Genomic DNA, 416,997 nt, shown 5'->3' on the forward strand with positions numbered 1-416,997 from the left:
ATGGTGTATGGAGGCATTGTCCATAATCACAACTGAATGGGGATTTACCCAATTGAATGGATTTAGAATTGGAAGAACACAATCTCTCAAAAACTGCTCAAACCTTCCACCATCCACAGTCCCTTCAAAGAAGCATACATCATGTATTCCATCAAGGGATAGTACAGGAATTGCTGAGTAGCGTGTTCCACGTGCTAGCAGCCTATGGTCTCTGGGCGTCATACCTCTTATACTGTATGCCCATTTTCGCACACAATTTCTTCTATCACACCCTGTCTCATCTAGCCATATGAGCATTCTTGGATCATAGGTTGTAACTTCAGCCATAAACTTAGCACGTAATTCATCATTACGCCGTATATGAATGTGTTGAATAACTTGCCGTGTACAGTTCATGAACTTCAGTGTTCGACAGATGGTTGCAACACTTACAGTAACGCCAAACATTGTAACAAGTTTTGCTTGAATTTCATGTAAGTATATGCCAGTGTTCTCCAAAATGATTCGTAGAAGTACAAGCTGTTCAAAATCTCCGAGTAGTTTCTGAGGACCATGTGTTGAAACTCTTGGCGCTACATCACCAGTTTGCTCAAAAGCATTAATATATCTATAGACAGTGCTCTCAGAAAGGCTGACTTGGTGTGATATGTCTTTACAATTCAAGTGATGAGCAAGATAGAGCCAAATTACTGTCCAGTCTGTAGCTTGTGTTGTTCAGATATCTTGGCTAGTGAGAGTGACGTTTCCTCGTGACGTTTCCTCGGGAGCATGGAAACAGCTCTTTGTAACACTGTAGCTGTTGACGAAGCACACTAGTGGTAAGTTATAGTTATAGACTAATCACAAGGTTTGTATGGAATATACAGTGCATGATGCCCGAGGTTTGAATGCACTGTATATTCATACAAACCGTGTGATTGGTCAATAACTGTTTTCTTGCATGTTGCTATTGACAGCAATTTATTATTACATGTAGCTATTAGCCATACAAAGAGCAAGTAGAGTAGAGAAGTAGTTCTACTAGACTAGGTGTAGGCTACTCAATGGACCTTAAACTTAATATTGCCCCTGAAGGGTGGTTCTCTGATGAAGAGGGTCCTTTGACAGGTCCTTTGACAAAGAAACAAAAACTTCAACTTGAATCTCAATTTAAAACTGCCACTGAAGAAGACCTAGACAGCTACACAGAACAACAAGCACCAAAAAACACAAATTACTCTACTACTTGGGCTGTTCGCAACTTTTTAGACTGGATAAAGCAGCGGAATTTGCGTTTTCCAACTGTTCCAGTACCCAGTACCTGAAGCGCTCCTAACATCTGGCACTGCCGAACAATTGGACCGTTGGTTGTCTTTTTATGTACTGGAAACCCGAAATAACAAAGGGGAAAACCTTATCCTCCAAAAACCCTTTACCAGCTACTTACTGTGTGGGCTGCTTCGAATAAAAAACAGTCTGAACTCCATGTTCAAAAATATGTGTGCTGAAGCTGGTGTATCAGGGCACAAAACAAATCACAGCTTGCGTGCGACTGGTGCATCAGAGCTTTTTGAAGCTGGAGTTCCTGAAAAGATCATCAAAGAGAGGACGGGACACAGGTCACTGGAAGCTCTGTGTTTATACGAAAGAACCACAAGAGATCAACACCAAGCTGTTTCAGTCATTTTTGTCATCGTCACAAAAGACATCATTCAAGGATGCCCTCATCTCAATCACAGTGGATGAAATCTCTTCCCAAAATGTGCACTGACAGCAAGGAGCAAGCAGCAAGCAGCTCTGAAGCAATCCCGAACAATGTGTTTCAAAACTGCAATGTGAATTATGTACAACCTTCTATACAACCACCACAAACAGTAGCTGTTAATGCAGAGCTAGACTCTCTGCTTGATTTCGTTGCTGAAGACGTGCTTCCATTAATTTATGGTATGCACATACTGCTTATTATTTCATGCTGCTTATTATTTAAGTCATGCTTAATCATTTTCTTTGTTTATTTTCCTTATCACACAATCATGTTAAATATGTATTTAAACATCCATTGTACATCTGTATTAACATTTTCCCTAACCACAGGGATCTGCCCAATCATTCCTATGTACAGCAGATTGCAGTTAACTTGCCTGCAGACTTTGGCAGCCGGTTGTATAAACAATAGTAAATCTGTAGTAAACATACATTCCAACAATACCACTGAGAGGAATTATTGCCTCTTTTAGAAGCCGCGGCTAATATATACTGGTTCAAATTTCTCAGTATATAGTCCATGCAGCAGTGCAGTGCAGTAGCAGTACAAGTACAGTACAATACTAAGGATGTCTTGTGAACCTGGAAGAACAAAAGCAAAAGCTTACCACTCAGACCTCAGATGGCGAATGGTGTATCAAAGAAAGGTACTTGACATCTCAACAAAGAAAATCAGTGAAAACCTTTGTGTTGATCCTTCGACTGTGCAAAGGATTGTAAATCTATTTGATACCAGTGGCTCAGTCGAGAAGAAAATTCATATATCGAACGCTGTAAGAAAAATAAGCAGAGCAGACCAGCTTCACATCCTTGAGCTTGTTATAGAGAAACCTAGCATATACCTCCATGAGCTAAAACTTGAACTGCAAGCAAGAGGTACGCATGTTGATGAGTCAACTATATGCAGGTTTCTGTACCAATCTCGCTTTAGCAGGAAAAAGATGAGGATGATTGCCATTCAACAGAGCGAAGAATTAAGATCCCGATATGTAGCTGAGGTTTCATTGTATGATCCTGATATGCTAGTGTTCTTGGATGAAACTGGGAGTGACAGGAATACCGCCATGAGAAAATTTGGCTACAGTCTTAGAGGTCTTCGCTGTTGCTGTACCAAACTATTAGCAAGAGGGAAAAGGGTTTCTGCTATTGCTGCACTTTCATCTGTTGGAATCTTAGATGTGCAGTTTCTCAAGGGTAGTGTTAATGGAGAGATCTATGCCGACTTTATTGAATTGTCTGTTTTGCCTCATTTGCTACCCTTTGATGGTGTGAACCCAAACAGCATTGTAGTGATGGATAATGCTTCCATACATTATAATGAAAGAGTCAGGCGTCTGATATCAAGCGTTGGAGCATTACTTGTGTTCCTTCCGCCATACTCTCCAGATCTCAATCCCATTGAGGAGTCATTTTCAGCAGTGAAATCATTTCTTAGAGCGAATGAAGAACTAGCCTCTTCTTCCAAGGACATAGAGGACATACTTCTTAGAGGATTTGCTAGCATAACCTCAGAAGACTGCTATGGCTGGTACTCTCATTCAGGTTATTACAATTAACAAGTCAATCAGATATTAAACAATGTCACATTATTATTATTATAATGTCATACATGTCTTTATTGTGTTCCATAATTAATATTTCCTTACTTAAGTTCACGTAATGTTGTTAAGATAGTATATTTTTCAGCTTGAAACTCATCAATACTTAGAACATTTTCATCTCGAAGGTTCTGAATCTCCTTGAGTTGTTTGAGGTACTGGGACCGTAGCTGTACTTTTTTACCAGGTGACATCCCAAGTGTACTACATGATGCAGCAGCAGTAACACTGGGGTTTACGTCAGGAGATGATGGCCTTAAAGCTTTCACGATAGCAACAGCAGCATTAGCCAGAGTATCAACTACATCATGTTTGCCTTTACGAGAAACTTTCCCTCTAATCATAGGGATATTTGGAGGAGTATCTTTGTCTTTCCATTGATGATTTTTAATCATTCTCGCCCAGATTCTGTAGTCACCATAGTCATATTTGTCTCCATGAATATTTTGTAATTCATGAACGTGTTCTTGAAGCTCTGCTTCTTCTCCAGAAGCACTGCTAGCAGCACGTTTAGGCACACTCTCCGTTTCAGCATCGTCTTGTTTTCGCTTACGACCAAAAGTTGATGTAACCTGCACTTGTCCATCACACCACAGCAAGATCTCTTTGTCACCAGCATTTGTGTACATGGCTTTTAAATCTTCTTCCGATAAAATCCAGCTCTTTACTTGAGGACGTCCATGGAAGTACCCAACATTAAACTCATCTATTGCAGATGCAGGAGGGACATACTTACTGAGAGTACTGATAAGCTTTTGTTTCAGTTCAAGTATCGACAAAAACTTGTTAGAGATACCATGCCAATCAACTACAATCGAGTCCTTCTTTAACTTTTGGTTAATAATTCGAACACGGTACTTCAAGTCGTCCTACAAAATACAATAAAGAGAAAATTACATGCCATGCATGCAGGTTGCAACATACTTTTCTTTTTAAAGCACACCAGTAATTAATACCTGTCTAGGCTGATGACTGGTCACAGGTAGCTGTTCTGGAGACCACTGATACTCCGGCCAAACAGATACTCCGGCCAAACATTACCATATGAGTAGGCATACTGTCCCATGGGGTGTTGTGGGTCCATTTTTGTGTCCTTGTTAAAATTAAAAACTTTAGCTAGTTGAACTTTCACCTTTGATCAGGTGAGGCTATTTATTAGCCGCGGCGTCTAAACGAGGCAGTTTACATAACCGTCTGCCAAAGTCTACAGGCAAGTTAACTGCAATCTGCTGTAATAGCAGGTGAAAAACATCCATTGTACATCTGTATTAACATTTTCCCTAACCACAGGGATCTGTATATGATTCCCAATCATTCCTACGTAATAGCAGGTTCTGTATCACAGTTATAAACCATTGTATACCTTAGCAACCAAATAGCAACGGGCAAGAAGAGTCATTTAAATGCACATACATGTACATAATACAGTGTTAATGTCAGTAGCCCACGTCAGAATAATGTACATGTACATACACACATAACATACACATAATTACATGTATTGCTATGTTTAACGGGTACCTCCTCTCAGTTGATTTGCATGAGGATGAGGGACAATATTGTTCAGAAGCTCGGTATGGCAGGGTCTAGCCCAACATCTGTTATGAGGTCGTACGTTATGAGGTCGTACGTAAAACATTTATCGATGAGGACTTTGCATTCGTTGTGGCAGTCTTGTTGGAGAAGAACATCAAGGCTCGACGCATAGTTGTCTACTGCTTAAGTACACTCTGCTGGCTACTACCCTCCAGGAGCTGAACAGATCAGTGATAACAGAATGTTCGGGATGTTTCACTCCTGTACTGACGAACACAACAAAGCCTGATCTCAAGAGTATCTTGAGAACACGAAGTGTAGGAGATTCGTGCTGCTGAAGTATTTTGATCCAGCTGTTTGTTGCCTGGAACATAGAGTCTTGTGACAAGACTGTCGATCCGTTGCTAAGTGAAAATGATGGATGAAAATGATGGGGGTAAGTGATGTACAGGGTATTACCTCCAGCTTGTTCCAGCTTGTATATCATCAAGTCTCATCAAGTCGCACTATACACGTCTGCATCTGAATCAAAAATATCTGAGGCCATCAAGTCCGTACGTGGCACCATACACGTCCTCATCCTCGGTGTCTGAGTCAATTCTCATAGCGGTTTCGCTCCTTGTGTACTCCCTATTGATCCATGTGCTAATTGTGCTAATTGATGCAGGGGTCTGGGGAGAATTTGGGGAACATTCTGTGAGACCGGTTCACAATTCTGAAGCACGTCCTTCTCATCTGGAGATTCGATGAAGAGACGATACGGACCGTGCTGCCAGCACGCTGGCAGAGTTGGCACCCATGTTCGAGACGATGTTCTTGTAAAGCTGCTCATTGTGGAGATCACATGGGATGTTCCGTCCTAGGCCGCCATGAGTGTTGGTCAGCTGATGAGAGCCTAAGTGCCTCTAGTTCTTCGGAGCTTCTTCGGAGCATTAAAATCTTCCACAGCCTAATAACACGCCCTTCTTTCCAACACGCCCTTCTTTCCTTCTTTCCAGGCATCCACAAACAGCAGTACTAAGGAGGCGAAATGACATAGCACTCGAGCATATTTATTTCCACTGTCTATCACAGGGATCACTGTGAACTCTGTCTGGGCCACACTACTCAGCTACCTTTTTGTCCTTGATCTCATCATCGGGTCCTATGGTGTATGTTAATGTAAGTATTATTTTATCGGTATGCTGTGTAAGCAATAATTATGTTACCTTCAATGTCAAATCCTGCTGTCGACTTTGAGGAAGGCAGCTTGACATGTGTGCATGTCATTCTTCGGTTTCTTCGCCTTGGAGTGAGTAAAAATACTGTCCTTGGCTGTCCTTGTGCAGAGATGAGCAGAGATGAGCTACATGTAAAAAGGTAACATATATAATACTTCATGTACACTCAGATATATTAAGGACTGGGACCTTCAATTATTGCTGAATCAGCTAAAATGCAGCCACGCCCACGATTTTTAATATGTTTTGTGTGTAAAAATTCTGGATAGCTACTTGTCTTTTTTAGTTCTAAAAACGGTGTTCTAAACCTTCCTTTTAGCTCTTAATTCTTAGTGTAGTTAAAGGCTTATGCCCAGCTGGGAGGGAGCATCGTGTTCTATTTAGAGTAAGTTATTAGCCTGTAAAAGTATAAATGTCACTTATTGTCAGCTGTAAGACTAAGTTTTGTGCAAAATCTCACCTTTGGTGGCTCCCTCCCAGCAGATATGGCCTTTGAACTACCTACTACACTAAGAATTAAGAGCTAAAAGGAAGGACCGTTTTTAGAACTAAAAAAGACTAGAGCACTCCCTCGGCTGGTGACATGATTATAAAGAAACCAGAAGAGTGGTGCATGTAGTGATGTATGACTGAGCTGAGCTGTCTAGCACAGCAACTCAGGAGCTAAACCAGACTGGAGACATGCTGAAACATTGAGAACAGAGTTTTAGTGGTACATGAGTCTAGGATCACAGCAAAGAAGCCTAGAGTCCTAGAGTCTCAGAGAAGTATGACTCTTGGGATCCCAGAGTCAGCTAAAGAGCAACAAACAAGTCACAATTCTAGCTTTCTGCCTCGAATAAAGGCCGCGTGTATAGTGTTAGCTAGCTAGCGCAAGTTCTACACAGAAAATGCACAGAGTGAGTACATGTACACAAAAGATGCACGCACATAGGGAGTACACATAGGGAGTACTGTGATAGACTGATAGGCTAGACTAGCAACAGCCTATATTTTAAGTGTCTATCGGTTGAGAACTCTCATGATCATTTTAATAAAATCAATAAATTGAGAGAACTGACAAAAAAACACATGTGACTCAGACTTATCTGAGATCCACAGTCTAAAAATAGAGTCTATAAATATAGATATGTACATTCCATTATATCTGTACATTCCATTACATCTGTACATACTTAAAATCAGATTTTTTTCTCATTAGTCCATCACATTCCTCCACCGTTCTCCAGCGTCAAATAGGGTTTGGCGCACGAGACAGTGCATCTGCATTACTGTTGTCGACTCCCTTTCGATGCACTACTTCAAATCTGTAGGGCTGTAGAGACAAGCTCCATCGTGTGAGTCTTGAGTTCTTATCTTTCAGCTGATTCAACCACATGAGAGCGCGATGATCGGTTTGTATTGTAAATGGTCGGCCAAGTAAGTACACTTGGAATGCGGCTACTCCTGCTTTAATTGCCAGGCATTCTTTTTCGATCACTGAGTACCGTTCTTCACGAGGTAAGAGTTTCTTGCTATAGTATGCCACTGGGCGATCCATTCCAGTTCCATCTAGCTGGCTGAGTACTGCGCCAATTCCCCTGTCCGAAGCATCTGTTTGCAAAATAAACTGTTGAGTAAAATCTGGGCTTGCAAGGATCGGTGAGGTTGACAACAGAGTCTTTAGCTTTTGGAAAGCTTGCTCACAAGTGTCAGTCCAGATAACGTCGCTGGGTGCAGCCTTCCTTGTCAAATCGGTCAAAGGTGAGGCTATATCGGCATACTGAGGGATAAAACGCCTGTAGTAACCCGATAGTCCCAGAAAGGTTCGGACCTGCTTCTTAGTAACTGGTACTGGGAATTCTCGTACTGCTTGTACTTTTGTTGAGCCTGGCTGGACCACTCCACCACCTACTATATGTCCGAGGTACGTACAGTACTTTGCTCCAAACTGTGACTTCTTTGCTTTGACTGTTAATCCTGCTTTCCTGAGTCGTTGGAGAGTAGTTCGAACGTGTTCCAGGTGCTTCTCCCACGTTTCGCTGAATATTATCACATCATCAAGATAAGTTGCTGTGAAATCACTGAGACCAGCTATCACACGATCCATCAATCTTTGGAAAGTCGCTGGGGCACCTTGTAGTCCAAATGGCATCACCTTGAATTGAAACAAACCAAACGGTGTGACAAAAGCCGTTTTGGGTCGATCTTCAACAGCGACAGGTACTTGCCAGTAACCTTTAGTGAGGTCCAGAGTTGAGATATAGTGTGACCGTCCAAGTCCGTCAATTAGATCATCTATCCTGGGCATGGGATAGGCATCGGCTTGTGATTGACAATTGAGTTTCCGATAGTCCACACAAATTCTTAGCGATTTGTCTTTTTTGGTCACCAACACAATTGGGGAACCATAAGCACTTGAGGATGGTTCTATGATACCTTGCTCGAGCATCTCGCCAATTTCTTCTCTGACTGCATCTCTGTGAGCATGTGGTATCCTGTAAGGTGGTAAACGAATGGGGCGAGCATCTCCAGTGATTATTCTGTGTTCCGTTAACGAAGTGCGTCCTGGTTGGTTTTTGAATACATCTTGGTATTTGTCCAGTAGACTCTGCAATTGGGCTCTCTGAGGGGTGTCAACCCGCTTGTCAATCGGTATTTGGGTACTGTTATCGTCTGTCCACGTAGGTATATCTTCATCCACATAATCAGCTTCAATTTCTTCTGCTATATAGCCAGTATTGGTGGGTACATACCACTGTTTCAACATGTTAACGTGAAATATTCTTCTTTTTTTCCGTCGATCGTACATGTGGATCAGGTAGTCCACCTTGCCAATTGGTTTGACCACTTCATACGGTCCTTGCCATTGGGCGAGCAACTTGTTGCTAGATGTTGGCAATAGTACTAATACTTGATCCCCTTGGTGGAATTCTCTTTGTCGGGAATTTTGGTCATACCACGTCTTTTGAATCTGTTTTGCTATATCCAGATTCACTTTTACCACTTGTGTCGCTCGTTCGAGTCGATCTCGCATCTTCATGATGTAGGAGATTATGCTCACACTATCGCATTTGTCAGTCTGCCAAGCTTCTCGGACGATATCGAGTGGTCCGCGAACACTTCGGCCATACAGTAGCTCGAATGGAGAAAAGCCTGTGGACGATTGTGGTACTTCACGATATGCAAATAGTAAATATGGGATTACTTTGTCCCAGTCTTTTCCTTCATCCTTTGTTGCCTTTCTGAGCATTCTTTTCAAAGTTTGATTAAATCTTTCTACTAGGCCATCAGTTTGGGGATGGTATGGTGTGGTACGAATGGGGTGTACATGGAGCATCCGATAAATCTCCGTTAGAAGTGTTGAAGTAAAATTACTTCCTTGGTCAGTCAGTATTTCCTCTGGTATTCCAACTCGTGAGAACAGTGTCATCAGCTGTTCGGCTATGTGTGGGGCATCGATGCTTTTGAGTGGTATAGCCTCAGGGTATCGGGTCGCGTAATCACATATAACCAGAATATAGCGTTTGCCCGAATTGCTTCTTGGGAGTGGACCAACAATGTCCATCGCTATTCTCTTGAAGGGCTCCTGAATAGTTGGGAGTGGGATGAGCGGTGCTCGTTTGGTTCTGCTTTGTGTAGATTTTTGGCATGTGAGACATCCTTTGCAGTACTTGGCTACATCTTGATATAAGGTAGGCCAGTAAAATCGTTGCAGAATTCTCCTTGCAGTCTTCTCTTTGCCCATGTGGCCTGCTAAAGGTACGCTGTGGGCCAATTTCAGTACTTCTTCTCGGCAATGCCTTGGGAGTACCAGTTGCTCCACTTCCACTCCGTCCGCCCCTTGTTTGGGGGGTATCCACCTGCGATAGAGTAGGCCATCATTTTGATAGAACCCTACCCCTGCTGTTGATGGGCTGCCTTCAGCTGCCTCGACACACTGTTTTAAGGTATCATCCTTTTGCTGCAATTCTTTGAATTTAGAAAGTGAAATGTCCAATGGGTGCAATTCCGACTGCATATTTTTGCATTTTTCGAAATGTTTTGCTCGCTGTTGGCGTTTCTCCTTTCTTGTGAGCGTCTCTCTGTTTCGACTTGGGATAAACAGTTCATCCTCCAAATCTTGAAAGGGCACGTCACTTAAGTTCTCGTTGTCAATAATTTCCAAGTTTTGTACTTCTGACTCACTCTCGCTGTCTACAGTTTCCTTGACTGGCAATTGCATCTCAACTCCAAGTGTTTTTGAATGGGCGCCCGACTCTTTTTCTTTTTGGGCAGTCATTTCCTCTTCTTCTCGCTGCTTTATGGCACTTGCTCTCGTCACCACGGCCAATGCCTGCTGAGGCACCACTTTCTTCGTGGTTGGATCACCTCTAAGTATCGCCGTGAGTTCGGGTACATCTGTGCCCAGGAGTACGGGCATAGGGAGTGTATCCGAGATGGCTGCTTCCACATGAATTAGGTATCCCTCCACCTCCAAATCGACTTCTGCTAGGGGGTACAGTACTGTATCTCCGTGTGCACAACGAATTGCAACTACTTCTCCGTGTAGTAGCTTATGCTGAGGAACTAGGTCCTTTCGAATGAGAGTTCTTGAGCATCCTGTGTCTAATAGGATATTATCCACTTTCTTTCCTTCAACTGAGCCAGTTTTTACGACACTAGGTTTGGCTTGGACTTCTGTTTTCTTTGTATTCGATTGTCCTTGGTAATCTATTCGCCTCTCTGTACAGAACAGTGCTCCTGCTCGCTCGGGACAGTTCGAGGAGTAGTGGCCTTTCTTGTGGCAATTAAAACATTCTATGTCTTTGAGGTCTTTGAGGTCTTTCTTGACTCCACTGTTTTGGGGTTTCCAGTCGGGTTTCCCCGGTGTTTTGTTTCTACAGTCTTTCGACAGATGTCCTTGCTTCCCACATGTATGGCAAAATTTTAGACCAGCTTGTGGTCCCATTCGTCTTCCGAGTGATGGTTTCCTCGCTTGCCAATAGTCGTCAGCAAGTTTTGCTGCTTCAGCGCTCGTGCCGGGTTGTCTTTCTTTGACAAAAATCCGTACCTCCAACGGTAACATATCGATCACTTGTTCCATTACAATTAAATCTCGAACTTCGTCTACGGTTTTACATTCCTGCAGCCATTTGCTCGCCAGGTCATTGAGTCGAGTAGCCAGTTCTCGACTGCTCTCGCCCGTTTTTCGTGTTGCGGTTCGGAATCGATGTCGATAACTTTCTTTCGTGATATCGTATCGTATCAAAATCGTTTTTTTCACTGTTTCGTAGTCGATTGCTTCGTCTGTAGGCATTGCAGCATAGGCTTTCTGCGCCTGTCCAGTCAGGTGCGGTGCTAGCTTGTACACCCATCGGTCAGCTGGAATTTCATATGAGGTCATCATCCTTTCAAAAGTTGTAAGGTATGCCTCTATATCGTCGGTTTCTGCTAGCTTGGTCAGCTTTACATCTCTATCTTTCTCTGCCCGCCGTTCTGCAGATTCTCCTTGTTTGTGTATTCCTGTGAGCAGTCCTTGAAACAGTTCCATCTGTCTTTGACTCTCAATTTCTCGCCGTTCGTCTTCGTACAGCCTTCGTTCTTTATCACGGATTTGTTCCTCGGCACGCTGCCTTCTCTCCTCCGCAACTTCTTCATCGTGCCTTCTGCGGTCTTCCATCAACAATTGTAGCATCTCTGCCATTGGGTCTGGCCTTTCGGTATGATCATCTCCTGATGTCATATCTTCTAGTTTATTTGCTTGCTTGTAAATCTTTCCAGATCTCAAGGTGCTTGCTGTCCACCGGCTTTGTTCAGTCATATAGTCTCGATCTCGTAGTTTCACTGGAGCTTCTTGCTTCCAAAACCGCTGCCACCAAATGTGATAGACTGATAGGCTAGACTAGCAACAGCCTATATTTTAAGTGTCTATCGGTTGAGAACTCTCATGATCATTTTAATAAAATCAATAAATTGAGAGAACTGACAAAAAAACACATGTGACTCAGACTTATCTGAGATCCACAGTCTAAAAATAGAGTCTATAAATATAGATATGTACATTCCATTATATCTGTACATTCCATTACATCTGTACATACTTAAAATCAGATTTTTTTCTCATTAGTCCATCACAAGTACACAAAAGATGCATATATAGGGAGCTGTTTCACAAAGGCCTGGGGAGTTGCCAGTTGTGTTGCAGCACAATTACAGTGATGATTGAATGCCTTCAAATTATGTTTCAAAAAGATTTAGCAGGCTGCTGGACTTCTAGGCCCCAACTCGTAACTCAGTTGCTTGAGAAAACGTAGATTCTCTTGATGTCTCTGAGCTATCCAGCAACGCTCGAATGAGCAGGCTAGTATAGGACAATATTAAAAGAAACCAAAGACCTTACCTCAAACTGTCCAGTCTCGTCCGTTAGTATAGCAGCACTGTTGGGATATTAGACATTCTAAATACGTGTAGATCTATACATATTAAATTTCTCGTATTAAACAGGTTATAGTGTCATTGTCATTGTCGACGTAGTGTCATTGTCGACGAGCTGATAATGGCAGCACCAAGTTCTCTAGCTCACACTCTCACTTGATCCACCATATTAATGATGAAACTAGAGTCTACCTACCGGTAGATCTTGCCAAACATGATTAAGAGCCAAACATGATTAAGACTTGATAGCATAGCCATAGGGCCCACACAAAAATATCTGACCTTAACAAGCTTGACAAAGCTTTATACCTCTTCCCTTGTTGTTCAGTCTTCAGAATAAGCTTCAGAGAAGAGAGAAGCTTCAGCTATGAGCCATTCCAATCGATTCCAATAATGATAAAACGGGAACTAGTACACGATAGTACACGAATATAAATGTCAAGAAGTGAACGAGAATATCCATTCGTCAGAATCTGACGAACGACTGACGCATGCGCAGACAACTAGTACCAGGCCTAGTTGTTTGCCTAACCGTTATAAAAGCGAAAACTCGGCCTGGGATCGAGGCATATCTGGAGTGCATGAATACACTCCTGTTAGTATATTATGGTGGGCTTTTAATTACTTTAACCGCCCCGCAATAGTGACTTTTTTTGCGAAATTCTAATTCTGCGATACTTACGAATCCCTGTATACAGGAAGAGCTGTAGAATCACGTGAAATTTCCAAGCCACGTTGCTATGTTAAAATTTCATTAGCATCTTACCGCACGAAGCTATGGCTAGGTTGTGCCGATGTGCTTGAACAGCTTGAGGACAGCAATGGCGATGTCTCCTCTAGTGATGACAGTGCCTATGAAGGAGAGGGTATGAAGGAGAGGGGATAGTAGGATACCTTCCAAGGCTACCAGCTTTATGCCAGACGCTGATGAACTGTCTGGGACTGAGGACATGCATGACATGGACCTAGACTATGGACCAGGACGGTGAAAGACCAGGAGAGGGCTCACTGTGTGACTCTGGCAAGTAGTATAGTATAGCTAGAATATCAGTAGTGGTATAGTATAGCTAAAATAGAATTAGCAGTAATGAACAGTCTTTATGTGAGCTTGTAAATTTCATAGATATTGATCTATATAGTAATACATGTACGTATTGTACTTCAAATTGATATATCTTAGCATTCATACGATGTGAAAATCAAGCGCCTTTATACCATATGATAGGCTGATCCATAAAAAAAAATTTTGGATTTTATCTCACCGCTGGCTGAGCATTTATAATGATAAAAACGGGTGAGCGTAATAACCGTGGTTGTTATGGCAACACATGTTGCGTTGCACTTCCTCTTCCTTGTTGTATGGGCATTCTATTGGTATATGGTTGCTAGGCATTTTATTGCCCGATAGAGAAATTACAGACATTTCACTTCACCGTCAATTAAGAATCCAATTAAGAATCCGACAGTTAAAGGGTTAACATTCATCTCAACATTCACAGCAGTAATATCACCAAGGTACATGTATATACAACATTAATTTTAATTATTGTACAAAACATGCATGATAAGCAGAAATAATGCACATGTGTAGGTAACTACATTATATCCTTCTGCCAAAGAGACAGGAAACAATGCTGACCAACGGACAAAGCGTTCACAAACGTTTCAAGATTTATTTGGAACACTCTCAGGTTTGTAATATTTAATTAAGTGGAAATGGAAAGGGTTGTGCAGGGGGGGGGGGGGGGGTCTGTAGCTACATTATATAAACCTAAATGTTTCATTTTGCTGGAGAGGAGGCTACAATTCAAGAGAGGCCACTGTTCAAGAGCGGCATTTATTAGCTCCAGATAATTTTGCATAAACTTGAACTCTGCCATGAGAAAGTCTTTGTGAAGCACTAACAAGCTGCTACTTGTAGCTACGTACATGTAGCTAGCTGTGCTAGTAATAATTTTTTTGGCTGCCATGTGCAGAAATGCTAGAGTCAAAGAGAGCGGCTACTAAATGTTTCATTTTGCTAGCAAGGGAGGCTACTATTTGAGTGCGGCCTTTATACAAGAGCGGTCGAGCATATACGGTAATTATAAGAGTGAAATTTGCAAGTACTTATGTGTGTACAGACTATGATGTCGACCCCAAGATATTCGAAGGGTATGGCCAATTCCTATTCAAAAGAACAGGAAAAAAATTTATTTCTGCCATGTTCACCAAATGGAAGTGCAGGGAGAAACGAAGGGAGAAACGAATATAATATCTACAATCGTTTAGCTGTGGTTGAGATGGGGGTTGGTGGGGTGGTTGAGAGGGGGGTGGTGGTGGGTCTAGGCCTGAGTCACTCGTATCATCTAAATAATAAGAACAGTGTTCATAATAGAACAGTGTTCATAATACTTCTATGATTGTAGCAATTATGTATTACCATATTCGTCGTTGTCCGACTCAAGGTCTGAAAATTCATAGTCACTACCTTCCTGCATAGGTTCTTCTGGGTCCTCCTCATCATCGGACAAGATATCTCCAAGTACCTCCTCCACAGTGAAGTGGTCATTCTTCAAGTTTTAGATAGTTAGAATTAATTTATATGTATTTTATTTTATTATGTGGTAGTATTGTATTTAATAATATCTGTCAGTATTCAAACCGTTTTTGTGCAAAATTTTTACCCATGCAATGCTTAGTCTACAGCTTAGTCTACAGTTACGTTAGCTAGCACTCGGCCGTTTGCAGTGCTCTAGGAAGCAGTAGGTCCTCCTCCTTTCGAGATCTTGCAAAAAGAAGACGTTCAACTGCAGCTGCCGCAAAAATGCGTCTATGGCGTCATAGCGACGGTTAAGCAAGGAGAAAAAAACTGGAGCATATGCAAAAACACAAAGCACCTGAGAAAGTGTGTACTTTGCTACAAACCTGTACTTTGCTACAAACCCTAGCACGTTTGTTGTACTTGGGAGAAAGTGAAAGAACCAACAAAGAAATTTTGAGGCTTTACAATACTACGTGGCTGCATTTCGAACTATATCACCAGAAGGAAGCTCTATGGTATATATCTACATGCCTTGACTGTACACATGCACCAGCTCAATTTCAGCTTAAAATCATGCAACACGAAACATGAAGAAAGGCTGTTTGGACAGGCCAAGGATATTGTCGAATAGAAAACATTGTCCCTAACATTTTATTGTTTTATTGAGGCTACAAGCTAAACAAAAGAGGAAAGACATGTACACATCCCTTCACACAGCGTAAAGTAAAATTTCGAAGGAGGCTAAAGGGATTAGACAACTAATTTTCAAAAATACATCCATAAAACATGATTTTATCAAGTCAAGAATAAGCAGTTGAAAGATGATAAGAACACATGTTCCACTTCCACTTCCAACTCCACACTACAATGAGGAAGGATCATTTACTGGCCTAAGGGACTATCAAAATACAAGAACAGAAGAGACAGAGGCCGAGACTGAATCAGCCGATACATGCGACGAAGAAAGCCCACTAATGATTACTCCAAGAATTGAAGAAGACTTGGAAACTGAACCACAAACTTCACAAAGTACACTCAATTTGAAGCTAGCGAAAGCTGTTGACAAGGTGTTGACGAACAAGGTTCTCATAAAAAGGCTAGACATACTGCCACCACAGACATGCAACATTACCGAACAGTAATTTGTAGTGTAGCTTGAAGACTGCAAGCAACAGCTACAAAGCGAAATCAAGCGAAATCAAGAAATTTGAACAGGACTACTATATGAAACACAGCTGTTTACCACCGTGTACTGAGCAAGAATATGTACTGAGCAAGAATATTTGGAGTTACAGAAGAAGAACTACATCCATAAACTACTACGCAGCCCGTTCGAACGATTTAGACAGCTCTAAAACAAGCATGCGCATTTTATACCAGGGTGTGGGGATACATGCACGTGGTTTTTTTTAACACAAGCAAACAAAAAACACATAATGGCTACTTATACAGAACAAGCAAGACTCAAGGTACCACAGAAGACATTACATAAATAAGATGTAGATCTACATCTATTCAGCTTCAGGTACGGTACAGCCAGCATCCTCTAGTGCACTTTCTGGAGGAGTTCCAGAAGTTGCTTGCGCTGTTCCCCGACGTCACTCTTGACGAAATTGATTCGGCGCCATCTGAAGGTAACACTGGAAAGTAAATATTAGAATGATGATTTCAAATACAATTAAATTACCATCAGTGTCAGGCGGGTGTAATACATCCAGTGGTGAAGCTGCTCCCCCTCCAGCGAAGAGGCCAAAGAGAGGTAATTCTAGAGGAATTAATTTCAATAATTATCACGTGATATGGATGACAATCACTTATCTTTTGCACAGGTGTTTCTTGAGTTCGAGTAAGGACGGTTTATGGCGTGTAATTTGAGTCAGTATTGTGCCGGTAATAATTATTGCCGCGGCCAAAAATTTTTACCCGGACATTTGCCGCGGCAATATTTTTACCGGGACAATTGCCGCGGCAAAACTGTTTGGCTCGGTAAATACCGGGACGATTGCCCCGGCAAAAAGCAAAATTTTGTGGATGGGTAAATACCGCTCCAAAAACCGCTCCAAAAAGTTTACTGAGCCATTTACCGGACCGTTTATAAAAAATATTTACCAGGCCAAATCTAATCATCACGTGATGTGCACCTGATCTGCCTCGTGTTGCGTACAAACTAGACTAGCCATAAAGAAGCTTAACTTAGCTTGGCCATGGACGACTCAGACGACGATTTCTTGCCCAGCAGGACATCTACAGCAAGAAGACTCCCTCGGTAAAAATATTATTATATAGTCAAGGAGGAAGCGCTAGTTTATACATATTAAATTGCTCCCTGACCCTATCAACAGATTTACTGAAACCAGAAGACCTACCGGTAGTAGATCTACTGCTGATAGGCTAAGTTAAGTACGGTGCTTGGCCAGGCACGGCAGTATATTCGTCAGAGCAATACTGGAGAAGCCAGTTTTGCTGATGAACTAGGCTCTCGTTTTTCCTTCTTTGGACGGAACAGGAAAAAAACCAAAATCAAAATGTGGAAGGTTGTGCCTGTTTGCCTTCGAGACCCTCGTGACAGTACTGTCCCTAAGAGAGGAAGTCTAGGACAATTGTGCCGAATGGGACTCGGCAGCAAATGGTTCACTGCTGAAGACCGGCTAGAAATTCCCGACTATCTCTCTGCTGAAGAGTTGCATTTCCTGATTGTTTGTCTCAAACCTTACGAGTTTTGTAAAGCAGCTGGCCCCGGTAACAGTGTCAGTGTCATTTTCACCCTTAAAATCAGTGATGAGAGGAAGAAGCCTAGACGTGGGAAGACCTTTCATCCTTTTTTCAGTGTCAATCAGTTAAGGGAACAGGTGGGACGAAAGGGCAAAGTTTATATAAGGCTTTGGAGTTGATACCACCACTACTTCCCTCTCTGACTGAAATTGAGGCAAGTTGCTTGTTTACTCCACAGTATGAAGTGCATTATCCATAATTATATAATTATATAGGCTTACACTCAAAAGCTTGAGGTTGCATGCCCTCAATGTGAAGAAATGTTACCCATATCTGAAGTACCTGGTCATGTGTACACGTGTGCTGTCGAGGGGGTCAGCGGTAATGAGGTCGGAGTGAGGTCTATTGCTAGTACTTCCTCCCATGACAGTGGTAATGACGTCAATTTTTTTAGTTTGTGTGACTTTGCTTTTTGTTAAGTCATTCAAATGACATGAATGGCCGCTACTTTAAAATTCATTTTTATTTTAGGAAGTGGTGAAATCTCAAGTGTGCCACAGGACCCAAGGCTAGGTAGACACCCCGAGTCTCCTACTGGTCAACTTGAAACTGATGACCAGATCACACTGCCTTCTGATGCTGATGACCAGATCCCACTGCCTTCTGCTGCAACTGATATTGATGACTAGATCCCACTGCCTTCTGATGCAACTGATGCTGATGACCAGGGGGGGATCTGGGCTCAATGCCCCCATCACTCTTAAGTGACTCAACTCTGGGCTCTCTACGCGAACCCATTGAAGTGGTGTGTGCAAGTATTAACATTTGATTTATTGCCCTCTTCCTCCCCCCTCTTCCTTGTACTTTTAGACTCGTGCCATTATGCATCAACAAGATGAAGAGTATGCCGATAGCCTTCGGAGAGATCAAGAAAGGGTGTGTGTGTGTGTGTGTGTGTGTGACCTTTGCATGTGTGTGACCTTTGCATTAACTTGCACTGCAGGAAAGGATACGTGTAGAGAATAACGAGGAAGAAGCTAGAAAGTTACGAATAGAGGAGGTAAGTATAACACATTATATAACATTACTATAACAATTTTAATTACAGTGGTACAAACGTATCCGGGATGACATGAAAGGGTCAGTGACTCCCGAACCTGCTGAAGGACTTGACGGTGTGGTCCACATTCGGGTCAGACTCCCCAATGGACAGCGTGTTTCAAGAAGATTCAACGGCTCTGATGATGTGAAGTTAGTTTAAGTTATAAATTAGTGGTTATTGGGTTGAAGGTTCTTTTCTTAGGAGCTCACTGCTTTTGTTGGATCACAGGAGTGCATCAACCCGAGACATTTTCGTCTGCTTGTCAGTGACGTACCCCATTGGCGGGTTTTGTGTGATGAGGGGTCACTCAGAGCAGCTGGAATCCAAGCATTCACACTTGTAACTGCTGAGAACACTACTGTAAGTGCAAGTTGGGCGAGTATGTGGGACTGTGCTCTAAAAAAATTATAGCCTCTGTTGAGTAATGATTTTGTATGTATTTTGTCCACATTGAGCCTACGTAACTTTGTTTTGTTGTCCACATGTAGTTTGAGAGGGAATCGAGTGTTCCAAGAGAATCGAGTGTTCCGAGAGAATCGAGTGTTCTGGGTAGCCCAATCTACAACGACCATAGTATGATGCAGGATGACTTTTCCCCTGACCTCTCCAATTTTATGGACCTAACTGAGACTGATGACAATGAAGACAAAGGGTCATCTGTTCTGTAAGTAGTAATAAATAATTATGTTATTGGGTGATTTAACTTGTATAATTGTTCAGATCTGGAATTAATTTGTAGTACAAAGTTACATGTACATGCATGCATGCAGTTGTTAGGGCGTGCAAGTGTTAGCATGTATGCACCTTTTATTGCACAGAAGCCTGAAGGAGCTTCAACTATTGCGGTCTTCACTGAGACGAGGATTAACATTGAATGGCGTGCACCAAGTCGAGGTTGGTCGTCTGTCTGTTTTTGAGGATTTACTGAAAGTGTATCATAACAACCCGAACATTGTTCAGAAAGAAGTGCGTGTTCGCTTTCGAGGGTCACCAGGTATTGATGGAGGGGGGTTATCAAGAGAATTGTTCTCTGCATTTTGGCAAAGTGCTCAAGAAAGAGTATTTTAAGGAAATCTTGAGAAAATTCCTATCATCACTCCTGAAACGACTGACACGACTGACGTATTTCTTCCAATGGGAGCTATTCTGTCTCATGGGTATGTCCTAACTGGGTATTTCCCTTTGTACCTTGCAAATACCCTGATTGCTGAAGTGTTATGTGAACACAATGGCCTCTTTCACGACTTGCTCTATGAATCTTTTCTTGGGTACATCGATGCCACAGAATCGGAAGCTGTGAGAAAGTACTTGGCAACGTCCCAGGATAATGCCTATCTACTTAAGGAGGTGATTATTCCTATGCTTTCTCAGTTTAACTGCTGCACCAATCCCAGTCCATCCAACTGCAAGCAAGTTATCATCAACACTGCTCATTGTGCTTTACTGTGTCTGCCCTTTTTTGCGATATCTGAAATGAAGCGGGGTATGTTGCTATCTTTCCCCCAGCTCTGGGGAAAGTGTGATGCTTCAGTTGTCACAGACTTCTGCAATGACCTATTGCCTACCACCCAGAAGGTTTGGGCTATGCTGTGTGAGCCGGAATTTAAATGCCCTAGTGAGGCTCGAGTTTTTGACTTCTTCCGGCGTTTTGTGTTTTCCCTAAATCCCGAATGCCTGGCAAAATTGTTGAGGTTCATAACTGGAAGCCCTCAGTGTAGTGAGCAATATATTGAGGTTAACTTTTGTTTTGCTGAGACTCAATTTTCAAGACGTCCAACAACCTCCACGTGTGGAATGGTAATCCACCTCCCCTACAACTACAACTCGTATGCAGCTTTTTCGCAAGAGTTCAAGAACATTCTCGATAACTCTGACGCTTGGTTTTTTGAATGGTTTTTTGATGGATTGTAGATTGCAGTTATGTATCGACTTGAGTATCGCTGATATTGTTGAATTGCATTTAATCGGAACTTTGTTTTCTTCTGTTCAACTCACGTTTGCAGCCTTTTCAGGTTTGCAGCCTTTTCAGGAGCAGTTATGTGGACACCCAATTTCCAACAATTAGATATATATATTATCACAATTTATTTGTGTGTATATAATCAACTATGTAACCTGTTATGGGACACTAATTCCCAATTATTATGTAACAATTATATTTCAATTGATTTTTGTGTTTAAATAAAAATGTTGAAGGCTCAATATATAGAATATAAATTAACACGATAACTACCTTACCAGATGAGTATAAGATATTAATTATTTATCAATAATTGTGTCATTATGCAAAGACATTATACAGACACAGACAAAGACAAAAGACATTATTCACATCACATGCAATGATTCAAGGTTGTTATTAGTTCACTGGATTGTAGTCACTGCGTGTAGTGTGCTAGAACTATACGAAGGGCTTCAGCATACAGATCCACCCCTTGCACATCGCTCACTTGTAGTGGGTTTATTGCCTGTGTTAATATTGTTTCAATGTCATTCTCAGACACGTCAGACGTGTCTGACTTGTCACTATCGTCCTCAGACTCGTTGTCTGCCTCGTCACTATCGTCCTCAGACTGAGAGTTCGTTCCATCTCTGTCTTGATAGTGGAAAACTTCATCCACGGCTCTAGCAAGGATCTGTTCACCAGTTGTCCAGAGTTGTAGGGGAGAGGAGTGCTGAGCTGAGCTCAACCCGTGAGAATTCCATGCATTTCGGAATGCCTCTAGAGACCTTCGAATTCTGGGTACAAAGATAAAGTGAAGTGCTAAAATATGCAACTCATTGTCTGGGTCAAGAACACCCCTGTCTTCAAGCACATAGAACAGATCATAGAATACACGAAGGCTGTTCTCAAACACATCCCTCCATAGCCTTTCTATTCGTTGGTTTCTAGTGGATCGCCCAGTAATATGACTACCACGGCCAACTCCTCGGAAACAAAGCATGATTTGAGCTACGTCAATGTTTTCACCACCACAATCTGAACGAACTCTGGAGGGGCACCCATATGTACTTGCAGCTTTAGTAAACTGTTGCAGGACAGTTGTCGCTCGATTGTTATTGGAGCACTGTGTTATTGGAGCACTGCAAATACGTTACAAGTCTACTAAATCCATCTATGCCATCGTGGATTACTAACTTCCACCTAATGAGTGACACACCTAATGAGTGACATATTACCATCAATGCATCAATGTGCCACAAGGCAAGGCATTGGGGTGTGGGGCATAATACACACGTCTGTGAATACAACGGTGTCTACTCCACCTTACTGCAATTCCAGCGGGGTCAACTCGTTCGAGAGAAGCCCTAACACGGGTTTGTGTAAGCCTATATCCTTCGGCCAACAGGTAGGCTTCAACCATTCTAAAACCAGCATGTGGGTGCCTCTGTACAATATTTCTCACCAAATCATCAACTTGTGAATCGGACAGTGAAGAGTACAACGTTTGAACACACAATCCTTCGGCTCTCATTCTTCGTCTGATCGTTGATTCAGATACACCCAGTAGTTGGCTTATCTGTCTGACTGGGAATTGAAGCATTAAAAGAAATTTCACCTGCTCCAATGGTAGACAGTAACTCGGTTGTCCTCTGGAACGTGAGGAGGATTATGGTAATAAAAGAACACAGTATAGTTATACCCATTTCTGTACTTCTTAGAAATAAAGCCCCCTGAACATTTCACCCATAATAAATTCATTCTACACTATTTCAAAGTACGGTAGATTGTTTTGTTTTGTGGGGTGGGTTCGGTTCGGTTCGTATGGGACTTTCCGCCAGTTCAATAGCTGGCCACAGGGCCTAGGGGCTCCTTTTTAATTAATTAAGGGTGCAAAGCTAGTAAGACCTCACCAGTATACTCTCGAGGAGGAAGATTTATTCCAGGGAAGCCAGTAGCAGCTGTAGGATAATTCTCTAAACATTCACAGATGTCTCCAATGCAAACACTTAATTCGTATAAACTGCTATTGCGTGTTTGTCGAAATAATCTTAACACCTGACTTCTTCCCGCTTGCAAATGTTCAATGCAGCGTCGTAAGTGTGTCACAGACATGCTGTTATCTTCAATACGATGTTCTATTTCAGATATGATGTCTGACACTCTTGCTAAAGGTGAATCCATGATCTCTATGTATAGGACTTTCTGCCAGTTCTATAGCTTTGCTCTGGCCAATTTTATGGACTTGTGACAGTCAAGTGATTTTCAAGCTCTGGTAAATATTTTTGCCGCGGCAAACGGCTCGGTATATGTTTTTGCCGCGGCAAATGGCTCAGTAAACTTTTTACCCATCCACAAAATTTTGCTTTTTGCCGGGGCAATCGTCCCGGTATTTACCGAGCCAAACAGTTTTGCCGCGGCAATTGTCCCGGTAAAAATATTGCCGCGGCAAATGTCCCGGTAAAAATGTTTTGCTGCGGCAATATTACCGGCACAATACTGACTCAAATTACACGCCATAACGGTTGGGGTGAAGCCGGTCCTTCGAGGCCTAAGAAAGGTGAATGTCACTAACCTGTACATATAAATAAAATGAGTGGTACTTTCCTTAGGTCCCAGAGGGTATGATCACGATGATCCTCCAGTCTTGAATGGAGAGGGTCCCTGCCCGTACTGCCACCTGTCACCGTGTGTCAGAGCTAGACCACCCAGCTGGCTGATTGGAAGCGCTGCACCTAATTTGGGGAACATGGTGAAGCGCTTCAAACTATACAGAAAGTATTGGACGCTGCTCGGTCTGTTGGGGGTATGGAATCACCCTCTATATATGGCATATAAAGTGACCAAAACCAGTGCACATGACAAGAGGGATGTGATGCCTGATGCCTGACTGTGTATTGAGAGTAAGTTATAAATGATGCCCACTTTACAGTGCAAGTACTATCAATTGCTATATACCGTTTCCAGGAGGTGCGTGAGCGATTTCCGAATCAAGATGGAGTTCCATACACAGACTTCCAGTCTTCTACTTCCTTTATTGTTTAATTATGTAAAATGCAATTATAAAATGCTGATTGGCTAGTCAAAATTTGCAAGGATACGTACTTACTTTATGTCTTCATAAAGACCTTCGTCAAGTACATGTACACCATCGCTTACTAGGTCCTCGTTTTCATCTACTGGCTCATCTGATTGCTCAGGTTGCATGTCCTCTACAAACTCACTGCACATATATACATGTAGCAAAATTAAATTATATGTAAAATAAATTGTAGATTGCACATAAAATATATTATACGCAGTACCTGAGGTCAACTTTTCTCTGCTGCTCGCCATATTTCTCTGGCAAAGTTGAACGATTTTTCCACCAGCACTCTTACGGGAGTCCTACAATCCGGTCTTCTCATGCCCTGAACCAGTCGTTCACTTGTACACTCTCTACGTACATTCTCGTTCTGAAGTAAACAAATGAATGAATGTACAGTCACACATACATTATTAGCCAGCATAACGTACCCAGTCCATAATAGCAAGGTTCATTCTCATGTGGCTTCCACGAAGTGTACACGTTTTGAGATGTATCCACCCAGAATGTGTCTCGACACAACATCATAGAAGTTTATATAATAATTAGAAAAAAACCTCACTCGACAATGATTCGGCATTCTTGTAAATAAGGGTGTCTTTTAGTGCTGACGTGAATGACTCGATTGCAAGAGGATCCTCTAGTTTTATCTTCGTGGGCTTGTACCCTGGACGCTTACAGGGTGACGCTTCGTTACAATCTGAGTGCTCGACACGATTATAATACGGACAACTTGTTATCATACACACTCACCTGATAATGCTCCAAATAATGCTCCAACTTGTCCAACAATACAGAAATGAGCCTCTAGCTTTGCCCTATCTATCCTAGCTACAAAAGCCTGCTTTGCATCTTCAGTATCGAAATTCAGCTCCATTTGGTACCGAAAACCATGCCTAGCACGCTTCTTGGGTAGAGAACGAGAGTTGTCACATCTTTCAGCCATTTTTTTTTGCTCTTTTTTGGAACAAAGTATCTCGTGAGCCAAGGTGCTACATGCAGGCTATAAGGGGCGTATCAAAGTAAAACCATGTGTGCATGAAGCGAGCAGTGAAGCAGAGAGTTTACCGCACGCGGCCATATTTAATCATTTCCGCCTCGAGTGCCCAGGGCACGCCCCTTTTATAGTCAGCATGCTCGTTTAACACAGGTCTAGTTAATTGTACAGCAGTGAAAGTATGTCATTATTTAGAACCTTTTAATATTCGAGCTAGAAGATCATCCTTGTAGTTCAAAGATCCCACAGCAGACAAAGACAAAGACAGACAAAGAAGACAAAGAACATGTGGGGGGGGGAGGCAAATCAGTAATGTTATGAATATCATGTGTCACAGGCTGGCCCATACAAAAATTTACAATTGCCAGGGGGGGGGAATTGTAGCGAGCGCCCCCCCCCCTCTATGAAGCCCTGAGTGAGCAACAAATAATAAACACACCTGGTCCAGCTTCATCTTCTTTACAAGTATTTCTAGTGAAACAATGTGTAGATGGGTATTTTTGAAGCACACTTTGCCCGGTAGCCTTCAAAGCGCATACACCACTAACGGACCATGCCTAATAAAGTACACATGTACATATATGAACACTTGCAAATTATTTCTGGATAATGGATCATGGATAATAGTTTACACGAAGAGTAGAGTGCTTTGAACTCCACATGATGCCAAGCAATAGTCAACTATCGTCAGCAAACGCAAAAAGTTTTCCCAGAATAAAAGTTTTCCCAGAATATATCCCCTATTATGAGAGGAAGCAGTCTGGCAAAGCTGTATGTGTGAAATAAGGTGGGGCTAAATAAGGTGGGCTAAATAAGGTGGGGCTAGCAATCAAAGTCTATATTTTTGTTCTCTCCAGCTTTATTTTACTATGCCCTGGGAAACATTATTTTCACCAAAGTATCGGTCAACTGAGAATTGTATCCATCTGCTAGCTGTCGTCAAATCTTCAGTACTATCTTACATGTATGTTGTCAGGATGGAGTGCTACTATACTCAGGAGCTGTTGAAGGGTTTCCAAAAGTTCGCACCTTTTTAGCGACGAGTCCAGGGGATCGTGGCAACTTCTCCTCAAGGCGAGTTTCAAGAGTTCTGATGAACTCATCTAATTCTGCAAAAATACAATTACTTATTGTGTGCTTCTTTGACCAACTCGTCCAGGAGAACTTAAGGGCAACTAGTTACATGTATACACATGCACACATGCACACACACACACACACACACACACTCAGGCTTGTGCTTGTGCTACCATTCGGGTTGTCTTCTTCATAATAATTATACTAGGCTCAAAAACTTCCAGTATTTGTCCATCTCAATAGCTGTTACCACATTGCTTCGTCTCTGAAACTTCTGCACAAGAGGCAATAATAATGCAACATTCATTAAAATTACCGCCGTGAAAGGTACTTTCTTTTCTTGGCCTGTTGTTCTGTAGCATTTTCTTTACCAGCTTGATGCTCCAGAAAGAAACGCCTACTATTCTCGTAGCATCGTCTAACTGCAACTGTAGTAGGAAAGAAATCACGCGAACTACTATAACCAGTGACCGCCTAAGTGCCTTTAGATATAATTATTGTTAGTCAAGTTGACAACAGATACCAAGTACACTCACGTTTCACTTCCTTTTCACAGCACTCAGGTTGTTGGAGAATTTCTTTTGTAATATTGGCTTGCACACTCTTGTTTTCAGGAGACAAAAACCTTAAATCAATATGAAATACTTAATGTACGTACATGTGTGAACATACATACACTTACATCTGTTCTGAGTCCTGTTCTGAGTCAAACATTTTGTCTGCGCTAGCATGAAGTGCAGATACCTTAGCCTAAAATAAGTTTTATTTTAAATGATCAGTGGACCAAAGTGGCCAACTTGAATTTAGCACTGTGACCACAGAACCTGGTGCATATGAAACTAGCTTTTGGCTTTTAGCTCAGCTTTCAGTTATCAGCTTTTGGCTTACCAGCTATCAGATCAGATCATCAGTAGTGGACCAAAGTTAAATTGAGCACTGTGCAGAACCTGGTGCATATGAAACTAGCTTTTGGCTTTTAGCTCAGCTTTCAGTTATCAGCTTTTGGCTTACCAGCTATCAGATCAGATCGTCAGCAGTGGACCAAAGTTAAATTAAGCACTGTGCATGTGACCATAGAACCTGGTGCATATGAAACTAGCTTTTAGAGTCGAGTCTGCATAATGATATGAAATTGGCTATCAGCTTTTAGCTATGAAGATTCTCTTGGTTTTTTTAGCAACGATCATAGTCGATGACGATCATAGTCGATCATTTCCCACTTTTGCACAAGATATCGAGATGCATGATCCTTACCTATCACTGAGACAACTGAAATATAATTATGGTCTGACAAAAATTTAATAGTTAATTGCTCAACCATGGTGAACTGGGAGGGGAGTAATGATGATGAAGGAACCCAACCATAAAAGCATGATTAATATGAAAGTTTAAGCGTGATTTAATATGAAAGTTCAACTGTTTGTTTGGTTGACCACCTTAATTAAGGTTGTTCCTGAATTTGCTCTACCACACTGCACGTTCCAGACTCGATCGATGCTCGGCAGTGGGGACAGGAGGAGCCCAAATTAAGCCACCTATCACCGCAGGCCGTGCATACGACAGCATGGTGTCACCATCCACGGAGTGTTTGCGAGAGATTTGCAAACGATGCAGGATAGGGAATTTTTGAACTCTTCAAGTGACCTGTCAACGTGCCTGTCAACGTGCCGCTTTTCTTCATGCCGCTTTTCTTCATTGAGCACTAGATTCTTCTTGAGTTGGTCAACACTTTCAATTTGGCTGAGAAATATCCTCTGCCTTCAGTGTATAGAGCTCAAAAGACATCGACATCTTCACCACAGATTAATAATTATTTTATTCCTAGCACTCATGCATACGTGGCCAATATGGCCACTATTGACTGGGCATGCGTAATAGGCCATAAATAGGCCATAAACCATCACTAGGTGGGCGTGGCCCGTCTCCTGGCCACGCCCATCTATTCCACGTGGTTCACAATATCTATGTCTAGCTAGCTATGTAGAATCAGAGAAATTAAAAGCTTGCTTTTTAGTGGAAAAAACTATCGTGACATCTCTACAGAATTAAAAATGTTATATCCTAATATGAAACGAGGCCTATCGGAATGCAGTGTCAGACGCTATGTGACTAAGCACAATTTGAGGCATGTGTGTGAGACAGACAGAAAAGACAGAAAAGAAACATTGAGATGATGTGTGTTCTAGCGTGTGTTCTAGCCTATAACCCACCTATAACCCAACCTCCCTACAATCCTGAATATTAATTTGTACCATAATTGATGTAATTACCCAAAAAAAAAATTAATTCCACTTCCAAGGGGGTGCATCTTTTAGAGTAAAAAAATTGCATTGAGCCCAGCTGGCGCCTAAATTATGGTGGTGCTTATGTAGCTCAGTTTCACCATGCTTTTTGTTTGGTTTAGGTATCCTTGCAACAGGTACAGGCAGGTACAGCTTTAATTTCTAAATAAGGAAGTTAGTTTGTCTGCATACCTATCATGCAATGTGATGCCCCACTACCCCCACACCCGGGTTCGAGCTAACATGGGGGATTTGTATAATTATAGTCAAATCCCCTATGTTAGCCCGAACCCTCCAGGGGGGTGTGGGGCATCTACCGGTGGGGCATCACAATGAGATTCACACAGTTGTCTGATACATAGCTATACAGTCAATGAATGCTGTTCACGAGTCATATCTTCAACGTGCAGGGTTTTTAGGTATCCTTGCAACATGCAGGAACAGCTCCAAATAAGGAAGTTAGTTTGTCTGCATAATACACAGGTCTATCAATGTGAATCTCATCATGGTGATCAGCTGTAGCAGACGAGGATAAACCCTGCATGCCCTGTCACAATTATATTTCGTGGAATGGCCTCTAAAATACACCATGTTCCTGGGATGACTGATTACATGGGAAGCCAGGCCTTTAATCTTTGCACGTTATCTTTGCACGTTATCTGAACAATTTTTTGTTGATTTCGTTTTCGTGTTTCGCGCTATGCTTTACACTATACTTTCAGCTTGAATATATAGGCATTTTTGTTGCATGTCACTGGAAAGTTGGTGGTAAAGGTGGTAAAGGTGGGTAAAGGTCAGTGTATACTTCCGCCACTCAAAATCCCGACATTTGGAATCAATAATCCTAAATCCTAAATCCTAAAGAAGGGAGACCAGTCTAGTGTCGCCTAAATCCTAGTGTTGCAAGCGCGTCCTAGATGCACAATAGTGATCCAATGTGCGCATGCGCATCAGTTATACCTCGTGGCCTGATGTTGACAAAGTAGATATGCGCATGCGCATCAGTCACCTCGTGGCCGTTGACAAGTCAAGCTCTCTGTGTGCCTCTCTCAGTGCCTCTCTCAGTTCTATTGAACGTTCGAACCTCTCCCTCTCTCAGCAATATTGAATCTCAGCAATATTGAACCTCTCTCAGCCCACTCGTACTCTAGGCAGCATGGTACTGAGGTATTCACCGCTTTGAGGTCCAGGCATCTCTCTCGCGTGATAATTACATGGACCTGCCATGTATAAATTCTTGTACGTTTGGGCTTGTCCAGAGTACGACTCTGGATGCGTAGATTAGTACTTTCTCATCACCCCCCTCGTGACTTTTAGTCTTCCCCCCGCCTTCCCCCCATAGGAGGTTGGTCTACGTTGGAGGATCATATGGCAAAGTGAGGCTCTTCTTTATAAAGAATCAGTGATAGCTCATAATCTCAACATTGATGTGTCAACTGTTTGGAGAGTGATGCATTTTGGAGAGTGATGCATATCTTTAGAACTACTGGAGATGTTGCCAAAAAAGGATACCCAGTTCAGAGAGCATTTCGGGTAATCACAGAACCAGTGCAGCTCTTCATCATCCATCTCATACTCCAAAGGCCGGGGATGTTCCTCCGAGAAATCACAAGTGAAGTAAAGTCAACACTTGGGCTAGATGTGAGTGAAAGCGCTGTGTGTAAGATGCTGAAAAAAAGCGGATTTACAAGGCAGAAGCTGGTTACATTTGCCTTACAGAGAGACGATTTACTCCGAAATGAATTTGTAACTGATGTTTCTTTGTATGAAAAGAATTCTCTTGTGTTTATTGACGAAACAGGCACCCGACGCAAGGGATTCTATACGCACGTATGGCTACAGCTTGAGACAAACCATTGAAAGCCCAGAAATTGTTTGTGAGAGGAGAACATATTTCTGCCATTGCGGCGATGTCGATTAATGGAATTATAGGATTGAAAATTGTACAAGGTGGTGTAAATGGTGATCATTTCTATGATTTTGTGTGCACTTCCCTTTTTCCTCATCTTTTGCCATTCAACGGTACTAACGAAAATAGTATTGTCATCATGGATAACTGTTCCATCCACCATGTGCCTGAAGTTGAGCAAGTTATCAGTGATGCTGGATCGGTCAGTCATTACCTGCCTCCGTACTCACCGGATTTTAATCCCATAGAACTAGCTTTTTCGAAAGTCAAGTATATGATGAGATCATTGGAAACAGAAATGCAAGCAATCGATGATATTGAAACTATTGTATTATATGCATTTTCAACAATAACAGTAGCAGATTGTCAAGCCTGGATTTCAAGTATAGGAATATACTAGAATACAAACACTAATTATTATGTACAAATAACAAAACGGCATAAATAACATAATTATACAACATACTAAGTTGCAAGTATTGCAAGTACATTATATTCATGTCACTGAACAGTCATCATACAACTGTTTGAGAGTGCTTAGCTGTCCAAAGGATTTTCCACGTATTTCAGAGGCTTTACCAGGGGAAATTCCCAATTGTGATAAATCGTTTGAACGTCTGGTAGGTGTACATGAATCTAAAATAGTCTGTTGAATAGTAGCTGATTGGGTGACTGGAGAAACACAATTTATTGCCTTAACAACGGCTGCCGCAGTGCTCGCAATAGTATCTGACATTGTCAAGTCATCCTTTCTTTGTTTCCTTTTTGGAGTAATACCAGTAATCATAGGGACTTGTGGAGGTGTATCTTTACTTGAATGGATCCCTGTTGTAATCATACGAGCCCACAGACGGTACTGCACTTCGCTTAAATTTAATTTTTCTTTATTCAGTTCCTTCAATTCTTTTGTTAACTCTTCTACCTCAAGCTCCTTTTCCTTTCTTCTTGACAAACACCCTTCTCCAGCCTTTCGCCGCTTAGGATTTGGAGTTTCACTATCAGTAACATTTCGGCCATCACACCATCACACCACAACATAATTTCTTGATTTCTTGAGTGATAGACTTGCTATACATCGAAGCTAAATCGAAGCTAAATCTTCTTCTGTGTAAATTCAATATTTAGCAGATGGGCGGCCAGCAAAGTAACCCATTGAAAATGATGTTGTTGCTGGTACTTGACTCTTGAATTCTTCCATTAACCTGACCTTCATATCTGTCATAGATGAGAAATGGCTATGAAAAGTCCTCATGTCTCTAACAACCATGTCTGTTTTTTTTGCCGGGTTGATGATCTTTACTCGGTACAAAATTTGAGATTGTGTTAGTGGTAGTGGTGTCGGAGCAGGAGTAGGAGTCGTGTCAGAAGTTGTATTTCCCTATGAAAACATTTACACGTAAACAATTATTATCAGCAGTTAGCGCACTTATAGTTTAGATCTAGCTCCACAAAATAATGTATTGTCACCAATTATGTTTCTATTAAGTGAGCACTATAGATATAGATCTTCCTACATGACAATCTAATTGTGCACACTTACTGTTTGCATACATCCACTCGTACTCATAAACCTACTCATAAACCCTGGTGGCAGAACAGTGACTGTTACTCTTCTGCTTGGAGCTGGTTGCCTAGCTGTTGCCTCACGATCACTTGCACTGTAAGCCATTGTACATTGTAAACGTACACATGTGTTAGATCTGTGCGCGTGCGCAGTGACGTTTTTGGACTTTCACCAAAATGATTGCAAGATCTTGGAAAATACAATACATCATTTTCACTACATCATCTACGCTGAATGAATGTTAGCGAAACAGACAATGTAGGCATCTTCCAATCCATCACACCTATTGCTCTGGTGTTAGTTCACGAATTCCATTAGTTCACGAATTCCATATACCACGAACCTCTGATAGCATTGTGTCGATCAGAACCAGGTACATGTTGGGTAAAAAATTTTCACTCTCACATAATTTAATAAACATAATTATATAACATAATTATATATTGTGCTCTTTGTACATCAGATCTGCTATACACACTTGCATCCTCTGTCGACAGTTCTTTATTGCACGGCAAATTGTGGGACAACTAATCATGTACCTCACGTAGATACAATACCTCACCTAGATACAAACCTGGTTGAATGTTGGAAGCGGTCCATGTGTTCAGTAGCCACTTGCTCTAAACAGTAAACTAACATATAAGTGCCTAGGTATAGACTTGTTTTGCAGAAAGTACAACCAGTCCATCTAAGATTCACTGAGTAAGTCTTGGGCCTAGTTAGAAATGCAAGCATGCGCAGTATCAACATTAGTTTGGTATAACGCGCATGCAAGCAACTGCATTGCTCAGTCAAAAAACAGTGTGACAATCAAGGAAATAACAAAATGTGGTCTGTTGACAGACCATAGATACTGTAGGAAAGGGATTGGAAACGGAATCACGTGGGCTTATCAAGTGTGTGTAATAAACGCAAAGGCCAGCGGCAGTCCAGGCTTCGATTAACGCAGCTACAAGCACTAAATTACGCGCGTTCAGAGATACCAAAGACAATTCTTGGACAAAGGTAACACTTTCAATAGCATTATTCAATAGCACTAAGACCAGTAGCAGTATTTATTAGAGCCTCTCTTACCATGTAGGTGCTAATTATTAATTGGGGCCTGGATTTCCAGGCCTATATTAGTGAAATTAGCGGCATATTCAACTGGGAATGACTTTCTGTACCTATATCTTCGTTGTTATACAAGCAATATTTACCATTTTGACTTTGTTGAATAGAGAATTAGGTGAGGAATGGAATGGTGTTGATTGATACTGCTAAGTACTAAGGAAAGTTCACAACATGTAATAAAATTGTGATAAAATGGCAAATTTACCGGAATTTATGTTCACTTTTCCGCCTCTCTTTGGCTTATAATTTGTCTTGGGTATTTCTAAATGCTTTTATATTGTAGTGAGTACTGTATATTGTGGAATGGGCACCCTTATTTGACTAAACAAAGCTTTATTTTGGCAGTAGCTGTGATGTTTAGTATACATGTATATTTACAAATTGACGTACGTACATGTATAATTATACTGGTCATACGTTATTATGTTACTACCGTCTTGTTTACTTACCCATGGGTGATATATACTATAGGGTTGGAGAATGAATACCTGGACGACTGGGATACTGGGAAAAATCTTAAGATGCTGTAGTGATGCCACAAGGACTGAATTATATACAGTTACATGATGCAGTTACATGATGCTGGCACTGCAAAATATCTTGAATCCTTCGTCTTCACAAACAGAGGCTTAGTGGCTTCTCTCGATCTCAGTAGAGTGTTTCTCTGTATTAATTAAAAGGGACAATATTAAATTGGACAAGCAAGCTATACAATTTGTACAAATGTAGACTGGTATTTTGGACTTATACCTTCAATGCTCATCACTGCTCTTTGCTCTTTAGCTCTAGCTCTTCTCAAGTCTCATATGCTGTCTGTCTGCTCTGTAATCTGTGCTGCCATCCCATATATCCCAAGGTGATGTGAAGAACTATTATTAGCTTCCGGTGCAGTGAATTGAATTAACATTAACTTCCTGCGCAGCCTGGACTGGCCGACGATTGCGATCGGTTTCCAATCCCTCTTTCTACACTATCTATGGACAGACACACAACATTAGATTGCCAAGTATGGTCAAACATGACAACCTCACTTAAAATATACATTTTAAAAAGAAAAAAGAAATGTACTGACCTCAGGTATGTGTACATACATGACCACACTAGATAATGACCACAAACATTAATTATACGTGGGCACTCTGCACGTGGCCTGTGGCCGAAATCCACACCACCGTTATCAGCCCATCAGATGCCTCTGAATCGTAGTTTCTGGTGGAAAAGTTTAGTATGTTTGAGAGCTTTTTCAGAACTTAGAAACCAGGTCGTCAAGGAAAGCAACGCTGATGTTGAATGCATGTACGAAGCTTACAAAGACCAAGAGGAACGGTGTTTTGGGGACGAAAACATTGAGCCTTCCTGTTCATCTACTGACAAAGATGAACAAAAAATATCACGAGATGAAGTTGACGAAATCCGAAATCTTTATGGAACAGAAATGATGAAAAGTATACAGCTCGCAAACATGTTACAGGTGGGTACATAACGCTATAACGGTGTAGCAGAGGGACTCGCACACCAGCTGACCATCCACCTTCTTCACAACTTAATGAAATTAAATAAAGCTACATGATACAACAACAACAATAAGGCTTTGTGTACATAGGTACATGACAACATTTGGATGCTGGTTGTCAATGATGATGGTTCTCTGTCACTCTGTAAAAAAAAAAACACACGCCATGTGGAGTAACCACTGTCATCCTTGGTCGAAACACCAAAATAAAATTGAACGTAGACAGTGTAAAACACTCAGGGGGATACAATTACGTCATACCGTTGCATCATCATCTAAATCGATGTAGTCTCCAATCATTTGTAGTCTCCAATCATTTCTAGAATATCACGTTTCTAGAATATTTCTGAGAAATTCTTGTTTCAAAAACTGTATGTGCGGTTCTCGTGCTGACAGTCACACTTATTATTTCAGCGATTTTCTACTACACTCTGGCAATCGTTAAACATGATACATAATTATTGCGACTGTTGTCAAGTCTATTATCGATGTATGGATAACATTTTTGAGGTATGTTAGGGTTTCCACAAAATGGTGTTTTGAGTAAGCAGTAAGCAACTAAAATAAAATAGGTAGCCAACCTTTTCTCTGCTTGCCAACAGGAGCTACTATGCGCTTGCAGTCAATTAACCTAGACCAATGAAATCAAAGTGCAAAAGGTAAAGAAATTTTGAGCTGCAATTGTACAGTGCAAGGTAAGTAGTTTAGAGCAGAATTAAACTTAATTGTACTCAGTTGGCTAAGCCTAGTATACTCTTTCACAAAGTATACTCTTTAAAGTTAAAGCAGCAGTGACTTTTTTTCCCTCACTACAATTTTATGAAGCACATTATTTATAATGCATATATTTATAATGATAAAAAGATAATTAAAAGGGATACCGTCACTTGTAACCACCGGCTAATGCATTAGATCTATCTACTATTTTCATTCTTTAAAATTACGAAGGAGTCTGTATTAACATCACTGTTTACTGGTTAACTTCTTGGGTGAGCTGCAACTACAAAAGTATGTCCAACAGCCCTCTAACCATTCAAGGTAACGTTGTTGTGGGTGTCAACTTCCGAATGACTATATATCGTGACTTATATATGTGACTTGCAGGCTCACTTCCAACCTATGGTGAAATGGACCAGACGCCCAACATCTTCTCTGTGTAGAATTATCAAAGCGCCATCCAAATCAAAGCGCCATCCAAGCGCCATCCAAGCGCCATCCAAGTTCCTCATTTAATGATTATTTATCTCGTATTGTAGCACCTACGAGACCTTCAGTGAAAGGGCTGCCCAAGTTAACTGGATCCCCTCTACGTCTGGATCCCCTCTACGTTAAGAACGTAGGTGAGTATGGGAGCCACGCATCAGAAAAGCTAATGCATCAGAAATAAAGGTATATAATTATAGAAGTCTAGAAGTCTTCGCATGCTTGTACCTATACCTGATGTACTTCGTTATAATAATATTACTATACAATAATTATGATGCGCAATGATGCGCATGCGTACAGAAACTGAGCCCAGGGACTCACTGAAGAACAGTTGATTTCGTCTATGAGTGAAATAAGAGCTGGTAATTTGGCTTCTTGGAATTTAAATGGTATTCCTACATCGCTACAACTACAAAAACAACAATCGGTAAACCTATTGATTCTAACCGAAAGGGAAGAGGCGGCAGACCTGACAATCGATTTGTCGAGACAATTGGTTCTGCTCTTCGTAAGATATGATGGTATACGATACCCAACCTATTAGAAGTATGATGACAAAGTGTTATGAAGAGTTGGACACATTGAATACAGAATTTACAGAATTAGTACGATAGGCCAATTAAAGAGTGCCAAAAGTGCATTGCGAGATATTACTAAGGTAGGGTTGGTAGGGTTCATGATTTTTAAAAAGAAAATTGTTATTTATTCTGTTTTATATTAAAACGGGGAAGGGTCCTGTCCTTCACTTCACCATATATTTTGGAACATTCGAAATGTCCAACTAGACCAATAATAGCTTTGCATCATGTCATGATGTAGATTACTTATAAGAAGTGCACCAGTGCACCATAACACCAAACTGATACTGTTCAACCACCTGTGAAAAGGTTAAGGTTAATGGTCTTGGTTACTTGCTGAATCCTCAATTGCGGTAATTTTCGGGGGACAAAATATTCTATTCGTGGTTCAGCAATATTGAATTTCGTGGATAATATTTTCGTGGTTTGGAGCTAGTACTGCAGGCTTCATTCGTGGGTAAAATACCAAATAATTATTACCTCCAACCACGAAAACCACAAATATTTTGCCCCACGAAAAATACGGTATATGATCCATAAAGTTTGATCCATAAAGTTTTTTATTTATGAATACAGTGCAACAACCAAAGAGAGTAGATTTTTTTTTATATTATTTTTTTCACATTTTGTGGCATATCTTCTGAAGTAAAAGTGATATGATCTATTTGAGTGCAGGTACTGAAAGTTCAATTATTGGCGCTTCCATTGGACCATCACCTGTTACATCGTATGACATCATCACTATGAAATGGCTGTCTGAAGATGTGTACCTCCGAATTTGTTGTGCATGTACCCGAGTATAATTTTTATTGCTCATCTTTTGAGCTTCAACAGAAGTCTGTAAGTTCTAACACCATTCTGACACCAACAACTATGCAGAAAAAAATTTTGCGGTTTATTTGTGCTATATTTAGGAGATTAACTGTCTCCACTTCTCGGCTGTCTCTGCCCTCCACCTATGTAAAAAGATAAGTTAATACAATTGTTATATGCCTTTTTATTGTCAGCATGCTCGTTACTGACATGGCACTACCACCCAAAAAGATAAGTAACAATAACTTGGACTGCTGTTTCAAGTAATAACAATTATTGTATCCCTTAGCATTACCTCTTTTTGGTCTCTTTTTGGCCTCTTCGCTGGAGGGAGAGCCTCACTGTCTGGTTCCATGCACACATTCGACAAACCTGATGGTACAGTGTAGTAGGTTTTTTGAGTGTTCATTAATTCACACAAATTCTTTTCAGACTCACCTTCGTCAACTTCATCAAATGGTTTGGTCTCAAATGGTTTGGTCTCGATGCTGTCTATTGTCTCTGTCTATTGTCTCTGGTTACTGCTCTGGTTACTGCTCTGGTTGCTACCACCAGGAATGTATTCCCCTCCCATGTGTGTATTGCGCATGCTATTTAGGTTGTTTAACCATGTGTTTGAGTGGCTTCTGAGAAGAAAGAGCTCGTTACTAAGGCTTGAATGAAATTTTCGGGGTCAAAGGTTGCGTCCTGGGCAGCTCTTTTTATACTCAAAACTCGCTCCGTAATTAAAGCCAACATGCTCGTTTAACCCTTTAACCCACGATCGTGGCCCGCAATACTGACTTTTTTGCGAAATTCTAATTCTGCGATACTTAGGAAGTAGCTCGAACTACGCACATCCCTGTATAGAGGAAGAGCTGTAGAATCACGTGCAATTTAGTCTAGAAATTTCCAAGCCACGTTGCTATGTTAAAATTTCATTAGCATCTTACCGCACGAAGTTTATAGCCAGGTTGTTTACTTGTGCCGATGTGCTTGAACAGCTTGAGGACAGCAATGGCGATGTCTCCTCTGGTGATGACAGTGCCGAGAGGATACCTCCCAAAGGCTATCAGCTTTATGACTGAGGACATGCAGACTAGCGCTACGGTGAAAGACCAGGAGAGGGCTCACTGTGTGACTCTGGCATGTAGTATAGTATAGCTAGAATATCAGTAGTGTAAGTATAATATAACTAAAATAGAATTAGCAGTAATGAACGGTCTTTATGTGAGCTTGTAAATTTCATAGATTGTTCACCGATATAGTAATACATGTACGTATTGTACTTCAAATTGATATATCTTAGCACTGTTACATTCATGTTTTGGATTTTATCTCACCAAATGATAACCGTGGTTGTTATGGCAACACATGTTGCACCATTAGATACCACTCTCACTCGAGTGTGTCGTGTGCAATGCTGTCAGGTGTACGAGGAAACTCAGTGTGTAATGTATGCCGAAACTGTTCCATCACGAGCTCAGTGCGACATTATTGTACCTGTGGAACTTAGTTTCAGAATTTTACCAGGTATATGGTTCATGATTGTCATCTTTACATCTTTACATTGCGTTTCCTCGTATTCCATCCCCTATAGACACTGATTACATTTTTATGCGTTATGTTTCATAAAGATCTACGGATACATAATTATATCCAAGGTGAACTTACAGACGGATGGAAAAGAGACGGATGGAAAAGAGTAATGGTAAGCCCAGGCAGCAGGTACCAAATCGACCCTACACAACGAGCTTACTCGAAGCCGTAAAAATTAATGTAGTATTAATAGGACGAACAATACTAAATTCTGCTCCGATAGTCAGACAATTAGGGCAGAGTATTTTGAGCGCATTTATAATTATGAGGTTTACAACCTTCATATGTATCTCCATATGTAAATCCTAGATGGCATAATTTCATCTTCACTGTCTGTACTGAGCTCTAGATCAGTTTGTGCTCTAGATCAGTTTGTGCTTTATATAGGTTGTTATCAACATAGGTTGTTATCAACTAGTTGGCTTCAATTGTAATAGGCTAACTTTATAAGATGACATACCAGCTGCCTACCTTGTCTTAGAATTGTCTTAGAAGCACTGTAGTGTGAACATCTATAACATCAGTGTTTGAAAAGTGTCATTTAATCTAAACTTTGGCTTTTAGAGATCTACTAGCATCTTATGAAAAACATCAACTGTTGTGGTGTATGCCCTTCCACTGCATCGGTTTGAAGTGCTGTTTTTTTGTTTGAGAGATCAATAAATTTTCAGCCTTTTGAAATCTTTTATTGATGCAAATTCTTTAAACATGGAACATCTGATATGTTGGGCTTTGTGAGCCGTCAGTCTGATATGTTGGGCTTTGTGGGCAGCTGTTCGTCAGTCTGATATGTTGGGCCGTCAGTCTAATATGTTTGGTTTTACATGTGGGCACTTGCCCCTCTGTATGATATGTTGGGCTTTGTGCCGTCAGTACAGTGTGTGACAAGGCTTCATAGTTAATTATGCATGCTACATGTCTCATCACTTCAGATTCTCTTTTAGACCACACAATGGGACGAAAATCAAAAGTAACCAAGATTCAAGTCGAGTTTAGTTGGCTCTGTTGCACCTGAATCACATTTTGATTCACCTGGATGCTCAGTCACTGGGATTTAGTTCACCTGGGTCATCAGTCACGTCTTTGGGAACATTTGGCTCACCTCCAGACTCAGTTGCGTGTTCGGACACATAGGTTGGTATGGATACAACAGCTTATCAATACGATTGCGATGTGATAGATGACTTCACTCTTGTGAACGGGAAATGATACACTACTTAAATATGATACACTACTTAAAATGGTAAACTTTCCTCAAAAGTCCGTGTTTATCATACCGAATGTGAATCCCTACGAGATCAAAGTGCATAAAATAAAGAAGGAATAGAGACTCAAATAACTCAATTAGAAACTTTTATAAGAACATGTTATTTATGGCACCTCACACACCTCACACGGAGCAAAAATTTGTATCCTAAAAAGTTCTTGGCAAGTTCCTTGGTTTTGTGATTACCAACAACCAAAGAGAGTAGATTTTTTTTTTTGGTACACATTTTTTACATTTTGTAAAGTGATATGATCTATTTGAGTGCAGGTACTGCCACCACCTGTTACATCATCAGTATAAAATGGCTGTCTGAAGATGTGTACTTCCGAAAATATGTTAGGAATAGAAGTACCTTATTTGTGATCTGAAAATTGTTGTGCATGTACCTGACACCTGAGCTCATCTTTTGAGCTTCAACGGAAGTCTGGGCTACTAGTAAGTTCTGAGAAATACTTGTTTTTTGGTGGCAAATATGTTAGGAATACAACTTTCGATTTTATATTAGTTAAGGTTTAAGGTCTGATTTTTGAGCAGCATGTACTACAATAGTGTACTTTTCATCTGTACTAACTTACAGGAGTTAGGCTAGGACAGGAGTTAGGCTAGGCTAGCCTCTTCTTTGCTAGAGCAGCCCATCTTCTACAGTGCTTTTTATGACTTTTGGGGTGATTTGGCTACGTTTAAGTTTGGCTACGTTTAAGCTCAATTACCACGCCCCTGGACATCACATGACCTTTGGATGTACCTTTGGATGTAGCAAATAACAACAAGATGATTAATGAATATCATTGCATACGTCAGCAAAAGTAGCAAAACGGAGCAAAATCACCATTTTTGACCTCCTGTAAGTTAGACATCAGATTTTAACTAGCATAAAATCGAAAGTAAGTTGTATTCCTAATAACATATTTGCCACCAAAAAACAACGGACGGAGAAAACCCGTGTGAACACTGTCACTTGTCACCCTGCGTCGTAGCTACACCACCTAGCTGGTTGAGAGTAGCGGGAACTTGTGCAAGCGATTCAAGAAGTTTTGGACACTTTTGAGCGTCTTAGGAGCGTCTTAGGAGCGTCTTAGGAGTGTGGAAACACCCTTTATACATACTGCACAGGACAGGACAGAGGACAGGACAGAGGACAGGACAGAAGGGATGTAATGCCCACTTGTGTGCTAAGGGTAAGTTTCAAGTATTTTTGTACTTACATTGCAAATACAATCCATTTTGTTTCTCCAGGAGGTGCGTGGGCGGTTTCCGAACCCACCAGGAGTTCCGTACACAGACTATAAATCGTCTTCTTCATTTATTGTCCATGCAAAAAAACAATTTTTGTTTTTGTTGTTGCTAAAAGTGCTCGCAAAGCTTAACGTTTTTTTAAACCTGGACACTTGCAAAATGAGCTTTCCTCACAGTCGTCGTGCTTGTTCTGTGAACACAATTTTTAATGGTAGCACCGCAAGTGGTTGATGCCTCGACAAAGCTATAGACAACATGAAGGTAGATGTAGGCTCATCTGATAATGTTTGCTGATATTCAAAATGCTTTTCCGTAGCTTTTCTGCTGACTGAGCACAGTTCTTCATACAGTAGTACAAGTGGACTTTTGTACCTTTACCTGGTGGGAATTATGTTTATGTGGCTCAGCCATACGTTTGTCAGATAATCCTTGAGTCTTCTTGGTCCCAACTGCTAGTTTAGTCATCTTCTTGGCAACATTCTTGGTGCCTGTAAATACACTAACTCGATAATACAGAATGTACATTGCTATCACTTACCGTGCCAGGTGTCGTATGAATTCAAAAGGTTCAGCTCATCAGTGACGTATTTCTTCACTACAGGTTGATTGTCATGAGCTACTTCAACAATGTTGAGACCTACGATAAAAAACATGAAAGGCATGAGATACCATACCTTTTTCCAGAACTTGAGGAAGAACTATTTTGGTACACGCAACTTCTCGAGTCTGTGCACAAATATGTTCTTTTCTTGACACAGTCGAGCATCCAACAATTCTTTTCGTGCTAACAAGAATTAGATTGTAACATTATGTACTTACACAATTACCGACATACCTTCCTGACAGACAAGGAACGGTGGTATTATACGCGTTGGCTGTAGAGTCGTGGCGAGCATCTGTTATTACCCACTGTTGATAAAGTCCGCTTGTTTCAAATACGATAAAAGACTCAAAAAATATTTACCTCGCCATTGGTAGAGTAATTAGGTGTTGCTTTCACTGCCTTCAGCACACGCGTCCACAGTGTCCAAGTCCACAGTGTCTAAGTACCCTCCTTTGTTATACACTGTAACCATACATTATTATTATTATGCCATTAGAGAACCATGCACCGGCATTGCTACTGAAGTGGATGTACTGACTTGGTAGAACTCCAGCACACGTGAAAGCATGAACGATCCTGGACCAAAAAGTCAAGCAAATAAAAATAATGACAAACTCACTTCTGGTTGACAATGTATCGTCCACCTAGTGTTCGTGAGCTAGCCCACCACTGACGCCTTCCGCAATTGTCACATTGAAATTCAATGCGGAGGACGTGCCCCTTCTACAAAAAAATGTTTACAGACACTCGTATAAATTAGGCGCTACCTGAAGAGAGTATGACTGGCACTGACATGGTTGGGATAGACTAGCACACAGACGGGAAAATGTTGTTTGCTCACAAATGAAGAAAACTGGTCGTCACTGGCGTTGGCATTGCCAGTGATACAATTATTACTAACTTCTTCGTCATATAAAAATTAATATCAGAAATGACAAACCTGAATTCTCCAACATGGGCACGACATAAGATCGATTAGAGCCAGGGCAAACTCTGTCAGTTGTAACTATACCTTCAGCTGCCAGTTCCTCCATATTGTCCAACAATCTAGAGAGAAGCTCTCTGTTGTCCAAGGGCAATGAGCCTCTGGCAGCAAGAACACGCTTAGCGCTGTCCATTTTGTCCCCGAACGTCTTCTTGGCCTCCTCCGTCTCGAACTTCAGCTCCAGTTGGTACCTAAAACCGTGCCTAGCACGTTTGTTTGGAAGAACATGAAATGAACTTTCAGCCATTTTTTTTGTTCTGGTTTGAACGAACTACCTCGTGCGAGAGCTCACGCTATACTCAGGAAGAAGGCGTATCAAAAAGAAGAGAAAGAATGTGCATTATACTGTCAAGGGCGTCTTTTTGCAAGACTTAAACAAATTCATCTTTTGCCATTTTTTCATTTCCCGTTGCATCCGGTCAGAGCTGTCCTGGGCACTTTTATAGTCAGCATGCTCGTTTAAGGGTAACTTTAGTAGGGACACTTTCTCATTTTGAGCACAACAACACTCACAAACACTAAACACAAACACTTAACTAAAACTAACGCAACACAATGGCAGCACATATATATGGGGCGCCGTTTGTCTCAAAACTCCTAGGAAATATGACCAGTGTAAAATTTTGAGGTTATATATATACTGACAGTCTACATATATAAATAGGTGGTGAAGTATATATACTGACAGTGTACATTTATAAGTAGGGGTGTAGTATATATAGAGATAGGCATTATATATACTGACCATCTACATTTATAAATACAGAGAGGCATTATATATACTGACGGTGTACACTTAATACTGAGAATCAACATTTTAAATAGAGTGGTGTTATATATACCGATCAACTACATTTATATAAGTGTGCCACGCTTATAAACAGAGAGGTGACATATATATACCGACCTACTACATTTATGTAAGTGTGCCACGCTTATAAACAGAGAAAACAGAGAGGTGACATAATTATATATACCGACGGACTACATTTATATAAGTGTGCCACGCTTATAAACAGAGAGGTGACATATATATACCGACGGACTACATTTATATAAGTTTACCACACTTATAAACAGTGAGGTAACATATATATACCGACCTACTACATTTATATAAGTGTGCCACGCTTATAAACAGAGAGGTGACATATATATACCGACCTAATATACCGACCTACTACATTTATATAAGTGTGCCACGCTTATAAACAGAGAGGTGACATATATATACCGACGGACTACATTTATATAAGTGTGCCACGCTTATACAGAGAGGTGACATATATATACCGACGGACTACATTTATATAAGTTTACCACACTTATAAACAGTGAGGTAACATATATATACCGACCTACTACATTTATATAAGTGTGCCACGCTTATAAACAGAGAGGTGACACATATTATATAACCGACGAACTACATTTATATAAGTGTACCACACTTATAAATAGAGAGGTGACATATATATACCGACGGACTACATTTATATAAGTTTACCACGCTTATAAACAGTGAGGTAACATATATATATATACCGACCTACTACATTTATATAAGTGTGCCACGCTTATAAACAGTGAGGTGACATATATATACCGACGGACTACATTTATATAAGTTTACCACGCTTATAAACAGTGAGGTAACATATATATACCGACCTACTACATTTATATAAGTGTGCCACGCTTATAAACAGTGAGGTGACATAATTATATATACCGACGGACTACATTTATATAAGTGTGCCACACTTATAAATAGAGAGGTGACATATATACACTGACCTACTACATTTATAAGTGTACCGGGCCACGCCGCTTATAACTCTGACAGAGAGGGATCATTACCCATTCTATAAGTATAACATCACGTGATTGTAGGCGTGCCATGTGCATAGTGAGAGATAGTGAGAGCCATATAGCCACTTGAAAAGAGACTTAGTTAGGTGAATCAGGTGAATCAGATGGCCAACATATCTGTGAATGTTGGCACACTCTCCACTGCATTAGCTGCTGCACTACAGCAAGCTGTTGGTACCAATCAGCAGAGTGTAACACCTCGACCTCAGGCTCAAGCACAAGTACAGAGTCAGCCAGGACCCAGCCTGAGCAATATTCAGGGACCAAGTACAAGTGCAAGTACAAGTGGAAGTGTAGGGTGAGTGTGAGTGTGAGTGGCAGTGTAGCTAAGGTGGCACGTGCATGGGTAAGAAAATTAGTTTTAGTCTTGGGGGTTTGGCCTAAATGTACCACCCAGAAACCTATTATAGTATGTGATCTATTATAGTATGTGATGTAATTACACTATGAATAATGACATAACGACCTCATTAATTGAACAAAACCCTCTGCATTGTATATTTAATACAAACCTAGTATGCATAATAATGCCTGTGGTTTTTTCATTAACAGAGGGAGGCCTAAAGTATTGATTGACTTGGAAGAAGTTAAAACTTTACGGAGATTCAATTTTTCCTGGACTAAGATAGCCGAGATACTGGGTATATCAAGAGAGCAACCTTGTATAGACGCTTAACAGAAGCTGGGGTACCTACTGATGACAAATGTATGATTTCCGATAGTGATTTGGACAATTTGATCCGAATGATGGAGAGGTATTAATTCAAGGGCATCTAACAAGTAAAGACATAAAGGTAACTCGTGAAAGATTAAGACGTTCAATTCATCGTGTGACCATGAGAATACTGTGTCTCGCCAATCAAGTGTCGTAAAACGTCGAATTTATTCTGTTCCCTATCCAAATACCATTTGGCATTTGGCATATCGATGGTAATCATAAATTAATTAAATGGCGTTTTGTTGTTCACGCTGGAGTGGACGGCTTTTCACGGTTAATTGCTTATGTTAAATGCTCAACTAACAATCAAGCTGCTACTGCATGTGCATCTTTTAATGAAGGAGTCGCAGCTTTTGGTGTACCGGAAAAGGTGCGGACCGATCACGGAGGTGAAAACATAAAACATTGACATTTGGCTATATATGATCCTGTGTCATGGAAACGATACTTCGTGTGTAATAACTGGTAGTTCTGTTCATAATGAGCGAGTTGAAAGGTTGTGGAGGGATGTTCATCGTTGTGTTTTGAGTATGTTTGGTGACTTGTTTTGTTGCTTAGAACAGGAAGCATTGCTCAACCCCTTGAATAAAGTGGATCTGTTCTGTTTACACTTCATCTTTTTACCACGCATTAATCGTAATTTACTTGAGTCAGAAACTTTCAACTGAAGGAAACCGATCACCTTATCAAAGAAGGGTTGCTGCACAAATCTGATGAGAGAAGTGTGGCACACGCGGCATTGGATGCTACGTCGTACCTAACTTCACTGGTGGATAACCACGTTAATATACCTTCTGATGTGTTCACACCATGCGAAGCACTCATGCATAGTCTGTCATCAATTGATGTACTTGAAGAAAACCCTGACAATGGCAAACAGTTGTATACAAGTGCTATTCAGTTAATTGGTAGCCAGCCACCTACTTGTAGGTTGTGATGACTGTGGAACTTAATTATTATGTTTAATTAATGATAATAATAGAATTGCATGAAGTTAACGAAACGATTGTAACAATACATTCAATTCTGAACTGTCCAAATCAGCATGAATAATTCTCAAGTTCTAAATCCGCATGAATAATTCAAAAGTCATTAAGTTCTAAACCTGTCCAAATCCGCATGATCCTAGAATACACAGGTCCATCATTTGTTGGAAATTGTCAGTTGACATTTTAGAACATGATTGTGGGAACGTTAAGGTCAAAGAACAGGTGGAAACTGTAGGCAGCTGGTCAGCATCAGTAAAAGAAATTGACAGGGGATTCTCAAACCCAACTGCTGGTAAACACGTCGATCCAGTCATAAATCTTAGCACGTCTTGAAGTGTGATATTTAATAGTTTGTAACACTTACCAGGTAAATCAATGATGTAATCTGACCAATGGAGAATGACAGCTTCTTCAAAAGTGCGCTTATTAGATCCATGATCGGAGTAATCAATTATTACTTCATCCAGAAAGAAATGTGTAGCAGAAAGAAATGTGTAGTGATCTTCAGTGAGGACGACGGCACCAACAAGGAATGCACCTCGTTTGGATACATGCATATGGGGAGCTCCATCTGCAACGTTTCTCTAATACCTTTTCGTAGCTGTTGTAGCTCAGCGTGAATTGCAAAGAAGGCGTAGTGCAGCCATATGTAGTGCAGCCATATGCATTTAATTATTTCCTCTTTACAGGTGATATCAACAGAAGATACCAATTTCGAATAGCCACACTCAAAAATGAACTCGAAATGTTCTGATTGAAGCATTTCTTGTAACTCTTCATCTTCAGTGGTGTCACATTTCTGCAGCTGAAAAAATTATACAGTTACACTCACATATTTGGCGCTTCTGACATAGTTCAGGAGTTCAGGAGTGGGTGTGGCCTAATATTTGTTTGGACCAACCTTTCGTGCCATTTTTAATGCTAAGTTCCCTACACTCCTAATAATGTAAGTAATCACTAATGACCCTTTCAATGAAGCTGTTGTACAATACTCAATACTCTATTTTGGAGTGCAAATACAACTTTGGAAGTTTGCTAAATTGCACTACACATTATAATTAGAGAGCGCATTAATTAGAGTCAGCCTTTAAATATATCACTTACTCTTTTCAAATGTTCACGAATCTCGTAATCAGGGATATCCTCTAACAAGGTGTGCTGATAACTTTATCAAACACAATGAAATCTGCTGCTGCTTGAGAAAAGCACAAAGGTGGCTGACCACCTTGGACAATGCTTGTAGATATCATTTTCCCAATGATATAGAAGTGATTGTCGGCAACACCCTGAATACTATGGATTGGAAGATACTATGGATTGGAAGAACATTTTCAGGTGATCCACAAAATGGTGATCCACAAAATAATCCAGATTTAGCAAATGTGTCTCTCATTAGGATGGAAAAAAACTCCCTGCGTGGTCCCCCGTCATCCACAGCTCCCTCTCCAATGAGTGTCACCTTCAACATTTTAGAGACATTAAAAGAAGGCTGAGAAAAGGCTTTGAAGGCATCAGAATAGAGTAATTTTCGTCGTATGTACACAGATTGCGTATCTTCCTCATCTTTAGCTTGGATGACCTTTCGCTGGTGCTGTATCATTGCATGTTTGGCAACCACCATGTCTGGTGCTCTCTTCATCCTATGGACCAACTGATAAACCACTGAGAATCACCCCATATAAACCTTACTTGTTAATGGCCCGAGAATCCATTGAAATGGGAACAACAGGAAGATCATCTAATTCAGAGTCATCACTTTCCATGTTTGGTAATTCATCAGTGGTGAGGTCAATAACGTCAACATAATTCCTAATTGCAAAAATTATTTTATTGACAAAATAATTATACACATATAACTTACTGGTAACTACTTTCAGCAGAACTCAAAGATGTACTAACGGCAGGAGATTCGTTTTCAACTTTCTTTGAGGAAGCTTTCTTCGAGGAAGCTTTCTTTGAGAAAACTTTTTCAGCTTCATCTGAAGATATTTCTGCATCTGAATGATCCTCATCCTCATGATCACTCTGTGTGAAATGGTAACACGTTATAAAAATGTAATGACATGCTGTTGAAATGTTTACGCTAGACTTTGATTAGCACTCAGTAACATGTAGCTCACCTCAAATGGTGTAAACAACTCAGTCTGTGCCATTATATATATGTTTCCTTTGGTTCCACCGATCTTCACTACCTGCTGCACTGTCCATTCAAACGATGCCGACAAGGATGGGATGGTTAGCGAGCGACTTCCACAACCTGTTGACTGTAAGTAAATGTAAGGAAAGTCACGTTGATCCTTCATCGGCTGCTGAAACAACAGAGCGAATTTCGTCCTCGACTTCTTGCATGCTCATAATTATTTGAGTTGAGCCGTACCTTTCCAATCAACCCATTCTTCCCTAAGCTGTTCACGATATTTTCCCCTTGGGTAGGCGATATGCATATCTGCTGATTTCACTTTAGGGAGGCAAACGATGTCTCTGTCCCATGTTTGCAACGTTTTTTTGCGCTTTCTCGGGAGGGTAGAGTTACCCTTTCTTCTCTTCAGAAATGAAGGCAACACTGACCAAGGCATGTCTAAACAAACAAAAAACAGTACTGTTTTTGACTCTTCCGAATTCCATAGCTAGCTCCCACCTACATATTAAACTAACTGCCACTCACCCTACACTTGCAACTTGCACTTATTGCTCAGGCTGGGTCCTGGCTGACTCTGTACTTGTGCTTGAGCCTGAGGTCGAGGTGTTACACTTTGCTGATTGGTACCAACAGCTTGCTGTAGTGCAGCAGCTAATGCAGTGGAGAGTGTGCCAACATTCACAGATATGTTGGCCATCTGATTCACCTAACTAAGTCTCTTTTCAAGTGGCTATATGGCTCTCACTATATATGCACATGGCACGCCTACAATCACGTGATGTTATACTTATAGAATGGGTAATGAATAGAATGGGTAATGATCCCTCTCTGTCAGAGTTATAAGCGGCGTGGCCCGGTACACTTATAAATGTAGTAGGTCAGTGTATATATGTCACCTCTCTATTTATAAGTGTGGCACACTTATATAAATGTAGTCCGTCGGTATATATATGTCACCTCTCTGTTTATAAGCGTGGCACACTTATATAAATGTAGTAGGTCGGTATATATATGTCACCTCTCTGTTTATAAGCGTGGCACACTTATATAAATGTAGTTGATCGGTATATATAACACCACTCTATTTAAAATGTTGATTCTCAGTATTATATTTGATGCTCTATTTATAAGTGTACACCGTCAGTATATATAATGCCTCTCTGTATTTATAAATGTAGATGGTCAGTATATATAATGCCTATCTCTATATATACTACACCCCTACTTATAAATGTACACTGTCAGTATATATACTTCACCACCTATTTATATATGTAGACTGTCAGTATATATATAACCTCAATTACACTGGTCATATTTCCTAGGAGTTTTGAGACAAACGGCGCCCCATACATATATAGGGTCAGGGTTTCTAATTGTTAGACACTTTGTCTTGAATCCTTTTCTTTGTTTTTTCGATGGGGTGATCCAGGAGAAACTGTTCGCACAGACCTGGCGTCGTGTTGGAACGTATGCCTTCACTGAAGTAGCGGAAGTGCTCAGGGGTGGCTATGACAAACCTCAGCCTCCACAAGTTGGAGTGTTGATTCACATGCACCCTATGGAATCGAACGTAATTGACGCTATTTGAGACAAACCTGAACCGTTCGCCAACTCATGTTGTCGTTGATCGTTGACAACCTGTCCCACACCTCCATCTTGACACCTTCTAGGTGACACACCTTTAGAGTACCTATAATATCCTATAATATCCTCCCTAACCTCGTGATACAACTTCTCGTAGTCCGCCATTACAGGGGAAATAGGTCCCTTTCCCTTTTCACCATGACTTTGTCCTTTCTAGTTCTTCCGTGTCCCCCTTCAGGTCCCTCTCGGATTGTCCCGTCTCTCGGATTGTCCCGTGAAGTCCCAAATGTCCCCGGCCACCGCGACTTTAGTCCCAGGACCTCCAAAATTCCCGGGAAATTTCCAGCCCCCAGGGTTAGGGTAGTAAGACATATTGTCAATGGCGAGAGATGGTTCCAGATTCCCCGGTTTTGCCACGCAGCGTTACTTGTGTTGTTGTGTGCTAAAGATACTTACTGTCACATTCTAGCGGACAGACCAATGAACCTGTTTACTATACAGGTTCCTTTGATCACTAATCAAAGGAAGAACCATTGATGAGATGACTAAATCGAGGGTTGGTGTCAGGGTTAGGTAAAGATCAATCATAATTAACAAGCAAAACATCAAAACAACATGATAAATCACACATAAATCATAAAGTGAACACAACATGAAACCTAAGTCACATAATTATAACATCATCAGTTAAATAGAAAATCATCATAATTGGATATCAGTTAAACAGTTCCATTGGCGATCTTATTGGTAGTATTTGCACAGGTTTTTGACCTTATCACGTATTTGTTGGGCACTTCTGTTCACTTCAGGGTTGTCTGTGATAAATGTGTTAGCCTGATCCATTTTAATACATTTCCCCTTCTGATTCTGAATTGAATTGTGACCGCAAAGTATTTCTCTACGGCTCTTGTTTCGGTTTTAATAAACGGGACCCGTTTCTGTAGCTTGGGCTCCTCCGTCGGCTTTTGCTTGGACCTGCACTTGCAGCAGCGGAGGTGTTGATAAGATCATAAGCCGTGTGGCCGTGTGGATGGTTCTGTTGTAGTGTGTTTCCTTCGTAGCTAAACTGTGAGACATCCACAAGTCTCCTCTTCTCTGTGTCAAGGTCTTTCGTGACGTGACGTGACGTGTGTTGCCACCAGTTTTGTGGATGCCAAAAACTCAAACTGGAACCTCTCCTCTACTCTGTCGGCCAAGTGGTCAAGTTCTTTGCCGCCATATTTAATGAAGAACCTTTGTGTTGGCGGCACGGCACGTTCAGGTAATCTGTCATGTTGCTCATCATTTGTGGGGTCAGGATGAGGTTGGCCGAGCCCTGCGCCCCGGTTTTGTGGTGTTTCACCCTCACCACCCAAGTGGATTCTCCCTCGACGGCCGCTTGAAACGCCCATCCCCTCTTTTGCTTCGAAGTTCTTGCACGAGGGTATCTTCACTAGCCCACCCAGAATAAGAAGTTGAGCATGCCCAGTAGCTGAATGCCACATGTTCACTATTAATTTTAGTGAGTTTTAGGTAGTAGCTAGTAAGACTATACTCCTTGCTGGACCAAGATCAGACATTATAACTTTCTCTGTATGGATCTGTTTGCCGATGGTCCTATATGCTGAGAAAGGAAAACACAAGTCCAAGAAAGTTATCACACAGGCTAATTTTGCAGGTTACCTTGCCTTGGTTTTCTGAAACAAAGCACCTGATAGCTGCTCTGTAGGAGTATGACCTACCATCCTTTGAGAAGTTTCTGCTACATCTAACATCATGCTACATCTAACATCAACGAATAGAATCAGAGTCCTGTTCATTCTCTTGTTATGCTTTAATCATACTCATGCATGCATTAGTATAACATTGTTGTTGTTTTCATACTATGTATTAAAATGAAATACAATAAACTTAATAATGAATTAATTGGCGAAGTGTAAACCTCGATTTGAGGCCGCGGGTGGGCGTATATTAAACGCCCAGTCCGTATTTTCGCGAGGGTACGGTATAACTGCCCCCGGACGCTGGCATGAGCTGGTCAGAGAAGACCCTCTTGACGGGCAGTACTCACTTGGGTGTTAAAAAAGTCCCACACAGCAACACAGCATCATTTGCGTGAGTAATGATTGGTAGGTTGTCTTTCCTTAAGATTGATGTCCAGTTTCGAAGAACTTCAGATGTTCGTTCGGCCTCCCTGAATTGCTTGGACTCGACCTCGATCAGACATATGTAGTCGAGCTTCTGTATGATTCCCGAAGCCTTTATGTCTCGACATAGGACGTTCCCAGTCAATGGGGAGTCCTTCCTTCTTGCCAGAATGCAGGTACTTGCTGGCATCTCGTGCCGTCTGAGCCTTGTTTCTCCCGTCAACGGTTTGTAACCATTGCTGGAATTGTAATTGTACAAGGGTAGGTTCTTTGTTGACGTCGTATTTAGGTAGCTGTGTAGTTTTGCAAAATCAATGGTCAATGTCTTTGTTACCACAAAATTAACGGTACCTGTCGGATTGATATCCTTGTCTGGCTCTGGCTAGTCCGTTCCTTGCTCCATCGACGACTGTCCCGGCTCCTTTACTTGGTTAGGGACATACAACAGGGCATTTGATCGTGCTGCCCGGTTAGGGTGCATGACTTTGATGTGTTGGGATATCTTGTGGCTTTGACAAGCTACCAGGCAACGGGCACCACTTCTTGACGTTGTCGTCTTCACAGGAGGTCTCTTGATCCTGCCTCCTCTCTTAGTATAATGCAATGATAGTGGCAACTAACTTGTTCCTCATCCTCCACAGAAGTTGAGAGTGAGGGGGTCGAGAGTGAGGGTTCTTCTTGGGCCTCCTCCTTTGTTTCTTCGTCGGATATGTGGATTACATGTACATGTATTTATGTGTTAATTATTGTACATTTATGATTGTATGCTATCTTTATAACACATAAATTCACATACATATTCCAACTCATCCGACATCGGTTAGATTTTAGTAACCCTAGGGTTTATGGCACTTTTTTGGTTCAGGGTGGCACGTTAGTTCTAAAAGACCATGGCCCTAGTGAAGGCCAGGGTTAGGGTCTATATGGAACCCTACGTTGTTTGCATTTGGTCCCTTGTTTCTAGATGCTTTAGTTTAGATTTTAGTAACCCTAGGCACTTTTTTGGTTCAGCTAGTTCAAAAGAGAACTAGTTCATAGAGAGACTGAATCGTTTTCCTTGCTAGTGCAGCAACTGGATGTTATAGGTGAACGAACCAGAGGATGGATTAAGTCAAAGTGGCGAGGTACACACACACTTATATATACGTCATACTTATACATCATCGATACTTGTACATAGGTGAACCAACCAGAGGATGGATCTCCACCATTAAACCCACTCACTCAAAGTGGCGAGGTACACACACACATATGCATGATATATAGCTTGTACATTATAGGCAGAGGATGGACACCTACCATCAAGCCCACACCCTCAAAGTAGCTCAAAGTGGCGAGGTACACACTCCCTCAAAGTGGTGTACACACACACACACTTATGATAACTTGTACCGTACTTAACCGTCGAACCGCCCATATGTTTTGAGAGCGGCTAAACAAGGGGTGGGCAGATATTGGCTACTGAACCGTGCAAGCGCCCACCAAACTCAATTAACACCTTGTCAGTAAATCAACAACACATTACATTACAGATAACAGGATACATGCATTAATAGGATACATGCATGCAAGATAAAAAAGCCATGATAAGAATAACATAATAATTTGTGAGCTCAGTCCTCCACATCTTGATCTTCAGAGTCTCATCAGAGAAGGGATCCCCCATGCTGTCTACATCCGAGTCTGAAGGGTCCTGGTTTTCTTGGTCTTCCTCATCCTCGTGGATATCATCTGAAGCTTTATCATCCTCTGTTCCATCCAGAGCATTAGCCAATCCACAAACTAAAAAAGAATGCACTGTGATCGCTTGTTCAATGGATGCCCAGGCCCAGTCGATGACATCTTGTCTGGTGGGTTGCTTGAGATTCCCAGCTTTATCCACTCCTCCCATTCTTGCCTCAAAAGAATACACTGTGATCACTTGTTCAATGGATGCCCAGGCCCAGTCGATGACATCTTGTCTGGTGGGTTGCTTGAGATTCCCAGCTACTCCCATTCTTGCCTCATGTAGGTTTTGAAGGGTTTGTTGATACATTTGTCCATGGGCTGGATGATCGATGTACAGCCTCCAGGAATGACGATGACATTAGAGTTATAATTATCTCCTCTTAGCAATCTCAATGCTCTTGTAGCTGTCCACAACCACACATTGCAACCAGTGGTGATACTCCGCTCGTGTCATCCAGCCATTTGCTGTGGCCCTCATGCAGTGGCCCTCACCTGCATGATAATAAAATGAAATAATGAAATGCACCGTAAATGTTTAAAGCAGGTATAGTAACTCGGAATTGCATTGTAACTATACAAGCTATGCAAGAACATTATAATGCAGTTACAACTGTGAACCCTTTCTTCTCTGCACGGGTAGTTTTGATTCGAATAGTCCTTCCTCCAAGTAGAGACTGTTCCCGGGCATATCAAAGCGGCACATGGTTTGGTTCATGTTGTATATGTGTGATGGCTCAATCGAGTGCGTAGCGAGATAATATCCTTTCGAACTTGTAGAATCTGATCAGCATAGTCAGCTGGTACTTTCTGGGACACATTGGTGCCACGTCTGTAGCCAACGTTGTACCTTCCTTTCCATCGATGGAGCCAGCCTGATGTACACTTAAATCCTTGTAGTCTCAAACCCCCGGCAATTTCAGAGCTTATATTCGAAACAGCAAGTCCATTGCTCCTGTGTTCCTCCAGAAATTCAAACACCTTTTCATCGAGCTCTTTGGACAACGGGCATCTCCCACCTCCTAGTCGTCGTTTCTTTGCCAATGTTCCATGATTGTGTTGCTTTAGGTAGTGATCCCATTCACGGATTCGTTTACGATCAATACCAAACTCCCGTGATGCTAGTGAGATGTCATGGTCATGAGTTCGAAGCCAGTCCACCACAAACTCCACAGTATAGCCCTTTTGGCGATTGAGAGATTTGTTTGAAGCTGCCATGATAGATGCTAGATGCTAGTTGTAGATACACTTACATAGGACGATTTGATTTTATAGCAGGCACTACCCTACTGCATTGGAAACAGTAGGATCATTCACAGTTCAGCTCACACCAACCAGCATTGGAAACAGTAGGATCAATCACAGTTCAGCTCACACACCAACCAACAAACTGCAGACAGCTTCGCCATAGATACTAGATTATATCATAATGATTGTATCCAAGATCACAATACCTTCTTTCTTATTTGAACATGGCAAGGTCATTCAGTGGTCATCATGTCTTTAAGGCACCGGCGAACTGTTGACAGTACAAGCTGAACCTAGCAATGCCTCTGACAATTTTGCTGTTGCAGTCTACAAAGGAGGAACGGTCATGTTCCAAGAAAGATTTCTCATGCTACTTTTTACGAAAAGGGTTACAGATAAAAGAAGACACTCTGCCTGGTGTTCAGAGGGAAACAGTGTCATCTTGAACGCTTGATGTCAGTTCTAACAAACTTGTACAACTCTAGCTAAAGTCATTGTTTTCTGAGCTAGCACTACTCTATCTATACTCTATCTATAGCTAGCTAGCTATAAGCTATCTCAAATTAAATCATGCATCCTGTTGACCTTTATCTAATTATAAGCTTACGCATGCGCAATAGTGAGCTGCAATAGTGGGCGCTTCTACGATTGCAAATAGGACTTTCAGGCAAAAGTAGGGGGTGGGCGGTTATTTGATATGGGCGGTTCGATATGGGCGGTTCGACGGTTAAGTACGGTACATATACAGATGAGCGATACACTACCTCAAAGTGGCGAGGTACACACATACGAATACATAATATTTATACCGGCACACTCCCTCAAAGTGACAAGATACAGTACTTATACACACATAGGGTTACACTCCTTCCGGAGGCATACTCTTTGTAGACGACGTTTACTCTAAGTGTATGTATGTGTATGTATGTGTATGTATGTACATTTGACAGGTGGACCTAACTAAGAGTTCTGGCGAGGAGGATCGACCTTTCCACAGACACTACTTCAACTACTCACTGTGAGTCATTTGTGCATGTGAGCGTTTGTGCATGTGCATGTTTTAAATTGACCTTTGACATCACAGACTGCTGCCTCACTCATGCCTAGACTGAGACCTACCTTTGACGTCACAGACTGCTGCCTCACTCTTGCCTGAAGAGACCTCAGACGACTCAGAGACTGAGACCCATGAAGTTAGTCGCTTGTGCATGTTTTAAATTCACATTTGACCTTTGAACTCACAAACTGAGACTACCTCTCAACACTCAGACCTCAGTTCGATGTACTCACAGGCAGACCTTAGTGGTTCTGATGAGCCTGGGACCCGTGACGTCTGTAGTCGTTTGTTGAGGAAGTCCAGGAAGGGCGATACACGAGGTGGTGCCACATCCCTACCCAACACCCGAAACTGTCGGCGGCTCAGAGGAAGGCGGCCTACCAGAATGCAGTGAGGTATGTAAAACCCTTACTCAATGCACTCAAGGTATCAGGGCCGATCTTCAAGGGAGAGGTAGAGGAAAGGGAGAGGTAGAGGAGGAAGAAGAGGAGAAGCCTCCATCACCAGTAATCTTTCCCATGGGAAGGACTACTCAGCCGTATCGGAACAGCCAACGAACGACTGGCTTCAGACACCGGACGGCAGATCGAAATCGAAAACTAAGTGACTGATACCAGCAAGTTTCTGCATTTCGATAAGCCGAAGGGGTCACCCATTGAATGGGAGGAAACTCCGAGCCCAGTGCGGCTTCTGGTATAATGGACTACCTGGAGGACGCACTCAAGTTTTACAGAATAGAACTTGTGCAAGCAGAAACATCGGAGAACTGGAGATGTGTCTTGAGGAAGGACAAGATGCAGGTCTACCTCAGGATTTGGGGTTCTTATAGTACTTCTTGTCCGCGCAAAGCGCAGGCAAGAAGTTCACTCGAAGTTCACTCAGCGCGCAGCGCTGAAATTTTTGACCACACCCCTTTTAAAGTTATAAGAGAGATAGTCCAGTGGAAAGACTTGGCTATAGACTTGTAGAACTTGACCATCAATAGGGTTAACGATTATAGCAATTATACATGTAAGTATGCAGTGTCATTCAATATTGCAGTGTCATGCACTCTCTGCGTAGTTAAGGCCCAGGTCAAGGCCCAGGTCTGGCTGTAAATACCAAAATTTAACACTATGTTCATACTGCTGTATTATTTGCAATATACAATGTATGCTGCATCAAAATCAAAATGATCCAACTACTAGCGTAACATACACATGTACATTTACACAAAATCTAAAAGAATAATTTTCTTCTACTGTACTTAAACGAGTATAAAAGGAATTTCAAAATTGTGCCGCAAGACTTGCATACACAGCTAGACTGGAAAACTCGACGTTAAATTCATGCCCGTCAACTTCGGGTGCAGCATGACGACTCACATTAATTGTGCTGCCTTGTTTAGGTATGCAACAGCTTTTTATGGATGATAAACAGCGGAAAACAAGTAATTGTGAATGCTAGCGGGAAAAGATTTAGTGTGGCTGACTTCCATCATACCCATTGCTCTGTGACATACCAAACTCCTTTGAGGAATCTTTCTACAGAGGCCAAGTTTTTGTCAGTATCAAAGATGCTCTATCTCGAGCAGTAGAATAACGTGTTAAAATTTCTGAAGCTATGTTTGTGCCGATGTACAGCGATGGCGATGTCTCCTCTGGTAACTATGAAGGAGGGTAAGAATGCACCCATTGTGCTCATTTGTGAGTGTACCATCAACCCCACTCCTATCACCACCACTCCTATCACCACAAGTCAGCTCCTCTCGTCTCTCTAATCCTGGTCCCATTACAAAAAAGCAGTAAAAATACGCAAACAATCAGACTCACAAGCAGCGGCTATCGAACAACATGAAGAGAGCAATGAAGTTGGCTCGCCACCCTACCCATTGATGAACATGGTGGAGATGCCCATTATGGCTGGCGACTTTCAAATCTACCATCACACTGCATCTGTGGTCACCACCAATTCACAGTTCAATCCGCCACAACGAACTGAGGGACATTACAGCGGGTTTCCTCACTGAGGTTTGCCACAACGATGGAACTGAACCACCACTCCAACCTCTCTCAGGAGAACAACTCAGACTTAGAACAGCCCGCAAACAGAGCGTGCCTAGATATTGCAGCAGATAATTTCTGGGGAAGAGGGGTGTTTCGCCAGAGTCATCGACATACCGTCAATGCTACCAGAAGAACGGAACGAACTAGAGAAGAAAAGAGCATACGATGAAGGCGCTTCTCAACATCAGGAGGAATGGTCTACAAAAGAATAGCCTCAATGACAGCACAGAAACAAAACAAAACAAGACATACAGTAAGATAATCCATTGGATCAGACTCTACTACGCTCAGGTGCAAGATCAAGCATTCACCATTCGAAAACATCTCTCAATAACAATTATAAGTTTGCAAAAAAAAACAACTTGTACTCACACCAGTACTCACACCATCTATCAGGCATGGGGGACTCCTTCCTGAATCAGGTAATAACATGTAGTATTATATCAAATAAAAGTCACGTTCTAAATTATTAATTTTTACGCAGAGAATCATCTGATTTACCAAGTCAAATTTACTTAATCATGCATTTGGCAGTTGTCTGAGCACGTACAGCAGCGGGTTGACCTCATGACCTCACAACAGGTAAAACTAATAATGTGTTAATTACTAGATGTATATACCGTAGAGCTAAACATTTCTACGGCCCAAAAATTCGAATAAATGAGTAAACGCAGAAATATTATCCTTCTTTTTACAGTGGGCCGCAAACATTTCTAGCTATATACAGTACATTACTTAATTACAGCTGGACACAACACCTATTGTCCAACACGCGTCAACTCCGGTACGAGTGTTTGTATACACAATGCATTTTTAACTAGGAAACACCACAAAAAAAAAAAAAAATAGAAACAAGAATCAGCTCAAAGAGACCTCAGGAAAAGCCACTCCCACGGCCGTTTCCTTTGCCTGAAAATTTTCAGGTAACCATCATGGAAAGCATCAAAAAGGGCGTATTGATTGGAAGATTGTTTTTCAGCATAAATCCCGGCCACTGTCTGACGAATATCAGGAGGTTGCACTCCAAGCAGTGAAAAAATGGCCATTTCTGGGAAGACACGTGCCACTAAAATATCCCAATCATACTATTATAATCACACTCATTGGTTATGGACACTCATTGGTTATACATAGCAACAGTAACACAAAATATTCATTTCGTTGTACATGTATATAGGCATATTTTCTGAGACGGCCTTATAGGAAAAACGAGAGCAGGAGTAGGGACAAAAATCGTTTTCCCTAGTGCTCCTTCAATGACACCACTCCTCTCAGAGGATAGGCCTGCTTTCAAACGGCACATAAAGCGACTAAAACTCGAGTGCAACAAAAGACATCAGGAGGTGATTGCAATTTATATTGTCACGATTACTATTAATTATCTGACCAGATCACAAAAAGTCTCATGTTAACCGATTATACGCCGCAGACGCATAAATGCGTCATGTCGCTATGATGCCATAGACGCATTTCTGCGGCAGCTGCAGTTGAACGTCTTCTTTTTGCAAGATCTCGAAAGGAGGAGGACCTACTGCTTGCTAGAGCACTGCAAACGGCCGAGCGCTAGCTAAGGTAACTGTAGACTAAGCATTGCATGGGGGTAACACATAAAAATTTTGCACAAAAACGGTTTGAATACTGACAGATATTATTAAATACAATATTAAATACAATACTACCACATAATAAAATAAAATACATGTAAATTAATTCTAACTATCTAAAACTTGAAGAATGACCAAGAGACAGCACTTCACTGTGGAGGAGGTACTTGGCGATATATTGTCCGATGATGAGGAGGACCCAGAAGAACCTATGCAGGAAGGTAGTGACTATGAATTTTCAGACCTTGAGTCGGACAACGACGAATATGGTAAATACATAATTGCTACAAACATAGAAGTATTATGAACACTGTTCTCTTATTATTTAGATGATACGAGTGACTCAGGCCTAGACCCACCACCCCAACCCCCCTCTCAACCACCCCACCAACCCCCCTCTCAACCACCACACCAACCCCCCTCTCAACCACCACCCCAACCCCCCTCTCAACCACCACATCAACCCCCCTCTCAACCACCCCATCAACCCCCCTCTCAACCACACCAGCCACCGCCACCACTCCCTCCAGGTAAAATAACATCAGAAGAGGCTCATAATAAATTATTATTTTTACAGGTGCAAATATTACCCAATGGTCTGAGAACCTGACGACTGTCACAGTAAACGACTTTACATCCCTGACCGGTCCCACTGTAGAGATCTCTGATTGCCCGCTACACATTTTTCACCTCTTCGTCAACGAAGAACTACAGGAGAAAATAGTGGCTGGGAGCAATAGATACGCCAGGGAGGTTATGGGATGACAAGTACGATAAATGGAAGAAGATTGACACTGAAGAATTGGAAGCGTATTGGGGTTTTTGTATTCTTATGGGGATTGTCCACTTACCATCTCTGGACGACTATTGGAGTAGAGACCCTCTTACACACTACGCCCCCATCACGACAAGGATTCCTCGGTGGCGCTTCAGGGAAATCTCTCGGTACCTGCACTTTGTCAACAACCAACATCTTGCTCCGAGAGGAAGTCCCACGTTTGATCGGCTGGGTAAGGTCCGCCCTGTGATTGATCATTTCAGCTTGCAATTCTCAGCCTTGTATAATCCATCCAAGAATCTTGCTGTGGATGAAGCAATATCCACAGCAATGATCAAATTTCAGGGTCGGTCCGCTCTCAAGCAGTATATGCCTATGAAGCCGATCAAGCGTGGGATCAAAGTGTGGGTACTGGGAGATAGTACCAATGGGTACTTCAGTCGTTTCGATGTGTATACGGGGAAGCAGGAAATACGTCATGTCGGCCTCGGGGAACACGTGGTGAAGAAATTGACAAGCGAGTTGAAGAGGAAGAACCACCACGTCTACTTTGACAACTTCTTCACCAACGTCAAACTGCTCGAGGATTTGTTGGAGGACGGAATCTATGGTTGTGGGACTGCTCGCAGAGACAGGAAAGGTTTTCCTCCTGCATTGAAGAAAGCTGCCCTAAAAAATTCCCTAAAACAGAGGTACAAAATAATTACACACACTCACCCACGCAACACTCATACACACACACACCCACGCAACACTCAGACACACACTCACACCCTCATACACACACCCACACACACGCAACACTCATACACACACACACACCCATGCAACATGCACTCTCACACAACCACTAATAATGCTACGTTACCTTTACACAGAGGTACCAGTAAGACAGTCCAGAAGGGCCCCGTGACAGCAACCGCCTGGAAGGATAACAGGATCGTGAACGTCCTCTCCACGACAACACAGCCCACAGCTATAGGTTCCGTTCTCCGGCGACAAAAGGATGGAGTCAGAATTAATGTGCCATGCCCAGAGGCCATTATGTCGTACAACCAGCACATGGGTGGAGTTGACAGGGGTGACCAGCTCAGGGGCTACTACAGCTGCTAATAAAGGCTAAATAACGCTTCTCAGCACTACAAACTCTACAGCTACGTCCTATATACTTACTACAATGAGTATTAGACTGTATAAAGCTTCTAGCGAATCTAAAGAGCCATGTAACAAAGCAGTATTATACGCAACTACTACTTACCGCTTGACAGAAGCAGATCACAGCCAATCCTTCGAGATAGTAAGCGATTTAGGCATCATCTTGTAGATCTTTGACTAGTATATCTTTCTAGCCTAACTTGTACTTCAAAAGTCGAAGCGCTTTCGAGTTACGCACTGTTTTCTACGGACTAATAAATTTTGTGCATTTTTTGAAAATTAATATGGCTGTGGGGGTGTCCCCGCAACGTTACGTCATGGCGTATAATCGGTTAAAGACATTCGGCTTTCGCCGAACTGACATAATTATTGGAGCCCCTATACCGGTCCACCACTGGCAGAGCCAACTGAGGTACATGTACTATTTCAGCAAAATAACTACATACATGTATAATTATATTAGTTGGTCAGGGAATTTAGCCGCATCCAGGGAAAAGAAATCACCATCAGGGCATGGGAGGTATTGTGCCCCAAAGTGATACGCTTAGCCGCTAACGAGAATGTACGGCAATTCAAGATGCTCTAGCAAAGTTGACGTGCACCATTGAGTGTACAATGCACTGGGAAAATTATTCGCTATTATAGGAAATTATAGGAAATGTACTGTATAGCTAGACGAAATACCTTTGTATAACTGTACGTTTGTATAACTGTACGTATTGCTTTACTGCTGCATGCACGCAGCACATTACATCGTATACAGCCGAGTCTCATTGCCTACTACACTCATTGCCTCTACTACATGCTAACTGACACCAGATTCAAGGCAGAGAATTATTCTGACTGACCTTACAATACAATAATTATGCCTTCACTCCCCTGTAAAATACATGTAATACATGTACGCCGCATTAAGATATACCGTATACTAGCAACAATAAAATCCACACAGACGCAATAGTTAGATCGCAAAGGGTCACATTTTCTGCTGATTTGGCTCGGTTTTTACCAGCAAAATATTCGCTAACGGAGGATGACTCAACAGAGCGGAGTGAATTAACCGCCCAGCCTCTTCTGTGGGTAAATGGGCATTCCTCAAGTGACGAAATTCCTCAAGTGACGAAGCTCTTTGTCGAGAGGTGGCTACATTTCCACCGAAGATGGCACCTCTTGTGCTCCTGAGTACATTTTATGTATTTAATCTGGCTGTGTCAACTTCTATACGGTATTCTTTCTAGGTGGAATCTAGGTGGAATCCAAGAGAACAAAACTGAACAGGCTTTGTGCTGAGTAGCTAGCTACCATGTGCCTTTAACTCTGACCTTTAAACTATCCTTTAAACTCCTTTAAACTATCTTTAAACTATAACTTTTAAAGTAGACTATCTTCTCCTAATAATTAGAATTATCATCTGGATGCAGTGTACCAGTCTGTGTTTGTTGTTAGTGTATTATTCCTATTGCCTGTTGTTGGCCCATTGTTCTGATTTGAAAAGTGTCTAATTTTATGTGCATGCATGCGTCAGAAGTTGAGAACTCACCACCAACAAGTTCACTACCAATTGTTGGTGAAAACTAAATTCCATATTTTGGTGAGATATGGGACTGAGATATGGGACTGAGATATGGGACAACATCTCACCACCATTTTTTGGTGAAGCTCACCAGAGTTTTTTTAACAGTGTACATGCAACTTCTCGAGTCTGTGCACAATGATGTTCGGTTTTCTGGACACATTAATTTGAACAATTCTTTTCGTACTATTGTGGGTTAAGTGTTACAACGAGAGACATACATACCTTTATCGTGGCGAGCATCTGTTATTACCCACTGTTATTACCCACTGTTGATAAAGTAGATAAAGTACACTTGTTTGACTCAAAAAATATTTACCTCGACATTGGTTGATTAATTAGGTGTTGCTGCTTTCACTGCGTGGATGCCTTGGCAGTACCCTCCTTTGTTATATACTGTAACCATACACAAACCTGAAGAAATGTACCATGCACCGACTTTTCCTAAGCCGGCATTGCTACTGAAGTGGATGTAGAACTCCAGCATAAATGAATAACTGGTTGTCACTGGCGTTGGTCCTGAACGATACATACAATTATTTTATTACAAACTTCTGAATTCTTCTCACTTCTGAATTCTTCTCCAACATGGGCACGACAGTTGTAACTATAACTATACCCATATTGTTGGACAATCTCCGTTGTCCAAGGGCAATGAGCCCCTATCGTCTTCTTGGCCCCTCCTCCGTGTCGAACATCCGAACATCAGCTGCCTAAAACTGTGCCTAGCACCATTTTTTTTGTTTTTTGTTCTGGTTTGAACAAACTACCTCGTGCGACAAACTACAAACTACCTATACTCAGGAAGCTACCTATACTCAGGAAGAAGGCGTATCAAAAGAAGTGTATCAAAAGAAGTGTAAATCATCTTTTGTCATTTACACCTGATGAGTGTTTAAGAATTACAAATTATAAATTATAATGTCAACCTCGGTTGACGGAAATCAAGACTGTCACTACAACACGGCGATATGATATGGCTTGGACGGATGACGGCGACGTCATAAAAACAAAACCACAAATTTTAATGTTGCTATTATTTTCTGTTATTTTTTCTAATGTTGCTTGTTGACCGCATCACTCGCTACTGCTGCACGCTGCGCTCTAGACATTCTTAGAAAACTAACCGCAGCTGCATAGCGACTAGTAATTAATTTGTTATTGTGGAATTCCCTTCCCCGGAAAATTAATTAACTGTTTAAAGAATCCTAGGCAGCTAAAACTTTGCAGGCAGCGGTTTATTGCTCAATTTAAGTGCAAGCAGCTAGAACTGATTGGTAACAAGCGAGAGAATTTAACATCCCGAATCTGAAAGCGAAAGCTTATTTAAGGAAAAGAAAAACTGTATCATTCATCATTCATCAATATCAATATTGTGAAGCGAAGATGTTTATGATGGTATAACTTTGCACTTGAGTAATAATTATACATGTCTTCCGAACGTGAACGTAATCCGGGAGGGTAATAATGAGAGGGGCAGTGTTTTCCGACTGCCAACTTTACCGGACTTCACTGCAGAGCAGTGGAAAAACTGGTTTCTCTGTTTGCGCTAAAAGATACCCTACCACGACGACGCAATGTTGGCAAATGTTGGCAAAATGAGATCAAAGAAAAAACCCCACGGAGAAAAAAATTATACAGATAATTATTCTAACGAACTGCACCAGCAATGAGTTGTTTTTTTCTATGACACTTCTACTATTACAAACATTTTTGGGACAGTTATCACCTACTCAGGTGCATTAAGGCACGTCCAGAATCAAGCAACGTCACACGTCACATACGTTGAAAAGTGTGCGATATTAAACATATTAAACATATTAATTTGACAGACATTTTGTTTTCTCTTTAGTTAGATCCTATCCTTTCATAGGTAATCATCATGGTCTATACAACAACAAGCTAATATTTGTGACAGGGCCAATGAAAACGGACCTTAACGCGGCAATAATTAAATTAAGCTATAGGCCAATTTAGTAGAAATGAAAAACATGGGCAAAAATTTTTTTTTTCACAGGTGCTAACTTCAACCCTTCCTCTACCTACCTGTAAAAATTTGGGTCTCTACGAAGCTTTAAACAGGTCAAGCGCGGACGTTGAAGAAACTCACCAAACGTTCATTTTTTACAATGAAATTTACTGTCTACGTGAGGGGAAATTTCCTGGGAATTTCCCTATTATTGTTTATTATTTTTAACAAATAAAAGATGACAACTTGTAAGGACTATTTCATCAGCCCAGTACTTACAATCATCAAGAGGAGCCAGGTATATTATAGCTCCACTTCTTATCAAACATAATTTAGCAACAGAAATAGATTAGAAAGAGCAGCTATCTAGCTAGCTAGCTTGGCGTAGATCCACTCTTGTTTCTTTAGATGTACGTATCCCGTGCCACTTGTCCTCATAAACACTCCATAACAACCTACAGATAAGTAGTAAGTTAAGATAGACACAATATCAATGTCACTTACATTCTAGCCAATAGACTAGCGTTTCTCAGGCCTCCGACACTTACCACCACCTGGGGGAACCATCAATATAAATGTTATACGACAATTCCACGCAGTTTCCTGGGCCCTCCATGATGTGATCACCCATCCCATCAGGCCTGTTACTACTAAGCACAATGGCAGTGATACCAGTACTAAATTAAAGGAGGAAAGCTTCTTATAAGGCTACTAATAAGTTGGATCAAGCCTTAGATCGATACGGACGAATACTAAGTGAAAGACTACCTATAATAGATTACTTAGGCTTCCTTTAAGCTGTATGAAGGACAGAGACACTTTCTGTAGGCTCCATACAAGTGAGGGATCTTTTATAAGACTGATACATTACACAGATAATAAGTACAAGCTTATAACAAGACATGAGAGCTTACCATTTGAGCGACGGGAGTCTTTGTCTCTTTATTTCTTCGAAGATCCTTCCTAGGTGCCAAGCAATCCAGCTACATAACTATACTAGCTAGCTAGAGAGTCCTAAGCAGAGTATCCACGAGCCCACAGAAACTGAGTATACACGCCAGCCAAAGATGACCACACAGCCAAAGATGACCACAATGCACTCAAGACCAAGAGACTACACATTCAAGCCCACACCATATAAATTCAAGCACCAACACAGCTGTTTTAGGTCAGCTGTTTTAGGTCAGAAAAATATATCTAAAATACAACATTCCAATTGTGTGATTTACTTCCGGTTTGTATAGAATAAAAACTGGGATTTGTAATATATTTTTAGTTGCAAGAGAAGTTTACAAAAAGAATGTCTACTCCTGGCTCAGTTCCCGTTGCAAATGAATTCATACACTCGCTTGGATCAAACAATATTGTGAGTGAACCTAGGTGGTTTATGATATTGAAATGCCTCAATGATAGTGCACATGCAAGTATCCGGCTTGTAAACGTAATGGCATACGATGGATCCACTTTGCAACTTGGTGGTAGTGACCAGGAATTGAATCCCATTTTACTGTCTGTTGTTGCTTCAACAAACATTGTGTCATACTCGAGATACGCTAGCAACTGTGGCATTTGTTTTGAACTCTTGTTTCACACAATTAGAGAAGATACAAACAATCCCTTTGACTTTTCGTACTTTATGAGCAAGATTGCCGATTGGAAAAGAATACAAGAGTTCAAATCAGATGCTCAAAGCCACAGTCACACGTTAACAATTTCAATTCAAGAGACTGAACTGTTGTCAGACATTTTAATATTAGCAAAAAGTTTTGAAGTAGCAGACATGTTGAAATTTGTGTCCATACATAGAATAGCACCACTTTAATGTTTTTTGTTGTTTACAGGTTACGAAGAACATATTTGTTGATGGAAAGTACGTCCCAACAGATTTGATTGGGTTGTTTGAATTCATGTGTACAAACTCTGAACTGCTGTCAACCTCTGACATATGCTACATACTGCACGCTAACCAGAAAGTGCTCAAAGAATTCAAATTGAGGCAGGTCAATGGGCTCTGGTCTTGTTGCCAGCAACCCACTTGCAGGTTTTCAGAGGTGTGGAACAGGCTGAACAGCTCCTCTGGCAAGTCGATTACAGATGTTAAGTTCAGTGCAAACTGCAGGCCTTTCAATGCTGTGAAGTCCAGCATGGCATGGGACACTGTGAGTGCAAAAAATGTCAAAAAAAACATTGTTCAAGTGCATTCCTACATGCCTGTGCTGGTCTCTAGAATGGCCATTACCCCCAAGTGCGATTGCCCCAACCCAACACTTGACTGTGCCGACTGCACAACTGTCTACACGAATGGGGACAGTTTGAAAAGGTTCATGAGAACTAGGCAGGCCTGCATTGAGCACATACAGTCGCAATCCGAGCTCACAACAGAGGACTTCCTGGTCCTGTCGTCATATTGCATGGTACCCTCCTCTGGCAAAGTGCAACCTCAGCAATTTCGAGAACAAATCTCCCAGGAGACATATGTTTACAACCACGTGTTCAACGAGAACTTTACTGGGGTTATAAACAACCTCATGCTTTGTTATTTTGGGTTTTACAAAGGCTTTGACATTGCACCAAGCGAGATGCTCAAGAAAATACTGTTCTACTGCATGAGGTGCCAATACATCAGGTCTAACAAGTTCAAGACCAGGCAGCACTTGGTGGCAAAAGACACCACCACTGTTGACACCATGCTTAGCAACCTATTCATACTCAACAGCAAGTCCTCAATTTTGAGGGAGGAGGGAGAAGGTCAGACAGCAGTACATGCACTACACTGTGAACTCTGATGAGTACACCTACGAAGTTGCAGAGATACTGAGTGACGCATTCAGGTCCACCAACAGCAGGCTCTCAGACAATGTCTACTTCTGCAGCATCTTCCACAAATTCAAAAAATGCACCGACCAAACATACAGACACATTCTACTGAATTGTGCCCCCTCCAGAGACAAACTGAAACACAACAGGTGCATAACATACATGGAGCTATCAGAGGATGGAAGAGAGGAGACACTATACACCGCAACTCCAGAGCTGTTCAAGTACAGAAATGCTTCAACTGCAATGAGTTATTACCTGAAGCTTGCTGACTTTTTCAAGTTAACTACGAGGCTTAAGAGGAAGATGGGTGTGTCCTTTGGAAAGAAGGACAAAAACAAAGTCTATGTGGAGCCAACCTTTGACAACCTCACAGAAGCTGAGCTGTTTTGGCTGAGGCAACCTCACTCTGTCAAGAGTTGTGACAATCTAAGAACACTAAAAGACACACATGCAGTGACAATCTTCCCAGCAGATCTAGTTGAGAGCAGTGAGCCCATGGAGCAGGATGATGAAGAGGACCAAGACCTGCTTGCTAAAATTTTGAGTGGGCTCTCTGAACTCGAGCAGATGCAGGTTGCAACCGCACCAGCCCCTCCCCCTGAAATATTTGAAGTCCAACAGCTGACCAGCAGTGACATAACTCAGAAATATGACACAATTAGACAATCTGTAATTAAAGCACTTCAAATGAGACAATAATAATATATTTTTTTTTGTATATGGTTCTGTGTTCAAATAATTATCCTTGCACTGATGGCTACACTAGATCAACTTAAGTTGTATGTGCAGAGGAGCAGGGCCACCATCAACAGAGCTTTGAACAGACTGAGGAACAGTGGTCAATTGCCACAGGTGTTTAGTGGCAGAGGAAGATCTGCTAGGGGAAGAGTACCTAGTCCAGCATCCACAGTGCCAGAAAAAATAACTGTTTTGAATGCACTGGACACCATCCTCTCCAATAGAAGAACAAGCCAAAAAACTAAAATAGAGAGACTCAGAGCATACATCCTCAGAGTCAATCAGAGGTGTACCGATGTGGGTGTGCTTGAACTAGTAGCAAATGTGAGTGAACAAATTCACGAGCCAACAGTGGTGGTGTCTTTTGCCACCAAGTGCTGCCTAGCCTTCATCTAACTAACTTGTCTTCTCCAGAACATCTTTTACTAAGCTTTATGAGTATACGGAAGTGCCCGGAAGCCAATAATTGACTTCTCTGCCAATCAAGGAACATGGCTTCTGTCTCCACAAGGGTGCCTTTGTTGATGCCATGGCCCTACGCTACGGCTGGACACCCATCAAGACCCCCACACACTGTGCCTGTGGCGCTGCGTTTGTTGTGGATCATATACTTTCTTGCCCACGCGGTGGGTTTCCTTCCCTGCGTCACAATGAAATAAGAGATTTAACAGCGAGACTCTTAACTGAAGTATGCAATGATGTGCAAATTGAACCAGAGCTTCAGGAGATCACCACAGAGACCATGTCCGGGAGAAGCGCAAATACCACCATAGGTGCTAGGCTTGATGTTGCTGCCAGTGGTCTCTGGGGAGGCAGACGCGAGAGAACCCTGATGGACGTCAGAGTCTTCAACCCTTTTGCTCCCTCAAATCGCAACACAACCCTAGACCAATGCTTCAGGAAGCACGAGAGGGAAAAGATCCGTGCATACGGACAAAGGGTGAGAGAAGTGGAGCATGCTACTTTCGTCCCCATTGTGATGTCTGCGACTGGCGGCCTTTCAAAACAAGCTACAAACTTCTACAAACGACTGGCCTCCCTGCTAGCAGAGAAATGGGACCAACCCTACAGCACCACCCTGCACAAAACCTTGCGATTGACCTTCCCAAACCATTGGGCACTAAGCTTACTGTTCAAGAATTGAAGGTCATCTCAGCAATAATTATACTGCCCTATCTATATTAACAATTGCAAGTGCTGCCCATGTCAATTTGTGACCGTAAGTACATGTGCATCTTTTCAGAATAAAGATGATGCTGTACCTGATAATGCTGTGCCTGATGATGCTGTGCCTGATGATGCTGTGCCTGATGATATGTCCGAAGATGCTACGTCTGATAGTGACACAGGTATTACTATACACTTTGATATTAAACGCTGAATATGTACGCAAAATCTATAGGTAACGAACGTACTGCAGAGTCCAAGCTCTGAATTTGATAAGATGAAGCAACGAAATATTCTCGGGGTGAGGTAAATATTTGTGGAGGCTATTTGTGGAGGCTATTGGTGTTGTTTGCATAGGGCAATGTCTCTTGTGATGACGCAGGTCCTATTCTGCTGAAGCACGGAAAAGAATAACGGGGATGCACATCACGATCAGACAAAAAGAAGATCAAGAGTACTGATGATGGTATAGATTCACTCAAAACAATCCAGAAGTTGTAAGTTAATCACTTCACTTCACTTTACTCCAACTGTACCATGTTTAGGTAACTCTTTAATTATTGGCATCTAAAGGAAGGAAAGATGAAGAGAATCAAACAAAATCCAAAATCCAAGGTGCTTTGGCCTTGCCTTCCACAAATTTTATATCAGTGTCTTTAATAAGTATAATAAGTGTCACACCTGTTTTTTATCCGTACTGGTTCAGCACATATCGTCGAAACAAAAGTGGATCGGTGCTTATTGATTAATATTATAGCAGTTGTGCATGTGATCAACTGTATACGTAGTTAGTTTTATACGTAGTTAGTGTGCTCATAATTCAAGTATAGTACATAAATTGCATAGTAGTTAGATGGCTACATATATTCATACATAATTATGTAGAGCTCGAAATATTGGACGTATGAGTCGTCGTCAGATGATCCATTCCAATTACACCTTCTACGTGCACACTTGGAGAGAAAGCACACTTGGAGAGAAAGGAAAAAAAAGGATAATTATAAGTAATATAACACATAATTAATAATTATAGTGACGTACATGTGTTATTATAATAGCATATCATTTTAAGTAAGTTTCATTTCATGGATAGGTTAATTTAATTTAAGCATATCATATTAAGTTTCATAGTTTAAGTTTCATTTCATGGATTTAGATTTTTACTCACTGTGTATGAAATGTTCATGGATATTTCACAATCTCAATCTTTGAAATTCTAAACTTTGAAATTCTAAATTTAATGCCATGAAAATCCCCAATGATGCCATAGTTCATTGGTGCTTGATTTTCCATCTGCTTTTCATGGGTGTAAAATTTCAGCTGGTCTATCGGGCTGTGAAATGCACATGATTTGGATATTTCACATTTCATGGTATGTACTATCTTGAAATTCTTAATTTTAATACGGTGTTATTTGATTTGCCCATTAAAAGGCAATTAAGTCATCCTAGGTTAAGTCTAAGTCACATAGTATAGTATGTACTTCCCATGTGATCTATCAACTAAGTGTCATTTGGCCTGTAATATAGTAGTGTATGTAATATAGTAGTGTATCATAATTATAGTAATGTTATCATTGTTTCTGGTAATGGTAAACATATCAAGCAGATAGGCGATGCTCTTTACCCAATATCCCGTACAATGCTAAATTGAATAGCCACTTCACTTCATAGATCAGCAAATGACTTCCTTTATAGGTGGAGGAGTTTGTTGGTAACATCACTATAGTCAGCATGGCTACTGATAAATTTCAACGCTGTGTTGGAGCTATGCGCACATGCCAGCACTGAGCTCGTGGTATTTTTAATATTTTGCTTCGAGGTACGGTTCGATCAGAGAAAAGCTACAAGATCTTCGTAGTAGGGAGTGAGAATATCGACCTTGTAGAGTGAGTGTAGAGTGAGAGTGAGTGTAGAGTGAGAGGACAGTGACTGGGATCATAGCTGGGTAGGTCAAGCTAAAAAGAAAGAGCCTGAGAAAGGGGTGGACCATCTTCCTGGACCTGGTAAGTGAGTAGCGGTTTGTTTAGTCTAGTACAGTGGACAACATGAGCCTCTTGTAAACCTGTGTGTAGGTGTAGATGTAGGTGAAGAAAATATTTCCCGGGAAAAGGGTGTCTGCCGATAGAAACTCACAGACAAGTTTCTGCAGATCCTTGTCACCATGAGAACATTGAACAGTCATTATCATGTGTTCAGTCACTTTGTAATCATACAATATTGTTTGTGTACATAATTGTGAATTTTTGTTAACAATTGTTATTTGTGGGGTGGTGGTTGGTTGCTAGCTAGGCAACAATGATGATTCCATGATTCCATGGATGCAACAGGTCCGGTTCTACCTGTGGAACTTTGTTACAAGTGTTTTCAATATACGGTTCATGAGTTATAAATTTTTAAACAAAATATGCAAATATTTACTAGATAATCAAAGCAGGATCGGCGCCCTTTTCCCGGGAAATTCACCTAATTACAAGTTCAATGGTGGCTCATGATGTTGTACTAACTAGCCTAACTAGCCTAAATACAGTTAGACCAGATCCAAGAAGTTTATCCATGCTTCTTATCTAGCTATGATCTTGTTGTCTCACACTCAACAAGGCCATAGCATCGATATTCTCACTGTCTAGCTGCTCACTGAGGCTGTACTACGAAGATGTTGAAACATTATCAAAGCTCGAGGCAGCATATTATGTAAAAGAGCAGCTCAATGTGCATGTGCTGTGCATGTGCTGGTAGACACAAGAAACTACTATACAAACTTTGGAGAATAGGAATAACTGGTCCTCTTTGGTTCTGGTTTAAGACTTCACTATGTCTCGCTACGTAATGTCAACTCCTCTATGTTACCGGTGATATCAGGTGTGCCACAGGGCAGCATTTTAGATTTTAGGTCCCCTTCTATTCCTCATCTATGTAAATGATCTGCCTGATAAAATCCAGCATGTGAGATGCTTTATGTTTGCCGATGACACCAAACTGCTAAAAGGTATCAGCAAAGAAGAGGATGAGCTTTTACTACAAAGAGATCTGAATGCCGTGGACACATGGTGTGAAAAATGGAAAATAAGTCTAAATGTAGATAAGTGCAAGACTATGAGAATGTGCAAGACTATGAGAATGTCCCTCAGCAACAAATCTCAAGATACCCACGAATACACCATCAATTCTAATGACCTTGGAATTCTAGTTCACCAAAATCTTACTTGGAGGCAGCAACACAGTCTAGTCTGCAAAAAATCATACATCTCTCTCTACCTAATCAAGAGGACGATCCCAGCAAACTCTTCAACTAATCTACTGGTAAGAAGTAACCTATCATACTTCTCTCAGTTATGGAGGCCAATGTATATCAAAGACATACAAAGTATAGAACGTGTACAAAAAAGAGCTACGAAATACATTCTGAACGACTTTACCTCATGTTACAAATCAAGACTATTGAAACTAAAATTGTTACCACTAATGCATTGGCTAGAATTGCAGGACATTATGTATCTTGTAAAATGTCTGAAATCGCCCCAAAATACCATTGCTCAACTAGTATCTTTCATATCAAGTAAAACAAGAGCAGGTCAGACTGGAAGGAACCAACTATACAAGACATTTCGGAACTCACTCCCGGCTGATATATTGGACTTTTTAGCATCTGTCTACAGTATAAAACAAAAAGTACGGCAATATTTAATATCTAATTTTGAAAGAAATTTTGAACAATCGGATGTGTGCTCGTTCCACCTGATATGCCCATGCCAGAACTGCCACACAATTTAATGATATTTTGTTTTGTTTGTTTTGTTTTTTTCTTGTTTTGTTTCGTTCCAGCTGCCCCTGAAAAGGGGTAAAGGGGTAAGTCTGTCAGCATTAGGATGTATGCCTGCTAGACCATGCCTGCTAGACCTTACTACCTTACTCTATTTTCTGTAATGTCATATGCTGTAAAGCTCTCATAATAATAATAATAATGCACATAGCAGCGTGCACAGCGAATTTTTGAAAATTACCACTGACAGGGTTAAACATCCATCTATGGACTATGAGCTCTCCACACACAAACATTTCTACCTAAATGCAGATCCCTCACATTTGTGTTCTGTTCTATTTATTAAATGAAGATGTTGGTGATCACTTGTCCAATCCCAATTCTAGTAAGAGAGGCTGCTCCCTCACCATATAACACAGCAGCTGCCATTTGACATTAAGTATTAAGTATGGAGATGAAGCCTTTCACCAAACAAGACTTCATCTCTAGTGACACCCGTCAAATGTAAATGTTATGCCTCTGGCCAAGGTCACAGACCACAATGTTTCACAGACCACAATGTTAAGAAAAACTTGTGCCAGCTATAAATACAATCATCTACTTTGGTAACTGTTTTGTACCCAACATAATTATATGGACATACCTGAGACCTATATAAGAGATTCCTTCCTAAGTGTTCTAACCAGCATTGAGCTTCACTCTGGGAGTAGTGAGTAGTGGAGAGTAGTGAGTAGTGGATCAGCAGCACTGAAAAAGATGAAAGTTAAAGTAAAAGCAGACACGAGATTGGAGTTATGTCCTCAAAGAGTGAGAAAGGTGAAAGGTGGAACACGCTAAGAGACTGACGGACAGTTGCCCACGAAGCCCAACATATCTGACTGACGGACAGCTGCCCACAAGGCCCAACATATCAGACTGATGGACAGCTGCCCACAAAAAGACTGACGGACAAGTGCCTAACCCACAAAGCCCAACATATCAGACTGATGGACAGGTGCCCACAAAGCCCCACAAAGCCCAACATATCATACTGACGGACAGCTGCCCAACATATCAGACTGACGGCCGCCCACAGTACAGAGAGTCTAAGTATACAAGAAGTTAAGTATACAAGAAGTTACAATGGTTTTTGCAGCATAGATTTCAGTCTCTTGCAAGTGCAACAGAGTTGGTTAGGGCAGTGCAGAGAAGGTAGGTACGTCGCGTGTGTACTGCTGCATAGATTTCATACATTTATCTCACAAGGTTCACGTGGTCAGTTCAATACTACCGCCCACGATTCCATATATTATCTTTAACGTAGTCTTGGCTACCAACCACACATTGGAGATCTATGTAAACGTGATCATTGATCGCATCATAGATTGTGATTGATGTATGACCTTGATGTATGACCTTGAAACAAGCAAATCATACAAAATGAAAATAATGATCATTAGATGGCAAACTTCAGAGTTACAAACTTTATTAAATTATTATATTAAATCTGCTAGGTACTGATGATATTGAGTGGGGGTGTAAACATTGCCGTGAATGAATGGACATGTAACATTCTTCTGGGCAGATGGGTCACTAGAAGTTGCTATCATCCATGCAGTGTCAGTGACAACACAATTAAGACTGAACAACCTTCCAATTGCATTTAACATTATGTTTTGATAAACATTGTTGGTTTATGTTGGTTTATACGCTACACATCATCAATATCAAATGCGACAACTTGTCCACTTGTCATCTGGTAATCTACCCTTTTCTCACTCGCTTTTTACGAACTGGGTTTGCGGTGTTCCCGAAATGTACGGGCTTCAGTATTTTGACGGGGAGCGGTTTCTAAAAGATAAGTACAACTTAGCCTTAATGGTTAGGATTTTTTTCAGCCGTACAACTATTCTGTTGGAGCCATCTATTGTGTGATTATGAATCAGTCCGCTACAAGCAAGAAAATGTTATCCTGTCATGCATGAACCAGCTAAACATATCAATACCTACTTACAACCCTTTATTAACACTTTGGGATGGTGTCAAAGTGTCAAATTCAAGCATAAAGTCCGTTGTGCTCTTTTGTGTGTAGCATGTGATATGCCGGGTGGGAGAAAAAAGTGTGGTTTTTTGGCACATTCAGCTATTCTTGGATGTTCCAAATGCTTCAAGAACTTTCCAGGACTTGTTGGAGAGAATTGGACAAAAAGGACTATGCAGGACTATAGACAAAGTTCTATTAAAATGCAAGACAAAATCAGAGCTGAGTAAACAAGAGTCTGGGCATCGTTTGCGTACGTACGTATGTCTGTGTATGTGTGTGGTATGTGTGCGTGTGTCTAACCATGTACTTGACAGAGACAGAGACGACTCCATGTGTGCGTGTGTCTAACTATGTATTCTATTCTTGACTACTCCAAAGGGACCAGTGGCAGTGCATAGTGTGACAGTAAAGTATTCATGGACATACAGCAGTAGCCACAGACATCATTGTAAAGCTTAGTAAAAGATGTTCTAGAGAAGACAAGTTAGTTAGATGAAGGCTAGGCGTTCTAGGACTCTCTAGCTAGCTCTGTAGGAAGGATCTTCGAAGAAATAACTCCCGTCGCTCGAATGGTAAGCTCTCATGTCTTATTATAAGCTTGTACTTCCTCACTTGTATGGAGCCTACAGAAAGTGCTTAAAGGAAGCCTAAGTGATGTATTATAGGTAGTCTTTCACTTAGTATTCGTCGTACTGGTATCACTGCCATTGTGCTTAGTAGTAACAGGCCTGATGGGATGGGTGATCACATCATGGAGGGCCCACAGGAAACTGCGTGGAATTGTCGTATAACATTTATATTGATGGGTGGTGGTAAGTGTCGGAGGCCTGAGAAACGCTAGTCTATTGGCTAGAATGTAAGTGACATTGATCTATCTTATCTGTAGGTTGTTATGGAGAGGACAAGTGGCACGGGATACGACGCCAAGCTAGATTTCTAATCTATTTCTGTTGCTAAATATTATGTGGATGACTTGTACAAGTTGTCATCTTTTATTTGTTAACAATAATAGGGAAATTCCCCTACTAAATAATTTTTATTGGCCTATAGCTTAATTTAATTATTGCCGCGTTAACCCTTTCCCGGCTTTAATTTCCCGGCTCAAAATACAGAATAAATACATATTAATTTTTTCTTTAAAAATACATATCTCATGAAAATCACTTGCAACTATTTCCTACAGGTAGCCCAGATCCTGGGGGTACCATGACATCATCATCGTTACCTAGCAACTGACCACCCCCACTAATTAAAGATTTTTTTATACATTTCACAATTATGAATATAACTAAAACACTAAGTAAGTGTTCTCACGGTGACATGGTTCAATCAGGATCAGGTCGTATCGGCAGACGCTCTTTTCCTGGGAAATGTTTTCTTCACCTACACACAGGTTTACAAGTTCAATGGTGGCCCACTTGTGTACTAACTAGACTAACTAGACTAAGCATACCATACTGAAGCTATCCAGACTACATATGATACTCCATAGTAGGTCCAGGACTTTGGTTCATGCTCAGGAGCTTCTTCCTCCGGCTCTTCAGGCTCTAGTTTCCTCTCTTGGTATGATCCCAGTCACTGTCCTCTTACTATCGTTATTCTCACTGTCTAGCTTCCCTAGAACCTCGCTGAGGTTGTACTACGAAGCAAACGGTCACTTTTCTTTCGACAGTACTGCACGAAGCGTACCTCGAGGCAAGATACCACGTGAAAGAGCAGCATGTGCTGGTACCTACAGCGTGCGCATAGCTCCAACACAGCACTACCGCTGCCGTCATATGACGGCTAAAGCCGGGAAAGGGTTAAGGTCCGTTTTCATTGGCACTGGCACTGTCACATATGAATGTAACAGAGGTGAAGGTGAAGGTGTAAAGGTGAAGGTGTAATGCAGTAAAAACAGTTAAGAACAAGTGTTGCAAGCGTGCTCTTGCTAATGCCTCTCGTCATGTTTGTGCTTTTGCTCAAAAGTATTAGAGTGTTATAGAAGAATTTGCAATGTGATTGTTTCACAAGAAAGAGGTTGCTAAGATAATTATATCAATTTGAAGTACAATACGTACATGTATTACTATAATATGTATTACTATATCGGTGAACAATTTACAAGCTCACATAAAGACTGTTCATTACTGCTAATTACTGCTAATTCTATTTTAGCTATACTATACTTACACTACTGCCAGAGTCACACAGTGAGCCCTCTCCTGGTCTTTCACCGTCCTGGTCCATAGCGCTAGCGTCTAGGTCCAAGTCATGCATGTCTTCAGCGTCTGGCATAAAGCTGGTAGCCTTTGGGAGGTATCCTACTATCCCCTTCATAGGCACCTCTCCTACATTGCCATTGCTGTCCTCAAGCTGTTCAAGCACAAGTAAACAATCTAGCCATAGCTATAAACTTCGTGCGGTAAGATGCAGCAACGTGGCTTGGAAAATTCTAGACTAAATTGCACGTGATTCTACAGCTCTTCGTCTATACAGGGATGTGCGTAGTTCGAGCTACTTCCTAAGTATCGCAGAGTTAGAATTTCGCAAAAATTTCGCAAAAAAGTCACTTATTGCGGGCCACGATCGTGGCCCGTGACGGTTCTATAAGCAACTCAGGGACTGGGACCAACAATTAATCTGCCAAGTAATAAATATGCATAGATACCATTACCACTACGAAATTATAGGGTACAGCTACCCATTACCGCAACGCTCCTTGGAGGGTGAGCCGGACCATGACTGAAGGCCGTTAATATGGTTATAATATGGTTAGAAAGCCCCTCTAATTAATTAGAGATGAAGCATTTCTAATAATTATGTTGCTCCCCTAATTATGTTGCTCCCCTAATTAAGTACTTGGGGGTTAAAGAGGTGGCCTAGCCAACAGTCATAGCCCATCGGACGAATGTCCTACCCCCAAGGCGTAGAGGTAAGTATAGCAAAGCATATCATAATGGACACAAATTAACTACGTTTAGACACCGCCGCTAGAAGTTGTGAGGGAATGCGAACGTAAGTGAGATATGCAGAGCTCCTCGACGCCGTTCAGTGAAGCTGCTGCACCAACAATTCTAAAACTGTGGCCTGCGCCCCGTGATGGAAGAGCCTGAGGTGAATTTGCATTTTGTGAGATCTTGGTAATGGTACTACGGCTGCCGCTGCAAAGACAATCGGTAGGAGTTCTTTGGCCGTGATCCCTAATGTATTGTGGACCATTTATAATGGAACCAGCGATCAAGGCGCCGCAGACAGAGGCATCGGAAGTGAGGATGATCTCGGGGTGGTGGCTGCGCTGCGCAGCCCGTTCCAATCACCTATGAATTGTTTCCACCAGAGGATATCGGATCTTGCTTCGGTGTTTAGCCGGCCTTCTCTGGGGGCGGTTGTGAGAGGAGGCAGCGTAATGACGATACTAGCGTCATGGACATGAGATTAGTGACGTTGCTGGAGGAGAGATGTGTCTAGCTCAATACCTAGGAAAGTGAGGCAGGGCCCTCGAGTTTTTGCAGGGCCAAAGAAGGTAATTTCAAGGGCAGCTGGATGGCATTTGTGGCTGTGGGGTTTCCCTGTGGTGATAAAGTTGTCTAGGAAGTGATCTAGACCCTCTTTCTAGAGCAATCTATTGGAGGCCGTCGGCTATAGCGTTAAATAGGGGCAGGCAAGGTTGTATCGATGTAGAGCTGGTTGTCCTACATCATCCCTAGCAGATGGCGGTCATCAGGGTCAATCGGAGCATTTCTGAAAGTGTTTTCTTTTTCTATGTCTATCTTAGCTAACAGTGTATCATTCGTGGGATGATGTAGTCTACTTTTGTGTAGGTAGAGATACCGTCGTTTAACTGAGTTTACGCATTACTCTACTAAGCTACAAGCTCCACATCTTTGCAAGGCTTATCTCGAAGGTCGACAGAAGCCATACCTAGTCCGATCACCATAGGTTAGCAATCAAAAATTTGCTTAAAATTTCGTGTGAACATATACATTATAATAAACTAATTGTATGGCAACCTAGAAACAGATATGTTTTTGTGGAGGGACCTATCTTCAAACTTTGACGTAATTGGTTTTTTGCTGCGTATGGTTTTAGTTCGTTCATTGTGATTGTGCTTCTTGTTTTATGACAAACGACTTTTCCATATCTTTCTTCCGGAGGTTTACCATTAATTTTATCAAAGAGCATTGCGTACACACTTGATGGTTTCTTGGTGAAACACCGATGTGTTTAGCTGTGCTATAAATCGAAGTAGGGCTGAAGATCCTATGTTGGTGTATAGGTTAATGTACTGTGCAATGTACTGTGCTTACATAATTTTTTTATGCAAATTTTAATAGCATGCATGTAGCCCTACTCTATACACCTATACACGTAAAGCATTTGACCCTGACTTTCGAGAAGGGCTTTTGTAATGATTGTCTGAGGAACGGGTGTAGTTGAACAATCGGAACCCCTCTGTCTGAAGGAGGTATGTAACACTCCATTTCTTTTATCTTTTCATTATATACATAGATAATTGACGAAAGAAATCTGTTCTACAATCTCCGATTCGGTAGACTGTTTTTGCTTTAATTCTTTGGCTATGCAATTGGCTTAGGAGGGGTTCCAAAGTGTTTGACTGTGGTACAACTGTAGACTGAGCAGACTCGTGGTTCCCTATTTCCTCTAGAAGAACTGAATGCTGACTTCGATACACAATACTTGCAATGTCATGGAATAATGCAAATTGTGTGTCAGAGGAAACAATGGCAGTAACAAGACCATGCCATGCACTAAAAGTTGAATTTGAAAATTCAAGTATGCATCTTTGCCTCTACACTTGATATCGATCACACAGGCCTGACTAAATACTTGTTTTCTCTCTAGTTGTGGTAGCTACTTCTTCTGTTATTTTTCTTACCAATGCTAGATTATTTTCTTGTACTAGTAGCAAGCTTTACTAGTAGCAAGCTTTTTGCTATCACAGTTGCTTTGCTATGTTTCTTTGCTTTTCTTTTTTTACTTTGCTTAGGCATTTTGTGCAAGAGCTTGCCACCTGGACTTGCACAATGCAATGCATGTAATTAACCACAGTAATTAACCACAGTAGGATGTGGCGTTTTACACATGTAGTGTGACGTGGTATGACACATAACAACACGTTTGTATGGGTGCTTACTCCTATTCATGTACTCCTGATATTATACATTACACATAATAAATTATTTCTCTACAGGCTCTTGTGTAATTCAGTTACCGTCCTGAGTTACCGTCCATGCCCAGCGTTACTGTGTGCCCATAATTGGATTAGCAGAAGGAATTATGAGGAAATTTCTTTGAAAAATGCGACCGAGGGTATAACAATAATTTCTGAAAGTGAAATTGATATTTTAGGTAACCGAGTGTACTCATACCTCCTTTATTCATGTGGCTCCTACCAATGTGGCTCTTGAACCACCTGTGAAACGAAGAAAATTAAGAGAACTGACGATACGCACACAGATCTATACACACACTTACTTACTACACACACTTACTTACGTACGTACACACACACACAATTCACTTGTACAATACCAGTCCGTGCTTGCAGTATGTACGTATTGACACTCAGTTGCTAGCTAAGCTATATATATTCAGATTCTATAATATGTGATAGTACTTAGGAAAAGGGCCCTTAACGCGGGGATGATCAAAATCGAGTTTGTAGTATGATCTTATAGTATGATCTTATAAAGAATTTCAACAGCTACAGCTACACACTGATACAGTGGATTTCAGTTGCGTTCGAATTTGCGTTGAAGTAAGACTTCCGTGTTGCGCTTACAAGAGGAAAACCGTGGGAAATTCAAATGTAATACTACAGATCAAAATGTCAGCTGAACCGGGAAGAAAGAAAGCCAGCCATGGCATAGATCTACGCTGGAGAGTAGTCTATCAAAGAATTGGTATGAATCTTACCTATGACAAGATAGCTACTAACTTAAATATTGCAGCAAGCACAGCATACAGTATATTTACGAGGTTTCAGCAAACAGGAAAAGTAGACCCTGTACTGAGCGAACAAAGGAGAGAGCTGAGAAAGCTAAGTGTACATGAAGAAATATATACAGTTGGGATGGTGCTCGAGGATCCATCCATGTATCTCTCTGAGGTGTGCCACGAATTGGAGGAAGCAATGGGGGTTGTGGTGACTCCCCCAACTATTTGTCGGCTACTTAGAAGATATGGGATCACTCGAAAGAAGATTCAACAAGTAGCTCTCCAAAGGTGCTATACACTCCGTGGAGCATTTATGGCTCAGTGTTTACTATTTAATCCAGACCAGTTTGTATTTATTGATGAAACGGGTTCAGATGCCAGAGATCATATCAGAAAGTATGGATATGCAATAAGAGGATTGGCACCACAGAATAAACGCCTGTTGAGTCGTGGGCAAAGAGTTAATGCTATTGCTGGCATGAGCACTGATGGTGTAGTAGCTGTTGAAGTTACTAAGTCTAATGTTGATGCGGAAGTGTTCTTTGACTATGCAAGACGATCTCTCATACCTCTCATACCGAACATGCTACCATTCAACGGATCTAATCCTTGTTCAATTGTTATAATGGACAATTTGTCTGTGCACCACACTCAAGATATCACAGATCTATTCAGACAAATGGGCATACTTTTACTATTTCTTCCACCGTATAGTCCTGATCTCAATCCGGCAGAAGAAATGTTTAGTTTTGTAAAAAACTACTTAAGGAAACACGATAACCTACTGCAAATTGTCACCAACCCAACTGATATAATACACTCAGCTTTTGATAGTATCACCAGTGAACATTGTACTGCTTGGGTTCGACACAGCGGTTACTCAAAATAATTTGTGCATTCCATTCATATAATATAGTTACACATTGTCATTCATACACAATACTTGATTTGAAGGCAAGAAATTTCCTGATTCTTTGATTCTCGAATTTAGCAATGTTACAAACAGCCAATAGTTGGATTTAATTTCCTCCATGATTGCCTTTTGCATTTCATCATACTGCAATTGAGAAATGGCACCTTTCTCAAGCAGTGAGTGCCATTTAACTAACTGCTCAATGCACTGACTCCGGAGGCCAACCCTTTTACTGGGAGAAGTAATAATTGATGGTGAAGACTTAGAGGCAGCTTGAGGTGAAGGTGGAGAATTCTCGCGTCCTTCACTAGCAGTCTGCAATTTTCGTTTCTTTGTTCCTCGGAAGTATGGTAAATCTGGAGGATCATCGTGTGAATCATGTTTTCCCACATGAATCAAATGTGCCCAAGCATTACACTTTTCTACTGAATATTGGTTGCCATGCTTATCTTGAAGTTTTTTCACGATGCACTCAACTTCGTTAATTTTCGAAGCAATCGCTTCCTTCTTAGATTTGGAACTTGTCTCTGCTTTTTTCGATTTACTGCATGTAGTGATCTCAGTGATCTCAGATCCTTCAGGGTTCTCAGAAAAGCACCAGAGCAGAATCTCAGTCTTTCTCTTGTAAATGTCATACATAGTATCTACATCTTCATCTGTATACAGCCACCTCTGCTTCCCCTTTAATCCATGCCCTGGCTCAATGTAGCCGATATTTTGTCCAAACACTTTTGCAACTGTTCTGTTAGTTCATCAAATGAGGAGAAACGATCATAAGTACTAGTACTAAGCTTTCTGACAGTGTATTCGGTATTCGGACTTGCGTACTGGGTTCACCCAGTACCTTTACCGAATATACGTAGTGTTTAGAAGATAATTTTGAAGGGGAAACCCTAACCCGTGCTGTTTCACACTGTGTACACAAAGGGTATTACATGGAAACATGTTAGCCAATTTTATTTACTTACTTCTACTTCGATGCAGCTTCCAGAAGCAGCGCTAACTGTAGCTTTGGGTGCTGAAACTTCCACTCTACTTTGGCCTTGCCAACAACGACCCATAGAGATAGACCCAGGGCTAGGCCCAGGGTATGGTAAGTGGGACTGGTAGTCACAACTCTCCATGTAATCAGGCCAGCCAGAGTCCCTGTTAATGTTGTTTAATACTGTCAGACACTTACTGTGAATAATCTGAGAAGGCTCTGAAATTTTCACGTGGAAGCTCACGTGACAATATAATAATTTCCCGCGTTTTTCCTATCTTATAGCGCAACACGGAAGTCCGTATCAACGCAACATTCGAACGCAACTGAAATTTTTTTTTTTTTTTTTTTTTTCAGGGTTAATGTAATGAAAAAACTAAAGTCATGTAAAAGTTAAAACCATGTATTTATTCATTGAAGTTTAGTTCCGAGTTGGCCAGGTCCGCTGAGGGGTGATTCTGGGACCTGGCTGGCTGTCCACGACTGGAGCGGGATCCTCTGATGCACTGAATGGCAGAGCGTAGGAGAGAGAATGTAATTCTGCTCCTTAGCCAGGACAGTGTTCTACTGTAGCTTTCATTAGATTTGATTGCCAAGTTTGAGGCAAGCCTTTTGTAGAACACAGTGGCCTGGTTGGCCATACCACCTGTGGCTGACATCACCAAAGGAGTGAATGAGGCGTGTTCGATATCTCTGACGCGTTGTTCGTATTGTCTTTTCTTTTCAAGTTCATCCTTCCTGTAGCAGTTGGTGTGTTGGTTTGATTTTGCATGGGGATTAAACACTCGTACATCTAGATATGTACGTTCAAAGCGCCCACCCCAGAAGCCATTACACGCAATGTCTAATCTGGCACCGTCTTGGACATTTGCTGACAGCCCGATTAGTTCTTCACCACTTACAGGTTGTAGTTCAGGCTCTACACAGACGTCACTGCAAATTTCAGTGAGTAGGTTGGCCGTTAAATCCCTTATTTCATTGTGCCTGGTGATGGTGAAACCGCCCTTAGGGCATGACAGAGCGTGATCGACTGAGAATTGTTGAACGCAACTGAAATCCACTGTATGCAGATCGTTCGCGTAGCGTCAAATTTTCCTCGAGGTATAAACATTTTTAGTTAGATTTTTAGTTAGATGGTTAGATGGCTTCAAAGAAATGCATTTCGAAAAATTGACGTTTAAAGTTCAATGAAATATTGGAATGTTTCCGCAACGTTTCCGCATACCTCCGTATACTTGCCTAGCCTCGTGCGGTGACATAACCATTAACCATCTTGCAAGAGATATTAATTTTTTCTAAGTAAAGAACCCAAGAGTAAACTTAGTTGGGACAGGACAATCTACATAGCTGGAAGATGGCAACAACCGTTCAGAGAGGCAGTGAGGCTGTGAGGCTATGAGGTAAGTCTAAAACTAAAAATTTTTACCTGCCGTTTCATAGTTAAAAAGTTATTCTGATACAGTAACACTGAAGTAGATTACACAGCCTCCCATCTGTAAGAATAGCTAGTGTTTTGGGGACAGGGCGTTTATAATCTTGGTTAAAAAGATGAGGTTGTAGAACAGTCTGTGTCCTGTATACAAGTATAAGTATAAATAATAATAATGCTGTAGAAGTAAACAGTGCTCAGTGTTGGCGTCTCTAAAATGTTCAAGTCGACATTTGTGTTGGACAGGTCCTAGTGTTGTGGCCAGGCTCTTTGCATGACCCACACACTCGTTTTCTTTTAGGAGCTGGAGATGAGGAGACTGATGGTGGTGAGAGTGGTACTAGGGTTACTGCTCGACTGGTTGGCTTGGGGACCATAGGGAGAGGACAGGTAAGGTCTTTGGCAGCATCAGGGCAAAACTGCAAGTAGATAATTATGAATAAACTGGAATAGGTTGTAATAGTTGGGCTGCCAGTATTGACATAGCAGTATTAGTTAACGTGTTTTTCACCTCGCGTATCTTGTCGTGCAGATACCACTGTCTCTGTGCCGATAGCCCATCTGGCTCAATAATTTCAGGAAACTCTCCAGGATCAAACCCTTCCTTCAATAGGGAGTGCTCCACCTCTGTTGCCTCGTCTGCCCTCTGCTTCATGAACACTACCCCGGGTTGTGAGCTGTGTACTCTGAAGTGGTGGCCCTTCTTGATCCCGATCAGTTTCCTGAAGTGAGGAACCAAGAAGCCAATCCAGTCGTAGGTTGGTACAATGGTCCCCCCATCCTGATCTGCTACCAGCTGGGCTGTGTTGCATCTGGAACCATGTAAGTTTGTGTTAATTATGTAGTCAAATGTATGTACACTTTCAGAACTGCTAAAACACTTCTGTTTGGACATGACTTCTGTTTGGACATGTACCTGCCAGACTTGTTGACAACATCTACGATGTCTTGGAGACAGCCAATGTCAGTCCTCCTATATAGCCTCTTAAAAAAAGTCCGAAACTCCAGTCAGGAGCGAACTTTGTGTGTCCGACCACTAAAAAGCTGAGTGTTATCTGTGTGTGTCTGCCAGTCATCACTCTCCAAAGAAGGTACGATAGAACATAGTTGTTTTTGTTCTTTCCGACACAGTTGTCAGCATGGAGGTACACTGTCTTCTCACCTACAATAATGCATGTTTGCGTGTGCATAATAATTAATTTTGCGTATTAAAGACTAATTCAAACAGTGTTGCCCTTTTTAATGCACATTGAATTTTATGCAATTAGGTCTATCTCAGTCAATTCTACAATAAATACTATGAGTGAACGTCTTATAAGCAATACGTACCTAGACCATGGTGTTCAAAGTAGTAGTAGTGGAGTAGACTTATCACCGTGTTTGCCCCCTTCCCACAATCTCCAGACTCGTCAATTAAGAAAAACACCTGGCGTGGAAACGCCTCGTTCTGGAGACCAAAAAGGGCACACTTCCTTGGGGTCAGGAAAAACACTGGACCAGGTTGGAGAGGGTTAGACGGGTAGTGGACCTGTGGACAAAACAAAAATAAGAAGGTTTGCATTTTCTATTTTCTCTTGTACTGTTTTTTTAAGTACTGTGTGTGTGTGTGTGTGTGTGTGTGTGAGGAATAGGCACTGGCTTGAGCATAATGTACTAACTCCGTTTAAGCTGTGTGTGTGCGAGGGTAATTTTGTTTTGTTGTGTACGTGTGTAAGCTCACACGTGGTGGTACTGTGTGTGTGTGTGTGAGGAATAGGTGTGTGAGGAATAGGCACTGGCTTGAGCATAGTATGAGCATAATGTACTAACCCCGTTTAAGCTGTGTGTGTGTGTGTGCGAGGGTAATTTTGTTTTGTTGTGTACGTGTGTAAGCTCACACGTGGTGGTACTGTGTGTGTGTGTGTGAGGAATAGGCACTGGCTTGAGCATAATGTACTAACCCCGTTTAAGCTGTGCGTGTGCGAGGGTAATTTTGTTTTGTTGTGTTACGTGTGTAAGCTCACACGTGGTGGTACTGTGTGTGTGTGTGTGTGTGTGTGTTTGTGTGTGAGGAATAGGCACTGGCTTGAGCATAATGTACTAACCCCGTTTAAGCTGTTTAAGCTGTGTGTGTGCGAGGGTAATTTTGTTTTGTTGTGTACGTGTGTAAGCTCACACGTGGTGGTACTGTGTGTGTGTGTGTGTAATTATTATTGATAGAGGAATTCAATTGCACTACAGTACCTGCTGTGCAAAATCAAATGAGTAGTGTGCCTCAATATCCACAGAGTTAGGAGGAACACAGCAGTTCAGTGGAGGAGCAGTAAGAATACCGTCAACTGAGTAATGCTTCTTCACAGACTCCTTACATTGTTGAAGCTGCTTGGTGTAGAGTGACCTCTCCAGAGTAACTACATGCAAGTGATCCAGGTACTCCTGCATAACAATAATTATTATTGTATTATGTTGTATGTACTGTTGTTAGTATGGTCAAAAATGTATTGTATAAACTTATACACGCACCTGTAGTGCTGACGACTTCTCTATGTCACTGTTTGTGGCTCTCTTGATTCCAGCGCTGTGTTGCTGGCACGTCCAGCACAGGTCGGACATGGGTTTCATCACCACAACTGCAGGAAGGAGAGTCTGCCAGTACCTGCAGAATGTTGTGTATGCTGACACCCTTCCTCCTGTTGCCATACTCTGGTACTGTTTCCAAATGCCTCGCTTCGACAAGCTTGATGGTAGCAGCTTGATGTCAGTGCCGCTGTATCCCGGAACGCGTCCTGGCAGAAGGAGACCGTGCATCTCGGTGTAATTGGTGAGAAATGTCTGTGGTATTATTAGTGTCATCCTATGCTTTTTTGCGGTGTTCAACAATTGTACTTAAGTTACTAATTGTTATACCTACCACAATTTCCTTAATGTCCTCGTGGGATAGGGTATTCTTTGGTAGGCGGTGTTTGTTACCATGTACCCTAGGAACAAGCCCATTTGTCTTTAGGGACTTGACCAGGTTCTTCATCCTCTTTTCACCTTAAAAGTATAAACAATTATAATTTTTATGTATTGATGTTATTATTTCTTACCAACTGTGTGCAGGAAACGGAACATTGAAGAACATATTGGCCACCCTATTGGCCACCCTTGATGAGCATACGCAATGTGACCTCGTATCCTTGGTGTGTCTAGGTGTTTGTGAAGTCTGCCCACCAAGCCGCCAATCACACTCATGCTTGCACTGAGTTTGCCAAGAATGACCAAGTCCAATTCCGCCCTTGTCATCTCGCTGCAGTCACTCCTAAATTCAAGGACGTCGTTGGGAGAGAAGCGCTCAGAGCAAACAATACTGTTGTGTCCCGAACACCCACAACCCCCGTCTAAAAACGTTTGTATTCTGTCGTGCTCTGTCTGGTCGAGAATACCCATGTCACACCCTGTTGTGTTCGTTGGATTCTGTGGTGGCAATCGTGCAAGAGCGTGGGCAATCTGTTGCCCTGCAGGTGGAGCCTCTCCATCGCTGTCCTCTGGGTCGCTCGGTTCATCATTCTGGCTTGTTAAAGATTCAAGCTCATCATCTGCAATAAATAAATAGTTCTGTCTCTATGTTTATTGTCAATGCTAATGTTTATTGTCAATGCTAATGTTTATTGTCAATGCTAATGTCTATTATTGTTTACTAGTATCTATTGTTTACTATGAATAATTATGGAACTTACACTCAGTGAAGTTCTCTCTATCGAAGTCTTCATCATCCAGGCCGTCATAATCGTTGAGGAAGTAATCTTCCAGTACTTCCTCGTAGGCTTGGTTATCTTCTTCGCAGAAGAGGTGGCTTAAATCATTCAGAGCCTTTGCAGCCTGGTTTGCTGTGGCCATTCTGAACTGTAACTAGCCAGAAACTAGAGCGCAGCTGCAGCATCTTCAAAAAATACATTTTAGCAAGCGAGGGGAATCCCCGTAATTTCCTTAAACTAGTAGGAAATCTCTGTGGATCCCGCTCCAGTCGTGGACAGCCAGCCAGGTCCCAGAATCACCCCTCAGCGGACCTGGCCAATTCGAAACTAAACTTCAATGAATAAATACATGGTTTTAACTTTTACATGACTTTAGTTTTTTCAATAAAAAAAAAAAAAAAAAAAAAAAAAAAAGGAAATCTCTGTATGGCTTTGGCCATGTTCTTCCTGTGAAAGGCGTCGCCTAAATAAATTGTTGTATAATAAAAGTGAGCAAAATGTAGCTTGAACAGCTGGGTAGTGATCCTGCAGGATCACTAAAGTAGAAAGCTAGAAAGCTGTATATAACCAGGAACAAAGCTGAGACTCCAGGCTGTGATCCTAATCCACAGTGCAAATGTCTCCAGTGTGGTTTAGTTTCCAGTGTGGTTTAGTTTTATTGCTCCTGAGTTTTTGTGCAAGTCATGATAACATATACTGTAATTACAGCGCGCATAAATAATGGTGATTCAACAGAGAACAGATAGAACACAGTAAGACTTTCTGTACTATCTATGGTTTCACTGCACGTTGAGACTTATGAACAACGACTGTAGCTATGGGAAGTCAAATGCAAGATGATTGTCTAAGCGCCAGAAAAAAATAATTCCAACAGCTTTTTTAGGACCTAAAAAATTATGCTGATGCTGATGTGGCGCTTAAATTATGGTGGCGCTATAATTACTCTTCTGGTTTTTCTGGTTTCTAGTTGTTTTGCGGGTCACATACATATCTCCTGTAGAGTGCTCTCTTTTTCTTCACTGGGGTTCTTCTTGCATTAGAATGGTACCTAAAACCTAAAGGTCATGTAAATTCTTGAATTCTTGCTCACAGAAAAATATTAGCACCTATAAAGAGCACCTATAAACTCCCACTTTTTACCAGATCAACTTTTGCATGAGGTCTCTCATAGAATCAACTTTTCAAATGAAGAAGCATGTATTCGATCCATTTAACCGCCGCAGACACATAATTGCGTCATGTCGCTATGACGCCATAGACGCATTTTTGTGGCAGCTGCAGTTGAACGGGACCTAGCATTCACTAAACAGACTCAACAAGACAGAACATTTTCTTTGAATCTTCTCGGCTGTCTGTATTACTGTATGGTTGACAGCATGGCACAGTCGCTCTATGTTGTCAGCCTGTGGAGAGCAAAGTCTTTAATTCTGTAATAGATTTCCAACGAATGTTCCACCATAATACAAAAATTGTCGAGAGCTGCATCGAGGGACTGAATGTCCTAAATCATTGGTGTGATTACACCTATGCCATACCAGTTTGTTTGCATGGGTCATCCTCCTCTTCCTCTTCACCCTCCTCACACTCACACTCACCTAGCACAATCATTGAGCTGATTAACTTCCCTACAAAATAAGTATTAGTTAATGTACAGTGTTAGTTAATGTACAGTGTAGAGGGCTCCCGACTACGAGAGGTGCATGTGGTTTACTGTCATAAACCCTGAGGCACTGTGCATTAACTCCCATCTGATTGGCTGACTGGTTGCTATGCATCAAGCTGCATGCATAGCAACACTATTCAAACAAGAAGACAACTAGGAAAAGATAGCTCGTTCACACCAGGGCTGCTGTCCACACTCAAATCCTTGTGCAGCCTAGACAGAATATGAGCAGCCAGCCCCTCCCTCAAAGCGTACGGTACAGAGCCACTCCCCCTCTATGTTCAATTAGTCAGCCCCTCCCTCCACTTACTGCGCAGCAACCAGCCAGAAGAAACAACACAGCTAGGTGTCTAGACCAGCTCTCTTCAGCTATGCCAGGCTAGTAGGCAAGCAAAGGTAAGCATAAATAGCCACTCCTATATTATTGCTAAACTGGCTTCTTTTTATTTAAATACAGAAGCAGGCCTAGTGCAGTGCGTGCAGTACTACTCAGCCTGAGCTCTCCCAGAGTGTCTCTAAAGCAGCTCCTTCTGCAAGCACACAGCAGAATTTTTGATGAACTAGTCCACCCTCTGTCTCTATGTTTTCATTTATGACATTTTGTTTCTCATGCAAGAAACACCATTAGCTTGAGGTGCCAATTTATGAGCCCTTGTAGCCCTGAGGTGCCAATTTATGACAGTTAAACCCCACTAGACTACATGGCAAAAGTGTAGTAGGTGGGAAATATTGTAATTTAATCTCTCTACCTCATCGTCCTGGCTCTGGCAAAATCGAGTACATAGCTATCCTGTTCTCCTCTAACTTCCATGTCCAGCTGGTGGCACTCATCTTCGAGAAAAGGCGGTAGAAAATCCCTAAGGGGCAAACCTGCATTGCCAATTATGGAATAAGGTGGGTGGGTGTAAACAGGTGCTGAGGTTCCCTAACATAGTGTTTGGCATGAGCAAGTTTCGCTGCGGTGGTCCGGTGCATGCTATCTGTTCTTCTTGGCTTCTTGTTTGAACATTGGCAGGTGGATCATGCAGCATACCATCACACACAATGTCGACCTATTTGATGATAATACATTGCTATAAAATTATGTTTACCTGAAGCACCTGATAACCGAAATGCGGCACTCATAGTCCCCACTAAAAGAACACCCTGCATCTTTCCCCTGTACTTAATATTGACTATTACCATGTCTTGTTGTGAAGACTGTCCACCTCATCTTCGTACTTCAATCTTGAGGTTCGTCAAACACACAGAAGGCACAAGTGTTGACTGGGGAATTGGAAAGACATTTTAAAGCTCCCTCCTCCCGTATCTTTCCCCCTTCATGCCAGGTCAGTCGGTGCACTCCAGTGTAAGTGCATTCAGTGTAAGTGCATTAATACACAGTTGTTTGTGTGCATGTTAATGTTATCATCGTCTTGAAGTCAACTGTGTGCCTGGCATCCTTGAGTGAAGGGAACAAGCTGACTCTTGACCCCTGACCCCTGCTAGAACACCAGCTTCAGCCCTCTCGGAAGCAATCTTCACCAACATGCTAAGATGGAATTTTTTGGTTAAAAAAGTAAAGTCATCCTGGTCATCCTGGATTTATTTACCTGTTCATTGGTATATTGAGGACCAATTGAATCCCCAGGCTTTCCTGAAAACGCCGCTGCTGTAAGTGAATATATACCTACTACATAGATGCCGACACAAGGATTCGATTCGATACAAACACAACTTCAGTATTATATACATGTGCTGGTGGCTCATGACAATGCATAAAACCATATTACGTCCATATTGTTACTATAGAATAATTGGCACAGGGAATCGTATCTATAGACTACTCGTTTATATTCACTGTTACTCACTGTTACACAATCACTTTCCACTTTCATTTCATTCGATAAAATAAAACACATCATGCACTGCTCGCACATACGTAAGTATACCTCTTTTACAGATGACATATTTACTGTGCGAGTGTTTCCACACAAAAATCTGATCTCTGCAAAAGTGTTTTGAGTGATTGATACAAAAGAAAGGGGATTGGAAACGACCGCCCACGCCCTGTGTAAAAGGACTGACATCCGGTGAAGCACTCCTCGTTATGATTCGCACTCGCGATTCTTTTTGTTTTGACCGTGCTCTGGTTGTATTTCAACTGTTTCTAGCTCTCCTATCCACTAGCGATCACTCAGGGGCTGGGAGGTACTCAAGAAAAGTAAGCTTATACTTTACTCTGTTTCCAATTTTTGTTGAGTTTAGCTCTATGTCAAGTTTTCTCCGTCCCTCCTGTGAAGTCAAAACAGCAAAGGACATTGCTTGACTTGGTTATTATGTATCTAAGTGCTATATAGGATGGTTTCATGCTATAGATGAGCTGTACTGTTCATAAACGTTTGCAGTATAGTCCTTCAAACTGCTTTAGTATACTTTTAGACACACCACAGGCCTGTCCCTCCCACGACTTCATAGTAAGGGCTATTCCTTCTTGTATAGCAGGCTTAGTGGACTTTTTAGAGCTAAATCCTCTTTACTTTTCAACATTAAAAATGATCAATTAGAGGAGTCAAGACAGGTGCTGACTATATAGTTTTAGCCACGCCCTATAACGCGGAATGCTTCACGCAAAAATACGCAAACAATTTCGTTTCCAATCCCCTTCCTTTTGTATCCCTCCCTGATTGCGCATACAAAGCAACTAAAATAAAGCAGGTTCTTGCACAATAGCAACCGTAAACCCACTCTAAAGAAAGCACAGTTCAAAGTTGAATTTCAAAACTTGTGTTGTAGAGCAGATAAAGTGATTTTGTGCTGGAATTCTACACTTCAAGGTAAGTAGTTTAGAGCAGTCAAATTGCACTTGGTTGTCAAAGCTACAACCAGAAATTGAAAATGTCGAAGTTCCTCACTGTATTTTTATGAAGTAGGTTGGTGCATGTATCTATGATAATAATTAAAAGGAGAATCGTCCCATGTAACCACCAAACTGCATCCGATGTATTTTTAGTTTCACCTATTTTCATTATTAATACTAGATTCTACTCTGTAACAAAGTAACAAACATTACGAAATGTCAGTATGTATTATACACAGGCTGTTGAAGTCAATGTCTGACGATTTAATAATTAGTTTCTCACTGCAGTGGCCTTGTATGATCTGCAACAACAGATTACAAATTTAGTGGACCTTGTTCAAAAACTAAGAACAGAATTTAGTGAGCCACAAGTCGATGTTAATGATAGTTAATGGACATTTTAAAGGACATGGCAGGACTTGAATATAACCCGAGGCGCCGTGGGTGGCCACGGGTATAGTAGTCTGTTGGTCTGTTTGTTTGTTTGTCACAGGTATATCTACTCACCTGGGTACCACAGCGCTGCGTTTACAGCATGTATAGCCAGATTTTGATGTTAAAGCTTCTTTGTCGAGCAAAAGCTAAGAAGCAGTTACACGTAACGTAGTTGCAGCTGAAGTGATCCGTACCAGGAACAATTGATAGTAGAAAGCTAAAATTGTGACTGGTTCTCTGGATCCTATACTCTGAGTCCACAGTACATGTCTCATGTGACATGTACCACTCAATGTTTCAGCATGCCTCCAGTCTGGTTTAGTTTTATTGCTCTTGAGTTGCTGTGCTAGTCATACCATACATGCTACATGCACTGCTCTTCTGGTTCATGTCACCAGCCGAGGGTTTGCACTTTAGTGCTCTAGTTTACATAGATTTCAATAATAGTATGTTTAGTCTGCGTCCTGGTCTCCACTAAAAAAGTCAATCGTTAAGTCAAAATAGCACACTTCCTGTTCTCCATCACAGTATGTTTCTTCATCGTCTCTGTTTGATTCTTTTTCCAACAGGGCGAACTCTGAATCAACACAATTTAATCTCGTGTAATATCACTTACGATTGTATATGGGCACGCTCTGACCCAGGACTGTACCAGGACTGTACCTGAGTCTTTAAAATATCCATCTTCAAGGTCCTCTTTCTTGCGGCACTGACATTTGTCTTGTCAATTCATTGCCGGGAAGCTGTCTTATTCAACTTGCACAAGGTTTGAGCGTGACATTTGATGAAGGTTGGTGGTCATTGAGAGACTTACAAATATCATTGCTAAGGCATAACACATCCTTGTCTGGATTCCAATAATTTCCACCAGGAAGCTGCATAAGAGTTCTCCTTCATTATTTTACCTTCTCCCTTGACAAGTTTAAGTAGCACTGTGACTTGTGTAACTTCGAAAAGTTTAGACGTAAGTTTAGTTTGCTATTCTTTTCTCTGAGGAGAACTCTGAGGAGAACACATGATAATCAGGTTTGAATACAACGTCAGGATCCACTGTAATTTCTGAGTTGCAAATAGTGTTGGTTCCACTTGGACAGCATGAACAAATCACCATAAATATGATAGTACTCAATGGGATCTTGCAATTTAACAAATACATCTTGTTCCAATTTGTTGCCAGAATCTTTGATAGGACTTCCAACTTGTCTATGGAGCCGTATCTTTGAGATAAAAAATTTTAATTTAAGGAAATCCCACACAATACTCTAACGTTCCAAACGTTCCAAATAATTTGCAAAACTCGTGCACTAAAAGTATCGACTCTATGATATCGTCTTTCACATGATAAACCGCGGATGACGCATATTTGCGTAATTACGGAATAGACCCTTTAGCCGCGGATGACGCATATTTGCATCAACCGCACATTACTCTACTCTTATTTAATTTGTGGTAAGCTACAACCTTCCTGAGCTCCACATCTTTGCAAGGCTTCTCTCGAAGGTCAACAGAAGCCATACCGAGTCCGATCCATACCGAGTCCGATCAAAAATTTGCTTGTTTATATAAATTCAATATCAATCTCAAAAGTGAACATACTATGGTACAACAATAACAAAGAGGCCTCTGTACACAGGGGATGAGGTATCCTGGGTATCTTGGATAGCAGTGACAGTGAGACCCATAGATGGTCCATGGCAGATAGCAGTAACATTCAGCCACATAACAGCCACATAATTATAATTGAATTGCTATGACAGCACACTAAAAGTTGGGCACTAACTCAAACCTAAAGAAGTATACTGAGAAGAGCCATACACAAAGTACAGTACATCTCATACAAAAAATTATGAATCATGCAACCTTAGACATGATTATGTACAGGCTCCCACAAGCAAACTTACATGCAATGGCACTCATAGGCACAAGCAATTGTGATCCTACAACAAACTGGGAGTTCATAAAAAGATTAAACTTTGGGCACAGAATTACAATGCATATCACAGGTATCACAGGCAAACACAAGCCAACTAATCACACAAGCCAACTAGCCAACTAATGACAAATTCCAACTAATGACAAATTGTGACCTAATCCTAGCTGGGGAGCATAACACAACCAACAAGCCTATTATGTTTGGAAGAAAATGTCCTTACACAAGTAAACAGTACACTCATAAACCCAACAAGCCTTTTCTTTCCCCTGAACAATCGTACATGTACACAGTGAGCCTAATGAGTAGTGAGCCTAATTGAGAAGTGAGCCTAATTGAATTGTAACCTTGGAAGCAAGCTTTTGGCACCACTGATAATGATAATGTAAATTGTTAGCACGTATAAAGTATCATGCCACAGGCACACACAGGGGGCACACACACACACACACACACACACACACACACAGATACACGCGCGTGTGCACGTGTAGCCATTGTGCACGTGTAGCCATACACACACGTACACCCACGCGGGCACACATACAGACACTCGCGTGGGAACACATATACAGCCACAGACACACACACACACACAAACACCACTCAGTGGCCTGCCTATGGACTCCCACCATCTCAACCAATCTGTTGGCCCAAACTTTCCGGTGTCCAGCATTCTTCACAGCTGATAACTGATAACAGAATACATTGTGGATGAGACCAACAGATAGCTAAGCAAATCAATGATAACCCCTTTATATTGCAACACTGCTGAGCGTACGTATTTTAAACTCGGGCTTCAACACACTGCTGGAGCAAGTATACTTTACAAGCTACGTAGGTAAGCGTATAGTATTATCAGCTAGCTAATAATCATACGCACACAAAGCTTACCTCTAAAGTAATCTCTCGCTCTGTCCTTGGCTGGTTGACTCTTCGACTGTTCAGATAGAACTACAAGGTAGCTTGAAGAGAACTGTTACGGGGTGCTTTGCCACAATAAATTTAATATCAAACACTGTACACTACACTCTAAAAACAGGCTCTAAACTAACTCAGCTTCTACACAAGTATACTTTACACACTCATAAGCTATCTAGGCAAGTGCATAAGCATATTAAATCAGCTCAGAGACTTATGAAGGCTTATACTAGCTACATAATGCTTGCTTGCTATATACGCACACAAAGCTTACCTCTGAAGTGCTCTGGCCCTTGGCTGGTTGACTGTTTCGTTGGAAACCAGGAGATCCTGACACAGTAAGTACTGTAGATAAGAAGTTGAATAAAGAAAACAGTCACTGTTTCCAAGTTATCTGTTTCCAAGTTATGCATCTTTCTTTGCTAAAGGCGAATGCTGAAAAAGAGAAAATAATAAACGTTGTAGACTACACTCTAAAAACAGGCTCTAAACTAACTAAGCTACTCTTCCAGTATATTTCACACACTCAGAGGCTATCTAGGTAGGTGGACAAGCATATTAAATCAGCTCAAAGGCTCTGAACTAGGAAAATGCTGATCGCTATACACACACACAGAGCTTACTTGTGAAATGATCCTTCGCTGGGGCCTTGGCTGGTATACTCTTCCGTTCGAAACTTAGAGATCCTGGCAGAGTAACTATTCTAGACTAATTTGCAACTGCTGCTACAGGCTACGCATCTTTCTTTGCTAGGGGCTAAGTAATTTAGATTTTGGTTCCACCGCGGGCGGTGGGCGGTATTACGTATGAAATCATAACCGCAGCTATTTGGTTAAGAAAGCCTTTCTCAGGTTGATTCCTAAATGCATAGAGCAAAATGTTGCTGGTCCAAATGTTTTCTCATCACATGCTCCTCAATAAGTTGTCGCTTTTGAGTAGACTAGAGTCCAGTTTATAATGTCTTAGCTTCTCTAACTCTCTAGAAATGTCATCAACGGCACTAAAAGCAGATCCATATTATTTGCTACTACTCCACCTAGTTTCTACTCCACCTAGTTTTTTCTGGTTTTTTGTCGTACCATCGGCTTAGAATTAGTTGAGTCTCCCAAAATCTCTGTTACCTTGTGGACATCACAAATTCCTCTTTTCTTATATGAGAATCTTCAGATGGATGAAAACACTTCAAAACATGTTGAATGATTTCAGTTATTTTGGAAAGCGGTACCTGCTCTGCCAATAATTCATAATATTCCTAATCTCAGGTGAGTATTTTTGATCATTCCTCAACCTGAAGATCTTCTTCCAACGAATGTTGCTTACTATTATTATGATTTTTTTTACTATATGATTTTTGATTTAGTAGTAATATAGTAATATCTAGTAATATCTCGCAATGCAGCAATGATTGGCCTCTTAACGTTACTTTTTAATTCTGTAAATTCTGTAAATTCTGTATTCAATGTTCATAACACTTTGTCATCTTCGAAGACATACTTCTAATTGGGTATCGTATACCATCATACCAGCGAAGAGCAGGTCTACCATCATATCTTGGTCTGCCGCCTCTTCCCTTTAGGTTAGAATGCCTTTAGGTTAGAATGTAGCCGTAACCGTAACATTGTTCTGCGATGTAGTGTTCTATAAAAACCAATTGTAGCTCTCATAGACGAAGTTCTTCAGTGACAATCAGATATGTATCATCAGTTTCTGTACGCATGCGCATCATAATAGTAATAATTATTATAACTGTCGGGTATAGGTACAAGCATGCTGCATGCATAATATTATAGTGATAGACTTCTATAATTATATACCTTTAGCGTTAGCTTTTCTGATGCGTGGCTCCCATACTGGTAATAGTTAACTTGGGCAGCCCTTTCACTGAAGGTGCTACAAAACGAGATAAATAATCAAACAGACATGCCTAACAGACGCGAGACTAAACGTGACGTCACAGCTTATTTTACATTGAAAACATAGTAAAACTGCGTGCCTGTTGCCTGTTACCTGTTATCTATTTAGAGGAGGTCAAACCTGTACAAGACAAAAGTTAGGTCCTGAAGTTTTGTAGTGCCATGCTAGGGTTCCCACTTCAAAATACCGATTTTCAGGAGATGGTTCTTCTAGCATAGTTACCTACCTGTAGTTACCTACCTGATCTCTAGCTGAAATTTGTTCGCACTTTTTTGTAATTCAATTCAGTTAATTAGACAAAAGATCAACCAGTGATTAAATTGTGCCAGTGATTAATCTAAGCTGACTGGTATGTTTTCTCACTGGTTAATGTATATTTAGCAACTAGGTGTCGCTTCACCGCAAGTAGTGCTCAAATTTGCATCCAAGGTTTTTCCTCACAGCATTTTTAGGCTTAGGGGGATATGATCAATTGCCAGAATTATTTTGAGTGGATCCTAGCACATTGTTTGTTTCATCTGGCTGGCTCAGCTGGCTTGTTCAAATGTTCTTTATAAAGTGCACCATTTTTGATTTGGTGTAGACAACATACATAAGTATGTAGACAACATAAGTATTGCAGTGTATTGCAGTGTACGTGTTGTGTTGTACGTGTTGTGTTGTTCGTTGTTCGTAGTGTTGTTCGTAGTGCCATCTGTATTCAATTGATATCCTGATGTGCACTCACTCAGAACTGTAGCTTTGTGTGCGTTACTAATTGTTACCAGCTCACATTTACGCATATTATAGTCAGCACATACAGTCAGCACATGACCGTTTAGGAAGCTGCAATCCGTCAACATCAATGGCAGGAAAAAAACATCTTATCACAGTCTTAATTATATCAGCTATCTTCACTGAGGGAAAACAATTACCTTCTGGTGAATATTGGAACCCCGAACCAGCAGCGAACCAGCAGCAAGCAATGATTGCGACTAACCTAACTCAAGTCGCAAGGTCAAACCTTGTTCAGGTGAAGAAAAACTCAGGTGAAGAAAAACTAACACCTTGCAGTGGCTTCCAGAGTGCAGTGGCTTCCAGAGAAACAGCAAAGTAAATTGCTGGATCTTGCTGTTCAGCAAAAGCCAACGGTGAATGCTGAACAAAAATAGATATAATTGAACAAAGGCACAAAGGCGGAAGGCACCAAATTTTGCTGGATATTGATGCAGAAAGTATTGCTTTGAATAAGAAGAAGAGTAAGAAGCTTTCGCTATTGAAAATACAGATTAATATCAGGAAAGAAGTATTGAGGCAAAAGTTGGGCAAGGAAACAGCGGTGTCTAAGTGAGATTTTTAACGATTTACACACAAGCTATTTGGAAAATCCTAGCTCTTTGATTGGTAAACGTATACGCCACAAATTTGTAGTTGGTGATACGAACATTGGTGATACGAACATATACGAACATAGTAGAATGGTACCATGGTACTATAGTAACCATGGTATATAGTAAATTACGATGCAGTTGAACAGTTGAACAGTATGATAACGAGGAAGAGTTGTGTTCATTTGATTTGATTTGGTACTAGACTTACTTAGTGGTGACTTAGAAGTACAAACTGGATATATACATGTACATAATATACATGTACATAATAATTATTATAAAGTATTTTTTTTATTGTCAACTTAATTTTGCTTGAAAGTCTTAATGTCAAACTTCAATAAAATAATAATAATGCATTAAATTGTTGTTAGTCAGCTCGATGACGAAGTGGCGTGTGATATCATATTCCGCTTTTTAAATTCTCCGAATTCCATACTGAGTCTCTTTACTTCTGCCTTCAACAGCTTGAGTTTAGCGTTACACTATCTGCAGCTGGAGGTGGTTTATTTTATGAGGTGGTTTATTTTATGAAAATATTTCCATTTTCGGGTTGCCATTTAATCAAATGGATATATAAAATCATTAATTAGGAACAATAATTAGGAACACTTTTTTCAGCGGTGCACTTTATAAAGAAAACGGTGCTCAAAACAAAGCCAGCTAAGCCCAGCCACATGAGCTAGGCTGTGAGGAAAAACTTTGGGTGCAAATTTGAATTTTCAGAGCTCCTTGCGGTGAAGCGGTAATTTACACACCTAGTTGCTAATATACATTAAACAGTGAGAAAACGTACCAGTCACTGAGTCCTCTTGTCATGTGTCTCTCAATTTAAAGGTTAGAATTGAATTACATCATCAAGCTGTAACAATAGTAAAAGTGCTCAAAACACGAACAAAACACGAACAAATTTCAGCTAGATATTCTTTCCAGGTAGGTAACCATGCTAGAAAACCATCTCCTGAAAATCGGTATTTTGAAGTGGAACGCTCAGGTACATTAACTGGGACTGGGACCAGCAATTATTGTTGATTCAGCGAAAACGAAGCTCTGCCCACGATTTTTACTATCAATTGTGCAGTAAAAATGGAGTTTTGCTGCTCTGTTTTGTTTTGCTGCTCTAATCTTTAGCTCAATTTCCGGAGCATAAAACCTTAGTTTAAGTGCAGTAGTTAGTTCAAAGCTATATACAGGCACTGCCTGAGACGATACGGTATAAAGATCCCTCGAAAGACTGTATAGGAAAGAGGATATTTTGCATGTAAAGGCTTACTTTTCATTTTTCATTGATAATATTTTGCATGTAAAGGCTAATAACTTACTTTTCATTTTTCATTGATCCCACTGTTAGGCGCTAACGGTAGTGCCTGCATATAGTAACTACTGCACTAAAAAGTAAACACTTAAACTAAGGTTTTATGCTCTGGAATTTGAGCTAAAGATTAGAGCAGCAAAACTCCATTTTTACTGCACAATTGATCGTGGGCAGAGCTTCGTTTTCGCTGAATCAACTCCTTAATGTACCTGAGGCAGGCTGTCAAGGTAAGAACTTTAAAATGAACAGCACTTACTTTGGCTGTCAATCCTCTCTATGTCTCCTCTCTCTCCCCCTCCCTCACTCCCCCTCCCTCACGCATACAGACATCATAAAGGATACCATCTACTTGTTTTGTCTGTAAGAAGCAAAAGTGTAATCTAAACATACCTCCTTCAGTTCCCAGTGCTTAAAGGACGCAAGATTGCGTATACTTAAAGCCCATCACATTGGCTCACATTGGCAAGAATATCAAAGTGTGTCTGTTCTTGGCTTTGGCTGGGTCTGTTGGCTGGGTCTAGAAAACTACTGATTCCGATGATGTTAAACTGAATCTGATTATGATGCAGACGCAGACACAGAAGCTAGTGATATCGAAATGCCATGATTGTGTATTATTATTAATCACACTTTTTGTAATAAAAATTTTTTTTTACAACTACAGTAGACTCTGAAGTACTCTGAAGTACGGCCACTCTGAAGTACGGCCACCTCGATATACCGGCCATTTGGCTTGGCTTGGCACGGACTATGCACAAAACCCACCCTGAAGAAGTACGGCCACCGTTTACCGGGCTGTTATACGTTTAGTACGGGTGTGGTTTAGCAAATAAAATTAGATTACAAGAACAGAGAACAGAATGATTCATTATCCTACATTATCCTACCGCCATTAGATTCGAGGTAAGGTAGCCGCGGCTATCTCGCTATTCCGGCCAAGTGACCGGAGTCTACTGTAATAGAAGATCTATAATTATACATTAACATGGGTAACAACACTATAAAAAAATAAAGACTTAACGGATGAATAACGGTGAACAATTGTAGTTAACTTTTCATTTTCCCAAAAGTCAGAGTCATACTGAATTCTATTTCTTTTTTGGTAAATACATAGCACAATAATAAGCAGCATGGGTTCGTTTTAGTTCCACAGTGTGGTTGTAGTTTGCAACAGAAATCAGTTTCTTGTGACGCAACTTCAGTAGTCTGTACTTGCAACAGGTGAAGTTGTTCGCTGATGATATCACTATGTCCACACTTCGCTTGGTATTTCTCGAGTGCTACTGGCTCATATGTATTTCCCCATTCTGTTGCTTTCGTAGAAAAATCTTTAGGATGCAAAAGCTGCCTCCTAGGAGTACCACCTTGTCAGTGCTACTGCAAGGAGGGTGATCGCAAGGAGGGTGATCGCACAAGGAGGGTGATCGCAAATCAGCAGCAGTAGTAAACAACTCATTATAGCACTCATTATAGCACTCTCCTGCTGGTGACAATTATTATTGATTAATGGGCGGGATTACGCATGTGCAACAACAAAAGTCAATTTATTATTGTTTGAACCAGCTAGCTGGCTGTGTACGTACGAGCTGTAGGATCTAGGATCAGGCGATCAGAATATTTATATTTAGGTAAGCTCACACTTGCACTGCCTGTGTTTAACCCTTAACCCCTTAACCGTCGGATTCTTAATTAACAGTGAAGTGAAATGTCTGTAAATTCTCTATCGGGTTTCCAGAGCAATAAAATGCCTAGCAACCAAGGAATAAAACATGTGTTGCCATAACAACCACGGGTTATTACGCTCACATTTTAAATGCTCGGCCATCATAATTTTACGGGACCACTACCATTGCCATTGGAAAGCTTATGTTTTTATGTACCCAAACAGCTTACTTGATTGCTTGAAAGAATGATCTTGAAGTCCAAAAATATAGCTCAAAAAGCACCTTTTGACTCACAATGAATAACATTAAAAATCGTAAGTAGGATTGTACCATCCAACTTTTGTTGAAAACATTGGTGCACGTGATGCGTTTCCAATCCCTTATCTATGGTTGTGACAATTAAATCATGTGAATTAGCAGGACAGGGTGGCAAGCCACTTGCAGTTTTGCAGTGCTGCTCTGAAAGAGTGACGTGATGATGATGGTGATAGCTGCTGAATAGTCTGCAACTCTGTGGGGGACCTTGGTCTGCTCAGCCCACGTGGCTTTGCGCATGTGCACTGGCTGGAATGAAATTTGGAGGTGGAGCTAGCTAGTTGGAGGTGGAGTTTTGAGTTGATCACAACATATAAAGAGCTCTAGTGTTATCATATCAGCTAGCCTCGATCCCAGGCCGATCCGTCTCTAATTGAACGCTAGGTCTCCTCCTCGGCCTGGTATTGATTGTATCTGGGCGTGACCGGAAACTGGTAAGTATCAGCTATAATGTTCAGTTCATCACAGTTGGCTAAAAATACAGCGATATAATACACTAGAAATTAATACTGTGCACAATAAATGCAGATGTTTAGAAGCGAAGATCCCAAACAAGAGCTTCCAGAAAGACTTAATAATTACTGCGTTGGATATGCCTGCTAAGCCTTCAGGTGGCATAACAAAGATTGTGTGTTCACAGTGCATCAAGAGACAGTAGAAATCAAGAGACAGTAGAATCCTGACGTCACTGGCAGTGTTGGCAGTGTTGAAAGAGACGAGTTATATAAGATCGGACCCTTGGGAAGGACACGAGTGGCACTGGGGCATCCTCTTTCAATGAGTTCACACCCATCAGCTAGGAGGAGTACGACGGGGGTTGGAGGGGAATATTCCATTTTGCTCCTGTATACAAATTAGTATGAACTTAAATTCACCATTCCACTATACATTTTGTAACTCACAGTGATGGTCCACACAAAACTAGCCTCCTTGAAGGCCGGTGAAGGAGGCTAACACAACGCCAGTGCCGTAATTGATCCAGATACCAAGGATTGGGCTATAGGCTATAGTGCACAATTTCCAATGATGAAAGGGCTCACCTTGACAATACATCCCAGGCCCAGCTACTTGTGGACACCCCTGAGCATAGAGATCGATGGCCAGAGTCTGAGGATAGACTCTACCAAGTGTATCTGGCAATCAATGGTCTAATCAAGCGCTTGTATTAAATTGTGTAGTCAATCAAAAGTAGCCACTGATAGCAGAAACTTGAGAACCTAGGTCTGTTCTTTCACAAGAGTGATGCTCCTTCTTCCTTCGCACAAGACAGCTCCTCACACTCTAGCTAGCTAAGCCTATATCTATGACAAACTAAACTTGCAAAGAATAGACCTATGACACGGAGTTCTTTGGGTGATTTTACGGAGTAAGTATGCTTACATACACTATTAGTGTTTCTATTCGCTCCACCTTGCTCAGGTATTCGCTCTTTTTTAGCGAATACCTGAAGAACCACAGCAACCACAGCACATGCCCAGATACAATCCGAGGAGCTACATATCAGCTAGCTAGTAGCCTCGATTCCAGGCCACTCTCAATTGAGAAAGACGGCCTGGTATACACTGTCTGCGCATGCGTCAGTTGCCCCAAGATTCTTGGGGATCGAGATATCTTAGTAAATTAGCCAGTATATTGTATATTTACAATGATGTCATTGCACAAATCACAGCAGTTTTAATCACAGCAGTTTTAATCAAATAACACAGCTACTTACAACATTTACGACCTAGACTAGTGACTAGTTTTGTTGTGATGGCTTCTACTTCTGTTCTGCTCTTGCTCCAGTGTTGAAAAGTCAGATTTTGTCTTCTTTTGTACTGTGGTAGAGTTTTTCTGTCAGTGCTTCCAGACACTTGTTTGATTGCCATCTCAGTAAGATCAGTGCTCCTCGTATGAGCCTAGAGTTGTGATGGCGATTTCTCTCTCTTGACACTAAATAAATTAATCAACCACGTGGGTGACCATGGTAAATTACAAAGAGTTTTACTAACAAATTTACTATTGAATCCACCCACGCGCAAACAGTGTTTACCAGGCCCTCTGGTGAGAGGGGCTGGGATCGAGGCTAGCTAGCTAGCTACATGTCGCTAGCTACATGTCGCTTAGCTAAGGAACTTGTGGAGCAGAGTCTGAGGGGTGCTGGAGCACCCTCTGCCCCCCTCTGGCTACGCCACTGCTGGCTAGCACTCAGAAACGACACGGGCTCGTTATCCTTTTACCAATTGCTTTTAGGAACCACCCTAGATCCGCCTCTGGACATGATAATAAAGAAACCATAATGCAGTGCATGTAGCATGTATGACTAGCACAGCAACTCAAGCTAGAGCAACTCAAGCACCGGTGACAGGTGCTGATCGATGCCTCGGTGGAGATGCCAAAGCTACATAACATAAAGCTACTCAGGGGCGTAGCCAGGATTTGAGAGAGGGGGATGGTGGATGAATGAATTACCAGTGCCGTGCACTGGTGGTGCAAAAATGCACCCCAATGGGGGGTCTGGGGGCACTCCCCGACAATTTTTTTTTGTTACATGCTCTGAGATTGATTCTAACGCAATCTGGCTAAAGGTACTGCTGCTTTGAGAGCTCGAGGGTACTGGTGGTTAAGCCATATCTTCAGACCAACATTGTTTTGAGTTGTGGTTGTGACAAAACCAGGTTCTGCTTGTGAATTAGCAGGACAGGGTAGCAAGCCACTTGCAGTTGCAGTGCTGCTCTGTGAACTGGGCTCAACTGGGCTCAACTGCTTGACATGATCAACTGCTTGACATGATGACGATGGTGATAGCAGTTACAGTGCAACAACCAAAGAGAGTAGAACTTTTGTATTTGAGTGTGATCAATTTGAGTGCAGGTACTGAAAGTTCAACTATTGGCGCTTCCAGTGGCGCTTCCAGTGGACCACCACCTGTTACATCATATGACATCATCATTCCAAAATGGCTGCTAGAATATGTGTACATTGAAAATATGTTAGGCATGAAACTAAGACATTTGTTGTGCAAGTACATCATTACCTTGCACATCTTTTGAGCTCCAGCGGAAGTGCAGGCAGATTTGTAAATTTTAGTAGCAAATTTGTAAATTTTTAGTAGCAAATGTGAGTTTATGTCTGATTTTTAAGGAGATGTACTCTGGGCCTGGGTCGGCCTACATTTGATGTAGATCATGTAGTGTTAATGAGATTCATAATTGCACAGGTCATAAGGTCAATGTAGCTAGCTGCTAGAACTATTATAGATTATCGAGGGCTATGTTCGAGGGAACGCTATCATGAATAATTGAAGTATTAGTTAATGTACAGTGTAGGTTAATGTACAGTGTAGAGGGGTTTATGACTCCCGACTACGAGGGCGTGATAAACCACTGATATACATCCCATCTGATTGGTTGCTGCATGACCACCATAACTACCGGGTATATAACAGCAACATACTACTTGACAACCACATTCAAAACGAGAAACTGCAAAAAAACAATGGCTTGTCAATACTCTCTTGCATTGAATGGACGGGCTGCCCAGCTCCCTCTCCAAGGAAGCCAAGTGAATGACGCCGAGCCACTCCAACAAACTGGCAGCTCCTCCCCACTGAGCCACTCCCCCTCTCTCTTACCGGTGACCTCCACTGCAAAAAATTAATACTGCAAAAATTAATACTGCACAAAAATTTGAATTATGACTATCTAGTTTATTGACTCCTCCTCCTCTTTTTAGGACATGGAGACCTTCAGCCCCTCCCCCAGTCTCGTTTTGAGTTTTCATCTGCCAGCACACTGGCAGAATTTTCGAAAGGGCAGCCAAGACCTCATGAAAAAGCTCTTCCAGGCGACGATACACCATGGTATACCGCAGTACCACTGGGAAAGCACACTCTGCAGCAGAAGCAAATGCAGACAAACCACAGTCTGAGGGCATCCAGTGCAACAGCAATGTACAATGCTCATACAAGAAAGAACTGGACATCGCTCACTGGACGCTTTACGTACCTATGAAAGATCGAACGATCAGCAGCAAAAAGAAGCTGTATCCTCAATTCTGTCTCCCACAAAAATTCTGTCTCCCACAACAGCAAAAACACCATCGAACAGCAAGAAAAACACCAGTAAACCAAACTTCTCTTCCGTCTATGCCTATAAGTTTTGGGAACCTGCAAGGATGTACAATAAATATTTCAAACTATTCAGTGCAACTCAACTGCAACTCAACTGCAATGCGGAGACTGAAGTTGACAAACTGTACTCTCCTGTATACTGCAGCTATAGCTACTTAACTTCATAGCTCTATGATTATTAATCTTTTAATTATTGTATTTTTACTGCTATATATTTGAGGTGCCAATAAACCCCACTAGACTACATGGGCAAAAGTGTAGTAGGTGGGAAATACTTAGTAAAAGAGAAGACAAGTTAAATACTTAGTAAAAGAGATGACAAGTTAGTTAGATGAAGGCTAGGCATTCTAGGACTCTCTAGTAGCTATGTAGCTGGATTGCTTGGCAGGATCTTCGAAGAAATTAAGAGACAAAGACTCGAATGGTAAGCTCTCATGTCTTGTTATAAGCTTGTACTTACTTTCTGTGTCATGTGTCAGTCTTATAAAAGATCCCTCATTTGTATGGAGCCTACAGAAAGTGTCTCTGTCCTTCATACAGCTTAAAAGGAGGATCTATTATAGGTAGTCTTTCACTTAGTATTTGTTGATCCAACTATAGTAGCCTTATAAGAAGCTTTCCTCCTTTAATTTAGTACTGCAAGTGAGTGGCGGGTCTGTACCTGTGTGTGTGTGTGTGTGTGTGTGTGTGTGTGTGTGTGGGGGGGGAGGGGGCAAGTGAAGACATGGTATCACTGCCATTGTGCTTAGTTAGTAACAGGCCTGGGTGATCACATCATGGAGGGCCCATATACACAGCAATGATTGTGTGTGTGCCCCACTTGGAAACTGTCTTGTACATGCGTGTAAACAAGTCATTTCCATTCCTGGATACTTCACGTATACAAGTTGTATATGAACCAGAAAATGCACGTCATTGCTCAAGTTAGTTTTCAAACCGGAGTATGCCACATATCCAAGTTGCATATGCCTTGATCACTGTTGTGTGCAATTTGCTTATGCCTTGTTTGCTATATGTGTGCAACTTGCACACCCCTGGTATACATGGACTTTTACACACATTGTACACTTCTTGTTTTTATGAGTTATAATTATAGCAGCACATGCATGTACACTTTAATTCGAAGCAAAGTGATTTTCAACTCAACAGGTGTCAACAAATTGAATGGGATGATAAGTGATGGTGAATATGAGATATACTAATGATTGGTATGTCCATTAATTTTGGTTTCAAGTGTTCTGATTCAAGTCATACATGAACAGGCATCAATGGATGGGGTGCGGGGTATTGCAAGTCTTAGTGGGTCTCCATGTCACCAGGTACATCTATGAACAAAGAAATTTACAACTAACATGGTTGTATTTGAAACTTACCATTTTCCCATGTAGGATCCAACATCCACTGTGGATGTGGATGGCTGTTTGAGGGATCACCTTCTATGCGGTTCTTCCTTGCTACCAGGACACTTTCTTTCTTGAATTTTTCAGTGTACCTCTTATCAAGGGTCGCTTTGAAATCCATTAGTTCTATTTTCTGTGTGGGTAAATGGATAGATATACAGTGTAAATACACTTACCCTGTGAGCACCACTTCAGCTTATGGACTATCAAATTGTTCGGATTACACAGATCATCGGACTCCTCAGACATATCATCCACACAAATGTCCTTCCAAAGATCTTGCTCAGCTGGCTTGACCACAATAGCCCGATTCTCATGTTTCTGTAAAACACAGATAGCACAACTGCAGCTTTTTCACACTGAAGCATACCCTTTTACGACGTGCCCGATATTTCTTTCCTTTTGCATCGCTCTGACGAATGTCTTCACAATCACTATTTTCCCCTTGTTTCCATGTTCTTCGTACATTCTCATATTTTCGCTGCACTGCCGCTATAGAAACAATTAGGGCCGATTAATACTTAAAGTAAGTACACAATGTACATTTTTGATGCACGCACCTTTGACTTGTTCTTTATTAAACTTGCAATCTGGCATACTGTAAATCTCGGTGATTATTTGGTTTTTCACACGCTTATTGTAGTCTGAAGTTGATCTGCTTGTACAGAAAGATTAAATGCTTTGCCTTTGTGACCAACAAAGTTACAAACCCCTCTGATTGGCGAAATCCACCGTCTTCAAGAGAATCATGCACCACAGCCACTCTTCTCTAAAGGTAGACCTACTATACACGTACAAGGAAAACAAAAGAAAAACAAAAGAATACCGTAGGCATACCGTTAACTCTCGGCATATCCTCAATCTCCGAGCACTGCGTCCATCACTGTCAGGAGAAGTTGAGCTGCTGGTCATCTCTTTCGATAGAGTAGCCAGTTCTTTCTCGAACTTTTCTTGTCTGTTCTGCATATCTTTGGTTTTTCAGCACTCTCTCCAGGAGCTCTTGTTGCTCTTGAATAAGTCCAGCTACAGTCATTTCAGGCATCCATCCTTCCCTCAAAGGTGTGCTTTGCATTGGGTGCCCAGGGCGTACCGTTCCGCCATGGAAACCAGTCTAATGCCCTTTTATGAGCGACGAGAAGAACTTTCAGTACATGATGGTTGCTTGCTGTGGGGAAATCGTGTGGTGGTACCCAAGACCTACCGAGGTGATGTGCTCGTACAACTGCACGAAGGACATCCTGGCACCACTCGCATGAAAGGACTATCGCGTATGTATGTGTGGTGGCCTGGTATTTCGAAAGACGTCGAAGAGACGGTACAAGATTGCATTCCCTGTCAACAACAACAGTCAAAACCACCTGTTGCCCCACTCCATCCTTGGGCTTGGCCTACACGCCCGTGGGCCAGATTGGGTGCCCAGGGCGTCGGCTTCGTGCACGCGTGTTAAACAGTGAGGAACCACGAAGTGGAGTAACGGCTAGCTGTATATACTCTGCACGGGTGCTTTGCTGGTCACTACACAAAAGAAAGAAGACGACAGATAAGGAAGAACAATCGAGATCAACGGAAATGAATGCTGCAAGAGGTATAAGAAGGAGACCACGGCTTACTGCAGATCAAGTGGCCTCACAGCTGACCTATGATGTCGATCAAGATGAAGATGACTTACCAGATGTTGAAGAAGTACGTTACGATGTTACTGTAGTGGTTTTAATAGTCAGTTAATTTTGGTATACATATACATATCGTTATATTCAGGTAGAGTTGTGGGAGACAGAGGATTTAGATGAAGAGCTGGTAGTGGAAGACACCTCTCTGCAGACAGGGGAATCGAATGCTGAAGAAGAGGCAACCGAACAAACTCAAGTGACTCCTCTTCTCCGGCTGTATATATTTTTCTTGCTTATGTTTCAAGCTTTATTCCGCCTATCTGATAACGCCCTTGACGTACTGCTCAAATTCCTGTCAATATTTTTCAGGACAATTTCACAGATGCTTGTTCCGCTACCACAATGTTTCCTGGACAAACTTCCTAAGAATATTCGTTCAGCTCGCCTCGGTGCAGGGAACAATTTCAAGAAGTACGTTGTTTGTCGCAGTCTCTATGACATAGACCAGTGTGTAATTCGTCGTGTTGGTCACAGAGCTAAATCAGGGAGATGTGTGTATAGAAGGTTCCCAAATCACCCACAGACCCAACACAGAAAGAAGTGCAAGGCAGTTCTCATGAAAGATGAAAGAAGTAAAATGGAGATCAGGGCTATTTCTTTTTATCCAAGATTTATATACTGCTACAAAAGCCTCATAGACTCTCTGCAAGAAATGCTTCTGCGGCCAGGTTTTTTGTACAGGTGTCAACTTTGGCGTAGCCGACAGACTAATGCTGGTACTTATTCAGATGTATATGATGGGGCTGTGTGGAAGCAGGGGCTGTGTGGAAGCAGTTTCAAACATATGACGGCCATCCATTTTTGAGTTTGACTGGGAATCTCGCGTTTCAGCTAAACATTGAGTGGTTTAACCCTTTCAAACATACTCAACACTCCGAAGGGGCTATCTATTTGAGCATTTTGAACTTACCCCGAACTGAACGGTACTTGCAAGAGAACATTATCCTTGTTGGAGTTATTCCTGGCCCAAAAGAACCACCTCTTCACTTGAACACATTTCTGGAGCCACTTGTGAACGATTTGAAGAATCTCTGGACTGGGGTTCTCATGAAAAGTGAGCATGATAACACTCACTCTCCTTGTCCGAGCAGCTTTGCTTTGTGTCACATGCGACATTCCTGCAGCAAGAAAAGTTTGCGGGTTTATGGGACATGCAGCTCTACCAAAGGATGTAGTAAATGTCTTTTGTCCTTCCCTACAAATGCCTTCGGTGAAAAGGGTGATTATTCTAATTATGAGAAGACACAGTGGACTGAAAGAACTATTGAGGACCACAAGCTGATGCGCACTCGAAATGTTCCACACTTAAAGATCGAAAGATCATTGAGAAAGATCACGGACTTCGCTACACCATTCTGCTGGAGCTCCCATACTTTGATCCAATTCAAATGTGTGTGATTGATCCTATGCACAATTTGCTCCTTGGAACTTGTAAACACATCGTTGAAATATGGAGGACAAGGTCACTTTTGTCGAGTAAAGACTTTGACGCTATTCAGGAAAAAGTCGATGCGTTTGTATGCGTTTGTATGTCCTGCTGATGTGGGTCGCATTCCCTCAAAATTATTGTCTAAGTTTTCTGGGATAACTGCAGAGCAATGGAAAAATTGGGTACTTTACTTTTCATTGTACGCTTTGTACGCTCTCAAGAACACCCTTCCATGGAGAGACTACAAATACTGGCAGCTCTTTGTCAAGGTATGTTGCATTTTATGCCGTCGAAGAGTCACTGAGGAAAGTCTTGTTGAAGCTGACGAGTTGTTGCAATTGTTTTGGAAGGATTTTGTTGATTTATACGGTAAAAAATCTTGTACAATTAATATGCACCTTCATGGTCATCTGACTCAGTGTGTCCGTGAATATGGCCCGGTGTATTCCTTTTGGTGTTTCGCCTTCGAAAGGATGAACGGTATTCTTGGTTCATATCGTACCAATAATCGTCACGTCTCCGTTCAGTATATGCGTAAATTTCTTGACAGTAAGAGATACGCACCCTTCAATTGGCCCAAGGAATTCACTGAAGAGTACCTTCCCTTGCCACAACATTTTGTATATCATAAAGGCTCTTTGATGCAAAGTAATGTTGAAACAGAGATTGATTCACAACAGTACAACGCTCTGAAGGTGCGCTGTCTTCGAGCCAGAAAGCAGAGATAATGCCTCACATTCTCAGGCGTTTGGGAGGCGTTTGGGAGCTGATGCGGAAAGTGTTAGGCTACATGCTCTCTACAAACAGACCAAATGCTTATCAATTGGCAGTTATGTGCTTGGAAGCAAAGGTTCCCGACATTCGAAGTCTTCACTTGTCCTTGCTCAACACTCATTTTCTCATGAGCACACTGAGTTGGCCGAGATTCTTTTTTTTATTGAGTGTACAATTACTTATCAACAGTCCGATTCATCCGAATGCACAAACCTGTGGTTTGCTTGTGTTAACTATTACCTCGAACACCCGTGCAAAGTCTGGTATGGACACCCCGTGCAAGTTTGGACCACAGTGAAGTCGCCTGTAACACAGTTTATACCAGTAAATTTCATTAAGTCTCGAGTAGTGTATGAGTGTATGTTAAATGCACTAGAGACTTTGGTCGAGCTCTAATCTATGACTCTGTATACTCCTTTACATGTGTGATACATTTTATTATGTGAAAAAAAATTTGAGTTCAAAGGCTGTCCACATGATCAGTTCAAAGTTTTTCAGCCCCTAATGTACCTAGCCTAGCCTGCATATATATATCTGTGCTGCATGCTAGAAATTAAGCAAGCTTTGCTACTGGAGAATTTCAACAGACATGCATGCCTCAAAACAGAAGGTATAATACAAAACAGCTAGCTAACTTTCTACAGAGTGATTGTATTTCTCAGCTGCAGGAGACAAAGTGGCTTGTATAGATCGCGAGCAGAGGAAAATACTTGGAGTCCAGATTAAACTACGTATCAACAAGTATATACAGGAGGAAGGTTAGGGGGCACTCTTCCAAACTACTTAACGTCATTAGTACTTTACCCTCAGCTCCCCCCCCCCCCTCCTCTATAAACGCATGACAAGAATTCACTATAAATTATGGACGTAGCTTGAAGACGGGCCACACCCATTAAACAGTCACAGTTCTAAAAATATACATCAGCTCTTGCTTGCATGCCTGGTACCATTAATTTGTCAATGAAGGATTCTGTGAGAACTAATTCCGTATATAGTTTTACCTCAGTACAGTGACATGGCTAGTTGCAAGCCACGTCTCTTCTTGAGCATATCTTCTTGAGCATGTCTAGATTCCCCCTCCCTAGAAGTGCCTCCTTATAGTCAGCCCAACGGTATCTTACTGATACTTAGGCCTTCACTTTTTTCCGCTGTGTTTACAAGTGTGGACATGCACCACCTAATGACACAAAATAATGTGCTTCTGAACAATCTTATTATAATGCATGCCTAATCAGCTGTGTGTACACCCTGACCTAAAACTAAAAGGTAAAGTCTTTTGTTTTTTATAGGGGAAGAGCAATCGAAGGACAGTGCTTCCCTTAATTATGAAAACATTATAAACATAATTATATGTGGTGTAATACGATGTTGGAAATGTGAAGTGTGCAATTGACATTTGGCATGTTCTTGGTTACATCAAATATTAGCTTGCACATGTCATGTGCACAAACATTGGAAACTTGGGATGACACAATCCTGTTCACTACTTGGCAACTCCAAGTTTGGCAAGAATTTCTCAACTTGGGAATTCGCATTCTTACTGTGATAACATTTATATTGATGGTTCCCCCAGGTCCTGAGAAACGCTAGTCGAATGTAAGTGACATTGTCTTACTACTTATCTGTAGGTTGTTATGGAGTGTTTATGAGGACAAGTGGCACGGGATACGTACATCTAAAGAAACAAGAGTGGATCTACGCCAATCTAATCGTTGCTAAATTATGTTTGTTAAGAAGTGGTGTTTGTTAAGAAGTGGAGCTATAATATACCTGGCTCCTCTTGATGATTGTAAGTACTGGGCTGATGAAATAGTCCTGTACAAGTTGTCATCTTTTATTTGTTAAAAATAATAGGGAATTTCCCCTCACGTAGACAGTAAATTTCATTGTAAAAAATGAACGTTCGGTGAGTTTCTTGGCGCTTGACCTGTTTAAAGAGACCCAAATTTTTACAGGTAGGTAGAGGAAGGGTTGAAGTTAGCACCTGTGAAAAAAAAATTTTTTGCCGCCTATAGCTTAATTTAATTATTGCAGGTCCTTTTCATTGGCACTGTCACTTGAAAATGATGAGATGTTGGTGAGGAATCGTCATCCGTTGAATACATTGTGTTGAACGTTCAGGCATATTCTCTGTCTCACCGGTCAAACAATTAATCAATTAATACCATATCCTTATACAATCTCAGGTCGGAATTTGTTTTTCAATATTTTCAAGTAGAACATAGCAAAACATAGCAAAACTTCACCATAGACAAATTATCGTAATTGGAAGATGGCAAGTAGCTTTCTAATCTGTACTGTACTAGACTGCTGCTGTCTGTAGAGTTACTAGTTGCTCTCCATTTAGAAACAAATAATTGCGGCGTTAAAATCTGACCTTATTGACCTTGGCTTACCTCCTCTGGGGTCAACCTATCAACCTATATTCCATTGTCATTGTCTGTCTTGAATGCTGGAGGCATTTCTCACAACACACTCGTTTTGCAGGAGAGTGTGCACCAAATAATTTTGCCACTTGATTATGGGCTGTTCTGTTCTCTGTTCTGAATACTGTCGTTGCTGATGATGGAAACTGGGTCTGGGTCTCAGACATGGTCCCCACCCTATCATACGCTACACAAGTTTTCTTCTGATCAGCGGTCATTTGATTCTGTTGAGGTGACTTCCGCAAGTACAAGTATGTGCTCCTAAGATCCTAAATGGGATGAAAGTTGCAAGTTCTACACCCAAGCATTCTGGGGTAGTTATGGCACATGGCACGTAACCGAGAAAGTGTCGCAAACTCTCTCCAATACAGTACTTGACGGTGACGGTGACATTTTCTATTGATGGCTGCAGCAAGTGTGAACCCACACAGCTGACATATTTGAAGACCATTCCTCTCGAGCACTCTACTTATGTGACGGAGACTGGAGAGAATCTGCTGGCTGTAACACCATGTGTTTCATAATGTGTTGACGCATTATTATGTTGTTGTAGTAGATGTGTATACTACAAATAATAACTTGTTGAAAGTTGAGGGAATACAATACTAGTTGCACAAGTCAAAGTGTATAATTAGCTAGATCATCAAGGATTGGTCCTGGACTACTGAAAGTCCACATTTTCTGACATCAAGGATTGACATTTTAGCTAGCTGGAAATATTACTGAAAGTCCAATATTACTGAAAGTCCACATTTTCAAGGATTGGGATATTACTGAAAGTCCACGAAATGTAACACATTTGCACATTTGCATATTTCATTTGCATATTTCCAAGCATATTTCCAAGCATAGGTCCACACTGAAATTTGATTTTTTTTGCTACACAGTTTTGTGGTCTAAAGCAGATTCATAGTCATCCAAAACTATTCCACATTTTCTGACATCAAGGATTGACATTTTAGCTAGCTGGAAATATTACTGAAAGTCCAATATTACTGAAAGTCCACATTTTCAAGGATTGGGATATTACTGAAAGTCCACGAAATGTAACACATTTGCACAGATCAGTGTATTAAAGCGGCCATTCTAGAATGTCTGTGTTTTTTGCCAAAAAGTCAGGAAATTAGGGAGTGCTTGCATTTACCAATTTCTGGATTCTTAAATCTTTACATTTCCATTAATGCGAGTTTCCAGAACTCAACGTTTCCTGGTATTTTGAAAACACGAGGGGGAGAAATTTTAACATTACAACCCCTGTGGCAGTTATAAGTTTGTGCAATAGGTGAATAATTGTATACCAGTCATATCTCCTGTTTGGAACATTTCTAAGATAATGTGCTGATACCATTGTGTATATTTCCATAGCAACATAGGGTGGTGGGTTTGTGGTAGAACAGCAAAAAAAATTGGTAATCAGTTATAGGGAGAGAAAAGACCATGCAACGGTTTCCAGCCAGGTCTGGGACTTTGTCACAATGTCTATAAGAGTTTGGCTATCTTATAATTATGCAAGGTTCAATCTTGCTTACATATCTACACATCCCCCGCAGTGCTCAAAATTGTTAGCCCGTTTCAGTTGAAAGGCTGTGAAGTTCACATAATAATAATAATAACAAGAATAAGAATAAGAATAAGAATAAATGCATGAAACAAGAGTATACATATACTCTTGATGAAAACACAACAGGGATACAAGTTCACCAATAAATGTTCATTAGTCAGAGCTTGACAATGGAGAAGGCGTATGCTTTCGAAGAAATTCTTGGAAGCTTCTTACAAGGGGTAACTTTGGGCAGTCCTTGAGAGTCAAAGAGGCACGACAATGTGGGCAGGTTGACTGGGCCTCCAGCCATTGTGCCACACACACCTCACACCCCAAAATAACATTACAACAGGGAGACACCACAGCTGGGAATGATGTCTGAGACTTGCATACGAGGCATTCGAATACAGTTTTATCCATAGTGCCTAGGGAAGATGGTGCCAATGGTAGAGACATTTTTTTTGCTCTGTGCTGTGGGGCAAAATCAAAATCACTATCAGAGCTCGAGTCCAAGGAAATAACCCTTCCTTTCTTTACTTCAGATTTTCTAACGGCTCGAATACGTTTGGAGGTTTTCCAAAACCTTGATCCTGGATAGAGAAAGTAAGCACTAGTAATGGCATAATCAGTAACTGCTGAATTAACAAGTTATTAAAGAGTCAGCACAATGAATACATCGAGCTTCTTACCTCGAGTAGTAGAAGTATTCGGTATCTTCAGGTAGTCTATGTCCATAAGTACGCATTCTTCACCATTGAATAGCTCGTCACTAACCATCTTCGACACATTTGGAACGCTGGCAATTTCCTCAGAAAGGTCGATGGGGACATTGCTCACTTTCTTCCATTGTTTGCACACCTCAATATACTTTCTCCATTCGGGACGGCTGCTAGAACTTGAAGACATTGTGGAAGGGCCTGCACCATCAACACTCGGTTCAGCTCGAGCTCGAACTCCAGGTGGCTTCTGTCCTGAGGCAGAGCTTGCACCTAGCAAGGCTGACGTGAACTTTGGACTCCATTTTGGCGGTCGTCCTCTTTTTCGTGATGTTGCTTGTGATGTTGCTTGTGAAGGAGGCTGGTAAGAGAAAGAGGCTACTTGCTGGTCTTGAGGCAAACCATCTGCCTTGAGCGAATCCCCGTTCACAACCCACTTTGATAGGTCATCTACATCAAGAAACTTTCCCTCATGGTCTGGTGTTTCCACAAACCCATCGTCAGAAATCAAAATAATGGAATCGGGGAACAGTCCAAACACTTTACCAATAACTTGAGTAGTTAGCTGTGATGGTTTGAGCTTCACGGTTTTGCCATCTTTCTCTATGGTATACAGGCTGTAGTTGTACAAGTTGCTTACACTCGAACTCATGTTCCTAGGCCCTTCTTTCACGGTATCAGCGCAGCATAGAGCTAAATAGAGAGGACACTTGCAATTTTGTGCCCAGGCCATGTGCTTTTGACCGTATGTTGATCTACATGTAGATTTATCTATTTAAAAAGCAATCGCAAAATATTTATTAGGCTAGGGTGCGGCTAATTCGAATCCAGGCGTGTATCGAGGCTAAGAAGGATGGATGTGGATGAAGTGTTTGAAATGGTTACAAGTGGTATGACCCACGAAGATATAAGTAATACACTCAAGACCCGCTTTCCAGGAATAAGAGGCTTCTCTGCAAGAAGTGTTCGGCGATTCTGCTCTGAAAATGGCATTCATAAACCAGATTCTGCTCAAGTAGATGCTGTAGTCGAATGTGCTGTTACTGAAGTAAGCTAAACGTAGTATAGGGCTTAATACTAAGAATATTACCGTAGCACCGGAGAATACAGTCCATGTGCGTAATTAGCTAAGTACCACAAAAAACATTTCTAAATTAATTATGACTTGCAGGTTGGACATGTGTATGGCCGGAGAATGTTAAAGGGTGTGCTTGAGTCTAAAGGTATTAAGGTATCTGAGAAAAGAGTTTCAGAGTCCTTACAGAGAGTGGCCCCTTTGCAATATGATCAGCGGCGGAATGACACCTTAGACCGTACTAATCCACTGCAATACTCGGCTCTCCACTTTGGGCATAAACTTCATATTGACCAAAATGAAAAGATCACAATGTTTGGTGCTACCCACATAGTTGCAAGGGATGGATATTCAGGCAAGATAATTGCTTACTGTACAATGCCAGTCAAGAACAATTTGGCTATATACGACAGTATTTTGAGGTATTGTTCAACTCATTGAATAATAGTTACATCAGTAACACGTATAATTTCCATATCAGGTCATCTACTAAAACGTATGGTCTTTGGAAGCAAATTCGAGTCGACCATGGAAGAGAATTTTATCTTCTTTTGTATGTACAAGAAGCACTTCGTTGTCGTGTTGGCCCTCGGGATATTCTTCCTTACGTTCAATCTCCTTCAACAGAAGTAAGGGTACTGATATTGCTTACATGCATTAACTTTTCTCTCTACAGAACCACACTGTTGAACGCATTATTTTGGGTTGAAGTAAATTCTCGTATTAACTACCCCCTAAAGCGACACTTGATATCAATGGAAGCTACTAATCTGATTAACATGAGTGATGAAACTACAAAATTTTGTGTTTCGTTTGTTACGTGCAATGTTGCTTATCATGGATTATCATTGTTTGTTGCAGCTTGGAATCATCATTCTATACCAGGTAAATGTAATGACATTATTATTGATGACACATGCGCTATTATAATATGTGATACAGGTCGAGGAGTACCCAATCATTTGCAGGTGCAGCGTTATGAAACTATACCCATTCCAGATGGGGAAGTACCGGGTACTGATGAAGCTGCAGATGCATACCGTTCTCAAGGTGGTCAGCTAAGAGAGTTTGGACTTTTTGGTTGCGATCCACTCTTCCACTCAAGGATCGACAGGATCTAATTATGAAAAGGGAGCAATATTTCCTCTCTCGCTGTCGTTTTGGGGACATCTTTAGTAATGTGGTATCAGGAAATGGACAAGCATATTCATATGCAATTGCTGAGTTCATTAGAATAACGAACTCTCTAGAAGCTTATCTATAGTCTAAGAGCCATTTTACTTGCTCATAATCATTATAGAGTGTTTAACATTAACTGAGTACTACAAGTTAACTGCTAGGGGTTGTAATATTAAAATATCTCCCCCTCGTGTTTTCAAAATACCAGGAAACGTTGGGTTCTGGAAACTCGCATTAATGGAAATTTAAAGATTTAAGAATCCAGAAATTGGTAAATGCAAGCACTCCCTAATTTCCTGACTTTTTGGCAAAAAACACAGACATTCTAGAATGGCCGCTTTAATACACTGATCTGCACATTTGCATATTTCATTTGCATATTTCCAAGCATAGGTCCACACTGAAATTTGATTTTTTTTGCTACACAGTTTTGTGGTCTAAAGCAGATTCATAGTCATCCAAAACGCGGGGGTAGCTACACAGTTTTGTGGTCGTCTAAAGCAGATTCATAGTCATTTGTAACGCGGGTACACGGTGGGTTGTATACTGGGTCACGTGCCAATCTATTATCTATGGTTGCATACATGCAGTAATCGTATGCTGCAGGAAACACTCCACACACAATTTTTGGTTTCTCCACAATCTCAATGCAATCGAAGATTAACTCTCGGGATATTGATGGGGCCAGTGGTGATGACATGCAGTGTGGATCGAGGCAAACAATTTTTTTGAGCACACAACAAAAACATACGTATCACAATCAAATACAGGATGAAGTATTACAGTATACAGTCCTCATGTTTTATACCAGAAAAGTGAACTGATGAACTTGGGGATTTTTTGCATTTTAATACCCAGAAGTCAGCTTAAGTTAAATATGTAGTGGGCAGCGCTCGTGAAGTTGTTTGCCTCCAAAATAAGGTTGCGTTCAATTGAGATGAAGTATTGTTGAAGGTAGTACAGCTACGGTTCAATCGCCTCTTTCACAGGGTAAATAGTGACACTATACAGAAGCTTATTAAAGTGTAATTAGTTAGGCAATTAAGGGGGGGATACTGTATTTTTGGTATCCATCATAACTTCCTCGTTTTGCATCCTCTGCTTATAAAATTGACATCAGCATGCAGCTCATTCTTTGTTCTTTCTAATGCTATGCTTATGTTTTGCATACTTACTCTCCAAGGTGAAGTACTGCCACCTGATGTGGTCTTTTCTATATATTCATAACTCAAACCACAATTGGACTAACCCCTTCCCACTTTGTGTACACTTAAACTAACCACAAATCTATTGATTGAATGATGGATTTTTTTTATCTTTATACAGAAGAGAGTGCCAATAAATTTTTATAAGGAACTTACAAAAGATTGATATATATACATTGTATAGATTGTATACTCAATCAGAATCAAAATTCCATCATTCATTTGAAAGAGTAGGAAGAGAGCTTTCCAATGGTATCTTAAAGTTGGCTCAAGTCCAAAGATTGAGCTAGTAATTTTTTTTCAATATAAAAAACAAGTTTTTCACAAAAATCAATAAGTTTCCTGCTAAGTACGTAGTGCCCTCTTCATCAATGTGTTCTTGCTCTGTACGTTTATCCCCTGAGATGTAATGTCTGCCTCCTCTTCTTTGTTACTACCTCCATCTTTGACTCTGACCTCTTGATGCGTTCATAATCTTCAGCCTTCAAATAGGAGGTGCAGAGTGGGCCAACAGGAATACCAAGCTGGTCCATAAGCTTCACTAAGGCCTGTTTTCCACTGTTAAAGACGATAACAGCCTGGCCAGTTGCCTGAATGGTGTCCAAACCACAATACTCAGTTTTTGGTGCGCGCGCCCATACAAGAGCATTGAAACTTTCGTTTCGATTTTGTGTAGCTCCGAGCAAGCACTTCTCAAGGAGCTTTGGCGAACACAATGATCGCCATTGAGGTTCCAGATAATCCTTGTAGTCTGCTGAAATTGTGGTGTGGTGTATCTTCTCCATTAGCCACAGCACGCTGGAATTTGCACCAGCTTTCCTTGCCTTTGGGGCAACAATAATGGCAAGGGTTGTCATCAGTTGAGAGTGAGTGATAAAATACCGCCCAACAAGCATCTGTCATATTCTCAAGATCTCCAGTGTTGCCCCGTATTGCATTTCCATAGTATTGTTGTAGAATATGAATCATGTCATCCAGCAATTTACCTTCTGGCACCTTCACATTTTCCAACTCATTCTCTAAAATCTTCAACTTCTTCTCCCCTTCTCCCTGCTCTCCGACTATTTTGTCTTTTCCTGTGCCTTTCTTAGTACCTCTCCTTCTGCACCCATACTGCTGCTTCACCTCCTTTATCTTGTCCTTCAATGTCTTCTCCTTCTTCTTTGCGTCAACTCTGTCTCTCTTAAATAACGTCCTGGCCAGCTTCAACTTGGGCGTCACTCTCTTCTGCACATGACCTACGCATTCGTGCTTGATGATTGCAACATCCCCGTATGGTTGATGCTGGTTCAGGTGCGTGAGTGACTTGCAATCCCCATCTGAAATCATCTGGGTGTAGCGAAGGTGGTATTTCAACACAGACCGATTCCAAATCTTGAGGACTCCGGCGATGGAACCGGAGAAGAACCCTCATGGTTAATCGCACACTTTGTCCGATGGCCTTCCATCCACTTGACATATTGCTCTGAATCTTCTCCCCACCTGGTTTTTTGCCGTTCACAAGCATTGCACCTTTTTGACAGAATTTCATAGTCCAGCACCTGCCCACTTTCCCAGCTGATAACCACCACAATACCATATGTAGCTGTAAATGTAGCTGTAAATCCACGCTTCGACCATGTTCCATCACATGTCACAGCAATATCGATAACTTCTGTGGGCTCGGTGCCATGCAAAACATGCAGATATCTAGCAGCAGCAAGCATATCATCCAATGCAGCTTCCTTTTAGCCTGGTTATGAGAAGAGAATGCATGTTTGGTGACAGGCGGAAGCATATCCATTATTCCACAGAATGACGCCATGCTAGAATGTCCTCGGCCTATGAATCTCATAGCTAGGACGGATCTGGCATTCAACGCCTTGGACTTGTGAGCGTAAGGGTTAGACATCACAAGCTCATAGTCACATTCATCATTCGTGCAAACAGTTTTCATATGTGATACCAACCCTCTTCTTGAAGCTAAAAAGAGGAGATTGACAGGAAGGACATACACCATTATCATTCAATTCCTTCATATATTCCTGACAGTCGACGAGGCGGTACCCCTGAAGTAAATGCTTAGAGTCTAACTTGCATGTTTGGGTGTCTTGGCCATCAGCTGTGGAGGTGCTGGGGCTACCAGAGATTGCGAACTTCTTGCCACTGGATGTCTGAACAGGTTGAGGCCTCTCAACTGGAGCTGGAGTCTCAGCTTGATCTGGTGATGTCTGTGGAGGCTGCTTCCACTTTGGTGTGCCTTTAAATCCTTTACAACGCCTTTTCCTGCCATAGCTAGCAGCCATTGCATGTCAATGAAGTTGTATAGCTAGCTAGATCTTACGAAAAAGAAATGTGGCAGGTGGGTTCAACCTGCAGACCAGCCCCACCTCTTTTCACATGTAGTCCTCTATCTATTTATGTGAAACTGTGCTGTAACAAAAGATTATTAGAGAGAAGCACATGACAAAAATGGAGTATAATATTGTGGTGATTGGCGCCAACTTGGTGGGAAAAACTTGTCTTATCAACAGGTTTGTACGAGGTACCTGTGTCTTAGATAATTATGTTCCAACACTTGAAGACTCTTACAGGAAGACCATTTGCTTTGATAGGGAAAGCTGCTTGTTGGAAATATTGGATACTGCTGCATGCGCTGGGGGACAATCTCTTTCTTTGTCAACAATATCTAAAATCAGAAAAGGAGATGCCTTTGTCTGTGTATTTGCAATAGACTGTGTCAATTCATTTCACATTGCAATTGACCTTGCAAAAAAAATAAAATCTATCAAGTCTGAGCAGAATATGAAGGCATCGATAATGATGGTTGGAAATAAGTGTGACATTAGCTCAGAGAGAGACAGCAAGTGACCCTGAAAATGGTTCGTACTATTCCAAGTGACATCTGTTTCTTCGAAGCTTCAGCAAAATGTGATATAAATATTTCTGGGGCCTTTCGTTATGCAATTCAAGATATTCAAGTTCAAAAGCAGCAAAGAGAAGAACAAAGAGAACAAAAAACTGACAAACAGTGTTGTACGATATGTTAGTTACATAATTTCTAACATAACGTTTTTTCATATCACCCCCATATCCATATCATTGGCATTATGAATAATAGAAAAGCTATGAAACAGCTTACAAGAGAAGTCTTACAAATGAAGTACAAAAAAAAAAAAAATCTTTTTTTACAAAATTTTCCCAAAAAATGGTATACTTCCCCCTTAAGGTAAACTTTCAGTATAAATGGACCAATTTCTTTGTCTTGATATTGCACATCAAAATAGCCAGACAACGGAATGCCATCAAACAAACACAATCTGTACGCTACACTATTATATATATTATATATATACACAGCAAAAAGGTACATCATCATAATTATTTTAGTTATAATGTATGTTATTTCTACATTAAATTAAAAGATTTTATATTACTGTAACGAATGTGTTTTTACTATACTATACTTACCCTCTGTACGTCTCAATTTCGGCTGCCGTTGAGTATCTCTGCAGTAGAGGATGACTCCTTCTGAGTTAATAGCTCAAATTCTTGCGTACACACTACAAAATACACACTACAAAATAAAAATAAAAAGAAAGTCAATAGATGACGTTTCAGGTACGGGTACTCCAAAACATATTGAAGAGGTTCTGTATATCTATTGGCCATCAGAACAATGACTTTTTTGGAGGGGGAGGCAGTTGAATCAATAAGTTTTGATCTTTTTCGAGGTTGACCAGGGTCCACAGGCTGTCCCGATTAACATTTGTCCCGATTAACATTTGTGCAACGATAGGAATTCTGCAAAAAGCATTTACTTAAGGGTAACCTGGTAATAATTCTCATGTTAGTTTCCAAAGCAATGACTTGGCAACCAGGGAACAGACGTCCAGGGAACAGACGCAGACGTATACACCTATCTTCGGTCAAAAGCCTGTATTTTGAGACTTCTGTGGAATGCCAAAACATAGGAATTGGAAATGGGAGCGGCAAACGGGCATCCTGCATAACCTGTGCTACAGTATATTTTTTCGTTTTTATGTAATTAGTATAGTGAAGTGATATACGAGTAGTCGCTTACAAATACATCCATACTCAGCTAGCCAAATACTGGGTCCAGCTCTACGTACGTGTAGTCTATAAGGTGAGAAAGATGTGATGTTTGATGTTTATTTAGTTTATGGACACAATGGATGAAAATTTCATGAAAAATCCATGAAATAAATTATTGTTTTTTCATCGATAATTTCAATGAAAAATGATGAAAACTTCACTTTTCATGGGAATTTAGGAATTTTGATGGAATATTCATGGATTACAATACCCATGAAAATCCTATAATAATAAAGGGGCCCTATGAAATTGGTTTTCATGGATTATATGGACCCATGAAATCCCTATGAATTGGATTATATATGGACCCATGAAATCTCCATGAAATTGACTTGGAGACTGACCCCTTGGAGACTGACCCATGCCCTGCAGCTGGCCTGCTATTTAAAAAAAACTACATTCACTTTCAATACAATATCACTACATTCATTCCAACATCACACACATTATACTCAACCCTCATCAGGTTTTTTTTGGAAGTCTTTCTGCTGGCTCAATCTGTTCTGGTAGTCCATACCGAGCAAATAGTGCTTGCAGTGCCTCGATTGTGTTTTGAGACGTGGTGGAAGACATCTGAATCACTTCTGGCCACTTGGAATGGGCGTCTACAACCACTAGAAACATTTTGTTCAAGAATGGACCAGCGTAGTCAATATGGATCCTTTTCCATGGGTTCTGCTGGCTCATCATCTGATTCTTCAACTGATTCGTACGTCCAAAATCGCTTACGACTTTGTTTCTACAGAACAGGATGATGGCACATTAATATTTACACACACGCGGCTTGGCAGTTGAGCAGCTAAAATTCAACAGACACCACACAGTAACATCATTAAATTACCTTGATTTGGAGGAGCAGACTTGCGCTTGGTGGTTGAGGATTTCTGCTTGAGGATTTCTGCAAGTAATTCAATACAGTGTCAGTACAGTACAAGAAACACTGTTAATTACCTTGACCGGAGGAGCAGGTTGACTGCAAGTAAATCAGATGATAACATTCTCATAAAAAATTATGACGCCCACAGGTTCAAGGATTTAAGATTACCTTGACTGGAGTGGAAGGCTTGGCTTTCTACATAGATGCAAAGATGCAAAGACACTATATTATTATGTAATTTATACAAACATTGTTAAATTACGGGTAGGCTTGGGCTTGGCGGTTGAGCAGCTAGGCACTCATCTTATATTATTGTTTATGCATAGAGTTACCTTAATGGGCTGCTTTGAACTGGTTGAGGATTTCTGTAATAATTCCATATTGTTTATGACATGGTTTAAATTAATAGTACGCACATATTATGTATACCCAATACCCATGCACACCACACCATGCACACCACACATTATACAGCACCACATTATACAGCACTTACCAGTTGTTCTATAGGGCACTGCAAAAGAGCATTTAACATTTCTTGATTCTCTTTGATTCTTTCTTTCCTTCTTATTACATAATCACTTTCCTGCTCCATATCACTAGTGTTCTCACTCGCCTCTAGATCTGTGTCACTCAGGCTCCTGTCACTCACGCTCCTACACATCAAACAAAAACAAAAAGGATTACAATGATATTATGCACAAAGGTACTGACTGCCCATACTTCTCCTGCTGTAGTGCTCGTACAGTTGCCTGCTCCTGCGGTCGTGCAGTTGCCTGCTCCTGCGGTAGTGATGCTCGTGCAGTTGCCTGCTCCTGCGGTAGTGATGCTCGTACAGTTGCCTGCTCAGACTTCTCAGGTAAAGCAAAATACTGAGCTGCATACTTTTACAGGTTTCAAGTAAGCCAGAGAAAAACATCGTTTTTCTGCAAAATCAGATTGTTAAAGCTTTGCTTTATTTTTTACCTTCAAATCTGCAAAAGAAGTAACCCCTGAATCATAGAGCTCCGTATCAGTTGCCGCACCTGCTGCAGCTGCTTCGTACACAACTCGAGCAAACATCTCGCCACTTTGTAAACAAGAAACATTAAGCAAGAAAACTTATTTCCAGGTACCTGAATTCACTGAATTCAACATGATGGCGATTCCAAGATGGCGATTCCAATGTTGTTAAAGTAGAACGTAAATCTGCTTCCTTTACCAGAGTGAAAAATTATGACATTGAGGTGTATGAGGTGTACACATACCACACATACCCTGGCTGAAGCTTGTCATCAAACACACTTGCCTGCTCAATCTGGCATAATGGTTTCCCAGGCTTCATTTTTCCCAGGCTTCATTTTTCCTCTGATAAAATACATCAAATTAATACAATAATGCTGGTAACTTTCACCAGTACCTTCTACGTGGGGGCTGCAATGACCGCAGATGTGCTCGCCGATTGATGAGCATGCTTGACACCTTGTCACGAAGGCCAGGGCATACTGTGCATGCATATGCATGTGCATATAATTATAAGGCAATTGACAATGTGTTACATGTACATGTACAAAGATATTAATTGCAGAATATTTGCAAAGGTATATATACCTTCTTCAGAAAACATTCCATTTTCTCCCTCTCCCTCTCCCTCTCAAAGTCTTGCATATAAGGGGCTTTGTCCCAGATACCAGCATGTTTTGCTGCTCCTCTAATTGTATACTATATATATTAAAAGAAGTTTTAAGTAGATAAAAATATGCTTATGCTAATACTTACAGCCAGATACTTTTGAGCTGGGGAAGATATTGAATTCCTTTCCTTTTTTGAAATGAGCTCATCTGTACTGTACACTAGGTCCCCCGGAATAATCCGTCCTTAGAGTAGTTCCACAGGCAGCAATTGGAGAACTCGAACTGCTGCTAGTCATCTGTTGAATTAACGGGCGGACCAGCGTAAACGTCACTGGGGCCAACTTGATGCGCTATGCTTTACTAGTAGTACAAGAGTAGTAGCTAGCAAAAGTATACTGGAATTAACAGGAATTAACAGCTGCAATGCCACTGCGCATGTGCAGCATGCAGTACACGTACATAAAGTCGTATACTCGTAGATTAATTGTTTTTGATGACATGTCTTTTACGTACAATTACTGATGTGATATGCATGCATGCTTGTATATAATAATACTAGCCACTGCTAGTATAATTATATTATACAGTACCATATATAGTACATGCATGTATGTGCATGCATGTATGTTGTACGTAGTACATGCATATCATGCCTGTATATATAGAGGCTGTGATCAAGCACTAGATATTAGCTATGAGCGAAAGCAGCTTGGGGTAAATGGCCCAAGAAGGATGCAAGAAGAGTTTCTTGCCCATGCCCGTGGCAGCACTGTGGACGATTCCATATGGATCAAGTGAGTTTTAAAATTTGTCATGGGACTCTCACCATATATTACACCATTTTGATAGGGTGGCCATGGACATAGGAAACCAGCTGCAGAAGGACTAGCACTGACGAGCCCCACTCTGATGTCAAGCTAACAAGGGCCGGGCCAACTCTGATGACAAAGCTAACCAGGGCCAACTCCGATGAAGTACTAACCAGGGCCAACTCCGATGAAGGAGTTGATGACTCTGATGCCAGGTCCAACTCTGATGATGAGGTATGTGCGGGCATATATATAATATACATGTCGTTATCAATAATTATTACACGTTCAGTGTTCTACATGCAGGAATTACGCACTGAGTGTGAGACAGGAACAAGGCACACTTTTGATGGTGGTCTTTACGAGAGTGGAGTGTCGAGGGTTCAACATCAACAGTTCTTGAAGTGTTGTTTGAGTGGTTTACTTCACACCCTGGAACCAGCAAAGAGTCACTCTCGGGTATTCTTTACATGCAACACCATACTCTCCTCCCAACAGGAAATGAGTTGCCTGATAACTATAGGTAAGTGTGATATATTTATGACATGTTAATTACATTTACATGCATATCATTTGAATTTGATATCATTTGAATTTGAATGCAGGGCGGGATTGAAAATTGTTACGATCATAATATTATATGATGCCTGCCCAAATGACGGCATAACTCCAACCTGTCCTATATGTGGAATGGAGCGCTTATTCCAGTTCGATCGTTTACTCTTGGTCCACGTTTGGAACGATTGTTTGGGACCAGCAACCTTGCACAAATTGTTCATGTATGACATACACGATTCTAAGGTTTGGCGTAATGCTTATAAGAAAACAGGCATATTTGGAGGTGATTCGAGGGGTATTAATCTTTCCTTGTGCGTCAATCCATTCCGCCATCTGGCCAATAATGCTAACTCTTCTGATTTTACCCAGAAACATTAGAACCGAGTTTTCAAATTTTCTAGTGGGAATAATTCCAGGAAATGGAAAAGGTGAATAGCCCTTATCTTGAAGTGCTTGCAGATGAAATTCTGCAAATGTCCTGCTGTACGACGCGTACCAAAAAGCAAACTTTGAGTTAAAGGTGGATCTACTGCTTTATGTTCTAGACTATCCAGGAATTAATAAAGTGTTGGATATAGAGCTGGAGCTTATCAAGGGTGTGTATGGTGTGAAGTACAAGGTATGTATAATGTTTTCAGTTTTCATTCCTTACCTGCGTTAAATGTTAATATCTGTATACTATAGGATACTATAGGTGACTACAACCACGACCTCTGCAAAATGGTATATCTACAGAACAGACGTTACTTAACTTCAGATAGCCCGCTTCGGAAACAGAGTGAAGTTTTCCCCGGAAAATGTAGTGAGGAAAGGAAGCCACCTAAACTGCGTTGCTGGAGGGAATCAGTTCAACAATTTCAACAATGCAAGCAAGCTGTAAAAATAAGTTTTAATATGCCATAATTGGTATATAGAGATCGTTGTTTCGTATAATTGCTAAAGCTACGGGCCATAAGAGCTCATACAGCTTCCCAATCACAACCCTTTGGAACAAAGCGTGCCAGATGCCATCAAGGATGTTATTGAGAATTTGTTCAAACTAATTACTGGTAAGAAAGACAAACGTAAAATTGATCTTTCTGAAGAAACTCTGGGCCGGTCAATCAGTGATTTCTCTTTAACTAAAGTACAGTTACGTGTGGCTGATGAGCGTATGAGTGCAATATGCACACCAATTCATGTTGACTTCCGTATACGCTCGTTGTTTATAAAGCACGATTGGAAGCCCAGGTAAGGCCTATATATACCTGTGTTACTGTTAGTATACTATATATAATATTTACAGTTCGCCTCTCAAGGAATAATAGAAGAATTTCAAAGTGCTAGTCAACTGGAAGAGCTCAGTGAACAAGTAAACACTGCTCTAGCATTACTTGAACGAGATTTTCCTATAAACCGTATACTATTTGTATACTGATTTTACAGTCCGTTACATAGAAGTATTGTGCAAAGATGACTGAGTTCTTACGCCCTTTATTGTATCAAGCCAAGTCTCTACTTAATGACACCCTACACTGTAAGGCTACAGATGTTATAGGAAAGGCATGATGTGGTCCCCTGATGAGGCTGTGGTAATATAGACCAGGCAAGTCTACTAAATCTTGCCTTTATGTTGTTCGACAAGAAGTCATTGCCGAAGATAAAGATAAAGAAGCTAATGATTACTCCCGAAAGCTTTTAATAAACTTTAACTCGACACTCAGGAGGTTATTCACTCAAGATCTACTGATGTATTAAAGAGTCCACTACTCTTCCTAGCTCTGTCTGGGAGGCTTTCTTGAACTGTCTCTTTGATAAACAGAGCTAGAAGAAGCAACAGCATAATTATTCTACTTTGTGTCTCTACTTTGTGTCTCTGTTGTTGGGCGGAGTCCAACCAACTACGTGTAGCAGTTGGTTGGACTCCGCCCAACTAGTGTCTCTGAAAGCTAGCTCACATTGTCATACGTATTATTCCCTTTTGTAACTTTGTCCGTTTTTTTACAATTTGTATGATGAATGTAGTCAATTATTTCGCGCACAAGGTATACCAGGCCGAACAAGGCGGCCTGGAATCGAGGCTAGAGAACTGTTAGCCAGGCAATTTTATTACCCGAGGTGCGCGTGGGCGGCCACGGGTATAGTAGTCTGTTGGTTTGTTTGTTTGTCTGTTTGTTTGCCACAGCACTGCGTTTACAGCATGGATAGCCTCCACACAACAATATCTTGGTTTAAGTAGTGGCAGATTTTGATGTTAAAGCTTCATTGTCGAGCAAAAGCTAAGAAGCTTGAACTTGACGTTGGCAGCTAGCTAGCTACACGTGGCCTTGATTACGTAGTTGCAGCTGAAGTGATCCGTACCAGGAACAATTGATAGTAGAAAGCTAAAATTGTGACTAGTTGTTGGCTGACTCTGGTACTCCAGCCAGCCATACCACTCTAAGTCTAAGACTCTTAAGTCTAAGACTTTTCTTTGCTGTGATCCCAGTCCACAGTGCATGGCATGTACCACTCAATGTTTCAGCATGCGGCTCCAGTCTGGTTTAGTTTTATTGCTCTTGAGTTGCTGTGCTTAGCCATACATGCTACATGCACTGCTCTTCTGGTTTCTTTATTATCATGTCACCAGCCGATAGTGCTCTAGTTTTAACCCTTTTTTAACGCTGAGTCAGCACTACCATCTGTGCATTGCGTGTGTGTATGTACTATGTGGAGATTGTCTCAACCCTGGGCTCAGCTGGGAGATAGCCAGGTGTCAGCTTGCTCTTGTCATGTCACTAAGAGCTAGTCATCTATATGACTGTATGGACAGGCTAAGCCCTTGTATCTACTGAACTACTGACTACTCTGATGGATAGAAATTTTGGTATTGAAGTAAGCACGTGTGTGTGTCTGTAGATTAGTACTGTATGTACCATAAAAAGCAAGACTCTTTAGCACCTTCTCTGATCTAAAAGACGTAGTATGACACTTTCGTATGTAACGTAACCTTCGTTATGCCCTGTACAAACTGCACTGTCCATCTGATAAAAAAAAAAGCATGTGCATTGTCAGGACATACAGCAACAAGCAAATATTTATGTCTGTATACATACAGTGACTACCCAAAAACACTTAAGATGTCTTTATTGCTTTTCCTTTCATATATATTGGTACACTTGTCGACGCCACTCAGAAGCTCTACTGCACTGTATGTGGGTTCACTGCTATACAACAAAACGTTTGTAGCTATACTACAACATAAAATTTGTATAGCCGCTAAAGATTTAATTGTAATTTCCTTATAATTAATTATTGTGCATGTGTTATCTGAATTGCACAGTGGCTTTCTGCAATAATTATGCCTCACCATATTCATAAAAATTGATGCCCATGGTTAACTAAACACTGAAACACTAAACACTGAAACACACTGCTTGCGTAAGTATTTCCAGCATTCTGGATTCCTTTGGTCTGCTGACGTTGGAGAAGTAGAAGTCTACCTCTATAGACCACTAGAAGTCTTTGCACCCTTGCCTATAAGCTAAGACTTACATGCTGCACAAGTCATGGAATTCACTTGCATAAGCTGCCAATGTGTGGAACGGATGTGTGTGCAGTAATGCCAGCCCCACCTCCTAATTTTTATGCTGACTCTGTGTTGCGAAAGGGTTAAATTGCCTGGCTAATATTATATATAGTACTGTAGTAGTTGGGCGGAGCCCGACCGTCCCTGACGGGAGGGACAGGCGAATTTTTTTTTTGGCCCACTTTCCACTTTGCAATTTGTTATTGCCGAGCGGGAAGCGAGGCGAATAATCGTACTACCTGATTCTGGCCCATGTGGATATATTCGTATATTGCAACGGATGTGGGTTGGGCTCCCCCGGGGGGCAGTACGAGTCAATAAGAGTCAATAAAGAAGAAAACGATGTGCTAGGGCGTGGCCATTGCAATGAGCGTGTACCGTACAAGCTAGCTAGCTAGCTATGAACACCCGCTCTCATAGTGCAAACCGACGTGCAGCTCTCTCTACAGAGCAGCTAGAGAGAAACAGACAACAGGACAGAGACCGAAGAGCCACAGCTAGGCCGGATGAACAAAGGTCAGCTCATAAATTCTACTCAGTATAGCACCGTGACTACACATCACACTTCTCCAACAGGTACAAGTCAACAAGCTGAAACAACTATCTGCTAAACTTGTACCATCTACACTCTCGTCGCTTTCTTGCCAATCATAAAGCAAATAGCCAATGATGACACAATCACAAGTGCCAACAAATAATCACAACTAAAATTCTTATGGCCGATCCATTTCAATTTTCATACACTCTGAACAAAATCATTTATTTAGTAATGTTTCCCGTAACTAACAATTCTTACAAGCTATTCTCTTTATTTTATCCTTTTTCCACATTATTTGATGTTCTTCAAAAATGTCATATGATTATTCACCTTCTTCATTACAAATTATACGTATGCCCTAGTTATGTATATGTAAGCTGCACAGCTATACAGATAATTATAAGTCTCTTGGTACAAGTCTTTTATACTATGGTTGATATATGCGGTGCAGATCCAGATCCTATGCAACAAGAGCTGGCCAGACTGAGGAATGGGTGCTGGGTGTCTGACTATGTAAGCTGCACAGCTATACAGATAATTATAAGTCTCTTGACAATTACAAGTCTTTTATACTATGCTTGATATATGCGGTGCAGATCCAGATCCTATGCAACAAGAGCTGGCCAGACTGAGGAATGGGTGCTGGGTGTCGGACTATGTAAGCTGCACAGCTATACAGATAATTATAAGTCTCTTGGTACAATTACAAGTCTTTTACCGGTATAAATTTATGCGTTTAAACACAACACAGGGTATTGGCACTTACTTCGACTTACTTGTTCAGGAAACAAAGGTACGGACATAATTATTATAAACGCTGCCGTATAGTCTGGTAGTGTTCATGCTCAATCTACCTTACTTTAAATTAACATTTACTTATTAACACCTTACTGTTATGTAATATTTACTACTACCTTAACCATGATTTGATGTTGATGTTGATATATCATACTCTTCTCTAACAATTCTCATTGTTAGTGCTCCACTTCCTCCCTTTGTTGTTGTGCGAGCCTCTGGGGCCCCCGCTCCACGTATTTAAGGTTTTGTTTATCTTTTTTGCCTCACTTCACTTTAACTTCGTTTTACCCTGTATTGTCAGTTGATGTTTTGCTTCTCAATCTAAGAATTTGGTTTGTGAAGTCAATTTGTCTATAACTAGTTGTTATTGCCTATAGCTAGGAGCCTGTCTCTAGCTAATTTGTCTAGCCTGTCTAGAATCCCTCTACACCGGTAGTATAGTATAAAGTAATTTTATTATTATTAATTTTGCTAATGTGGTATGTGTACATAGAATGCAGGCCACACTAGTACTACTGGAAAGTAGCTGAGTGCAAAGGTCATATGGAATATGGATGCTTCCAATGCTGAAAGAAAGGTATTAAATAATCTGCGTTTACATATACGTGGGTGTTGGACTTTGATGGTAAAATAAAGTACTCACTCTGGTTTACTGCTACTCTACTATAGTACCTTATGTATACAGGTCATAGATCCAGGAAAAAAGACAATGCTGTACTACGATTCTACAATTCATTTCATCCTAACGAATGTCTATACTTTGAGACACATACTTTGAGACACCAACCATAATGTACTTTATTATAGAGACTTTTTGGATGCTGAAGCTGGTGACCAGGCGTTTGAATGGGAAAAGTGGACATTCCAAATAGCAAAGGTCCGCCCATACTAAAGAAGTGACAATCCTAATTTTAGTGGAACTGAATGGAATTTGATTAGAGGGCTAGCATCTGAGAATGGAGAATGGCCAAGGTGATACAACTACATGTACAGACGCAGGTTTAGACACAGACAAAAATGGAACAAATCTTTGCTGACATCACTGTTTGTATCAAAGAAAGCTCTGTTGTTGCACAAGGAATGGAAACGTTCATTAAGAGGTATAAAGACATGTCAAGTCGAGGAAAGTTTGCTAATGCTGCCCTCGCAAGTTCCCTTCATCGATTTGGATGGGTTTTTGGTGGGACAACTAAAGGGGGGATTTCTTCGTCGTGGTCGTCGAATTCCAGTAAGCATCTGGAAGACGACGTGGCACCCTCTCCAGAGGTAAAGCGAAAGTCACACCGGGAAGACCTATAAGCGCGCATGCTATCCTAGAACTAACACCATGACCACCAGAAAGCCTGCTAAGGGAAAAAGGCTAAGCGCTGTATTAGCTGTTGGAACTGGAAAGTGGTAGTGCACTATCGCGAACTTTGAAATAATTATGACTAATGAGTAATGTGTTAAACTGTAGTTTTGTGTTACATGCATCTTTAGGCTATACGTGTGTGTAAAAATGTTGTCTATAATTAATTATAATACTTGAGATCAATCAGATCACGTGCGTGGGAGGAGTCTGGGAGGAGTCTGGCCCCTCTGAGTTTAACAGCAGAGTTGGAAGTGGGCCCAAAAAAAAATCGCGAGGGACGGTCGGGCTCCGCCCAACTAGTACCGTAGTAGCAAGGCGTATGAATTCATATGCCCTTGGTAGGTAGTAGATGTAAGATTATGTCTAGCTATAGCTATGGCTCCAGTGCAGTGATAGTAAGATCAAGAAGTTAAGTAAGTGTGTGAGGGTGAGTAAATGAGTAAATGAGTATACAAGAGCTTAGAGTATTTAAAAATACACATAAATTCAATCATCAGGTAGCATAAAAGGGAGTTTCGTTTCATTCTCCTTGGGTGTAGCTGATACTACTAGTTTTTTCATATTTTCTGCAGACAAAGCTGGTTGCATCGGTCACGATTGATCTTCATTAAAGCAAGTGAACTCAATCTCGATTCCGACATGGTAGCACGTCGGGCTGTCTTGATAAGTTTTAGTTGGCTGAAACTGTCACAAGATGTAATAGGAAGTGTCAGTAATAGGAAGTGTCAGAGCCAATGTCAACAGAAGATTCACATTTGGATATGTCATCACATGGCACTCTCTCAAAGCAGCTCCTAACGTGTCTGGAACATTTGTCGGTGGACTGTCTTTCCACTGCCGCACCCATGAGTCGTATTCAATATTGAACATCACAGCATGGGGCAGATTACCTTTGAAAATCTCAACTGCCTTTGCCAGATCGTCAGGAACCATGACATCATCACTGACCTTGAGACACTCGGTTGGTAGAAGATGGAGAAGGCCGACGGTGATACTTCGTGACAGACGGATTGTTAACAAATCTTTCCTCCAATTCAGTTTGTACATGAGACAGAAACTCATTATACAGTGTGATCCTGTAGTATTCTTCTGGATCAGTTGAGGGTGGATTGCTGCAATGCATCTGCCTCCCAGATAGCCTTGATGTCGTCAGCTGAAATTGCTCACCATGGAGCTGTTTCCCAATTTTTGCTGCTTCAGTGAATTGCTTTTTGAATTCTATTGCAGATCTACTCCTGATAGCTTCCAGCGTTGACCTGTTCAGCAGCTGACATGACATCAATGGCTCTCGATTGTAGCTTGATTGTTGATTCTCTAAGCAGTTGAAGTTGTTTTTATTATAAGTTTTGTTGTTTATTTATCATAATTTATATGATTTGTATGTGAAACCGTACCTGCTTTACTCAGAATGTTGAAATTGGCACTTGACTTGGTCTCTTCCTGTTACTCATTGTTGTATCCGACTAGAAAAACATTTGCAATGTGAAAAATTGCTAGGATTGGCCAGGGGAACCACAAAAAAGCGTGGAAACAAGAAATCCGACGAGAGCATAACTCCAATCCGTTACAACGTCATGAACATGTACAATACATACTGTGTTCCAGATCCATCTACCAGCTTCCATCCACCACATCATTCCATGCAGGTCACCAGTACCGTCCGTGCATGTTACTACGCATGGATGGACTGTGTGTACCTGTGCTCAACACTGCATGTATTAGGAACATCAATTTATCATGAAAAGGATTGGTCATAACCCACCAGTAAAAATTGCGTATTTATATTATATTGGCCGGGAAAACATGGAAAACTACCAGTACATGTGATTGACGTTGTAACGGATTGGAGTTATGCTCTCGTCGGATTTCTTGTTTCCACGCTTTTTTGTGGTTCCCCTGGCCAATCCTAGCAATTTTTCACATTGCAAATGTTTTTCTAGTCGGATTCCCTTTCTTTTTCAGTACAAGTGGAACGTCAAGAGGCAGTACAGAAGTTCAAGAAGAGAAGACAGGACTAATCAGATATCTTCTCTAATATCTCTGGACTAATAATTATAGTAATGAAGTGTGACGTTATCTTATGATTTGTGAGATCTATATATAGACTGATCTGGTGACCAGTCCTCGTGTTCTATGGTTATTACTGCATCGTTTTGTTGCTAACGACATCACCGTGCAGCCACTCTGGACAGGGTGACTGTGGAGATTGATGGACAGCGTTAACAGTCGTGCCAGCAGCAGTCAGAGGTCTAGTAGTCGCTCAAGTCGAGAACAGAGTGAGAGCAGAGCTAGCAGTCGAGCCAGTAGCCATGGCAGTGAAGTGAGGCCTTCAAGCAGAGCTAGTACAAACAGTGAAGTATTTTATAGCTAATGTCTACTTGAGTAGCTAGAGATAGCATACAAACGTTACATGGTGGCAGCGGTGGGATTCAAGGAGGTCCAAAAAACAGTGTAGACGACAGCCCTAGCCATAGACACCGAATACTAAAAGAGACAATGGCTGCTGGTGGTTACATGCTACCACCACCCACAGCGTTGGAAATACACGATGCACAAGCCGGAGAGAGGTGGAGAAGATTCAAGGCAGCCTGGAGCAACTACTCTATAGCCACGACATTGAACACCAAAGATGAGCCGGCTACGCTGTTGACAGTGATTGGCAAGGAGGTCTACTCGACGTTCACTTGGGACACGGATGGTGATTCAACACTCGTAAAACGAGAAATTCCAGGCATACTGCGAGCCAAGAAAGAACATACCATTCGAGCGGTATAAGTTTAACCGCAGAACACAAGAAGCCACAGAAGCATACGATCACTACCGGACAGCATTGAGGAAGTTGTCAGCTGAGTGTGGATTTGATACAATAACACAGACCGTTTGGTTTTTGGCATACGAGATGCCAAGGTGCGTGAGAGACTACTGCGAGAGTCGAATCTCACTTTACAAAAAACTGATGAAATTTGGCGAGCTCAAGAGATGGCTCAGTCAGAAAAACTACGGAAGAGGATCGACAAAATGTGAAGGAATGTTGGATGTGTGGACAAAAACACGCATTCCGTACAAAAGAATCATGCCCAGCATTTGGCAAGACCTGCAACAAATGCCACAAACTAAACCATTTTGCCGTGAAGTGTCGCCAGAAGGGTCAGTCAGCCTCGATCAACAGTGAAGACGAAGTTTACTACACAAGTGCTCTAGCACACGATCCCGACGACTCACAGCTCATAACTGGAGAGTAGAAACTTCATGCGGTTTCAAGCTGACACAGGAGCTCAGTGCAATGTAATACCAGTGGCCATACCTAAAGAACATCACGAAAACCACGGTCGCCTATGGCGGTTCGACTCTCCCAGTGGTGGGAAAGATAATCCTTAGTGTTCGGAGGGGAAAAGCGAAACACCGTATAGACTGTAAGCTGGTAGATGGAATCCAGATGCGATCACTCCTGGGACGGAAAGCGTGCATAGATATGAACGTGGTTACGTACCTAGACAATGATTCATTGAACAAATCAGATACGGGTGGAGCCTCGGTATATGCAGTAAGCACTGGAAAACAACCTGTTACACAAACGGAACTGATCGAACTGTACCTCCAAGTGTTTAAGGAAGGAGAGTACCAACAGGCACCAGTCCAACATCCACCCAGAAAGGTGCCTGTGGCACTTCGAGACCGTCTGAAGTCGACTCTCGAAGACCTCGAGAACCAAGACATACTCACCTCAGTAACTGAACCAACCCCACCCCATGGGTAAGCTCCGTAGTAGTAGTCCCCAAAAAGGACGGAAAATTTGTTTGGATCCCAAAGAATTAAACAAAGCAGTCCAAAGAGAACATTACCCCCTACCAACAATTGAGGAAATTGCAACACGCTTATATGGAGCAAAGTGTTTCTCCATTTTGGATGTCAGAAATGGATTCTGGCACATCCCATTGGATGAAGACTCGTCCCGACTTACTACATTCAACAACCCATTTGGCCGATACCGATGGAAACGTTTGCCATTTGGAATTTCTTCAGCACCCGAGGTATTCCAGCGGAAGATGCATGAGGTGATTGAGGGCCTCAAAGGAATTGAAGTCATAGCCGATGACTTCATTGTAGTGGGATTTGGCCGTACCGAAGAACAGGCAATTGCAGATCACGATCAGAACCTGATGGCTTTTCTGGAACGATGCAAGGAACGATGCAAGGAACGCTACTTAAAGCTGAATGCGAGTAAGATCCGACTGAGACTTCCCAAAGTACCCTTCATTGGACACGTAGCCACCGCCCAAGGGCTCCAAGTGGATCCACACAAAGTTCAGCGACACCCGAAGATGTTGCAGCAGTACAACGACTGTTAGGGTTTGTACAATATCTCAGCAAATTCATGCCTCACCTCAGCGATGTCACGAAGCCTCTAAGAGAACTCACCCAAAAAGAAACAGTTTGGAACTGGGGACCTACTCAACAGGAACCATTCGAGACAATTAAGAAAAATGTCAGCCTGTGTTGAGATACTACAATGTGAAAGAAGAAGTCACCCTCCAGTGTGACGCCTCACAGTTTGGGTTAGGCGCAGCACTTATGCAGAATGGACAACCCGTGGCCTATGCCTCACGGGCTCTTACAGAAGCAGAAACCCGCTATGCTCAAATCGAGAAGGCCATTGTATTCGCATGTGTTACGTCTAAGCCGTGAATGTGGAAACCGATCACCAGCCGCTAGTGCCAATTGCACTCAAACCCCTCAACAAAGCACCGAATCGGTTGCAGAGAATGCTGCTCAGACTGCAGAATTTTAATCTGAAGGTGATGTACAAGAAAGGGCCAGATATGTTCCTTGTTGACACACTGAGCAGAGCATTCCTTCCGGCGATGAACACAAGTGATTTTGTTCTGTCTCTGGAAGAAGTTGATCACACCATGACATTGGCTATTCCAGAAGACCAACTACTGGAGCTAAAACAAGTGGCCGGACAAGACCATGTAAGCCAAGTGCTTAGTAGCACCATCCGACAAGGCTGGCCAGACTCCAAGTCTGAAGTTACAGAATTGGTCCACCCCTATTTTGACATACGATACGAACTCACTGTGCAAGATGAACTAGTTTTCAAGGGCACACAGTTGGTCATACCTCGCCCCTTGAGAAAGAAAATGATCCATGAGACGCACATTGGCATTGACGGTTGTCTTCGCAGAGCAAGAGAATGCATGTACTGGCCTCGAATGAGCACGAAACTGAAGGAATATATATCCAAATGCCTATGATACCGACCTGAGCAGAGCCAAGAACCACTTGCCCAACACCAGTTTGCCGCCAGACCCTGGAACAAGGTTGGGGCAGATCTCTGCGAACTCAATGGACGAACGCTACTCGTGGTCACTGATTACTTCAGCAACTACATTGAGGTAGAGAACCTCAACAAAACCACATCAGGCGAGGTCACAAAGGCTCTAAAGTCGATGTTCGCTATGTATGGGGTACCTGACATTGTGATCTCGGACAACGGACCCCAATTTGCGTTTACAAAATTCTCAAAGCAGTGGAATTTTGAGCATTTCACATCATCACCCCGATACCCACGTGGGAGTCAAACGGCAAGGCCGGGAATGTCGTTAAAACAGTGAAACGCCTCTTCAAGAAATGTCGATAATCACGCAAATCGGAATTGCTAGATTGGAGAAATACACCATCGGAGGGAATGACTACAAGCCCCGCTCAACGCTTCCTGGGTAGACGGTAGACTTCAATGACGGGAAGTTTACTCAAACCAAGTACTCGACAACCCAGGATGCACAACCCAGGATGCTGATGATATCAACAAGCAAAAAGCCAAACAAAGAGAATACTATAATCGTCAAGGAAAGGTACTGAAACCACTAAGAGGTGGAGACGCTGTGCGAATGAAGCTACCGGGGCAAAGCAAGTGGACACCTGCAGTATGCTCAGGATTAGTGGGTCCCCGGCGGTATCAAGTGGAAACAGAACGCGGTACATTCGAACGGAACCGAAGGAGATGCACCAGAGACCACTGAAATGCCTCGTCAAGAAGGAGACTGCACACCAAGTCCAGAAGAGGCGTATCCGGAATCAGTTCCCGACACAGATCGCCTACCTGCACAGCCGGCGAGCATACCAATTCGGCGATCACAGCAGAACAGAAAACAACCAGACTGGTTAGTAAACTACGCTCCCTCGTAAGAACGGAACAGGACAGTGAACAGGACAGTGATTGGTAATTAGTTGGTACCTGATTTAACGCTTAGTACTTATGTTATGTTACTTATGTTACGTACTTATTACTTATGTTATGTTACGTATGTTATGTATTGTTGTGACCGTTGTTTGTTTTTGTTTTGTTATTTAGATAGCAGTTTGTAAGCCACACTCTTATTATTAGAGGGGAGATGTGACGTTATCTTATGATTTGTGAGATCTATATATAGACTGGTCTGGTGACCAGTCCTCGTGTTCTATGGCAGCGAAGTTATTAATGTCTACTTGAGTAGCTAGAGATAGCATACAAACGTTACATGAAGTGCTTGATATGTTGAATTTGTGAATCAGTATTCAAATGCTACTTATTATAGTGGCTTCAGAAAATGTCATTGTCCAAAATATAAAACATACAAGGTATTATACCAAGGTATTATACACTGAGCATGATAATTATATAGCGTGCATGCTTGTCAGAGAAAGGGAGCTAGAGCTGAACAGTGTGAAGAAAAGCAACACCTCAGGCTCTGGAAAGGTGATTTAGGCGCACGGTTTCTTAACCACGCCTATCTATTATAATTTTGGAGTCATTAAAGATGGCGGAATTGTCTAGGTAAGAGACTGAGAGGTCAACTGCCTCGTGGAAGCAATCGCAAATCTGAAGAAGCGCTTTGTAATCCAGGTTGTAGTCGTTTGGAAACCCTGTGCAGAATGTCCTGGAGAGGGCTGTACTTGGAGTAAATGCTGGGCAAGAAACTTACTTACTCACTTACTTACTCACTAGACTGGAAACCACGCCCCTTTCTTTAGGGAAAGAGACTGGCCAGGTGACTATCAACGACTCGTCCCAACGGAATGCTTGGAATGTAGTGTGCTGTAGTGTGTGCATGAATGCGTGGGAGATATCTAAACCACAATATTGCACACTAAGCATAAATTTTTATTATAATTGATTTTATGTGAGTATTAATGTACAGTTGCAGTATAAATGTTATGTCTACTTAGCTAGCTGTTTGGATATAAGTTGTCTTATCAGTACTTCTCCAATGAAGCAATTCTAAAGTTGCTATAACCTGGCTGGCTACAAGGCCACTGCAAACCACGCCCCTTTCTTTAGGGAAAGAGACTGGCCAGGTGACTATCAACGACTCGTCTTCATTGCGTACTGAATTTTGCGGAAGTGGTTCAGGGAAAAGGGTGTGGTCACCAGTGTTGCGATTTAGTATACTTTGGCTAGATCTACTACTGTACTCTAGCAAGCTAGCTAGCTAGCTCAGCCACCTCATTTCAATCACAAGCAAGTCAACTGCTGCAAAACTATGTCCAAGTCTGGAGCTAGCTGTCACCTGGATGTACCTAGTTCTTGTCCTGTCTGTGGCAATGATACCGCTGTAATAAAAACTCAAATGTTGCTGGCAATAGGGCAAAGCAAAAGGGACTTTCCATAAAACTCTGCATCTCTGCTACTTCTGTCTGTTATTTTTGCAGTCACTTACTTAGTCAGTCCATACAAAAGAAAGGGGATTGGAACCACGCCCTATGTAAAAGGACTGACATCCAGGTGAAGCACTCTGTGTAATTATTGCGCTCGCAAATAATTACATGGAGGACTGCGCTACGGTTTTGTATCCCTGGTTTCTAGCTCTCCTATCCACTAAAGAGCCTGGGAGATACTTGAGAGAAGTAAGCTTATACCACTGACAAGTCCGTTGTCTTTACTCTGTTTCCGAGTTTAGCTTGAATTACTCTATGTCAACTTTTTTCTGTCCCTCCTGTGAAGTCAAAACAGCAAAGGACATTGCTTGACTTGGTTATTATGTATCTATAAATAAGACTATTGCAGTATAGTCCTTCAAACTACTTTAGTATACTTTTAGAGAAGGCTATTTCTTCTTGCATAGCATTTATTTGTCTAGTAATAGTGGCTGCATGGCTTAGTCGACTTTTTAGAGCTAAATTCTCTTTACTTTTTAGAAAAATCAACATTAAAAATGATGAATTTCACTGTTTCTATGTACAGCACATTGTAGAGCAGTCAAGACAGGTAATGAGCATGCTGACTATAAATATAATCCTTTGTAGTTTTAGCCACGCCCTATAACGCGGAATGCTTCACGCAAAAATTTCGTTTCTAATCCCTTGTATCTCTGGACCAGAGATACAAAAGAAAGGGCATTCCGCGCGTGGCTAAAACTACAAAGGATTATATTTATAGTCAGCATGCTCATTACCTGTCTTGACTGCTCTACAATGTGCTGTACATAGAAACAGTGAAATTGATCATTTTTAATGTTGATTTTTCTAAAAAGTAAAGAGAATTTAGCTCTAAAAAGTCGACTAAGCCATGCAGCCACTATTACTAGACAAATAAATGCTATGCAAGAAGAAATAGCCTTTACGGACAGGCCCGTGGTGTGTCTAAAAGTATACTAAAGTAGTTTGAAGGACTATACTGCAAACGATTATGAACAGTACAGCTTATTTATAGATACATAATAACCAAGTCAAGCTTGACTTCACAGGAGGGACAGAAAAGTTGACAGAGTAATGCAAGCTAAACTCAAAAAAATTGGAAACAGAGTAAAGACAACGGACTTAGAGCTTGTCAGTGGTATAAGCTTACTTCTCTCAAGTATCTCCCAGGAGCTAGAAACCAGGGATACAAAACCGTAGCGCAGTCCTCCATGTAATTATTTGCGAGTGCAATAATTACACGGAGTGCTTCACCTGGATGTCAGTCCTTTTACATAGGGCGTGGGCGGTCGTTTCCAATCCCCTTTCTTTTGTATCTCTGGTTTTACTAAGTCTGGTTGAACATAATTACCACAATCAAAGCTGCATGACCACTGGACACATGGATGTGGGTTATCCCCATCTTGTATCCAATTAATTACTGCTTAGTTTTTGCAACTCATCAGTTGAGAAAGAGTATTAAGAAGCTGCCACTGCTTTTAGCTAAGTTCTGTTCCTTCTAGAGTGGACTACATGCAGGTATTGACATTACTACATAAGTAGAATAGGTAAAACATGACTGTAAATGACTGTAGATCAATTTTAATATTTTGAGCAAAAGGGGGGTTCCTTTAATTTGCTCCCTTGGATCTCCCCCTGGATCCGCCTGTCACCAGCCGAGGGTTTGCATTTTAGTGCTCTAGTTAATAATTCATTTTTGCATGTCATTTTTGCATGCAATCACACGGAAACTCAAATAGTGGGTATTGGATCGACCATGATTGTTGTTAAAAACGATCGATGCCAAAATTAATGGCTGCAAGTCAGCAGAGCCTTGCAGCTCTCTTCTCACTCTTTCAGCTACCAAAACTAGCGTTCTAGTGCAGAGTTAACGAGTAGCAACACTCGGTGAACAAGTTTTGCTACGGACTCAACTGAAAAGACATTCCCGTACTTAAAGCGACACTAAAAAATAATTATGAAGCCAGAGGTCGTTTCCTTTGGAGATTGAAAAATGATGTTGAAGTTCTGGTGTCGCATATTTAGAGGGTCGCATATAATTGGAGGTTATTCTTCTGTCCTCGATTATAGGCCGCTTAAATTACATTGTTTCTTGCGGCCTGGAATCGAGGCTGTGGTTTGACCTCTATTTAGGACGCGACATAAAAAAATAATTGTGAACGCTATTTTTAGAGGTCAGAAAATTGGAAAAGATCGAGGGTGTCGCATATTTGGTTGGAGGGTCGTTTTAAATCGAATAAGTACGGTAAGCAAAACTAGGCATAACTCGAGAACGAAGCTTTATTACCCGAGGCGCGCGTGGGCGGCCACGGGTATAGTAGTATGTTGGTCTGTTTGTTTGTTTGTCACAGGTATATCTACTCACCTGGATGCCACATCACTGCGTTTACAGCATGGATAGCCTTCACACAACAATATCTTGATTTAAATAGTGGCAGATTTTGCTGTTAAAGCTTCTTTGTCGAGCAAAAGCTAAGAAGCTTGAATCAGCTTGTGACTAGGTCTGCTTACCTGGATGCTCTAGCACTGCGTTTACAGCATGAGTAGCCTCCACACAACAAGTTAGTACTTTTGATAGTGACAGCTTTCGGTGTTAAAGCTCCTTTGTCTAATAAAAGCGAGCAAGGTTAGGCTGACTATTGGGTACTACCTGATTCTTCCAGGTACTACCTCAAAAAAGGAATTTCACACCTATTAAAACGGCAATAAAAAGCAATTGGCAATAGTGTGCAAAAACAAGAATAAAATGTGAGTGCAAAAAGCTATAAACTGCATATATACAGAAATAAAATGTGAGTGCAACAGCCTATAAATTTAAAGTGGGTACTGCTTAGCTATATTTTCTAAAAGTTTTTCAAGTAAATCCACAGAAACTCAATAAGATATGTGGGGAAGAGGTTACTTGAAGTATTCATGACTCCTTGCTTTCTCATCATTCATTTAGTGCATGACCAATGTTCCTCTACACTCTGGGTGTGAGCCCCGGTCACTGGATCAACGAAGTTCTCTGAGTGGTTCACTGTTTGGTGGGTGTATCCAGAGATGCCAACGTCGAAGTAGGCACGCCATTCATCAGATATGACAGTTGTTCCAGGCCTGATATAAGTTTGGATTATTGGCATGAGAGTTTGCTTCGTCCTGTCAGGAACGACTACCATGAAAGCATTGGATGTTCCTCGCTCTATACCACCAAACACCCAGTGGCCATCCGTGACCCGCCCATGATTGTACTTACGTTTACCAAATTTGGACTCATCGATCTCCACGATTTTGCCAGGTCCACCTATCGTAATGGGAGAAGTAATGAAATAATTATACATGCAAACAGAATGTGACTTACCAATCGTGATAGGGTGGGCAAGGAAATACTCGGCGCATATATCCCGAAAGAAGTTGAAAACCAATCGATTGCAACTCTCTGTGAGACTTTAGCTTCGATACTAGCCTCAGTCACTCTTTGCTGCCTAGACCAGAGATATACCAGCCTTAGGATGGTTTCGAAAGAAAGCTTTGTCTTGCTAAAAAAGCTTTTATCACGAATGCTTACTACTGCCTGGCACCCTTTTCGGTAGCCTCGATTCCAAGCCGCTGAGAAAGGCGAAGGGGCTGGAGTCGAGGCTACCTTTTCGGGGACATCTCCAGGAGAAAGAATTTTTTCTCTTTACAATTCGACAACTAGAAGAACATTTTCGACAGTCCATTGAAGAAGTAAGAAGATTCTTCCTCTGTAGCCAGTACATGATGTCTTCCTCATTCGTAAGAACTTCCTTGAGGAGATCAGCGTACGTCCAAGTTCTAGGAGTAGACAAAAGTGGTGGAGCCGCAGTAGCCATTGAAGATTGAAAAATTGAGTGAAAGAGTTGCAGTTTGATGAATGTGCATGGTGATTTCTTATATATGGTTCTGTTCCCTGATTTTGACAGGTATTGACATGCAACTATGGACTATGACTATGAATCCAATTAACACCTTTCAGCTGAAGCGATAAGTGTGAAATTCCTTTTTGAGGTAGTACCTGGAAGAATCAGGTAGTACCCATTAGTCAGCCTAACCGCGAGCAAAATGTAGCTTGAACAGAACTTGCACATGCGTTACTTATAACTGAAGTGATCCTGTACCAAGAAAACGATGGAACAGGGTCACTAAAGTAGAAAGCTGTATATACCAGGAACAACTTGAATTATAGCTCCTGCTGCTGACTGGGATCCTACTCCATGCAGAACCTGGAGCCATACTTCTCTGAGACTCCAGGCTTCTATACTGTGATCCTAATCCATAGTGCATATATCTATAGTACCACTACCTGTTCTCAAATGTTTCAGCATGCCTCCAGCCTGGTTTAGTTTTATTGCTCCTGAGTTGCTGTGCAAGTCATACATGATAACAACATCACTATATGCAGTGGCGTAGCCAGCGGGGGGCAGAGGGTGCTCCAGCACCCCCCTCTGGCCTCAGACTCTGCTCCACAAGTTCCTTTTACTAACTAGCTAAGCTAGCTAGCTGATATGAGATCGAGAGTACTAGAGCTAGCTCTATATAATTGCACGATCAACTCAAAACTCCACCTCTAACTATCTAGCTCCACCTCCAAATATTCATTCCAGTCAGTGCACATGCGCAAAGCCACGTGCTGAGCAGACCAAGGTCCCCCACAGAGTTGCAGACTGTTAATGTTCAGCAGCTATCACCATCATCATCATGAGTACTTTTCCGTTGAGCCCAGTTCACAGAGCAGCACTGCAACTGCAAGTGGCTTGCCACCCTGTCCTACTAATTCACAAGCAGAACCTGGTTAGCAGCTGCATGATTTAATTGTCACAACTCAAACAATGCATTTTATAGGACATCTTCAAATGAAGTTGTGGCTTAACCACCAGTACAGCAGTACCCTCATTTCTTTAGCCAGATTGCGTTAGAATCAATCTCAGAGCATGTAACAACAAAAATTTTCTGGGGGAGTGCCCCTACCCCCACTGGTAATTCGTTCATCAAGCACCCCCCTCTCTCAAATCCTGGCTACGCCCCTGATATGCACTGCATTATATTTCTGGTTTCTTTTTAATCATGTCACCATGTACCAGCCGAGGGTTTGCACTCTAGTTTGTTTACTGATTCAGTCCGTATCCTAGGTGATGTAATAATTACTTCCCCCAGGCACTATTATAATCTACTTCCTCAGCAGATTTGAATTGATATGATGCATCTTGACAAAATTTGGTAGACTACATTGCACGCAATAAAATTCAAAAATATTGTGTAAGCTTGACAGTATTGAACTTAAAGCCTGTAGTCAAATTCTTGCTCTGTGCTTTCTCAGTAGTCAAGGTAGACTGGAGGACAAAATTCATGTCTAAGAATTGTACATCATCGACCTTGTTCATTTGATGTTTGATGTCGATGTCGATGATCGAAGTCGTGATAATTGATGTGGTAATGGTCGATGCGTTGTAATAATGAAAGTGGATGTGATGATTGATGTGGTATTGGTCGATGCGCTGGTGTGATGATTGGAACCAAGTGATGAGATACACATCGGATACTGATAACAGATGTTGTTGTTGTAAGCTCGAACTGGCATTCTGAGAAGAGATAGACCTACCAATAGATGGGCGTGGCCCGCCTCCAAAAGGGCTCAGCGCCTATAATAATTATATCTAACATGTATCGTGGTACTAAATATGACATCATAATATTAGCTGCGCCTCTAACCGCAGAGCTCAGCTTGCTGCAGAGAAGGGGAGGCTGAGGAGCAAGGAAGCATTACGTAAAGGGATATACATTATACAACTGATTGGTGCTGCATGATTTTTTGCAACAGAACGAATGCATAGCGCATGCTAGATAGGACTGAACTCGTCTCCCCACACCCATCTATTGCTTTCCTTGTATCTTTTGTTGGTCTATCTCTAGTTCGAGCTAGCTTACAACAACAACACATCTGTTATCAGTATCCGATGTAGCCTCGAATCCAGGCCAATTAAAATACGTAATCGGCATGGTCTCGAGGCTATATCCGATCGATCATCACCAATTACATATCGACCATTACCACATCAATTATCACGACTTCGATCATCGACATTGACATCAAACATCAAATGAACAAGGTCGATGATGCACAATTCTTAGACATGAATTTTGTCCTCTATGGCGCTCCATATCATGTGAGATAGCTAACCAAGCCAAGCTTTGATTCCAGGCCATGGAGAAGGAGTATGTACTAATTGTGCATGTTCTGAGTTTCAAGGGCGGCCTAACTGTAGCCTTGAATCCATTTTAATCGGCCTGGATTCGTATGGAATGCCGTTTGCGACAAAATTCAGGCAGAATCTGATAGGCGTGTGCATCCAATATAAAATCGATTTTTGAAGATCGATTTTTAATAATCGATTTTTTACAGTTGATTTTCGATTTACACGTGAACGATCTTTGACAATCACTCTGATAATCGATTTTTGACAATCGATTATTGAAATTCGATTTTCGATTTACACGTGAACGATCTTTGACAATCGATCTGATAATCGATTTTTGATAATCGATTACTGAAATTCGATTTTTGATAATCGATTTTTGAAAATCGATAAATCGCGATACTTGCCAGGCCGATTAAAATGGCTACAGTTAGGCTGCCCTTGAAACTCAGAACATGCACAAACTCCTTTCCGCGGCCTGGAATCAAAGCTTGGCTTGGTTAGCTATCTCACATGATAGACTATAACGCAAAAGCGAAACATTATTGTTTTTTGGAACCATTAAAAAGAAGGGCCATAAGTCACAGTAAAAATCATTAATTTTAGAACTGTTCAGTTGATGCTATCTTATTTAGTTCCTTCGTGCACCCATTTTTGTATGCTTTCTCGCCAGCACTGTTTTATTTGGCCATCTTGTGTGTGCTTAGAGAGCTGAGAAAGAGTTTGGTGATTCCAGATAGAATAGAAGTCATGAATAGTGGCTTCTTCAATGCTCTAAGGATAGTCTCACGTGATACAGCTTTAGACAGGGGCCCCCCCCAGCCCACCACAGAGCAGTTCTAAAATCGATTATAAAAAATCGAATTTCAATAATCGATTATCAAAAATCGATTATCAAAAATCGATTATTAAAAATCGAATTTCAAAAATCGATTATCAGATCGATTGTCAAAGATCGTTCACGTGTAAATCGAAAATCAACTGTAAAAAATCGATTATTAAAAATCGATCTTCAAAAATCGATTTTATATTGGATGCACACGTCTATCAGATTCTGCCTGAATTTTGTCGCAAACGGCGTTCCATAGATTCGAGGCTAGTATCAATCAATTGCAATAGATTTTCAAAAATCGATCATCAAAAATCGATTTTCAAAAATCGAATTTCAAAAATCGATTATTAAAAATCGAATTTCAATAATCGATTATCAAAAATCGATTATCAGATCGATTGTAAAAGATCGTTCACGTGTAAATCAAAAATCAACTGTAAAAAATCGATCTTCAAAAATCGATTTTATATTGGATGCACACGCCTATCAGATTCTGCCTGAATTTTGTCGCAAACGGCGTTCCATAAGGGTGCAGGATATCTCTCCCTCAAGGCAGAACAACAACAAGCAATTCTCAACTTTGTCTCTGGGAGAGATGTGTTTGTTTCCTTGCCAACTGGCTATGGCAAGTCACTGTGTTTTGTTCTCCTGCCAAGGATATTTGATAGCATAAGAAAAGTGGTGAACAAATCTCTAGATCTTGTGCTGGTTGTATCCCCTTTGATCTCTCTCATGCAAGACCAAGTTGCCAGCTACTCAGCTCTTGGAATTACTGCTGCTGCTTGGGATCAAGATAAAGGAAATAGAAATAAAATAAAGAATGGAGAAGTTCAGTTGATGTTCACAAGCCCTGAAGCTCTGTTTACTTCTTCCCAATGGCTGAACATCCTCTCCAGTGATGTTTTTCAGAACCATCTCGTCGGCTCACTGTATAAAGAAATGGTAAGCAAACTCAATTTCATGCATGGATGCTTATTATTAAAATGATTTTTGTAGGGGTGATGAGTTTCGAAAGGAATTCTCTCAGTTGGGAGAGATCAGAAGCATTATTCCTGAAGAGTGAAGATTATGGCATTAACTGCTACTGCAACTAAAGCAACACCAAGAGTTTATGATAGAGAGAGAGTATCGAACGTAGGCATACTGTGTATCAGATGTATGCGGAGAGTAACGTGACTTCCTGTATCTGTCACAAGTTTGGAATTTGCACACTGACCAATCCAAGCGTGGGTGATGTAATCTATCAACCCATCCAAGTGTGGGTGATGTAATCTACTTTCTTGATAGATGACATCACCCACGCTTGGATTGGTCAGTGTGCAAATTCCAAGCTTGTGACAGATACAGGAAGTCACGTTACTCTCCGCATACATCTGATACACAGTATGCCTACGTTCGATACTCTCTCTCTATCATAAACTCTTGGCAACACGGAGCCCAGATATACGACAAATCATCCACTGGGGAGTGCCTGAAGATGCTGAGACATATGTACAGGAGAGTGGACGGGATAACAACATTTGCCATGCGCTATTACTGTACAACAAAGAAGACTTGTCACCTAAGTACACTACTACACATATGAAAGAGTACTGTACGAACAATACTATCTGTCGTAGGCATCTCTTATTTGCAGAGTTTGAAGCCACTAGTTGTGTAAAGTTAATTCAAGGGTGTGCGTGCTGTGATGTTTGTAGCAAAAAATGTAAATGCGAGAAGTGTAGTAAATAAGTGTATGTCCATGTGATCATTCATAATTATCATGTGACTTCCATTAGTACTCATACATGTAATTGGAGTATATTTAGAAGTTCAGAAGTTGATCCGGCCAGAAGACATGTCTGGATACACATTGTGAGTTTGTATATAATTATAGAGAACTGTTACTGGTATTTCTCCACAAAATTTTGTAGTATCCACTCTCTAACTACGTCTGTGTTTGGCGACTTGATTAATGGTCCATGAATATGAGTGAAAGATTTATGGTCACGTCCTGGAGTTTTGCTGAATACTTTCATTTGTGATAACTGTTCCACTACTTTCAAGAAGTCTTTGTCATAAAAAATTATGGTGTTTTAGCATGGACACCAAATGCTTTTATTACACCATTATCCCTGTCGAAAGTATCAAGGGTAGCCTCAAGGGTTCCCACCATTTTGCCACATGGCCTTATTGGCTCCTAAACCCTCGATAGACGTTTTCACTAGTTTATTCATGTGCTCCATATGGAGATCACAGCTTATGTTGTGACCAGGAAGTCCACGTGTATTGACAAATCTCGACCATTTAACACCCTCTGCCAGTCGGGGTGGCAGGACAATGTGGTATTGTATCAGAAGGTGAAATGCTTCCATTGCATAATTCTTTCTACTTGAAGCTTTAAATACCAGAAGAAAGTATTTCCATAAACGAAGGCAACGATCACCATCCCCATCCCCCTCTTTTATAGCATCTTTGAATACTTTATCTGTACTCTTACTTGGTTTCTTGTGTGCATTTGTGAATATCAATGTGCTGAGAAGCAATGTTTACAGCAATAGACATCAGTACCTCCACATGAGGGAACTGTTTGGCAGTACATCTTCTGATGGGACGTCATCAATTGTATTCATTTTCAGATGTTGCATAACTGCATACGTGATATACGCTTCTACTACTAATTCGAAAAAGTCTTCATGAGCATTTAAATCTTTTTTGCACTTTTTGGACACATTTCGACGATTAAGTTGGTTTCGAAGGTGAAATAGAGTCCCTCTTTCCATTGCAGATGATGTTTTATATAATCTTTTCCAAATCACCTAAGCAAGTATACACATGTATGAGTGTCAGTCATACCATTATATGTACACTTAGTTGATAATGATGTCATATCTATGTTTAGACTAGTCTGGAACATTCTAGAACTTTCTTGTGTTATGTATTTAGGTCATTGTGACCATGTGCTTAGTCAGTCCATGATATCTTTCTTATTTGTTTAACTAACAACTTGCTCTATCTAGCTAAATCACATTGTAAGCTTTGCTAACAGGTTATGGGCCCAGTGAAAGTGGTGCTAGGTAGCTACTAAGAAGAGCGATTGGAGTTGTGTCGGTAGTTTGGTCAGTTGGACTGGTGCGATTATATTAGTGAGCGTACAGTTTGTTTTGTTCGGGAGTTGTTGGTAACGTTGCTAGTCGGAGAGATGGCCGAATCGAGGAGCACGGTTGCTGTTGTCCCGTTGAATGGTGCCAATTACGCGACATGGAGGGTACAATGCCAGATGTCGCTTATGAAGGAAGGACTCTGGAGAATTGTTAAAGGTACTGAGGCTGCCCTGGCAGACGGTGATGCTGGTTATGTGAATTATATTTTGTCGAAGCGAGATCGGGCGTTGGCTATTGTGGTGTTGTCTGTCGATCCGAATCTGTTGTATTTGATTGGTGAGCCTGATGATCCTGCAAAAGTTTGGAAAAAGTTAAGCGAGCAGTTTATGAAGAAATCATGGGTCAATCGGCTTGAGCTTAGGCGGAAACTATACTCGTTACGGTTGTCAGACGGCGAGTCGGTGCTGGAGCATGTCAGAAAGATGACTGAACTCTTCAATGCGTTAGCTGGCAATGATGCTCCACTATCTGATGAGGATCGAGTAGTTCACTTGTTGGCAAGTTTACCAGACTCTTTCGGTGTGCTAGTCACTGCTCTCGAGGCTAGCCCTGAGGTACCCTTGATGGAGGTGGTGACAGAAAGGTTGGTGCACGAGGAAAGGAAGATGTTGAGTGGTGGTCGAAGTGATGGTGATGCCAAGGCTATGACAACTAAAGCCAAGTGGTCGAATAAGCCGAAAGGACGTTGTTACTATTGTCACGAGCTTGGGCACTATCAGAGGGATTGTTTGAAGTTGGCTCAGTCTGAGAAGCACAAGTCTAATAGTGCGATAGCTGATGATTTGAGCGATGAAGAGGCATTGGTTGTTAATCATGCGAGTTTAGTAGGTGCTTCGGCTAGTTGGATTGTTGACTCAGGAGCTACGTGCCATATGTGCAATACCAGACGCGATTTTGTTGTTTTCCGTACATTGCCGAGGCCAGAGAAGGTGATGGTTGGAGATGGATGAAGTTACCTAGTGGTGCTACTCAGAAGTGCAAGCTTCATGATGTGTTGTTTGTTCCTGATCTATCGTACAATCTGCTCAGTGTTTCCAAGGCAGGGAAGGTAACTCAGTTTGATGAGGCTGGTTGTCGGATTTTGAATGCTGATAGCAAGGTTATAGCAACAGCGGTTCGGTGTGGTAGTCTTTATTTTCTCAACTGTCAGTCCCTGGAAAAATCCAATGTTGCTGAAGATGATTGGCACAAACGTTTTGGTCATTTAAGTATTGGAAGTTTGAGACAGTTGGCTGCTGATGGCGGTTTTAACTTTGACAAATCTAAGGAGATTGTTTTCTGTGAGTCGTGTGTTGTGGGGAAGCACCACAAGAGCCCCTTTCCCGTCGGTGGTGGAAATTGAGCTAAAGAACCTCTTGGACTGGTTCACATGCACTGATGTGTGTGGCAAGGTTAACGCTAAGTCGATTGGTGGTGCGGAGTATTTCTTAACGTTTGTGGATGACAAGACGAGGTATGTGTGGGTGTATTTTTTGAGACGCAAAGATGAAGTGTTCTCTCGTTTTTTGGAGTGGAAAGCCATGGTGGAGAAAGCAAGTGATCGGAAGTTGAAGGTATTGCGCTCGGATAATGGCGGTGAGTACACGTCAATGAGGTTGAAGGCCACTCATGAACTCACCGTTCCTAAGACTCCTCAACAAAATGGCACAGCCGAGCGACTAAATCGTACATTGGTGGAGATGACACGGTCTATGTTGGTTGGTGGTAATTTATCTCAGAGGCTTTGGGCGGAAGCGTTGTCTACGGCGGTGTATTTGAGGAATCGAAGTCCATCCAAAGCAGTGGAAGGGATGACCCCTTTTGAGGCATATCATGGGAGAAAGCCGAGTGTTGAGAATCTCCGTGCGTTTGGATGTGTTTGTTATGCCCACATAGCAAAAGATGAGAGGAAGAAGTTGGATCCAGTTGCTAGAAGATGTGTCCTTGTTGGCTATGGCACTGAGGTGAAGGGCTATCGCCTGTATGATTCAAATCGAGACAGGGTTTTCTACAGTCGTGATGTAAAGTTTAACGAGTCAGCGTTTGGATTTGAGAAGGGCAGTGAACCTGAGCTTTGTGTCCAGTTTGATTGTGACGTCGATTCCGGTGGTGATGTGTCCGATGGTGATGCTGCCGATTGTGCTGTGTCCGATGGTGTTGATGTGTCCGATGGTGATGCTGCCGATGGTGATGTGTCCGATGGTGTCGATGTGTCTGAGCCAGTTCTTAGAACGTCGCAGAGAGTCAGACAAAGGCCGAACTACTACTTAGAAGGAGCTTCTATCGCTACGAGCAGTATTGAGGAACCAAGTTCTGTCCAAGAAGCTGTAAACAGTCCAAACAAGGCAAAGTGGGAGCAGGCCATGGAATCGGAGATGAGATCACTTAAGGAGAATGATGTTTGGGAGCTGGTGAAATTGCCAGAGAATCGGAAAGTCGTGGGTAGCAAATGGGTGTTTAAAGTGAGAGTTGACGGTGACGGTTGTGTGGATCGTTATAAAGCTAGATTGGTGGCACAGGGTTTCAAAGGAATGGACTATGATGAAACATTCTGTCCTGTTGTTAGGATGGAGTCGTTAAGGGCCATTGTTGGATTGGCTGCTCGGAATGGTTTGAAGCTACATCAGCTTGATGTCATCACAGCTTTTCTAAACGGCAAATTGGACGAAGAAGTGTATATGAGACAGCCTGAAGGTTTTGTTGAAGAAGGTAACTTGGTGTGTAGACTGAAGCGAAGTTTGTATGGTCTCAAACAGTCTCCACGATGTTGGAATTCGGCTCTGGATGCTCACCTAAAGAAGTTAGGCTTTCTGCAGAGTAACAGTGACCCCTGCATCTATGTGGCAGCAATTGACGAGTTGATGGTTGTTAGTGTGTATGTAGATGATCTCGTAATCGGATGTAAGTCGGACGAGCGGTTGACAGACCTCAAGAGAAAGTTATGTTCAGGCTTTGACATGAAAGATCTTGGAAAGCTGCATCATTTTCTCGGGTTGAAGGTTATTCAGGATGAAGAGTCTGGAAATGTATGGATTGGTCAACCTGCGTATGTTGAGAAGGTGCTGGTGAGGTATGAAATGAAAGATGCTAAGAGTGTTGTTGATGTGAGTGCTAAGCTTGTGCATGCTGGTGACGGTGAGGGTGATTTGTTTGATTCCGAAGTGTATCGATCGGCTGTTGGCAGTTTGTTATAATGTGTCTACTGGTACTAGGCCTGATATTGCTTTTGCAGTGAGTATGGTTGCAAAATTCTCTTCTAAACCAACGAAGCAGCACTGGCAGGGTGTAAAGAGAATTCTCAGATACCTCAAGGGTACAGCTGATCTTGGACTAGGAGTGATGCTGAGGAGTTAACAGGCTATTCAGATTCTGACTGGGCTGGGGACCTGGACGACAGGAAGTCAACCTCTGGATATAATTATGTTCATGTTAAGTGGTGCTCCTATCAGCTGGAAGAGCAGAAAGCAGAGTTCAGTTGCACTTTCAACAGCAGAGGCTGAATATATTGCACTTTCAAGTGCTACACAGGAAGTAATGTGGCTCAGACGTTTACTTTCGGAGTTAAATTGTGCACCACAAGAAGCTACAGTTATGAACGAGGACAACCAGTCAGCGATTGCACTGGCACAGAATGCTGTATTCCATGGAAGATCGAAGCATATCGACTTACGTCACCACTTCGTTCGTGAACAAGTTGTTGCTAAGACTGTGAAGCTCAAGTACTGTAGCAGCGATCAGATGATAGCAGACATGCTGACCAAAGGACTTACCCAAGTCAAGTTTGAGAACCTGAGAAACATGGCTGGAGTTGTTCCCATTATCAAGCAAATTGAGAAGGAGTGTTAGTATATGTACACTTAGTTGATAATGATGTCATATCTATGTTTAGACTAGTCTGGAACATTCTAGAACTTTCTTGTGTTATGTATTTAGGTCATTGTGACCATGTGCTTAGTCAGTCCATGATATCTTTCTTATTTGTTAAACTGAGAACTTGCTCTATCTAGCTAAATCACATTGTAAGCTTTGCTAACATATAATATATACAACAAACCTCCATAAAGCATAGTTTTGCGTGCCAGTCTTCTGCAACAGGGAGTATGCCATCCAGTTTGCCTTTCCTTGTTTCTGAGTTGCTTCTAATTCTTTGAGCACCTCGGGTTCGAACAACGGACAAAAGATCACCACCAAAGAGAGTTGACCAGTACTCTTCATCTTCTATCTGAATACTTTCTTCTCCAGGTACACTCAAAACTCTTTTTACTTGCTTTACAGGAACATATTTGTGCGCATGTTCTGCAATTGCAATCATACCTTCGTGATAAATTTCATTTTCAGGCAAAACTCCAAGCGGTACCTGAGGAAATGTATAATAAATTATAGCTTATAATCATACTGTTTATTTATTGTACTTACCACTTCAGATTTATTGCACATTTCTTTAGAATACTTGTGCTGAATATGATTTGGAACAAGTTTCTTAAAATCCTCTTTGAAGAATGGAATCCGATCAACCATAACTCGTGCTATAAGAATTGTCATGTTTTCCATTAGGGAAGCGTTATCTTCATCGGATGGGAGAATCATATCTAGTGCCACCTCACAAACACTTGGGGGTGTTTGTGATAACTGTGACAAGTTTACTCGATCTTTAACAGCGTACAGCTGAACATAATGGAGAGACTTGTTTTGTGCATCCATACGCATATAACGTGGTTTAACTGTCTTATCAATATTATCAAACACTAGTTTGTATGTTTCAAAGGGTGGACTAGTTAAATTGTCTTCAAAGTCGACTTCCTTCTCTTCAGCCACTTCGTGCTCTTGGGGGTTTACATCTGCATGAGCACATTGATCAGCACACTTGGAGAAGCTAGACGATGCTGGTGGATCTTCAGCATGCATGTTGAAGCTGCTTAACTCTGATATATCACTGTACATCTTCAGATCAATATCAGAAGTACTAGTATTCGGAGTTGATGTGTGATGTGATTATGTTTTGACACGATGGGGCTGAATCACACACACTATGTTCGAAGCTTTCTGGTGGTATAAACTTAGCGAGCTGTCGAATAGGTGTAGATGTCAATGGAATGTCTTAAGCAAGGGCTTGATGCTCGGGATGAAAATGGACTAAGCGATCCCTCAGCTGGATCATCACCCAGGGGCGGATCCAGAGGTAGTTCGTTGGGTTTGTACGAACTACCCTATAGTCTTGACATTACTAGTCTAGCTAACTGTACTGACAAAGTCGTACAAAGTTTTCTCTGTATAATAAAAGGGTGGGGCTGGTTCTCTCTGCATAATAAAAGGGTGGGGCTGGTTCTCTCTGCATAACAAGAGGGTAGGGCTGGCTACTGCAGCCACATTGATTTACACTGTGGTCAAGTGATAAATTATTGTATCTAGCCATGAATCCTTGACTCCTGGTTTAAGAAGAGGAAAGTTTCAGGTAAGGGAGAGTGCATGGCACTGCATATTGAATGTCACTGCATACTTACATGTATATAATTGCTATAATCATTAATAAATAAATTATTGATGGTCAAGTTCTACAAGTCTACAGCCAAGTCTCCTCTTCAAGTCTCCTCTTCACCAGCCATCACCGTCTGTCTTTCCATTGGGGGTCACCACGTGCTATATCTCTCCTCCAGTCACAACCATCTCTCCTGTGTTTGGGAGAACGTGATTAATTACTAATTAGTGGGCGTGGCAAATCAAAAGGGGTCATATTCTAGTCTCGGGGAAGGACGTCTGGTCGAAGTGGCAGGTTTTCCATGGGCTCGGAATGTGACTATGTGTATGAATATCATTATAAAAATTGTCATAAAACGTCAAATAAATATAGAGATTTCCCACTACCAGTAGGTAAGCTGACAAACACGTCTCTACCATCTACTAAGCTTCTTACAGCTAGCTGGGTTTCAGCTCCTTATATCCTAGCTTTATAGTAGCGACACGAATTGCAGCAGTTAATACTTCCATCTATGCTCCCATGGCAACAATAATGATAAAGTGTTTCCTTTCTTACAGGTACGTCAGAGCACATAGCAACCCCGCCCACAATGTTTAATTATTAGTATTCTGGCAATCTGATTGGTGCGACAACATTCCGAAACAGGCCCATGGAAAACCGGCCACTTCGACGGCTGCTCGCGAGACTAGTTATATTCTACAAAAATTTCTGCGCTGCAAGCCAGGTGAAATTCTTGCCCGCACTTCGCGCGGACAAGAAGTACTATATAAGAACCCCCCTTTCTTAAATCCTGGATCCGCCCCTGAATTCACCTGCTATTACTGGACCAATGGCAGCAAAACTCTGAGTATAAATCAATTAGCACCATGTTAAGAGTATATAGTATATATTTTTGCATGCATGTCTATAACGTTACGTTGATAATCATAATAATAATAATATATAGCTCTATGATAATTATTATATGCTCTTACTCACTATACCTGTACGTCTGCCTGTACTTCTGTGGAGGACATAACACACTCAATATTGGATTTCCATTAAGGACTTCTTTATCATAATCTGTGCCAAGCAACTCAACGAGCTTGATAGTTTGGTAATGCGACTCAACTTGTTTAAACGATGATAAACCTGTGTGAAAATGGGATTTCAAATTATAATTATCAAGTTATAATTATGCCATCTTACTTTCTTTGAAGCATGTCCAGAATACAAAATGAGAGATAAGATTCGTTGTATTAGACTATACTTTGGACGTCTATGTCTGCACAGCAGTGATACAATGAATGTAATAACATTTTTTGCATTTGGTCTCTCTTTTTTTGTTTTACAACACCACCTCAATAATGTGAGAAGTATAGGGGTGTTTTTTTCAAACTCAGGAACAAGCTTCTTCCAAGTAAAACACTTGAGAATTTTATTACTCTTATCATTTAGTATTGATGTTGATGACTCCGAGCACAGCGTCATTATTTCCATATGAATAATTCGCCCAACTTCGTCAACTACATGTTTTCGCATTTTGGGATCCTGTAGGCATTGCCTGGCAGATGTATGATGACTTCTCCTTACCAAAGGTTTTATGATTCTTCTGCGTCGCGGTGTTAAAAGTCGAGTTTTGGGTTTATTGTAGTGGACTGTAACCTGATAAAATACACAGTTTAATTGATGGTAACACATAATTAATGATTGTGCAGACTTACGCTGACAGCAGGAGAGTCTCCTATATATTCATTTTCAGTTTGCGCTATGGCTCTTCTTTTGGGGCAGTGTACTTGTACCACCAGACAATCGCTTCTCTCCAATATTTGGCAGTGCTGCCTTCTTTATATTCACTAGAATACTTTCCAGTGAACTCGAAAGTCTTTGTTTCAATTTTAAATGTGATGTTAGTGCACCGAAACACTTCTGACAAACGTATCTCTTCTCTAAATTAGATACTGATTCATCCAGCTCATCCTGCATTATGGACTGAATGAAAGAAAGTACCTGAGGGTGATTTCTTAGCAAACGGCGACACTTTTTGCTGTTCCTGCTTTCACCTGCAGGTAACACACCTTTTTTCAGCCATGTCTATTATCTATTTCGAATGCAGAAGGTTTAATAGCAGAGCTAGAGTTTACAGTGGTTTTCCTTACCTTTGCAGGCTATACTGCAAGAGCACTGCAACCACAATGTAGTAAATATAGTATTTTGGTTGGCTTCTGTTATGATTGTTAGTAACAAGCCAACAAAATTACTTGCTATGGCCTGCAAAATGCAAACTGTAACTGGTTTTAATTTGGCAATTTCAAAACTGCCAAATTAGTGGACTTAATTGCTGTAGTAGTCTAAGACGTCAAATTAAAAATCGCCAAATTCTAATAGCTCACTCGCCAAATAATTATAATATCCGCTAAATGTTCCAGGTGTCTCATATTTTGTCTGACTGAAGTGATGGTAGCTCTGATGGTAGCTCAGCTAACTTATTGCTTGTTCATTGTGGCAAAATGATATGAGCTAAAACTTGTATGTATATCTATAGGGAGCGGAGGGCCTATATTTACTAGGCTCAAAATTGGATATTTCCGAAAGCAGTTTGTTGACCTCAAGCATTATAATTATAGAAGGAGTGCTGTGAAAGTAGAGTAGTAACCCCTTGAGTTGTGTGAAAAGTCTGCAATAGCCAGTATTTACCTATCATTGATTTTTGTGATGTGTGGGTGGACTAAAATAACACAGACAGGTAATCACTACATTGTGGTTGCAGTGCTCTTGGGAGTATAGCCTGCAAAGGTATGGAAAACCACTGTAATAGCAGAGCTAGAGATGATCTCCTGTGGTTGGTACGTACATACACATGAATATGCGTAGGCGGTATCATTGATCATAGTGACGTTCTGCATTCTTGTGGCAGCGTGAAATTCCTCACGCCCTGGGACAACTCTCAACACGGCAGCTTGCCAGTCCCTTTCTCCCGAGAGAAGGGGAGTGGTTTCCAGTCTATAGTCAAGGCTGTGGCTCAGAAGTAGAGGATTACAAGTAGACTGGACGTGGTGTTGTTGACAATAACAGACTAGTTCAGAGCTACAGTACAGGTAGCTAGCCTCGAATCCAGGCAGATTAAAATACGGCCTGGTACCTATTGCATGTGTAATTAATTATAGGCGTGGCCGTCCACACCCATGTACTATCTACTATTATATGAAGCTTTTTATAGCCTAGCTAGCTAGCTAGCTGTGGCCTTCTCTATGGTGTTGTGTTGAGAAGGCTTGCACACGAAGCCAGAAGAGGCTCTCATCTACCTCTATGATGGTTGGATGATCGTGATGTTTTGAACTGGGTTTCTGACAGACTATGGCAAGTCTTTGACTTTGTGCTTCCAACTGCAACCATAGGACCATCGTAGAGGTAGATGTGAGCCTCTTCTGGTTTCATAATAGTGTGCAAACCTTCTCGACAACACAATAGAGAATATAAGCCACAGCTTCACAGGAGAGAGAGTTTAAAGGGTTTCTGACAGACTAGACTATGGCTAGCGATGTCAGACCGATTTTCATTTTTGCTATTTCTAACTCCTATGTATTATTATCTCTTTTGAACACTCTAGGCAAACCAGAAAAACTTTACTGCACTGGATTTGGTCAAGCGAATGCAGAGATACAGCGTTTTGAAGAACACTAGTCAGGGAAAAATTCGTACAAAAATTTACCGCATTTTAATGTACTTGGGCGGGACTTATGAAATTTGTTGTTAATACCGGAAATGATCTTAAAGTTAGCATATCTGCTGAACCGCTTGGTCTATTCTCTTTTAAAAAAGTATGAAATGGACACTCAGGACTCAGGAGTTGACATTGTAACCATTTGATATCTATTATGAAGTTTATAATGTTTCTGTAATGTATATGTTTATGATGTCCCTATAATAGTATGATGTCTCCTGCTTCAGAGAGTTCTTTTGGATTTAAAGTAACCATGCTATCTTTTCAGTATATTGTATCATGTTTCAGAACTCTCATCAATGTCCACCTTACGCTTGTATCTGTTTCTTGATCTTTATAAGCAACTTTTCTGTCAATTTCATTTGGTCTAAATAATTCGTTTTTAGTGTGATGTAGATTTAAGGCCATACAACTATAAATCTATGATACAACTCTGTTGACAGCTTTTAATTAATACAGTAGATTACTCTTGTCTTTTTTGTGTGCAAATTGAATCAGTTCTTGCAATTTAATAGTTTTGGTAGATTACAGTGTTGTCCCTGGAATTCTCTCCAATCTTTCTTGTTTCTTTTCAACAGAGGCTTTCAGATTACTTCAATAATTACTTTCAGTAACTTCTAAGAACTTCTAAGAAATAAATACAGCTATTGGTACACTTGGCTTGATTTTACTGCATTTCTATTCTCAGCTCCACCCATCTATCCATGCAATATGTGATTCCGCAAGAAATAAAAGCTTATTGTAGCAACTTTTTGCATAATCTGGAGAGAGTTAGAGATAAAAGACATGCTCACTTGTGTTTTTGTTTATTTTCATGTTTGGTTGCCAAAATGATGATCACCTTTGAGAAAAAATCACACGCAAAACAAGCATCAAATGCTAAAATCATAAAAAACTGTTATAAAAATCAAATTCTACGCTATTTTTTACCCCTGGGAAGAGCTGTTGTTTGCTAGACTCTTCCAGGGCTTGCGGAAAGCCCTTCTTGTTCACTCACTTTCTGGTCCCGTTTTTTACCATTGAATTACTGTACGAAAATACGCCCACGCACTACTTCCGGTCTGACATCTCTACTATGGCAAGTCTTTGACTTTGTGCTTCCAACTGCAACCATAGGACCATGGTAGAGAGCCTCTTCTGGCTTTAGACAAGTGTGTAAGCCTTCTTGACAACACAATGGAGGGCATAAAGCCACAGGAGACAAGTATTTGTTAAAAATAATACGGAAAGAAACTAGTAAACAAACTAGTTTACGGTATAATTTTACAAAGGTTTACTAACGTGAACGAATTCCCCAGATTCTGGGGAACTCAGTTTGCGCATGTGCACTATCACCCATGCAATAGAGACAAAATACGGCCTGGTCTCGAGGCTAGTAGCTAGCTAGCTACATGTACAAACCTCGCAGCTGCATTTATAGTGGTGGGCGGGTCTGGGGCGCAGTCAATAACTATAACTTATTTTGCAAATCCACAAAATTAATAGCAAGCCAAGAAAACATGACTAGAAGCCTATAGAAACTCTTACTTGCATGCACTTCATTGATCTTGAGCAGCACAAGAATACCGTATACCTCGCTTGCGCATATGCGCATGCACACCGAGGCTTGTTGCATTTTGAGTGGGCAGATCAAAGGAAACACTGACAGTCTGTGCCAATATGGCACAGGTCAACAGTGAACTGTGCCACTATCTAGATACTGGCATAGTATGGCTGAAGTTAGTAAAGCCACCTTCCACCCAGTAACCTGAAACGTCCCTTTATAGTATTCAGTGGTAGGCAGAAAACGTTCTTCATGTGTCTAGTGCATTCCACAGCCGACCACAAGTAGTTGCAAAGTAGTTGTCCTATAAAAGGAGTGATGTGTACCGGAAAGGAATGCAACAAGGAATGCCAGTTGTGCTCAGTAATGCCTTTGCCCTCGAGGCCTGCGCCTAAGTCACTACTCACAACTACCGTATATCTTCTAATTTATCGGACAGCAAAAAATAATATTATTTTGGAACAGATTTTTATACAGCATGCGAAGTGTCCCGAATAATTAGAACAAGCAAGCAGCTGCATGCGAGCTAGCTAAGTTTAATAGACCAGTGCATGTGCGACTGAATAGTTGCACTAGCTATCTAAAACTAGCTACTCAAAGCTATCTAACTGCAGCACTCTACAGAGCCGGAGGAAGCAAATATGAAGTGGTCAGGCCGGACCCATAAAGGGGGGTCCGGGGGTCCTCCCCTGGGAAATTTTTTTGAATGGTGCTTGCTGGTGCATTCTGGTGCATTTTGAGTAATATTTAATGAATTTGAAAATTGACATTTTAATTGAGACAATCACAAAAATTAATATTGGTACAGGTATGAGGTTGCACCTAAAACTTTCCTGAGACGATGAATGATAACGAAAAATAAGGAAGGAGATGTTCTTCTGCTGGTTTGGAGAGGCACCAATGTGAGGACACTGAAAGGAACTCGATTGCAGTTTGGAGAGAGACATTTTCTTCTGGCTTGCAACTAGATCCGACACTAGATAGTCTGATACTGCAGTACTGACTGTATGTACCAGCACCGTTGAGTAACGATTATTACCAAACTGATTAATTTTTCATTTTTAATGTTAACGACCGTTACCAAATAAATAAGTGAACGCGAGAAAAGTGGTCAGGTTTTGGCCTGACCAACCTGACCGGTTCCGCCGGCCCTGCTCTAAGTCTTGTCTTACTTGCCGTCTGTGAATGGTGAATGTAACCATAGATTGAAGAGTTAGAGGGATAGGAAACGGTTTGTATCTCGAGTAACATCCGCGCTACGCTGCGGTTTAATGGAGGCCATCACAACAATATCTATTTCTACACTCAGTGCATAATAAACTACAAGTAACTGTGCTTAGTCCGTGCAACTCACTTATATTTCAAGGTCTATACCTATTGTAGTAGTCATAACCAGCACGCTTACACGTTACATGTTCCAATAGCTCTAAAACAGCCTTGGGAACATATAACTTTATTGGAAAGTCTCTTTTTACTGGGTGTGGTCAGTCATTAGCAAGTACTACACGTGGCTCATGGACTAGGTGTGTTATAAGTTGCTGAAAGAGATGATGTCTCGAGGAAACACAGCTTTGGGAGTTACCCGGAAAAATGTGGTTAATAGCCTCGTTCATAGGGCGTAGCGCGGATAATTTTCGAGGCTCCATAATTTTCGAGGCTCCACTGCAGATTCAATGTAAAATCATCACGTGCACCACTCCGTTTCCTATCCCTCTATAGCCTCCTCCACAGGCCACCTTGAAGGAAAGAAGGAGGCCTGCTACAAGTTGCACACGCATGCGCGTAATTTTTTCATTCTTCTTCCGTAAAATGCACAGTAAATCCAAAAATTTTTAATGAAAATATACAAAAAATAAACGGCACAAAATTACAAGGTATTACCGCACGTGCGCATCATTATCACCCATGTGGTAGCTCAAGAAAAACAGTGTGGTAAAAAGATCTTAGAATGGCTTCAAACAAATGTATTGTTTGCAGATTTTGCAACTGCACAGTAGCTTCAAAGCACTCTATAGCTCTGTTCTCAGACAATATTCTCTGAGCACAAATCTCCCTGTGAGGTTAAGCTCCCTGCTGCAGCTGCCAGTCAGTCCAGATGAGGATCCCCACCATTGCTGTAGGTCGTGTATGCAGAAATTTCGTGCTGCAGAGAAGTTTGTTGCCTCTGTGAAGCTTTGTTACGATAGTAGGCATGTTGTTGGTCCTAGTGCGTCTTCCATAGGCTTGGTTAAGTCCACAGTTTATAGTGGTCGGAAGAGGGTGAAAAACACAAGTGGGCCCGAAGTGTCACCAGGTACCTTCCAGTCCCAGCCCTTGTCGAAGCGGTGTACAGGTGGTTTGCCGGGAAGGAGGCTAGCCTTCACAATCTGTAAGAAAATAATGATAATGAGATACACTGTTTCAATCATATAAAAATATAGTACAGAATGACTCGCTTGATGGCAGACCTAAGGATCCTGCGAGAGCACCACCTTGTGACTTGAGGCAGGCGTCTGTCTGTGGAGCCACCCAAACTCAACCAGATGACTTGCCTAATCACCTAGGTATTAATAAAACTTTGATTTAAAAAGTGAGTATTTATACACGTACGTACTTCTAGAAGCTGAAAATTGCAGAAGCAGCACAACTGTGAAGGTAATGTTGAATTTGCGGTACATGTATGTAGGATAACTGTCAGCTCCCCTTCCAAGCCTGAAGCAGTAACCAAGGAGATCAGAGAGAGTTTCAGCAAGGTTGCACGAGCGCTGGCTGGTGGTCACCCTCCCTCTATCGCTAGGGCAGTGTTTTCAGAGCCATCCTTGAAAGCGTGCATCATTGAGAAGGTCATCAACATCCTCAACGATGAGTGTGCAGCTCTCTGTAAGAAAGTCAGCCTCACTAGCAAGATATTGCTTGTCTACACCAGCATTGCCAGACAATATGGCAGCAGACACACCTCGACTGCGTAAGGAGGAGACCTGGTCCACCATGAGAGCGAGTAGAGGTGATATTACAATTACACAACACCGATGTGTGTCTTGGGCTTCGGTACTGCCACGCCTGAAGTCGAACATGAATGGCAGCACAGCAGTTGATAGCAAAGGCTTTTGCCATATCCATGCAGTAGGGAACCATACGAAAGTGTCGCTGCCATTGTAGACTGCCTCCAACACTTCCACTTGCTTTGGCTTAAGAACAAGGTCTTTGTTGCCGATACACGCCGGAGCGTGCTTCACAGCACCAGAGAAACTTGACTGACTACTAGCCATCACAAAACAGGCACTAGCTAGCTGAGCTTGCACATAAATATAAAACGGACAATGTGGTTTCAGAATACTGTAAGTGGTGCGGAACTGTTATGTAATAATTTTACTGATATTTTACTAAAATATCCTGATTCCCAGAAATTCTGGGAATGGTTGCGCATGCGTATGCAACTTATACCAGGCCCAGAAGTATGAGGGGCCTGGATTCGAGGCTAATCCCTCTAACTCTTCAATCTATGATGTAACTCAACTTTTCAAAGTATTGTCCGGATATTTAGAACAAATGTAATATTAAAGCACTGGAGTGTCCGTTGTATTAGAACAACGAAAATTGCCCAAAAGAGTGTCCGATAAATTAGAAGATATACGGTATAACTTGTTGCATTTCGAGTGGGCAGATCAAAGGAAACACTGTGCCAATATCTGCCATATGGCACAGGTGAAGCCTTGAACTGTGCCACTATCAGCATAGTATGGCTGAAATGACCTAAAGCCCACTACCCAGTAACCTGAAAAGGTCCCTTTTATAGTATAACACTGTTAAACAGATTCAGTGGTAGGCAGAAAACGTTTTTCATGCGTCTGGTGCATTCCACAGCCACCACAGGTAGTTGAAACTAGTTGTCCAATAAAAGGAGTGATGTGTACACAGAAAGGAATGCACAAGGAATGCAGTTGTTACACAGCTCACTCTTGCGCACATTGGATATATTGGCTCAGTAGTGCACTATAGCCTCGATTCCAGGCCGAATTGTTTAGGCCTTGTGAAGGAGGCTAAAGTCACTACTGAGCCAATATATCCTATGTGGCACTCATGCATGTGTCACAACTATAACAGACTATTGCCCTCATCCTTTTTTTCATGTCTAAACAGCAAGTGGTTTCTATGCTGGTTTCTATAATGCAGCAAATGGCAACAAAGTATTATTACATTGGCAATTCTGCCTTATTGCATGGCCCTTGTAGAAAATGATCACTTTAAAGGTATCAACGAGCCAATAAACATAGTTATAGCAGCCATGTAATACAGACAGACAGACAAAATTGCAGACAAAATTGCAACGTTGAAGACTAGGAAGGGATTCGCAGCTTCGGTCGCACACACACAGACACTAACCCATACCATTGTGTAATTTTATTATGACAGACAGTTAATTATGACAGACAGACAAAAATAATTAAGGTTTACTAGGTTGTTTTATTTACACTGAATTTATCAACCAGCGATTGTACCCATCCTCTAAGTCCGCTTTTTTTAACAGTAATATGATCATAGCCTTGGTCTTTTTCTACGTCTACAGTAGTCAGTGTACTCGCACTCCCAGAAAACACTTTCTCACTTGTGTTTTCTTTCAACTTTTGTAACCACAGAGGCTCCTCCCTTCTGTCGTAATCTGTGTTTACAATCGGAGCTTCTTCTATAGCTTGTGAAAAACGTCTACGAGAGTGACTTCGGTCATTTTCCTTCATTCGTTGTGAATACTCACGAGCTAACTTTCGCACTTTACTTTCATCGTGTTTTCTTTCACGACGATTTGCAGCTATCTCTACCTTAACTTGATTCATTGTTTGTTTATCAATATTGGCAACTGTCAAACTCCGATTCCTCTTTTTCTTTCGTTTGAGTATTAGATCAGGTGTAGTTACACGGTGATGTGAAGACTTGTTTGTTTGTCCGCTAGCACTCGAGTAGTGATCATAACTTTGTAGAACCTCATCAAATGTTAGCATTTCTTCAGGCTTATGAATTGATACCGTTCCATTATAGGAAATTAACTCCTTTGATTGAGGATCAACCACACCAAGAGGGGCAAGATTACGTGGTACTTTGAATTTGGTATCCTGTAGGAACTCACAAGGTGGAGTTACAATTATCGAGTTTCTTTCGTCGTCATCTACATTATTGGACACAACATCCTCGAGGCTGTCAGCTCTAGTGGTATTCACTAGTTCAACCATGGACATTTCAGGCATTCCTGACGAGTAGTGAGAAACAAACTGGTGATTGCTCTTTCTTTTAAAACAAGGACTTGATGAAGGGGTATTGTCATTTGAAACGCTTGCTTGCTTCTTAATATGATGTACTCTTTTGGCATTACTATCAAAACTGTGCCTTCGTACAACAGATGAAGAGAAAGGAACCACACCTTCATCAGTATAGTGTGGACGGTGTAAAACTAACATTTCTGTTTTACCTGCACATCTCTGAACCAATGGACTTGATTTTGGTGTAGGCGGACCATCAGGATCGTAGCTGCTAGAATTAGCAGACCATTTATGTATTGTTGAGGGAGTGACAAGTGGACTACACTGAGTTTCCTTAAGTAGCTCAGACGAAGACACGGTTGAAAGGTCTGTTGGTGCCCTATCCACACAAGGATCGTACAATTCATCCACCAATAATGGCGTATCTAAATTGGAGCTCATAAGCTCTTCAAACAAAGCTTCATGAAACTCTTCCTCAATAACTTGCTGGTCCTGTTCAATCACTACTTCTACTTCTGGCAGCTCTGACGCAAAGTTTGTACAAGCAATTTCAAATTCTACAGTACAATTAATGTCTTGAACACTGGGTTTATTTGCTATGACAAAATTGTGATGACATTTAGGAGACAGCTGTAGACTTGATGAAGACGTTAGCGCTCTCTAGCGGAAGAAACAGATCCGAACATGAATAATAATTATACAATACACACAATTTACATAATTTTTTACATAAAAATAATCATAGTATTCACTAACTTGACATTCGGGCTCTGGAGCAGTGCCGTCGTAATGAGATGTTAGTCCAGCTACATTAAAAAAACAAGCACGTATGAAAAATCAGGCACTACCGTACCCAGGCAAAAATATGACCACCCTCTCTTTTGACTACGAACTTCTTGCACTCGAAAATATGCCCACCCGAGATGAACAATTTGAGCAGCTCAAATACCGTATTACTAGAATATTTGCAGGTGAAAACCCTTTGTGAATGAGCCAAATCAGCAGAAAATTTGACCCTTTGCGATCGCGTTCTGGCAAGGATCGTGTGAATAATTTAGGATTTAATGTTGCGAATTGATCAACCATCGCAAAGTTCGCAAATGTTTGATGCTCGCAAAACATTCTAGTGATACGTTATCACGTGTTCTCAATTCTTCTGTGTAAAAAGCAATTTTTAGTGATCAGAACGTCGTTAATTAAATAACGAGTGCTACAAGCTGCACTGTGCTAATGCCTCTCGCCATGTTTTGTTTTCGCTCAATAACTATAGAAGAGGTAATTATAGTTTGCTTTGTACGTAATTATTGTATTCGTTATTTATTGTTGATTGCAATAATTATTGTTGACTCCACACAGTCATTATAGCTCAGAAGTCTATTGATGAATGATCTTCAAGGATAAAATAAACTGCATGTATGTAATATTATATATATGTAGAAGTTACATTTCCTGTCAATGAGAGTTGGCAGTATCTGCATGCATTGTAGTATTTTGTGGCTTACCAGGACCTCATGAAAAGAAGAATACATTGCATTCTGTCAGGATCTCACACGCGTGGGATTGAATGCGCATGCGCAAAATGATCTGATGGATATCACCAGCTATATAGCTACCAGGCTCTAGGACTATTCGTAAGTTACATAGAAACTTTGTGCGAACAAATGATGCTACGAAAGATGCCTTCAATGTGAGTCAAACTAGCCATAACTCGAGAAAGAAGTTTTAGTTTGCTAATCCATGAATCCAAATCCAAGAGAACGTGGCTAGAAGTCTATGGAAGCTGTTAGTTTTCGTCGCATTGCAACTGTTGACACACAAACGGACAGCTTTACCGTAGCGTAATTACTCAAGTGCCACTGTTCTGTTGTGTTTTGTGATGTGTTATTGCGAAACGTTGTCAGAAGAAGATAAAACAAGTAAGAAAATTGCCAGCAAGTATGCGAATTGTAAAGCTTGCGAGATATCTCCAAGATGAAAAAGAGCCCTTATACACCAGTGGTGCAAGCTGCGCTGTGCTAATGCCTTTTGCCATGTTTTGCTTTCGCTCAAAAACTATTAGAAGAGGTGAAGAGGTATAAGTATTATTTAGAACACACCTAGCCAAGATTAAGTGTTTTAATCTGCGTGCTGAGGATGGCCTCGAGGTTAACGTGGTGCTCGAGGCACAGCCGAGAGCACTACGTAACCGAGAGGCCATCCGAGTGCACCAGATTAAAACACGTGACTTGGCTAGGTGTGTTCTAAAGGATTTAGTGCTGTCACGTGAGCTCTAGCCTCGTGGCAGCTAGATCTAGCTACATTTTAAATCAGTTGCTGGTGGCTAGCTAGCTAGCTAGACGTAATAGCAAGTTTTAGTAGGTTTGTAGATCCAGTAACTGATGCAAAGGAGAAAGAGATACTATCTAAAGCTATCTGGACTGACTGGGCATGTTCTCGACTTATTTCTCCTGCTGACCAACAGTCCCGATCCCACTATACTACTGGATATGCCTCCAGCTGATCTGGCTTACTGGATGGGAAACTTTGTGCGCAAACTATATGGCAATGAGTATCTGGTTTGCTCTTTTGGAACGCTATGATATTCGAAGCACCTTTGATGAAACGATTATATGGATCTGGCTTAGGTACAGGTATGTACATCTTCGAAGCAAGCTGAGCCTATTTCTTCAGACGAAAAAACGATGCTATGATCAAGTCAGCAATTTGATACACATGAAACAAGTCGAAACAATAACATTCAACTTTCTAATACTTTTCAGCTTTGCTTGTGTACGTATTCAATCTGCTTGTATTATTATTATAATTATGATGACATTCAGATTCAATCTGCTTGTATTATGGTTGTTTGATAAAAAGTGTGCATTAACAAACCAAGCACACTTAAGTGTGGATTAAGTTATTTAATCCATGGTCACCTGACTGCTTTCAGATAAGCTGATTGGCTGGAGATCATGTGATCAGCACTAATGTTAAGTTATTATTGTTGATTGCAATTGTTGATTGCAATTGTTGAATTCTACACAGTCATTATAGGAGGAGCTGAATGGAAACAGAAGCCTATCTGATGGCTGATGAATAATCTACAATAGGAGCACCTGGATGTTATTTAAATGGCCTGTAGAACAGTGGGAGCAAACCTGTGTCAAAGGCACGAGTATAAGAGTTGTGTACATGTATCTATTGTTACCAGATTTGTGTACATGCATCTATTGTTATTACCCGAGGCGCGTGGGCGGCCACGGGTATAGTAGTCTGTTGGTTTGTTACCCGAGGCCGTGCCGCGGCCAGCGGGTATAGTAGTCTGTTGGTTTGTTTGTCTGTTTGTGACGAGAATCTCTACTCACCTGGATGCCATAGCGCTGCGTTTGCAGCATGGATAGCCTTCACACAACAATATCTTGATTTAAATAGTGGCCTGGCAGGACTCTCTAAGCCTAAGACTCCAGGCTTCTTTGCTGTGATCCCAGTCCACAGTGCATGTCTCATGAATAAAAGCTAAAATTGTGACTGGTTGCTGGATCCTATATACTCGTACTCCAGCCTGGCAGGACTCTCTAAGCCTAAGACTCCAGGCTTCTTTGCTGCGATCCCAGTCCACAGTGCATGTCTCATGTGACATGTACCACTCAATGTTTCAGCATGCCATGCCTCCAGTGTTTAGCTATTGAGTTGCTGTGCTGGTCATACATGCTACATGCACTGCATTTATCGGCTTTATTATCATGTCACCAGCCGAGGGTTTGCACTTTAGTGGTTTGTTTGTTTGTTTGTTTGTCAAACTGGATGCCACAGCACTGCGTTTACAGCATGGATAGCCTTCACAGAACAATATCTTGATTTAAATAGTGGCAGAATTTGATGTTAAAGCTTCTTTGTCGAGCAAAAGCTAAGAAGCTTGAATAAGCTTGTGACTAGGTCTGCTTACCTGGATGTTCTAGAACTGCGTTTACAGCATGAGTAGCCTCCACACAACAAGTTAGTACTTTTGATAGTGGCAGCTTTCGGTGTTAAAGCTCCTTTGTCTAATAAAAGCGAGCAAAATGTAGCTTGAACAGAACTTGCACATGCGTTACTTATAACTGAAGTGATCCTGTACCAAGAACGATGGAACAGGGTCACTAAAGTAGAAAGCTGTATATACCAGGAACAATGGTCACTAAGTAGAAGCTTGAATTATAGCTCCTGCTGCTGACTGGGATCCTACTCCATGAAGAACCTGGAGCCATACTTCTCTGAGACTCCAGGCTTCTTTACTGTGATCCTAATCCATAGTGCATATATCTATAGTACCACTACCTGTTCTCAAATGTTTCAGCATGCCTCCAGTCTGGTTTAGTTTTATTGCTCCTGAGTTGCTGTGCAAGTCATACATGATAACAACATCACTATATGCACTGCATTATATTTCTGGTTTCTTTTTAATCATGTCACCATGTACCAGCCGAGGGTTTGCACTTTAGTGCTCTAGTTTATTCTGTAATATGGTACCATTGTCATGTTTGTGGCATCAGAACCTAGAGAAAGATGAATTGATTCTGCCAATTAAGGGTTCAAAATGGATTGTCTCACACGTGGGGATGAGCGGGCATGCGCATTAGATCCACTAGAGTAAGTGCTCCTGGCGAGTTGCTGTGCTAGGCAGCTCAGGACATTGCCAGGAGCACTCACTGCATTATATCACTCTTCTGGTTTCACTTTAGTGCTCTAGTTTTCTTGTCTTCTTTCCCATGCTTGTATGACTTGTGACCTTTTGAAGCATGATACTTATTATTGTGCGTGATAAAGGCAGTTTACAGGCTGTATTTGCACGACCTGTTTAGTAGTTTCTCTCGTATCAGGATGTAAACGTCCGACATGTAACGGCCTGAAACAGACCCGTGGATTTTGGCTGTGTATCATCCGATCACAATGAGCAACAAGAGTCGATACGACGCCGAGAGTATTTGGTGGGTATTTTTGAGTAAAACCTCGCCGTACACCGACAATACGCCCAGTCCTCTTTCGTGCCTAATTTTTGCTGGGCATATTTTCGAGTGTACGTGTACGGTATTATATGACAAAATCCATAGTTTTTAGTTTTCAATGTTCCCTAAGAAATTTACGAGACAGGGCCCAATAATTAAATGCCTTTGATATCTTGCATTATGCCTCTAATATATACACTATTGCACTTGACATACAGTAGAGGCCAAAATAAAGCTTAATTCTGTTCCATTTGCGTAGATGCTGATTTGCGGTGGCCAAGAAGGGTCACCCGCCTACGCGTCTACTGCCACAATGAACTGCGTGCGCGGATATTTTGTTAACTGCACACGCTTAATTCTAAACGCTCGCGGTAAAGATATTACACAAGGTCAAAGGTCAATCAGTCTACACTAACAGCATGTAGCAATTTCCTTAATTACTACGAATACAATTAGCGGTTTGTGTAAGTCGACACGCTTGAGTACACATGCACCAAAACGATTCTTTTGCTTGCATGCAACGGAATCAAAACAAACGCAGAGTACTACGCAAACGGAACAGAGACTTTAATTTGGCCTCTACTGTACGCAACATAATTGTATACATGTACCGTGTTCTACCGAGATTATGCCCACGTCCGAAATTACACCCAACTACAGTTTCGAGTAAAAGTTTCTGCAAAGGCTAATTTGCCTATAGACCCACTACGAAGTGATGCATTTGTCAGTGAGCAGTTGTCAAAAATAGGTTTAGCAGTTTGTTGTGTAAGCTGGTTAGATCTGAATATAGCTATAGATATAGTTGTGTAAGCTGGTTAGCTCTGAATATAGCTAGATATAGTTAGCATGCATACAGGTACTCCTATTTGCAAGTATAAATCTCTGTTGAAGACTCTGACAGTGACGAAGAAGAACCTTCTGATGCAGAATCTTAATTGTCTTAATTGCCTGAGTACGGGTGGGCTTAATTTCGAAATTAAGCTCATCCTACCTGTAGCTACTTTGTAGCATGCAATTAGGGTGGGCGTAATCTCAGTAGGGTACGGTAATGCCAAGCCGAGACAGTAACCTTGCTTGTCACTAGTTCCAGAATATCCATCATCAAGTGATCCTCCAAAGCTTTCTACTAAGTCACCGTCATCTAGGCAACCAAATCGATGCTTTTCAGAATTATCTTCAGCATCCGCCTAGCAACATCATGTCAATTATATGAATAAAAGTGAGAAATGCTGACTATAGCAACAGTAAAATTGTATAAACATAATTAAATAATGTCAGTATATAGTCATAAGGAACTAGCTAGCTGTGCTTACCTCAAAAATTGACGCAGAGAGCAGCCCCGTGAGTGTGGCTTGGGCCAATGTAACAGATGATTGATTCAATTTTTGAATATGACTAGTAGTTGACAGCCCCCTTTGATTTTTGCCAGAGTAGACAGCACCCTGAAAGAACATTCCATCTTATTATACGCACGCTTTTGTAGCTGTATGAGTATATTTACATTGTATACCCAAGAGCAGTTAGTATTCACAAGGACTAGGTCACATAACTGCACCGATAAATCCTACATAATTATTCTATGGTACACAGGCACTATATTCAATGTTGAGTGTATTTAGCAGGAAAATATGAGCTATTATATGTAGTACCGGTGTCATAAAATTTTAGGCCCAGTTTAGGCCCCCCCCCATTAACAGCGTGACAGCGGTGCATTGAATGTGCATTAAACATAAAAACCAGCTATAGTCTTTACAGTATAGGCAGTGCCAGTTGCTGAATGAACGAGTGTTGCAAGCGCACGCTTGCTAATGCCTCTCGCCATGTTATGCTTTCACTCAAAAAGTATTAGTGATATAGTAGTTTCTATAATGAATTTTACGTTAAAGTTAGCTTATCAATATAAACTCACTGAGAAGAAAAGACTTATTACACGCATCTATTGTTGTTATCTATTGTATTATGTGGCTTACCAGGACCTCAAGAAAGAAGAAAATTGCAGCAAGATCAGTTCAGTGTATATAATATCTATTGAGAAGAAAATACTTGTGTACATGCATATTGTTATATATGGTAGTGTTTTGTGGCTTACCAGGCCCTCAAGAAAAACATGACTCTGCCAGGAGAATCTGGATTCTGGATACTATTTTCTACACGTGGGGAATGAGCGCGGATGCGCATTACATCCACAGGAATAATTAAAGGGTGTGTCCAAAGAGATCAATTTCACAAATGGCTACTAATGCTAGCTGTTTTAACAGATATTTAAATGTTGACTCTTGTAGCTAACAAAAAGCTAGCGCTTTAGTGCAAGGCTAACTCATAATATGTTGAATAGAAAGTTTGTGTGAACAGATGATGCTATGAAAGATTCTGAAGAGACTGCAACAGCCTTCAATGTGAGTCAAACTAGCCATAACTCGAGAAAGAAGCTTTAGTTTGCTAATCCACGAATCAAAATCCAAGAGAACGTGGCTAGAAGCCTATAGAAGCTGTTAGTTTTCGTCGCATTGCATTGCAACCGTTGAGCAGTTACAGCTGGAACAGACACACACACACACACACACAGTCAGCTTTACCGTATCCCTCGTACGGCTACGCTCTCCTCACACGCAACATTTCATGCATATGGCACTGGTCACAGCCATCACACTGCACCATGTCATTCCATGAATCAGGTCTCATGCAGCACAAAGCTGCATAGGTGCCAACTGTCCCAAATTGGTCAAAATTTAGCACCCCTGTCCCTTGTCCCAAAAGAAAACTGCAATTCACCTCAAACATCCCAGATTTTCAAGGTTGCTGCTTCTCAGCTTTACTGCACAAGACTGAGCGTGACAAGGGGAACATTCTTGCTACTTTTATACAGAGTTCTTTGGATACATGCATGTCTCTTCGATACTTCGTCAACTAATTCTAAGAGCTATAACCTTACCAAAATTATACTATTATGATAATTATAGCACTCTCTACTCTTTGACTTCGTTCATCTTTGTTCTATCGTGCAGAAAAAGATAGCAGAAAAGAGGGGGCCTAGAATTTTAACAGAATGGAGGTTTTAAGTTGATGAGCGACATTACCTATGTTCAACATAAAAGTTGAGAAGCATTTAAAAATATTAAGGGTGCTGGCACACCTACGCCCACCCACACGTTGCTAAAGAAAGCTACGTAACTATGAAACTACCTGCAGGAGAGACACAGATCCTTCACAAAATTATGAAGCAACAAACTACTAGTGTGCACTCCAAAAATGGATGATGAGAACAGATTTACAGTTTTTCATCATCTAGCTAAAAGAAGTTCCGTCTCAGTAACCAGTAGAGCTATGGTCTTGATTGTTTGTTTGCAGGTGCACTATACAAATTAAGCTCTTCAATATTACAAAGCGCTCTTGTTGTAAAATCCCTTTGTTATCTATTTATGAGTTGTTACGACACGCCCACTAGAGAAAAATCTAGACCATAAATTACATGTATATGGACAAAGTCTGCTCGTAACTTTGTTCACCTTCGGCCAGGGTCGGCTGCTGTTTTGATGAACTTTGAAGGTAAACTACATGTATGAACTAGAATTGCTAGCTCGATACGCAGGGTCCTGCTTTTCACTCCATTCCCCTTAAGAGCTTCAATGAAAGCCTCTGGAGTTGATAATCTCCTTTTTAGATAAATTCGACCTGTTCTGATTTGAGAATCAATCGTTTAATAATGTAGGCAACGTAATATATTTCTGGAGCTGGGATACTTGAATAAGCTGCATCATGGCCCGTGAGGATAGAGAAAAGGTATACAAACTAGTGAGTTGTGTGGTTTTACTTGGAAAACACCCTAGCTATAATTTCTTTTCCGTACACACTCGCTCTGTGGTTAAACCTGTGAATAAATAGACTGAACATGTTACCATTAATTGATTCCACGCATGTGAAAACAGTTAATACGTACCATACCCTCTTCTCAGGAGCCTAAAATCGAGGCCATAGCACGCACAACACACAAACACACCACCGTCATGCCTCCAACACACACGCATTGACGTCTGTTTAAACGTCATAGGGGTCTATTAATTAAGTACTGGATAATTAAAGACTATATGGAATAAACAGTGGGACTCATTTGATGTTCATAATTATATATACTAACATGGTTCCATTATTCACAACGTACAGCTTGCACTCCGTGTCCCAGTGTTCTTGACTTATAACGAGTCATGGCCTCCACCTTAGATGACATCCTGCTTGGCAGTACTGGCTCTTCTGCAAGTAATCATACACATATGACAGTACATACAAGTAATAGTTGTACCATGGATATCAGGGGTGTATTGGATTTGTACTGCAACTGCACGAGGTAGTACACTAACAATACACCCCCAGATTTCCATGGTACAGGTAGCTTGTACTTAGCCTCGATTCAAGGCCTGGTACCTATTGCAAGGGTGATAGTGCGCATGCGCTTCAAATTACCCAGAATATGGGTAATCGTACTACGAACATAAAACCTTAGTAAATGAAAGCACTACCGGTGCTGATGCCTCGGTGGAGATGCCAAAGCTACATAACATAAAGCTACTAATAGCTTTTATACTGATGAAATAATTATTTTGCTGCATGCAAACTCAAAGAGTGGGTAATATCGACCATGATTGTTGTTAAACGATCGATGCCAAAAGTTCAAGTCTAAAATTAATGGCTGCCATCAGCAGAGCCTTGCAGCTTTCTTCCTCACTCTTGCAGCTACCAATAGCTAGCGTTCTGGTGCAGAGCTAACCACTAGTACATTGTAGAGTAGTAACACTCGGTAAACAAGTTTGGCTACGTGCTCTTCTGAAAAGGCTGCAATGGCATTCCCCAAGTAAGCAAAACTAGGCATAACTCGAGAACGAAGCATTATTTTGCAAATTCACAAATTATGTACAAAGATAGAAAATAGATGAGAGAAAGAAAAAAGGGGATTCCCCAGATTCTGGAAAATAACTAACACATGCATGCGCACTATTACCATACAATAGATACCAGGCCATAATTATAGGTACCAGGCCATATTTTAATCGGCCTGGAATGAGGCTAGCTTAATTGTACTATGAGCACATAAAAATTATTGATTAGTAGCCTCCTTCACCGGCCTTCATAGAAAAGAAGGCCTGCTATCGACTGCTTGCGCATGCGCAAAATTATTGCCCGTAAGATTTCCTATAATACTGGATTCATCAGAGAAAATATCCTAAAAGTCATACACAGAGCTATATAGCTAGCTAGCTAGAGACAGAGCTGTTGTACAGCTATTTTGTTCTGATAGAACAGTAGCAGTAGTATGTAGACTTTCACCAAAGTTAGTGTTAAATGGGCGTGGCCTGTCCATATAGGCTCTTGTCAGCTTTCACTCCGTTCAGACGATCGTAATCCACACTGTTGCAGGCTGTGAGTCTTTTGTTAACATAGCAGGCTAAGGGTAGCTATCAGAGAATGCTATCCATTGGGCTAGAAACCTTCAATCGAACTTTCTATCTACTTCCTTCAATCCACTTCCGTTCGTTGTCATGTCATAGTTTTACTGAGCATATACGATGTTATCCAAAGCCCCCAGATACCGGGGGGATATTAGCGCATGTGCAAGCAGTCGATACCAGGCCCACTTCCCTAAGTGAAGTGGGAAGTGCGGCCTGGGATCGAGGCTAATTGCAATTAGAAGCTGTTATCCAACCCATTTACAACTGAGTAGCAATAAACACTCTTTGATCCCTGCCGTGTGTGCATGCGCTGTGCACATTTTGTGCGCATGTGCTTGCACTTGACAAACCACATTTACAACTTCACACAACCCAGTTCCAATGTGGTCGGTAGTTTTAGTGAATCTGATTGGACACTGAAGAATTGATCTTCACAATGTGATCCTAGTGTGTCACAGTAGTGATCCATAAAAGAGTGGCTCCTTTAAGGGTGGAGGGTGCGCTTTAGGCTGACCACAGCCAATGTACCCTAGGGTACATGAATGTACACCCTAGCAGGGTACGTGGGATTTGTACCCTGGAGTATCCTGAGAGTTTCAATGGATATTCCTTAGTGTCAGAGAACATCATGTTACAAGTATACATGTACAGTCATGCATATACATGTACATGACTGTAGGTGCACACACTATAATTATATAATTATACACATTAATACCTGAATGATGTCTATGTCTACTTCTTGGACTAGGAGAATCTTCTGCTTCTGCTCCTGAATGCAATTAAATATATACTAATAATGAAGCTACAATTATACAACTGATAAGTACAGACTTTAATGTGTATCGTGAGCATAGTTATATATATGGATATTAAAACAAACCTGCTGTCGGGAATCCTTTCAAAATCATTTCTTTTGCCTAATACATAAAGAGATTATGCAGTAAATTGAAACAACACATGCATAATTATACTTAACAATTAATGTGCATGCAAATCAAATGTATATTCATTAATTCTCCTCAGTATGTTAATGCAGTATATGTATAGGGGGATACACAAGCATAGTGCAAAAAAGTGCTCTGTGTACCTCTATACTTCTATAACGACAATCAGGATTATATTTTTGTGTATTCATAAATGATACTCATCAAATCAGGGGGCATATAATATTGTTCAGGTATGGGGGGAGGGGTCTTTGACTTTAGACACAATAAGTTTCTTAGTTTCTAGCGGTAGTTTTAGAAGTTAAACACGGATTGTCCAACAGCCATAACGTATAGACTTCAATAAAGTATCACGTGAACTGCTTTCGTTTCCAATCCCCCTATACTCTTCTATCTACATTTAGAAAATGCTCAGGCCCTTAGTACTTAGCATCCTCACTACGCTCGGGATGCTACAGCCTCGGGCCTTCGGGTCTCAAAACCCCATAGAGACCTTGGACTCATAACTATAAATAATTATTTATTCGTTGCGCTCGCCCCTAGTATTCCATGTTAGGGGACGAAGACATAACTATGAGTCAAAATATACCACAGTAGTTTATAGAAGCTCTTTTACATTTCAACCGTCAGACATTAAAATTTTGAGCAGTACCGTTACAACTGGAATAAACAAAACGACACACACACAATCAGCGTGTACTGTATACCTCTGGTGGCGACGCCCCCGAGGCTTCGAAAATTGCTTGTCATACATTCTATACATGCACATGCATATATAATTATGTAGAATGCACCCGGCACCATTTATGAGAGGAATGTCAATATAATTACCGTATAGCGGGTAATTTTCGCGGGCAAGCTGACCGCCACGAAAATGTTGGCGTCCATGGCTTACCGGAACGCATGCAATGCAATGTAGGAAATGAAGTCTAACGAAATTTTTACTCACAAAAATCACCGTTTTTTAGGTGAAACCAGACGAAAATTACCCGCTATACGGTAGTACATGTAGGTGTACGTGCGCTGTAACGCATTTATCTGCTGTCCCTCTCACAATGGTGACAAATGCTTCACAAAAACTCACCTTGTCAGGGAGGTCTGGTAAGCTCTTCATTAGTTGAAGCTTGATTGCATGGACCCATTGATTTTTCTGCTCGAGCGAGCGTGACTAAAGAAATGGGCATAACTTGCTGCATGCGTATATATACATGTATTAATTTTTTACCATGTTGTGGGTCTAATTTGAGGGTATAAATGTTTACAGATTCACTGGTGCTTTCATTTATTTTATCATGTAATAGCAATATCTAGTAGCTTTATGTATGTACATGTAGCTTTGACACATCCACCGAGGCACTGTTTGTATTGATATTTTTCAGGAACAAAGTAACTTAATAATCAAAAATTAATGATCTCCAGCCCATCAGCTAATCCAAAGTAGTCAAATGACCACTCTTTCTTGGCTAGGTGTGTTCAAAATAACACATAGAAATTATATATGTTCCAGGTAGTAGCTAGCACACACTGTATTTATGCTGCAGGCTCCTGTCTCCACTTAATGATTAATGTACATGTACAAGAAATCTTAAATTGAATAAAGCACAGTGTGCAGTAATGGCCAAACGTAATACGACTTCTATATATACGACTTTTAATTACCTGAAATGTGTACGATCGTCCTGTTGAGACCTGTCTGATGTGAAAACTGTTCAGGTCTTTCTCAACCTTTTCTGTAAGCTGTAAGTCTTTCACCTAAAAAATCACATGTTTGTATAATTATAGTCATGCATTCAGCCGCAGCGCAAATAATACACAATTACACTACAGTGGAACCTCGATTAACAACCACCTCCGAAGAGCAACCACACACTATAAAACGGCCAAGAACTCAGGTCCAGATTGAAATTACAATGACTTCTGTGAATCAATGTAAAGCAACCTCTCAGGAACGGCTACCTCTCTACTCCGTATAACGAGCAGTTTTTTAATCTCAATCAGCTTTAGTAATTGTACAGATTGGACAACCACACCCAGAAATAGAAGAAGATGCATTATTATGTACAATCGTGAATCTTGTATGAGATAGAAAAGCAGTTAGCAAAGCATTGACTCAGGGCATACATGTACATGTGGTTGATATAATGTAAACCATAAGTACTGACATAATTAATCCCAATAGTTGCTATAAAAGAGAGTGAGCAAATAAAGGGAGTGGCAATCTACACATCTCAACAAAGATCGCCTGTCAATAATTGCCAAAAGGCTGTTCCCCAATGGTGTCCATCATTTTATGGAGGTTCCACTGTACATGTACATGTAGTTTATACTGCTAACTTATAGTTATTATGCCGAATGAGCAACTTAGAATGCAGAATTATGGCATGTATTATACTGTACACGTACATGTACCTCTAGGTGAGCCTTATACTGGTAGCCCACTTCCTCTTTCTTTGTGATCAAACAGAGACTTTCGAACAAAAACACATATCTGTCAGTTCTACCACGAAATGTAGATCCTGTTGACCTGCTACCAGAGTAACGAAAGTTTTCCTGTATGGATTTGCCACAGCACCATTAGTGAAAGTCATGCGCATGCACCTTAAAGTAAAATTACGTACATCATTGTTAATATAATTATCATGTTAGAAGTGCAGTATAACTATAATATGCACTAACTTCTAAAGTATAAAAGCAACGGAGATGCTGATGCCTCCAAAACTTTACGACAAAAAGTTACTAGGAATTTAATGTTTTTCTTACATTTGCAGGGAATGGAAATGATCGATTAAAGCCCTTGCGTTCACAGTTTAGTAAATTCTGTCTACTCTGACTCATTTGTACACTAATTGTAGTACTCACAATCTCTTTGATATACGAACGTCAACGAAGTGATAACTATATAGAGCACTGATTCAGAAGTGGAAACGTTAACTTAGGGTTTAGTGTGTAGTATACCATCTCGAGTCAAAGCCGCGTGTACATCTAGGCCAACGTGCAGCTTCAAGCTATTAGCTTCTTGGCTTTTGTTCGCTTTTATTCGACAAAGAAGAAAAATCTGCCAAATTTAAAACTACTACGTAACCTTGTTGTGTTGAGGCTATCCATGGTACAAACACAGAGGTATCGCATCCAGGTGAGCAGACTCAGAATACACAGAACGATCGACAGACAGACTGACCGTCTACTACAACTCGTGGCGCGCCTAGTGTTAATAATTAATGCGTAAGTATACCTCTTGAATAAGATCTCCGTATTTCGACAAGTCCAGCCCCTAAATGAAATGGAAACAAAAATGTGTGACGCACCATGCATGATACTATAAACATCTCAATCGTCTGCTGTTTAACTAGTAACAAAAGGCAAAAATGCTAAGTAAAAGCACAGGTAAGTGGAGAAACTATATGTAAACGGTAACAGGCAATTACGTATTTCATTGTGCATTTAATGTCACTCCCCACCCCACACACACACACAATTTCAAGTACTATGCAACAACACACAAACCTCATTTCCACGAATCAAACTCTGCAATTCTTGAACATGGACAGCAGCATCATATTTTTTCTTCATAGCATTGATATGCTCTGCCACTGAAGTCATATCCCGTATAGCATTCTATACATATGTATCATTTGAATTTCAACGTTAACATGCACCTTAATTATTGCCTATTACATGTGCATGTACATGGGAGTGCATAGACCTATAGCCTCCTTTGCAGCCTCTCCTTTTTCTGTTTTTCGTCACACAGGTCAATAAGATAAGAATTGGAGGAACAAAGAAAGAAAGAAAGAACCGTCCAAGAAAAAGGAGAGCCTGCCTCACTAAGTTGCGTGACGGTGGCACAGTAAATATGAACGTGGGCTTTCAGTAGATGGGCGGAGCCTGACAGGCAACAAAGCCACAGGATGCCTACGCATTGCACACTCACTTATGTAGCCAGAATCAATTGCATATCATAGACGAGGGCTTATCTAGCATAGTAAAGACTAAAGGTCTATCCTTGAGGTTTGAGTATTATTATTATGGGCAGCAGTAGATACAGTGTATTGGTGAGAATGACAATGTTGCAAGGTTGTGACCTCATGAGTATACTGACAGACTACAGTAACTATAATTTGTGTGCATGAGACAGTTTCCACAGGGGCACGAGCAAGTTTCACCAATGTCGACTCGAATGTTCCCAGTAACTCTGGAACTCTCTTTTAGTTACATGTAATAGACCGTATTGATCGATAGGGTCCTGTCGATTCCATAGTCGTGCAATCCTATTGTACACCAGAACCTCGATTATCTGGCCCTCCATTACGTACCATGGAGACATGCCTGCTTATCTTCTGTGCATGCGCAGACAACAATGTGGCACTACTGTTTATTAATAAAGTGGGTGGATCAAGGCGTGGTTTATCTATTCGATTATCCGGCATATTCACTTATTCGGCCTGCTTTTGGAACTAAGGTGTCAGAATAATCGAGGTTCTACTGTAGTAGTCTTAGAGGTTCTGCTCCTTTGGGAACTTTTTGGCAGTAGAACCAGCTCAGTGGATGCGGAAATAATACCTGCAGGTAAGCACCCAGGTCTACATTGTCTGGTAGATATTTGAGACACTCGACTAGGAACGTTAATCGAACATGAGGTCTTGAAGCTCAAACAATAGAGAGAGTGGGAGCATAATTATTGAGTTGATAAGGCGAGTCTTGTAGTCTATAGTTCTGCTGTATAGTTCTGCTGCAATTATCCGAGGATAAAATTGGTTGCTCTTGCCCTTCTAGTTTGGATATTGTGATTTTACTAGGGCAATCTATAGCTTCTTCTTCATTATATGAAACATTCCGACATGAAGAGATCTGTAGGATTTTTGGCATGAAGCATTGCTGTGAGTTTTCCAGGATCTGGGATAGGTTTCTTCTTGTGTTTATGCCCATCCTTTTGACAAGGGCTATTATCAGGTACTCTAGCCTTTCATGCTTCATCTTGTAGAGCTAAAAGTCTACATACTGTTCTGTAGCTAGCTTCACACACGTAAACACGCATGACACGTACACTGCTTTGCCTCTAGTTCCTAGTAAATACGCTCCAAGTACTGTGTCACAGTGTGTTGTTTGCACTGGCACGCGCGGTTCCTTTTCAAGCTTCCCCCCAAACTTAAAATCTTAGATGAAACCCTGACATGTAAGAGCAAATACATGCCCTTAATATACATATACTAGATCTCCTTCCTCTCTGAGATACAACAACAACAGTGTCATGGAGACTTTAGAAACGCATGCTGTACATGTATAATTATACTTACTTTAAGAATATCATGAACTGGCTCCTCACTTTTGATATTCTTCAACATGTCCTAAAAATTAATTGTAATTGAATCAGTCGTCAACATGGTGTTCAGGTGCTCTTAAAATAATATCATGACATAAAAGCACTTGTAAGTGTGCATGCAGACACTAGCGCAGCAGAGCTGCAACAAGCGACAACAAAAGCTTTTAAGTTTAACAACAAAATCAAGCCATGCGCTTTACAATAAACTCACAGCTAAGAGAAGAGAATATTTGAGCACCCTCTGAACTGGTTTAAGAAGATAAGCACCAAGAGGTAGCTTGTGGTTCAGTCTTTGCTGGCATCTCTGGAAGGACCATATCAATCAACGAAATTGATGGTACTTACTTTTAAGCTGTGATTACCTTTAGGAACAATGAAACTCCAACATCTTGAGAGAGTTGAGTAAGAATATTTACTGACCTGTATATTCCAGTATGATGGCCAAATAATCGTTAGTTACAATTTCTTACTTTGGGTAGTTGTTGCAGTAGTGTGTGTAAATCTTGAACCCTTCAGCCTGTAGCAAAAGTGAGACTATTGCAGCATACTCCCTCTTTATGCATGTCTTTATTGCACGCATAAAGAGTTGTCGGCACTTACGTTTGACAAGAAACACAGAGCTATTTTCTTTGGATCATTTCCGGAAGCTTCAAGCGAACACATCAAGGCACTGAAGAGCAAACAACACATACATGTAGCTTAATGTACATGCATGCTGTACATGTATTTGGCAATTTCATAAAGAAACATCAGCTCAAAATTGTAGCAATTAATTACTATAGTGATTGAATTCATAGAATTCCATCACGCCCTAATTTGGACAACAATCTTGACTGTGTTACAGATGTTGAAATATGATCGCCAAGTAGTACATTACGGGTGGTATTAAGATACTTTGCTACACTCTGAATAGCACCCAAATAAATATTATACAGTACATGCATATAATTATAAACAAAAACATGAATGCTCTGATAAAAATTAATATCAAAAATAATTATCGATAATCATGCATGCATCATGTACATGTGGGTATATGACATTCATAGTACTTAGTTTACCCCAACAAATGTGAGGGATGACCACTGTAGCAACTACAAGCAAGGCCTACACATTCAGGCATTCAATGATTGTCTATTTGTATTTGGCCACAGGCATTTACTGATTAAGCAACATGCCCACAAAACACACAGCGTTACGCCCCCACATAAACATTTTACCACTACAAAGTTTGGAGGCACTAAGCAGACAACCACAATTATACGACCCAACAATGCATTTGGTAATTGGTACCTTGCTTTAAATAACAACTTTCCAGCTACATGTACATAACTGTACATTACTCACCGATGAAAATTAAGAATCTCACAGATATTTCCAAACAGCTCTTCAAGGTCAGACTCCTTCACAGGAAGCACACCCACATGTGACACAAGTGGCACTTGATACTCCTGTACAGAAGAGCAAACACATACTGCAAACACTGCACAAAATACAGTTACGCTCACATCAACAACTTGAGATAGATCCTCGATGTACACTCTCTCTGTTGACCTAAGCTCGTGGATAACATGCTCCATGTGAGACCTAGAATAGAATTAACATGTAACTCTATAGTACTAGCCATTAACTCCCCCTAATCACAAGTTGTGTTGGGGGAAATATCACAACCGATCTTTGCATACCTCCGCCTGGAAAACACGAGGGGAGACTTAACAGCAGGCCCACTGTCAGCAAATGGAGAAAGAACATTATCCAGCGCCAGCTCATAGGACAACTGATACTGGTGCTTAGCAATATCGTACTTTCCCCGTGATTTGTTCACTGCTAACTCATGATCATTGAATGTATTTGCCTGACTACCTTCAAAATAGTGGTACTCTGTGTCTGGTGGTGACTCGAAGTCACCTATATCGAACAGGCTGTTCCAACTTGAAGACAAGGGCTCCGGTGGTAGTTTAGGCACATCGAGCTGTTTCTTGTAGTAACGAGAGTCGACGACAATATCACTGGTGTTCTCAACCGGTTCCGGGTTGAATCGAACTTCTGTTGTATGCCTCCTCTGTAAAGACATGGATCTTGAATGCAGGCCAATACAGACTAATTAGAGCCATTTTGCACAGCTGAAGCACTTACCTCAGGGTTTCGGTGCCGCTTCTGCCTCTTTTTCTGAGACAGATTCACTATATCCATGCTAAAAATATGCTGTGAGTACTGAGGCTTACAAATCACGCCTGTGTTAGTAAATACGCATGCAGCAGTAGCTAGACAACAACACTGTCTAGGTAGCTAAGCTAGCTTGCTTCATATCCTTGCTTGCAGATAATAATTATCGCCCCAAACATTATTTTGCGTGCTGCACTTTGGGGGCGGGGCGCAAATTATAAATAATCATAGATTCTGTACAGTCTGATGGAGCGACAGTTTTATATTTTTTAGCCGGAAGTACTTCCTGTTTCTTTTTATTTTGCGGTTATAGGTCCCGTTTTTCTGAGCTATCTTCTAGCTTGTTTATCTTTCTTACTGCAAAAGGTATGATCTTCTAAACAGCTCCAAAGTGCTTTTCAGTCTTCCAGGAGTCGAATGATACTAATAAAGTATCTAGTTTTGCTAGCTACTTGCCTCTAGCCCCGTTTTTGTACATACTGCACAATTTTGTACCTCAGCAGTGCATGTGTACGTGTACGTGTTTGCACTGTTCAAAATCGCGTTATACGGGCATGCCACAAACTTTGCACAGGGCAGAGATAAAAAGTCAAAGATATTATTACAAAGGTTTGTTCAGAATATGTATGACAAGTTACAAAAGTTATCAGCTAACTAAATGGAGCAATGTAGAACATTCAGAGCAAAATAAACCAATCTAGCAACACAAAAATGGACGTTACAGAAGTCAACTGATTATATTACACTACGTGAGCATCCAGTGTGTATCCAGGGCAACCATGTCGCACCCTCCCATGTCAGCCATGTATCCTCTGTGAGAACGCAAAAAATTATGTCCGAAGTATTTTCACCCTAAAAGCCTTATTCTTTGGATATCAAGTCTGACAGTTGTGTTATGTAGGAGCTGCCGCTTTCCGTCGCAGTAATAGTGGATTCATACCTAGACCGAAAAAAGAAAGTGATGTTATTATAAGGTCAGCACAGTGCAATGTGAGTGACTGCAGTGAGATCAGTTTGTTAAAATGATTGATGATTCAACAGTAATTATAAGCAATGTGTTAAAACTAGAGTTGATTCTAGCCACTTTAACAGATACCAATTTACTATGATCATTATAATTATAGCAAACTTATTATGCCGATTCATTCTTGAAGCTTTCTCTTCAGAGAGAGTGTGCTTTACCTGTTACAAATTCACATCTAATTGTACTTAAAACACACTCGGGGCTCACTTAAAGTATTGACGAAGACCTCATTAACCCGAGGCCTCGCAAGCGACTTGTCCATGGGTTATACTAGTCTGTCTGTATATCGTTCTGTGTATTCTGAGTCTACTCACTCGGATGCGATGGCACCATGTTTGTACCATGGATAGCCAGCCTCAACACAACAAGATACAGTAGTAATTTTAAATTTAATGTTAATTAAGCTTCGTTGTCAAATAAAAGCGAGCAGAAGCTAAAAAAAACTCGAACTTGAACAATAGCCTAGATGTACACACGGCTTTAACTCGAGGTTATTGACTAACTAAACCTCAAATAAACGCAGATGGTTTGCACTTCAGTGCTCTAGCTTTTACATCGCTATCCTGAGCTGTAGTTGCGATTAATAGGAGAACTAAAAAACAGACTGCTCTATTGTTATCTGTAGTGTTTAAAGGTCTCAGTTCTTACAGTACAATATTCACTAGGTTATGCTTACTTCAAGAAGCACACGTTTGCCATCATTCCCAACCCCAATGAATCCTTAATAATAGCTCAACACAGTGTATGGCTTGGGATTGAACAGACATTGGAAACGTTCATGTTGGGGTTTATTGTGTAAAGGGCCAAGCAACCTCAATATACCCACCACTTCAGCTTCATGGATGGTAACAACAAGATCAACTGGGATAGCGACAACAACGTCACTCCAGTTAGGTGTAAAAAAAGAACAGTACTGTGCACCTGGATGCAAATGCCAAACTTACCTCTACAGTTAAGTAGCACCCGCACCTTGCATTGAGCAGCCGAGTAGCTCAGAATCAGAAACAGATTCTAGAGACGATAATTACAGTTAAGCAAGTATTTGGTGATTTTTTACTTACATATAGTTTAGCCAATACAATATATAAGAACCAGACTGCCCCTAGTATGATCTTATGACAATATTCAAGCACCAGACAGTCCCGATTATGATCGAGATGACATGGATGAACAATTTGTTGTATATCGTGATGTTTTATATTGACTAACTTTGTACTTTCATAAAACAATAACTACAACTGGGAACAAAACAGAGATTACAGTATAGCAAAGGGCAGCTCTTCTTCTATCTCCTAACAAAATGTTACAGTAAAATTTTATTGGGAAACGCATTTTTGAACACTGGGTAAATAAATAGCCACTATTATATTGTATGACAACCTTGAGTGAGAATTGCTATGCTAGCGTATTTCTCAACTTACTTGGCAATAATAGGTGAACTTGGTACCATCCTGTTCTTTGAAGGTTAGTTCACAATACTAGCGCTAAGAGATATTGAATAGTAAGCCCATTTCTTAAATATAATAGCTCAAACAACACTGATAAAATTCTGACATTTGTTGCTTGCAAACAAAATTATGATGTAATGCGAAATGCATATTAAATTAACTGCTAGGCAATAACGTGGACTTCCGGTGCCTTGGCCATCCGACTGTGTAATTTATAGCATCTATGCTATAATTATAATGCATGCATGCCTCTGAGCATGGTGCATGGTCATATACTAAAGATTTCTCCTGGTCATGATAGCTTACTTGATCAGTCACACCCTAAAAGAAAATTATTCTGCCTATAGGCTATAATATGACAGACATGCACCATGCATGCAGTCAAATATATTACGTGTAGGCAATGTGTAGGGTTAAGGTTATAGTAAGGTGTTCTCTGTAATTCACCAAACATCAATTTAAAGAATGACAACAATCTAGAGTGGTAGGTCACACTGAATCGTTTGTTCTATCCTCAAAATGCACGCTGATGGAGATACGTACACTATATGTAGTGTTGAAAAGTTAATGATGCACCTTCTGCATGACTCAAATACACAGCAATCGCAAAACTTAATGAACAATTAGTAATAATGTATTAAGTACATTGTCACGTTAATTTTTCTCGTTGGATTCTTGCTTCTTTTGAACAGTATCGGCAGTAGACCTGCTATCCCCTTCAGACTGCCTCAGTGGTTGCCTGTACCTCGGCCTTCCAAAAACTGATCTGGTAAGCAGGTTGGCCAAGTGAAGCACTCGTGAAACCCCTCCCTCGGTCTGCAGGCGTTGAGCATCAGTAAGTTTGTCTTCCGAGTATGGAGGGTATCGAATACTGCAGGCAAAGACGCACATCCCATGTATACAACACAGGTAAAATTACAAGTAGAGCTAGCTAGTACTCATTTTCATAGACATTACGATATTAAATTATAATACCAAGACAAACACCCTTAATTTCGAGGGGACTTACTTGTTGAGTCCTTCAAGAGTAGCCCTCGTTGAAGTGGACAACACAGGTTTGCAATGTGTGAAGGTGTGAAAGGAGAATTTGCCGTGATAGGCGCCAAAGCCACTAGCGCCTACTCCTCCGAATGGTAGACTGGTCACTGGAACACAAAGAACAATTTTACGTAGTGCTATATGAGTGATATTAACTAATGCTGTTTATGCGAGCGGTTATACCATTATAATTATTATATAGCATTTTTTGTATCGCCCAATTTATTTGAGACTCATTGAAATCGCGGCGTTTAGTCGGATCAATATACATAATCGTTGTGGAGCCTTAAAATTGGAGAAAACGTTACTCGCTCATAATTATAATTACTATGTTTCTAGCACTTTGGTATATAATAATTATGCTACACTATTATGAGCATATGCCTTAGTCTGACTTCAAGATAATCACACTGCACAATTAATGCTATACCTGAGCAATGCAGCATGGTGTCATTATGAGTGATTCCTCCACAGCTCACTTGCTGGGTGACTGCCTGTACCATATCCTGACTGCTTGTGAACAGATACAGTGCAAGCGCCTTCTCCCTGTGCGAAAATTATGGGCAATTAACAAAATGCCAATTAACTATGCGTAAAGTGTGTATAATATTTAAACTGTTTATATTAAGCCACTCGAATCCAAATTTGATTTTTGGTTAAGAAACTTGTGCTAGCGGAGGGTAGATTTAAGAATTATACATTATCCCTTTACATGCATGGCAATTTTTGGTAGTAGAAATTATACAACAACGAAGGAGTGTGCGATCAACTTTGTCGATGTTGATATTAAGGTAACATAATTATGCTGAGCTGTTCGAGTAGTGTAATAAAAAAGGGGTGATAATTACAGCTAAACAGCATCTCTAGAATAGAGTAGTACATACTTTCAGCATGGATAGCCATAGAACGTTTTCAGAGACGACATAGCAAGCCATTTGCATGCACATAAGCACTACAAGTCTACAGTGCTTGCTAATTAAGCAGCTTCTATAAAGGTCACACATAGATCCCTCGAGGCTGGCAGCTAGCAAGGCACTGACCGACCGTTAGTGTGCAGAAAACTCTTACCACGGCAGCTATAAAGACATATCCAGAAGCTACCTTGTTAACCATGCATGCATGCATGCACATACATGTACAGTTGAGTCCTGAACTCTGATCATCTGAAATCTCGAGTATCCGGATGAAAAATTCAACCAAATTTAATGATATTCATAGCAAACATCTACCAACACATGCGCATTAAGTGTTCATGTGGGAAGCTGTATGCGTTGCTGACTAGCAGAAGCAGCTAAACGCATAGCCTCGATCCCAGGCCGCTCTTCCTCGAAGAGAGGGCCTGGTATCAACTGTTTGCGCATGCGACACATAATCCCCAGAAACTTGGGACTCCTAATATCATCGTATAATGCTCAGTAAAACAATGACGTCACAACGAACGGAAGTGGATTGAAGAGAGTGGACAGAAGTATGATTGTGAAGGTTTCTAGCCCGTGTGATAGCATTCTAATAGCTACCCTTAGCCTGCTATGTTAACAAAGGACTCACAGCCTGCAACAGTGTGGATGACAATCGTCTAAACGGAGGGAAGGCTGACAATAGCCTATATGGACAGGCCACGCCCATCTGACACTAACCTTGGTGAAAGTCTACATGTAGACTCTCTCTGAAGAAATAGCTGCTGTAACCAAACGTACAGCTCTGTCTCTAGCTAGCTAGCTATATTATAGCTCTGTGTATGTAGTATTCTTTGTGTGTATATGTTATTCAGGATATTTTTCGGATAAAATTTCAGTTTAATGGAAACATTACGGGGAAATTATCCAATAATTTTGCGCATGCGCAAACAGTCAGTAGCAGGCCTCCTTCTTGAGGCCTTGTGAAGGAGGCTACTAAACGCACCTATTTAACAGTATAGCTTAATTGCTACCTTGTTCTGTCCACTGATGCATTATGGCCAAGACTAGTACATTTGTAGGAGCTCTGGACATCGTTTACTGATTTAGCATGCTACTTGGATTATTTATGGGTGTGGCTCATTGATGAGTCATTCTGGTATCCGAATATTTCAGCCATCCGGATGAGGTGGAGACACCAAGTGTTTGGATTATTGAGGCTCAACTGAACATGATGCACATTCCAATGAGATCAAAAATCAAAGCGCATGTTCCAGCAAGCTAGGAATTTCAGGGTGTAATTATGATATGCAATAATTATGTTAGAGTCCACATTAACTATACAGTACTTAGGTCATTCTCAAGGCCAATTAACATGCTTTACAATGTCATTGTATATAATTATGAATTATGTCAAACAGCGCTAGTTACCTGCTGTTAATGAATTCAATTGCCTTCTGGACATTTTCCACGAGTATGACAGGCAAAAGAGGACCAAATACTTCTTCTGACATTATGGAGTCATCTCCTGTGACATTCGTCAAGATTGTCGGAGAGATGTATCTTTCCTGTGCATCACAGTCTCCCCCGTAATACACATTGTTCCTCATAGAGTCCATGTGTGCACAGATTCGACTGTATGGTACAAAAAATAACTTTACATGTATAGTAATAATTATAACCACGTTATAGTAAGAACCAGAATATAGGTGACATACTCAAATGCTCGCTTGTTGATAATTCGACCATAGTCTTGGGACTCTTTTGGGTTCTGTGGTAAACAACAAACTAAATCATGTGGCACGTACGTTAAACACACATGCATGCATATCAACAACTCACTTTTCCAAAGAATTCTATGATTGCATTCTTGAGGTTCTCGGCAAGCCTTTCTTGAATATCAGCAGAGCAAAGGACATAGTCCGGAGCAACACATGACTGGCCACTATTGAGACACTTGCCCCACATAATGCGTCTAGCAGCCACCTCCAGGTCGGCATCATCAGCGACAATGCAAGGGCTAACAAAATGAGTGGTAGTGTTGGTGTTCGTATAAATATTATGCATTCATATACGCAACGTATGTACCTCAGGTGTGTACTAGAAGGTCAAGTATATATGCATGCATGAGCTAGTCAACAGCAGCAAACAGCGCAACTCACCTCTTCCCTCCTAACTCCAGTGTTAGCGGGGTCAGGAATTCAGCAGCACTCCTCATCACAAGTTTTCCCACTGCCGTGCTCCCAGTGAAAAAAATGTAGTCAAACCTCTGAGCACACACTTCCTTGGCGACCTCTAAGCCCCCAGTAACCACACTGTAACACTCCTACACGTAAAGGGTCAGTAATAACATTGACATAACGATTCACATGCATTGACAATACCATTAGCATAATGTCATACTGCATGGTGACCAGATTGAGAACAATAATTATAATTAGTCATGTGTACATCCTTCACCTTATCCAAATATGACGGAATCAGTTCAGCCAATAGGTTCGATGTTGCAACAGCAATTTCAGGCAGCTTTAGCACACAAGCATTTCCTGTACCGGTAAGAAAAACGAAACAATCGCAATGCACACTATTTAGTGGAAATTATAACCATAATTATTGTAACGCGTACATGCATGTATATATAAAGAAACCAGACGACTATTACGGCACAGTCTTGGGTAATTATTCATTTCCCTGCATGCTTCCCTGCTCAAAGAATGTCTGCTATAATTATATAATTTTTATTACATTTCCAAAATAATTGTCTTATTGCGTATCACTACGAGCACATGAGTATTACTCAATAGATATTTGAGGTTAGTATTATACGCAGTTGTAGACACTATAATTATGTGTATAATTAATATGTTATTAGGTACATCAAGAACCTATATGTACGTACCTGCAGCAATTGCACCGGTCAAAGGCATCAGAGACAGCATGAGAGGGTAGTTCCAGGGAGATATGATAAGTACCACACCATAAGGCTCTGGCATTAGGTATGCTGAATTAAACCTGTTCAGCAAATCTTTTTCTACATGCTCAGGTGCCATCCACGTTCGCAAGTTGCTGAGTGTATGATCAATATCGGTTGTAATCTGATTAACTTCCGTCATCATTGTCTCTTGATGGGGCTGCAAAGGGGACGGGCAAAAGTTGAACCAGCTTTAGAGCTATTACATTTATATGTTAAAGTGCTACCACACGCAATTATAGTGACCTTATGAAGATCAGTCCACAGAGCATTAAGCAGCTTGACCAAATTTTCATTGACTAATCGTCTTAGGTTCGTCAACTGCTCCAATCGATACTCCAAAGGAAAAGTTCTTCTTGACCGAAACCCTTGTCGGGCATTATCAACCACCTACATGTACAAACCATACACACTTTCATGCAATCTGCAGGATATGATAGAAAATGGCAAGTCAAAAAGATCTAGTCTCGTGCATCTACAAATAGTCGGTGCATGCATGGGCACTGCTTGAGACTAAAATGGCATCAAAATTAATAACTAATACTACAACTTTACAAATCCAGGAGATCCGACAATAAATTCTACTGACAACTTGAGCTGGCAAGAAAGAACCAAAGTGATCTAGTATGTCAATCCTAGGAATTTAAGATGTTTGTATTGTTTGTATAGTCAAGCCCCTCTTTGAGGCGCAAAGCCCAGTATGGGTTTGTATGTGTGTGTGTATAATAATTATGTGTGTGACTGCTTTATCTGCTGAATGGTTGCAACACAAGTGCGTGTGATTGACAGCAGCGCAAAAAGGTGCTTATTGTAGCACAGCATGTGGTCGTTTGTACTCCGGTCTGCACATGAGCACAGTCTGCGCAGACAACCAAGCCTAATCCCATAGAAAGGTATGACCTTACGGAAAACACACCTCAACACATTATGGTAGCCGGTGTTATTAGCGTACAAGTATTTAGGGACACACCTACATGTAAGTTGGATTTTGACCTTGCTGTGTAGAAATTTTGTATCAAATGAAGGTGAGTGTGAAATTTAAATTATTACTTATTAAGTACTGGTGCGCGGAGCATAATTATAGTAACACTCACTGAGCACAGATGCTCATCTGTTTTACGTTCTCGGCCTCGTGAGTACAATAATTGCCCAGTCTGGACAAATGAGGTTCTGGATATGGATATAAACAAATAATCGAGGTTCTACTGAACTAGTACTTTATAATAGCTCTGCACGTACACCAGGACGTGAATCAACTGGTCAGTTGTGCAAGTTTCCAACAGTGGTCCTTCCTTGATGACGAGTTCAAGTGTAATATGACAGTTTATATAAATACAAGATATTATAATTTAATACGATACTGGGGGTTTTGTAACTGTGACCTGGTAAAGCCTCACCTCTTTCACAGAACCAACATGTGTCTCAACAAGAGAGATTTCAGATTGCGCCATTGAAAGCTCAGTATTGACAGTGCAGTGTGCTAGTGAGCGAGCTAGTGAGTGCCTGTTTATAGTCGAGTCTTGTCTTGCTTATTTTGTAATAGATCTACATAATTATGTCTAGTAACACTAGGTAGGGACTGGGAGTGGTCTATGTTTTGTGGGTTTGGCTTCGGGGGGAATCTGAAGTGGCAAGTTCAAAGAAGTAGATCTAGCACCTCAAATCTATGAGCAGCTGCAGTACAGTATATTTGAATGGTGTTTGTTCCACTGGCATGGCTCGACGTCAAAGTCATTACAAAGTCTCTTCTACGTACACAGACAATAGTGACTCAACATGTTCGGAAATTGAGTTAAAGAGTGGAAGAGGAATGTCAAGTGATAGAAGACAGTACCTTCATCATCAGGTACGCTATCTATACGTACGTGGACCATTACATTTTGTTTTTAACAACAGATCCAACCGCCTTCCTGCATTCAGGTTGATGATTTGTGTGACGACCTTTCTAAAGGCAACTGCACAATGTTGGAAAATGAACGACTGATGTCCCACTTTCAGGAAAACTCTGTAAGGATGCACTTCCAAATTGTTTTTACGCATAATGTCATTATGGGACCGGGAGGAGATTCCCTTAGACCTTTTTGCTGTTCTTGACGTTGTGACTGGTTAAGTCTAGTATGTAACCGATCTCCGTTTTTGGCTGGTTTATGTAACGCTACGGAGATGGGGGGGGGATAATTAATGACGTTTTCATTATCATGGAAGTGCCCCCTAAGGCAACCGACGAAAGGTGTTATTTTCGAGCGATAAAGATTTGAAGTACACGTACATTAAGTGTTATTCTGAAGTGAGGGAGGGGCTGCTGCTAAGGGGTTGGTAGAATGCTCAAGACTGATTTTTCATTATAGCCTGGAAAATAGTAGTTTCATCAGGCCTACATAATTATGTTTGTACTGACTCCTGTACACATTCATCCAGGATTTTAAGTTTGGGGAGAAGTAAAAAAAAAAACTGCACGCGCTAGCGCGAAAAATTGGAGGCCACGCCCACTTCCGGTCACCACACACCCTATATTGTTTGTTGTTGTTGCCTATAGCGATGTACTCCTGGCAATGTGCATTGATAGGCAACTCTATATAACTTGGTATGCTGGTTTGAAATTGTGAACCGTTTCCATAGAACACTATAGAAACCACAAAAGCAATGGATAGATTTGTGGTAATACTATAGGTGATGGATGACCAAGCATGTAGCAAAAGACCGTGTCTAGATAATAGTACCCGGCCCTCTCTCTCTCTCCCTCTCTCTCTCTCTCTCTCTCTCTCTCCCTCCCTCTCTCTCTCTCTCTCTCTCTCCCTCTCTCCCCTTCTTCCTCTCTCTCCTCCTATTTTCCCCTCTCTTTTGGGGGGGAAGCTTCCCCCCCCCACTAGATGAAACCCTGATTATTATGTATTGTCTGTTGCAGTTGAGAAAAGACTTGGATCAGTCGAGAGAGCTCTTGCGTCAAAGCAGCATGCCACATATTCCCTATCAGTCTGAACATCATTCGCCTACTTTATGCAATTGTTACCAGCAAAGCATATCAAATGATGTTGAGAGGGAAAGACTGGCTCGTGAGAGGTATGTCTATATTTAGTAGTCTCTTTTGAGAGATAGTAGGCTAATGAACTCCACCATTCTCTAGTGCATAGTTATGTAACTAAACATTTGACTGTGTTTCTTGCTAGATCTGACACAGAGAAGTTGCGTATGATGGACCTACTCAACACATCTTTGTCACGATCCACTGCTGCAAGCATTGCAGACCCTCTGTTGCAGGGAATCTCCTCAGACGTAATGTGCCTCAAGAGTGAAGTGATGGAAGCTCAGCTGGGAGTGAACAAGAGTAAAGCCACCACTGCCAGCATGGAGTCCAGAATCAGGAATATAGAGAAGAAGGTACATGTAAAAAACGATGTGTACACTGCCAAATACATGTACATGCATGTACATGTACGTACAGCATCAGCAAGGTTGCAGCAACCAGAGTACATACTGCTATGACTCTATTAGGTTGATATCTGTCTGCATTATTGTCACTAAGACCTGGTTTTCATCCACCATGTACATGCACATGTAGGTTGAAGAAGCCTCATCTCACGGCATCAATGCAAGGCAGTTAAATGAAGTTGCTGAAGAAATTAGGACGATCAAGGTTTGTGCACTGCATGCACATGTACCGGTTTAGCACTGAAATGCATGTACTCTGGGCCTACTGTTAGCCTCGTCCCTGGCTGATTTTGTAGAACGGAAAGTGAAAATACGGCCTGGTATTGGGTGTGATTGGGAACCGAAAACAAAGTAGAGATTTTGCTCATTAGTTGTTGTTTCCTGTTTGTTGACAGGGTTATTGTTCTTGCAAAATCTCTGCTTACGCCCAGATACAATCACTACCAGGCACTTTCCGTTCTATTAAACAAAAATCCACCTGAGGGCAAGGCTAGTACTCCGATTGCATACTAATGTTTATGCTCTTTAAATTTAGGATGACTTAGAGAGGAGTGATGCTAATCAAAAAACGCTGAAATTACAGACATTAGAGAGGTGTGTGAGTACTTATAATTATCAACACTTAATTGTCAGCATTATAATGTACGTGCAGTGAGTTGGGCAATGAACGTGATCGCCACTCAGTCAGTCGTCTGGAAGTGGAGAGGCTCTCTAATGATCTTTACAGACTGGGAGAAGAGCTAAAGAACACTCAGCAGAATAAAAGAAAGGTTAATTCACTGCATGAAGTGTGTGCTTGACTTCAGCTCACACAACAGTGTCCTGGTCTTGACTGCAGGTTGCTTGTTGTCTGAAAGCCACAAGTCACAAACTTGATTCTTCAATGTCAAGTAAAGAAATTCTAATGGGGGAAATTCAAGATGTGAGGCACCAGCTCACACTTAGTGAGGAAGCAAGGCTGCTTTGTGAATCAAAAAATGGATCACTTATGGATAAGCTTAGTAAGCAAGAGATGGGGCAACACCTCTTCAAAGAGAAACTTCAAAGAGTTGAGAATAGGATTCAAAATAATGAGTATGTTGCTACCATGATTATTGCTTACACAAACAGTTGTATAATACCGTAAATAGTTTAGCGGGTATATTTCGAAGGTATAAAGTTTGCGGTTTTTGCTGATTAAGCATGTACTACAAATATTTATGCCCACAAATTTAATATCGCATGCATGCATGCTGCAAAAGGCTACATGTACTAATCCGCAAAAACCTTTCGAACGGTCTATATAATTATACAGTTTAAATATATTAACAGCATATACAGTAATATTTGGTATTATAACGAATTGTTGTGTGTTCCATGATCAGGGAAGAGCGAAGTATGATGGCTGCAAAAATTGAAGAGCTCGGCTCCCTACTAGCCTCATCACAGGCTGCTGAATCTCAGTGGAGGGACTGTTGTGACCGTCTCGAGGCACAAATACTAGAAATGTCAAGTCACAGTGAGATGCTGGCTAGTGTGAGAAGACAGCTGATGGATGTGGAGGAAGAGTGCTCTCGAATGATGCAAAAGCTCGGTCACCTTACGGGGGAGCAAGAGGCTGCTCATCAAGAGAGGACAACTCTTCTAAGCAAGGTACATGTACAGGCCTATACATCTTATTATAGTTTTAACCCAAATGTGCATTCATTTCATATGTGTCTAGGGTTAGAGTTATGATGTCGAAATGCAACACAATTGGTCTTAAACCTGGCAATTGGAACTAGTTATAAACATCGGGGTGCATGGTGTACATTGCACTCAGCCCTCAGGGCTTCGCCCTCGTGCTTCAAATATACACCATACAATACCTCATTGTAAAAATGCATGTAGACTATATCATTAAATCCCTTAAGGCTTTGTGGTCAGTGCAGAATATGACATTCAGTCCATTTTGCTGCACATAGCAACAGCATAGCAACAGGATATAATACAAAGCAAATACCTCTTCTATATAATTATAACACTCTAATACCTGAACGAAGCAAAACACGACGTGAGGCATTAGCACAGCACAGCTTACATCACTCGTTATTGTACAGTAACTACATGTACATTGTGCATTTTTCTTATAAAGATCTCCGAGCTTGAGAGTACTGTCTGTCAGAGTGAAGGGGAGTGCTCTCGTTTAAGGGAGGAGGCCCAGGGGCTGTCAGCTCAGTTACAGGCCTCACATCAGGAGAAGTCAGTGGTAGTAGAGCAAGGAGGAGAGGGCCTGGACAGAATTAAATCACTTCAAGAGCAAAACAAGCAGTTGAACGTGAGATGTTCCTTATTTACACGTGCATATTTATATGACTTAATTACAATTGTACTTGTGCACATTTTTACATTTGCACTGTTCGTATATACTGCATAGCGCGAAATTTTCGAGGCACTTATATTTCGTGGATTGACCTCTAAAAGCATTTTCGTTGCACAATGTTTGCGGAAGCCACGCCTTTAAATCTTTGCCCGTTATAGCAGGTAATTCTAATTAAAGAACAGTATTCGTGGACTTACTTTTCATGTAGGATTGCTACCCACGAAATCCGCAAAAATTAAGCCCCTCGAAAATTTCGCGCTATACGGTAGTACACACTAATATAATAGTACTAATCTACATGTACATTGTATAATCATACTTCTGTAATAGATACAAATATCAGAGCTTGAAAGTAGGGCTGAGCAACAGTTGCTGACATGTCTTAATGAGCAAGCTGCTAACAGTCAAATGCTTCAAAAGTGAGCTTCTTACTGTGTATCTGTTGTTCTCTGTACCTAAATTCTAAGCTCTATAAATTATACATTGGCATACGTAGACTTCAGTTGTCATATCCACACGTACATGTACATACTTACATGTATACAACGTACTGTACTTGTATTTCTGAAAATAATATGCACTGCAATAACTTTTCTTGTGCTGGTAGGTACAAAGCCAGGTGTAAAAAACTGTTACAAGAGAGGGTGAGATTTGGAGAAGATTTTGTAAGACTAAAGGTAATTAATTAATGTACATACATTTACATGTACATACACACTGTACATGCACGTACACTACTGTATGTAAATAGTGCAACTACTGTAGTGTACAAATCGAATACATGTAGCTTGACGCAATGTGTTAATTTGATACTAATTCTTATGTATTAGTAATTGTCATACTCCTCCCCACAGAATGACTGTAAATGTAAAGAACTAGAAGATCAACTCATCCAATGCCAGGCATATATTGAAGCAGGTACAAAGTTACGACTTAAGTCTTGGCTGATGCTTACATACGCCATAATTATTAACCCGAGGCGCGTGGGCGGCCACGGGTTATAGTAGTCGTTTGGTTTGTTTGTTTGTTTGTTTGTTTGTTTGTTTGTGACAGGTGAATCTACTCACCTGGATGCCACAGCACTGCGTTTACAGCATGGATAGCCTTCATACAACAAGTTATTAATTTTAATAGTGGCAGAATTTCATGTTAAACCGTCGTTGTCAAATAAAAACGAGCAAAAGCTAAGAAGCTTGTGACTGGGTCTGCTTACCTGGATGCTCTAGCACTGCGTTTACAGCATGGGTAGCCTCCACACAACAAGTCAGTACTTCTAATAGTGGCAGCTTTCGGTGTTAAAGCTTCGTTGTCTAATAAAAGCGAGCAAAATGTAGCTTGAACAGAACTTGCACATGCGTTACTTATAACTGAAGTGATCCTGTACCAGGTCCAGAAACAATGGAACAGGGTCACTAAAGTAGAAAGCTGTATATACCAGGAACAATATTGGAACAGGGTCACTAAAGCAGAAAGCTTGCTTTAGCTGACTGGGATCCATGCAGGACCTGGAGCCATACTTCTCTGAGACTCCATGCTTCTTTGCTGTGATCCTAATCCACAGTGCATATATTTATAGTACTACTACCTGTTCTCAAATGTTTCAGCATGCCTCCAGTCTGGTTTAGTTTTATTGCTCCTGAGTTGCTGTGCAAGTCATGCATGATGATGATAACAACATCACTATATGCACTGCATTATATCAGTCTTCTGGTTTCTTTATAATCATGTCACCAGCCGAGGGTTTGCACTTTAGTGCTCTAGTTATATTATGTACAGTATGTTAACAGGTCTCCCTGGAAAAACGGTGTGTATGTACATTTGCTTGTGCTGGGTCATTGCATAATCGTGCATAGTTAATTAAATTTCTGGTAGCCTGTGTCAATTTTGTTGGCCGTAGCGTATGGTTATACGTTGTATCAGGAGTGCACTCTTGGTTGTATACACATCACACACGTACATGTACGTACTCAGATATTGTACACTAGTTTCATGTATTTATAGTATCTTGTGTACACCAGCTGTTACAGCACCTGTTATTAACCCGAGGCGCGTGGGCGGCCACGGGTTATAGTAGTCGTTTGGTTTGTTTGTTTGTTTGTGACAGGTGAATCTACTCACCTGGATGCCACAGCACTGCGTTTACAGCATGGATAGCCTTCATACAACAAGTTATTAATTTTAATAGTGGCAGAATTTCATGTTAAACCTTTGTTGTCAAATAAAAACGAGCAAAAGCTAAGAAGCTTGTGACTGGGTCTGCTTACCTGGATGCTCTAGCACTGCGTTTACAGCATGGGTAGCCTCCACACAACAAGTCAGTACTTTTAATAGTGGCAGCTTTCGGTGTTAAAGCTTTGTTGTCTAATAAAAGCGAGCAAAATGTAGCTTGAACAGAACTTGCACATGCGTTACTTATAACTGAAGTGATCCTGTACCCGGTCTAGAAACAATGGAACAGGGTCACTAAAGTAGAAAGCTGTATATACCAGGAAGAATGGAACAGGGTCACCAAAGTAGAAAGCTTGCTTTAGCTGACTGGGATCCATGCAGGACCTGGAGCCATACTTCTCTGAGACTCCAGGCTTCTTTGCTGTGATCCTAATCCACAGTGCATATATCTATAGTACTACTACCTGTTCTCAAATGTTTCAGCATGCCTCCAGTCTGGTTTAGTTTTATTGCTCCTGAGTTGCTGTGCAAGTCATGCATGATGATAACAACATCACTATATGCAGTCTTCTGGTTTCTTTATAATCATGTCACCAGCCGAGGGTTTGCACTTTAGTGCTCTAGTTTTACTATTCTTTTGTAGATCGTGATGGATCGCTAATGCTGAAGCATGAAAATAATGGCCTGAAGGTATTGTTTTGTTTATGTTACATGTAGAATTTACCATGCGTACATGCACTTATCAGTGTAAAGAAGTACTTATTGATTGCATGTGTAACTTTTGTATTTCTTCAGTCCAAATGTCTTGCAAGTTGCAAAAAATTGAAGCAACTCTCTGATAAAGTAAGTATAATTATACCTAAAATGCATGGTTGTACAGTATGTAGGACAGTGTTATACACGTTGCGTCAAGCTACATGTATTGTAAAAGTTTACATTTTCACTTGGTATATATGTACAGTGTCAAACGCTGGAATCATTGAGTGCAGAGCTTCAAGCAAGTGAAGAATCACAAATGCACTCAAAAGTGAAGGTGTGTGTTAGTAAGTACATGTACGTACTAACACAATTATTACATACATGTATGTAGTCTAGAGTTACTTAGTTCATTGTCGTTCCCATTGTTGGTATCCATATAAGAATGTACGTAGGCGGGTTTGTACAGTATTCTGTGTGTCATACCTTGTCGTGCTGACTTAATTAATAGTACAATAGTTCTGGTCAGCAAGCCAAGAAGCTTTTAGTAACCTCTCGTAGCGTACATTCAAGTATTCAATCCACAACCACATTTTTGTTTTCGTACTTAATTATTTCATATGCACATACTATAATTATAGCGGGAAATTTTCGCTATTTGGCTCCAGATCCCTCAGCAGAAATGTTTGTAGGTTCTAATATTCGCATTTCAATGCCAAGAAACCACACCCACTAATAGAAATACCAGTGTATGGGAGTTTTTCCAGTTTTAATTTTCGCATTAACTGCTCTGCCTTCGAAAAAAGCGAAATGATGTACGTTACACCCCACGAAAACTTCCCGCTATAATAATGATAATTAATGTACGTGCCATATTTGAATGGCAGTATTGAAACGCAAATGGAGATAATGATTTTCCTTTGATCGAGTACTCTCAACTTCATAACTATAATTATCGTTTAGCATGTTCATGCTTCTGCTGAAAATTACAAGACCCAATTATGTATATTCCTTCACTTGTCCGTAGTGCGAAGAAGAACTTTGTGCCCTTCAAGCTTATAATGAATCACTGATGCTCAAAAACACTTCACTTCAGCAGGTACGTCCATGTACAGTGTGTGCATCGAACTATTGTCACTATTTCCATTTTCACAGAAATTGTGTAAAGTGATTGGCGAAGCTAGTACACTGAGTAAGCAGTTGGAGACTGTCAGAGCTGAGAATATGAAAATCAGTAAGGTTCGCACAATAACCTCGCAAGCAATACTGATAACAGTACTCTTAATTGTCATTGTTATCTGTTGTCTGCCTACAGAACTTCACTGCTGAAAATTCTGTACTTTCTAAGAAACAAAATAAGTTGACACAATTGTGTAAGGTGAGTATAATGCATGTGTATGTACATTTAGTCATATTCACGTATTATTACACATGGTATCGTATCAGAGGAGGGAGGACACGATTAACCTTTAGCTCTAATTAGCTAATTATCACGACCTTTTAATTACATTCTTTGAACGATTCATCTTTTCTTTCTTTATAACCTCTACATATTAGGACACACAAAACAGTACTGTAGTATGAGTGACAGGCAATTCTTGCAGGCACAGAACAAACCATACAAATAAAGGGGTGCTAGAAGCTGAGACTGTTAGTGTCATTGATGTTCTTCATGTTGGAGACACTCTGAACTAAACAATTCCATGTTGCAGCTTTATCACAGAGACAGGAGTGCCTGGGGTGCTCCTCATAGGGATCCAGTCCTGGAGAAGGATCAAGAGTGCTTCTCACAGAGACAAGATCAGAGTGCCTGGGATGCTTCTCACACGGATCTTAGAGATAAGAGTACTTGAGGTGCTTCTTATAGGGGTCCTATTACCTTCAGGTCCTGACAACTTGGCCATAGGGGTACCTCCAGTAGGAGAAAAGGCTTACTTTGCTCTAGCTCTTATGTCCAATATGTAGACGTTATAAAGAAAGAAAAGATGAATTGTTCAAAGAATGTCATTAAAAGGTCGCGATAATTAGCTAATTAGAGCTAAGGTTAATCGTGTCCTCCCTCCTCTGGTATCGTATCGTAAAATTTAAGATTGATCTACAAAATTCAATCAGCTAATTTGTTTGTAGTAGTGAAGTTTGCTTCCTGCAGCTGAGCAGAATAAGCTTCCTGGGCTATCATTACATACATGTATGTAAAAGTTCTCCAGCAATAACCTTCAAGCACTCTGGGATTTAGACTTTTTATCACAAACAAATTAAGCATAACAGCAATAATAATTTTTTTTTTCCAGAGCAGTGGCCTCTTTCCCAGGGAACAAGGCTAATCAATCTGCTAGATAGCGCATTTTCCAAACAGATTGCTTCTGTCTGGCATTGAGATTATTATCAGCAATACTCCTTGTATGAAGTGGTTGTGGCTACAGTAGTGATTTGGCAGAATGCCTTTGTGCATGTACTGTCTGGTGCCAAGCCTACCAGTAGGTTCGCAAGTTCACTCTCTCGTGGATTGCAGTGGTAGAGTTTTTATGAAGTAAATGTATTTTGGAATGCAGCCATAACAATAGTTTTATAAAATGCAGGACAATTTAATAGTGTCTGCATGGTGCTAAAACAACTACATGTACGAATGTTGGACTAAATAGTACTATGAGTCAGCTTAGATAGATAAACCACTTGAATGTGGAATCCCGCCATCTGTACTTACAGATAGGAAATTGTGGACAATGGAACAGAAAGACTAGAAGCTACGTGTAGATAACAATTTAAAGTAGCTAGCTTTGTGATTGTAACATTGTTGCTTGCACACTGTGTTAAGCGTTATGGCGTAGCTAATCTTGTTTTTCAATTTAATTACCAGGAGGGGGGCGAAACTATAGCCAGGGGCGAGCGCCCTACCCCTAAATAAAGCCCTGCAAGTGATTACACAGTACGCCGTACATGTACATTGATCATAGCACCATTTATAGTTAATCCTAGCCTTGATTGTACCTGGGCGTGGTTATCGCGATCGTATAGGTGTTACATTCTAACCTAGCCTCCTTCACAAGGCCTCAAAAAGGAGGCCTGCTACTGACTGTTTGCGCATGCGCAAAATTATTGGATAATTTCCCCGTAATGTTTGTTAACATAGCAGGCTAAATGTAGCTATTAGAATGCTATCACACGGGCTAGAAACCTTCACAATCGCACTTCTGTCCACTCTCTTCAATCCACTTCCGTTCGTTGTGACGTCATTGTTTTACTGAGTATTATACGATGATATCCGGAGTCCCCAGTTTCAGGGGATTATGTGGCGCATGCGCAAACAGTTGATACCAGGCCCTCTCTTCAAGGAAGAGCGGCTGGGATCGAGGCTAATTCTAACCGTGCATCCATATAATTATATATACAATGTACGTCATATTTTTCTGTTCAGTTTTCAGTTCAGCTTCATTAGAACAAAATTGGGCTGGGTGACGAGGCTAACATTACACATGTACTGTTAAGACTTCATTGATATATGCAACTCTGACACCTCAGTTCCTAGGAATGCACCAGAAACGATATCCAACAGTCTAAAATCAATTTCTTGGCCTCCTGACCTCCCTGGATAGGCGTCCTTACAGTAGCAATATTATTTAATTTTGGTACTCATTTCCTTGTGTTTGTATCTACATGTATAGAGCCTCAAGACCGAGGTTGCATCTCTTCAGAGCGAGTGTTCTCAACTAAGAAGTAACAAAAATAAGAATGCTACAAAGTTGCAAAAGGTATGAAATTATGTCACGTACGTGCATACACAATTCATTGCTTTACATTACTCTAGGTTGAGCAAGCATGTCAGTTCAGAGAGAAAGAGCTGCATCAAGAAATGGAAACGTTAAAGGTACTTGTATTTTGTGGGCTATTACATGTATTTCATATGCAGGTGTGTTTAGATTCAATCTGGGTGGTTCCAGAAAAGTGATGTACTGTATACATAATTATGTTTAACTTAATTGGTACTCGCAAACATTGCATTTATAGTTGAGCTATATAATTTATCTTGTTGTAAAATTTGAACAAATTGGCATCTCAATGGAATGTGTGTCTGTGCTGTTGTTGTTGTGCAGGTGTCTCTGCAGGTGGAGCTAGACAGCTTGGTTCATGAGCACAACAGAGTAGTATCTAATTTAAAGCAGGAGATTACCCAACTCCAGGTACTTTGCATATTTATTTTATGGCCTATACTTTTGCAGTAGTTAAGTAAAGCATGGATCTGTGAAGAATGTAAGCAGTGGGTATAGGGTTCAGTTTGGTATAATAACAATTAATTTTATTACTTCTTAGGTAAGACTATCAGATGAGCAGTCAACTGTGAGAGCAGTAAGGCTGCAGCAGAGAAAGGCTCTGGAGGGCCAGCAGAGATTAGTGGAGGAAGACCTTTCAAGGTACATGTACAGTGTACGTATAGGTTCAGTCATACATATTGCACTTATAAAATGTCAAACACACCTTTTACTCTTCTTCCAGGTCACTGAAAGACTCTGAGAGAGTCAAACACAAGTACTCCAAGACAAAGAAATATCTTCAAGACAAAGTACAAAACCATATAGTGCACTAAGCCTGTACATTTTGCTGCGTTACAGTAACATACATGTGCATACGTACATTTGTGCCTGTGTATAGTTAGTGTAGCACTACATTCTGTGTTCTTTATGCTTCAGGTTTTTCAGCTGCAAAGAAGGCTGGATGACACCAAGTGTGAAGAAACACTGAGGTAAGTGTATGGCATGGTTTGATTACACTTACAAATGATGTGCTTTATCTCAGACTTGATTATCGTTCCCCATATCAAGACAGTCTGGCCACTGCAACGGAGGACCATAATGTAAAAATATTTTGTTTGCTTGCTTACGTACCTACCTACTGTACATGCTAATAAAGCATGTACCGATTAAGTGTCAATTGGTCATAACAGCGTGTACATATACGTACAGTGTGCTATATGTCATTGAGTGTTGAGTGGGTGCAACTCAGCTTTGACCAATTTGTATAGCAGAGCTACATTCCAATTACTTCTGTCAGAGGCATGTTTGAAGTCATTGTATGTAAGTGAGTAGATTTGCACACCATCAATTACTGTTGTTCTTGCAGGAACTTTTAAAGGCACTTTCCATTGAAGTAGATATTGTTGTGAGGAAACTGAGTGCAAGGGTGGACATCCCAGTGAGTGCTTACACCCACTATTATTACAGTCAACAAATTGTATACGCTTGTTTGGACTGAGCAATACATTTACGTGTGTCTGTGTATAACCTTATTCTGAACCCAATGCTTGCAGGAATTTCTGACCATGCCTGCGGATACTGGCAGTGACACCAAGGCGTTGTTTGCAGAGCTTCTGGTAAGACCAATCATCATTCCTACATGTAGCTGTGTGTGTATAATTACACCATGTTTCTTGTATTAGACAAAAACTCAGTGGTTAAAAAAGGAGGTGGTGCAATTGCTTGCCCATGAAGAGCAGCTGTGTGTTTTGTTGGATAGGAAGCAGTGCAACAAAGTTCGTTTTGCTTCAAATATGCATTCGTACAAACGTGCATGCATGTTTATTCTTTAAGAGAGGTAATTTAAGCAATTTATTTTGCATTAGGTTGGGAATGCCAATCGTCTCTGTGACAGTAGCCACTCAATCAGTAGAAAAAGTAGCTTGCAGTTGGAACACTTATAGTCACAATCTAGCATCGTTTATATTCAGGAAACACTTTTATCCACATTGTACATTGCTCATTGCTCAAGCAGACACACTGATCTCTTAATCTATACCAGTCGTGTTACACTGTCATGTGTTTTCTTTGGCTTGCCAAGTGTGTTACTCTTGTTGCACAGTGATTACTGTTATTTGTGCGTATTCGTTTTGAAAGCCAGGTGTTTCTATGACATTGGATGAGAGCATTTGGCTTTACAGTATTGTTCATAGAATTCACTAGACAGTGTTAATCAAAATGGGTTTTTCTCCCTTTTTTGTCTAAATGCTCTATATTGTGATCCAAGTAAATTGACATGGCAAGTTCAACAAATGTGTTTTTGAATGGAATTTGCCCTAAAGGAAGTGTCTGCTTGTACAGTTGAGTAGACCACACTTGCATGTCTTTAGTACAGTAGTGTCTGTGTATTGAACTGATCAGAGTGTTGATTTAGCTTGCTGTACACTCTAGCTGAAAGATTCAAGGAAGAGATTTTGTGCACATTCAGATCTATTGCTGTGCTGAGTGAAAGCCATGCCTGTGGCATCTTACCATTTTATATGGATCCTGTTACTGTGTTGCACTGCAGATCTCCAAGCTCATATGTTAAATGAGGCCCCTATGGATATGGTTGTTGCTGCTGAGAGTGTGTATATTTTGGGGAGCAGCAGTATCACACAGTTGCATCGGAATCTCTCTTTGCTTAATGAGGCTCCCTTGACATTCAAGCAGCAAGTTGAAGCCACTAGAAATGATGCATTGAGTATGGCTATCAGAGAGAATGAAACTGAATTGGTGGTATGTTTTGCTTATGGAAAATGCTTTCTGTTTTATATGGTCGACGATGGATACTGCACAGATGATAATTCTTTCATTGCTAGTTTTGGATATCCAACAAATGTTTTGCTCACTGACATAGAAATGAACTCTTTCTACATCGCTTTTCGTGCACTTGATCAAGGGTCTCAGTTGCGTTTTCTAAAACTAGAACAGTTCTCTATTGATGAGATCATTTATGATGACTTATACAGTGATTATTACGAGGAGGAACCAATACCATTGGAAATCAATAGAATTCGCTCCCTGTCGTTGAGTATAACCAACTCATCCTTTCGTGATCGCATATTTATCAATGCATTCAGACTCGGCAACCATGTGTATTTCGTGGGACGTGATGAAGATACTGATTCTATACCAAAAATTACTCTCATGAGAATCTGTGACAAAGGAAATCAGATGTTCAGTACTGAAGGATATGACGTTTACGAGATACGATTGTCTTGCGGACCTGTGTCTGCAGAAACCAACTTCACTGGAGTCTCCGTACTTGACAATACTATGGTGCTAGGACTAACTAATCGACGGTACTCAAGGCACTGCACATTCAACCTCTCTCGCATTAACATGATCCTGGATAGTGCTTATGATCAATGCTCTTCTGGAGATTATGATAACCCGTTGCCATGGGCTATATACAACCGTCATAGCTGTACAACTTTCCAGGAGGTATAATTTTTTGGTTTATTATTAGGCTTACTGCAAAACCTATTGTGTGAATGCACTGTGCATCTGAGTCTTGATCTGTTCACTACATGTATCTACAGATTGCAGAGTCTCGCTGCAATTTCGGATCACCCAACCAGGGAAGTGGAGGTATTGTGCCTGCATTAGCCGTGAACTTTGCTGCTATAGGAGAAGTGGCTGTAGAAGTATGGAACTACTCTGTCCGTATTTCCTTGGCTGTTGCTGCTGACAATGTAATGCTCGTATACTTGGCAGCCTCTAATGCAACAGGCCACTACTTGCTGAAGGTAATTAGATTTGATAAATATGTAGTCTAGCTAGCTGCATGTACATTCTCTATCTCTGCATGATGCATAATTACACTTTTTTTTTTGCAGTATTATAGTGGTGGTGATAGTGACACTATTCTAGTGGAAGAATATGAACACAGCCAGCCAATTGTGGTGTTGAAGCAAGCTGAAGACCACATATATGCCGCAACCAGTGTTGAGGTAACATTTACTAGTACAGGTTTAGAAATCTGATCTGGGTGCCTATGGGAGGTAATTTACACGTTGGAGTACAGGGCCGTAAGAAGATTTTTATGGGGGGGGGGGGCTTTCCTTTCAAATGGTTGTTCGACTTGTGTTAGTAGAAGCACCCTCACGAGCAAACTGCTGCATGTTAAATTATGCCTCGATTGCGCATGCGCAGCGATTTATACGGTAGTGTGTGTGTGGACTGTTACAGCTGCTCATGGTGCAAGTATAGGCTTCTAATCATTATGCCTCGGTGCACATGCACAAGCGAGGTATACGGCTGTGTGTGTGTGTGCGTGTGCGTGCGTGCGTGCGTGCGTGCGTGCGTGCGTGCGTGCGTGCGTGCGTGCGTGCGTGCGTGTGTGTACCGCTGCAGCTGCTTAAGGATCAATGAAGTGAAAGTTTTCTATAGGCTTCTAGTCATGGATTTTAGTGCGTGGATTTGCAAAATAATGCTTGTTCGCTTGGTTACTTGGGGTTACTTGGAATGCTATTGCAGCCTTTTCAGAAGAGTGCGTAAAAAAACTTGTCCATCGAGTGTTACTACTATACTCAGTAGTTAGCTCTGCACTAGAACGCTAGCTATTGGTAGCTGCAAGAGTAAGAAGAGAGCTGCAAAGCTCTGCTAATGCAGCCATTAATTTTAGTTTTGGCATCGATCGTTTTTAACAACAATCATGGTCGATCATCCATCACCTACTCTTCGAGTTTCCCGGATTCTGCCTGCAAGCAGTAAAATTAATTAATGCATCATGATCCATTAATTAAAAAGCTATGTTATACCGTAAAGCGGGTAATTTTCTGGGGACAAAATATTCGTGGTTCAGCAATATTGAGACATTTCGTGGGTAATATTTTCGTGGTTGCTGCTTGCACTGCAGGTAAAGGTAGGCAAGGTCGCTTCATTCGTGGGTAAAATATTCGTGGTCAGACCTCCAACCACAAAAACCACGAATATTTTGCTCCACGAAAATTACCCGCTGTACGGTATAGCTTTGGCATCTCCACCGAAGCATCAGCACCCGCTGTGCTTTCATTTTTTCTTGAGTTATGGTGTGTTTTCAGACTTGTGTGTTGCAAAATCTGTTGATATAACTTGCTATTCTACTGCACTAGAACGCTAGCTATTGGTAGCTGCACTAGTCAGAAAAGAGCTGCAAAGCTGTACTGTTTACGGACTGAAGTTTTGGCTTCCTTTTTTAGCAAAAATCATTGTCGACCATTTCCCACTCTTTTCACCATTCGGTGTTCTTTAGTTCTGCATCTACATGTAGCTAGTAGCTTCATTGCAGGAAAGCTTTGGCGCCTGCACCGATGCATCAGCAGCCGCAGTGTTTTCATTAGTTAAGTAGTCAAAAACAACTTGGACGAGTTATTATGGCACTAGCTAGCAGTCATCAAGCTTCGTAAAAAAAGTCTTAACTCGCTATAGAGAGGAAAATGACCTTTTAGTTGTAGGACGTACTACATGTACATGTATAATTATATACATGTAGTTACAGTATGAGGTAGTTTTGTTTTAGTATTTTTATTGAATAGACTTGTTGATTGCAGTGAAGCTCCATCCATTAGTTTTGTCACAGTTTGAAATGACTGCATGCATGAAGGACAGTTGTCTCCCAGCCCCTCTAGTTCTTACATCCCTGCGTCCTGGTATATGCATGCACATAGAATCTAGTTGGCTGTTATAGTACCTATACTAGCTGTCATCACTAACCTTTTGATGTGTATATGTGTCCTAGCTGAGAACACAAACAGCATTTACTTGGCAACTATACATGTAGCAATGATCCGGCCAGCTAGACAACTTGGCCATTCCAAAACTGTAGCTACGTAGGTGGGCAAGTCTTTGCAGAAATGTACGTGTGTTTACTGGTTCCCACACTAATAGTAATAGCTATTATGGTATTTTTTTTCATGAAGGTTTTTCGCTACAAGGTCTTTAGTGACTGTTCCCAGTACTTCAGTTGTGACAGCTGCACAGCCATGAAAGACCCAGTGTGTGGATGGTGTGTGCTAGAAAACAAGTGCTCTCGTGCTCTTGTGTGTAACTCCTCAGAGTTGATTGGACGGTGGATAAATAATCAAAAACAGTGCATAGTCAATGTGTCTCTCAGTAACAAGTTTGCCACTATAGAAGGGCTATCAAATGTGAGTTTCTGGCAAAATTGTTTGAGGTTATACATTGTCTGTGTATATGCTTTACTAAGCATTAATTACTGCCCACAAGTATAGTACACGTACATGTACATGAAGCTTTAATTCATTGTTTGACGCATGTAACTACATGCATAACTATATAACCATTCTCTAACAAGTCTAGTTAGTGTGAATGACTCCAAACTGCAGATTTCATTTGTGACAATACCAAGCACCAGTGTGTTCCCAAGCTTGACTAAGAACGAGTCTTTTACGTGTGTGTTCACAGACATCAAAACTAAAACCATTCACAATTTGACAGTACAAGACAGTGCTTGTGTAGGTGATAACTTCAACCTCACTCTGCTCAACACTTCTTTCACACGTGAGTGCATGTTTATGCTTACTGTGGGAGTATGTAATTATCATACTCGCCAGTACTACCTGCTAGCAATCTACACTTTTCTGTTTATATAGAACTGTCGGTAAGGATTTTAAGTGATAATGACAGCCCTTCAATTGAATTCCACTCAAACTCTGTGTTGACTGTGTTTGACTGCTCACAATACAAAAGGTTTGAATAGCAATTGGTATATATGTACAACCATGTGTGCTCACAATAGAATAGCGATCGGTGTATACATACAACCATGTGTGCACCATACATGTACGAACCATAGTTATAATTATGTTTTGCTCAACTGAAGGTGTATTTCCTGTCAACATGCCCCTGGTTGTGGTTGGTGTGTGTATGACTACAAGTGCACAGCTGACAGTTCGACCTGCAGAGTGCCAACTGACTGGAGAGCAGCTCCACGGCACCATGTTCATGTTAGTATTATACAAACAAAATGTGGTTTACAATTATGATGGCACTTGTCCTTCATCTTGTTGTTTAGACTCATACCTGTCCAATTTTGCTCAAACCACCGAGTGGTAGATATCTGCAACCTGTGGGAGTTAGTAAGAAGCTTAACCTGTCAACGCAGCATATTCCCCCTCCTGTAAGTTCATTATATTAATTAGCGTTGACTTACGATGAAAATTTACCATTTGTAGATATTGGGGCATAAATACGTCTGCAGGATCAGATATCTTGGTAAACAATCAATTGATTTCGATGTGGAAGCTAAGTACACTCTTTCTTCTATGAATATCAGCTGTCAGTTTAAAAGAGAACAGGTATGTCAGGGTTTTTTCAGCTAGCATATTTTGCGTGAATGTGTTGCAAGCAGTGCTAGAATTACGTGTAAAACTACAATTATTTTATCCTGACAGACTAGGCAGTTGTTGCGAATGACATCAGGAGTTGGCGGTGCTCAATTGTCACTCCTTTATGTTGACAGCAACGGAACCATAAAAGAAAAGATAGATTTCAGTAGAGACAATGACTCAGGTAATCTGCAGTATATAGGTATAATAAACATGTGTAATGACGTATCGTATCGTACGTACATGTACATGTAGTTACAGTGGAACCTTATTTATCCGGACACCTTGGTTCCATAAGCAGGCCAGATAAGTGAATATAGTTCAAGTTCTGGTGCTTGATTAGAGTGGTGCTTTTATTAGATTTTTGCAGTATAGCTTAGATCCCACTTTAGTGTAGGGAATTGTATCGTGTAAGTAACTATGCTTGAGGATACTCCATGAATGTAATGTTGCCAGCTTGATACAGTATCCTATATCATTAGCTGCTAGGCTAAGCTCTAAGCCAATAAAAAGTGTGATCTAAATCAGTTACATTTTGTAGATCATCAGCCATGAGGTACCGTATCTACATTATGTGTGGGGTAGTAGTATCCTTAGTTATACAGTCATATAAAGTGCCTATAATGTGACATATACACTTTGTACATGTGTACTATAGCTGTGAAGCTCGATCTTGCATTGTTTTATGTAAGCTGTGAGAATTTATATCAGCCCTCCATGAAATGTTCTCTCAATTCAGACAACTACCAAATGGATTTTGTCAATCCCTCAGACTTGATATCTCAGGAACCTTCCATCGAGCAATCTGATAGTAGGTTGCCTCACCAAGTTTTTTGTTATTTATTATATCCTGTCGCCTTAGTGCTTCTGTACGACTGCTTTCAACTGGGTACGTCCTGCTCTACCTGCATGTCACTGAGATTAAGGCCTGAGGGCTTTGCCTGTGGCTGGTGCACTAGCTCAGGCTGCACTGTTTCCGGGGACTGTGATGGCATCTTCTACATACAGGACCTGTCAGGAAGGTTTTGTCCACATCCAATAATCCAGTAAGAGTAACAATGTTTATTTCTGGTTGCCTCTCGGTAGTGCAACCGATAATTATGAATAATCCTGACTGTTTTATAGCTATCAGTGGTGGTTCAGTTTGTTGCTTAATTCAGATCGGTGTCACCTTCCTCTGGGCCGATTCAAGGAGGAACGGTTGTCACTATCACTGGTGATGATCTAGGGATTGATTTAACCTCTATAGAATCAATCATGTTTGGACAACACCCATGTTCTGTCATTGCAAATGAATACCAGCCAGGTGAGTCAACTTTGTACTCCTATAATTATACTGTATAGCGCGAAATTTTCGAGAGGCTTAATTTTCGCTGATTTCGTGGGTTAGCAATCCTACACGAAAATAAAGTCCACAAAAATTGTTGGAATTATCTGCTCTAACGTGCAAAGATTAAAGGCGTGGCTTCCGATAAGCAGTCATTCCACGAACATTGTGCAACGAAATGCTTTTACTAGGCCATTCCATGAAATATAATTTCCCAAAAATTTCGCGGTATGTATAGTAGTACATACATATACATCACTTTTATTGTCACTACCACAGGTCGAGTGATCAAGTGCACGACATCAGCAGCAACTGACTCAGAAACTGTGCACATCAGTCTTACTGTAAATAGAGGTAGTCCAGGGCTAGTTGGGGCCACACCAATCTTTGAATTTCATTACGAGAACCCTACAATCACATCAATTTACCCACGATATGGTCCGATCAGTGGAGGCACTTTGGTGGCTATAGAGGGCTCCTCATTGAACACTGGGGATGATGGTTCTGCAGTGATCAGTCTAGCTGGACAGGATTGTGTCATCAGGTGAGTATATCCACTTACATGTAATTTACACTTTTCACAATTACGCTTCCAATTAATTTGTATGACTGTGTTTTATACTACTTTTAGGTCTAAGACTTCAGAGAGGATACTATGTGTCGCATCTCCTAATGAAGCTGATGATGGCTTCATTCATATCTCCATTGATGGTGCCAATATTTATGAGGGCTTTTACTTGTATTTGCCCGACCCTGTTATTTTCTCAGTATCACCATCTACCACAATTGAGTCGTAAGTTTGTGCATACATTACTCTATTGCTAACCTGACTGTCAGAATGTCATATTAATGTTTGTTTGCTACATGTATAAATGCATACGTTTACCAAGAAGAATTGCACGGTTTTTGTACGAATTTGCACAATGCGAATAACTTGCAACATTTTTTTATTACACAGAGGAGGCATCACTCTAACCTTTACTGGATCAAACCTAAACAGCACAGTGAAGCCCACACTGTTGGTATTTGAAGACCAACAGGAATATGTGGGGGTAAGTAATTGCTGTAAAAATGCTATATTGTATGTTCATCCATTGACAGCGTATCTCTAGAATTTTTAGTAAGAAGATATACTTTAGGGGTGGTAAATTTTGTCAAATTGTTTTTATTCAGCTTAGAAATGTCTGCAGGTTTGTGAGGGTGTTAATGCTACTGCTTTAGAGTGCAAGGCTCCGAGATTGTCGTCAATGCCCAATGGGAGCGTGAGGAGATATTCACCAAAACCTCTGAACTACACTATAATTATGGACAATGCTCCTCGTCCAAACACTACCAACCCTGAACTTACGCTGATTACAAAATCAGATCCTGTCTTTGTCGAGATACAAGATGCTGATCAAGTTTACGTGCGGGGATCACAAGAATTTATTGCTATCCTTGTGAGTTGTGCTTCTATTTATGGTTACTAATAACTTGCAGACAGTTCTTAGCTAGATCAGTGAGCACTTTAATATAACTACCTTAATGTTACTATTATAGACGAGTAGTAATTTTAGCGTTTTTCAGATTTTTCTCTGTTTTTAGGGTACTAATTTTGGCAGATTTGTAGCAAATTCATTACCACAATAATATCTCAAAAGATGTATAAGTATGAGTTTTAAGGTTGAATGGAAAGTTTGGACTCGGATAAAGATGAAAAAAGGGAAGTTTTTTTTTTATCATAATTTTTTATTTGCGTTTTATTATAAGCACGTACTTAATTTAGCGTTAATAAAATTCGCTAAAATTAGTACCCGTTTATAATAGTAACAATAAGGTAGTCCATGACCTAAAAATACAGCAATGCTGTTCTCATACATGTAGTTTTGATCCAGCTGTGGCCTGTAGGTGAAGTGAGGCTCATAACTTATTTCAACACCTTTTTACAGGTGTGTAGGTGTAACAATGTCATATACGTTGCTACCAGACTTCATCCTCAAGACAAACATAATTATTATAATACTACATCTACTGGCTTCTGTTTATATATAGAAGATTCAAGAGCAGAGGGTTCTAGTTACATGTACATGTACATGTATGTGTACTTACTGAGCACTTCTGAGCTAGTTGAGACACCACTATTTAGCCATGAATACATTTTAATTATGGTAAAGTAGCTATAATAATGACACATTATATATGCCCCCTTGACTCAACTAGTAATTGTGTATTATATCTAGACTGCGTTTAATTTAGGGTCGCGACATCAATAATGTTCAAGCGATGGAGATTGCAGTTTCTGTAGACGGTCTTCCTTGTGATAACATCATACTCTCCCAGAATGTACGTTGACCACTCATTCTATAGCAACATTATAATAATGTTCTGCACTGCAATTAATACATATTGAAATCCTAGCTGAAACTGTTTTCCAGGTTCTGCGGTGCAAGCCTCCTCCATTTATGGGACTTTCCACTGCAGTTTATCATGCAAATGTGAAGGTAAACTCATGTCAATAATTATGCTTGTGCTTATTTGCTATAATTATGTATATCTAAGGTAACTGTGGGAAGTGGTAGCCTGGAGTACAACGTTGGAGTACTGGAGTATATCCAAGATAATTCTTCGATGAATGTCACAATGATCATTGCTGTTGCTATGGGATCTTTACTAGGTATCATTTTAATGATATTCTTGGTCTGCACACTGGTTTTGTCAGGCCGTTTAATTCGGAAGAATTGTTCAAAAAGGTTGGAACAAACTAGCTACATGTAGCAATGGTAGCATTTAATTACCCCTGTATTCTAATTCAAGGGATCTTGAGGAAGTCGTTAACGTTAATGGAGGTCAAAATGGACAACAAGAATTCTCACCACCAGAATATGATTATGTCAGTCACGAGAATGTTTATGAAGATATCAGCGACCTCGCCATCAATACTGGACGAGAGTGGGTATGTTCACGTCGCTGTCCATTAACATCCATAATTTATTGCTGATTATCATAAATTTGTAGCCTGTTGGTAGTGTCAAAAATGTGGCCAATGGAAGATATCAAGATTCTCTCCAACTAAACAGAAGAAATGCTAATGATGTTCCCAATGAGGAGTACATTGAGATGGGGGGGGCTCACAGTCTTTTTCAACCCAGAGTAGCAGGAGCTGAGTTGCCGAGGTTATACATTATGCTAAACACGTACAGTACATTAGGTACATTTATAGGGGTTGGTAGATTATGCTCGAGATAAGAGTTCATTAGGAAGAGTACGCAACTCTAATAGACTGTATATACACAAAAAGCATTCCTCCAATCTTACGTCACAGATACTGGCTGTTGTAATCATTGCCTTTCCTACTGCAGTTGTAAATGAATAACATTAGTGATAATTATCACAATCATCACTATGTTATTCATTGCAAATTTGATTTCACAGTTTATACAACAGCATGTGGTTGCGACGTACATGTAAGGTTGGAGAAACGCCCCCTATGGTTTTTAAGTGGAGTTGCGTACTCTTCCTAATGAACTCTTGTTATTATCTATTATGCTGTTCTTTTATGTGCTCAAGTTAACATCCTATCAAATTGTCTTTTCAAGTCACCTATTATTCCCACTCAAATACAGCATAGACCCCATGTAATCGCACAAGTAACGTCAAACTATACCACATGACTCTATCTATTAACACTATATATAATCGTATGATGTGCTGTTAGCGACCAGAGGGGGTCTGACATGCGTGCACGAATCACTACAAGTTCAGTGTATGGATGTCATTAAGCACGTGATAACATTACACTAGCAATTGTAGTGATTCGTGCACACATGTCGGACCTCCTCTGATTAGCAACTGGATGTCTCGGTAGAGGTGTCAAAGCCACTATACATGTAGCTTAATTTTATACACACATTATATCATGATGTGCAAAGTCTAGAATCAGAGGAGGTTGGACATCACTTGAGCAATGGCAATCCAAGTAGGAGAAACAAGAAGCCCATAGAAACTCTTACTTGCCCTTCATTGATCCTGAGCAGCTGTAGCAGTCTACACACACACACTACCGTATACCTCGCTTGCGCATGCGCACCGAGGCATAATAATAATTAATTAACCACCTACTTCCATCAGGCCTACAAATGTATTATGTTATGGTATAACACGGGCACGAGGGATGTTGTATGGAATATTATTGCACTGAAGCACGAGGGCTAAGTGCAATATACATGTATGCCATGCATCCCGAGTGCACGTGTTTATATCCCGAGGGCATAGCAACATAACACTGTCTTAGTAACACAATATAAACTGCACAAAAAGATGACAAAGACAACTCTAGACACAGCTCCATCTCTTCTCTCTTCTAGACGCCAGCGTATAAGATTGGCATAACCGACGAATGGCTTGACACAAAATTGTTGGAGTTCCAACGCTGAAACCACTGCAAAACAGCCCCACCCCACTACTGCTGCAAAGAAACAGCCCACCCTACTTACTACTGCTGCGAAGAAACAGCCCTACCCCACTACTCAGTGTAACTGTTGCTCGAACAGCCTCCACTATCCTCGGCATCACAACCAAGCCAAAGAAGCTCGCCTCTACACTGCTGCAAAACAGCTCAAGCCCCCAGCAAAAAGAGCCGCTTCTAGAGTGCTATGGTGAAGCAGAATTGACATGCATCACAAAGTTGAGGACTAGGTTTAGGAATACAGAATCTTTCACAAAATGAGCCTTGGACAATTTTAAAACCTGCATGGTTGCAAAGAAGAAACTCCAGCAGTGCTAAACATTCCTGCATGGCTGGACTTACTTTTATACTTGTTATTTCTCATGATATTATTTGTCTGTCTAATGCCAGAGGGGAGTTTTGTGGTTAGTGCATTATGACTTTGCGGTTAATGCATTATGGACTTTAAACAGTGCATTATGCTGCATATTGCACTTGGCAACAACGTAGCAACGGGATATAAATACTGTGCTATTATTTGTATACTGACCTGTATATACATTGAACTTCCAAACCTGCCTATTATTCTTGTAATTGTTGTTTTAAAAGCGCCAGCAATGAAGTGCCTAATATGCTCCGTATAGCGGGTAATTTTCGGGGGACAAAATATTCGTGGTTCAGCAATATTGAGACATTTCGTGGGTAATAATTTTCGTGGTTGAAGCTTGCACTGCAGGTAAAGGTAGACAAGGTCGCTTCATTCGTTGGTAAAATATGTGTGGTCAGACCTCCAATCACGAAAACCACGAATATTTTGCCCCACGAAAATTACCCGCTATACGGTATGTTAGCATAACCTACCAACCCCCAATAGAAGTATAATTACATTGATGATGGATATTTTAATGTCAGGTTGGAAGTTGCTAGCAGACAAAATAGAGAGGTCAGAAGAGATGATGCAGCCAGAAATGATGGTGTGGTGGAAAGAAACATTGAAGACAGACAAGGCGGTGCAATGAGAAGAGGTGGTGCAGCCAGAAGAGATGTAGCAAGACAAGATGGTGTTGGTGCCACCCCTGTTGCTAGTGGAGAGTACGTAGATATGCTACCACCTTCTCTCAGGATGAGTCGTCCCACGAGCAGCATGCAGAATCCAACTCAGAACCGTACTCGCTGCATCCTTGCTCCAAGAGAGTCAACGCCTTCTGCCACTGCCAACGTACAGAACGATGAGAATGCTGAATCAGAAGATGATAGAAGTATTAGAGTGACAAAACTGCGCTGTGCCCTGGATCTCTGATGGCGGATATTCTGGCTAGAATTTGCTGATAATTATAATTTGGTATTAATGTAATCAAGAACAAAACAAGTCATGATGCTTGATTGTAAAAAAACTTTCTGTTTAATACACTTACTGCTGTTTTTGTCTATAGATATTGTCATCTGCAAATCAAGCCGATAATTTTGTAAGAACAATAATAATTTACACATTCATTACAGTTTTGCTGCTCTATAAGAATTTATACTGTCACCATCAAGCTATTCATAATAGAATACATGCAGACTCTGCATGTTTCTGTTTGTAATTTATTGTGTGTCCTGTCAATAATTATGATCTACATGGGCTAGTATTAATTTTGCATACCTTAGTTGCTAGGAAGCCATGGAATTTTCGCATCATTCTGAGCCTTTCAGAAGGATGGTCATCTTTATTATGAAGTGGAGGGCTGTTCTAATGTTGTCTATTTGCCTCCTGCTTGTTGCTGGTATCTACATGTGCTTTCCTAGTGGTGCTGGCTCACACATACTGTCACATGGACGTCGTTTGATGACTGAAGATTGTGAAAATCTACAACAGCAAGTAGAGTACTTTCAGACCATTTCTATTGCGAGTGAAAAGAAGTATAAGGACACAGTCGATCGCATGAGAATCCAGAATTCTGAGATGAAAAGAAAATTTGATGTACAACGAGATATTGTCAAAGATCTAGAGAGAAGAAATCGACAAATCGTTGAGAGACTGTCTAATATCGAGAGTGGTGGCCCTAGAAAGAGAGAAAATGACTATCGATTAGCTCCCCATATAAAACAAGATGTGCTGCGAAGCTTGAATATACATCAAACGTCTGAATTCGAAGTAATACCGTACATGAGTTTTTCAAAAGATCGGCTCTATCAGCTCGAGCCTGGTATGATAAATAGACCTGAAGCAGCTCCAATTGGTGATAAAAAAAGAGAGTTACAAGAAATTTTAGACATGTCTCTAACTGTGTTGAACTCCAACAATAATGGTAAGCAGTATAATCAGTGGGATCTACTTCAAGGCTACTCCCGTATTGATAGAATGACAGGGACGCAGTATGAGCTGTACTTTTCTAGTAAAGGGAAGAAAAACAATTTTGAACATGTTCAAATGTTTCGTCCATTTGCCCCACTTCAAAGTGTTCAAGTGCAAAGTTTTGACAAGAAAAATGAATGGATTAATTTGGTTGTGCCCTTAGCTGGAAGAGTGGAAACGTTTGTGAATTTTATAGATATGTTTGCTGAACAGTGCATTAAAAAAGACAAACGTGTGTTTCTGACAATAGTTTATTTCGGTGAAGAAGGATTAGAAGAAACCAAATCTACTCTGGAAAAAGTAACATCTCAGCACTCTTTCACACAGTACAAATTTATTGAAAGACCTGATCCTTTTTCTAGAGGTGTAGGCCTACTGGTAGGAGCTGAATCATGGGACCGTGGGAACGCATTACTTTTCTTTTGTGACGTTGATATCTACTTAAAGGATGGGTTTTTGGATCGATGTAGATTGAACGCTGCTCCTGGAAGTAAAGTTTATTACCCGATTGTATTCAGTATGTACAATCCCTCAATTGTATATAGTGAGATGAACAAAATTCCTCCATACGAGGAATTGTTTGTTATTAACAGAGACTCTGGATTCTGGAGGACCTTTGGATTCGGTATGACCTGCATGTATCGTTCTGACTTTCTGTTTATGCGTGGATTTGACACCAAAATACAAGGATGGGGATATGAAGATGTAAAATTGTATAGGAAATTTGTGAAGAGCAACATCGATGTTGTTCGATCACCTGATCCAGGCATATTCCACATATGGCATGAAAAAAACTGTGACCCACATCTTCAACCAGCTCAGTACAATATGTGTTTGGCTAGCAAAGCACTCGGTGAAGCTTCTCATGCTCAATTAGGTATGCTGGCTTTTCGAGAGTTAAAACGGGAAAATGAATTATTGCACTCCGAAACAAAAGATGAAAATGTGGAGCTGCAAAACGAGTTGGATGATGATGATGTATGGTTAGAAGTGAATAAACAGTTTGACAACTAGATCTAGATAATTGATGTATAGCTACATGCACTACATGAGTTAAAACAGGAAATTACTGAAAGATGAAAATTTGGCGAATCACCCTAGCTCCATAATTTAATTGATGTATAATTATTGTTAGGAGTGAATACCGTATAGCGTGAAATTTTCGAGGGGCTTAACTTTCGTGGGTTAGAATTCTACACGAAAATTGTTCTTTAATTAGAATTATACCTGCTATCATGCAAATATTAAAAAGGCGTGGCGTCCGGTAAGCATTAATTCCGCGAACATTGTGCAACGAAAAGGCCAATCCACGAAATATAAGTGCCTCGAAAATTTCGCACTATATATACGTACAGGAGTGTATTATGAAACGTAATACACTACGTTAGATCATAGATAGTAAAGGAAAGGGATTGGAAACGCATTACGTCATACGACTCAATCCTACTTACTGACCTTAACCTCGATTACAGGCCCTTTATTGCGGCGTAAATTTGAGGCCACATTGATAATTGAGCATGAGTGTGCCACAAGCTCAAGCTCAGGCTGTGGAGTACCTCAAGAAGCTCATACTGTGGACAGTGTAGTTAAAGCATAGATTGAACTCTTCAATCTATGGTACCGGTTAAAGGATATAGGCTTCATGATGGCATCCATATCAGCAAAAAAGCTATTATTCACGACAAACGTATTTATCATCTTACTAAACTATAGTTTACACTAATCATAAGCATGATATAAGTGTAGTGTACTCTAATATTAAAGTGGTTGCAGAGAGAATAAAAACAAAAACAGTGTATACACACACAAGCAAAAATAAACACGTACATGTATACTTAATATGAGGTGAGGTTACTACATGTCTTATGGATGACATTGTTGAATTCATGTCTTCCTAGATGCTTTTGTTTTGTTGAGAGAATCTGGTAACGGTTGAGGAGGACTTGCACCTTTTCTTACGAGCTTTTTGCTTCACATTCTAAAAAGACAATTAAAAGTTGTTGTAAATCACAAAGAGATGCCCTGATCACTCCAAAATCAGTTGCATGCTACATTCTAGCATGAATACTACAATAATAAAAACAATACATGTAAAAGTCTATTTGAGAAATAGCTTCCACAAAATTGTCACTATAGTATAGCATTTTTTACTTAAAGCAGATTGTAACTCACCAATAATTTATGAGGCTTATGCTACATATCATACTATAGCTCTATTATGTAAGAACAAGATTCTCTCATGTAACCAATCCATAATACCTTACATTGAGCAATAGAGCTTCTGCAAACAACTCACCCTAACTTTCAAGGTTTAAAAACACTTTTTGGGGTGAGGGCTTTAGTGTAGCTGCAGAGGACAGTCACTCCCCAAGCCCATTCAGGTATATGTTTCTGATTTTGCTTGTGATGTTAGTGACCATCTACTCGAACTCTTGTAGAGTGGTCGGCACTGTTGTCAACAGCCCAGAGTTTGCTAAAGCATTCAACTGTCCAACAGGATCAAATATGAATCCTGAGCATAAATGTGTCTTGTGGTGATAACCTGCTTGGAAGATAAATTAACATTGCACAGCTGATTCTTACAATTATAGCTGCCAATTTATATGACTGTGCAAATTCCCCCATTCCTTATGATGCATTGAAGTGATTTCAAATCGTTCTCGATTATATGAATACCCTATATACGTAGACTCATGCAGCTAGTCGAGGCTAGTTACGCCTCGGTGCGCATGAGCAAGCGAGGTGTACGGTAGTGTGTTTATGTGTCTGTCTGTGTGTAGACTAGCTGCATGCTACAGCTGCTCAAGGATCAATGACGTTCAAGTAAGAGTTGCTATAGGCTTCTAGTCATGTTTTCTTGGAGGATTTTAATTTGTGAATTTGCAAAATAATGCAAACTTGGAATGCCATTGCAGCCGTTTCAGAAGAGTGCGTAGCAAAAATTGTCCACTGAGTGTTGCTTACTCTACTTAGTAGTTAGCTCTGCACTAGAATGTTAGCTATTGGTAGCTGCAAGAGTGAGAAGAGCGCTGCAATTAAGGCTCTGCTGATGCAGCCATTAATTTTAGACTTGAAGTTTTGCAATCGATCGTTTTAACAACAATCATGGTTGATCACATTACCCACTCGTTGAGTTTGCATGCAAAAATAATGTGTGTATAAAAGCTATTAGCTTTATGTTATGTAGCTTTGGCACCTCCACCGAGGTATCAGCACGGTGCTTTCATTTTAATTGGTACTACATCCATGAATTTGATGTCGATCCATCGTTAATAATTATAGGTATAATAATAATGCCTCGATGCACGCATGCGTAAGCGAAATATACGTAGTATGTCACATTGATGGCAAAATCCACTCCCCTGAAATTGGTCGTCCAAAAAATTTTAGTAGCACAAATTCTACTTAGCCATTAGAAATGTAGCGAGCCTTCCTTTAAGTCTCCTGTTGTACAGCATGCACGCAAACCAGGGGCGTAGCCAGGATTTGAGATAGGGGGGTGCTTATTACCAATGGGGGTGGGGCACTCCCCCAGAAAATTTTTGTTGTTACATGCTCTGAGATTGATTCTAACGCAATCTGGCTAAAGAAATGAGGGTACTGCTACTTTGAGGGTACTGGTGGTTAAGCCACATCTTCATTTGAAGATGTCCTATAAAATGCATTGTTTTGAGTTGTGACAATTAAATCATGCAGCTGCTAACCAGGTTCTGCTTGTGAATTAGCAGGACAGGGTGGCAAGCCACTTGCAGTTGCAGTGCTGCTCTGTGAACTGGGCTCAACGGAAAAATACTCATGATGATGATGGTGATAGCTGCTGAACATTAACAGTCTGCAACTCTGTGGGGGACCTTGGTCTGCTCAGCACGTGGCTTTGCGCATGTGCACTGACTGGAATGAATATTTGGAGGTGGAGCTAGATAGTTAGAGGTGGAGTTTTGAGTTGATAGAGCTCTAGTTACTCTCGATCTCATATCAGCTAGCTAGTTAGTAAAATGAACTTGTGGAGCAGAGTCTGAGGCCAGAGGGGGGTGCTGGAGCACCCTCTGCCCCCCTCTGGCTACGCCACTGCAAACAAGCTCTACAGTAGGTGCATAGTTCAGCAATTCTTTGGCAGGCAATGAGTCTAGCTCATTCATCAACAAGATCACGATTTTCAGGTTTTTACAGAGTCGCCAGATTTCGGTATCGGTAATTCGTGTTATTCTAGTGCCATCTGGTTTAAATCGCATGAAGCAATAGCTCAATACTGTCTCGTTCATTTTTTTATGTTTTTTCTTGTAAGTGAACATCTCCTTGACAATAACATCCCCTACAACCAGAGATAAAGTAAGGAAAGGGATTGGCAACGGTCGAAAAAATGTGACTATCCTTGATGCGCTACGTCATCGACTTTTTTTCATCTTTTGTAGCCTCCATTTATAGCTAAAAGTAAAAAAACATGCCTAAGAATATCAAAATCAAGAATTTATGCAGCCTAGTTGATCAACAGAGACACAACAAAACAAGATATGTAGGTAAAACATCATAGGCTTACAGCAGTGCTTCTTAAAAGGGGCACAAACTAATATAACACTTTCTCGTCTTTTACAGCCTCCATTTTAGCATTTTTGGTAAAAAACATACAAAAGAGATTTAACCAAGGAAATGTATGCAGGCCAGTTCGTCAACATAGACACAAATAAGCAGGATCTGTAGGCAAAACATCATTTGGCTACGGCAGTGCTTCTTAAAAGGGGGCACAGACCAATAATAACTAGTTTTCAAGCTCTAGAGCACCACAGTCAATTCTTCCACGCTTGGACTTCACTTTAAATAAAGCACAGGACACGTGTAGCCTTACTATGCACAATTCTAAAGTCTCATGAGACTAATAACTAACTAAAAGTACAGTAGAACCTCGATTATCCGGCCCTCGATTATCCGGAACCTCGATTATCCGGCTTGGCAGTTTTCTTTTTAATCAGATTACATAATTCAGAAAATGGGCGTGTCCCTCAAATGCGCATGCGCGTTTCAGCTGTTACCATGGAGACATGCCTGCTTTTCTTTTGCGCATGCGCAGACAACATGTGGCACTGCTGTTCATCAATAAAGTGGGTGGATCAAGGCGTGGTTTATCTATTCGATTATCCGGCATATTCACTTATCCGGCCAGCTTCTGGAACCAAGGTGTCCGGATAATCGAGGTTCTACTGTAATATTACTTCGTTTCGCGGGCGTTGTGCCGGGAAATAATGCGCATCAAGGATGGTTGAGAGGAAGTCAATACGAAATCAATGTGAAATGATCACGTGAGTTACTCCCGTTGCCAATCCCTGCTATTACTCTATCTCTGCTACAACGAAGAGACAAGATTCTTTAAATAGAGAGCTGTGTACGTAGAGTAAGTCGCCGAACTCTGTCTGGCATCAAAGTGCGTCAGGTAAAATGGGCGTGTACTGCACGAACAAAACAAGATTGATTCAAGCTACTGGACACACTAATAGATAGCCATGTAATCACTATCCAGCAAAAAGTTGGATAGCCCAAGTCGCTTCCAGTCCGAACAGGATCACTTGAAAAAACGGCCGAATAATTCGATTTTCCAAAACTGTTTAAAAACACCAGCTCTGACTCTTCTGTAGAAGGTGCCCTGATTATAAAATTGCTCCACCCTGTACTGCACTCTGTCTAGATTTTACTCAGCTTGTGTCAGTTAGCTCTAGCTGTGTAGTTTGGCAAAAACAGGGATCGGTACGTTCTGCTAAAAATCGAATTATTCAGCCGTTTTTTTTAAGTGATCACTGTTCGGACTGGAAGCGACATAGCCTATCCAAGTTTTCGCTGGTTAGTTGTTACATTTATTAACCAAATTTAATAAAGTGCTCTATATTAACCGGAAATGGGGCTTTTCTAGATTTGGCGGCTTTAAGCTCCACCCTCCCACCACTCCCAGCTTCCCAGTAGACCAGACCAGCGAACCGTCCTGGAGTTTGACCTCAGCACACAAGTCCTGATAAAAGAGTAAAAAAACTTTCGATAATGCACTTTCAATGAAACCTGGTTGCCTGTGGGAGGTTACCGGTAAAAGGTTCAGCTACTGTATAGCCTCCGTCGCAGGATCTTCGTTCTTTGTCACAGAGAAAGTAAGGGAAGAATTGGACGAACAAAGAAAGAAGGAAGGAAGAGACATAGAAAAAGGAGAGCCTGCCTTGCTAGGCGAGAGTAAACCACAATATATATCTGTCCTCCCATACAGTACTTCTAGAGAACCTTTTCTTTTACACGAGTGGGTTTCCACGGCGTACGCCAAAATTGTACAACTTGTGAAATTGCCAAAAAGATTGGCCTTGGGACGAAAGAAGAAATTGAGAACCATCTCAAAAAGAAGCACAAAATTGATGACGCTCTTGCAGCACAGCTAAAACCGTTGGCCTGGACGTTGACGTGAAATTCAACTGCAAGATACCCCTGTTAAAGACACTTTCAGCCCTGGACTCAAAAACCACACAGAGGCCAGATGTTATAGAGCTGAGAAAATGAAGTTCTGTCTATCTGCGGAAGTAAAATAAGGCTCCAAATTCGAAGAAATGATGCACAATTAAGGCCGCCTTAGGGTATAAGGCTGCTCCGCTACTCGGATAGGAGTATATCTAGGTTAACAACATTTGCGCTACCTAATGGTAAATTTAAAGACTGCATTGTAGATAGAGGTTAAATTTGATTCGTTTCGTTTTACTTTGAAAGTGACTGTGTATCGAGAAATCAAGGATGGACTCAAGAGAATTACTGACGTTATGACAACCCAAAAGTCCCTTCAATGTATTTCACCAAGTTTGTTTGACAAATTATTTAAATGATGATGAGTTGAAGAAAATGGTACAGTGCACGGAGAACAAATCCCATCTAAGACACATATAATTGCCAAGACAGATACCAAAATATTTAAATTCGTATACGAAGTCAAGGAAATAATAGCCATCAATCATTTGCTCCTCTCCACCTTATCTCTGAAAAATCAGAATCTCTAGCACTTGAACAAGTCTCGAATACCCAATTCATTCTACTAGAACCGTTAACTGTAGAAGAGTTCGTGAGATATTCCTATGACAAGGTTCTTCACAACTGTATGACAGTTCAAGAGGCAAAAACTTGTCTGAAGGACTTTGTCGTTAATATTAAGAAAGCACTGCACAAAGCTGGCTTTGCTCACAATGACTTAAGGCTATATAGAAAACATATTATGTTTTCAAAAGCAATGAAGCAGTTCTCATTGACCTGGACAGGTCTAGTCATGCTGTACTACGGATTTTGTGTGGAAGAGGAAGACGGTGTAAAAGAGGAAGACGGTGTGAAAAAGGACGATGGTAGCTGTATATATAATTATAAACATTTCAGACCTTTCAGACGGAAATCAGACCGACAACGTCCAGTTGGGGTGGTTGATAATGTGGGTACTCGATGAGAGAGGCGGTGGAATACAAAGCCGAGCCATTTTAAGAAAGACGGTTTTATTTCTTCTCTTATTGAAGGGTGTTTCGAAACCCAGTTGTTAAACAAGTCGATTATCTCTAAGCATACTGAGTCCTCTGCAGTATGTCCTAAAATCCCGTAACTAAACATTATAAACACAGTTATAATTATGGCATAATTATATACAACAAAAATTAGTGGTCCGGGTCAGAATGGCCACGTGATCTAGCAAAACATAGTATGTTTTGCTTAAGTGACTTTTGTGGTGTATTTTGACTCTGTTTGTGCATGGTTTAGATGATATTCATCAATTTTTTTCACAGTCGATTTCATTTCCCACTGTTTGAGTTTCCCAGTGATTCTGGATTCTGCCTGCATGCAAGAATTATCATGAGAAATTATAACTAATTAATACCTTAAGGTGACGTATTCACTCACTGTTTAGCTCATTTTGCTGCTCAAATTAATTGTGAAATTCATTGCATTTTCCAATTATCTGCGAGTACATATTTTTGCAATTTTACTCTCATTCCATAAATTAATACTCGCGAAACTTATGTCACTCTAGTAGCTTTATGTTGTGTAGCTACCACCGAGGCATCAGCACCCACGGTGCTTTCATTTTTATCGGTTCTCTTGCAACTGTGTCATCATACCACGTACGTATATAGTACTGTTTTCAGTACCCAGTTGCACTATGCAATCTTGTCAGAGGCAGTTCTCCTGAACTTGTCAAAATGACAGTGGACAATGCACACCAAACTTGTGGTTAGAATAAACACCTCATTGTGACATGCTGCTGGTAGAATAACCCCCCTTGCTGATCTCTCATAATCTACCACAGTATTTCCTACCAATGGCAGCAGAGCCAGAATTTTGGCATGACAGGTATATTTGTGTACCAGTGTGCTACAAACCAGCACTGTCTCATGCATGAGAGCTGCTGCTGAGCAGTACCATTAATCCCGGCATACTTCTTAGTAACAAGGTCAATCATAATTTCTCCATGCAAACAATTGTGCAGAAAGCTTCCACTACATTGCTGATCATTTTGTAATCACAGGCATGCTATAATTTTACAATAAATTATTGTGGGTGTGTGCAGAATGTTGTTTACTGCTATCTATGGTTACCATAATAGTAAACATCAATCAAATGAATACATTAACATTTTGTACATTGGACATTGTGCAAATCAACATCTATCTAGAAAATAGAAAATAATAGCAGCATAATCAAGTATACTACCTAAGGTTAAAAAAACGAAGGACCAATGTTAGTGATGAATAAATAGCACTAATTTTGCTTACTAGTGTGACCAGTGTAGGCGTACCAAATATAGGGAACAGCTACAGAAAAACCTAGCAAACTTGACAAAAGTGCTACACCTGAGCAAGCAATAAAGATGATTGCCAGAGGCATGCTTATGTTCGTGAAACAGCACTCATCATTACATGCTTCCACACACTCTTGTGTCAGTTCAATTTGATCACAGTCGCTGCAGAATGTTGTGAATGACAAAATGTATGGCACCAGTAATGCAATGCTTGCAAGTAGCGTTACAACACTCATTATCATGAAGACAAATCCCAACGACTTTCTCATGTGTGATATACCGATCATTAGAATAGCAGTGAATGCGTCAAATAATGACAGAATTCCAATAACAAAACCCAGAATATAAGGTAAGGGACCACTGAACTCGACAGACAGCCATACGATAACAGAAGACAGAAGAAACATTGCTGAGAGCAGAAATAGGATTGCAGTGATGCAGGCGAGACCCACGACAATCCCTGGTACTTTGGCCATCTTCTGTTTATAGTTGTCACATTCAGAGCCCTAGATCATGTCAATAGATGTAATGGGCAGAACTATAGTGCACATAAAAAGGGGTGGGGCTCATTAACAAGATGTACCGAATGACAGTGACATCGACAGCGAACAATGGAGTCTACAGTAGACAGCAATATTTTAATACACTTACCTAGCTAACTGTAAAGTGGTCTGTATTTGTGGCGGTTCAATTCTTTAACACTGTACTGGCTCTACGGACAAACTGGGTTCCCACTCTGATCGTGATCGAGACACGCCCCTCTATCTCACACCAACTAGATGGGCGTGGCAGGATAATCAGTCTGCATCAGTTGCTAATAGAGGGGTAGGGTCACATGAAGGAAGTGCATCAAACATGCACGGTGACCCTTACACCGGCACCGTGTAATACAGTACAGAAGATAAACCTGCAAAGAAATTACTGCAGTCTCTTCATTACCTGGCGATTAAGCTGATTAATTGACTAGACACCCATGCATACGGAGTACGGACAAGTAAGTTAATTAATGGAAGTGACTTGTGTCATCACTATTTTACATTTTGTTTGTACAAAGTAACTTGGTTTGTACCGTCTTTCTACAAATGAAGTGCAAAAGCGCGTAAGATTAGTATTATAGCCTCTTAGAACGGGTGTCTATTACTTTACGAAGTAATAACACGCCAAACTGGAATTATATTCTGTTTACACATTACTGGTACATGGTGTAGGGTGTAGCATGATCGCTGGCTGTTTATCATTAAGTGGGTAGTGTTGAGGAAATGAGCTTCAAAGGGGGTGTCAGTACTCTCTACAAGCCATAACAGGTCTGTTCCCAAGTCCTTCAAATGCCATCTCTTCGATCACACAAGACAGATAAAGATACTTGTGTTCCACTTTCTAATACCTAAGCTGTGTCTTAGAGCACTTCAAACTAGATTACCATGTATAGTAAGAGCAGGAGAGGTACGCAAACTTTCTGGACTTCGGACAAATGGTGCTGCCACTACTTCACTGCATTATGAGCTGGAAAATATGCTTTGTTCCATGCAGTTATAAACACACTTTAATTCTGTGAAACGTACAAGTTATAAAATTATTTCATATTGGAGATAGAGGTACACAAGCTTACAATTTGGTGTTTTTTCACACAAATCAAGCTGAATAAAAGAAATCTCGGCACTAACATAGCAGCTGTAGCTATCAGTAGTGCTGGGTGCATGATGCCTGATTGCTATGAATTTCTCTTTTAGGCTCCCTACGAGAAAACTAAGCAGATATAGGGATCATTGTGTCCTTGAGCGCAACTCACCTCCAACCAGAGGGTGTGACGTCACACACTGCATTTACCTAGCATCACGTGGGGCGTTGCCTATCCCTTTCTTTCGTTTATCTATGCTGGAACCAAGGTGCCCGAGGTTCTACTGTACATGGAGCATGATTCCAATGATGTAGCACATCACGAATTTTTTTGCCCGTTGCCAATTCGTCTTTCCTTTATCTATGGTTAGAGTCACTTTTGTACGTGCAATAATTGCTGGCTTGCTAGTCTAAGCCCCTGCTGGACATATAGACGCCTGGTTTTATAACCAGCGGCTCAGGGCATCTAAACTAATTATAGTACCTCGGTAAACCTCTCTATTCCAGTTCGTTTCATAGCTAACATAAAGCGAGATGATAATTAAACCAAACACTTAACAGTTTCCGAACAGATTTATGTCACAATTCCTCGAATCCTCTCTCTTTAAAATTGACACATCACTACATGCAATGCATGATCGTAATCTACAACAAGTTGACCATCTTTAGTTTTGAGGTTAGACTGCATGCATGCAAGCCATTAGATATTAATTTTATAGGTACAATGTAGTCTCGCAAGCCAGCCGTTACGTCTAAGTGGCTGTTTGGTTAGTGGTTAGAGGACGGATGTGTAAAACCACATAGCGCGAAATTTTCGAGGCACTTATATTTCGTGGAATGGCCTCTAAAAGCATTTTGTTGCACAGTGCTCATGAAATGACTGCTTACCGGAAGCCATAGGTACTACAGGAAGTGATGTGAATATAGATTCCAGTACTTAGCTTCGAATCTATGTCGCCCTCCAGCATCCTGCTCTGACAAGAGAATGTTCCACACTCTGTTTGCCTTATGATATCTGCATGTGCCTCCACTGAGGCATCAGCACTCGCGGTGATTTCATTATCTTACTTCGCCGAATACCCCTGCATCCTGGGAATGATTGCCCTCTGTGTGACCTAGCATAAGTGCATAGCATGGGAGCGGGGCTAGGTTATTGTGTGGTAATTCTTCCTGTGTCATTACTGATTGACCAGCTCAGAGTGTTGGATTACGTTTATTGGTAGCTAGTATATAATTCGTACAGTCTCTGTACATTGATAACTGTTTACTGATTTTCTAGGATGAGTACCGGTGATACTGAACTCTATACTGCCTGTGAACTTGGGGAACTAATGAAAGTGAAAAATCTACTGGCTGAGGGTTCAAACCCTTGTAAGAAACATGGTTGGAGAAAATGGACTCCATTACATGTTGCTTGTGATGCTGGCCATTTGGAATGTATGCAGCATCTTCTTACTCTCGACGGTATAAAGTTATCACTTGTCGATAGTAATCAATGTACTTCTTTGCATCTTGCATGCATTAAGGGCTATAATGACATTGTGGAATACATAGTGAATGCAGTCGATGATTGTGATTTCGTAAATTCATATGGAGAGACCCCTTTGCATTATGCTTGTGAATACGGCAATATAGAGTGTGTCAAAACTCTAGTTTTGAAAGGAAAAGTTGACGTAAACAAAGTTAGTCACAGAGGACACACATCTTTGTACCTTGCATGCCTTAGAGGACGACCAGAAATAGTGAAGTTTCTTGTCAACCTTCTAAATTGTGATCCACTTGTTAGAAGTAAGAAAAATGGAAATGCCGCAATTCATGCTGCATGTAGCAAAGGCCATTTGGACTGCCTTGGCTATCTTGTTGATGTGCGAAATGTGGATGTTGATGTACTTAATGATAATGGCACTTCACCATTACACTTTGCTTGCGAAAAAGGGCATATCAATACAATCCATCACTTGCTACGGTCAAATTGTAATCCATGTTTTGCGGATTATAATAAAGATACTGCTGTGCATATTGTAAGCCGTAATGGACATACCCAATGCTTAAAATTGTTGTTTGAATGTGGTCGAATAGACATAAACGCTTTGAATGTACGAAAGCGAACTCCTCTTCATCTGGCCTGTTTTAATGGACGTTACAGTTCCATTGCCTTTCTATTGACTAAAGCCAACTGTAACCCAAACATTCAAGATGAAAATGGTAACAGTCCCCTTCATTTATGCATTCCCAACATACATCAAGCTGATTTGTATTCCGGGTGCTTTCAAGAACTCATTTCGTATGAAAAGGTAAAACCAAACCAAAGAAATCAGTTGCACCAAACACCGTTGCATTTGGCATGTATAAATGGGCTACATCATTTTGTGCGTTTTTTGGCTGTGAGGCTTGACAGTAGTACATCGATTTCCAAAGATGTCTTTGGCAACACTCCTATTCACTATTCAACTCAAAATGGTCATTTGGAGTGCCTTAAAGTTCTTGTACCGAATTTGAAAGACAACAGTGTATTTACAATAGAAAACAATGATAATCAGACTATACTCCACTTAGCGTGCATTAAAGGACACCTTTCAGTATTCAAGTACTTGCTGAGTATTGTCTTCGATAGACAATTATCGCGATTCAACAGGTCAACAAAGTTGCCTGTAGATATAAACGACATTGATAGGAGGGGTCGTACACTACTTCATCATGCCTCTGTTCAAGGGCATGCACTAATTGCTCAGCACCTATTATTAAACATGAGATGCCATGCACTAGTGAAAGATATTGATGGATTTACACCATTACAACTTGCGTGCATAAAAGGGCAAACGAAATGCTTGCAAGTATTGTTAGACTATTTCGAGAATTCTCATTGTGATGGAACACCGCCGTGTGAAAGTACGAAACAAAATTTCCCCTTATGGTGTTTAACTGAAAATCCAGAATCAAGCCCACTTTCGCTGGCTTGCACACATGGACATCTTGCTTGTGTTGAGGTACTTGTTGACAGGTTGCCAAGTTTAGATACAGTTGACGTAAATTTGCTACTGATGTTGTCTTGTACGAGTGGCCACCTATCAATAATGGCGTACATTTTTTCCAAATTCCACACTACTAGTTTAATAATGGGTAAAAATGGAGATACTCTTCTTCATATTGCCTGTTCTAACGGACATATTGATTGTGTCAAGTACTTAATTGAAGAACATAAAGTTAGCCCTTGCTTGACTAATGACAACCAGCAGGCAGTGATACATCTCGCTTGTATGAGAGGTGATATCAGCATTGTTGAATATTTGCTCGGCAATAAGTTTTGTGATCCCAATGCCAAGGATATCAATGGCCTCACCCCTATGGCATATGCTCCCAATGACAAAAAATTGTTTCGTTTGTTGATTACAAACGGTGCAATCCCAGAAAATGTATACCAACTAAAATCTAAGGTAACCAAACATCCACTTCAGACCCGCTCAACTGTGCTTGTCATTGGGGAGCACTCCGCTGGTAAGACAACCCTTGTCGAGGCATTGAAAACCAAAAGAAATATAAGATCGAGAATTCTAAATACTTTACCTGTGATTGACTCAGTTTCTCTCAATACTATTGGCATTTGTCCTCATGAGTTCGATAGTAAAAAGTATGGCAAGGTAACTTTCTATGATTTTGCTGGTCACAAAGAATTTCATAGCAGCCATTCTGTTGTTATTTCCGAAGCTCAGAACATTCATGCTGTAATCATTGTGATAGACATATGCAAACCCAGTATTTGTTGCTCTACCGCTTATTGGCTTGCCTTGCTTGCTAATGGTTTTAAAGAACAAATATCAGAGGTGCCAGTTATAGTTGTTGGAAGCCATGCTGATGAAAGTGAAGATCCTGAAGCTACTGCATGTGAGAAACAAATACGAGAGGTATTCACACGTCAGGCTTTCCAGGATCTCAAATGTTTTGACTTTATTCCAATGAACTGTAGGCTTGCTGGTTCTCTTGCTTACAGACGACTTTCTCTGTCTTTGCAGCAGTTGTGCCATCCAGCTCAAACTGCTGGTGTTAACTTCACTGCACATTGCTTCTTTGTGTTCTTATTGGATAATTTTCGAGAGAATAAAGTCATTTCCCTCGAAGACATTCAACTGAAAATCGAAGAAATAATGCAAGACTCAGATGATGATTTAGCAATTTTTTTACCAATTTCAAAGAAACCCCTCCAACAACTATGCACACTTCTTGAGAAAGACGGGCACATTTTCTTTCTACAAACACACTCTCAAGACTGGGTGGTCCTAGACAAGCAAGCTCTTTTGTTGCAAGTAAATGGCACTGTTTTTGCTCCTGTTGTGTTAGGAGGCTATAATCTTGCTTCAAGTACGGGGATAGTCCCATTCCAAAAATTTTGCGAAAAATTCTCTGACATCAATCCATTAATGATAGTAAACTTCCTTTCTCGAATGGAACTGTGTCACAAAATTACTGATAAAACCACCATACGCATGCTTAATGATACCAATGGGGTATCCATTAATGAGTCTTCGCTTATATCTACATGTAACGCCGTTAGCAGTGACGAAGTGTACTACTTCTTTCCATCTTTAGTTCAAGCACAAGCATCTGCTAATATATGGAGAAAGAACGAGAGTTATAAATTATTCTTTGGGTGGACAATACAACCAAGCAATAGCACGGATTTCTTGCTACCAAGATTTTTTGTAACACTAATTGTTCGAATAGCTTTCGCATTCGCTTTAGCGCAAGAGCCCCATGAAGTAAATCCTACTAATCCCTCACTAGAACGTAAGTGTTCAATGTGGAAGAATGGAATCTGCTGGGGGACACGGTGGGGTATTGAAGCACTAGTTGAAATGGGTGAAGATGCCTGCTCAATGATTTTTGCAATGAGGAGCATGCACGCATCATCAAAATATATTATCATGCGCTCATCAATACTAAAGATGATTCGAGAAAGCCTGACTGAGTTTTGCCCTCATGTTCCGATAACCGAATCATTCATAGCCCCAAATGAATTGAAGCAATTTCCATTTCAGCCTAGCTCTAAAATGATAAAGTTTAGTTTACAAGAAGTTTCTCGTTCAGTTGTTAAGCACTTACCAGCAGTTGTAAGTAGAGATGGTACATCTATACTGCTTACCGACCTTCTCTCGTACGAGGTATACTCTCGTGTACCTCAATCAACTATATTGGCTCTATTTTCGTCAGATTCTACTACCAAAATTGATAGTGTATTTAAAGATGTATTATTTGCGCTAGCACACAATGATTGTGCCGAAGAGAGAGCAGTCTTAACAAGACTTAAAGAGTGGAGATCATCGAATAAAAACATAAATTACAAATCGGTGCAATCTATATTGGACACATGCAGTGTGCTAGCTGGAAGCAAAAGCCTTGTAAGTTCTAATAATTATTATCATTAATGATTGCATGTGACTGAACATTTTTCACACTTCAGGAGACAGTGAGTACTAATATATCATCTGAAATTAAAGAACGAGCAATGACGTCTTACAATTCAATTCAAGGTAAATATTTTATGCACTAATCAAAATATAATAAGCAATGTAAAAACATTCGTTTAGGTTCTCTTGAGAAGAAGCACCTGTCCGATTTACAAAAATTACTTTGGGATGTTAGATGCAAATGGTATCACGTAGCCCTCCAACTAGGTCTCCATCCTACATCTGTGGAAGTCATACGTGAGCAAAATCGTGGCCAAATTGACAAATGTTTCACTGAAGTGCTGGTATATTGGCTGGACTATGAAGGACAGAATCCACCAACATTAATTGACCTTGTTGAAACACTTCGGTCCAAACCAGTTGATTATCCTGGCCTTGTTAAGCCTCTTTTGCGGTTTTTTACGACTGAGTAGTTAGCTTCAGTTGTTTGTTTTGTGACTAAACTGCATTCAACCGGAGAACCAGAAACGTTTATAGTCGGTCACTCAACTCTATTATGTATTAGCCCTAGTCTCAATATATTTCAATGTTTTTGATTACGTACATAGATGAGTTTCAACAGTAGAGATGTTGCAACAATTGATCACATGTTCAGTTACTCACCACCATGACTGTTGATTGAGTACCGGGGTATGTACATGAACTGGTGTGCAATGGCAATTCCACAGTGGTCCCCCTGGCCTTAATTGCTCTTGTTGCCAAGCTGAACCAGAATCATGCAACGCCATGAACATCAAGGACACATCGAACATTCTGGGAACCACGGAACGACCAAGGGAAAGTATAAATATCATGACTGGATCTATGTATAAGTTTATACCCACAATAATAGATGAGATCATTATTTTACAGACAACGATAATTATAGGCCCTGATAAATAATATTTTTTCTCCCATTATTCGAACAAATTAACGATAGATGTTTCATATAACAACTGACATAAGACATAATTAGTAGCCATCACTCTTCAGCCATTTTTTGCCATGCTGAGAATGTCGTTATGCAAACCTTAATCGGGATCTTTACCAAAAAAGACATAGATGTAAACTCTCAGATCTAATGATTACTACCACATTCCCTTTGCATGTGGGTCGTATAAATTAGGAGAGAATCTAGTGATGGCGTTCTCACAACGAGATATATCTATTTCTGCTTGGAGAAAGGTTGCTGATGTCTGTAGAGATGCTGCTGTATTTGTGGATGATAATGCAGCGGAGCTGTTACATTGGGCTGGGGGACTGGAGTTGTTAGACGGATGTACAGGAATGTACAGTATCTACAAGGAACTCAATTCTATAGCGAAAGACTTCATTGCTACTGTGAGCAAATCTAAACGTCATACAGCAGACGTGTTTAAACGTATTTATCCTGTTATGTGAAAATAATTCTTCGATACAGGCACCTTACTCCTGTGTAGTGTTTGTGGTGACGTCGTTCCTGACTGGGGAGTGCAGCACCAGGATAAACCAGCTCCTCGCTGACCTTCAACCGCTTCACTGTCATGTCTTCACTACCCACTCTCAACACCTCCACGACCAGTGGACACCCATGCCTGGTGGGGGTGTAGACGGCACTTACTCACACTTTGGAGAGTTCCAGGCTCTACTCAGAAAGTGGATCAACAGAGAGGCAAGAATTTTAGAATTGTTGCGACAAATTATTTACAGTTTTCCAATGTGCAGTCATGCATCTGACATGAAATCAGACTATTTCTTGTGTTTAATTATACCATTTATTTTTGCTCGGTGTTGGTAGAATTGAGTTGTAGAATTGAGTTGCTGTAATCCCCATTCTTTAATTTTGCTCCGGGTTCCATAGGCAGGTGTACGTGTGTCAGTGAGTCATCTTCCTCTATCTGTTGTGGAAGTGTGTCCCGGACTGTTGATTACACCTTCCAACTCCAGCCTCTTCCCCTTACTGCCCTCAGCTATTGAGGAAATTATGGCCCGATGCATTCAGGAGGTGAGAATGCACCACAATTCCCAATCTTTTGCTGCTACATGTACATTGATTTTGTGTAATATCCTACTCTTTTATGCTTTTAATTATTGTACTGCAGGGTGATATGAATTGTTCTCTAGAGCATCTGGGACAGGTTGATTTTGATATGCTGACACGTCCCTTCAAAATGGAGTTAAAGGTACAGTACATGGATACTGTGCGTGTATGGTACAGGTACATGTACGCTATTAGCCTATGCACATGTACAGTAGTGTACATGTTTAACCGTAGGTTACGTTTTTTGCTAACCAAAATGTTCTTCAACGGTACAGAGTCTTGCTGAGTCTCTAAACAGTCTGTTTGATGGCATGAATACTAGGGAGGAGCTGTTCTCATTGGGATACACGTCTAGATTGGTTGCCAGTCAACTAGCAGCACTTCCACAGGCCAAAGCTAGGAGAAAGGTGTTTGTTTTTATGTACGTAGCATAATTATAAGCATATAAACATTACAAACATAATGTTATCCTATCATCTCGGCTTGACAACTGTGCCTGAGAATATATTTTTTAGACTGATGTATCGATTGTCTCTCTTTCAGGTTGCTACCCAGCGTTGCTCTCTTCTCCTAGTGGATCGAACCCTAGATCTTTTTGGACCCACCACTCACCAATCAGACACTCTGGTAGACCGGATACTCAAGACACTGTTTCGACCTTCTCACACCAGTAGCGATGTCTGTGTGGACATGTCTCCAGTGGTAGGTTGTGAGGGCGTGAAAGGTGTGGCAAGAGGGAGTCTGGCACAACCGAATGACGATAGAGCTCAACAGCTATTGAAAAGTCTAGTCCACAGCAGGCAGAAAGTGAGATACTAAATCACCTGAACCCCAATTCCTAACCAATTGTGTTACCGTCGAATGTGCACTTGCCCACGTATATCAAAGTCAGAGAGCTGTGGCAGCAGCCAAAAACTGCTGCTGTGCAAGAGTTTGGAGTAGACTCAACAATAAACGCCCATCTCGTTTAAACGCCCGGGCGTTTAATCAAGTAAATACGGTACTTTCTTACCATTTCTGGGTACATAACATGCGTTTGCCACACAAGATAGTGGATGTGGCAACGGTTACTAACATTTTTTGTCTTATGCATAAGTAAGACACACTCGTACATGCAGACCAACACTTGTTTGCATACACACAGGAATCACTAATGGAAGTGTCTCGTTGTCTGTTGGATTCTCTTTCCCAAGAAGGGCTCTCAGTAAAACTCACTGGCAAGCTTGCTCGACCTTCAGCTGTTCAACTCAAGGCTTTCTTGCATCAGTTCAGGTGCAGTGCATCATGGCATGAATAATTATAGATGAAATACTAGCCGTAGCAATAGAGATCCAGTAACCATACACACTGACTGTGTGACTGTGACTAGTTTGTTTGTTGAGCTTTAATTGAGCAAACACATGTGCGTACTGTATTCAAATGGTGGTCCTGGTAGTGCTCTCAGTCTATTTGCGTCCAGGTAAAACTTCGTTTTGCCAGCAGGCTGTGCTCAGAGATCAATAATTCCTTTTTCCTATACGTTTCTCTTACCAGATGTCATACATGTACGTGCAATCTAGCGAGTAGAATGCCACAAATTTGTGAAATACACAAGTTGTTTCGTACTGTAGTTAAGGTGGCTTTTCGAATGGTTAACAATGGAACTAAAGCAAATTTGTCGGCTAAGGTCTATAAAACAGTTAGTGATGATGCAATCTCCTGATTGTGTGTGCAGGGAGCAACCTGGTGCATACGAGTCACAAAGGGGGGTGCTGCAGTTAGCATGTGCTGTGGTACAGGCTCTTGAAGCTCCATCCAGCCAAGATTGGGACAAAATGGCCAGTATAGAGAAGGTCAGTGAACACCCTGTCCACACGCTTGAGTTGTTTGCTCGCCATAATGATTGTACAAACTTTTCCGTGTTATACCTACATGTACTTGTACAAACTGAACAGATCCTATATGTACATATGTGTTATTTGGTTATACAGGTGCTAGTATCATGTGCTAGTGACCCTAGTTTACCCAGTGTCATTTCTCAAGTTACTGATCTGGTCAAGAGCCAAGGATCACCCAAAGCTGACCTGCTGCCTCTCAGTGCTTTGCTAGCAGTTTGTGTTGCTATGTTCTCACTGCTGGGTGACACTTGTGTGGAAAATCAAAGGGATTTTGACCAAATGAAGGTAAATTACTAACAGGTTATTTACACTCCTCACACATCTGTCAGTGTATAGTAGTGCTCTCCTTAGCATTACACGTAGTGTGCTGCTGTGAATTTTGGCCTGAAATAGTACGTAGTTCATTTACGCAGTCCTGCATTTACGTGTTATAATGATCTATTATTGCACAATTAATTGTTTGCCCATAGGAGAGTGTTACAGAGCTGGTACTGCAATGGAGAGACTCTGACACAGAGTTCATAACCACAACGCTCGGGATAGGTATAATTATGTGACTGCACATTGTTATTTATTATATTTACATGTATTTATTATGCTTGCTCAGACGGTTCTATTTTAATCTCTTGTACACCTGTAAGGCAGAACACTCCCTGCAAGTCATTTCCGAGTGTATTTATCCTATCTCCTTGCGTACAATTTCTTTACTCAAATCTTTAGTATACCCATACGCAAGCAATTCTGAACTCTCTGTTGAGCCTAATGTAGTAATGAATTTTATTTCAGACCGATCAGCTTCTCGCTTGAAGGTTCAAGGTAAATTGAGCTCTATCTTCAAAATTATGGAGGGAATAGGAGAGTGCAGGAATGAGCTGAATCAGTTCAAGTAGGCTGAAATACCACTGTCACAGCACTTTGTATGTATGTAATTGCCATGCAATCTGTGCATGCACAACCCAATAGCAAATTATGCTGCATCCGTACATGAAGTCAATACGTTCTATTTGCCTTTTCCAGGCATATACACAGGACACGAGGGCATACTCCCTACACACCAGTTCTCACTCAGCTAGCAGATGCACTGTTCAATCCTGCTCATCCTGAGTTGTCTGATGTTGATTTCCATTCACAGGGCTCAATGAGCAACATCATTAAGTCCAGTTTCAGGTGACATAATTATAACTACAGCACCACATTCTGTGCTAATGGTGTGTTGTCCAGGTATTGATCTGCTGTTCCTCTGTAGTTTGTTTATGAGCTCTGCTCGACCACACCCCACTCATCAGCCAACCTTACTAATCTTTGTGGTGGGCGGTATTACATCTTCGGAGGCAAAGAGCATTCAGGAGAGTGTCTTAAGTCACAAAGGTCGTGTCAAGGTGCGTACAAAGAGGAAATAATTATAGGTGCACAATATTTATATAATTATGCGCCTTGGTTACGTAGTGTTTATTGGGGTGTTCATTTCCTAATTGTACAGTGGTTTGCAGAACAGTTGTCATACTCAGATAGGCAGTAGGCAGGCGGTGGCTCTTAAGTGTGTTGTGGTTTTATGGTCTTTTCACACTATAGACCTTTACTCATGATCAATCATGACAGCAACTTTAAAAGAGTTTTTCCCCATGAACTGTATGTTGAGCTGTACAACCTTTAATGAATATGTATACCTTCCCACAAGAAAAGTACTGAAAAGTAGTTTCCCATGATGATTCATGAGTCTATACATGTACAAGTAAACAGATGTACTAGACCTTTTTACTCATGAATCATCATGGAATGACCTTTTGTAAAGTTGCTGTCAAGAGCTAAACTGCCCATCACTTTTAATAATCCTCTGAATATGGTGCAGCAGGAGCAGCACTGAAGAGAGTATAGTACAATTCAAATTTACTAAACACGCAGCGTTGATTAAATTTTACTAATTTTCAGTACTTTTTTTGTGGGAAGATATACAACATAATTATTCAGAAGATTAATTAAAGGTTGTACAGCTTAACATATACATGTAGTTCATGGGAAAAAACTCTTTTAAAGTTGCTGTCATGATTGATCATGAGTAAAAGGTCTATACCGTATAGCGGGTATATTTCGAGGGTATAAATGTTTGCGGTTTTCGCGGATTAAGCCTGTACCGCGAAAATTTATACCCACGAAAATTTATGAATAGTAGGCGTGTTCAGTATTATAGATTCGAGGCTAACGGTGTGGAGGTAAGTTTCATGTTGATGTGCGCATGCGCCAAAAGGCTGGGAACTCAGACCACGAAAATAAAATCCGCGAAATCCTTTGTAATGGTCCATCCGCGAAAATTTATACCCTCGAAATATACCCGCTATACGGTAGTGTGAAAAGACCACAAAACCACAACACACTTAAGAGCCACCGCCTACTGCCTATCTGAGTATGACAACTGTTCTGCAAACCACTGTATATACATGTACCGTATTTACTTGATTAAACGCCCTCCTTGAATAAATGCCCATCTCGTTTAAACGCCCAGAGTAAAAGCTCTGTCTTTGTCAATAAACGCCCATCTTAAATAATTGCTTATGTATGGGGCGTGGCACTGTGGGTGGAGCTGAAATAGCACGTGGAAACGTGGCAGCATAGAATAAAAATACTTTTTTATGATGCATCGATGGCAAAGAGAGAGATACCGACACAGAGGGCACTCCTATTACTTAAATTTAAGCTGACTGAGAAATAGATTTAAGCTGAGACAGCAGCCCAAGATCTAGAAGAGCACAATAACAGCTGCTGTGCAAGAGTTTTGGAGGAGACATAACAATAAACGCCCTCCTCATTTAAACGCCCCCTCTAAAGCGCAAGTGATCTAAAATAAACGCCTGGGCGTTTAATCAAGTAAATAAAGTAAATACAGTATATGAATTGTGGCAGATTTTGGTATACCGGCACTTGCTATAATAATAACAAAATCGTGATGCTCTTTTCATTTTCTAGGTGCTGGTGGGAAGTACAAGACTGGTTTCGCCATTAGACATTATCAGGACTGTCTTCAGTGATAGGACAATACAGCAGTGAACTTTGCAATTAGCTATATCTAATCACATGTCACGTTTACATGCATATATAATTATAGCCTCGATTCCAGACCGCTGGGAACGGGAAAAGCATATATTTTTCCTCTTCCCATCAGCCTGGTATCATAGACAGTGAGGCATTAATTGTACCAGAATTTAATCTTTTAACATCTCTGAAGTGATATCAAAATCAAACGAAAATGAACTTTGGTGATCAATTGAGTCACCTCCTACGGTGGCTTTCAAAGCAGGTGATTTCTTGAAGTATCTCCATCCTGTGTCTGTGTTTTGTTTCTTCATAGTGGCCATCCCAGGTTGAGGACACATCACTGGGTGGCTCTTCAATTTTGACCTGTAATCTCCAAACAAGCTTCTCATGAGCTGACGTTTCCTCGGTAAAGGTGTTTTGGCTGAAATCAAACTTTTGTAGTTTTTTTCGTAACTTGTCTTCATCTGTTTAATATCCCCGGCCCCATGACTGCTCTGTATACCTATTTGGAGTTGATTCAAGCACCAGGCTAGCTCGTCTTCAAATGTTGACACTTTGTGAACATCCCCGGCTGCTTCACAAGATAAACTGGATGAATCAGGAACAGTTATATGGCCATTGCTTGCCTGACTTTTCGCCTTCTTTTTTCTGTTTTTGGAGGAACTCATTTTTCTATCCACATGGTTGTGGGCGGGGAGCCAGCCATGTAGTCTAGGTCAATGTTAGCCTCGAGACCACGGCGATTATACGTATTTTAATCGGCGTGGTCTCGAGGCTAGGTCAATTATCTATTTTCGCGGGCCATACTTTGAAGTGTTTATCAAGTACGCCCGCGAGACTAACAGTGGTTGTTAATTAAGTTAAATATGCTGAGAAGAATAGTTTTGAGGAAGTTCTTCCCTGCTGCTTTATGGCAAAGAGGACAAAGGCATCTTCAGGTATTATTATTTATAGTGTAAAGTTCTTTTGCAATGGTTAAGCACACCCACAGTTATGTACCGTACCGTATAGCAGGTAATTCCCGGGAGTCAAACATTCGTGGTTAACTATTATTTTAGTCAGTTCGTGGATTTATACAATTTCGTGTGGTGCTTGCTTGCACTCAGGCAAAGTTGGTCAATGATCGCTTCATTAGTGCTAAGGGTTGCCCCCTAAAAAGGACCTAGTCTCGCGAGCAGCCGTCAAAGGACCTTCCCCCTTCGACTGCTGCTTGCGAGACTACCGCTATACGTACATAACCTGTGACTGAAAATAAAGGAACCAGTCCACGTACATGTACATGACAATTGTATAGATCTTGCTACAGCATGCAGTGCAGTGTCATGAAGTCTGGATATCATATACAATAATTATGCGAGGACCTTTAATATGGTGTATCCCATTTTCATTTTTAGACGCTGCCCATGATTGAGGGATTCAGAGGCGTCGTTGGAAAGTGAGTGTGTTCCTCGATCCTTACTAGGCCACTCCAATTAAGTGATAATCTGGGTTTCTGGTTCACCGCCCGCAGCAATTTTATTCATGACTGGTGGCATTATTCTATTGCGCAATGGTCCACTTGGCACAACATATATAGCAAGTATTTAAAAGATATTCATTTTCAGAACACAATAGACTCTCGCTATTCCGGCTCTCTGAAGTATGGCCACCTCGATATACCGGTCATTTGGTTTGGCACAGATTGCTAATTAGATATTTACTACACAAAATTCGCAGAATGATTCTCATTATCCTCATTATCCTCGAGACAGAACCGTCATTAGATTCGAAGTAGGGTCGTTTTTAAACCGCGGCTATTTTCTGAAACTCCGACCAAGCTGCACTGTCCCAAGGGTGACCGGATTAACGACAGTCTACTGTACATATAATGACGAATAGACCGTATAGAGGGTGATTTTCGTGGGGCAAAATATTTGTGGTTTTCGTGGTTGAAGGTCTGACCACGAATATTTTACCCACGAATGAAGCGACCTTGCCTACCTTTACCTCCAGTGCTAGCTCCAACCACGAAAATATTACCCACGAAATGTCTCAATATTGCTGAACCACAAATATTTTGTCCCCCGAAAATTACCTGCTATACGGTAGACAGTGGTGAGAAGCCCTCCTCACAAATCCTGATAAGAAAGTCTCTTGGAGTGTTCTTATAATTGTAGTTACAATAATTACATACATGTATGTATACCCTACCCTCGCAAAAATACACCCATCCCTTACTGTTGTATGAACTTCTTGCGCAAGGGTTATTATTTTATGGTAGAAAATACGCCTACTGAAAATTGAACCTACTTTTACCAAGCTTTTTTCTAGCCAGCAGGCCACCTTTTCATTCTGGGAACTAAAGGTCAGCGGTCAATTTCACATGACAGAATTATGAACTTTGTATGAGGTCACCCCTTTTAGGCACTGCACGGTTTCTCTGGAGAGGCGCAGTAGCTATACTTTGCAGCAGCAGTACAACATAAAGGGGCTATTTTATCACAAGAATTAGGGCGCGACAAACAGTCACACTTGCAAATTTACTGCACAAAACATAAGCTCACGTAATGATTCATTAGTGACCTTTTGACCCTGTCCAACCTCCTCTGATCTTGAGTGGGCAGATCAAAGGAAACACTGTGCCAATATCTGCCATATGGCACAGGTCAAGCCTTGAACTGTGCCACTATCTAGATACTGGCATAGTATGGCTGAAGTTACCTAAAGCCCACCCTCCACCCAGTAACCTGAAACGGTCCCTTTTATAGTATAATACTAGATTCAGTGTTAGGCAGAAAACGTTTTTCATGCGTCTGGAGCATTCCACAGCCACCACAAGTAGTTGAAACTAGTTGTCCTATAAAAGGAGTGATGTGTACACCGAAAGGAATGCACTACTGAGCCAATATATCCCATGTGGCACTCGTGCATGTGTCACAACTATAACATAGACCATGAAAATGAGCCTCGATAAATTGAACCACTGGTATTAATATTGGTCGATGTGTTTTCGCAAAAATACACCCTGTCCTACCCTCAAGCCTAAAGTTCTGTTGCAGAAAAGGGTGGACGTATTTTCGCAAGAGTACGGTACTTAATGAGTCTGCAGTCAAACGTGTAGATCTACGTACTAGTCAGAATCACATGCAATTGCAAAGATTATTAGTATAATAATTATTATGGCCGTGCACATCATTTGAATGCTCACGTTCAATTGGAAGCACCCCTCTGATCAAGCTGAACAAGCTGAGTGAGAGTACTGGGTGCACCATTGCTGTGAAGGCAGAGTTCATGAACCCTGGAGGCTCAGTGAAAGACAGAGCTGCCCAGTACCTCATCAAGGATGCATTAGAAAAAGGTCAGTCTAAATGAGGTGATTGTGCAGGGGTCAGTTCGTATGATATGAGAGATTGTGTAGTTGACTAATGTCAACAGTGCTAGTGGGTATAATGTTTCCAGCTATTGCTATATCAAACAGGTGCACTCAGTCCTGGGGGCACAGTGGTGGAGGGAACAGCTGGTAACACAGGAATTGGTTTGGCTCACATCTGCAATGCCCTCGGCTACAAGTGTGTCATCTTTATGCCTGACACACAGTCCAAGGTACTATCAAGTGTATCGTCCTCGAAAGGGAGATGGCATGCAACTCAGAATTTATTATTATTATTACTATTTTTATGCCTCGGTGCGCATGCGCAAGCGAGGTATACGATAGTGTGTTTGTGTCTGTGTGTGTGTGTGTGTGTAGACTGTTTCAGCTGCTCAAGGATCAATGAAGTGCAAGTAAGAGCTTCTATAGGCTTCTAGTCATGTTTTCTTGGCTTGGTATTTGTGGATTTGCAAAATAAAGCTTCGTTCTCGAGTTATACCTAGTTTTGCTTACTTGGAATGCCATTGCAGCCTTTTTAAAAGAGTCCGTAGCAAAACTTGTTCACCGAGTGTTGCTACTCTACTTAGTAGTTAGCTCTGCACTAGAACGCTAGCTATTGGTAGCTGCAAGAGTGAGAAGAGAGCTGCAAGGCTCTGCTGACTTGCAGCCATTAATTTTAGACTTGAACTTTTGGCATCGATCGTTTTTAACAACAATCATGGCCGATCATTACCCACTCTTTGAGTTTCCCTGTGATTCTGGATTCTGCATGCAGCAAAATTAAAAATGTTCATCATGATAATTATAATCAATGTGTGTATAAAACTAGCTATTAGTAGCTTTATGTTATGTAGCTTTGGCACCTGCACCGAGGCATCAGCACCCACGGTGCTTTCATTAGATTTAGCATTCCACGTATACAATTGTTACCAAGCAACGTACCGGGTCTCGTTCAAGGATGTTTATGCCCTCCCTCACCATTTGAGATTAGGTGATGACCAGCTTGAAACTCGAGTACATGAATTAAGTACTGTGAAACTATTACATGTACATGTATGTCTGAGTGGACAAAAATATTCATATACCTGACATAATCAACAGAACCATGCCTGTATTGGGTGTCCTGTGTCAGGGACTCTATAGAATGTTTCCGGGTGAGGGAAAATAGCAACAATGCAGCAGAGCAGCAGGGTGTAATTAATGCATCCATGTACACGTATACAACGTAAGGTACATGTAATCCAGGCCATTACAATAGGAGAAGATTGATGCCCTTGAAGTACTTGGTGCTGATGTGAGACCCGTGCCTGCCGTTCCTTTTGACAACCCCAAGAACTATAATCATCAGGTACTTTGTCTATAGATACTTGAGCGGTTGTTTAGTAAAATTGAATTGGTAGCTAGCTGTGTTGATATACAGCATTGCCACTACATATTTTTCGACCATTTAGGCTAGAGAATATGCCGAGTCACTTGACAATGCAGTTTGGACTAATCAGTTTGACAATACAGCTAACAGGAGAGCTCACTTTGAGACAACAGGGCCAGAGATTTGGGCACAAACAGGTGCATCGTTGGTGTCTGTTAATTGTCTGCATAATATGAGTCTCTTTTAATCAAATTTCAATTGCTTTGACCACAAATACTATTGCAATATGTTACAAGTTGCTAGGATTACCTGGGAAAGCAAAAATTGAAACAAGCGAGCGGGGAGAGCCATTAATAGGCATAATTATGTCAATTCATCACAATGTCGTCTTTGTAGACGGTAAGGTGGATGCTGTGACATTTGCTACTGGGACTGGTGGAACATTAGCTGGTGTATCAATGTTTTTGAAAAGCAAGAATCCAAAAATCAAGGCAATCTTAGCAGACCCTGATGTGAGTATAATTATAATGCTCAACCAAGTTGAGAATACATGTAGCAAGTTTGAAATGCTTTAAATTTGTGAAACGTAGAATAAGGAGTTAAGTTTACACGACTGTATCTGTATAATTATATTATTATATGTAACGTACAGTATGCTCATTCGGTACAGACGTCAGTGGCAGCTAGTACAGTTGGTTTTATTTTCACCGGATCTGAATAAGTGCCTATCTTGATTAAGATTATTGCCAGGTGTTTAGTAGCCAATAGGATGTAAAAACCTGTACATCTGGATCTAAATGATAAACACACTCTTGATGGAATACCGCTCCTGTTTAAACATCAGGCCCTGGAACCTCAATAAGAAATAATCCTGGGCAATACGATACACCAACAACGTACAATGCTAATTAAACACTTTGGCAGCATATTGATAAAAGAATTATTGTGCATGCATGTGTTATGTATGTATGTATGTGTTGTGCAGGGCAGTGTTCTTTACAGCTACTTCACAAAAGGCAAACTTGAAAGAACTGAAGGATCATCTATAACTGAAGGTATACTCAATCGTACAAAATTCTGGATACAGAAATAGCACACTACATGTACAAGAATATTCACACCAGTTGACAGTAATTTCGGCAGCTGTTTATGGTTCATCCTCCATTAGCCTCTTGTAGCGTGGTTCACTGTCTTCATCTCGTAATGGTGGTAGATCTTCCTCGGTAACTTTTTTGGTACTCTTTAAACTTTTCTCTATGGATTGAATCAAGTTTTTAGCAGCACTATGATTTTCACCACCTTGTAAATCTTTGGACAAATTGCAATTGCAATACCAACTAATGGTAGATAAAGGAGTATGAGTTGAAGAGCCACTGTAAAGTGTGTGTAGTTGACTTCAATGTTGCTGTCTGTCCCTTCCACTACTAATATAAAATGATATAGAGAAATGCCGTTGATAATTGCTAAGTTAGCGAGTAACAGAGAGTCGACCACATTGTGCCATCTTTCCTTGTATGGTTGAACTACAGAATGAAGAGCTAATGCACCGATTAGCAGCAGTTCTAGCACAGTATAAAACTCTGTCAAATTTCTGCAAGCAACAAAAGCTACCAGCGTAGCTAGTCTGTACAAAAAATATAGCCCAGCAAAAAAGCGAAATTCGTCCTTAAAGCAACTTTGGAAGGAATCAAGTAGCTGTATTGGGATGTATTTTGAGATGCAGTTTACAGGCTTAGCTTCACTTAGTTTGCATAAGGCAAGAATCTTATACGATAAAGGATATAAGATAAGAATCAGTGGTGGTGGTATGAGCATAAGACAAACGAACAAAATAGCCGGTATAGCATATTTAAGATGTTCGAGCTCAAATACCTCAAGTTGGCCGCTTCGAAAAACCACACTCTCGGCATATTCAGGCCCTCTTTTGAACAATTGCATGGGTCCAAGGATTTGAATCGAAACACGGGCACATTGTGAGTAGCACATCACAAAGAATGTTGTTAGTCCATGTATAGTTGCAGATCTGAGTGATTTAGGACGTAGGCACTTGAACACCTTTCTAATTTTTGATTGGCTCATTACAAAAATGCAAATGAGCACCAGTACTAAGGCATAGGCAATAGTCACGTACTTGAAGGCCATTGCATCGAGGACTTTTGCATTTCTCCATAGACAGAACGACATTTGTTCAATACTAAAAAACTCAAAGTTGAAAAATCGATAAATTAGTCTATAAAATGCTATGACAAATTTCTGCTCGGATGGAACGTGTCTGACTACACCATTACCGTGAACTGCTAGTGAGTCTTGCAACTGTGCAAATAGTATGAAACCATTCAGTGCACCACATGTAAAGCTTACATTCGAAACCATGACTACTACGAACATAATTGTTAACGGGATCAACTCAGAAATCAGGTAAAACAGTATCCCGAGATTACACAGTGTATTTGATGTGCACATGTAAGTGTAAGAATGGTAACTCACAGAGTAGTTCGGCCGACATTCTCCACACAACACTCCTTGTCTTCTGCTCCCACAAATATACTCCTCCAACTCATCTTCATTCTCTGGAAGTGCTTGATTAAACGTGTCGTTGTAAGTGCAGAATCCGAGAGGGCAGTTGCCAGTGCAAATTGATCCATCACTACATTTTCCAACCCAGTATCCTCGGAGAACGTATGCTCTGGTTGAATCGCACTTGTAGATACCATTGTATTGTAAAGCTTTACACTCGCATGGCTCAGAACCAAAACCAGGCGGACATGAATCATTTCGTTCACTCAGACAGTTTCCGAATGAGCAATCTTTCTTCTGAGCATTGGTAAGAGCTTCACCAGTACATCTTGTTATTAGTGCGGCAATGTAGACAGTTAGAGCAACTCTAAGCATTTTACTTCGATTTTCCTTGAGTACCACCAGCTAGTGATGCAAACGTACAATTTAGGATCTGTTCACTGTTGTGGCTGCTTACACTCGATCGATTGCAATTGCTCTAATGGAGTGTTTGTGTATTTTTGTTACCACAGACTCTTCGGTTTCAAATTTGATAACCTATGATAAACAATCTGAAATCCCCAACTCCCAGAGTTATAAATGGGAAGGTGTACAACAATACCTTGTAATTGTGTTTGCTAATCATTACTAGTGTATGTTTACTTGCGACAAGATTATGTAAACGTTGATTGCATCCAGTTTCATTATCATTTCTCAATAATTATGGTCCCACAGGAATTGGCCAGGGTAGAGTGACAAATAACATGCAAGGAGCCCCAATAGACGATGCTCTACACATCAAGGACCCTGATGTGGTGGCTATGGTTTGTGAATGTTTTAATCCATACCCGTAATTTTACACACTCATTTTACTGATATGGCAATTAAGCATAATTACTTTGTTGAAACAAAATGCTAGAGAGCAATTTTATCTTGAGGTTTCCCATTCCCATAGTTATAGCAGACCACCCATTTATATACGTACTACATGTACAACCTGCAAAATCTCCAGACAATATTGCTTTAGATTCCATCATACCAGAGTCCATAAGGCCAAGCTTGTTACCTCAACCAGCAATCCAGAGATACAAATGTAGCTCGACTGTCCACATAATTTATAACAGCATCATAATTATTATGGCCACTATAAATAGCTTAAATAGCTTTATGTGTAATGTAAACTATACAGTATACGTTGAGTATAAGAAGTGACCTGGTGCTTAATTAGTCATCATGTCTTTTGTTTCAATCTCAACGCATGCACGTCACCCCTGCACCACACACACACATTTCTAGACATTTTATCTCCTTCACGAGGAAGGGTTTTTTGTGGGAGCATCGTCTGGGTTGAATGTTGCTGCTGCTGTACAGGTGAATAATTAAGTACCACTAATTACGCTTGTAAGGCTTTATGTGTACAAAAAACAACAATAATACTGGTGCCATAATTATTTGAGTGTCTGCTTTAATTCAGATGTTGTTTAACGTACTGCTTGATTCTGTGACTCCATGTACTTTGCAGGTTGCTAGGAAAATGGGTCCAGGACACACTATAGTCACATGTCTTTGCGATAGTGGACAGGTATGTAACGTAATTGCACTCACTATTCACAATAATTATTTCTTCTCTGCAGCGATATTTTGCAAGACTTTTTAATCGAAAGTGGATGGAAATGAAAGGTATTTTAGAGCACTACGTAACAACTAGAGCACTAAAGTGCTAAGCCCTCAGTGGTTGTGTAGGACCTATTTGTATGTCTCACAACCAGAGTGCATAATACATGTAACAGCAAGGACGCCCGTTAGTAGCAGCTGGCAAACTGATACTGAAATTCATGGCAAGTGAGAGTGGCATTTTAGTGGTGCATTTTTAGTGGTGCATGTCAGATATGCAGACAACTTTTTATGCTGCCTCACTGATTACAATGAATTATGGTGTCATTCCCATAAAAACGGGTGGCTCCACGTTGCTGTTTTGCGCACGTGTAGTTAAGTGCCTCAAAGTAAAGCCGCATATACTGTATAGCGTGTATATTTCGAGGGTATAAAATTAATGTTTGCGGTTTTCGCTGATTAAGCATGTACCGCGAACATTTACACCTAGTATCACATGCATGCATGCTGCAGAAAGGCTGCTATTCCGCGAAAGTTTATACCCTCGAAATATACCCAATCTATGAACTCTATAGGCAATAAGCAAGTTCAGTTTCTTAGCTTTTATGAAGCCTATATATACATGTAATAATTATGCCAAAATCTGCCACAATTACTTGTATTTTGAGGCTATATCAATCGCAGCACTTTTGGTATCCTGGCAAGCATACGTACAGGCTCAGAATCACAAATACACTGACCGACTACTACATGTATATAACTCTGAATACTTTTTTTTTACAGGATTGGTGGAATGTGTTCCAGAACAGTACAGGTGCTCACTGCGGTGATTTCATATTGAATGCATTTTTAAAGACTTTACATCTTCAACGGTGTTGTGCTATTTTTGTACATGGATGTCTATATCAATTATTTCATTAGAAAGATGTAATAATATAATTATGATATACATGTATCGTATTGAGTAAAAGTATGAACTTTTGGGCAAGACAAAAATTTAAACGATTTAGCTCAACATGTGGCAAAAATTCCTTCCTGGCTGGTAATTGATGCCATGACCTTCATGACCTTGTAAAAATGCGTGCAAAAGTTGAATTTTCAGAGAAAGTGGTGCCATGTCTGTTTGAGCTTGCCATCTGAGCTGTCATTCTATTGTCTACTTTGATCACTCTAGAGCAACGTACATTAAAGCAAACCAAAAACAAATGCACTGGCTGTTGCTGCAGGAGTAGTATTTGGAACCAAAGCGATTAGTCTGTTTACACAATTTCCTCAAGAGTAAATCATGCTAATCTTAGAAGCTGGACGATTTCGTGACGAAGCACTTTTGTTCTGAATAACAGCCAGTGCATAATTTTATTTACAATGTAGAGACTGTACTAGCGTAGAAGCTAGTGGAAAGATCGAATTTTGCTGATCAATTATAACTGGATGACATAATATTATTGCACCAAAATACAACGTTCCTTTAAATGGCTGATACCATATAGCAGGTTGTTTTCGAGGATTGACCCAAAAACAAATTTAGTGCCTCGAAAATTAGTATTAAAAACCTCTCCAATGTAGGGGGCACCACAATATTTTAGCTAACTAGTTCACATTAATTTTTGTAACACTTACAGTATGCTATAGTATATATATATCTACTTCTGATTGAAATGAGTGTTGCAAGCGTGCGCTTGCTATAATTATGCCTCTCGCCATGTTTTTGCTTTCACTCTATATTAAAAGTATATTATAGAGTGTGAATAATTTGCAATGTTTGCAAAGTTGCATATGTTTCACAAGAAAGGGGTGTCATATCCCTCGTTCGGCTACGCCTCGAGGCATAATTATAGTAAACAATAATTATATCATGGAAACTGTGGTAAATGTTTATTTAAAGTCATAATTCCTGAGGGTTAGCTATAATTATGTCAGTACATTATTATGCATTCAAGTTCTCTGTGGATGTCTGCGAAAGAAGGTCTGCTGACCGGATCGCTTTGCCACGTACGTAGCATCATGTGACACAGCCAATCAGGGCAGTCTTCAGGCGGGTTCATCCGCTGTCCGTTTTCAATCATAAGCGGTATCTCCTCGACTGCCTGAATCAGTGTGAGCGAATGGAGAATAAATATTGCTGGTTACGACTTGACACTTATATAGTTGCATTGATAGATCTACATACATGGGAAAAGTGCCTCAGAGCAGGTATACTACGTATGGGACTCATAGTATACCTGCAACTTACTTAGTATCCTGCATGTTGTCAAGCAACTTGAATGTGCTGTAGTCAAGCCTCGAGGGCAAGGTTTGCACATGCGCTCTAAATGATTGAGTTTTGTCTGTGTCCATGTGATTTAGAAGCCCTCGGTCACTTGTAGTAACCTCGCTACGCTCAGAATACTAAATCAGTGCCTTTGGGCTTCTAAATCCCATAGACACCTCCACAACAGTGTCTATAGATATAGCATATTTATGAGAGACCGAGAATTATATACATGCACAAGCCCTGAGGGCAGGTTGCCTATATAAACACGAGGATTCTCACTCTATTAATTTTATATCACGACGACGACCCTTAATTATTAATTATGGCTCGAGGCTACGAGACCATGTCACAAAAATAATATAAGGACTGTATGACTTTTATTACACCCTTGTACGTAGACAACGTGGTATAAATAATTATGGCACTAATCCTAGATAGGAAATATAGAGGATCGAGAAAGTCTGTCAAGTAAGGGCAAACGCAACTACTACACTATTGCATGATCAAGTATAGAGTTCCTACAGGTGCAAATAATTGATTAAAAACCATTGATGCATACAGTAGACTCTCGCTAATCTGGCTCTCCAAAGTACGCAGTCACCTCAATATACCAGTTGTTTCGTTTGGTACAAATTGCTAGCTTGATTTTTACCAAAACTTGCCCTAAAACGTGGCCACTCGCTCTTCCGTATACCGGCCAAATCTGGCTGTCCCCAAACTTTAATTTACGATTATATATGACGTTTTGGCAGATAAATAAAATAGTACTGAAGGATTTCGACAGCTACAAATAAAATACAGATCTAATAATAATGATTATAAGTTTATGTATAGGGAAGTGGCGGTTGTGACTGCTACCCACATATTGTAGACTTAATAGAGAGGCACAGCATGCAGTATAAACCATTTCCTTCAAACCAACGTACCATCGAATAGGGCACTACAATAATTATGTTAGTGCTTCTAGCTTAAATTGACAACCTACTTTTCCAGGGTATGGCACACGTCCATAAGAACAAATCTCCCAGAGTAAAATCCCAAAACTCCACACATCTGATTTACACGAAAATCTCTGGAAGTTGAAATGGTATTTTGACATTATAAGAGGAGCTATATCTCCATACCTTGCTATCGAGAACCTCTGGCGCTCTCCAACGGATAGAAGCTTTGGACGGTGGGAAGGATAAAATGTCCTCATCAATAAGTGCAAAGCCAATATCTGAAACTTTCAGACTTCCATCGTCATCCATGAGAACATTGTGAGCAGCCAGATTACTATGCATAATAATTGTAATACATGCAAGATAGCCGACAATAATGATAATAATACCTGTGAACAACATCTTGAGACTCTAGATTGAACATTCCACTGCAGATTTGTTTTACAAAGTCTATTTGCATTTGTTGTGTGATGTTTCTCCGCCCACGACTTCTTAGAAAATCAGTAACGGGACCCTTGATAATATACATTGTCACAAGGTAGATATAGGGGTCCTCGAACGAAGCGCCAAGGAAGGAAACAATATTTCCATGTTGGAGTGAGCTGAGACAATAATATCAGTTAAAAAGCTGCATGCATGTACAACTACGTATACCTAAGATGTGTCGCAACTTTCAGAATTTTGGGAGCAGATGTTGCCAAAATTTCCTCAGAGCACTGAAGTCTCCTCATTGCGATCCTTGTACCTTGGTACTCCCCTCTCCAAACGGCCACTGTTGGGTGATCAGAATGCAGTTTTAATTCTTTTTACGTATTATTTTGTATTTAATGATTATAGTGGAGCCAATACTCAGTAGAATTATTATTATTATTAGTAGTGTAGTATACTAGAGCTGTAAAAATAAGTAAAAGTATTATTGATCATGCAGGCAATTATCTACATGTATATCGGTCGATTTCCTTTAAACTCTAGTTTTTGTCCATAATTAATCGAACTTTATGAGACTAACAAAGTTATACTTACCTATGGATTGTTTTCTGCTAATGTCAGCTTCCTTGGCTAATAGCTTTGAATTCAGCGGCACAATTGCAGGGCATTCGTCAACACCAATAGAAGTCAAAACTATAATTATGCATACATTTAAGCCAAGAAAATTAACCATGCACCATTGTACGTACGGTAGTATAATATACCTGAACAGTAATCATCAGGCACTTTCAACCGTGAGCACAGTCCATGTGCATCTTGCCGATAATGCTGCACACAAGGACTATCATATAATTATTATTGTATTGCAAATTCATGGCCAAAGAGGATATATATAATATTATGGTGAAGATTACCTCAACAAGATTAGCAATGTTTTCAAAATAAACATGTTCGTCGATGGTGACATACGAGCGCTTTCCTCGCTTGATATGATAGTGCTCTACCTTTGATGCATACCTTTCAGAGATTAAAATAGTACGCCATAATTAGGTACAAGCAATGTAGGTATGCAAACAACTTTTTGCTTACTGAATCGATAATGTGTAATCGCCTTTGAAGTTTCGACTTTCTCGCACGAGAAATTCACCATTCCTGCACATTTTCAATTTCTCCTCGGCTTCCTGTCTTGAAATTTTCCCATAGAACCAATCGGCTGATGTGCTGCGGAGACTGAGAATCAAAGCAATATTATTATGCAGATAATAATGTACTTAACAACATTTTTCCAATTTGTCTGCCTATAGCTATATATTCTTTAATGTTCGTGCTGTATACCGTATAGCCGATAATTTTCGGGGGACAAAACATTCGTGGTTGAGCAATATTCATAGTTACTTCGTATAATATTTTCGTGCTTGCACTGCAGGTAAAGGTAGGCAAGGTCGCTTCATTCGTGGGTAAAATATTCGTAGTCTGAGTTCCAACCACGAAAACCACGAATATTTTGTCCCCCAGAAATTACCATGCAGGTATACGGTATAAATAATTATTGGTCTAATACTTGTCAAACTAACACATTTGTTCGGCGTAAAGATTTTTTTGGCTTGTCCATATCATCAACTGTCCTGCAAATAAATGGGGTTTAACTCTGCTAAACACTAAATTATAATTATGCACGTTGATAAAAGCTGAATTCCTGGTGATATTCAGTTCATGTAGTAGTTCTACGTACTATACAAAATCATGCATGCATGCACGACCTAGAATTATGGAGACCAGAGCGCTACAGCCTACAGATAGATTCTTCAATAACCTAGGAAGAATTGTATGAACTACCTAAAATAATTTTGAAAAAAATTAATTGACCTACATAATTATTATAGATCTATAATAGCTCCACACATGCATGCAGGGGAATAGCTAGGTACCTTTTGATAAATGAACTATAGCTCCTCTTCCAAACTTAGCTCTCTTAGATATTCTTGTTATATGTTGCAGTGACTGTGGTGATCTATAATTACAAATTTATACATTATAGTTATATATATCTGATAGATAGTTATTTTTACAGCATTGAGAATTGTATTGAGTTTTCTGAATACCCGTAAGTAGAAATAGTTGACAAAACATAGCAATGATTCAAATAACTTTGGGACTTGACTCTACATGTGAGTGCGATATCTAGTACCTATGCAGTCACACCTACAATTTCTCGGGATTTAACATAATCAAGCTTCTTTCGCTTTCAGTAGATACATTTTTTACACTTTCACAGCTCAGGCCCGACTCGATCAGAATTAGAGGTAGATCTATATCAGAATGATAATGTTGCTATACGTATATATGCAGCCCCGTTTACACCAGGCCTTTAATCCAAACTTGTTTACCCTACGAAAATTACCCGCTATACGATAATGTGAAAGTTGACACAACTGTATTGCAGATCATGCAGAACAAAGTATTGGATATGGATACAAACAAAACATAGGCCGGCCTGCACCATGATTAATTTTCACATGCATGCAATTGAATAGATCGACACGTTGCTCATTTCACATCGTATAAGTGAGGAGGTGTTTTGAAATGTGTACAGACCTCAGTGATGTCCTCGAGGCTTCTTGACAGGTCCAGTCTAGCTAGTGAAAACTTGGTGTGACTCAGTTAATGTATTTGATGTTGAATTATCAAACTGAATGTGTACAGACCTCAGTGATGTCCTTCACAAGTACAGTCTAGCTGGTGAAAACTTGGTGTGGCCAACAACCCAGAAAGGAGAGGGTGGTGTCAGTGTTACAGTTGGTCAACGTGCGCCACAGCAGGTACTGTACCATCGTGATGTTTTTGTTTTGGTCTGAACAGTTTGATGGCGACTGCATAGAAATACTGTCTTCTCTTCTTTAAACCTGTATATATAATTATAATACCGTAATTACAAGCCAGAAAAAATTTATTCCACTTCTGAGGGGCGTATTTTTTAGTGTTCAGTCCAACTGGCTGGTGTCGCTATAATTAACAGCTAGTGCATGCATGTAGATATTTTAGAGAAAAAGGGCGTGGTCTAGCTCAGTTTCACTTGCTAGCAGTCCCTGGCGGGAGGTCGGGTTGCAAGCTTATCTGGGATTTGTCCTGCTGCATTATGTAACACTGCTATGAATATTGTTATTCTCAACCAACTTGATGACGTGTAGACCACAGCATACACGGCATGCGGTTTCGCAACTAGATACAAACGGAAGTGTAACCAAGCACATGAAAAATGCTTCAATCTGATGGGGCGCCACTATAGTGGCTATAGTGGCGCTAGAACAAAATCCCAGATAGGCTTGCAACCCGACCTCCCGTCAGGGACGGTCGGGCCACGCCCAACTAATGTGAGTGCTAAAAATAATAGGTATAATTATAGGTTTTTAATACCAGGTAGGTATGGTTCCGAGGAACTCACCTAGGCCAGGTTCTTGAAGTAGGTAGTGTAACAACTATAACAACCATGTTTTCCCCCTTGCCACAGTTTCCCCCCGCTTCGTCCTGCGTCACAGAGGAAAATTGCATGGCCTGGGAGGATTGCCTCTTCTTCATTACTTTTAATATCAGGCTCAGGTTGAGGATTTAGGTAGCATTAAATGTCACTCCAGGACCCATGTTACATGTAATTATGATGGGATGGGTTTGCAAGGCGTGGCTTAATTTATCCACACAAAGCATTAATTTTTGTAGGTGTGTCTGTCAGTCAATTTTAGATATCTGAGGCATGCTGTAATGTCTCATTTGACGTACCCCAACCTTGCTAGACTAGAGAACTTCACTGAAAGACATCTCAACTACACTGGGATCACTTTGGAAGGATGGTGGCATGGTCCAAATATTGTTGTCAGCTTAGCTATCTTCATTGCCTGTATGCTAACTGGAGGGCTGCCCAGGAAAGGATGCAGGCTTGAAGGACTCTGGCTCCTCATTAACATTATCATCATCCATCCTATGGATCTGTGAGTTTCATGTGAACGGAGAAAACTTGGTGTGATGATTCATAGCAGCTTTTGCCTTCAGCATGACATTCTACTTTGTGTTAATTCACAGTTTTGTGGGTGGCTTCGGTGTTGGTCCTAAGTATCTTGTGGATGAGTATGCTGTGCTGGACAGCCGCTACTGGGTGCTCCAGGACCCCATGGTCATGTGGGTGTGCTATCTAGAGTTTTTCGTCATGTTACCTCTTGAGTATATCTGGTACATGGCCCTGCAGAAAAGGCACTGGAGCAGACACTACTGGGTGATTGTCACAGGTAAGGCCACTCCAAGTGATACTCTGGTTTCTGGTCCACCGCCCGCATCAGATTTTATTCTTGGATTTCTATCTCATTATTGGATTTCTATCTCATTATTTCTACTACACATGCGCAGAATGGTCCATGTGGTGTGAGATAATGATCATTTGCAAAATAATGAGATTCATAAGGTGAAATTGATAATGACACAATGAGAAAAGCCGCCCGCCCGCACCGCATGCAATTAGAAAAACTTCAGGACCAGAAACCAGAGTGTCACTTGGAGTGGCCTAATCAGCTTAAGAATAACCTTATGATTTGAAACACATCTGGTGTATTTACAGTCCTGAGTATAAATTATACATACATGTAACAGTGTATTTAGTTGAGCCACTTCAGGCACGTTCCAGTTGGTGGGGACCGTCTTCTACATGGGAGTGGAGGTGACTGAGGGTTTCAAGCACATGGCTCTCTCGGTGAGTACATTTCAATCATTTTTCGCTCTAAAAGCTAAGTCTATGAAAGTTATGTTAGTCCATGTTCTGTGGACCGATGTACTTTATGAAGACTGTTTTTCTGTACATTAATAGTGATCATATGATCATATTAAATTTTATCATAGTGCCAAAAGACTTGCTACTGTATAGCGATAAATTTCGTGCGATGCAAAACCACCCACTACATGAAATGGCCAAGAGCTGTTTTCTAATGTCTATAATTGATCGATGTGCTTGGCCATAATTATGAGTTTGGCCATCAAAAAAGGTGGTCAAAGCACCCAGGACTGGAGGTCCTAAATAAACCCCTAAACATAGCCACATTTGTAATAATGGCTGAAAACTTGCCAAAAAGTGATTGTTATACAAGGGTGCCATGTACAAGTATCAATAATCAATAATCCTATACTATAATTATATCAGGATTTCTTTCAGGATTTTGTATGAGTGGGTGAAAATATGGTTCCAAATATTAAGCAGGTGAACATTTCAAGCGGGTGAAAATTGACCTAGCTGCTAACCAGTACTGAAATAAACCCCACTATTATGCGTTCTGTACTGTTTTCCCCACATAGAGCTGGCCCCCTTCCTTCAATTCGTATCTGGACCTGAAATACTTTTACTTTGTGTTCATCTTCCTCAATGGCATCTGGATAGCTATCCCACTCTACTATTACTATGAGGTGTACAAGAGGCTTGGAAAGGCTCTCTCCAAGTACAAGCTAGACTGAAGTAAGAAGCGTCCATAGAGTTAACACAAGTCCCATTGTGTTTTGTGTAGTGAACAATTTATTTTTTTAGAATGAAAAAATATTGTTTTTTATAGTGAGTTATTACACAACTAACAACGTAAAAAGGATAAAATATTAATAAGAATTAAATACTGCATAAAATTATATCTATAATGTATGCACTGTAGAAAGGAGTGGAGTGGCATGTTTACAGTTTGGAATCTCCCAGCCTTCCACCCTCAATTTGGTCCATGGCTCCACCCATTTCCAGACTCCGTTGCTGCTGCGCCCACATCGAGGCATATACTCCGTCCTGGACCAACAGGTGCTCATGAGTGCCCCTCTCAACAATCTCTCCTTCCTGTGACAATAATTAAAAATAATTACCTACAAAATGACTGCATTGGAACTAATTATCTTACCTTTAGTACTAGTATCACATTGGCATGTATGATAGTAGAGAGTCTGTGAGCCACAATGATTGTAGTTCGTCCCTGACACACTTTCATGAGGGATGACTGTATGTTCCTCTCTGTCTCCGTGTCAAGAGCAGATGTGGCTTCATCTAGAAGTATGACAGCTGGTGCTTTAAGGATGGTTCTAGCTATGCACACTCGCTGCTTCTCTCCCCCACTCAGTTTCAGTCCCCTCTCCCCCACTACTGTGTCGTATTGGGAGGGGAACGTGATGATTCGATCATGGATGTCAGCGTGGCGGGCTGCTTGCTCCACCTCATCATCAGAGGCTGACATATTACCTGTAGTATGAAGATAATAACCGTATTATATGCCTTACTTGAAGTAAAACAAGGTATACCTGCATGTGCTCTATAATAACATGCACAGTCCACCCAGCTATTGTTCAGTACGTTCAATCTACTCTAATAAACAGTCATACAATTATACTGGTACTTAGTTAGTAGCAGCTTCAAATCGTGGGAGCTGGTATTACAACGTACTGTACAATGCCATAATCGATGTACACACTACTGTACGTACATAATTTTGCTCACCATATCTAACGTTGTATCTGATATCATCATTAAAAAGCACTGTGTCCTGAGGCACCACCCCAATGTTTTGTCTCACAGAATTTTGATTCAATTGCTTCAGATCTTGACCATCAATACAGATGAGCCCATCCTGTATATCGTAGAACCTAAATAGCAGTCTTATGATTGTAGACTTTCCAGCACCACTCGGTCCAACTAGTGCTAAGGTCTCTCCTGCCTCAACCGTAAACGACACATCCTTCAAAATACGCTTCTCAGGTGCATAGTGAAAATAAACATTCTTAAACTCAACTTTACCACCCGCAATCTGCAGTTGTGTTGCACTGGGAGAGTCTGTGACCTCTGGTTCGACGTCCAATAGATCAAACATGTTCTCCATGTCCACAAAGGCTTGTTGTATCATGAGGTAGTAGGTGCCAAAGAAATTGAGTGGGGCGTACAGTTGAATGATGTAAGTGCAGTAGAGGACAAAGTCACCCACTTTAAGGACCCCCTGTGTGACGCGGTACGCACATAGGGCAGAACCAAAGAATAGTCCTAGTGTGATGATGATATTTTGGCCCATACCCAGGACATTGAGGCTGGCTAGCGACTTCCACTCAGCATCTTGGTATTTGATGATCGCTGAATGTTACATGTACATAATTATGAGTACATTGTATATACATTGTACGTGGGAGGTGAATCGAGGATACATAATATAATTATAATTAATACATGTAAATTATATACATGTACATGTTACTGCATGCATGTATAAATTATATGCGGATACCAGTCATGTACATGTAGCACTAGCTACTCAACTCACTCACCATCATTGTATCTTTTGACTTCATAGTCTTCTGCCCCATAGTACTTCACAGTCTCAAAGTTGAGTAGAGAGTCGACAGCTTTTGCCCTGGTTGCATTGTCGCTCTCATTCATCACTCTACAAGTTGGCACAATACACAAAATGTACAATGAATTTAGTTCCTACACTATGAGCAGAAGTACGTACAGTACATTACGCACTGTTCATAAGCGCTAATCATCCAGTTTCTACGATATGTGATAATTATTATAGCTACATGTAAATGTATATGTACAGTCTGAACAAGCTCAATTCTGGGTGAGCGTATACTTTCGAGTCAAAAAATACCCTCGTGCAAAAAGTTTATAGCAAAAGATGGGATGGGCGTATTTTCGCGAGGGTACAGTATAGTGATACAAGAAAAAACGAAATTCTCTTACCTCCTGTACTTAGTCCTCCACTCAGTGATGCTGATGGTCAACAGTATGTATGACACCATGGTGAGAAACACAATAAGACCGAACCAGCCATCGAAGGCAATGACAAAGTAGATGACAGCCACTCCAATGTCCACCAGAGTGGGGGCTATGTTGAATAGAATGTAAGAAAGGAGGCTGGTGATGCTCTGACTGCCTCGGTCCATCACTCTCAGAACCTCACCTGAGAAAGTGGTGGTGGTGTTCAATATTGTAAGCCAATGGTTTCGTACAACTAAACTGAATCGGACAGTAAAACTTGGGGATAGCCCAAAAGTAATTAAAACGTCAATTACTGCAAGGTGATTGATTTTCAGTTGTTGTTAGGCTGTAGGCCATCTTTATGATAATACTAAGCTTACATTACATGTATACATGTAAGTGTGGGTTAAGCACGGAAAGGTAAACTTGTTGTAGTGTTGGACCCACACACACAGAATACAGATCGACTTACCAGTTTTCCTTCCCAGATGCCATCTAAGAGAGAGCCCATGCAGGTGGGTGAAAAGTTTAACTCTGAGTGTTCTGCCAGTGAACTGCTGGACTGTGATCCATAAGTAACTTCTCAAGTTGTTCACCAGCCCAGCACTACCAACAGAACCACCCTATAGTAGGGATGAACACTATAATATCTGGTATAGTGTTTACCAAGTGGGTCCATGCAGTGGTCGGCTACACAATACTGACAAAGTTTTTGTCCCAGTACTCTGGTATTTACAGGTAAAATAAAAGTTTAAAACCAACCTGCATGAACTTGAGCATCACATAGATGCTGATGGATCCTAATGGGAACACAATCGCAGTCTCACCAACTGAAATTCCAAGAGAAACGGCCAGAGAGCTGTCTAGCTGACTGGTTCCATTGTTACTAAAGGTGAGGCCATCAACAATTTTCTTGTAGTAGATAGGCACAAAGACATTGATGACTCTCCCAACAACAAGGATCAGGAAACATGCCACCACTCGCAGCTGGAGCATGTAGTGGCCTGACAGAGAGACGAAATCAATTATTAGGCTAATCCTGCCGTGAAATTTAATCTCTACATGTATATGTACCAATGACAACGCCATGTAATATGTAGCTATAATGCATAAAATCTATATCAGACAAGGTCCCACCTTACATTGCACCAAGAGCGCATAAAAGAGAGAGAGCGTGTAACTTCCGTCTGCTACAGTACGGGCAGAATCCAAAACCACTACTATAAATAGAACTATGGTCACGTAGGATTATATTCCATGCACATGCAGCAGTGAGTGATTTCAAGAATTGTTGTATTTATAGTAGTGGTTTTGGATTCTTCCCGTACTGTAGCGGATGCGTAAGTTACACGCTCTCTCTCTCTTTTATGCGCTCTTGATTGCACACAACTGCCTCAAGCACATACTCATTCTACATGCACCACAAAATATGCGCAAAACGGTCCTACTTTCATATGTACATGCGGCCTGGGATAGAGGCTACTTACTTAATGTGCATTGATAAACATGATATGCATGTACCTTTTGGCCACACATAAGGAAACAATAGCTTTGCCTTCATCAAGAAATCAGAAAATGCAGACGTCGTCCTCTTGCGAATGAAAGAGCCCTCCTTTCTTTCCATGTTTTGTTTGTTTGTCTCCTCTGTGTCAATGTCCTCCTCCTCTTCCTCCTCCTCCTCTGTTTCGTCTGCATTCAGCACCAATGAATAACCTCTTCTTCTTCTTGCTTTTAGCGAACAGCATAGAGGGCGAATGATTCCAAATACTACTATGACCGATAGGAAGGTCACCCGTATCACATACAGAACCAAGTCAGATATATCAGAGCGCGTCTCCAGATGCCACCACCACTGAGGATTATTAAATGAGACAATTTGCAGACTAAGCCACACAATGTTGAGTATCCAAAACAGAGCTAGGGATATTCCGTGGGGTGTTCCCTTGAGTATGCACAATCGCTCCGTGTAAAGTAATAATATTGAGAATATCCAAGATACAATACCAAGGGAATCTTCTACTATAGTGTAGCCATAAATTTTATCTCCTGCTCCTGTTAAATGCAAAGCTCCTTTCACTGACAAGTCAACTACGTATGTGAGAGAGATAATGGCACTTAAAACGACTTCCAATATGAAAACTTTAGAGATGAGCTGCTTGAAGCTTTTTGCCCCAGTTTGCTTGGTATCTTTGGATTTGCGTCCCAGCACAAAGATAGTCAGTCCTAAGAGGATCAGTACACCAGCGCAAGACATTGAACCAACCACACCCAGGAAGCATCGTGAGATTCCACCATTCACCCAGGGGATGGAATAGTCATCGTTGAGCTCACAGAATGGCAGCATCGAGATAGACGATCCAGATAGACTAGGTTGAACAGGTTTAAAGCATGTAAGAGAAGAATATGCTTACCTCTTTTATTGAGAACACTCTTGCCAGTTGTATACGAAGAGCACATGTGCCGGTATGTACGTCTAGTCTAGCCTGTTCAGTGAAGTGGATACAACTCAGCAGTTTATTTTTTATGGCTGTTGAGATCTAATTAGATCTAGTGTATGGAAATGGTCGCCACACTACACACTATGATAAGCCAGTATTCCAATAGGTGCCCTCCATAATAAAGTCCAAATTCAAAAAGTCATTGCACATACTTGTGCATATAATATGTACATATCTTTTTAAACTGTTCACCATTGTCAGATGCCCAAGACCACTGCTAAACTAGAGGACTTTGAGGTCCTTGTTACCATTGGCTCTGGAACATATGGAACTTGTAAAAAAATTCGCAGGAAGGCAGACAGTAAAGTCAGTGAAAAATGCTAGCTGGAGTAGTATAGTCTATATGTTGGTGTGTAGATAGCTATCATAGTGCCTGAAAAAGTTGTTCTGTTTTATAGTGACCCTCTAATATGCGAGTCGACATTTGAACATTTCGCCCTAGCACCACACAAATTGGTGTGTGTTTGGTAGTCTTGCAAACATCATTATTTATAGTGTTGCCTTATAATTATTACGGCATTAGATCTATAACTACGTTTGTATTGGTTTAATCCTTCCAAAGGTGTTTGTCTGGAAGGAGGTAGACTACCATGGAATGACAGAGAAAGAGAAGCAGTTGCTAGTCCAAGAGGTCAATCTTCTACGTGAACTGAGGCACCCTAACATAGTGCGTTACCATGACCGGATCATTGACCGCACCCACTCCACACTGTTCATCATAATGGAGTATTGTGAGGGAGGTAGTCTAGCAGACCTCATTGCAAGGAAAAGGAAGGAGAAGTGAGTCAATATGACACATACAGTACATGCACATGTATAATATTGTGTACATGTACATACATGTACAGTTACTTTATTCGATACTCCAATAATCTAATTTGAATACCGTATAGCGGGAAATTTTTACGGGTACAAATTATTGCTATTTGGCTACAGCCCTCAGCAGAAATGTCTAATATTTGCGTTTCAATGCCAGGAAACCACACCCACCAAGAGCTTTAATTTGCATGTGAAATACCGGTGAAAATTTCCCGCTATATGGTACCTTGTATTGGTGACCCTGCTGTGTATTTAATTGTGTCTGTGCACCTCTAGGACCTACATAGAGGATGCCTTTGTGTGGCAAGTATTTCACCAAATCTTGTTGGCTCTGGAGGACTGTCATAGAAAAAGAGAAGGAGTACATAAGGTACATGTAGGTGACCTTTTCCATTATCTAAAGTGGTGAAAAATTTACTGTCCGTCACTGTATTAGGAAGTGTATCATGATGTGTCGGCCGGTGTAGTTTCAATTGCTATAAATATCTATCCAGCACAGCAAACCAGTACTGTACATCAAAATTTATACCCTAGCTTACAGAATGCTAATTTTCCAATCTTGTGGATTAAATCTGGGATATCTTCTCTCAAGCTGGTTCGTCTGGGGCGCGATAGTATAAACTATGAGCGGCCCGAGGGTGAATTCAGTAAAACCAGCCCATGTGGTGTGATTGCCATTGATAAGTGCATTATACATGTAGAAGATTTTCGGTTGTGTATACACGGACAATGCATCTTAAGATTGAAACACTAAGAAATGGTGCTGATCATTGTGTAGGTAAATGAATAAGCTACATGTACAAACATATTCGAACCAAAAGCATTTACAAAATTAATGTAGGTGAAAACGGGGGTGAAAACGTTAGGTAACATCAATTATCTCTAGAAGTAACTGAAAGTATTTTTACAATTCATGTGTAGACCTTAGCCCTTAGCTGACAAATTTGCTTGAGTTCCATCGCTTACCAAAAAGGTACTCTAAATAGAGATAATTGAGTATGAAACAGCGTGTGTACTTACGTACATGTTGTAACTATTATGTTAAACCATGACAAACTATCCACTGATGTTGCGCCAGAGTTCCAGACCTTAGCCGACAACTGGTTGGTGTTTTTCATCGCTAAGCAATTGCCCACTATAACAATTTGTTGCCCACCACCTTAGGTTGCCATAGAAACATGTTTGAATATAATTATTGAAGCTCATCATTCACCTACACAATAATATCATCATAATTTCTTAGAAATGTTGCAATGTCAAGATGTTCACATTATTTTATGTACCAATTATTTGTGGTATATTCAACTCTATACTACATGTAGGTATATGCGCACGCATGATTAGCCTTGCACAGAGTTGTACTTAGAGAAAGAAGGAGAGTAGTCTTGCTAGAGAGTATAAAGAATGAGATTTGGATATACCGTATATGTTCTAATTTATCGGACAGCAAAAAATAATTATTTTGGAAATTGTCCGGGTATACATGTAATTGGAACATATTTTTTATTGAGCATGCGAAGTGCCCGGAATAATCATGCAGCTGCATGCGAGCTAGCTAAGTTTAATAGAACAGTGTGCGACTGAATAGTTGCACTAGCTATCTAAAACTAGCTACTCAAAGCTATCTAACTGCAGCAGGCATTGCTGTCTATGAATGTAACTCAACTTTTCAAGGTATTGTCCGGATATTTAGATCAAATGTAATATTAAAGCACTGGAGTGAGTGTCTGTTGTATTAGAACAACGAAAATTTCCTAAAAGAGTGTCCGGGGTAATTAGAAGTGTCTGATAAATTAGAAGATATACGGTAATTATGCAAATACATGTACATATACATTTTAGGTTAGAATCAGTCTCTCAAGAACTCTCCTATCTCTTTCCAAAAGTAGTAGTGTCGTGTTGGCTTTGAGACTCCTATATATAGCTACAGCCTAAGCTAGCTTCTCCAGCTAGTACGTAGCTTTTTATTCTCTGCATAATTATGTCAATAGTAGATCAGTTTGGAGGTAATAAAGATTAACCGAATGTAATCACACCCAAATTCCGCATTCCTGAAGCGTGACTATTAGTTGCATCGCGCTAAGGCGCTCGGAAATTACAGGCACTTACATGTACATGTATATTTGTGTCTAGTGTTTCAATGAAATATAATTTTCATGCAGCTTTGAACTATCACTGTTGTGTGCACAGATTCTTCACCGAGATCTGAAGCCTGCTAATGTGTTCCTTGACAAGGACCTCAATGTTAAACTGGGTGACTTTGGACTTGCTCGAATTCTCCATCACAATTTCTCTCTTGCAAAAACCTTTGTAGGCAGTCCTTACTACATGTCTCCAGTAAGTACCGCACACACACAGCACAACTATTGAAATGAAAGCACCACAGGTGCTGATACCTCGGTGGAGGCGCCAGAGCTTTATATATACATGTAGCAATGAAGCTACAGTACTAGTATACTAGCAGAATGTTATTACCTGTACAGTGTTTTTTACATTGCATGCGATGTGCAGGGCCAGGTAATCAGAGCAGGGAATGTTGGGAGAGTAGAACGATTAAAAAGTATGCCGAAAGTTCGAAGTTCATAATTATTACTGGCAAGCAGGGCTGCATCCAGGATTTTGGGTAATGGAGGTATGAAAATATAGAGGGGGGCCTTCAACGCGAAGTTAGTGCATGCCAAACTAGGGGCATGCTCCCCCAGAAAAATTTGGATATTTGCGGGCTTAGATCACTTCTGGCGCTCATAATTATGTAGCTAAATTATAATGAATATTCCAGATATCATCATTACATGATTGTTGTAAATTATACATCATGTAGTGTTAGGTGCACAGAATAGCTGTTTAAAACTAAACTGACTACCACCTCAGCTTCTATGTCTGTGTCCATCTCCTAATAAATACTATTGTCATTATAATCAAATCACAGGAGGGGGGGGGTGAAATACATGTACCCCCCTCGCCTCGCTCCCCCCTCAATGCAGCCCTGGCAAGCTAATGAGAAACAGTGTGGCTTTGCGGCTCTTTTCTTACTCTTGCAGCGAGCGTTCATGGTGCAACATTAAATTAGCCTGGAGTCAATATTATCCTTCTCTTCACTTTATGCTATAATTATCAGTAAATTACGGGGTGTTACTGCCCACTAAACACAGTATAATTATAGGCTTCTAGTATTTTTTGGAAAAATAGGCAAGAACGAAGCATTGTTTTGCAAGTCTACGAATTAAAATCCAATAAACCGTGACTTCCTTGAGCAGCTGTAGCAGTCTACACACACAGTGACACACAGACACACTACCGAATACCTCACTTGTGCATGCGCACCGGGGCCTACCTACTAAACCCTCGGCTTGAAGTGGAGTTGTAGATCTATGTCATTGTCAGGCTTACATGTAATTATGGAGTGTCTTAAAGCTGTGTATTATTATGTTAGCCAACGTGCAAGCATAATTATGGTGCGAAGTACGCTTCATAGCTTTTTCTCGCTTCTATTTGACATCAAAGCCTTTATCTGTCACAAAGGAAACTTAAGTATTGAGGCTATCCATGCTGTAAGTGCAGCACTTTGGCATCCAGGTGAGCACTGCTCACTCCGAAGTACATGTACAAACAAACACACTGCTATAAGAACGCAGTGACCGCCTATGCACCTCAGGTTATTTACATACCTGTAGGTTGATGTACAATGTAGCTTGTATGACATACATGCACATTGACTTTGTTCACGGTATCCTACATGTATGTGTGTACCTGTTACTTACATAATACACTGATTGTTCATTCAGGAACAATTCACAGAAGAGCTGTACGATGAGAAGTCAGATCTGTGGTCTCTAGGTTGCCTAGTGTACGAACTATGTGCCCTCTCTCCTCCATTTACGGCCCCTAACCAAAGAGTCCTGGCCACCAGAGTCAGAGATGGCCAGTTCAGAAGGATCCCTCACACATTCTCATCTGAGTTACAGTCAGTTATAGCTGACCTGCTTCAAACCAAGGTACATTGTGAGTGTAGTACATTTTTCGGATAGAAATTTTAACAAAAAAGCATGTAGCATAATGACATTTTTTACAGTCACGATTGTATTATTTTTATGTGATGTCGCAATTCTAACAGCCATCAAGGCGCCCCAGTATTCGAGAGCTTCTGGAGAGCGTATCACAACACACTACTTTGTCACCTACCGTACAACGACAAACAATTCTTGCCAACTTAACGGGAAAATGTGAGAGAAAACTTATCCAACGAGAGGATATAGTTAGAGAGAAAGAGAAAGCCCTTGCAGAAAGAGAAAGAAGATTGATTGCTAGGGAGAAAGCACTTGCTGAGAAAGAGCGACTATTTCATAAAGAGTAAGTGGATTGTGTACGTTGTAAGTGAGTCAATGACATGATACTTTGCAGCACACATGTTTACCGGAGGTCTCCGCTGGAACCTATGGAAACTAACTCCTAATGTATGGTACCACTATTTTACATTTACAGATTTTCATTTGGGAGGGCATGCATTTGCCCTCCTTTTAGTTCATCAAAGCTGAATTATTTTAACAACATTAATTAAGAGAGAAGTCACGATAAAATTTAAACTGCAATTTGTTTCTGTTTTCTGTTACATGTACATATCCTTTACAAAAATGTAATGAGTGTGCTACATAAACTTGCACATATATAAAGTGGGTGGATCAAAGCGTGGTTTATCCATTCCTGCCTCTGGAACCAAGGTGTCTGGAAAATCGAGGTTCTACTGTAACAGTGGACTGGGAGCAATTTTTTGCCTGATGCGAACACAACATTAATTTTGTGTAATGCAATAATTACTAGTTGGAAGTTTCAGCCATGTACATGTACATTGTAGCAACGCATCGGTGATAATAACAAGTATAAGTGGATCGGCTGTTACAAACACAATGCCTGAATATTGAAACAGTGTTTGCACTAGAAAACAGTAAAGGTATCACCTAATCTATGAAATGCTTCTTTACCAAAATCAATAGCCCTCAAATATGAAAATTTTTCTGGGAGAGCTTACCCACGGACCCCCCAGTTTGGCGTGCACTTTTGGTGCATGCATACACCACGGGGCTTTGCCCCCCTACATTTTCCCCCCTTGACTCAAAATCCTGGATGCGGTTATATAAACACAATGTTATGCAGTCAACGTGAGTAATAGCTAGAGAAACAGGTACAATCCCCACCCTGAAAACGTTACAGAACAATTGGCACAAGCTTAGGTTACACCATATTACCTCAACGTCAGTGCAATACAAGCAAGATGAGTAGTCAATGTTGAGCAGATGGTCTACCATGCCTTCATAGTCTAGTTTGGAGTAGTCCAAAACATAGCGGGACTTGATTAATGCAAAACACCTGGGCCATATACCCTGGCTTACACTCATTGCAAAGCAGCCCTTGACGGAGCTGTCTGTTTTGTAAATCACATAGTGACTCCTCACAACCTCAGCCAACAAAATGTTTGTCACATTTAAAAGAAATGTCAGTTTAGTTGACAAATCTATTATAGTGAACCCTGTGCATTGAGCTTCGCAAACAGAGTATTTACTGTAGACCCATTATGGGGAATAATCGTGAATAAAAAAAAAAAGGCCACGATTAGATAGATTAAAAAACAGTGTTTTTTGTCGCCTTCAAAGATCGTCTACAAGTTCAACTACTGTATAGCGGGTAAGTTTCGTGGGGTAAAAAATTCCTTCAACTCGAGAAACGGTAGTTTTCATGAGTAAAAATTTTATTTTGTCTCATGGCTGCACGGTATTTCTACGTTCAGATAAGCCACGCCTACGATAAAATTTCGTGGAGGTCAGCCTGCCCACAAATATTTTACCCCACGAAAATTACCCGCTATACGGTATCAGTAATAGCCATGAAAGTGTCTAACAGCTCATTTTATGTCCATACACACGCACAGGGTAGGGTAATAATATTATGTGCAACTTCCAGTTGCAGCAGTTTCATTGCTATAATACCATTGAATTTACACAAACAAACCCCAATACCAATTTATTGTCGACTCTCCATGCACATGCAATAAAACAGGCTTACAAACACATCATCCATAGAGCATGTGTATACGCGCAATTCTCAAGTTGTTGTAGCCCTCAGGGATGCTGTCACTCCAGTGCCATGCAATAAACAATTTGTATTTATAAAGTCGTTGCTCTTAGGCATTACATCACTCACATTCCATATACTTCTTTAGTGGTTCATGATCGTGAGTGATCGAAGCCACCCAATTTATTGCATTTTTACCGCTATGGTAGTCTCTTGTCAAGTCATGACTGTGAACACTACCATGCCAATACCTATGTAAGACCACTGTTTTAGTTAATGAGTTTGTTAAGGGGTGTACTGGGTATCATTATTCATTAACATGACATCACTTCCTGTTTCCTGTTAATTAAACCAACCGCACCTGTAACATGTGGTATGGCTAGTGATCAGAAACATGAATGTCATTAACAGTGGCCTGATAATCATCACATGGCCCTCAAAGTGTCAAGATGAGCACATGTAGCCACATGCATGACATGATTTATATATTTTGTGACTGCAGGAATTTGGTCTAAGCAGAACTAGACCATCAGTGATTTAGTCTATAGACTATAATTTACCTTGTCTGTTTAGTAGTGACTCCTCACAACCTCCAGAGAAGTCGAACATGTCTTTAGCCACTGTGTTCATGCCCAGATTGGCTCAAGTGGAAGAAAGCTTTCATTTTCGTGTAAGCTTGATCACATAATTTATGTATAAAGCCGCCATTTAAAGCATTATCAGTTACTATACTGTATTGTGTGCACACTGTAAAAAATGATGTGTACATGGTTTTCACTTACATAATAACTATATTTTGCAGTGCACAACCATGCACATACCTGTGTACTATCAGGAGCACCTGGTACTAAAATATAGATTTATAATTATAATGCAACGTGGAGCAACCATGCATAATATTCAGTACAAGGACCTAGTATACATGTATACATGTAGCTACCTTCATGAACATGGGGTTATGCCAACTTCACTCATTTACTCTAATACTCCAGCTACAATGTATTTAATTTGTTGTTTACTGTTCCTTATTTTATTTTCAGCGTTCCCAGGAATGGATGGATTCATGTTGGATAATTACATTTCCCATTGGTGCTCTCTACTTGGTCTCTATATTCTCTGTGCAATCATTGATGAAGTCTAGAAAGCCTTACAATCTCCGCCGCATACTGACGATGTGGAATGTGGGATTGGCCATGTTCTCATTCATTGGAGCTGTGGCATGCCTTCCTGGTCTCATAGGGTTAGTATTCACCATTCCTCCGCAATTATAAAATATACCTATACCGGTACTCATTCATGGCTGCTATATAGCATTACTGTACTTTCCATTTACTATATAGAAATCTCCTCTCCTATGGTTTTGAGTATGGAAACTGCAACATAGATGGCATCACCAGGCAGCCATTACGACTATGGATGTTCCTGTTTATTATTTCAAAAGTGCTTGAACTTGGAGATACTTTGTTCATTGTTTTACGGAAATCCCAGCTCAACTTTTTGCACTGGTATCATCACACCACTGCGCTTGTCTATTGCTGGTACTCTTACCCTACTCTCCATGAATTTGGCAATTGGTTTGGTGGATTGAACTACCTAATACACACACTTATGTATTCCTACTATGCTTTTCGATCTATGGGACTACGGCTACCATCAAGTATAGCAAAACTCATAACTGTACTGCAAATTATGCAAATGTTTGTGGGGATATTTTTGAATATATTGTCCCTTCGGAAGAGTGAATTGTTCGATTGTGAAGTTCAACATGGCCTAGCTTATTTTGGACTTGGAATTTACACAACGTATATCATCTTGTTTCTAAATTACTTTTTTCAGAGGTACGTTCGAAAGACTAAGTAAACTGTGGTAGCTATAGTTTTAGTGAGTATAATGTTATATCCGCACTATATTGTTTTTGTCATAAAAATTGCAGCATTGCAAAATGTTATTTATATATGTAGACTAGTACTGTCATGGGGGCGCCATTATTTTGCCAAAATTGTTATTTTTTTCGTTTTATATTAGCTTGCTTACTCAGTAACCTGACTTAATATATATAGTGCAGCCAGCTTCTGCAGCAGTACAAACAAAACATTTGCATGTCTTTATTTTATACAAGACACAGCAGTTGAGGTTTGCTAGCGATGAGCAAGCTTAGACTTTGACGGAGTTTTGGATAATGAGAGAGACACACACAATTATCAAGGAACAATCTATAGGAACACTGAGCTCTATAGGAACACTGACCTCTGCATGGGACAACTTTGCAAAAAAGATTCTATTTTCGGAACACTGTAGTAGATAATCTGTGACTGTGCCCAAATATAGAATAATAGTATTCTCCACTCGTCGTATGATAATTTATTTTGTGACAGTGATTATTCACTACTATACTGTACTATACCTCGCTACTATACTACGTACTATACCCTACGTACTATACTACTGGATGTGAGAAGACTGGAGTATGTCTTTAGCCACTGTGATCTTGCCAAGCTTGGCTAGAGTGGAAGAAAATTTTCATTTTCGTGTAAGTGTTTAATAAGCTTGATCACATACAAAGCAGCCATATTAAAGCATTACCAGTTACTCTGTTCCTTCAACACCGTATCTTATATTTCAGCGTTCACAGGAATGGATGGATTCGTGGTGGATATTTTCATTTCCCATAGGTGCTCTCTACTTGGTCTCTATATTCTCTGTGAAATCATTGATGAAGTCTAGAAAGCCTTATAATCTCCGCCGCATGCTGACAATGTGGAATGTGGGATTGGCCGTGTTCTCGTTCATTGGAGCTATGGCATGCCTTCCTGGTCTCATAGGGTGAGTATTCACCATATGTATTTACCAATTATTATATACTGTAGGCTTACGGTTATACTACCATAGATAGTTGAGTTACATAAATCGTTCTACAGTACGTGGAATCTTTGTTAACAACCACCTCCAAATAAAGGCCAGTTGCTATATTGCTATATAACGGCCAGGCACCCAGGTCCCAAATGAACAGTTCGTGTACAAATCAATCTTTCAACAAAGGCAACCTTTGCATAAAGGCCAAAACATTGTTCCTCGTGCAAAGGTGTCCGTTATAGAGGGGTTCCACTGTAGTAATTTCAGAAGGGTGTGTTTATGGAAAGGCATGCAAGTGTTCCAAATGTTCAACTGCGATTATCTGCTTGTACTAAATGTGAGTGAACGGAAAACGAAAACAAGAGTGTCTCAGCTGTCTAATTACCATGCATTCTGTGTTTTTTACATAAATAAATGAACATGAAAGTAGAGCAGAGGTGTATAAAGAAGATGTAGGGGGAAGCCTTATCTATCCAGCTATTGCTAGGTATTTATGGTAGCTCGAGAACAAGAAGGGGTGCTCGAGCACCCATGCTGCTTCCTTCGCCCCTGCATGGTCAGTGAATGAAGTGAACGTGTTTGAACATGAAAGTTGAGTACATGGAAAAGCAGGCAGGAGGCATGTTCTTTTCCAGAATCTGAGAACTCAACTGCAAATGTCATGCAGAGGACTTAATTATGAAATTCAATACATGCAGTGTGTATGTTGCTCCTATTTGTAAAAGATGACGTTAGGCAAGATTGTAATAATTATGTTGGAGAAGCAAGTCCGCAAAACAGAGACTGTGAGATAAAAGTGCAACAGCTCAACATTGCACATGTAAGCCATCTAACAGTGGATTTGGACTTGTCCTCTATAGTGTGTTTTTACCATTCATTCACTTACTTTCATGTTCACTGCATTCACATAACTTTTGCTTTCATGTTCATTGATTCATATCATTGATTCAAGCAAACAAACACAGAATTGTAGTGGTCGTTAACTTTAGACAGCTGAGATGTTTCCGTTTCCTGCTTTTCCATGCACCCACTAAATGTACCTGCTAATTATAATGTATACCGTATAGCTGGTAATTTTTGTGGGAAAATATTGGACCACGAATATTTTACCTACAAATGAAGCGACCTTACCTACCTTCACCTGCAGTGTAAGTGTAAGAAGCAAACACAAAAATATTATCACGAAGTGACTAAATATTGCCCAACTAATTTATAAATATTGCCCAACCACGAATATTTTGCCCCCGAAAATTACCCTCTATACGGTACGTGCATTATAATTATGTACAGTGGAACCTCCCATAACAGACCCTCCCACTAGAGGACAACCTCTCTAAGGACACTACATTATATGGCTATAAATAGTAATTTGAATGAACCTCCAAAAGAGGACAAAAGCTCTGCTCCCAAGGTGTCCTTTATTTGGAGGTTCCACTGTAATTTATTAATTTGTAATTATCTGTTACTACACGTACTACTGAGACATGTGGCACTCCTGGTTGTGTCACAAATTACAATCATCGTTGCATGCTATAATTGCTGTACTTTCCATTTACCATATAGAAATCTCCTCTCATATGGTTTAGAGTATGGAAACTGCAACATAGATGGCATCACCAGACAGCCATTACGACTATGGATGTTCCTGTTTATTATTTCAAAAGTGCTTGAACTTGGAGATACTTTGTTCATTGTTTTACGGAAATCCCAGCTCAACTTTTTGCACTGGTATCATCACGTCACTGTGCTTGTCTATTGCTGGTACGCTTATCCTATTCTTCATGAAATTGGCAATTGGTTTGGTGGATTGAACTACCTAATACACACAATCATGTATTCCTACTATGCTTTTCGATCTATGGGACTACGGCTACCGCCAAGTATAGCAAAACTCATAACTGTGCTGCAAATTCTGCAAATGTTTGTGGGGACATTTTTGAATATAATGTCCCTTCGGAAGAGTGAAATGTTCGACTGTGAAGTTCAACATCGCCTTGCTTATTTTGGACTTGGCATTTACACAACATATATGATTCTGTTTCTAAATTACTTTTTTCAGAGGTACGTTCGAAAGACTAAGTAAACTGTGGTAGTTCGTTTATTGGTGCATTTAAATCCTCTTCGTTGATTAATTCAACTTTCACATGTATATAATTAATGCACACACAGTTTTTGTTTACATAATTATAATAATTATACACACTGTTTATCACATTACAAAATCAAAGTATTGCTAATAATTATTTAAAATTAATGTTGGCACACTAATTATTCATAATACAGCCAGTTTCTGCATGCAGTACAGTACAACCGTCTATTGTGGTCAGGCGAAAGATTTCATAGCATTTGCCACTAGCTATAGCCACTGTTGGTTTTCCCAAGGCGATCGCTATATAACTGTAGCTCCAAACCAGCAAATATTGGAAAGAGATCTGCAAATTAATTAGTACAACCAGTAGGTTAGTACAACCAGTAGGTTAGTACAACCAGTAGGTTGTACATAGGATTGACAGTGCAGTTGTGTGTGTTTTCAATTATTGCAAAAATTTTGACTCGTGTTTAGACTGCTCTATTTCTGCAGGGAAGGGCCACAGCAAGAAACTGAGTTGACAGATAGCTTAGTTAGCCTTTTATCTGTCTAAATGTGTGAAATTATAGTCAATGAATATTCTCATGCATTACTATTGATATTTGAAAAATTGCATATTTCACCGCGTTTTGTCTGACTGACTAAGTAAGTTAGTAAGTAAGTAAGTAAGTAAGTAAGTAACATTCTTGGAAAGCATTTCCTCCTTGTACAGACATGTTCAGAAGATTCTAGATGCAGCCTCTAGTCGACTAGAACCCGGACCATGGGCGTTTTTCTCAGAATTGCGTTCCGCTTCCAAGAGGCAGATGACCTCTCAGGCTCCACTTTTCTTACCTACGCAATTCCGCCATCTTTAAATGACTGCCACAGCAACGCACATGGCAACTTATGAGGTGGGCGTGGCTGTGACATCGATAAACACAAAACCTCCTTTCTTCAGCTCCATTCACTCACTTCAGGTATGCTATTTATCCTAGATGCATGCACTGACTGGATCTACCGTAGGCCTTCATGCTTTTGCACTTAGAAGTACATCTACAGTATAAACATGGCTGCCATTATTTTTATCATAGATAAATGACTGAATAAAATACTGAATACTGTTTCTTCCAGTCCTGTCTTCTCTTCTTGAACTTCTCTTGCTTCTTGATGTTCCTCATAGGTATTTCACTTTCATTATTGAAAAAGAAGGCCGGTGAAGGAGGCTAACTCCTCAATTCCCTGAGTGAAGTGCGGCCTGGGATCGAGGCTATTGAGGAGTATAATATACCAACAACCACTTATATATTATCTTCAACAAGATTACAGGACGATGACAAGTTAATCAACGTCACATTAATTTTATCTTATCATTAATGTACTACTGTATGAAAAAAGAAAGGGAATCAAAACTAAAAAACATTTGCAATGTGAACGTTGCTAGGATTGCCAGGAAAAGAAAAGCGCGAAAAAGCGAAGAAACAAGAAATTCGGCGAGTGCATAACTCCAATCCGTTACGTCATGAACATGTACAGTCGAGTGGCCTACTGTTGATAAGGAATTTTAAAATCGAAATATAGATTGGATAAACACACAGTCATTGGTCTTTATCTGCTGGTCATGAATATAACTTGGAATACTCCCATCCACACATCCAACACTTGCGTGTTTGCTCAACACTGTAAGGGAGTCATAAACACATAACTATAGCCTGCAAAAAATGTACATAATTAACATCACTATAATTATTACTTGCAATGTGAAAGGATTGGCCAGGAAAAGTGCCAAAACAAAATAATAATTATTAATAACTTATTGAAACAGTACATGTGAATATGACGTTGTAACGGATTGGAGTTATGCACTCGCCGAATTTCTTGTTTCTTCGCGCTTTTCTTTTCCTGGCAATCCTAGCAACGTTCACATTGCAAATGTTTTTTAGTTTTGATTTATATTATAGACTTTGAGAGAGGGGATTAATGATACTTCACAAATTAAGAGACACATGCACACACTAGGAATTAGTAAACAGCTATAGATAGAGACACGCAGGGCCTCTTTACAACAAAAGATCATGCAAGAAGTGTTATTGTTCTACAGGCCATTCTATAATTATAAGATGCTATTAAACACGTACCTATAATTCTAATTTTACTATTTTAAGTACATATTATCCACATAAAATCATTAGTTATTCTAATTTAGATATTAATCTAGATTCTGTGACTCGCTGTAGATTTCAAAGAATTATAGTCTAACAAAAATTAATCCATCAAAATCTGATACTCCGTCAAAGCCCGACTTTTATTGCATCCTAAAATGCAACGAGTCTTTAAAGACTGGAACATGCTAACATTTTTCTGAAGTTTGTACAGTGCACAAGCAAAAATCACAACATGAGGTAGCAGCAGCATTGCTGTTAACACGTGGAAGGCTATTTCAATCCTATTGAGATGAGCCAGAGCTGGTAGCATTAACAAGAACCCTGCAGTAACACAAAACGAGAAAAATAAGTTGAAAATTGCCAAGCAATTGTCTCGATTCTTTCTGTATGGTTGAATAATTGATACAAGCAGCAAAAGGTTGGTGCTAAGAGATGTACAAAAGTTAATTTGTTGACATATGTGAGGTGATCGATAAAGCATAGTGCTATTAGAATCTTCACCAAAAGATACAGCCCAGATAGTGATCGATAATCACGAGTGTTGTTGGTGCCATTCTTGAAATCACCTTGAAAGAGTTCAATAAATATCATGAGTGAGGTACTATCAACTCGCAAGCTGGTCAAAAGGCGTCGAAATGCCCTGACTGGATAAAAGCAAAGGATAATCATTGGGATAAGCATTAACAGAGTAAAAGTAATGATTAGTATGGTCACAAGGGTAGCTACATATGGGCGATCCATTGATAACTGAGGATTGTAGTAGAGGGCAGGAAAATGAAGATCTGAATCTCTAATTGGATTCAATGTCGATATTCTAGTATCAACTAGAGGAATTACCGACAAATATATGGTTTTGTGTATCGAGAGTACTAAAAATGTTGCAAATGTATTTATAACAGAGGACTTGGGATCAATTTTTCGCCTAATGCGAACACAGCATTTGTGAAACGGTTTCCAAAAAATAACAATTGGTTTGAAGTTTCTGCCATGTAGTTGTATGGCAACATAGGTGACAGTAACAAGGAGAAGTGGATAGGCTGCTGAGATATACTCCAAACACAATCCCTGAATATTGTTCAACCTGCTGTCAGCACAAAAGGGTGGTATTAAATGACGGAAAAAATCTAAGTTCCAAAATCCAAACAGTGTTTGCACTACTTTATAGAATTCAGGAAAAGCAAAGGTATCAATGATGGCCCTAACCTGTGGAATGCTTCTTTCCATTTCAGAATATGAGCTACAAAAAATTACAAATGTCATGAAGGATGGAGATGATACCTTTATATTGAAAAGCAGCACAGCCATGTAAAACACAGTTAAGGGGAGTAGCTGGAGAAACAAATACACTCCCCACCCTGAAAAGGTTGCAGAACAATCTGCACACGAAAATCCAAATGCATAAACAGCTGGGCCATATCCTGGCTTGCACTCACTGCAAAGCAGCCCTTGTCTGTTTAGTGAGCCACATAGTGACTCCTCAACCTCAGCCAACGAAATGGTTGTCACATTTGCAAAAGAAAATTCGTAAAAATTTTTCAGTTGAAGATGTGATGACGAAGCTAGTGAATATGTGCAACTTCCAATTGCAGCAGTTTCATTGCTACCATTGAATCTAGACAAACAAACCCCAATACCAATTGTCGACTCACCACAAGAAAACCTTTTGTTACTGCGAGTGAAATCAGGCTTACAAACACATTCGTCCATAGAGCAATTGGTTGTTGTAGCCCATACAGGACACTGCTGCAGAGCTAAACTGCCTCGGCACAGTAAAAGAGAGAAGAATGCCACAAAGAATAGCATTTTTTAATCTGTCTTTGCTTTGAGTATCGTATTTTACTATGTGTATATACTAACGGAAACCACAAAACATCACTATAGTTTATCTTGTTGGTGTACATTGCATAAACTGAAATTGAAATTGTTATAAACTGAAAGAAAACATACAATGTTTATAGTCACACAACACAACACACACACACGCATAAAAACTTGACCACATTATTTAAATGTCATTATCCAATGGCCATCACATTGAAGGTCCAGGTCTCGTTGTGCCAAATTTACTGAGATGAGCAGAGTTTTTGGCTGGATTGAGCACCGGGTTGTCTATATAGCTGTCACACTTGAAACACCATGCTGAGATATCAGCCAGTGACAACGCAACACAGTGTCCTGATTGCTCATTATGTTGGACCATGTGCTCATTGATGTAACGTCCACAGTATACCTGTAAAGACCAAAATCAGTCTACAGTCAGTTCAGGTAGAACATGGCTAGAAGCCTATAGAAGCTGTTTTTGTCGCATTGCAACCATTGAGCAGTTACAGCTGGAACAGACACACACACACACACACACACACACACACAGTCAGCTTTATTGGTCCCTCGTGCGGATACGCTTTGAGGCATAATGATTAGAACTTGATTAGCTGACTCAGCATACACCTAGGCCTACACGTGAATGGAATGTAATTAAAATGTTCAATCAAGCCTAATTTGATCCTGCATGTCGTACCTCCTCTGGAGTCAAACTAGCCGTAACTTGAGAAAGAAGCTTTAGTTAGCAAATCCACGAATCAAAATCCAAGAGAATGTGGCTAGAAGCTTATAGAAGCTGTTAATTTTCGTCGCATTGCAACCGTTGAGCAGTTACAGCTGGAACACACACAACACACACAGTCAGCTTTTAAATTACCGTATCTCTCGTATGGTTACGCCTCGAGGTATAATTATTATGATACCAAGGTAAAGCTGTTAATTTTGCAATAATGACGCCAGTAGCAAAATAATATGGAACTAGTAAACAATGTCACTGACACTATTTTTTAGTTTAAAGATATAATACAGTTGAGCCTCGATTGTCCGAACCCGAATTCTCGATTATCCGGATGAAGATTTAAAGCTAGCTTGCTACCTTGTTCTGTCCACTGATGCATTATGTCCAGGACTATAATTATAGTACATTCGTAAGAGCTCTGGACATGGTTTGCATGCATGCAGAGGCTACTCAAATTATTGATAGACGTGGCTCATTTAGAGTCATTCTGGTATCCGAATATTTCAGCCATCTGGATGAGGTGGGAACACCAGGTATTTGGATAATCGAGGCTCAACTGTACTGTAGTATAATTATTTTAAAGCCAGGTATGTACAGCTGAGACGACATCATCATCACACAAAATCACAATCACTCACATGGTAACAGGTGAGGCAGACCCAGGGTTCTTGCTTGACCGAGCACTTCTCACAACACGCACTAGCATCAATACCCTCTGATGGGAGGGGTCTCACACCGATAGACAGATGCCTGCACCAGGGGAGCGGGGTCACTGCGAACAACTCAGTCTGTGTGTGTGTGTGTGTGTGTGTAAAAGTAAGGGACGTACAAAATATCTATGGTAGTACAATGACACTAGCGATACATATTAATTAACAGATCATATTAATTAACAGATTTGGGGGGGGGGGGTTCTTGAACTCACATGACCAAATTCTTCCATTACTCCAAAAATCTCATCCCTTGTAATTGTGTCCTTGCTTGCCCCAGTCACAGAAGCTCCAACAGGTGATTCCGTCTCATTCTTGTCCTCCACAGCCTCAGGTAAATCTGTTAGCTCAGATGATTCGTCTCTTCCCTGCACTTTCAACTTTTTCTTTACTGCTTCAATAGTATGCTGTAAGGAAGAATCAACTATTGAAATTACGCAGCTGCATGTATTTTTCTCCTTTTAATGTTGTAGCTTTAATTCGGAGACTCCTTGGTAATACTGTACTACATATACACGTGCACCGAAATGTATTCTGCAAGATTGGGTAGTTTGTGGCAGTATTGGGTGCTCACATGGGGTCCTCCTCTTCCAAACTCCTCGGTTATATCATGAGTCGGAGGAGTTAAGGGAGGTGGACTGGACTCATCAGAGACTTGCTCATCTGTAAGGGGACCAATGTCATCTTCCAGCATTGTGCAGACTCGAGTACAAGAGGGCTCATGGATTGGTGAATTTTAAGCAGCTCTATACTACCAGGAGCAGATGAGGGGATGGAGCGTCTTACTATGCATAGTATTGCGGATTCACTATCGTCTTAACCACATTTCCTTGTTTGTAATGTGCTAAGTGCTCTGTACACGTGTGGCTAATAACGCGTTAATATCATAAGTATTGTACATAGCTAGACGATACAGAATCCGCGTATATAGTAAAACGCTCCATCCCCCCTGATACTATTAATCAGACTATGCCTAAGCCAATGCATACATTCTATGAGGCTGGCTCCATTAAAATATATGTATGGAATTATTTTGCATATTTGCATTAACTAAAGATACATATGCACATGAACATACCGAAAATTCTCATGGTTTTCCAGTGGGCAGAGTGGGCTCTTCCTGTCTCCAGGATGCTACGCAATGCACTCTCACAAGGCGATGCATTTGGTGGGAGGGGCAGGGGGAATTTTCCCATGATGGTAGAGATTATCTGACTGGTGGACTTTGAGATACTTGCGAGATTGTAGCCACCCTCAAGAGCAAATACCTACATGTATGTACAGTGCATGTTTGTGAATACTAACTTGAGTCAAGCAGAGCTCTATTACACAAGACGTCTGTCTAATAATTATATCGGTAGTATAGTTGGTGCTAATCACATGATCTCCACCAATCAGCTTATATATCTAAAAGTAGTCACCTGACCATGCTTTAAATAACCACACTTATATCAATACTCAACTTAATACAAGCAAATTGGACAACTGTAGCCAGATAGAAAACTGGTTAACAGGTCCAGTTGCATGTACACGAGGCTAGAGCTCACGTGACAGCACTAAATCCTTTAGAACACACCTAGCCAAAATTGCGTGTTTTAATGCTGGTGCACTCGGATGGGCCTCTTGGTTACGTAATGTACGAGGCGCACGGATGGATTTTTGGTTACGTACTGCACTCGGCTGCGCCTCGTGTACCACGTTAAGTCCATCCTCGGCACACAGATTAAATCTTGGCTAGGTGAGTTTTAAACACTGTAGTCACTTTACGGGTATAATTATAATAGTATTGTTTGTCAACCCTCTTCTGTGTTCATCAGCTGATATCATAATTTGTACGTATAATTAAGTAATACTCCATTGTAGTATAGACTCCTAGACAGAAGACACAGTCATATATGTGACAACTCTACAATTCACACTTAATCTAACGATCGAGGAATGTAATAAAATTTTGCTACTATTGTGAGCACTCACCAGTTTCCCCTGAGCTAGTGACATTAGCAAGTGGGTCATGTGAGCATAACCAGCTGGGGTGACAGAGTAACCTCCAAGAGGGTCCCCCTCCGCTGCGTCAAACCCACACGATACCAGTACCAGCTCTGGGCCAAACTGAAAAACAGACGAACAGAGACAAATAAACTAATTTAAAACGGACGAGGAAAATTTCAGTTCATTCAAGTTCCTAATTTCTATGTTAGTGAATATGCCGGAGTGTCTTAATTGGTTAATTAAGGAGTCTTGAGTCTTTAAAATAGGGGTTCCACTGAATAATACTGCCAAGGGAGAAGAGGGCATGCAACTCACAACATAATACTGTGTATGCGTCATTGACATACTATATTCAGGATATGCTATACTTAGCCAACCGCCCGGCCACTAGGAATACAAGGCTTGTCTATAATTATATAGTATAAAGTGCACATGCAATTCTATTTTTAGACATACAACCCCGTCCATTTATTGTAGTTGCATATGCCCTCTTCTCTTTATACGCCCTTGATACTGCCACATAAGAAGTTAGGCTAAATCATCAAGTCATGCACATGTACCTCACAAGCGATGGGCATGATAATATGATGGAATGCAGCCAGGTACTCTGAGTCACCCATCATGTCCCCATTCCATGCTACGTTGACATTGGAGCCAGGGGCATTGTCACCCCCAGTGTACGTGGGGCCTGCTTCTTTACGACACGGGTAAAAATAGCCGTAGTCATAGCGATGGAGGGAAGCATACAATATTCTATAGGGTGAAAGCAAAAATGGATATTTAATATTACAGTGGCAATATTAATCATCTACATAATAGGTAGAAACGGGCATGAGGGATCTACATGTATGAGTTTGTAGCAGTGTCCCACAGCCCGATCCAGACTAAAATAATTATAGTCAACACTACGTACATTATGGTACTGATCACAATAATTAAGTAACTGTGACTTCAATATCGATTTTGGTACAATATTTCCGCACCTTTTGTCATCATAACACATATTCTGAGTCCCATTGCCATGATGCACATCCCAGTCCACTATCAGAACACTGCATGTGGAGAGTATATACTTATATAGGTACAGTGTATGATCTGAGCTGTGTAATAAAACTGCTATGATGCACTTATAGTTTCAGCGTGGTCAGTATGATAGCAAGCATTAGAGAGAGTGTTGATGCGTGTGGGTGGGTGACGAGATCAGACTGTGACCCACCGCTTTAGACCAAGTTTTTCCACAGCGTATTTTGCTGCCATGGCGACATTGTTGAAGAGTGAGAACCCCATAGCACAGACAAACTCAGCATGATGACCAGGAGGTCTATAGAGGGAAACATATAATGGTTAAAAATCGATTAACCTAAAGTATTAACTTAAAGTGGACGTAAAGGTATTGTATGAAACAAAAACTTACCTAACAAGAGCAAAGCCATTGTCCACCTGAAAATGATGTATAGGTGAGTACAGTGATAATGGCGCTCTAGTCACTAACATGTAATTCTAGTCCTAGCCAAGAAATGTTGCAAGAGTAGGTGAAGGTTGAGCAAAAGTAGAAAATTTGAGGGGCCAGCCAGATATCATATCCATGCATGCATGTTCTGTTGCACGTATGAATTTACTTCTAAGGGCATGCCGCCCATAACATGCTTAGACACTTTGAGCTAATTTTATCTGAATTATGAAATGGGAGTTTGCTGTAGCAGAATATGCCCATGTGATAATGTGACATGAGCCCACGACACAATTTTTAGAGTTCCAAACACAACAGTCTCAAGCATGGCTTACAAGAAAAGAGTGGAAGAATATCATCTAGATTTGTAGCATACATGTACTGTAGTTAGTGTTTGCAAGTTATACTGACGTCTCTTGGTTCTGATTTGATTATGGCTTAGTATAATATTTTATTTTATTGCAACAATTGCCGGGGGGAGCGGACTTTGCTCAAATGAAACACTACATGTGGATGCATGCATGTAACCTGTAGTCGTAAGTGCAAGACTTACATTTCCAGCTACAACTTGCTGAGTCAACTCCAACACACATCCAGCAGCCAACTTAGCAACTTCAAATGAAAACTGCACCCGAGACCCAAGACAAGGGAGGGAACTTACAACATAAGAATTCAACATACCATGCACTTACATTGTTGAGGTAGACAGAGCTGTAAGCGCCACTGAGTGCCAACAGGTCTTCTTTACTCAGATTCTCACAAGTAGACAGAAGTTGGTAGTGCTCCTCACTACAAAATAACATGCAATGATGCATTTCACTATCGACGCTATTTGGTCTAAGACAGAACCTCTTACGGAGCAGTTGTGTGTAAAGAATAATATTCTAATTATTGTATATCATACACACCAGATCGACTAGTAACTAGTGCTGCGTATTATAATCTGTGAATTAACCTAAAGCTCAGAAATTATTATTCGTGGTCAACATGCAATGAGAAGGCTTACTGGTGGACCAACAATATCTCTTCTTTGGTAGCCTCCCTTGCTTCCAGTTGTGTGCATTGCTGGAGTAACCCCAGAGACTCCAAATCATTCCAAGTATGCTCAATCCGCTCAGGAGTCTCAGGATGATTGGGGTTCAACTCATTGAAATGTTTGAGCATACGCCTGTCATATATCACCCCAGTTCTGGGTTGTCAAAACAATTATATCAATACGACTTGCTTGTGACAGAAAACAGTCAACTGTTTGAATTCGTGTTTTAATGCTAACGCCAAGTTAAATACAACCGATGATAGCGTCCGTACGTACATTGGGGATACAGTACATTTGTAGATATTAACTTAATACGTTAATCAATGCGTATATCACGTACGTCCTTCCATTTTTGCTTTTAACTTCACCCTCAAGCACACTAGCCTGCAGATTGAGGTAAAATTAATCCCTAGCCACGCAGTTAGTAATAATACAACCACATGGTCATCAAAACAGCAACTGCGCATTGGTAAAATTGCACAGATGTAGAAACTATTGTCAGATCCAACAAAACAGCCGATTCCCGTACATTATGATATTCTAAGATGCAATATGTGCATGCATGGCCTTACCCTATAATATACCGATTCAAAATCCGAAACAATAATTGGGTATTGACCCAATGACTTATTACACTTACCCCACTATTGTTGCCTGGTTGAAGGACCTCTCCAAAATATGCATCAGATATACATTTCCCCACAAAGCACAATAAGTGACGCTTTAATTAGGTATGGTATATATCGGCCTGTGAGAGACTATAGCGCATACCCATAGATTCCAGGCCCTCTTTTCAACCTAGCGTCACAATAATAATGTTTGGCAGAAACGAGGCTATAATATCATGTAAATCAAGTTCTGATCGCATATATCTTACGGATGTACGTAGATCTAGATCTATGTATGCGAGACAGGTGAGTGTTGTCCTTGACTAGATGGGTGTGGCTACCATACGCTATTTTGTGAGACCAGGTGGCATATACGGCACCGGATGTAATTTGGAAGGGGGAGGGGTTCGGTTTAGCTTAGGGAAAATAACAAAAATTAGGGCGTTTCCACATCCGGTGCCGTATAAGCCACCTGATCCGTTTTGTGCTGCTGCTGGCTCCATGCAATCAAACCGCAGTATTTAGTATTTCATATGGACAACTCCACCAGTATTGTTTCAATGAGGCTACTCCTGTGACCATACTATACTAGACATAGAGCACAGCCACGCCCTTCAAGAGGTTCCACAAGGGCAAGTAACACTTCTATACTGTTCCCGGATCACTATGCCATAGGCTATGGGGAGAGACATAATTGCTTACTTTAGCTGTGCCTGATGATTGATCTCCATCTGCCATAATGATATCAGCGCAGCCTAGCCTGATCTATATCTGGTCTATGATCTGGTCAAGAAAAATACCTGGCAACTTTAAAAAAATTGTTATGCCTCGGGGCATAGCCGCAGGAGGGTAATAGAGGGCCAGGGCTTGGCAAATAATGCTAGCATAATTTTTGAGAGACTTCTAAGACCTAATTTCACTTGTAAAATTAGCTAGACATCTATTACTGTACTGTAAGCACTAGCCACTAGGCAGGCATGGAAGAGGAGTATTTTCTCTTTTGCAAAACTCAGCACTATATTTCACTTTCTGTAATGCTACAAGTACAATAGAATGAGAGTGATGTCTTTAAACGGGTATATACATGTACACCAAACTGGAATAATAGGCAAAAAAGCATGATTAGTCAAGGCCTAAGGCCTAGTGGTATAAAAGCAAATCTGCCAAAAAATTGGTAGATTAATCTTTTCTAAAAACCTAACTGAAAGCCCTATATACCAATCCATATACAATGCACATGCAACCATTATATAAAATGTCGATTGGTGATGCGAATGCACGCTATAGCCTATAGGTGGAAAGATCCCCATTGTTTTTGTGAGCAGGCAATTTGGATTTGGATTGGACTTCAAGAAAGAAAGTTCAGGAAAAGAAGACAGCACAGGAATGAGCCTTTATTTCATGCCTTGAGACTACGCGACAAAATAATATAACACGGAGGGGACAGTATATGATTTTTATTACACCTTTGTAACCTTGACAACGCCTGTGCAATCCAACATAATTATTTGGTACTCTAAGCTACAACAAAAAAACACTAACGCCACTCGGACTGAACGCGATTCTATGTAAAAAAAGCGCAAACTGTTGTTGTACTGCTGCTTACAAAAAAGCGTGTTGGCCTTTATGGCCTACTTTTAGAGTTCATTAGACTGCAGGCTGGCCAGCCTTCATACAGAAAAAATTAAGGAATGTAGCATGTAGCAATTGTGGAAGTGGACAAAATGTCTTTAGATATTTTTATTTTTTACACAACAAATCCATGTAAGCTCCTGTTATCAAGTCTTTTTCGTCAACTCCAAGTTTTTTCATCATATCTGTTGCTATGCTTTGCCCTTCTGCTATAGATTGGCCTTCACACATCATTACCTCAAGCTCTAAGAAGTCACCTGCAAATAAAAAAAAAAGAATGTGCATGTCGATTCTGATAAGCTCCAACTTGTATTAGATGTGATATTGTACAGCAAAGCTGACTTATAATTTATTATGATAACGAAATTGATGCTTAAATAATTATTATACCGAGGTCATCAACAGAGTCGATGTGAACTCTTGTCTGGCCAACTATAAACAGCATTCTCTTCTTCTTTACTTCTCCTATTAATATTATAATTGGTACAAGTCTCCTCACACATAAACTATTTTAGGCTCACCAAGAATTCCCAGAGATTCAGAAAGTACCAAATTCAATGCAGTGGCATTCTGCATGATTATTTGTGTAAAACAGGTACCATTACAAAGTTAAGAGTGTACCTCAACTCTGGATGTGGTAAACGTGCTTAGCTTAGGCCCCGCCACATCTGGTCGAATATAAGAGATGAGCTCACCAGAAGTAGATTTTCCAACAACACGCAGCTATAGAATATCATATTGCACATCGAGTTGCACAAGTTTCAAGTTAATAGTGATACATGTGTTCTTACATACTGAAAATCAAATGGACAAACTAAGTTGCTACACTCTACGCATCATCTACACCAGCCAATCTGCATGTATACATGCATGCATATACATGTACATTTAATACCAGGATGGGATGGGGCAATGTCATTACTATAGGCATGTATCATATTCTTGTGGCACTTTTAGTCAGACGTTTATGATAGCAAGGTTCAACCCTTCCTGTATTTACCTTTAATCGGCCATGTGGAACATGGTAAAAAGTGTCAGCTTGCTCCAACAATGCACCTGCAATTATTTTGAGCGTCTGAAATTGTATAATAAAGGCACCACAAAACAATTGATTTTTTTTAAATAGAATGGAGAAAAGTATGTACGCTATATACCCCACTTGGGGTCTGTATCATACCAACTGGGTGGAACTCCGCATTCCTCATAAACTCCCTTGCCTTGAAGGCGCACTGACTTTATACTAGATCTACACAGCTAAAAAGAAGCTTGACACTTGTGGGGCTTATTAACCCTAAGGCTCGAGAAAGGGTGAGGCTCACTGCTTAGACATGGACAAGTTAGTACGAAGAGCTAGAAGGCCACACCTAATATCTCGGGGGCAAAATCAAGTAGAGCCAGGATGAGGTATGGAGACTCTTTCAGCATTTCCGTGTGCTCTAGCAGAATGTGGCCAGAGCCAATGAAATGCACATCCTAATATCATGTGATTTTTCAATGAAATGTGTAATTTGGATAGAGCCAAGGGTATTGCTACATCTACTCCTTCTTTAAACCTCCAATGTCACAAGTCTCTAACTACCGTAGTTGATGTAATTACAGCGCCATGCAGTCTAATTAAACCACCATATTATTTGTTTTATGTACATAGTCTCGCAAAATAACTATTTTTTGTGGCGCTGTAATTACATCAACTACGGTAATTGACATTCAAGAGCACACGGAAATGCTCAAAGAGTCTCCAGACCTTTTTCTTCTCTTCCCCCTCCCCCTGAGAAAAGGTCTGGCCCCCAGATTACCCTTGGATTATGGCGCAAAAAAGGCGCTATAATTATTTCAATCTAGATTCTAGGACAATTCATAATTTATATGTTCATATGATATACCTACCTTCTGCTCCACTGAGTTCTTTGACAATTGTAAGAGCTCTCAGTTTACCTGGCAGCCTTGCTTTTATCTCCACATTTGAAGGCATGATTCTTTTTCTGGAGACCACGCCCAGGATAAAAAAAAATTGCAGGTGGGGGGAGGGGAGCGCTGCAGCTCTATATATCTAGTGCAGTGCAGTGCAGTGCTGGTGCCGGTTGCAGTGCAGTCAGTGGGCCATGGGGACTAGACTAGACTCTGTGGCCGAAAACAAAGCCTCAAATTAGGTATAATTTATATAGACAGTGGCTTGTTGAAGCTAGGTTGGGTATATGGTTGAAGGCTGATAGATCTAGATCTACCTGTGATTTAATATTGTCTTTTGTCTGGTTCAGTGTTGTATAGCCGGCCTGGCTGTACTGTATCTTTAGACTAGCAATTATATAGCAAGCCGTCACTTTTGCACAAATGTATTGGCTTGCGAATCTACCTGTATCTTGGTTTCTAAGAGGGTGTTCAGCGTTTAATCTTAATAGATTATAACAATCACATCAACAGAAACACCCCCTTGGCCTAGCCTAGAAGAAGCAAAAGAAATGTTCAAAAATATTGGTCACCCTTGAAAAGGGCAAATGCAGCGGCCTTGTTTGTTTGGCCACTCACCAACCTCCAATGAGGCAGCACTTCTACAAATGCTCAGAATAAAAGAATTGCTTTTTTCCCCAATATCGACGTGATCCATTGCACATTCACTTGAGATCAAGTTGTTCTTTACATGGTGAGCCTGTGCAGGATGTATGTGGTGTGTAGAGGACCTTAGGTTGCCATATATACATAGCTAGCTGTAAATAACTTCATTGCTACTAGTGCGTTTACCTGCCGAATGATTCTCGCTAAAATGTCAATCTCTGCTACCTCGCCCAATTCACGTGCAGATTTCTGCACTCACCTCAATTTTATCAGCATTGGTAACCCAATACCCTATACCCTAGACAAACTCCTCCCCTTTTTCACATAAATGGCCGAACGTACAGGAGATCCTGGCGGCCTCAACTGCAGGACGACACCTATATCAACACATGGTGGAGGTTGGAACCAAACTGTAGCGTACATTCTAGCTTAGCTACCTGCCAAATGATGTCTCGGGGGTTGCTGAACCTTAAAAGTGCTGAAAAACATGGCGAATCAAACCCTGGTTAAAGAAGATTTTTGTGCCCCGTTAAAAATCCCCACATACACGTTTAGGTGAGGCCATCAAACATTTCAGGGGCAGGTCACTTGCATGTGCTTGTAACACAACCTGTCAACCTGTATCTTTCTCGCTTTTAGTGCATGAGGTACAGTGAAACATATACACACTGACAGACTTTATAAGGTACAATGCATACGCAGCACCTATGCCAGCTAAGTACAATGACACTCTCAATCTCTCTTGACCCTGCAATCCACAGTGCACCAAGAGTGCCTCCATGTCGTGCATGCTCTTTTATTGCAGATAATAAATATTATTATGACCAGCACCTCTTCTAACCCACATAGAGCCATGAACTGATCACATAAATCTAATCACTTCATTCAAACTCAATGATATTTGTGAACACAACACCATCCTACATGTACATGTAGCTATAGGCAGTTTGCTATCAGTTAGTTTTTCATTTCTTTTTTCCTATGAGGCTTAGACCTGTCTTGACATACGGCAGAGATTTTGTTATATAAGGCATAGCATTTGCTCCCCAGTCCTTCAAGTTATCAAGCCAACCTTCCACTTCCGCTTGATCTTGCAGACTCTGCAACATAGCCTCGGCAAAAGCCTCAATTTGTGCATCTTCATCATCATCTTCATCCATAGCAAAGGCTAGCTCAAGAGATAGTTTTGACTCAGGTGGAGCAGGGGTAATGCCACACAGCCGGTTCTTGAGAGCACCGAATTTCCCACCAATTTTGGTCCGTACATTTTTAAATGCACTGCGAAGCCGATTAAATAATTCTGCTTGGGCAACCTCTTCTTCAAGTGTCTGCTTCTCAGCAGGATAGGCAATTGCTGTGCACACAAGGGCACACAGTAGGCAGGCAATAGCTATCTTCATTCTGTTGAGTCTTGGTCTTCAGCTTTGAGGAGATTGAATTGTATAATGCTCTGGAATGCTCTGCTCACCTCCTTTTATACCAGTTGTGATATAGGGCAGAGGGGCAAGTTAACATTCTGTTGCACTTTGTGGTCAGATGAGAGCTATGGCTGCTAACATGTTTCCTAACCCTAACCCTAACCCTCATACCTACATGTAGGTTAACTCAACAAACCTTACCAGAGGAGGTCCGACAACCAACAACTGTTTGACTAACATGAATTTTTGCTGAATCAACAATTCATAAAATTCTTACAGATTATTGCCTATAGAGGTTGCAATAGTATTACAAGGGAACTATAAGTCTAAGAGCGGTGCAACACGTATATATACGTGTATCTAAAAGAAAGCAAATTTAACACACAAAATGTTATGCTAGGCGCACGATTGTCAGACCTCCTCTGTGTGGCCTCAACCTAACCCACATCTCCAATTCCCCAGCAAGAGGCCATAATGAAAATAATCATTGGCATCTTGCAATCATAGTGTGAATGAGCGGCAGATCATTACCATACATGCATGTACATAAGTTAGATGTCCATGTCAGCAAACTGCAATACCTCATGTACCTGCTGCTGCTTTGTAATCTAGTAGCATTTTCTTCTTCAAAGCTCTTAAAACTCCATTTATTATCCACAGGTTATCCGATGTTACTGATCAAGTGAGGAGTCTGCTGTACGTATGAGCAGTTCAGTAGAACAGCGCATAATACAACAGGTAATACTATTCCTAGCTGTCATAATTGTACGGTACACACAGTAGGTATGTAAATAACGGTGTGGTTGAGGTACATGTACATGTTATGATCTGAAATGTTGAACTCAAAGTGTTTGCTGCATGATAATAAACCATAATTATATAATGATTTCACCCCAGATGGCAGCCAGTCTGGACGGTGTGTGTGGTCACTGGCCCTCTGCGTTGCTCCAGCGGAGTCACTAGAGCCACTCCAGAGAATGTGCTAGTGAGTCTGGGCTAACTTGAATGTATGTTTGCATGTAGGGGATAAGCGTCGACTACTAGGTTAATAAAGCTCAGGAGTGTTGGAGAAGTTGTCCAGTCCTCTACCTGGATTCTGCTTTAGTACATACAATGTAGCTGCATTTCATTTGAGTCGATCCTCTAGAGATATAGAGTACAAGTATGTACAGTGATGAAGATAGTTTTGGATTGAGATCAACATTCCAAATTGTATGTTCGTCTTTTCCACTCATTAACTGAAATTGAGAAATTGCCTGTTGCCAAATAGGACATGTGGGTTCAGCAGAAAGGAACTAGTCAGTTCTTCACATGTTATCAAGCTTCCTGCATGCCCTAGCCAACGTGAAACTGACATACACATGTCTGTACAATATACAATGTACCCTTGATGATTTCTATGCCCTTAGTTTTGCTGTGTGCATAATTATATTACTAGAATGTTTTACGAGCCAAACTTCGCAAGCGTTGATCACTTTACAAAATAAAATTGAAAACTAAACTGGTATACTGGCAAACTAATGACACATTATCTTTGCCAGAACGCAATACTCTCGTTAATCCGGTCACCCTTGGGACCATATGCATCTTGGCCGGAAGAACGAGGTGGCTGTATTTCAGAAAATAGCCGCGGCTAAAAAACGACCTTACGTCGAATCTAATGACTAATGTTGCGGTTCTGTCTTGAGGATAATGAAAGATAATGAATGATGAATCATTCTACTCTCTATTTAAGTGTAATCAAATATTTATCTGCCAAACCACACCCAAAACCGTAATAAACGTATAAAATTACATTGAAAACCTAGTTTGGGGAGTATTCAAAATAGCGAGTGGCCGCATTTCAGGGTGAGTTTTGTGCAGTAAACAAACATCTAGCTAGCAATCCGTGCCAAACCAAACGGCCGGTATATCGGAAGTGGCCATATTTCAGAGAGCCGGAATAGCGAGAGTCTACATGTACTATAGTTAGATCGCAAAGGGCTCATTTGCAAATTAAAGGTTTTTACCAACAAAATATTCTACCATTCATACATACAACATAATGCAATCACCAATGCTGATGCGCAGGCAATGTGTGAGGTTATAATGGGGTACACTAACCTGACGTGAGGTGGACTTGAGCTTAGGAGCTCATTAATTTTTAACACCTGTCACCACATCGTTGTGGTGTTTACTGATTGATTGTCTGATAAGAACAAACTCCTCAGCCCTCAATAATTATAATTAAGTCGCTCAACCGTGCATTTTGTGTAGCTGTTTATATAGTGGTACCCACTGGTAGATCAAGAAGTACTGGTTATTTTCGACCCACTAAATTTTCGAGGTTTTCGAGGATTGACCTCAAACCTCGAAAATTCAGTGCCTTTATTATTGGTTGAAAAACCTCTCTACTGTAGGGGTGTGGTCATTTGAACCTAATCCGTGAAATGTTTAATTTGAGCAATCCGCGGAAATTTAGTGCCTCAAAAATAACCCGCTATATGGTATAACCTGTATACTTGTAATCATTTGGCGAATAAGGCAATTGAAATATATAATTAGGGTTTTTTAATATTACGATCATGCTGTTTACAATGACACTCTCGATCTCTATTGACCATGCGCAATCCTTGACTCGCCAGCCAGCCCTTCCTCGGGGGTAAGGGACTGGTGGACTGCCTATCTGAGAGTTGTGCCGTTACCTGAATCTGGTAATCACCAATCAGAGTGCAGTATCAATGTCATGTGACATTTACGCCCAGTTTCTTTGTGGTAGAATGCATGATAATAAAAAAATAAAGGGATGAGCAAGACTGTGCTAGTGCAAGATTAAGCGACTAAGCAGAGCTTATCAATCAAGTTGCGATTGAGACAAATCCTCCAGTGACTTTAGTATGTAGATGATTTGCACCACTTGTCTTACATTGGAGTATGTGAGGATGGAAAGGGCTTGACAGTAGCCTTCTACCACCAGTTCTCATGGTTTCTTGATTTCTCTGCCACAAACTAAGCAAGGGGAGCTTATTTGTGTAGCCATCTGCAACCTACGCACGTCAGATATTGGTGAAGTACAAACCACATGATGATGTTATACATGATGTCATGCAACTCATTAAAATTCCACGTCACAACTCTCAGATAGGCTCTCTTACCCCGAGGAAGGGCTGGCTAGCGAGTCTAGCGCAATCTACAGTGCACCAAGAGTACCTCCATGTCGTGCATGCTCTTTTATTGCAAAAGCGAAGATATGACCAGCACCTTGGCTCCTCTAACCCACATAGAGCCATGGATCTACTGAATTTATCACAATAAATCATTCACTCAATTATTTGTGAACACAACTGAACACAATTGTACCATCCTACATGTAGCTATAGGCAGTTTGCTATCAGTTTTTCATCTCTTTTTTCCTATGAGGCTGAGACCTGTCTTGACATACGGCAGAGATTTTGTTATATAAGGCATAGCGTTTGCTCCCCAGTCCTTCAAGTTATCAAGCCAACCTTCCATCTCTGCTTGATCTTGTAGACTCTGCAACATAGCCTCGGCAAAAGCCTCGATTTGTGCATCTTCATCATCATCTTCATCCATAGCAAAGGCTAGCTCAAGAGATGGTTTTGACTCAGGTGGAGCAGGGGTAATGCCACACAGCCGGTTCTTGAGAGCACCAAATTTCCCACCAATTTTGGTCCGTACATTTTTAAATGCACTGCGAAGCCGATTAAATAATTCTGCTTGGGCAATCTCTTCTTCAAGTGTCTGCTTTTCAGCAGGGTAGGCAATTGCTGTGCACACAAGGGCACACAGTAGGCAGGCAATAGCAATCTTCATTCTGTTGAGTCTTGGTCTTCAGCTTTGAAGGAGGTTGAATTGTATAATGCTCTGGAATACTTTGCTTTTGCATGTTCGCCTCCTTTTATACCAGTCACTTGTGGTTAAATGAGAACTAGCCGGTTTCCTATAACCCTAACCCTAACCCTCATACCTACATGTAGGTTAACCCATACCTAACCAGAGGAGGTCCGACAACCAAAAACTGTGTGACTAACATGCTGAATCAACAGTTCATAAATCATTTACAGACGTTAATTATAGAGCGGTTGCAATAGTACTAAAACTAGACCTAACAATACAGAGTACTAAGTCTAAGAGGGGTGCAACACGTCAAGAAAGACAAATTACACATGTATATTAAAATCTGATTCAACACACACAAAAGTCATGTTTAGGCGCACGATTGTCAAACCTCCTCTGCATGGAAGCCATAATGAAAATAATCAATGGCATCTGGAATGAGCCGCAGATCATTGCCACACATAAGTTATGTCTGCAAAGTGCAATACTTTGTGTACCTGCTGTTGCTTTGTACTCACAGTAGCACTTTCTTCTTTCTGTTAACCATGCAAGCTCTTTATACTCCATTTATTATCCACAGATTGTCCAATGTTACTGATCAAGTGAGGAGTCTGCTGAATGAGCAGTTCAGTGGAACAGCTCATAATGACATACAACAGGTTGTACTATTCCTGTGACAATTGTACTTTACACACAGTAGGTATGTGAATACGTTGTGGTCGAGGTACATGTTATGATATTGAATATTGATACTCAAAGTGTTTGTGCTGCATGATAATAACACCATAAAGGAACCTGAGGATTTAGTTTTGCTGTCAAGTGCAAGTAAAGTTCACTCTATGGGTTGCATGTAACTCCCTGTGTCCCCTGAGTCCTTGTGCTGTGGTTGCTGATAACACACACACAGGAAGAAAGAGGAAACCCATTATAATGGTTTCACCTCAGGTTGGCAGCCAGTCTGGAGAGGGTGTGGTCACTGGCCCTCTGCGTTGCGCTACCGGAGTCACTAGAGCCACTCCAGAGAATGTGCTAGTAAGTCTGGGCTATCCTTAGCCTCGTTCCCAGGCCGATTTTTCTTTAATACAACGAAGTTAATAATTCCGCAACCTGCGTTATTTTAGAGACAACTCGGCTGGGAACGAGTATGTTTGCAAGTACAGGTATAGGGGTAAGTGTACTAATCCAGAGCTAAGTTAATAAAGCGCAGGAGTGTTGGAGATTGAAGTTGTCCAGTCGATACTCTAACTGGATTCTGCTTTAGTACATAGCTGCATTTCATTTGAGTTGATCCTCTAGGGATATACATGATTGTATAATTATTCTAGAGTACATGGCAGTGGAAGGAAGTATGTATGTACATGTAGATAATTTTGGATTGCAGTCAACATTCCAAATTGTATGTTCGTCTTTTTCACTCATTAATTGAAATTGTGAATTGTGAAATTGCCTGTAGCCAAAAGGGACATGTGGGTCCAGCAGAAAGGAACTAGTCAGTTCTTCACATGTTATCAAGCTTCCTGCATGCCCTAGCTAACGTGAAACTGACATACACATGTGCGTACAATATACCCTTGATGATTTTCTACACCCTTAGATGCATGTGTGCAAGAATGTTTCGCGAGCATCAAATACAAAACTTACCATAACGCAATCACCGTGCAGGCAATGTGTGAGGTTATAATGGGGTACACCAACACTAACCTGACGTGAGGTGGGCTTGAGCTTAGGAGCTCATTAAATTGTGACACCTATCTCCACATCGTTGTGGTATTTAATAATTGATTGTCTGATAAGAACCAACTCCTCAGTCCTCAACATGAGTCGCTCAACAGTAACAATACGGTATGCATTTTGTGTGGCTGTTTATAGTGTTCGTTTTGGTACCCATGTACTGTCAGTGGTAGATGAAGAAGTACTGTATGCTGGTTATTTTTTGAGGCACTAAATTTTCGAGATTGACCTCGAACCTCGAAAATTGGTTTACTTTTCCAGTTGAAAGACCTCTCAACTGTGGGGTGTGGTCATTTGAACCTTTATCCTTGGAAATAAATCCACGAAATGTTTAGTTTGAGCAATACACTGCATAGCGGGGTATAATTATTTGGCGAATAAGGCAAAATTGGGGATTTACAATCATGCTGTTTACAATGACATTTTTGATATCTCTTAACCATGCAATCCACAGTGCACCAAGAGTGCCTCCATGTTGTGCATGCTCTTTTATTACAAAAGCGCAGATATGACCAGCACCTTGGCTCCTCTAACCCACATAGAGCCATGGATCTACTGAATTTATCACAATAAATCATTCACTCAATTATTTGTGAACACAACTGAACACAATTGTACCATCCTACATGTAGCTATAGGCAGTTTGCTATCAGTTTTTCATCTCTTTTTTCCTATGAGGCTGAGACCTGTCTTGACATACGGCAGAGATTTTGTTATATAAGGCATAGCGTTTGCTCCCCAGTCCTTCAAGTTATCAAGCCAACCTTCCACTTCCGCTTGATCTTGCAGACTCTGCAACATAGCCTCGGCAAAAGCCTCGATTTGTGCATCTTCATCATCACCTTCATCCATAGCAAAGGCTGGCTTAAGAGATGGTTTTGACTCAGGTGGAGCAGGGGTAACGCCACACAGCCGGTTCTTGAGAGCACCAAATTTCCCACCAATTTTGGTCCGTACATTTTTAATTGCACTGCGAAGCCGATTAAACAATTCTGCTTGGGCAATCTCTTCTTCAAGTGTCTGCTTTTCAGCAGGATAGGCAATTGCTGTGCACACAAGGGCACACAGTAGGCAGGCAATAGCTATCTTCATTCTGTTGAGTCTTGTTCTTCCGCTTTGAAGGAGGTTGAATTGTATAATGCTCTGGAATACTCTGCTTTTGCATGCTTACTCCTTTTATACCAGTTGTGCATGATCACTTTATAGGACAGTGGGGAAAGTTAACCTTCTGTTTTAATTTGTGGTCATATATGAGAGCAAGGGCTGCTAGCCTGTTTCCTAATCCTAACCCTAACCCATGCCTCAATGCAGACGAGATCCGACAACCATGTGACTAACATGCATTTTTGCTGAATCAACAGTTCACATAAAATTAACTTGCCTTTACATTATTATTGAGAGATCGATCTAAAGCTCCTACAGCGATTAAACTAGTGTAACAATAAAAGAATTAAGAGGATTGCAACACATACTTTCAAAAAATGCTGATTCAGCAAAAAAATCATGTTAGGCACACGGTTGTCGTATCTCCTAAACATTCTACCCAGTGGTTACACAGGAATCACTGTGTGTCTTTTATTAGCTGTACAGAATGGACTCAAGCTTCGTCAAGTGGACGTAACATGACACTTTAATTTAAATGTTACCCCTGAGGAGAAGGTATTTATGAAGTAACCTGAAGGATTCGAAGTAGAAAGGGAAATATTACTCGAAGGGATTGAAGGGATTAAAGGGAAGGATCGATCAGTTTGTCTGTAAGCTCAAGATGGACGTAAGGATGCTGGAACGTACATTTTGTAGCCCAGTTCTGGTGATGGTGACTTTGGTAGTTTTACAAGTGGCAATACTGGATTCTCGTCAGCAGGCATTCAAAAATCAGCTCTGGATACCCTAGTTATGGAGATGGAATTCATTCGATCACAAAACGGCCCATGCATATAATTATTACAAGGACGCAGGAGGAGTGCAAGTTTTATATATGTTGTATGTGTTGTGATTTATGGTTGGAGTGTATGTCGACGACGCCGACATTACATTATTGGCCGGAAAGACAGAAAGTGATCTGGATCGAGGAACTGCTCTGTCATGGAAATTCAATATCTGGAGAATTGATCTAGATATACTTCCTGTTGATCAAGATAATGCAAAATTGAATCGGCCAGGCAACTCACACATAAAACCTAGGCTACTCAGGAATACAAGCCAGCGAACACATGCACAATTGAGCAACAGTTCTTGGCTCACTAAAGCCACTGACAACGATCGATGTGTGTGTGGACCAGAACAAATTTCGATTGGGAGCTTGTTGTATTCTCTGCATATGACTGGACATTTCATATACCGTATAGCGGGTATATTTCGAGGGTATAAATTTTCGCGGATGGACCTCTACAAAGGATTTTGCAAATTTTAATTTCGTGGTCTGAGTTCCAGCCTTTTGGTGCATGCGCACATCAACATGCAGCTGTACACCTCCACACTGTTAGCCTCGAATCCAGGCCTAGCCTGTATAGAATCGGTGAGGCACTATGTCCTCCACCTCTAGCAGAACGTTTGCTGTACAGGCCATGGTCAGGGGATACCACCAGTACAAAACAATCTGCTATACCGGAGTCCTTGTCTCTTGATTTCTTTTTCTTTCCTCTCATTGTCGATAGGTGTGGTCAATAATACTGAACACGCCTACTATTCATAAATTTTCGCGGTACAGGCTCAATCCGCAAAAACCGCGAACATTTTATGCCCTCGAAATATACCCGCTATACGGTAAACCCTACAAAAGAGCATTGATTATATAATACATGTAGCTCTGAAACTATTATTTCGCTTCCTGAAAGCAACCCCAAACTGAAATTAGAGGAATGATTCAAGCAACTTTATTGATTGTATTAATTAATTGACTCAGATGACATTACAATCATACCATCCTACATGTACTAAATATAGATCTTTTTGCTATCAGTTTTTTCCCCTCATGATTGTCTTGACATAAGGTAGAGCGTTACTCCTTCAATGTATTGAGCCACTTTTCCATCTCTGCTTCGTTTTGTAGACTCTGCAAAATAGCCTCGATTTGTGCATATTCCATAGCAAAGGCTGGCTCAAGAGAGTTTTGTGACTCAGATGCAGCAGGGGTAATGCCACACAGGCGGTTCTTGAGAGCACTAAATTTCCCACCAATTTTGGTCCGTATATTTTTAAATGCACTGCGAAGCCGATTAAACAATTCTGCTTGGGCAACCTCTTCTTCCATCTCTGCTCCGTTTTGTAGACTCTGCAAAATAGCCTCGGCAAAAGCCTCGATTTGTGCATCTTCCATAGCAAAGGCTGGCTCAAGAGAGTTTTGTGACTCAGATGCAGCAGGGGTAATGCCACACAGGCGGTTCTTGAGAGCACCAAATTTCCTACCAATTTTGGTCCGTATATTTTTAAATGCACTGCGAAGCCGATTAAACAATTCTGCTTGGGCAACCTCTTCTTCAAGTGTCTGCTTTTCAGCAGGATAGGCAATTGCTGTGCACACAAGGGCACACAGTAGGCAGGCAATAGCTATCTTCATTCTGTTGAGTCTTGTTCTTCCGCTTTGAAGGAGGTTGAATTGGATGGTGCTCAGGAATACTCTGCTTTTGCATGCTCACCTAGCTCCTTTTATACCAGTTGTGTGTGATGGGACAGATCAAGAGGGGTAATATCTCCTGCACTTTGTGGTCAGATGAGCTAGGTATAGGGTTGCTTCTTAACCCTAACCCTTTCATGCCATAACTCCCACCTCTCTAACTTCCCCAGCAGGAAGCCATAATTAAGGTTTTATCAGTTCTGTGTCTGTGAATAAGCCGCTCATTACCTGACCAAGATTAAGTCTGCAAAATGAAATACCAAAGAAGCCTCTTCATGCTCCTACTGCTGGTTTGTAATACTGTTGTTGCATCAGATTCTGTAAGGTATGAGATAACCATGTATAGCACTTTCTTTTTTCAAGGTCTTTATAAACCGACACAGATTGTCCAATGTTACTGATCAAGTGAGGAGTCTGCTGAATGAGCAGTTCAGTGGAACAGCGTATAATGACGTACAACAGGTAGTACTATTCCTCTCATAATTGTACGGTACACACAGTAGTCTGAGTAGGTATGGATTGTGAATAACGTTGTGGTTGAGGTACATGTGACGATTAACCCTTCATCGTAGAACATTGTAGACTGATCATAATATAACATTTGACCCTTACAATAGACACATAAAAAGTCATTATTTTTCTGTATGATCACCTTGGGGTTACCATATTCGTCGCTGTGTATTCTAGAGTTGCTTGGTAACATTTCCTACAGCTGCTTCTGAACCTGACTGAGTTGGGTCTGGGTGAAGCAATCAATGGCTCAGTACTGGTGGACTCACTGGAAAAGAGTGTCAGAGCTAAACTGTCATTTGTGGAGACACTACTGAAGGTGAGGACACATTGTACACAGAGTGTATATACAATATTATTATCACTGTACATGTACATACATGTATATAGCTAGTGCATGGTTTGAGTTTTTTCAACACTAACTTGTATGTATTCGTTTACAAATATAATTTAGCCTAATGATGTAGGTAGGTATGGTTCAACCAAAAGCCACTCTTTCTGGCTTAGACATTTATTTATCGGCTTGCACTGGTGTACAATGTACATTCACACTACCCATGGCCTGTTATTTTGATTACAGGAATCTTTGGCGGTTGCTGAGCAATCTTATTTCGCACGTTTTGAGAGTCCCTGTTGCTCATGCGTGTACAACAGTTCGAAAACTCAGTGCAAGTCAGAATGTAACAGCACCTTCTATCAGCCTTTACTTAATAGTAGTACTGAAAGTAACATTTCGTCTGTGGGTGATCTGAATACACAATACAGTGAGCTTTTCCAGCGCAATGTTAGTTTTGAAGAGTCTGCAGTTCATGTGCCTGGTGACATCTATTACAGAGGTGAGAATATCATATCAACTGCTGTGAATTATTCAATGCTGTTACAGCTCTAACCCAATAACCCAATAGCAAGTTACAATGTAGTTAGTATCCAACCTAATCTTGCATACTACAATGTATATAACCTACGTAGCTTTAAATAAGTCAACAGTAAACGGTTACAGCAACACTCTGGTAATGTATGAACTTTTCTGGAGGTCTTGTGTGACATAAATGTAGATATTTGTGTTTTTAATTGTGTGTGCATTTTTCCAACAGACCCCAGGTTGATTTGTTTTGTAGACTGGACAGCTAACCTCACCCAGCACTTCAGAAGACAGTCGGACAGTATAAATGCAGAGAGTGGGGTAACCTATCAGTACTTTGGTGGGACACTGGGAGCTTTGCGTTTCTTTCCAGGTGGGGACATACGTGTAGAATTTGTAAGAGTTGTATATACAGTGTCTTACTTAATTATTGTATGTTGATACCCATTGTATGCGTGTATAAGTACGGTACATAATCACAAGTACATGTATATTCTCCGAGCTGTGCTTATTGACCAAGAAGGTTGTCCCTTGAAAGTTGTGTATGTCATTGGTTATAACTAGACTACTGTATGTATACGTACATGTACATGTAGGTACTGTGTGGTCGAACCTCAACAACTGTAGTCGCTGTCCGTTGCCTCCTGTTGACACGTACCGTGCCACTGAGAGACCATGGTACCTACCTCATGTAGCATGTGTGTATGTACAGTGTTAAACTCTCTTTGATTGTGCAGGTATAGCAGAACAGTTCCGGGCAGCAAATTTGTGGCAATCGTTCTTGACATGTGAGTACATGTACTGTAGTAGCATTCACTGTTGTCGAAAACTATGTTTGCTTTCGGGAATGTTAAGCAACCAAACATGTTTTGTTTTTGCTAAGAGGTGTACAGTAGAGTGTCATATAATAGATCTAGTATCATGTGTGATGGTTCTTAGAGAAGTTGATCCATCACACCACCTTAGGAGTGGTAGCATGTCTGGATTCAGGCTACTGCTGGCAAAGCTGGCCAGTATAGCACTCCTGGACACACTCACTCCTAAAGATTACTTTTATGTGGTGAGCAGGTTAATATAGATATTGTGTGGTACCTACTACAGTATACATGTATATACACAATGTAAGAACTGTTGACCCAGATTGTCAGCCTAAATTAGTAGTGATAATGGTATTCTGGCTTTTGATTTTGCTGCCTGGCGCAAGTTTACAATACACGTGAACAAAGTATGAATATTGATAAGGATCACTCTATGGGGGGTTACATGTAACTCCCTGTGTCCCCTGTGTCCTTGTGTTGTGGTTGCTAATAACACACACACGCACAGGAGGAAAGAGGAAATTCATTATTAATATTGGTTTCACCCCAGGTTGGCAACCAGTCTGGAGAGGGTGTGGTCACTGGCCCTCTGTGTTGCTCCAGTGGAGTCACTAGAGCCACTCCAGAGAATGTGCTAGTGAGTCTGGGCTAAACTGAGTGTGTGTTTGCACATGTACGGGGCCGGGGATAAGCGTCGACTAAATAATTATATTCACTTCTTCTGCTTTAGTAGATACATGTAGCTGTGTTTCATTTGAGTCGAGCCTAAAGTCATTGTGATCCTAGAGTACATTCTGGAAAAAAGTAAATGTATGCATGTAGAAAATGATTTAGTTTTGGATTGCGGTCAATAATCCATGTCGGTCTTTTTTTCACTCAATAACTGAAATTGCCTGTAGCCAAAATGGACATATGGGTTCAGTAGAAATAAACTAGTTAGTTCTCCACATGTTATCAAGCGCTTCCTGCATGCCCTAGCTAACATGACAATCACATGTACAATAAAGCTTAAAATGATTTACTACGTACAGTACGCCCTTAGAAATAATGTAGGCTTGCTATATGTACATGTACTGTACCTCAATCACCAATGTTAATCTCCACCCATACAGGCAATGGGTGAGGTTATAATGGGGTACAGCAACACAAACCTGACTGGAAAGGTGGACTTTAGTGGAGCTCTGGAGCTCGTTTTTAAGCAGTTTAACGACACAAATACCTGTCACCACATCGTTGTCATATTTACTGATCAATTCTCCGATAAGAACCAGCTTAAGAATGTACTTGAGTCACTCATCAGTGACAATAAGGTGTGCATTTTGTACGACTGTTGAGTCGTCAATTAAATACTGATCACTGTCGTTCTCTAAGTAACTGGCTCCATACTATAGCAAATGTCTGTAATAAAAAAGAGAAATCGAGTATTGAACGAAGCATTACCTTGCATCAGATCATGATGTATTTGGAGAGTAGCGTGACTTTATGCTTGGCCAATCTGAGCGCCTGGAGCCGCCACTTGCTTCGAGGCTGCAATACTGTTATTACCGAATTGTCATTATTGATCACGCTTTTCAGACAGGAAGTTACGTTACTTTCCGAATACATGTACATCTGATGCACAGTATGCATGCGTTCGATACTCTCTCTCTTTTATTACAGACTCTTAATAGTAGACTAGTTAATGTTGAGTTTAATTTAAGATAATGCTAAGCGCAGCCATATAGAAGTACGTCCCGTATATATCATGTTTAGACTACCAACTTTTGTTTGCAGGCTCGAGTGTACACGTACATTGTTGGTCAGTCCACTGATGATGCTGTTCTCAGAGAGATTGCTAGTCTGTATGGAGGTATCGTACACATAGCAAGCTGCTTTTAACCTCCGTGATATAAATGCTTCATTTGCAGGTGATTATTACCGGTTACAGTACTACATTGACATTCACCAGGGCATCACTGTGAGTTGCAGTACATGTATATTGGTCATCGTGGAGAGTGTCCCACTGCACACATTTAACGCTTTTGGTTCAAATCTACAACATATAATTTAAAGGTCTTAGTAGACCACAAAACATTTGCAATATAGAAGATGTTAGGATTGGCCAGGGAATGCACCAAACAAGCCGGCAGGGAGAGCCATAATTATGTTAATCAGTCAACTGGGCTCCAGCAGCCATTCAATGTTATTGTTTCCTCATGCGCTGGCTACCAATAGAGCTATTCCTGGTTCACTGGTGTAAGTGGGAGATCCCAATTAATCTTCCCACACTCTTTGTAAACACATTTTATTTGTTTCCTGGCTACCATTAGAGCTATTCCTGGTTTACTGGTGTAAGTGGGAGATTCCAATCTTCCACACTCCTACACTAGGTAACAGATGTAAGGTAGCCACTTCAGAATAGGAAACATTCATCGTTTACATACATGTACATGGCTTCTAAAAGTACAATGTACTATAATTATAGCACCAGGCGCATTAATTTCGCAGATTGACCTCGAACCCCAACCTGGTGCCGATTTCAATCTTTACTTCCAGTAGTATGAGGGGAGGGGCTGGGTACGTAATTGCAAAAAATATATTTACAGTTCCCCTACATATATCTCTAGTGACAAACTATTGTTCCTCAAGAGCTGCATCCCAGATATCCGTGATAGACCTAACCACGGACCATCACCTCGATGTGAAACATTGTAAAAGCTCTAAACAAACTAGCTATGGTAACTGCAGTAGGTTCTTTGTGACCTCGATTGTAAGGCGTGGTTATTTGAACCTCCATCTCAAAATTAAAATCCGCGAAATAATTTGTCCTCAAACTTTGGTGCTATACAGTACTTACAATGATACTATAATTTTAATTCGTATGCAGAATTTTACCGATGCACTTCGCTCCCTCACTTCATACTCAACCAACGGAAATTCTCCACTGATATTCTGGAACCAGTACAAAGACGTTTTTGTAAGGTCACATGCGTAAATTATGCTGTGTAAGGTGTATATATCCTCCTTTTAGTTAGTAAACCTTATACGTACTTGGGTGACGTGGTTGAGTTTATATACATGTACATGTACACATCTGTATTAAAACGTTTTTGTGAAACTGTTGTATAGGGTGACTATGTGCTAACTGGTAGTGTATCTCTTTTTGTTGACAACCAAGATGTAAGTTCTTTCTGGTATTTATCTTGCTAGAATCAATTGACATACATAAATTCTTAGGGTTGCCCGGAGTTTCTTGGAGTGATGGGAGTTGATATCAACTTAAGTTGGCTTGAGAATAATTTTAGAAGGAATTACCATGTAAGTTCTTATCATTAATTTTTAAAAACTGTGCAAATTATGTGTTCGTTCTTGTTTTACGCCAGTTGACTTCGAGCTACTATACATTCATGATGGATCTTACGGGAGAGCTTCTCTTTCATCCTCAAATAAAGAAAGACTTTATTGTGAGCTTATGTTGGTATAATCAACGTGTTGATCTCTATGTTATTGTCCACTATAATTAATACATCAGAATTTATGGCAGTATACTTTCGAGGCTGGGGGTAAAGAATGGTTTACGTCGCCATAAATTCTGATGTAATGGACAATACATGTAATTTATACCTATGGGAATGAAATGCTTGCTACCTATAGCTATAGTACCTCACCTTGGAACTAGCTACCAGTCTCAATAACTAGAGAAAATATACGACAAGCTTACAAGTGCGTATGACCTAGCCAGTGCTAGCTTATACGTAGCTCTACATACTTGTCCATGCAGTGAGCCCCACCCCTTTGCCTTTTCCTGGTGTCTATCGAACCCCATCCATATCTGTCCTGCCCTTGCCACTAGTATCTAGCGAGCGAGCCCCATCCTTCTTTCGACTGCATCAATCAGTGTGCCCTTGAGGCAAGGAAGGTTTATGAGTGCTATGCTCTAGGGCTAGGTGTTTAAAGTTGCTACATGATAGAAAGGGGTATGTGGACAAATACACATTTCAACAATTTCTTCGTCTCTACATGCCGTAATATAGTTCTTGTTTTATTTAGCTTTTTGTATATATATATTATATTTTGTATGTGAGTTTCTTTTTCGAGTCGGTGGCCTATGTTTGTGCCCATGAGTCTAACTCACTTAATGTGTGATGTTGTATTATTACAGAGCATGTCTTCAGCTGATGATGTTCTAAAACTGGACATGCGTCAGTATGAGCATGCCATCAATGACTCTGAGCTAGAAATAGTTCGTCAATCGATGCTGAATGGAAAAACTGGAGAATACACTGTCATGGTTTGGCTGCCACTCAAAAGAGAAGTAAGAAAATAGATCTACGTCCTACACGTAAAATAGTACATAAGTATACCGTATAGCAAAATTTTCGCGGGTTCTAATATATTCGCGTTTCAATGCCAGGAAAACCACACCCACCAATAGATTTGCATGCATGTTCCAGTTTTAATTTTCGCAATAACTGCTCTGCCCTCGAAAAACCACGTCACAAAAATTTCCCGCTATAGGGTACATGTACTACATGCATGTAGATGTTATGCCTAGTAATAATTATCTTACCACAACAATGCTGGTGGTGTTAGTGGGTTTAGGATGGCAAAAACATCTATACATGTAAATTATTTGTCACTACAGCCATGGTGACTATAAACGTTAATCTTAAATGCAAACACCAACTTCAGTACCCAATAATTCCTTTGCCTTGTAGTTTCAAGGCATATAATAGAGCATTCACTCCTATGTAATAGCTCACTCCAATGCAGTGACTGCATGCATGCGTACAATAAAAATTCTGTTTGTACTACACCCCACAGAGAAGATATGTCCAGAAAAACGTGACTTACTACTACAAACAAGTTGAAGGAGAACAGTTCAGTGTAGCAGTGGCTATTGTTGACAGTTATTTTAACAACATTTACTTAGTGAATGCAACGGAGATCCAGCTGACCGTTGAGAGTATGCTGAGTGCAAGAGGCATATCATTGGAACAAAAGTCGGTGATATCACTCCATGTAGATGTAGATGTAGATGTATCATGAGACTTTTCCTTTTTCTTTTCTCCAGCACTTTTCTGCAGTTTCATGGTGGTGTTGTAGTTGAAAAAGATCTGGTTGATACAGATACTAGTGGTGTTCAGATATTTCCACACAACAACACCAATGTCACCAATGTTTTTGCAGGTATGCTAGCTGTAATAGTTTTACGCTATATTCAGGTGATTACTTGATTCCTTATAGAGTCCGAGAGAAGTGCACTTATTCTAAGATCACCCATCGGAAACACAACTTCCACTGTACTAGGTAAACTGTATACTAGGGAGTCAACCCTTCACCAAAACTTGTCAGCTCTTCTTGAGAAAACTACAAACGAAACAATCATTTTTTTGTTGGATGGAAGTGGCTACATTGTAGCAGCCAATACGGAAGACTACACTCCAGGGACAAACTTGTTTGTCGTATTTCCAAGTGTGCTACAGGATCTTGTTTCTAAAGGAGTGTACGTTGATTCAGGGACAGCAATAACGGGCTATGAGTTACAACCTTGTATGAAATTGGTGCCATTTATAAATACTTGCGGATTTACAGGATGCATTGACAATGCTGGATTCTCAGTGTACAAGGTGTGTTAAAATAATGTGTACATAATTCTTACTCACTTATTCCTACCCTGAAGGGGTTCCTGATTTCGTTATCCAACTGGGTCATATCTTTCATCAGTGATGGAGTATGGATGGCAGGAAGGTCGGCACTGCTAAGGTACATTATCTTATTTGCATCGTATTGTGTATATAAGCTGTACCGTATTGTGTATATAGCTGTACATCTGAGGCTAATCTGTAGGCCTGCTTTTATTAATTAATACTCCTTATAAGTGTCAATGACGATTCGCTAGCTGATGTGGTTTATATTCAGCTTTAGAAAGGAGTTACGGTATAATAATTAAAAAAATGTTGGGGCCGTGTTACATCCGGTGGCTAACAATAATCTTAGCTAGTGTCTTAATTCCAACTTCCCCTGTATGTTATGTAGTGCTGTAGTTGCTGTTCAAGATATGGTAAATATGGTAACTGCTCTAAAGGACAACCGTACAGTGACTGGAATGATGACATCAGTGGGGAATTATTCAAAAACAGACGACTGTCCTGTCGATCTGTGTCTGATTCAATTTGTGGCACATGAGCTGCAGATAGATTTCAGTGCCATTGAGAATGCAAATGTTACTTGTAAGGATAATGAAGAACTGTAAGTTTTTTTAGAATAGCACGTACACTAAATGGTAGCTCATGCACTTAGTCGATTGTAAGGGTTGTATCGTGAACTAATGTTAGCTACGTATAACATTAATTTATAGTTTCTATGAAGCTGTCCGTATACCTGATACAAACCTCCTACTGCTCTCTGTCAATGGAAACTGTTCTGATTGGTCTAATCAAGATCAAAATATCCTTTACATGTTAATTAGTGTAAGTACATACACTGTACATGCTTTATACCCCCTACTGTGATGTGCCCTTAACTCCAAGCTCACAGTATAGAATCACCTGTCCTTGTGATGCGACTGCTGATGATAACATACCCAACTTCAGCACCCAGCAGTGCTTTACCACAACATATGTGAGTTTTAGACTCAGTAATTTGTATGCCATCGCTATAAAGCCATTTACATTATAGCCGAGTCAGATAGATGTACATGCAATGAGCTTAGTGTGGTTGCCCCCCCCCCCCTCATTCTTTCAGTGGGGAGGGGGCACAGCAGCTACATTGTAAAAATGTGTTTTCTCGGCATTAAGGCACTTCATTCTCACATTCCTTTTATGTCGCACATGATCCCCTGTCGACCTCCTCTGTATATTAGGCCCTCCAGTAAAACCATAATCTCCCATGCAGATGAACGATTGCTCTAACAGTTCACCCCACACTTTTTCATCTCATTTTAGCTTCATTGGTATAGGTTTAACAATTGTTGCGTTTATTCTCTTGTAAGTGAACACATTTCATCTCATCAATGTCCCCAAATTAATTATTCTGAATAATAATATATTATTATTGAGCACTCCTGTGATCACTGATCAAACCTCTAGTGTACTGCATATAGTATATACAACATAATAACTGATGTCTACATAATCATCTACTATAATTATAACCCATGCCTCGGGTTAATTTAATCTATGACTTAGTTAGTTATTGAATCAGCCTCACTATAATATTATGTAATCAACGTACTGCCTATAATCGTAATAAGTTCACAGCCATGGTCCTACTATCATGGAGTAATCTCAAACTTGATCAATCGTGGGATTGCTCTTCTGCATCCAGAGTTGAATGGTCTGATCACTAGATTGTGCATGCCAGGAGATAGTCCAGAGCTTGAGAATCCTTGAAGTGAAGTGCCTACAGACATGGAAACAGAAATGTGCAAACACAGTAGTCATGCACGTCTACAAATTCCTCTACACTTTCAAGAAATTGCTATACATTACACAAGAAACCTTTGAGGGCCCTGGTGTGGTGTTGCAAAACCAATGATAATTATTCAGCGACTAGATCTATAGTCTGGAAATCAAATGCTAGGATTGTCATTTGTTCGAGCTGCTCATTGCACATGCACTGATAGGAGACAAAATTAATCTCTTCACAAAAATGATCTAAATAGAGACAATTAATAGTCGGGTTGATCCTCTCACTTGCACTCTTAGCAATTGCGAGTTGCTCACTCATGTGCAATCGAAAGGATGTCACGTTACTTTTTGCACAGTTTTTGTGTAGAGATATCAGTAGTTCGACACTCTTCTCTACTTGCTATAGACTCTTGGCAGTACTATGTATGTGCACATTACGGTGACATACATGCAGATACACAAGTGTTAGTGCAAATTGTGGCCATATACATGTAACTGAAACTCACAAGATATTGGAATTTGATTGTCCAGAGTGCATACGAATATTTTGTTTTGCTCGTTATTTGGACCAGTTCCTTGCCACTCAACAAACACAGAGTCTCCAGTAATAGTGATTCCATCGTTAATGAGGTGGAGCCAACAGTTACTTATTGAATCTGTCGAAATTAGATAGAGTCCAGGGTTTAATTTAGTGGGGGCGGGGGCCCTCTTGGGATTTTACTTTTACAACACAAAGCATCGTCTGAGAATGCACTAGGGGCGACCCAAACAGCCTAGAAAACAACAAATTTTATGTTCTGTGGCAGCATGCCCTTATAAATAGCTGTGTGCACAATACGTACAATCGAAGAAACTGCACGAAGTGCGATCTCAGACAGCCTAAATACCTTAAGGTGTAATTATTTTAGCGGGGATTATTTCTGTGAATGAGAGTAAAATTGTATAGTTACTCGTTGAACACACCACCTCACTTTTAGTTTTGTATTATACCTAGCTATAGCTTGCACTTACCTAATCTAAAAGTCCTGCTGAAATCCATGATGATATCAGCAGGGCCTTTACTGCTCACAGTGAATGTGAACTTTTTTCTTCGTAATGACCCTAGACTCCCAACGTATATACCAGATGTACCTGTTGTATAGCAGTGCAAATGTAACATTAGCTACAGTATGTAAAAAAAAAAAAACCTATAAAAAAGACACAAGTATGAAACACAGTTTAGCCGGCTTGGTCTCAGGCATATTATCATGCAGATGATATTAATGCATGGTTTTTCTGCCGACTAGCCCATGCAGCAGCAATAAAAAGTACATACAGCTACATGTACATCAACAACTCACAATCAGACGACCTTCTCTCAATCTGACAGGTTGCACCAAGGAAAGATGTTCCCATGCTAAACTCAAATTCATACCTATTCCCAATCACCCTTGGAGTATTATTTCTGAAACGAAAGGAGAAGTCTGCGAAAAAAAAAGTATAATTAAGGAACTTGGCTATAGGCATGTATAAGAGACAATCATATACATATACGTACACATTTCACTGCGTGTGAATGACATACCATCATCATCGATTACTGTAAGAGTGGTTCTATTACTAGAGAATCCGATGGCAGGATCAATCGAGAGAGCAAATATTGAGAACATTTCATCATCTTCATCGATGAGATCTTGTGTGACATCGACACAAGCACACCTTCTCTGAGTACCAATCATGGACTTGAAGTTGACCACACTTGAAAGAATATCAAAATCTGAACAACGAATACATGAATTTAAAGAGAATGCATTTTATAGAAACGCACCATCAGATTCTTCGGTAACCAAGACCACATCAAAGACAAGAGGAGAATCTTCCACAACGAGACAAATCTGGAGAGCAAGGTCTCGATCACCAATCCCCTCCGTAGTTGAGTACTGGAAGTGCTCAAAGCTGACAATCACTGCAAATTAAGCAATTGACATTAAACAGAGCATCTAATTTACAAAGTCATATAAGACATAGCACCGTATAGTAAGCGCATGCGCCTATATATAGGGAAAAGAGCAGGCCTCTATGCGCCTATTATCCGGATGCGCTTATAGAGATTAACAACGCCCTTGATGTTTCAATGAAGCAAATCTTCATTAGCTAGCTTGATCGTTTGTCTGCAAGAGGTCTATAGTCATATCTGACAGCAGTAACACAACTACTGGTAGTGAAAGAGACTTAATATCTATAAAGAAGTGTGGAGACCAGTTGTTGGGCAAAGAACTGTGCAGAAAACCCATGCGCCTTCTATCAAGGCTCTTGGTCTGCTAACCAGTATGCGCCTATTAATTTGTTGATGTGCGCTTACTAACCAATTGCGCTTATTAACCAGATTTTACGGTATATTACATGGAATATTACGCATTCACAAATAATAATTACCTTGACAAGAGAAGCCATCTCCAATATAAGGTGGATTGCACATGCAGGTGAATCCAGAGGGCAACGCACTTACAGTGGCACAGACAGCATTCACATCACATGGACTAGGATGGCATAGATTCGTACCAGGATCTGTAAATTTAAAAGGAGAAAACATAATTAGACACTAGTTGATCAGATCTACATAGGAAGTACATGGGAAAAGTGCCTCAGACCAGGTATACTATGGGACTTAGTATACCTGCAAATTTACTTAGTATACCTAGTATTCCATTGTCAAGTAATTGTATTGTAGTCAAGCGATTTGCACATATGTGCACTAATATCTAAATGAGTTAGACACTGTTTTGGAGGTGTCTATGGGATTTAGAAGCCCAAAGGCACTGATTAGTATCCCGAGCGTAGCGGGGGTACTAAAGTGGCTGAGGGCTTCTAAATCACATGGACACCGACAAAACAGTGTCTAACTATTATTTAGACCCCATGACACAATTGAAACCACTTACCTTCACAACTCAATCCATTCCCCTCAAATGGAGAATTGCATGTGCATGTGAAATTTTCCGTTGTCACGCTATCTCTAACACAGGCTGCGTTGACGTCACATGGACTAGACGAGCATGGATCCAGGACTGTGTGAGGGAGATAAAAATAATGATTAGTTTTATTACTCAACCTTTTAAACCACTTACTTTCACAACTCGATCCATTCCCCTCAAATGGAGAATTGCATGTGCATGTGAAATTTTCCGTCATCATACTCTCTCTAACACAGGCTGCGTTGACGTCACATGGACTAGACGCGCATGGATCCGGGACTGTGGTGTGAGGGAGAGAAATGATTAGTAGATTATTACTCACAACCTTTCAAACCACTTACTTTCACAACTCAATCCATTCCCCTCAAATGGAGAATTGCATGTGCATGTGAAATTTTCCGTTGTCACGCTATCTCTAACACAGGTTGCGTTGACATCACATGGACTAGAAGAGCATGGATCCGGGACTGTGTGAGGGAGAGAAATGATTAATAGATTATTACTCACAACCTTTCAAACCACTTACTTTCACAACTCGATCCATTCCCCTCAAATGGAGAATTGCATGTGCATGTGAAATTTTCCGTTGTCACACTATCTCTAACACAGGTTGCGTTGACGTCACATGGACTAGACGAGCATGGATCCAGGACTGTGTGAGGGAGATAAAATAATTATTACTCAACCTTTCAAACCACTTACTTTCACAACTCGATCCATTCCCCTCAAATGGAGAATTGCATGTGCATGTGAAATTTTCCGTCATCACACTCTCTCTAACACAGGCTGCGTTGACGTCACATGGACTAGACGCGCATGGATCCAGGACTGTGTGAGGGAGAGAAATGATTAGTAGATTATTACTCACAACCTTTCAAACCACTTACTTTCACAACTCGATCCATTCCCCTCAAATGGAGAATTGCATGTGCATGTGAAATTTTCTGTTGTCACGCTATCTCTAACACAGGTTGCGTTGACATCACATGGACTAGACGAGCATGGATCCAGGACTGTGTGAGGGAGATAAAATAATGATTACCGTATATCTTCTAATTTATCGGACAGCAAAAAATAATTATTTTGGAAATTGTCTGGGTATAATTGGAACAGATTTTTATACAGCATGTGAAGTGTCCGGAATAATTAGAATAAGCAAGCAGCTGCATGCGAGCTAGCTAAGTTTAATAGACCAGTGTGCGACTGAATAGTTGCACTAGCTATCTAAAACTAGCTACTCAAAGCTATCTAACTGCAGCACTCTAAAGTCTTGTCTTACTTGCCGTCTGTGAATGGTGAATGTAACTCAACTTTTCAAAGTATTGTCCGGATATTTAGAACAAATGTAATATTAAAGCACTGGAGTGTCCGTTGTATTAGAACAACGAAAATTGCCCAAAAGAGTGTCCGGGTAATTAGAAGTGTCCGATAAATTAGAAGATATACGGTAGTAGATTATTACTCACAACCTTTCAAACCACTTACTTTCACAACTCGATCCATTCCCCTCAAATGGAGAATTGCATGTGCATGTGAAATTTTCTGTTGTCACGCTATCTCTAACACAGGCTGCGTTGACATCACATGGACTAGACGAGCATGGATCCAGGACTGTGTGAGGGAGATAAAATAATGATTAGTTTTATTACTCAACCTTTCAAACCACATACTTTCACAACTCGATCCATTCCCCTCAAATGGAGAATTGCATGTGCATGTGAAATTTTCCGTCATCACACTCTCTCTAACACAGGCTGCGTTGACGTCACATGGACTAGACGCGCATGGATCCGGGACTGTGGTGTGAGGGAGAGAAATGATTAGTAGATTATTACTCACAACCTTTCAAACCACTTACTTTCACAACTCGATCCATTCCCCTCAAATGGAGAATTGCATGTGCATGTGAAATTTTCTGTTGTCACGCTATCTCTAACACAGGCTGCGTTGACATCACATGGACTAAACGAGCATGGATCCAGGACTGTGTGAGGGAGATAAAATAATGATTAGTTTTATTACTCAACCTTTCAAACCACATACTTTCACAACTCGATCCATTCCCCTCAAATGGAGAATTGCATGTGCATGTGAAATTTTCCGTCATCACACTCTCTCTAACACAGGCTGCGTTGACGTCACATGGACTAGACGCGCATGGATCCGGGACTGTGGTGTGAGGGAGAGAAATGATTAGTAGATTATTACTCACAACCTTTCAAACCACTTACTTTCACAACTCGATCCATTCCCCTCAAATGGAGAATTGCATGTGCATGTGAAATTTTCTGTTATCACACTCTCTCTAACACAGGTTGCGTTGACATCACATGGACTAGACGAGCATGGATCCGGGACTGTGTGCATGAGGGAGAGAAATGATTAGTAGATTATTACTGAACCATAAAAACCACTTACTTTCACAACTCGATCCATTCCCCTCAAATGGAGTATTGCATGTGCATGTGAAATTTTCCGTCATCATACTCTCTCTAACACAGGCTGCGTTGACGTCACATGGACTAGACGCGCATGGATCCGGGACTGTGGTGTGAGGGAGAGAAATGATTAGTAGATTATTACTCACAACCTTTCAAACCACTTACTTTCACAACTCGATCCATTCCCCTCAAATGGAGAATTGCATGTGCATGTGAAATTTTCCGTTATCACACTCTCTCTAACACAGGTTGCGTTGACATCACATGGACTAGACGAGCATGGATCCGGGACTGTGTGAGGGAGAGAAATGATTAGTAGATTATTACTGAACCATAAAAACCACTTACTTTCACAACTCGATCCATTCCCCTCAAATGGAGAATTGCATGTGCATGTGAAATTTTCTGTTGTCACGCTATCTCTAACACAGGTTGCGTTGACATCACATGGACTAGACGAGCATGGATCCAGGACTGTGTGAGGGAGATAAAATAATGATTAGTTTTATTACTCAACCTTTCAAACCACTTACTTTCACAACTCAATCCATTCCCCTCAAATGAAGAATTGCATGTGCATGTGAAATTTTCCGTCATCACACTCTCTCTAACACAGGCTGCGTTGATGTCACATGGACTAGACACGCATGGATCCGGGACTGTGGTGTGAGGGAGAGAATTGATTAGTAGATTATTACTCACAACCTTTCAAACCACTTACTTTCACAACTCGATCCATTCCCCTCAAATGGAGAATTGCATGTGCATGTGAAATTTTCCGTCATCACACTCTCTCTAACACAGGTTCCGTTGACATCACATGGACTAGACGAGCATGGATCCGGGACTGTGTGAGGGAGAGAAATGATTAGTAGATTATTACTCACAACCTTTCAAACCACTTACTTTCACAAGTCGATCCATTCCCCTCAAATGGAGAATTGCATGTGCATGTGAAATTTTCTGTTGTCATGCTATCTCTAACACAGGTTGCGTTGACATCACATGGACTAGACGAGCATGGATCCAGGACTGTGTGAGGGAGATAAATAATGATTAGTTTTATTACTCAACCTTTCAAACCACATACTTTCACAACTCGATCCATTCCCCTCAAATGGAGAATTGCATGTGCATGTGAAATTTTCAGTCATCATACTCTCTCTAACACAGGCTGCGTTGACGTCACATGGACTAGACGCGCATGGATCCGGGACTGTGGTGTGAGGGAGAGAAATGATTAGTAGATTATTACTCACAACCTTTCAAACCACTTACTTTCACAACTCGATCCATTCCCCTCAAATGGAGAATTGCATGTGCATGTGAAATTTTCCGTCATCACACTCTCTCTAACACAAGTTGCATTGATGTCACATGGACTAGACGAGCATGGATCCGGGACTGTGTGAGGGAGAGAAATGATTAGTAGATTATTACTCACAACCTTTCAAACCACTTACTTTCACAACTCGATCCATTCCCCTCAAATGGAGAATTGCATGTGCATGTGAAATTTTCCGTTATCACGCTATCTCTAACACAGGTTGCGTTGACGTCACATGGACTAGACGAGCATGGATCCGGGACTGTGTGAGGGAGATAAAATAATGATTAGTTTTATTACTCAACCTTTCAAACCACTTACTTTCACAACTCGATCCATTCCCCTCAAATGGAGAATTGCATGTGCATGTGACATTTTCCGTCATCACACTCTCTCTAACACAGGTTGCGTTGACGTCACATGGACTAGACGCGCATGGATCTGGGACTGTGGTGTGAGGGAGAGAATTGATTAGTAGATTATTACTCACAACCTTTCAAACCACTTACTTTCACAACTCGATCCATTCCCCTCAAATGGAGAATTGCATATGCATGTGAAATTTTCCGTCATCACACTCTCTAACACAAGTTGCATTGATGTCACATGGACTAGACGAGCATGGATCTGGGACTGTGTGAGGGAGAGAAATGATTAGTAGATTATTACTCACAACCTTTCAAACCACTTACTTTCACAACTCGATCCATTCCCCTCAAATGGAGAATTGCATGTGCATGTGAAATTTTCCGTTATCACGCTATCTCTAACACAGGTTGCGTTGACGTCACATGGACTAGACGAGCATGGATCCGGGACTGTGTGAGGGAGATAAAATAATGATTAGTTTTATTACTCAACCTTTCAAACCACTTACTTTCACAACTCGATCCATTCCCCTCAAATGGAGAATTGCATGTGCATGTGACATTTTCCGTCATCACACTCTCTCTAACACAGGTTGCGTTGACGTCACATGGACTAGACGCGCATGGATCTGGGACTGTGGTGTGAGGGAGAGAATTGATTAGTAGATTATTACTCACAACCTTTCAAACCACTTACTTTCACAAGTCGATCCATTCCCCTCAAATGGAGAATTGCATGTGCATGTGAAATTTTCCGTCATCACACTCTCTCTAACACAGGTTGCGTTGACGTCACATGGACTAGACGAGCATGGATCCAGGACTGTGTGAGGGAGAGAAATGATTAGTAGATTTTTATTCACAACCTTTCAAACCACTTACTTTCACAACTCGATCCATTCCCCTCAAATGGAGAATTGCATGTGCATGTGAAATTTTCCGTCATCACACTCTCTCTAACACAGGCTGCGTTGACATCACATGGACTAGACACGCATGGGTCCGGGACTGTGGTGTGAGGAAGAGAAATGATTAGTAGATTATTACTCACAACCTTTCAAACCACTTACTTTCACAAGTTGATCCATTCCCCTCAAATGGAGAATTGCATGTGCATGTGAAATTTTCCGTTATCACACTCTCTCTAACACAGGTTGCGTTGACGTCACATGGACTAGACGAGCATGGATCCAGGACTGTGTGAGGGAGAGAAATGATTAGTAGATTATTATTCACAACCTTTCAAACCACTTACTTTCACAACTCGATCCATTCCCCTCAAATGGAGAATTGCATGTGCATGTGAAATTTTCCGTCATCACACTCTCTCTAACACAGGCTGCGTTGACGTCACATGGACTAGACGCGCATGGGTCCGGGACTGTGGTGTGAGGGAGAGAAATGATTAGTAGATTATTACTCACAACCTTTCAAACCACTTACTTTCACAAGTTGATCCATTCCCCTCAAATGGAGAATTGCATGTGCATGTGAAATTTTCCGTTATCACACTCTCTCTAACACAGGTTGCGTTGACGTCACATGGACTAGACGAGCATGGATCCGGGACTGTGTGAGGGAGAGAAATGATTAGTAGATTATTACTCACAACCTTTCAAACCACTTACTTTCACAAGTCAATCCATTCCCCTCAAATGGAGAATTGCATGTGCATGTGAAATTTTCCGTCATCACACTCTCTCTAACACAGGTTGCGTTGACGTCACATGGACTAGACGCGCATGGGTCCGGGACTGTGGTGTGAGGGAGAGAAATGATTAGTAGATTATTACTCACAACCTTTCAAACCACTTACTTTCACAAGTTGATCCATTCCCCTCAAATGGAGAATTGCATGTGCATGTGAAATTTTCCGTTATCACACTCTCTCTAACACAGGCTGCGTTGACGTCACATGGACTAGACGCGCATGGATCCGGGACTGTGGTGTGAGGGAGAGAAATGATTAGTAGATTATTACTCACAACCTTTCAAACCACTTACTTTCACAAGTTGATCCATTCCCCTCAAATGGAGAATTGCATGTGCATGTGAAATTTTCCGTCATCATACTCTCTCTAACACAGGTTGCGTTGACGTCACATGGACTAGACGAGCATGGATCCGGGACTGTGTGAGGGAGAGAAATGATTAGTAGATTATTACTCACAACCTTTCAAACCACTTACTTTCACAAGTCGATCCATTCCCCTCAAATGGAGAATTGCATGTGCATGTGAAATTTTCCGTTATCACGCTATCTCTAACACAGGTTGCGTTGACATCACATGGACTAGACGAGCATGGATCCGGGACTGTGGTGTGTGGGAGACAAATGATTAGTAGATTATTACTCACAACCTTTCAAACCACTTACTTTCACAACTCAATCCATTGCCCTCAAATGGAGAATTGCATGTGCATGTGAAATTTTCCTCGCTAGTACACATGGCATTGGCATCACAAGGACTTGGTAGGCAAGGATCATTAGGATCTATACAGAAATGATTGGAGAGCTGTCACATGACATAATTATTTACAGAGATCTTGTTCTTGTGAAAGTTTCTCAATTTTGACCAGAACATAAGCACATCATGAATACGAAGTTATAGAAGGTATGCAAGGAAATTAGTACGCACTTGATACTCGTCCTGGACATGGAGCAGGTTCTGCAACAGATGTTGTAAAATTGTTAAGATTGCATAACTGAAAGTGATGTGTAGATAATACACATGCACACAGTGGATACATGGAACAGTGCTTACTTGACTTATTATACAACCTTAAAGATCAGCAATGGGTGATTTAGCAATGGGTTGATTTAATTGTTTTGCAATGTTCAACTTAAAAACGAACTATTATACACGTCAGCTTGAAGGCTGAGTGCCATTAAAAGGCACTCTCGTAATGTCTACCACAGTACTGCATGTAACAATGTACCCGTAAAAATTATGTAAGTCATATTAAGCTTACCTGTAGATGGACAACTTTCCAAGTCGTCCTGCATAAAATACGTATTGTTCCTCAATTAGCATACAGACTACAACTCTAATCACAAGGATTGTATACAGTACACAGTGCATGATATAATGTCTAGAGATATGGCCTTCAAGTGATACATGTACGTATAATCATTTACAGTCATCATGCATAGATGTTATTATTTTCACAGAACACAGTCAGCTGATTAACCAAGCTATTGATAATTAGATCTGTACATCTGCTTAGATACTTACATAGCATACGCTGGCGCAGGATGGGCAGATGTATGAGCCTTGGTAACGAATGTCATTCACAGTTGTGTCCACAATAATCTAACAAAAGGTTTTAATGCACCATACAATATTCGTACAAATAGCCACCATACCTCTTCCCCTTCACAAGAGCACAGAAAAGACACGCCCTCGAGAATGATCTCAACTCCAGAAGACGTACAAGCATACTGCATATGTAATGCAAATATGTTTTACTAGAGAGTGCTTTTACTATAATTATTATATCTTACCTGATAACACCCAGCATCAGTAGTGTACCTTCCTTCAGTGCCAATACTGTTCGTTCTAGTCCAGTCTCTACCCAACTGGAAGCAGCGAGAGCCTACTCCGTACAACTGACCACCATTGTTCACTGATGGGTTGTTGGAAGCCTCGGAGCATCTTGTCTAGTCAATTAGTAGGCATAAACGTAGTACTTACATTGTACTGTATAAAGAAATCACTTACTGAAGATATGTCATTCTCAAATGGGCAATAGTCTGCCGTCTCAAGTCTACCACCATAACTTGCACTTGCATCAAAAAACTGTTGAAAGTACACAAGTATACGCAAGTTGAAGTGCATATATTGATTGTGACTTCTAATTTGCTCAGCATGCAGAGATTGATACTATGAAAAGTAGTGGATCGACACGCCATGCAGACAGCTAACCTGAAATAGAGGTGGAGGATTGGTGTCACTCTCAAGATTGCAGAGTGAAGTGTACTCGTGATCCAATGTGCATCCTCTGGTCGTGTCATCAACATCAACACAATACGGCGATATACTCCTCCCACTGTAGTACGTATGAAAGTTATAAAGTGAGTACTTTAAGTATCATAACTTCTCCTCTATATGAACCCATTCATTAGGTTAACTTGTTGCATAATACATATAGAGTCAAAACACTGTAAAGAACTTTCAGTTCTAAGCAAACGAGTGGCAATTAATTCTTACCACAAAAGAGCCTCAATTAAGCATGTGCAAAGTACAATAAACAACTCAAAATACACAAGAAGAAACACCTTTCTTGCTGCTGAGTGATGTATTCCCTACAGCTGCCATGAGGGATTGTACAACCAGAGTTGAGACCCCAAGGTAATGCGTCAGCCACCTCGTAATTGGGAACATACCACCTACGTATTTGGAAGCAATTAGATCTCCTCACAACATAATTATAATACCGGTACTATTACTGTAACGTATAATTTGTACAAAAGGCCAAACTTCACCTGCAATGCTATAATTACAATCCAATGTAAAATAATTATAACAACTATATAAAGTCATCCTATAATTATGCCCTTGGTCTTACCCAGTGTCATGAAGAAGCCCAAGGGTGATCCTTGAGAAAGGATAACTGAACAATAAGAACCCTGTCATTCCTTCATTCTGTAAGAAAATTCATATCACACTTCAAATAATTATGATCTAATAAAAATAATTTATATATAGTGCACTGTAAAGGAAGTCTTTAAGTATGAAACAGAACTGGGCTAACCCCCATAATCCTCTGCTCCCAGTGAGAAGAAGCAGTTCCTCCTCCACCCTGGTTCTCTAACTCAACACCAGTGATGCTAGAACAGTTGTAGTGCAGCCGAGCTTGCTCCTACAGTCATTGATACATTTAACATTACCACTGTGCCCCATATAATTAGACGTAGATAGCTGCATGTACAAACTGATAGGCCAAACTAATCATGAACAAGGCAAATGACACGTACTCACCAAAGCATTAGGAGTGACCAAGAGTGTCACTGTATGATTGACGAGGCCATCTCTGGTAGACCAGTCAGTGTACGTCTCTGTCCGTACTGTGTTGGTACTTGGGTCACTGAAGTGGGCATAAACACAGAACAATCTCATCTCTAGGCTACGTATGTATAAGAGTTTTTCGGAGTTGAATACGATCATACAACATACACATAATCAATATATTGAAAAAGATGTGTGCATAGATTTGCTTGAGGTAGCTTTTTTGTTCACAACTGATTTTTTGAATTTGCGAGTGGGAAATTATCGACAATGACTAGACTGCATGCATGTTGCTATAATAATTGATGCAGGCAAAGGCTATTACATATTAATTGGCAGTGGAGATTTTTCTCACTCTGACAGCTATGTACAATTAGCTGCGCTCTACTGCAGAGATATGTGACAGGGCCTAGGAAAACAACCCTTATGGAGCAAACTAATTAATTGTATTTTATTGCTTAATTAAATAAAGCAGTGCTTAAGCTTCAAATTGATTACAATATCACTCACTTTGCACCTTCCTACCCCAAAATATTTTCGGGTGAAAGGGGGACAGTATTGACCTACCGTTTTGAGAAACTAATGTTCGAAGTTCTATCCGCATACAAGAACAGCATGAAAAAATTCAATGGCTGCCTTGTAACGGCTATACAAAAAAATTTTCGGATAAAAAAATTTTTTTTTTAGTTAGAGGAGATATTGAAGTTACTTCATAAGAAGTAAACCAAAATCCTAAAATAGCTCTAAATATTTTACTTTGTAGTGTACTGAACATTATTAGTTTGCTCCATAAGGGTTGTTTTCCTAGGCCCTGTCACATATAATTAACACTAAGTAGAATAGCAAGATATCTTGCTGTGCACGAGTCTGAAAATAATTCAGTGTTTTGCAGCTGAAAACATGCGAATGAGCAAAATTAGCAGAAAACTTTGATACTTGTGATCTAATTTTTGCATTTTGGCAAGGATCATGATGTCAACAAGTGCCAGTGTATGTAGGTGTTTGCGTTATGGGAAGTGATCACATTGGTAAAATTTGCGTATGTGTGATGCACGCAAAACAATCAAGTAATACGGTACTTGCACCTGCATTGCAATGGAGATTTACAACAAACCATAGATAAAGAAGAGAGGGATTGGCAACGGAAGTCAAAACGTAGACTTTTGTGCAGGGGGTGTGGTTAAATCTCAAAATGATGCGTGTTGTCCCCCGAACCACGCCGCGGTTGCCCTCCAGAGACTCCCGCTTGCCTCGCGGGAAAGTGTTTTATGCCTTTTCTGTACAGTAACAAAGGATTTTATATGGATAAAGATTTTAAATAGTATACTATGTATGCCACGTGGCTAGTAATCTTGTTAGCTAAAGACGTTTGACTCTAGTTGGGCGCTTGTTTTAAAAAGTAAGTGTTTTTGGAATTGTGGAATTGGCTATGTACCTCTGAAAAGCAAGTTCATTGTATTGATAGTGTTTACTGTATATAAAAGCTTAACAGACATCTTGATTGATAGAAATAAACAATGAAAGCTTGAATAGCTCAAGTGCTATTGGCATTAAAATAGTGATGAAATAGTGACGATAGTTTGCGATAGTGTGTTTGGCTATGTACCATTTGCTTCCTAGTGATTTGTATGTGGATGTCTAGATCGCTGACACCTATTATTGAATGACCAATGCATAGAAATGACCTGTCAACAATTATTAAATCCTTCCACAGGAGAAATAGTGGCCCATGGGCAGAAAGCCGAGAATTTGCTCTATAAAGTACCGTTATTGGACAAAGAAGGTAGCTGGATTTGGTGTGTGTACTGTTTTTATGCCGTAGCTAGAGTTGGTTGTGGTACGTTGTGAAAGTGTATTTTTTGCTTCAACAGTGGTTACGAGATGATTTTTTGCAATATTTAACTGACTGGGAAAATGAGACAAAGGTTAGATATGCCGGCTCAGATTGGAAATACCATCATTTCACCATAAGTACTCAAACCTTTGAAGGCCTCAAACTTACTGGTAAATTTCTGGTATGCATGTATACTGTCTATTGGGTTTACGTCTCCACTTTCTCATTGTAGTTAACTCATTTGTTGAGCTCAGTCAATATTTGCTGACCAAGCACGAGAAAGAAAGTTTATTCTTACTAAGCGAGCGGTTAACCCAAGACCCATTGGAGAATTATTTTGGCCAACAAAGGGCAAGAGGACATAGAAATGAAAATCCCACAATTCAACAGTGCCTCCGAAATGCCAATGCATTGAGGGTTCAAAAGAGTTTGGCCTAACCCAATGAGAGGGAACTCTAGCAGAAAGAGGCAATTTTAGACATCACAGTTAATGACGATATGAATTCCCCATTACCAAAAAGAAAGTGTTCAAGAAAGACCAATGCTAAATAGCCAACTCTATAGATACATGCAGTATATTTATTTATAATTAATTGTACATGCAATGGTTGACGCCTATAATATTTCCTTGACTTCTAATTATTATTACAAAATACATAATTATATAGAATGCAAAATACGAATTAGCTCAGTGTCTTCCTGGTACCAGTGCTCTTCTTCACTAATTTTTTTTGCGCACGTTTGTATGCCTCCAACCAATGTGATGCCAATGAGAAGCCCCGAATTGTTACCCACAAATTAATTGTCTCCGACAACAATTCAGAAGACCACTCTTCTTCATCAATATATCTTGAGAAACTAAACTCCAGTAGAATAGTACATTACTTCAGGGCAGTTACAAAGTTTGATAAAATGTAACAAAAAGATCATCATCTTTACCAAACAACAACAAATGCTTTCCAATTTCTCTAGCCTTCTTTGCACGAGTAGTATCTACTTGTAGTTCTTTCTTGGATATTTCTTTTCTGACAGCATCTAAAACCAATTGAAAGTCAACTTCAGCAACAGCTTGAACTGCTTCAGCCATTGTGCATGCACATTGGTTGCCTAGTAATTCATTGGTGGGCGTGGCGAAGGGCAACCGCGGCGTGGTTCGGGGGGGCAACACGCATCGTTCAGCAAATTTACATGAAATTTACTTCTGTTGCCAATCCCTCTCTTCTTTATCTATGAACAAACACATGCACACAAACACACAACAGACCGTACACTGTGCTTGTTCTTGCACTTGCACACTGAGGCAGTCAGAAAGTAACTCCCGAAATGTAAGATTGTACATGGTGGAAACTATCACATTGCAGGATTATTTCCATGGTTAACCAGTGGTACATGTACATATTAGTTTGGAGAATTTCAATATAAGTTTCACCTTGAGGGAAAACCATTCTCGTCTCTTGGAGTCCTGGGATTGCCATTTTCATCACGAAACCATCGATACAGACCTGAACTAAATCCCTGCAAACAAAGGCAATGTTCATACAAACATGCAGTCATGTGAGGAAGCCACATACAGAGCATTAATGCTGACAATTTGCAAATTATTTTTTGTAAGGCTAAAAACTCACTAACACATGCATAACTTCATGGATCCCCACCGCAATGGCTGCGTCATCAGCGAGACGAGCAAACGGAGTAGGACAGAAGTTGATGTAACCAGCAATGGGTCTGCATCGATCATGCAAACAACTACAATTATACATGACCGTACAACAAATATCTTTACGTCACCATTAATTGATCTCATTGGTCAACAGCTGTATGATATACCGTATAGCGCGAAATTTTCGAGGGGCTTAATTTTCGCGGATTTCGTGGGTTGGAATTCTACACGAAAATTAAGTCCACGAAAAGTGTTCGTTAATAAGAATTACCTGCTATCATGCAAATATTTAAAGGCGTGGCTTCCGGTAAGCAGTCATTCCGCGAACATTGTGCAACGAAATGGCTTTTAGAGGCCAATCCACGAAATATAAGTGCCTCGAAAATTTCGCGCTATACGGTATAGAATATTAGCATACAGCCCCAGGCATGCACAGTTTTTCAAGTTTTTTTTTAGTTTTTTTTCATTTATTCAAGAAAGTAAGCAGAGAGAAAAGAGCCATGCTTGACGGTACTAACACTCAAAGCGACGGCAGAAACACGTAAGGTACTCTCCAACAAGATGGCTAAGCTTTCATGGATCCATGGGCGTGGTTCAATACATTTTATCCAACTCCAGTAAGGGATGTCGAATGGTCAACGCTTGGACCAAAGAAGCTCTTGAGCATCTGTAGGAGTCGACGTGTGCTCAACTAGCTCTTTGACAGCTGCAAAATCCGGCATAGTCTCATTCTTTAAGCTTTGCAGTCTGCATCGTGGATTGAATTGTTGCTAGGGGGAAGTCGTTTTATAGTGCTGCGGTCACGTGGTATAAGTCAGATATGCCACACCTACTCGGAGGATTGCACCCCATATATCCTCCGCTACTGTGGTTACTCCGAGGCCTATACCGTTTACTAGCGGGTGAAAAACCTTTGCAAATGAGCCAAATCAGCATAAAATTTGATCCTTTGCGATCTAACTGGCAAGGATCACGTGTATTTACTAGTAATAATTTAGGTTTTGCGGATTTTATTGTTGCGAATTGATCAACCATTGCAAGTTTGATGCTCGCAAAACATTCTAGTAATACACTATCCTCCTCTTAGGTGTGGTACATAGGAGGTACGATGTAGTAATGGACAGTATTTACTCTCATGTTATTTATGTATATAGTCATCATTTGTCATCATTTACTCTTATGTTATTATTGTTTGTCATCATTTACTCTTATATGCATGCGTATACTTATTCTATGTTGGGGCCCTGCGTGCCCACTGCATGGGGTGATATCCTCGCCCACTGTTGCAATCAATCAAAGTTTATTGTGCCTACTTGTGACCAGCCTAGCGTTCGGCCGACTAGCTTATAAATAGGGCTAGTTACTACGTACGACAGGCGCAGTGCAGCTCAAGCAATTAGCCTTTAATTGAGCAATAATTATCCGCCCACGTCGTATGTTTTTGCTGAGTGTAAACAGAGGCTAATTATTTCTGCACCACGCCTGTCGGACCTCCTCTGTGTGTGGTATATCCGGCTACATTAACTTCTTTATCTATGATGATTATAGTTATTTGCATTCCATTAATGTAATTATACTGAAAGTTAATATCCCAGACAAAAGTTCAAAATTGCTCTGGTATGGGCTGAGCTATAGCTATTCAAAGACAACTGTATGGACCGCGGTGTATCTTACCATCCTGTCACAAGTTCTCAACACGTACCAAATAGACGAACGTTTCCCAAAATTGCTATACATGCATACAGGCATTCTGTATTCTAACACGCTTGCGTAGTAAGACTAAGGCTATACAATAATAGCTACTTAACTGTGACGTGAAACTGACCTATCTAACTCATTCTCGAGTTCACAGGAGCTAGCAAATGCCAGAGTTCCTGAAGAAGTGTCAGTACAGTCAGCAGACACATAAATGATAAGGTCAGTGTTGGGCACACCAGCACCATCCACAGTACCATTCCTGGTGTCACAATTTGAAAAACCGCCATTATTGCACTCAACACACCTCTGCATAAAATATGTATGTAAGGACAGAATAAAAGAACCAGGGGGTCAAAATTTCATCGATCTTTGAATTATGTATGCACACCACAAGATACGTACGTACGTAACTACATGCTTTCCAATGCACGCTTCCTGGTGCGTACGTTTCTTAGCAGGATAACTGACCTTCTAATCAAAAACTGCATATTATATCAAGAGTCAAATTGTACACCTGCTAAATACTGAAAAGTCTATAACTGATTTCCCCTGTTATAATTGAGAGAGAATTTACTAAAAAAAGACTCAACTAATTCAACACTATGTATAGAGATAAAACCATTCAATGATTAACTGCTGCAAGAAAATAATCACTTGGTACAAGGAGTCACACGTACAGAACATACGTACTAGTCTTACCTTCAGGTGCTCCTCTGGGATTTGTATCGGACCACACATTGGTGGGTTTCGACACTGCGAGACACACTCTCGTGGGTCACCAAAAGGCACGAAAACATTTCCAGCACAGCGTCTGACAAATGTATTCAAGTTATTACGTTTCATGAGAGATTCACTATGTGAAGCCAAGTAATCGATAAGACTCTCACCACACTTACCGCTCAAGCAGAATGGGATTGGTGGCTCTGATAACAGATAGAGCAGACTCAAAGAAAGTCTCCAAACCAGGAATTACAACGTTCTGTGCAAACGAAATACATGGAGACTATATTATATGTAATCATGCATGGCACAATGTATATTGTATGTATGTAGTGCATGACTTCTAAACAAGAAGCGTTCTACATTATTTCTGCCTTCATGTACGCACCTGTAGACGTCCTCGTTGAGTCGAGTCCAACCTTGCGGAACAAAATGATGGTAAAAGAATAAGGACATTTCAAGTTTTGACTAGAGAACTTACTATTAGTGCGTGCATATTATAGTACATACAGGGAAATCAATACGAGGTTGGTACGTAGGCTAGTCTACATGCATGCAGTGTTGTGTACTTGTATGGTCACATGTAAAGTGATATATAGGAAAGCATGCCATAAAACTAATTTTTTATGCACACATTTCACACCACAATTATAATGCTTACAGCCAACAGAAATTACATGACACGGAGCATGAAGTTAGCATAATTATACATGTACGTGCGTATGAAACTCACATTGTGTCAACACTGCCATCATAGTGGAAGTGAATCCTGAGTGGCTCATGTGTTTCTCTTTTTTCCCGACCGTCACTGCTGCTTGTGTTTTGCTTCACCTTGGCTATCATCTGAAAACAAAAAAACGCACTAACACTTAAAGGAGTTCTCTTTCAGTATTCATCTCACTAGGCAACCATGTAACTGCGCCTTTGCCACTTATAATAATCGTATAAACACGTGATTACCTTCTTAATCAAGATGATGCACTGTTTAAAGTAAGGAGGAGTGACTCAGAATAGCAACGCCACTTTCAAAACACAGTGGGAAGGAATGGTGTTTATAATTATGCACAACAAACAATTAATTAGTAAGTTGAAAGCTTAGAAACAAATTAATATTCAAATACACAACCAAAAGAACTTTGCCCAGTGTATTTTGCATAATAATACATCTCTGAAAATATATATAGTCAGATGCTATAGTATAGACCAATTATGCACATTATAGCATTAAGAGTTGTTCAATGTATGCATACGTACGTACATACACACTTGTATAAGACCTGATACATTAATTACAGATAGTCTACTCACTTCAAGTGGGTTGTGAATACATGAGGTTGCGGATGTTGCTGAGGATTCCATTATGCAGAGAGAAATGCAGGCACACAATAGTAGTGGCAGCCAGTCCATGATGACCAGGTCAGTTAAATCTCAGTTACATGCACACAACAGTAGATCTATACTGTTGTATGTATACTAACATAGATTGATGTCTCAACAGTTAAACAACAGCTTGACTTATAATGATTTTTGTTATGTACCTAGCAGCGTATATATAGAAGGTCTAACCGTAACAGGCACAGGAAGATCATATTTAAAGCCTTAATTGATATCCTCCAAATTAGACTATTCTATGCAGCACAGCAACCAATAGTTGGAAAGCTATGCAAAACATCATGCAGTATTAATAGTTTGCACCTGCATGAAGACAGCAGCACCATGGCGGCATGAATGGCATACATGCATGATCACACATTATAATACACACACATACAATACTGCATGTGTTATATACATTAGGGGAGGGTTAACATTTCCAAACAACACCAAATTATTGTTTAGGAGGTTCCGGGTGTATCAGACCACCTGCACTATATTCTATTATTATTGGCAGCGTGCTAAAAATTATCATAAACTAGCCAATGTTACTATACAAACACGAAACTTTGAAATAGATATCTCTTTGCATGATCGAGAATAGATACACATGCACAATAAGAAACAGCGCTCTACGCAGATTGAATGTTAGACAATTGAACTTGGAAGCACACCACGGCTTACACAATGTATATACAATGTATAATTATACAGTCTAGCAGCCAAGCAAACAAAAAAGAGACGCGCGAATAGACCACAGACATTCACTAATAATAATGAAAGCACCGCAGGTGCTGATGCCTCGGTGGAGATGTCAAAGCTACATAACATAAAGCTACTATTAAATAGCTTTTATACACGTACATAATTATGATGATGAACATTTTTGCATTAATTAATTTGCTGCATGCAAACTCAAAGAGTGGGTAATGATCGACCATTATTGTTATTAAGAACGATCGATGCCAAAAGTTCAAGTCTAATGGCTGCCATCAGCAGAGCCTTGCAGCTCTCTTCTCACTCTTGCAGCTACCAATAGCTAGCGTTCTAGTGCAGAGCTAACTACTAAGTAGAGTAGCAACATTCGGTAAACAAGTTTGGCTACGTGCTCTTCTAAAAAGGCTGCAATGGCATTCCAAGTAAGCAAAACTAGGCATAACTCGAGAACGAAGCATTATTTTGCAAATCCACGAATTAAAATCCAAGAAAACATGGCTAGAAGCCTATAGAAACCCTTACTTGCACTTCATTGATCCTTGAGCAGCTGTAGCAGTCTACACACACACAGACACAGACACACAGACACACAAACACACTACCGTATACCTCGCTTGCGCATGCGCACCGAGGCATAATTATATTGACAAGCAGGTGACCCACGACTAATGTGGTTATAGAGCTCAAAAAGCAGTGAAGACAAACTATACGTTCATATAGAATTAATGCAGTATGATATTCAAACTTAAAAAACGACGTTACACAATGGTAGAGCAAAATGTTTCACGAGCAGAGTTTCATAACGAAGCCATCAAGTCCAAACTATGAACGATCGTTTAAGTAAAAATCTCTTAGGTCAGAAAAAAAGATACCACACACAAAACTTCAGCACATGAGTTGAATCACCTGGCTCTCAACAGGCATGGCTCGATCTAGTATGGAGATATGTACGTCTTATAAAAATAATAGGCCATTGTTGGTCACAATGAAGGTGTGTTGATACGACAACAGTTTATTAAACATTTAACATAATTATACAACCTAGCTTACAACTATAATTGTTATAGAGGCATATCTTTTACAATTATTGTCCACTACATCAGACTTTTGGCAGTAAACCTCCGAGGCCAGTTTACGTTGCCATAAATTCAAATGTAGTGGGCAATAAGCCATGCACTGGTCCAGGAATGAAAAAATGATTGCTACCTAAGCTATAGGTTGGATACAACTAGCTAACAGTCTCTGACAAGCTCGTGCGTATTGACCCGGCCAGCCAGTGCTAAGCATAGCTCTATGTACTGACTTGCTCCATGTCCAAGCAGTGAGCCCCACCCTTTTATCCTGCTTAGCAAGTCCCTCCAATCTGTCTGTCCTTTGCCAACAAGTGTCTAGCTTCTTTTTGGATGTGTATATAGATATCAGTATAAAATCAGTGCACCCTCAAGGCAAGGGAGTTTATGGTATAGTTAAACCCCACCAGTTGCTATGATACAGACCCCAAGTGGTGTATATAATGCATGCAAGATTCCAACTCACAGTGCAACAATGGCATAGCATCTAGGTGAAGTCACTGGGTCGAACAGTTGTACAAGACCGGCCGTTGCAATGTCATGCTACACAAAACAAATATGATGCATGACAACGGCTAAAGTTCGTTCCCTCGGCTGCATGCCAACATTTTAAAAATGTACATGTACGCATAACGAAGTGTAATGTAGACCCCACGCACCTGCTCTTGAAGAAAAAGAAGTCTGTCCAAAATAATAACACTCTCGATACAAGCAGCCAAAACTGCCCTAACCTGTTTGGTGATATTATAGATGTATACAATTATTCTGAGATCAATTATCGTATTGCTAGAGAGCATTAAATTACATAATGTGCAAGCGTTGATCACTTCGCAAAAATTTAATTGGAAATTACAGACGATACGCAAAGCTAGATCGCAAAGGGTCCATTTTTCTGCTGATTTGGCTCATTTGCAAATGTTTTCACTAGCAAAATATTATAGTAATACGGTATTCTGACCCGGTCTTGAAGATAAGCATATTCTTACCCGAATAAACTGCTGCAGCTTTGTGATTCTTGATAAGTACTCCAGTTCAATTGAAGTCAAATGACTTGGATTTATCTGCAGGCATGCAAAGTCGTACAGCTATTACATAAACAATGGCAGTGTAAACACCTACTCTATTGACATCCAGTTTCAGCCTCTGCAGAGCAATTGCACAATACTCTTGAAAAGTTTTGACAGGTTTTTTCATTCGACCAACAACTAAGTCAGTTTTGAGCCTCTCTCTGAAAGAGACGAATAGCATTCAGGGTACGTACTTGACAATGTATGCCTTACACAGCATTGAATAATTCAGAGAAATGCCTTGACAACACCACCTGCGAGAGATTAAGTGTAGAGAAAAGAGGAATGTAATATTCACACAACGAATACACTCTGTTGCATACTTAACTATTCTAACTCTAACTACAGAATTGAGCTTGCATGGGGCCTGTATAGACTAAGATGGTGTACTTTGTAATTTATCAGAATGCCGGAAACAATACATCTTTACTTGTTACCTACTTGTAACATGGCTCGCCAGTGTATCTTAAGAATAGCTTCAACAGATGTTGTTTCAGTAAACCGAGCCAGAGTCTGACATGCCAGCATGCGAGTATTTCTCCCCAAGTGAGCATCAATTGATCTCAAGTAGTTGCAAAGGGGGAAGCCAGTAGTGCCTCCTGTCGGTTCATAACAAAAGCGCTGACAAAAAGTAGTAGAGTGCAAAGTTGCATTGAAGAGTACACAGAGTACATGAACGTATACATTGCGATTGACTATATTAATTCACACACAACAAAAATTAATGGTTGAACAGTTGTAGTATAGTATCTACCTTCCTCTGTAATGTGATGGTAACAGCATCCCACAACACACACTGCAGCTGCTGTTGGAAGCGACGAAAACATTCTAAGAGCAGTAGAGGTCAGATCTCCACAAGCATGCAACCCAATGATGCAGAACGGCTCCTGAGAAATGAACCTTCCATCAGACAACTGTTCTGCTTCTGTTAGTAGTCTATTGTAATCACTGGGATTGATTTCAATGGTGATTGGGACAAAACTCGAAGCAGAATTCATTAAAGGCTCTGTAAGTGAGTCAGTTTCAATATAATGGTTGGAATCATCAACAGCCACTGCTTGCAACACATCTGTTTTAACAGCAACTGGTTTCAAACGAGCTGACACTGATGAATCAGGTACATCATTGGAAGTGTTTACCTTCAGACAGCTGTCGCTGGAATCTTCAGGAGCGGATAACGTAGAGCTTAGTTCATTGAAAAGGTCGGATATGCTCAAACTATCTTCAGTCAATGATATATCCTTTCTTGATAAATCAGCAAGCGATCGTTTAAGGACTCCAGCCTTAGCTTTCTTCTTCCACCTCTTCGACACCTACGTACATGTACGTAACCAACAAGACATACATGTCATGTAATTCAGCCATAACTTCATACCTAAGCACCCATCATAGGTATTACACAGTAACAATCTCTTCAATACTAAGCCAAGTATAGAACAATTCAACACTGTATACTGCTAAACACCTTTTGTTTCCTGTTCAAAGCTCCTCGAGTGTTCATGGGCTGAGAGTCCAGGCCGACCACTGTCACTCCCGAGCACCGAGCCAGATACTCACTCAAGTAGCCCTTACCACTGCCCACATCAACCACCTGCAGGAATACAGCATATTGCACTGACCAAAAAACTAACTTAATGATGCACATGCACAAATGTAGCATACAGTCGTTTTTGTCCAGTACGTAGTAATTCAGTCCATACCTTCAACTGATTGACTATACTTGCCTTGTTTCAGAGTTGGGGATTTCAGGATGCTCATCATGTGTGAGCTTATGTTTGTAAATTCGAATAATTGGGATTCAGTGCAATATAATTATACATCCTGAGCACGTGTTATAACTAGTAACTAGTTTATATCACAGGGATATAGCAACACAAGATATACCTCACAGCCATTCTATCCTGATCAAAAAGTGACAAAAGAGACTTGAATAGTTCCAGATCCATCTCTAGATGTATCCTGTGCTCGAAGGTACTTATTTTTCCACTGCAACCTTGAACTGATGAATGATTTAACGTGGGACCCCTAGACAGGCCAGGCCATTATTCTCACTCGCTAGGGCTTTATAAACTGCCTCTGACACTCTAACTGGAAAAACTTGTGGCTTGTGACTAGTGTTGCCACGTGCATGGGTACGTGCGTATATGAGTGCATGATCACTTGAGAATTAGAGAATGTAATTAGCAGTGGTCAAGTGGTCTTAACCTAGCTCCTCTGGTGCAAAACAGCCACTCAAAGCTCAGAAGCTGAAATATTAGTTATGTCTAAAGCTAACTTGTTGAACACTCACTTGTTGTACATGTTCACATTGCTTCAGGACATCATCACACACAAATTGTGAGAATCTTTTGACTTCGTGGCTTTTCTTGGCCGACATGGCAAATGAAGCCATTTTGGGAACTGTCTTTTGTGGTACCGGTATGTCATCAACAGTCAAGGGCAGTCTTAATTTCTTTGCTTCACAAAAGAAATCCATCAAAGAACCTGTGAAAAGGACAAGGTCGAAGAATGCTATTTTGTATAATATGTACGAACTAAGTAAAACAGCTTATGGCTTGACATTTAAAAGCAGTAAACTCTTAAATACAGGAACAATGCTACATACATCGATTCAAGCAGCATTCAGCATGCACATCTTCATCTTTGATCTACATTAGTTGGGCGGAGTCCAACCACGGTCGTCAAAAACAAGTGGTTGAGTACTTGGGTATCACCACTATGTACGTTTTTATTCAACTGGTATTTGAGACAGAGTATGAAGTTTAAACGTAAGTGGCTGACACCGCATGGCTCAGGGTTGCGCTATAATGAAAGCAATTATTAATTTGCATGCTACGTAGCTTCTGTTTTAAAATGCAGGGAAGACTCGTAGAGAAAGTAGAAGCTAGGGCTAAAAATCAGTCCTGCCTCGAATATAATGACAAATTTTGTGGTTCTGTCTCGAGGTTACAGTAGACTCTCGTTAATCCGGCCACCCTTGGGACCGGGATAGTGCAGCTTGGCCGGAATAGCGATTACAGATCTAGATCTACATGCTTTCAAACACAGATCGTTGACCATTTCATTCGTACTAGATCTACCTTCTTTCATAGGTCCTCCTCCACTAGGGGGATTGACATACCAGCACTCATCGATGCTTACAATCTCATCCCTCCAGCTCTGAGGTAGACAGTTACTCCAGTTGTCATGCAAATAGAAATCCACAGAGTGAGCCTCACAAATTGATCTGTACCTGCCAATAAAGGAGTAGAGTTGCTTCAGCTTCTTGAGTGTTTCATCTGCAGATGGCATCCACATTTTCATCATTTTTAATAGGTATGGATCATTAGTACCTATAGACCTAGAATCGATTGTCGGTATCCCGCTTTTATTCAAAAATTACACAATAACAAAAATTAATCAGTGAAGACAAAAAATAAACTGATGAGATATAACAACTTTCTATTAGCATACAGTCATGTAGATTATTTTAGTTAGGCTTCAGTTTAGGTTGATCTTAAGTCACCAGAGCAGTCCACTCGAAAAGTGATGGTACCTGGTTGCTCCAGGTTGCTATGACGACCACGCCCCATTAGACGACCAGTGTAACCTTGTCCAGACTCTCCCTCCCGAGGCACAGCAGCAGTCCTCTTTCCCATGAACCGATCCATAACAACATTGTTGTTCCACACCTACATGGTAGCACAGAATGTAGATATGTCAGTGCCAGTAAGTTGTACCAGCAAGGTGTCATACAGGGGAAAGGGGGTACCCCCCCCCCCCCCCTAAACTTGCATTCATGTACTACGTAGTTGTATGACTGAGTGTTCATAGCTGGCAATTTGACATACTAACAGAGTATTTAAATAACAGTTGACCTTTTTTTAGCTAGTTACTTTTCTTATTTCCCCCCTCTAAATAAAAATCCTGTATGACACCCTGACCAGCATCCATGGGACGGTAATAGAATTACCATACACATTATCTTGAAAGACACGTGCATAATAAATTATCACCACAACTACATACCTCCACCGTGACTTCAGCACCTACTGGATTGCTGATAAAGAACATGACTTTGCTGTTAAAGTTTGGATCAAGTGTGTTCTTCTGGACTGGAGTGACTGCCTTTTGCTTCCCTACCGTAACAATGCAATAGGGATCCGCTCCTGTGTACAAAATAGGTATAGGTAGGACTATTGCTATATGGTCTACAGAATCATAAAAATAGAAAAGCCTCATTGCTGAAATTTTGGATAGTCATGCATCTTTCGGAGAAACCTCCTTGCTTATTATAAGCATCCACAATTAGTACAGTAACACATTTCTAGTACCCTCACCTGCTCCTATAATGTCCTGCTTCTCCAGGCTTTTAGCAGAGTCAAGATGGACAGTCACCACAGCTCTTGGCTGGGGAAAGCAGCAGCAGCAAAGGAAAGCAAGTGGGTTACGCTTTGGAACATCCACAGTCAGCATCCTATTTTATTATCATGTCAAAAATTAATGTCATAATTATTCTATCATTGACGGAAGAATCAAATCTTTTCACACAATATTAAACGGCTCGACTCACTCTGCATGAGGAGAGCGTTCACTGAAGATTCTCAGGAAGAATTCTCGCTCCTTAGCAGGGTCAAATGTTGTTGGCAGGACAACATAGCGCCCAGCATTCAGTGTGACCCTATAATTATTTGTGCATATAATTTATAAACACAGAGGTTATTTTATATTAGAGAATATTTTATATGCAAACGAGTACCTGTCAAAGACACTTCGGCGATTAGTGTAGACAACGGACGCTGCCTTCTCCTGAACGGCATTACAACGAACAGTCCTGTTCTCTTCCACCTAAATGGGTTGTTACCATGTTCCTTAACAATTTCACTGTAATTTAAAATCGCAATGTACTAGCTAGCTCACTTCAATGGGAAAATTTGGTGAGCATTATAATTTGGCATTGGGCCAGGTGCATTTTAATTTGGCGTCTCCAGCAGAGTCAAAATAAAGTTACAAGAGGTAGCTAGTGGTCAACAATAATTGGAGCTTCCATCAACAACAAAAATTGATTGGTTTGCATGCAACGGAATCAAACAAATACAAGTATAATGCAAACAGAACAAAAACTGTATTGTGACTGCTACTGTAACAACATTACGTCCGCTGCTTAGCTTTTAAATGGTGGTTTTAAATTTGGCAATCCTTGGTGAAATTTCCAATTCACAATTAAAACCATCACAAAAGTTTCCCACTATACGGTATTCTACCCCTCCCCCTAACCTTCATAACATAAAATCCAATGGTGAAGTTTTCTCCCAGCCCTGTTTCTTCTGTTTTCGTTGCAGCTGCTCCATGGTTGGCCTTCAGGCCACTCTGGTCCCTCACATCCTTCTGAAGCAGGCTTATCATTACCTCCGTCTCGGGCTTAGGTACCACAAACATGTACTGTGTGGGTGGGAGTGGGTATATAAGTACTTGGTTAGGCACCCCATATATAACCATATGTACTGTGTCTGTATCCTGCTCCTGATATCATTATGCCTCGATGCGCATGCGCAAGCGAGGTATACGGTAGTGTGTTTGTGTGTCTGTGTGTGTGTAGACTGCTACAGCTGCTCAAGGATGAATCAAGTGCAAGTAAGAGTTTCTATAGGCTTCTAGTCATGTTTACTTGGATTGTAATTCGTGGATTTGCAAAATAATGTTTCGTTCTCGAGTTATGCCTAGTTTTGCTTACTTGGAATGCCATTGCAGCCTTTTCAGAAGAGCACGTAGCCAAACTTGTTTACCGAGTGTTGCTATTCTACTTAGTAGTTAGCTCTGCACTAGAACGCTAGCTATTGGTAGCTGCAAGAGTGAGAAGAGAGCTGCAAGGCTCTACTAATGCAGCCATTAATTTTAGACTTGAACTTTTGGCATCAATCGTTTTTAACAACAATCATGATCGATCATTACCCACTCTGAGTTTTTGCATGCAGCAAAATTATCATGTGCATAAAAGCAGCTTTATGTTATGTAGTTTTGGCCTCTCTACCGAGGCATCAGCACCTGCGGTGCTTTCATTAATATACAGTACACATAATTATCATTGTTGCTACCTGTGGGTTACGCAGGAAGGTGTCCTTGTGGTTGATGCAGCCTCCAGCACTCCTCCCTTTCCACTCTCCGTGGAACGCCTTCTCATGCCAGGTCTTAGACAGAGAGAGGAGCGACGTGTTGACCTGGCGACAGATGCTGACGTTTGTGAACCAGTGGGCCCAGTCATGAAGCTCCATCCTATGTGATCCAACAAAATATCGATAAATATTGGTTGATGCTACACAGCTGGAGACGTACTAAAGTCTATTTGTGTTGAGTTTGACCTTCATAAAGTTGTCATAACTTTGTCATACTTTACGAAATTCAAAGTTTCATATACCATTGGATTCCTTGTTAAAAAGCGCTTCTATCTATATGCTGTAGAGCTGGTAAGCTCCAACCAGCTAAAAGTTAGCATTTTCCATGTAGAAGTCCCAGGCATACTGGTCCACCACATAAAGTGTAAATGAAGCCATAATTGACCACATAACTTCCAGGGTCGAACTCAACGCAAATAGACTTTACGACGTTTGCAACCAGAAGTAAAATTATTCTTGCATGCTTGCTTTATAATTATTGCTAACAAACTAGTACCAAGGGCGTATAAAAGAAGAGAGGGCATGCAACTCCACTATCAGTACACGTAGCTAGCAGAGTTCAAACGTGGGCGGAGGAATGTATGCATTTGCATGAAGTGCTAAAAATAGAAATTTCTATTTTTAGCATTTCATGCACAGTCATGCACATTCATCCGCCCACGTTTGAACTCTGCTCATAGAAGTTGCATGCCCTCTCTTCTTTTATACGCCCTTGCTAGTATATGAGAGAGTGTTGAGATCACGCAATGATCAATTAGAACCTTATGATCAATGCTACTGTAACAGTGCATTCTGCTTACCAGAATTCTCCATCATCTTCTACTTTCAGGCCAATGTGGTTTTTCTCTTTTGTAGGTACCCGCTGCCACTCCTCTGACCTGCACACAATAATTTACAGCTAGGGCAAGCACTACACGTTCAATATGGCCAACGTCGCATTTTCAGTGCCAAAAATAATGATCAAAATCTACATTGTGTGCGGGCATTATGCACTAGACCCAGACCATCTACTCCAACCATGACACAAGATGCCCATCACTTACCCATCACTCCAAGGGCCATTCCACTCCTTGGCACCCCAAGGGTTGCGTAGACGTATCATGTAGATCAGTTGCTTTTTAAAGTAGCTCATCATCCCAGAGCTGATATTTATCTAACAGATATCATGACATATTATTATTCTAAGGCAAATGTCAGTTTCCTGAATGTATAAATACGGCCGCACTGAACCCGAAAGGCGACCACAATAAATCAAATGACACTACATTTATGCAGTGACATTCTTGACCTCTCGTGACCAATCTATTTTGATTCTGCTCACCTAGATGCCAAAATGATGCGTTCAAAGTAGCCTCAAAATTAATGAAACTGTTCGTTTGAGAGTGTGCTAGCTAGCTAAGTCTTCTCCTTCATCTGTACAAATCCCTCAACTCATACTTGTTGACACATACCGATACTAATGGGATAATGGGATGCTGCAAATAGTACCTAACTAGTACCCTGAAAACCCTGAAAACGCAAAATTTTGAGTACATTAAATTTTACAACAGTAACGTTTAGTGTATAGACAACTCGTCTATTATTACACTTCAAGACGCGGGTTTAGTACTTCAGTGTTCTAGTTTGAGGTATATATATCACATTTGTGCGTACGAACTCTGACTATGTAATACATAAATATATTTATAGCTAGTGTCTTTGCGTCTATATTTCTCAAAATGACAGTGCTAGTATTAACTATTTACCTCCCTGATGTCAGTCACAGTGTAGGCGTGTCCTTTCACCAGCCCACAGTCCAAGACAGCTTCTGGTGGATCTCCTTCTGAAATCTATAGAAAACACACATTCTGAATTCATCATTCCTTAAATTTGCTGGTGCTCCTAGCAACATATCACCACAGGCACTGATTCGAAACGTACAGCAATGGAGCAGCTGATCAGAGCTTTGTGGTGTTCCATGCCATGAAGAAGTTGATGGAATAATTTGAGCTGCTTAGCCTCATCATCGCTGTACCCTCCCCCACGAATGTCTACCGAGTCATTCACTCCTCCAGTGAAGTCAACCAGAGCGTCTCCAGTCTGACCCCCAGCAAGGGCCTCGTAGCAGCCAGCCAACCTTTCAGCATTGAACATTATAATTATAGGAATAAAACGACTGATTGATACACTAATCGCACGTTTGCTCCATGAAAATAGGCTAACACAAACAATACAGAAATGTTGATCTGTCTTAGCTCATCTTTGTTCACCCTTCTGTCTACAAGGCTGTGTGTAACACCTATATTCACTCACTTGGCGTATGCTTTCTCCAATAGGGCACTCCAGAACTCGTTCTTGCTCTTGCTCTTCATGTACAGCAGCTCTCCATTCATTGTGGGCAGAAGGTCATCCACCACCACATCCACCCACTCACCTAGATTAGAAGAACCACAATAAAGCTGACTCGACAAGGCGACTAATATCATAGTCTAAAAGCTTACCGAGGCGGTAGAAATGGAAGTGAAAGATACCAGCATAGTTTTCTGGGTGGTTGTCATCCCATTCCTATGATTTAATATTTATTTGAGTAAGAAAACAGACAAACGGAATGACAACACAAAACCTACCTGCTCTCTCCAATTAGGTACCACTTTCTCCCACAGTCCCCTGTTCGGAGCCAGCGCAGCGCAAGCAGCCACAAACCAGCAGTTTCCTAGAGTACCTTGATTCAAGTCATTACTGCTCAACCCATCGACAATTAACATAGGACTGGGACCATCAACGCAGATTTCCTGCGTGCATGCGGTTAGTATAAGTAGCTGATGACTGTAAACAGATTTTGTACTACTACGTGTACCTCACGAGTAGATTTAGTACCATTGAAGTTCAAAACAAAATGTATGGTGCTAAATCTAGCTAAATGGAAGACTTCACTTGATAGGAATCCTGACCAATATTAATAACACAACTACTTGATTTCTTTTTTCGGAATGCTCAACAATGCAAGTAAGGAGACATTATATAATACCTTTGGCCTCTTCCAAACAATCTCTTTAGTCGACTGTCCACTGAGGAACAGAGAGGCATTGGTGGGAGGGAACTCAGGGTCCGTAAACAACTGCCCAGACCCTTGAGCCGTTCTCTTCAAGCGAGAGTAGTTCTGATTGCGGTAATGTACCACCATTTTCAAACTGCAATTGGAGCAATAATTATAAGACAAAAGTTTTCCTCAATTTCTAGACATTGCATGGTATCTGGTACTATAGGTCTATACATATAGAGCTGCATCTAAGTACATAATAATTATAGCAAGTAATAGTGTACATGCAATCATGATAATAATTATACAAGCCATTGCTGTATTGTACGACGTATACATTATCCAAATAAGTTGTTGGTGAGTTCTGGCCAGTGACCTATTTTCATGTAGTTTAATGGAATTAAACGTAAGGGAGTTACCTGGGGTGCGGTTGTGTAACACCGGACTAGCTGTGTCTGTTGTCTGGCTGGACCAAGATTAGCTAGACTATAGGGTAGAGTATAGTCCAGCGGTGCTGTATGCAGCTTGCATTGTACTGGCTGTCAAGAATCTAGTAAACACTGTATGCACTGATAACTCGCCAGAATAGAGGTGGTTAATGAAGTTTTATATCAAAAGAAGCCAGAGAGGCACATGAAGTTTGCCTTTAGTCTCTAATGACCGTGCAGCATCAGCTAGAAGTTTACATAGAACTCATTGTCAGTTTTTGTGCCAGCTCAGCAAAAAAAGTGGTGCACGTGATCTTGTCCAACCTCCTCCGTGATGTAAACACACCGACTATGAATATTATTATTCTGAAGTGGGTGTTAACCAATTTTACTTTACTTGCAGTTGCGCAACCGGAAAGGGCACCGACAACGTTAAAATACTGTAAATCTAATTGGGCTGCAACAAAACAAATCCTGACATGGCTTGAAACCCGACCTCCTTTCTTAACGGAAAGATGGGCCACGCCCAACTACTATTTTAGAGTAAATTTAATGGTATAATGCGATAACTGTTTACATCATTCATGTAAATCACTTCACTACTCTATATAAATTATTATAATACAATTTACCATTCACCTCTATAGCTAGCTAGCTATATAAATTCCAAGTGAGCTGCAAAACACAATCGTCTCTCAAGAAACTCGTTTACAAATGCCAGAAACGTTATTTGTACTAGATCTGTGTTTACCTAGCTTGTACAAGATTTACTTCATGCCCACAGTATAGTATAATAGTAAAGACTGTGATCTAGATCAGTACTGCTGTGGCATATAGCATATATATATAATTATATATAATGATATAAAAACATTGTGTCCCTACAGTCTAGTAATTAATTGCAAAAAGCTAGTTGGTATAATTATACTCACCTTTGTTTTTGTGTTACTAGATCTGGTAGCCTTGTATCCTGTTAATGTTCACATGTGCAGTTTACTCTGAACCAAGATTTAATATGTGCCAATAATAATTATTGGTCAATGCAAAGTGGGTGCCAAGAAGTGTGTATGTCACGCCCATCTTATCGGGCGTGGTTGCTCAGCTGAGCTCACACATAATTAATTACTAGGGACACTGGAGTGCAACCTCGCTACGCACTATTAGCCTAGAACCCAAGGCCTTTTTAATTGTCTTGGGATCGAGGCTAATTCATAGGTAAGGCTTTTGAGTAATAATTGTTGAAACAGCACATGGGAAAAAGGAATTGTTAAATGTTAATAGTTGTAGCTTGATCCTGGTGTCAACGTCGCCGAGACACTTGTAGCTACATGGTATTGATTGTATGTAATATCGAACGGTTTAGCTTTCAGGAGGGAAGTAGTAGTTTGCTGATCTTGTTCGACAATGGCTTTGATTAAATCGTTGTAAACAACAACCGTAACAAACGTGGTATCTGGCCCTTCCAAGTCCAGTTTAGCCATCTGATTAAAAGGGCAACGAGACAGTAGGAGTGTTGCACCACATTTTGAGCATTCGACGATGTTATTTTCAACGACTTTAACTTTACCTTTACAGTAAGTGCAAGCATTGAACTTTTCGAACTTCTTGACAGCAATGACGGTAGCACCCATGAGTGAAAGTTCATTAGATTCGGTTAGACATTCGTCAACATCGTCAATGTTGTCAAGTTTAGTTACGGACGAACCATTTGCTGACATGGAAACAGAATACTCGCCACAAAATACTCTGACAGTTAGCTTAGTTATATAACAGACTTACTAAGAAAAGTAATCTCAGCACAAGCATTGATATTTGGTTTCATGTTCAGATTGCAGAAAAGAATAGATCTAGGTAATGATCGAAATGTCACGAATCGTCAATTTAAGAAGCATTGTCTAGCTTATGAGCAGAACGCTTGAAAAAAGGCCTTCTGAGCTGTAGAATGGAGCTGAAGTGTCCTCAGTACAGTGGCTAACGCGTCCTCCAACTTTGAAGTCAAACCGTTACGGTCTGCAGCAACCAGAGCCACTAGTTCCATTGAGTCCTACATTGTCCATTTTTTTTCTCCGCCAAAATCTCAACGTGACCCGATTATAGCCTCGCTTCGCTCGGAATAACATTTTAGCATTTTAATAGTATCTATGATTTTAGAGTCTATGTGGACTAGATGATCTCTTTGACTCCAACCGCACGTCTGTCACCCCGACTTCAGTAACCCTCTAATTATTAAGATACCTATAATTATACTAGATACTGTATTTGGCCATAATTATTTTAAATCTAGAGCTAATTGCACACAAAAATAATTTGGTATCTATACATTTACAAAAGCCTACAATTCATCACGATCTCTATGTAAATCTAACAACTGACCTTCAACATCATACACTAAAATACTCAAACCACACTCTTGTAAAACGTCAATCAATGTTCCCCATGTAACAGGGAGTTTGCCTTTCCCACTCAGCCAATCCACTAGAATTCTATCAGCAACATCCATGGCTTGATAATGATAGCTCATTTCTAGAATATCAACGTCATTGGATCCTTTAAGCAAAAGTTGGCCCACTTTTCTGTAGTCACGGGCAATACCGGAGACGAAATCGATGGTTGTTCCAGTCCTCAGTTTGAAGCTACGAAGCTGTGTCATTTTAGGACGATCATCTACATGTATAAAAGAACACAAGCTAACTAGTGCAAGAATTAATGCCATAACATATATTATAGCAGTTGTGAAAAATAAAAATGCATGTACAGTACGTACTCCAGTGAAAGAGCTAAGGAGTGGGAGATCTGACGAAGGTGAAGTATATACTATGAGCTATCATTATACATGCGCTCATAAGATGCACATACGATATACGAAAGTCATTGCTGATGCTATAAGCATTATCCACACAAGAACTAGAAAAGATCAATGGAAAGTTATACTGCAATTGCATACCTCTAGTAATGATAGTGCCTGTTAGCTTGCCGGTGTAGGCTGGCATTTGAGAGGGTATGGTTTTAGTAGTTGTACGATATTGTGGGATTGCAGCCATTTCAAGAGGTGGAGGACCTGTGCGGATCAAACATAAATGACAATAAAAATGTACATTCTATACAAGTAGGACGTTGTATTACAGTCATAATGAGTCCTTCCTCCTCTGGTAAACACTGCTCTACAATAGCTACTGTTGCCCCCACCCCCAAATAACAGACATATTATTTTGCACTATCACACTCACCTTTCTTTTGCGGAACGACAAAGTAGAAAGCAGCAAGGGTAATTAGACCAACCAATGCAATACTGATGATAATACTACAACAGTAGCAGGTACAGTTTGTACATGTAGTGGACCGGGGTAACTCGTTTAGTTCTTGGCCTGCATTATAATTATACATGGTATGATGCAAAAACAAAAATATTGATGATAGCTAAGGCCATCAAAAAGTGAAAAAAATGTCTTCTGGCAATAGCTTGTGCATGGGAGTACAAAGCAAAACACAGATACATGTAGCAATCATACAGAGCTCTGTGTTTGCATAATTATGTGTATGTACTACCGTATAACTAATTATCGGATGGACAACAAAAAAATGGAAATTATCCGGGTATAATTGGAACATAATTATAAGAGCACGCGAAGTATCTGGAATAATTAGAACAAGTATGCAGCTGCATGCGAGCTAGTGTAAAATTACAGCATCAAAGTGTCTGCTGTATTTGAAAATTGGCCAGTGTCCGGGATAATTAGAAGTGTCCGATAAATTAAAAAATATACGGTATACAGTTTATGTAGTACCTGGTAACATGTTAGCAGAGACCTCATTATCATTTCCATCCTGAACGTGATCTAATATAAAAGAAAAACTATAGGTGTATGGAATGTGTTATAACACGGGCACGAGGAATATAATAATATGGCATATATTGCACTGAAGCACGAGGGCTGAGTGCAATAATTATATGCCATGCATCCCGAGTGCACGTGTTATAACTAGATTATATCCCAAGGGGATAGGAACTGTCTTAGTAACACAATAAATAGAACTGCACAAAAAATGACAGAGACAACCGTATCTGCAGCGTATAAGATTGGCATGGACCAACGAATGGCTTGACACAAATTGTTGTTGCAAAACAGCCCCACCCCACTATACTGCTGCTGCAAAAACAGCTCCACCAATGCACCACTGCTGCTCGACGGCCAGTCTACCTCAGCTCACAAACAAGCCAAAGAAGCTCACCTCTACACTGCTGCAACACAACTCAAGCCCCCAGCAAAAAGAGTCCCTTCTAGATGTTTAGTGAGAAGCAGAATTGAAGGACTATCATTCACGAGGACTAGGAACAAAGAATCTTCCACTAAATGATTTTAAAACGTGCATGGTTGCAAAGAAGACATTCCAGCAGTGCTGAACATTAACAGTGTGCATGTTATTATGATGTCAGTCTAATGCCAGAGGGGCGTTTTGTGGTTAGTGCATTATGACTTTGTGGTTAGTGAATTATGCTTGCATATTGCACTTAGCAACAACGTAGCAACAGGATACAAACACTGGTATAGGCATTATATTAAACCACTAGCAACTTGTTGCTGCGAAACAGCCCCACTCCACTACCGCTTCTGCAAAAACAGCTCCACCAATGCACCACTGCTGCTTGACGGCCAGTCTACCTCAGCTCACAACCAAGCCAAGAAGCTCGCCTCTACACTACTGCAACACAGCTCAAGCACCCAGCAAAAAGAGTTGCTTCTACATTTGTAGATGCTTAGTGCAAAGCAGAATTGAAGGACTTATCTATAAGCCATGACTAGGAACACAGAATATTCCACTATAAATGAACATTGGACAATTTTAATGTGCATGGTTGCATCCAGCAGTGCTGAACATTAACAGTGTGCATGTTATTATGATGTCAGTCTAATGCCAGAGGTTTGTAGTTAGTGCATTTAGATTATGACTTTGTGGTTAGCGCATTATGACTTTGTAGTTAGTGGACGATTATGATTGGATATTGCTTAGCAACAATGTAGCAACGGGATATAAAGGATATAAACACTACAACCTCGATTATCCAGACACCTTGGTTCCAGAGGCAGGCCGGATAATCGAATAGATAAATCACGCCTTGATCCACCTAGATTCACCCACTTTATTGATAAACAGCAGTGCCACATGGTAAGCAGGCCTGTCTCCATAGTAACAGCTGCAACATGCATGCGCATTTAAGGGACACGCCCATTTTCTAAACAGAAAATTGCCAAGCCGGATAATCGAGGTTCCGGATAATGGAGGACCGAATAATCGAGGTTCTACTGTATAGGCATTACATTTAACCACTAGCAACTTTAGTGGCTTCTAACTACGAATAAGCAACATATTATTATACTTTCGTTCCCAGGCCGATTTTTCTTGTAACAGAACAAAAATCGGCACATATAAGAGCACGCGAAGTATCTGGAATAATTAGAACAAGTATGCAGCTGCATGCGAGCTAGTGTAAAATTACAGCATCAAAGTGTCTGCTGTATTTGAAAATTGGCCAGTGTCCGGGATAATTAGAAGTGTCCGATAAATTAAAAAATATACGGTATACAGTTTATGTAGTACCTGGTAACATGTTAGCAGAGACCTCATTATCATTTCCATCCTGAACGTGATCTAATATAAAAGAAAAACTATAGGTGTATGGAATGTGTTATAACACGGGCACGAGGAATATAATAATATGGCATATATTGCACTGAAGCACGAGGGCTGAGTGCAATAATTATATGCCATGCATCCCGAGTGCACGTGTTATAACTAGATTATATCCCAAGGGGATAGCAACTGTCTTAGTAACACAATAAATAGAACTGCACAAAAAATGACAGAGACAACCGTATCTGTAGCGTATAAGATTGGCATGGAACAACTGAACCAGATTTCGAACGCGTAATTATTCGAACGCGTAATTATAGTTACCATATTTACTTGATTAAACACCCATAGTAAAAGCTTTGTCTTTGGAAACACCCATCTTAACTAATTGCCCATGTATGGGGCGTGCGTGGTACTGTGGGTGGAGCTGAAGTAGCACGGGGAACCAGTTGCAAGCATGGCAGCATATGATAGTGCAGAGAGAGAATCCGACACAGAGGCGCCCATCTCGTTTAAACGCCCCACCCCCTCTACAGATGTTGCTAGGAGATCGCCCGGACGTTTAATCAAGTAAATACGGTACTCCTTTGTGAATTCCACATAATGTAAGCCTGATCGCGTTTCTAACTATTGTACAAATTGCATGTGCATGTTTTCTCCTACTCCTTTGCGAAAACTTGGATTTTTCACTCGAGAGTTTTGAAACCCAGTAGCTATTATCTATATACCACACCCCTCACCTCATTATTAATAATGCAAGCGATTGATTGTTAACATAATTATTATGCGACATACATGCACATGACTGCACTAACCTTTACTCAACCTACAAATGTACTCAGCCACTACACTGTTTCTGAAATCATCTAAGCACACCTCAACCAGCCGCCAATAGGTTGCCTTGGCAATATTGTTTCTCTTCCAAGTTTTCAGCACTTCTTTTAATTTGAACGCAAGGCTGGCTCCAGGTTTAGTGGAAATCTCGGTTATTTGGATGTCTTTCAGACCTAGTGAAGTAGCGAGTTCCTCCAAATGAGAGAACTTTTGGGAAATTTTGTTTAAGTGCTTCTCTGAACACACACGGTTGAGATCGTTATCAGTAGCTCCGGTATAATCTTTGAGCTCCTTCAACAGTTGAGACGCATTCACATCACTGCAAAAACATGGTGTAAGAGGGACAATTTTTAAATGTGGTTTAACTATTAATTTTAGTACAACAATTAATGCTATGCAACTTTGTTCACACAATGAATTGATGATAGGAAAATGTGTCTTACATGTAATCTAAAAACTCTTACATGTAAGATAAAGTAGTTTAAAACACTCTTAAGTACTATCGCCAAAAACTAGCTTTTATCCAGGTTGATTATTTTCACATCAATTGAAAGCCAGCACTTTTAGCCATTGCTGTTCTAACATTTTTTTGGGTATTAACCATGAAAGAGTTAGGTACTAATAATAGTAGGTACACGATAGCTAGACTACTGGACAGAGAGATACATCACTCACTCTTCAATGACGTCCCGAGGCATATTCTTACTGGGTGGTGTATTTATAGGCTGTGTGTTCTGATAATTCACGGTTCCCGAGTCCTCACTCCCAGCAAGAGATCCCACCTCAGAGCCAAAATCTGTCCTTTCACCTATATGATTAAAGATCACAATGACAATTAAGTTTGACATACATGTACGTGTGTGCACTTTAACCTCTGCTGCAGAGATTAAGTACATCCATACATTATACATGAAGATTCCTTTAACCCACCACACATACAGTGGAAACCGGTACCCTAAAATGTGACTCCCAGCTGTTAGAGACATAGCCAATCAGGATAACTCAATAAACACATCATAAAGTTGAGCTGTTCCACTCGATTTAGTGGAAGAACAGAACTATATATACATGTAAATGTAGATAAATCACTCACTAGCTAGGGTGCGCCTGTAGCATTCACCATTCATACGACTATAATTATAAGACTCACCTTGAGCTTTCGCTAGAGAAGTATCTTCTGTCCTGCACATCATTTTGAGTAATCTTCTACCAGCTGTGGTTAACTCTAATTCATGATTATTAAGGCACTTTTGTGCTAATTCCAGTGTCCACTTGGGGCCAAGGCAAAGGCCTTCTTCTGCAAATGCATCAAAGGAACAGTAGAAAACATCATACAAATGGCCACCCCATACAAATAACTGACCGCCCCAAAAAGAAATCTCGTTTATCAGTGTACAATTAGCATTATAATCGAATGCAAGTAAAGGACGTACAGCTTGTAAAGCAAAGGACAGATTGGCTGCTCCCATATACAATATGTGTGCAAGTATTATTGTGTCCTTTGAATTAACGGAGCTCACACAAACTCTCACTTTGGCTGGTTTAACTCACATTGCAGGTTGGCCCAGGAATTACTGATAATTGGGCAAACCACAATGTACTTCATGAAATCATACCACGAGTGATACTGACTAAATACACGCATGTAGTATGCTAAGTCCATGAGTTGTAGCACCCCGTGTTACAAAATTAATACAAAACAGAGTACAGTCCACCAGAGTCAGGTAACATCTTAGAACATAACCTCGCTTCGCTCGGAATTAGAAGAAAGATGGTAACCGAGAGCGCAGGCTACACTTAACCCATTAAGTCTGAAGTGATATAGATCTATCGTCTTTGTTCTAATTACAGAACCACTTCAATGGAAGAACCAACTGTCAGTTTTAATTTTTTGTTCTATTTATGAACCATAATTACAGTGGAACCTCCCATAACGGACCCTCCCACTAGAGGACAACCTCTTTATAGCTATGGCACGGATTGAAAGTACACAGAAAAAACCTCCCACAAGCGGACCTTCTTGATTCCGGACAGAGGACAAGCTTCGTGCTCCCCAACTGACCAACTCTGTGCAAAACTGCCTCTTATAACGGAAACTACACCCACATTTTATGTCCAATATGGTAGAGGTCGTTTGCAATGTTATTGCAATTATACAGTAGACTCGTTAATCCGGTCACCCTTGGGACCATGCAGCTTGGCCGGAATAGCGAGGTGGCTGTATTTCAGGAAATAGCTGCGGCTTAAAAACGACCTTACCTCGAATCTAATGACTAATTTTGCGGATATGCCTCGAGGATAATGAATCATTCTGCTCTCTATTTAAGTGTAATTAATTTTATTTGCCAAACTACACCCAACACATCATATCGGGCCGTAATAAACACATAAAATTACATTGAAAACCTTGTTCAGGGCAGCCAGAACTGGCCAGTATACGGAATAGCGAGTGGCCGTTACTTCAGGGTGAGTTTTGTGCAGTAAACATCTAGCTAGCATTCCGTGCCAAAACCAAATGGCCGGTATATCGAGGTGGCCGTACTTTAGAGGGCCGGAATAGCGAGAGTCTACCGTACTGCCATTCTCTGGCAACTGCAAAGAACAGGGCTCGAAATTACAGTCCGACACCTGACAAAATCCGGTCATTATGTGCACATGTTCGATCATTGCACGTGTTAGCCAGACATTTGTTGGAGCACATGTCAGAGCTAGCCAGAGATCGCTATAGGGGTTAGCTAGAATAGCACTAGTAAGAGCGTTCTAGTAACTCAGAACATAGAAGTCTACTCTATCAATTCTCAATAATAATTTTAATGTAGACTACCGTATTATTAATAGTATTCTAGAACGTTTTGCGAGCAACAAACATTTGCGAACTTTGTGAGGGTTGATCAATTCTCAACAATAAAATCCACAAACCTAAAATGATTACATAATAGTTAGACACTGTTTAGGAAGTTTCTACGTGATTTAGAAGCCCAAAGGGCGTTCTGTAGAATCCCGAACGCAGTGAGGGTTCTACTAGCCCTGAGGGCTTCTAAATCACGTGGAAACTTCCTAAACAGTGTCTAAGCATTTTAGATCATAGCAACAACGCTCATACGCCTGACAACAATGGTTTGAACGCACAAACAATGGATTCTGAGCCTCCTCCGGTGCCGAACGCTTTCTTGAGTTCGCCTATTATGGTTTCTAGAACTACTGAGACCCAGCCCACATCCTTCCCTGCTTCCTTCCAAACCAGCCACACCTCCAGCTCTGTCTTTGCAGCAACCAGCCCCACCTCCATTTTCTGCTGCAGCAACCAGCCCCACCTTCCTATCTGCTCTCTCTGACCTGCAAGACGAAGAGTTCGTAGACTATTTGCTCTCCTCCACAGCCGGCCAGTGAGAACCTACTTATACTGCTCCAGTGGCAAAGAAAGCAAGAAAATTCGCTTCCCCAAAGTCAAGTAAAGAAGTAGAACAAGCAAGAAAGGAAACAATACCAAAGAAACACTCATTGTCATCAAGTATTGCTTATTATTATGTACTTTTATTATGGTTATTATCTTATCTTGATCAAATCTTTGCTACATGATTTTCTATTGAAGTACATGATTTTCTAAGTAAGTACAGTAGAACCTCGATTATCTGGACACCTTGGTTCCAGAAGCAGGCCGGATAAGTGAATATGCCGGATAATCGAATAGATAAACCACGCCTTGATCCACCCACTTTATTGATGAACAGCAGTGCCACATGTTGTCTGCGCATGCGCAAAAGAAAAGCAGGCATGTCTCCATGGTAACAGCTGCAACGCGCATGCGCATTTTAGGGACACGCCCATTTTCTGAATTATGTAATCTGATTAAAAAGAAAACTGCCAAGCCGGATAATCGAGGTTCCGGATAATCGAGGGCCGGATAATCGAGGTTCTACTGTACATGATTTTCTAAATTGGATAGAACATTTCCTCTAACCAATCAGATTGCAGTATTTATGACAAACATGATCTAATAGTAAATACACACGATCCTTGCCAGAACGCAATAGTTAGATCGCAAAGGGTCAACTTTTCTGCCTTACGTCAGGTCAAATTCCCCCCTAATGGGGAAGGATTCTGTGTTCAAATCCCCCAGTCAACAGAGGATTTTTGAGCCCCAAGCAGTTGCACACATCAAAACAGGTTATAAAAGCAGTCTTTACTACGCAAAGCCAGGTCAAATCCCCCAGTATGGGGCCAACATTTCAGGTCAAATTAGAGTCAAATTCCCCCGTATGTCCCGGGGGGGGGGGGTAGTGGGGCAACACATTGATACCGTAAACGTTCTAATTATAGAACCAGTAAAAAATAATTATTTTTCTAGAAACAATGTACCAAAAAAAAGACCGAGGCTGGTTCTATAATTGGAACGCTTACGGTAGGTGCATTAGAACAAAGACGTAGACGGTACTGTCCTATATTAAATTAATCACCTGAAAGCAATCTGCTGTCCTGATCAGTGAAGCCTTTAGTTTTAAGCCACTCAAAACCGGTGAGGTTGGTGTCTTCGGTGTCACTATAGAGAGCCATGCATTGCAGCCAGGTCTAAGTCTCATGAATCAGCCCTTCCGATCCTAGGACTAGGGTTAACCCCCTTCTTCCCTGGCCTAGAGGGGTGCGACCGTATAATTATATAGCGGGTAATTTTCGGGGGACAAAATATTCGTGGTTCAGCAATATTGAGACATTTCGTGGATAATATTTTCGTGGTTGGAGCTTGGATTGTAGGTAAAGGTAGGCAAGGTCGCTTCATTCGTGGGTAAAATATTCATGGTCAGACCCAACCACGAAAACCACGAATATTTTGCCCCACGACAGCTATAGCTCATACAGTAGCCCCGATCCCAGCCCCTCTCTTCTCAACTGAGAGCGGCCTGGAATCGAGGCTACTCATACAGTAGCCTCTACGTACGTACTCTTGCGAGGGAGGGAGGGAACGTCTGGTCACTACTGTTTAGTTATTTTCCTTACATAATTACTATGTGACTCTCAGCATATCCCCCTACAGAAGAAACGGTAGGTTGTGTCTGATGATCGATTTTTTTGTCTGTTCTTACAGTTTATCAGACACTAGCACATTTTCAGCTCTTGAAGACTTAGTACTAGTTGATATTTATCAATTCTTTTTGCATACATTCATAGTAACACATGCTTGATCAGATGGTGCAAAAGAAATTTTTTTATCACTGCTTGTTTCCTTAGAATGAGTGTCTGAACATGCATTGTGTCTGAATATAGATGCCTTACTCTAGTACATCTAGATCTAGATCTAGTGTATTCTAGCTTGTAATTGTACATGATCGATATCTCCGGGGCATGAGAGTGGGAAATGTTATTTATTTATATAGTGCTAACGATTAGAAAATATTATTTTAGACACTGCATCATTAATATGGAGGTAGCGATAATAATTATTAAAAGACCCCGAAATTATTATTATACAGATTATTATGATTGACTTGTTGTCAATCGGCATAATTATATATTTACCTCCCTAATTACATGTACTATAATTATTATGAATGGTAGCAGGAGTGCTAGTATCAATTACAGAAACAGAGATTAGATTAATGTCGAACACGTGGGTGGCCTGCAAAATTATAATCACGGTGCTTTTATATTTCACCTAATAAGTATGTGCATTGTGCTGGAATCATGCGCTGATTCTGCAGAAGAGAGGGAATTATTCAGTGCGATTTCTATAGGTGGGTGGTGGGTTACGTGGAACTGTATGGACCGGACCGAACACAGTATACTGATATACCAATGAGTTTGTGAAGACATAAAGTGCCCTTTGATAAAATTATAAGGCACAGATAGCAAAATCCTCAAGAAGAATCAAGTTTGAGCAATTAACTCCTTCTAACAGAAGATGTGACTGACTGTACAAATTTTGCCATACACATCACTATGATAAAAATAAAAATAAAAGGAGGATGATATTAATGATGATAGTACTGATAGTATACGCTCAGTTATGTGATTGAAAGACATGAAATAACAACTTAGTTCTTAACTCGGTTTCATATACAATATTGTTCGTCTCTGTTGCATAATTATAATTACCCTACTGACTATATTATTAATTTTACAGTCTTGGTATCTGTATATATATACTATGGAGTAATCTTAAACTTGATCAATCGTGGGATTGCTCTTCTACATCCAGAGTTGAATGGTCTGATCACAAGACTGTGCATGCCAGGAGATAGTCCAAAACTTGAGAATCCTTCAGATGAAGTGCCTATGGAAACAGAATTATTGCAAACATGTATATAATCTATACTTTCGTTATAGTACACAAGAAGGCTGGTTGAAGTGCTCTCCTTGGATGAACAGAGTGTAGTATAAAACTGGGCTAACTAATCTCGCACACAGTCAAGGCCATGCATATTCTTAGATTGCAGTTCTGTATGCACTGCACTGTGCTTTGCAGCTCACGTGGAAGTTTGGGGAAAATAATGGTAAAATTGAGATAAGTGCAACGTATGTGGAAAAATACAAGTGTTAGTGCAATATTGCGGCTATTATACATGTATCTGAAACTCACAAGATATTGGGATTTGATTGTCCAGAGTGCATACGAATTTTTTGTTTTGCTCGTTATTTGGACCAGTTCCTTGCCACTCAACAAACACAGAGTCTCCAGTAATAGTGATTCCATTGTTAATGAGGTGGAGCCAACAGTTACTTATTGAATCTGTCGAAATTAGATGAAGTGAGTCCAGGGTTTAATTTAGTTGGGCCCTCTTGGGATTTGACTTTTACAACACAAAGCATCTCCTGAGAATGCACTAGGGGCGACCCAAACAGCCTAGAAAACAAAATGTTCTGTGGCAGCATGCCCTTAAGGATAAATAGCTGTGTGCACAATACGTATACAATCGAAGAATTGCCTGAAACTGCACAAAGTGCGATCTCAGACAGCCTAAATACCTAATTATTTTAACGGGCATTATTTCTGTAAAATCGTATAGTTACTCGTTGAACACACCACCTCACTTTTAGTTTTGTATTAATTATTACCTATAGCTTGCACTTACCTAATCTAAAAGTCCTGCTGAAATCCATGATGATATCAGCAGGGCCTTTACTGCTCACAGTGAATGTGAACTTTTTTCTTCGTAATGACCCTAGACTCCCAACATATATACCAGATGTACCTGTTGTATAGCAGTGCAAATATACAACATTAGCTACAGTATGTAAAAAAAAACCTATAAAAAAGACACAAGTATAGAAACACAGTTTAGCCGGCTTGGTCTCATGCATATATTCATGCAGATGATATTAAGCTGCTATACCAACTCTGATGACATGCAGTATCATACTTGCGTGCATTGTCTTTTCTGCCGACTATAGCCTATGCAGCAGCAATAAAAAGTACATACAGCTACATGTACAGTGCATCCAGTCTAAAGAGTAGAATACCAAAACTGTGTGAGTAGTTGTACTTAAATGTAAATTTCTTATGATTGGAACATTTCTAAGAAAATCTGCTGATACCGAATGAACATATCCAAAATTATTTCCATGACAACCTAAGGTGGTGGGTTTGTGGTGATTAATAAAACAGTACCCAATTGTTATAGTGGGTAATCGGTTAGGGAGAGAAAAGGCCAACGGTTTCCGGCTAAGGTTTGGAACTTTGTCACAACATCTATAGATAGTTTGGCTATCTTATGAAAGATTCGATGTTACTTAAATATCTACACATCCTCCGCAGTGCTCAAAATTGCTAGTTTTTAGTGCCGTTTCGGTTAGGGAGAGATTTGAAGAAAATCTCACGGCTAAGGTCTAAAAATTACACGGAGTAAGCTTGAATAAATTGTCTAACTTTTGATAAGAAAAATGTTTCCAAAAATACTTTAGTTCCAGAGATAATTGATGTTACGTACATTTTTTTACGATCACCCCCATGATCTCCTAAAATTATTTCCCACTACAACAACTTTTGGGGAAATATTTTTGAATCATGTTATAGCTTATTCTTTTACCTATACAATGGTATCAGCACAATTTCTTAGAAATGTTCCAATCTTGAGATACATCTAAGTACAACTACTCACCAATTTTTGTATTCTACTCTCTAGACTGGATGCACTGTACATCAACAACTCACAATCAGACGACCTTCTCTCAATCTGACAGGTTGCACTAAGGAAAGATGTTCCCATGCTAAACTCGAATTCATACCTATTCCCAATCACCCTTGGAGTATTATTTCTGAAACGAAAGGAGAAGTCTGCGAAAAAAATGTATAATTAAGGAACTTGGCTATAGACATGTAAAGACAATCATATACATGTACGTACACATTTCACTGCGTGTGAATGACATACCATCATCATCGATTACTGTAAGAGTGGTTCTATTACTAGAGAATCCGATGGCAGGGTCAATCGAGAGAGCAAATATTGAGAATATTTCATCATCTTCATCAATGAGATCTTGTGTTACATCGACACAAGTACACCTTCTCTGAGTACCAATCATAGACTGGAAGTTGACCATACTCGAAAGAATATCAAAATCTGAACAAGAACATATTAGCTAGTATGAGTTGTATAGAAACGCACCATCAGACTCTTCAGTAACCAAGACCACATCAAAAACAAGAGGAGAATCTTCCACAACGAGACAAATCTGGAGAGCAAGGTCTCGATCACCAATCCCCTCCGTAGTTGAGTACTCAGAGTGCTCAAAGCTGACAATCACTTCAAAACAAAATTTTATTTTAAATAGAGCATCTAGCTATAAGATAATTACCTTGACAAGAGAAGCCATCTCCAATATAAGGTGGATTGCACATGCAGGTGAAACCAGAGGGCAACGCACTTACAGTGGCACAGACAGCATTCACATCACATGGACTAGGATGACATAGATTCGAACCAGGATCTGTAAATTTAAAAGGAGAAAACTTGGGTGCCCATTAAACAATCGTCAAACCACCAACCTTCACAACTAATTCCATTGGCCTCAAATGGAGGAATGCATGTGCATGTGAAACTGTCCGTTGTTAAACTATCCCTAACACAGGCTGCATTGGCATCACATGGAATAGATGAGCATGGATCTGGGACTGTGTGAGGGAGAGAGCAATTGACGACTATTACTAAAATTAAAACCACCAACCTTCACAACTAATTCCATTGGCCTCAAATGGAGGAATGCATGCGCATGTGAAACTATCCGTTGTCACGCTATCCCTAACACAGGCTGCGTTGGTGTCACATGGACTAGACGAGCATGGATCTGGGACTGTGTTAGAGAGAGAGAAATTGATTGTGCCTTACCTATATTCAAACCACCAACCTTCACAACTAATTCCATTGGCCTCAAATGGAGGAATGCATGTGCATGTGAAACTATCCGTCATCACACTATCTCTAACACAGGCTGCGTTGACTTCACATGGACTAGATGAGCATGGATCTGGGACTGTGTGAGGGAGAGAGTTACAGTCTATGTAACTTGAATATCCTGGTACAATAGTTATTACCCACCTGTGACTCGTCCTGGACATGCGGCAGGTTCTGCAACAAAAAATGTGTTGATTGCATAAGGATCGAGGAATTGTGTAGGTACATTATTTCCTACAATCTTAGAACTGTTCAGCTATGTTTTATTATCGATAACAAGCCAATATAACAAAATTATGCTTCAGTTTCAAATTGCTGTTCGCTCTATATATAGCCAATGCATGAATCACATTTAGCTTACCTGCAGATGGACAACTTTCTAAGTCGTCCTGCATGAAGGAAAAATGCGTTTGATATTTAAAGTTATTTTCTCAATGAACACATGCAGACTATACAAAAATATGGTTATCATAATTACAGACCGATCCCGATCAGTTCATTAACCATTTACGCTAGCTGTTGATAATTACATCTACTTACATAGCATACGCTGGCGCAGGATGGGCAGATGTATGAGCCTTGGTAGCGAATGTCATTCACAGTTGTGTCCACAATAATCTAACAGAAGGTTTTAATGCACCATACAATATTCGTACAAATAGTCACCATACCTCTTCCCCTGCACAAGAGCACAGAAAAGACACGCCCTCGAGAATGATCTCAACTCCAGAAGAGGTACAATTATACTGCATGCAATACAAATGTGTTTTAAAAAATGTGTTTTAAATAATAATTATGACTATTAATTATATCTTACCCGATAACACCCAGCAGCAGTAGTGTACCTTCCTTCAGTGCCAATACTGTTCGTTCTAGTCCAGTCTCTGCCCAACTGGAAGCAGCGAGAGCCTACTCCGTACAATTGACCACCATTGTTCACTGATGGGTTGTTGGAGGCCTCAGAGCATCTTGTCTAGTCAATTAGCAAGCATAAATGTATACATCATTATACTGTACAATTCAATCACTTACTGAAGGTATGGCATCCTCAAATGGGCAGTAATCTGCAGTCTCAATTAAACCACCATAACTTGCACTTGTATCGAAAAACTGTTGAAAGTACACAAGTATATACGCAAGTTGAAGTGTGTATTGACTTCTTATTTGCTAAGCATGCAGATCAATACATGAAACTGTAAAAAGCAGTGGACACGTGACGCCAGACAGCTAACCTGATATAGAGGTGGAGGATCGACGTCACTCTCAAGATTGCAGTATGAAATGAACTCGTGATCCATTGTGCATCCTCTGGTATCGTCATCAACATCAACACAATACGGCGATATGCTCCTTCCACTGTAGTATGCAAGTTATAAAGTGAGCACTTTTCAGTATCAGAATGCTAATACGAACCCCATTCATTACAATCATTAGGTTAACTTGTTGCATAATCAAATGAGTGGCTTTGGCAATTCTCACCACAAAAGATCCCTCAAATTATTATCTGCATAATTATAATCTTTTCTACTTATAAATACAACTCAAAATACACATGAAGAACACACCTTTCTTGCTGCTGAGTAATATACTCCCTACAGCTGCCGTGAGGAATTGTACAGCCAGAGTTGAGACCCCAAGCAAAGGCATCAGCCACCTCGTAATTGGGAACATACCACCTATTGGAAGAAACACAGTCACTAAATACTCACAACAAACATATACGTAACAAATTTCACCTGTAATTCTATGCAATTTTATGTGACATACCAGCTGCCAAATTATAATTATAGGCATCAAGTCTTTCTTACCCAGTATCCTGAAAGAGCCCAAGAGTGATCCTTGAGAAAGGACAGGTGAACAGTGTGACCCCTGTCATTCCTTCATTCTAGAAGAAAATTCACACAATCATCCTTTCATTAAAGCAAGAAACATTTGAAAGTATCGACTAGCAAAGGATGGCTTTATACAAGTATGGAAACAGAACTGGGCTAACCCCCATAATCCTCTGCTCCCAGTGAGAACCAGCTGTTCCTCCTCCGCCCTGGTTCTCTAACTCAACACCAATGATGTTAGAACAGTTGTAGTGCAGTCGAGCTTGCTCCTACATTGAATACGTTTCATAATTATGAGCACCAATTGATTGAGTTTAATTCGCAAAACTAATACAATGCAACAACAAAATTAATACCCACCACAGCATTAGGAGTGACCAAGAGTGTCACTTCATGATTGACGAGGCTATCTCTGGTGGACCAGTCGGTGTACGTCTCTGTCCGTACTGTGTTGGTACTTGGGACACTGGGGTGGATAAACAAACAACAAGTTCATATCCAGGCTACGTGTAAGAAACTTCAGTACATGCACAACACATTATTGGGTAAAAAAATTGATACTGATAGTACAGGTTGACAAAATATGCCTTTGCAGGATCATTTCCACAGTCAAAACACTTGTAAATTTCACCTTGGAGGAAAACCATCCTGGTCTCTTGCAGTCCTGGGATTGCCATTTTCATCACGAAACCATTGAAACAGACTAGAACTAAATCCCTGTCGTGAAACAACAGTAATTATATCTGGGAAAAGTTTATGATCCCACGGGGGAAGCACAGAAACAAGAAAGAGGGAGAGAGTTGTACAATAATCTGTCACAGCGTCATTCACATGCACATAATTATCTACCACAACAATAATCGTGACATATACAAGACACATTTTTACCACATGGTTTTCTCTATGACATGCATGTAGTATATGATCAGTTACACAAACAATTGTCATTTAAGCCAAGCAAACAATGAGAATATGGATTTCGTTTGAGGTGGGGCTAACGGTGTAAGTGGCAACTAAAGTTCTCAATGTTCTAATGTTCTAAGAATAGGGGGAGCAAAGTAGGCAAAAAGTATGCGGTAATGGTATATGATCTATTGTGCCCATTACTGCAGCGAAATTCCTATGCTGTACCGCAACTGATAGTCTTTGCAGTAGGTGTGCTTGGTGAATATCCAGTGACTCGATCATGCATAGACTTAGGCCCAAGAACACCTGTAGTTTCAATATCTATGGAGTGAAACAGTGCAGAGAACCGACGCTGGTGCAGCTATAAACCTCAGTGGTAGCACACAGGGAGTATATATATAGGATGGGGCAAAGGTGCATGGTGTCCAGCCATGATTTGGAAGTATGGGAAGCTGCTGGTGTGGGATGCACTGTGCCTGGCAACAGTGATGCTATTTGGACGCTTTCCATCCCACCGCTGTAAGCCTGATGGTTCAAGGCATGCTAGTACATTTGCAGTGGTGAACATTTACAACATTTTTATTGCAGGTACGTACGTATTATAAGATGGTGCTGTTTGTGTGGTTGTTAGGTCCATGGTATAGGCCCTATACTAATAGTAGTCAGTGCATAAATAGCACACCCGAGAAGAGACCTGCATGCTGAATAGAAAAGGAGCTTTGTATATAATTATCACTACTGCATTGGACTGGTATTACGCATAAACATCTAAAGATATGAAACTGGATCATTACTTTAGCTTTATGCTCACCATAAAAGCTAGGGTTAGACACTCTTCGTTGCTTCAAAATGGATTATTTAATCTGTGAATAATCCAAAACAGGTCCTATGGCAAGCTGGATACTCACTTTAGGAGCCATGATCACAGATTAGCCAAACAAAAATTGTGTATTTGGTGGCAATGAAAACCAGAGTTCCAGAGTCCCTGGTGTATTGGCTGTACTTGGGACTGAAGAAGAGTTTTATAGGTATATAGGGCCGTATAATTATAGCGGGTTATTTTCGAGGCACTACATTTTCGCGGATTGCCCAAACTAAGATTTAGGATAGAGGTTCAAATGACCACACCTTTACAGTAGAGAAGTTTAACCCTTTCCCCGTTGAAGCCGTCATATGACGGCCACTCTAGTGGTCATTTTCAAAAATTTGTTGTGCCCACTGTGTTGGAGCTATGCACACACTGTAGGTACCAGCACATGCACATTGAGCTGCTCTTTCACATGGTATATTTAATATCTTGCCTCAAGGTACACTTTGCACAGTACTGCTCAAAGAAAAGTGACCACATGTGACTAATCGATAATGGCTTCGAGATCTTCTTAGAACAACCTCAGTGAGGTTCTAGGGCAGCTAGACAGTGAGGAGAACGATGCTTGTGGCCTTGTTGAGTGAGAGGACAGTGACTGGGATCATAGCTAGATAAGAAACTACCTCAAGCTAGAAAATATAGAGCCTGAGGAACCTGATGAAGAAGCTCTTGGGATGGACTGAGTTCCTGGATCTGGTAAGTCTAGAGTAGCATATGTAGTCTCAATAGCTTCAGTATAACTGTTTAGGCTAGTTAGTATACAGTAGTGGGCATCATGAGCCACCATTGAACTTGTAAACTTGTGTGTAGGCGAAGAAAACATTTCCCGGGAAAATGGCGTCTGCCGATGTGACCTCATAGACAAGTTTCTGCTGATCCTGCTTGAACCATGTCTCCGTGAGAACATTGAGAACACTTATTCAGTGTCTTTAGTCACTTTGTGCCTTCATACAATATTGTTTGTGTACATAATTGTAAATGTTTGTAAACAATCACTAATTAGGGGGGTGGTCAGTTGCTAGGTAACGATGATGGTGTCAAGATACCTCTGGGGTCTGCGCTACCTGTAGGAAATAGTTACAAGTCATTTCAATGTATGGTTCATGATATATGAATTTTTAAAGAAAAACTGTATTTATTCTGTATTTTCTTTTTTTAATTAAAACGGGGAAAGGGTTAAGGCACTATATTTTCGTGTTTTTCGCTGGGTCAATCATGGATAGAACAGTAAGAGGGATTGGAAACGAACACTCCGCGTTATAGGGTGTGGGGCTAAAACTACAAAGGATTATATTTATAGTCAGCATGCTCATTACCTGTTTTGCTGCCATACAATGTGCTGTACATAGAAATGGTGAAATTGATCACTTTTAATGTTGATTATTCTAAAAAGTAAAGAGAATCTAGCTCTAAAAGGTCGACTAAGCAACGCAGCCACTATCACTAAACAAATAAATGCTACACAAGAAGGAATAGCTCTTACTATGAAGTCGTGGGAGGTCAAGGCCCGTGGTGTCTCTAAAAGTATACTAAAGCAGTTTGAAGGACTATACTGCAAACGTTTATGAACACTACAGCTTATCCATAGCATGAAACCATCCTATATAGCACTTAGATACATAATAACCAAGTCAAGCAATGTCCTTTGCTGTTTCGGCTTCACAGCAGGGAAAGAGAAAAGTTGACATGGAGTATTTCAAGCTAAACTCAACAAAAAGTAAAAACAGAGTAAAGACAACGGTGTCAGTGGTGTAAACTTACTTCTCTAGAGTACCTCCCAGCTCCTGAGTGATCGCTAGTGGATATATAGGAGAGCTAGAAACAGTTGAAATACAATCTGAGTACGGTAAAAACTAAAATATTCGCGAGCGCGAAATCATAACGTGGAGTGTTTCACCCGTTGACACAGGGCGGCCTGGTCGTTTCCAATCCCTTTCCTGTTCTATCTATGGGTCAATCCTCGAAAACCTCGAAAATTTCATGCCGAGCACTTTTGACAATAATTATTGAGATACGAACATTTTTAGAATCTCATAGCACACATAATTATATACACACAAGAGAGGCTGGAAGATCTAACTGTACTGTCAACCCTAACCCTATATAACCCCCGTCTTTCTCCTGCAGAGATATAAAAACTGTGAAAATGGTGATACATGTAGACGTCTACACCACTCCTGAATATTTTTGTACAATTTACTATACAGACTTCTAAAAATCATTATGTAACATAATTTTAAAATCAAATAGTAACAGAGAAAAATATATAGGTGGATGAAAAAGATTAGGGAACAAATTTCCCTGAATTCACCGGATCAAAATCACACGGACAGAATCTTCTCATACACGTTAAATATTGATGAGCAAAATCCGTCAAGGCCCTACAGTATCCGGGTCAATAGAATTAACTATTTACCATCACGTGAAAAACAACAACGCCTGTTACTGAAACTTTGCCTGTGCATACCTGTATTACTATAAAGCAAGTGCACTGTACAGTATACCCCAATACGTAAAAATAGTTAACAGGAAGTACGCCATCACATAAGGGTTGTATCTACTATCTATATGATGCACGTGCACATAACACAGCATTAAAGTGTATGAAAGGGACGTTGGAAGTCTAAAAACAACTTACTATTGCATGCATAACTTCATGAATCCCCAGCGCAATGGCTCCGTCATCAGTGAGATCAGCGAACGGAGAAGGACAGAAGTTGATGTAACCAGCAATGGGTCTGCAAACAACTAATGAACAACTGAGAGAATCATAATCCATATACGTTCTGCTATCCTATGCCTAGTGCATTCATGTTAAATGGCCAAATGCTTGATAACAAAACGTATTGCTCATTGTGGTGAGACATCAAAGGATTGCACTACTGTTGTAAATACAGTACATGCATGCCTGGGTAATATCAAGAGTATAATTATAATAGAGAGAGAATATCGAACCCATGACAGATACAGGAAGTCACCGGCGTTACTCTCCGCATACATCTGATGCACAGCAGATGATGCACAGTATGCTTACGTTCGATACTCTCTCTCTATAATAGTATAAGAAGAGCTCTTCATACGCCCTTGTCAATATCACCCAAGATGTGGTCAATAATATACAACCTGGATTATATTGATATTACCCAGGATGCTGACCAATTCAATTTCAACCTAAAGCACCACCCACCATTGCTTTTATAACAAACTGGAGTGCATTGATATGTGGCGAATCTCAATGCAGTCGAGTAGAATCCTGCAATCTGATTGGTCCATTAATGTTGACACAATTAGGTTATTACGTCATGCTCTCATGCTGTACTGCTAATACGACTCTTTCCCTCGGGCTCGAGTTGTATAGCGATAGCTGTACACCCCTCTTGCAAAAGTATACAAAAGTTTTAGCTGAACAGGCACACATGCAGTATTCTATATCTAGCAAAGAGTACATTTCTAAGGCACCTATAACTATGACGCGAAACTGACCTATCCAACTCATTCTCAAGTTCACAGCAGCTAGCGAATGCCAGCAGTCCTCCCTCAACCTCAGTTTCAGTACAGACAGCAGACACATAAATGATAAGGTCAGTGTTGGGCACACCCGCACCATCCACAGTACCAGGCCTGGTGTCACAGGAGTTATCATCATCATTGCACTCAACACACCTCTGCATAAAGTAGACGGAATAATTATGAGAAAGTGGTCAAATTTGAAGGTAATTTTTATTGGTGTTTGTTGGTGTATGAACTAAATGGTGTCGTTGCGAATTTAGAGTGAATTCTCTAAATTTGTACCATATGGAAACAGGAGATGACGAACATAACCTGCTATACAGTACCTGCTATAGCTACTTTTCCCCTGGTTATAATATAAGAAAATAATGCCCTGCACTAAAGTCGAGATATAGAAATTAAGCCGATTTAAAAGACTTCACCATCGTACACTCACTAACTGTTAACTGTTGAAAGAAAACGTCCACTTACACACATGTACTGCATGAACATACATACCTTCAGGTGCTCCTCTGGGATTTGTGTCAGACCACACATTGGTGGGTTTAAACACTGTGAGACACACTCTCGTGGGTTACCAACAGGCAAGAAATATTGCTGATCAACACAACCTCTGCCAGTAAATACAAGGCAAGATTATAATAATTATGACACTGACGGTATCAATAATACTCTCACCAACACTTACCGCTCAAGCAGAATGGGACTGGTGGCTCTGATAACAGAGAGAGCAGATTTAAAGAAATTATCCAAACCAGGAATCACGACATTCTGTGCAAACCGAATAGACTATAAGTGCTTGCACGGCCTGAAAATGATGTATGTCGTGCATGCATGACTTCTAAACAATTAGTTAAAACTCTCCTATAGTCTAGTTTTCTTGTACGCACCTGTAGACGTCCTCGTTGAGTCGAGTCCAACCTTGCAGAATACAAAATTAATATACAAGTAAAAAGAGATAAGTGCATTTCAGATTTTAACTAGAGGACTGGTGCAGGTTGGTACATACCAGGATATGAAATGTGTGGTCCACGTGTATTTTAACACAAGAAACTTAATCGAGAGAGTGGTCAATCACACGGAGAAAAATACCTCGGTGCATGTTTATTTTGTACTGTTATCGCTAAGAGAAATACATTGGTTTGTGAGAAAAGACCAATGAAGTGTATAATATAGCTAGAGCTAAAAACGAAGTCTGGCTTCAGTTAAGAAACGAAGTGTTGGAGCTACTCAATATAAGTGCCAAATTGGAACCGGAAAAAGAATGCAGCCAAGCATACAGCTAGCACAAATACAGCCATGCATGGAGCATGCTGCAGCAGTTAGCTTGCTTGGCATATACCAACTCACATTGTATTGATACTGTTATCATAGTGGAAGTGAGTCCTGAGTGGCTCATGTGTTTCTCTTTTTTCCCGACCGTCACTGCTGTTTGTGTTTTGGACAACATTGGCTATTATCTACAAACAATAAAATGTAGCGATCACATAATTATTAACATTAATTTTTAATGAGGGTTTCTCATCTCATTCTGAGCCCATACAACTGCACCGTTGTTACTACGAATACTTACGACCTTCTTACCATGAAAGGTATACAGTTACTCTGTTTATAATGATAATTGTGAGATAATTGTCATAAGGATCAGTGACTCAAAATAGCAACGCAACTATATATCAACACAGTGAGAAAGAATGTCCAAAACAACAATAAAATGATCTATATACATGTATGTATTCATAGGAATATTTACCTGTGTATGCAAGAAGACCATGAAGGCCACCACGCAATTTTCAATTGGTTGCCTATATACAACAGTTGTTTAGCAACAAATTGCTTTACAATCTGTGTTTTACAATCTGTTGCCTGAGACCTGTTGCCTGAATTGATCCATGGGCAACAGATTGCCTGAAAGTTAATTTTGTCTCCATTCTTTACTCTATTTTGACGATGTCACCTAGTTTCGTAACTAGATCTAGTACGTAATAGAACAGAGCTAATAGCAAACAGCCAACTTTTATCCACCGTGTTTGGATACAAGGTCAGGGTAACAAGTGTTGTATGCAACGAGTTGATTGCTGGTTGCTTACAACAATAGGCATGAAATTGCCTTAAAGTTTCCTATTGCATGTATGGTGGCCTTAACTATTACATTGTAAACAACTTCCAGTTACATTGTGTGCAGCATTCGCACTGTGCATATGTACTTTTTAAGGTATGCAGTGCTTGCGAGAATGTGTGAGTATAGTTGTACTTATTAAACGGTTTTCTGTTAACGTCTATAGATGTTTGGCTATTTTATTTACATATCTATACACTATACTCTACACAGTGCTCCAACTTGCATTTTTTTAGGCTGGTACCTCAAGATCTAACAGGCCAAAAATTGCACGAAGTAAAATAAATTTTAGTCGAAGAACTTGTTCAGAAACAGCTTACTGCCAGAATAATTGATGTTACATGCATTTCTTTTACGATCACCCCCGTTTTCATCTAAATGATTTCCCATTTCATTCTCAACTATCTTACATTTAAGTACAACTGTATACCTACCTACCAACTAATTTGCAGTAATCTAGATCTAGTCTCTAGATGACTGTACTGTGTATAACCACGTACTGCATAGTTATTACAACAAACCTCAAGAGAACACACTTTAATTACTATTTTGCTCAATATTGTTATACACTTTAAGTTAATGCTGTAAGACCTGACCTGAGATGGTTGATGAATACATGAGGTTGCAGATGTTACCGAGGATTCCATCACGCAGAGAGCAATGCAGGCACACATTAGTGACAGCCAGTCCATGATGAATCAGTCCAGTTAAATTTTCTATTTTTTTGTCACATACAGCAGCTTATATAAGTGCATGCTCATGCAGGTATACATGCAGGAAGCACCTAAAATGAAGTCCAAACTATAATAATTTTTAAGTATAAGCATAGCAACAAAAGAGTGGAAAAATATGCAAGCACCATTCATGCATGCATGCAGTATTAATTTTAGTATATCATATAACTAGCTAGCTATAAGGGTCAGTTTTAACGTGTGCAAGAGGACGATGAAAATAATGCACGAGGTTACGTAACCCACGAGCGTATGCCATAATTATATGGGACTTAAAAGTGTGATGTACAAGGGGAGGGTGGCATATGTACACATTTATTTTCCAAACTATACGGACACGGTCATGCACTTGTCCCATAGATAAAATTTTACATGACTGTCTTAACAAACAGTGGAAAGGATCACTTAGGTATTAGGATAAAATCTACAGTGTAACTACATTGAGGAGTCCTCCAGTACAACTTGAGAAAGGCTATCATTGGTTTTAGCCAAGTTAGAGGACTCCTCAGCAAAATTAAAAGTGTACTCTCTGAATAGTAGACATGTAGAGTATATATAGGTAAAAGTCCTCTGTCCTCCTTTGGAGAGTGACCTATACTTCGGAGTTTTCGTCAAAAAAGACAAAACTATGACTCAGAGGGTATATTGAATGATGTGAGTTGTCCAGCATGATCATACTGAGCAAACGCAGGAAGCAACTGCTAATAGGCCAGAATACTCTCTCCCCCCTCCCCCCACAAAGAAGAAACACAATGGGGCTATAAAGCCCTCAAATTTGTTGTACTAAAGAAATCATCTGCTTAGTATGGCTGCATGCATGTTAGGTATTCGGCAATAAAATTATATGGTGCTATATATACATGTATGCATGCTTCGCAGCTACCAAACAGAAACCTACAATGTGAGTTGGCAATAACACTCCTTATATCGGAATGCAATACCATATTTTTGAGTCATTGTATCGATAGGCTGCATGGAGACGGACCTTTGAAGTGCATGCCTGCTGTAACTGCTCAACCGTTGAAATTTGAGTAAAATAATTATAAAATAAATAACAGCTTCTCTCTATAGAAGCGTTTTCTTAGATCTTGATATGAATATTGCACAACACCTTAATACGAGGATAATTTCCTGGATCCACCCTGTATATACAAAGGGCTACAAGAAAATTATGGATGGGAAATTGGTAATGGCACTCCAATTTCTGTCCAATGAAGGAGAAAATGACAACTCTCTGTCCTAGCCGTTCACCGGCAGGGTCACAGTCGAGCTACTCAACCACTGGCAGAAGAAAAACAATCACAAACGAACTTTCACATTTCCCGCAGACGATGAAGCGAGTTAGAGAATAGTGAGTTAATTCGTGACAGTCAAAGAGATGTGACGTAGATTTAGGCGCTACCTGGGCTGAGCGCGATTTGGGGGTTCTAAAAGATGCGTCACTCAGAATTTTTTTTAGCACTGTAAATACATCAACTAATTATAGTGCTACCTCGAGGCAAGTGGCGGCTCTAGGTGCTCGGATTGGTCAGTTACCAAGCAGGAAGTCACGTTACTTGCAAAGTAGCTCAAGTCTACAGCTAGTAGAGCTTGAGACAAGAGACCAGTTCTTTCATGAGTTTGAGGCCACGCCTATTTAACTGTTCCAAATTCGCTGTTTTGCTAAGAATCACCCTAATTAACCATTCAGATTTCTAGATCTATAATCTTTTACTCCAAATACTGAAGCACCATTTTCAGATTCTAATTACTTTTTTTGTGCTATAATTACGAGTGTTGCAAGCGTGCGCTTGCTAATGCCTCTCGCCATGTTTTTGCTTTCACTCAAGTGTTACAGAAGAGGTAAATAATTTGCAATGTGCTTTAATTGTTTCACAAGAAAGCCTGATTGTATCAATATAAAGCTGGAGACGGACCTTTGAAGTGCATGCAAGGTTATAATACCTGCTGTAACTGCTCAACTGTTGAAATTTGATTATAAAGTAAATAACAGCTTCTATATAGCTTCTATAGCCGCGTTTTATTAGATCTTAATATAAATATTGCACAACACCTTAATACGAGGATAATTTCCTGGATCCACCCTGTATACCTCGAACAAGGGCTAAAGAAAATTATGGATGGGAAATTGGTAATGGCACTCCAATTTCTGTCCAATGAAGGGAGAGAATGACATCCCTGTCCTAGCCGTTCACTGGCAGGGTCACAGTCGAGCTACTCAACCACCGGCAGAACAAGAACAATCACAAACGAACTTTCACATTTCCCGCAGACAATGAAACGAGTCAGAGAATAGTGCGTTAATTCGTGACAGAGAGATGTGACGCACATTTCCAAAGTTTATCTAATTTCACCATAGATGGCTCATCCTTCAAAATGTCAGTATTTGCGATGGGAGGGGGGTAGTTCAATGGGCTCGCTCTCAAATTTCAGTGAGAATACTCTATTGGAAGAGAGATCATCAGAGCGACCCTCACCTTGATTCGACAAATTGCCAAAATTATTTCTTCAACAAATTTATTCACACCCACATAGAATGAATGATTTCATGATACTATTGCATATCATACCAGAAGAAAACTGTGGATAGGCTTGATTCCCGACTAGCAATGCGCATGCGCATTTAAGGGACACACCCATTTTTTTAATTATTAAAATGAAAGTTGCCAAACCGGATAATGGAGGTTCTAACTGTAGTGCTTTATGGGAGAAATCTCTACGTGGCGTCTTTTAGAAAAAGTACAATATGCCAGTTTGTAAAAGTATTCATCACAAGTAAGAGGTCATGATTTAGGTGGTATCATGCAATATACTCAATGAATGTTGTTGACTTGATCGAATCCAGGCCACTTATAATAGCAAACATTAATCCTTGATTCGTATGGCGCTCCATTTACAAATTAATAATTTGTTTCATTAATTATTCAATCGTGAAAAATATTGTCAATGGTGAAAAATATTGACAAGGATGTGTGTAATTGTCAATAATTGGGTTGCCTATTGTCAATAATTATCCAGTGATTGTCAATAACTATCGTCACGTTTGGCTTATGGTCAATAATTAATCGTCATGTTTGTCAATGATTGTTGAATTTATTGTCGTCTTTTTTGTCAATCATTGTTCGAATTATTGACAATAATTATCATCAAGTGTTACCAAATATTATTCAATGTCCCTGCTCCTTTCTAGAATCTAGGTCACAATTCACACTAGCTTGCGCATGCGCATAAACTAGACAAGAGCTGCGGCATCTCTTTCATTGTTCCTGGGCTGATTAACATGACAGTTGAGCAGGAAGTTCAGGTATAAAATGTATAATTATGTGACAACATTAATTTAATTAGCCCAGGAAATATTCGGTAACACTTGATGATAATTATTGGCAATAATTCGTTGACAAAAATGATGAATAATTGACACAAAAAAATTTATTGACAACAATCATTGACCAACATGACGATTAATTATTGACAATAAGTTGATAGTTATTATTATATTGACAATCACACACATCCTTGTCAATATGATATTTCACCAATGACAATATTTTGAATAATGAAACAAATGGAGTGCCATAGATTCGAGGATATTGTTATAATTATGCTGCGCAAAGAGCATTTAAAGAAACTTTCCTAGCTAAAAGGCTATGCCGAACAGAATTTACTGTACAACTGTGTACGTGTCGCACTAGCCTCGATTCCAGGCCGCCTTGTTCAAGCGGCCTGGAATCAAGGCTAGTGTCGCACATGATCAAAGATGAAAACTGGCCTCTGAATGCTATAGCCTAGTTATCCAGCCTGCTTAGAATGGCTGGATTCGAGGCTATACTCTGGAATTGAACCTCTCTACAGTAGGGGTGTGGTCAATTGAATTGAACCTCTATCCTCGCAAATGAAATCACTCGAAATGTTAGTTTGAGCAATCCGCGAAATATCAGCACCTCAAAATAAAGCACTATATGGTATATCACCCTCGTGTTTCTGCTCATGTGCTCAGAGGTTGAGGTCTGACTAGCCTCGATCCCAGGCTGAGTTTTCGCTTTTATAACGGTTAGGCGAACAACTAGGCCTGGTACTAGTTGTCTGCACATGCGTCAATCGTTCGTCAGATTCTGACGAATGGATATTCTCGTTCACTTTCGTGACATTTATATTCGTGTACTATCGTGTACTAGAAGTCAGTCCCCGTTTTATCATTATTGCTTAGCTGAAGCTTCTCTCTTCTCTGAAGCTTGGAAAACATTATTCTGAAGACTAAACAACAAGGGAAGAGGTATAAAGCTTTGTCAAGCTTGTTAAGGTCAGATATTTTTGTGTGGGCCCTATGCTATCAAGTCTTAATCTTGTTCATGTTTGGCAAGATCTACATTGTAGGTAGACTATAGTTTCATCATTAATATGGTATCAAGTGAAGAGTGTGAGCTAGAGAACTTGGTGCTGCCATCATCAGCTCGTCGACAATGACACTATAACATTAGCCTATTTAATACGAGAAATTTAATATGTATAGATCTACACGTATTTAGAATGTCTACTTCTCTGTACAGGAACAATTGTTAATATCCAGCTATCCCAACAGTGCTCCTCTTGGCTATACTAACGGACGAGACTGGACAGTTTGAGGTAAGGGTTTAACCGTCTTTGGTTTCTTTTAATATTGTCCTATACTCACAGGATGGAGTATGACCTGCTCGTTCGAGTATTGTGGGTAGCTCAGAGGCATCAAAAGAATCTACGTTTTCTCAAGCAAAATTTAACTGAGTTACGAGTTGGGGCCTAGAATCAGAGAAGTCTAGCAGCGTGCTACATCTTTTTGAAACGTAATTTGAAGGCATTCAATCATCCTGAAGTTGCCCTGAGTCACTATAATCGTGCTGCAGCACAACTGGCAACTCCCCATGCCCTTGTGAAGCAGCTCCCTATGTGCATCTTTTGTGTACTCACTCTGTGCATTTTTGTGTACAAATTTAGAAATATTTTGCCGACCACAAACACAATGAAAATGTGACGTATGCGCAGACAACTAGTACCAGGCCTAGTTGTTCGCCTAACCGTTATAAAAGTTAAAACTCGGCCTGGGATCGAGGCTAAGGTCTGACATGCGTGTATGAATCACTACAAATGCAATGCATTGACCTGAGACGTTATCACGTAACCACATATAGATGACATAAATGCAATGAACTGCATGGTTAGTGATTCGTACGCATGTCGGACTTCCTCTGATGCATGCTATGGAGATTTTAATTGAGGCACATTAACAGCACATTAACATGGCTAGGAATGCCCACAAGCTGTTTATTGGCCCTTTTTTATACAGAGGTGTTCATTAACTATCGTACTTCACTTAGTCAAACACTCTGTTAACATTTTCATCCACTGTAAGGCAATATAATTTTGAAACAAACATCCATCACAATAATTATTATAGTCTAGTGCACGAAAAACAAAAACAATACAGTGCAAATAATAATTTTTTAACAAAAACAGCAGTGGAAGATAACGAAAGCCTAAAATTCTATATACAACTATATAGCTATAGCTATATATTCTGCAAATGGAGATATACTTTAATACGTATAATGATACCTCGAGTTGCACGTATCAAACTGTATCATTTCATCGTAGGAGTCAGGGTGGAGACAAGGGCAGTATAATTATAGTAATCACAATGCTGGAAAATCTCTCTGGTCTCTTGTGGCTATTTAGTTCTTTTGACTTCAAAAATCTTCTTCAGTTTTTCATTTTCAAAACAACGTACAAGGTGGTGCCTCATTTTGGGATGATGTGATCCAAATAATTGTCTCCTTGAAATTTGTGGTATGCAGGGGCAATAGCAAATAAACTACAGTTGTTGCTGCCACTGTTCTGCTGCTGAATAAAGGCCACAGACAGTCACATGCAGTAACAACCAATTGTGTGCTTGTACATTTGGGCGATTTGCAGCTCAGCACTTGGCTCCAGTTCTTTCCCATATTAACCTTGCCACCTTGCTCTTCATTCACATGCATAGGTCTACATTCCAGCTGTCACTTGCTGTCTACTATACTACCTTGCTACTAACCTTGCTCTTTATCCTGGCTCTTCATTCTAGATGGAAACAGGTCACATTGGCGGGAACAAACAAACATGCGCATAGGCAGGAATGACCGGGGGGGTCACTCCCACCGACCGGGGAGTCATTCTTCTGACAATATGTGACAGGGCCTAGGAAAACAACCCTTATGGGAGCAAACTAATAATGTTCAGTACACTACAAAGTAAAATATTTAGAACTATTTTAGGATTTTGGTTTTCTTTCATAAGAAGTAACTTCAATATCTCCTCTAACTTAAAAAAAAAATTTTTTATCCGAAAATTTTTTTGTATAGCCGTTACAAGGCAGCCATTGAATTTTTTCATGCTGTTCTTGTATGCGGATAGAACTTGGAACATTAGTTTCTCAAAACGGTAGGTCAATACTGTCCCCCTTTCACCTGAAAATATTTTGGGGTAGGGAGGTGCAAAGTGAGTGATATTGTAATCAATTTGAAGCTTAAGCACTGCTTTATTTAATTAAGCACTAAAATACAATTAATTAGTTTGCTCCATAAGGGTTGTTTTCCTAGGCCCTGTCACATATAATTATATAGACGTAGAGTAGGACTGTATGTCCATTTCTTTCTTTGCTGCCTCACTATGTCTTATGATTTATGGATGAACAGTGACAACAGCAAGAAAAAGTAAGGCCTGGGAACGAGGCTACTCATACAGCTAGGCCAGAGGATCTAGGAGGGAGGACACGATTAACCTTAGCTCTAATTAGCTAGCCTCGTTCCCAGGCCTTACTTTTTCTTGCTGTTGTCACTGTTCATCCATAAACATAAGAAAGACATAGTGAGGCAGCAAAGAAAGAAATGGGCGTACAGTTAAGAAAACGTAAGGCCTGGTTTGGGAAATCGCGTGATCCACAAGGATTTTTATGAACGTGGGCGATATGTAGCCCACAATCGTGACGTAAGGTATTCTCCCACGCATTCAGAGTAAGACTGTACTGTACTGCACTGAGACAACCACCAAGCTGTGCTGCAAGTCAGATCAGAGAACCAGCGTGGCCAGCTCTGGTGGCAGTAGCTACCTGCTATATGATAATGATGACTAAGCTATTCTACTATAGCATGTAGAAAGACACAAGAAAAGGTAATAGTGATAGAATCTAAACACACAATCTAGACTAGTAGATCATCTAGCTAAGCCTAAGGTATAGCTAGCTATAGTGCTTGCAAACTTCCAGTTCCAAGTCCATGTCCAGCTTGCTGCAGGCAAAGTTTTACTAGTCGTAGACCTCTGCGTGGGCAGTCCAACATCTCTAGCTCAGTATGCCCACGCTCATTTTCACCCTTCTACCACCCTTCTACCCTCACACGACTTCCCGATACAGGCTCTCCTTTTTCCTAACTTTACGTCTATTTCTTTCTTTATTCCTCCAATTAATACCGTATTTTATCTCATTGAACGAATAATACAGTATTTTATCTTATTGAACGACTGTGATAAAGAACAGAAAAAGGAGAGCCTGTGTAGAGGCTACTAATTAGCTACTTATGATGAACGATTCATCTTTTCTTTCTTTATAACCTCTACATATTGGACACATGCACAAGAGCTAGAGCAAAGTAAGCCTTTTCTCCTACTGGAGACACCCTATGGCCAAGTTGTCAAGACCTGAAGGTAATAGGACCCCTATAAGAAGCACCTCAAGTACTCCTATCTCCAAGATCCCTGTGAGAAGCATCCCAGGCACTCTGATCTTGTCTCTGTGTAGTCTCGAATACCCGCCTCAACCTAAAACTTTTAGGTTGAGGCGGGTATTCGAGACTAGTCTCTGTGAGAAGCACTCCTGCTTGCTTGTGTCTCTAGGATCCCTATCAGTATGACAGAGGAGTAAGAAGATGTTTTTGTAAGGGGTGCTGGACAAATCTGGGGATCTGGGGGCTTACTCCCAGAAAATTTTGGCATTCTACATTCCCGGTAGTCTCGAATACCCGCCTCAACCTAAAAGCTTGGCGGGTATTCGAGACTACATTCCCGGAGATTAATTCTGAGCAAATTTGGTATAAAATTATCAATATCAATTCTAAGTGAGTTTACCTGGATTAATTGTTCTGCTATATACTTTAAATCTATAGAATCTGTTAAGTGGATATGAATATACAATAAAAAAAGATTGCATTGTGTCATTGTACTTCGGAGGAATGTTTCAATCTTCACAGGAAGAAAACGAACGTTCGGCAGTTAGACAGCAAGGATCCAATTACACTTGATCTATAGTCTAGCTACCCTTTCTTTAGTAGCTGTTCATGGAAACTTACCATTGATGTGTCAAAAATGAGAGGAGACTTGCTTGTTTACTTGCCCAATGTACTTGCTCTTTATAAGAGATATCTACGATCAGAGATAGAGTAATAGAGGGCAGAGGAGTGGAACCACTTGACCTTAGCTAATTAAGGTCACTAATTGGATTTATCTAAACTTCTCTTGCAGACTACTTCAAGCCTAGTTTTTAGTGTCTATCAGTTTAAAACGTTATTTTTCAGGGGGGGGTCAAATTTTATTTTCGCCAATTTTGCTCAGAAGCAGAGATACAATCAAAAGTCTTGCTCTGTACTAGCCTCGATATCATGAGCGGCTTGTTCTCGAGGTCACTGCATAGCTGGCTTTGAGACTTGTATCTCTGCTTCTGAGCAAAATTGGCAAAAATAAAATTTGACCCCCCCCTGAAAAATAACGTTTTAAACTGATAGACACTAAAAACTAAGTTTGAAGTAGCCTGCAAGAGAAGTTTGGATAAATCCAATTAGTGACCTTAATTAGCTAAGGTCAAGTGGTTCCAGCCTCCTCTGAATAGAGGGATTGGCAACGGGAGTAACTCACGTGATCATTTCACATTGATTTCGTATTGATCAACCATCCATTGATGCGCATTATTTCCCGGCACAACGCCCGCGAAATGAAGTAATAATTATTACTAGTTATTAGTCTCATGAGACTTTAGAATTGCGTATAGTAAGGCTACACGTGTCCTGTGCTTTGAAGTCCAAGCATGGAAGAATTGACTGTGGTGCTCTAGAGCTTGAAAACTAGTTATTATTGGTCTATGCCCCTTTTTAAGAAGCACTGCCGTAGCCAAATGATATTTTGCCTACAGATCCTGCTTATTTGTGTCTATGTTGACAAACTGGCCTGCATACATTTCCTTGGTTAAATCTCTTTTGTATGTTTTTTACATTTATAACTGCTAAAATGGAGGCTGTAAAAGACGAGAAAGTGTTATATTAGTTTGTGCCCCTTTTAAGAAGCAGCTAGCTGACCAGTATAGCATAGCTAGCTCAGTATTTCCTTACTTTATCTCTGCTCAGTAACTATTAGCTACTAGCTCGACTTCTAGCTAGCTGCTATATCATGTCCCAATATGTAGAGGTTATAAGATGAATCGTTCAAAGAAGTTAATCGTGTCCTCCCTCCTCTGCAGCTAGGCCATGCAGAGCTCTAGCTATTGAGGTCTGAGGTACACTGCCAGCTGAACCATGTACCATTAGGTACATGAGGTAGTACATCTAGATCTAGTGTATTCTAGCTTGTAATTGTACATGATCGATATCTCCGGGGCATGAGAGTGGGAAATGTTATTTATTTATATAGTGCTAACGATTATAAAATATTATTTTAGACACTGCATCATTAATATGGAGGTACAGTAGACACTCGTTAATCCGGCCACCCTTGGGACCATGCAGCTTGGCCGGAATAGCGAGGTGGCCGTACTTCAGTTCCACCCACAAACAAGGAAGCATACTAGATCTTATCATCACTAATATTCCTAGTAGATTCACAAATGTGTATGTTGATCACACGTCAGAGTCACCCTCAGATCACTATCTCGTCTCACTTCGTCTATCCCAAAGTTTACCAGACCTAGATACTTCAAGAAACAAGAACTGCATCTATATGTATAATCGAACAGATTTCTCTGCAATGAATTTTTATCTTTTTGAGAACTTGAATTTGCATCATGGAATGCTAACTCTGGAAGAGTCATGGCATGAACTTAAACACCACCTTTTAATGGCCAGAGAGCTTTATGTTCCTAAATTTAAGGTCCCAAGGAAAGTTCAACCAAAGTGGTTTGACTCAAAAATACGTTTCAAACTCAACTGTGCTAGAACAAAAAGGAGGAGATTTAGATCAAATCCAACAGTGATAAACCAGCTAAAAGTTTTGGCAGTAGAAAGCGAAGTAAATAGTATGATAGTGTCTGCCAAGGAAAGTTATATGGCCAAGATCTGCAAACAATTCAGCCCCTGTCCTAGACAACTATATATTCACCTTCGTTCTCTAACAAGCAGTAAAATACCGCCCAAACTATTTCATGATAAATAATGTCCCAGTTTATGACCCCAAACAAATTGCCAACAATTTTAATCAGTTTTTTCATTCAACCTTCTCCAAACCAAGTGACTTTAGACTCCCTGACATGTGTGACCTACCAACTTTGTGTTCTCAGCTCTCTAGACTGGAAATTACGAAAACAGAAGTACTCAGTGCCCTATATCTAACCTTAAGGAATCTAAAGCTTTTGGTTGTGATGAAATTCACCCTAAAATCCTTAAGCATTGCCTCCCGTCACTAATAAATTACATTCACTCTCTATTTGTTAAATGCCTACTTATAGGCAGGATTCCATCTGAATGGAAAAACCACAAGATATCACCAATTCCAAAGAATAAGGATCTACTTGACATATCCAACTACAGACCAATATCCCTACTGTGTATTCTATCAAAGGTTCTAGAGTCTATCATTTCAAGCAAAATTATTGATTTTGTTCGTCCAAAAATATCTAAACAGCAGTATGGCTTCATGAAAAACAAATCATGTTGTTCTCAACTATTATCAGCATTTGCTATTGTATATGAGGCCCTGGACAAAAGAAATAAGGTCGACATGATAATTATATCTAGATTTTTGTGAGGCTTTCGACTCAGTCCCTCATAAAGAACTCCTCTACAAACTGTGGAGAATAGGCATCACAGGCGACTTGTGGTTATGGTTCAAGAATTATTTAAGTGACCGCTCCCACTATGTACAATTCAACAACTTGATAGCGTCTTCTACAGAAGCAGTGTTATCCGGAGTTCCCCAAGGAAGTATCCTAGGGCCACTCCTCTTCATAATTTATGTAAATGATATACCTGACATTATAACCTATTCCAGCTGCTTCCTTTTTGCTGATGATGTCAAGCTACTAAAGACCATAAATACTATGGAAGATCACCAAAGGCTTGAAGATGACCTAAAGGCAATCAGTGATTGGTGTAAGCAGTGGAACTTAGCCCTAAATCCCACCAAATGCAGTGCAATTCAGTTCTCCACCCAAACTCCATCTCAAGAATTAGCCCCTTACACCATTGGCCAGAGTGATATTCCCTTTGTAAATTCACAGAAAGACCTAGGTGTAATAGTTTCAAATAGCCTATCGTGGAGCGAGCATTTTGACCTTATCTGCTCCAAAGCCTACCAAGCGCTCTATGTTATTAGAAGAAATATACCTCCCCACTCACCCATACACCTGAAGAAAATACTATATTGCTCACTGGTGAAATCCCAAATATCTTACTGCTGTCAATTGTGGCGGCCGCAACTTATAAAACACATTCAAAGTCTAGAAAGAATACAGCGTAAAGCAACGAAGTATATTCTGAATGACTACTCAAATAACTATAAATCTCGACTTCTTGAGCTTAGGAATCTACCGCTCATGTACTGGCTTAAAATTCAAGACATAATGCTGTTAATCAGGAATCTGAAAGACACATCTGATGCAAATGACTTGAAAAAGTACATCAAGTTTGTTAATAATAGGACAAGAGCAAATGGTGTCAAACTGGAGCACAAATTCGCGAGGCTAACGACTACGAGAAATTTTTTTTTCATCCGTATAGTCCGGCTCTGGAATGCACTCCCAAGAGGTGTTTTGGATCTAGAGTCATCGTTGAACACAAACAAAACACACCTTACAAAATACCTGTGGAAACATTTTATCGAGAACTTTGACCTGAACAATCTTTGCACCTTTCATTTTCTCTGTCCGTGTTACAAATGTATAGCTAATACACGTACATACCATGTATATATATAATTACCAAGCTGTTCCTTAAATGGTCCAAGCTTTCAGTGACTCTATAGCTTTATATTAAATATGTCACTACTATCACACTGTATAATATCACTGTAAAGATATATAATTATTATTATTATTATTTAATTAGCCGCGGCTTAAAAACGACCTTACCTCGAATCTAATCACTGATTTTTCCAGTTCTTGTCTCGAGGATAATGAATCATTCTGCTCTCTATTTAAGTGTAATCCAATTTTATTTACTATATGTAAACTACACCCAAAACATGATATCCGGCCGTAATACACATATAAAATTACATTGAAAACGTTATTTGGGACAGCCAGCACTGGCCGGTAAACGGAATAGCGAGTGGCCGTACTTCAGGGTGAGTTTTGTGCAGTAAACATAGAGGTAGCATTCCGTGCCAAACCAAATGGCCGGTATATCGAGGTGGCCGTACTTCAGAGAGCTGGAATAGCGAGAGTCTACTGTATAATAATTATTAATTAATTAAAAGACCCCTTGAAGTAACGGTTACACTCTATATCCCAAACGCCGGATGGTACTAGATCTAGATCAGAAAAACTCTGCTGCTTGCAATTGAAATTATTATTATACAGATTATTATATTATGATTGACTTGTTGTCAATCGCCAATTGACAACAAGTCAATCATAATAATCTGTATTATAATTATATATTTACCTCTCTACTATAATTATTATTATACCATTGAATGGTAGCAGGAGTGCTAGTATCAATTACAGAAACAGAGATTAGATTAATGTCGAACACGTGGGTGGCCTGCAAAATTATAATCACGGTGCTTTTATATTTCACCTATGTGCATTGTGCTGGAATCATGCGCTGATTCTGCAGAAGAGAGGGAATTATTCAGTGCGATTTCTATAGGTGGGTGGTGGGTTACATGGAACTGTCTGGACCGGACCGGACCGAACACAGTATATATACCAATGAGTTTGTGAAGACATAAAGTGCCCTTTGATAAAATTATAAGGCACAGATAGCAAAATCCTCAAAAAGAATCAAGTTTTGAGCAATTAACTCCTTCTAACAGAAGATGTGACTGACTGTACAAATGTTGCCATGTATATATACACATCACTATGATAAAAATAAAAATAAAAGGAGGATGATATTAATGATGATAGTACTGATAGTATACGCTCAGTTGTGTGATTGAAAGACAATGAAAATAACAACTCAGTTCTTAACTCGGTTTCATATACAATATTGTTCGTCTCTGTTGCATAATTATAATTACCCTATACTGACTATAAATTATATTAATTTTACAGTCTTGGTATCTGTATATATATACTATGGAGTAATCTTAAACTTGATCAATCGTGGGATTGCTCTTCTACATCCAGAGTTGAATGGTCTGATCACAAGACTGTGCATGCCAGGAGATAGTCCAAAACTTGAGAATCCTTCAGATGAAGTGCCTATGGAAACAGAATTATTGCAAACATGTATATAATCTATACTTTCGTTATAGTACACAAGAAGGCTGGTTGAAGTGCTCTCCTTGGATGAACCATAGATACACGAAAGAAAGGGATAGGCAACGCCCCACGTGATGCTAGGTAAATGCAGTGTGTGACGTCACACCCTCTGGTTGGAGGCGAGTTGCGCTCAAGAAAGTACACAATGATCCCTATAATCTGCTTATTTTTCTCGTAGGGGGCCTAAAAGAGAAATTCAAAGCAATCAGGCATCATGCACACATACACCCAGCACTATACTGATAGCTACAGCTGCTATGTTAGTGCCGAGCTTTCTTTTATTCAGCTTGATTTGTGTGAAAAAACACCGATTTGTCAGTTTATATACCTCTATCTCCAATATGAAATAATTTTATAACATGTACGTTTCACAGAATTAAAGTGTGTTTATAACTGCATGGAACAAAGCATATTTTCCGGCTCTCAATGCAGTGAAGTAGTAGCAGCACCATGAAACGTTTGTCCGAAGTCCAGAAAGTTTGCGTACCTCTCCTGCTCTTACTGTACATGGTAATCTAGTTTGAAGTGCTCTAAGACACAGTTTAGGTATTAGAAAGTGGAACAGAAGTATCTTTATCTGTATTGTGTGATCGAAGAGATGGCATTTGAAGGACTTGAGAACAGACCTGTTATGGCTTGTAGAGTGTACTGACACCCCCTTTGGAGCTCACTTTCTCATCACTTTGCATATAGTAGCTCTAAAAGATTAATAGCCTATGTCTAAGTGTATCTGGTGTCTCCTCAAGACTGCACAGTTTGCTATAATACTACAAACTCTTTACTGACATTTTGAGTGCACACACCCCTTTTTGCTCATTACACGCCCCTTTTTAGCAACTCGCCTCATCCAACAGAAGTGCTGGGTGTTGCCTATCCCTTTCTTTCGTGTATCTATGGATGAACAGAGTGCATGTAGTATAAAACTGGGGTAACTAATCTCGCACACAGTCAAGGCCATGTATATTCTTAGATTGCAGTTCTGTATGCACTGCACTGTGCTTTGCAGCTCACGTGGAAGTTTGGGAAAAATAATGGTAAAATTGAGTAAGTGCAACGTATGGAAAAACTATCCCTACGTACGGAGACACAAGTGTTAGTGCAATATTGCGGCTATTATACATGTATCTGAAACTCACAAGATATTGGGATTTGATTGTCCATGCAGAGTGCATACAAATTTTTTGTTTTGCTCGTTATTTGGACCAGTTCCTTGCCACTCAACAAACACAGAGTCTCCAGTAATAGTGATTCCATTGTGAATGAGGTGGAGCCAACAGTCACTTATTGAATCTGTCGAAATTAGATAGAGTCCAGGGTTTAATTTAGTTGGGCCCTCTTGGGATTTGACTTTTACAACACAAAGCATCTCCTGAGAATGCACTAGGGGCGACCCAAACAGCCTAGAAAACAAAATGTTCTGTGACAGCATGCCCTTAAGGATAAATAGCTGTGTGCACAATACGTATACAATCGAAGAATTGCCTGAAACTGCACGAAGTGCGATCTCAGACAGCCTAAATACCTAATTATTTTAGCGGGTATTATTTCTGTAAAATCGTATAGTTACTCGTTGAACACACCACCTCACTTTTAGTTTTGTATTAATTACCTATAGCTTACACTTACCTAATCTAAAAGTCCTGCTGAAATCCATGATGATATCAGCAGGGCCTTTACTGCTCACAGTGAATGTGAACTTTTTTCTTTGTAATGACCCTAGACTCCCAACATATATACCAGATGTACCTGTTGTATAGCAGTGTAAATATACAACGTTAGCTACAGTATGTAAAAAAAAAACCTATAAAAAAGACACAAGTATGAAACACAGTTTAGCCGGCTTGGTCTCATGCATAATTATAATCATGCAGATATTAAGCTGCTATACCAACTCTGATGACATGCAGTATCATACTTGCGTGCATGGTCTTTTCTGCCGACTATAGCCTATGCAGCACCAATAAAAAGTACATGCAGCTACATGTACATCAACAACTCACAATCAGACGACCTTCTCTCAATCTGATAGGTTGCACTAAGGAAAGATGTTCTCATGCTAAACTCGAATTCATACCTATTCCCAATCACCCTTGGAGTATTATTTCTGAAACGAAAGGAGAAGTCTGCGAAAAAAGTATAATTAAGGAACTTGACTATAGACATGTAAGAGACAATCATATACATATACGTACACATTTCACTGCGTGTGAATGACATACCATCATCATCGATTACTGTAAGAGTGGTTCTATTACTAGAGAATCCGATGGCAGGATCAATCGAGAGAGCAAATATTGAGAACATTTCATCATCTTCATCAATGAGATCTTGTGTTACATCGACACAAGTACACCTTCTCTGAGTACCAATCATAGACTGGAAATTGACCATACTCGAAAGAATATCAAAATCTGAACAAGAACGTATTAGCTAGTATTAATTTCATGAGTTTTATAGAAATGCACCATCAGACTCTTCAGTAACCAAGACCACATCAAAGACAAGAGGAGAATCTTCCACAACGCGACAAATCTGGAGAGCAAGGTCTCGATCACCAATCCCCTCCGTAGTTGAGTACTCAGAGTGCTCAAAGCTGACAATCACTTCAAAACAAAATTTGATTTTAAATAGAGCATCTAGCTATAAGATAATTACCTTGACAAGAGAAGCCATCTCCAATATAAGGTGGATTGCACATGCAGGTGAAACCAGAGGGCAACGCACTTACAGTGGCACAGACAGCATTCACATCACATGGACGAGGATGACATAGATTCGTACCAGGATCTGTAAATTTAAAAGGAGAAAACTTGGGTGCCCATTAAACAATCATCAAACCACTAACCTTCACAACTAATTCCATTGGCCTCAAATGGAGGAATGCATACGCATGTGAAACTATCCGTTGTCACGCTATCCCTAACACAGGCTGCGTTGGTGTCACATGGACTAGACGAGCATGGATCTGGGACTGTGTTAGAGAGAGAGAAATTGATTGTGTCTTACCTACGTATATTCAAACCACCAACCTTCGCAACTAAATCCGTTGGCCTCAAATGGAGGAATACATGTGCATGTGAAACTGTCCGTTGTTAAACTATCCCTAACACAGGCTGCATTGACTTCACATGGACTAGACGAGCATGGATCTGGGACTGTGTGAGGGAGAGAGCAATTAACGACTGTTACTAAAATTAAAACCATCTACCTTCACAACTAATTCCATCGGCCTCAAATGGAGGAATGCATGTGCATGTGAAACTATCCGTTGTCACGCTATCCCTAACACAGGCTGCGTTTGTGTCACATGGACTAGACAAGCATGGATCTGGGACTGTGTTAGAGAGAGAGAAATTGATTGTGTCTTACCTACGAATATTCAAACCACCAACCTTCGCAACTAAATCCGTTGGCCTCAAATGGAGGAACGCATGTGCATGTGAAACTATCCGTCATCACACTATCACTAACACAGGCTGCGTTGACTTCACATGGACTAGATGAGCATGGATCTGGGACTGTGTGAGGGAGAGAGTTACAGTCTATGTAACTTGAATATCCTGGTACAATAGTTAGTATCCACCTGTGACTCGTCCTGGACATGCAGCAGGTTCTGCAACAAAAAAATGTGATGAATTAATCCAAGAAGAGAAGACGACTTATTAAATTTGACAGGATTTTTTGAGGATTTTAGAGACTATACGTACATACATCTTTTTGGACTAAGCGCTGATGAAAAAGGCAATGTTTTAAAAGGAGAAAAAACTAAATTAGCCGTGGCACTCCTTTTGCAAGCCTGGGTGAGGTTAAACCATGACTCAGCTACATTTAGGGAGCTTTTATCAATATTGGTTAAACAGAATAAGGGAGAGGTTGCAAGAAATGTCTGTGAGTACTTGGAACGGAAACACTTGACAAGTGAACAAAACTATCGGAAAATTCAAGTGAAACTAATGAGGCTAGTAAACAAAACTGCTCATCAAGGTAAAAAATTGCTGTCTATGATTCAAAAGAATAGTCTCTTTAAGTCAATCATAGTATCACTAGTGATTGCCATTATTACAATGTTTGCTTACAACATCACTTCTTCCCAAACTGAACGAAACACTCTTCCTCGGATCTCTATACCACTGGGTCCCCCTCCATTGATCATGACCAATTTCCATCAACACAAGATCAAGACTGAGGACGTATGGTACTCAACACCAGTTTACACTCATGATCGTGGCTACAAAATCTGTCTTGGTGTCTACGCCAATGGACAAGCGCAATATGCAGGAACACATGTCAGTGGTCTTGTCTATTTCATGAAGGGAGAATTTGACGATGAATTAAAGTGGCCATTTCGTGGGATCATATATTTCAGAGTGCTGGACAAACTCAAAGACATAATTTCGTACATATATGTCGAATATAACAGCAAGGGAGAAGGAGAACGAGTTACAGGTGATGCCGAGTATTCAAAAGCAGGAAGAGGAAGTTTGAAATTTATTTCCCACAATGAACTAGAACATAAATTCTTATATCATGATACCCTTGTGTTTCAAATCTACTTAGTAAAACTTTTATAAAAATAAATGTTTAAGATATCCAGTGCACCACTCACTGCATGAAATCAATGGTAATTACGCATACTTATAGTTACATGAGTCTGTTTGTGGAATTCATAAATCTAGATCCACTAAAACAGTGAAGCAAACAAAATCACTTGCTACTAAAAAGCAAAAAAGGAACTTGCTGAATATACTGTTCTAACTGTAATAAGAAACATTATGTTTCAGCCTGCAAACTTGAAGTGGTCAGTTCCAATGTTGTCCACAAGATAGTCATTGTACTCTCCCTCAATGAGCCCTTTCCCTTGGTGGCCAGCGTTCATGGCAGTCCAACAAAACTGGTCATGTTGTGGCTCTCTCTCCATGAAAGACCATAATGGACGACGAATCACTGGGACAGGCTCCTTATTGGGGAGGATTATAATTTTGCGTGTGGTGTCGATCTCAACTCCTTTACGGAAGAACTGACCTGTGCATGGGGGATCATGTATTATAAATTACAGCGGTTTTCTATAGGGGTATATAACTACGAGTACAGTGCAACATGGCAATTATTGCACTGGATGTGACATAATCCCGAGGGCCACATATTGTACGAGGGCGCCAATAACTAACTTTTTGCCCAATGATATCTGATTTCCCATTTTCATTTGGTGAACAAACGCTTGTTAAACAATTAAGGCCCAAGCCACGCTGCTATCAATGCCAAGGTTTTGTTTGTAATAAAATAATAGACATGAATTCAAGCGAAATTCCATAGTGAATTCCATAGTTTTGCTTCCCATTGGTCTGAGCCTATAAAAGGGACTGTTAAAGTTATTGAGTGGAACGTTGGGCATAAGTCAAAAAGCAGATTTTGTTCACTGCAATTACACAGTGCAACATGACATACAATCTATTATGGTAGTGATGCAACATGCCATATATACACAGAGCACTGGATTGCTTTGATCAGCATGCAGCCAACTCATGGGTAACAAATATATATACCGTACAACAGCGGGTTATTTTCGTATGGTGGGAATGATCGTATTTTTGTTTTTCGCTCATTAAATTATTCTTCTACAATAGGTTCAACGTCACTATCCTGATTCTTGAGCTACAAATTTAGAATACGTAACAATTAATTAATGGGCAGAAAATATGTACCAGCGAAAATTACCTGCTATACGGTAAGTTCATGCACTCCTGACCATATCAATGGCATACCCCAACTCTTGCAGCTGATATATGGGCTACGACAGGGCTTAGTACATGGGGATTTGAAGCATAATAATTAATGTAATTTCAACAGGACGACATTTAAGGGCAACCTCGATGAAATCCATGGCTGTACTGTGTACTAGTTATATTGTGTAATGAATGTGCAATTATTATGTTATGCCTCTGACAGTCTTGGGCAAAGTTTAAATAATTATGGCCTCACCTATAATAATAATATGCCAGTACCGGGAGGTGGATTACCTGGAACAGAGCACATTTATGCAATCTAGAAGAGAAGTTGATGTGCCCAAAATTTTCATTTGTGGCTATCTTCAATCCTCTCAATTCAACACACACGTTTTTCCTCTTTTATTCAGTAAACTATATATAGGCCAAAGAGTAGGAGGTGGTTAGTATACCAACTACCACCAACCAGTGTGCACACCCCTTCTTAATTCTGTACATGCATGCATGCATGGCTAACCGATTAATCCATGAAAATCCTGTGTGTGATTATGATATAAGGTGTTATGCCAAAACAAATCCAAGTGCTCATTCATGAAGTGAACAGTGAAGTTGACACCGACATCCTCTATAATGATGAGAACAGACGGGTACACACCATGAGGAATAGGTGATGAGCGATCCGAAATATAAACTTGACCTTTCTTGAATCGAATTTTCCCAATATTTTCTGGAGATACTTTAACTTTGTTGAACTCGATACGATGTTGTCGAGCAGTAAAGGAGACTGCGACCTGATTGGCTCTTTCAGCATTTTTAGCAATAATTCCCAGCGCTCCTATCCAAGTGACCCCGTCTTTTTTTGAGTCAGGTGAGAACAGAGCATTCATCACTAGTTTGCTATTGCTTATGAGGTTGTAGCTAAATCCTTGCTCGCCCATAATCGAGAAACATAACAGCTTCTTACTTGGGAGGACCACGCTGAAGTGAGAGTCGGCACCCATAGTCATTCCTGAATTCAAAACAAATTATAATGCTACATAATTTATATGGCTCTAGTAAATAAATTACCATACAGACCTGAGTTTTCGCTTTTACATTGAAAAAGGGAGAACAACCCATCTAATATAATTTAAGTGACAACTCGGTCTGGGAACGAGGCTAAATGTTAAGCGTGAAAGCTTATTAATTTAATGCGATTATGGAATAGATCTACGTTACATTATTATTATTATAGCGGGTTAGTGCAAGTTTCATTAGCCTACATTGAGCTGTACCAAATTTTAGAGAAATACAAAATTTTTAACTGGGTAGTTTTTACAAAAATTACACCAACAAAATTTACCCGCTACACTGGTTATGGGACAATGAACTCCTAGCTAGCGAGGGCAACCTTTGATCGTTCTTCTTTTGTAGCTTTTAAATGAGAACACACAAACACACATTGCATTCATTCATAGACAGACATAAAACATACCCGAGCAAATGAAGCCATCTCCAACAAAGCCGGGATTGCAGGAGCAATTAAACTCAGGTGAAGTTAGACCAGTTATTGTGCACTCGGCATTTACATCACAAGGACCAGAATTACAAGGATTGGGATCTGTGAAAGAGAGCACATGCACTTAGTCATTATTCATTACATCACTTAATGCATTGCAACTCGTTCATTACTACATCAACCAACAAACAGAGTCCGCGTTTAGAATGCAATGTTAATTAAGTGAGCCTCATCGCGTTTTAACTATTACGAATTGCATGCAAAATCTCTTTCGATATAGCATTGTCAAAGACATGCTCAGCGAAATTCATCATTGGTTTTTAGCAACACGCGCCCACACAATTGAACGTTGACTCTACTTCTTCTTCTTTGTCTTTGTTGCCTTCAGTTTTGGAGAGTAGCCCGATAGAAAAAATCCCATGTGGTGTATGAAGGAGCTTTAATCTATTGATATACATGACATGTAGCAGGTCAGAGCGCAGATTATGAGCAAGAGCCACTCTTGCGCACAGGCATCAGGTAGCCAGTCCAGGCCAAGCAGTAGGGCGCAGAGGGTGGTATGGGTGGAGGCATCTGTTGAGCTAGGAGTGAGATATACGTGGAGTTTAATCAGTTTAGCTTGGTGGAGCTCTACTAGACTATCTGTCAGTATCAGCTCTTGGTATCAGCATAGTCACGATCCATGATCCAATAACATCTAGTTAGTCTCTATTAAACAATCATCAAACCACCAACCTTCACAACTAATTCCATTGGCCTCAAATGGAGGAATGCATATGCATGTGAAACTATCCGTTGTCACGCTATCCCTAACACAGGCTGCGTTGGTGTCACATGGACTAGACGAGCATGGATCTGGGACTGTGTTAGAGAGAGAGAAATTGATTGTGTCTTACCTACGTATATTCAAACCACCAACCTTCGCAACTAATTCCGTTGGCCTCAAATGGAGGAATACATGTGCATGTGAAACTGTCCGTTGTTAAACTATCCCTAACACAGGCTGCATTGACTTCACATGGACTAGACGAGCATGGATCTGGGACTGTGTGAGGGAGAGAGCAATTAACGACTATTACTAAAAGTAAAACCATCTACCTTCACAACTAATTCCATCGGCCTCAAATGAAGGAATGCATGCGCATGTGAAACTATCCGTTGTCACGCTATCCCTAACACAGGCTGCGTTGGTGTCACATGGACTAGACGAGCATGGATCTGGGACTGTGTTAGAGAGAGAGAAATTGATTGTGTCTTACCTATATTCAAACCACCAACCTTCACAATTAGTTCCATTGGCCTCAAATGGAGGAATGCATGTGCATGTGAAACTATCCGTCATCACACTATCTCTAACACAGGCTGCGTTGACTTCACATGGACTAGATGAGCATGGATCTGGGACTGTGTGAGGGAGAGAGTTACAGTCTATGTAACTTGAATATCCTGGTACAATAGTTAGTACCCACCTGTGATTCGTCCTGGACATGCAGCAGGTTCTGAAACAAAAAATGTGTTGATTTGCATAAGGATCGAAGAATTGTGTATAGGTACATTATTTCCTAACGTTTTACAATCTTAGAACTGTTTCATTATCGATAACAAGCCAATAATTATAACAAAATTATGCTTCAGTTTCAGATTGCTGCTCGCTCTATATAGCCAATGCATGAATTGACAGTCTGAATCACATTTAGCTTACCTGCAGATGGACAACTTTCTAAGTCGTCCTGCATGAAGGAAAAATGCGTTTGATATTTAAAGTTATTTTCTCAATGAATACAGTCATGCAGACTATACAAAAATATGGTTATCATAATTACAGACCGATCCCGATCAGTTCATTAACCATTTACGCTAGCTGTTGATAATTACATCTACTTACATAGCATACGCTGGCGCAGGATGGGCAGATGTATGAGCCTTGGTAGCGAATGCCATTCACAGTTGTGTCCACAATAATCTAACAGAAGGTTTTAATGCATCATACAATATTCGTACAAATAGTCACCATACCTCTTCCCCTGCACAAGAGCACAGAAAAGACACGCCCTCGAGAATGATCTCAACTCCAGAAGAGGTACAATTATACTGCATGCAATACAAATGTGTTTTTAATTATGACTATTAATTATATCTTACCCGATAACACCCAGCAGCAGTAGTGTACCTTCCTTCAGTGCCAATACTGTTCGTTCTAGTCCAGTCTCTTCCCAACTGGAAGCAGCGAGAGCCTACTCCGTACAATTGACCACCATTGTTCACTGATGGGCTGTTGGAGGCCTCAGAGCATCTTGTCTAGTCAATTAGCAAGCATAAATGTATATATTGTACTTGCATTATACTGTACAATTCAATCACTTACTGAAGGTATGGCATCCTCAAATGGGCAGTAATCTGCAGTCTCAGTTCGACCACCATAACTTGCACTTGTATCAAAAAACTGTTGAAAGTACACAAGTATATACGCAAGTTGAAGTGTGTATTGACTTCTTATTTGCTAAGCATGCATATCAATACATGAAACTGTAAAAAGCAGTGGACACTGACGCCAGACAGCTAACCTGATATAGAGATGTAGGTGGAGGATCGACGTCACTCTCAAGATTGCAGTGAGAAATGAACTCGTGATCCATTGTGCATCCTCTAGTATCGTCATCAACATCAACACAATACGGCGATATGCTCCTTCCACTGTAGTATGCAAGTTATAAAGTGAGCACTTTTCAGTATCAGAACGCTAATACGAACCCCATTAAATCATTAGGTTAACTTGTTGCATAATCAAATGAGTGGCTTTGGCAATTCTCACCACAAAAGCCTCAAATTATTATCTGCACAATTATAATCTTTTCTACTTATAAATACAACTCAAAATACACATGAAGAACACACCTTTCTTGCTGCTGAGTAATATACTCCCTACAGCTGCCGTGAGGAATTGTACAGCCAGAGTTGAGACCCCAAGCAAAGGCATCAGCCACCTCGTAATTGGGAATATACCACCTATTGGAAGAAACACAGTCACTAAATACTCACAACAAACATATACATAACAAATTTCACTTGCAATTCTATGCAATTTTATGTGACATACCAGCTGCCAAATTATAATTATAATTATAGGCATCAAGTCTTTCTTACCCAGTATCCTGAAAGAGCCCAAGAGTGATCCTTGAGAAAGGACAGGTGAACAGTGTGACCCCTGTCATTCCTTCATTCTAGAAGAAAATTCACACAATCATCCTTTCATTAAAGCAAGAAATATTTGAAAGTATCGACTAGCAAAGGATGGCTTTATACAAGTATGGAAACAGAACTGGGCTAACCCCCATAATCCTCTGCTCCCAGTGAGAACCAGCTGTTCCTTCTCCGCCCTGGTTCTCTAATTCAACACCAATGATGTTAGAACAGTTGTAGTGCAGTCGAGCTTGCTCCTACATTGAATATGTTTCATAATTATGAGCACCAATTGATTGAGTTTAATTCGCAAAACTAATACAATGCAACAACAAATTTAATACCCACCACAACATTAGGAGTGACCAAGAGTGTCACTTCATGATTGACGAGGCCATCTCTGGTGGACCAGTCGGTGTACGTCTCTGTCCGTACTGTGTTGGTACTTGGGACACTGGGGTGGATAAACAAACAACAAGTTCATATTCAGGCTACGTGTAAGAAACTTCAGTACATGCACAACACATTATTGGGTAAAAAAATTGATACAGATAGTACAGATTGACAAAATATGGATTATCCACTTGCAGGATCATTTCCACAGTCAAAACACCTGTATAAATTTCACCTTGGGGGAGAACCATCCTGGCCTCTTGCAGTCCTGGGATTGCCATTTTCATCACGAAACCATTGAAACAGACTAGAACTAAATCCCTGTCGTGAAAAAACAGTAATTATATCTGGGAAAAGTTTATGATCCCACGGGGGAAGCACAGAAACAAGAAAGAGGGAGAGTTGTACAATAATCTGTCACAGCGTCATTCACATGCACATAATTATCTACCACAAGCCATTTAACAATAATCGTGACATATACACAGACACGTTTTTACCACATGGTTTTCTCTATGACATGCATGTAGTATATGATCAGTTACACAAACAATTGTCATTTAAGCCAAGCAAACAATGAGAATATGGATTTCGTTTGAGGTGGGGCTAACGGTGTAAGTGGCAACTAAAGTTCTCAATGTTCTAATGTTCTAAGAATAGGGGGAACAAAGTAGGCAAAAAGTATGCGGTAATGGTATATGATCTATTGTGCCCATTACTGCAGCGAAATTCCTATGCTGTACCGCAACTGATAGTCTTTGCAGTAGGTGTGCTTGGTGAATATCCAGTGACTCGATCATGCATAGACTTAGGCCCAAGAACACCTGTAGTTTCAATAAGAACACTTGTAGTTTCAATATCTATGGAGTGAAACAGTGCAGAGAACCGACGCTGGTGCAGCTATAAACCTCGGTGGTAGCACACAGGGAGTATATATAGGATGGGGCAAAAGTGCATGGTGTCCAGCCATGATTTGGAAGTATGGGAAGCTGCTGGTGTGGGATGCACTGTGCCTGGCAACAGTGATGCTATTTGGACGCTTTCCATCCCACCGCTGTAAGCCTGATGGTTCAAGGCATGCTAGTACATTTGCAGTGGTGAACATTTACAACATTTTTATTGCAGGTATGTACGTATTATAAAATGGTGCTGTTTGTGTGGTTGTTAGGTCCATGGTATATAGGCCCTATACTAATAGTAGTCAGTGCATAAATAGCACACCCGAGAAGAGACCTGCATGCTGAATAGAAAAGGAGCTTTGTATATAATTATCACTACTGCATTGGACTGGTATTACGCATAAACTATAACTAGATCTAAAAATATGAAACTGACTTTAGCTTTATGCTCACCATAAAAGATAAGGGTTAGACACTCTTCGTTGCTTCAAAATGGATTATTTAATCTGTGAATAGTCTGAAACAGGTCCTATGGCAAGCTGGATACTCACTTTAGGAGCCATGATCACAATTAAATTAATTGATTAGCTATACAAAAATTGTGTATTTGCATGGTGGCAATGAAAAGCGGAGTTCCAGAGTCATTATGTAACATAATTTTAAAATCAAATAGTAACAGAGAAAAATATATAGGTGGATGAAAAAATTAGGGAACAAATTTCCCTATTTTTTGAATTCACCGCATCAAAATCACACGGACAGAATCTTCTCATACACGTTAAATATTGATGAGCAAAATCCGTCAAGGGCCTACAGTACCGGTGTCAGAGGAATGAATGACTCCCCGGTGGGAGTGACCCCCGGTCATTCCTGCCTAAGGTGTGGGGGACTCCCCCAGGAGTGAATGACTCCCTACGTGCATGCTTGTTTGTTCCGGCCAATGTGACCTGTTTCTATCTAATAAACAATTTAGTATATAGAATAAAGAGCCAGGATAAAGAGCAAGGTTAATAGCAAGGTAGTAGAAGTAGTAGACAGCTTGTGACAGCTGGAATGTAGACCTATGCATGTGAACGAAGAGCAAGGTTGCAAGGTTAATATGGGAAAGAACTGGAGCCAAGTGCTGAGCTTCAAATCGCCCAAATGTACAACTGTACAATGGGTTGTTACTGTCTGTGGCCTCTATTCAGCAGCAGAACATGCAGTGGCAGCAACAACTGTGGTTTATTTGCTATTGCCGCTGCAGTGGAGTAGGAACAGTAAAAGGTTGGAGGGGCCACTTGGGTAGTGCTTCGCACCACCCAAGTGGAGCTCCCTGCGCTGGAAATTTTAAGACAGGAAGCTACACCCTCATTATGACATCATAATTAGCTGTGGCCTAGCTACAAGCTTATTATACCTCTGAACAAAAACTAAAGTCTATAATAATATACAGCAGAATTGCTAAAACACGTTACTGTAAAACAAGAGTATAATTATTATCATTTAGAAGCGTCCAAAAAAAAGTGGTTCTTCATTTTCTGCTTACAACGTGCTTTATCCTTGTCAATTGGTTGGTTAAAACACCTATCCAACTCAGGAAGGGTGGGCTGATTCAATGTTGGGGGGGGGGGGCACTGGCCCCCCCTGTTCCTACTCCACTGCGCTGCATACCACAAATTGCAAGGAGAGAATTTGGATCACATCATCCTAAATGCAAAATGAGGCACCACCTTGTACGTTGTTTTGAAATGAGAAACTGAAAAAGATTTTCAAAGTCAAAAGAACTGCAAGAGACCAGAGATATTTTCCAGCATTGTGATTACTATAATTATACTGCCCTTGTCTCCACCGATGAAATGATACAGTGTGATACGTGCAATCATTATAATATCTCCACTCAGTGGAGGTCTATAGCTAGTTGTAGATCTAAGTAGAATTTTTAGGCTTTCGTTATCTTCCACTGTTGTTTTTGTTTTTCATGCATTGTAATAATTATTGTGATGGATGTTGTTGCTTCAAAATTATTTTGCTGACTAAGTGAAGTAACGACAGTTAAGGAACAAAAAAACTATCACTTGCAAATTGTAACAGGCGATAACAGTGATAAACTTGATTGTAAATAGACTAGTATAGTCACTGCATGGGCAGCAGTCTTTTGAGGATGTACTTAGCCCTCGATCCGCTGAAATCTAAATTTGTGGGGGAGTCATTTTTTCCAGGGGGGAGTCATTCGTGACTAGGAGTCAGTGACCGGGGGAGTCATTTATTCCTAGGCGTGAGTGACCGGGGGTCACTGGTGACTAGGTAGGAGTGACCGGGAGTCATTATTTAGGGGAGTCACTCACGCCTATGACACCGGGTCAATAGAATTAAATATTTACCATCACGTGAAAAACAACAACGCCTGTTACTGAAACTTTGCCTGTGCATACCTGTATACCCCAATACGTAAAAATAGTCAACAGGAAGTACGCCATCACATAAGGGTTGTATCTACTATCTATATGATGCACGTGCACATAACACAGCATTAAAGTGTATGAAAGGGACATTGGAAGTCTAAAAACAACTTACTATTGCATGCATAACTTCATGGATCCCCAGCGCAATGGCTCCGTCATCAGTGAGATTAGCGAACGGAGAAGGACAGAAGTTGATGTAACCAGCAATGGGTCTGCAAACAACTAATGAACAACTGAGAGAATCATAATCCATACGTTCTGCTATCCTATGCCAAGTGCATTCATGTTAAATGGCCAAATGCTTGATACAAAACGTATTCTTCATTGTGGTGAGACATCAAAGGATTGCACTATACTGTTGTAAATACAGTACATGCATGCCTGGGTAATATCAAGAGTATAATTATAATAGAGAGAATATCGAACCCATGACAGATACAGGAAGTCACCGGCATTACTCTCCGCATACATCTGATGCACAGCAGATGATGCATAGTATGCTTACATTCGATACTCTCTCTCTCTATAATAATATAATACTGTTGGTAACTAGTGTTCAAGCTGGCGCTGTGCTAATGCCTCTCGCCATGTTTTTGCTTTCGCTCAAAAGTATTAGAGTGTTATCTATAATGAATTTTATATTAAAGTTAGCTTATCTATATAAAGTCACTGAGAAGAAAAGACTTATTTACATGCATCTATTGTAAGTTATTATTTTTTGTATTATGTGGCTTACCAGGACATCAAGAAAGAAGAAAATTGATTCTTCCAGGATCTGTAGTTCAGTGTATATAATATCTAAGAAGAAAAGACCTGTGTACATGCATATTGTTATCTATATTGTTATATGGTAGTGTTTTGTGGCTTACCAGGCCCTCAAGACAAAGATGATTCTGCCAGGAGGATCTGGATCTGGATCTTGGATATTATTTTCTCACACATGGGGAATGAGCGCGCATGCGCATTACATCCACAGGAATAATTAAAGGGTGTGTCCAAAGAGATCAATTTTACAAATGGCTACTGTACTGCTAGCTAGCTGTTTTAACAGATATTTTCTGAGTATTGTAGCTAACAAAAAGCTAGCGCTTTAGTGCAAGGCTAACTCATATGTTGAATAGAAAGTTTGTGCGGACAGATGATGCTATGAAAGATTCTGAAGAGACTGCAACAGCCTTCAATGTGAGTCAAACTAGCCATAACTCGAGAAAGAAGCTTTAGTTTGCTAATCCACGAATCAAAATCCAAGAGAACGTGGCTAGAAGCCTATAGAAGCTGTTAGTTTTCGTCGCATTGTAACCGTTGAGCAGTTATAGCTGGAATACACACACACACACACAGACAGACACACACACAGTCAGCTTTACCGTATCCCTCGTGCGGCTACGCCTCGAGGCATAATAATCAATATCACCCAAGATGTGGTCAATATACAACCTGGATTACATTGATATTACCCAGGATGCAGACCAATTCAATTTCAACCTTTCAATTTCAATTCAATTTCAACCTAAAGCACCACCCACCATTGCTTTTATAACAAACTGGAGTGCATTGATATGTGGCGAATCTCAATGCAGTCAAGTAGAATCCTGCAATCTGATTGGTCCATTAGTGTTGCACAATCAGCAATAAGTAGGTTATTACGTCATGCTCTCATGCTGTACTGCTAATACGACTCTTTCCCTCGGGCTCGAGTTGTATAGCGATAGCTGTACACCCCTCTTGCAAAAGTACACAACAGTTTTAGCTGAACAGGCACATGCACATGCAGTATTCTATATCTAGCAAAGAGTACATTACTAAGGCACCTATAACTATGACGCGAAACTGACCTATCCAACTCATTCTCAAGTTCACAGCAGCTAGCGAATGCCAGCAGTCCTCCCTCAACCTCAGTGTCAGTACAGACAGCAGACACATAAATGATAAGGTCAGTGTCGGGCACACCCGCACCATCCACAGTACCAGGCCTGGTGTCACAGGAGTTATCATCATCATTGCACTCAACACACCTCTGCATAAAGTAGATGGAATAATTATGAGAAAATGGTCAAATTTGAAGGTAATTTTTGTTGGTGTTTGTTGGTGTATGAACTAAATGGTGTCGTTGCGAATTTAGAGTGAATTCTCTAAATTTGTACCATATGGAAACAGGAGCTGACGAACATAACCTGCTATACAGTACCTGCTATAGCTACTTTTCCCCTGGTTATTAATAATTATAAGAAAATAATGCCCTGCACTAAAGTCGAGATATAGCCGATTTAAAAGACTTCACCATCGTACACTCACTAACTGTTAACTGTTGAAAGAAAACGTCCACTTACACACATGTACTGCATGAACATACGTACCTTCAGGTGCTCCTCTGGGATTTGTGTCAGACCACACATTGGTGGGTTCAAACACTGTGAGACACACTCTCGTGGGTTAGCAACAGGCAATAAATATTGCTGATCAACACAACCTCTGCCAGTAAATACAAGGCAAGATTATGACACTGACAGTATCAATAATACTCTCACCAACACTTACCGCTCAAGCAGAATGGGACTGGTGGCTCTGATAACAGAGAGAGCAGATTTAAAGAAATTATCCAAACCAGGAATCACGACATTCTGTGCAAACCGAATAGACTATAAGTGCATGCACGGCCTGAAAATGATGTATGTCGTGCATGCATGACTTCTAAACAATTAGTTAAAACTCTCCTATAGTCTAGTTTTCTTGTACGCACCTGTAGACGTCCTCGTTGAGTCGAGTCCAACCTTGCAGAATACAAAATTAATATACAAGTAAAAAGAGATAAGTGCATTTCAGATTTTAACTAGAGGACTGGTGCAGGTTGGTACATACCAGGATATGAAATGTGTGGTCCACGTGTATTTTAACACAAGAAACTTAATCGAGAGAGTGGTCAATCACACGGGGAAAAATACCTCGGTGCATGTTTATTTTGTACTGTTATCGCTAAGAGAAATACATTGGTTTGTGAGAAAAGACCAATGAAGTGTATAATATAGCTAGAGCTAAAAACGAAGTCTGGCTTCAGTTGAGAAACGAAGTGTTGGAGCTACTCAATATAAGTGCCAAATTGGAACCGGAAAAAGAATGCAGCCAAGCATACAGCTAGCACAAATACAGCCATGCATGGAGCATGCTGCAGCAGTTAGCTTGCTTGGCATATACCAACTCACATTGTATTGATACTGTTATCATAGTGGAAGTGAGTCCTGAGTGGCTCATGTGTTTCTCTTTTTTCCCGACCGTCACTGCTGTTTGTGTTTTGGACAACATTGGCTATTATCTACAAACAATAAAATGTAGCGATCACATAATTATTAACATTAATTTTTAATGAGGGTTTCTCATCTCATTCTGAGCCCATACAACTGCACCGTTGTTACTACGAATACTTACGACCTTCTTACCATGAAAGGTATACAGTTACTCTGTTTATAATGATAATTGTGAGATAATTGTCATAAGGATCAGTGACTCAAAATAGCAACGCAACTATATATCAACACAGTGAGAAAGAATGTCCAAAACAACAATAAATGATATATATACATGTATATGTATTCATAGGAATATTTACCTGTGTATGCAAGAAGACCATGAAGGCCACCACGCAATTTTCAATTGGTTGCCTATATACAACAGTTGTTTAGCAACAAATTGCTTTACAATCTGTGTTTTACAATCTGTTGCCTGAGACCTGTTGCCTGAATTGATCCATGGGCAACAGATTGCCTGAAAGTTAATTTTGTCTCCATTCTTTACTCTATTTTGACGATGTCACCTAGTTTCGTAACTAGATCTAGTACGTAATAGAACAGAGCTAATAGCAAACAGCCAACTTTTATCTACCGTGTTTGGATACAAGGTCAGGGTAACAAGTGTTGTATGCAACGAGTTGATTGCTGGTTGCTTACAACAATAGGCATGAAATTGCCTTAAAGTTTCCTATTGCATGTATGGTGGTGGCCTTAACTATTACATTGTAAACAACTTCCAGTTACATTGTGTGCAGCATTCGCACTGTGCATATGTACTTTTTAAGGTGCATGCAGTGCTTGCGAGAATGTGTGAGTATAGTTGTACTTATTAAACGGTTTTCTGTTAACGTCTATAGATGTTTGGCTATTTTATTTACATATCTATACACTATACTCTACACAGTGCTCCAACTTGCATTTTTTTAGGTTAGTACCTCAAGATCTAACAGGCCAAAAATTACACAGCGTAAAATAAATTTTAGTCGAAGAACTTGTTCAGAAACAGCTTACTTCCAGAATAATTGATGTTACATGCATTTCTTTTACGATCACCCCCGTTTTCATCTAAATGATTTCCCATTTCATTCTCAACTATCTTACATTTAAGTACAACTGTATACCTACCTACCAACTAATTTGCAGTAATCTAGATCTAGTCTCTAGATGACTGTACTGTGTATAACCACGTACTGCATAGTTATTACAACAAACCTCAAGAGAACACACTTTAATTACTATTTTGCTCAATATTGTTATACACTTTAAGTTAATGCTGTAAGACCTGACCTGAGATGGTTGATGAATACATGAGGTTGCAGATGTTACCGAGGATTCCATCACGCAGAGAGCAATGCAGGCACACATTAGTGACAGCCAGTCCATGATGAATCAGTCCAGTTAAATTTTCTATTTTTTTGTCACATACAGCAGCTTATATAAGTGCATGCTCATGCAGGTATACATGCAGGAAGCACCTAAAATGAAGTCCAAACTATAATAATTTTTAAGTATAAGCATAGCAACAAAAGAGTGGAAAAATATGCAAGCACCATGCATGCATGCATGCAGTATTAATTTTAGTATATCATATGACTAGCTAGCTATAATTATATAAGGGTCAGTTTTAACGTGTGCAAGAGGACGATGAAAATAATGCACGAGGTTACGTAACCCACGAGCGTATATGCCATAATTATATGGGGCTTAAAAGTGTGATGTACATGGAGGGGGAGGGTGGCACATGCATGTACACATTTATTTTCCAAACTATACGGACACAGTCATGCACTTGTCCCATAGATAAAATTTTACATGACTGTCTTAACAAACAGTGGAAAGGATCACTTATAGGTATTAGGATAAAATCTACAGTGTAACTATATTGAGGAGTCCTCCAGTATAACTTGAGAAAGGTTATCATTGGTTTTAGCCAAGTTAGAGGACTCCTCAGTAAAATTAAAAGTGTACTCTCTGAATAGTAGACATGTAGAGTATATATAGGTAAAAGTCCTCTGTCCTCCTTTGCATGGAGAGTGCCCTATACTTTGGAGTTTTCGTCAAAAAAAGACAAAACTATGATTCAGAGGGTATATTGAAAGTGTGAGTTGTAGCATGATCATACTGAGCAAATGCAGGAAGCAACTGCTAATAATAGGCCAGAATACTCTCCCTCCTCCCCCCACAATTAAGAAGAAACAGTATCATTATGCAATGGGGCTATAAAGCCCTCAATTTTTTTGTACTAAAGAAATCATCTGCTTATAGTATGGCTGCATGCATGTTAGGTATTCGGCAATAAAATTATATGTACATGTATGCATGCTTCGCAGCTACCAAACAGAAACCTACAATGTGAGTTGGCAACGACACTCCTTATATTGGAATGCAATACCATCTTTTTGAGTCATTGTATCGATAGGCTGCATGAAGACGGACCTTTGAAGTGCATGCCTGCTGTAACTGCTCAACCGTTGAAATTTGAGTAAAATAATTATAAAGTAAATAACAGCTTCTCTCTATAGAAGCGTTTTCTTAGATCTTGATATGAATATTACACAACACCTTAATACGAGGATAATTTTCTGGATCCACCCTGTATACAAAGGGCTACAAGAAAATTATGGATGGGAAATTGGTAATGGCACTCCAATTTCTGTCCAATGAAGGAGAAAATGACAACTCTCTGTCCTAGCCGTTCACCGGCAGGGTCATAGTCGAGCTACTCAACCACTGGCAGAAGAAAAACAATCACAAACGAACTTTCACATTTCCCGCAGACGATGAAACGAGTTAGAGAATAGTGGGTTAATTCGTGACAAAGAGATGTGACGTAGATTTAGGCGTTACCTGGGCTGAGCGTGATTTGGGGGTTCTAAAAGATGTGTCACTCAGAATTTTTTCTAGCACTGTAATGTACTTGTCAAAGTAATGCCCCACCTCCCCCCTACTGGGGATAAGTGGGGATTAGACTTGAAGTTGCTCCCCTACCTAGGGGAATTAGACAGATCACCTGATGCATGCATTGGGTCAAAGGTCAATTAAAGATCACATGATGTCTGCCACACTCTTCCTTCCAACACATGCTGAATACAGTGGAGCAAAATTTACAGTTCCTTAATCCTGAGCAATCTCTGCCTTCTTGACTTATAGCTGTCAATATTTATATAGTAATTCTGATACTTTAAATAATCTGTTTATCTTCTCGCTAGAAACCACAAAGAAATAGCTATAGTGTGATACAGGTCTAATCCCCACATCACCCCCATGTTGTACTAGGGGTTGCAAGGGGATTAGACCAAATTAATAACATGCCCAAAGGTAGGGGTATTAGATCAGGTGATTGGTCTAATCCCCACCTATCCCCCGGTATGGGGGGGGGTGGGGCATTAGATTGACAAGTGCATAAATACATCAACTAATTATAGTGCTACCTCGAGGCAAGTGGCGGCTCTAGGTGCTCGGATTGGTCAGTTACCAAGCAGGAAGTCACGTTACTTTCCGGATGCAAAGTAGCTCGAGTCTACAGCTAGTAGAGCTTGAGACGAGATACCAGTTCTTTGATGAGTTTGAGGCCATGCCTATTTAACTGTTCCAAATTCGCTGTTTTGCTAAGAATCACCCTAATTAACCATTCAGATTTCTAGATCTATAATCTTTTACTCCAAATACTGAAGCACCATTTCCAGATTCTATTTGTGCTATAATTACGAACGTGCGCTTAATTGCTAATGCCTCTCCCCATGTTTTTGCTTTCGCTCAAGTGTTACAGAAGAGGTAAATAATTTGCAATGTGCTTTAATTGTTTCACAAGAAAGCCTGATTGTATCAATATAAAGTTGGAGACAGACCTTTGAAGTGTATGCATGGTTATAATACCTGCTGTAACTGCTCAACCGTTGAAATTTGATTATAAAGTAAATAACAGCTTCTATATAGCTTCTATAGCCGCGTTTTATTAGATCTTAATATAAATATTGCACAACACCTTAATACGAGGATAATTTCCTGGATCCACCCTGTATACCTCGAACAAGGGCTAAAGAAAATTATGGATGGGAAATTGGTAATGGCACTCCAATTTCTGTCCAATGAAGGGAGAGAATGACATCCCTGTCCTAGCCGTTCACTGGCAGGGTCACAGTCGAGCTACTCAACCACCGGCAGAACAAGAACAATCACAAACGAACTTTCACATTTCCCGCAGACAATGAAACGAGTCAGAGAATAGTGCGTTAATTCGTGACAGAGAGATGTGACGCACATTTCCAAAGTTTATCTAATTTCACCATAGATGGCTCATCCTTCAAAATGTCAGTATTTGCGATGGGAGGGGGGTAGTTCAATGGGCTCGCTCTCAAATTTCAGTGAGAATACTCTATTGGAAGAGAGATCATCAGAGCGACCCTCACCTTGATTCGACAAATTGCCAAAATTATTTCTTCAACAAATTTATTCACACCCACATAGAATGAATGATTTCATGATACTATTGCATATCATACCAGAAGAAAACTGTGGATAGGCTTGATTCCCGACTAGCAATGCGCATGCGCATTTAAGGGACACACCCATTTTTTTAATTATTAAAATGAAAGTTGCCAAACCGGATAATGGAGGTTCTAACTGTAGTGCTTTATGGGAGAAATCTCTACGTGGCGTCTTTTAGAAAAAGTACAATATGCCAGTTTGTAAAAGTATTCATCACAAGTAAGAGGTCATGATTTAGGTGGTATCATGCAATATACTCAATGAATGTTGTTGACTTGATCGAATCCAGGCCACTTATAATAGCAAACATTAATCCTTGATTCGTATGGCGCTCCATTTACAAATTAATAATTTGTTTCATTAATTATTCAATCGCGAAAAATATTATCAATGGTGAAAAATATTGACAAGGATGTGTGTAATTGTCAATAATTGGGTTGCCTATTGTCAATAATTATCCGTCACGTTTGGCTTATGGTCAATAATTAATCGTCATGTTTGTCAATGATTGTTGAATTTATTGTCGTCTTTTTTGTCAATCATTGTTCGAATTATTGACAATAATTATCATCAAGTGTTACCAAATATTATTCAATGTCCCTGCTCCTTTCTAGAATCTAGGTCACAATTCACACTAGCTTGCGCATGCGCATAAACTAGACAAGAGCTGCGGCATCTCTTTCATTGTTCCTGGGCTGATTAACATGACAGTTGAGCAGGAAGTTCAGGTATAAAATGTATAATTATGTGACAACATTAATTTAATTAGCCCAGGAAATATTCGGTAACACTTGATGATAATTATTGGCAATAATTCGTTGACAAAAATGATGAATAATTGACACAAAAAAATTTATTGACAACAATCATTGACCAACATGACGATTAATTATTGACAATAAGTTGATAGTTATAATTATATTGACAATCACACACATCCTTGTCAATATGATATTTCACCAATGACAATATTTGAAACAAATGGAGCGCCATAGATTCGAGGATATTATTATATGCTGCGCAAAGAGCATTTAAAGAAACTTTCCTAGCTAAAGGCTATGCCGAACAGAATTTACTGTACAACTGTGTACGTGTCGCACATGATCAAAGATGAAAACTGGCCTCTGAATACTATAGCCTAGTTATCCAGCCTGATTCGAGGCTACTCTGGAATTGAACCTCTCTACAGTAGGGGTGTGGTGGTCATTTGAATTGAACTTCTATCCTCGCAAATAAAATCACTCGAAATGTTAGTTTGAGCAATCCGCGAAATATCAGCACCTCAAAATAAAGCACTATACGGTCCTCGTGTTTCTGCTCATGTGCTCAGAGGTTGAGGTCTGACTAGCCTCGATCCCAGGCTGAGTTTTCGCTTTTATAACGGTTAGGCGAACAACTAGGCCTAGTACTAGTTGTCTGCACATGCGTCAATCGTTCGTCAGATTCTGACGAATGGATATTCTCGTTCACTTTCGTGACATTTATATTCGTGTACTATCGTGTACTAGAAGTCAGTTCCCGTTTTATCATTATTGGAATCGATTGGAATGGCTCTTAGCTGAAGCTTCTCTCTTCTCTGAAGCTTGGAAAACATTATTCTGAAGACTGAACAACAAGGGAAGAGGTATAAAGCTTTGTCAAGCTTCAGATATTTTTGTGTGGGGCCCTATGCTATCAAGTCTTAATCTTGTTCATGTTTGGCAAGATCTAGGTAGACTATAGTTTCATCATTAATATGGTGGATCAAGTGAAGAGTGTTCGCTAGAGAACTTGGTGCTGCCATCATCAGCTCGTCGACAATGACACTATAACCTATTTAATGCGAGAAATTTAATATGTATAGATCTACACGTATTTAGAATGTCTACTTCTCTGCAGGAACAATTGTTAATATCCAGCTATTCCAACAGTGCTCCTCTTGGCTATACTAACGGACGAGACTGGACAGTTTGAGGTAAGGGTTTGACCGTCTTTGGTTTCTTTTAATATTGTCCTATACTCACAGGATGGAGTATGACCTGCTCGTTCGAGTATTGTGGGTAGCTCAGAGGCATCAAAAGAATCTACGTTTTCTCAAGCAAAATTTAACTGAGTTACGAGTTGGGGCCTAGAATCAGAGAAGTCTAGCAGCGTGCTAAATCTTTTTGAAACGTAATTTGAAGGCATTCAATCATCCTGAAGTTGCCCTGAGTCACTATAATTGTGCTGCAGCACAACTGGCAACTCCCCAGGCCCTTGTGAAACAGCTCCCTATGTGCATCTTTTGTGTACTCACTCTGTGCATTTTCTGTGTACAAATTTCGATTATGAAATATTTTGCCGACCACAAATACAATGAAAATTTGACACATGCGCAGACAACTAGTACCAGGCCTAGTTGTTCGCCTAACCGTTATAAAAGCAAAAACTCGGCCTGTGATCGAGGCTAAGGTCTGACATGCGTGTATGAATCACTACAAATGCAATGCATTGACCTGAGACGTTATCACGTAACCACATATAGATGACATAAATGCAATGAACTGCATGGTTAGTGATTCGTACGCATGTCAGACTTCCTCTGATGCATGCTATGGAGATTTTAATTGAGGCACATTAACATGGCTATATAGGAATGCCCACACGCTGTTTATTGGCCCTTTTTTATACAGAGGTGTTCAGGTAGGTTGAGGGAATGCTCAACATATTCCCTCAACCTAAAGCAACCTCTCAGGAACGGCCACCTCTCTACTCCACTCCGTACAACAACTGAGTAGCTTTCTAGTCTCAATCGGCTGAAACCTAGCTGTGACTTGTCCCTACAGCCGTTCAATACTTGTATGAGCTAGAGAAGCAGTTAGCAAAGCTCCAAGATTAGGAATTGACTCAAAGAGCACGTACATGTGATTGGCAATCGAAACCTCTCAACGAAGACCACCTCTCTATAACAGCCAAATGGCTGTTTCCCAGTGGTGTGTTTGTTTTATGAAGGTTCCATGCACTGTTAATAAGAGTAACCCAACGTATTTAACACAAAATTAATAATGATATCATTGCACGCAGGCAGGAGTCATGCAACGATTATTTGACACTATATAGTTTCCCTCGATCCCTCCCTGCATGCTCTTTGACTGTCCGGCTTACTTCTTGGAACTTATAATTTATGCATTTCTCAACTGACAAACTAAAAATTAATGGGTGGTTCATATAATAATTGCGCATGTAAATTATACCCACTTACAGTATAATTATTTATATACTGAGTTCCTCTAGACACCCTGATCTATAGGGATGCAAGTCTTGGGGGATTCCCAGGGAAAGTACCTGGGATTACTCACGGTCATGCAGCCACAATTATGAAAGCATAGTAAATTAGGGGAAGGCACTATCTACTATAAGGGCACTATCTACTATACAGAGGTTTTCAGTATGTTTCAATCTAGACCGAGTCCTTGGCCGTTTTATAGTAGGTGGTTGCTCTTTTAATGGAGGTTCCACAGTAGTACCAACTCAAGTATATCAGGAGCACATGTGCTCCTGACATGCATCTTGTTAACCCCATTTACTCTAACCCAGCTAGTGCATGGTGGATCTAGAAATTAAGGATAATGAGTCCGTAGGGCGAAACACGTTTGCAACTATAGAAACAAGTTTAGAAGCTGCCACTGCTTTTAGCTAGCTTCTATTCCGACATTCTATATACATGCATGCAGGTATCGACATTACTACGTAAGTAGAATAGGTGAATCATAGCATGATTGTAAATTGCTAAAAATCAATTCTAACACCAAAAGGGGGGTTTCTTTGCTCCCTTAGATCTCCCCTGGATCTGCCACTGTAATAATTAAACCCTCTATTTTAACTGAGCATGCACCATGCACGTTATGCTATAATTATATTATGTGCTATAGTGAGACACTCAGGCTACAACAAGTTTCAGCACGGGTTGCCGGTATGCATATATTATAATTATATGCAGCTAATGTAGAATGTCAGTGATTTGTTATGTTAGCATACAAACACATGTAGAATTATTCTAGGCAACTTATGTGCCCTCATTAGACTCGCAAGCCACTCCCTTTTCTCTGATTGGACGGGGGCGGGAGAAAAGGGACTGGTGACTCTGGGCTACAGCTTCTGTCTCTACCAGAATTTGGGTAGAGATTAAGATTATTCATTGATTTTTCCACGTGATCCAAAAATTGCGTGAGGTTAAGTAGAATTGCGTAGCCTGCAAAAGTGATCGCAGGCTTCTTAGCTACAGTTTGAGAGTGGATGCTAGTGCTAGAAAAGAGAAGATGATGGAGTAATAACGACATCAGGCATTAAGCTAGGATATAGTCATCTAAGACACCAGCAGAGATTAGCTGTGTTTTAGTTTTACGTGATGAGAACTGTAGATGGAGAACTGGCAGCCGAAAGTCAGTGTGTTATTGGTTGCCTAAAGCTTTTAATAACCTGTACAATACAAGACAGATAATGGCAGAGGGCAGCAGTACATTGAATTGAGAGTAGTCAGACTTGTACAAGCTGTCTTAAATTGCTGCCACTCCTCGGTTCAAAGAAAGACTGCCAAGATTTCTACGTTTATCAGCTGTTCCATGCTAATCCACAAGTTGTGGCACAACAGACACTGGTACAAGGATCTATAATATCAAAAGGCTGGCTAGATAGATCTGTATACTTGTCTTCTGAGCTTTTGACGCATCTGGATAATTTGCACGTGACATTAATATTTAATAGCATTCCTGATTTACACAAGTTGTAGCCCAGAGTCACCAATCCCTTTTCTCCCGCCCCCATCCAATCAGAGAAAAGGGAGTGGCTTGCGAGTCTATGCCCTCATCAGGTCGAGAGATTTAAAGTATAACTGTTAGTCTGCAGCAGCACATATTTTTCTTTCTACCGTAACACGTACATAAAACACTGCAGTCTTTCTCAGTTCTCAGAGTTTTCTCCCTGGTTGTTAAGTGCAGCACAAAGAGAAGCCAGGCTACAGCAGCACGAGAAACCAGCAATGAGACCAAACACACCAGCAGACGCTCCGAATGCCACCAAACGTTTGTCGTCAAGCTGAGCCCCGGCAGCTATAAATATGATCCCACCAATGAACTCAAACAGTCCAGATAGAAGCACACAACTGAACATAATCAGAGCAGCACACGGGTTGACATTATCAGAGCCACACATAGCTACAAGGATAAAATAGCCCATAACTGCAATTACTGGGATAGTGCTCATTATAGCTGCTGCTCGTATTGCAGGTTGGTTTGGAAAGACTTGCTGATCAAGAGCCCAGCCTACTCCCATCGTTATAGTGTAGGCCACAAAAGAGATAGCAAATGATACAGCACCACAGATGTATATACGGTCCTTGCCCATATTGTCAAGAAACTGTACAATATAAACAATATTAGCAGCACAGAGTATTCACTCATACGAATAATTACCTTGATATTGCCAGTATCAGTACAAAAAAATTGTCAGTATAGATCTAGCTTGCTCAGCTGCTCAGGTCTTGGATTAGCATGCAGGAAGTGAACATTTGTGAATTTATAGTGTTTGCTCATTAATTATTCATGAGATAATGTTTTTATTTATTACATGGCCATTGTATGAATGCAGGCAATGATAACGTTCATATTCAAAACTGTCTGTTTTTCCTTTGTATACAGAATAGCCATCAGAGATCTGTGGTGGACACTAGTAGATTTTGCTGCATCAGTTTTCTATACAGGTACAAGAGGCCATAGATGGACATACAAGAGCTCTACGACAAGATCTATACTTACCTTAGATCCCATTTGAGTGTATATTTAGCAGGGAACTATGAGCTATATAGTACCGGTACTATAGATTGCTCTGGGCTACAAACTACAACATTGTACAGTGTATTGTGATTTACAAGAAGGTACACATGTAATAACATAAAAAAATATTGTAGCTAGATGCTTTGTCTAGTAATAATTATAATAACAGAACTAGAATGAAAGAGAGAAGCTCTAGTTTCTTTTTTTGGCTTTGTTCGAGAGTAGTAGGAGACGCTCGTTTTTTGGGCAGTGTGCTGTGCTTTTTTGCTACAAGGCTGCATGGGGGAGGAGCTGCATGGATGTATGAAAGTGCTGGAATTCTAGCTTTGGCTTCTTCCTAAAGTTCCTTTCGCTTTGTTCAAGAGTAGTATAGGAGTACGGAAGGGTATTAGAGTCAAAATTCCCAGCTTTTGTCCCAGTATTTGTCCCGGTGTTTGTCCTGGTAAATGTCCCGGTACACGTTCCGGTACGCCTTTTTCCTGTGGGCGAGGTCGACCAGCCTCCCAAATTTGAGGTGTGGTCGTCACAGCCCAGCAATTACTGCTGCATCCGCTCCAGTTCTTTGCCCCAGAAAGTGTCCTGGTATGTGTCCCAGTAAGTGTCCCGGTATGTGTCCCAGTAAGTGTCCCGGTAAGTGTCCCGGTATGTGTCCCAGTGAATAAAACGCAAAACTTCACGCGGTATTTATTCGAGGCAATACACTTTAGAGTTTAGGGAGTGATTAGCCTAGTGTGCATTATATAATAATTAGTGTCTTGATGTATGTGCATGACAGTACAGTATGATGTATGTGACAGTACAGTAGAAGCGAAGACACTGACGTACATCTATACACATAGATTAGTGCAGCAAGTCCTGGAGTAACTTCTATGAAGAGGAACACCAAGTATATCTGTCACCAACCAACGGAAACACTCTTGAACTGGACTACATTCCTCTAGAACAACTTTAATACCACCCATTTCAAGTGCTGTTTCATACTCCTTTGTACTCCAATCTATTAAACGTTATAACTTTAAATTTAACACTGGCTTTATATTTTGTGTATAATTATCCGTTTTACATGACTAAAAAGGGAGTGGTCTTGTATAATAGGCAGCTGCCTCACTACAACCCTCGATCCTCTTGAGACAAAACATAAACAACAAACAGTTATAAGTTTATGTGTAAAATCAAATCAGAAGTTTGGGTCTTCTTAGCCCCTCACAAGGCTGCATTTTCGTAGCCTCACATGGCTAGGTTCTTAGTGTTTTCTTAGCCTCACAAGTCTGTCTTTTTAACCTCACAAGGCTAGGTTCTTCGTATCTTCTTAGCCTCCACAAGGCTCTTTTATGGCACGAGGCATTCACTTCCATTGCGCATGCGCATTCCATGAGTTAACTTGTCGCAATATTTATTCTGATACTGGGACATATGCCGGGCACATACCGGGACACATACCGGGACACTTACTGGTGCACATACCGGGACACTTACCGGGACACATACCGGGACACTTGCCGGGGCACAAAACTGGATCGGATGCAGCAGTAATTGCTGGGCTGTGACAACCACACCCCAAATTTGGGAGGCTGGTCGACCTTGCCCACAGGAAAAGGGAGTACCGGGACGTGTACCGGGACCTTTACCAGGACGTTTACTGGGACAAACACCGGGGCATTTACTGGGACAAACAGGCTGGGAATTTTGACTCTAATACCCTTCCATATAGGAGCTGCTCGTTTGCTGGGCTTGTTTGCTGCAAATTATAGCTTAGGTGTCTTCCTTTCGCTTTGTGAGAGTAGTACGAGCTGCTCGTTTCTTGGGACTGGGCTTGTTTGCTGCAAAACTGGGGGAGGAGCTGGATGTTTCCGTTTTGTGGGTGGAGCTAGGACTATAATTTTGTCCATCAAGTTGAGGTGGAGGAACAGGGTTGACTTGAATAGAGACCACATGCAGATTTAGTAGAGACACAGAGATGCCAACTCTTAAAAATAATGATGCAGTTGCTAGATTGGCTGTTTATATAGGTTGACTGTTGCTAAGCTATAGTGCACTTTCTAGTAGCCAATAGGTTTTGGGATCTAAATCAGTTAGAACATGTGCATTCGGTATCTATGGTTATAGTGTCCCTCATCCCTCGGGCTTAAGGATGTTTAGATATTTCATTATCGTAATACTTGTTCTGTCATATCTGCTCTTTTGTACTATCAATACGCAAAAATTGTTGAAAGTAATTAGACTGTGTACTTGTATTATTACTGTGATTCTATTGTTAGACTTATAAGTTATGTCCTTATTTGGTTTTTAGTCTAGAAGATTCTATGCACGCTTGTATTTATAGTCTGATTTGTGCAAAAGGTCAGTTGGCCATGTGTTCAATTCAATTGTGAAACTCAACAAAAATGAGCCAAAAATAAACAGTATAAAGTGAGTGTTCTGGCTCCAATGTCTTAAATTGATTCTCTATGACATTTTTACATATGGCCCTGCCCCATGCCTCGTTCATGCTTAAATAGGACATGATCATCAGCTAAGAAGGTAGAAAACTGACGCAGAAGTTTTGTAGCTAGCTTTGCCAAAATTGCTGCACAGAGGTGAGCGGGAACGCCCACTTTTTTGCATGGGTGAAACACTATATCCTAACCTTAAAACTATACATACATTAAAATGAACAAAATGTAGCCAGGTACAAAACAGGTCAAGCTGAGATTAGAGATCACGTGACAGCACTTAGAACACACCTCACATGTTTAATGCTGGTGCACTTGGATGGACTCTTGGTTACGTAATGCAGATTGAATACTAATCTTTGGCTAGGTGTGTATGCAGAGCATGCACTGAGCCAGTAGCCCTTACCATGCGCTGCCCACATCTACCACCTGCATGCAAAAATAATTAATGACATGTATATAGCAGTGGCTTACATGCAGATGCACTTTGCTCTCATCTCACTCTGCTTGTATATACTCTGTGTAAATTGTAAATTAGGCAGTTTTTTCATATAAGGCCACAACAAGAGGTATAGTTCTGTTTCTGGTCAGGTTGCTTCCCTGATTACGTGAGGCCAGGAGGGACAACAGCAACTGAGCCACAAATATTTGCAGTGTCATCACTTTCACAGTTTGTCTTTAAAAAAGTTCACAGCATGAAATTGTACAAAAATAACATCTATAACATACAGGTGGAGTTTTGGGAACCAGTCGAGCATTGAGGATAGAACAGAGTATTGTCTCTATATCAAACACCGTACT

At 40.5% G+C, this 416,997-nt stretch overlaps 36 protein-coding genes and 14 long non-coding RNA genes across 81 annotated transcripts; 22 read left to right on the forward strand and 28 right to left on the reverse strand.

The window, feature by feature from the left end:
* Nucleotides 1–7,122: 7,122 nt before the first annotated feature.
* On the reverse strand, nucleotides 7,123–12,219 carry LOC135345747 (uncharacterized). Its single transcript, XM_064543190.1, has one exon. It carries the CDS (start codon nucleotides 11,877–11,879, stop codon nucleotides 7,329–7,331), a length of 4,551 nt encoding a protein of 1,516 aa, XP_064399260.1. The 5' UTR covers nucleotides 11,880–12,219; the 3' UTR covers nucleotides 7,123–7,328.
* A 4,217-nt stretch (nucleotides 12,220–16,436) lies between these two features.
* Nucleotides 16,437–16,787, reverse strand: LOC135345749 (uncharacterized). Its single transcript, XR_010397874.1, has 2 exons — nucleotides 16,705–16,787; nucleotides 16,437–16,657 (listed from the first exon to the last, which is right to left on the reverse strand). It is a non-coding gene; the product is annotated as an uncharacterized LOC135345749 (long non-coding RNA).
* On the forward strand, nucleotides 16,656–21,028 carry LOC135345748 (uncharacterized). The gene is made up of 10 exons (XM_064543191.1): nucleotides 16,656–17,283; nucleotides 17,360–17,943; nucleotides 18,005–18,161; nucleotides 18,261–18,534; nucleotides 18,600–18,665; nucleotides 18,733–18,789; nucleotides 18,838–18,980; nucleotides 19,033–19,191; nucleotides 19,320–19,495; nucleotides 19,650–21,028. Exons 4-8 carry the CDS (start codon nucleotides 18,475–18,477, stop codon nucleotides 19,172–19,174), a joined length of 468 nt encoding a protein of 155 aa, XP_064399261.1. The 5' UTR covers nucleotides 16,656–17,283; nucleotides 17,360–17,943; nucleotides 18,005–18,161; nucleotides 18,261–18,474; the 3' UTR covers nucleotides 19,175–19,191; nucleotides 19,320–19,495; nucleotides 19,650–21,028.
* A 108-nt stretch (nucleotides 21,029–21,136) lies between these two features.
* On the reverse strand, nucleotides 21,137–26,587 carry LOC135345751 (uncharacterized). Its single transcript, XR_010397876.1, has 8 exons — nucleotides 26,469–26,587; nucleotides 24,612–26,360; nucleotides 24,290–24,558; nucleotides 24,079–24,228; nucleotides 23,883–23,996; nucleotides 23,732–23,805; nucleotides 22,687–23,508; nucleotides 21,137–22,425 (listed from the first exon to the last, which is right to left on the reverse strand). It is a non-coding gene; the product is annotated as an uncharacterized LOC135345751 (long non-coding RNA).
* Nucleotides 26,588–31,370: 4,783 nt separating this feature from the next.
* LOC135345753 (uncharacterized) lies at nucleotides 31,371–37,487 on the reverse strand. Its single transcript, XR_010397881.1, has 5 exons — nucleotides 37,349–37,487; nucleotides 37,206–37,282; nucleotides 33,551–37,053; nucleotides 31,664–33,464; nucleotides 31,371–31,501 (listed from the first exon to the last, which is right to left on the reverse strand). It is a non-coding gene; the product is annotated as an uncharacterized LOC135345753 (long non-coding RNA).
* Nucleotides 35,214–41,274, forward strand: LOC135345752 (uncharacterized). 4 transcript variants are annotated; one of them, XR_010397879.1, is made up of 8 exons: nucleotides 35,214–35,351; nucleotides 35,418–35,702; nucleotides 35,820–36,937; nucleotides 37,012–37,288; nucleotides 37,343–37,484; nucleotides 38,279–38,422; nucleotides 38,490–38,600; nucleotides 39,421–41,204. It is a non-coding gene; the product is annotated as an uncharacterized LOC135345752 (long non-coding RNA). The 4 variants fall into 4 exon arrangements; XR_010397880.1 differs by having other exon boundaries at nucleotides 35,820–37,288; nucleotides 39,433–41,274; XR_010397877.1 differs by having other exon boundaries at nucleotides 35,820–37,288; nucleotides 39,421–41,205.
* On the reverse strand, nucleotides 41,275–43,356 carry LOC135345750 (uncharacterized). The gene is made up of 6 exons (XR_010397875.1): nucleotides 42,215–43,356; nucleotides 41,956–42,171; nucleotides 41,827–41,900; nucleotides 41,666–41,775; nucleotides 41,530–41,628; nucleotides 41,275–41,479 (listed from the first exon to the last, which is right to left on the reverse strand). It is a non-coding gene; the product is annotated as an uncharacterized LOC135345750 (long non-coding RNA).
* Nucleotides 43,357–47,353: 3,997 nt separating this feature from the next.
* On the reverse strand, nucleotides 47,354–49,640 carry LOC135345517 (uncharacterized). Its single transcript, XM_064542934.1, has 4 exons — nucleotides 48,280–49,640; nucleotides 48,021–48,184; nucleotides 47,849–47,968; nucleotides 47,354–47,799 (listed from the first exon to the last, which is right to left on the reverse strand). The coding sequence occupies exons 1-4, from the start codon at nucleotides 48,460–48,462 to the stop codon at nucleotides 47,406–47,408; spliced, it is 861 nt and encodes a 286-aa protein (XP_064399004.1). The 5' UTR covers nucleotides 48,463–49,640; the 3' UTR covers nucleotides 47,354–47,405.
* A 9,838-nt stretch (nucleotides 49,641–59,478) lies between these two features.
* Nucleotides 59,479–60,456, forward strand: LOC135345519 (WW domain-binding protein 11-like). Its single transcript, XM_064542936.1, has 4 exons — nucleotides 59,479–59,659; nucleotides 59,821–59,960; nucleotides 60,021–60,221; nucleotides 60,269–60,456. Exons 2-4 carry the CDS (start codon nucleotides 59,822–59,824, stop codon nucleotides 60,454–60,456), a joined length of 528 nt encoding a protein of 175 aa, XP_064399006.1. The 5' UTR covers nucleotides 59,479–59,659; nucleotide 59,821.
* LOC135345520 (uncharacterized) lies at nucleotides 59,762–61,479 on the reverse strand. Its single transcript, XR_010397748.1, has 4 exons — nucleotides 61,338–61,479; nucleotides 60,543–61,118; nucleotides 60,282–60,399; nucleotides 59,762–59,900 (listed from the first exon to the last, which is right to left on the reverse strand). It is a non-coding gene; the product is annotated as an uncharacterized LOC135345520 (long non-coding RNA).
* Nucleotides 60,524–61,590, forward strand: LOC135345518 (piggyBac transposable element-derived protein 4-like). The gene is made up of 2 exons (XM_064542935.1): nucleotides 60,524–61,161; nucleotides 61,348–61,590. The coding sequence occupies exons 1-2, from the start codon at nucleotides 60,524–60,526 to the stop codon at nucleotides 61,580–61,582; spliced, it is 873 nt and encodes a 290-aa protein (XP_064399005.1). The 3' UTR covers nucleotides 61,583–61,590.
* A 23,053-nt stretch (nucleotides 61,591–84,643) lies between these two features.
* Nucleotides 84,644–89,075, forward strand: LOC135345757 (uncharacterized). 4 transcript variants are annotated; one of them, XR_010397884.1, is made up of 8 exons: nucleotides 84,644–84,911; nucleotides 85,242–85,330; nucleotides 85,473–85,762; nucleotides 85,808–86,031; nucleotides 86,345–86,493; nucleotides 87,208–87,349; nucleotides 87,449–87,740; nucleotides 88,022–89,075. It is a non-coding gene; the product is annotated as an uncharacterized LOC135345757 (long non-coding RNA). The 4 variants fall into 4 exon arrangements; XR_010397885.1 differs by having other exon boundaries at nucleotides 85,864–86,031; XR_010397883.1 differs by having other exon boundaries at nucleotides 85,473–86,031.
* Nucleotides 84,944–85,929, reverse strand: LOC135345755 (uncharacterized). Its single transcript, XM_064543194.1, has 2 exons — nucleotides 85,452–85,929; nucleotides 84,944–85,359 (listed from the first exon to the last, which is right to left on the reverse strand). The coding sequence occupies exons 1-2, from the start codon at nucleotides 85,833–85,835 to the stop codon at nucleotides 85,162–85,164; spliced, it is 582 nt and encodes a 193-aa protein (XP_064399264.1). The 5' UTR covers nucleotides 85,836–85,929; the 3' UTR covers nucleotides 84,944–85,161.
* Nucleotides 85,614–88,865, reverse strand: LOC135345754 (uncharacterized). The gene is made up of 8 exons (XM_064543193.1): nucleotides 88,639–88,865; nucleotides 88,009–88,497; nucleotides 87,831–87,955; nucleotides 87,443–87,751; nucleotides 87,164–87,355; nucleotides 86,270–86,468; nucleotides 85,857–86,102; nucleotides 85,614–85,752 (listed from the first exon to the last, which is right to left on the reverse strand). The coding sequence occupies exons 1-7, from the start codon at nucleotides 88,796–88,798 to the stop codon at nucleotides 85,879–85,881; spliced, it is 1,698 nt and encodes a 565-aa protein (XP_064399263.1). The 5' UTR covers nucleotides 88,799–88,865; the 3' UTR covers nucleotides 85,614–85,752; nucleotides 85,857–85,878.
* A 2,298-nt stretch (nucleotides 89,076–91,373) lies between the features above and the next one.
* On the reverse strand, nucleotides 91,374–100,685 carry LOC135345756 (uncharacterized). Its single transcript, XR_010397882.1, has 5 exons — nucleotides 100,522–100,685; nucleotides 98,259–100,220; nucleotides 96,418–98,151; nucleotides 91,912–96,208; nucleotides 91,374–91,850 (listed from the first exon to the last, which is right to left on the reverse strand). It is a non-coding gene; the product is annotated as an uncharacterized LOC135345756 (long non-coding RNA).
* A 7,594-nt stretch (nucleotides 100,686–108,279) lies between these two features.
* Nucleotides 108,280–112,887, reverse strand: LOC135344902 (uncharacterized). Its single transcript, XM_064542187.1, has 6 exons — nucleotides 109,241–112,887; nucleotides 109,091–109,185; nucleotides 108,901–109,022; nucleotides 108,707–108,851; nucleotides 108,504–108,656; nucleotides 108,280–108,455 (listed from the first exon to the last, which is right to left on the reverse strand). Exons 2-6 carry the CDS (start codon nucleotides 109,125–109,127, stop codon nucleotides 108,427–108,429), a joined length of 486 nt encoding a protein of 161 aa, XP_064398257.1. The 5' UTR covers nucleotides 109,128–109,185; nucleotides 109,241–112,887; the 3' UTR covers nucleotides 108,280–108,426.
* Nucleotides 112,888–116,416: 3,529 nt separating this feature from the next.
* LOC135345858 (uncharacterized) lies at nucleotides 116,417–117,821 on the reverse strand. The gene is made up of 2 exons (XM_064543331.1): nucleotides 117,062–117,821; nucleotides 116,417–116,962 (listed from the first exon to the last, which is right to left on the reverse strand). Exons 1-2 carry the CDS (start codon nucleotides 117,819–117,821, stop codon nucleotides 116,544–116,546), a joined length of 1,179 nt encoding a protein of 392 aa, XP_064399401.1. The 3' UTR covers nucleotides 116,417–116,543.
* A 120-nt stretch (nucleotides 117,822–117,941) lies between these two features.
* LOC135345859 (uncharacterized) lies at nucleotides 117,942–119,696 on the forward strand. 2 transcript variants are annotated; one of them, XM_064543332.1, is made up of 5 exons: nucleotides 117,942–118,136; nucleotides 118,260–118,585; nucleotides 118,645–118,792; nucleotides 118,840–119,048; nucleotides 119,106–119,696. In XM_064543332.1, exons 1-4 carry the CDS (start codon nucleotides 117,942–117,944, stop codon nucleotides 118,870–118,872), a joined length of 702 nt encoding a protein of 233 aa, XP_064399402.1. In that variant the 3' UTR covers nucleotides 118,873–119,048; nucleotides 119,106–119,696. The 2 variants fall into 2 exon arrangements, with proteins under 2 accessions (XP_064399402.1, XP_064399404.1); XM_064543334.1 differs by having other exon boundaries at nucleotides 119,163–119,696.
* Nucleotides 119,697–127,790: 8,094 nt separating this feature from the next.
* On the forward strand, nucleotides 127,791–129,923 carry LOC135345669 (uncharacterized). Of its 2 annotated transcripts, none has more exons than XR_010397790.1 (6): nucleotides 127,791–127,926; nucleotides 127,982–128,175; nucleotides 128,234–128,464; nucleotides 128,547–129,118; nucleotides 129,184–129,729; nucleotides 129,785–129,923. It is a non-coding gene; the product is annotated as an uncharacterized LOC135345669 (long non-coding RNA). The 2 variants fall into 2 exon arrangements; XR_010397791.1 differs by having other exon boundaries at nucleotides 128,248–128,464.
* A 2,344-nt stretch (nucleotides 129,924–132,267) lies between these two features.
* On the forward strand, nucleotides 132,268–136,218 carry LOC135345670 (uncharacterized). The gene is made up of 4 exons (XR_010397792.1): nucleotides 132,268–133,242; nucleotides 133,336–133,377; nucleotides 133,876–133,959; nucleotides 134,068–136,218. It is a non-coding gene; the product is annotated as an uncharacterized LOC135345670 (long non-coding RNA).
* Nucleotides 136,219–160,913: 24,695 nt separating this feature from the next.
* On the forward strand, nucleotides 160,914–162,112 carry LOC135344726 (uncharacterized). Its single transcript, XR_010397512.1, has 2 exons — nucleotides 160,914–161,111; nucleotides 161,624–162,112. It is a non-coding gene; the product is annotated as an uncharacterized LOC135344726 (long non-coding RNA).
* A 5,345-nt stretch (nucleotides 162,113–167,457) lies between these two features.
* LOC135344706 (uncharacterized) lies at nucleotides 167,458–187,548 on the reverse strand. Its single transcript, XM_064541941.1, has 21 exons — nucleotides 187,320–187,548; nucleotides 186,869–187,245; nucleotides 186,692–186,770; nucleotides 186,531–186,634; nucleotides 185,784–185,853; nucleotides 185,654–185,700; nucleotides 185,546–185,603; nucleotides 185,395–185,487; nucleotides 185,158–185,208; nucleotides 183,368–183,478; nucleotides 183,096–183,134; nucleotides 182,273–182,413; nucleotides 181,523–181,615; nucleotides 180,948–181,031; nucleotides 179,800–179,836; nucleotides 179,635–179,688; nucleotides 177,635–177,723; nucleotides 174,789–174,917; nucleotides 174,545–174,662; nucleotides 169,268–169,317; nucleotides 167,458–169,171 (listed from the first exon to the last, which is right to left on the reverse strand). The coding sequence occupies exons 1-21, from the start codon at nucleotides 187,374–187,376 to the stop codon at nucleotides 167,714–167,716; spliced, it is 3,339 nt and encodes a 1,112-aa protein (XP_064398011.1). The 5' UTR covers nucleotides 187,377–187,548; the 3' UTR covers nucleotides 167,458–167,713.
* Nucleotides 187,549–190,372: 2,824 nt separating this feature from the next.
* Nucleotides 190,373–196,305, reverse strand: LOC135344715 (aldehyde dehydrogenase, dimeric NADP-preferring-like). The gene is made up of 11 exons (XM_064541954.1): nucleotides 196,124–196,305; nucleotides 194,973–195,116; nucleotides 194,655–194,886; nucleotides 194,216–194,301; nucleotides 193,918–194,081; nucleotides 193,598–193,775; nucleotides 193,474–193,526; nucleotides 193,187–193,390; nucleotides 191,290–191,405; nucleotides 190,831–190,966; nucleotides 190,373–190,692 (listed from the first exon to the last, which is right to left on the reverse strand). The coding sequence occupies exons 1-11, from the start codon at nucleotides 196,175–196,177 to the stop codon at nucleotides 190,476–190,478; spliced, it is 1,584 nt and encodes a 527-aa protein (XP_064398024.1). The 5' UTR covers nucleotides 196,178–196,305; the 3' UTR covers nucleotides 190,373–190,475.
* Nucleotides 196,306–196,334: 29 nt separating this feature from the next.
* On the forward strand, nucleotides 196,335–209,180 carry LOC135344707 (myosin-4-like). Of its 3 annotated transcripts, none has more exons than XM_064541942.1 (30): nucleotides 196,335–196,572; nucleotides 196,623–196,733; nucleotides 197,632–197,786; nucleotides 197,894–198,104; nucleotides 198,286–198,360; nucleotides 198,691–198,749; nucleotides 198,808–198,925; nucleotides 198,994–199,229; nucleotides 199,520–199,787; nucleotides 200,269–200,451; nucleotides 200,827–200,915; nucleotides 201,104–201,173; nucleotides 201,351–201,414; nucleotides 203,309–203,355; nucleotides 203,461–203,508; nucleotides 203,627–203,698; nucleotides 204,389–204,460; nucleotides 204,517–204,600; nucleotides 204,677–204,739; nucleotides 207,024–207,110; nucleotides 207,167–207,226; nucleotides 207,453–207,539; nucleotides 207,670–207,770; nucleotides 207,853–207,919; nucleotides 208,047–208,099; nucleotides 208,153–208,210; nucleotides 208,477–208,548; nucleotides 208,664–208,726; nucleotides 208,793–208,885; nucleotides 208,976–209,180. In XM_064541942.1, the coding sequence occupies exons 1-30, from the start codon at nucleotides 196,393–196,395 to the stop codon at nucleotides 209,051–209,053; spliced, it is 3,024 nt and encodes a 1,007-aa protein (XP_064398012.1). In that variant the 5' UTR covers nucleotides 196,335–196,392; the 3' UTR covers nucleotides 209,054–209,180. The 3 variants fall into 3 exon arrangements, 2 of the variants coding, with proteins under 2 accessions (XP_064398012.1, XP_064398013.1); XM_064541943.1 differs by having other exon boundaries at nucleotides 196,647–196,733; XR_010397509.1 differs by lacking the exons at nucleotides 208,793–208,885; nucleotides 208,976–209,180 and adding an exon at nucleotides 208,320–208,430.
* A 142-nt stretch (nucleotides 209,181–209,322) lies between these two features.
* On the forward strand, nucleotides 209,323–221,746 carry LOC135344705 (plexin-A4-like). The gene is made up of 23 exons (XM_064541940.1): nucleotides 209,323–210,575; nucleotides 210,674–210,880; nucleotides 210,971–211,084; nucleotides 213,035–213,262; nucleotides 213,461–213,635; nucleotides 213,728–213,824; nucleotides 213,958–214,081; nucleotides 214,150–214,254; nucleotides 214,310–214,432; nucleotides 214,529–214,646; nucleotides 215,202–215,273; nucleotides 215,325–215,508; nucleotides 215,623–215,768; nucleotides 216,069–216,333; nucleotides 216,421–216,582; nucleotides 216,748–216,841; nucleotides 216,980–217,228; nucleotides 218,025–218,111; nucleotides 218,204–218,269; nucleotides 218,328–218,518; nucleotides 218,583–218,721; nucleotides 218,784–218,941; nucleotides 221,125–221,746. The coding sequence occupies exons 1-23, from the start codon at nucleotides 209,604–209,606 to the stop codon at nucleotides 221,510–221,512; spliced, it is 4,464 nt and encodes a 1,487-aa protein (XP_064398010.1). The 5' UTR covers nucleotides 209,323–209,603; the 3' UTR covers nucleotides 221,513–221,746.
* A 125-nt stretch (nucleotides 221,747–221,871) lies between these two features.
* Nucleotides 221,872–223,710, forward strand: LOC135344713 (chondroitin sulfate N-acetylgalactosaminyltransferase 2-like). The gene has a single exon (XM_064541952.1). The coding sequence runs from the start codon at nucleotides 221,876–221,878 to the stop codon at nucleotides 223,562–223,564; it is 1,689 nt and encodes a 562-aa protein (XP_064398022.1). The 5' UTR covers nucleotides 221,872–221,875; the 3' UTR covers nucleotides 223,565–223,710.
* An 8,463-nt stretch (nucleotides 223,711–232,173) lies between these two features.
* LOC135344704 (uncharacterized) lies at nucleotides 232,174–239,003 on the forward strand. The gene is made up of 4 exons (XM_064541939.1): nucleotides 232,174–232,335; nucleotides 234,238–238,351; nucleotides 238,414–238,483; nucleotides 238,541–239,003. The coding sequence occupies exons 2-4, from the start codon at nucleotides 234,239–234,241 to the stop codon at nucleotides 238,831–238,833; spliced, it is 4,476 nt and encodes a 1,491-aa protein (XP_064398009.1). The 5' UTR covers nucleotides 232,174–232,335; nucleotide 234,238; the 3' UTR covers nucleotides 238,834–239,003.
* Nucleotides 239,004–239,164: 161 nt separating this feature from the next.
* LOC135344711 (sec1 family domain-containing protein 2-like) lies at nucleotides 239,165–245,555 on the forward strand. Of its 2 annotated transcripts, XM_064541949.1 has the most exons (14): nucleotides 239,165–239,740; nucleotides 239,820–240,050; nucleotides 240,240–240,383; nucleotides 240,481–240,561; nucleotides 240,695–240,826; nucleotides 240,963–241,226; nucleotides 241,564–241,691; nucleotides 242,134–242,251; nucleotides 242,390–242,581; nucleotides 242,767–242,839; nucleotides 243,083–243,182; nucleotides 243,314–243,463; nucleotides 243,543–243,675; nucleotides 245,258–245,555. In XM_064541949.1, the coding sequence occupies exons 1-14, from the start codon at nucleotides 239,540–239,542 to the stop codon at nucleotides 245,336–245,338; spliced, it is 2,028 nt and encodes a 675-aa protein (XP_064398019.1). In that variant the 5' UTR covers nucleotides 239,165–239,539; the 3' UTR covers nucleotides 245,339–245,555. The 2 variants fall into 2 exon arrangements, with proteins under 2 accessions (XP_064398019.1, XP_064398020.1); XM_064541950.1 differs by lacking the exon at nucleotides 245,258–245,555 and having other exon boundaries at nucleotides 243,518–243,657.
* Nucleotides 245,556–246,105: 550 nt separating this feature from the next.
* On the forward strand, nucleotides 246,106–255,150 carry LOC135344719 (uncharacterized). Of its 2 annotated transcripts, XM_064541968.1 has the most exons (13): nucleotides 246,106–246,264; nucleotides 246,721–246,761; nucleotides 248,527–248,663; nucleotides 248,784–248,908; nucleotides 249,934–250,023; nucleotides 250,127–250,241; nucleotides 250,441–250,556; nucleotides 251,030–251,099; nucleotides 253,276–253,364; nucleotides 253,837–253,911; nucleotides 254,063–254,122; nucleotides 254,175–254,220; nucleotides 254,938–255,150. In XM_064541968.1, the coding sequence occupies exons 1-13, from the start codon at nucleotides 246,193–246,195 to the stop codon at nucleotides 254,982–254,984; spliced, it is 1,083 nt and encodes a 360-aa protein (XP_064398038.1). In that variant the 5' UTR covers nucleotides 246,106–246,192; the 3' UTR covers nucleotides 254,985–255,150. The 2 variants fall into 2 exon arrangements, with proteins under 2 accessions (XP_064398038.1, XP_064398039.1); XM_064541969.1 differs by lacking the exon at nucleotides 246,721–246,761 and having other exon boundaries at nucleotides 246,159–246,264.
* Nucleotides 250,973–253,044, reverse strand: LOC135344714 (uncharacterized). The gene has a single exon (XM_064541953.1). It carries the CDS (start codon nucleotides 252,934–252,936, stop codon nucleotides 251,311–251,313), a length of 1,626 nt encoding a protein of 541 aa, XP_064398023.1. The 5' UTR covers nucleotides 252,937–253,044; the 3' UTR covers nucleotides 250,973–251,310.
* A 739-nt stretch (nucleotides 255,151–255,889) lies between the features above and the next one.
* On the reverse strand, nucleotides 255,890–261,457 carry LOC135344717 (tyrosine-protein kinase CSK-like). Of its 10 annotated transcripts, none has more exons than XM_064541958.1 (14): nucleotides 261,221–261,457; nucleotides 260,484–260,681; nucleotides 260,374–260,410; nucleotides 259,707–259,789; nucleotides 259,353–259,403; nucleotides 258,868–259,008; nucleotides 258,693–258,795; nucleotides 258,543–258,606; nucleotides 258,373–258,471; nucleotides 258,004–258,121; nucleotides 257,739–257,951; nucleotides 257,533–257,683; nucleotides 257,394–257,480; nucleotides 255,890–256,241 (listed from the first exon to the last, which is right to left on the reverse strand). In XM_064541958.1, exons 5-14 carry the CDS (start codon nucleotides 259,388–259,390, stop codon nucleotides 256,071–256,073), a joined length of 1,185 nt encoding a protein of 394 aa, XP_064398028.1. In that variant the 5' UTR covers nucleotides 259,391–259,403; nucleotides 259,707–259,789; nucleotides 260,374–260,410; nucleotides 260,484–260,681; nucleotides 261,221–261,457; the 3' UTR covers nucleotides 255,890–256,070. The 10 variants fall into 10 exon arrangements, 9 of the variants coding, with proteins under 9 accessions (XP_064398028.1, XP_064398030.1, XP_064398027.1 ...); XR_010397510.1 differs by adding an exon at nucleotides 256,388–256,595 and having other exon boundaries at nucleotides 256,100–256,241; nucleotides 260,374–260,681; XM_064541960.1 differs by having other exon boundaries at nucleotides 258,868–258,999; nucleotides 260,374–260,681.
* A 10-nt stretch (nucleotides 261,458–261,467) lies between these two features.
* Nucleotides 261,468–263,375, forward strand: LOC135344722 (3-beta-hydroxysteroid-Delta(8),Delta(7)-isomerase-like). Its single transcript, XM_064541972.1, has 4 exons — nucleotides 261,468–261,761; nucleotides 261,853–262,055; nucleotides 262,437–262,513; nucleotides 263,110–263,375. Exons 1-4 carry the CDS (start codon nucleotides 261,535–261,537, stop codon nucleotides 263,263–263,265), a joined length of 663 nt encoding a protein of 220 aa, XP_064398042.1. The 5' UTR covers nucleotides 261,468–261,534; the 3' UTR covers nucleotides 263,266–263,375.
* Nucleotides 263,301–268,100, reverse strand: LOC135344710 (ATP-binding cassette sub-family B member 6-like). Of its 2 annotated transcripts, XM_064541946.1 has the most exons (9): nucleotides 267,940–268,100; nucleotides 267,050–267,894; nucleotides 266,291–266,532; nucleotides 266,001–266,151; nucleotides 265,511–265,730; nucleotides 265,093–265,208; nucleotides 264,278–264,901; nucleotides 263,688–264,022; nucleotides 263,301–263,626 (listed from the first exon to the last, which is right to left on the reverse strand). In XM_064541946.1, exons 2-9 carry the CDS (start codon nucleotides 267,870–267,872, stop codon nucleotides 263,474–263,476), a joined length of 2,664 nt encoding a protein of 887 aa, XP_064398016.1. In that variant the 5' UTR covers nucleotides 267,873–267,894; nucleotides 267,940–268,100; the 3' UTR covers nucleotides 263,301–263,473. The 2 variants fall into 2 exon arrangements, with proteins under 2 accessions (XP_064398016.1, XP_064398017.1); XM_064541947.1 differs by lacking the exon at nucleotides 267,940–268,100 and having other exon boundaries at nucleotides 267,050–267,933.
* A 33-nt stretch (nucleotides 268,101–268,133) lies between these two features.
* Nucleotides 268,134–273,505, forward strand: LOC135344720 (serine/threonine-protein kinase Nek2-like). The gene is made up of 7 exons (XM_064541970.1): nucleotides 268,134–268,332; nucleotides 268,589–268,806; nucleotides 269,122–269,215; nucleotides 271,036–271,182; nucleotides 272,631–272,840; nucleotides 272,960–273,195; nucleotides 273,247–273,505. The coding sequence occupies exons 1-7, from the start codon at nucleotides 268,228–268,230 to the stop codon at nucleotides 273,296–273,298; spliced, it is 1,062 nt and encodes a 353-aa protein (XP_064398040.1). The 5' UTR covers nucleotides 268,134–268,227; the 3' UTR covers nucleotides 273,299–273,505.
* A 3,713-nt stretch (nucleotides 273,506–277,218) lies between these two features.
* On the forward strand, nucleotides 277,219–279,991 carry LOC135344721 (very long chain fatty acid elongase 6-like). Its single transcript, XM_064541971.1, has 3 exons — nucleotides 277,219–277,441; nucleotides 277,535–277,734; nucleotides 279,328–279,991. Exons 1-3 carry the CDS (start codon nucleotides 277,379–277,381, stop codon nucleotides 279,845–279,847), a joined length of 783 nt encoding a protein of 260 aa, XP_064398041.1. The 5' UTR covers nucleotides 277,219–277,378; the 3' UTR covers nucleotides 279,848–279,991.
* Nucleotides 279,992–281,774: 1,783 nt separating this feature from the next.
* LOC135344716 (uncharacterized) lies at nucleotides 281,775–283,800 on the reverse strand. Its single transcript, XM_064541956.1, has one exon. The coding sequence runs from the start codon at nucleotides 283,798–283,800 to the stop codon at nucleotides 282,307–282,309; it is 1,494 nt and encodes a 497-aa protein (XP_064398026.1). The 3' UTR covers nucleotides 281,775–282,306.
* Nucleotides 283,801–283,904: 104 nt separating this feature from the next.
* Nucleotides 283,905–291,208, reverse strand: LOC135344712 (histone deacetylase 6-like). The gene is made up of 15 exons (XM_064541951.1): nucleotides 291,053–291,208; nucleotides 290,083–290,126; nucleotides 289,713–289,895; nucleotides 289,399–289,495; nucleotides 289,260–289,331; nucleotides 288,671–288,696; nucleotides 288,473–288,577; nucleotides 288,240–288,308; nucleotides 287,817–288,009; nucleotides 287,242–287,376; nucleotides 286,346–286,535; nucleotides 285,842–285,930; nucleotides 285,483–285,674; nucleotides 285,196–285,345; nucleotides 283,905–284,227 (listed from the first exon to the last, which is right to left on the reverse strand). The coding sequence occupies exons 1-15, from the start codon at nucleotides 291,086–291,088 to the stop codon at nucleotides 284,027–284,029; spliced, it is 1,782 nt and encodes a 593-aa protein (XP_064398021.1). The 5' UTR covers nucleotides 291,089–291,208; the 3' UTR covers nucleotides 283,905–284,026.
* A 749-nt stretch (nucleotides 291,209–291,957) lies between these two features.
* On the reverse strand, nucleotides 291,958–294,009 carry LOC135344724 (uncharacterized). Its single transcript, XM_064541973.1, has 6 exons — nucleotides 293,870–294,009; nucleotides 292,983–293,038; nucleotides 292,604–292,705; nucleotides 292,504–292,552; nucleotides 292,373–292,447; nucleotides 291,958–292,239 (listed from the first exon to the last, which is right to left on the reverse strand). The coding sequence occupies exons 1-6, from the start codon at nucleotides 293,952–293,954 to the stop codon at nucleotides 292,091–292,093; spliced, it is 516 nt and encodes a 171-aa protein (XP_064398043.1). The 5' UTR covers nucleotides 293,955–294,009; the 3' UTR covers nucleotides 291,958–292,090.
* LOC135344725 (uncharacterized) lies at nucleotides 294,007–300,685 on the forward strand. The gene is made up of 4 exons (XR_010397511.1): nucleotides 294,007–294,132; nucleotides 296,614–296,691; nucleotides 296,851–296,938; nucleotides 300,371–300,685. It is a non-coding gene; the product is annotated as an uncharacterized LOC135344725 (long non-coding RNA).
* Nucleotides 300,686–305,315: 4,630 nt separating this feature from the next.
* Nucleotides 305,316–314,369, forward strand: LOC135344709 (voltage-dependent calcium channel subunit alpha-2/delta-4-like). Its single transcript, XM_064541945.1, has 25 exons — nucleotides 305,316–305,462; nucleotides 305,521–305,599; nucleotides 305,850–305,966; nucleotides 306,228–306,483; nucleotides 306,742–306,882; nucleotides 307,106–307,187; nucleotides 307,247–307,297; nucleotides 307,476–307,569; nucleotides 307,878–307,964; nucleotides 308,440–308,637; nucleotides 309,101–309,176; nucleotides 309,235–309,284; nucleotides 310,194–310,283; nucleotides 310,436–310,486; nucleotides 310,544–310,624; nucleotides 310,690–310,770; nucleotides 311,469–311,621; nucleotides 312,131–312,309; nucleotides 312,381–312,496; nucleotides 312,554–312,936; nucleotides 312,990–313,072; nucleotides 313,346–313,558; nucleotides 313,668–313,756; nucleotides 313,845–313,930; nucleotides 314,204–314,369. The coding sequence occupies exons 1-25, from the start codon at nucleotides 305,389–305,391 to the stop codon at nucleotides 314,297–314,299; spliced, it is 3,006 nt and encodes a 1,001-aa protein (XP_064398015.1). The 5' UTR covers nucleotides 305,316–305,388; the 3' UTR covers nucleotides 314,300–314,369.
* On the reverse strand, nucleotides 314,337–318,318 carry LOC135344718 (uncharacterized). Its single transcript, XM_064541967.1, has 11 exons — nucleotides 318,199–318,318; nucleotides 318,014–318,139; nucleotides 317,826–317,951; nucleotides 317,640–317,765; nucleotides 317,134–317,265; nucleotides 316,526–316,663; nucleotides 316,283–316,474; nucleotides 316,059–316,181; nucleotides 315,730–315,849; nucleotides 315,225–315,374; nucleotides 314,337–314,710 (listed from the first exon to the last, which is right to left on the reverse strand). The coding sequence occupies exons 3-11, from the start codon at nucleotides 317,890–317,892 to the stop codon at nucleotides 314,583–314,585; spliced, it is 1,176 nt and encodes a 391-aa protein (XP_064398037.1). The 5' UTR covers nucleotides 317,893–317,951; nucleotides 318,014–318,139; nucleotides 318,199–318,318; the 3' UTR covers nucleotides 314,337–314,582.
* Nucleotides 318,319–319,634: 1,316 nt separating this feature from the next.
* LOC135345484 (delta and Notch-like epidermal growth factor-related receptor) lies at nucleotides 319,635–321,203 on the reverse strand. Its single transcript, XM_064542903.1, has 9 exons — nucleotides 321,020–321,203; nucleotides 320,835–320,960; nucleotides 320,647–320,772; nucleotides 320,462–320,587; nucleotides 320,279–320,404; nucleotides 320,091–320,216; nucleotides 319,904–320,029; nucleotides 319,700–319,841; nucleotides 319,635–319,656 (listed from the first exon to the last, which is right to left on the reverse strand). Exons 1-9 carry the CDS (start codon nucleotides 321,084–321,086, stop codon nucleotides 319,635–319,637), a joined length of 987 nt encoding a protein of 328 aa, XP_064398973.1. The 5' UTR covers nucleotides 321,087–321,203.
* Nucleotides 321,204–322,051: 848 nt separating this feature from the next.
* On the reverse strand, nucleotides 322,052–335,381 carry LOC135345485 (leishmanolysin-like peptidase). The gene is made up of 32 exons (XM_064542904.1): nucleotides 334,038–335,381; nucleotides 333,463–333,572; nucleotides 333,118–333,148; nucleotides 332,906–332,988; nucleotides 332,709–332,820; nucleotides 332,137–332,315; nucleotides 330,277–330,376; nucleotides 330,081–330,166; nucleotides 326,791–326,896; nucleotides 326,564–326,671; nucleotides 326,378–326,454; nucleotides 326,088–326,198; nucleotides 325,735–325,858; nucleotides 325,531–325,608; nucleotides 325,314–325,469; nucleotides 325,176–325,250; nucleotides 325,045–325,122; nucleotides 324,782–324,809; nucleotides 324,448–324,477; nucleotides 324,186–324,302; nucleotides 323,998–324,123; nucleotides 323,813–323,938; nucleotides 323,625–323,750; nucleotides 323,437–323,562; nucleotides 323,252–323,377; nucleotides 323,064–323,189; nucleotides 322,879–323,004; nucleotides 322,691–322,816; nucleotides 322,506–322,631; nucleotides 322,318–322,443; nucleotides 322,126–322,258; nucleotides 322,052–322,073 (listed from the first exon to the last, which is right to left on the reverse strand). The coding sequence occupies exons 1-32, from the start codon at nucleotides 334,134–334,136 to the stop codon at nucleotides 322,052–322,054; spliced, it is 3,303 nt and encodes a 1,100-aa protein (XP_064398974.1). The 5' UTR covers nucleotides 334,137–335,381.
* A 146-nt stretch (nucleotides 335,382–335,527) lies between these two features.
* On the reverse strand, nucleotides 335,528–340,278 carry LOC135344728 (probable methyltransferase-like protein 25). Of its 4 annotated transcripts, XM_064541979.1 has the most exons (12): nucleotides 340,038–340,278; nucleotides 339,248–339,441; nucleotides 338,423–338,548; nucleotides 338,097–338,270; nucleotides 337,712–337,844; nucleotides 337,399–337,556; nucleotides 337,171–337,211; nucleotides 337,010–337,118; nucleotides 336,877–336,951; nucleotides 336,550–336,621; nucleotides 336,357–336,433; nucleotides 335,528–335,752 (listed from the first exon to the last, which is right to left on the reverse strand). In XM_064541979.1, exons 1-12 carry the CDS (start codon nucleotides 340,261–340,263, stop codon nucleotides 335,734–335,736), a joined length of 1,404 nt encoding a protein of 467 aa, XP_064398049.1. In that variant the 5' UTR covers nucleotides 340,264–340,278; the 3' UTR covers nucleotides 335,528–335,733. The 4 variants fall into 4 exon arrangements, with proteins under 4 accessions (XP_064398049.1, XP_064398046.1, XP_064398048.1 ...); XM_064541976.1 differs by having other exon boundaries at nucleotides 337,712–338,270; XM_064541978.1 differs by having other exon boundaries at nucleotides 337,712–338,270; nucleotides 340,190–340,275.
* A 29-nt stretch (nucleotides 340,279–340,307) lies between these two features.
* Nucleotides 340,308–347,652, reverse strand: LOC135344727 (calpain-5-like). The gene is made up of 16 exons (XM_064541975.1): nucleotides 347,489–347,652; nucleotides 346,117–346,279; nucleotides 345,716–345,880; nucleotides 345,590–345,653; nucleotides 345,402–345,522; nucleotides 345,030–345,225; nucleotides 344,855–344,938; nucleotides 344,153–344,262; nucleotides 343,910–343,987; nucleotides 343,032–343,209; nucleotides 342,214–342,378; nucleotides 341,696–341,784; nucleotides 341,510–341,617; nucleotides 341,277–341,413; nucleotides 340,966–341,105; nucleotides 340,308–340,628 (listed from the first exon to the last, which is right to left on the reverse strand). Exons 2-16 carry the CDS (start codon nucleotides 346,270–346,272, stop codon nucleotides 340,443–340,445), a joined length of 1,977 nt encoding a protein of 658 aa, XP_064398045.1. The 5' UTR covers nucleotides 346,273–346,279; nucleotides 347,489–347,652; the 3' UTR covers nucleotides 340,308–340,442.
* Nucleotides 347,653–348,807: 1,155 nt separating this feature from the next.
* Nucleotides 348,808–357,695, reverse strand: LOC135344729 (uncharacterized). 3 transcript variants are annotated; one of them, XM_064541980.1, is made up of 9 exons: nucleotides 357,479–357,695; nucleotides 354,172–354,318; nucleotides 353,697–353,829; nucleotides 353,003–353,340; nucleotides 352,155–352,205; nucleotides 350,342–350,392; nucleotides 349,784–349,921; nucleotides 349,501–349,614; nucleotides 348,808–349,220 (listed from the first exon to the last, which is right to left on the reverse strand). In XM_064541980.1, exons 1-9 carry the CDS (start codon nucleotides 357,573–357,575, stop codon nucleotides 348,889–348,891), a joined length of 1,401 nt encoding a protein of 466 aa, XP_064398050.1. In that variant the 5' UTR covers nucleotides 357,576–357,695; the 3' UTR covers nucleotides 348,808–348,888. The 3 variants fall into 3 exon arrangements, with proteins under 3 accessions (XP_064398050.1, XP_064398051.1, XP_064398052.1); XM_064541981.1 differs by lacking the exon at nucleotides 352,155–352,205; XM_064541982.1 differs by lacking the exon at nucleotides 350,342–350,392.
* Nucleotides 357,696–358,883: 1,188 nt separating this feature from the next.
* LOC135344730 (uncharacterized) lies at nucleotides 358,884–405,526 on the reverse strand. 5 transcript variants are annotated; one of them, XM_064541984.1, is made up of 37 exons: nucleotides 404,775–405,526; nucleotides 403,404–403,513; nucleotides 402,944–402,974; nucleotides 402,742–402,824; nucleotides 402,561–402,675; nucleotides 402,039–402,220; nucleotides 400,316–400,415; nucleotides 397,096–397,181; nucleotides 396,816–396,921; nucleotides 396,617–396,724; nucleotides 396,432–396,508; nucleotides 396,183–396,293; nucleotides 395,852–395,981; nucleotides 395,653–395,730; nucleotides 395,430–395,585; nucleotides 395,304–395,378; nucleotides 395,173–395,250; nucleotides 394,990–395,017; nucleotides 394,757–394,786; nucleotides 394,566–394,691; nucleotides 394,386–394,511; nucleotides 394,207–394,332; nucleotides 394,023–394,148; nucleotides 389,459–389,584; nucleotides 389,275–389,400; nucleotides 389,096–389,221; nucleotides 388,912–389,037; nucleotides 362,364–362,489; nucleotides 362,184–362,309; nucleotides 362,005–362,130; nucleotides 361,815–361,946; nucleotides 361,625–361,762; nucleotides 361,388–361,579; nucleotides 361,168–361,290; nucleotides 360,089–360,208; nucleotides 359,596–359,745; nucleotides 358,884–359,289 (listed from the first exon to the last, which is right to left on the reverse strand). In XM_064541984.1, exons 1-37 carry the CDS (start codon nucleotides 404,868–404,870, stop codon nucleotides 359,162–359,164), a joined length of 4,149 nt encoding a protein of 1,382 aa, XP_064398054.1. In that variant the 5' UTR covers nucleotides 404,871–405,526; the 3' UTR covers nucleotides 358,884–359,161. The 5 variants fall into 5 exon arrangements, with proteins under 5 accessions (XP_064398054.1, XP_064398053.1, XP_064398055.1 ...); XM_064541983.1 differs by having other exon boundaries at nucleotides 394,566–394,715; XM_064541985.1 differs by lacking the exon at nucleotides 389,096–389,221 and having other exon boundaries at nucleotides 394,566–394,715.
* On the reverse strand, nucleotides 363,902–372,453 carry LOC135344732 (leishmanolysin-like peptidase). The gene is made up of 13 exons (XM_064541989.1): nucleotides 372,242–372,453; nucleotides 370,877–370,986; nucleotides 370,417–370,447; nucleotides 370,215–370,297; nucleotides 370,025–370,139; nucleotides 369,500–369,681; nucleotides 368,655–368,754; nucleotides 364,874–364,959; nucleotides 364,603–364,708; nucleotides 364,404–364,511; nucleotides 364,219–364,295; nucleotides 363,976–364,086; nucleotides 363,902–363,929 (listed from the first exon to the last, which is right to left on the reverse strand). The coding sequence occupies exons 1-13, from the start codon at nucleotides 372,335–372,337 to the stop codon at nucleotides 363,923–363,925; spliced, it is 1,212 nt and encodes a 403-aa protein (XP_064398059.1). The 5' UTR covers nucleotides 372,338–372,453; the 3' UTR covers nucleotides 363,902–363,922.
* On the forward strand, nucleotides 366,295–367,172 carry LOC135344734 (uncharacterized). The gene is made up of 2 exons (XR_010397514.1): nucleotides 366,295–366,712; nucleotides 366,827–367,172. It is a non-coding gene; the product is annotated as an uncharacterized LOC135344734 (long non-coding RNA).
* Nucleotides 384,828–385,694, forward strand: LOC135344733 (uncharacterized). The gene is made up of 2 exons (XR_010397513.1): nucleotides 384,828–384,922; nucleotides 385,450–385,694. It is a non-coding gene; the product is annotated as an uncharacterized LOC135344733 (long non-coding RNA).
* Nucleotides 405,527–416,997: the final 11,471 nt, after the last annotated feature.

Source organism: Halichondria panicea, chromosome 12 (assembly GCF_963675165.1).
Source record: "Halichondria panicea chromosome 12, odHalPani1.1, whole genome shotgun sequence".
Classification (NCBI taxonomy): Eukaryota; Metazoa; Porifera; class Demospongiae; order Suberitida; family Halichondriidae; genus Halichondria; species Halichondria panicea.

What these genes read in the sequence shown, in the direction of transcription:
- LOC135345484 (XM_064542903.1), bottom strand. Translation starts at nt 321,086, where the DNA reads ATGACAACAGAAAATTTCACATGCACATGCAATTCTCCATTTGAGGGG. An exon ending in GAATGGATCGACTTGTGAAA is followed by an intron (nt 320,961 to 321,019) that starts GTAAGTGGTTTG and finishes TCCCTCACACAG; the next exon opens with TCCCGGATCCATGCTCGTCT. An exon ending in GAATGGATCGAGTTGTGAAA is followed by an intron (nt 320,773 to 320,834) that starts GTAAGTGGTTTG and finishes CTCACACCACAG; the next exon opens with TCCCGGATCCATGCGTGTCT.
- LOC135344704 (XM_064541939.1), top strand. Translation starts at nt 234,239, where the DNA reads ATGAGTACCGGTGATACTGAACTCTATACTGCCTGTGAACTTGGGGAA. An exon ending in TAGCTGGAAGCAAAAGCCTT is followed by an intron (nt 238,352 to 238,413) that starts GTAAGTTCTAAT and finishes TTCACACTTCAG; the next exon opens with GAGACAGTGAGTACTAATAT. An exon ending in GTCTTACAATTCAATTCAAG is followed by an intron (nt 238,484 to 238,540) that starts GTAAATATTTTA and finishes ACATTCGTTTAG; the next exon opens with GTTCTCTTGAGAAGAAGCAC.
- LOC135344712 (XM_064541951.1), bottom strand. Translation starts at nt 291,088, where the DNA reads ATGGCAGATGGAGATCAATCATCAGGCACAGCTAAA. An exon ending in GAGATATTGTTGGTCCACCA is followed by an intron (nt 289,496 to 289,712) that starts GTAAGCCTTCTC and finishes GTTATTTTGTAG; the next exon opens with TGAGGAGCACTACCAACTTC. An exon ending in GAAAAACTTGGTCTAAAGCG is followed by an intron (nt 288,309 to 288,472) that starts GTGGGTCACAGT and finishes CTCCACATGCAG; the next exon opens with TGTTCTGATAGTGGACTGGG.
- LOC135344713 (XM_064541952.1), top strand. Translation starts at nt 221,876, where the DNA reads ATGGAATTTTCGCATCATTCTGAGCCTTTCAGAAGGATGGTCATCTTT.
- LOC135344729 (XM_064541980.1), bottom strand. Translation starts at nt 357,575, where the DNA reads ATGGCTCTCTATAGTGACACCGAAGACACCAACCTCACCGGTTTTGAG. An exon ending in CTCTGCTAACATGTTACCAG is followed by an intron (nt 350,393 to 352,154) that starts GTACTACATAAA and finishes CTTTTATATTAG; the next exon opens with ATCACGTTCAGGATGGAAAT. An exon ending in AGGCACTATCATTACTAGAG is followed by an intron (nt 349,221 to 349,500) that starts GTATGCAATTGC and finishes TTATACATGTAG; the next exon opens with ATGATCGTCCTAAAATGACA.
- LOC135344711 (XM_064541949.1), top strand. Translation starts at nt 239,540, where the DNA reads ATGGCGTTCTCACAACGAGATATATCTATTTCTGCTTGGAGAAAGGTT. An exon ending in AAATGGCCAGTATAGAGAAG is followed by an intron (nt 242,252 to 242,389) that starts GTCAGTGAACAC and finishes TTGGTTATACAG; the next exon opens with GTGCTAGTATCATGTGCTAG. An exon ending in GGGATTTTGACCAAATGAAG is followed by an intron (nt 242,582 to 242,766) that starts GTAAATTACTAA and finishes GTTTGCCCATAG; the next exon opens with GAGAGTGTTACAGAGCTGGT.
- LOC135344705 (XM_064541940.1), top strand. Translation starts at nt 209,604, where the DNA reads ATGCCTGTGGCATCTTACCATTTTATATGGATCCTGTTACTGTGTTGC. An exon ending in CAGTAGAGACAATGACTCAG is followed by an intron (nt 214,647 to 215,201) that starts GTAATCTGCAGT and finishes CTCTCAATTCAG; the next exon opens with ACAACTACCAAATGGATTTT. An exon ending in TGCAAATGAATACCAGCCAG is followed by an intron (nt 215,769 to 216,068) that starts GTGAGTCAACTT and finishes TCACTACCACAG; the next exon opens with GTCGAGTGATCAAGTGCACG.
- LOC135344714 (XM_064541953.1), bottom strand. Translation starts at nt 252,936, where the DNA reads ATGCTTAGAGTTGCTCTAACTGTCTACATTGCCGCACTAATAACAAGA.
- LOC135344727 (XM_064541975.1), bottom strand. Translation starts at nt 346,272, where the DNA reads ATGGTGGTACATTACCGCAATCAGAACTACTCTCGCTTGAAGAGAACG. An exon ending in CTTCCATTTCTACCGCCTCG is followed by an intron (nt 345,523 to 345,589) that starts GTAAGCTTTTAG and finishes CTTCTAATCTAG; the next exon opens with GTGAGTGGGTGGATGTGGTG. An exon ending in TTGGAGAAAGCATACGCCAA is followed by an intron (nt 345,226 to 345,401) that starts GTGAGTGAATAT and finishes CAATGCTGAAAG; the next exon opens with GTTGGCTGGCTGCTACGAGG.
- LOC135344716 (XM_064541956.1), bottom strand. Translation starts at nt 283,800, where the DNA reads ATGCTATTCTTTGTGGCATTCTTCTCTCTTTTACTGTGCCGAGGCAGT.
- LOC135344730 (XM_064541983.1), bottom strand. Translation starts at nt 404,870, where the DNA reads ATGGACTGGCTGTCACTAATGTGTGCCTGCATTGCTCTCTGCGTGATG. An exon ending in CAATGGAACTAATTGTGAAG is followed by an intron (nt 394,512 to 394,565) that starts GTTGGTGGTTTG and finishes TCTCTAACACAG; the next exon opens with TCCCAGATCCATGCTCGTCT. An exon ending in CAATGGAATTAGTTGTGAAG is followed by an intron (nt 361,947 to 362,004) that starts GTTGGTGGTTTG and finishes TTAAATTTACAG; the next exon opens with ATCCTGGTTCGAATCTATGT.
- LOC135345747 (XM_064543190.1), bottom strand. Translation starts at nt 11,879, where the DNA reads ATGACTGAACAAAGCCGGTGGACAGCAAGCACCTTGAGATCTGGAAAG.
- LOC135344724 (XM_064541973.1), bottom strand. Translation starts at nt 293,954, where the DNA reads ATGCCTTCAAATGTGGAGATAAAAGCAAGGCTGCCAGGTAAACTGAGA. An exon ending in AGAACTCAGTGGAGCAGAAG is followed by an intron (nt 293,039 to 293,869) that starts GTAGGTATATCA and finishes AAATAATTGCAG; the next exon opens with GTGCATTGTTGGAGCAAGCT. An exon ending in TTACCACATCCAGAGTTGAG is followed by an intron (nt 292,553 to 292,603) that starts GTACACTCTTAA and finishes ATAATCATGCAG; the next exon opens with AATGCCACTGCATTGAATTT.
- LOC135345859 (XM_064543332.1), top strand. Translation starts at nt 117,942, where the DNA reads ATGGATGTGGATGAAGTGTTTGAAATGGTTACAAGTGGTATGACCCAC. An exon ending in TCGAATGTGCTGTTACTGAA is followed by an intron (nt 118,137 to 118,259) that starts GTAAGCTAAACG and finishes TATGACTTGCAG; the next exon opens with GTTGGACATGTGTATGGCCG. An exon ending in TTCAATCTCCTTCAACAGAA is followed by an intron (nt 118,793 to 118,839) that starts GTAAGGGTACTG and finishes TTCTCTCTACAG; the next exon opens with AACCACACTGTTGAACGCAT.
- LOC135345754 (XM_064543193.1), bottom strand. Translation starts at nt 88,798, where the DNA reads ATGGCCACAGCAAACCAGGCTGCAAAGGCTCTGAATGATTTAAGCCAC. An exon ending in AGAAGTCGTCAGCACTACAG is followed by an intron (nt 87,356 to 87,442) that starts GTGCGTGTATAA and finishes ATTGTTATGCAG; the next exon opens with GAGTACCTGGATCACTTGCA. An exon ending in CATTTGATTTTGCACAGCAG is followed by an intron (nt 86,469 to 87,163) that starts GTACTGTAGTGC and finishes TTTTGTCCACAG; the next exon opens with GTCCACTACCCGTCTAACCC.
- LOC135344718 (XM_064541967.1), bottom strand. Translation starts at nt 317,892, where the DNA reads ATGATGACGGAAAATTTCACATGCACATGCAATTCTCCATTTGAGGGG. An exon ending in GGTTACCGAAGAATCTGATG is followed by an intron (nt 316,475 to 316,525) that starts GTGCGTTTCTAT and finishes TTCGTTGTTCAG; the next exon opens with ATTTTGATATTCTTTCAAGT. An exon ending in TGAGAGAAGGTCGTCTGATT is followed by an intron (nt 315,850 to 316,058) that starts GTGAGTTGTTGA and finishes GCTATACAACAG; the next exon opens with GTACATCTGGTATATACGTT.
- LOC135344719 (XM_064541968.1), top strand. Translation starts at nt 246,193, where the DNA reads ATGCTGAGAAGAATAGTTTTGAGGAAGTTCTTCCCTGCTGCTTTATGG. An exon ending in TGCCTGACACACAGTCCAAG is followed by an intron (nt 248,909 to 249,933) that starts GTACTATCAAGT and finishes CCATTACAATAG; the next exon opens with GAGAAGATTGATGCCCTTGA. An exon ending in GTCTTTGCGATAGTGGACAG is followed by an intron (nt 254,123 to 254,174) that starts GTATGTAACGTA and finishes TCTTCTCTGCAG; the next exon opens with CGATATTTTGCAAGACTTTT.
- LOC135345755 (XM_064543194.1), bottom strand. Translation starts at nt 85,835, where the DNA reads ATGTCCAAACAGAAGTGTTTTAGCAGTTCTGAAAGTGTACATACATTT. An exon ending in TGCACGACAAGATACGCGAG is followed by an intron (nt 85,360 to 85,451) that starts GTGAAAAACACG and finishes ATCTACTTGCAG; the next exon opens with TTTTGCCCTGATGCTGCCAA.
- LOC135345519 (XM_064542936.1), top strand. Translation starts at nt 59,822, where the DNA reads ATGACCAAGAGACAGCACTTCACTGTGGAGGAGGTACTTGGCGATATA. An exon ending in GTCGGACAACGACGAATATG is followed by an intron (nt 59,961 to 60,020) that starts GTAAATACATAA and finishes CTTATTATTTAG; the next exon opens with ATGATACGAGTGACTCAGGC. An exon ending in ACCGCCACCACTCCCTCCAG is followed by an intron (nt 60,222 to 60,268) that starts GTAAAATAACAT and finishes TTATTTTTACAG; the next exon opens with GTGCAAATATTACCCAATGG.
- LOC135345748 (XM_064543191.1), top strand. Translation starts at nt 18,475, where the DNA reads ATGCCCCCATCACTCTTAAGTGACTCAACTCTGGGCTCTCTACGCGAA. An exon ending in TACGCGAACCCATTGAAGTG is followed by an intron (nt 18,535 to 18,599) that starts GTGTGTGCAAGT and finishes TTGTACTTTTAG; the next exon opens with ACTCGTGCCATTATGCATCA. An exon ending in AACGGCTCTGATGATGTGAA is followed by an intron (nt 18,981 to 19,032) that starts GTTAGTTTAAGT and finishes TTCTTTTCTTAG; the next exon opens with GAGCTCACTGCTTTTGTTGG.
- LOC135344706 (XM_064541941.1), bottom strand. Translation starts at nt 187,376, where the DNA reads ATGGATATAGTGAATCTGTCTCAGAAAAAGAGGCAGAAGCGGCACCGA. An exon ending in ATCTATCTCAAGTTGTTGAT is followed by an intron (nt 186,635 to 186,691) that starts GTGAGCGTAACT and finishes TCTTCTGTACAG; the next exon opens with GAGTATCAAGTGCCACTTGT. An exon ending in GAGTTTCATTGTTCCTAAAG is followed by an intron (nt 185,488 to 185,545) that starts GTAATCACAGCT and finishes TGGTCCTTCCAG; the next exon opens with AGATGCCAGCAAAGACTGAA.
- LOC135345518 (XM_064542935.1), top strand. Translation starts at nt 60,524, where the DNA reads ATGGGGATTGTCCACTTACCATCTCTGGACGACTATTGGAGTAGAGAC. An exon ending in AAAAATTCCCTAAAACAGAG is followed by an intron (nt 61,162 to 61,347) that starts GTACAAAATAAT and finishes ACCTTTACACAG; the next exon opens with AGGTACCAGTAAGACAGTCC.
- LOC135344721 (XM_064541971.1), top strand. Translation starts at nt 277,379, where the DNA reads ATGTCTTTAGCCACTGTGATCTTGCCAAGCTTGGCTAGAGTGGAAGAA. An exon ending in AAGAAAATTTTCATTTTCGT is followed by an intron (nt 277,442 to 277,534) that starts GTAAGTGTTTAA and finishes CTTATATTTCAG; the next exon opens with CGTTCACAGGAATGGATGGA. An exon ending in TGCCTTCCTGGTCTCATAGG is followed by an intron (nt 277,735 to 279,327) that starts GTGAGTATTCAC and finishes TTTACCATATAG; the next exon opens with AAATCTCCTCTCATATGGTT.
- LOC135344728 (XM_064541976.1), bottom strand. Translation starts at nt 340,263, where the DNA reads ATGATGAAAATGTGGATGCCATCTGCAGATGAAACACTCAAGAAGCTG. An exon ending in TGAAACTGGATGTCAATAGA is followed by an intron (nt 336,952 to 337,009) that starts GTAGGTGTTTAC and finishes GCATGCCTGCAG; the next exon opens with ATAAATCCAAGTCATTTGAC. An exon ending in TTCTTTTTCTTCAAGAGCAG is followed by an intron (nt 336,434 to 336,549) that starts GTGCGTGGGGTC and finishes TGTTTTGTGTAG; the next exon opens with CATGACATTGCAACGGCCGG.
- LOC135345858 (XM_064543331.1), bottom strand. Translation starts at nt 117,821, where the DNA reads ATGGCCTGGGCACAAAATTGCAAGTGTCCTCTCTATTTAGCTCTATGC. An exon ending in GAATACTTCTACTACTCGAG is followed by an intron (nt 116,963 to 117,061) that starts GTAAGAAGCTCG and finishes TTCTCTATCCAG; the next exon opens with GATCAAGGTTTTGGAAAACC.
- LOC135344732 (XM_064541989.1), bottom strand. Translation starts at nt 372,337, where the DNA reads ATGGACTGGCTGTCACTAATGTGTGCCTGCATTGCTCTCTGCGTGATG. An exon ending in GATAACAGTATCAATACAAT is followed by an intron (nt 370,448 to 370,876) that starts GTGAGTTGGTAT and finishes GTATTCTGCAAG; the next exon opens with GTTGGACTCGACTCAACGAG. An exon ending in GGGCTCTTTCAGGATACTGG is followed by an intron (nt 364,087 to 364,218) that starts GTAAGAAAGACT and finishes TTCTTCCAATAG; the next exon opens with GTGGTATGTTCCCAATTACG.
- LOC135344902 (XM_064542187.1), bottom strand. Translation starts at nt 109,127, where the DNA reads ATGCCAGATTGCAAGTTTAATAAAGAACAAGTCAAAG. An exon ending in TAATAAAGAACAAGTCAAAG is followed by an intron (nt 109,023 to 109,090) that starts GTGCGTGCATCA and finishes TTGTTTCTATAG; the next exon opens with CGGCAGTGCAGCGAAAATAT. An exon ending in GCTGAAGTGGTGCTCACAGG is followed by an intron (nt 108,657 to 108,706) that starts GTAAGTGTATTT and finishes CACAGAAAATAG; the next exon opens with AACTAATGGATTTCAAAGCG.
- LOC135344710 (XM_064541946.1), bottom strand. Translation starts at nt 267,872, where the DNA reads ATGCTGCCATTCTGTGAGCTCAACGATGACTATTCCATCCCCTGGGTG. An exon ending in GCATCTGGGAAGGAAAACTG is followed by an intron (nt 265,731 to 266,000) that starts GTAAGTCGATCT and finishes CCACTTTCTCAG; the next exon opens with GTGAGGTTCTGAGAGTGATG. An exon ending in AGTCAAAAGATACAATGATG is followed by an intron (nt 264,902 to 265,092) that starts GTGAGTGAGTTG and finishes TGTAACATTCAG; the next exon opens with CGATCATCAAATACCAAGAT.
- LOC135344715 (XM_064541954.1), bottom strand. Translation starts at nt 196,177, where the DNA reads ATGGCGCAATCTGAAATCTCTCTTGTTGAGACACATGTTGGTTCTGTG. An exon ending in TTCCGTCATATTTGGATAAG is followed by an intron (nt 194,082 to 194,215) that starts GTGAAGGATGTA and finishes CTTTACGTGTAG; the next exon opens with GAGTGTTACAGTGTGGTTAC. An exon ending in ATCAACAAGCGAGCATTTGA is followed by an intron (nt 193,391 to 193,473) that starts GTATGTCACCTA and finishes TGTACCATACAG; the next exon opens with TCGAATCTGTGCACACATGG.
- LOC135344720 (XM_064541970.1), top strand. Translation starts at nt 268,228, where the DNA reads ATGCCCAAGACCACTGCTAAACTAGAGGACTTTGAGGTCCTTGTTACC. An exon ending in AAAGAGAAGGAGTACATAAG is followed by an intron (nt 269,216 to 271,035) that starts GTACATGTAGGT and finishes TTGTGTGCACAG; the next exon opens with ATTCTTCACCGAGATCTGAA. An exon ending in GTCCTTACTACATGTCTCCA is followed by an intron (nt 271,183 to 272,630) that starts GTAAGTACCGCA and finishes TTGTTCATTCAG; the next exon opens with GAACAATTCACAGAAGAGCT.
- LOC135345517 (XM_064542934.1), bottom strand. Translation starts at nt 48,462, where the DNA reads ATGAAGGATCAACGTGACTTTCCTTACATTTACTTACAGTCAACAGGT. An exon ending in AGTTGTTTACACCATTTGAG is followed by an intron (nt 48,185 to 48,279) that starts GTGAGCTACATG and finishes CATTTCACACAG; the next exon opens with AGTGATCATGAGGATGAGGA. An exon ending in GATTCTCGGGCCATTAACAA is followed by an intron (nt 47,800 to 47,848) that starts GTAAGGTTTATA and finishes GTTGGTCCATAG; the next exon opens with GATGAAGAGAGCACCAGACA.
- LOC135344722 (XM_064541972.1), top strand. Translation starts at nt 261,535, where the DNA reads ATGTCTCATTTGACGTACCCCAACCTTGCTAGACTAGAGAACTTCACT. An exon ending in ATCATCCATCCTATGGATCT is followed by an intron (nt 261,762 to 261,852) that starts GTGAGTTTCATG and finishes GTTAATTCACAG; the next exon opens with TTTTGTGGGTGGCTTCGGTG. An exon ending in CTACTGGGTGATTGTCACAG is followed by an intron (nt 262,056 to 262,436) that starts GTAAGGCCACTC and finishes GAGCCACTTCAG; the next exon opens with GCACGTTCCAGTTGGTGGGG.
- LOC135344707 (XM_064541942.1), top strand. Translation starts at nt 196,393, where the DNA reads ATGAGCAGCTGCAGTACAGTATATTTGAATGGTGTTTGTTCCACTGGC. An exon ending in CTCAGCAGAATAAAAGAAAG is followed by an intron (nt 198,926 to 198,993) that starts GTTAATTCACTG and finishes TCTTGACTGCAG; the next exon opens with GTTGCTTGTTGTCTGAAAGC. An exon ending in GTGGAGGAAGACCTTTCAAG is followed by an intron (nt 207,771 to 207,852) that starts GTACATGTACAG and finishes CTCTTCTTCCAG; the next exon opens with GTCACTGAAAGACTCTGAGA.
- LOC135344717 (XM_064541959.1), bottom strand. Translation starts at nt 259,390, where the DNA reads ATGGACAAGCCAAAAAAATCTTTACGCCGAACAAATGT. An exon ending in GCCTGATGATTACTGTTCAG is followed by an intron (nt 258,472 to 258,542) that starts GTATATTATACT and finishes GCATAATTATAG; the next exon opens with TTTTGACTTCTATTGGTGTT. An exon ending in TCTCAAGATGTTGTTCACAG is followed by an intron (nt 257,684 to 257,738) that starts GTATTATTATCA and finishes TATTATGCATAG; the next exon opens with TAATCTGGCTGCTCACAATG.
- LOC135345485 (XM_064542904.1), bottom strand. Translation starts at nt 334,136, where the DNA reads ATGGACTGGCTGCCACTACTATTGTGTGCCTGCATTTCTCTCTGCATA. An exon ending in GGGCTTCTTCATGACACTGG is followed by an intron (nt 326,199 to 326,377) that starts GTAAGACCAAGG and finishes CCAAATACGTAG; the next exon opens with GTGGTATGTTCCCAATTACG. An exon ending in ATCACTCAGCAGCAAGAAAG is followed by an intron (nt 325,859 to 326,087) that starts GTGTTTCTTCTT and finishes TACGTACTACAG; the next exon opens with TGGGAGGAGTATATCGCCGT.
- LOC135344709 (XM_064541945.1), top strand. Translation starts at nt 305,389, where the DNA reads ATGAAATACCAAAGAAGCCTCTTCATGCTCCTACTGCTGGTTTGTAAT. An exon ending in GATTGCTAGTCTGTATGGAG is followed by an intron (nt 309,177 to 309,234) that starts GTATCGTACACA and finishes CTTCATTTGCAG; the next exon opens with GTGATTATTACCGGTTACAG. An exon ending in GGCTGCCACTCAAAAGAGAA is followed by an intron (nt 311,622 to 312,130) that starts GTAAGAAAATAG and finishes TACACCCCACAG; the next exon opens with AGAAGATATGTCCAGAAAAA.